The sequence below is a fragment of the Bos taurus genome, chromosome X (genome assembly GCF_002263795.3).
Source record: "Bos taurus isolate L1 Dominette 01449 registration number 42190680 breed Hereford chromosome X, ARS-UCD2.0, whole genome shotgun sequence".
In the NCBI taxonomy this organism is placed as follows: Eukaryota; Metazoa; Chordata; class Mammalia; order Artiodactyla; family Bovidae; genus Bos; species Bos taurus.
The window spans coordinates 133302503-133879218 of NC_037357.1; the positions used below are offsets into that span (position 1 = coordinate 133302503).

General features: G+C 48.0%; 2 protein-coding genes, 2 long non-coding RNA genes and 1 other non-coding gene across 11 annotated transcripts; 4 read left to right on the top strand and 1 right to left on the bottom strand.

Moving 5' to 3' along the window:
- Window positions 1-982: 982 nt before the first annotated feature.
- GPR143 (G protein-coupled receptor 143) lies at window positions 983-30681 on the top strand. Its single transcript, XM_002700459.6, has 9 exons — window positions 983-1371; window positions 9379-9488; window positions 10246-10340; window positions 13141-13233; window positions 16813-16922; window positions 19294-19402; window positions 21096-21213; window positions 22469-22712; window positions 30234-30681. The coding sequence occupies exons 1-9, from the start codon at window positions 1104-1106 to the stop codon at window positions 30326-30328; spliced, it is 1242 nt and encodes a 413-aa protein (XP_002700505.1). The 5' UTR covers window positions 983-1103; the 3' UTR covers window positions 30329-30681.
- Window positions 30682-36376: 5695 nt separating this feature from the next.
- TBL1X (transducin beta like 1 X-linked) lies at window positions 36377-283053 on the bottom strand. 7 transcript variants are annotated; one of them, XM_059883397.1, is made up of 19 exons: window positions 283001-283053; window positions 246161-246227; window positions 187700-187773; window positions 149487-149643; window positions 107885-107973; window positions 96630-96740; window positions 66807-66952; window positions 61481-61745; window positions 57743-57875; window positions 56956-57097; window positions 55394-55457; window positions 55162-55259; window positions 52717-52777; window positions 47090-47211; window positions 44357-44431; window positions 43719-43846; window positions 40778-40943; window positions 39045-39146; window positions 36377-38092 (listed from the first exon to the last, which is right to left on the bottom strand). In XM_059883397.1, exons 6-19 carry the CDS (start codon window positions 96685-96687, stop codon window positions 38066-38068), a joined length of 1587 nt encoding a protein of 528 aa, XP_059739380.1. In that variant the 5' UTR covers window positions 96688-96740; window positions 107885-107973; window positions 149487-149643; window positions 187700-187773; window positions 246161-246227; window positions 283001-283053; the 3' UTR covers window positions 36377-38065. The 7 variants fall into 7 exon arrangements, with proteins under 7 accessions (XP_059739380.1, XP_059739382.1, XP_059739379.1 ...); XM_059883399.1 differs by lacking the exon at window positions 246161-246227 and having other exon boundaries at window positions 107885-107969; XM_059883396.1 differs by lacking the exon at window positions 246161-246227.
- LOC132344369 (uncharacterized) lies at window positions 107969-110856 on the top strand. Its single transcript, XR_009493619.1, has 2 exons — window positions 107969-110056; window positions 110673-110856. It is a non-coding gene; the product is annotated as an uncharacterized lncRNA (long non-coding RNA).
- A 136869-nt stretch (window positions 283054-419922) lies between the features above and the next one.
- On the top strand, window positions 419923-474227 carry LOC132344370 (uncharacterized). Its single transcript, XR_009493620.1, has 3 exons — window positions 419923-420468; window positions 422125-422217; window positions 473317-474227. It is a non-coding gene; the product is annotated as an uncharacterized lncRNA (long non-coding RNA).
- On the top strand, window positions 461717-461788 carry TRNAC-GCA (transfer RNA cysteine (anticodon GCA)). Its single transcript has one exon. It is a non-coding gene; the product is annotated as a tRNA-Cys (tRNA).
- Window positions 474228-576716: the final 102489 nt, after the last annotated feature.

Here is a 576716-nt window from a genome sequence, read left to right on the forward strand (position 1 = left end):
TTAGATTTTCAACTTGAAGACTTTTTTTTTTTTTCAAGTCCACTCAATATATTACCAATAGTACTAATATCATTTTGAAACTATTATGCGTATAGAATTAAGCATGACTTTCAATGTTTAATGCAGTTCCTCTAAAAATTAAAGGAGTTTGGCCTCCCTGGTGGCTAACTTGGTAAAGAATCCACGTGCAATGAAGGAGACCTGGGTTCAATCCCTGCGTCCGGAAGATCCCCTGGAGGAGGGCATGGCAACCCACCCCAGTATTTTTGCCTGGAGACTCCCATGGACGGAGGAGCCTGGCGGGCTACAGTCCACGGGGTCGCAAAGACTCGAACAGGAATGAGCGACTAATACACTTTAAGAAAATCTGAATAAACTTGAACTTTTTTTTTTTTCCTAAAGAGAGTTACTCTTGAAAGGTAACATACAATGTCAAAAATCTAACCTTACATGGTTGAGATGAGTAAAAATTGAGCGGACCTGAAGGTATAAAACGTGTGTGTGTATGTGTGTGTGTGTGTCCAGTTTGGCAAAAGAGTTTCCCCTTTCTTCAAAGTTTTGTTGATTCCAAGCCAAAGTCCTAGCTCTGTGGGGTGATTTCCCTGGCGGAGGGGGGCCACAGAAAAGCAGTATTTTCATGCTAATCACGGCAGGGTCACTGTTTATGAACTGGCAACGGATCAAAATGAAGGATGTCAGAGACTCAGACTGCTCAGACCTGGCAAGAGCGCGTGGTTTCTGGGGGAGATGGGTTAAGATGAGACAGCACTGTCGAGGGCTCCGGGTTCTGGAGAATTAAGCAGCCCCGCCCCCTCCCCCTCCCGGGAAGGCATGCCGACCGGCAGGAGAGCGGACTTCCCGACCCTGAGCTCTCTGCCCCCACCCCTCCTCCTCGTTACCAAGCATCACCCTCGTGAGGCCTCGTGGCGTTCCGCGCTGCCCTCGCCGAGCCTGGCGCCTTTTCTGCCAGCGCGGGGCGGGGATCAGGCGGGGGCAGCGGGGAGGCCCAGGGCACATGACGCCCCCTCCCCGCGGCCCCCGCGCCCAGCACATGACTCAGGCCGGCAGGCAGACCCGAGCCACGCGCGTCCCCAGCACGACCCATGGCCTCTCCGCGACTAGGCACCTTCTGCTGCCCCACGCGGGACGCCGCCACGCAGCTCGCGCTGGGCTTCCAGCCGCGGGCTTTCCACGCGCTGTGTCTGGGTAGCGGCGCGCTCCGCCTGGCGCTCGGCCTCCTGCAGCTGCGGCCCGGGCGCCGGCCCGCGGGCCCCGGGATCGCCTCAGCCTCGCCGGCGACCTCGGCCCGCGTCCCCGCCTCCGTGCGCATCGTGCGCGCCGCAACCGCTTGCGACCTGCTTGGCTGCCTGGGTGAGCGCGCGAGCCGCGCGGGCGAGGGTGGGTGGGGAACCCGTCGGTGTTCGAGTGAGGGCGCCCGGTCCGCGGGTGGGGACCCCTTCTTGGGAGGTGAGGGCGCACGGCCGGGGACCCCTCCGTGCGTGGTTCAGGGCCCGTGCGTACTGCACTGATGGAGACCCCTCCGCGCGCAGTTGAGTGCGCGCGGCCCGCGAGTAGGGCTCCCTCTGCGGGTGAAGACGTTGGGCCCCTAAGTAAGGGCGCGTCTATGCGTTTTTTCAGGGCGTGCCTAGGTGCGCGGTTGAGAACCCGCGGCCCACGGGTGGTCCTCCGTGGGAGTTTGACGGGGTGAGGCCCGCCAGTGGGGACCCCTTCATGGGAGTTGTGGGCGCACGGCCCGTCGTAGGTGGGGACCACTGAGTGCGCGGTTGAGGGCGCGCAGCTCAAAGGTGGGGACCCCTCCGTGCGCAGCTGAGCGCGAGCGGCCCGCGAGTAGGGCTCCCTCAGTTTGTGGGTGAGGACGCCCGGCCCCCAAGCAGAGACCCGTCTGTGCGTTTTTTCAGGGCTCGCCTACGTGCGCGGTTGAGAGCCCCGCGGCCCCACGGGTGGGCCTCCGAGCGAGGTTGACGAGGTGTGGCCCGCCACTGGGGACTCCTTCGTGGGAGTTGGGGGCGCACGACCCGTCGTAGGTGGGGACCACTGCCTGCGCGGTTGAGGACGCGCGGCTCTACGGTGGAGACCCCTCCGTGTGAAGGTGAGGACGCCTGGCCTGCGAGTAGGGACCGTCTGTGCGTTTCCTAGGGCACACGCACCGCGGGTGCGGACCCCTCCGTGAGCAGTTGAGGGCCCGCGGCCCGCGAGTGGGGATCTTTCCGTGTGTGCTTGAAGACGCGCTGCCCGCGAGTGGGGACCCCTTCGTGCGCGGTTGAGGGTGCACGGCACTGTGTGTGCAGTTGAAGGCACACGGCCCGGGGTGGGAACCCCTCCATGCCCATTTGAAGGCCCATGGCCCACGAGTGGGGACCTCTCTGTGCCCAATTTAGAGCGCGCGGCCCGCGAGTGGGGACGCCCTTCGTGGGAATTGAGGGCGCACAGCCTTGCGGTGACAACCACTCCGTGCGCGGTTGAGGGCACATGGCCTGCCGGTGGGGTCCCCTCCATGTGCAGGTGAGGACGCCCAGCCCACAAGGAGGGACCCATCTGTGCGTTTTTCAGGGAACGAGTACCGCGAGTCGGGACCTCTCCGTTCCCAGTTGAGGGTGCGTTTCCGGTGAGTGGGGACCTCTCTGTACGCGGTTAAGGGCGCACACCCCGCGGGTGCAGACCCCTCTGTGCGCGGTTGAGGGCGCACAGCCCATTGGTGGGGACCACTGTGTGTGCAGTTGAGGGCCCGTGGATGCGGGTGGGGACCATTGTGTGGGCAGTTGAGTGTGCACGGCCCGCGGGTGGGGTCCCCTCCGTGTGTGGGTGAGGACACCAGGTCCACGAGTAGGGACCCATCTGTGCATTTTCCAGGGGTCGATTACCATGGGTCGGGACCCCTCCGTGCCCAGTTGAAGGCCAATAGCCAGAGAGAGTGGAGTCCCCTGCGTGTGCGGTTGAGGGCGCACGGCCTGCAGGTGGGGACCACTGCCTGCGCGGTTGAAGGCGCCAGTCCGCGGATGGAAACCTCTCTGTGCCCAGCTGAGGGCGAATGGCCTGCTAGTGGGGACCTCTCTGTGCCCAGTTGAGAACGTGTGGCCCGCGAGTGGGGATGCCCTTCATAGGAGTTGAGGGCACACAGCCTTGTGGTGAGGACTACCACTCTGTGCGTGGTTGAGGGCACACGGCCCACGGGTGGGGAGCCCTTGGTGCTCAGTTGAGGGCACGTGTACTGCGGTGGGGACCCCTCCATGCCCAGTTGAGGGCCCAGGAGTGGGGACCCCTTTGTGTGCAGTTGAGGGCGCACGGCCTGCGGGTGGGGTCCCTTCCATGTGCGGGTGAGGACGCCCAGCCCATGAGGCCCCTTCCGTGTGTGCTGAGGGCACGCTGCACGCTAGTGGGGACCGCTCCCTGCGCAGTTGAGGGTGCATGGACCGCGGGTGGGAACCACTGTGTGAGCAGTTGAAAACACACGACCCAGGGGTCTGCGAGTGGGGACCTCTCTGTGCCCAGTTGAGAGCTCGTGGCCCATGAGTGGGTCCTTCATGGGAGTTGAGAGCGCATAGCCTTGTGGTGAGGACCACTCCGTGCGCAGTTGAGGGTGCACAGCCCACAGGTGGGGAACTCTTGGTGTGCAGTCGAGGGCGCGCCTACAGCCTTGAGGACCCATCCATGTGCGGTTGATGGTGCGTGGCCCGTGAGTGGGAACCCTCTCTGTGTGCTTGAGGGCGCACTGTCTGCGAGTGGGAACCACTGCGTGGGCGGTTGAAGGCGCACGGCCCGTGGGTGGGAAGCCCTCCGTGTGCAGGTGAGGATGTCGGGCCGCGAGTTGGGACCCGTCTGTGCGTTTTCCAGGGCGCACGTAGTGCGTGTCGGGACCCCTCCATGCCCAGTTGAGGCCCGCGGCCCTCGAGTGGGGATACCTCCATGTGTGTTTGAGGGTGCACTGCCCGCGAGTGGGGACGCCTCTGTCCGCGGTTAAGGGCGCACAGCCCAGGGGTGGGGACCACTGCGTGCGCGGTTGAGGACACCTGCCCTGCGAGCAGGGAGCTGTCTGTGCGTTTTTCAGGGCATGCGCACCTCGGGTCAGGGCTCCTCTGTGTGCTGTTGAGGGTGTGCAGCCAGCGAATGGGGACCTCTCCTTATGCGGTTGAGGGCACACGGCCCGCGATGCGAACCCCTCCATGCCCAGTGGAGGCCGCGGGGCCCGAGAGTGGGGACCCCCTTCCTGGGAGCTGAGGGAACACGGCCCTCGATTGGGGAAGCCTTCGTGTGCAGGGAAGGACACCCGTCCCGGGAGTCGTGTGCATGGTTCAGGGTGTACGTACCACGGATGGGGACCACTCCTTGCATGGTTGAGCGCACCTGGTCTCCGGGACTGGGGGACCCTCCATATGCGGGTGAGGACGCCAGGCCCGCGACCCGTTTGTGAGTGGTTGAGGGTGCCCGGCAGGCGGGTGAGGTCCCCTCCGTGCAAGGATGAGGGCACCCCGCCCACAGGTGGGGACCCGTCTGTGCGTGGTTGAAGGCATGCGGCCCGCAAGTGGAAAGCCCTCGGTATGAGTGGGGGTGCCCAGCAGTCGGGTGGTGCATGTTTTAGGGCCTGTGGCCCATGAGTGGGGACCCCTACGTGTGCAAATGAGGATGCCTGCCCCAGGGAGCGGGTACCGCTTGTGCGTGGTTGAGAGCGCCTGGCCTGCGGGTGGGAGGACTGATCCAGAGAGGGCTACCCAGGGACACTACGAGGACGAGTGGATTCTGCAATACAGTATGGGTAAAAGTTGCTTCCGGAGACTTCTTTTTTTCTTTTCTTTTCTTTCTTTCTTTTTTTTTTTTTAACACTTTGATGTATTTGTTACTGCTCTTACTAGGGAAACTTTAGGCAGTGCTGTGAAGGAAAACACAGAAAATACCACGGTTCCATGATCGTTCCACCAATGAGAGACTAATAGTTAATATTATCAAGCCTGTGCTCACATACATGCAGTTGTTTCCAAACCGATTTAGCAGAATCAGGAAGAAAACTCCATATATACGATAAAATTTTTATTTCCTTTTTTATCTATGTATCTAAATTTGGGTTTTCTATCACAAATGTGCAAACTTGTAGTCTCTAGGCTAAATCCAGCCTGCTTTTCTATGTACAGCCCATGAGTTAAGAATGTTTTTACATGTTAAAGTGTGTTTTAAAAATCTACCAGGGGGCTTCCCTGGTGGCTCAGACGGTAAAGCATCTGCCTGCAAGGTGGGAGACCCGGGTTCAATCCCTGGATCGGGAAGATCCCCTGGAGAAGGAAATGGCAACCCACTCCAGTACTCTTGCCTAGAAAATTCCATGGATAGAGGAGCCCTGTGGGCTACAGTCTATGGGGTCCCAAAGAGTCAGACACGACTAAGCAACTTCACTTTCTCCCTTTCTAAGAGGAGAGTGAAAAAGCTAGCTTAACACTCGAAGCCTAGAAATCTACAGAACAGGGACTTCCCTGGTCGTCCAGTGACTCAAACACTGTGCTCCCAATGCAGGAGACCTGGGTTCGATCCCTAGTCAGGGAACAGGATCTCACATTGCGGCAACAGAGACCTGGCCCAGCCAAGTAAATAAATACTTTTAAGAACATCTACAGAACAATGGTATTTCAGACATGTAAGCATTCTGTGAAATGTGAATGTCAGCGTCCGTAAGTGGACTCTTATGGGGATACAGCCGTGCCCTGCACTTGTGCACTGTTGGGGCAACATCTTCCACCCACCCCATTTCCCCATCAGGGCCGAAATGAGTGTTGCATAGAGAAACATAGAGAAAGTGTGGGCCACAGACCCTAAAATATTTTCTCTCTGATCCACTACAGAAACTTTGCTGACCCCTGCTTTCAACCCTAGCACGGCACGTTTTACAAACTCTAAGCTCGATACTGCTGACCTTTTAAACTTTTTTATTTTGGACTTTATTATATATATGCAAATGTAGAGACTGTATAAGAAGCCGCCTGTTCTCATCACCTAGCCTCCTCTATACTTCATCCCTGTACCCCACTCCCCACTGAATTAATTTGAAGCAGATCCCAGAATTTATATCATTACATCCAGACAAATCTCAGTATGTAACTGTAGAAGAATTCAACATATATATAATTATATACATAATTATAATATATAACATGTCCATTGTAACATACTGTATACTACATGTGTGTGTATGTTAGTCACTCGCTCATGTCTGACTCTTTGCAGCCCCATGGACTGTAGCCCGCCAGGCTCCTCTATCCGTGGGATTCTCCAGGCAGTAATACTGGAGTGGGTTGCCATTTCCTCCTCCAGGGGATGTTCCCAACCCAGGGATCAAACCTGGGTCTCCCACACTGCAGGTGGATTCTTTACTATCTGAGCCACCAGGGAAGCCATATACTATATGTTACAATATTATAATATATTACAATATATAATATATTTAATATGTTATATTAGTGAAGTGAAATCGCTCAGTCATGTCCAACTCTTTGCGACCCCATGGACTGTAGCCTACCAGGCTCCTCCGTCCATGGAATTTTCCAGACAAGTGTACTGGAGTGGGTTTCCATTTCCTTCTCCAGGGGGTCTTCCCGACCCAGGGATCGAACCCGGGTCTCCTGCATCACAGGCAGACACTTTACCCTCTGAGCCATCAGGGAAGCCCAATATGTTATATTAAGTGTATATTTAATATAGTCTCATATTATAATATGTAATTATATATATATATATATCACACTGATATCATTGCCACCTAAAAAATAAGGAAAACCGATTCCTTCATGTCACCGCTACATGTTCAGGCATGTCATACATGCCAGTTTTCCGTTCGTTAGTTCAAATCAGGATCCAAAGAGCGTCCGTGTTCTGTGAGTGCTGACGGGTGCTGGCCATGTTGGAATCGTCTGCTCTTGAAGGAGAGGCTCTGATGGTATTTGAATGGCTTCCACCTCCGTGTCCTGAGGGTGTCGCAGCAGCTTCTAGCCCACCTTGACCAGATACCTGGTGGATGTGTTCCAGGGGTTGGCTCCCCTGTTCCTCTTGCTGTTTTGTGCTTGGAGACACTCAAGAATCTTGACTCCAGACACATGCTATGGAACTTGCAGTCACTTTTTCAGACTGGAGTAAGACAGGAAGGAATACCTCCCTTTCTGTTAGTGACAAAGCGAGTGTGGTGCAGGATAATTAAATTTTAAAAAATTGGTTTTCTCCCTGATTCTGCTGAAGCATTTGGGGGAAGCATCTTAATAGTTTCAGTAACTTGAATATCTGGAGATAGAGTTGCAGCCAAACATCTTTTGGGGGGTGGGTCAGGAAATAAGATTGGTACATCCTTTCACCTTTTGAAGGAAGGTACATGGCACTGTGGGCAAATGAGCAGAAGCAGGAGTCAGGGCAAGGCAGGGGGTGTCTGGACCTCCTCGCTGAAAAATAACAAGCACAGATGCCAAGGTGTCCCTGGTGGTGCAGTGGTAAAGGACCCGCCTGCCAATGCAGGGGACATGGGTTCGATTCCCGGTCCAGGAGGGTCCCGCGTACTCCAGAGTCTGTGAGCCACAACTGCTGAGCCTATGCTGCAGAGACTGGGGTCCATAACATCTGAAGCCCACGACCCACCTAGAGCCTGCGCTCCGCAACAAGAGATGCCACGGCGATGAGAAGTCCACATACCACAATGAAGAGTAGCCCCCACTCTGAAACTAGAGAAAGCCTGCAAAGACCAAGTGCAGCCAAAATAAAGACAGAAAGAAATACAGATGCCTATTGCATGGAATGTGATTCTGCTCCCCCACTACCCCACCCCCCCCGGAGGATTTTTTAAAATCTTTTTTTTTTTTCCTGGACAAATTGCACAGCTTGTGGGATCCCAGTTCCCTGACCAGGGATTGAACCTGGGCCATGGAAGTGAAACCACAGAATCCTAACCACTAGACCACCAGGGAAGTCCCGCCCCAGTTTTGCTGACACTTCACTGACATACAGCACTGGGAAACGTTTACATATCCAGCACAATGACTCACATTTACCATAAAATGTTTCCTAAACACCCATCACCTCATATACATGCAAATATATATACATATGGTGTTTACTGAGCTCAAAGCAGATCTCCATAGTGAAAACAACAAAGCACTATTTGGAAGAAAACGTCATTTCTGTTATTTGCACTTAAGAATAAGAAGCGACATCTTTAGGATTTTAGTGTCCATAATGCCCTTTGGTGGTGTAGGACACAGTGTATATCTGGTTGCCTATTTTGAAGTATATGTTTTGTATGCCAACTACACACATTATGCTAGTATACAAGTCTGTACTGTTCATTTCCCCTTGAGCATTTTGTGTTATACACTGTACACTCAAACAGATGCTATCCCAAACCTCACAACCCTATTATATACGTTGAGTGTGGATACTGATTATAGGCGAATTAGATATCTGGATCTAAGAGCAAGGAACACTCCCAAATAATAAATGTCAAAAGTAGATTACAAGAGCTAACTTGTGAAAATCTTCAATTTTTAATTTTATTAAAAAGAACAGAAGAACTCTCTTTCACAACTTCAGAATAAGCTTTTTCGGGACTTCCCTGGTGGTCCAGTGGTTGAGAATCCACCTTGCAGTGCAGGGCACACGAGTTCCATCCCTGGTCAGGGAAGATCCCACATGGCGTGGAGCGACTAAGCCTATGCACCACAAGTTCGGAGCCCACGAGCCATGACTACTGAGCCCAGGTGCCGAAACTACTGGAGCCCAGGTGCCCTGGAGCTGGTTCTCCGCAGCAAGGGAAGCCACAGAGATGAGCAGCCCAAGAGTAGAGGCCCCTGCTCGCGGCACCTAGACAAAGTCCTGTTAGCAGCAACAAAGACCAATCAATAAAATAAATCAATACATCCTTTTTTAAAAAAATTAAAAAAGAAAGAATGTGCTTTTTTTCAGTCGTTCTTTTTTTTTTTTTTAACATGAGGACTAGTTAAGCCGGACACTAAAAATACAGCCAAGAAACACACACTGTTATTCACACAGTTGCTTCTTAGAGGCAAATAAACGACCAACCAAAATAAGGAACATGACTCTAGCTGATGTTAGTGGAAGTGGAAATCAAAGCGCCGGGGATTGCTCTGCAACCATAATCCTTATCTTCTGAGTCTTTTTTTTTTTCTCCTCTGTCTCTCCTGTACCCACCAACATGTGTATCTTTCATCTCTGCCTCCCTCACATCTTTCTCTCTCCCTTCCTATCTTCTATCCATCCATCCTTTCATCTGTCCATGTGTCCATTTGTCCATCCATCATTTTTACAGTCAGCAGACCCCCTTTAGGTCTGAGTCAGGAGCGGACACAAAGAAAGCGTTATCACCTGGTTGCCCCTTAGGTATCGCGGTCCGATCTGCGGTGTGGTTAGGGTTTCCGAGTTTCGTGGACGACATCTCTGCCGTGAACAACACAGATGTGTGGCCTGCCGTCTTCTGCGTGGGGAGTGCAGTAAGTGTGGCTTCCCTGGTCACCCTCCCCACCCCTTCACTCCCCTCTGTTACACTGAGTCCTCAAAGTATGGTCCTGACCCTCCCACCAACCCAGTGAGGTTTTTAGAAAAGCTCAGAGACCCCCACCCTTAGCCCACTGACCAGGGACCCTGTGGGAGGAAGGCCTGTCTGTGATTTAACAAACCCTCCAGGGGTCTCTGGAGCTTCCCAGGTGGCTCACAGGTGAAGAACCCGCCTGCTAATGCAGGAGGTGCTGGTTTGATCCCTGGGTAGGGAAGATCTCCTGGAGGAAATGGCAACCCACTCCAGTATTTTTTGCCTGGAGGATTCCATGGACAGAGGACCCTGGGGGGCTACAGTCCACAGGGTCGCAAAGAATCGAACACCATTGAAGGCACTTAGCATTGCAGTACATCCCTGCCTTGCTCCCCCTGGGAAGGTCCTTCCTGCGCATCCTCTTTCGTCCTCAGCAGAAGCGCATCTGGTTCAAAGTGCCTGGCCAGGCCTTTCATCTCTGAGCCCGTCATCTCTCTGCCTACACATGTGAGCATCAGGAGGGGCTTGCTGGACCAGTCTGGCTGAGCAGACCGGGAACCAAGGCACCCGCCTGCCCCCAGGCCACGTCCCAGCCTAGGCTTCCAAGGGTGGCCACGTGTCTGCCGAGGGCTTTCAGGGACACGAGATGACATCAGGGGTGGGGCGGGGCCACCTCCAGCCTGCACCTAGGGGCTGGGATGCCATTCTTCTGATTATAGCTCTGGATCCAGCTGCTGTACAGTGCCTGCTTCTGGTGGTGGTTCTGCTACGCAGTGGATGCCTACCTGGTGATCCAGAGGTCGGCTGGACAGAGGTATTCAGTGCGAGCGGCCGGGTTCTTCTGCTCTAGCTCATTGCCGGAGGGGAAGGTTGGAGAGGCCACGAGCACTTATTTCTGTAGGGTAGACACGGAAAGTGAAAGAGGAGAGCGAAAAAGTTGGCTTAAAGCTCAACATTCAGAAAACTGAGATCATGGCATCCGGTCCCATCACTTCATGGCAAATAGATGGGAAAACAGTGGTAGACTTTTTTTGGGGGGGGCTCCAAAATCACTGCAGATGGTGACTGCAGCCATGAAATTAAAAGATGCTTACTTCTTGGGAGAAAAGTTATGACCAACCTAGAGAGCATATTAAAAAGCAGAGACGTTACTTTGCCAACAAAGGTCTGTCTAGTGAAGGCTGTAGTTTTCCCAGTAGTCATGTATGGATGTGAGAGTTGGACTATAAAGAAAGCTGAGTGCCAAGGAATTGATGCTTTTGAACTGTGGTGTTGGAGAAGACTCCTGAGAGTCCCTTGGACATCAGGGAGATCCAACCAGTCCATCCTAAAGGAGATCAGTCCTGAATATTCATTGGAAGAACTGATGTTGAAGCTGAAACTCCAGTCCTTTGGGCACCTGATGCAAAGAGCTGACTCATTGGAAAAGACCCTGATACTGGGAAAGATTGAAGGCAGGAGGAGAAGGGGACGATAGAGGATGAGATGGTTGGACGGCATCACCGACTCAATGGACATGAGTTTGAGCAAGCGGGAGTTGGTGATGGACAGGGAGGCCTGGCATGCTGCAGTCCATGGGATCTCAGAGTTGGACACGACTGAGTGACTGAACTGAACTGAGACACAGTCCATCAGAACCTCCCAGTGGGCACTCCACCAAGAAATGTCTAATGCCAGCTCGTTTTTATGTAAAAGGCAGAAGGCACAATCAAAACAGCAAGGTATTCTTGCTGGGCACCTGAAACATTGTAAGTCAACTATATATATATATGTTATATTATATATATATATATATATTAAGAAAAAATAGCAAAATATTCTCCAGGTGCCCCCCCAACCAAAATTGAGGATTTTAAAACCATGGAAATAAGTAATTCAGTAAATTTCGTATTTGGAACTGGACAGATGCTAAAAAAGGATTGGCATGATTATAAAAATTCTGATGGTATCTAAAGGTATAGGAAGAAGTTCTAAGAAGTGTGTATGGATGTGTTATGCTAAGTACAGAGCCCAAGATTTCTGGTGCTGGAGAGGGGGCTGTCTAGGAGGAATTACACAGTGGTTAGTGCCTTGGCCCCAGTGGGTTCAAGTTCCTGACCCTCACTCACTCACCTCAGTCACTGAGTGACTGTTGGCAAGTTTCTGAACCTCTCTGGATCACCTGCAAGGCTTACTGACTCTGCTCCTTTGGGGGGACAGGGTGGCGTGTGTGGGTGTACAGAGATGAAGGATGGGGATGGTTAAGGATGTAAGGATGGAGGTGGTAAGAGTGTAAACTCTGCAAGGAATGGTCAAGGGTGGCAGTGGAGAGAGATAGGAAGTCTCTCAGCTCTCCTGGAATGTCAGATGGCCACCCACTTCTCAGAGACCTTCTTTGTGGTTTGGACTGAGCATTAAGACCCTTGCATGTTGGGTACCCAGATGACTTCAGGAAGGACAGAGGCTGGGAACCTCTTGCTACTGGGGGAGCTAGGTCCCTAGGAGGAATTATGCCAGCTCATTTTTATAAAAGGAAGAAGGCACAATCAAAACAGCAAGGTATTCTTGCTGAGCACCTGAAATGTCCATCCCTTCTGTCAATCTTGAGAGCCTTCAGTTCAGTTCAGTCGCTCAGTTGTGTCCGACTCTTTGTGACCCCTGCAGCACGCCAGGCCTCCGTGTCCATCACCAACTCCCGGAGTTGACTCAAACTCATGTCCATTGAGTCAGTGATGCCATCCAGCCATCTCATCCTCTGTTGTCCCCTTCTCCTCCTGCCTTCAATCTTTCCCAGCATCAGGGTCTTTTCCAATGAGTCAGCTCTTCGCATCAGGTGGCCAAAGGATTGGAGTTTCAGCTTCAGCTTCAGTCCTTCCAAAGGATATTCAAGACTGATTTCTTTTAGGATGGACTGGTTGGTTCTCCTGGCAGTCCAAGGGACTCTCAAGAGTCTTCTCCAATGCCACAGTTCCAAAGCATCAATTCTTCAGTGCTCAGCTTTCTTTATGGTCCGACTTGCACATCCATACATAACTACTGGAAACACCATAGCTTTGCCTAGATGGACCTTGAAAGCCTTAGGTTAAGGGAAACAAACCAGACACAGAAGGCCACATTTTTTACACTTCCACTTGGATGAAATGTCCAGAATAGGCGAATCCATAGAGAGAGATGGTAGCTGAGTGGTTGCCAGGGGCTGGGGGTGCAGGCGTGATGGGGGGAGACCCCCGAATGGGTGTGGGTGTCCTTTTATGGGGATGAACATGTTTTCAAACGGGCCTGAGGTGGGGCTTGCATGGCACTGTGGATATCCTAAATGCCGCTGAGTTGTTCACTTTAGAATGGTGACTTTGATGTTACATGACTTTCACTACTCAGCACTAAGGGGTGACAATACATACACAAGTGGGCACAGCTGTGTGCCAATAAAACTTTATTTACAAAAGCAGGCAGAGGGCCGGATCTGTACGGAGGGCTGTGTTTAAACAAATAAACAAACAAAACAACCTCAGAGGCACAATCAGGGGGCTACTTGCTGAGATTCTGCTCTGCATGTGTTTTACCGCTGCTCGCAGAGTGTGGGGCCGGGCAGGCGCTGGACCTGAGGTTCTGGACCTGTATTCTCTCTCCCCCAGCACCATCCTGCTGTACCACCTCATGACCTGGGGCCTGGCTGCCCTGCTGAGCGTGGAGGGTGCCCTCATGCTGTACTATCCTTCCATGGCCAGGTAAGCCGGGGCTCCCCCAATGCCTGACCCCCGTGGGGCGTCCTCCTGCAGACATGCCTGGGTGCTGACCCCATGTGGGTGGGCGGGCCTTCGTCCAGGATCCGTGCAGCTGCGAGCACGTGCCTGGCTCCTTGAGCCAGCCAGGGTCCCCTGCTCCTGCCCATCACGTGTGTTGGGTTGGTGCTGTGCCCAGTGTGGATACAGAGCTTGCAGGGCACCATGGGTGTCCTAAATGCTGCTGAGTTGTTCACTTTACAATGGTGACTTTGATGTTATGTGACTTTCCCTACTCAGCACTAATGGGTAAAGCAGCCATAGACAATACATACACAAGTGGGCATGGCTGTGTGCCAATAAAACTTTATTGACAAAAACAGGCGGAGGGTGGGATCTGTACTGAGGGCTGTGTTTAAACAAACAAACAAAAAAAACAACCTCAGAGGCACAATCGGAGCTGGGGGTGCATCTCTCCTCCCTACACACCTGTGATGGCTCTCTCCTACCTGCTGTTGATTTTTTTTTAATCCTTCAAACCAGCTTTCTCTGGGCACGCAGGTGAGTTGAACATCCCAGGGCTGAGTTCCAGATGTCTGGGAGACTCAAAGGGTTGCTTTTAGAATAGCTCATTTTCAGCCTCTGCTGTCTGCACTTTTTTTTCATGTCTCCATCCTGTGCTCTTCTGAACACACGCTGGGAGATGTGGCCTCTGAAACTGTCTCAGACATTTCTTTGAGTCTGAACCCCTGCCCTTTACCATTTGTAAAACCTCAAGGTCTCTCTAAGGAGATATATTCTACATTTTAATGGAAAACTGAAAATCAGACGTTGGACACCATCTCTTGGTGATTTTAAGGTGTTGTAGACCCAGGGAGGGGCTTCCTGGGTAGCTCAGCTGGTAAAGAGTCTGCGTGCAATGCAGGAGACTCCAGTTCAATTCCTGGGTTGGGAAGTTCCCCCAGAGAAGGGATAGGCTACCCACTCCAGTATTCTTGGACTTCCCTGGTGGTTCAGACAGTAAAGAATCCGCCTGCAGTGTGGGAGACCTGGGTTCAATTCCTGGGTTGGGAAGATCCCCTGGAGGAGGGCATGGCAACCCACTCCAGTATTCTTGCCTGGAGAATCCCATGGACAGAGGAGCCTGGCGGGCCACAGTCCATGGGGTTGCAAAGAGTTGGACACAAATGAGCAACTAAGCACAGCACAGCACAGACCCAAGGATCAGTACAGCATGGCCCATAGTACAGATCCGGCCCTTTGCCTGCTTTTGTAAATAAAGTTTTATTGGCACACAGCCATACCCATTTGTGTATGTATTGTCTATGGCTGCTTTATCCATTAGAGTTGAGTAGATTTGACAGAGGCCATGAGGGTTCTGAAGCCTAAAATATTTCCTATCTGTTCCTTTAGAGAAAAAGTTTGCTGACCTGTGGTGTAGACTGTTTCTCCCCATCTTTCTTAATTTCTTGCAGCTGCTCACTCAAATGTCTCCACAGTCCTATTGCTTTGTCAACTGTCACTACTTCCAGGCCTCTGTGTAGACCCCTCAAAATACTCTGCTCTCCCCAGGAGCCTTAAAAGGACGAAGACAGAGTAAGCAGCTGTTACAGAGGGATGCACTTAATCGGAAAGAGAATTTTTATCACTCACCTCCACCCATGGGATCCTGGGGCTGTTTTCATTTGAGCCCAGGTGCTCCCAGATTAACACAAGGCCTCCACCTGAAGCATTTTCATTCTCCATCATCTTATCCTCCAACATCTCCACCCTCAATCATCCCCACCCTCTATCATCTCCAATATGCATCACCTCCAACCTCCATCATCTCCATCCACCATCATCCCATCATGCCCATCTTCCATCATCTCATAGGCCATCATCTCACCCTCGAACATCTGCACCCAATATCATCCCCACCCTCCAATATCTCCACCCTCAATCATCCCCACCCTCCAACTTCTGCAACATCACATGCAACCATCATCATCTGCAACTTCCATCATCCTATCTTCTCTAACTTCCATCATCTCATCCTCTATCATCTCATCATCTCGTCTTCCATCATCTCTACTCTCCATCATCTCCACCTTCCATCATCTCATCTTTCATCATCTCCACCATCCATCATCCCACCCTCCATCATCTCCACCATCCATCATTTTCATCCTCCATCAGAACCGTCCTCCATAATCTCCAGCCACCATCATCTCATCTGCCTCATGTCCACCCTCCACCATCTCCACCCTCCATCAGTCTGCCCTCCACCATCCCATCATCTCCACCCTCCATCATCCCATCATGTCTACCTCCATCTCCTCCTCCTCCATCATCTCCTTCTCCATCATTGCCACATTCCATCATCTCCACCTTCCATCATCCCATCATGCCCACCCTGCATCATCTCATCCTCCAGTGTCTTCACCCTCCATCATCTCCACCCTCCATCATCCCATCATCTTCTCTGCACCTTCCATTGTCTCCACCCTTCATCATTTGCATCCTCAGAGCACTGTGCAGGCTCCCACCCTCACTCATCTGTCCCTCATCATTCGAATCTCATCTTTTGCTCCTCCTGTTTCCCTTTCTCCCCTCAAGCCCTTGTAGACCATGGTTTAGCTTTCACAGCTGAAGAAGAAAGCTTCATTTATAAAAGAACGCACCATCTTCACATGGTATTGCCATCCTTAGGGCAACAAAAGGTGGGCACTGCATTGTTCATGCCTGGTTTTGTGCATTCTTCCACTTTCATCTCTGGTGTGTGCACTCCATACTGATGACAGCACCAGCATCTTTATCATGCCCCCTTCCCGGGCCTCCAGGGCTACGCCCTCCTCTGGCTTTCCCCCTCATCTGGGGTTGGACCTGAGCAACTTCTCCTTTGGATGCCCTCTCCCCCTTTGCCACTTTCTCTACATTATGCATTTGTTCAGTGACACTCCCGGCCTTGGTAACATAGCTGTGTGTAGCATACCACCATGTCCCGTTGCTGACGGACGAGTCCCCCAGCCCATCAGTAGACATTCCTGTCTTTGTTTCTGAAAAGAACCACCGAAATGATTATGGGTCACCTTGGGAACAAGTGTCCTGAGAAATAGGAAGCTCGGGTGTTTTCAGTTGTTCGAGGGCAGAGCTTGGATCTTATTGGTGATGTCAGCCAGGCCTAGAACGTAGTAAAGTGCTGAGCACCTTACCAGTCTATTGAGTGCCTTTGTCTTGCTTGAACTGTGTGTGTTTTCTTTGAAGGGGTCCCACAGGGGGGTTGTGGTGGGGGTGGGCGTCCATCATCCCAGAGTCTTTCCTGTCTTTACTTTTTTCCAAGGGGGAACTTGAAAAGTGGCCCACTTTCTGAGACAAGACAGAACTGTGATTGATCTTCCTTCTCCTTCTGTGACTTACTTGCTTGTCCACAGACATGATGAGATGTGAGTCAGGTTTCCTTCCGGCAGCCAGAAGTGATCTGTGCATTTCCCTTTGCGCTCTGGGTCCTCTTATCTCGGCTTTCAGATAAGGCAGCGGGTTATTTCAGGTAAAGCCTTATTGTTGGAGAATGCCTCGGTTTTTCTCTCCCCCCCTCCCCACCAGGTGCGAGAGGGGCCTGGAGCATGCCATCCCCCACTACATCACCACGTACTTGCCGCTGCTACTGGTCCTGGTGGGCAACCCCATCCTATTTCGAAAGACAGTGACCGCAGGTAAAGGGCAGGGAAGCTTCCTGGGGATGAGGCCACGGGGATGAGCCCCAGGACTTGGGCCCCAGTCATTACCTAGGATCCCTGACCTCATCTGTCATCCTGCAGAGACGAGCAGAATGAAGTTGGGGAGAGTGAGTGGGTTTACATTAGTGACAGGGAGCAAGCCTACTCAGTCACGGCTAGATGGTCTTTGCCAGCATGCGTTAGCGCACAGCCCAGGGACCTGTGGACTTTTTCCCTTCTACCTGGACTCATCCTGGGTCTATCCGCGGCGTGCCCCCAAAGACCCAGTGTCCTTGAAAACTGGCGGAGGGGGAGATGGGAACAGGAGAGGAAAGGAAAGGTCAGCCGTGGGCGAGGGGTGGAGATGGACAGGGCTGTCCCCGGTGGCGGAGGGGCTGGCTCCCCCCGTGCTGTCTGGGCCCATGTCTTCTCCCAGCTGGGCAGGAAGCAGGAAGGGGCCCACAGGACATGAGTCAGAGGCACCAGAAAGATCTGGGCGAGAAGGTGAGTCAGCAGACCCACAGGAGGGGGCCTGCATTCCAGCCCCCTACCCCATCCTTGAGGAGACGAGCCCTGGGGCAATTCTCTAGCCCCCTCGTGCCCTGTGGGTCCCTCACGGGCAGAATTGGAATAAAGAAACACACCTCCACAGAAAGGTCACTGGAGGATCGACTGTGGATTGCAGAACTTTAAGCGACATGCTCTGCTACTTAGGGAGACAACATCACGAAGGCTCTTTGGGTCTCTCTCTCTTCGTATCTGCGTTGAAAAACAGTGTGTGTACACCTGTCAGTAACACAACATTGGAAATCGACTCTACTGCAATAAAAATTTAAAAACACGCAACCCCCATAGTGTATTAGAAAGAAAGAAAGTGAAGTCACTCAGTCGTGTCAGACTCTTTGTGACCCCATGGGTTGTAGCCTACCAGGCTTCTCCATCCATGGAATTTTCTAGGCAAGAGTACCGTAGTGGGTTGCTATTTCCTTTTCCAGGGGATCTTCCCAACCCAGGGATTGAACCCTGGTCTCCCGCATTTTAGGCAGACGCTTTTACCATCTGAGCCAAATACAGCTTTTTAAAAAACATTGCATTAAAAACAGTGATCCAATTACATCAAATAAAGGAAAACGAAGTGTAGGAAAAAACACTGGAAAGAAATATACTAAGATGCTAACAGTAGTTGTCTTTGGGGGGATGATAGGTTATTAATTTTTTTTCTAAACTTTTTTTTATATTTTTCAACTTGTCTAAAGGAGGATGCCAAATCTTTCAATATTTTAAAATAGCAAGTATGAGACTCCCCTGGAGGTCCAAGGGTTAGGACTACACGCTTTCACTGCAGGGGGGCCTGGGTTTAATCCCTAGTTGGGGAACTAAGATCCCACGTGCAGAGAGTCTTGGCCAAAGAAAGAAAGAAATCAAGGATAAATTATTACTGTTTACATTTTTTGGCCACATCTTTCAGCATGGGGCATTATAGTTTCCTGATCAGAGATTGAACCTTGCCCCCTGTGTTGGCATGGAATCTTATAACCACTGAACCACGAGAGAAGTCCCCTAGTGAATTATTTTTATAATAAAAATAACATTTATATTTATATTTAATATTTATAAAATAATTTTTATTATAAAGATAAAAAGTATAAACTGTTAAAAATACAGCTCCTGAACGAATAAAATCCAGATAAAATCAGGGGTGTAGTTAACAGCACTGCACCAGCGTTATTTTCTTCATGCTGACCAACGTGTGGCTGTGAGTGTGGTTGCGGAAGACGTTAACACTGGAGGCAGCTGGGTGCAGCTATATGGGGGCTCTACTATCTCTGTATATCTTATATAAATCTAAACAATTTCAAAAATGAAAGTGAAAGTGGCTCAGTCATGTCGTGAACCCATGGACTATAAAGTCCGAGGAATTCTCCAGGCCAGAATACTGGAGTGGGTAGCCTTTCCCTTCTCCAGGGGGATCTTCCCAAGCCCAGGGACCGAACCCATGTCTACCGCATTGCGGGCAAATTTACCAGCTGAGCCACCAGAGAAGCCCCAGAATCCTGGAGTGGGTAGCCTCTTCCTTCTCCAGGGGCTCTTCCTGACCCAGGAATCGAACTGGGGTCTCCTGCATTGCAGGCGGATTCTTTACCAGCTGAGCTATCAGGGAAGCCACAAAGACTTCAAAGGAAACCTTTAAGAGCTGTGTATTCCCCCCGAGTGTCTGAGAAGCACCCCCGCCCCTCCCCATGCAGTGGTGAGAGAGGCATGGCTGGTATCTTGCCTCCTGCTCTCCAGGGTGACTTGCGGGCTCCCATCCGGTTTGCTGGCCTTTGTCGATCGTGAACATCACACACCGTTCCCCTCTGCTCCACAGTGGCCTCCTTACTGAAGGGAAGACAAGGCATTTACACGGAGAACGAGAGACGCATGGGAGCCAGGATCAAGACCCGATTCTTCAAAATAATGCTGGTTTTCATTGTTTGGTAACGTGTTTCTGTTTCTTTAAACTCTCACTGGGACGTGAAGTGCAAACCTCTTGTAAGTTGCCTTCCCAAGTGTGACCTGAGTTCCAGAGGCAGAGTCTTGGGAGAGGAAACCTTTAGAGGCTTGTCCAGATGGCCCTGGAGGCAATGCTGTCCAGACAGGAAGGCCAGTCTGCACCCATGACCTTCTGGAAAGAAATTCACATCCGCTCAAATTATAGAGAATCGCTAAGAACAGAAAATCCTCACTTTAACGTGGTCACATCCCAACCACTTGCCTCTGGAGTACTGTCCCATCGCCGAGGGTTAACATTCAAATCAAATGCTTCATCGTGCCTTCTAAATCCATCTTTTATTTTTGCACCCATCTTTGTTTTATTTTTTAATTAATTAGTTTTTTGTTGTTGTTGCTGCAGTGTGAGGCATGTGGGATCTTACTTCCCCGGCCAGGGATTGAACCCTCATCCCTCTTGCACTGGAAGTACCGAGTCCTGACCACTGGATGGCCAGAGAAGTCCCTGCATTTGTCTTGACAGCAGGATTCCTGTATCTGATGAGACTCAGGGATGACACCCCGTGTCTGTGTGATGACTCACAGCTCAGGGCAACAAGGACAGAAACCATGACTCCCCAGGCAGTCCAGTGGTTAGGACTCTAAGCTCCCACTGCAGGGGGCAAGAGTTCTATCTCTGGTTCAGGAAACTAAGATCCCGAAAGCTGTGTGGCACGGCCAAAAAAACAACTAAAAAAAAAAAAAACAAAAAAACAAGAAGGGTAGAGAGCAATCTTCATCTCCTCAGTGGGCCTGCCCTGTCCCCCACAGGCAGTCTGCCCCAGCATTTCACGTGGGTTTGCTCTGTGCAAATAGAGCTGTGACAAGTACCAAATCAGAAAGCCCTTTGCTGCAGCGACAGAGTGCTTTGCCAGACAGGGCACACGTTGGTGGTTAATAATTTATCTGATGGGAAGAGGCTGGTTTGGACATTCTCCTGGGAGAGCCGTGAGTCACCTCCCTTTAAAAATACCCCGAGCCTGCCATTTCCAACTTCGCCGACCTGCCGACACTACCGTCAGAAATTTCCGACATAAAACATCAAGGTTCGTGTTGGTTTCCATCAAGACGTCAGCTTGCTCGTCAAAGGAGGAACGACTTCTGGGCTATTTGACGTGTGCCAGAACCTTCCACCCGATGTGGTGTTGATTGTGACCATCGGGAGGGTCTCTTGGTCTCTGCTTTTGGCTGAGGGGGATGCCGTCTCTGACGTCTAATTCTCGTCTAATTCTGCAGCTACTTGGTCACCCCTCCCGGACTTCTAGGTCTTGGGAGACATGTTCCCTGGGGCTTCTCAGGTGGCTCAGTAGATAAAAAAATCTGCCTGCAATGCCAGAGATGTGGGTTTGATCCCTAAGTTGGGAAGATCCCCTGGAGGAGGAAATGGCAACCCACTCCAGTATTCTTGCCTGGGAAATCCCATGGACAGAGGAGCCTGGAGAGCTACAGTCCATTGGGGTCACAAAGAGTTAGACATGATGGAGTGACTCAGCAGTCATGCATGCAGACATGTCCTCTGACCTCTGGCATTGAAAAAAAAGGATATTGGGAAGCAATTATCCTCCCATTAAAAATAAGCAAAAAAAAAAAAGAATGATATCACATGTTCTCTTTACCTGTGGCCCATTTTCTTTCTCACAGCTGGTTCTCAAATGTCATCAACGAAAGCCTTTTGTTCTATCTTGAAATGCAACCAGATATCAACAGCAGCTCTTTGAAACAGGTCAGAAACGCAGCCAAGACCACGTGGTTCATGATGGTAGGTCAATCTTGATTTTAAATGTACTTCCTAAAGGAGAAGAAAAAAACCCAGACAAGATAAAAACCACTGAGAAGTATGATCTATGTGTTATTTAAATATGTGGTGAGTTGAAGAGGTTGCGGGGGCCCCCTTATCTGGCTGTGGTCCATGAGTTAGCTTGTGCATTTACTCTTGGCATCAGTATTAAAGGGATCCGACTCTGGTAAGTCAGTTTGGTAAGTGTCTCAAACCTTTCAGGCTGACTAAACATATCTGGGAATTTATCTGCAAGAAATGTTTCAGACTGAAAAAGCCACAAAGTTGGAGGTATTCCTTGGAACACTATCCATAAATATAAAGCATTCTAGACAACCCACATTTTCTTTTTTTTATAAAAGGGAATGGTTAAGTAAATCACTGTGTTTGATCTTGATGGAATGGTATGCAGATGCTGAAAATGACAATGTAAAGTATGACAATTATGAAATCTCATAATAAGTGAAAAATGCAGGATGTAGAGATTATACTCATTTCAACTACCTAATCACACATGTAGGCAACAATATTGCCTAGAAACACACCACCATAATCAGGTGGAAAGCTCATGGATACATCGTCCTCAATGTTTCCAGGATATTGTGTCCCCACTGCAAAAACTCCATACAGGAGCTGTTAGTGGAGAAGTGCCTGGGTTTCCGTGGTGGCTCAGCGGTAAAGAATCCGCCTGCCAATGAAGGAGACCCCAGTTCAATCCCTGGGTCAGGAAGATCCCCTGGAGAAAGGCCTGGCAACCCACCACTTAGCAAGTAAACAAGTGGAGAGGCTCACCGTGTCCTCAATTAGATGCGTGTGCATTCAGTGTTGCCATCATTATTAAACACATATGACTCTGGTAAGTTAGTTTGGCAAGTGTCTCAAACTTTTTAGGCAGACTAAGAATATCTGGGAATTTCTCTGGAAGAAGTGTTGCAGACTGCAAAAGCCACAGAGTTGGAGGTATCCCTTGGAACACTGTCCATAAATATAAAGCATTCTAGAGAACCCACATTGCTGGGGTGATGCCCGGGACCTTCCTCTCCACCCCTCTTGTCTCCTATGTCTCCCACACATCTCTGAAGGCTCAGAACCTCCAAGCCAGTCTCTCTCTTGCCCCAAACTAGCCAACAGGGTGCACCCCAGTTGAGGCCAGCCCTGTGGACCGAAGTGACCCCTGTAAGCCGTGATGCCCATCAGTGCCCTGACTTATATGCCGTCTCTTTCCCCTCCCTTCCAGGGGATCCTGAATCCAGCCCAAGGTTTCCTGTTGTCCCTGGCCTTCTATGGCTGGACGGGCTGCCGCCTGACGCTTCCAGGTCCCAGCAAGGAGATCCAGTGGGACTCGATGACCACCTCGGCCACCGAGGGGGCGCCCCCCTCCCCCGGGGGCCCCCAAGAGCCCGGGGAAGGCCCCGCTCCCAAGAAGGAGCTTCCGGGCGGCACGCACACTTCCGATGAGGCCTTGAGCTTGCTTTCTGAAGGTAAGAGCCTCTGGGTAGAGGCAGGCCTAGGTTGGGGGCCCCACGCTCCCCAGGAACTCCTTTGTCAATGACCAGGAGGCTCCCTGCCCTGATTTCTGGAACCAGCTTCAGGGCATGAGTGGAAAGGGACCACCTTAATCTTGCAGCTCATCACTCACCTCTCCTTGTAATGTGAGCGTGGTGCCTTTCCTCTGCCTGCGTGCCACGTGGCTTCAGTCCTGTTGAACTCTCTGTGTCCCCAGGGACTGTCACCGCGGCTAGGCTCCTCTGTCCCTGGGGATTCTCCAGGCTAGAATACTGGAGCGGGTTGCCATGCCCTCCTCCAGGGGATCTTCCCCACCCAGGGACTGAGCACCGTAGCCTTGTGTTAATAATCACTAGCTCTGCCTTGGGCTGCATGACATTCTGAGTCTGAGATAAACGGTCACTTCTCATCCGGTGCTGACGTGTGCTGTAAGACAATGAACAGTAGGCGACCTGACCTCTGGAGATTTTTACGTGCAGTTTTGGTTTGTCCACTTCATCCGGGGGCATTTAAGATGAAATGCAGGTCACCCGTCGCTGGCTCTTCCACTCTGTCCTCTTCAAGACTCTCGCACCGTGGTCCTCAAATTGGTCCTCTTTTTAAACTCCTGTTCATCTAATTTGGACTTCCCCTGGTGGCTCAGATGGTAAAGAGTCTGCCTACAATGCTGGAGACCTGGGTTCGATCCCTGAGTCAGGAAGATTCCCCTGGAGAAGGAAACGGCAACCCATTCCAACCTTCTGCCTGGAGAATCTCATGGACGGAGGAGTCTGGTGGGCTACAGTCCGTGGGGTCGCAGAGTCGGACACCACTGAGAGACTTCACTTTCACTTTTCATCTAATCTGGGGTTATGTCCATTAAGCCAACTGATGTGGAGGGTGCAAGTATTAGTTTAAGGCCCAAATAATGTTTCTTTAAAGCTTGAAAGTGAAAGTGAAGTCAAGACTGCTTTCCTTTAGGATGGACTGGTTGGATCTCCTTGCAGTCCAAGGGACTCTCAAGGGTCTTCTCTAACACCACAGTTAAAGATGTGGGTGAAAATCAGCAAAGAGAATGACTCCAATATACAAGACCCCTATGTCTATACCACAGGCTGTATGGTGAGGCCAGAACCCTCAGGAACCGGGGGCCTTTTCGAATAAAGTGGTAATCTCGGAAATGAGATAAGGCTGCCTTAATCTCGGGCGTGTTTCCTTTCTCCTTTCCAGCCACTTTGCTTTCATAAGACAGAAAATACTGTTACATGTCAGAGAAAAACCCAGAGATACAAACTCGAAGTGGTAAGTACGGTTAGGCCTCTCCCCGTCTGCACTGTTAGGATGAAGCTTGACCTGTTTATCATATCCTTAAGCCTCTATCTGCTACTTTAGGATTGACTTCCAGGCTGACAGGCTTCCACCGAGCCTTCGTCATTAAGCATCTAACATGGTGTCTGGCACTTACTCGCCACTTAACAGAAAAGGCAACTGAATTTGAACAAATATTCCTTGAGCACCTGCAACCCAATCAACACTACTTTAGCTGAGGCGGGGGCTGGGGTGTGAGCGTCTCTGAGAAGCATAATGTGGGCAACTTAGAAATAAAGACTTATAAATAAATAAAGGCTGAATTTGCACGTAGTTTGGTGGTGGGAAGCTGGAGAGAGGCATGTGGGGAAGAGATCTATCCAGGGGTGTTTACAGATTCTGCATTTTTATCTTGGGGCCAGCAAAAGGCCAGTTAAGGTTTCTGAGCGGAGATAGAACACTTACATTTGCTCGTAGGACTAACCTAGTGACTGGAAAATTCCATGGATGGAGGAGCCTAGTGGGGCTACAGTCCATGGGTTCACAAAGAGTCAGACATAACTGAGCGACTTCACTTTCATGACTATTGCGGCGGCTCACAGTGAGAGGATCTGTGTATAATTCCTGATGACAACTTGAGTTCAAAATACGAGGAGCATCTTTGTAAAGAATCAGGATTTCCCCCAAGCCCTCACATCTTTCCAATTATCCCTTGCTTTTCCAGTCTTCCTCCTTCTCCATGCAATCCCGTGTTTCCCACAAAGCTCTATTTCCCTGTAATTCCCTACTTCTCTCTCCAACCCCATGTCTTTTCCAACTCTACACTTCTCCCACAATTTTCTTTCTTCCCCATAATCCTTGCCCTGCCCACAACTCTCCATTTTCCCACAGCTTTCTGTTTCATTCCAGAATTCCTCTTTTGAATAATTTTACTTTCCCACAGCTCTTTGCTGTCTGTGGTCAGTCTCATATCACCATTTTATCTCCTAGGGTTCTGTTCCCGACCACGTTTCAGTTCTTCTGCCATTTTATTCTTCTATGATTTTCTGTTCTCAATTTTGCTTTTTTCTTTTCCACAACTGCCTATTCATCCCCAAATTATTCATTCTTATGCAAAAATCTCCCAGGGCTCCCCTAACCCTCTTTTTCATGACGACCAGTCTCTCCCACAACACGCTTTCCCCGTAACGAAACAACGTAAGACTGTATGATCCTTGCCCACTGCCGCCCGCCATTCCGTCATGTTCTCTGCCTGCCTGCTGTGGGTGGAGTTTAGTCAAACAATCAGTTTAATCACAGAGGTGAGAAATGCTAAAACAAAGGAAAACAGTCAAAGGAGACCAAATAATAATAATGTACTCATTAAGTGTAGTGAGATTTCCACTGTAGCTCAAACAGCAAAGAATCTGCCTGTGAGGCAGGAAACCCGGGTTTGATCCCTGGGTCGGGAAGATCCCCTGGAGAACAGAATGGCAACCCACTCCAGTATTATTGCCTGGAGAATTCCATGGACAGAGGAGCCTGGTGGGCTACAGTCCATGGGGTCACAAAGAGACATGACTGAGTGACGAACACACAGACACCAGGACCTTTAGTTCTTTCTGAAGGGGCTATAGATAATATTCTGAGCCACCTCCTGTGAGCTGTCTTATAGATACCAGAACACACCAGGTGGAAATTAACGACATGATGACCCAACTGTACCCAGGACTTGCTGCTGCTGCTGCTGCTGCTGTCGCTTCAGTCGTGTCCGACTCTGTGCGACCCCATAGACGGCAGCCCACCATGCTCCCCTGTCCCTGGGATTCTCCAGGCAAGAACACTGGAGTGGGTTGCCATTTCCTCCCACAATGCATGAAAGTGAAAAGTGAAAGTGAAGTCGCTCAGTCGTGTCTGACTCTTAGCACCATGAAGTCAGTGAAGAGGATTATCAGAGGTGACTGTACTGCTTCTGCGTGTAACGCGCCTCCCCCACCCCACCGCAACTTTGTCTCTAAAAGCTCTCACTCTCTGCCTGTCGGGGGGGTTGGCCTTTGGACAGACGTCTGCCACCCTCCTTGTAGTTGCTGGCATCTGAAACAAAGCAAATTTTTCCTTTCCACCAACCTGGCCCGCTTATTGGCTTTTGAGCGGCAAGCAGCCAGACCCTTTCATGCATACCTTTTGGTCACTGTAATCTTCTGTTCTGACAGTCCTGTATCTCTCCCTCAAGTTCCTGTCCTTTCCCACAGCACCCTTTCTCACGATTCTGTCTCTCCCATCTCTCTGTATCCTCTGACACAATTCTGTGGCTCCAAAAGTTCCTTTTTCTCTCCGGGATGCCGCGCTTTCTCACGGGTCTCTTTTCCCTTCATCATCCCTCGTCTCCCTCTTGCAGTTTTCTCTTCTGCAATTCTGTTACTCTCACAATACCTTGTCTTTCCCTCCACTCCCTGTTTCCTCTTTCTTTTGCCCCCACACATGGTTCTATTTTGCACAATCTTCCCTTGATCTTCAGAGTTCCCTGTTCTCTCCCACGCTTCCCCATTACCTTCCACGTTTCTATCCTGTCTCATGCATCTTGTTGTCTCAGATTCTTTCCTGCCACCCATGTGCGGTCCACATAACTCCTGGTATGGGTTCCCAATGCCCAGGGAGTATGGGAGTGAACAGACCCCAGGGCCTCCAATCTGTCAGGCTGGCTAAACCTTGAAGGCGGTTCCACAGCTTGAAGGGGATGCAGGGCTAGGTGTCACACATTCTCTATAGCTTATGCTCCATACTTCCTGGCTGGGGTTGCCAATTTAGGGCTTTGAAATGTCAAGGAATCCAAGGACAATGGCCCAGGGCCCAAGAGACGACATGCCTCCCCGAATGGCAGGTCTACACGGAGCTAGGAAGCTCCCAAGAGCCTGCTTGGACTTGCAAGGCTCACTGCCGGGAGTTGCTAGGAAGGAGGCCTGGCCCTTGGGCACTGTGAGGTCACCAGCAGCTGCACTTCCTGCAAGGACACTCAGGTATTCACACGCCACGGATGCAGAATGAGTGCACACCTACCACAGCCTTGTTGGATTTGCTAAGACCAGACGAGAAACCCGTGGAAAGGCAGACATGCTGGAAAGCACTCGGTGCAGACAGCAGGCCAGCTCAGCCCAGGCGGGGCTAGGCTTGGGGGTTCAGGGGTCATCTGCAATGGTGCTGGCATCTGAGACTCACAGAATGGTTGTGGCAAGAAGCGGTCTCCTTTGTGGAGCCCGAGGGGACAGCGAAGGATGCAAGAACTTAGGAGAAACAAAAAACCACAGGATGTGGAGCATGCCCCAGAGTGTCAGGTCACGAGGGTGGGTGCTGAGCTGAGACCTCGATCACGAGCCACTGTGTGACCCTCCAGGCCATGGTCTTTCTGCAAGAACTACAGAGACTGCACACAAGTTCCCACGAGCTCAGGATGTGAGGGTAAACAGTGTGGGGTGACCCTGTGAGAAATCAAAGCCTTTGTGAAGCGCCTCCAGCAGGAATGCGGTTTTGGAACGGGAAGTCATCTTCCCAGCTGGTGCCTGGTCTCCAGTTGAGCTGTTTCAAATCCTAAAAGATGACGCTGTGAAAGTGCTGCACTCAATATGCCAGCAAATTTGGAAAACTCAGCAGTGGCCAAAGGACTGGAAAAGGTCAGTTTTCATTCCAATCCCAAAGAATGCTCAAACTGCAGCTCAATTGCACTCATCTCACATGCTAGTAAAGTGATGCTTAAAATTCTCCAAGCCAGGCTTCAGGAATACGTGAACTGTGAACTTCCACATGTTCAATCTGGTTTTAGAAAAGGCAGAGGAACCAAAGATCAAATTGCCAACATCTGTTGGATCATCAAAAAAGCAAGAGAGTTCCAGAAAAAATCTACTTTTGCTTTATTGACTATGCCAAAGCCTTTAAGCGTGTGAATCATAACAAACTGTGGAAAATTTTTAAACAGATGGGAATACCAGACCACCTGACTTGCCTCCTGAGAAATCTGTATGCAGGTAAGGAAGCAACATTTAGAACTGGACATGGAACAACAGACTGGTTCCAAATAGGAAAAGGAGTACATCAAGGCTGTATATTGTCGCCCTGCTTATTTAACTTATATGCAGAGTACATCATGAGAAACGCTGGGCTGGATGAAGCACAAGCTAGAATCAAGATTGCCAGGAGAAATATCAATAACCTCAGATACACAGATGACACCACCCTTATGGCAGAAAGTGAAAATTAACTAAAGAGCCTGTTAATGAAAGTGAAAGAGGATAGTGAAAAAGTTTGCTTAACTCTCAACATTCAGAAAACTAAGATCATGGCATCTGGTCCCATCACTTCATGGCAAATAGATGGGGAAACAATGGAAACTGAGAAACTTTATTTATTTATTTTTTTGGCTCCAAAATAACTGCAGATTGGGACTGCAGTCCATGGGGTCGCAGAGTCGGACACAACTGAGCAACTGAACTGAACTGACTGCCTGGCCTCCAGGAGGAGCGCGTTCTCTGCTCCAGCCAAACAGCTGCTCCCACCATCTTGACAGGCAACCTCGACTCTCCTGAGATGGGGCTGCAGGGTCCATGCCCGTTGACATGAGCCTTTCCCCCCTTCTCCCGTCTTCTAAATTCCTCTGCTCTCTGTGGGCTCGTCACTCTTGGTGTGACCTACCCCGACCTGGAGCCACCCGGACGTATCTTCATCCTGCCCTGGGAGGACCCTCCCAGCGCCTCTCCCCATGCAGCCCACCGTGGGGTTTCATGTGGTGGTCGTGGGGATGCTACAAGCGCTCTTGTTGGCCTGGTGATTAAGAATTTGCTTTATGATGCAAGGAACACCAGTCTGACCCCTGGTCCGAGAAGATCCCACATGCCATGGGGCAATAAAGCCCGTGTGCCACCAACTACTCAGCCTATGAGCCACAAATACTGAAACCCATGCTCTGCAACAACAGAAGCCACTACAATGACAAACCCACTTACGGCAACTAGAGAAAGCCCACGTATAGCAACAACAGGCCCAGCACAGCTACAAAGAAATAATTTAAAATAATGCACTTAAAGCACAAGCGACTCAAAAAAAAAAAAAAAAAAATGTTGGACGTCATCGAAATTAAAAAAATAAAGGAAAAAGGAAGTGCTGTGAACGATGGCATATCCGTAGAGGGCAGGAGACTAGTTTTAGCGAGGGGTCCAGGACACCTCCTTGAGAATGAAGTGACATTTGAGTTGAGACCTGAGTGCAGTGTGGGAGTGAGCCACGAGAACATCAGGAGAGCTTCATAGGCAGAAAAGGGGATGTGCAAAGGCCATGTGGCAGGATTGAGCTTGGGTATAAAGAAACCTGTGCCTGAAGTTTGTGAGCGAGCAGAGGGTCATGACGGGAACAGGCTGCAGCCGTCCATAGCGTGTATAGGTTGAGAGAATTTGAGATTTGGAGGTTTTCAGCAACGGGAGTCACCTGCCTCATGCACAGTTGAAAAGGCCACCCTTCCCTATGTCTTCCATGGCTCACACACACACACACACACACACACACACACCCTAGAACCTGGCACAACAGCAGGCAAGCCTGGGTATTTCTGCCCTGAGAGAATAATCTTCACATCTGTTCCCACAGGTTCCAGAGGCAGGTGTGTCATTGGGATGGATTAAACGGGCCTCTAAGGGTACAGTTTTGGCGAGTGATGCCTGGCTTTGATTCCACTGATTGCTCCCCACACCCTTCCCCCTCCTCCAGCCACATGGCATCATCTGTGAAAAGGCCACTCTTAGTTTTACCAAGAGAAGGCCTCCGGGTACTTCCTAGAATTGTGCAAGTGGTGGCCAGGTGACCATGGAGCCCCCTGCCCGAGTGACCCCCCCACCCCCCAGGACCACAGAGCACTGAGATATCGGGACCCCTGATTTAGCGCAAGTCCCAGGGCCCTGAAGCTGCATGGTGTCAACAGGCCCGGTTTCCATTTGCTCTGCAGCGTCCACAGGGTTTGGCTGAGAGTGTCTCAGGGTAAGGGCAGTGGGGTGGATACAGTCATGACATCAGTCAAGTTGCCCGAGATGATCCGGTAGGGTTTGCTCTGTCCTTTGGGCTGCTTTAATCCCGCGTAGGTGGACGTATTATGTATTTTTCTTTTTTCGCTTTTTAATACGGCCGTGCAAGTTGTGAAAGGCATTCCCGGACATTGACACTGACCCGTGACAGTCTTTCCTCCTCCCCAGGTTCCGGCGGCAGCACCATTGAAATCCACATCGCAAGCGGGTCCCGCGGCGGAAAGGCCCCCGACTCTCTTCCGAAAGTCCAAGGAACCCCGTAGAGAGGACGAGACAGAGGGCTCTGGACCCTGTGTGTATTTTCAGACGCGACGGTTCTCATCCCTTATGACGGTACCCTTGCCCTTCAGTCAGCACACTGCGGGGTGTAGCGTCCCCCCCAACTGAATCTTCCTGCCATCACAGTTAACAGAGTGTTCCCTGGCAGCCTCTGTGTGATGCAGAGGCCCACCGTGAGCCTGTGCTTGGAAAGGAAAGGCAGATTCCCTTGGAGCCCAGCAGCTTGTCCGGAGTCTCCGTGGACGTTCGTTTCTCTGATCTGGCTGTAATGTCAACGCCAGATCCAGGTCCTTGGAAGAGTTAATAAATAACAATAATTAAAAAAAAGAAGTAGTTGTGTCCGAGCTCCCAGCCTGACTTGGGGTCTGTCTGAATAACACCTCTAAGCGAATGCTCTTGTGTAAGATAAGTGATGATGCAGGGACCGGGGACGCACCTGGGAGCAAGTTCCTCACCCACCACTAGGGGGCAGAGGAGGGCAGGCTTGGACCACCAGGTTAGCCTTCGCTCGGTCCTCAGCTGTGTTGAGCGGTAGCGATTCAGTCTACGGGAAGCTTCCATTCAGTTCCGTTCAGTGGCTCAGCCGGGTCGGATTCTTTGCAACCCCATGGACTGCAGCAGGCCAGGCCTCCCTGTCCATCACCAGCTCCCGGAGCTTGCTCAAAGGCATGTCCATCCAGCCGGTGATGCCATCCAACCATCTCATCCTCTCGTCCCCTTCTCCACCTGCCCTCAATCTTTGCCAGCATCAGGGTCTTTTCCAAGGAGTCAGTTCTTCGCATCCCGTGGCCAAAGTATTGGAGCTTCAGTATCAGTCCTTCCAGTGCACACCCAGGACTGATCTGCTTTATGATGGACTGGTTGGATCTTCTTGCAGTCCAGGGGACTCTCAAGAGTCTTCTCCAACACCACAGTTCAAAAGCATCAGTTCTTCAGCACTCAGCCTTCTTTATGGTCCAACTCTCACATCCACACATGACTATGGGAAAAACCATAGCTTTGATTATACAGGCTTAGGACCTGACTCTGCTTAGATTATTGCCTGTATTTCCCTCTTTCCATAATTTTACATATATAATAATATAAAGCTGTCCTTTGGTACCCATGAGAGGTTTGTTCTGGGACCCCCACGGATACCAAAATCCACGGACGCCCTCCACATCTGCATGGATGACTGTTTACAGACTTTATGTATTATAAACATATATGTGTATATACATATTTGGAGACAAAAATATTGTACACACTACACACAGGAGACACAAGCCACCTAGGTAAGTCTATGGCACAAGCACACAACGTTTCCTCAATTCTGCTGTGTGATGCTCATTCACATCAAGATTAGGACTCTTGTCTCACTCTGGAAAAGCTGTCCAAGCTGCTTCTGGATTTGTGCTTTTGGAGTCCTAGGGCCACAGACAGGATTCAGGGCATCCCACAACCGTGGCCGTGGTACCCCAGGGCCGCACGCTCCTAAAGCTGCACTTATTACCTCACAGCCACCTTGACCCAAAGTGTCCAACAGCAGTAAAAAGGACTTTTGAGCCTTTCTGGGTTCTTAACCTCTGTATCGATATCCTGTCTGCCCCAGTCATCAGAGAAGCCCCGAGACCTCTCCTCTGAGGGCTCCCCCTGCCGAGCAAGACACAGCCCCAACCCCATTCTAGAGCAAAGATGCTAGCCGCTGGCTTCCCCAGGCTCCCTTGCAGCTAGAGTGTGTCTGGTGTGGCGGATGAGACTTGTGCCCCAAGTCAACGTTGGAAGCTGATGCGCAAGGAAATAGGCTGTGCAGAAGCAATTCTGGGGAGGGGTTGGCAGCTGCATGTCTGCTTTGGAAGGCAGCCTGGGTGAGCCCTGAGAGGTCAGCCCAGTGTCTGGCATCGAGCTGTGGGCAGCACCCCAGTGCTGTGTTACCTGCATAGGCCTGATTCTGGGCCTGGCTCTAGCCAGTTCTATTCGCACTGTCCCCCACACCTGGGATACCCCAGAGCTGCTCAATATACTCCTCAGCCATTCTTTCTGGCTTACGTTAGCCAGAGTCCAGTGGCTCAGCTGGTAAAGAATCTGCCTGCAATGCAGAAGACCTGGGTTCGATCCCTGGGTCGGGAAGATCCTCTGGAGAAGGAAATGGCAACCCACTCCAGTATTCTTGCCTGGAGAACTCCAGGGACAGAGGAGCCTGGCGGGCTACACACAGTCCATGGGGTAGCAGAGTCAGACACGACTTAAGCAACTAAGTTTCACTTGCAGTTCAGTTCAGTTGCTCAGTCATGTCTCTTTGCAACCCTATGGACTGCAGCACACCAGGCCTCCCTGTCCATCACCAACTCCCAGGGTCCACCCAAACCCATGTACATGAGTCGGTGATGCCATCCAACCATCTCTTCCTCTGTCATCCCCTTCTCCTCCTGCCCTCAATCTTTCCCATCACCAGGGTCTTTTCCAATGAGTCAGCTCTTTGCATGAGGTGGCCAAAGTATTGGAGTTTCAGCTTCAACATCAGTCCTTTCAATGAATACCCAGGACTGATCTCCTTCAGGATGGACTGGTTGGATCTCCTTGCAGTCCAAGGGACTCTCAAGAGTCTTCTCCAACACCACAGTTCAAAAGCATCAATTCTTCGGTGCTCAGCTTTCTTTATAGTCCAACTCTCACATCCATACATGACCACTGGAAAAGCCTTGGAAATATATAGCCTTGCAAAGTGTTTAAATGAGCCTACTCATTGCCTTATTGGAAAGATTCCCCACCTCCTCATTCACAATCATGGTTTTGGTGGAGTTTCTCTCAGCAACTGGGCTCAAGCATAAATGTTTCCCTTTATAGGAGCTCCCATGCTCCAGAGTATTATTAACTTCAAGGCTCAGGGGAAGGTAACACTTTTAACAGTTCCTGCCTGCCCCAATCCCTGTGGAGTGTCCCTCCCCTCAACTTCCCATGCCGCTCTGCGGGTGGACCTGTATGTTAACTTTGCTTACCTTGCACATGGATGAAGACACTTTGCAGAAACAGGGAGCCAGGCTGCGGAAAAAACAACAAAAATTCCACCCAATTCTGAGTCTTTCGTAAAGGTCTGTATCTGCTGCCCACGCCTTCCCATGCGTGTGAACTAGTGATTTGCAGGCTCCCAACACTGACAGTGACCAACACCGCGCCCACAGGTGCACAGAACCCTCGCCGTGAGTATGAACACCTCAAAGACCTTTTAGGAACATCACCCAGATGTGGGCTCCTAAAAAAAGAAACCAAACAAGTTCTCTGCTCCGTGAGTGGAAACTCAGATTCCCAAATCAAACTGGGGAAGGGGGAGGGGGTTCTCAATGGACAAATATTTTTAGAATCACTGCAGCAGAAGGTTCCATAGAGATGAAAGTTAGGTAAAAGCTCAGGCAATCTGGTCTCAACCCAGTTTCCGTCACAGCACAGAGACCTCCTTGGAGGTGTGCCTGAGCTACCAGCGTGTTGCTTCAGCTACGGAAGCCCGAGTTCCAACACACTCGTTTAACAGTGGTTAAGTCCCGCCATGCGACGTGCACCCCAGTGGGTTCGGGACATGGCTCACCCCAGACCCTTCAGCAGCAGGGCTCGGGAGTGCTCAGAGATTCACCCCAGATTCGCTGCGTGAAAGCACCCTCAGTCAGCTAGGCAAGGCTTACAAAAAAAAAAAAAAAGAAACAAAACCAGGCAGGTCTGCACCCCGGGCAACACTGGGGCAGAAGCAACAGCCCAGGTCTGGCGTGATTCCCATGCAGGGTCAGCTTGTGGCCGGAGGACATGGGGCTCTTTGGGGTGACTCGCATGGCCAAATGCAGCTCGTCTGGCCACCTCTGTGTCAGCTCCACACTGCCTATCACCCGGGGGACATCGCTTCAAAGGGAACCGGTCACCGTCTGCATGTGTCTGCCTGAACCGTGTGCTGCGCCCGGTCACCAGCATCCCTACAACTTCAGGTTCTTCTATTATTCATCCTGCACCTCAAAACTGCCAGCGACCCAAGCCTGCCTGCAGGAGAACATCCGTCTGCTTTTTGACTTTTCTAAAACTGCCAGCCTGAAACAAAGTAATGAGAATGAAACTAGTTACACACACAAAAAAAGCACACTCGCCTTTTACATCATAACGCATCTGCAACCGCTGGTCTCTTCATCTGGTTTACAACGAACTGGTTGTAAAAGCAGCCCTGGCCCCCGCCCATTTCTCCCAGGGGAAAAAAACAGACAAGAGCTTGGGGACTTGAGGCAGCGGAGTTAGCGTGGGCCCCCCAGACGAACAAGAAAGTACACACAGAAAGTTCTCTATCAAAATAGAGCAATTTATTTAAGATAACCTAATATGGTCTGTTGATTCTCTCTTGGAACAAATGAGCCATCTCTCTCACACACACACATGGTGATTCACACACACACACACACACACACACACACACACACGGTGATTCTCTTTCCGGGAGCGTGTGAGGGTGGGGGTTGCAGTGGGGCATTGGTGGAGAGAACGGAACGGGGTGAGGGGTGCCGTGTGGATGGAACAGAAGCTGGAAGATGCGGACAGGACATCTGGCTGTACGTCTGACACAGACAATAAAAACCGCAGAAGCCAGACATTCACAAACCTCAGGGAGCGGCGGGAGGAAAACACTCTGCATTGGATGGGAAACACGATCAGAAAAAAAAAAAAAAGGCTGAAAGGTTAAAACAAAACAAAACAAAAAGTAGACCCTTACTCCCGACAAAGTGCACTTCACTCGGCTCCGAGATCTCTCTTCAGAAAGACAAAGTGAACATCGCGGTTCTGTAGCCGTGGAGTGGGCTCGGACGCGCTTCCCCGGGCGTGCGTGTGTGTGTGTGCGTGCGCGCGCGCGAGCGAGCAGAACGAGCTCCCCGGCAAGGTGGACAATTCCGGGGATGGATCTGTGCGTTACTCTCTGCTTTCAGCACCAAGGTCCCATCTGCACACTGAGGACTACGAAGCGTTCTACACGAAGTCTAGAAGCCGCTCGCACTGACGAAGCGATGCGCCCACTGAGCGCTGGCAGAGGGTGCAGCGGGTGTGACTCAGGGCAGGCATGATTTCAGAGGCGCCGGCTGCCTCCTCCTCGTGGTCCCCATCCCGGGGCCTCTTCCTGATGGTTCATGGGCAGTTCTGCCTTCCTCAGCAGCTTCAGTTCATCACCACGCCCGGTATCCAGTCCGTGTCCTTGGCTTTACAGCCCCTGGCTCCAACCCGGCAACTTCCAGCCTGGTACAGGTTTACCAGGAGGCCCCCGTCAATACTTGGGAGACCCTGCGTACCAACCTCCCCGTGACGATCCTCTCGTGGGCCTTTTATATCAAATCCCACCTTCACCACCCTCCAGCAGCATTTGGCTCATCAAATGCAAACCTTGTCTGGACCCCGGGCAGCTGATGCTGTGTGGACAGTGACACGTTTTCATTCGGGGAGGGGTCCAGATGGTGTTCAACTAGACCTCTGCAAACTGCATCTCAAAGTTAATCATTTTGGGGGGGGTGAGGGGGGTCAGTGATTATCCGTGGACGCCTGAGGGCGTCTGCTATCTTCAAAGGTGGGAGTGGAGACGCCAATCAAACACTGACCTTCTGAAAGTTTGAGTGTTTAGATACAGCAGAGCCTGAGAACACGCCTGACCTGTGAAGAGTGCCTGTTGGTCTTCTGCAGTCAAGGGGGTTTGAAAAACTCTCAGATCCATGGAGATAGATAGTGAGCTGAGAGAGAGGAATGCACTCTGGCTTTGGGGGTGCTCCCAGGACAATCCAACTTCTGCACAAAGGCCTAGCCATGCCTTACCGTTGGCTTCGGGGTCCATGGACAGATACCACCACCCTCCAAAACCATCCAGGCTGGTTGCTGGAACACAAAAGGGCTGCCAACCTACCCACCGCCAGCCCCATCCCGGGGGGAAGACGGATAAGCCCAGAGGCCCTGCTGCTAATTTACAAGCTGGGTCAGCATGGGGTCAGGACAGCAGTAGAAGTACAAAGGTTACCTGATCCAAGGGAAAGGAAAACTCCCCTAGGGACACACAAAGCCATGTTTTAATTTTTTTTTTTTTTTAAAAACAGTAAAAAGATTCATTGTTTAAAAAAAAAGGGCAATTTCTCCTGACCTGCTGCCAGAGGAAGCAAACTGTGAAGATGGCCTGTGAACTGAGACACCCTACCTCTGTTAATTCACCCTCAGGACTGAAAACCTCTCTCCAATCACTTCTGTCGCTGTGAGACCCAGTGAGGTCCCGGAGGCCCCTCCAGTTGGTCAGCCCTGGAGGGACTTGGCCGAGCTGCTCCTGGTTTGGAGGGGGTCCCCCCCACCCACGCCCACGAGTCTCAAACAAGGCGGCATTGGTGTCGTGGAGCGGGATGGTTCCGACGGCCCCCCTTCAGCGATGCTGGATCTGGGAACGCTTCTTGGGTTCGAGGGCACCCCCTTGTCCGCTGTTCTGGTCCAATGCACTGGGAAGAAAGAAACGTCCAGGTCTTCTTGGAGCAGAAAAGGGGCTGGGGTCTTCCTCTCCGGCCGCACAGACCAGCCCCAAAGCCGACCCCAGAGCTGCCCACCCGGAGTCCCCTCACTGCTTTCCACCAAGTTCAAAGTGAAGGGACCCCTCTACCTGTCTCTTCCTAAAGGCTTCTTTTTTTGTTGTTAAATAGGAATCACACAAAGCTCTCGTGTCTGAATGGCCATTTTACGATTTTAAAATTGTTTTAACATAAAAAATATCTTTTTTCTCTTCTCCAAAAATACTCCGGGCTCTTTCTCTTATAAGTCACTTTTTTTTTTTCTTCTTCCCCCTCCTTGTAAAAAGTCCCCCTTGCCCTGCCTTCTTACATAAAGCACTTATTATGCGCCGAAAGTGCCCTTGAGACTGGAAGATGGGAGGCAACTATGAGGGGGGGAGGGGGAGGGGGGAGGGGGGAGGGGAAGATGCAGGCCAGAAAGCACCGCATCTGAGAGGGGCTGTCTCTCTGGTGGGTGAAACAACAGCAAATAAGCAAGACACCCAGTAACAGTCTCCACCTGGGACCCAAGGCCCGCCCCGCCTCCACCACCCTTCCACCCCAACCAAGACGACAGGATTCCAGCCCATAGAAAAACCACGGGGACAAAGGTTCTAGAAAATAGAAACTGTTGGGATTACAAAGGTACCCATTTCATCCATACAAACTGGTCTTTCGAACATCCTTGTGAGAGTTTAACTGTAGTGTCCAAATGTTTAGGGGAAAAAAAAAAACAAAAAAAAACAACCCATTGACGGGAGGAGTTTTTCCTCCCCTTTTGGTTTATCACAGCATTTTTTTTTCTCTTTTCATTTTGGCACAGCCTTTCCTGTTTTTTCGTTCGTCTCAACCATCGGAGCCTGTTCTGGGTGGCAATTGATCCATGCACTGAGTCAAGCTGGTGGCTTCTCGCTCCCCTGGGGCTGGACGTTTCAGGTGGAAACCATTCCTTTTCCCCGCCTTTGACAGCACTTGCGTGTGTGTTTTCTGTTTTAAACTTCTCGGTGGAGGTTATGAAAAAAAAGAAAAAAAGAAAAAATAGAGACTCCAGTGGCCAGGGATGACTTGGTCTCAAAGGACACTACCTAAGGTCAGGTTTGCGCTGTTTCGGAGCTGACGGAATTGTGTCTGAATAGTGCTACAACCCCACACATCCACTGCTGGCCCGTCGGAATTCTCTTCTCATGTCTATAATATCTTTTCTGTGTGTGTTTACTTTCGCAGATCTAACACGCACACCTGAAAGGAGAGAGAAAAGCGCCTGTTATCTTGAGAGGCAACATCAGATGCCCTTAAGAGCACAGGATGGCACATGGCCTGTGGACCAAATCCGGCCCGCCGTCCACTTGTTTATAAATAAAGTTTTATTCACACAGTCCAGAGGGTTCAATCAGACCAGCTCTAGCGGACAGGTGAGTGTCTAAACATCATTAGCACCCAACCCTAGGCCACAGCCGTCAATGGGTGTCACAGACCAGACCCCTACATGGTGGAGCAGATGGCAACTGAAGCCTGAGCACACAGCTCGCGTAAGGGTCGGGGGGCAGGCTGACAGCCAGCCAGCCAACGCCCTGCCCTACATCTCAGGGCAATTCCAAGTGCAGAAAGCTAGACACCTCAGGGGACCAGCAGAGGGTTACTGGGACCCGGGAGACCTGTTGAATGGAAGGTTGGGCCTTCATCACCAGAGGGTCTGGGTGGGGGCACAAAGGTTGAAGCCAAGGGTGGACCAAGTTAACTGCTCAGCCTCATCACCTGTCATGTGGTGGTCACTTCTCCGCTGTTGGGGGGAGGTCCTGAGCACCCTAAGACTTCCAGCAGCAGCCCCGGTTTCCACACCAGGTGCCAGCAACCCCCCACCCACCCCCCCAAAAGCACTAACAACCCAAATGCCTCCAGACACCTCCAATGTCTCCAAGGGTGCAACCGATGCAGCTGAGAACCACGAATTCCGCCAGGAAAAAAAACACACATCATTCAGGAAGCAAGAAGAGACATTCACTCCCAGAGCACTGCCCAGCCCAGATGCTTCCTTCACCAACACACGTCTCTGAGGCCTGTCACAGCCCTGGGAGTACTCCTACGTGGGTCTCAGGGGTCTGGACCGTTGTTGACCCCACCCTCCCCGAACCCTCCCTGCTCCCCGCACCGCCCCCTCTCCTGCCTGGGGAAGCCCCAGGGTGCTGCTTACGGAGCCGTCTGACGCACTGGCGCCCACTTTGTCGCCCCGGGCATTCCAGCACACCTCGAAGATGCCCCCGGTGCCTCGGTAGCTGTGCACGAGACTTCCGCTCTGCAAAGCAAGGGCGCCGTCACTCGAGAGGCGGAACGCTGGCGAGGCCACCTGCCCACCGACCCCACCTGGGGATGTCAGCCCAGAAGCTTGCAAAGCCACAGAAGCTAATAGAACTTTCAGTTAAAGGAGCTCTGGCCTGGCGGGAACATGTGACTCAGATCTGTAGCCGCAGTGTGGGGGGCCTGCCTAAAGGACCCTTGGCTGCCCACCAAGAGAGACAGCCTCTATGGTTTCCGCCAGGCTCACGCCTCCCGGGGGAAGGAGAAAGTCAGCAAGATTGGATACGTGCTTATATTTCAACCAGGCTTCCGTCTCACTGAGTGTTCAAGGGAGCCTCAGAATAACTCAAAGAGTTTTATGGTTTAGTGGGGGAGAAAAAGGATGCAAAATGTGGGAAGCTGCTGTATATATATACAGCACAGGGACCTCAGCTCGGTGCTCTGCCATTACCTGGAGGCTTGAAGACGGGTGGGGAGAGGGAGATTCAAGAGGGAGGGGACATATGTATACATATGGCTGATTGCCTTGCTGCATAGCAGAAATCAGCTGTAAAAAAAAGCAATTATCCTCCGATTTAAAAACAAACAAAAAAAAGGGTGAGTAAAATGATTTGCTGAGCTGCTGATGGCAGGCAGAACCCAGCTATTGATGGCAATTTTTTTGAAAGTCAAGCATCCTCCTGTGATGCGAGTTCGATCCCTAGGTCAGGAAGGCGCCCCTGGAGAAGGGAATGGCTACCCTAACTCCACCATTCTTGCCTGGAGAATCCCGTGCACAGAGGAGCCTGGCGGGCTACATAATATAAGTCCATGAGGTTGCAAGAGTCGGACAGGCCTGAGCGACCGAGCACACACATGGGCGGCTGTCAGCCTGGCTTCACATTAGGGCCACTGTCGTGTCTCATTTGCCAAGAAGGCACGATTGCGTGAGACGGCCGCAGAGGAGGAGCCCGAGGTCTCAGTGGACCACCCTCGGCCCCAGGCTGGCTAACGTGGCATCCGTTACTACCTCCCTTGAGAAAGCATGTTCATCAGTGTCTGCCAGGCCTCAGGGCACACCAACGGGGTGCCCGCTTCATCCATCCTGGGACCACACGCAATGCCTGCTGCTGTCAATGGAAGGCAGTGGGTGCAAGGTTTCCTGCCAAGGGCTCGGAAAAAAAATAACCCGAGTCCCTGGCAGGGGCGACCCAGCATCCACAAAGAGCCTGGGGCAGATGGTGCTGGGTGGGCTTCCGACCGTCCGGGGAACTGGGGATGTGTCTATGTCCGTGTCCGAGGCAAGGCATTCCTGAGTGCAAACTCAGGTTCTGGGGTCACCAAGAAAGTGAAATCAAACTGTCAGTCGCCTAGTTGTATCCGACTCTTGGCGACCCCACGGACTGTAGCCCGCCAGGCTCCTCTGTCCCTGGGATTCTCCAGGCTAGAACACTGGAGTGGGCTGCCATTCCCTTCTCCAGGAGAATCTTCCCAACCCAGGGATCAAACCCGGGTCTCCCACAATGCAGGTGGATTCTTTACCATCTGAGCCACCAGGGAAGCCCACGGGTCAGTGAGAACTTGACTGTATTGGGTGTGGGGCTGGGGGGGTTGGTGGGGACCCGGGCGGTGGGCATGCAGGGAGTTTACCTGAGTGTTCCAGATGTGCACACACTTGTCGAAGGAGCCGCTGGCCAAGTACTTCCCGTCGGGGCTGAAGGCCACGCTGTACACGGGTTCCTGGTGCTTGGTCAGCGTGTGGAGGCACACGCCCCGCTCCACGTCCCAGAGGCGGACGGTAGAATCGAACGAGGCGCTGGAAAGACAGAGATGGTCACCGCGGACGCCTGTGGGTTCAAAAAAGGCCACCACAGCTGTCGGCAGGTTCCCGCCGGTCTCCTGAGGACGTGACTCTCACAGTGGGAGTGACTTCCCTTACATCTCAAAGACCGTAAGTGGGTATTTCTTCCTCTTCTAGAATGTGACTCAACACGCACTGAACACAAAGCCACGGTCCAGGGAGGGGACATGTATGCCTGTGGCCAATTCATACTCAGGTACGCCAAAAGCCATCACAACATCATAAAGTTTTTCTCTTCCAATTAAGATAAATAAATTTTTTAAAAAGTCATGCAATAAATCTCTTTCTCTTTTTGGGTGCCATTATCAAGGGAACAAATTGACAGCCACACTCATTTATTTCTGCATTTCTGTGAGACACAAATGCTACGTATTTGCTAAATTTTCTAAAACGGTCCCACCACTGACAACACATGTATCGCTGCCAAGTGAAAAACAAAGCCAAAAATAAAAAGCCGAGAGCCGTATTCGGGGAAATGGTTAAGTGAGCGAACACAAATTTTAATCCCACAGGAATTAAAATATAATCGCATCCAAATATACAATCACACTCCCAGGAGCTGCAAATTTTAGTTATGTCTAAATCTGAAAGAAGAGCGTTTGAGTGCATGCGTGCCAAGCTGTCCCATTCATGCCTGACTCTTTGTGACCCCATGGACTGCATCCCCGCCAGGCTCCTCTGTCCATGGGATTCTCCAGGCAAGAATACTGCAGTGGGTTGCCGTGCTCTCCTCCAGGGAATCTTCCCGACCCAGGGATCAAACCCACGTCTCTTACATCTTCAGCATTGGCAGGCGGCTTCTTTACCACTAGGGCCACCTGGGAAGCCCACCCACCACAGAGCTGTTTCCCCAGGCATTTCTTTCCTCTTCTGGGACTTACATCCATCCCTTTATGCTTGGCGCCTAGAAGGCTCACTTACGGCCGTCATGGGTACCATGTGATTCAAAAGCACCTCACAAGTCATCAAACAAAACAAAACAAAAAAGATAACGTTCTGTTCCAGACCTTTAAGTGCATTTCAGGCCAGTGGCTTGCAATAGGAGCATAACAGCTCTCATGTTTTTCTGGATCAGCTTTTAGCTGATACAGGAATTCCTTTCTGTGTTTTCTGAGAGACGGCCTTGGGTCAGGCACTTTCAGTAACAGATTCTTCATCCCACTGCTATGTGACAAAGACAAGGGGAGGGGGTCTCCCCCTCATTTACTGCAGGGCTGGGCCACCAGCCATTCTCCCCACTAACCCATTCTCTCCAATTCTGCAGGAAAAAACCCACTGCCGCTTCCTCCCAAGTCCTGTCTTTCCCAGGCGAGACCACACAACCATGCTTTGTGGGATCATGGTCTCCAGAACCCTCGGTGTGTCCCATGTTCACTCCTGGAATCTCTTTAGCTTGTGTGCCTCAAGGTTCTTATTAAAATATCCTACTGGGAGTGCAACACTGTATCCTGAGTGAGGTCTGAGCAGGACTGGGAACACAGAAGTCTGCAGAACGCCGCCTCAGTGAGGAGCTTTTGTGGACTTCTAACCGCTCTGCTCCCTTCTGGTGTGTCACTGACTGGCTAGTCCTCTGCATCCGATGCTGGTGTCTTAGGGGGTTTACTGCACACACCAGGGGTCCCCATCCTCCGGGACCTGATGCCTGATGATCCGAGGTGAAGCAGACGCGATCATAACAGAAATAAACGGCACAATAAATGTAGTGCACTCGAATCATCCTGTAAACCTTGGAAAGTGATTTTCCATAAAACTGGTCCCTGGTGCCAAAAAAGCCGGGGACAGCCAGGACGAAAGGTTAGGCTGGATCTGGTATTGGCCGGGGAACCTTTATCACCATCAACACTCTCACCACCTGCAGCTCCGAGTTGGGCCAAGTAAACCAAGCCCGAAGCGAAGTGAAATGAACTGAAAGTCACTCAGTCGTGTCCAAGTCTTTGCGACCCCTTGGACTATACAGTCCATGGAATTCCCCAGGCCAGAATACTGGAGTGGGTAGCCTTTCCCTTTTCCAGGGGATCTTCCCAACCCAGGGGTCGAAACCAGGTCTCCCACATTGCAGGCGGATTCTTTACCACCTGAGCCACCAGGGAAGCCCAAGAATACTGGAGTGGATAGCCTCTCCCTTCTCCAGAGGATCTTCCTGACCCAGGGATCGAACCAGGTCTCCTGCATTGCAGGTACATTCTTTACCAACTGAGCTTCCAGGGAAGCCCAACCAAGCCTGGGGTTCAAGCTAAACTGCTTCCTTTCTTCAGTTGTAGTAAAAACCTTCACCAAAGCAAAGTGCTGGGAGGGTGGATGTAAGCAATTCCTCCCTCCAGCCTCAAGGTTAAAAGCATCCTTATCTCAACTTAGCTATCATGTGATAACCTCTATCTCCTGGCCCTTTCACTTTGAGTTAAGTTTCTAAGTAACTCTGAATGTGAATCACTCACTCGTGTCCAACTCTTTGCGACCCCACAGACTGTAGCCCGCCAGGCTCATCTGTCCATGGGATTCTCCAGGTAGCTTTGTCCCATCTCCAGGGGAACTTCCCAACCTGAGTCTCCTGCATTACAGGCAGACTCTTTAGCATCTGAGGGCATGAACACGTTTGCAAGACACACTGACAGCATCTCCTGGTCTCTTGGGGACACGAATGACTTTTACTGGGCGCATGGCTGGCGCAGCCTCAGCCACCAAGGCTGCTTTCGGGAACCGAGACTGGGGTGCGGGCTGTCTGTCCTTTACCTCGCCAGCATGATGCTGGAGTTGGGGTTGCTGGTGGCCGGCCCGGTGGGACTCCACTTGATGGTGTATATCTCTTTGCTGTGCGCCTGAAGGTCGTGGACACACGTGTCCTGCTTCATACTCCAGATCTACAGGACGCAACGGGAACACGGTGAGCAAAGGCCGATTCTTCCACTGCGGGGAGCTTCGGCACCGTTCCTGCCTGGAGCACTGCAGAGGTTTCTCTGTCCCTGGGAAGCTGACGTCCAGCGGGGTGGGCGGCTGACAAGGGGCAGGTGCTTCACAGGCAGAGGCGTCCGCTGACCACCAGGGGGCGCCCGTGAGAAAGGCCAGAGAGTTCCATAGCACCCTGGTCTGATCTCGGAAGCTAGGCAGGGTCGGGTCGGGTCAGGTCTAGTTAGTAATTGGCTGGGAGAAAGGCCTCGGGAACGGAAGGAGGCTCCACGGGACCTCGACTGATAAACAGGGCTTCACTGCCGGGGCAAGCGCCACGTCGTTTGCAAAGAGAAAAAAACGACAGAGGCAGCAAGAGTGCTCACAGCACAACGGCCAGCTGCAGGAGGAGCGCTGGGACCGAAGACACAGCACGAGGCCCCAGGGGTCACCAAGGGTCACACGGCCCAGCCTTGCAGCCTTACCTTCAATGTCATGTCATCAGAGCAGGAGGCTAGCAACATGCCAGACGGATCCCATTTGATAGCGTTGACCTCATTCTGCAAGAGAGCAAAAGGTTTAAAAAAAAAAAAAAAGAAAGAAATGAAGGCCTGGGTGTAGTAAACACAAGAGTCCAGCAGAGGGCAGGAGCGCTCTGTCTTCTCTGCAAAAAGCCTGGGAGTAGTAAACACAAGCGTCCAGCAGGGGGCAGGAGCGCTCTGTCCTCGCTGAAAAAAGCCTGGGAGTAGTAGGCACAAGCTTCCAGCAGGGGGCAGGAGCGCTCTATCCTCACTGCAAAAAGCCAGGAACCTGTAAAACAAGTTGAATGCAGAATTTCAAAGAATAGCAAGGAGAGAGAAGAAAACCTTCCTCAGCAATCAGTGCAAAGAAATAGAGGAAAACAATAGAAAGGGAAAGACTAGAGATCTCTTCAAGAAAATTAGAGATACCAAGGGAACATTTCATGCAAAGATGGGTATGATAAAGGGCAGAAATGGTATGGTCCTAACAGGAGCAGAAGATATTAAGAAGAGGTAGTAAGAATACACAGAAGAACTATATAAGAAAGATCTTCATCACCCAGATAATCATGATGGTGTGATCACCAACCTAGAGCCAGACATTCTGGAATGCTTTAGGAAGCATCACTATGAACAAAGCTAGTGGAGGCGATGGAATTCCAGTTGAGCTATTTCAGAATCTAAAAGATGATGCTGTGAAAGTGCTGCACTCAATATGCCAGCAAATCTGGAAATCTCAGCAGTGGCCACACGACTGGAAAAGGTCAGTTTTCATTCCAATCCTAAAGAAAGGTAGTGCCAAAGAATGCTCAAACTACTGCACATCTGCACTCATCTCACACGCTAATAAAGTAATGCTCAAAACTCTCCAAGCCAGGCTTCAACAGTACGTGAACCGTGAACTTCCAGATGTTCAAGCTGGATTTAGAAAAGGCAGAGGAACCAGAGATCAAATGGCCAACATCTGTTGGATCATCAAAAAATCAAGAGAGTTCCAGAAAAATATCTACTTCTTACTTTATTGACTATGCCAAAGCTTTTGACTGTGTGGACCACAACAAACTCTGGAAAATTCTTAGAGATGGGAATACCAGACCACCTGAACTACCTCTGGAGAAATCTGTATGCAGGTCAGGAAGCAACAGTTAGAACTGGACATGGAATAACAGATTTGTAATAAACAGGGAAAGAGTACGTCAAGGCTGATATTGTCACCCTGCTTATTTAACTTATATGCAGAGAACATCATGAGGAACTCCGGGCTGGAAGAAGCACAAGCTGGAATCAAGATGGGCAGGAGAAATATCAGTAACCTCAGATATGCAGATGACACCATCCTTATGGCACAAAGTGAAGAAGAACTAAAGAGCCTTTTGATGAAAATGAAAGTGGAGAGTGAAAAAGTTGGCTTCAACATTCAGAAAACTAAGATCATGGCATTCGGTCCCATCACTTCATGGCAAATAGATGGGGAGGGAAACAGTGGCAGACTATTTTTTGGGGCTCCAAAATCACTGCAGATGGTGACTGCAGCCATGAAATTAAAAGACGCTTACTCCTTGGAAGGAAAGTTATGACCAACCTAGACAGCATATTAAAAAGTGCAGACATTACTTTGCCAACAAAGGTCTGTCTAGTCAAAGCTATGGTTCTTCCAGTAGTCATGTATGGATGTGAGAGCTGGACTATAAAGAAAGCTGAGCACCAAAGAACTGATGCTTTTGAACTGTGGTGTTGGAGAAGACTCTTGAGAGTTCCTTGGACTGCAAGAAGATCCAACCAGTACACCCTAAGGGAGATCAGTCCTGAATATTCATTGGAACGACTGATGCTGAAGCTGAAACTCCAAAACTTTGGCCACCTGATGCAAAGAACTGACTCACTGGAGAAGACCCTGATGCTGGGAAAGATTGAAGGCGGGAAAAGGGGACGACAGAGGATGAGATGGTTAGATGGCATCACTGGGTCAATGGACATGAGTTTGAGCAGCTCCAGGAGTTGGTGATGGGCAGGGAGGCCTGGCGTGCTGCAGTCCATGGGGTTGCAAAGAGTTGGACACAACTGACCAACGGAACTGAACTGAACTGAACTAACACAAGCTTCCAGCAGGGGGAAGGAGCCCTCTGTCGTCTCTGCAAGAAGCCTGCTTGCATTCACCCTGGATAACCAAGCAGCACCCCAGGTTTCAGGCATGTTTCTCTTTCTCCTTCCTCCTTGATCCAAAGTGCACAGTCATACGCCCTACACAGCCAGCCACCCTCAGCTATATTTCTCCAAGGGGGGAAAAAAAAATCACATCTAAGAAGGAAGCCAAATGAATTTATCTGGAAACCAATGTAAAACCAGTTTGTTATTTCAAAGCTGACTTTAAAAAAGTAATTTTCGTACTTTTTTTTCCCCTTTATGTCTTCAGACATTTTTATAATACCTACTTTAGTGTCTTTCCTGCAAAATCCAACACCTGGCTCATGCCAGATAATTAAAAAAGAAAAACAAAACAAAACAAAAACACCAGTGCCAACCCAGGTGGATGACTGACCACCGGAGGCAGCTTCAACAGTCCCAAGGAGGCTAGAGGAGAATGAGTTGGCAGTCACAGTAAGTAGGCTTTTAATCCTAGGCAGAGACCAGCCGGTTTCCCAGCTCCCCACACACCTTTCGTGAACCCGAGGCCCCACACTCAGGACTCACACTCACCGTGTGTCCCTGGAATGTTTTGACGGGGCGGTCACAGCCGAGTCTGCAGACGTGAATACACATGTCCGTGCTGCAGGAGGCGAAGGTAGTGTTGTTCTGCCAGTCCACGTCGAGAGCAGGGGCTGCGGAGAAGCAAAGGGCGGAGGGGTGGGGGAGAGCGGACAACACGGGCATTGAGCAGGTGTGCACAGAGCTCAGCTGACTCAGAGGCGGCAGCAGCAGAGCTGAGAAACCTGACAATGTGATTAAAGCAAGACTCGCGGTGCCCACACAGCCTCGGTGCATCACGGACCCTGAGGTCTGCGGTTTACATTTGCAAGGATGACCAGACGCCTCCAGAAAGAGAGCCGACCCCCACCAAAGCGTCACCCAAAGTGATGCTTTCGGTGCCCTGAGCACACAGCAACTCGCTCCCCTGGTGCAGGTGAGATGGTAGGGGAGAAGCACCTTGCTGCTCCCGGGAACGTCACCGGGCTGGGTGATAGATTTTCTTTCGGTGGGGAAGGGAGAGAGCGGAGGAAAAAGACTTCACAGCCTATGTTCAACATGTGTGTGTGTCTCTCGCTCAGTTATACCTGACTCTTTGCGACCCCGTGGACCACAGCCTGCCAGGCTTCTCTGTCCATGGGATTCTCCAGGCACAAATCCTGGAGTGGGTTGCTATTCCCTTCTCCAGGGAATCTTCCCTGATCCAGGGATGGAACCCAGGTCTTCCGCACTGCAGGCAGATTCTTTACCATCTGAGTCACCAGCGAAGCCCCATGTTCAAGGTATCAGGGTTGAAAGAAATGCCCCATGACCCGTTACTGCATTCTACAACTTGAAGATGCTGAGTTGACGAGAACATCTGAGGGGAGACATGTGGCCTTAGGATGGACACCGTCTCTACGTCCTGGGCCTTTCTCAGAGGCCGCTGGCTTGAAGACCTCCGTGAGGGTTTGGGGGACATGACGGCTTGCTTCCCTTCTGCCATCGTCCCCAGGAGATGACTCAGCACCCTCATTCTCTCCGGACACGTCCCTGTTTCTACAGAAAAGGAGGGTTAAGTCCTGCAAGCCTCTGCACAGAACTTTGCCAACTGATCAATACCTAACCTTGTCTCACGTGTTTCTTACACGTAAGTCAGCCCTGAAGTGGGACGAGAATCCAGCTCACCCAGGACATGATAAATCCGACAACCCCCTTCTAACCTTAGCTTCAACATATATTTATTAATTTTTTAACATGTATATTTTGGCCAGCTGATGCAAAGAGCCGACTCATTGGAAAAGACCCTGATGTTGGGAAAGATTGAAGGCAGGAGGAGAAGGGGACGACAGAGGATGACATGGCTGGATGGCATCACCGACTCAATGCACATGAGTTTGAGCAAACTGTGGGAGTCGGTGATGGACAGGGAGGCCTGGCGTGCTGCAGTCCATGGGGTCACAAAGAGTCAGACACGACTGAGCCACTGAGCAATTTCTGGCTGTGCTGGGTCTTGGCTGCTATGCGGGTGACTGTCTAGCTGAGGTGTGCGGGCTTCTCACTGAGCCAGCTTCTCTTATCGGGGAGCACAAAGTCAGGAGTCGTAGGGCACGTGTTTACTTGCTCCGTGGCACACGCTATCTTCCTGGGTCGGGGATCGAACCTGAGTCCCCTGCCTTGCAAAGGTAGAGTGTTAACCACTGGACCACCAGGGAAGCCCCTGTTCTTAACCTTCAAAGCAGAGGTGCACCCCGTCCACCCTCCTGCCTTCCAGAAGTGCAGGACAGATCCCATCAGCTTCTAAATCTTAGCACCACCCCTCACAGAGCCTGCAGGGGGAGGGTTTCACGGAGAGGCAACACTGGCTTTCTCAAGAACCCAAAAAGGGGGTTCAGCACACGTCCACGGCTCCTGCTGAATTTGCCACAGGCGCCCAGTGGAATGAAGGAGCCGGATCCACTTGGTCAGCAGGACGATCCTGGGAGTGTGGAAGCAGAGCCCGCAGCTGCTCTTGTTTATAACACCGCATGCATGAGCCAAGTCACAGATTTCCCGGGCCGGCCTCTGCCTTCAGGCAAGCAATTAATACGCCTGGAAGGGTGACAGTCTGGCACGCGGTTCCGGGGATGGTTAGCGGCACCTGGCCTTAAAAGCGAATGTGTGCTGAGCCCCGGCCATCTAAACAGAGGACGCTGTGTACTCAGCTGACCGGGGTCGTCGGTCTGTGTGCACTGTGTGGCTGGGACCCCGCCCTCCCCCGACCAGTCACGAGGGCTCAGCGGTTCTAGGGGGTGTGGGTGACCTGCTCACACTTGGCCAATGACGTTTGAGCATCAGCACCGCGCTAGGCACAGTCGTGCTTCACGTTGCTTTTTTCCTTTTAACTTTTACTTGAGAAAAGGGTATAGAATTGATGCTTTGGAACTGCGGTGCGAGAGTCCTCTGGACAGCCAGGAGGTCCAACCAGTCCATCCTAAAGGAGATCAACCCGGAATATTTACTGGAAGCAAGGATGCTGAAGCTGCAATATTTCTGGTCACCTGATGGGAAGGACTGACTCATTGGAAAAGACTCTGATGCTGGGAAAGATTGAAGGCAGGGGGAGAAGGGGACGACAGATGGTTGGATGGCATCACCGACTCGATGGACATGGGTTTGAGCAAACTCCAGGAGATGGTGAAGGACAGGGAAGCCTGGTGTCCTGCAGTCCATGAGGCGGCAAAGAGTTGAACGCAAGTGAGCAACTGAACAGTAACGACAAACAGAATCCCAGGAAGGTGCAGAGATGTTACAGGAAGGCTCTACCTTGTATCCGTCACCCACTGGTTGCACGTCGCAGCCCTGCAGCACTGGCTGGACTTGGAAGGTGAGTGGGTCCAGACCCAGCTGTGTATGCAGTGTCACAGGGTTTGATCTCAAGGGCCGATCCATGTAACCAGCACGGTGGTCAAGAGCCGCAAGCGTGTTCCACATCACCAGGACCTCCCTTGGGCCATGTTAGTTGGCCCACCATGCTCTCCCTGGACTGAGATGTAAATGCTATCTCACCCAGGATGTGTTCCTTGGAGTCTGACTTTATTTTTTTTTCAAACTGCAGAAGCCCTCTGAGATCTATCCAAGCCTTTGGGTATTACCCACCTCATGAGTCACTCAGTTGTATCTGACTCTTTGCGACCCCATGGACTGTAATAGCCCGCCAGGCTCCCCGTCCATGGGATTCTCCAGGCAGAACACTGGAGTGGGTTGCCATTTCCTTCTCCAGGGGAATCTTCCCGACCCAGAGATCAAACCTGGGTCTCTTAAATTGCGCGCAGATTCTTTACCATCTGAGCCACTAGTTAGGTCCTGTCTGAGCCACGATTTGACCCTCATGGCTCGGGCAGTATTATCAACAGTCTATCAATAAAAATGAGTGGGTTGCCATGCCCTCCTCCAGGGGATCTTCCCGACCCAGGGATTGAACCTGGGTCTCATGTATCAGAAACGGATTATTTTCTGTCTGAGCCACGAGGGAACGTCCTGCACTTGTTTTTAACCTGTTCTTTCTCAGTGCTGAGCGGTGGAACCCTGTTAAGCTCTGAGGCCTAAGGTTTCTTGCTGACCGAGGGCACCCCCACCAAGCCTTCATGGGGAACAGCTCTGGAGAGGCAAGTCAACTGCTGATTATCAACGCATCACACACTGAGGGATGGTTGTCCCTACAGCTTAAAGAAAAGCACGCTCCCTTGTCTTCCATCTTGGACAGTGTCTACCACACCACTTCACGGTATAGATAAAGAGCAAATAGCACCCAGAGCCAACCCAGCAATGGGATACGGGGCGACCCGTGGGCAGCAACACCCCAGGTGAGAAGCTCCCTGACGGCAGAAGAGACACGTGGTCCGTGGGATAGAAAGCCTGGGACCTTGGGAATGCTCTGGGGAAAATTTACATCCTGCTGAAAGACTCAATACAAGAGTCCTCAGGGTGAAAACTGGTACAGGAAACTTATGGGCATATTCCCCTCTGAAAAAATCAGAAGCCAGAGCTGTCTGTGTTACAGACATCCCCCCATCACGTGAGCACACTGGTGCTCAGCACGAAGAATCAGAACTCTGGCAGGGTTCTGCCCCGTCGCTGAGTCCCTTCCCTACAACAGAGCTTGAGATGCTCTTAGCCTCTGTAATGAGGCTGCGATCCCCGAAGGGGGCTCACGCCAAACCCGACAGAAATCCAGCAGGCTCACCTGCCACGGTCTGCTCTGTCCATGGCACAGACGGCCGGCTCGGAGGAGGTGACACGCATGGATCAAATCATGGAGACCGGGTTGTCAGGGGCTGGGAGAGGGCACTAGAGAGCACTTTCTTAACAAGTAAGGGGTATCCTTCTGGAGTGACAGGAATGTTCTGGAGCTAGACAGCGGTGAATGCTCTGCACATTCTGCCCACTGGAAACACACACATGGACACAGACACACAAACCTACACACAGAGGCACGCACAGAGACACACGGACCACCCCCCCCACAAGAGACACAGACCCCACAAACAGAGACACACACCTACAAACACACACGCACCCACACAGACACGCCCCTTCAGAGAGATACCCACACCCACAGACCCCCCAAAGATACATCCCTTCCCACACACAGAAACACATCCACACACAAACCCCTTCCACAAAGAGAGACACACACCCACACCCACACACACACACACAGACCCCTTCCACAGAGAAAGACACACCCACACACAGACACACACCCACACACAGACCGCTTCCACAAAGAGACACACACCCAAACACAGACACACACCCACACACAGACCCCTTCCACAAAGAGACACACACCCACACAGAGACGCCTCCTTCACACACAAAGACTCCCCTACAGAGAGACACATACACAGACCCCCCCTGCAACACATACACATTGCCACACAGAAAGACATACACAGAAACACACAAACAGACCCACATACACACACTCACAGGTTGGGCGCCCAAGCTCCCTGCTCTTGGAGCCCTGCCCACTTCCTGGTGGGGAAACACAATTCTACAAAAGGCTCAGCGACTCCCACCTTCATCACTGCTGTTAAGAGTAAAACAGTATGAAACACCCCCAGCCAGCACCCCCAGAGACGTGTGCAGCATGGAGTCCCCGAGCAGAGCCACGGAAGACATGGGCTGCCTGCCTCTCCAGCAGGGCGAGGTATGCACGGGGCCCCTCCCGGGGCCTGCTGGTCGAACCAGGAGGGAACGAAGGACTGCGTGCCTTTGTCACAGTCATGTTGAGGGCCCTGCGGGGAACCTCTCCTCCCAGGCTGCTTCTGCAGGACCACACCCCTCCCCTCCTGCTTGGAGCCCTTCCCAGGCAGCGAGGTGGGTCGCGCTAGCTTGGGGAGTCCTGGGGGCCAGCCCTGTGGTTCTGAGCATCACCAGGAACCTGGATCTGCCCAGTAGGAGAGAACCTCGGATGGCGACCAACACATCACCTCAGGGCCACTCAATGCATCACCCAACGTCCACCTTGCATGCTCAGCACTGCTCATGAGGCATGCCTTCTTCCGAGCATTCACCGTTACGTTAAGAGACCGTTCTCAGGACTCCGAATTCTTATTTTTGAATTAAAAACAAGGAAAGTTAAAAAAAAAAAAAAGTATTAAAAAAGTACTCACCGGAATGAAATGGAAACTGTTGTTTGGCTTCTCCTGTGTGAGCATCCCAGATTATTGTTGTCTGTGCTCCGCAAAAAAAAAAAAAGAAAAAGAAAAAGAAAAAAATTTAGTTACTGGTTCCTCCCGGAAAGTTATCTCCAGAAAAATTTGTCACACATGAGAACACAGCGAGCCCTTCTTTTTTTCTAAACTAGCACTGCTCAACTTAAAATTTTCTAGTAACCACAGTAAAAATTAAAAAAAAAAAAAACAAAAAACCAAAACAGTAAAACTTATTTTCACAATATACAGTTTATTTCACTCCAGCACAGTGAAAATGTCACTTCAACGTCAATCAATATATTCGCAGCATGTGGCCTGTGTCTTTTATGCCCACTCTTTGGAATCCAGGGTGTGTCTTACACACTTAAATCACCCAGACATCACACTTATGAACTCAGCCACGCCTGTCTGATTATCATACTCCTCCGGACGACAGCAGCCGTAACTGATAGGCAGGAAGCTACCAATTTTGGTGGGAGTCCCATCTTTATCCTCAAACTTGAATATCTATCATTAAAAAAAAAACTTTTCTTTTTAAATGAAGAGATTTTTGGTTGCACAGGACGTGAGATCCCAGCCATGCATCGAACATGTGTCCCTCTGCACTGGAAAGTGTAGAGTCTTAACCACTGGACCCAGCAGGGAAGTCCCAAACTTGAAAAATTATTAAAAAACAAACAAACAAACAAAGCATATCTAAAACTCCAGTTTGGACCAATTTTCCAACTGAAACACTGCAGAAATGGTTATTTCTGAAAATCCCCCTGACCGTCACTCTGTGAAGTGGGGACACTACACAGGCTAGAGGAACTGGGTTCCACTGGGGTCTGGCCCTGATGTATTGCTGTACATATTAAGAAGAAGAAAAAAAAAAAAAGATCTCCACCCCAGAAGACAGAGGAAGTCACGAATGCTTCTGAACACATTATAGTGTTGGGGAGACACTTGGGGAAGAAGCCGGAGGCAGTTCAATGCAAAACATTTGGAATTAATTCTCAACTGGAATTTTCAGCTAAATTGGAAACTTGACGCCTCCCTGTCATTGACATTTTAACAAAGATCTTCCTTTAGGAAAAACTGGCTCTACTTTGTATCAACAGCGCTAATGTTCCTGGCGAGATACTGACAGCACTGAGTGTGTTTGAAAAACTTCAGGCCAGCTCCAGCGCTAAGTCGCTTCAGTCGTGTCTGACTCTCTGTGACCCCAGGGACTGTAAGTCCATCAGGCTCCTCTGTCCGTGGGATTCTCCAGGCAAGAACACTGGAGTGGGTTGCCATGCCTTCCTCCAGGGGATTCTCCCCATCCAGGGATGGAACCTGCGTCTCTTATTTATAAGTCTCGAGCATTGGCAGGCGGGTTCTTTACCACCAGCTCCACCTGGGAAGCTCTGGACCAATTAACATTTTTATCCCCCGCTCCACCGTGTGGTTTATAGCATTTTAGTTCCCTGACCGGGTACTGAACCTGGGCCCCGAGCAGGGAAAGCGCCAAGTCCTAACCACTGGACTGCCAGGGAAGTCCCAGAGATTTTTTTTTTGATGGAGATTGGTCCTGAGTGTTCATTGGAAGGACTGATGTTGAGGCTGAGACTCCAATCCTTTGGCCCCCCGATGCGAAGAGCTGACTCATTTGAAAAGACCCTGATGCTGGGAAAGATTGAAGGCAGGAGGAGAAGGGGACGACCAAGGATGAGGTGGTTGGATGGCATCACCAACTCGATGGACATGAGTCTGAATAAACTCCGGGAGTTGGTGATGGACAGGGAGGCCTGGCGTGCTGTAGTCCATGAGGTCGCAAAGAGTCGGACACTACTGAGCAACTGAACTGAACTCTTTTTTCTTAACTGAGCCAGTCACAAGTCTGGCATGGCAGAGAATATATAAACACTTTCACAATTCTGACACAACTTCACATACCACATCAGTTGTTGTAACAACTTACTATCAGTTCAGTTCAGTCACTCAGTCGTGCCTGACTCATTTGCTATCCCAAGGACCTCACAACTTACTATGTGTTACCTTAAACACACACTGGACAAAAGTAAACATGACTTATCCAAAAGCTTTTATGGATCAGAAATACAGGTTAGCCACTCTGGGTTAAGCACGCACCGAGGGCCAAAGCCAGTATCCCTAACTTAAATTTCATCCCTGAGAAGATATCATTTTCAAGAACACTGTTATTATTCCTGCCACAGTTGATTCATCATGGTAGACAGTCTTTCACTCAGAGGTTCTAGAATTCCAGAAGATCAAAACCACAGAAGCTCACAAAACCTCCAAACAAGGCCCCTTTGATTTCTTAAGGGGGAGGTAGAATTTCCAGAATTCAAAGAAACCGTGATGTTTCCCGAGAGATTAAACATAGCTGAAAAAAGCAAGGTATCTCACGCAAACACTCACTTTGTCTACTCCAGCACTCAAAATGTAATTGCCCTTCTTGTTCCACTTCAAGGCGAAGATGGGGCCTTTATGTTGGCCTAAGGTGCTGGCCAGGTTACCTGGTAGGTTAAAAACAAAGAGAGAAATCAGGGTGACTTCTGAGACATGCTCGGTCTGTACCCCAGATGATGGCAACTGAAAGTACCCCCTCTTCCAACCCTGACGCGAGGGAGGCGGGGCCAGGAGGACTTACCATCCTCTGTCCATATTCTTGCAAAACCATCATAGGAACCCGTAGCCAGCAGTGTCCCGTCACTCTGTGGGCCAGAAACACACACCAACACAAACTATTTATTACAGCCTGCAGGCAGGGCCTCCATTCCCCGAGCAGGGGTCGGTCAAACTCACGGCCCCTGCAACAGAGCTGCAGACTCCTGACCCCTGGGCCACCAGGGGAAGTCCCAGGCTTCCTTCCCCCAAAATCATCACAAGGCCAGGGGGCGAGGGAAACACACCGCACCCCGTCACCAATGACGACACCAATAAAAGACACCGTACGAAAAGTTACTGAGTGACTTTGGGAGACCTTGACGAGCTTTGAAATAGCTGCAGATACTCTGACAAGAGAAGAGTTTGTGATGAAATGACAGGACATCCAGGAACGTGATAAACCGTTGGTGGGAATGCAAACTAGCACAGCCACTACGGAGAACAGTGTGGAGATTCCTTAAAAAACTGGAACTAGAACTGCCATACGACCCAGCAATCCCACCGCTGGGCATACACACCGAGGAAACCAGAACTGAAAGAGACATGTGTACCCCAATGTTCATCGCAGCACTGTTTATAATAAATAGCCAGGACATGGAAGCAACCTAGATGTCCATCAGCAGATGAATGGATAAGAAAGAGTGGAACATATACACACTGGAATATTACTCAGCCATTAAAAAGAATGCATTTGAATCGGTTCTAATGAGGTGGATGAAACTGGGGCCTATTATACAGAGTGAAGCAAGTCAGAAAGAAAAACACCAATACAGTATACTAATGCATATATGTGGAATTTAGAAAGATGGTAATGATAACCATGTATGCGAGATAGCAAAAGAGACACAGATGTACAGAATAGTCTTCTGGACTCTGTGGGAGAAGGCGAGGGTGGGATGATCTGAGAGAATAGCATTGAAACATGTATATTATCATATGTGAAACAGATCGCCAGTCCAGGTTCAATGCATGAGGCAGGGTGCTCGGGGCTGGTGCACTGGGATGACCCAGAGGGATGGGATGGGGAGGGAGGTGGGTTCAGGATGGGGAACATGTGTATACCTGTGGCAGATTCATGTCAAGTATGGCAAAAACCACTATAATATTGTAAAGTAATTAGTCCCCAATTAAAATAAATTAATAAAATAATATCAAAAACAGAAAAAAATAAAAAATAAACTGTACAGTCCAAAAAGAAAAAAAGAACGTGATAAAGAGAAAGTGAAAAGATGCTGGAGAGCTGTGTGTGTGTCCGGGCACAGATGCTGAGGGTCGGGTGGGAAGTTCGCATCTCCCTGGGCACACCTCAGGGTACCCCCACATAACAGGCTTCCTGATAAAGCCGCCAGACTCTTCCTGCCGCCGACGTGCAGCTTACTGAACACCATCAGGCTGGCGGTCGGCCCGGACCCCCGGGTGGGCTGACCCACAATCCCGTCCCCTTCCTGGGGTCCGCCCCAGCTCCGCCCAACACCACAAGCTGTCACCGAGGTCGTGGGGACTGCACAGGTGTCCCCGACGGCGTCCGGGAGGGAGGCAGCTTACGTTCCAGTCCAGCGAGGTGACGTCTTTGTTACTGGGGACGTCGTGGCCCCCCTCCCGGATACAGTGCCTCAGCACCAGCTGCGTGGAGCCCCCGTTGCTGTTTTCATTCAGGTTCCATATCCTGGCAGTCGAGTCTCCGGACCTGCGCAAGGAACACAGCTGGCCCTCAAGCTTCCGGGCCCAGAGCAAGCAACACCCACTGTTGCTTGTCGCCTGGCTGGGTCTCTATCTTTTTAATGTCGCTCCAAAAAAAAAATCACCGTGGTTTTCTCTCTCCACTCTTAGGTGCCCTCATCATTTTAAATGTCTGTGCATAGCTTTCCACACAGCTGAGAAAACGGCTGAATACGGACTTTTGCACAGGCTTAGACACCCCAAGGGTTCCCCCCCGCTCAAAGCCCTGCTCTGTACGCTCTGAGAAGATTTCACACATGACGTAGAAAGGGAGTGTCTATCCCAGGAGGAAGGACTCGGACACCTGGACCCCGGGCACCCCCCAATCTGATCCTGGAGGACTCGGACCCCTGGAACGTGGGCACCCTCCATGTGACCCTGGAGGACTCGGACACTTGGACCCTGGGCATCCCCCAACCTGACCTTGGAGGACTTGGACACCCACACCCCAGGCACCCCCCAACCTGACCCTGGAGGACTCGGATACCTGGACCCTGGGCAACCCCCAACCTGACCGTGGATGACTTGGACACTTGGACCCCAGGAAGCCCCCAACCTGATCCTGGAGGACTCGGATATCTGGACCCCGGGCACCCCCGGCCTGACCCCTTACCCCGAAGCCAAGAGGTCACTGACAGGGTTCCAGGCACAAATGAACACCTCGGACTCGTGGCCCCGAAGGACGGTGGCTTTGCTGGGCGGGATCTCCACGTCTCCATCTATTTCCATTGGTTTCGAGTGATTATCTGTCGCGGGGAACAGGACAGGACACGTGTCTCACTGACATGGAAGAAACCCATCCATCCTCAGAGCATTTAAGCTTGACAGATAACTTCCTCCGCTGCACTGCCAGGTCACTTGTGACAATTGGAACCAGGTGATGGCTTCTGTGAAGTCTTCACAGTCTCCAAATTTGATAGGGGAATTAAAAACTGGTGTTTATTCTTTGTAACTAGGGCCAGGCTCATAGGTAATAACAATGGGAATGAGACTGGGCACAAACAGACAGCTGTCTCTTGAGCAGAATTTGAAGCTTTCTTCTCTGTCTTAGTGAACTCCGGGAGTTGGTGATGGACAGGGAGGCCTGGCGTGCTGCGATTCACGGGGTCGCAAAGAGTCGGACACGACTGAGTGACTGATCTGATCTGATCTCTGTCTTTTATGTCTACAGTAAAAAGACGCATATTTTGTTACATTTTCCTAAGAAGTCAATGAGGAGAGGGGGACGCAGAGGATGAGACGGTTGGATGGCATCACTGACTCAATGGACATGAGCCTGAGCCAACTCCGGGAGATGGTGATGGACAGGGAAGACCAGCGTGCTACAGCCCATGGGGTCTCAAAGAGTCAGACACCACCGAATGAACAAGAGCAACACAAGTGAAATTAGGAGTTTCTGAATCCCAAAGGCCGTCTCACTCTTTGTTATATGCCTAGAACTTAAGTTGTGCTGTTGCTGTTTAAGTCGTTGTGTCACGTCCGTGTCTTTGTGACCTGGCTTCTCTGTGCACAGGGATTCTCCAGGCAAAAATACTGAAGTGGGTTGCTGTTTCCTCCTCCAGGGGATCTTCCCGACCCAGGGATCGAACCCGCATCTCTTAGTATCTCCTGCATTGGCAGATGAGATCTTTACTGGTGAACAACTTAGCAACTGAACAACAAGTCAGTTGCAAATACTGCTGCTAGAATGCAAGTTACAATTCAAATGACAGTGAGAATAATTAGGATATAAAGTTTCCTCAGCAAAAGTTCCTTCTGTTGACGGGACAAGTGATTTTATAAGACATCTTCCTGAGGCGTCACCTGCTTACCTACGAAGCTCCCACACGGACACGCAATCCTTCTTCCAGAAGGCTCACCACTCACAACCCCTTGGCCTGCTAACAACCTCATGGTGTTGGGACTCCAATGCTATTTTCTTACTGGAGCTAAGTGTGTTCCAGGCTTTTGAAGCCATGCAGACACAGCCCAGATGACCCAATGGGGACTCCAGGTTGTGAAAGGATGGTGGCAACAAGTCATGGTAGATGCCGCACAGAAGAGACTCATCCTGGATCATGCTTTAGCGTTAAGTCGCTCAGTCATGCTGACTCCTTGCGACCCCATGGACTGTAGCCCGCCAGGCTCCTCTGTCCATGGGATTTCCCTAGGCAGGAATACTGGAGTGGGCTGCCATTTCCTCCTCCAGGGGATCTTCCTGACCCAGGGATGGAACCTGGGTCTCCTGCCCTGTGGGCAGATTCTTTACCATGTGAGCCCCCAGCAAAGTCCTGAAAAGTGGATCCACTTTTTCCCCTTCTATGTGGCACAAGAAAGAAGGTTCTTGAAGGTCAAAATGAAGTCTAACTTCAGACGCTGTAAGTCTCGCTGAAGCCGCCTTTTAATAAGAGCAGGTGGGACAGAGTAGAAGTTGGAAAACAGTGGACATTGCATGCATGTGTATGTGTGTGTTGCGGGGGGAGGCTGGTGGCCAGCCCTCAGGTGGAAAGTAACCCCATTGCAGAGGCCCCCTCAAACGAAGGAGGAGCTGGGAGCTTCCAGCGCAGCTTGAGGTATGCACCTGTCTCCACGTGGCTACGCTCCCTTGGCGTTTTAGATTGAAAGACATGGAGTTTAAAAAGTTTGCAAGATTTCTGTAACAGCAGTAGGTACATAGATTTCTCAAGCCTCACCAATTACGCTTCCTTTCTGGGGTGGAAGGTGAAGAAAACGGGGACGTTCACCTTCTGGGCTGTAGCTGAAGCAAACGAGGATGTTCACCTTCTTCCTGTTTTACTTTTAGCACCTTGACGGAGAGACCCCATGTGACTGGGCACACCCACGAATGACGTGCGGGCACAAGCCACGTTATCTTTTCTTCTCCTTTCCTGGGACCCTGTCCTTGCGAACCTTGTGAACAATGATTATGGGGCCTGCTGATGGGAGGTCATTTGATTCGACACTGCACAGACAGTCTTGAAGCCATCCTGCATGGCAGCCTGGCCCTTCTCTCTGCCCAGTGGTAGAGCCATGTCCCAACTCCAGTGGGGAGAGGCCTCGGCCCGGAGATGACAATCTTCCCCCTCGGGTGTGCACAGCACTTCAGAGGGAAGGGGCATTCAAAATAGGGAAGAAGACACACTCACTGGCAGAGACTTACATGCATGTACACACACACTCTGAACGTAGAACTTCCTTGAAGCTGTCTCTGAATTTGTAAGCAGGAGGTTCTCTGGCCTTCCCTGGCGGCTCGGATGGTAAAGAATCCACCTACCAATGCAGGAGACGCAGGTCCGTCCGATCCCTGGGTTGGGAAGATCCCCTGGAGAAGGAAGTGGCTACCCACACTCCAGTGCTCTTGCCTGAGGCATTCAATGGACAGAGGAGCCTGGCAGGCTACAGTTCATGAGGTTGCAAAGAGCTCTCTGCCTCATTTCGCACACACTTTTGGGCATTAGTTAACAAGAACCCTGCTGCAACCAACCACATAAGTCGGCATTCGCTATGAGGGCCTGGTAACCTCTCAGTGACCATGGGCTCTGAGTGTCATGTCAGAATCTGTCTGCAGGGCAGGACAGTGCAGGGCGCCTCCAGAGATGAGACCCTTCTGAGCCGGGCGGTGTTCACACGGCAACACGACTACCTTTACACCCAGTGAGCTGTCAAAGCAGCAGAACTCCTACAGCAGAGGATGTGCAGGTATTAGAGAGTCACGTCATCGGTACCACGTATACAATTAGACAGCCAGCGGGAATGTGCTGGGGCTTCCCACGTGGCGCTCATGGTAAAGAACCCGCCTGCCCACGCAAGAGACGGGGGCTCGATCCCTGGCTTGGGAAGAGCCCCTGGGCGGAGGAAACGGCGACCCGCTCCACTACTGTTGCCTGGAGAAGCCCGTGGACAGAGGAGCCTGGCAGGCGACAGCCCACAGGAGTCGCAAAAGAGGCGGAAGTGACGGAAGCGACTTTGTGCACACACACGCATGGGAATATGCTGTTGTGATGCAGGGAGCTCTGTAAACAACCTAGGGAGGAGATGGGCTGGGACGGAGCTTCAAGAGGGAGGGGACATATTTATCACGTGTATACCTATGGCTGCTTCGTGTTGATGGACGGCAGGGGACCTATGTGTACCTATGCAGACGCTGGTGTTCATGGATGGTGGAAACCAACACGATACTGCACGTTAATTATTCTCCAATTAAACAAACCAACCACATCTAAGGACTTCGATGGGAAAATTGGAGCAAGAAGGCCTCCTGGGTGCAGAGTAAGCAAACGCTAGCCAAGGCCTGCAGGGCACCGTCCAGCGGACCCAGCCAGAGTCAGAGGACACTAGAGGAGCCCGCTGGACCCAGGCATCCCACACTCACTGATGGCGTGTGCTCCGTTCTCCTCCCCGTTGACTGTGGCCTCGCCGTTCTTTGGTGGGTTCTGCTGGGAAGCGGCCGCGGGCGCTGCCGTCGTGGCCGCTGCTGCTGCGGCTGCCGCCGCCGCTGCAGCTGCCGCGGCCGCAGCCGCCTGCTGCTGGGCCAGCTTCTCCCGGAAGGCCTGCTGCCGCGTCTGCACCACGTCCGGCATCACCGCGTCGATCAGGGACAGGGACTCGATGGGGCGGCCGTCGAACACCGTGCCGTCCTGTGGACAGAGCCCCGGGGAGGGGGGTGGGTCAGCTCCGGCTGGGCGTCTCCTGGGTTGGAAACGCAGGTGCCTGGGGCCCCGGGGAGGCGTGGGGGGCTGGGACCGGGAAGGGGTGGCCCATAGACACCCAGCACTCGGTCAATAACAACCTGAACCCAGACGTGAGGGGGTCACCCCAAGCCTCCTATTTCCCATCACAACCGGAGGGCTGCAGTGGTCTCAATGGAAGGGGGCGATCGTGCTCCTCAGGGCAGGGGGGCATCTGGGAAAATCTGGAGGCGTGTCTGGTGGTCATGACTGCGGGGGGGTGCAGCTGGCATGTAGTGGGGAGGGACCAGAGATGCCACCCAACATCCTGAAGTGCACAGGATGCCCCCTCCGCTCTGAGAAGTCTCTGGCTCAAGCTGGAAAGTCCTGCGCCCCCCCACCCCCAACAATCAGGCTCTGACTCATAGCGTATCCTTCCATCTGATATTATCAAACGCATGTTCTGCCATGTGAAGTGACTTCTGGGGACTCAGGATGCAGACAAATGCAGCCACGAAACTGCTAACAACGGCACCGCTGAGTTACCACGCCTATTTCCTCAGCTTCCTCTCAGTTTCCTAGTTTCCATCGGGGATGAGGAAAAAAAAAAAAAAATCTCCTACCCTTTTAGAAAACACAGGAGGGAGTAAGAGAGTCCTTTCCTGAGAAGGTGCTCTGATTATTAGAGTCACAAGAAACTCCAGGCCTCTCGCTGTGCCTGCTAGATGTTCAGACAGGTTTTAGACCGTTTTTCCCTCATAAATCAGGAAGAACTGAAGGACGTACGTATCACCTACAAAGTGCTCGAATGAAACAGCACCCCAGCCGACTACCGGATACTACACGATATTTGAAAATTAGGGAACAACAGAAAACAATGTAGAACGTGGCAAAAAGAAGCCACCCTCATCCCCTGATTATGCCCATGGAGTGGCCAGTGTTGACCGGCTGGCCAGACGGCTTCTACATCACCTTCCTTCTTTGCATATTCATGCCCCAGACGGATGACGATTTTGCAAAAGGTAGCAACTGCGCAGAGTAATAAAACGCTTCCTTGCCTAAACTCTAAACGCACACCATCTCACTCCTAACAACCGGAAAGCTAAGTGATCAATGAGACGACCTTGCAGTCTCCTCTAGGCGATGTTGGACTTTGAATTGACAAGGGAGAGAAGGTATGGAAATGAAAGACGTGGAAACTGGGTGTGTGTGTGTGAAAGTCACTCAGTCATGTCTGAGTTTTGCAACCCCTTCTCCAGGCCAGAATGCTGGAGTGGGTAGCTGTTGCCCTCTCGAGGGGATCTGCCCAAGCCCACGATCAAACCCAGGTCCCCTGCATTGCAGGTGGATGCTTTACTATCTGAGCCACCAGGGAAGCCCAAGAATACTGGAGTGGGTCACCTATCCCTTCTCCAGGGGATCTTCCTGACCCAGGAATCAAACCTGGGTCTCCTGCATTGCAGGCGGATTCTTTACCAGCTGAAAATTCTTTGCCTTTACAAGGGAAGCCCATATGTGTGTGTGTGTGTGCCCATGTATATGTGTGTGTGTGTGTGGATGTGGATATGTGTCTGTATGTGTGCCTGTGTGGGTATGTGTCCGTATACATATCTGTTACACGTGTGTGCGTTTGTGTGTATCTGTGTGTGCGCAGGGAAATCCAATCACGGCGTCGCATAATCTGAGAGCTGGGGTCCTGTACTCCTATCCCCACATGTGTTTTGTGGGAAAAAAAAAAAGACTTAGATGGGGTCACGTTGCCAGCAGAAGATCCCGGGCACCCTGATGTACGAAAAGGAAAGAGGAGATTGCCTGCTGTTGGGCAGGAACGCCTACAGTATCCGCAGACAGCCAGGTGTTCTCTGAGATGCGGGGTTTTGGAAAACGACAGAGGAACGCATGTGAGAGAATGTGAGATACACTACTTGTGTGATTGTAAAAGCTTAAGGGAAAGTGGAGGTAAATGCTACGAAGAAAAGACAGGCCTGCAAGGATGAGAAAGGGGAAGAGCAGGCGGAGGAAAGCGTGGAAGGGTGCAGGGAGATGGGCTCGAGGGTGGTGTGATCGTGGGAGCAGACTTCTGGTAGTGAAGGGGAGGGGGCGCATGGCCACTGAACGGGGTCAGCTGTGCTGGATGCGTTGGAACAGAAAACGGGGACTTGGGGCACAGCGGTGTGCTGGATGGAGGTGGGGTGTGGGTAAATGGAGGCAGGACGAAAGAGAAAGGGTGGTAAGTGCAGTTACAATCAGAGGGAGTCAGACTGAGACTCCGGGAAGACCCGGACGTCACAGGAGGCCCCGGGATCCTTAGAGGACAGTCCCCAGACAGAAGCAAAGCAGGTGGGAAGGGGAGCTGTCTTGACCCCTCACCTTTTATCTTTAAAAGGCTTCAGTTCAGTTCAGTTGCTCAGTTGTGTCTAGCTCTTTGCGACCCCCTAGAATACAGCACGCCAGGCTTCCCTGTCCATCACCAACTCCCGGAGTTCACTCAAACTCATGTCCATTGAGTCAGTGATGCCATCTAGCCATCTCATCCTCTGTCGTCCCCTTCTCCTCCTGCCTTCCGTCTTTCCCAGCATCAGTGTCTTTATAAATGAGTAAGCTCTTCACATCAGGTGGCGAAAGTACTGGAGATCCAACTTCAGCATCAGTCATTCCAATAAACACCCAGGACTGATATCCTTTAGGATGGACTGGTTGGATTTCCTTGCAGTCCAAGAGACTCTCAAGAATCTTCTCCAACACCACAGCTCAAAAGCATCAATTCTTTGGCGCTCAACTTTCCTTATGGTCGAACTGTCACATCCATACATGACTACTGGAAAATCCATAGCTTTGACTAGATGAACCTTTGTTGACAAACCTTTGTCTCTGCTTTTTAATACGCTTTCTGGGTTGGTCATAGCTTTTCTTCCAAGGAGCAACAAGCACCTTTTAATTTCATGACTGCAGTCACCATCTGCAGTGATTTTGGAGCCCCCCCAAAATAAAGTTTCTCACTGTTTCCATTGTTTCCCCATCTATTTGCCATGAGGTGATGGGACCAGATGTCATGATCTTAGTTTTCGGAATGCTGACTTTTAAAAAATGTTACAATAACCCATTTATAAACTGCTATAAAATTGGCCCTGATATGCACATGCCCTGATCTATAAAGAGGGAGGGTATTTAAGCAAATCAGGAGCAACTTAAATGTACACGTCTGGTCCCAACCTCCCGGAAGCAGCTGTGCAGTGAGAGCTCTAACAAAGCCATCGCTTGAAATAACCCTCTTGAACTCAACAGTACTCATCTCTCCGCTTCGATCTTCTGGGAGTGCCCTCGCTCAGGTTCACATAAAACACAGACTCTAGTGAAGTGACTCACAGGGTCCCTCTTCCACCGAACTGCTGAGAGACATCCAGGAGGAAGGGTCATTTCCGTGCCCGAGGCTGGCCCATGCCCATCGTGAGGCATGGCTGAGCCTTGAACGAGGCGGGTCTGACCTCCCAGGGTCCACTACACGCAGATGGACGTGTTTCAGCACGTTTCCCACTGTTTGCCCTCCATGGCGGGCGGAATCCGCAGGTACAGAATGGCTGACTGTGGGACCTGAGCACCCCCTGTGGATTCCGAGAGACGACCGTATAAATCAGCATCCTTTTCAATGCATCATGATGACCGCTTTACGGTGAACGGTGTCAGATTCTTGATCTCCAAAGAAGATTTAGCTTCGGGACCAGGGACCACGCTTGATCACTCAAGAGCTTTTGTGTAGCAGAAGTTTTATTAAAGTATAAAATCGGACAGAGAAAGCTTCTGACACAGATATCAGAAGGGGGACGAAGAGTGTGCCCCTCACTAGCATTGAGTTCAGTTGCTCCATTGTGTCAGACTCTTTGCAACCCCATGGACTGCAGCACACCAGGTCTCCCTGTCCATCAGCAACTCCAGGAGTTTACTCAAACTCGTGTCCATTGAGTCGGTGATACCATGCAACCATCTCATCCTCTGTCGTCCTCTTCTCCTCCTGTCCTCAATCTTTCCCAGCATCAGAGTCTTTTCCAATGAGTCAGCTCTTTGCATCAGGTGGCCACAATATTGGAGTTTTAGATTCAACATCAGTCCGTCCAATGAACACCCAGGACTGATCTCCTTTAGGATGGACTGGTTGGATCTCCTTGTAGTCCAAGGGACTCTCAAGAGTCTTCTCCAACTCCACAGTTCAAAACTATCCATTCTTCAGCACTCAGCTTTCTTTATAAGTCCAACTCTCACATCCATACATGACCACTGGGAAAACCATAGCCTTAACTAGATGGAGTGTTACCAGTGTAAGCAAGGGAGCTATATCCTTTCTCATTAATTATTACAATAAATCAAAAGAATGTCTCAAGTTTGTGAAAACTTTACCAGACCAACTCACATAATTTACATTGTAAGATAACAGCATTAGCCAGAAGGTTTTCAGGAAGGAGAAACTGTCCTCAAGCAGGAGATACACTGTTGTTATATAATCCTTAGGACAGAGTTTAAAGTGAGCTGTTTATGTACTCATCAGTTCAGGCTTAAACAAACAAACAAACAAACAAAAAACCATTTTATGTGACTAAGACTTAAGGAATGTCAAGGGGGAAAAAAAAAAAAAAAAGATGTTTGTCCTTTCCTCTTCCTTGAGAATTTCAGGCCCCTATCTTCACCTTGAGAACCCCAGACCCCTTTCTCCTTCTCCTCCTCCTTGGGGACTCCGGACTTCTTATCAACCTGCCTAGGCATTGCCTCTCTCAGTAATACCACTGTGACCAACCAGTCCACAACCATCTATGGGCCTTGGGAGCTGGCTCCTTGGGTATCACAGCACTGGGATCCCCTACTGGAGAAAAGGATTTGGCACAAAGGGAGAGGGGACCGTAATGCACTGGGAGAGGCCGTGGCAAACTCCCTTGCTAAGGTCTTCTCAGAGTGCCCAGGCTCCCCAGGGTGGGGGCGTGCTTCAGGGCCCACATCCTAACCCCCCGCCTCCCCAACCCCTGGGAGGAGGGCCCACATTACCTCGTTGATGCTGATTTCGGCCTCCACATACTGCAGGCCCTTCTGCAGGATGGAGATGAGGGCGGCGGGCGGCACTAGGGTCCCATTGATGTTGGACTGGCTGATATGGCTCTCGATACCGAATGTGAACGCCGAGTGGGAAAAGCCTGCAGAAGCACACGGGAGGTGGGGAGGGAGGGTGGGGTTCCATGAGCAGGCACCCCCGGGGGGTCAGACGCACCTAACGAGTACAGGGCAGGGGGGTGCGGTCATGCTCACAGGACGCCCAGCCTCTGGTGTGGGCGGTGTCCCAGAGGCAGACGGCAGACCAAGGTGTGACTGCATGGAACAGCTGGTAAAAAAGCAGAGGCTTAAAAAAAAAAAAAAAAGAAAGTGCCTTTCCAGTGCCATTATTATTATTTAAACAAAGAAACAACTTATTAAAAAAAAATTTTTTTTGGCTACCAAGTGCCACAAATGGGATCTTAGTTCCCGGACCAGGGATCGAACCCATGGCCCCACCGCACCCCTGCACTAGGAGCTGAGGAGTCTTAACCACTGGACTGCCAGGGAAGTTTCCCCCTCCCCCCATCCCCAACCCTTTCCAGCGTTATAAAAGCAAAACAGAGGTCACAGTCTGCCCCATTGTAGACGTTACAGAAGTCGGATCCCAGGCTCTGTGTGCCTGGGTTCTGCATGGCTCCTTCCAGAAGCTCACGCTGATGTCTGCTGGCAGGAGCCCCCTCCCAGCATTCGGGGCAAATGAAGCTCACCACCAACAATGGGAAGAAACACGAGGTGGTTCTGTACCCATCGCGGGGTAACCTTGAGTCGCTTTACAGAACTGGGCATGTCCCTACCCGACCCTTGGCTAAGGGCTGAAGGGTCCCCCCACACCCTGCAAAGCCCCTGCAGCACCCTCGTCAAATGCCTCTGCACGAACCCACTGACAACACTGGGCAGGTGAAAGGTGGTCACAGATAAGGCGTGCGCGGAGCTGCCTGGATGAAAATATGCAGGGAGAAAGACTGGGCCGCTGACTACACGGAACAAATGAGGCGTGTGTCAAAGGAGACTGCTGTAACAAACGAGGCCGTGTCAATGAAGGAGGCTGCAGGGCCAGGAAGGAGGTTTTTGGGGGCCTTCGGGTTGGGGAGGGAATGGTCTGAGGCATAAGTTTCCCTTCTGCTCTGTCACCTGTTGGGGGGTCCCGGGCACCCCACCTCCATCACTTATGAACATCTTGCCATCAAGACTGGCTCATCCTATGTGCTGGGGTGGGTAGAGGGGTTGGGGAGGGGGAGTCTCATGGGGGAACCTGCACACTGCCTCCCCACCTCACTTTCCTAGGACACCCCCTTCATCAGCCGGATGATGGGCTGCCCGCCCCCAGGTCCCCCAGCCTCCATCCGGGTCAACAAATACAGCCAGCCTCTGCAATATACGGAACAGCCAGCAAGATGGCAATGTTACTCCACGCAAGGAGAGCCCTTTCTCTTCCTCCACCCCTCCTCCTCATGGCCTGATTATTAAGAATATATGCAATAGGCACTTGATTCATATTTATTTCCAGAGTAATACTGCAGAGCCTGCTATTAACTTCCCGTGTTATTTCTTTACAAGCCGGAACCACCTACATGAGACTGTGCAGGACAGCACCTTGGAGACCCTCTCTCCAACACAGGGTCCCTGTGCTCCTGTTGCTGGAAGGGCATGAGCAGAGGAAGGCCCTTTGCAAATCGGCCTTCTGTTTTTCCTTCTTACTTGTTCTCTCTCTGGCCCTCCTTTGCCCTAACCACTGCTGCCACAACAGAAACATCCAGCCCTGTCTTCACCAAAGACCTTATTCTCTGCATCTCCGCCACCACACACAGAGCCTTAACCTCCAAGCTCTCTCATCCAGTTTCCGGCAAGGGAGCATGAGAAAAACCCCAGGTCAGCAGACAGAGAAGGACAGAGTGGGTATCATCGGCTGAGAGACACCCCAACCCCATGGACTCCCTACGTTCTCTGGTCCACCGTGCCTTCTGTCTTGTAGAATTCTTCCCGGGTGACCGTCTGACCCACTGACTTTTTCCATCTCCTTATCTGTGTCTCCACCAGCAGATCGGACAGGACGCTGGACTGAGAGTCATCTGCTTCCCTCCTGGTATCGTCACAAGGTCCAGAGCAGGACCACGCCCGCTGGGGTAATAACAAGACACCACCCGCCAGCCCCGACAGTGCCCACAGCTGACCAGGTCTTGCTTCTAATTGAATAACGGTTCCTAATTCATGTAAGCCTTCCCACCACCACCTTCCCTCTCTGCTGACTCAGACGGTGAAAGAATCTGCCTGCAATGTGGGAGGACCTGGGTTCGATCCCTGGGTTGGGAACATTCCCTGGAGAAGGGAATGGCAACCCACTCCAGTATTCTTGCCTGGAGAACCTCCACGGACATAGGAGCCATGGGGGTCGCAAAGAGTCGGACATGACTAAACGACTAGACTAAACGACTAAGCACGCACAGGACCGCGTGCAGTCTCTCCCTTGTACCCTTCTCTTCTTTTTAGGAATCAGGTCCCGAGATCACCCTTGGGGTCTGACACAGGCCACGCACTCGCTCCAAGCTTGTGGCTGGACACCCGTCTCTCAGCCCACCACAAAATTCCACCTGGAACCTTCTGCAGAGCATTCCCCCAGGGCATAGCGTGGGCTATGGCCAGGGCCCCCGACAAATAACATCTCAGCAACTGACGGAGCAGCGGTCGGAGAGAGGTCACACTTCCGGTGTATGTCTTTGTCCGTTCCAGCTGCTGTAAGAAAATCCCACAGCCTGCGTGGTGTGAGCCACAGACATTTATTTCCCACAGTTCTGGAGGCTAAACTCCAAAATCAAGGCACTGGCACGTTCGGTGTCTGCTGAGAACCACTTTATGGACCAGACACATGACTACGTTTTCCCTGTAACCTCAGGAGCAAGAAAGCTCTGTGGGGCCTCTTACAAGGGCACTAATTGCATTCACGAAGGCCCATCCTCAGGACCTGATCAACACCTAAAGACTGAACTTCCAAATATTAACTGGGGATAGTTGTTCAGTTGCTCATTTGTGTCTGACTCTTCGAACCCAAGGACCGCTGCACACCAGGCTCCTCTGTCCTTCACCATCTCCCAGAGTTTGCTTAAACTCACGTCCACTGAGTTAGTGATGCCATCCACCATCTCATCCACTGTTGCCTGCTTCTCCTCCTGCCCTCAATCTTTCCCAGCAACAAGGTCTTTTCCAATGAGTCAGTTCTTCACATCAAGTGGCCAAAATATTGGAGTTTCAGCATCAGTCCTTCCAGCGAATACTCAGGGTTGATTTTCTTCAGGATGGACTGGATGGATCCCCTTGCCATCCAAGGGACTCTCAAGAGTCGTCTCCAACACCACAGTTCAAAAGCATCAGTTCTTCGGTGCTCAGCCTTCTTTATGGTCCAACTCTCATATCCATACACGACTACGGGAAAAACCATGGCTTTGACTCTATGGACCCGGGTTACGTTTAAACATATGTATTGGGGGGAGGCTTGCAAAAATCAGTCTGCAGTCACCTTGGAAATCTGCCATCTCTGGGAAGGATGCTACCCTTGGGGTGGCCCAGCCTCCACCACCATCAGCGCCCACCCCTCCCAATCGGACTCCAGGGCTGCTGAGCACATTCACTTGCAGTTTGCCGGTCCTATAGCTTCTGTGCCTTAAGCGTGTTCAGCTTTCAGCACACCCCTTCTTCCACCCAACAAGACGTGGAAACAAAGAACGGACTATCAGCGGGTAGAGACGGAAACGCTTGGGACTGGCTCAGTGGCAGGCGTGCAAGTTGGTGAATAGGGGCAGAATAGAGAGCTTGGTGGCACCTGGATGGCCGATCCAGGTGACAGCTCAGTGTGAGTGCCGTTGCTGTGCACTGGGGCAGCCGCTGAAGCTCGGAGACCTGCCCACTACTTAGTAAGAGGCATCCCCGATGAAGCACTCCTCAGGAAGGTTTCTCAACCGTCACATTTGAACCAAACTGTTCTTTGTTGTGAGGAGTGCTATGTCCTAGGCGTTACAAGATTTAGCAGCATCTATGATCTCTACACACTAGATGCTTGTTTTTTGTTTGGGTTTTTTTTTTTTTTTTTGGCTGCCCTGCATGATCTTAGTTCCCAAACCAGGGACCGAATCCATGGCCTTGGCAGTGGAGGTGTGGAGTTCTAACCACGGCACCAACAGGGACGTCTCATTACACACCAGGTGTTAGCAGCAAGCCTTCCGTAGTCGTGACAACCGAAAACGTCTAACTAACCCCAGCACGGCAGAGAACCAAAGGCCCACAGGAAGCACACCCCCCTTAGTGACACACTCCTCAGGTCTACATCACGGACACATGTGCTTCATTTATAAACACCACGGGTGGATTGCTGTCACTGAAAAGCAAGCCACAGAATTCAGGTAACACATAGTCATGGGGGGCGGGGGGAGCGGGTGGACAACCAGGTGAAGGAAGAGTATTTTTGAAGAGAAAAAAGGGTATAATCATGACAAGATGGGAAAGGTTTGCATGTGCTTAGTCACTCAGTCCGGAGAAGGCAATGGCACCCCACTCCAGTACTCTTGCCTGGAAAATCCCGTGGACGGAGGAGCCTGGTATAGTGCAGTCCATGGGGTCGCTAAGAGTCGGACACGACTGAGCGACTTCACTTTCCTGCATTGGAGAAGGAAATGGCAACCCACTCCAGTGTTCTTGCGTGGAGAATCCCAGGGACGGGGGAGCCTGGTGGGCTGCCGTCTATGGGGTCGCACAGAGTCGGACACAACTAAAGTGACTTAGCAGCAGCAGTCACTCAGTCGTGTCCGACTTTTTGTGACCTCCATGGACTGTAGCCCACCAGTCCACGGGAATCCCTCTGTCCATGGGATTCTCCAGGAAAGTATAGTGGAGTGGGTTGCCATGCCCTCCTTTGGGGGATCTTCCCAGCCCAGGGAGCAAACCCATGTCTCCTGCATTACAGGCGGATTCTTTACTGTCTAATCCACCAAGGGGAAGATTTATACTACATTTTTTATAAGGCACAACAAGACCATCAAGAGTTAAGTATGCACCCCATCTGTTCACTGCAGCATCATTCACAATAGTCAAGACATGCAAACAACCTAGATACCCATCAACAGGTGAACAGATAAAGACGACATGGTACATACAGAAAATGGAATATTACTGAGCCAAGAAAAAGAATGAAACAATGCCATTTGCAGCAATGTGGATGTAACTAGACATTATCATACTAAGTGAAGTGAGTCAGAGAAAGACAAAAATCAAATGATAGCACTTATATATGGAGTCTCTTAAAAAAAAAAAAGCACTAATGTACTTATTTACAAAACAGAAACAGACACCCATATTTAGAAAACAAACTTGTGGTTACTAAAGGGGAAGGGAGGGAAGGGATAATTAGCAGTCTGGGATTAACAGAGACACAGCACCATACACAGAACAGATAACCAACAAGGACCTATGGCATGGCACAGACAACTATACTTAATACCGTGCAATAACCTATAAAGTAACAGAAGTTTAAAAAGAATATAAAGAAAAATTAAATAAAAAAATTAAAAGAATATCAATATATACATGTATGGGGCTTCCCTGGTGGCTCAGTTGGTAGAGAAGCTGCCCGCAATGCGGGAGGACCTGGGTTTGATCCCTGGGTTCGGAAGATCCCCTGGAGAAGGGACAGGTCGCCCAGTCCAGTATACTGGCCTGGAGAATCCCATAGTCCATGGAGTCGAAAAGAGTTGGACACAACTGAGCGACTTTCCCTTGTACTTGCTAAACAGCTGGAACTAACACACACTGCAGATCTACTATACTTCAATAGAAACAATACATTGAAAAAAAAATAAGATTTTGAAGAGCACTGTTCTTCCCATTTGGGGTGACAGGTGCTAGGAAAGCAGCGTGTGCATGGATGTCCTCACCTACCGCTGCTGCTGCTGCTGCTGCTGCTGCTAAGTCACTTCAGTCGTGTCTGACTCTGTGCGACCCCATAGACGGCAGCCCACCAGGCTCCCCCGTCCCTGGGATTCTCCAGGCAAGAACACTGGACTGGGTTGCCATTTCCTTCTCCAATGCATGAAAGTGAAAGTGAAAGTGAAGTCGCTCAGTCGTAGCCAACTCTTAGCGACCCCATGGACTGCAGCCTACCAGGCTCCTCCATCCACAGGATTTTGCAGGCAAGAGTACTGGACTGGGGTGCCATTGCCTTCTCTGCCTCACCCACTAGGCAACCCAAATAGATTGAAAACCAAGCACATGCTTTGTTTGCTGCTAAACCACTAAGCCAGACCTCTTTGACAAACAACCTCCCAAAGCATTCGAGCTGTGCAGTGAACCTTCCTGCCCAACTAATGTCGGCCTGATTCATCAGCAGAACCTGCTAAAGAATCACTCACTGGCCCTTGGAAACACTGCCTATTCAGTGGAGAAAGGCAGACACGTAATATTCGGGCAGCTGTGAGGCCGGTGGTCCACCTTCAGCTGAAACAAAGGCACCCGGGCTGGGAAGATCCCCTGGAGAGGGGAAAGGCTACCCACTCCAGTATTGGGGCCTGGAGAATCCCGTCGACTCTATAGTCCATGGGGTCACAAAGAGTTGCACATGACCGAGCGTGTCCAACTCTTAACATTAAAGGCAGCATCAAAGGCACTTGTGTGAGGCACTAAATGCAGTCTTTATTAAGGACTTCATAGACTTAATATTGGGAATACTGACAGCTATCAAAACCAGTGGGCACGATATGAAACTTATCCAGACCACAGATATGCAGCCCAGGGCCCATGCTGCCTGTGTTTATAAATCAAGTTTTATTGGCGTAGTCACTGCCCATGGGTTGATATGCTACCTGTGGCTGCTTTCACAGTGCAACGGCAGAGCAGAGTCGCTGCAAGAGACACAGTATGGGCCGAGAGTGAAAGTACAAGTGTGCGTTGCTCAGTAGTGTCTGACTCTTTGCGACTCCAAGGACTGTAGGCCGGCAGGCTCCTCTATCCATGGGGATTCTCCAGGCAGGAATACTGGAGTGGGGTTGCCACGCCCTCCTCCAGATGGGCCACAAAGTCAAAAATATCTAGGATATGCTCCTTTATAGGAAATGTGCGCCAACCTGACTATTCCGTGTCTATTGTATATGCACACTGATGTGTCCCTGTGTTCAGTAGCTTAGCTGTGTCCACCTCTTTTCGACCCCACAGACTGTAGCCCGCCAGGCTCCTCTGTCCATGGGATTCTCCATGCAAGAATACTGCAGTGGGTCCCATTTCCTTCCCCAAGGTATCATCCTGACCCAAGGATCGACCCGCATCTCTGGCATCTCCTACACTGGCAGGAGGATTCTTTACCAACTGTGCCACGTTGGAAGCCCATATATACACATATGTACAAATATATGCATGTATATCTACGTGTACCCACAGACATATGTGCAAATGTATATATATATTTATATACATATGGACCCGCAGACACAGACCACACGAAAGCAAGTGTCGCGGTCTACCCTGTATCCATTCTTCCCTTTCTTACTGCTATGGACTAAATGCCTGTCTCTCAACATTCATACACTGAAAATGCACTCCTTAAGGTGGTGGTGTCTACTTTTGAACTGTGGTGCTGGAAAAGAGTCTTGAGAGTCTCTTGGACTGCAAGGAGATCCAACCAGTCCATCCTCAAGGAAATCAGTCCTGGGTGTTCATTGGAAGGACTGATGTTGAAGCTGAAGCTCCAATCCTTTGGCCACCTGATGCGAAGAGCTGACTCACTTGAAAAGACCCTGATGCTGGGAAAGATTGTGGGCAGGAGGAGAAGGGGATGACAGAGGATGAGATGGTTGGATGGCATCACTGACTCAATGGACATGGGTTTGGGTAAACTCTGGGAGCTGGTGATGGACAGGGAGGCCTGGAGTGCTGTGGTTCGTGGGGTTGCAAAGAGTCGGACACGACTGAGTGACTGAACTGAAAAAGTGGTGGTGTCAGGGAGGTGATTAGGACACGAGGGTGGGGTCCTCACGAATAGGGTTCGTGTCCAAACATCGACACAGATGAACACTCAGTTCACGACTGTTATCTGCAGGACGACATACGACTTTCTTCCCACAACACCTTCCTGGCCTGTAAGCAGCCCGCAGTGACCCCGCCAGCACCTGGGAATTCCTACCCTCCGTAATGGTGAGAAAAACTGTTGGTGTTTACGAGCCACTCAGCCTGCAGCCTTTTGTCACAGCAGCCGAAAAGGCCCCAAGACGCGCCTCCTGCTCTGTGTGATTGACAAGGTGACGGTACCCGTATCTGCTGTTCACCGAGCACTTCCCTAAGTGTCAGCTGGCAATGTTAGAGTTTTCTAGGTGCTAGACGGGACCCAAGACCCGTATGTATGTGTACCCAGAGACAGGTTACCCATGGTAACCTGGCTGATCTGACACGAGGAACCGAGGACTCTCTCTCCTTCTCAAAAGCAGTGAAGAGTCTGCAGACCTGAGCGTGGCCTTGGAAGCCTCTCATTTCCTGCGCTAAGAAGCTTGGCCATGTCTCACTATACCTTGCCAGGCTGCCTTTGCCAGAAGCATATGTACCACTTTCCCACAGGACACCTCTGCTTAAGACTCTGCTCCCTTGGTCTACAACGGTGGTTCGTGGTTGTGAAGTGTGGGCACTTCTGTCGGCCAGAGGAAGACATGGGCAATATATGGAAATACTTTTGCTTGTCACCAGAGGCTGTGCCGCTGTGCGGTCGCTGAGTCTTTGAACAGCATTCCACGCGTCTGCTACAGTTTTTTTTTTTTACGAAGCGGGGCAACACAGGATGAGGTGGCTGGATGGCATCATCGACTCAAATGGACTCTGAGCAAACTCCGGGAGATGGTGATGGACAGGGAGGCCTGGCGTGCTGCGGTCTGTGGGGTCACAGAGATTTGGACACGACTGAGCGACTGAACAATGACAACTTTCTATTCGAGGAGAGAACACACTTCACCAGCTTGGGCCTGCCCTCGTTGGCTTCCTTCTCTGACCAACAAACAGGTGGAATTAGGTGATTGCCAAGGTCCCTTTCAATTCTAAAATTCTATACAGAGGAAGGAACGGCCTCATTGTCCCAGTTGAACCCACAAGATCTTGATTTACGGAGGTGAGTGAGTGACGACACACAGAGATTAAGGCCACCAAGAACCCGTGACTTGCAGTTCCTGTGGGAAGGGGCCATGCCACGCTGCCAGGGATACAAGAAAGCTTATCGCATCAGGGGCCACATCACCGAGAAACAGACAGGACCTAGACTACAGCTTTATGGAAACGAGGGTGAGCAAGCAGCTCAGTGGGAATGTTGCCCACTGGACAGACGACAGAGTTAAGACTGTGTGCTTGGGAGGTCTGTATCATGATTTTCACGAGAGCCACCTCTGAGAAAGAGAGAGCGAGCCTACCAGCTCTGGCCATCAGTCCAACCCTACAATAATGAAGGCCAAGCAGCCACTGGTTGGCACACTCATCCATTCCAACTGGCTATGCGGATGGAAGCCCAGTTCAAAAATCACTGCAGATGGTGACTGCAGCCATGAAATGAAAAGACGCTTGCTCCTTGGAAGAAAAGCCATGACAAAACTAGACAGCGTATGAAAAACCAGAGATGGTACTTTGCCAACAGAGGTCTCAATAGTCAAAAGCTGTGATTTTTCCAACAGTCGTGTATGGATGTGAGAGCTGGACAATAAAAAAAGGCTGAGCACCAAACAACTGATGCTTTCGAACTGTGTCGCTGGAGAAGATTCTTGAGAGTCCCTTGGACTGAAAGGAGATCCAACCAGTCCATCCTAGAGGAGATCAGTTCTGAATATCCACTGGAAGGACTGATGCTGAAGCTGAAGCGCCAATCCTTTGGCCACCTGATGCAAAGAGCAAACTCACTGGAAATGACCCTGATGCTGGGGAAGATTGAAGGCGGGAGGAGAAGGGGAAGATAGAGGATGAGATGGTTGGATGGCATCACCGACTCAAAGGACATGAGTTTGAGCAAGCTCCGGGAGTTGGTGAAGGACAGGGAAGCCTGGCGTGCTGCGGTCCATGGGGTCGCCGAGAGTCGGTCACGACTGAACGACTGAACAACAATCGGGAATGGCACCTAACAATGGGATCATCTCTGGAAACAAAAGCGTGGGCTGCTACGGTACATGCGGTGTTTCCTTGCTTCTGGAGCATCCCTGGGCGCAGAGCAGTCAGCACTCTCTGTCCATTCCCCTCCGTCCATTCTCCCTGGATCAGTTTTCTGCCACAGAACCGCAGCGGCCTGCAACACGGCCCGCGTCCCTCTTGGTGTGGGGGACCAGCAGACTCGGGTGTGGGGGCGTTGGCGAGAGTAGAGGTAACAAATAAAAAGGAAGAGAGGCTGAGAGCAGTGAAGCGGGTGCTGTTGCTGTTCGGTCACTAAGCTGTGTCTGACTCCCTGTGACCCGGTGGACTGTTACCCACCAGGCTCCTCTGTCCATGGGATCTCCCAGACAGGGATACCGGAGTGGGTTGCCATTTCTTTCTCCAGGGGATCTTCCCAACCCAGGGATCGAATCCAAGACTCCTATGCTGGCAGGTGGATTCTTTACCACTGAGCCCAGTTAAGTGCTGAATCACTGAAGTTGCTCAGTCGTGCCCCAGCTCTTTGCGACCCCATGGACTGCAGCCTACCAGGCTCCTCCATCCATGGAATTTTCCAGGCAAGAGTACTGGAGTGGGTTGCCATTTCCTTCTCCAGGGAATCTTTCCAACCCAGGGATCGAACCCAGGTCTCCCACATTACAGGCAGACGCTTCACCGTCTGAGCCACCAGGGAAACCCAGTTAAGTGGCAGCTGGGTCCAGGAAATCAAAGAGAAGAAAACACACACACACACATGCTGTAAACAGGCAAGGCGGGAGAAGAAGATACCATCCCCTCATCTTTGGGGGCTAATTTATCATCAGTTCACTTCTTCTTTTTGGACGTGCTGCATTTGTCTCGCCAGAGGATTACCTTTTCTGCCCGGGAAGCCACACAAAACCGTTAACCCCAGTTTCATTCATGGTCAACAGCACAAATATTCACTGAGTTGTTTTTGACTCTGCAATCTGCAATCACTGCACACGTGTGCATCGACTTTATTGAATCTAAACCAACTCCCCCGCCCCAAGACCCAGCCCCCACTTTCTGTCCTAATTCTCTCCTATCTTGCTGGGGAATAACTTGAGCACAGGCAGGCTGCTCTCAGGGCTGCAGACCTACTCCCACTGACCTGCCGTAACATGGAATTTGGTATAAAATGGAACTGCTTGGAAGGCGCCCAAAAGACATAGCAGGAGGACCTCGTTAAAAATAGGGTTTTGCTTCTAACATCTGGCCTGGACCCCAGGGGTGGTGGCTGAGTGCGGGCCTGCCAAGATGTTTAATATCCCCCAAACCTGGGAGGGCTCCAGGAGGAGAAGACATTAGTCAGGTTATAAATGCAGGGTGCTATTTCCTCCCGGGGCCGACCAACTGTGAGGGGAGGCAGCTCGCCCACGAGGGGCGTCGGGGCACGCTCCCCCAGACCCCAGCCCTGGCTTCCAGCCGCCACACAGAGAAGCAAGGTTTGGGGCCAGCCCCTTTTGGCCCCATCACCCCAAGAGCCCTTGAACCCTCATAAAGTTTGGACTCGCTATTTTGTTAATTGGGGAATTCACCATGACCGCCAACACGGAGATTTACGATGGATGACACCGTAAAAATTACAATAATAGAAATATACACACATACACACACACACATGACTTAGGGGGAGGAGAAACAGAGAAAGCAGTTTGGAAGAGAGAGGGAACAGTCTTATCACTAGATGCTTGATGCAAGTGCTGTTCTTACCCGGGGGTAATTTCCTCCAGTCCCTCTTACCTCTGTAAATTGATTTTTCACACGCTTAATTCTTGTGGTCCTAGAATTTTACACCCCTGTTCTTTCTTAACCTAACAGAGTATCAGCACTTCTCCCAGTGACTCATTAGTCCCGGCCACCATTCTGCCTGAGATGGTAAAGAGTTTGCCCCCAAGGCAGGAGACGCGGGTTGGATCCCTGGGTCGGGAAGATCCTAGAGGTGGACACGGCAACACTCTCCAGTAATCCTGCCTGGAGACTCCTATGGAAAAGGAAGCCTGGGGGGCTTATAGTCCATGGGGTCGCAAAGAGTCACTCCAAAGGGCCCACTGAAGCGACTTAGCATTCACACCATTCCGGTGGAGTCTCAGTTTTCACAGAGAGTCACCCCTCATGTGCATGGCCTTCAGATTTCATTTTCAAAAACTAGCCAACGGGCTTCCCGTCGGACACCCCGGCCTTCACCTGCTGCCCGTGACCCAGAGTCCCTGTACTTCCTTCCCCTTCCTCCCATCCTGCATCCTTGGTACTTCTTGCCAAGATGCGTCTTCACCCCTCAACAGTGTAACCGGCTTTTGCTGAGCCTTGTGACATTAACGCAGGCCCTTGATGATGTTGCTTGAAATGCTCTGCTTCCTTTTTCCCCTGAAGAGTTCTAGTTCAAATGCCTCCTTCTGTCTGCACCCCTCCCCTGCTCCCCTGTGAACACCGCCAACCTCACATTTAGCAGCCCTTGTATCAAGACGCCTGTTTATTCCCTAGGTGGGGAGAAAAAGACTTCCTCCTCTAGTGTGTCTCCTTCCAACCCTAGCACTAGAGCAGTGCCACCACTCAACAGGGCCAGCGAGAGACATTTGGTAGAGCTGAAAATCCTGACAACTGCTTAATCGGGGCACATCAGATTCCTGGAGAGTGCCTGTACCTCTGATGGTACCTGAAACAATTTTACAAAGCACAGGGCGTACATATTTTATTTTATTATGATTTTTTAAGATATTTTAAAATCTAACAATTATTGTTTTAATTGTGCATTATGCAAACACAATAGTAGATGTATTTGAAAATTTAGTGAAAAGTTAACTGCTTCAATTTTAAGGAAAAATGTTAGTAATCATTAACAAAATACTTTTAGGTGTATGCAGATATGGCAAAATGATGTCTCTGGTACAAGAGAAACAAGGATGGGAAATACATGTATAGACAAGGGAGGACTACGGACATGTTCAAAGGACAAGGAAGTAATAAATACTCAGGATACAAACAGTGTGTCCAAGTTCCGTGGACAGGAAGAAACACATGTATTGTATGGGCAGTCTCAGACAAGAGTCTGCAAGCCGTATCCTCTGGGCCAAATCTGGCCCCTGGCTTGTTATTATAAATAAAGTTTTATTGAAACACAGCTACTCTCAATGGTCCATGTACTTTTGATGGCTGCTTTTGGACCACAAACACAGAAATGACGGTTGCGATAGAGACAAAAACAATACCTTTTAAAGTAAGATTCTGCAAACTGATCCAGGGGAGAGACCTAAATTATGGGACTACAGGTCCTCAGGAAAGCGGTTTTTGATCCATCGGCTTGTATAACCCTAAGATGCAAACCTAATGAGAATATTGGAAAAGGAACATCACTGCCTAGCTTCCCTCAGTAAAACAGACATGAACATACCAGACCAGAGAATTAACAAAACGGAATTCAGTGAAGAGGACAAAATGTCCAGGCCACATGGGATTTATTTCAGGAATGCAGACTTAATGCTGAGAAAGAAATCCACCATCCCAGCACGTTAAGAGTGAAGAAAAATCATTTAAGTGGAAGATTCTGGAGCCAGAGGGTGTGCTCTGAATTCTAGCTCTGTGACTTCCTGGCAGCATGACCTGGGCAAGCCGCTATCTTCTCAACACTTTGGGTCACTCACCTGTCAACGATGGAGGCAGCTGTATCTACTTCTTGAAAATAAAATGAAAGCGTTAGTTGCTCAGTCGTGTCCAACTCTTTGCAACCCCATGGGCTGTAGCCTGCCAGGCTCCTCTGTCTGTGAGATTCTCCAGGCAAGAATACTGGAGTGGGTTGCCATGCCCTCCCCTCCAGGGGATCTTCCCGACCCAGGGATCGAACCTGGGTCTCCTACACTGCAGGCAGACTCTTTTTTATCATCTGAGCCACCAGGGAAGCGCCATCTCCATCTTAGGGGGAAACAGTTTGACTCATCAAGAACTGAGAATCATGCCCAGCACACAGCTCATGCTCAATAAATGGGAGCTACAGTCATTCAGACAAAGCAGCGGAACAGATGGAAACCCTGATAAGATATAGGGAGTGCCTGGCAGACAGAGACGCGAGGATGAGAGGACTCGGCATGGGGGCGGTCGGAAAGATACCGTGGACGAGAAATAGATGACAGCGATTCTGACATTTCCACGTGAAACCTGGATGAGGTTACGGGGGTCAGAGGAAGTTCTTCTTTGCAGGGGAGGAACTGTGGTCAGGAAATGGCAGTGCTCTCAGTGTGGGATCATGCTGAAGGATGCTTGGGAAATACACAACTAACAGCAGTACTGAAGGCAACGGAGAGGCTGGAGGTGGCCCCCCCCAGACTGGGGGATCTGAGGAGACGCTGGGGAGAGACCACCCACTCCCACCCCCAGACAGGGGATGAGATGCGAGTTAAGGATGGAAACCTACACTTGCAGAAAGAGCACCCCACTGCCCGCAGACCTGGATGCGGGAGGGAAAGGAAAAAGGATGTCACCTTTGGGATAGTGGCATTTTAGACGTGGACGGAGGAGACGTCACTAGGGCTACAGACAGACACTCGGGAGAAAAAAAGGACAGTGTTGTGTCTGACAGTCCAGATGACCGGCTCGCCGAGTCTGGAAGGAAGAAAGGGAGCTCTGATTGGCAGAATGAAGTACATCAAAGCTGGACATTTTGAAGGTCACATTAGAATTTCAGAGCAGGCAGATCTTAAATGTGATGGTGTATGATCTTTGGAAACAGGCACCGTGCTGAGCACGGTTAATTCATCTCAGCTAAAAAAGGAAACGGGAACCATCTGAGGCTTTTTCATATCGTCCCCACCCTTTAAAGGAGGAACCAATGGCCTAGGAAGTCGTAAGGACTTCTTCAACAGCACCTGACCTTCCTCTGATGGCCATACGCATGGAAATAATTTGGCTATATTGAGTAAGACACACGCTGAAACAAGTGTAACCTACACGCAGGCTTCCTGGGTGGCTCAAGTGGTAAAGAACCCACCTGCCAAGGCAGGAGACCCAGGAGACGCAGGTTCAATCCCTGAGTTGGGAAGATTCCCTGCAGAAGGAAGTGGCAACCCACTCCAGTATTCTCGCTCACAAAATCCCAAGGACAGAGGAACCTGGGGGGAGCTATAGTCCACGGGATCGCGCAAGAATCAGACGTGGCTGGGCGACTAAACAACAACTTACAAACACTCGGCCGATTTGCAAGTGCTTTTCTAGCGCATTGCTTTCTCCCAATTCTCTGACAAGTCAACAAGCACAGGAATGGCTAAGCTTGAATCTGAGCTTTGAACACATAGACGACGGAGGGCAGCAAACTCAGAAAAGATGGCAGAACCGCAACCGCATGGGAAACCGGGATGGCTGAGAATCTCGGGGATGTGTCGGGAGCAACCGCACCACGGTTCCGTTTTGCTACGCTTCAGTGGGTTATCATCACACCCAAACAGCAGTTCAGGAAGACACTTTTGTTTTTGAATGAAGAGGAGCTCGTTGGCAACGGGCACCACTCGAAGAGGGTGTGGGATGAGATGACCCCAACCCAGTGCAGGGTCTTTCGAAAGCCCTAAGGGGCCTAAGGGGAGATGGCCCCCCGCAGACTGAGCTCTGTCCTGCAAAGGAAGCGTGGGCAAGCTTTGCTGCGGGAGGTGTGTGCAGCCCTGCCCCCACAAAGCTCTCCTGGGGGGGTGCTTTCTGTGTGAGAGGCGTGGGTATCACATTCTCCAGTTACTTACCCACCCTTACACTTTTTACAGTGAGTTTTCAAACATGAGGTAAAAACACACAAGTGCACACATGACCGTTACACCACCACACACCATGGTGTCCACCTGGAGGGGACTGGGGCTGGGCGGACAGCCTGGGTCTGCCCAGGTGCTCCTGCCCCTTCGACAAGAGCTGCAGGTCCACAAAGAAGCCTGGATGGCAAAGCTTGGGTGGCTAACAACTCAGCCCCTTTGCCATCGGACATGCTGCTGGGAGAACCAGGTGTCATCACACTGCTCAGCCAGGAGGGGACACCCCCAAGTCTGTGCCTGGTTCTCCTGGACTGGACCCCATGCACCTTTGCCCCTGGCTGACTGTAACCTGTCTCTTTTTAACTTGGGAGGGGGGTGGGGGTTGTTCCCAGGTGCTGCTAGGGGTAAAGAACCCTCCTGCCAATGCAGGAGACTTAAGGGATGCGGGTTAGATCCCTGGGTGGGGAGGATCCCCTGGAGGAACGCAAGGCAGCCCACTCCTGGAGAATTCTTGCCTGGAGAATTCCCCCAGTCCCTAGGGTTGCCAGAGATGCCGAGAGTCACTTGAAGTGACTTGGCACCTACCTACGGATTACATCTCAATGGAGAAAAACTGAAGCTATCAATTCAAACAAAGGGTTCTCTTGGATACTGTGTAAACAAGAAAGCTGAACAAACAGAATATACACCCAACTGTATACGATTAAGAGGAATGTAACAAAAATGGAGCATCGACTTTGATTAACGTGTTGGTCTTTTCGATTGACTTTCTTGAGACGTAAGTGCCACCTAACAAAGTGTAAGTTTGGGGTATGCACTGTGATGATCTGATACATGGATATACGCTGTGGAAGAACTACACAATACGCTCAGCTCACATATGCAGCACCTCACATGATTAACCTTTACTTACTTCACTGAGAACATTTCCAGGATCTTAGCAACCGTCAAGTACCCAATATACCACTATGAAGTAGGTTAAAATCCGTATCTTTTTGTTGTTATAATCCGTATCTTTTTGTTGTAATCCACTGCGAGTGTAACAGTTACTAAATTCTGTGAAAGTCGCTCAGTCCTATCCAACACTTGGCGACCCCATGGACTATACCATGTAATTCTCCAGGCAGGAATCCTGGAGTGGGTAGCCTATCCCTTATCCAGGGGATCTTACCAACCCAGGGATTGAACCCAGGTCTTCCGCATTGCACGCAGATTCTTTGTTTACCAGCTGAGCCACAACGGAAGCCCAAGAATACTGGAGTGGGTAGCCTATCCCTTCTCCAGTGGATCTTCCCCGCCCAGGAATCGAACCGGGGGCTCCTGCATTGCAGGCAGATTCTTTAGCAACTGAGCTACCAGGGAAGCCCAAATTCTGTGACTCCTTCTAGCAAATCATAGAGCCTAGGGGTAGTCTAGGAGACAGGGATACATCACCAAAGAACTGGAAACAAAGAAATGAGACATTTCTGTTTCACCTGACTCATTTCCTTGCTCCCTCCCTCCCTTTCCGTCCTCACAGCCTGCAGGATTGTAGATCCCCAACTGGGGATCGAACCCCAGTCCCAGCAGTGAAAACACCAAGTCCTAGCCACTGGACCACCAGGGATTTCCCTCACCTGCTTTTAAATTACTTTTATCCTGTGCTCGTGCGGACAAACCATTCAGGTATTCCTTACTTATTATCTGATGAGTATTTTCCTGTATGCTTTCTAAAGCAGAGGCTACCACTGCCTCACAGAAGTGCTTGCCTTTACCGTTTCATAAGGATCCTCTTTTTAAATGGGGACAACATTAGCAATGTAAAAATGCCACCGCAGTCAGAGAAGTATTTTTAGCAACTCAGCTGAACAATGAGCCCTGAACCTGGGTTTAAATTAAGCTAGCTGAACCATTAAAATGCCTTCCCGAATCCGGGGTGGGGGAAACGTGTCTAGCATAAGAAGGCAGTCCAAGCTCCCAGGAAACACAGTGGAGCCTACAGGGTGATCTGTCAGCCGCTAGAATTAGAGGGCAATGCTGCTGAATCATTTCTGGAGACGCAATTATTCACGAATGTTAAGAGTAACACCCTTTTCCTGGTTATCTAATCTCCTCACCGGGAGTCCAGAAAAAACCAAAACCCAAAGAAAAACAAAACCCAGATTGAAGACAGCTACTCCCAATTATTTTATTATCTGCTGGAGAACAGTATTGGCAGAAGTTCCCCCCTTCTTCAAGGGGAAAAATACTCTGGAAAAATTTTATAACAACAGGGACCGCTAGGACCACTGTTAAGAGTTTCATTTGCTTTCTGCAGAAAGAATCAAAATGCAGCCCAAGAAGACGAAACAGAAGGGAGAAATGAGAATCTCGTTACAACTCCACTTTGCAATAAAAACTAACTGAAGAAACACATCTCACAACTGAAGGATGTGTTATCAGTGGTTCTCAACTAGGGGTGGTTTTGCCCTCAGAGGAACATTTGGTAAAGGTCAGAGACACCTTTGGTTGTCACCAGGGAGGGCGAGGGGAGCAGGGCGTTCCTGTCATGCAGTGGGTGGAGTCCAGGGATGCGGTCTTAAGAACCTACAATACAGCGTAGCCACCCAGCCCATACATCAACAGTGCTGAGGTTCAGGAAGCCAGGCCTCTGAGAAAGGTCGAGCGTCTTCAGATAATGCATGCTGTTCTGACCATTCAGAGTCCCTCCAAGAGATTCAGTTCAGTTGCTCAGTCGTGTCCGACTCTTTGCGACCCCATGAACTGCAGAACACCAGGCCTCCCTGTCTATCACCAACTCTCGGAGTTCACTCAAACTCATGTCCATCGCGTCGGTGATGCCATCCAACCATCTCATCCTCTGTTGTCCCCTTCTCCTCCTGCCCTCAATCTTTTCCCGCATCAGGGTCTTTTCAAATGAGCCAGTTCTTCGAGTCAGGTGGCAAAAGGACTGAAGTTTCAGCTTCGGCATCAGTCCTTCCAATGAATATTCAGGACTGATTTCCTTTAGGATGGACTGGTTGGATCTCCTTGCAGTCCAAGGGACTCTCAAGAGTCCTCTCCAACACCACAGCTCAAAAGCATCAATGCAAGAGATTAAGACCCTCAAACTCTGCCCACCTAGGAGAAATCTACAAGTGAAGACCATGAAGGGGATACTGAAAACCTGGCAAGACACAGGACCAGGAACGCAGAAGAACACTGAAGAACACTATTAAAATATTGATTGATTTTCGGCTGTGATGGGTCTTCGGTGCTGTGGGCGGGCTTTGCTCTGGTTGTGGCCAGCAGTGGCTACTCTCGAGTTGCAGTGCCTGAGCTCCTCATTGCAGTGGCTTCTTTTGTTGCAAGAGCATGGGTTCGAGGGGCACGTGGGCTCAGGTCGTTTCAGCTCATGGGCTTAGTGGCTCTCCAGCACTGGCATCTTTCCACACCAGAGATCGAACCGGGGTCCCCTGAACTGGGGGGTGGATTCCTATCCATGATGCCACCAGGGCAAGTCCCTGAATATGGACTTTTATCCTTCTGCTAACGATACAGCCTGTCCAACGCCTATGGTGCCAATCAAATGCAGAACAGCTTCTCACGACAATGTTCCAGGAGGAACGGGCCAGGTGAGCCTGGCCTATGATGCACACTTGAGTCTGCTGAATTACCAACGAAGCAAAAATCTGGCTCTGGATACACAACCACCACTGTTCACCTTCAGATGACTCTATTATTTTTCTGTTGCCAAAAGCCCCAGAATGGCTGTGTGGCTATCCGCTTCTGAGCTAACATGGTAACACTCGAACCCATCATACAAAAGACACTCCATCAGAACCGAGGCCTGAGCCTTGGCTAACGACCTGCAAAATCTTAATTAAAATGTCTCGGCTGCATTTGTATTACTGACCACCTTCTCTGTCTCAGTCATAGGCAAAGCTCTGCAGACCATGGAAGCGTAAAGTCATGATTTCTCTGGTCTTTTTTATTTTAGTAATTTCAAGATGATCATAAGCTGTGAAAACAGTGGAGTCATTTCACCTGGCCACCTTCAACAGTGACATCTTCTCTCACCGTAGGACAGTGTCAAAAGCAGGGAATGACTTTCAGGTGATGGGTCACCTGACTGCAAACCTTCAGCTTCCCTCCTTTCAGATCGGTGTGTGAGCATCACCTAGGCACACAGGGTCTATGTGAAAGCTACTCCATCATGTCTGACTCTTTGTGACCCCGTGGACTGTAGCCCACCAGGCTCCTTTGTCCATGGGATTCTCCAGGCAAGAAGACTGCAGTGGGTTGCCTTTCTTTCTCCAGGGAATCTTCTCCACCCCAGGATCGAACCCAGGTCTCCTGCATTGGCAGGCAGTTTTTTTTTTTTGTTTAACCACTGAGCCACCTGCTGCTGCTGCTGCTGCGTTGCTTCAGTAGTGTCCGACTCTGTGCGACCCCACAGACAGCAGTCAACCAGGCTTCCTGTCCCTGGGATTCTCCAGGCAACAACACTGGAGTGGGTTGCCATTTCCTTCTCCAATGTATGAAAGTGAAAAGTGAAAGTGAAGTCACTCAGTCGTGTCCGACTCTAGCGACCCCATGAACTGCAGCCCACCAGGGTCCTCCGTCCACGGGATTTTCCAGGCAAAAGTACTGGAGTGGGGTGCCATTGCCTTCTCCGACTGAGCCACCTGGGAAGCACTTATTCAGTGAATTACACAATGTGAGATCTTCCAGGGCCAGGGATCAAACCTGTGCCACCTGTATCGGCAGGTGGATTTTTAATCCCTGGACTACCAATATGCATAATTTTTACACTGCTCAGGAACATTTCTGCAGAGTCATACCTCTGTGCGTTCAGAACAGAACCATCCTTTGGCTCTGTGCCTGGACTTGCCTGCGGAGAGAAAATGCCACCTAAATCTTACTCGGAATCTGATGTGAGGCGGGGCAAGAAAGGGCATATGTGTGTGCTACCTGGTCAGGAAATCTTTCTAAGCATTCTCCTAACAGAAGCTCCACGAAATGCATGAAAAAAATGCCATCTACCTTCCATTTAAAACCTCAAGAGTCTGGTTATGTAACATGAATTCACAAGGATAATACAGACCACAGAGCCATGTGCGTATTATGTAAATCAAAGGAAACATGCCTGATTCTGCCTGGCCAGTCACATGAGTGCAGATATGGGCTTGAAACCAGTCCATCCTAAAGGAAATCAACCCTGACTACTTACTGGAAGGACTGATACTGAAGCTGAAGCGCCAACACTTTGACCACTTGATGTGAAGAGCAGACTCACTGGAAAAGACCCTGATGCTGGGAAAGATGGAAGGCTGGAGGAGAAGGGGACGACAGAGGATGAGATGGTTGGATGGCATCACTGACTCAATGGACATGAGTTTGAGTAAGCTCCGGGAGTCAGCGATGGACAGGAAGGCCTGGTGTGCTGCAGTCCATGGGGTCCGCAAAGAGCTGGACACGACTGAGCGACTGAACCACAACAGAAAATAGCTCCTGTCCCATGTTGTAGGCGCTTCTGTTTGAAAACCACCAGCGCTCCTCGCAGAAGACAGCAGGTATGGCTGTGCTAAGGTAGGCAACAGATATGCATAATAGATTAGCCTCCTGACCATGAACCACGACAAAGCAGGAAGCATACTTCACTGTATAAGGAGTTTCCAATCTTATTCAAAGGTGTTTATTTAATTTTTTAGTCTTTACTCAATGTCTCGCCATGTTGCTTCTGTTCTACGTTCTGGGGTTTTTGGCCTCGAGGCACATGGCATCTTAGCTCCCCAGCCAGGGATCGCACCCACAACCCCCACATTGGAAGGTGAAGGCTTAACCACTGGAGCACCAGGGAAGGCCCTAGAAGGTCTTTTGTTGTTGTTGTTCAGTCGCTAAGTCGAACCCAAGACTCTTTTGAGACGCCCATGGACCGCAGCACGCCAGGCGCGAATGTTGTTAAATCCCCACAATAAGCAGAGAAATGCACCATCGTGTTGATTTCTGATATATGCGAAACGAATTTCTGCCATCTGCGCCGTAACCAAAGGCTGCTTTTATTGTCTCAAGTGTTTCAAATGACAGCCACTGGGGACACCCAGCCTGGTAACACCCGACAAAACATTCGGGAAACCCAATCTCTCACTCGTGTTTCTGGTTCGCTGTCAGAGCTACCACCACAGTCGTCAAATGGTTTCGATTAAAGGTTCTATCTGTTTTTCACGGTGTGCAGACGTTGGTCCCAATGCTAGAGGGAGGGGAAATATGCCCCCCAAGCCATGAACACCTTGGGTGAATCTGCATGAATACCCATGCAAATCAATGCACGTGCAGTCTTGGCTCCTGTCTTCCCAGGTGGGGCAATGGTAATGCGCCTGACTGCCCGTGCAGGAGACTCAGAGGACATGGGTTCGATCCCTGGGTGGCAAAGATCCCCTGGAGGAGGGCATGGCAAAACACTCCAGTATTCTTGCCTGGGAAGTCCCATGGACAGAGTAGCCCGGCGGGCTACAGTGCATGGGGGTGCAAAGAGTCAGACATGACTTAGGGACTAAGCATATCAAGTTCAGTTCAATCACTCAGTCACATCTGACTCTTTGCGACCCCATGGACTGCAGCACACCAGGCTTCCCTGTCCATCACCAACTCCCGGAGTTACTCAAACTCATGTCCATCAGGTTGGTGATGCCATCCAAACATCTCATCCTCTGTCGTCCCCTTCTCCTCCCACCTTCGATCTTTCCCAGCATCCGGGTCTTTCCCCATGAGTCAACTCTTCGCATCAGGTGGCCAAAGGATGGGAGTTTAAGCTTCAACATCAGTCCTTGCAGTGCATACTCAGGACTGATCTCCTTTAGGATGGACTGGTTGGATCTCCTTGCAGTCCAAGGGACTCTCAAGAGTCTTCTCCAACACCACAGTTCAAAAGCACCAATTCTTCGGCACTCAGCTTTCTTTATAAAGAAACTCCAGTTTCTTTATAAAGTTGGATGTCCAAGTCTCACATCCATCCGTGACTACTGGAAACACCATAGCTTTGACTAGATGGACCTTTGTTGGCAAAGTAATGTCTCTGCTTTTTAATACGCTGTCTAGGTTGGTCACAGCTTTTCTTCCAAGGAGCAAACGTCTTTTAATTTCATGGCTGCAGTATCTACCTGCTGTCTACCTAGCATTCCACCCAGCGCCTCCCACCCAGTTTTCTGCAGAAGGGTGCACTGGCTCAGGAGAAGCAGGCGGGCACGTGTGGACCCTGTCCCACTCAGCGGATCCATGGGAACCACGACCCCAGTAACAGGTTCACAGAGGCTAATTCCAAACCCTGAGAGGAAGCGTTAGCATTTCATCAGTATTGTGCAGATATATCTGCAGGAGACCAATGTCTTTTTACCTATTTTCCAATATTCCCTGTGCCCCAGGCACTGATTATCATTAGCTCTGTGGCAGGAATGAAATCTATAATATAAAACCACCAGCGGCTGTGAATTGCCTTGCTGTTGAGGGAGACCAAAGCAGACGCGGTAGATTCTGATAAACTGAACCCAGTTTTGTCACCTGGCCCAGCAGTGCGCCTCCCAGACAGCTGCCCAAGAAAAAGGAAAACCCCAGACCACAAAAGCCTATGTGCAAATGCCCCCAGGAGCCTTAGTCGTAGCTTGGAAACCACCCAAATGCTCTTCCACAGGACAAACGACTAACCGCCCTGCATCCATAAAACAGAATACTGGGCCACGCTTAGTCTCTTAAGTCATGTCCAACTCTTTGCGACCCCATGGACCATAGCCTGCCAGGCTCCTCTGTCCATAGGATGCTCCAGGCAAGAATACTGGAGTGGGTTGCCATGCCCTCCTCCAGGGGATCTTCCCAACCCAGGGATTGAACCTGCATCTCCTGCATTGGCAGGCGAGTTCTTTACCACTGTGGAAGCCCATAGGAAATAGAAGACCATGTAGCATATAAAGGAAGTACTACTGAAGTATGCACCAGCGTTAGCCAACCTCAGATGCACTGAGTCAGAAAAGCCAGACTCTCAAGGGTACACGCTGCAGAGATTCACTTCTCAGTCACAATCGCAGAGGCAACACTCCAGTGCCAGGAAGCAGACCGGTGGCACCAGCAGCTGCGATGGGGTGAGGAGGAGACTACAAAGGGGGAGTTTTTGGTGGAACCATTCCATATCTTGTTTGTGCAGGTGTTTGTATCACTCTGAACCTCTGTATTCTAAAAAGGGTCAATTTTCTGGCGTGAAAATGATACTCTATGTAAAAAAAAAAAAAAATGGTAGAGATGAAGGTGCAGAGGGATGGAGAAGCTGGACACTGACCATGAAGGGAACTGCCAGGCTGGGTGGAAGAGACGCTCTGCCTCAATCAGCTTCTTACAAATCGTCAGGATGACAAAAGCGACCACATGATTAACCCCCAAGAGGCAGAGGCCGATGGACTCCTAGCCCTCCAAAGCGGACTGCCGCAACTCATGCAAAACATAAAAATTAAAAGCACAACTAAGCCACTTTGCTGCTGGGGCTGCTCAAAATCTCCAGCTGAACTGAAAAAAAAAAAAAAAAAGCCTTGCACACTAACCGATCTTCTTTATCTGGATGCCAGGAGGAGCAACCATAAACAACAGCATCCAGACAGCACCTTCCACAGGCACGGCCCTTGCTTTAGACAACAGTGACGCCATGAAATCCCCTCTGCTTTAGAGGCTGTGGAATCCACGGCAGGGCGGAGGGAGGCCAGAGGGGAACCCTAGATGATGCGAATTCTGCCTCTTGAGGGCAGAAAAGGAAGCCCCTTTTCAAGATACTTTTCCTGAGTTTGCAGAGATGTGATGTGCATTTTGTCGTAACACTTTCAGGAAAGTGTTGCTTCTGCACTGCGCCTCCCAGCTATCTGGTGGGGTGGGGTGCATGAGGAATCAATGTTCTGATGGGCACCGTTTTCCCTGCAGCCCTGAACATCCTGACCGGCACATGTGCTGCCCGACTGCACCAGCCCAGCCCCTGCGGTGGCAGAGAACTTGTGCCTTGAGGTGGGCTGGAATATTCTGGGTCTACCCGCTGCCTGGTTGTACAGCCAACAGCAGACCCCCAGAGATCCAGAGGTCTGCCTCCCTGCAGGGTCCTCCCCACCTGCCATCTCCCAACCTCCTACACACACACCTTCTACACACATAGCCTGGGGGGTGACACGACTAAAGACCTAGGAACTTTCAAACCCCTAGTGGAGAAGCCACACTGGGAGGAGCTGAGTGAGTCACCTAGCGTGACAGAGAATTTATGGATGATGGGTTTGATGCTGGTAAAGGAGAGACAGCACAGATACTTGATCAGGAGAGTCCTTCCTTCTCCTTCCTGCCTTCTTTTCCTTCCCCTTCCTCCCCCTTCCTCCCCCTTCCTCCCTGTCCCTTCCTTCCTCTTCTTTTCTTCATTCCCTCTTCTTCCTTCCCCTTCTGCCCTCTTCCTTCCCTTCCCTTCCATTTCCTTCCCCTCCTTTCAGCTAGAAAGGAGACGTTATGAGGCCAAGAACATGCTCTGTCCACTTGATGGCTGCTCAGTAAATTCCCTGGTGGCTCAGTCAGTAAAGACTTTGCCTGCAGTGCAGGAGGCCTGGGTTTGATCCCTGGGTCAGGAAGATCCCCTGGAGAAGGGAAAGGCTACCCACTCCAGTATTCTTTCCTGGAGAATCCCCATGGCCAGAGGAGCCTGGTGGGCTACAGCCTATGTGGTTGCAAAACATCAGACACAGCTGAGCAACTAAACCACTACCTAACCAAAGCGTGAGGATTTGAGATAAATGTTAAACAATCCCACAATGAACATTTAACAACATTAGGCATTTCTTCTTTGGAGTATGCCCTCGTTGGGGTACCAGAGGCAGTTCCCGGACGCACACAGTCTTCAGAGGAACACACAGTCATCTCTTAACTTCTCACTCGATCTATGGGATTCTACTCAAGGCTCTGAAAAATTAGGACAGCCGCTCAGCAGATGCTACACACAATGGGCATTGATGGAATACACTGTGTCTCCCAAGGCTCCTTTCTCAGTCGCCTGGTTACAGAAAGTTTCTCAACAAATGTGAGACAAATGTAAACAAATCCTAAAAAAGGAAGTCTCGCTTTTCTGGGGGGAGGGATTAGACATTTCTGTGTTTATTCAAAGAGGCCAGCAACGCTCTTGCCCCGGGGGGCCCTGGGGACTGCCCACCGGGAGAAACCTTTCTCTAGGTTACACAAAAGTTTTCTTTCCCAAGTCTCTATTTACCTTCATGTTCACAGAGGGATGGCAATTTCACCTTAAGATTGTTTACACATTTGGACTGCACTTTTTCAGCCTATTTTTGTGCAAGTGTTTCTAAAGAGAAAGAATCCTGAATTCCAAGCTGGAAGTCTTCAGGGAGGCAGGGTTTGGCACGTGGAATTTTCATCTGCAGACATCTCTGGGAATCTATGAGATCAGTGCTGGGAGGACACTTGGACGCCAGGTGAGAGATTTCCTGGTTAATTTCCGAGGTTAAGTTATCAGAGCCGTGGGTTGATCTCCCTGATTGACGAGGGATGAGGTGGTACATATTTTGTTCCGCTCATCATTTTTTTCATAGGAAATATCTAGCAAGAGCTAATCCAAATGGTCAAATGTACATGTAGAAAGAAGGTGTACTCTTCATGAATAATGATAGCTAGGGTGGACAGCAGAAACAGAGACCTCAGGCTTGCGTGGGGAGAGGTTTATTTATAACATGTGGCATGCCCCACGTATTTTATCCTTTTTGTTCGAGGATCAGAATCGAGCCATTTGGGTCGCCTGCAAGACTGGCCCATCTCACCCTTCTGGGCTGATTCTGAAAGAGTCTGGACCCAGGGACTCACACTTGGATCAACCTCAATGATAGCATGTGCGGAAGTGGGATGTGAGAACTGGCTTCTTTCTCGAATAATCAATTTGCAGACTACAGAAAATGTGACACAAAGTGAATCAAGCTTCAATATGCACAGAACCGACTGTTATAGCTTGAACTGTGTCCGCCACAACGGCATAGGCTGGTAGTCCTAGCCCACAGCACGGCTCAGAATGTGACGGCGCTTGGAAGAGGGTCCCTGCAGATGTCATCTGTTAAGACGAGGTTGTGCTGGAATACCGTGAGCCCCGTAATCCACTATGACTGTGTCTTTACAAAAAGGAGAAGTCCGACAAATGTGGACAGAGAGTGACACGCACACAGGGAGAATGCCTCGTGAAGGGGAAGGCAGGTCTCGGGGGACAAAGCGCCTGTGAAGCAAGGAGTGCCAAAGACGGTCCAGCCGAAGCTGGCAGACAGGCCGGAGCAGACCCCCGTGAGGCAGACAGTCGCGGGAAGAGAGCAAGCCAGCTGGCACCCTGCTTTGGACTGCTGTCCTCCACGGCGCTGGGACAGTGCATTTTTGTTCAAGCCGCCCCACTGAGTTACCCCACACCAATTCTGTACACGGATCTGTAACCAGCCCACAAACGCTCGCTCTGTGGCCGGGACCAAGAACACCAAACACCCCAGCCCCATCCATCTATATATATATACACACACATACATACACACACACACACACATACATATACATACACACACTATATGTATACACCAGCCCGCAAATGCCCTCCCTATGGTGGGGACTGAGAACATCCAATCACCCCACTCCCCATGTATATACACCATATGTATACATTAGCCCACAAATGCCCTGCCTATGGTGGGGGCTGAGAACATCCAATCACCCCACTCCCCGTGTATACATACCATATGTATACACCAGCCCATAAATATCCTCTCTATGGTGAGGGCTAAGAACACCAATCACTCTACCCTCTCCCTATATATACATACATATATATACACACACACACACACACACATACATATATACCAGACCACAAAAGCCCTTCCTATGGTGGGGGCCAAGAATATAAAATCACCCCACCTTCATATATATACACCAGCCCATAAGTATCCTCCCTATGGTGGGCATCAAGAACACCAAACACCCCACCTCCATATACACACACACACACACACACACACACACACACAGACACACACATTTATATGTTTGCTTGTGTGTTTAGCTGCCCAGCTGTGTCCGAGATGCTTTGCGACCCCATGGACTGCAGTCCGCCTGGCACCTCTGTCCATGGAATTCCCCAGATAAGAATAGTGGAGTGGGTTGCCATGCCCTCCTCCAGGGGATCTTCCTGACCCAGGAATGGAACTGGGGTCTCCTCCACTGCAGGTGGATTCTTTACCAGCTGAGCTACCAGGGAAGTCCCCATATGTATACACCAGCCCACAGATGCCCTCCCTATGGTGGGGGCTGAGAACACTCAGATCACCCCACCCCTCATGTATATACACCACATGTATACAGCAGCCCATAAGCACCCTCCCTATGGTGGGAGCCAAGGACACCCTATCGCCCCACCCTATAATATATATACCATACGTACACACCAGCCCACAGATGCCCTCCCTATGGTGGGAGCTGAGAACATGAAATCACCCCACCCCCCACGTAGATACACCAGCCCATAAACACCCTCCCTATGGTGGGAGCCAAGGACACCCTATCGCCCCACCCTATAAGATATATACCATACATACACACCAGCCCACAGACGCCCTCCCTATGGTGGGGGCTGAGAACGTGAAATCACCCCACCCCCCACGTATATACACCAGCCCATAAACACCCTCCCTATGGTGGGAGCCAAGGACACACTATCGCCCCACCCTATAATATATATACCATACATACACACCAGCCCACAGATGCCCTCCCTATGGTGGGAGCTGAGAACATGAAATCACCCCACCCCCCACGTATATACACCAGCCCATAAACAGCCTCCCTATGGTGGGAGCCAAGGACACCCTATCGCCCCACCCTATAATATATATACCATACATACACACCAGCCCACAGATGCCCTCCCTATGGTGGGAGCTGAGAACATGAAATCACCCCACCCCCCACGTATATACACCAGCCCATAAACAGCCTCCCTATGGTGGGAGGTGAGAACATGAAATCACCCCACCCCCCAGGTATATACACCATATGTGTACCCCAGCCCATAAACACCCTCCCCTATGGTCGGGACCAAGAACACCAACCGCCCCACCCCCATGTAGATGCACCATACATACACACCAGACCACAAACGCCCTCCCGAGGATGGGGACCCAGAACACCAAATCCTCCCCGCCCCTCACCGCATCTATCACAACTGCTCTTGATCAAAATGGGCTTCCCCTGTGGCTCAGCTGGTAAAGAATCTGCGTGCAGTGCGGGAGACCTGGGTTGAATCCCTTGGTGGGCAAGATCCCCCTGGAGAAGGGAAAGGCCACCCACTCCAGTATTCTGGCCTGGAAAATCCCATGGAAAGAGGAGCCTGGTCAGCTATAGGTGTTCGGGTTACAAAGACTCAGACTGAGTGACTAACCCTTGATTTCACTTTATTAGAGGTACTTCCTTGGTGGCTTAAGACGGTAAAGAATCTGCTTGCAATTTAAAGAGACCTGGGTTCAATTCCTCAGCTCGGGAAGATCCCCTGGAGAAGCGAAAGACCACCCATTCCAGTATTCTGGCCTGGAGAATCCCATGGACCGCATAGTCCACGGGGTTGCAAAGAGTCGAACAGCACTGAGTGACTTCACTTTCCCTTCACTTGATCTTCATTCCAGGCTGGCTTCAGGTGAACAGAAATGTCAGCACAAACAAGAACACATTCCCTCATCCCGCCCCAAGAGCAGGACGGCCCAGCCCCTTCTCCGCCTCCCTTCAGTCCTCTGAATGAGGGTGTCCGGAGCTCTCTCTTCCCTATAGACCGGGTTTTCCATCCGTGGTTGCTGGCCCTGCAGGTGGCGTGTTGGAAGGTGTTTTTTTTGCCGCTCCGGGCAGGAAGCCGGCTTCTTACCTGACTCCTGGAGATATCGGTACACCAGGAAGTTCACCTCGTCACTGGTAATGCTCATCTTAGCCTCACCTCGCGGGGATGAGGTCTTTACGAAGCAGCAGCCACCACCCTCTGTCGGAAAAGGCAAGAGGAGAAAGCGGAGAGACGTTTCAGACACTGCCTGCGTGTTCCTCCTCAACCGCATTTCTTTCGGAAAATAACTGATACATGTAATACTCAGGAGGTAACTAATGCCCCATTCCTGCCATACGTTCTGGTAACATAAAGGTTTTATAATTATCTAAACATATATACACATACAGATGAAAAATTTCCCCTGTATTTCCTGGTGACATAAAGCTTTTATAATTACCTAAACATACAAACATACAAGTGAAAAGTATCCCCCAAAACACGAGCTGATGCGTTTTATAATGCTGGCATGGACTCATCTATAAACCACATTAACGGAGACAAAATCAGGGGCACCAAAAATGAGAACAAACACCGCGACTTGATTCAGTGAAGATCCTGCAGCGGTTGGTACCGAGCTTCAATGGAACCCCGAGACAGAAGGTGGCTGGTGGCACCGACTGGCCCTTCCCTGGACAGACGAGGAAGATTAGAGTCCTGTCGACACCCCCAGGTTGGGTGACCACGTGGCTCTGGTCACACCTGTGGGTCTGCAGCACAGATGACTCACAGCAACCTCCCACGCATCCAAGTTCCATGCTGAACCTGACGGTCACCGAACCGACAGGGTGCATGTGGCCCCGACATACACAGCGAGGAGCTGAGTCATCGACAAGGAGATATGACTTCTATTAGGAGGCGGGGAGTCAGCAAGCAGCCCCGTGGACAGAGTGCAACGACAGCATTCGGTTCTGCGGCAGACTGGCCAAGACCATGGCATCTTCAAGGATGAACCAAGTGCTTCTCGGGACCCAGGGGCAGGAAGACCAGCCTGTGTGCCCGGACTGTGGACTGAGATGGCCTGTGTCATCGGCCAAGCAGGATTCTTACAGAGCTCAGAATGCTTGCATGTGCTAAGTCGCTTCAGTCACGTCCGACCCTCTGCGACCCCCATGGACTATATGTAGCCCCAGCCAGGCTCCTCCGTCCCTGGGATTCTCCAGGCAAGGACACTGGAGTGGGTTGCCATGACCTCCTCCAGGGAAATGCTTGTGGTGACTGCAATGAAGTTAGGGGAACCCCAAGGCAATGGTTCAGACCTCCAAGGACTGATGGGTTGGAGGTAAGGCAATCATGTCCTGAGGGCACCAAGAACAGAGAACATGGCACTCGGAGCGTGGGGGGGCTTGAGGCTGCGCCAGGAGGCCTGATGCTGACTGCACCTTCATCCCTAAGGAGCTGTGGACCACAGGCCTCAGTTTTCTACCTATGCCAGCTGCGGATGCTAAGAACCGCTGCCCTCCCCCTCCCCCAGGAAGGTGGTGAGGATGACATGCTTCTACACACACTTCCAGACCAGGGCCCTGAGCACCACAGAGACACAGGAGGGCTCTTAATCCTACTCCGCCCCACTGCAAGCATCCTCAAAGCAGAGAGACCACCACCGCCCCCAGGAACACGCCTCCAAAAACAATAACAAAAATGGGTTCTTGATTAGTGACATGGTGTTTATTTTCTTGCCTGACCCAGTTTTGATTCATGCATGTGTGTGCTCAGTCGTGCCTGGCTCTTTGCAACCCCCATGGACTGTGGCCCGCCAGGCTCCTCTGTCCATGGGATTTCCCAGGCAAGAATACCGGAGCAGGTTGCCATTCCCTTCTCCAGAGTTCTCATCGGAGGCACCTCCCATTAGGTAGATCTGAGAATCTTTGTGGTTGTGACTGGGCAGAAAGGAAATGACCGTCTTCACTGTGTGGTAAAAACCACACATTCCCTCACTGTTCTGGTTTCAGAAGAAAAAATCAGTGTGAGCTGATGACACGTCTGGAGACTTCCTGCTTAACATGAGTGTTCCAACATAAATAACCACTGGGGGGCTGAAATCCATCAGGAAGCTGAAGGGAAGATTATTTACGGTATTTTTCCTTTTTTAATAACTTACTTTCCAGGTGGCAAAAAACTCTTAATAACCACAGTCATAAAACAGTTCAAAATTCAGTTGCAAGAGAAGTCGTGTCTATGATGTTATACTTAAAATGGAGAACCAACAGAACCTGCTGTCCAGCACAGGGAACTCTGCTCAATCCTCTGTAATAACCTTATGGTCACCAGGGGGAAGGATGGGGGAAGGGACAGTTAGGGAGTTTGGGATGGACATGGACACACTGCTGTATTTAACATGGAGAACCAGCAAGGACCTGCTGTCCAGCACTGGGAACTCTGCTCAATGCTCTGTAATAACCTTATGGTCACCAGGGGGAAGGATGGGGGAAGGGATAGTCAGGGAGTCTGGGATGGACATGGACACACTGCTGTGTTTAACATGGAGAACCAACAAGGACCTGCTGGACAGCACAGGGAACTCTGCTCAATGTCATGTGGCAGCCTGGATGGGAGGGGAGTTTGGGGGATAAGGGATACATTTAATGTACGGCTGAGTCCTTTTGCCTTCTACCAGCAACTACGGCAATGTTGTTAATCGGCTGCATCGCAATACCAAGTACAAAGTTAAAAAAAATAGTTTTTTTTTTTTTTTTTTTTAAAGGGAGTGGGAAATGGTGTCTAAGGGTTTGGCTGTATTGCGTGTACAGTATTTAACATGCTCTCATACTCCAGGAAGGGACAGGACCGCTCCCCAAACAACACAATCTGACCTGCTCTGTGATGATCTTAAAGGATGTAATGACCACAGAGCCACTTGAGCGTCAGCTCTGGGAGATGAAGACAGACAGGGCGAGTGAGTTTCCCTGCCCACGGGCGGGGAGCCTGGTTCAGAAACAGCGATGGAACAAGCACACAGTCACTCCAGGGTGGGGAGCGTGGTGTTCAGTGTGATATCATCCATGGCAGAAGTTTCTCTCTTAGTAAATCGGTGCCGTTAGGACACAGTCTTATAACATCCTCTCATGCGGCCCCTTCCGCCGTTCTCCAGTGATGGAAGAAAAAGTCGGTCTGAGGTCTTGTCTCTGCTATGAGTCTGCTGGCCTGGACACTGGAAGAATGCATCGCGTAAGGTGATCTTCTGGACAAGGCCCTGGGACTTGATTCCACGCTGAGTAAGGATGCAAAGCCAGAGCTGGAAAATCTGCTATAAATGACCTCATTGCAGCAAGGCACTTTCACAAATTCTCTGCCAACTGCAACATAGTAGGACTCACCTCCTGGCTTCCCTTCTCCATAATACTGGGGGTAGTTTAGCCGATCAGTCGTGTCCAACCCTATGTGACCCCATGGAATGTAGCCCACCAGGCTCCTCTGACCATGGGATTCTCCAGGCAAGAATACTGGAGTGGGCTGCCATTTCGTCCTCCAGGGGATCTTCCCGACTCAGAGAGTGAACCTGGGTCTCCTCTGCTGCAGGTGGATTCTTTACCGACTGAGCCACCAGGGAAGTCCATAACATTGCTCTCTTTTCAAATTGAAACTGTGTTTTCCAGTGGCCAGTTATGAGACTAGAAGCTTAATGTGTGTGTCAACATTTACATATAAATGCTCTTGTACACACTGCTGGAGACTAAGGTGGGGAGGAAGCAAGCCTGTTTCATCACATTACACACCTGCTCAGCTTGCATTAACTGAAACGAAGCCGCCACGTAACTGCTGGAAAACGACTGCAAACTTTCGTTGTTGTCCAAAGACAGTAATGAGTACTATTCAATAAATGATGGCTTTTATGGTTGGACTTCAGTTATTGCAGAATGTACATACAGAATAGATTGGACAGAAAACAAGAAAATGTCAACAGTGGTTTCACCTTCTTTTCTTCCCCCACAGACTTATCTTCATTTTACTAAAGAGTATTTGCATGCATATTATCCTACAGTGAGAAAAACAGTCCCCCCAAAGGTTAAGATTTTTCACTAATTGTATAGTTATATTTATTTACTTGGGAGCCCAATGGTCCAAAATTATAAACATAATCAAAGAACTATTCTTTCCTCACCAGAGTTCACATGCCCAGCAGTGGCATGCATGCGTGCTAGCTTGCTTCAGCGTGTCCGATTCTTTGCAACCCTATTACCTCAGCCCGCCAGGCTCCTCTGTCCATGGGATTCTCCAGGCAAGAATGCTAGAGCGGGCGGCCCTGTTCTCCTCCAGGGGATCTTCCCAACCCAGGGACTGAAACCACGTCTCTGACGTCTCCTGCACTGGCAGGCGGGTTCTTAACCACCAGTGCCACCATCTGAATAAGGGAATGCAGTAACCTAGTAAGACTGCAGTCCTCAAAAGGATTTTCATGACCGGCAATGACATCCATGATACAGTGCTACGTGAAAAAAAAAAAAGGAGGCTCCAAATGGAATGCGTGTGTGCCTAAGTTTTAGTTTGTACACACACACAAGGCCTCCCCCGGTGGCTCAGTGGGTAAGCAATCTGCTCCCCAACGAAGGAGACCCAGGTTCGATCCCTGAGTGGGAAAGATCCCGTGGAGAAAGAAATAGCAATCCATTCCAGTATTCTTGCCTAGAGAATTCCATGGACAGAGGAGCCTGGCAGGCTACAGTCCATGGGGTTGCAAATAGTCAGACACGACTTAGCAAGTAAACCACACAAACCACACACACACACACACGTACAAATAATAGATACCCTCTAAAATGTAAACAGTAAAATAAAATGCACCAGTCTCTCCAGGGCTGGGACGATGCTGGACTTAAATCCGTGTACGTGTGGCGTGCCTTTTCGGTATTCCCCTAATTTCCTCCTACAAACGTGAACTGCAGTCACATTCATTAGGATGTAATTAAAATCAGGCAGCGTCTTCAGAAATCAGTATGAGAACAACCCAGCTAAGGAGGAGAGAAATTGGCAGGGTTGAGACAGCAAGGAGAAGGGAGCCTCCTCGGGTTAGAAAAATAATGACACGCTTCACAGAAATCAAAAAACACCCCCAGGGTGAGGCCTTCAGAAAGGGGCCTTTCTGAGCCTATGTGCCGGCCCGGATTCGTTAGTGGCTGGTTGGTTAGCTTTGTTCCGACTCTCTGCACACAGGCACGAAGCATGGAGACGCGAGAGGACGGGACGTCCTGGCCCAGACGTGCGGCCAAGACCACGTGTCCCCCTCCCAAGCAGCCATGGGTCCCCGTCTCGAACCCTCTGAGCTGCACACCCTGCCCACCCCACACTTCTCTGCCCCATCGGGAGGCAGGTCCAGAGGGAAACCTTCCTAAAAAAGTTCACCCCGATGATAGCAAGCCACTGCTAAGTAAGGTCTGCGTGGCAGAGAGACAGACACACACGTAAGTCCGACAGCACCGTTATATTTTACAGCCTTCCGTCCACGAGGTGAAATGCAAGCTCAGGTGCCCAAGCTTTCGCAGCTAAGTGCCTCGGGAAATACAGACAACTTCAATGTAAAAATGCCCTTTCCCTTCTTTGCTGGAGGACGTGGGTCTGCCAGCTAAGGCTTCCGATTAGTCCGTAAATTAATTTACAGACTTTAATTATCTGAGACCGAGGGGCTGGAATGACAGTCTCTGCACTAGGCCCTCTGACAAATCACAGGAATATACACAGGCTGGTTACGAAAGCTCTCAGACAAAGTGATTTTCAGCCACATATGCAAGATTTATCTTGGCCTGGATGATTCCCTTTTCTGTGGTAGGTGGAGTCCTAAGTGAGGTCATCGACTCCTATAATGTGGTCTCCAGAGTTTTGAAAAAACAAACAAGCAAAAAACCCTGTGGCTTTGTCTGTAAATATAAAGGCAGGCGATGCTTTGCCCTCTGAGTCAGCCTGTGTCTCAAAAACCTTGGTGCTAAAATAGGGAGATATTGAGGGCAGGAGGAGAAGGGGGCGACAGAGGATGAGATGGCTGGATGGCATCACCGACTCAATGGACATGAGTCTGAGTAAACTCCGGGAGTCGGCGATAGACAGGGAGGCCTGGCGTGCTGCAGTCCATGGGGTCTGCAAAGAGTTGACACGACTGAGCAACCGAACAACAAAAACAAAAGTATACTGTGATGCTTCAGCTTTAAATGAGCATGGTGACCCATGCCTCTATTCTTGCCTGGGAAATCCCTCGGACAGAGGAGCCTGGTGGGCTACAGTCCATGCGGTCTCCAAGAGTTGGACATGAGTGAGCACGCATGCACACACAACAACCACACACCACATAAAAGAAAAATACTCAAAGCACCGTGAAGCCGAGTATCCCAAGAGTGCCCTTTGACACTGAAATCAGCAAGCAGAAGGCATTCAGTTTTGTCATCTGACGCTCGGCAGGTGAAATTCCCACAGCCAGAGGAGTGCGCAGATCAAAACACAGAAAGAAATTCTGATGCGAACAGGGAGGGGTCGTCCGTCTCGGTACTGCGGACACTCAGGACCACATGGATCTCTGTGACGGGTTCCCCGACGCCCTGGAGGATGACAAACAACATCCCTGGTCTCCACCCACTGGGTGTCAGGAGCAAACATCTTCCTCAAAGGTCTCCAGACGTGATCAAATGTCCCCTGGAGAAGGCTGGTTCCAGACGTCCAGAGCCACACTGCCCATGGAAGGCCCTGTAACTCCTCAAGTCCATGAGCAGCTGCAGGCTGTTGGCCAAGCAACCACAACTTAGTAATAAAGTGTCAGTCACTTGACCGTGCCTGACTCTTTACGACCCCACGGACTGTAGCCCGCCAGGTTCCTCTGTCCGTGTGGATTCTCCAGGCAAGGAGAATCATGTTCATGGAGTGCGGTTGCCATGCCCTCCTCCAGGGGAATCGTCCCAACCCCTGGATCGTACCCGTGTCTCCTGCCCTGCAGTCGGATTCTTTATCATCTGAGCCAGCAGGGAAACCACAATGTGGACGCTGTCTTAAGCTCGCCATGGACCTCGCAGAGCTGCATGTCAGAGGCCTTCTACTCGAAGGTCACGGTCAGAAGACGGAGAAATAAAATGGGTGTCTTTCTTGAGGTCAAGGCTGGCGCACCGCAGCCCACAGGCAGATTCACACGTCGCCCACCTTCCGTAAGGCTTAGGAGCTATCCACGGTGTCTCTGTTTCTAAATGGCTGCAAGGAAAATCAAAACAATCCTATTTTGCCACCCCTGAAATTGCGATGACATTGGAATTCCAGCGCCCATCGGCGAAGTATTACTGATGTCACTCAGCCACACTCGTTCATCTGTGTATGATCAGTAGCGGTTCTCACAGCGCAAAGGCAGAGGAAAGCAACGGAGACCCCGGGGCCCACAAAGCATCAGCTTTCAACATCTACTCTCTGGCCCTTGATGGAAAACGTCTGCCAACCTCACTCCCCTGAAGATTCTCCCCTCTCTACATTAGAACACGCCCGTCTTGTTGTTTTCCAGCCGAAATTCCTGTCTGGGAACCTGAAGGTGATGCCCTAAGAATGTGGATGCTCCTCGGGCATAACCCACTGGTGGCTCTGAAATGAAGAGTCAAGAAGACACCACAGCCATCATCTGCTGTGTGTCAGTCACTTTCCGAGGCGGGACCTGCTGAAACTAGGCTAAGTCAAAAGGGAACAGACCAAGGTCCATCTGGTCAAAGCCATGGTTTTTCCAGTAGTCCTGTATGAATGGGAGAGTCGGACCATCAAGAAGGCTGAGCACCGAAGAATCGATGCTTTAGAACTGGGGAGCTGGAGAAGACTCTTGAGAGGAGTCCCTTGGACTGCAAGGAGATCCAACCAGTCCATCCTAAGGGAGATCAGTCCTGGGTGTTCATTGGAAGGACTGATGGTGAAGCTGAAGCTCCAATCCTTTGGCCACATGATGTGAAGAGCTGACTCACTGGAAAAGACCCTGATGCTGGAAAGATTAAAGGCAGGAGGAGAAGGGGACGACAGAGGAAGAGATGGTTGGATGGCATCACCGACTCAATGAACGTGGGTTTGAGTAAACTCTGGGAGATGATGAAGAACAGGGAAGCCTGGCGTGCTGCAGTCCATGGGGTTGCAGAGAGTCACACACAACTTGGTGAATGAACAGCAACAGGAACAGACATGAGCCCTCACTTTCTGACACACAGCACCCAGCGCAGAGAGAAAGGGCTGTGATTTACAGATGACTCCCAAGCTCACAGTCACGGAGGCACCATGGGCACTGTGGCATGTGAGCAGCAATGCCTTTCCCCAGCATAATCCCAAATGAACATCCGCATGTCGAAATCGCACAGGGAATCATCAATGGCTACACAAATTTCCAGTCACCTGTGAAGCTAAACACCAATGCCCAACTCACAGCAGGAAGTCAACGTGTGCGCTCAATTCAACTCACTCAAAGCTCATGAATACTCAAAGCCCTGAATACTGAATGCAGACTCAATCAAGACATGGATGAGCAACAGACCTTCTCTCTCCCCTCTGACATTGAAACTATGACTCAACTGCATTTTAAAAATACTGACTGATGGTGCAGACACTTTGGAAAAGCTGGGATGATTCTTCCAAACGTTAAACAGAGTTACCATATGACTGAGCGATTCTCCTCTCAGGTATATACCCAAGAGAAAATGAAGGTACACATCCAGATAAAATTTATACACGAATGTTCACGGCAGCGCTCTTCTGAACAACTCAGTAAAAGTAAACACAACTCAAATGTCCATCAGCTGATGCATGGATAAACGGCCTACAGTGATCCATCCATACAAATGGAATATTCTTTGGCCATTAAAAGACTCATGCCACAACCTGAACACCTGATGTCACAGACTCAATTAACCTTTTCTAATTTTTCATTTTTTAAAAAAAACCAAACTACCCCTTCCAGATAATTAAGTAAAATATTGAAATTCTAATACAGCTGGCCCTTGAACAAAATGGAGTTTGGGGAGAAAATCCCCTTATACCTACAGGGGGCCCTCCATATCCATGGTTCCTCATCTGTGGATTCACTCACGGACTGTGCACAGCGGTTAGGTATTTATTGGGGGGGGGGGGGATTAACGTATAAGTGGGCCGGTGCAGTTCAAACCCATGGGCCAACGGTACATATTTACCTTGCTACATGTTTGGTCTTAAACAAAAATACCACATAAGGTTGTTCCTGTGGTTAAATTTGGGCCTATCATCTTACTTCTGATTGCTTCTTTTTAAAGCAGTACAGCAAAAAATCTTCCGCAAATTTCCATCTTTTATGTTTTTAAAATAACAAAATTTCTATCAGTGTTTTTTTTTTTCATTAAAACGAGGAAAGAACCAGAAAACACACAAAAATAAAGGATAAAATCAAACTCTAAAATTCCATCTTCCAAAATATTAACAGTGCTTCTTCTTGATAGAGGGTGGAGAGGGGAACCATCAGCTTTAGGTTGAGACGTGGGCTTCAACTCTGGTTTTTCATTTTTTGGGGCGTCACAAGGCTTTCGGGATCATAGTTTCCTGACCAGGGATGGAACCCACGCCTCCTGTAATGGAAAGTGCAGGGTCCTAACCACTGGAACCACAAGGAACTCCCTGGGTTTCCATTCTTGATGTTTGTGCATCTATGATTGTTTGGTTTCTTCGTCTGGGTATACCTTATCATCTCACTAGATCTATCGATAGTAAGCTACATGTTTTTCTAATAACTTTCAAGGTTAAGTAGGAAATCAATTTGCAGATAGACACAAATCATATTAAGAAACTAACAAAGCAAAGAATTAAGATACAGGAGCCAAATAAGATACAGCCTCATGCCCTCAATTATAATCAATTTTGCTGCTTAATTTTAATTCATAATGGTGATGCAAGGGATTGATTTTAGAAGCTGTCATCTGCTCCAGAAAAGTTTAAAATAGCTGGTTCCGTATTCAGCTTCATGTTCAGTACAGTACAGTCGTATCCAACTCTTTGCGACCCCATAGACTACAGCACGCCAGGCCTCCCTGTCCATCACCAACTCCCAGAGCTTGCTCAAACTCATGTGCATCGAGTCGGTGAGGCCATCCAACCATCTCATCCTCTGTTGTCCCCTTCTCCTCCTGCCTTCAATCTTTCCCAGCATCAGAGTCTTTCCCAATGAGTCAGTTCTTCAAATCAGGTGGCCAAAGTATTGGACTTTCAGCTTCAGCATCAGGCCTTCCAATGAGTATTCGGGACTGATTTTCTTTAGGATGGACTGGTTGCATCTCCTTGCAGTCCAAGGGACTCTCAAGAGTCTTCTCCACCACCACAGTTCCAAAGCATCCATTCTTTGGTGCTCAGCTTTCTTTATGGTTCAACTCTCACATCCATACATGACTACTAGAAACACCATAGCTTTGACTAGACGGACCTTTGTTGGCAAAGTAATGTCTGTACTTTTTAATATGCTGTCTAGGTTGGTCACAGCTTTTATCCCATGGAGCAAGCCTCTTTTAATTTCATGGCTGCAGTGACCATCTGCAGTGATTTTGGAGCCCAAGAAAATAAAGTCTCTCACTGTTTCCACTGTTTCCCCACCTATTTGCCATGAAGTGATGGGACCGGATGCTGTGACCTTCATTTTCTGAATGTTGAGTTTTAAGCCAACTTTTTCACTCTCCTCTTTCACTTTCATCAAGAGGCTCTTTAGTTCTTCACTTTCTGCCATAAGGGTGGTGTCATCTGTGTATCTAAGGTTATTAATATTTCTCCCAGCAATCTTGATTCCAGCTTCTGCTTCATCCAGCCTGGCATTTCGCATGATGTAATCTGCATATAAGTCAAATAAGCAGGGTGACAACATACAGCCTTGAGGTACTCGTTCCCAGTTTGGAACCAGTCCATTGTTCCATGTCCGGTTTTAAGTGTCCGCTTCTTGACCTGTATACAGATTTCTCAGGAGCCAGGTATGGTGGTCTGGAATTCCCATCTCTTTAAGAATTTCCCAAAATTCTTAGAAGGTAAAAAAGCCCAGTTCATCTTAAAGAATCAAGGAAGCAGCACATCATTATTTAATAATGCTTTGTCTATTACCTTCATGGAGAAGGAAATGGCAACCTACTCCAGTATTTGTGCCTGGAGAATCCCATGGACAGAGGAGCCTGGTGGGCTACAGTCCACTGGGTCGCAAAGAGTCAGACATGACTTGGCGATTAAACAACAATTACCTTGAACTTCAGCAAGAAGAAAGACCTCAGACATGTATCATTTTAAAACAGAAGGTGTTCAGTTTTGGCAAAATGCAGTTCTGTTTGAAACGAATTTCAGGCGGAGAACAAACATCAAAGGCAGGGGTGTACCTTTAGGGTGACTTCATGTGTAGACCTCGGAACCAGTGGGCTCCCCAGCACCCGATCATAGGAACTGCCAAGTGTCTGCTGGGACCTGCCTGGCGAGAAACAAGGAGATTGAAAAAAAGGAAAACCACAACAACAATCAAAATGAACCTGAAAATTCTTTGGGAATTGTTCACCTTTGATCTCTCCTGTTCTTCTTTTCCTTTGTCATCTCAAACACGTTTTACTGTTTCATACCCTCTATCTTCAACTTTTACCCAAACTGTGCAGTTTTATTTGCAAAGTAAAAAGGGAAGTAATTAAAATCAGCCATCAGCATTATGGTACATGCAGAGCTTTACAAGGAAAACGTCTCAAAGTAAATAACATTGGTTAGAGTGCAGACAAGCATTCTGCTATCATTCAATGATAATGAACGCCCTCTTGAAACATCTTTGTTTTAGGGAGTGTATCACATAAAATCAGTAAATTAAACCGTACACACCCTAAAGAGAAGAAAGATGCTTCACAGAAAGTTGATAGACAGCGCTTGGGCCAATGTTACCATCATCACGCCATGCAAGTTTGCAGCCATGCACTCAGTTATGTGCTCATGCAAACAGGGAAACGTTAGAATCGTTTCTCCCCCCCTTCTTTCGGCTTCCTAAAATAAAGCAAAAGGAAGCACTGACTACCAGGTCTCAAGTTTTCCGCTGTTATTCTCCTACATTTCCATTTCAGAGCAGTTCTGTATTTGCACAGATTTCTAAAGAAGCCAGGGGTATATCTCACAAGATAACCCTTCATATCACAAACTTGCTTTTCTCAGTCAACATAAATAGAAAGCAGTCAACCAGCATCTATTTAAGGATATGTACCTCCTTCCTTACAAAATGTCTTTGGTTGTGAGTGAGTCCAGGCTCCTACAGGATTTAAATTATCCACACATTCAAAAACTGAGGAAATTAAATGACTACCACTTTCTGTAAATTCTTGTTCAATAGTCTTAAGTGATATAAAAAGGTGCCAGGTTTAATGTAATTCAAATTCAGAAGCAGGGCTATGAATGAAGCTGTTTCTTATTAGTGAATTAATCAGAACCTCTTGAAACGTTTTTAAGGAAATTCAAGGAAATTATTCCCACTGAGCTATGTTTATAGTTACACTGTTCAAAGAAAGGAGATTAAAAAGATTCTATAAGCAGGTTCATAGGCTGTTAAGTTTCATTACACTATATTTTTAAAACATCATAAGGATCTGTAAGATGAAAGTAATAACCAGAACAACTGAAAAAAACTCTACCACTGAAGGAAAATAAGATTTAAACAAAACTCTGCAGTTGTTTGAATAGACATTTAACGGCATTAGACTGGAGCAGGGACAAGGGAATATGGACTTTTCTTATAAAATAAAAATGCATTTCATTATGAAATAAATTCTGTAGTAGAGATGAAATAGGACAATACTCCTGAGAGTAACCTGACGCAGAAAGCAATTGACTATTTTCAGGACTGTGTTGTAAACCCAAAATAGCCTTCTGATGAGACTGCTAAATACCGTAAAGTATCAAAATATGAGCAGATGTCACCACAATAAGCCCCAAATTGCTTGAAAATTAAAACATTAAAATCCACAATAATTCAATTAGGCAATTAATATATAAAGAGCTCTTACTACAAGCTGTTCAGGAAAAAAAAAAAGCTTCAGTATTTAGTATTTGGACCTATTCTTTGTCCAAAACAGATGGTAACTCACAAATTGAAGGTTATCTTTGATATAAGTTGTTAAATTCAATAAGAGTAATTAACATCATCTGTGTGTTAGAAACACACAAAACATGTGAAATATGACTTTGGTTAATGACATTCTGGTTATGCAACATGACAAATTAATTAGTTTACTGCTAAAAATAAGAAGTTAAAGTGAGAAATCTGACCTTCCAATACCTTGTCATTCGTGATTTTCCCATTACGAACAACCAGAGAGAACCACTACCCATAAGCCGTGCTGGCAAGAATTCATGGGACTGAAAAATATTTGTGGGACATGCAAATGATTTTAACAAATGCAATATATTCCTTAATTCTCAAAGGTAAACACACAACGAAAGTGACGTGAGTCCCTCAGTCACGTCCGATTCTTTGTGACCCCACAGACTGCAGCCTGCCAAGCTCCTCTGTCCATGGAATTCTCCAGGTAAGAAACCTGCAGTGGGTTGCCATTCCCTTCTCCAGGGGATCTTCCCAACCCAGGGACTGAACCCGGGTCTCCTGCATGGTAGACAGATTCTTTACCGACTGAGCCAAGTAACCCGTAATAAGAATATGGAAGCATCGTGGCACGTCCACAGTGTTAACACAGGTGCTTTCAACCAGGGGTGGTGTGTCCTCTGCCCCAGGGCACTCTAGGATATTAGGCAATGTCTGGAAACATTTTTCAGTGTCACAACTGGAGGAGGGACACGACTGGCATAGCATTAAGCATCTACAACTCGCAGAACAGTCTTCCTTCCACACAGTAGACAGATCAGGCCCCCAAATGCTACTAATACCCAGAAACTATATTTTAATGGGACAGACTTTAGTGTTACATAGGTTAGACTAGGGAAACAGAGTCTAAGATGGTAGTCAGAAGAAGGGACAACTACAAGGACCACACGCAGGGCAGACAAAGGAAAGGAAAAAGCCCATGAAAAGGAAAACCTGAGGCCTGGAACAAGAACCTCTGGAGGGGGAAGAGGCCTAACACACCCCTTTCCCTGACTGGCTTGACCATACACCCTAATTGCATTCCCTTCCCTGATTGGTTGCAGATACAAGCCCTATTTTGCAAAGGGAAATAGCCAATGGAGCCCGAGGAACCGCCAAGGGGAAGAGAAAAATGTATACAAAGGGAAACCTAAAAATGACACCAGACCACTCCAACGGGTGTGGGTCCACTCTCCTGTCTCAAGACTGTCCTGCGTGTGGCTTGCTTAATAAATCCTGCCTGCTTGAGCTGTGTCGGTCTGTCGTTTTAATTCTTTCCTACGAAGAGACAAGAATGGAGGGGGAAAAACCTACTTGCCAGTAGACTAAGTAGACACTTTTCTTCGTGACTTCTGCCTTATTCGTACGGTGCCATATTAGAAGTACACATGGGCCTTCGATTCAGAAAGGAACACCCACGGGACACTTTAGCATAGACTATCAAAATCTAAAACGGGTTACCGAGGTCAATCACGGATTCTGTATAGAGAAAATGGTTCACTAAGAGACACAAAAGCATCAGATATCCAACTGCAAAATAGTTCAAGGCATTCAGTGAATTAAGAGCATGGGAATAACAATGAATTCTGATAAGTGGGGGCTTCCGTTGTAGGGGGCACATTTCCTGGTAAGGGGACTAGGACCCCATATGCTTCGAAGCATAGCCAAAAAAAAAAAAAAAAGAATTCTGATAAAGAAAAAATATTTAAGAGCAATGAAGCAAAATAATAACTATTACAGAGAGAAAGTCTCTGGAAAAATAGGAATACCAGAACATTCAAGGTTCAGCAGATAATCCCATCACTTAATGAGGTACAAATGAAAGCAAGAAGAAACTGCATCGTTCATTTGAAAGAAGAATATCCATGTTTGCAAAAAAAGAGAAATGGCTTTAACAAAATTGAAATTTGAGTGGAAGGGCTTGAAAATCAGGTATAAAAGATTATAAGAGAGGAAATTTATAGGCTTATCCTTTTATGTAAATACAAGTTTAGCAAAATGTTGAAAATTTCTGATGCTTTGTAATGAATACTTGGAAGTCCATTATTCTCTTCATTTCTTAGTATGTTTGAAATCTGCCAGAGTAAAATGGTTTTTTTTTTTAATTTACATAAAAAGATCTGTGAACTTATTGATTTGCCCTTGTTACTTATGAGGCTGTAAGCTACTTTGAAAGCAAGAACAATGCCTTCTACCATCTCTTTATACTTCACTGTGGCTAACGGACTACCTTACATTCAGGGATAAACAGCTCATCAGGGTCTGTTGAAATGTTAAAAACTAAATGTCTTTTTTGGGGGGAGCTATGGAAAATGCCATGGATGGAGGAGCCTGATGGGCTGCAGTCCATGAGGTCGCTAAGAGTCGGACATGACTGAGCAACTTCACTTTCACTTTTCACTTTCATGCATTGGAGAAGAAAATGGCAACCCACTCCAGTGTTCTTGACTGGAGAATCCCAGGGACAGGGGAGCCTGGTGGGCTGCCATCTACGGGGTCGCACAGAGTCGGACACGACTGAAGAGACTTAGCTGCAGCAGCAGCAGATACAGTTAAGTGTCTTCTAGCTCTGAGATTCCATGGTATCAAGTTTCAATTTATCTGCTTATGCTTAACTCTTAACTCACCAAGATACCAAAATTACCTGGCCAGGTGATCAAGTCACATGTTAAGTCTTTCCCAAAGCACAAGTGAAGAGATTCCAAGTTTGGCTTGTTTTTTGCAATCACAAACCAGCAAATTAAAGAGAGAAGGAAGCAACCTTTACAACACTGTCAGGGGTCTAACACCCTGATTTCAAGCAGTCTATTTTGTCTGAGTTCCCTCCAATAGTCACTTAAACGTCCATAATTAATGAGAAAGTAGAAAAGAGCCTCCCAGAGGAAAGGGCCAGGGAACTGGAGCTTTGAGAAAAGACTAACATGTGACTTGATGACTGCTGCACTGGAAAACCAAGAGGAAAGCGGAAGTGAACTCACAAGATTTGTTGCACAAGTAAAGGAAACCGTAAACGAAACAAAAAGAAAACCTACAGGCTGGGTTGCAATTCAACAGGACTCCGTTTCCAAAACACACGAATAGCTCATACAACTCAGTAACAGAAAACCAAACAACTCCATCAAAAAAACTGGCAGAAGAGCAAAGTAGATACTCCTCCAAAGAAGACATACAGATAGCCAATGAGCACCTGAGAAGATGCTCGATGTTGCTCATCACTGGACAAATTCAAATCAAAACTACAATGATGCATCACCTCACACAGGTCCGCATGGCCATCATCAAGAAGTCTACAGATAATAGATGCTGGAGAGGGTGTGCAGAAAAGGGAACTCTCGTACGCTGTTGGCAGAAATGCATTTGGTATGGCCCCTATGAAGAATGGTAAGGAGGCCCCTTAAAAAAACTCAAAGTACAATTACCATAGGATTCAACAATCCCACTCCTGGTTATGCCGCTGCTGCTGCTAAGTCGTTTCAGGCGTGTCCAACTCTGTGCGACCCCACAGATGGCAGCCTGGGTATATATCTAGAGAAAACCCTAATTCTAAGAGATACATGCACCCACATATTCACAGAAGCACTTTGCACAATAGCTAGGATGTGGAAGCAGCCTACATGTTCACCGACAGATGAAATGCTAAAGGTGTGGGATGTTGTGTTTAGTCGATATATTGTATCCGACTCTTCTGTGACCCTATGGACTGTAGCCCACCAGGCTCCTTTGTCCATGGGATTCTCCAAGCAAGAATACTTGAGTGCGCTGCCATTTCCTCCTGCAAGGGATCTTTCTGACCCGGGGATCAAATCCATGTCACCAGCATTTGCAGGTGGTTTCTTTACCAATGAGCCACCTGGGAAGCCCCTAAGGTGTGGTGTGTGTGTATATATATATATGTGTGTGTGTGTGTGTCTCAGTTTTATCTAACTCTTTGTAACCCCGTACACTGGGGTAGCCTGCCAGGCTCCTCTGTCCATGGGATTCTCCAGGCAAGAATACGATAGTGGGTTGCCATGCCCTTCTCCAATATATCTATATCCATATCCATCTACACATATATATACACATATACATATATATAATGGAATATTACTCAGACATAAAAAAGGATGAAATAATACTATTTTCAATAACATGAATGGACCTAGAGGTTATTGTATCAAGTCAGACAAAGGCAAACTCATCACTTATACGTGGAACCTAAAATATGACACAAACGAGCTTAGTTACAAACCAGAAAGAGACTCATAGACATAGAAAACAGATTTATGGTTACCAAGGGAGATTGGGGAGGGGATAAGCTAGGACTTTGGGACTAGCAGACACATGCTACTATACATAAATCAGATAAAAAACAAGGTCTTTCCGTGAAGTACAGGGAACTACAGTTAATATCATATAATAAGCTATAATGAAAAAGAAACTAACCATAAAAACGGTTTATACATAGCTGCATCTACTGTGGATCTGTTCTAAGTGCCTTGAAGTTATGTAATCCTGCTAATAAATAATGACAGAATCCTTCCTACCAGAATGTCACGTTTCCAACGAGGATCCCAGGTACCCCCACGAGCAGTGTCAGACTAGGGGTTCACACACAGCAAGTCATGACTTTCTTGTCATGATGCCTTCCTGGCTCCAAGCTGCAGGCAGCAGAAATTTTGTGAATTGCTGTCCTTCTCTAGGGGCTTCCCTGGTGGATCAGCTGGTAAAAAATCCACCTGCGATGCGGGAGACCTGGGTTCCATTCCTGGGTTGGGAAGACCCCCTGGAGAAGGGAACGGCTACCCACTTCAGTATTCTGCCCTGGAGAATTGCACAGACTGTATAGTCCATGGGGTTGCAAAGAGTCGGACATAACTGATTGACTTTCACTTTCACTTTCCTTCTCTAGCTTGTCTGTGTACCTAGGTATTCACCTAGAAAATGACACTCCATGCTCAGGATATAACTTTCCCAAACTTTAACTTTTCTGACACATGCTGAGATGTTCCTGACGACTTCCTGACAGATTTTGAATACACCAGTTGCTAGACATTCTAATAAAGAGGTTCTCCTGCTGGAAGACTATAGATTCCCCAGAAGAAATATGAAACCAACGTGCATTTCTCTAGACTCTGGAAGGCTGCAAGCTAAAGATGGCAGCGCTTGACAAAAATTAATGCAAGTCTGCCAAGATGGTAATGACTTACAAAAATAAACTTGACTTTTAACATCATAATAGTGGCAAGAAGTAGGGCAGTTCTACACGCGCCTTTACCCACTGGGAATTAAAATCAGGCCATGATCCTCACGTCTCTTTTCACTCACCCAACTAGGAACACGGGTACCGTGAGGTGAGAGGTCATGGTGCATTAAGCGGTTCCTCATCTCCTACCATCACATTCCTCTTTGAACACCATTCATTTATGGGATGCTCTTTATTTAGATGGATTAGTTATTTTTTGTCACTATACTAAAAGGGTACCCAATTCTCTTTATACGTAAACTGGCAGACAAGAGTAAAGGGATCTGTTCTCTGTTAAGAGTTCTATTTATGACACACACACAAAGATTCTGGGTTGTTTTGTTCATGATAAACACTAATTACGTGCATGAATTTCAAGGGGAAGAAAAGGGAAGGAAGGAAGAGGAAGGAAGGATTGGGAAGGAAGGGGAAGGAATTGGAAGGAAGGAAGGGGGAGGAAGGGGAAGGAATTGGAAGGAAGGAAGGGGAAGGAAGGGGAAGGAAGGAAGGAAGGGGAAGGAAGGGGAAGGGAGGAAGAGGAAGGAAGGGGAAGGGAGGAAGAGGAAGGAAGGGGAAGGAAGAGGAAGGAAGGGGATGGAAGGGGGAGGAAGGAAGGGGAAGGAATTGGAAGGAAGGAAGGGGAAGGAAGGGGGAAAAAAGGGGAAGGAATTGGAAGGCGGGAAGGGGAAGGAAGGAAGGGGAAGGAAGGAAAGGAAAGGAAAGGGAAGGAAGAAGGGGAAGGGAGGAAGAGGAGAGGAAAGGGGAAGGAAGAGGAAAGGAAGGAGGGATGGAAGGGAGGAAGTGAGAGGGAAGGAGGGATGGAAGGGGGAGGGAAGGAAGGGGAAGGAAAGGGGGAAGGAAGGGAAAGGGAAGAGAAGGAAGGAAGGGGGAAGGAAGGGGAAGGAAAGGGATGGAAGGAAGGGGAAGGAAGGGGATGGAAAGGGAAGGAGAAGGAAGGAGAAGAAGGGGAAAGAGGAGGAAGAGGAAGGAAGGGGAAGGGAGGAGAGGAAAGGAAGGGAGGAAGAAGGAAGGAAGGGATGGATAGGGGGAGGAAGGGAAGAGAGGAAAGGGATGGAGAGGGGGAGCAAGGAAGGGAGGAAGGGAAAGGAAGGAAGGGGAAAGAAGAAGGGGGAGGAAGAGGGGAAGGAAGGAAGGGGGAGGAAGAGGAAGGAAGGAAGGGGGAGGAAGGGGAAGGAAGGGAAGGAAGGAAAGAGGAAGGAAAGGGGAAGAGGGGAAGGAAAGGGGAAGGATAGCAGGAAGAAGGATGAAGGGAAGAGGAAGGAACAGGAAGGAATTGGAAGGAAGGAAGGGGAAGGAAAGGGAATGAAGGAAGGGGAAGGAGGGGAAGGAAGGGAAGAAAGAAGAAGGGAAGGAAGGGAAGGAAGGGAAGGAGGGAAGAAGGGGTGGAAGGAGAGGAAGGAAGGGAAGGAAGGGGAAGGGGGAAGAGGAAGGAAGGGGAAGGAAGAGGAAGGAGGGGGAGGAAGGGGAAGGAAGGAAGGGAAAGGAAGAGGAAGGAAGGGGAAGGAAGGAAGAGGAAGGAAGGGGAAGGAAGGGGAAGGAAGGAAGAGGAAGGAAGGGGAAGGAAGGGGAAGGAAGGGGATGGAAGGGAGAGGAAGGAAGGGGAAGGAAGGGGAAGGGAGGAAGAGGAAGGAAGGGGAAGGAAGAGGAAGGAAGGGGATGGAAGGAAGGGGGAGGAAGGAAGAGGAAGGAAGGGGAAGGAAGGAAGAGGAAGGAAGGGGAAGGAAGGAAAGGGGGAGGAAGGGGAAGGAAGGAAGGGGGAGGAAGGGGAAGGAAGGAAGGGAAAGGGAAGGGGAAGGAAGGGGAAGGAAGGAAGAGGAAGGAAGGGGAAGGAAGGGAAGGAAGGGGAAGGAAGGGGATGGAAGGGGGAGGAAGGAAGGGCATGGAAGTGGGAGGAAGGAACAGGAAGGAATTGGAAGGAAGGAAGGGGAAGGAAAGGGAATGGAGGAAGGGGAAGGAAGGAAGGGGAAGGGAGAGGAAGGAAGGGGAAGGGAGGGGAAGGAAGGAAGAGGAAGGAAGGGGAAGGAAGGGGAAGGAAGGGGAAGGGAGGGGAAGGAAGGAAGAGGAAGGAAGGGGAAGGAAGGGAAGGAAGGGGATGGAAGGGGATGGAAGGGGAGGAAGGAAGGGCATGGAAGTGGGAGGAAGGAACAGGAAGGAATTGGAAGGAAGGAAGGGGAAGGAAAGGGAATGAAGGAAGGGGAAGGAAGGAAGGGGAAGGGAGAGGAAGGAAGGGGAAGGGAGGGGAAGGAAGGAAGAGGAAGGAAGGGGAAGGAAGAGGAAGGAAGGGGGAGGAAGGAAGGGCATGGAAGTGGGAGGAAGGAACAGGAAGGAATTGGAAGGAAGGAAGGGGAAGGAAAGGGAAGGAAGGGAGAGGAAGGAAGGGGAAGGAAGGGAGAGGAAGGAAGGGGAAGGGAGGAAAGGGAAGGAAGAGGAAGGAAGGGGAAGGAAGGGAGAGGAAGGAAGGGGAAGGAAGAGGAAGGAAGGGGAAGGGAGAGGAAGGAAGGGGAAGGAAGAGGAAGGAAGGGGAAGGAAGAGCAAGGAAGGGGATGGATGGGGGAGGAAGGAAGGGCATGGAGGCGGGAGGAAGGAACAGGAAGGAATTGGAAGGAAGGAAGGGGAAGGAAAGGGGATGAAGGAAGGGGAAGGAAGGGAACAAGGGGGAGGAAGGGCGAAGCTTGGTGTTTTGAATCCTCGATTAAAAGGCCCAGGCATTTCAACAAAGGCACCCTAGTACACACGAGTGCATCTCACACGCAGAGAGAGCAGGAGTAACGCTGCAGGGTCCTTCACAGGGAACACACTTGTATGTCTCTATTATTTCTCTAACTAGGCTACTCTGCTGACAATCCTCCCCTTTTCTGAAACCAAGTTTAAAAATCGGGAGATAGTCAGGATATGACGACCGAGGAGGGAAAAGTTCTAGACTGGTAAAGCAGGGGTGAGCACACTTTCTCTGCAGGAATCTTGGATCCTTGACACCCAAACTGAGCCTGCTACAACTGCTCACGTCTGCTTTGGCTCTAAAACAGCTGCAGACGGTACATAAATGGGTGTTGGATGTGCTTCAACACAATTAAAAAAAAAATAGATTGCAGGTGGGGTTGGCCTATAGGCAGGAGTCTGCCGATCCCTGCCTGAGGGCAGTATCAGTGAAAGTCATTCAGTCGTCTCTGACTCTTTGCGACCCCATGGACTACACAGTCCATGAGATTCTCCAGGCCAGAATACTGGAGTGGGTAGCCTTTCCCTTCTCCAGAGGATCTTCCCAAACCAGGGATCGAACCCAGGTCTCCCACATTGCAGGCGAATTCTTTACCAGCTGAGTCACAAGGGAAGCCCAAGAATACTGGAGTGGATAGCCTTTCCCTTCTCCAGCGGATCTTCCCGACCCAGGAATCGAACCAGGGTCTCCTGAATTGCAGGCAGATTCTTCACCCACTGAGCTGTCAGGGAAGCCCAAGGCAATATCATGCTCACTTTATTAAGGTGTGTACTCCAAACTTCTTGTGTGCATGTGCGCAGAGTCACTTCACTTGGGTCTGACTCTCTGCGACCCCATGGACTGTAGCCCGCCAGGCTCCTCCATCCATGGGATTCTCCAGGCAAGAACACTGCACTGGGTTGCCATGCCCTCCTCCAGGGGATCTTCCCGACCTGGGGATTGAACCCACGTCTCTTATGTCTCCTGCACTGGCAGATGGGTTCTTTATGTCCCCTGGGAAGATGACCCATATTACATTAAAACAGACAACCTTCTAATATCCTCAGGGTGACTTCAGACAATTAACATATGACAGAAGTGGTCTATTCGAGAAGTAAAACAAGTCTCTGCCTTGTTTCTGGGAATGACCACAGTGGAGGGGGTGCAGTTGGAGTGAGGGGTGTATTTCAGCCCAGGTTCTTGGTCTCTGGGACACACACACACACACCCATACACACACACACATGTACACCTGCCATGGGAGCTTTCATGACACTAGCTCAAATGCCATTCTAGGTTAAGATGATGCTCTCAGAACCCAAGTGCAAAGTCTCATGAAACTTTTCAGTTCTTTCACGGATCGCATAAGCGTGAAACTGAACAGAATAAATCTCATCAGTGTGGAGATGACATCTCTTTTTTTCCCCCTCCCTCGTTAAACACGATTTTTAACAGGTTTCGTTTTTAGACTAGTTTTAGATTTCCAGCCAAAGTGACAGGAAGGTACACAGATTTCCTGTATGCCATTTGCCCCTACACAGGCTCAATTTCCCTCCTTATCTAGGTCCCCCACCAGAGGGTCCATCTGTTACAACTGATGAACCCACACTGACATTATCACCTGAAGCCCATAGTTTATATCAGGCTGTGGCACCTTCTATGGGTTTTGACAAAAGACATAAACACACCTGAGCCCCCCAGGTGGCGCTCGTTGTAAAGAACCTTCGCACTTCAATGCAGGAGACGTAAGAGACACAGGTTCGATCCCTGGGCCAGGAAGATCCCCCGGAGAAGGGCATGGCAACCCACTGCAGTGTTCTTGCATGGAGAAGCCCATGGACAGGGAGCCTGTTGGGCTATAGTCCATGGGGTCGCAAGGAGTCGGGCAGGACTGAACGACTTTCACTCACTCACTCAAGAAAACCGAGGCTTAGCTGACTGACGGGGTTGCAAGAAGTCGGACATGACTGAAGGGACTTAGTACGCACACACGCATAAAGACACGTGTCCACCACTAAACCACCATCAAGAATACTTCCACTGTCCTAAAAGTTCTCCGTGCTCCAGGGGCTCATCTCAGCACTGAAGATGGTGCTGCAAAGAGTCAGACACAACTAAGTGATTGAACTGAACTAATATTCCACTGTCTAGACGCAACATTCAAATATTTATCCACTCACATATAAAAGGACATCATGGTTTCTCCCAAGTTTTGGCAATGATGAATCAAAGCTCTATAAACATACGCGTGCAGGTTTTTTCCTTTGAGTACATTTTTTTAAAAATGCCATTAAAATGATATAAGTAAGGACTTGCCTGGTGGTCCAGTGGCTAAGTCTCCACGCTCACACTGCAGGGGCCTGGGCTCGATCCCCGGTCAAGGAATTAGATCCAACATGTGCAACTAACGATTCTGGATGATGCAATGAAGCCTAAAGACCCACACAGTTTTGCACTAAGACCTGAGCAGCCAAATAAATCAACATACTTTTTAAAGAATTATCTAATTAACAGATGTTCAGGGGAAAGCTTTTAAGAGGTTCTCAGTTGTGGGCAACTGTGTCCCCGTAGGGTCATCAGTCAATGTCCGGAGATATTCCTCAGTGTCACAACTCCGGGGAGGGTCTCTGGCATGCAAGGGGTAGAGGTCGGACAAGACATTCCCACGTGAGAAAGGATTCTTGGGCCCCCAACGTAACTAGTGCTGAGGCTGAGAAAACTCTGCTGCTGCTGTTCAGCCACTCAGTCGTGTCAGACTCTTTGCGACCCTGTGGACTGTAGCCTGCCAGGCTCCTCTGTCCGTGGGATTCTCCAGGCAAGAATACTGGAGTGGGTTGCCACGCCTTCCTCCAGGGGATCTTACTGAGCTGGGGATCGAACCCATGTCTCTTACGTCTCCTGCATTGCCAGGCGGGAAGCGCCACTAGCGCCACCAGGGAAGCCCTGAGAAGCCCTGGTATGAGGATAAAATGCTAACTCTCCCTAGGTCCACTCCGTCTCACCTCGCAGAGACTGCCCCTATTTCCCAGCTCCCCCTACAGTCCTCCAAGTGCCCACCGTGTGGTACTCTTCCTTTTAACACAAACGTGATCTGCTAACTATCATCCCTGAATCTGAGTCATGAGAGGTGCGTGTCACTGGTTTTCATCACGAAAACCTTTCAACAGCAAGGCTGCTCAGTACCTGCCTACATAAAATAACTCGTCGCCCACCTGTTCTCGTAGAAAGTGTACATTTTATCAAGTCCCTCTAGGTCCATGATATGACTTAACCGTCACAACAATCCTTTTGTTATTCCCACTGCCTAGCTGTAAAAGGCCAAGTTCTAGAGAGTTTAAATGAACGGAACAGTCCAGACTGGTTTCACAGCTAGGAAATGGTCAAATTTGTTTGTTGTTGCTCAGTTGCTCAGTTGTGTCCGATTCTTTGCGACCCCATGGGCTGCAGCACTCCAGGCCTCTCTGTTCATCATCAACTCCCGGAGTTTACTCAAACTCATGTCCATTGAGTTAGTGATGCCTTCCAACCATCTCATCCTCTGTTGCCCCCTCCTCCTCTTGCCCTCAATCCTTCCCAGCATCAGGATGTTTTCAAATGAGTTGGCTCTTTGCATCAGGTGGCCAAATTACTGGAGCTTCAGCATCACTCCTTCCAATGAATACTCAGAGATGATTTCCTTTAGGATGGACTGGTTGGATCTCCTTGCAGTACAAGGGACTCTCAAGAGTCTTCTCCAACACCACAGTTCAAAAGCAGCCATTCTTTGGCGCTCAGCTTTATGGTCTAAATCTCACATCCATACATGACTACTGGAAAAATCATAGCTTTGACTAGATGGACCTTTGTTGGCAAAGTGATGTTTTTGCTTTTTAATGTTCTGTCTAGGTTGGTCATAGCTTTTCTTCCAATGAGCAAGCGTCTTTTCATTTCATGGCTGCAGTCATCATCTGCAGTGATTTTGGAGCCCAAGAAAATAAAGTCTGTCACTGTTTCCATTGTTTCTCCATCTATTTGCCATGCAGTGATAGGACCGGAAGCCATGACCTTAGTTTTTTGAATGTTGATTTTTAAGCCAGCTTTTCCACTGTCCTCTTTCACTTTCATCAAGGGGCTCTTTAGTTCCTCTTCACTTGCTGCCATAAGGGTGGTGTCATCTGCATATCTGAGGTTATTGATATTTCTCCCGGCAATCTTTGAGTCCAGCTTGTGCTTCGCCCAGCCCAGCGTTTCTCATGATGTACTCTGCATGTAAGTTAAATATGCAGGGTGACAATTCATAGCCTTGATGTGTTCCTCTCCCAATTTGGAACCAGTCCGTTGTTTCAAGTTCTGTTCAACTTGTCCAGTTCTTGACCTGCATACAGATTTCTCAGGAGGCAGGTAAGGTGGTCTGGTATTCCGATCACTTTAAGAATTTTCCATAGTTTGTTGTGATCCACACAGTCAAAGGCTTCAGTGTGGTCAATGAAACAAAAGTAGACGTTTTCCTGGAATTATCTTGCTTTTTCTATTATCCAACAGATATTGGCAATTTGATCTCACACTCCTGAGCTGATCTGAAATGTATTCAGTCATTTGCACTGTGTATATGTGTGTTAGTCGCTTAGTTGTTTCCGACTCTTTGCGACCCCGTGGACTGTAGCTCACCAGGCTCCTCTACCCATGGGATTCTCCAGGCAAGAATACTGGAGTGGGTAGCCATTCCCTTCTCCAGGGAATCTAGACGACTCAGGGATCGAACCGGGGTCTCCTGTACCGCAGGCAGATTCTTCACAGCCTGAGTCACCAGGGAAGCCCTCGTTTGCACTTTATCTACAAGCAACTACGCTCTATTCAGTTTTGGATTTTCTGTGATTTTTTTTTTTTTTTCCCTTCACCGGACCGCCTTCCAGGTTTCCGCAGTTAGCCTTGACATCTAGAAGATGAAAGCCAGAACGGGAGTGAGTCATCCTGGGGCTTTGCATTCCATTCACGTGCGCATCTCTCCCATGGCGTCAAACTCAGATCAACAGCGAATGTCTTATTTATAGCGATGGTTTATTTATAGATGAGCAGGATGACCAAAAGCACCCTTATGCCTCCAAGAAAGCAGCAGCGTGTGCAGCTGGACCAGGAAACCAAGTGCGGGAAAAGGCAGTTCCTTCCTGATTCATGGAATGCAGTTCTTTGGAGATAAAACACACCCTATTTGTCATTAAAATTCTTTGTTTCTGAGTGCGTCTGCCTTCAAGATGTTAACGCTTCTCTTGTTCCATCATTGGTACGGGAGACTTGTGAAATCACAAGCAACCATTATTATTAGTGTCATGACTGGGGACTTGTCTGGGAGTTTAGTGGTTAAGACATGGCACTTTCACAGCAAGGGGCATGAGTCTGAGCCCTAACTGGGGGACTAAGATACTAAATGCCTCGAGGTGAAGCCGAAATACACACAGACATATATATATATACACGTATGTACACGTGTATTCATACACATACATATATATACACATGTACGCACACATTGATGACTGTAAAATCATAGCTAAATATGTACATCAGGCCTCATTTCATGCAACTACAGCTATTGAATATGAATTTTCCAAACTAGAAAAGGAGAGCTGGGAATTCCGTGGTCTCTGTGCTTTCAATGTCAAGGGTCTGGGTTTGATTGCTGGTCACGTAATTAAGATCCCATAAGCCCTTGTGGTGCAGTGAAACAAAAAGAAAAGAAAAATGTCACCCACCATTTTTTTAAAGTCTTTTTTGATTTTGTTACAGTATGGCTTCTGCTTTATGTTTTGGGTTTTTAGGCCTGTGGGGTCTTAAGCTTCCCCGACCAGGGATCGAATGCACACCTCCTATACTGGAAGGCAAAGTCTCAATCACTGGATCTCCAGGGAAGTCCCGGCCCACCTTTTTTAGAATTCTGATTCCTCACTGCCCTTTCCTCCTACCTGACGGCTGCTAACCAAAACAGACTCACGTGTGAGCGCCAGTCAGTCAGTCCTCCAAAGCCAGGGACGAACAGGACATGTGGGTTGGTCTGTCTCGGCTAAGATGACTAAAACAGTTTGAGAGTTTGTTTCTGCCTAGCTTTCAAGACACAAGCTTGCCTTCAGGTGCAGGGGCTGCAGGAGGCAGTTTCTAGTACGGGCTCCAATATCACTGGGGGAGGCGACTGCAGTCATGAAATTAAAAGACACTTGTTCCTTGGGAGAAAAGCTACGACCAACCCAGACAGTGGCTTCAGAAGCAGAGACATCACTTTGTTGACAAAGGTCCGTCTAGTCAAAGCTATGGTTTTTCCAGTAGTCATGTATGGATGTGAGAGTTGGACCATAAAGAAGGCTGAGTGCCAAAGAATGGATGCTTTTGAACTGTGGTGTTGAAGAAGACTCTTGAGAGTCCCTTGTACTGCAAGGAGATCCAACCCGTCCATCCTAAAGGAAATCGGTCCTGAATATTCATAAGAAAAACTGATGCTGAAGCTCGGATACTCTGTCCACCTGATATGAAAAAACACCCTGATACTGGGAAAGACTGAAGGTGGGAGGAGAAGGGGACGACAGAGGATGAGATGGACCGATGGCATCACCGACTCAACGGACATGAGTTTGAATAAACTCCAGGAATTGGTGATGGACAGGAAGGCCTGTTGTGCTGCACTCCATGGGGTCGCAAACAGTTGGACATGACCTAGCGACTCAACGGACAACAGCAAGTATGTGATTATTTGGAGAAACAAACACTTGAGACAATTCGTTTGAAGCAAGACCAAGAAATCTATCAGTTAAGTAAAGCCTCCTCTTTTAAAGGAATCTGACATAAATTCTGCGAGGCAGAAACCACCTCTGTAAGCTGATGGTGTGAGGTACCAAAAAGATAACACACCTCATGGAAGGAGGAGGCACTGCAGGGCCTGGCATTACAAATGTCAAAAAAGACTTGTGGTTTCCTGTAGTTTCAGAGGGCGACTGACTCTTGAGACAGAAAAAGATGATACACAATTTAACGCCAGAAAAAAATAACGCACAATTTAATGGTGCTCAGAATTCCCAGATTCATCCCAGGGTGTGATGGTCCCCACTGGCTTTCCAGGGTGGGCTTGGGACGCGGAAATCACATAAAATAGAATGTCACCCCGCATGATCCGGGATCAAAGGTGCACGTGTAGGACAGAGCTACAGGACGTGTGCGTCAGGCTCACATCTGCATGGACGTGGTCCCCGCAGTGATTTCCTCATCGCCCTCTGCCATCTCACAGACTTGGGAGAGCCCATCGCTGGGCAGTCAGAACCTGGAAGTCATCCCAGGTGGTCTGCGTTATATATCCCATCTCCCTTCCACTGCACCACTGGCCTATCTTTAGACGCACTTTTCAGGTACTAAAACAATAAAATAAACACATTGGCACACACTGATTCTTCTAGCCCTGTATATTTGCCTTGAAGGCCAAACTCTTGCCTCTGTCTTGGGTGGCTAGTCTCAATCACGCCATTCTTTACACCCAATCTAAGCTGGCTTCCTTTTCTCCAGATTCCAGCACGCTGTTATTTGCCAGAAATTACACTCAGTGCTTGGAAAGGGTAGTGGTTCCCTTCCGACACAAGCTGGCAGGCTCTCGGAGAAGCAGTGTGGTCCTGGCGTGACCTCGGCTAAACTCCAGACTCCTTCGCTCGGGGCTGTGTGTCCCCTGGTGAGGAACTTAGCCTCTCTGGGCCAGTACAGGAGCACGGCGTGTTTAGCAGTTATGCTGCAGAAATTCACTGATTCAGACACATAAAGCCGGACGCGTAGGCCTGTACAGAACGACAGTTAACTGCAACATGCTAATGGCTGTGGAGTGGTTACTGGAATGATGCTGTGTTCCTTCTGTGCTGTTCATCATTTGTTTCAATTTTTAAAGCAAAAATGAAAACCAAGATGATTAAATATATTAATATATAAAAATTATATTATAAATAACAATGAATAAATAATAAATGATATAATACACAAATCTATACAAATACATAATACAAATATTAATATATAATTGTATGTATTTAACATATAGTTAAATATATTAATATATAATTAAATATAATAATATATTTAATCATCTTGGGTTTTATTATATATATACACACAGACACACACACATATATAAACCTAAAAGCCAATATAAATCTACATTTTCACCAGTGACTCCCACAAAGGAATAAATGTCAGAAGCTTCTTTAACAGGATTAAAACAGTCACGTAAGTGAAAGTATAAGAGAATGATGTTTTTGTTTCCACTGGAACATAATCACAGTTATCTCTGGTTTTTTCTTAAACGGAAACTAACTGCTTGGTTTTCAAACAACTGCACTTTTAAGTGGGCAAATGTGTCTGAGAAAGGAAAAGAACAGGGTCAGAAGAAGGAAAGAAACCAATCAGGTTAGACAGAGCGTAGATGCTCCAGTTCTTGACTCTAGCAGTATCTTCATGCTACACCATCAAATGATTTTATCCGCCTAGTACTCTTTTACTGATCCCCTTTTACCAGTCTAGTAAGCAACAGGCTTCGTGCAAACATGATTTCAAGTGTAGTGTTAGCGTGTTAGCCGCTCAGTCGTGTCCAACTCTTTGCGACACCATGGACTGGAGCCTGCCAGGCTCCTCTGTCCATGGCGTTCTCTAGGCAAGGATACTGGAGTGTGTGGCCATTCCCTTCTCCAGGGGATCTTCCAGACCCAGGGATGGAACTTGGGTCTCCTGTTTTGCAGGCCGATTCTCCACTGTCTGAGCCACCAGGGCAGCCTAATGATTGCAAACACAGTAAAATGCAAATGCTCTATGTCCTATAAAAATCAAGTATAAAGGAAAACTAGGATTTAAGTGAATATCCTAGTTTAAGCTTAATCTGATTTCCTTCGATCCTGTCCAAATTTCCCTGGGGTCCTAAGATCACCCTCATGAATTATGCAATGTGTTAAATCCCTAAGTAAGTATACTGGAGTGTGTAGTATAGCTTCCCAGGTGGCGCTAGCGGTAAAGAACCCACCTGCTGATGAAGGAGACATAAGAGGCGGAAGATCCCTTGGCGGAGGAAGCGACAACCCCCTCCAGTAGTCTTGCCTGGGAAATCCCATGGACGGAGGAGCCTGGTGGGCAACAGTCCGTGGGGTCGCAAAGAGTCGGACATGACTGAAGTGACTTAGCACGTCTGTACTACAGTTTGGAAGGTATATCAAGATGTTCTGGGGATGCGATTTCTGACAACACAGTAAACAGAACAAAGTGTGACCCCGAAATGGTACTGGGAAGATGCCATTGGTAACAGGGAACTGGTGCTATGTCAGATTACCTGGTTGTGCAAATAGAACTATTCACAAGTCACACACTGCCCTAAACACACAGAAAACGTCTCTGCCAAAAAAATGCTGAAACGCCCTGCAGTTTCAAGTATGACATTTACATGGTTTTATAGAAATACCACAGATTAAAAATAAAAGACAGTGTCTTTTGGTAGGAGAGAAACCTTGTTCCTCCAAAGAGTATATGAGAAAACTAAAGTGAACTTTGAGATATCTTTCTCAATTTGGTTCCTCCATTATACAGAGATTTACTTATTCAAATAAGTAGAGAAGAGACAGCCCCTTACAAAGAAAAGGATGCAGGGTCTGGAAGTGCGAGTAGAAAAGTTAATGTGTCTTAAACGGGTGACTCTCCAACTTGACTGGGGACTTTATACTGTGCTCTCCTGCTGGCAAAGGTCAGTACAGTCAAAGCTATGGCTCTTTAGTAGTTACGTACAGATGTGAGAGTCAGACCATAAAGAACACTGAGTGTCTGAGAATTGATGCTTTTGAACTGCGGTGTTGGAGAAGACTCCTGAGACTCACTTGGACTTAAAGGAGATCAAACCAGTCAATGCTAAACCCTGCATATTCATTGGAAGGACTGATGCAGAAGCTGAAACTCCAATCCTTTGGCCACCTGATGTGAAGAACTGACTCACTGGAAAAGACCCTGATGCTGGGAAAGATGGAAGGTGGGAGGAGGGGACGACAGAGGATGAGATGGTTGGATGGCGTCACCAACTCAATGGACATGAGTTTGAGCAAGCTCTGGGAGTTGGTGATGGACAGGGAGGCCTGGCGTGCTGCAGTCCATGGGGTCGCAAAGAGTCGGATATAACTGATCTGATCAACAACAAATCTCCTACTGAAGGAAGTCTCCTGGGGGCTCCCCCCCTCCCCATAAAGAATAAAAATCTCTATCTGGGACCTTAAGAACTGCAGTCCAGGAGACACAGATACAGGTAAAACCAAAGGAAGCGTTCGGGGAAAAGAAAGAACCAGGGGCTCGTAAAGACAGAATTCACAAGGGTGTTACAGTTGCCCAGTGAGAATTATGAGTGACTCGGATGCAAGTCACAGGTTATTTGTCCTCACAGAACCATGAGTTATTTTAGGGTTCCCAGGGGCTTTTTTTTGAGACTTAAATGTGAAACAGTGACAGCAAAAGGGTTCAGAACAGCGTGATTAATTAAGGAGACATTTGATGCACCCACTGACACCCCGGAAAAGCCCCTGTACACAGGCCAAGCACTCGACAAGTGTGAATACGCTCAGCTGACTTCTGGGGTCTTAACCTGTTCGATTCGATTAGCGCTTGGTAGATACGTTCTTAAAGGGCCAGAGACTAAATACTCTTCATTCCATGAGCCGCAGAGAGCTACAACCGTGCAATACAGGCATCAGCGGGTTTAGCTGTGTTCCAAGGAAACTTAATTACGTATAATGGAACTGAGAGAATTTTCACGCGTTATAACTTGTCATTCTTCTTGGCTTCATTTTTCAAAAAACACTTGCTTTATTTATTTTTAAATTATTTATTTGGCTGTGACTAGTTGCGGTATGCGAACTCTTAGCAGCATGTGGGATCTAGTCCCCTCAGCAGGACTGAACCGAGGGCCCCTGCATTGGGAGACTGGAGTCTTAGCCGCTGGACCACCAGGGAAGTCCCTGGTTTCTACATTTTTAAGTGGTCCCCCCCCCCGCAAAAAAAATCAAAAAATGGTGGTTCAGTGGTTAAGACTCCATGCTCCCAAGGCAGGGGTCCCAGGTTCAATCCCTGGTCAAGTAAACTAGATCCTACGTACCTCAAGTAATGATTCCCTCTGCTGAAACTGAGACCCAGAGCAGCTAAATGAATGAATGAATAAATAAGTAAGTTTAAGTTCAGTGCAGTCGCTCAGTTGTGTCTGACTCTTTGCGACCCCATGGGCTGCAGCACGCCAGGCCTCCCTGTCCATCACCCACTCCCAGAGTTTACCCAAACCCATGTCCATTGAGTCAGTGATGCCATCCAACCATCTCATCCTCTGTCATCTCCTTCTCCTCCCGCCCTCAATCTTTCCCAGCATCAGGGTCTTTTCCAATGAGTCAGTTCTTCGCATCAGGTGGCCAAGGTATTGGACTTTCAGCTTCACCGTCAGTCCTTTCAATGAACACTCAGTACTGATTTCCTTTAGGAAGGACTGGTTGGATCTCCTTGCTGTTCAAGAGACCCTCAAGAGTCTTCTCCAACACCATAGTTCAAAAGCATCCGTTCTTTGGTGCTCAGCTTTCTTTATAGTCCAGTTCTCACATCCATACATGACTACTGGAAAAACCACAGCCTTGACTAGATGGACCTTTGCTGGCAAAGTAATGTCTCTGCTTTTTAATATGCTATCTAGGTAAGTAAGTACTGGGTTGGCAAAAAAAAAAAGAAAATGTAGAAACCATCCTTAGCATATTTAATGTACAAAAGTAGACAAAGGGTTAAATTTGGCCTGCAGGCTAGCTCTGCTAAAGCTGTGTTAGATAAGATGAGGCATGGTTAGATTCCATTGCTATCACAGCTTGCAAAGATTACTGAAAAACCAACCTCGGAAAGCATTATGACAATTCGTCAAAACATTCAACACACAGTTGCCATATGATTCAGCAATTCCACTTTTAGGTATAAAATCGAAAGAACAGAAAGCAGGAACCTGAACAGATACTTGCACCCCAATGTTCTAAGTGACAACATTCACAATTGCCAAATAACAGAAACAACCCACATGTCCACTGATGGATGAATGGATTAAAAAAGTGTTGTTTATTCATACAGTGCAATGCTATTCAGCTTAAAAACAGAATGAAACTCTGAGACATCCTACAACATGGGCAAACCTCGAAGACGTCGTTTAGTCGCTAAGTTGTGTCCGACTCTGCGAGACGCCATGGACTGTATCGTAAAGGAAATCAGTCCAGAATACACATTGGAAGGACCGATGATGAAGCTGAAACTCCAATACTTTGGCCACCTGATGCGAAGAACTGACTTAATGGAAAAGACCCTGACGTTGGCAAAGACTGAAGGCAGGAGGAGAAGGGGACAACAGAGGATGAGATGGTTGGATGGCATCACAAACTCCCGGAGTTGGTGATGGACAGGGAGGCCTGGTGTGCGGCAGTCCATGGGGTCGCAGAGAGCTGGACACGGCTGAGCGACTGAACTGAAGTAATGCACTGCAGCCCACCAGGCTCCAATGTCCACGGAATTTTCCAGTCAAGAGTACTGGGAGTGGGGTGTCATTACCTTGTCCATCTGAAGACACTATGCTAATTGAAATACGTGAGACACAAAAGGAGAAATAATGTATGATCCCACTTATGGGAAGTATCTAGAGTAGTTAAAAATAGAGATAGAAAGTAGAATGGTCTTGCCAGGAGAGGGGCGAATGGAGAGCAGAGTTAAGTTTAAGAGTTTAAATCTGGAAAGGAGGAAAAGTTCTGCAGGTGGATGGTGAATGTACTTAATGGTACACAGCACAGGAATACTGTGTACTTACAAGTGGTTGAAAAGGGGAACTTTTATGTAATGTATATACTTTTCCATAACAAAAGAGATCTCAAAGGAAATGAACCTTCAGTGCAAATGTACTTCTTCCAAAGACCCAGCGGCTAGTTACAAACTTAGATCAAAATGTTTGTGACAGCTAAAATGTGCATTCGCCAGTCTACTCTGAAGAAAAGTCAAGAATATCTGCTTTTTCCATAAGCCAGAGCCAAATCCTTCACTGTGAAAAGAAGCTGTCCTCGGTTATCTTCCAAGTCACAGATGACATTTTAAGATACTTGCCACTGCAGCGGAGGCATTCCCTAGAAAACAGTCTCAAAATCTGGGTAATTTCTGGAATTTCTGAACGTTGGTCAAACCTAGAAATTCTTAAGCCAGCTTCTGTCCTTGGAGAATTTATCTTCATGGAAGCAGAACGACACATTTTGGCTAATTGAATTTGTATTCATCTTTGTGGTTAGGAAATGCGATTGATGTTATTGCTAAATCAAGGTTTGTCATAAAAGTCATTCAAAAAAACAAACATACGATGCTGTTACGTGATTCTCAGGACCATACTTGTGGTTGTTAGTAAGAACTCTAGAATCCAGGAAAAAAACAGCAGCTAATCAATCTAGGTGGGCCGTTCCATCCTACCTAAGATGAAACCTGAAAAGTGAGGGGGAAAATTGGGGGTGGGGGTGGCAGATCTAAGCATAATTCTGGGTGGAAGCTATTTCCCTTATTTAAAAGAAAAGAGTTAATAAGAATAAAATGAGATTAATGCATGTTCTGTCAAAAACTCTCCCGATGGCTGGTTCACTAAAGTCTGATCTCCTGCAAACTTGGGGCTTCCCAGGTGGCTCAGTGGTAAAGATCTGCCTGCCAATGCAGGAGACATGGGTTCGATCCCTGGGTTGGGAAGATCCCTGGAGAAGGGAAAGGCTACCCAGTCCAGTATTCTGACCTGGAGAATTGCATGGACTGTATGGTCCATGGGGTTGCAAGAGTCGGACATGACTCAGTGACTTTCACTTTTTTGCTGAATGAAAATACACAAGGGGTTATCAAATGACTTTGGAAAACTTTCAGGCACCTTAGGTTTCCAAAAGGAATTTTTGTTTTTTAAATTGGCCTCACCTCTTGGCTTGCAGGATCTTAGCTCCCCGAGCAGGTATGGAACTCAGGGCCCAGGGAGTGAGCACGTGTAGTCCCAACCACTGGACTGCCAGAGAATCCCCAAAGGCCTGTTTCTGTCATTTGGTTTTCTCCCAGTGCGTGCATGCTAAGGCGCTTCAGTTGTGTCCGACTCTGTGCGACCCCATGAACTGTAAGCCCACCAGGCTTCTCCGTCCCTGGGATTCTCCAGGCAAGAATACTGGACTTGGGTTGCCGTGCCTTCCTCCAGGGGATCTTCCTGACCCAGGGATCGAACCCACATCTCTTCCATCTCCTGCACTGCCAGGCAGGTTCTTTTACCACTAGCGCCACCTGGGAAGCCTGGCTTTCTCCCTCACTCGACTGCAAATCGACCACCTTTTACGACAGGACTATGCTGCGTCCAGCCGCCCTGTGAACACACGCAGCGTCCCTGCCCGCTTCAAATCCCAGATCCACATCTCAGGTCCCAGGCCTCGCCGCTGCACGCTCAGCCCAGGACTGGCCCCCATGACGCGTGCACGTAGCGGACCCTGAGGCATCTCGAACATGGCGTGTCCACGTGCGTCCAGCCTGCCAGCCCCAACCACCCACACCAACACACCCCCCCACTCCAGCCCACCTTGAGAGTTAAAAATGACCCCTGCCTCCCACCCAGGGGGACACAGGCCAGACCCGTAGTTCCTCCAACCAGGATATCCACACATCCGCTGGGGCTCCTGGCCCAAGACTGTCCGAGTCTGCGCTTTTCCTTCTCAGATCCGCTGGGCTGTGCTAGTGGGAAATAAGACTGCCTTCATCCTGGGACCCACTAGGACCACTCCAGTTCTGACCCGCAGCAGCAGCCAGCCACCAGTCACAGCGGTGGGAAAAGTCTGCAGGCTCTCAACTTGAAATGCAGCACCGTGACCATCGTATCCCGCAAGGAGCCGTCGGGTGGGCCCCGCACACAGCTCTCAACCTCATCTCCTGGTCGGTCTCGGGCCCCCACCATGCTGGCCTGGCCTCCTTTTTGTCCCTGGGGTTTCCAGAGCTCAGCGTCACAGGCTGCCGCTTTGGAGGTGCTGTTCCCTTTCTCTGGAACTATCTTTTCCCCGCTCTTCCCAGAAACATGCTTCAGACGACGGCTCAGCAGTTTCCCCTTCTAAAAGCTCCCATGTAGAAGCCCTTCTGGTCCGAGGCCTTCAGCTCCACGGCCCCACTCCTTCTTGACCACATGCGTCACCATCAAAGCATCCTGTGCCATCTGGGTACTGCCTGTCTCTCAGGTGGCAGGCAGGCTCCGGCAGGACATGGCCTCTGGACCACCGTATCGCTGAGCTCAGAGTTCTCCCTCCAGCCACAAAACTGAGTTTCGTGCCAGATGCGACAAACACAGGTGATCAACAGCCTACGACATACGAGCACGACCTTAAAAGTCACAATACAACACAAAAGGGACATCCCGGGCGTCCAGTGGTTAAGACTTCAACTTCCAAAGCAGGGGGTAATGGGTTCGATCTCTGGTCAGGGACTTAAGATCCCATATGCCTTTGCCGGGGAGGGGCAAAAAACAAGAACATGAAGCAGAACCAGGATGGGAACAAATTCAGTAAGGACTTTAAGAAATGGTCCACATATGAAAAATCAAAAAGAGAAATTAAGGACACAATCCCCTTTATCGTCGCAACAGAAAGAATAAGATCCCTTGGAATAAAGCTACCCAAAGAGAGAAAAGACTTGCATGCATAACACTATAAGACCCTGATAGAAGAAATCAAAGATGACGCAAACATGGAGAGATATTCCATGTTCTTGGATTGGAAGAATCAATACTGTGAAAGTAGCTATGCTCCCCCAAAGGAAGCTACCAGATCCAGTGCTATCCCTATCAGTAACCAATGGTATTTTCCACAGGAGGAGAACAAAAAATTTCACAATGTGTATGGAATTCAAAAGACCTCGAATAACCAAAGCAATCTTGAGAAAGAAAAAGGGAGCTAGAGAAATCAACCTTCCAAACTTCAGACTCTACAGTCTGAAAATAGATAGCTTCGGTCATCAAGATTGTATGGTACTGGCACAAAAACAAAACGACAGAATGCCCAGAGATAAACCAAAGCACCTATGGGCACCCTATCTTTGACAAAGGAGCCAAGAATACAGAAGGGAGAAAAGACAGCCTCTTCAAGAGTTGGTGCTGGGAAAACTGGACAGCTACATGGGAAAGAATGCAACCAGAACACTTCCTAACACCAAACACAAAAGTAAACTCAAAATGGATTAAAGACCTAAATGTAAGACCAGAAACTGTAAAACTCTTAGAGGAAAACATAGGCAGAACACTCGATGATATAAATCATAGCAAGATCCTCTATGACGCACCCTCTAGAGTAATGGAAATAAAAGCAAAAATAAACAAATGGGACCTGATCAAACTTAAAAGCTTTTGTACAGCAAAGTAAACAATCAACAAGGTGAAAAGTGAGCCCTCAGAAGGGGAGAAAATGATAGCAAATGAAACAACTGACAAAGGATTAATATTCAAAATATACAAGCAGCTCTTGCGGCTCAATACCAGAAAAACAAACAAACCAATCAAAAAGTGGGCAGAAGACCCACGTATCTCAAAAAAAGAAATACAGGTGGCTAATAAACGCATGAAAAGATGCACAACACGACTCATCATTAGAGAAATGCAAGTCAAAACTACAATGAGATACGACCGGACGCTGGTCACAATGGCCACCATCAAAAAACCTACAAACGATAAATGCTGGAGGCAGCGTGGGGAAAAGGGGACCCTCTCGCACTGCTGGTGGAAATGCAAACTGATACAGTCACTATGGACAACGGTGTGGAGAATCCTTAAAAACAGAGGAATAAAACTACCATCTGACCCAACAATCCCACCACTGGGCATATAACCTGAGAAAACTGGAATGAAAGAGACACACGTACCCCAGTGTCCACTGCAGCACTGTCCACAAAAGCCAGGACGTGGACGCAACCTAGATGCCCATCGGCAGATGAATGGATAAAGAAGCTGTGGTACATATACACAACGGAATATCACCCAGCTATGAAAAAGAACACATTCGAGTCAGTTCTAACGAGGTGGATGAACCTGGAGCCTATTATACAGAGTGAAGTGAGAAAGAGACAAACACTCCGTATTAACGCATGTATACGGAATCCAGAAAGATAGGGCTGATGAACCTATTTGCAGGGCAGCAACGGAAACGCAGATGCAGAGAACAGACTTGTCGGCACCGGGGAAGGGGAAGGAGCGAAAATCGGAGAGAGTAGCATTGAAACATATACAGTACTGCATGTAGAATTAAAAGCGGCAGTGGGAATTTGCTGTATGACGCAGGGAGGTCAAATCCACCTAGATAGGGTGTGAGGTGAGAGGTACGTTCGACAGGGAAGGCCTCACACATAACCTGTGGCTCACTCATGCTGGTGTCTTGCAAAAAACCAACACAATATTGCAAAGTGATTATCCTCCAATTAAAAATAATTTTTTAAAAAAGAGAGAGAGGGGGGAAAAAAAGGCCCATGTTAAAAAAAACAAAGAAAAACCAAATACGATTACTTAAGACCAAACTCCAGTGAAGATGGCACTTTCCTCCTTCATGACTCACGTGTGGCTTTCAGGTCGCGCTGGGCTTTTATACTAAGCGCTAACGACAAGCAGAAAGTGTGTGTGGAAGTTGCCTGGAATCATATCCTTCTAAATGCATAGTTGAACGAGCAGATGGCGTGACACCTCCACATCACCTACATACAAGGGTATATCCTCGGCATTACGTGAGACAGACAATCTGGCAAGTCCTGCGCGAACACGCACGCACACACATATGTAATTACCAGCGTCCGCTCTTCGCTGGCCGGAGAAGGCAATGGCACCCCACTCTTGCCTGGAAAATCCCATGGACGGAGGAGCCTGGAAGGCTGCAGTCCATGGGGTTGCCGAGGGTCGGACAGGACTGAGCAACTTCACTTTCATGCACTGGAGAAGGAAATGGCAACCCACTCCAGTGTTCTTGCTTGGAGAATCCCAGGGAAGGGGGGAGCCTGGCAGGCTGCCATCTATGGGGTCACACAGAGTCGGACACGACTGAAGCGACTTAGCAGCAGCAGCAGCAGCTCTTCGCTGGCAGGGCTAACAGATAAAAAGATGAATGGCAAAAGGATCTCGTAAAGGATTCAGCCACTCCCAGGGGCTGAAGCTGCTGCCACCAGCCAGGTACAGATTTCCACGAGCACAGCTCAGGAAAGGGACGCCAGCCAGTCCAGGCTGTTGACAGGTCCTTACCCGTGCTCTGTATCTCCTCTACAGAAGAACCTTAAAGCGGGATGCCCGACGCACAGGGATGGGTGAACACAGCTGGCAAGGTAGTGTTCACAACCATCCGCGCGTCTTTCCTCCCGGTACCTCTGGATATGCCCGCTCCCAAAGCCGGTCCGGCTTTGCTCAGCTGCACCTGCTGCTGTAATGACACGCGTTCCTGAGATATTTCCCTTGAGAAAATATGAGTGCATACAGCAGCCGCTGACCGGATTTTTGCTAAAGCAGAGTTGATGCTCTGCAGACAGGGTAAATGGCAATCATTTTAACAGAGGCCGTGGAATCACATGTGGGAAAGACAACCACGAAGGGCTTCCCTGAGGGCTCAGCTGGTAAAGAATCTGCCTGCAAGGCAGGAGACCCCGGTTCAGTCCCTGGGTTGGGAAGATCCCCTGGAGAAGGGAAAAGCTACGCACTCAAGTATTCCTGGGCTTCCCTGGTGGCTCAGCTGGTAAAGAATCTGCCCACAATGGGAGACCTCGGTTCGATCCCCAGGTTGGGAAAATCCCCTGGAGAAGGGCAAGGCTACCCACTCCGGTATTCTGGCCTGGAGAATTCCATGGACTGTATAGTCCATGGGGTTGCAAAGAGTTGGACACGACTGAGCGGCTTTCACTTTCAGGATAACCAAGACTGAAACGCAAGAAGACCTTACGGTCCTTGCCCCTCACGTCCCCCACCTCCTTTTTTGTCTGTGGAAAAACGTTAGCCAAAGAATAAGTTTAATCAGAGGAGTGAGAAAATGCAGAAACATAGGAAAACAGTCAAAGGAGACTAACTATAAACTATTAACAATTTAGCCACTAAGAATTGATGGCTTCGAATTGTGGTACAGGAGAAGGGTTTTGACAGTCCCTTGAACAGACAGCAAAATAAAAGCAGTCAATCCTAAGAGAAATCAACCCTGAATATTCCTTGGAACGAATCGAGCTCCAATATTTTGGCCACCTGATGACAGGAGCCGACTCATTTGAAAAGACCCTGATGGTGGCAAAGATTGAAGGCGGCAGGAGAAGGGGACGACAGAGGATGAGATGGTTGGATGGCATCACCAACTTGACGGACATGAGTTTGAGTGAGCTCCGGGAGTTGGTGATGGACAGGGAGGCCTGGCGTGCTGCAGTCCGTGGGGTCACAAAGAGTCAGACGTGACTTAGCGACTGAACTGAACTGAGCTGAATGTGCACAAATCAAAGAACTCATTAGTGCTTCCAAATGCCAGGAGTTTATGACAGCTAACAGTGATTACACACACTTTCTGGAGACCTGAGAAAGCCCAGAGCTAAATGGCTATAACTTTATAATATGAAATTAATGCAGCAAAATCACCACAATATCCCAGAGACCGCTAGTATTCTGAAGCCCCTTCATGAGATAGTAGTATCTGAATGCTGACTCTATAACACAGATAAATTAAGAATATACACAACTAGCTTCTTGGGCTCCCCTGGTGGCTCAGATGGTTAAAGAATCTGCCTGCAGTGTGGGAGACCTGGGTTTGATCCCTAGGTCTGTAAGATCCCAGAGAAAAGGGAATGGCAACCCACTCCAGTATTCTTGCCTGGAGAATTCCATGGACAGAGGAGCCTGGTGGGGTACAGTCCATGGGGTCAGCAAAGAGTCAGACACAATGGAGCAACTAACCCTTTCACTTTTTCACAACTGGTTTTTTAACATTAGAAAGGATACGCAATGGAATTGGAACTAAATTCATATTGAAATGAGTACATTCTGCACTTTGTTGAATGCATTAGCTCATATAAAATCATTTATGACAGTTTTTTTAAAAGCAGCTATCTGTGAAGTGAGATATATAACCATGAAATACGATAAATTTTTTAAAAAAGGATACATCCTGCTGATCCTTTTAATCTAATCCCTCACCGTATCTCCACTTCTGCCTTCACTGGCGTAAATTTATCTCCCCAGGAGGTGTTAAATCAAAGCCTTCTGGGCCTCAAAAGGAATGGTTCGTTGGTTGCATGCTTGGGCTCCAGGGTCCGCTTGTGGGCATCGCCATGAAAGAACCTACTTCATCATGTTAATCTACGCCTGTGTTGCCACTGCTGCAAATCATTTCATCAGCACTATCTTCGCAGATTCCATATATGTGTGTTGCGTGTGCTTAGTCACTCAGTCACTTTGCGACCCCATGGATTAGACAGTCCGTGGAATGCTCCAGGTCAGAATACTGGAGTGGATAGCCTTTCCCTCCTCCAGGGGATCTTCCCAACCCAGGGATCGAACCCAGGTCTCCCGCATTGCAGGCAGATTCTTTACCAGCTAAGCCACTAGGGAAGCCCCAAGAATCCTGGAGTGGGTAGCCTATCCCTTCTCCAGGAGGTCTTCCAGTTCCAGGAACTGAACCGGGGTCTCCCACATTGCAGGCAGATTCTTTACTAGCTGGGCCACCAGGGAAGCCCCAAGAATCCTGGAGTGGGTAGCCTATCCCTTCCTCAGGTCTTCCAGACCCAGGAATTGAACTGGGGTCTCCCACATTGCAGGCAGATTTTTTACCAGCTGAGCTACCAGGGAAGCCCAAGAATCCTGGAGGGGATAGCCTATCCCTTCTCCAGGAGGTCTTCCAGACCTAGGAATTGAACCGGGGTCTCCCGCATTGCAGGTGGATTCTTTACTAAGTGAACCACCCGGGAAGCCATTAATATACAATATTTGTTTTCCTCCTTCTGACTTACTTCACCCTGCATTTTGACTTGTCACCTTGAAAGTGTATGATTTATTATAAGATTATGTCTGTTCAAATATACTTATAAAAGGTTTTTCATTTTAAATTATCAGTTGTGTTTGACATAGGGATTTGAATTTATCCTCATGATTTAAGTCCCTATGATGTAACTAATCCAACTCTAATTCACTCAGTATATATAGAATGACTTTGCAACTACTATTCAAATTAAAGTACTAGCCAATCTAACATAGCCTCCTTGTAAAATATATTTACGATAAAAAAAAGCTGCAAGGGATTAACCTTAAAACATTTTTAAAAAAGAACTTACCTTAGTACCCCTCTGATGGTTTCTTTCATTTCCGAAGCCCCCCCAAAGTGCAAGAGCTAAGATCCTCCCATCTGTCTGCACTGACCTACCTACTGTGGTAGTTCTCACTGGGGGCGATGTTGCCAAGCACTCAGGGTGGGGGGACATCCGACAACATGTAGAGACATGTTTGGTTGCTTCAACTGTTAGGAGAGAGTTCCTGTACACTACTGCATAGAAACCCAGGATGCTGTTCCACACCCCGCAATGCAGAGAACAGTTCCTACCATCAAAAACTGGTGTCACTGTTCAGTTGCCCAGTCGTGTCCAAGAGCCGGACCGTAAACAAGGCAGAGTGCCAAAGAACTGATGCCTTCGAACTGTGGTGCTGGAGAAGACTCCTGAGAGTCTGCCCCCAAAACCCAGCTCAGTTCAGTTGCTCAGCCGTGTCCGACTCTGCAACTCCATGGACCACAGCACGCCAGGATTCCTTGTCCATCAACAACTCCCAGAGTCTACTCAAACTCATGTCCACTGAGTCGGTAATGCCATCCAACCATCTCATCCTCTGTCGTCCCCTTCTTCTCCTGCCTTCAATCTTTCCCAGCATCAGTGTCTTCCAGTGAGTCAGTTCTTCACATGAGGTGGCCAGAGGATTGGAGTTTCAGCTTCAGCATCAGTCCTTTCAACAACACCCAGGACTGATCTCCTTTAGGATGGACTGTGTTGGATCTCCTTGCAGTCCAAGGGACTCTCAACAGTCTTCTCCAACTCCAAATGTCAAAAGCACTAAGGTTCGGAAACCCATTTTATCCCCTTATGTATGCGGGGAATTTATCTCTTCTTCCTGGAGCCAGTTTTCACAGTCTATGTAAGTTGTACCTTTTTTTCCCCACCCTGTTGTTCCTAAATTGTCCATGAGACACTTTCATTTTTGTAAGAACTCAGTCTTGCTTCTGTCTTTCCAGCATTCAGACTCTTCACGTAATGGACAGCTGCTGGGAATAAGTCGTCATGAACTGACAATCCAGACACCTTTGACACCTCTTATTATTTTTTTTTTATATTTACTTTTAGTCTTGCTTATTTGCTTGCACCAAGTCTCAGGGCACATGGGGTCTTTTGTTGCAGCTCACGAGACCTTGTGCAGTGGCACCTGAATTCAGTGGTGGCATGTGGTACCTATGAACCCGGGTTTCCCTGCATTGGGTGCAGTGACTCTCAGCCACTGGACCACCAGGGAGATCAACATACCTCTCTTTGGAAGCTACTATCTCACAAAGATAACTCTCCTCCAGTCCCCACAGGTTAATTCTCAACGGGAAACTTCTACCTTCTTCCCAAACTTAACAGACTTAACAACACTGGAGATAACACCACTCAACTTGACGAATTCTAAGTCAGATAATCCCACCATCAACACACCATCTTTCACTCCAAACATTTAGAGCATCAGCTTCATCGAGATGGGGAAAACAAAAACAAAACAGCAGGCCAAAAGTGAAGGATGCTCTGAAGCTTCTAGAAGGCAGCAAAGCTAACCTTCTGCTCCAGGGAGAAGACATTCTGTATGTGGTCCTGTTTTGACCAGAGAACCCAGGCCTATGATCAGGGCAAGGCTTTGTGGAAAGGACGGAGGGGGCAGGCGAGAAACGGAAGACCACGGTGATCATTCGGACATCAACAGGCTAAGAATTCACAAGGCATCTATTTCAAATGCCGCAGACCAGCCGTCATGAACGCTGTTTGATCAGTGTCTACCACGAAAAGCTGTACCTCCCAGACATCACAAATCCAGCCTATTCAGTCCCAGGTCGGTCAAATAATAATAATAACAAAAAACACGGTGTCTTGTAGGTGTCTGTGCTGTCTCCACCCCCACATCGCATTATTCCTACAGGATTTTAAAGGCTCAATGAGTCAAAATGGGGTCACACAGATGAAGTCCACATTTAAGCACTCATGATAAATGGGTCTGCTCCTCCGTCCACACCAGGGAGGTAAAAGTCCGCCCTAAATGCAAGGAAGTCCATCATCACACATGGGGGCCTCACACAGCTAGGTCTCTCTGCATTTATCTCTTCTTAATTTCTACAGGGCACAAGCCTCCATTCAACAATACGATTTTCACGGAACGGAAAATTCACGGTGTCAGGTCAAGAGGAGCGTTGAGAACCGATACGCTGGATAAAAATAATTATAATGATCTACCAAGCGCCCTGGAAAGCAAAACAGCATGACAGGCCCAGTAATACATAAACGTGTTCCATCTGCATACATTGTAATAACACGGCCACTGGAAGAAAATCCAGTGTGAACTTTCCTTACTGCCTCAGCGTCTGTGATTTAAACAAAATCAGGGGCTTCTTATTAATCAGTTCAATTCTCCTCTGAACCACCATCCACTCCATTCAGCCTGCACAACCAAAAATTTCTCATTAGCTTAAAAGAGACCGTGCTCAGGGAAAATCATTGTGTGTGCTAATTTCTACCAAAAAAAAAAAAAAAAACCAGGAGAAATCAATTTTTCCTTACAAAGTTTCTAACTGGCAAAGGTCCACTCAAGAGTGCTGTGGTTTTCTGCTCCCCCCACCAAGTACTATTATATTAATATAAAGGGACATAATAGTTTACATATTTGTTGAAAACACAGAAAGAAGTTAAATGAACTTTCCTTTTCTATTTACATGGCTGAAAAATTATGAACAAATAATCCAAACACACCATATTCACATTTAAAAATATTCAATGAATACTCAACATTTCTACTCTATTTCTTTTCACTGGGTGGGGATATGTGTATGATTGTTAGAATCTGCTCTCTAGTAAGCACCCCACTCCAGTACTCTTGCCTGGAAAATCCCATGGACGGAGGAGCCTGCTAGGCTGTAGTCCATGAGGTCGCATAGAGTCGGACACGACTGAGCGACTTCACTTTCACTTTTCACGCACTGGAGAAGGAAATGGCAACCCACTGCAGTGTTCTTGCCTGGAGAATCCCAGGGACGGCGGAGCCTGGTGGGCTGCCCTCTCTGGGGTCGCACAGAGTCAGACACGACTGAAGTGACTCAGCAGCAGCAGCAGCAGCAGGAGTATTCTTGCCTGAGAAATCACAGACAGAGGAGCCTGGTGGGCTACAATCCATGGGGTCACAAAAAAGAGTCAGACACGACTAAATAACAACACCCAATGTGTCATACCCAACACATACTTTTATCCACCAGGATGTACGCGTTCTGTCTAATTTGTTCACTGTTAGATTCTCTGCATCTAGAAGAATTCCTGAGACAGGTGGCAAGTGCTCTAGAAACATTTATTTACTGGTTAGGTGAACGCGTTCAGTCTGAGAGATGGTGTGAACGCAAATGACCCAGGAGCATACAAGTTCATCAAGAACTTCATGTGCAAATATTCTGCAAAGTGCTACGTGGTGTGGAAGGACCGTAGAGACAGACGCCTAAGCCCCTTCCTGTACAAGAAGCCTGTGCTACAAACCACACAGGCTTTGCATAAAAAGATAACTCCCAACAAACAGCACATTAGACTAAGTCTGACCGAGGTAGGAGGAAGACAACAAAGGCATGCTCTTTCATCTTTATTACTTCATGCAACCACTATAAACTCCCCGGAGATCATATTCCCACTTGGTGCACAAAGAAAGAGGTTCCTGGTCACCTGGCTGAAACTCAGAGTAAGTGGTGGGCAAGAAAGGAAACACAGATGAGCAGAAGATGGAACCCAGAAGCTCTCTGCAGGAGCCGTTGCTGTACCATATACCCCCATCCTCGTCCCACAGTCTAGAATTCTGCGTTGAACACGTGATTGTTTTAGCAACACCGTGTTCCCACTAGAGTGAGGACAAGGTCGAAGGTAGAATCTGCTAGACTACCATTATCAGACTACCATTATCCAATTCCATCCCTCACCCTTTGAGAACAGGAGACCTGGATTCTGTGTGGGCACATGGTCACACCCCTCTCAAAAGGACAAGTTTTCCCCGTAACCCAGTTCTAGCCAATGGCTACAAGCAAAAGTCAAATATGAAATCTCTAGTCTCTGCTCTTAAAGGCAATGAAATCCCCCTCCTCACTCCTACTCAGGGATGTGATTGTGAGGGCAGGAGCTGGGGCAGCCATTCCAGACACAGAGGAGGACAGAACTTTGGGGCTCCTACTGTGAGGCAGTGCTTTATGGAACGAGAGGTCCATCACCCCACTTGCAAAGCTACAGAAAGTTACATCTCAGCTGACTTAAGTGACTCACCCCATCACTGCCAAATTACCTTGCAGAAAGGTCAGAAGCTGCTTCCTGGCCTCTTATAACAACAGAGACATTCATCAACAGGGAAGAGGAAGTGAAGAAATTACAAACTACAGCTACTAATGATTTCCTGGTCAGAAACCTAAGACTTCACAGTGTGTTTTGGAACCAGTGTTCATTCATGGGCACCCTAGGGTGTTTTACCATATAAACAAAGCCTGAAGAAAATCCCTTTCATCAGAGGAGGCATCAGTTAGAGGCAGCCCTGAGTTTATGACTTTCTGGCTCTGAACCTGTATGAGTTTCAAAGCGTGTGCACATGGGGACCCCTGAACTTATAGGGTGCCAGGCTCCTCTGTCCGTGGGATTCTCCAAGAATGCAGGAATACTGGAGCAGGTTGCCAGATCCTTTTCCAAGGATCTTCCCGAGCCAGGGATCGAACTGGCAACTCCTGCAATGGCAGGTGGGTTCTTTATCACTAGCATCACCTGGGAAGCCCAATTCAACCTCTGAGACCTTTTTTTAAGTGCACAGCGGGAAGAACCAACCACCTTTATCTCACGGGGGATGCCAAGGGGTCAGAAAAACAGCGTAGACCGAGGACCTCGTTCCCTTCCACGTCAGCACCGCCTTTTGTGGCCAGGAACCCATACATCCGGCAGAGGTAAGGGGAGGTGGCCACGCATGAACACGGCTCACAGCGAGGCAAACAAATCCTCATGCTGACTCACCTGGGTATACAGAACACTTTAGGAAGGCCGACAGTGAAAGCAGGGCCCGTGTTCAGACTCGGATGTCACAACCAACCCACCGCCTGTGATCTCAAGCACTGCTTCTTTCCTTTGTGGTGTGAGAGCTCTGATGGGAGATGTGGATGGGCCAACGGAAATGCGACGTGGATGGGCCAACGGAAATGCGACGTGGATGGGCCAACGGAAATGCGATGTGGATGGGCCAACGGAAATGCAAGGTGAGCTTACATCTAATTAAAGAATGTTTAAACGCAAACTAATTTTCACAACATATTTAAACTTAACCCAGCATATCCCAAATAGCATCATTTCAACTGTAGTTCACACTGGTTTTTAAAAAAATTATTGAGATCTTCGACATTCCTTTTACCTACAAAATCTCTAAAATTCCCAAAGTCTATGTATTTTCCACTTGCGCCACATCTTAATTAGGAAACGGAATTTTCAAAGGAAATAGACCACGGCTATCAGAGTTCAGAAGATGTATTCCGTACACTGAAAACACAGGTACACACACCCATGTGATTCGCAACATACAACTTATGGAGCAGCTGAACCAAGGATCGAAATTTAAATCAATAAGGAAATAAAATCTCTAAATCTGATCCTCCGTAACCCTAGCTATATTTGAGGGTGCTCCTTGGGTCTACAAGGCTTGTGGCCCCTAAACTGCTAAGAAGCCTGCAGGAGTGAAAGTTTGATGATTGTAGTCTGCAGGATGGAAGGACCTGGGGACATTCCAGGCCACACGATTCCTCTGTAATCGGTCCACATGCAAATTCTTAAATTATGCACCCACAGCATTTTTTTTTCCCCTCGACAAATTTCAAATAGATTAAAAAGAAAACCGGACAGGCCACCCAACTTTTAAATTTTCTGAAAATAGTGTAACTTCCTGCTAGAAAATTATTTTTCATAATGCACATTTTCATATTTTTACATAGACACTGGAATTTGGGGGCTCAGACTGGACTGACCAAGGCAACGAGCCCAAAGTAAGAAGTGCTGTAGGTTTAAATTCCACGCTGGATTTTGCAGACTTAGTACAGAAATGGAAAGAACATAAGATATGTCTTGGATGATTTTTTAAATATGAGTAACTTGTCAACATGACACTATTTTGGGTAGTGAGTTGATTACATTAATACATATGTTGCAAATAATGGGCTTCCCTGGTGGCTCAAACGGTTAGATTTGCCTGCAGTGCAAGAGACCTGGGTTTGATCCCTGGTCCGGAAAGATCCCCTGGAAAAGGGAATGGCAACCCACTCCAGTATTCTTGCCTGGACAATCTCATGGACAGAGAAGTCTGGCAGGCTACAGTCCACAGTGTCCCAAAGAGTTGGGACATGACTGAGAGACTGTTTTTTTTCATTGTTGCAAATAATATTAATCGAGCATATATTTTGGAGAAGGAAATAGCAACCCACTCCAGTATTCTTGCCTGGAGAATTCTTTGGATGGAGGAGCCTGGTGGGCTGCTGTCCATGGGGTTGCACAGAGTCAGACATGACTGAATCGACTTAGCACGCGTGCATGCATTGGACAAGGAAATGGCAACCCACTCCAGTATTCTTGCCTGGAGAATCCCAGGGACAGAGAAGCCTGGTGGACTGCCGTCTATGGGGTTGCACAGAGTCACACAAGACTGAAGTGACATAGCAGCAGCAGCATATATTTAGATATATATTGAAAAAATAATTTATGATTTCTTTTTACTTCTCTACTGTGGCTACTAGAAAACCTTAAATTAAATTTATGGTTTGCAATCTACTTCTATTTGGCAAGTGCAAAAACCCAGACAGTTTCCATGGTGCCTGCAGGCTCTAAAATGTGTTGCTAATAGTCAGCTAGATGAAACCATAGCATTTTTCCAAGGCTTCTTTTGTGTCCACTGCAAAATTTTAATTAGATGCCCATCGCATCATTTTTTTATTCCGTGACCAATTCAAGACAGATTAATAATCACAAATTGTTCTAAATGCAGACCACCTTTCTCTAGTAAAAAAAAAAAAAAAACAATTTTCAGTTTGAGGATTTTTTAATATAGGGACTTATCACAAGTTCTGTCAAGACGCCTGAAAGAGTTGTGGGTCTCAAAAAAGCCACGGTCATTGGCAGGTTGCTCGCTTTGTGGGCAAACACCGACCTCTCACCTGGGTGTGTACTGTTACACCTTCCAGTTTCAGAGCCACCTGGCCCAGCAGACAGCAAGGTGCGCTGTGAAGTCCAGGGCTCACTGCAGAGCACTGGGTGTGGACCGAGACTGGCTGAGCCTGTCTCATCTATAACCTGGGGGGTGACGTCACCAGAGCTGCACCCCTCTTCCTAGCAGGTTGCCATGGGAGACCCAGGGTGATGATGCTACAATGGACTCTGTACCACAGTCAACAGTACAGCTCAAATTTCAGTGCGACCGTGTTTAAGATGGGCTTCCCTGATGGCTCAGTGGGTAAAGAATCCGCCTGCAAACGCAGGAGACACAGGAGATTCGGGTTCAATTCCCTGGATCGGGACCAGGAAATGGCAGCCCACTCCAGTATTCTTGCCTGGAGAATCCCATGGGCAGAGGAGCCTGGCGGGCTACAATCCAAAGGGTTGCAAAGAGTCGGACACGACTGAGCTTGCACACATTCTGTTTAAGATAGGGTGCTGCTGAACAGATATTTTAGCCAGGACTAAGGACAGTTTTTCTTGCCGTTATTGTTATATTAAACCTCCTGTTAGACAAGGCTTCCTGCCCCTTACACTGTCGGCTATCACTTTTAAAGTTTAATTAAGCCTCGCCTACTCAAAGCGCTGGAGAACCCACAGCTAGAGATGCTTAGGCTCCCAGCACAGGGAGCTGTGTGCATCTCATCAATGATGACAAACTGAACATTCGAAGGCCTCCTTTTGCAAGAGGCCCTTTATTGTCACTTTGAGGTCTACTTTGAACTAACAATAAAAAAAAAATACACCATTCAGAGATGGATTGGTTGAGTTGCCTAGCCACTGAGTTGTTTTCTAGCCACTGAGTCTCCTGAGTCGTGTTCCACTCTTTTGCAACCTCAAAAGACTGTAGCCCACCAGACTCCTCTGTCCACGGGATTCTCCAGGCAAGAACACTAGAGGGGGTTTCCATTTCTTTCTCCAGGGGTATCTTCCTGACCCAGAGATCGAAGCCGAGTCTCCTGCATTGGCAGCCGAATCTTCTGCATTGGCAGGCCAATCCTTTACTGCTGAGCCACCAGGCAAGCCCAGGTTGGTGTTAAGGAGAAGGAGTTTATTTTGCAACAATGGTACGACAGTATAGGAGAGCTTTCTACTTTTACTACTTGGGCAGAGGGAATATGGCTTCCGTTTGCCCACAGTTGGAACCGGTACCCTGCACCTATCTGTGTTAACCACACGCCCTGGGAAACGGAGTTCAAACTGAGCATCTCTCACCTTGAGCCACCGTGGGGAAAGGAACCTGGGAGTGAGTCCTCTCCCCATTCCTCATTTCTGTGTGTAATCGCAGAGTGTAGAAACAAGGAAACTCCTAGTGTGTAGCAGTAACATACTGAGAGGAAACAGGACCCTGAGACCTGAGAAGATGCATGTTACTATAGAAATAAGGTCATTTTTCCACGTATTACCTCATCGATTGAAATCTGGCAGGAAATGATTCATGGCTAGACTCTCACCTATTGAACATAATCTAGAGCAAAAACATTCACACATCATTGAGAAGCGAAAGCCGTTAAGCTACAAGGCGACAAGAACCGTATCCCAAAATCATTACATTTGTTTTTAATAATCAATGAATTTTTTTTTGTTTTTTGCGGGCACATCAAGAGGCATGCAGGATTTTATAGTACCCTGACCAGGGATCAAACCAGCAACCCCTGCCGTGGAAGTGCCGAATCTTAACCACCTGACCGTCAGGGGAGTCCTTCTACTGATCATTGCTGTATCATCTTTTTCCTCGCCTTTCATTCATTTCCTTTCCAGGTTTGGAAATGGAAAAAAAAAAAAAAAAAGAAATACTTAAACACTCTAAAAGGAGGAACTGAAATAGATCTTTGCAAAGCTTTCCAAATGTGTGATGTTACACAACAGCGCAAGGAGAGAGAAGCAACAGCAAACGCAGAGACGCCTCACTGATGACTTCAGAGCAACACAGAAAACAACCAATCCCCTCCTTGTCCCTAGCATGCCACGAAACGGCACCGTGCTTCAAAGACACGGCAGAGACATTCGATCCATTCATTTGCACAGCAAAATATATGTCACCCGTACACACTCAGTCACACCTAGACACACACCCTTGGGAAACAAACTTGGGCTAATGACAAGTAGAAGCAAAGTGCAAGCCGGCCTATTGATAATTATAAATATTTTAAGATCTTTTGCAGGCTAACCTAAGAATCTGCGCTTTTCCTACAGATGTCATTCTGTAAAAACATCGTCTTCTGATAAACACACTGGGAATCGTGAGATGAGCTGAACTCACGTAGAGCAGTGATATTCAAAGGCATCAATTCTCATCCATGAGCAGTCACAGCGCACATCCCCCCCTCCCCCCACAACGGCTTTAAGGAAAGGGGTCAAAGAGTTAATGAGCAAAGAAGGTATTTTGGTATAATCTCAGTAATAAGTTCATATGCTGACCCGCCTTCCTGCTTTCTGGACTCAACTCCTGTTTAAGACGCAGCCCCAATATACAGACTCACAGTCTGGCTCCAGTCGGGAGACTCAACTTCCCGGCAAACGCCAGAAACGGCCCGTGTAGCTGAAACTCTGACAGTGCAGTCTTTATTAAAACAGCTGGCATTCACGTGGAACCCAGAGAGCGTAACCCCAAACAGAACCCGAGCCATTGCTTGCAAAGCAACTTACGTCCAAGTCACAGAAAAAAAAAAAAAAAAAAATGCAAAAGACTGGCGAACAGGATGAAATAGTCCACCTCATTTTTTTTTTAAATCAAAGACATGCAAAAACAAAACAAAAAAAGTGCCCACGTTCCCGTCTCAGTTGACCACAATGTCCTGAGCTGTCTGAGAGACGGGGCCCCACCCCCACCCCAGCCCACCCCACCCTGGGCTCCCTGGCAACAGGGAACAACCAGCACAAACTTTCAAGGAAAGCAATTTGGTAATCGGTCTCAAGAGCCCTACAGCTCCATTCCCAGCCATCTCTCCTAAGGCAAAAAAAAAAAATTGGAAGCAATCTGAAGCTCCGGCAACAAACGTTAAATCAATTACGGCACACAAACTCGACGGGATGGATGCCTGAAAAATGTTTTCAATGAACGTCGGCAATGATCACAAGGCTCACTCCGTAAGGTTAAGTTGGGAGAGCCGGGTCACAAAGCTGAACCTTCCTGACGTTTCATGCACAGGAATACAGGCAGCTGGGAGGAGATGTACCAACAGTCTGATGGGGGAACTGGCGTGGGTGGGCTCAGAGGTGTTTATTTTGTTTCCAGATTCCATTCTTTGCTTTTTTTCCCAAATTGCTCATTCTATGCAGCACATTGCTTTTAGAAATCAGAAAAGAGGGACTGAAAATCCTGGCCAGCAAAGAGTAATGACTAAATTCCTCATCTGCCAAGGATGAAGAAGATGAATTAAGACAGCGATGTACCTGTTCACCTCTTTCCCAAGAACGTCAACGATGGTTTTCCTCAAGAGGCGCGGTGTGCCAGCTCGGGGCGGGGGCGGGGCGGAGATTCCTTCTCCTCGGGGGTTCACAGTGATCAGCCTCCTCTGAGTCACCTTGTGAAGGTTTATGATGCCAGAGTCTATAAACACAACATTAAATATTTATGGTTGATATTTGCTGCTTCTAAAAATAACGTGGAGGAGAAGGTCTCTTAACAAGGCCTCCTGTTGACCTTCTCGATGAAATCACCAAGGCTGCTGATTCTGTAAACACGATGACAGCCACCCACAGGCCCTGGAAATCCGTAGGCCAATGCCGCCTTCTTAATCCAGTGGACCCCCCCAGCCCCGGGGGGCCCTTTCCACCTGAGCCAGGTACCCTTGGCCTTCATACCCCAGTGTTGATGGGGCCCCAAACCTGCTTATGCGATGGGGCATCTTACTCCATCAATGAAATGTAACGAAATATTACATAAGCTTATCAGTTAGGAAGACAGTCTTTTTTTCCCCCTACCAAAACTACTTTCGATGCTTTGTTACAGACTAACAGACACGTCATCAGACAAAAATGTACCATGAGGGGCTTCCGGAAGGTCCGGTGGTTAAGACTCGAGTGAGTGTCCACCGCAGGGGATGTGGGTTTGACCTCCTGTCGGGGAAACTCAGATCACACATGCTGTGTGCATGGTACAGAGTGCAGCCCAAAATTAAAAAAAAAAAAAAAAAGTTATCATGAAAACGCTGGCGGGGTGGACAAGAGTGAAGAGATCTCAGAGAAGGCAGTGAACATGCAGATGGATTCCGTGCGGAGGTGGTTTCCTTCGGGAACCACTGCGCTTCACGGGACTCAACCCTGGAAACGGCAGAGGGTGCATCATGGGTACAGTTTATTACGGACAGACGACCCCAAACTGGAATTACTGGACCCGTATTCCAAGACAAGGCTGAATTACCTTCCATCAAGCAATGAGTGAAGAAACCTGCGTTTAAATTTGCTGCTGTTTAGATGCTGTCGTATCCCACCCTTTCGCAACCCTGTGGACTATAAAGCCCGCCAGGCTCCCTCTGTTCACGGGATTTTGCAGGCAAGATCACAGCAGCGGGGGGCTGCCCTGGCGATCCAGTGGTTCAGACTCCGTGCTTCCCACTCAGGGGGCACGGGTTCGATCCTTGGCGGGGGAAATAAGATCCCACGAGCCTCATGGTGCAGTCCCCAAAAGTTAAAAAAAAGAAATACTACTACTGGAGTGGGTTGCCATTTCCTTCTCCAGGGGATCTTCCCGACCCCGGGATCGAACCAGCATCTCTTGCCTTCGCAGGCTGTTTCTTTATCGCTGAGCCACTAGGGAAGCCTAGCATTCAAACAGCTTAAGCTTAAGTCTCCAGGAGGTGACGCTTACCTTGCTCCCCCTATAGCAGTAAGCATGGGCTTTGAAAGAAGTGTGGGCTTTGAAAGAAGTGTGGACACACAAGAGAGGGGAAAGTGGTAACTCGACACTGAAGGGACTCTGCAAACGCAAACCCTGAGCAGAGGGCAAGCTCTGCAAGCTCATCAGCATTAGGTCACGTTGAGAGTCCCGGCCCTGGAGGCAACGTGATCACAGGGCCCGTCTCTGCGGTCTATGTCCCCCAAACTCATAAGCCCAGCCTCATCACGGGGCACACACGTGCCAAGCCCAAAGTGAGAGACGTTCTACGAAAGTCGCGGCCGGTATCCCTCAAAACAGAGCCACCACCACCAAACAAAGTCCGAGACGCTGCCCTGGCCCAAAGGAAAGATGGAGACAGGACAACTGAGTTCAGTGTGATGGGGACGGGAATTCTGAGACAAAAAAGGACATGGATCGAGAAAAGGTTAAACGTGAAAAATAATCAGATATACAGTGGACAAAATTTTTTTAAATCATGTATACGTGTTTCATTTCTTTTTTTCTAATTGATTTATTTTAATTGGAGGCTAATTACTTTACAATGCTGTAGTGGTTTTTGCCATACTTGACATGAATCCACCACGGGTGTACATGTGTCCCCCATCCTGAACCCCCCTCCCACCTCCCTCCCCATCCCATCCCTCTGGGTCATCCCAGTGCACCAGCCCCGAGCACCCTGCCTCATGCATCGAACCTGGACTGGCGATCTGATTGACGTATGATAATATACATGTTTCAATGCTATTCTCTCAGATCATCCCACCTTCGCCTTCTCCCACAGAGTGCAAAAGACTGTTCTGTACATCTGTGTCTCTTTTGCTGTCTCACATATAGGGTCATTGTTACCATCTTTCTAAATTCCATATATATGTGTTAGTACACTGTATTAGTGGTTTTCTTTCTGGCTTACTTCACTCTGTATAATAGGCTCCGGTTTCACCCACCTCATTAGAAGTGATTCAAATGCATTCTTTTTAATGGCTGCTTTCTGATGAAATGCCCAGAGAGGGGCCTCATTCTTCCTGCAAACACGGCTCAACCATCATGGTTAAGAAATCTGTGCAGGAGTGTCTGTACGTGCCACCTACATCAAGGTCCATGTCTCTGGGTAGCAAATCCACACACACACACAGGTTCCCAATCCCACCCCCATCTGGGTCAACAGCTGTTACTGTGCCCAAACCATCAGTAATTCCCTCACGGTTATGAGCGAGCCTCACTCCAAATCTTTGGACGCATCAGCAGTCCTCAGTCTTGGCAACCCTGGAGGAAACATACGTGTGCACACACACACACACACACGATCCTATCAAGTTGCATTTCTGTCCTTCAAAATGCCATTTTCTTTCATGTCTCTTTGACTTTCCGCTTTTCCTCCCTTAGGAATTTTGGCTATCTGCCTTAGCTGAACTTGAAAAGGCAGGGAAGATGAGTGTCCATGGGAAAAAAACTAAAGTTGGGGTTGGGGGGAAGGATACTGGCAAATCCCTGGACAGCGGCGTGATGGCCACTAGCTGTGAAGGTTGCAGTATCTCCAACCTTGTGCCAAACAGACCAGGGGCATTTAGGGCAAGTAAAGGGCTCCCCGTGCAGCCTTTCCACATGCCAAGGCTTCTTCTGTACATGAAGGCTGCTGACGCAGCCGCTCTGGGGGTCAGACCCTTTGGGGTCCACCTTGGGCCAGGTCCACTTCCCTAGCCCGGAAACCCACTCCTCTCTCTGCACAGCAGTTGCCTTTCTAGAAAACGAGAACGATAAGAGAATCCTGACTCTGAGGATCCTCCGAAATGTTCATCAAGTCAACCTGCGGGTGGAGAATTCACAAAATTCAGTTCCCTACCCACCGGGGTTCATTTCTTCTGTCTCTGCTCAGTCCTATCTGACTCTCTGTGACCCACCCCGTGGACCATGTAGCCCCCACTGGGCTCCTCTGTCCCTGGGATTCTCCAGGCAAGGATACTGCAGTAGGTTGCCATGCCCTCCTCCAAGGGGAATCTTCCTGACCCAAGGATGGAACCTAGATCTTCTGCACTGACAGACAGGTTCTTTACAGTCTCAGCCACCAGGGAAGCCCTTTCTTCTATCTTCTGCTGCTGCTGCTAAGTCACTTCAGTCGTGTCCGACTCTGTGCGACCCCGTAGACGGCAGCCCACCAGGCTCCACCGTCCCTGGGATTCTCCAGGCAAGAACACTGGAGTGGGTTGCCATTTCCTTCTCCAATGCATGGAAGTGAAACAAAAGTCGCTCAGTCGTGTCCGACTCTTCGCGACCTCATGGACTACAGCCTACCAGGCTCCTCCGTCCATGCGATTTTCCAGGCAAGAGTACTGGAGTGGGTTGCCGTGGCCTTCTCCTGACGTGCCTTTAAATTACCGTGAAGAGGTCATTTGAGCTTACACTTGACCTCTGCACTTTTACAGCCTCACCGGCACATGGAGGTTATCTGCGGAATGAATGAATGATGTTAGCGCTGACACTGAAATGCAATAAAGATGTTATCATCCTTGAAACTGTTAGAAAGAGCTCAGGGGCGGGGAAAAAAATTCTCATTCATTTTTTTTTCCCCCATTAACTTTGCCTAGAAGACAAAAAAAAAAAAAGGCAATTCATTATTTAGAAAAGGCAAGGGCAACCTTTCCTAAATGCCTTGGGGCAGAAGGTGAACGTGCAGGGGCAGCAATAATTCAGGCAGTCACTGAAGATTTATTTACCCGAGTTTAAGGAGGAAATGGGAGGAGAGCTGACTGGCCACGTCCACCGGTGGGGGCTCAATGGATGTTTCCATTTCCTGGGAGGGAAACTGACTTTCTGTCCAAGAATATCATGGAGAGCACAAAACAGGTGCATAATTTTTTATTTAGCTAGGTAGTAAAGCGATGGGCTTCTGAGATGCTGCTCGTGGGAAAGAATCTGCCCGCCAGTGCAGGAGATGCAAGAGACTCGGGTTCGATCCCTGGATTGGGAAGATTCCCCTGGAGAAGGAAAACAGCAACCCGCTCCAGTATTCTTGCCCTGGAGAATCTCATGGACAGAGGAGACTGGTGGGCTACACAGTCCATGGGGTCAAGAAGAGTTAGACACGACTGAGCACGCACACACACACACACACTCCATGGGGTCAAGAAAAGTCAAACATGACTGAGCATGCACACACACACACACACTCCATGGGGTCAAGAAAAGTCAGACACGACTGAGCACGCACGCACACACACACACACACACACACACACACACACACACAGAGTAAAGTGACAGTCATTACATGCAGATTCTATTGTATCCAAAAGTCAGGGCACAGACACAGCTACAGAAATTTCCCCCCACTTTCTGACAGTTGACTAAGTACTCAAGTGAGTAATTCTCTGACCAAGATGGCAACTTACGGGTGCAGAAAATAAAAGGCTGTAGTACGCAGCCTCTTCACATGCATTTTTATTTGTTATTTGTTATCTCATTTATGTGGCCCCAGCATGTAGCATGTGGACTCTCAGCTCCCCGACCAGGGCTTGAACCTGTGCAGCTTAAGGATGGAGTCCTAACCACTAGATGCCAGATAAGGCCCCAGGCAGCCTCTGAGATGAAATCCAAGGAGCCCCACCCCACTGGTATCTGCACCCAGGAACCACCCCAACCCACACTGACCAGGATTGGTCTATGCGACCCACAGAACACGGCAGAAGGAACAGCACGTCCCCTCTAGGTCGGACTGTGAAAGCATGCGGCTTCCAGCACTTTCTTTTTAATGTTTTTAAGTTATTCTATTGTTAACTTATTTATTGGCTGTGCCATGAGGCATATGAGACCTTTAGTTCCCCCATCCAGGGCTGGAAGATCTCCTTGCACTGGGAGATTAGAGTCTTAATCACTGCTCCATCAGGGAAGTCCCCAGCACCGTCCTTCTCTCTCCTTTCTCCTGTACTCTGTTTCCCCTCCTCTGCTATCTCTCTTTCTCTCTCTCTCTCTCTCTCTCTCTCGATCACACACTCTGGGGAAGCCAGGTCACGGGCAGCCCTGCAGAGACGGGAGGGGACTGAAGCCTCCCGCCAACTGCCACGTTCATGAACGGGCTTGGGGTTGAGCCCCCAGCCCGGCACTAGGCTCAAGAGACTGTGGTCTTCGGGCCAACACGATGACTGCAACTCACGGGAGACCTCGAGCGGGAACACTCTGGCTCATCCGTGCTTGGATTCCTGAGTCTCAGAACCCACGGGAGGTGATCTGTGTCTGCAGTGTTCAGCTGGGAGTGCTGGGGTGATCCCTCACACCCCAGTGGATAAACAACACAGGGGCTGGAACTGGGAACACACTGGTGGACGTCAGAGAACACTGGCATAGAGACTAATCCCATTCATTCGCTCCCCACAACTCGCCAACCCCTCCAAGCCAATTAGTATCTAATTCCATTTGTTTGCCTTCAACCAAGCATGCAAACACACAAACAGCTGCAAACGTAAGACCCAGAAAACTACATGCATCTACCCTGACCCCATCACATAGCTCTCTTTCAGTAAAACCGGGTCTACCAGGTAAACCACGCACGCTTAGAAACCACACTGACATTTCCACCCCTAAATCCCCAGCAATCACTTGCTCCCCTCAGCTAGGCACTTCCATGTCCGAATGGTACAAAACCGGCATTTTTCCATTGTTGTTGTTTGTTGTTCACTCGCTCAGTCGTGTCCGGCTCTTTCGAAACCTCATGGACTGTAGCCCGCCAGGCTCCTCTGTCCATGGGATTCTCCAGGCAAGAATACTGGAGTGGGTTGCCATTCCCTTCTCCAGAGGATCTTCCCAACCCAGAGATGGAACTCGTGTCTCTTGCATTGGCGTGTGGGTTCTTTAGCCATGACCCACCATTTTCCATTAGATTAGAAGAAAAGTTCTTTCCAATCAAGTGTAAAGGTCTTGATTCAGAATGAGATGAATCCTAAACGTGTCTGCCTTATTTTAGCAAATTCTTCACATAAGGTCTCGAGACGCTGTGCTGTATGTTACATCATTGTTAAAGAGTTCAGTCCCGTGGCTCAGTCGTGTCTGACTCTTTGCGACCCCATGGACTGCAGCACACCAGGCTTCCCTGTCCATCACCAACTCCTGGAGTTTACCCAAACTCATGTCCATTCAGCCAGTGATGCCATCCAACCATCTCATCCTCTGTCGTCCCCTTCACCTCCCACCCTCAATCTTTCCCAGCATCAGGGTCTATTCCAATGAGTCAGTTCTTTACATCAGGTGGCCAAAGTACTGGCATTTCAGCTTCAACATCAGTCCTTCCAACGAACACTCAGGACAGAACTCCTTTAAGATGCACTGGTTGCATCTCTCTGCAGTCCAACGGACTCTCAAGATTCTTCTCCAACACCACAGTTCAAAAGCATCCATTCTTCGGTGCTCAGCTTTCTTGTAGTCCAACTCTCACATCTATACATGACTGCTGGTTAAACCGTAGCCTTGACGAGACAGACCTCTGTTGGTACAGCAACGGCTCTGCTTTTTAATATGCTGTCTAGGTCGTTAAAGTGTAGATTGACCTGAAAGAAAAGAGTCCCCACTTATGGCTTTCAACTATTCTGGATTATCTTTCTCACATGCAGAATCCCCGTTTCTGTTTAGCAGACTTTCTCACAGCAGCACTCAGAAACAGTGCATGTGCACATATTCTAACTGGGGCCCTAATTTTGGAGCTGGATCAGGCTCAGGGGTTGTAATTATGATGGGAAATCGTATTCCCCGTGGTCCAAACTGCTCCTGGAAGCTGATCGTCCAAGGCCCCAAGGTCCATCCCCGAGGACTGAACACGGTGATGGGGCACCCAGGTGATCTGCTGTTTACCACGTGAAGCCACCGTCGCCAAGAGAGGCGAACCCAAGGTCAAGGTTTCACCTACTGCACTCTGAGACGTTCAAGTTCGGAGCGTTTCTGACATGTCTGTTTAACACGTTTCCCTGAAAAGCGCCAGGAAGCCTTGAAATATGTGCCAGACCCACTCCAACAGTCTTGGGCTCCCCTGTTGGCTCAGCTGGGAAAAAATCCGCCTGCAGTGCTGAAGATCTGGGTTCAACCCCTGGGTTGGGAAGGTCCCCTGGAGACGGAAACAGCTACCCAGTCCAGTATTCTGGCCTGGAGAATTCCTGGACACTGTATAGCCTCCATGGGGCCGCAAAGGGTCGGACACAACTGAGTCCCTTTCACTTTGGCACCAACGAGTCTTCCACGGTGCAATTTCTTTCACAAGAAACTGGACAAGAAACTCCATGGAAGGGCCTGGGGATTCCAGGCATCAAAACCACTCACAGGCACAACTGGTTCTACCCTCGATCACTTCTGCTGGGAAATGGAAGGGGGTTGCACTACAGATCGTGGATTCTAGAGCCTCCCCTGGCGGCTGGGGGCTTCACACGGTCAACATCACATGGTTGCATGACGGAATATTCCAGGGATCAGGTTAAGTGGGCCCACAGTCTCCACTTTGAACACTTCACCCCCTGAACCCCATCCTCATAAGCAGCAGCCCTCCGGGCCGGTCTCAAGGCAAAGCCCACTACTTCCTGCTCACCTGCGATCGAGAACAGGCTCCACAAACCAGCAAAGCCACCTACACCTCGCTCACGAAAAAACCCCCTCCTGACGGACAGGCCACGAGAGCTCCCAGGCCTCCCAGAAATGTCAGGAAAGACACAGTCCCCTGGGGCTTGTGTATGATGGTCACCCAGGCCCCGCAACAGCAGGCCTGGTGGGTGGCAGGTGGCCACACCTGCAGCTCTGTTCTGCCGGCTAGTTCATTTGATTAAAGACAAACAATTTATACCAGTTTGGACTTCTCCACCCGCCCTGTAAATGGCCAAGGGTAAAGGGAGATCGCCACTACTGCGGGTTGAACTGGGCCCCCCTCTAAAATAGATATCTTGTGGTCCCAATACCTTGGACACCTTAGAGTGCGACCTCATTTGGAAATAGGTTGGTCGCGGATAGAATTGATCAAGATGAAACGCCAACTGAAAACACAATGAGATACGCACCTGACACCCATCAGATTGTTGAGCGTGGGCTCAGCCAGACAGACAACAAATAACAAGTGTGTCCAAGGATGGAAAGAAAAGGGAACCTGTACAATGCAGTGACGGTAAGAAGGCCGACTGGTGTAGCTACTGCGGAAAAGAGAACGGGGCTTCCCCAGAACATTACAAACAGAACGGCCGCTCGACCCAGCTGACACCACTTCTGGGCATTTTCCTGAAGAAGACGAAAGCACGAAGTTGAAGAGATATACATGTCCCTATGTTCACTGCAGAATTATTTAGAATAGCCACGATCTGGAAGCAACCTCAGCGTCCATCGAGAGATGAACGGATAAAGAAGACGTCACACACACACACACACACACACACACACACACACAGAGGAAAATGGCTCAGCCATAAAAACAGAAGGAAACCTTGCCATCTGTGACCACGGGGATGGACCCACAGGCTATTCAGTTCAGTCACTCAGTCGTGTCCGACTCTCTGTGACCCCATGGACTGCAGCACGCCAGGCTTCCCTGGCCATCACCAACTCCTGGAATTTACCCAAACTCATGTCCATTGAGTCAGTGTAGGGTATTACATGAAACTCAACAAATCAAAGAGAAATACTGCATGATTGCACTTAGACATAGAATCTAAAAATCGAAACAAATGAAGAAACACAACAAAACGGAAACAGACTCATAGAAAGAGGTAGTAGGCAGGGGGCAGGAGGTGAAGGTGAGTGAAATATATAAGGGAGCCTAAGAGGGAGAAGGCAATGGCACCCCACTCCAGTACTCTTGCCTGGAAAATCCCATGGACGCAGGAGCCTGGTGGGCTGCAGTCTGTGGGGTCGCTAAGAGTCAGACACGACTTCAGTGAGCGACTTCACTTTCACTTTTCACTTTCATACATTGGAGAAGGAAAGGGCAACCCACTCCAGTGTTCTTGCCTGGAGAATCCCAGGGACAGGGAAGCCTGGTGGGCTGCCGTCTATGGGGTCGCACAGAGTCGGACACGACTGAAGCGACTTAGCAGCAGCAGCAAGAGGGAGAAACTTCCAGCCACAAAATGAGTCAAGGGGATAAAACAGAGAGCCTGGGGAATACAGTCAATAATAGTGTCATATGTTTGTTTGTATGGTGACAGATGGTAACTAGACTTGTTGTGGGGATCATTCTGTAATGTATACAAAGATGGAGTCATTAGTCATGCACCCGGAATCAACATAGTGTTGAGGGTCAATTTGCGATTTCCTGGTGGCTCAGGTGGTAAAAGAATCAACCTGGGTTCGATCCCTGGGTTGGGAAGATCCCCTGGAGAAGGACAGGTAACCCACTCCAGTGTTCTTGCCTGGAGAATCCCATGGACAGAGGAGCCTGGTGGGCTACAGTCCATGAAGTCGCAGGGTCAAACGCGACTGAACGACTAATATTTTCACTCTTTTCAGGGCTCACTGTAGGTCAATCATATGTCAACAAAAAAGAAAAAAAAATACATCCAATCACACATACAGAATTCATCAAATGAGGTCACACTGGAGCAGGGCGGGCTCTTAACCCACTAGGATGGTGTCCACGTAGGAAAATGACCGTGTTAACATAGACAGACAAGGCGAAGACTAGGATGACGTATCTGTAAGTCTAGGGACATCCAGGGTTGCTGGAAACCACGGAAGCTAGCAGATGGGCAAGAAAGGAGCCCACCCAGAGCCTTCAGCAGAGGGCCAGCCTGCTGACATCTCAATCTGAGACTTCTGGCCTCCAGGAATGGGAGAGAATGGACTCCTGGTGTTTTAAGTCATGTGGCTTGTGGAATTTTGTTAGGGCTGCCCTAGGAACCGGCTATGACCACTAAGAAGCATAGCTTTTAACCTGCTTTATAATCAAGACAAGTGTTTATTAAAATGCTGTTTCTGAATATAATGTAACAACACTTTTCATAAGAGAAGACATTCATTTCATTAAAAGAGAAAAAAATAAAATCAAATAAAAGGAATTTCCTCACAGACTGTCAGGGAATCTGCACGTAAGGAAAAGGTCCCTCTGGCCGGCTTTGGTGCTAGTTTGGAACTTCATACCTTCACCCAGGTGGCCACCCAACATTCAACCTCAATCACCCAGGCCTCCACCGTGTCCCCTCCACATCCTGGGAGGAAGCTGGGGTTCAGGTGGCGATAGAGTGGGACGAGGTACAAGATTCCACATTACCGCGTTGACATTTTCAGGGCTGAAAAATGCTGCCCACAAATGCACAGATCAAAAGCATAGTTTGTTTACATGACTGGTATCTACATGCGTGTCCACAAGTGCATTTAAAAATATTTCATAATTTCTACTGTGTCTAACATCAAGATAATTATTCTAAAAACCAAGGTGGCGTGTGGGTTTGAGACCAATAGGAGAGGCCCCCGAACTCTAGTTCAGCCAGGCCTCCAGGGTCCATACATTAAATCTCAGCATGGATGAGACACCATCACCATAATGAGAATCTCTCTATTCTTCCCGGTAATGAGCCCTTTTGAAGAATTAATTAAAAATTCCGACATGGCTTCTCCGAAAGCAGAAAGGCGGGCTTCTTGAGGGGGGCAGAAGAAACTAGCTCATATCGGTGGGCATGCTTAGTCACCCACCTTTACCACTCATGTTTTAGGATGTCTGCAAAGTCAAGGGATCTTCATGTACTCCAGGAGTTCTCCAGTGTTATCAGGCAACGCATCACGCTTCTCGTTTAACAGGACTGACAAGAATGCCGACTTCATGCGGATTAAGTTCCACATGTGATTAAGGGCTAAGTCTGCTTAGTCAGCCATAAAAAAGAACAAAATAATGCCATTTACAACACTATGGACCCAAAGAAGGTCGTACTGAGTGAAGTGTCTCGGACAAAGAAAGACAAATACCATATGATATCATTTATATGCAGAAGCTTAAAAAAAAAAAAAACTGGTACAAATGAATGTATTTACAAAATAAAAGAGAGTCACAGATGTACAAAACAAACTTATAGTTACCAGGAGCTGGGGTGGGGAGAAAAACTGGGAGACTGAAATTAACATACACACTGCTGCTGCTGCTGCTGCTAAGTCCAACTCTGTGCGACCCCATAGACGGCAGCCCACCAGGCTCCCCCGTCCCTGGGATTCTCCAGGCAAGAACACTGGAGTGGGTTGCCACTTCCTTCTCTAATGCATGAAAGGGAAAAGTGAAAGTGAAGTCGCACAGCCGTGTCCGACTCTTCGCAACCCCCTGGACTGCAGCCCACCAGGCTCCTGCGTCCATGGGATTTTCCAGGCAAGAGTACTGGAGTGGGGTGCCATCGCCTTCTCCACCCCTAGATGTTAAATAGGTAACTAACAAGGACCTACTGTATAGCACAGAGAACTCTGCCCAATACTCTGCAATGGCTTACATGGGAAAAGAATCTGAAAAACAGTGGATGTATGTGTATGTATAACTGACTCACTTTGCTTTACACCTGAAACTAACACAACATTGCAAATCAATTATAATCCAATTAAAAAAAATCTACCTTTTGAACTTGTGGGTGCTGTTATTCCATGAGCACTCAACCAAGACCAATTATTAGAAAGAACCAAGGACACCAGCTTGAGGCTTTCCTGATATTTGTACAAGCGAAAAGACACAGTCTATCACCATTTAGTAAACAGCGTCTATCTTATAAGAGGGGGCTTCCCTGATGGCTCAGTAAAGAATCTGCCTGCGATGCAGGAGACCCTGCTTCAATTCCTGGGTTGGGAAGATCTCCTGGAGAAGGGAAAGGCTACTGACTCCAGCAATCTGGCCTGGAGAATTCCATGGACTATACAGACCATGGGGTTGCAAAGAAACATGCCTTTAGAAAAGGCAGAGAAACCAGAGATCAAATTGCCAACATCCGTTGGGATTACTGAAAAAGCAAGAGAGTTCCAGGAAAACATCTATTTCTGCTTTATTGACTATGCCAAGGCCTTTGACTGCGTGGATCACAATAAACTGTGAAAAATTCTGAAAGAGATGGGAATACCAGACCACCTGACCTGCCTCTTAAGAAACCTGTATGCAGGTCAGGAAGCAACAGTTAGAACTGGACATGGAGCAACTGACTGGTTCGAAATAGGAAAAGGAGTATGTCAAGGCTGTGTATTGTCACCCTGCTTATTTAACTTATATGCAGAGTACATCATGAGAAACGCTGGGCTGGAAGATGCACAAGCTGGAATCGAGATTGCCGGGACAAATATCAATAACCTCAGATATGCAGATGACACCACCCTTGTGGCAGAAAGTGAAGAAGAACTAAAGAGCCTCTTGATGAAAATTGGTGGCAGGAAAGCTGAAATCCAACACTCCCAGTCCCAGTCTTCAAGGGAAGGAGAGGAACTTGAAGACAATTGTGTCCTTAATGATCACTGACTGCTTGCGCTCCCCTAACTGAGCTTCCACAGCGCCATGAGATGTTACAGACGGTTCTGCAAGATGGCACACGGCACAGAATACCACCGTTGGTCATTAACTATCTCTTCGCAAAAAAAAAAAAAAAAGGTTAATGCCCTAGAACACAGACTTATTACTTCATTCTCCATCCAACCAACTTCGGAGTGCTCCCCTAAGCGCCTGTAGCTCAGTCCACACACCCTGACTGGTCTTTCTTCCCTCTACCAAGAAAGTAGACTCGTCGCTCTGCTCCCTTGTGACTGAGGGGTCTGGCCATGTCCCAGTCCAATCTGATGATAAAAAAAGAAGTTTTATTTATCGCTGTACCTCCCGTATCCAGCATAATGCTCGATCCACACAAAACCACTCAGCAAGGGTTGGCTGCCCTGAATTAAATTCAGATATAATATTATGAAAACACTATATGATGAAGCATGGCTTTGTGCAGATTGCAGGAGATCACAGGCAAGCTTTTATGACTCAAGCTCCTGCCAACAAGCATTTCCAACAGGGGTCAGCGATGCTTAGCAATATTACCTAAGTGGAGGGGTCAGGAGTCTTCTCTCTTATGAAGGAATGTTGCTCTCTAGGGTTTTCTCCAAGCTGTGAGGACCTGCTGGGTTTCCATCACAGGCAGTTAAGAGCAAATAAAGACATAGGGAGCTTTATCGATCCAGTCGAGACACACAGCAGTGCCAAAGAGTGATTTCCCATCAAGGATGCAGGTTGACTACATCCCTATGATAGCGGACAACCACAGACCGGACAGGTGTTCTCACTGGGTCTCCCAGTCTCTCCCAGGCTTCTGTGGGGTTCACAAATGACTGACATTCCGAAGGCAGAGCACCTTCCCATTTTATAAAGATCTCCCCAAACGGGAAGTGTCAGGAATACTCTAGAGAAGCCCAGTGTTCATGATCTTTTTCAAAAAAAATAGAGATAGTATTTAAAGCCATTTATTAATCCATTCATTTATTGACCAAATATTTGGCATGCACCTATAGGGCTTCCGAGGCTTCCCAGTGGGAAAGATTCAGCCTGCCAGTGCAGGAGATGTGGGTTCGATCCCTGGGTCGGGAAGATCCCCTGGAGGAGGAAATGGCAACGCACTCCAGTTTCTTGCCTGGAGAATCCCATGGACAGAGGAGCCTGGCAGGCTATAGTCCATGGGGTCTCAAAGAGTCGTACATGACTGAGCAACTGCACACACACACACACACACACACACACACACACACACACGGACACAGCAGGCATCTACTATATGCTAGACACTTAAAAAAAATGCTTAAAGTCTTTATTGATTTTGTTAACAATATTGCTTCTGTTGTATATTTTGGTCCTTCGGCCATGAGTCATGTAGGATCCCAGCTCCACGGCCATGAGGCATGTAGGACCCCAGCTCCACGACCAGGAAAAGAAGCTGTAACCCCTGCATTGGAAGGCAAAGTCTTAACCACTGGACCACCGAGGAAGTTCTTCTGCTAGATACTTTTAGGTTCAGGGTATTTAAGTAAAACAGCTAAAAAAAATTTTTTTAAATGCCAACTTTGTTCAAACTTTGTTTGCTACATTCTATTTTTTTTTTTTAACTTTTTACTTTGTATTGGGGAATAGCCAGTTAGCAATGCTGTGACAGTTTCAGGAGGACAGCCAAGGGACTCAGCTACACTATCCATGTGTCCACCCTCCCCCAAACCCTTCTCCCACCCACACACCACATTCATGATCTTTCATTAAAGGAACCACGGTGCCTGTAGCTACTTGAAAACTTGCAAAGTGGCAGGGGCCTGTCCTGTATTGTGCTTCAAGGTGCTGCAAAAAAAAAAAAAAAATTCACAAAAACCTGGGCTCTACCATCTAATTCCTCATCCTCACGAAGACCGAGTCGGCTCCCAACAACCGGAGCCTGGCTGGAGAAACACATGTACATTTCTCATCACCGCTACGGCTTTCCTGTGAACCCAGGAGAGCTTTGACTCTTTTCTGTCTCCACCAGGGAGCCCCAGCTGGGGGTGGGTCTCACGTCCAAGTGCAGGGAAGAGTTTCTCAGGGGCAGCCTGCCTGGCAGAACAACCCACAGATCTCTTGGAAGCTCACGGCCAGCCCTGGCCCAACAGAACCCTGGGTACTTGTCAGCGTCTCTGCTTCTCTCCCACCTCTTAACGTCTGTGAGTGCTCGGATACCACCCATCGCAGGACACAGACGTTTATTATGCCTCCCATCCAGAATCCGCTCGTATCCCGCGCCAACTTATTTACGCAAGATGCTGAACTTGGCCATTCACTATGGATCGGTGTTACTGCCACATTCAGATAACACGATAAAGATCAAGATAACAGCAACAAGGACACCCTCCTTCTCCTTGGGTTCTAATATGTGATCTAGTTGACTCTGAGATCAAGGTGTGTGTGTGTGTGTGTGTGTGTGAAGTCACTTCAGTTGTGTCGGATTCTTTGCAACCCCATGGACTGTAGCCCGCCAGGCTCCTCTGCCCATGGGATTCTCCAGGCAAGAATACTGGAGTGGGCTGCCATTCCCTGCTCCAGGGGATCTTCCCGACCCAGGGATCAAACCCAAGTCTCAAGTCACGTTCATCATTACTAGTGCCCCCTGAAGGAGAACACTGACTGAAGACAGGACCAGGGTGGGCTCAGAATTCCTTGCTCAGGTTTTTGCTTCAACAAAACATCTGAGCGTGCAGCAGCCGGGGCTGGACCAGGCCAAGGGCCGTCCCACGGTGCAGCTTCCAAAGGACACACACTCTGGACTCAAGGGCTGCTTGACCTAAACATTTCCCATAAATTTTGGGCATATCATGCATTTCTTTCTTTAAAAAAAAAAAACAGCATTCTATCAGTGTCTATCACGCCCAGTGACTTTCGGCATTTAGAATACATTCTGACCAGTGGGTGGCTGAGTATGCGTGTGGGTTAGAAAACCGTGACAGAGTGGGCATTCACTGTTGTTCCCAATTAATATCTCTGGGAGGAAAAATGCCCCCAGAATTTCATGAAATAAATGAAAAGGCGAAGAATTCTATAGGATCCACTGTCGGGGCAGTTGAGTCCTCTGGCGTGACAACAAAGCTCGCATTCTAAAGTAAAGCAGCAGATATGCTCCAAGTCTTCCTCGCTGTTCAGTCGCTCAGTCATGTCTGACTCTTTGTGACCCCACGGACTGCAGCACACCAGGCGTCCCTGTCCTTCATGATCTCCTGAAGTTTGCTCAAACTCACGTCCATAAAGTCTGTGACACCATCCAACCATCCCATCCTCTGTTGTTCTCCTTCTGCCTTCAGTCTTTCCCAGCATCAGGATCTTTTCCAATAAGTCAGTTCTTCGCATCAGGTAGCCAAAGTATTGGAGTTTCAGCTTCAGCATCAGTCCTTCCAATCAATATTCAGGGTTGATCTCCTTTAGGATGGACTGGTTGGATCTCCTTGCAGTCTAAGGGACTCTTAAGAGTCTTCTCCAGCACCACAATTCAAAAGCGTCAATTCTTTGGCTCAGCTTCAAGCCTGGAGGCCTTTAAACACCCCTCTCCGTTTCTATCAGCGTTGAATCTATATTTCTAATTTGCTTTACTCTGGGTCCTTGTATCCACTGAGGACTTAAGTCTCTCCCTTAATGATTAGTCTCATTTATGACTTTTGCTTCATGAATGAGCATCAGTGTCAATTATATAAAGCCTCCACCTGATTATGCATAACGAGAGGCTCCAGGTGTGATGGGTGTTAAGGTAAGCTGTGATGTGGGAGTCCGGGGTCCCCCACCAGCTTACTCCCTGGGGTTCCCCAAGAAGGCTGGGGACACTGCAAGCCCCTCCACCAGGACACGGCTCTCCCCGCTCGGGCTGGACACCACCTCCTGTGCCTCTGTGCTGTTGATGTTTAGCCGCTCAGTCAAGTCCAGCTCTCTGTGACCCCAATGGACTGTAGCCCATCAGGCTTCTCTGTCCCTGGGATTCTCCAGGCCAGAATACTGGAGTGGGTTGCCATGCCCTCTTCCAGGGCATCTTCCTGACCCAGGGGATCAAACCCAGGTCTCCTGGAGTATCGGCTTGTGGATTCTCTGCCACTGAGCCACCTGGGAAACCCAACTGCCCTGCACCCTTTCACTGAGTCAGTCAAGGGAACTGTCTGCCTTTACGTGACAAAAAAGACAGCTACAGGACGATCCTGGGCACATTAAGGACTCCCGTGTATACCCTGGCGACAAACCTCGTCCACACTCGGATTCACGGCTGAAAGCCCTGTGATGACTTCCCGTCCTCTCGCACGTATCCAGCAAAGACCCCGCTACACACTCACCAGCCTCCATGAACAAATTGAAAGTGAAAAGCAAAAGCGTTAGCTACTCAGTCCTGTCTGGCTCTTTGCAACCCCATGGACAGCAGCCCATCAGTCTGTGGAAATCTCCAGGCAAGAGTACTACAGTGAGTTACCATTCCCTCCTCCAGGGGATTGTCCCGACCCAAGGGATCGAGCCCAGGGTCTCCTGCATTGGCAGGCAGATTCTTTACCGTCTAAGCCACCAGGGAAGAAGCCTGGTTGAATGAATTTAAAGCGAAATCTAAAACAAGATGAAACTCATGCATCCCAGAGAGAGCGACGACAGATGCTGACATGTGCATTTCCAGAGACTACAATGGAAGCGCGGGGCAGGGGTGGGGGGGGTGGGGGGGGTGGGGGTGTCGGTGGGCGGCACTCTGGACAGTGGGGAGTGGGGAGTGAGGACCGACAAGATACTGAGCCAGATCCAGGGGGAAACTTAACTCCCCCAGAACAGAAGAGGCCACGCTGAGAGGGAAGGGTGTTTAATGCATGGCTTCAGAACCTCAGAGATGTGAGCGTGGGGTAGGTCCCAACAAGGGCGGCGATGCCCACCCAGGAGGCGGGACCCTGTCCGCGGACGTTGTGGGCTGTCCCGGGTAGACACAGATGCTGGGGGATGATGCTGACTCCTCGTGGCAGGGGGCGCTGGCCTGCCCACCAGCCTCCACCCACGAGAAAAACCCGGAGCACTCTTACCCAAGTTGTTAACAACCACCAGTATCTCCAGACCCTGCCTGATGGCCCCGTCGGAAGCAAAGCTGCCCTGGTGCTATTCTATGGTGAACGGCCGACTTTGCTGACCCGTGCTTACGACAGACACTCAAGAGTTTAGAGGGCTGGCTGGCGCGAGAAATAATAATAAGCACTTCTCATCTTCCCTAGGAGCCATAAGCAGCTTGACGAGCGCCACATCTAAGCATCCTGGCTCAGCATCTTCAAAGTACTTGCGAAACACTTCACATCCACTCTTCACTAATGAAGCCACGCGTCCGCCTCCGATGTCCTCCCAGTCGTGAGTGCGGCCGTCTGCTCCCTCCCTGAACAGTCTCCCCGTGATTTTATTTACAAAATCAACTGTGCGGAGTGCAGGTGAACGTGAGCGGTCTCCAAGAGCAGACTGCAAAAATAAACAGAGAACCCACGGCTGACTGGCTTCCCGTGTACTTGATGTTCAGCCCTCCTTAAGTCTGGGAGAACGGACTGTATGTAAATGATGACATTGAAACAGAATTGCCTAAACCTTCAGGAAGTTCTGTTCCCAACACAGTTTGCTGATTTCATGGCAAACTGCTCCATGTGTAGCGGACTGGAGGGATACTGTTACCAGATGTTAGCTGAGAGAATCTGGCACTGTGTTCAACTCAGGCTGGTGACCAAACCCACCCGGGGTGCGGACATATGAAACAGAAAACTGCACCTCAATTTACAAGCTCTGCTTGGTTCCCCTGCTAGCGTTCAATTCTTCCAATGTCCCAGGGATTCAAACCACGGTTCCGGATTCCTTTTCACGTTTGCCGACCTCTCCCTAAAAGCCAGCAAGACGTGGGCAAGGAGGGCGTCTGAAAGGCGGCGGCACCCAGGAGCCATGCAGCCAGCAATTCAATAGAGGGAATTATTTATTATATGAACCCTCTACATCGAAACCCTGAAGCCAGGTTAACGTTTGGGCAAAAAGGTATTTACGTTTCAAACACGGAATATTGAGCACCCTCTTATCAACAAAGCTGTTAAGCCACTTCGCTGCCAGCAAAGGGAAATAAAACGTGATACGCCCATCTAGTCTTATTATTGGCAACAAAACCTTCAGTACTCGCATGTTGTTGGACTATTATCCAGCTGACCGTGGCCTTGGGTGCTCAATCGTGTCCAACTCTTTGCAACCCCAGGGACTCGAGCCCTCCAGACTCCTCTGTCCATGGGATTCTCCACGCAAGAGTACTGGAGTGGGTTGCCATTTCCTTCTCCAGGGGATCTTCCTGACCCAGAGCGAGCCCCCTGAGCGAGTCTGAGTGTCAGACGGGGGTCTGAGAACCACCGTGTATATTACAGGGCGGAGTGGCCAGACCACGCACAGGCTCAGGACATGGGTTTGCCCCCTCACTTGGGCATTCTGAAGTCCCCTCCCCATTCACCAGGATGCCAAAGCTCCACTCCCTGCAAAGTCTAATTTCTATAACCTCACTAGAAGAAAAGCACAGCTGTGCAAACACACAGGTGAGAAAGGAAAACATCACGGAGGCGAGAGGCTTTTGCAAAGGCAGGGCAGGAACCTGGCCAGGTCTGTTCCAGACTGTTTGAATGTGTCTACATCTTAACATCATGGAACTTATACTTGGTTCAACCGAAACTCTGCTCTGGAGTGGGGCTTCCCAGGTGGCTCCGTGGTCAAGAAGCTGCCTGCCTGTGCAGGAAATCAGAAGGGTCATGGGTTCGATCCCTGGGCTGGCACGATCCCCTGGAGGAGGAAATGGCAACCCACTCCAGCGTTCTTGCCTGGAGAATCCCCTGGACAGAGAGGAGCCTGGCGGGCTACAGTCCATGGGGTTGCAGAGAGTCGGACACGACTGAAGTGACTGAGTACACACGCACGCACTGCTCTGGAGACCTCTGAAAGTGTGACATCTCCACTCGGTTAGCTGACACCAAGGTGACAATGAAATGCAAGTTCTGAAATTTCAAGATGCTCTTAAAGCAGTCTGCCTCGGACAGAGGAAATGCAAGCTGTGCCGTAGGCAGAGTTGGGGAAGCCCGCACGAATACAGGTATATGCTAATAAATTGAGGACAAGAAAACAAAATAAACCCACCGAGGTATGACATGGTGATTCTAGTCCGTGGCTCTTAAAAAAAAAAAAAAAAAAGTTTTGTTTGAACATGACTTTAATCTCCAAGGACAATACAAGGATCCCTCAAGGCTAAAAATGTATTTCCTGTGGCTTCTTGAGAAGTTAAGCTCCAAAATAATTCTCCCCTCTCTAGGCAAGGCTCCGCAAAAATCCAGATTCAGTCGCTCCGTCGTGTCTGACTCCGCAACCCCATGGACTGTAGCCCACCAGGCTCCTCTGTCCATGGGATGCTCCAGGCAAGAATACTGGAGTGGGTTGCCATTTCCTACTCCGGGGGATCTTCCCAACCTAGGAATCGAACAAACCCGCGTCTCCTGGGGCTCCTGCATTGGCAGTCAGGTTCTTTACTGCTGAACCACCCGGGAAGTCCACCACTAAAGATGGCTAAGGACAAATTCCTAGAAGAAACGCCAGAAGAGAGTAAAGCAGAAAGCGGGCGTAGGGGGTGGGGGCAGGGAGAGCTGCATTAATATGGAATGCTGTCATTGAGTAATTTTCCCCACGACCTAGGAATCCCTGACAACTAACACTTACTACTCTCTGCCTAAAAATGCACCCAGTCACAACTGTGTTCCTCTTAGAATGAAGTGAAGTCAAGTGAAAGTCGCTTAGTCGTGTCCGACTCTTTGTGACCCCATGGACTTGTACAGTCCACAGGATTCTCCAGGCCAGAAAACTGGAGTGGGTAGCCTTTTCCTTCTCCAGGGGAATCTTCCCAACCCAGGGATCGAACCGAGGTCTCCCCCACCCATTGCAGGAGGATTCTTTACCAGCTGAGCTACCAGAGAAGCCCCCTTTTAGAACACAGATACATAAAAGCGGGGAGGTTATTACAGTAACATATGCACGGATATAAAAAATTCTTGGAGGTGCTTTCTCAGGAATCTCAAACAAGTTCACCCTGCTCTATAAATGCTGCTCCTTCCCAAGAAAATCTTCCCTGGTGGCTCAGACGGTAAAGTATCTGTCTACAATTCAGGAGACCCAGGTTTGATCCCTGGGTTGGGAAGAGTCCCCTGGAGAAGGGGGGGCAACCCCCCCCCCAGTATTCTGGCCTGGAGAATCCCATGGACGGAGGAGCCTGGCCGGCTACAGTCCATGGGGTCGCAGAGAGTCGGACACAACTCGGTGACTTCACTTTTCCTAAGCAATTCCTGTTGGCAGTTCTCTGGGGTCTCAGGTGGGCGGGTTAGTCCGTGGCGGAGAGCTCGGGCAGTATCAGGTGGGGGTGTTAAGTCAGGGAGAGAGGGGAGGCGATGGTGGGGGTGGGGCGGGGAGGTGAGGGCTGGCTTAGGGTCGATGGTGGGCTTAGGAAAGGGTGGGGGGTGCTGGGTTGGGGAGGGGTGGGGCCGAGCTGGGTGTGGGCTGGGGAGTCAATACTGGCAGGTATTCCAGCCAAAGGGCCCTGGGGAGGGTGAGGGGAGAAGGTCAGGGAGTCCTCTAGCTGGGGGAAGAGCAAAGCTACCCCATCAGATCAACCCCACCCCTCCACCGGTCCGCATACCTCCCCACGCTAGATTTGGGCAGTGCATGCAATTGGCGGACACTGGGGGCTGGAGGAGGCCCCCAGATTCTGAATGACCCTCCCCGGGGTTCTCCAACCTGGATGACACTGCAAACAGGTGAGCGTTGTCATCCGTCAGCACTCCAGCACCCCAGACCCTGGACAGGCAGGCAGGTTCTGAATGAGCAGACGTGGGGTTTGATGGGGGGGCCTCCACACACTGGGCGGTAGGGTGGGCAGGGAGCCAGGCTAAGCTGTCCACCCCCAGGAGACACCCACAGGCTCCCCAGAGCAGGCTGGGTTTCCGGTAGCTAAGCAGGACCCAGGGAGGCACACAGACAGGAAGAACATTTTGTTCTCGGGAGGGTGGTGGCCGAGCCTTCACTGGCCATCACGTCTCCTGTTCAGTCACTGTTATCAGGCGTGAAAATCGGCCAGAGTTCTCTACCATACGGAACACAGGAGAACCGCAGTGCGATTCTTCACCACCTTCACATCCTAAGTTTCCAGTGGTACGTAAACACCAGGATCTGTGAAAGCTCCAGATGCTCAGAAGCACCCCCCAAAGATGCCCCTCCACCCTCACCCCAGACTCACTCATTGATTTTCCCCTTCAAGTAGAGAGTACTTATGTAGATTGCATTGCAATGATTCAAGAACCATAATAAACAAAAAACAAACCCTATTTAGAAATCAGTTACAAACGGTGGTGATGAATCCCACTGAAAGCGAATTTTTTTTCCCCATGGCTGTTTTCATGCAGAAGAGAAAACAGCAAACATGGGTTGTAAAAGGTCCGAGATGGGATACACAGAAACAGATTATTCAACCTCTCTTATCTGCAATGAAAAAGTCTTAACAACTTCTTGAGAAGGCAAGATAAAGACAGAGGGAAGAGGACAGAGCTGAGCCAAGGACATGGTGAAACTGCAAACTACCCCCCTCACCACGCGACTGAACAACGGTGAGGGTGAAAGTCGCTCAGTCGTGTCCTGCTCTTTGTGACCACATGGACTGTACGGTCCATGGAAATCTCCAGGTCAGAATACTGCAGTGGGTAGCCTTTTTCTCTTCTCCAGGGGGCATCTTCCCAACCCAGGGCTCAAACCCAGGTTGCCTGCATTGCAGGTGGATTCTTTAGCAGCTGAGCCACCGGGGAAGCAACAAAAGAGAAAAAAGAACTTTAATCTGCTGGGACATGGGAGAGCAGTGACCTGGGATACGAAACGTGGCATCTGAGAGCAGACAGACAGACAGAGGCTGTGCAACCCCGGCATCTCTTCTGCTGCAAAATGCTGACAAAACGCATCGCACTGCCCCAGTGGCTGCTGAAGGGCCCGACACTGCGCTAAGTCCTTTCCGTGGACAGCTGTCGTTTAATGCACACACGAAGGCAAAGGTATCATTCTTCTGCAGGGCACCAACAGTGAGGCTGAAACCTCAGAGCTTTTGCTGAAGGGCACAGGGAGTAAATAGGAGCCCTCCATAGCTGGGACGGCAGAACCCAAGAAATGATGGCTCCATCTCTGGGATCCGTACTGGGTCTTCCCTGCCAGGTGCTTCCTGTGCTCAACCACCCTTTTCCATGATTCTTTTCCCCCATAAGCCCCCCAAACCTCATCATGACTTGGGTTGGGGGGTTCACCCCCCCAACTCTCCGAGTTTATGTTAACAAGCTAAGAGTATACACGTCAGATGCCAGCAGACATATAGTGTCTAAACTATAGTTGCAACGTCTGTCCCACAACCCATAACCGATGCTGTGCTGCGTGATCAGCTGCTCATTCGTGTCTGACTCTTTGCAACCCCCCATGGATCGTATCCCGCCAAGGCTCCTCTGTCCATGGGGATTCTCCAGGCAAGAATACTGCAGTGGGTTGCCATGCCCTCCTCCTAACCGATGCTATCCACTTCAATATCCGATCTTACTCACTACCCTCTTTCAAACAGCAGTAGCAGCAAAGCCATGGGAATCCCATCCATCAGAACAGCCACCACACAGGAGTGATTAAAGGTCAGCCGTCATCCACCTGAATTTCTTGGAAATAAACCTTCGATTCATAAACCGCATCTGCCTGTAATGCTTAATTCACATACTTAGTATCACAAGAACAAAGGACTTAGGTGCACTGGATAAAAATTAAGAATTCTCGGGACTTCCCTGGGGTGGGGGGGGGGGGGGGAGGGGCGGGGTCCTGTGGCTGGGGCTCTGTGGTCCCAGTGGACAGGCAGGGAGGCAGGTGGGTTTCGATCCTGGCTTGCGGAGATGGATCCTACATGCTACAGTTAAGAGGTCTTGGTGCCGTAACTGAAGATTCTGGGTGTTGCACCTGAGATGTGGTGCAGCCAAATAAAGAAACATTTATACTGTATTTATATTATGTTAATATATCAATTATATTTATATTATATTATGTATTATTAATATGTATTAATATATTATTAGTATATATTATAATACATATTAATATATAATACACAATTATAATGAACATAAAATATATTGTACATTGTATATTTGTACACATATTTATATTATATTAATTATATTTATAATATATATTAATTAAATTTAGTATAGATTACACTACTATAGTATGTATTAATGCATATTAATAGTATATATATTATAATATTAATATATAATACAACCTAAATATAATAATATACATTTACATTATGTTTATAAATAAATGCATTCATAAATATAAATATATAGTGCTTGGTATTAGACCGACCACTTGATAACAAGCGAATTCCTTAAGATTGTTTCCCTCCCCTTCACACCTATCCCAGATATGAATTCAAGTCTGAGCAGACAAACTCCAGGAAGGACGTGGTGATGGACAGGGAGGGAGGCCTGGCCAGCTGCAGTCCATGGGGTCACAAAGAGTCGGACACAACTTAGCAGCTAAACAACCAAAAAAATACATTTAACATCTACTATATATTTGTAAGTAAATATACACTCGATATTTATTTATTTGGATTCTTGCCTGGAGAATCCCATGGACAGAGGAAATTGGACAGCTATAGTCCAGGAGGTTGCAAAGAGCCAGACACTACTGAGCAGCTAAGGATGCGCACTCACACACACACACACACACACACATAAGGAATTCTTGTTCCCAGGCGCTAGGCTCGTAGCACCTGAACAGAACTAGGTAAAGGAATCAACATGTCAGACACATGACCCTTGCGAAGACTACCAGCTTGGGAATCAGGTTGCCATGGGAACATCAGCAAAGCCTGTTGTGAATTCAGTCGCTCAGTCGTGTCTGACTCTTTGCGACCCCACTGACTGCAGCACACCAGGCCTCCCTGTCCATCCAACTCTCACGGCTTGTTCAAACTCCTGTCCATCGAGTCGGTGATGCCATCCAACCATCTCATCGTGTATTAACACTGCTACCGAGGAATTCCCTGGCAGTGCAGTCAAAAAAAGAACAAGAAAAAAAAAAAGCTGGAACCAGCATGGCTCCCTTTACTTTCATGAACCCATGAAAAAGGGTTCTCCTGGTCATCTCCACCTTCCCCTGTTCCCTTGTTTGACTTTTTGCCACTCCCAGTGGCTGAAGAGAGCTCACACCCAGCGTGCAAAGTGGCTGTGTGCTCCATCTCTTGCTGGCTTCCAGGGAAAGAAGAATCACTGAGCTGACGTGCAGAGACGGGGCAGGGGTTTAAACCAGCTCGCAGCTCCATGATGCTTGCTTCTGGTTTCTCTTCATGTCACTATGTGCCTCTGTCTCCCATGGGGCTCAGGAAAACAAAGAACTTTCCCCCCTGGGCGTGGCTGTATGGGGATCTGGAATCCCCAACTGCAACTCCATGCAAGTAAAGGAAAGCAACAACCAGCTCAATCATCTCCCATTCATTTCCTCCCTCAGTCCCTGCAAGAGCAAACAGGGTGTCCGTTCGACTCCTTTCTCAGCTCACACGTGAAATCTGGCGAGTCAATCTAATTATTCTGGCTCCACTTTCCAATTTGATCAGTAAGCATTGACACAAGACAGGTCAAGGCTGTTCCCTACAAGAGGCTAAAAATAAAGGTGTGCCTTCTTTGCCACCCCAAAGGCAGGCGTCCTAAAGCCCCATGACAGCAAAAATTTCAGACGGGAGCTTGCAACGATGCCTGGGAGGGCTTTCCAAGGCCCTGATGGTGGACACACAGTTGCAAGTTTCAAATCTGTTACAGCTTTCTTGCATCCCGTTGGTGTGGAGACGGATTCTGTTGTAACAGTACGCTTCAATTCTCTGCTGAAGAGGAATTTATCTGACACCTCCCTCCTCCCATCTCTCTGTGGCTTTATTTTCCACAGTTGGCACACAGACTAATTCACACATTCGCAAATATTTAAGGGAAAATTAAATTTAAAAAACCAATAAACTACTTGGAACCACAACATAATGCCTGCCTGTCTTTGCTTTGAGGAATTTTTACATTAAATAAAGATGCAAAATCCCCTCCCCTGGGGTTTTCAGTTTGCCAGAGAGCTTACTTCTGTGAATGATTTCAATCTAACTCCTAGGATAACTGTCTTTGGTACAATCTATGGTTTTTTGCAAACAGGATAAAAATGACTTTCATGGAAAAGAAAGCATCATGGTTTCATTTCTTTTCTTTTTCTTTCTGTTATTTATTATCCATGCTATCTGTCTGGCAAGCTGTCCCAAGCTTCCTTGGGACGCCAGAGGCTGCAACAATTTGCAATATCCTTAAAAGAAACGGCCGATTCAGTTTCCCGCCACCCCCCAACCAAGGCCGCCTTGCTTGCCAGCTTGGTCTCAGTGCCAAACACGCCCGCGCATCCTGCCGCGGGGGGGACCACGGAGGACACAGGATGTCGCTTGTGACATCGCCAACAGAGTCCTTTTCAGCCCCGCATTTCCAGGGCTCCCTTCTGTTCCATCCTCCAGCTGGGCGTGACATACCGCTGGGCTTCGACGCTCACAGGTGTGGCGCGTTCCTACTGACACCCCATCGTTGTCAGCTCCAGGGCCACCTCCCACTGAAGCAGTTTACTTTGGAGGCCAGGGTGCAGGGAAGCCAAAGGGGCGGGTTACCACCTCCGCTTGGGGTATGTGGGTGTTGGGCGGGTGGGGAAGGTTTACTGTTCTCAGCAAAGAGTCTTAAGCATCTCATCACAGCCTTAGCGAGCAGTGGACCTTCCTCTGCAGTTTTACCCAGAGGATCTGGAGCCCCGATACTGCCAATACCCTGGGGCTTCTTCCCAGGCGGTTCGGCGGTAAAGAAACAGCCTGCCAATGCAGAAGACGTGGGTTCGATCCCTGGGTCGGGAAGATTCCCCTGGAGGAGGGCACGGCAACCCACTCCAGGATTCTTGCCTGGAGAATCCCCTGGACAGAGGAGCTTGGCGTGCTGCAGTCCATGGGGTCCGCAAAGAGTCAGACACGACTGAGCGACTGAACTGAACCAGGAAATAGTACTATTTGGCTATAAAAAGGAAGGAAGCCATGGACACAGCCTACGACATACGTGAGTCTTGAAAACACTGTGAAAAGTGAGAGAAACCAAGTCACGAAAGGCCATATAACATAGGATTTACGGGGAATGCCCAATACAGGCAAAGCCACAGAGATACACAACAGGTCTTCAGCTGCGGGGGTGGGGCCGCGGGGGTGGCGCTGAGGAGAGCAAGAAAAATGTAGGGAGTGACGGCTCTGGGGGAGGAGGTTTCTTTGGGGGGGTACTGAAAATACTCTAAAATTAAATTGTGGCGATGACCGTACAGCTATGCGCGTACCCTGTTCTTGCTGCTCAGTCGTGTCCAACTCTTTTGTGACCCCCTGGACTGTAGCCCTGCCAGGCTCCTCCGTCTGTGGGATTCTCCAGGCAAGAATCCTGGAGTGGGTTGCCATTTCCTCCTCCAGGGGAATCTTCCCGACCCAGGGATCGAACCTCCGTCTCCTGTATGGGCAGATGGGTTCTTTACCACTGAGCCACCTGGGAAGTCCCTTCTGCACCCTACGTGGCTACAAAGAGTCAGGGGTGCAGATGCTCCTCAACCTCCAGCAACTGAACACACCTGAGAATTTGCTGCAGCCCCTGGGACCTGGAATTTCCCCCAGGGGTTATGGAGCAAGCCTGACCCCCACGCCCCAGGCTCCTACATGAAGGAGCCGTCTCATCCTTTCAAAGGGAGTCCAAATGCAGCAGCGTCAGAGAGTCAGGACCAAAGCCGAGGAAGCACGTCGCAGGAAATGGATCCCCAGCAGGATGATGCATTTTGTGGCAAATCAGGTCACGCCAGCCCTGGCTAGCCACAGTCCAGAATTTCTTGATTCGTATTCAAGAACTCTCCGTCGCCGCAGATTTCACAGGTTTGGAGAGCCGTAAATCCATCTGCTCCCGGCTTATCTTGAGTTTCACACGAAATTAATATTCTACCTACATCCCACGCTAGGCAAAGACAAACAGCTCCAGAACGCAAAGTGACAGTATTCTATGTAAGTAAACACTGTGAAAAGACTCGGTTGAAAACGTATCTGCAGCTTAACTTCTGTGTTTTAGAGGAATGTATATTTTGGCTTAAAACTCAACATTCAAAAAACAAAGATCATGGCGTCCAGTCCCACCGCTTCATGGCAAATAGATGGGGAACCAATGGAAACAGTGGCTGACTTTATTTTCCTGGGCTCCAAAATCGCTGCAGATGGTGACTGCAGCCATGAAACTGAAAAGACGCTTGCTCCTTGAAAGAAAAGCTAGGACCATCCTAGACAGCGTATTGAAAAGCAGAGATATTACCTTGCTGACAAAGGTCCCTCTAGTCAAAACTATGGTTTTTCCAGCAGTCATGTATGGATGTGAGAGTTGGACCATAAAGCTGAGCACCGAAGAATTGATGCTTTTGAACTGTGGTGTTGGAGAAGACTCTTGAGAGTCCCTTGGACTGCAAGGAGATCCAACCAGTCAATCTTAAAGGAAATCAGTCCTGAATATTCATCGGAAGGACTGATGATGAAGCTGAAACTCCAATACTTGGCCACCTGATGTGAAGAACTGACTCAATGGAAAAGACCCTGATGCTGGGAAAGACTGAAGGCGGGAGGAGAAGGGGACGAGAGAGGATGAGATGGTTGGATGGCATCACCAACTTGATGGACTCGAGTTTGAGCAAGCTCCGGGAGTTGGTGATGGACAGGGAGGCCTGGTGTTCTGCGGTCCCTGGGGTCACAAAGAGCCGGACACCACTGAGCGACTGAACTGAACTGAGATTTTATAAACCAAACACTATGTGGCCACACAGAAAAATGTCTTTAAAGTGGATGGAAAAAATTTTTAAGGTCAGGAAATACCCAGCCCTTTATCACTTTGAAATGCAATGCCTCCAATTAGAACATCTGTAAACCAAAGAACAAAGTACCCAATAACATAATTAATTTAACAAAGAAACTGTAGCCTAAAATATGAATCACACTTAAAATTAATCAGCAACACTAAAATAAAGACAAAATGCGAACCCAGTAATGTCATTAATTTAAGACAGAAAGAATGTTAAACCGTGAATCATGCTTCAAATTAATCAGTCACATAAATCAGAAAATCCCGCAGCAGTGAGGATCTGCCTTACCGACGAAGCTTTGCTTCAGGTTTACAAAATAAAAAGCCGACCGCAGCGCCTTATTTAGTTTGAAAAATAAATAAATAAATAAATAAAAGATAGCTGTGTGTTTTAAAAGACCCAAAGATGCTACCAGAGCACTTCGTTGAGTAAGGTAACTTGCCAGACAGAATACACATTATTTAACAGATTTTCAACTATTCCAATGCACTTCTGTCAAGACCCCAAGTCTGCACCCTACAATTTCCACCCCAAACCAAAACTCAGACCAAATATCTGTGTGGCACCCCTGGCAAACCAGTATCCTGCCCCAATCCTAGCATGCAGCACTCAAATGCCCTCCTTACCTGTGACAGACGAACAGATAACCTCCACATCCATTCTGGGTTCCTCCTCGGCAACCAAGTGTCAAAAGAAATTCATTTCAACTGCTCTGTATGAAGTTCTAAGCTCATCCGAGCTGAAAGACATTGCTGTGTACCCCTGTCAGCAAACAGCAACTGCTTGAGGATTTTAGTATTGCAATAACCGTGTCAGGACAAAATCAGATCCCAATATAGAGCACTGATTTTTATTTTTTTGTAGATGATGCTTGAGTTATAGACCCGTTTCGGAATCATCAAGAACCCTTTCACATAAACACTTCATCATGTTGATTGCAAAGTGTCTCAAAAGTGTATACACACAGCACCAGAGTTGACAGTTTCTCAGAGAAGGCAAAGGAGGTGGTAACAGGAAGGCAGAGTCAGGGGGCAGTAGGGGACATCCACCCATCCCTCTCTGGGGCTGTGGTCAACTCCTAAAGAGGTGGTTCCCCTGGTGGCTCAGTGGTGAAGAATCCGCCTGCCAATGCAGGAGACATGGGTTTGATCCCTGGCCCTGGGAAGATCCCACATGCCATGGACCAACTAAGACTGTGCACCCCAACTTCTGGAGCCCATGCCCCTGAGAGCCAGTGCTCCAAAACTACTGAAGACCCAGCACTCTAGAGACTGAGCTCTGCAACAACAGAAGCCACTGCAGTGACAAGCCCGTGCACCGCAGCTTTACAGAGAGGAGGCCCCGATCTCTGCAGCTGGAAAGCAAGGCCGAACAGCAACGGTACTGGACTGAGTCGGCCTTCCCTTCTCCACGGGCATCTTCCCAACCTGGGGATCGAACCCAGGTCCCCCACACTGCAGGCAGATTCCTTTTTTGTTTTTTGGTATTACCACATTTTTGTATTTTTTTTTTTTTCTTTAATTGGAGGCTACTTAACTTTACAATACTGTAGTGGTCTTTGCCGTACATTGACATGAATCAGCCAGGGGTGTACATGCGTTCCCCATCCTGACCCTCCCCCCATCCCCTTCCCCATCCCATCCCTCAGGATCATCCCACTGCACCAGCCCTCAGGATCATCCCACTGCACCAGCCCTGAGCACCCTGCCTCATGCAACGAATATGGACTGGCTATCTGTTTCACATATGATAATATACATGTTTCCATTCTGTTCTCTCAGATCATCCCACCCTCGCCTTCTCCCATAGACTCCAACAGTCTGTTCTTTACATCTGTTTCTCTTTTGCTATCTCGCATATAGGGTCATCCTTACTGTCTTTCTAATTTCCATATGTATGTGTTAGTATACTGTATTGGTGTTTTTCTTTCTGACTTACTTCGCTCTGTATAATAGGCTCCAGTTTCATCCACCTCCTTAGAACTGATTCAAATGTATGCTTTTTAACGGCTGAGTAATATTCCCTTGTGTATATGTACCACAGCTTTCTTATCCATTCGTCTGCCGATGGACATCTAGGTTGCTTCCATGTCCTGGCAATTGTAAACAGTGTGCAAGAGGATTCTTGCTGAGGATCCAGCTGAGCCACCAGGGAAGCCCAATGGAAGACCCAGCAGAGTTAAACAATAAATGAATAAGTAAAATTACGTATTTTTTTAAATATAGCTCAGGAGAAAGCCATCTCACTGGAAAGCAGCACGGGAGATGTCGGCCGGCACAGGGCCCAGTTCTGAACACGCCTGCTACGCACCCAAATGTTTCTTCTTTGGGTCATTCCTGTGGAGGCCGACTGGAACGAGGCAGGTGGGATGAACAAATAGAAACTCATCTCAGAAGACAGTTCCTAAATCAGCAGAAGAGTGCATTAAGGCACTTGAGGAAGAATATAAAAGAAGATTCTGGAGTTTTTCCATGTGAGTATCATACCATGGACCCCACACGCCTCCTGGAATTGCTTTCTAGGTCAAAAGAGTGGCCACAGGCCAGATATAAAAGGACCCCCCCCCCTTCTTTATTTCTTTTTTCAAAATTGATGTATTATTGCATGGGCTGTGTTGGGCCTTCCTTGCAGCATGCGATATAGTTCCCCGATTGGGGATCGTACCCCTCCCTGCCTTGGGAGCGTGGAGTGTTAGCCACAGGACCGGCAGGGAAGTCATGGGACCCAGCTTTAAAAGATATCTTCACAGATCACTCAACTATCCATCCGTGGGGTAACCAAACCACCATACACACACACACATGATGGAACATTATCTAGCCACAAGAGGGAAAACACAAGCTACCCCATCATTAAACCGCAAAGACATTTCAACTTAAACAGGCTCAAAAGGACGAATCTCATGTGATCCCATTTACGTGCGGTGCTTAGAAGTCTCAACTGCAGAGATGTTAATATAAAGCGGAACCGTGGGTGCCAGGCGCTGGGGGAGGGGAATAGAGAGTTGTTGAAATGCGTATGTAATGTTAGCCTGGGAAGATGGAAAAAGTTCTATACGTGGATGGTGGTGATGGCTGTATAACAAGGTGAATGTGCTTAATGACCGTGAAAGTGAAAGTCGTTCAGTCGTGTCTGACTCTTTGTGACTCCGTTGGATCCTCTGTCCGTGGGGATTCTCCAGGCAAGAATACTGGAGTGGCTTGCCATTCCCTTCTCCAGGGGATGTTCCCAACCCAGGGATCAAACCCGGATGTCCCTCATTGCAGGCGAATTCTTTACCATCTGAGCCACAGGGAAGCCCAGTGATAGTGAACTATGCATCTGAAAATGGTTAAGACAGGAAATAAAGCTGTAACCCAATGGGGAAAAATGGTTAGCATGCTACATCATACGTTATGCATATTTTATCACTGTAAAACATAATGCTTTGTAAATCTGACTTAAATAGGCATTAAGTGAAGGCATGACCTTTCAGACAGAGCTTTCTGGACTGTAACTTCATCTTAGGACTCCATTAAAAATTTGCTAATTGTGCACAGGGGTGTCTCATAAAAGTACAAATGTGGAGGATTTCGCAATTTTTTTCCCCCCTGGTGGCCTCATGGCACACATTGTGGAATCTATTTCCCAAGCAGGGGTCAAACCTGCATCCCTGGAAGGGAAAAGACCAAGTCCTAACCACCTGGACCACCGGGGAACTCCCCACAAGTATTCAAAGTAATAAGATTTAGAATTACTACTGACCATTAAGAAAATTACGCAACCTTTTTAACAGACTATAAATCACAAAGAATCCAACTGAGGCTTATGAAGTTATCCATATGATCACATTGTCAAAAATGTAGTTCTTCCTGTGACGAACAACAATATTTAGGAACAGAAACCCAAGTATATTCATTTGTAAGAGTATAGTCATGTTGAGTATTGGAGTCCTCATGAGAGTGTGTGTGCATGCGTGCTCAGTCGAGTCCAACTCTGTGACCCCATGGACCATATCCCACCAGGCTCCTCTCTGTCCAGGGGATTCTCCAGGCAGGAATACTGGAGTGTGTTGCCATGTCCTTCTCTAGGGGATCTTCCTGACTTAGGGATCAATCCCACGTCTCCTGCTTGGCAGGCAGATTCTTTATCACTGAGCCACCTGGGAAGCCCCAGAGTCATCATAGGAAGACTCAAAGGGTATTACTCCTTACCACAGAGCTTCAGAGCCAATGCCAATAGTCGCTAACCTACTGTGAAACATGATGAAGGGCAATATTCAATATATGCCAAGTTTGGGGGCAAATCCTAAACCAGCCAAGCTCATACTACCGACATTTGAAAGTGAAAGTGAAAGCCATTCAGTCACGTCCGACTCTTTGCGACCCCATGGATTGTACAGTCCATGCGATTCTCCAGGCCAGAATACTGGAGTGGGTAGCTTTTCCCTTCTCCAAGGGATCTTCGCAACCTAGAGACCGAATGCAGGTCTCCAGCACTGCAGGCAGATTCTTTAGCAGCTGAGCCACCAGGGAACCCCAAGAATACTGGAATGGGTAGCCTCTCCCTTCTCCAGGGGAACTTCCTGATCCAGGAATCGAACCGGGGTCTCCTGCATTGCAGGTGGATTCTTTACCAACTGAGCCATCAGGGAAGCCCATTTGGGGTCAGATAATTCTTTGGTATGTGAGAAGGTAGGAGAGGCTGTCCTGTCCATGGTGGGGTGTTTGGCAGCATTCTCAGATGCCAGGATCACTCCTTCCCATCAAATCAATCATATGTGACAACCAAACATGTCTCTAGACTTTGCCAAGTGTCCTGAGGGCGGGTTAAAAGACTGCCCCCAGGGGAGAACCCCTGTCCTCAAGAAAGAGATCTTCAGGAACCGCCCATGTTTACGAAGAAAACCAAAAGGTAATACTAAGAAAAATAACACTCTCTGATTTGGTTTAAGCGTCAGAAGTAGTAACAGATGTCAGAAATGAAAAGAAACCTGCCATCACCTTCAGGCCATTTTACAACCAGAAGCTACAGCCAATTTCAAGAGCTTATTCTTGAATTTTAATTAATCGGAACTCAGTGTCCATTTATACCTTCCCAGGTGGTGCTAAGCAGTAAGGAACCAGCCTGCCAATGCAGGAGACATAAGAAACATGGGTTCGATCCCTGGGTTGGGAAGATCCCCTGGAGAAGGGAAGGAATGGCAATAGACCCACTCCAGTATACTTGCCTGGAGAATCCCCATGGACAGAGGAGCCTGGTGGGCTACAGTCCATGGGGTCACACAGAGCTGGACACGACTAAAGCGACTTAGCACAGCACAATGTCCATTTGCATCAAGTTCCGTGAAGAAGAGACTCACTAGACTCCCGATCCATCAGTTGAGGGCATGCCCCTGTCAACAGCATGAGTTTTTGTGGGTTTGAGAGGAAAGAAGTGGTTTCTCAAGAGAAGTGGGTTTTTTCCTGAAAACCTGGAGGGAGGGCATGTCAGTGGGGCTCTACGTCTGTGTTCTGGGGATTCAACAAGGCAAAGGTTGTTTGGACGAAAAGAACACTGAATAAACCTCAAGCGAAGACTGGAAGCAAGGGCTGAATCACGCTGACAAACAGCATCTCATCACGCACTTTCATCAGCGGGAGACCTCAGAAAATGAAACTGCACTACACCATTATCCATGTGGAATTCACGTCTTCCAATCAGCTAGTTATGGTTGCCAGGGCAGCTGGATGCTTTATGGCTTCTGATAAGACAAATAAGCAACACCCAACGTCTAGCCCATGGCACCCCAAGCCTGCCAAACAATACCCATGTTCCAACCCGTGCCACTGCCTGTACCATACCTTAGTATGAAAAAGCCCTGCAACCGGGTTGGTCTGTAACACGGCGGACCGTCCAGATGAGATTCACAGAACACGCTGAGTTGCCCCTGCTCGTGTCTGGTTCTAACCATCAACAATTCTACCGGGAATGTCTCCAAAATGCAGTCCTCTGAGCCCTTTTAGGATTTTATGAACAGAAAAGAGTTGGTGAGAAAAGGCTACCCATCCCCTTATAGTAGGCCACACCTCACCCCAATGGACCAGTTTCAAAACTGGGAAAGGATTACATCAAGGCTGTTTATTGTCATCCTGCTTATTTAACTTATATGCAGAGTACAGCCAAAGTTGTGACCAACCTAAACAGCATATTAAAAAGCAGAGACATTACTTTGCCAACAAAGGTCCGTCGAGTCAAGGCTATGGTTTTTCCAGTAGTCATACATGGATGTGAAAATTGAACTACAAAGCAAGTTGAGTGCTGAAGAACTAATGCTTTCGAACTGTGGTGTTGGAGAAGGTTCTTGAGAGTCCCTTGGACCGCACTGCAAGGAGTTCATCCTAAAGGAAATCAGTTCATCCTAAAGGAAATCAGTGCTGAATATCCATTGGAAAGACTGATGCTGAAGCTGAAGCTCCAACACTGGCCACCTGATGCGAAGAACTGACTCCTTAGAAAAGACCCTGATGCTGGAAAAGATTGAAGCAAGAGGAGAAGGGATCGACAGAAGACGAGATGGTTGGATGGCATCACCAACTTGATGGACATGAGTTTGAGCAAGCTCTGGGAGATGGTGAAAGATAGGGAAGCCTGGAGTCCATGGGGTCTCAAAGAGTTGGACATGACCAAGCAACTGAACAACATCATCATCACGCGAAATGCTGCGCTGGATGAAGCACAAGCTGGAATAAAGATTGCAGGGAGAAATATCCACAAGCTGGAATCAAGATTGCCGGGAGAAATATCAACAACCTCAGACATGCAGATGATACCACCCTAATGGCAGAAAGATCATTTTTGAAAGGACAAAATTACAGAGCCGGAGAAGTCAGTGGCTGCCAGGAGCCACAGAGGCTGACCATGCAGTGGGGGCACGCGGGGGTTTTCCTGTGCCAATGGAACGGTTTCTGTGTTGGATTACGGTGGGGGTTACTTAAAGCTCCATGTATGATTATAGCTCACACACTGTCCACATGCACGCAGGCACACACCCCAAAACTGCTAAAATGAAGACCAGGGCTGCATCAGCGCAAAACTGCAGCTGTCAGTTTCCTACTTTTGATAACACAGTATCTTCACGAAAGACCAGGGAAGGCGGGGGGACGACCTAGACCTCAATTTGCTATTTTTTTTTTGCTTCCCGGATGGCGCTAGTACAGGAGACTGTGGTTTCAGTCCCTGGGTTGGGAAGATCCCCTGGAGGAGGCCGTGGGCAATTCCCTCCAGTGAGAATCCCATGGACAGAGGAGCCTGGCAGGCTATACATTTCATGGCATCCCATGTGTTCAGTGGGACACAACTGAAGCACCAGACCACGCACACACATGTTTTTGCCACGTCTTGTGAGCCTAATATTATTTCAAAATAGAAATCGTCAAAAGTAACAGTGTCTCACTCATGAACAGATACACCAAACGTGGGCTATTCACCCAATGGAATGGGGTCTGGTAATCAAAACGAATGCAACAGCACCATTGAACCTTGAAAACGTTCCACCGAGTGAAAAACCAACCGTCCACGAAGCGCACACACTCTGCGTGATTGCATTTACACGAAACATCCAGAATGAACAAATCCAGAGATGCTGACCATCGACAGGCGGTGGCTGGGGACTGGGGGAGGCCTGAACAAGGAGTGAGCTCTCATGGGTCCATGGGGTTCTTTGGGGAGCGAGGAAATGGTTTAGAATCAGTTGTGGCGATGGGTGCGGAACTCTGTGAATATTCTAAAAACCACGGAAGCGTACACTCTGAATGGGCGAATTGTCGGCTATGTGAATAACAACGTGATCAAGTTGTTAATACCATATGGCCGTGGCTGGCAGACGAGTTGTTATGTAAGTATCTTGCCATGCTTTACTGTTCTTTCTTCACCCCAGGGGGCTGGGGGTGGTTGGTTCAAAAGGTCACCTATGATATCGTTTCAAATTACACGAAGCCCATCTGTTACTGATGGGTATGTGACCCCAGGCATGTCTAGGTAAAGGGAGATAGCAGCTCTGATGCTAAGAGAATCAGAATCAGACTCCTTTGGGCGCTGTGCAGGCAGGGTTAACGTCAGGGCCCTTGCCTTTTCCTTAGGGAAGCCTGGCGTGCTACAGCCCACGGGATTACTAAGGGTCGGATACGACTGAGCGACTAAACAATAACCCCCATCACTCCCCTGCATTGCACCAGGCTGGCTTATCAACTTTTCCCTTTAAAGAGGAAAAAAAAAATCTCATTGCTCATTTCTCGCCTTTGCCCATAGAGCCCCCCATCTAGAATGCATATCTTCACTATGCACTGAGATCCCAAACGCCACCAAAGCCCGTCCAAGTCTCCCCTTCAAGACGAAGGTCCAGGCTTCCTCAGCGGCTGCAAGGCAGGTTAGTAGATCCTTCCTGGGAATTCCCACAGCAGGAGACGTCTGCACCGTCCATGGGACACCCATCCATGCCACGGCTTTCTAAGACCTGTAACGCCTTCCCCAAAAACACGAGACATAACTCACTTAATCTCCACACACTCCACAATGCTCCAGAAGTAAGAGATTCAGAGAACAGTCACCCCAGAAACAGAAGACTTTCATAAAAGGGGGGTCTTGAAAAGGAAATTCTTGATCTGGGTGAGACCCGGGCCTTGCTGCAAGCTGGGTGAAATACAGCAGCCAAGATGATGGCTCCAGACTCCAGAGGTCCCCGTTCTAGGAACCCTGCCTGGGTTCTCCATGCTCTCACGACAGTCCACGTGGGGCTCGGACGGAAGGAAAACGCCTCCCCAGGTGCCCCCAGCACAGGCCACATGGCCTCACGATGCTGTCCAACAAGGTGTTTATGGAAAGTTCTGTCTGGACCACAAACTAGGCAGTGGATGTCTGTCGTTTCCAAACACATACAAGACAAGCATCAAAAAAAAAAAAAAAACACACACACACACACACACGCACACGCACACGCACACACCTCTGTTTCTCATAAATCAGCCATCCGAGGGAAAATAAGTACCTGCAATGTTCTCGGGAATGAGAGACCATGAAAGAAATGATGCGTCTTGCAAAAGCACACAATAACCATCTCCATCTCTCCTTCCTAAAATTTCTGACTTTCCAAACGCTCCGAGAAACAGGAGTTTATCACGAAGTGCCAACACAGACAGATACACAGCATGTTTTGGTTACCAAATCAACTACTACAAAACATCTTGAGAAATTACTGTTTCTGGTACATACAGCCAATAAGTAATAGTAAATTTTTTAAAAAACATGGACCAGTTGACAGGATACTTCATTATAGAATAAGAAAGAAATCCATTTTACAATTTTACTTACTCAGAGACAAATGCAGGCAAATCTCGTCTTCCTTCTGGGATTTATTTTTAGGCCTGTTTTCTATCTTCGGTTACCTGTCAACAAAAACACATCCAACATCAGGCAAAAAAAGAAGTCAACGAAACCCACTCCCAGTATTCTTGCTTGGGAAACCCCATGGACAGAGGAGCCTGGTGGGTTACAACCCCTGGGGTCTCAAAAGAGTTGGACACGACTTAGTGACTAAATAACAACAAATTGCACTTTATCACACCTAGTATTTTTTAACATCTTTTTTTTTAATGCAGTAAATATTACAATACAATCTGGAAAATAGATCCTGGTGAATTCAATAAAAATTGCCAGATCTCCCTTGTGGCCGTTCAAAAACAAAAAAAGTCAACAAAAACATCTCAACTACATTCTCGACTATTCAAAGACTTACGCAGCTTTCTGAAGCAGGGGGGTCTTAGGAAGCGGAAACATTAACAGTGTCAGATGGTGGACAACCATCGTTGGTGAAATTTAGTGTTTCGTCTCTGTGCATACAGTGAGCCTGTTCACAGGCAATCTGTTCAAAACTCTCAATCTCAAACTAGTTATGATCACCTCACTAGATATTCCAATCACCCCAAAACACGAGACACATCTCACTTATCTCTGCACAGTCCACAGTGCTCCAGAAGTAAGAGATTCAAAGAGCGGTCATCTAGCCAGCTAGAGCATCTAGCCAGCTCTCACTGTTCTCTAAGCACCCTAAAACACACTAAACGAAAAACACAGGTTATTTTTCGCTCGATTCGATGCAACCTGGCACATTCTCACTGAGAACTCCGCGTCCAGACGTGTGGAAAGAGCAGACGCCGCTCGGCGATGCTGCTGTTGGCATCAGGGAACACGATGTCTGCGGTCGTGGGACACTTAAGTATCCCGACGGTGAGAAGGGGGGGATCTCAGCGAGAACGGAACATTGGCAACTAACTAGTAAGAAAACGCCCAAGACCATGTAAGAGAACTGGTAGTGGGGGAGAAGTGACCATTGGACACGGAGCTGAGCTCACACCGTGGGCCGAGACGGGGCACCGTGAGGAGGGAGCCCTCGAACGTGCAGGAAGGCAGCCCACGAGCGCAAACGTCCAGTGGCGATAGCAACCTGGGTGACGGGGACACGGGAGGAGGGGCCGGGTGACCGTGCTGCAGAAGCGAGCAACAGTGGATCCTGGGCAAGGAGGGCTCTGCAGCCTCAGAAAGGAGCCTGACTCCTCCTCCTCCGTCTCTCTTCACCCGGCACCAGGCTGAAGGACAGAAGAAAATCTGACCATCCGCCCACTTAAAATAAAACCCTTCAGGGCTCCCATCATTCTCAGGACAAAAGGCTTAGAGAAGCTCTCGCCCTGCAGAGGAACACGGGGGAGCTCGCAAAGGGCCGGAGGGGAACACGGAGGTGGAGAGAAGACGCACGGAGTCCGCGATATCCTGGAGATGAGACGTGGGGCATGCACAGGTCAGCGCGTGTGTGCTGGGGTCGGGGGCAGAAGCAGTAAGGATGCCGTCCAGGTTCAGAGCTCGAGCAAAAGGTGGGATGTTTGGGAAGTCAAGAGTAGAGGAGAGAGCAAAAGCTTTTGAAGGTGTGAACTTTTCCTGAAACCCCCGTTGGCTCTCCCACTCTCTGAGCGGATTCTTAACTAGGTGATGGCACACGTCTGAGCGGGTGGCAGAGGTCACAGTCCCAGAGTTAGGTCTGTGTAACCAATGGACTTCCCTGGTGGCTCAGACGGTAAAGCATCTGCCTACAAGGCGGGAGACCCGGGTTCAATCCCTGGGTCGGGAAGATCTCGGGAGAAGGAAATGGCAACCCACTCCAGTATGCCAGGAAAACCCCATGGATAGAGGAGCCTGGTGGGCTACGGTCCCCGGGATCGCAAAGAGTCATACGTGAGTGATTCACTTCACTTCACTTCACTTCAACTGTGACCCCTGGAGCTGTGGGCCTGGCTGGGACGCACCTGGGGTGGGATTTCTCCACCTCAGCAGTACTGGCATTGGGACCAGATCACCCTACGTGGTGGGCTTCTCGTGGTCACTCGTGGTAAAGCCACCTGCCAATGCACTGGACGTTAAGAGATGCAGGTTCGATCCCTGGGTCGGGAACATGCCCTGGGGGAGGGCATGGCAACCCATTCCAGTATTCTTGCCTGGAGAAATCCCATGGACAGAGGAGCCCAGTGGGCTACATACAGTCCATGGGGTCGCAAAGAGTTGGACACAACCGAAGCAACTCAGCAGGTACGCAAGCATTCTCTGGGGTGGGGATGGGGGGCTGTGCTCCACGTGAGAGGACTCAACACTATTTCAGGCCCTCTCCAGTTGACGCCATAGGAATCCTGCCATCCATCCAGGGTGTGACAACCAAACTGACCCTCGTTGCCCAGTATCCCCTGGACAGCATGGTCACCCCGCTGAGATTATCTGAAGATTATCACACTAAGGCTTCCCAAGTGGCGCCACTGGTAAATAATCTGCCTGCAGGAGACGCCAAGAGACCTAGGTTTCGTCCCTGGGTCGGGAAGATCCCCTTGGAGGAGGGCACGGCCACCCACGCCAGTATTTCTGCCTGGAGAATCCCATGGACAGAGGAGCCTGGTGGGCTACAGTCCATGGGGTCGCAGAGAGTCAGACACGACTGAAGTTAAGTGATATCATATGACATCCCTTTTACGTGGAGTCTAAAAAAAAAAAATGTAACACCCTGGCAGTCTAGTGGTTAGTGGTTAGGACTCTGACCTCTCACTGCCCAGGGCCCCAGATTAATCCCTGGTCAGGGGGGAAACTAAGATCTCACAAGCTGTGCAGCACAGAAAATTAATAAAGAACAATTTTTTAAAAAGGACAAATAAATGATACAAATGAACTTCTTTACAGAACAGAAACAGACTCACAGATACAGAAAACAAACGGATGCTTACTAAAGGGGGAAGAAGGGTTGGGATAAATGAGGAATTCGGAATTAAGATATACACACTACTATGAATATATATAACGGAGAAGATAGTGGCACCCCACTCCAGTACTCTTGCCTGGAAAATCCCATGGATGGAGGAGCCTGGTGGGCTGCAGTCCATGGGGTCGCTAAGAGTCAGACACGACTGAGCGACTTCACTTTCACTTTTCACTTTCCTGCATTGGAGAAGGAAATGGCAACCCACTCCAGTGTCCTTGCCTGGAGAATCCCAGGGACGGGGGAGCCTGGTGGGCTGCCATCTCTGGGGTCGCACAGAGTCGGACACGACTGAAGCGACTTAGCAGTAGCAGCATGAATTTGTGAACTAAATTGCACAGCACGGGGAATTACAGTATCTTTCTCATAACCTATCATGAGAAAGAATCTGACAAAGAATAGATTCAACGGTATTTCTACAAATGTAAAGGCCACCACCGAACCCAGAGGAGGAGGATCTGGCCAGTGAGACAGAGAAACAAGAGCGTAGCAATGCGGGATGAAAACCACAGACAGTTCGGTGTTCCTGGCTTCTAGTGACAGCCGACACTCAGATTACCGGGGGAAGACTTAGCAAGTAACTGCCGCTGAGGCAGAGGACTGGAGGTGGGGGCCCGTGGCTGATAGGACGACAAGGACAAACACACACCGTCTTCTCTGCATCTGCTCCCTGCACGGAAGAAACCAAGGAAGACTTCACGGAGGCGGCAGCATCCCTTGCCGCAAGGAGTCAGGTGAAGAGGAAGGTAAAGCGGCCAAGCAGCCGCCACGTGAGTGGTACTAGAGGTCAACGGGTGGGCGCAAGCAGAGGGCATGGAAGTCTCCCAAAATGTCAGAGGGCGGGTGCTCGGAAAAGAGAATGCCGACAGCAGAGTACAGGAGGGCTGGTTGGCGGGGGAGAAAGGGGGCCCCACAGACCACAGGAAAGAGACCCCCTCTCCCCCACCGCCCAATCAGCATAGACCAACCTCAGTCTTGGGGCCACCCAGCATAAGAACAGCTGCTAGTGGTGGAGCATGCTGGCTCCAGGGCCACCCCACGACCAGAGCCGGCAGAGCAGGGCACCAGTTCAGTTCAGCTGCTCAGTCGTGTCCGACTCTTTGTGACCCCATGGACTGCAACACGCCAGGCTTCCCTGTCCATCACCAAGTCCCTGAGCTTGCTCACACTCCTGTCCACTGAGCTGGTGAGGCCATCCAACCATCTCATCCTCTGTTGTCCGTTCTCCTCCCGCCTTCCATTTTCCCAGCATCAGGGGCTTTTCCAATGAGTCAGTTCTTCGCATTGGGTGGCCGAAGTATTGGAGCTTCAGCAGAGGACCAGAGCCAAGCTGTTTTCTGACTTGCTCTCAAACCATCCCAAATCCCCCTACCTCTCGAAGGAACACATCTGAACCACCAGGAATTGGGATTAAAGGGCACCTCATGAACCTCCAGTCTTGCTCTTTTTTTTTACCCCCCCCCTTCAACCACGTGTTGTCTAAGCTTACAAGAAAGGGCCCACCCTCTTGGCAGACAGTGCTCAGAACCCTTTAACTCTTTATCAGTTTCAGTTCAGTCGCTCAATCGTGTCCGACTCTTTGCGACCCCATGGACTGCAGCACGCCAGTCCTCCCTGTCCATCACCAACTCCCGGAGTCCACCCAAACTCATGTCCATTGAGTCGGTGATGCCATCCAATCATCTCATCCTCTGTCGTTCCCGTCTCCTCCTGCCCTCAACCCTTTCCTACATCAGAGTCTTTTCCAATGAGCCAGCTCTTCGCATCAGGTGGCCAAAATATTGGAGTTTCAGGTTCAACATCAGTCCTTCCAATGAACACCCAGGACTGACCTCCTTTCGGATGGACTGGCTGGATCTCCTTGCAGTCCAAGGGATAACTCTATCAAAAGGCTGACAAAAGGTGCCCCATGCACCATCCACCGCTCCATTCTGTCTTCCTTCCACCAAACTACTATGCACATATATTCAGTTAAAAAAAAAAATGAAAAAGTTTAAAAAGAAAAAAAGAGAGAGAGAGAAACAGACTTACAAGCCTCACTTTGCTCCTAATTAATTATAAGAAACTCTCTCCGGACCAGAGACTCCTCAGCTGTGAAATGAGGGTATTAAATTATTTATGAGGTTTCACCCACATCAAAAAGGAAAATCGGAGGAACCATTTTCCTGTTGACTTCCTTGGTAAATTCTAAGGGAAAACACCTTGCAGGGAACTGAACCAAGAATTTGCAAAGGGATTGCTTTGGGAGGACTTGGTGGAGAGAGCGGGGTGGGTGGCAGACGGGTGTGAAGAGGAATTCATCTGTGTTCCAAAGCCACCTGAGCACAGAAATACATCCAAAGCAATTTTTTTCCCCTCTTCTGAAGTTGCCATAATGATTAACATGTTCACCCTGGAGAAACTCTAGTTGTACCATCATGAAAAAAAAAATGCGAAAAATGTAAAATATGTTTTCCGAAACCACGGAGCATGACACAGGAGCTGCAGTTTCCTCCCGACTCCTCTTCTTCCTTTTTTTTTTTTTTAAAGAGAGCCCGAATTAACCTGGCCGAGCCCCAGCAGCTCAGATACATTCCGGCGGGAGGGGGTCTCAACGCCAGAGAATTCTAACTGCTTCATTTGGTACGTACTTGCAGAGTTCAGGTTCTGTATGATGAAGCTGTTGTTTCCTGCACTTTCAATACCGCCCAGTGCTTTTTATATATTCAGATGATTCAGTCCATATTAGATTTTTTTAAATTTACTTTTAATTGGAGGATAATTGGTTTACGACACTGTGTTAGTTTCTGCTGTACAACAACAAGATTCAACCCTAGTATACATATGTCCCTTCCCTCTTGAACCTCCTTCTCATCCCCCTACCCCACCCCAACCCATCACAGAACAGACAGCTGGGCTTCCTGCGCTATACAGGCAGCTTCCCAGGAGGCTAGTTATTTTACCCGTGAAAGTGAAAAGGGAAAGTCGCTCAGACGTGTCTGACTCTTTGCGACCCCATGGACTTGTAGAGTCCAGTGGACTTCTCCAGGCCAGAATACTGGAGTGGGTAGCCTTTCCCTTCTCCAGGGGATCTTCCTGATCCAGGAATCGAACAGGACTCTCCCACGTTGCAGGCAGGTTCCTTACCAGCTGAGCTACCCGGGTGACACATGGTGGTATTGTGTATCTATCGGTGCCACTGTCTCAGGTCACCCCACCTTCTCCTTCACCCGCTGTGTCCACAAGTCTGTCTCTATTCCTGCCTTGGAAATAGGTTCATCGGTACTACTTTCCTAGATTCTACCAGGCTCCTCCATCCATGGGATTTTCCAGGCAAGAGTACTGGAGTGGGTTGCCATCTCCTTCCCCAGGGGATCTTCCCGAGCCAGGGATCAAACCTGGGTCTCCCGCATTGCAGGCAGACGCTTTCTTTACCATCTGAGCCACCAGGGAAGCCATACACACGCCTTAATACACGACATTCGGTTTTCTCTTTCTGACTGACTTTCCTCTGAATAACACGCTCTAGGTTCAGCCACCTCACTAGAAACATCAGCTTAGTTCAGTCGCTCGGTCGTATCTGACTCTTGGTGACCCCGTGGACCACAGCACACCAGGCTTCCCTATCTATCACCAAGTCCCGGGGCTCGCTCAAACTCACGTCCATCGAGTCACAAGAACCTACCAGATGGTTAATCCTTTAAATCTGTGCTTTCTCCAATGGGGCTAATTGTGTCCCCTGCCCTCCCCTCCCCCAGCCACCGTCACTGGACACGTCCATGTCTGGAAACATTTTCAGTCCTCAGGACTCCGGGAAGGATGTTACTGGCATCGAGTGAGGCCAGAGAGGCTGCTAAAGCTCCTACAGCACGTAGAACATCTCCCTTCATAAACAGCTAGTAATATCTGTCTCAAACGTCAATATCGCCACGGCTGAGAAATCCTCATTTGAACCATACTAAAAATTAAAAAAAAAAATTATTTATTTAGTGGTGCCAGGTCTTAGTCGTGGCATGCAGGCATGTGGGATCTAGTTCCTGAAGGCAGATTTAACCCGGGGCTCCCTGGACTGGGAAGGAGCAGTCTTAGCCACTGGGCCACTGAGGAAGTCCCCATACTAACATTGCTATAATTCTGCAGAAGGTATACACTGTGTATCATGTTTATTCTTTTCAAAGTAACAGAATACGCACACTGCAGGTGAAGCAAGACTTCTCATCTCAGCTGCAACCTTTTCAGCAGCATCTTTCCCCAATTCTGCTCTCCAAAGCAACCACACTTGAATCACAGAATTGTTTCTACAGTTGGCAATATTCCCTGGCATGGACTCACATGATTCTAAATAAACTGCTGTACAAGATACCCTATCAACTTTAGAGATCACTTACTTGGTCTTCTCACATATGGATAAAGATTTTGTTTTTGTAAATTCCGCTTACCCCTTGGAAGAAAAGTTACGACCAACCTAGACAGCGTATTAAAAAGCAGAGACACTACTTTGCCAACAAAGGTCCGTCCAGCCAAGACTATGGTTTTTCCAGCAGTCATGCATGGCTGTGAGAGTTGGACTATACAGAAAGCTGAGCACAGAAGAATTGATGCCTTTGAACTGTGGTGTTGGAGAAGACTCTTGAGAGTCCCTTGGACTGCACGGAGATCCAACCAGTCCATCCTAAAGGAAATCAGTCCTGAATATTCATTGGAAGGACTGATGTTGAAGCTGAAACTCCAATCCTTTGGCCACCTGATGTGAAGAGCTGACTCATTGGAAAAGATCCTGATGCTGGGAAAAGATTGAAGGCGGGAGGAGAAGGGGACGACAGAGGATGAGACGGTTGGATGGCATCACCGACTCAATGGACATGAGTTTGAGTAAACTCCTGGAGTGGGTGATGGACAGGGAGGCCTGGTGTGCTGCAGTCCATGGGGTCACAAAGAGTTGGACATGACTAAGCAACTGAACTGAACTGAACTGAACTTCCCACCACCCATCCTGGCTTACCCTTCCACATTTTTCCAACAGTGTAACATGTTTTGGTTACACATAAACTCTACACTGGCTATTTTGACAATGGAACAGGCACTTTCAGGCAAGCAAGCGGTAGGGTTATGATGCCTTTCTTCGGTCTAACTCTTTAATTTTCCTGGGATGATTTGGCTGCCTCTGTTTTTCTTTGATAATTCCCCCAACAACCCTCCACCGTCTTTCAATTTTTCACTCAGACAACCTGGCAGTTCTAAGTTCACCGCAACCATTGCTCTCCTGACCCCCCAAATATATACACACACCAGACCTTCCTCCTGAAATTTCTGGACTCTGCTCCAGTCTATACTTGTCAGAGTGAGACCTGCTGAGACCAGATGCCACAAGATCACACCACCAGCATCGTAACAATTCTTTCCGCCTCTTTCTGTTTCAGGGACGCCAAGTCTCCCCCCTTTCTTGGTTTACTGTCTCCTTTCAATCGAACATATTCTCCAGCAGCTTCCTGAGAGAAGTGAAGTATGGAACCTTAAAGCCTACTGATAATCTTGAGTATGGACAAATCTCTTTATGCTACTCTGAATTAACAACCCGTGAGGGAATGAACGCAAAAGTCTGAGTGAAAATAAATTTTCATAGAATTCTAAGCTCAGTCTGTTTTCCGAGTTAAGAAATATGATGTCATTCTGATTCCAGGCCCTTCCTATGACTCTTTTCCATCCAAAAAAAAAAAAGTGCTTAGACTCTGCCTTTATCCTTGATTTTCCACAATGAAATGCTGATGAGATTTCAAGTAGTAATTTTTGATACGCTTAATTTCTATTCTCTCTTCTATTTGGTTTGAAATTTCTGTCTTCTTCAGATTGGAGATTCCCCTCCTTCCCTCTGCCCCGCTTCCCTCTGTTTCCCTGGAATACTTATCAGGCAAAATCTGAATAACGATCTCTCATGTGTCTGACAAAACTTCCTGCACCGTATCTCTGTTGCCCAGTATGGTATTCATTTACATCCTATCTGAAAAGTGAAGGGCTTCCCCGCTAGTTCAGCTGGTAAAGAATGCACCTGCAATGCAGAAGACCCTGGTTCGATTCCTGGGTTGGGAGGTTCTCCTGGAGAAGGGATAGGCTACCCACTCCAGTATTCTTCGGCTTCCCTGGTGGCTCAGCTGGTAAAGAATCCGTCTGCAATGCGGGAGGACCTGGGTTCGATCCCTGGGTTGGGAAGACCCCCTGCAGAAGGGAATCCCACTCCAATGTTCTGGCCTGGAGAATTCCATGGACTGTATAGTCCATCGGGTCACAAAGAGCCAGACACGGCTGAGTGACTTTCACTGGGAGGTAAGGGCTTCCCAGGTGGCGTTCGTAGAAAAGGACCTGCCCGTCAGTGCAGGAGACGAAAGAGACCTAGGTTCAGTGCCTGGTTCGGGAAGATCCTCTGACGTAGGAAATGCCAACCCACTCCCGTATTCTTGCTTGGAAAATTCCATGGGCAGAGGAGCCTGGCGGGCTACAGTCCACGGGCTCGCAAAGAGTCAGACACAGCAGAGCATGCAGACAAGTACGGGGATTCATTTAGCCACGTGTGACTACTGAGCAGTTGAGAAGTGGACAGTACAACTGAGGCGTTGACTTTAAATGGAATTTGCTTTTCACTAATTTAAGTTTAAAGAGTCACACATGGCCGGGGGCTACCATGTGTGACGGCACAAACCTAAAGATGACGACCAAGAGGAAAAGAAGGCAACCAAGGAAGGTCAGTGCCTTTAGCATCGACCGTAAGATGAAAATAAACACAGAAGAAAAAAGTGCGAGCAATTTCTAAATCCCCTCGGTTACGATTTCCAGCATGAGGTCCCAGGATGCAATTCCGTAGGGGTCTCCTTCCTCAGAAGAGTTGGAGGACCTTTCAGCATGACGTCAGACAAGCAGAAGCAACCGTCTGCTCCTAAGATGATGTTTTATTATACCTGATGTATAAATAGGGCAGCCAAGGGTCCTCTCTCTCCTGAGGGGGAGACAGGAAATGAAGTCGCTCAGTCGTGTCCAACTCTTTGCGACCCCATGGACTGTAGCCCTGCCAGGCTCCTCTGTCCATGGGATTCTCCAGGCAAGAAGACTGCAGTGGGTAGCCTTTCCTTTCTCCAGGAGATCTTCCCAGACCAGGGATCGAACCCAGGTTTCCCACATTGCAGGCAGATTCTTTACCATCTGAGCCACGAGGAAAGCCCAGGTCGCCTCCGTATTTCTCAGAAAAGAGAAATCTGTATCGTACTCACAGCATCACAGCATAAAGTAGAAGCGAAACGTTAAAAATAATAAAACACAAGGGAGAGATAACAGGTAAGCTGCAGATGGCAACTTCTTCAAACGCCACCCTGATGGCTGTCATGGAGCCCTGATCTCAGCACACTTGGCAAGAGAACACGGTTCTCTACACGTGTTCTAGCAAAAAAACACTGCTGCTTCGAGATGGGTGCTCCAGGGGACAGAAACTAGAGCAGCTGGCAAAGGCCTTCTCTATGCATTCGTTCATTCACTCATTCAACAATCGTCACAAACTGGCATCCATCTATGATCAGAAAACAGAGGAAAATCAAACCGGACAGCCCGCCACGAAGCTGCCCAGCGTCTTGTTTGATCAGAACCACTGGGAACCTTTTTATGAAAGTTCAGAACAGAACACAGCCGGCACACGCCACAGCTGTGCATTTACAACAAAGAGTAGGATCGCCATGCAAAAAAAGTCACTCCTCTTATTTCAACTCTGAAGAAACCCAACCATACTAGCATTCCAGCGAAGTGAAGTCCAAGTCACTCAGTCGTGTCCGACTCTTTGCGACCCCATGGACTGTACCCGCCAAGCTCCTCTGTCCATGGGATTCTCCAGGGAAGAATACTGGGGTGGGTTGTCATTTCCTTCTCCAGGGGAATCTTCCAGACCCAGGGATTGAACCCAAGTCTCCTGCATTGCAGGCAGACTCTTTACTGACTGAGCTACAAGGGAAGTAGCTAGCACTGGCACTTCAGGTATAGGGAAATAAGAATTCAGGAAACATGGCTCATTTTAAATTTAAGGATCAACAGGGAAACATATTTTCTTCATCTACTCTTCTGGTAAGTCATTTAATATGCACTCCGTCCTGCAAAGTGACATTTTATTATGCTTGTAGATTTTTTTACAAGCTCAGTGTTAAAAGTATGAGTTATTCAAATACGGACACTAACCAAGACATTTATATAAACATGATTTCTTCCTCAGTGCATTATGACACTAATAACAAGTATTTCATGCTTGTAGAACTGGCAAAATCAATGCCTGCGAGCCTCTACTGACGTGTATGAGCACATATATATTGATATAGAGACACATGCATCATTTACCTAACTGAAAGGACTGATGCTAAAGCCGAAGCTCCAATACTTTGGCCACTTGATGCGAAGAGCTGAGTCATTGGAAAAGACCCTGATGCTGGGTAAGATTGAAGGCAGGAGGAGAAGAGGATGAGATGGTTGGATAGCATGACTGATTCGATGGACATGAGGTTAAGCAAAGTCCAGGAGAGAGTGAAGGACAGGGAAGCCTGGCGTGCTGCAGTCCATGGGGTCGCAAAGAATTGGACATGACTTGGAGACTGAACGAGCAGCACCACGACAGCAGGCTGAACCATACACACGTCACCCGTGACAAATGAAAAGTGCTTTCCCAACTCACACCACGATAGGCCACATAAATTTCACACGGAGAGACTACGACGGGACTTGTCACCTGAAAACATGGTACGAGACAGGTAACAGAACATGACCCAACTGGTCTTCTAATTCTGTAACCATCCAGAGCTACTATCAACAGGAAAAAAAAATAAAAAAAAACAGGCCCATGACAAACTTTAATAAGCTATCTACCAGTGACACAGAATATGTTGGCAGGCAATTTTATTTTGTGGCATGAAATTTTATTTAACAAGAGAAAGCGAATCACAGCACTTAAAGAGGATATATTAAAGCATCAGGATAACACGACCTTTTTCGTGTTCAGCAAACTGTCCATCAACAGCCACTACGATCTCTACACAGAGACCACACCAAACGGTAAAAATAACCTTCAGGTGAGACATCGGTTTCTGGTTTACAGATGACACTGTGAGTGCTCCACAGGGTACAGAACAATCCTAGTTAATCTTCTCCTCATCTCCCAAAGCACCCTCTCCACATTTTGCAATGAGCCATTAAGTGAACTTTCTTTTTTATTTCTGATGTGGACCATTTTTAAGCCTTGACTGAATTTGTTACCACATTGCTTCTTGCTTCAGGTTTCATGTCTAAGCAGTCTTCTTAAATGTAATTGTCAAGCACAAGACATGTTACCTACTGGCTGAAATCATTATACAGGTTTCTGAGCAGCATATGGCATCGGCATTGACGTTTCTGTCATCTGCAAACACTTCCTACTCCCTCCCCGCCTCACCTGGAAAGCTCAACAGTATGGTCCTCAATTTCGTTTAACGACACACCTCTAAGATCATCCCTTTGGGAAGACGATTCAATTCGACTCTGTGCTTACATAAACACCTCAGAATCCAGGACACCAATGGCAACGATCAGCTCATTCAAGAACAGAATCTGAAAACGCAGGCAAGCACTCACACCTTCCGATTCACAGATCTAAGTTCTTCTGCAAATGTCGCCTCAGTATTTAGGACATCAGAAAGTTATCCCAAGTAATGGATGGAGAAAGTAGCATATATATATATCTGTGCTACTGTGTGTAGAATGGATCGCTTATGAGGAGCTGCTGTATAACACAGGGGAGTCCACCAAGGACTCTGTGATGACCTGGAGACTTAGGATGGGAGAGTGGAAGCAGGTTTCAGAGGGAAGGGATATATGTATCAGTTCAGTCGCTCAGTCGTATCCGACTTTTTGCCACCCCATGAATCGCAGCACGCCGGGCCTCCCTGTCCACCACCAACTCCCGGAGTCCACCCAAATCCATGTCTATTGAGTCGGTGATGCCATCCAGCCATTTCATCCTCTGTCGTCCCCTTTTCCTCCTGCCCCCAATCCCTCCCAGCATCACAGTCTTTTCAAATGAGTCAACTCTTCGCATGAGGTGGCCAAAGTATCGGAGTTTCAGCTTCAGCATCAGTCCTTCCAATGAACACCCAGGACTGATCTCCTTTAGGATGGACTGGTTGGATCTCCGTGCAGCAAGAGTCTTCTCCAACACCACAGTTCAAAAGCATCAATTTTTTGGCACTCAACTTTCTTCATGGTCCAACTCTCACATCACTACTGGAAAAACCATAGCTTGACCATGCAGACCTTTGTCGGCAAAGTGACGTCTCTGCCTTTTAATATGCTACATAGGCTGGAGACATTCCAGGTTGCCACAACTGGGGCTGAAACCGAGGGTTTCTCACCACCAGCAAGCACTGACAGTTCACGGAACACACACACACCTGCCATCTGTCCACACCTGGCTCACGCACACAGCCCAGACTCTGTCTGGCCCGGCCACAACCCAAGCCCACCTCCTTCCCCAGAAGCTCCCCTTGCTGGTTTCGCATCCCCCCGCCTCACACCCTTGAGAGAACCCATGAGTCCCACCCAGGAGCGTCTTCAAGCCTCCTGCCACGTCTCACCCTGTCTGCAAGCTCCCCGCTGAAGCCACACTTTTGCCACCAGAGGCAGTTCCTCCAGGCACACTCCTGAGGTCTCATAATGAAAGTGAGAAGACGAGACAGCCGGCATGAGACGTGGACATCCCCCGTTATTCTATCCGGGATGCATTTGACCTGGTGACCAGGAGTGTGCATGCTCGGGCCAGAAGCTCTGGGACAATCCACCCCTTGCCGGTCGTACGCACCCCTGGGCCAGGATTCCTCACGCCTCCAGCCCCTCATCTCTACGGAAAGGGTTGTTGCTACTGAGTCTCAGTTGTGCCTGACCCTTTGGTGACCCCACGGACTGCAGCCCGCCAGGCTCCTCCATCCATGCGATTTTCCAGGCAAGAACACTGGAGCGGGTCGCCATCTTCCTGACTCGGGGATTGAACCCACATCTCCAGCACCGGCAGGCATTGATTCTTTCTTTACCAGTGAGCCCACCACGGGAGCCCTGTCCAAAGCGGGACAGATGACTAAGTGACAGAAATCTAACTGACCTTGGGGAAACGAACTGGGAGAACTCAGTGCGTGCATGACCATGCCTAGGGACCACGTGGCATGTTGTGTCCGACTCTGTGCAAGCTCACGGACTGCAGCCCGCCAGTCTTCTCTGTCCGTGCGAGTCTCCAGGCAAGGATACCGGAGTGGCTTGCCACGCTTTCCTCCAGGGGATCTTCCCAACCCAGGGACGGAATCCGCGTCTCTTATGTTGTTTACTAAGAGTGCCCACCCAGGAAGCCCGGAACGCCACACAAGTCATTGGATAAAATCAGTTTCATCAATTCATTCTGGAATCAGCTCACAGCCTGCTCACCAAGGATACTTCTGACCCCAGACAAGACATCTCTGAACCTCATAGTTCCCTCTCCCTGTAAAAATGGGACAAAGCCCGTTACGCGGCGGTGGGGAAAAACAGAGACCCAGGAAGTAAAAATACACAGAACAGCTCCTGGCCCAGCAAACTTATTAAATCAGAGGCTCTTATCGACAGGGAGACACTGAGGCTCTGAAGTAATCCAGAAAATCATTCCAAATCTTTCCTCCTCCTAAGTGGAGAAACAGCTATGCTTCCTGCACCAACTCCTTTACACTTGCTTACGGCGAGATCAGTGTGAACTCTTCTACTTCCATAACCTCAGTTTCATTTCCTGCTTTTCAACTCAAGGGATGATGCATATTCAAGGCTCTGAAGCCCAGTATTCAGTGGAGTTTAGAGGCTACTGCCCAGCCACACTGATGGAGACAGAAAAAGAATTTCCGCTTCATTCAATGTACCTTTAAGCCCAAGAATTCATTTCTTAATGGGTTTCTTCCCACCTCTCTGCCCCGGCCCAGTAAATTTAAACGATTCAGGACCTTTGTTAATTGTTATAAATCTTCCTTTCATAGACTGCTTTTAAAGAACTTTAATTTTCAGGCTTACAAGGCCCTAGAAAGTTTAACCAGGGTCTGCTCACCAGCTGCTTTTGACACTGCCCTCATCATACTAAATTCAGACACACACTTTGCCCTGACGGACTTCATCAGGAAACTTCCAGATTAAAATAAGATGCTGCCAGCGCATCAGAATTCAAAAGCCATGGTAAGCCAAGAGAACTTCCAAGAAGCCACCGTGCTCTCTCAGTCATGAAAATACCTAAGAATTTCCCACCTGGGAAAAGAGAAGGAGAAAAAGATTTGAGGTAGGTCCCAAACACACACACACACAAGTAGCAAAAGTAAAATAATTCACTGAGTGTGTGCTTAGTCAAGTCTGACTCTTTGTGACCCCACGGACTGTAGCCCACCAGGCTCCTCTGTCCATGGGGATTCTCCAGTCAAGAATACTGGAGTGAGGTGTCATTTCCTCCTACCGGGGATCTTCCCAACCCAGGGATCAAAGCCTGCATGGCAGGCAGATTTCTTTACCCACTGAGCCGCCAGGGAGGCCCTAAGTGGGGAAAAATCAGGGCCAGCAGAAGATAGTGTGACGAAAAATAAGATAAAGTTAAAAGGTCAGCAGAGTAGCTTAAGTTGGCCATCAGACACAACTTTACATCAACTGGAAGATTCTCAGTTTCCTAGATGTCTCTTCGAAGAAACAAATATGATTAGATAGATGCTTCATTCACAGTATACAAAAGATGAAAAAGATACAAGGATCCAAAACACAGAGGCTTCTAGAGTTTGACACACATGCAAAATTTCTCCCCTGGGTCCTAGAGGGGAGACTACAGACGCCTCGAACCTCCTAAGTGCGGTCCAGCAGATGACCGGGCCACTTCTTAAAATAACCCTCGGTGTCAGATAACCGTCCGGCGCCAAAGCACAGCTAAGTGAATCAAGTTAATATGGCAGCAGCCTGCACACCGCCCCATGGCCTCGTTTACTCCAGGGGTACATCTCACAAGTGCTCAAAGTCCCAACTGGGCTGCAGGTCTCTTGTGAGGCGGGGGGAGTTCACAGAAACACATCACTGTTTATCGTAAACACATTTCGGAGCCAATAAATACACCGCTTCGCCAGTATTGCTTCTAACTGTTGCCTAGTAACCCACGGTATGAGCGAGATCACACTGGGACTTCCACTGCTGCGAACAATTCCTTGTGATCGTAAGCGATGCCCCAATAACACGGACAGAATGATCTTTCTTAAGTGTCAAAAACCTTGCAAAACCACCTACCCTAGAAAAGAAAGCTACATTTTTATTATCTACTGTTCAAGGGAAAAAGTCCTAAAGGCAAGACTACCTCATGGCCATAAATTTCAGGAAGGCTTTGTAATTATTTCTGTTTGTATTCATCACAATACATGGGTCTGCCGGTATTTGCAGAATAGCAGCACACACGACATGGGAACCACACCGGCGGGGTGTGTGTATGTGAACAAATTTCCTGGTTTCCTGAGAAACAATTACATAACACTTGGCACTGAAAGTTTTCCAGGGACTTCTCTGGTGGTCGGGTGGTTAAGAATCTGCCTTGCAGGCCAGGGGACACAGGTTGGGAACCGGGATTCCCACACGCTGTGGCTTACTAAGCCCGAGGGCTACAACCAGCGATCCCGCGTATCGCAACTAAAGAGTCTCTGCGCTACAATGAAAGATGGCATATGATGTGACAAAGATCACAAGTGATGCGACTAAGACTCAATGCAGCTAAATAAATAAATGAATGATTAAAAAAAAAAAAAAAAAAGACCTTCCACAAATTTGAGTTGAGAATTTCAGGAAAAACATCCAGAGCTATTTACGACCTTTATTTCAGGAGAGCAAAAAATCCCTCTTGTCTTTTTGCTTGAAACGATCCGAGTTGATCCGTACTGCCTCAAGGTAATGATTACAAGGGCTGGTTACCAGCTGAGCCGCCAGGGCAGACCAAGAAGACTGGACTGAGTAGCCTATCCCTTCTCCATGGGATCTTCCCGACCCAGTAATCGATCCAGCGTCTCCCACATTGCAGGCAGATTCTTTACTAGCTGAGCTATCAGGGAAGACCTTTTCTCTCTCAGAACAGTCCCAATTTGGAGAGACAAATTATATGGCCACTGAGATACGAGAGACAAGTCAACAACCAAGATGGACTAGGTTCTAGGACAACAAAGTAAGGATGTCAGGGTCCCAGACGTGGGTTTCTGCATAAAGAAGAGTTTGTCGTTCAGTCATTGAGTCGTGTCCAACTCCATGGACTGCATCGTCCCAACTCTTTGCCACCCCGTGGACTGAAGCACACCAGGCTTCCCTGTCCTTCCCCATCTCCTGGAGTTTGCTCAAACTCATGTCCACTGAGTCGGTGATGCCATCCAACCATCTCATCCTCTATCTCCCTCTTCTCTGCCTGCCTTCAATCTTTCCCAGCATCAGGGTCTTTTCCAAAGGCTTACAATTCAATCTTCCTTTTTTTCCCCCCTCCATGTGTCTTTGGCAGGTCATCAGGTCATCAAAGTGGAAACCTAAAGACAAAGAGTTGTTGTTGTTTAGTTGCTCAGTCATGCCCGACTCTTTGCGACCCCATGGACTGCAGCATGCCAGGCCTCCCTGTCCATAACCAACTCCCGGAGCTTGCTCAAACTCATGGCCATCCAACCATGTCATCCTCTGTTGTCCCCTTCTCCTCCCGCCTTCAATCTTTCCCAGCATCAAGGTCTTTTCCAATTAGTCGACTCTCATAAATGAAAGGGGAGTTAAGAGTCCAGGGGCATCTTCTTGCAGGGGCTTCGGAATGCACAGAGAAGAGCAGAGACTCATAAGGAGCGGTGCTCAATCTGGGAATTTAGGGTCTCGGGAAAAACTGCACAAAACCAGCCCGGAGTCCTGAGACTCACAGTCTGTGCCCGAGCCCTGAGTCTCTGCAGGCCCTTGAGGGCCAGGAGTGCCCAGACTGCCTTCCTCTGTTCAGAAGCCTTCACCAATTCTCCCATCCACTCAGACCACGCTCATCACACTGCAGAAACTCAAAAAGACAGACCCAGAAGATTCGCTCAGTTTACTGCTTCAAGGAACGCACAGTCTTTCATCAAGTACGTGATGAACATCCCCTAAATCCCTACTCGACAAGCGACACTCTGGGCCTTGTAAACGGAGATTAAGACGTTCTTAGAAGATGAGGAATGCTGGGGAGGATGTGGAGAGACTTAAACGCTCACGTGTCCTGGATAGGGACACAAAACCACACAGCCACTCTGGAGAACACTCTGGCGGTTTCTTAGGAAGTTACACACACACACACAGTCTCGCAGTTCCACCCTGAGGAGTAAACCCAACAGAAACAAAAATGCTTGTCTACACTGAAGCCTGCACATTATGTTCAAGTGGCTTATGTGAAAGTGAAAGTCACTCAGTGGAATCCTACTCTGTGCGACCCCACGGACTGTAGCCCACCAGGCTCCTCTGTCCATGGGATTTCCCAGGCAAAATACTGGAGTGGGTTGCCATGCCCTTCCCCAAAGGATCTTCCCAAACCCAGGATCAAACCCAGGTCTCCTGCATCGCCAGGCAGATTCTTTTATCATCTGAGCTACTAGGGAAATCCCATAGCAGCTTGTTCGTAACAGCCAAATAGTGGGAAAAGCCCACATGTCCAGCAACTGAGGAACGGGTAAGCGCAATGTGCTATAGTCACTCACAACACAATCAGTTCAGTTCAGTCGCTCAGTCGTGTCCGACTCTTTGCAACCCCATGAATCGCAGCACGCCAGGCCTCCCTGTCCATCACCAACTCCCAGAGTTCACTCAGACTCACGTCCATCGAGTCAGTGATGCCATCCAGCCATCTCATCCTCTGTCGTCCCCTTCTCCTCCTGCCCCCAATCCCTCCCAGCATCAGAGTCTTTTCCAAGGAGTCAACTCTGGGCATGAGGTGGCCAAAGTATTGGAGTTTCAGCCTTAGTGTCAGTCCTTCCAATGAACACCCAGGGCTGATCTCCTTTAGAATGGACTGCTTGGATCTCCTTGCAGTCCAAGGGATTCTCAAGAGTCTTCTCCAACACCAACCACAGTTCAAAAGCATCAATTCTTTGGCACTCAGCTTTCTTCACAGTCCAACTCTCACATCCATACATGACCACTAGAAAAACCATAGCCTTGACTAGATGGACCTTTGTCGGCAAAGTAATGTCTCTGCTTTTCAATATGCTATCTAGGTTGATTATAACTTTCCTTCCAAGGAGTACGCATCTTTTAATTTTATGGCTGGAGTCACCATCTGCAGTGATTTTGGAGCCCAAAAGAATAAACTCTGATGCTGTTTCCACTGTTTCCCCATCTATTTCCCATGAGTGATGGGACCAGATGCCATGATCTTCGTTTTCTGAATGTTGAGCTTTAAACCAACTTTTTCACTCTCCTCTTTCATCAAGAGGCTTTTTAGTTCCTCTTCACCTTCTGCCATAAAGGTGGTGTCATCTGCGTTATCTGAGGTTATTGATACTTCTCCCAGCAATCTTGATTACAGCTTGTGCTTCTTCCAGCCCGGCGTTTCTCATGACGTACTCTGCATAAAAGTTAAATAAGCAGGGTGACAATATACAGCCTTGACGTCCTCCTTTTCCTATTTGGAACCAGTCTGTTGTTCCATGTCCAGATCTAACTGTTGGTTCCTGACCTGCATGTAGGTTTCTCAACAGAATAGCAGTCAGCAATTTAAAAAAAGGAGTGAAATACTGATTCATGCTGCAACACGGATGAGCTCTGTAAACATTATACCGGAAGGCCACACCCGAAAGACACATATTGTACGATTCCACCTGTTTGAAATGCCAAGAACAGGCAAATTCAGAGAGACACATAACAGAGGAGTGGTTCCCAGAGGCTTCATGGCGGGAGGCGTAGTAGTACCAACTGGCACAGGGATTCGTTTTAGGTGGTAAGTGTTCTAAAAACGGTATATGGGGACCTCCCTGGCGGTCCAGTGGTGAAGATGCCGCACTTTCAATGCAGGGGGCACAGGTTCAAGCCCTGGCCTTGGAAGTAAGATCCCACACGCTGCGAGCGGCAGCCAAAAAATAAAAGTAAATTTAAAAACAAAAACGGGAGTATTTTAAAAACTATACTGTGGCACTGAGTGCACAACTGTGTGTGTGTGACGGGTGTACATCCTCAGTCGTGTCCGACTCTTTACGACCCCACGGACTGCAGCCCACCAGGCTCCTCTGTCCATGGGATTCTCCAGGCAAGAACACTGGAGTGGGCTGCCATGCCCTCCTCCAGGAGATCTTCCCGACCCAGGAACTGAACCCAGGTCTTCCGCATTGCAGGCAGATTCTTTACTGACTGAGCCACCAGGGGCTCCTACTCCACACAGCTCTGTAAATTTGCTAAAAATCACTGAATTGAACACTGACAATAGATGAATTCTGATAGGTCAAGTATGTCTCAGAAACTTGCTTTTTTTGCTTTTTTAAAAAACACCTCTCTGACTCTTAAATATCTGTGTGTATGTGCACGCATGTTCAACAAACCATGGTTACATGGTCATCACAAAAGGAAAAATCCAGAGACAAGTTCCACCTTTTTTAAAAAAAAATGAAACTCATTTGCTCTGGTACAAAGGAGTTAAATAAGTGTGCTGCCTCTAATGTGAAATGCATAATTGCACAATTTTAGTTGGGAAGAGGCCTATAGATAGGCTTTCTGATTCATATTATACCTGAACAATAAACACTCCTGAGTCAAATCATATTTACACATAACATGACTTTCAGCCCGTCTGAGATGAAAACTGAACGGGGGAACCGTTTGTAGGCGTAGTCACAACAGAATCCAGAAGCGGAAACTCACGAGAAAATCTGCTTATGAGAACGCCAGAATCCCAACACCTGAAGCCCCAGTTTAAGTGAATTTCAAATTCGATATAAGTGGATTAAGAAATTCAATTTTCTCTTGTGACACATGACAAAAGCTTCAGGAATGACAGGGAAATACATCTTTTAAAACTGCCCACCAGCTAATCGACCTGTTGCAGGGGCTTTTCACACACGTCATCAAGTTCGGCACTGCTGAAAAGATGTATGGAGCTCACGCACTTTAGTGTTAGCTCACTTCTGTGGAAGGGCCCTTCTATTTTGGACTGCATCCTCATTCAGTTAAGATCAGTTCAGTCGCTCAGTTGTGTCCAACTCTTTGCGACCCCAGGGACTGCAGCATGCCAGGCGTCCCTGTCCATCACCAACTCCCAGAGTTTACTCAAACTCATGTCCATTGAGTTGGCAATGCGATCCAACCATCTCATCTTCTGTCATCCCCTTCTCCTCCTGCCTTCAATCTTTCCCAGCATCAGGGTCTTTTCCAAGGAGTCAACTCTTCGTATCAGGTGGCCAAGGTATTGGAGTTTCAGCGTCAGCATCAGTCCTTCCAATGAACATCCAGGATTAATTTCCTTTAAGATGGACTGGTTGGATCTCCTTGCAGTCCAAGGGACTCTCAAGAGTCTTCTCCAACACCACAGTTCAAAAGCATCAATTCCTCGGTGCTCAGCTTTCTTGATAGTCCAACTCTCACATCCATACATGACCACTGGAAAAACCGTAGCTTTGACTAGATGGACCTTTGTTGGCAAAGTAATGTCTCTGCTTTTCAATATGCGGTCTAGGTTGGTTTTAACTTTCCTTCCAAGGAGTAAGCGTCCTCATTACAGAAGTGGATTCCGTAGGACTGTCATTTCGCCAGGTCATGCCAAAGAACGCTGTCAAACCTGGCCCATCTTAGCAGCACTTGTCATGCACCGGGCAGAGTAAGGATTAGCAAGAAGGGACACAATCGAACACAGCCAGGCTGTACTGCTCGCTGCAAAGTCCTGGAGCGTGACCTCACACCCGTTGGTAGCTGAACGCCGTCATCCCAGCATGTAAAACTCCTGACAGTAGCACCTAGACACGTGTGCACCCATCTTAAGTCTCCCACAGCGGCTTAACACACACTCAGCTCTCTTAAGCAACACGGACTGCTCTGTTTCGTCTGGGGGTGAGGGTCTACAGGGGTCACAGGGCTGTGCTCCATCTACAGGCTCCAGGGGAAGAATACGGGGTCCCGATTTCACACAGCTCCTGGAAGCCACCCGTCTTCTTTGGCCCACGGGCCCCCCTTCACTCCCAACCTCTGCCTCTCGGGACACATGTCATCTCAGAGTCCGACCCCTCCACTCCCTCAGCAATCCCAGAAAGGCCATGGCGTCTGCCTTCCTCTGAGGCTAAGGGGTCAGCCCAGTCCTCACCCCCACAACGCCTGCACTGTCTTTTCCCCCTAAAACACCCAAACCGGAAGCATGTGACCTCAAAGGTCAAGAGAAATGCAACCACGACGTTCCCAGACCCAAACAGGAAGCCCAGTCAAGGCCGTCCTGGGCAAGCTGAGCCCAGCTCTGGAGGCGGCCCTACCCGCTCAGGGCCCAAGGAGCCCCATGGGTCCTTTTCATGTCAACGGCCAACACCCACACTTTCATCCCAGCCCTGCCCCCTGCAATGGGGGGGGGGCTGGCACCTTGCCCATCTCTCCAAACAGTTAAAAGTTTGCCAGCTGAGCTAAAGGCTTCTTCCCAGCCACTGAGCAGCAGCCACAGCATGTGCTATGAAATGCTAGCACCCTGAATCCACATTCTTTTTCTTTCCTTAAAAAAAAAAAAAAAATTATTTATTTATTTGGTTGCCCTGGGTCTGTGTTGCAGCTCTAGAAGGCTCTAGTTCCCTGACCAGGAATCAAACCTGGGCCCTCTGCTTTAAGATCACACAGTCTTGGCCACTGGAGCAGCAGGGAAGTCCCAAATCCATACTTCTTTTCTTTTTTTAATTCCCCTTTTTTCTTTTTTTTTAAACACCCAAACCATGTTGTATTGGGGTACAGCCAAGAACAACAGCACAGAGAACTCTGCTCAGTGGTATGTGGCAGTGTGCACGGGAGAGGAGTTTGGGAGAGAACGGACATACACGCATATATGTGACTGAGTCCCTCTGCTGTTCACCCAAAGCCACACTCTTAACCTCCATGGTCAAAGTTAAGCGTGGGAAAATATCCCACATTCTCTCCACATACATGTTGGAACACAAGCATTTCGAAAGACTATTTCATGCACCAGGAGCGTTCTTTCTCCGTATTTGTAGGAGGTTGTATGTTTCCATTTGACGCCCTCTGGCTAACCATCTCCGCTTCTGTAGCAGGAAGGTGTACAGGAGACCATACAACATAACCCACTGACGCGTGCAAAAGAAAACTATGTTGAAACCTGCCACAGTAAAAAGTAAATCTTGCACCAACTACACTTTCAAAACATGAGAGCTACTTTGGACTCCTGAGCAGAAGACGACACGAGGTCCTGTGACCAGTCTTCATATCACTGCCACACACATCATCAACCAGATGCGGGCAGCAGGCACAGGAAGTTACAGTCGCCTGGGGAAGATGCTGGGCATTAAAACCAGGTATCGGGGTCCAGTCCCACGACACACGTCCTGTGTATGGTGACAGGGTCCTTTGCGTGTGCCCATGTGGATGCGTGAGTGCACACACCTGAGTAAGTGCACATATGTGTCCATGCATACATAAAACTTTAAAAAGTCATGCTTAAAAAGCCATGAAGTGAGGCTCTTAAACACTCTGCATGCCAGTTTCTCAAGATGAGCACTATTAACATTCGAGGTGCTTTCCAGGTGGCGTTCGTGGTCAAGAATTCACCTGCCAATGTGGGAGACATAAGAGACTCAGGGAAGCTGTCCTGGAGGACAAAATGGCAACCCACTCCAGGATTCCTGCCTGGAGAATCCCATGCACAGAGGAGCCTGGAGGGCTACAGTCCATGGGCTCACACAGTGTTGGACATGACTGACTGGACTCAGCGTGCACACACGTTCCTGAGAGAAACCTCTCTGGACGGTAACCCCCTTTGCTGCCTGCAAACCCCCAAAACTACAAACTCAAGAGGGCCCAACAGACTCACAAGCCATCATCTGCTTCTCTCAGCTGACTCAACAGAGCTGCTCTGCTCAGAAACGTCCTGAGAATATTCCAGATCTGCTTTCGCTGTTTGTATCTCAAGAAGTGTGTCTACGGTCCACAGTCCAGGGGAAAGTGATCTTTCCCCTCTGGACTCCACAGCTGAAGAGTAAAGACCTTAGCGATACCTGAAGCCCCTGCTGTCACCCAGCAGACATTTTTGGGGACATGGCCTCAAATGCTCACGGCTTCCCAGGCAGCTCAGTGGTAAAGAATACACCTGCCAACACAGGAGACGTGTGTTCAGCCCCTGAGTCGGGAAGATCCCCTGGAGGAGGGCATGGCAACCCACTCCAGTGTTCTTGCCTGGAGAATCCCACGGACAGAGGAGCCTGGTGGGCTACAGTCCATGGAGTTGCGGAGTCGGACATGACTGAATGACTGAGCACACGCGCATGTGTGCAGGCACACACACACACACACACACACACAGAGTCTCGGTACTGAGAGCTCTTGCGGGCACTGAGGCTTTGTCAAGCAGCACCCCTGGCCTGCACCCACCAGAAATCAAGAACATTGCTCCTAACCCCCAGCTGGGACGAAGTCTTCAGACATGGCCAGATGAGCCCTGGGGAACACAAGTTGCCACCGGCTAAGAACCATGGCTCTCAGCTACAGAACGGTCCCCAGGATGGGTGTGGCCTGTACTTAGAGCATTCGCGGTCCTCGAACCCAAAGCAATCTACTTTCCCAGATTGTTATGGATTACCATCAGAATTATCTTCCTTTTGTTCTTCAGTCTCTCAGTACTGTCTGACTCTGTGCAACCCCATGGACTACAGCACACCAGGCCTCCCTGTCCATCACCAACTCCCGGAGTTTACTCAAACTCATGTCCACTGAGTCAGTGATGCCATCCAACCATCTCATCCTCTGTCGTCCCCTTCTCCTCCTGCCTTCAACCTTTCCCAGCATCAAGGTTTTTTCCAATGAGTCAGCCTTTTGCATCAGGTAGCCAAAGTATTGCAGCTTTAGCATCAGTCCTTCCAATAAATATTCCAGGGTTGATTTCCTTTAGGAATATTTTCCTTTGGGAGGGTCTTAAAAATGCCAATAAATTCTGCCTAACACTGTGTTGAGTGACATTCAGTTAAAATGACGAGGATGTAAGTTCTTACAAAGGAAAGCTTTAGAAGTCATTTTGTCATGCAAAAATAAAAAAGACTATTTTACCGAGATGACTTTGAAGAGTCTAACACAAATCAAAATCGCCTTCTTTCACTAGTTTCACACCAAAGCCTGCAATCAGGGAGAGAACTCGGGAGACGGTCATATTAACCCAGATTCCGTCTTTCCCTCACCTGACCGAGGTTTTTGTAGGTTACACAAATATTACCTTGGAACGACTCTTTTATCTTCCTCCAAGTGGCGGAGAGAGAATGAAATGGATTGCTGGGGAACAGAGTCTACATAAAAGCCAGTCCTTTCTCCTTTATCCGGAACACCCATACGAATTTGCATGCTTCTGTCTACTTCCCCCGCCCCCCTGCCCCAGTCCCTCACTTATGGCATGGAGTCTTGGGCACGGTCAGAAACGAGCATTTCTGAGATCTCAGGCCCCACCATTCCTCTTGAAATCTACCAGGATTGGAAGAGAAAGGGTTCTCGGCAATTTCTAAGACAGACCTCTCCAGCTTCGAAAGGAGGTGGGGAACGGGCCTTGTCTCCTCACCACCCTGCCCCGAATCCTCAGAGCGCCGTTCCATCTGTTCCAACCACCCCTTCCAGGCTTCCACTCCACGTTGGAAGCTGGAAAAAGTGCTGATTTCAGGACCCAAGCAGAGAGGGGTCAAACTCATCACCTTCTCCAAAGTTCCAGAGGGAAAGAACGGCTGCACAAAAGTAGGTCCAGACCCTGAGGTGTGCAAGTCACGATGGACCACCCCCCTACACACACACACACACACACTCCATGCTCAGAAACCACTGGTAGCCGAAAGGATCACAAAGAGTAGGAAACAACAGAATTCCTGTCCGCGAGCCATCTGTCTGGTGCAGAAGGAAGTGGACCAGTCCTCTGACTTCTAGTCATAAAGCATAAGAACGTGAGCGGCTTTTATAAAAGACGGGTCTGCACAGTGCCCAACACCTGATTCTGTACATCTGGGGCCAGTGCATCTTTCTCGAAAGGGCCAGACAGGATTGGTGAGCCAACGGGTGAAACAGAGAATGGGACAGAGAGATTATATATAACAAGAGAGAAAACAGACTTCTCCCAAACTGTCACTGACAAAATTCAAAATGTCACGGACAAGGAATAACGGATCACTTCAAAATTGGGAAAGGAGTACGTGAAGGCTATATTATTGTCCTGCTTATTTAACTTATATACAGAGTACATCATGAGAAAAGCCGGGCTGGATGGAACACAAGCTGGAATCAAGACTGCAGGGAGAAATATCAATGATCCCAGATATGCAGATGACACCATTCTCATTGCAGAAAAAGAAGAGGAACTAAAGACCCTCTTGATGAAGGTAAAACAGGAAACGTGAAAAAGCTGGCTTCAAACTCAACATTCAGAAAAAATTACAATCATGGCATCCGGTCCCATCACTTCATAGCAAATAGATGGGGAAACAGTGGAAACAGTGATAGATGTTATTTTCTTGGGCTCCAAACACTGCAGATGGTGACTGTAGCCATGAAATTAAACGACGCTTGCTCCTTGGAAGAAAAGCTATGACAAACCTAGACAGTGTATTAAAAAGCAGAGACAGCTCTTTGCTGACAAAGGTCCATATAGTCAAAGTTATGGATTTTTCCACTAGTCATGTATGGATGTGGGAGTTGGACTGTAAAGAAGGCTATTGATGCTTTCGAATTGCGGGGCTGGAGAAAATTCTTGAGAACCCCTTGGAAAGCAGAGATCAAACCAGTCAATCCTAAAGCAAATCAAACCTGGATATTCACTGAAAGGACTGATGCTAAAGCTGAAACTCCAGAAGACAAGATGGTTGGACAGCATCAGCGACTCGACGGACATAAGTTTCAGCAAGCTCTGGGTATTGGTGATGGACAGGGAAGCCTGGCATGCTGCAGTCCATGAGGTCGCAAAGACCCAGACATGACTGAGCGACTGAACTGAAAATACCATGAAGGAAGAGGAGAAATAAAGATGGAACCTATCAAAGCCAGAAGCTACTAGCCCAGAGACAGTTCTTTCACAGAATTTTTCCCACGTACAAAATCATTTGTCAAATGTTTACCATTTATCACAACAAATTATTAGAGACTTTTCCAAACTTCAGAAGGCAAAAAAAGTTACGTGCCACTGGCTGGCTCGACCAGGGGCCATGGTCTAGCCTAGAGATGGCACACGACTCTGGTTCAGCCAATGAAATGCACTGCAGTATTCTTGCCTGGAGAATCCCATGGGCAGAGGAGCCTGGCGGGCTACAGTCCATGGGGTTGGCAAAGAGTCAGACGTGCATAAAGGCACTCACCCACGTGCATAAACACACGGCCACTGAATCCTGAGGGGCCGACTCAAGAACAGAGACATATCTGGACTTCCTTTTGCTCTTGGTTACACTGGCGTGATGATATTCAGGCCACGGAGTTCGTGCCGGGGTGAAAACTGTCGATTCTGCAGAGTCCTTGATTCCTGCTGCTCCTGAGAGCGGTTTCATTGACCTTCTTCAGTTCCTATGAGTCTGGCTTACCTTAGGCAGGAACTGATTCGGTTGTTTAGAACTAGGAACCCTGCCGGACACTCACTTGATCTACAAAGGGATGTGTCTCACTGGTACACCAACACGTGCAACACACGTGTGCGTGTGTGAGTCGCTTTGGTCACGTCTGACTCTCTGCCGACCCCATGGACTGTAGCCCGCCAGGCTCCTCTGTCCATGGGATTGTCCAGGCAAGAACACTGCAGTGGGTTGCCATTTCCTCCTCCGGGGGATCTTCCCGACCCAGGGATCGAACCCCCGACTCCTGTGTCTCCTGAATTCAGGTGGATTCTTTTACCCGCGGGAAACCGGGGTTTGATCCCTGTATGGGGAAGATCCCCTGGAGAAGGGAAAGACTACCCACTCCAGGATTCTGGCCTGGAGAATCCCACGGACTGTATAGTCCGTGGGGGTCGCAAAGAGTCGGACACGACTGAGGGACTTTCACTTTTCACTTTCTCTACCCGTTGAGCCATCAGGGAAGCCCATATGTATGCATATGTGTGAATATTTTATTGACAGGTTTGTTTTTGTTCAAAACCAAGCTGTATATAAAGTACATACAACATACATGCTTATAACCGCTTGCAAAACATCAGGAAAGATACTCAAGAAAACTATGGACGGTGCTAACTCTGGGAAGTGAGATTATGACGGAGAGATTGCTTTTGTGTCTAACACACACACCCTCAGGACTCTGAAATTTTAAGTTTTTAAGTTAACTAAACAGCATTACTATAACCAATACATTCAAAACTAAAAGCAGGGTCTTTTGGCTTCCCCGGGTGGCTCAGTGGTAAAGAATCTGCCTGCAATGCAAGAGACCCAGGTTCGATCCCTGGGTTGAGAAGATCTCCTGGAGGAGGAAATGGCAACCCACTCCAGTATTCCTGCCTGGGAAATCCCATGGACAGAGGAGCCTCGTGGGCTACAGTCCATGGGGTCACAAAAGAGTCGGACGTGACTGAGCGCACACGCACGCTCTTCCCAAACAGCATTACTATGACCCATACATACGAAGCAAAAAAGAGGGCCAAACCCAGAGAATAAACTCTCACCCACGGGAATTGCTAAACCTCCCTTGCAGTCTTTCTCCCCACTTCTTTCTAAGGCAGCTCCCTCTGACAATATCCACCCTGAGGCTCATCCCCATCTCTGGGCCAAATTAAATCTGGCCATGCAATGTTCCAAGAAGCAAGAGAGAAACCTCTTTTCTCTGAGACAGACAGAACTGAATTGCCAAATCTAGCCTTAGGAGCTCAGGCCCACTCTACCGAGATTCCCACATTAGGTGCTGCATGTTTAATAAATTTAAAAAATTCAAGAATGACTTGAGTTGCATCATAATGGCCTTACAATCATCCGAGTCTACAGAGCAGAATTAGCACAGCTAATTATAGCTCAATTTCACCAAACACGTCCTTCCTTTTTTTTTTTTTTTGGTTTGGCTTGGTTCTTATCTTGCTTGATTCCCCAGGTCCTTCTTTATCCTGGCGAGTGACATTCTCTCTCCATTTGCTATTATGCCTACTCCTTATACAGAAGGGACATTCTGCCTTTACATCCACAGGAGAAGCAAAGTTAAAAAATAGGAGAAAAACAATGCTGCATTCATACTTGATTAGATTGATAGAAAAAGCATTTTTTAACATCCTTTAGAAAAACAATCAGAGAGGGATACGCAAACGATATGTTAGACCCAACTAAAAGTAACAGTCCCTGGGACTTGTCTCTGAAACTGGAGGGTTTTCTAAACAACACGGCAAGCATTCGTGAGTGCAGAAGCAGCCTCTCTCTCTCGGTTTCATCCTTAATAAAAATTATGGGGAAAAGAAATGCTGCCCAACCCACTGAATTTCGATGTGTCTGTAATTAACTGTCCTTTCTCAACTGTACCATAAAACTTTTTTTTGCCTTTTTTTTTTTTCCTTGTAAATCCACAACATACAGGGAATTACTTCGGGCCTCACTTCCCTCAAAGGATTTAAGTTAACCCTCAAGGAGGAAAAAAACATACAGCCAGAAGATTTCATCTTCAATAAAGGAGTCACACTGCCAGAAACGGGGCCTTTCCGGTTCACAGATTCGCTCTGATTCCACGGGTCCGATGACCTGGTCTCTCCCGTAAACAGAACAAGTTTCAACAGCCCTTAATTAGGGCACTGGGAAGTCCGGGCTGCCCGCCTGGCTCTGACCACGTTCTCTGAAACGTGTTGATCAGGCTTCAGCAGGTCTGGGTCCCATGACTCAGGAGCTACCCAAGAGTCTTTGTTTGGAACTTGTGCTCCGGGCCTCATTCTTTGTTCTGATAACCCATCGAGTACACTCGACCCTCTCGAACCCAAACCCTGAGTTTTCAGTTCAGTTCAGTTCAGTCGCTCCATCGTGTCCGACTCTTTGTGACCCCACGGACCGCAGCACGCCAGGCCTCCCTGTCCATCACCAACCCCCTGCCTGGCCCTTAAGTGAGCACTGGGCACGTTTGAGCTCCTGACACTGGGATCACGATGATGCTGATAAGAGACCGCGCGATCTCAGTCCACAGGGTCCACGGCTTCGATTCTTGCTTCCTCCTGGGCTACCAGGACCAGCCGTCCGACACGCACAAACCCTGTTCCGCTGCCAGTGATGGAGGTCTTCTAGGATTCTGCCCAGAACCAAATCTATCCCGCCCTGGGCACCCTTCGGGAGCCCATCGGGTCAGGCTAGCTCTACCTCTCCGCCTACAGCCTGCGAGGATCACCTGCGATCGCTGCTACATGCCCTTTCGGTTGATTTGACATCAAGGGTTGGGAGGAGACAATTCCACCACGTGGCCTTCACCTGCTTGGCTGGGCACACGCGGCGTGCCAGGCTCTGTTCGAGGGGTGGGACTGCACGATCAATGTGCTAGAGCCCGGGCCGTAACACAGAGGGCAGTGTCGTGGGAAAAGAGAGAGGGATATACCTACAGATCATCAAAAGACAACACAGGAGTGCCATAACAGACTGCCCGCGGCGAATTACAAAACAAAGGACAGAAAGTGCCATCTGGGTGGCATAGAGAGAGAGAGAGACGCCCCGTGTAGAAGGTGACATCAGAGTCCAGTTCTCCAGAATAACCTAAATCAGTCACGAGAAACAAACAGGGTGTAGGGACCACAGGAAGATGACCCTTGTGTCTAACAGAAACTGACCTTTCCCAAGCGTCCACGCACCCAGATGGGCGCCTGTGGCACCTCACTGAACTCACACAACCACCTTAGGAAATAAACACTGCCAACTCCCTTCTCCTGATTTAAAAGCCAAGGCAGGAAGGGGCGACCCTGACCGGGCACCACAGCTATGCAGCGGAGGAGCTTCGATCCACCCGGGCCCAAGTCACCTTCCAGGCAAGAGCATGCCGTTTCTAGGACACCCACGACCTCCGTGGGACCTCAGTGCTGTGATGAAGGTCACAAGAACGGCTCTGTGCATTGGAGCGAGTTCACATGTGTCCAGACATTCCTTTTCACCGCCCCCGCTAACCCCCAACCCAGCATCTATCCTTTTCCTCTTTTCGGCCACTCTAGTAAAATCTTCGGAAGGGTAAGGAAAAAGTGAAAGTCGGTCAGTCATGTACGACTCTTTGCGACCCTATGGACTATACAGTCCGTGGAATTCTCCAGACCAGAATCCCGGAGTTGGGGAGGTTTTCCCTTCTCCAGGGGATCTTCCCAACCCAGGGATTGAACCCAGGTCTCCTGCATTACAGGCAGATTCTTTACCAGCTGAGCCACGAGGTAAGCCCAAGAAGACTGGAGTGGGTAGCCTATCCCTCCCCTCCAGGGGATCTTCCCGACCCAGGAATTGAACCGGGGTCTCCTGCATTGCAGGCAGATTCTTTACCGGCCGAGCTCTCATGGACATCAACGTTCTAATTCCTTCTTAGCAGCGTCTCCCCTACTTTTAACCCTAAGCTGACCCCTCCGCAGCCCTCCTATTTGAGCACCACGTGCCCTGCAGTTTCTGCACTACACACGCTCCATGTACCCGCCTCCCTCCACCCTGCTGCAGATGGTCTGGCTGGTACAGCCCCAGGTCTGCTTCTCCCAGACGCACACACACCGCAGCACTCAAGCATTCAACCTTCCCCCGGCCACCTGTTCCTCCCAAATGGTCATCCACAGACAACTGAACACGCTCCAGGGTCTGGACGCTTGACACCCCTTCCCAAACAACAAACAATAAAAAAGGGCAAATGCCACTGAAGAAACTGCTACAGCACAAGAGACAGAAACCTCCCATCCACGCTTTTCAATGGGGACCCTTCTCCAGGGGTCCAAGTGGTTAGGAATGTTCTGCCAATGCACGGGACACGGGTTCAATCCCAGGTCTGGCAAGATTCCACACACCTCAGGGTAAGTAAGCCCGTGCACCCTAACTATTGAGCCTGAGCTCTAGGGTCTGTGTTCCAAGAACAAGAGAAGCTACCGCCCACCACCATGAAGAGCAGTCATTCTGAATGATTTCATCATCAATGAAGAGTCCCCGCCATCGCCATTAGATAAAAAGCCACAAACACCCATGAAGACCCAGCACTGGCCAAATAGAAATTTTAAAAATTATTTTCAAAATCCATCTCTTTACGGCAAGCAAAGTCCCATAAACCAGACAGAAATGATCAAAACTAGAACAGCAGAGTGACTGCCACAAAAGTCATGGACCACATGGGACGGTCACATGCCAGGCTCCTCTGCCCATGGAATTTTCCAGGCAAGGATACTGGAGTGGGTCACCATTCCCTTCTCCAGGGGGATCTTCTCGACCCAGGGATCGAATCCAGGTCTCCCGCATTGCAGGACGATTCTTTACCACCTGAGCCAGCAGGGAAGCCCTAAATTTTAAAAGAATTGTTTTAATAAATCTTTTCAAAACCCATCTTTTACTGCAAGAAAAGTCCCATAAACCAGATGGAAACCATCAAAACAGGAAGAGCAGCAAGACTGTCTCACCTTTGAAGGAATAAGGAAAAAAAAAAAAAACAGAACACAAGCCAAACAAAGTAAGCCTAATCTCCGGTGTTCATAAATCGTTAACGTTTCAACAATGAACTGAATCCTCAGACACACGGCACAGACACCCATGTTGTTAACACTTGGGCTCCCGAGTCAGAGTCTCAACCCCTCCATGACCCTCAACGCTCATGACCTGATCACAGATGCACTCCCAGCATCTCAAACACTTCTAGCTTGGGGCTGCTCGTGATCACAAAGATGCACACCCCTTCCAAAGCCTTCAATCTTCCAGGTTCCACCATGCCACCCACCGCTCCCGTGAGCAGCCCCCCACACACCCCGGTGCCTCTGTAAGCTAAAGCATAAACTCACTTAACGCTCATAGCAGCATCATTCATAGCAGCCAAAAGGCAGAGACGAGCCACGCATCTATCGATGGATGAGTAGGTAGAAAAAATGTGACATATACCCACGATGGAATGCAGGTACTGTTGTTCAGTCGCTCAGTCATGTCCGACTCTGCGACCCCATGGACTGCAGCACGCCAGGCCTCCTTGTCCATCACCAACTCCCGGAGCTTGCTCAAACTCATGTCCATTGAGTCAGTGATGCCATCCAACCATCTCATCCTGTTACCCACTTCTCCTCCTGCCTTCAGTCTTTCCCAGCATCAGGCTCTTTTTTCCAGCAAGTCGGGTCTTCCCATCAGGTGGCCAAAGTACTGGAGCTTCGGCATCAGTCCTTCCAATGAATATTCAGGACTGATTTCCTTTATCGATGGACTGGTTGGATCTCCTTGCAGTCCAAGGGGCTCTCAAGAGTCTTCTCCAGCACCACAGTTGGAAAGTGTTCGAAAGGCAATGGAATGTGATTTCAGCCTCAAGAGGAAGGAAGTCTGACACCTGCTCCAACATGAAATGAGCCTCAAGGGAATGTTAGCTCATCACTAAAGGATACATCCTGTCTGATTCCACTCATCACGGAACAGTCAAATCCAGAGAGACAGAAAGTAGAACAGGCATGATCAGGCTCTGGGAGACAGGGAGGCTGGGGAGCTAGTGCTTCATGGGGACACAGTTTCCGTGTGGGCAGTTGCAAAGCTTCTGGAAACAAACGATGGTAACGGCTGGGAACTCAACTGAAAGCCACAGAACTCGACACCTTACAATGCTTCCAATAGTGGTATTTGCCGTCTTTGTTACCCAGAAAAAGGCATAAACAAAATTTACAATTCAGGCCTTCTGTCTGGCAAGGCCCATCTCAGGAGTTCACTGGCCTGGCCGGAACGGCTTGGCTGGGCACAGATGACCGAAGGCTTCCACCCCCTGCACAAAGTTCTTGGCTGACTCTGGTTAGTGGCTACTTGACTGAGGAACTGCCCTGATCTGAAGAACCGCTGCGACTGAAAAGGGATGCTCCCCGTATTTAACTGGCCCACTGTGCCATCCGGGACCCATTCATTCGTTCATTCAGCAAGCGTTACGCAGCACCCGTTCACCTGATGCCAGGTACTTGCTCCAAACGCTCATAAACAAAAATCATCAAGACGTCCGGGACCGCTGAACATCTCCCAGAATGACCAAGGAGCACGCGGTTTTACGGAGAAGTCACCGAGTGACAAAACCCGTGACGTTTCACCCACATACACAGACGCCACTTGCCTCAGGACTCTGCTCTTCACAGCACAGGTTGCAGAAAGCTCCATGCTGCTACGAGGCCAGCTCCCTTCACCCCGCGCCCCCGGTGCGACGCACAGAGTCTCCGCTGCCATCTTCTACACCCCAAAGCTCACCTTCTACAGGGAGTCTTCCTGCTCACTTTGAGACAAAGAAAGAATCAGCGTTCCCTGATGGCTCTGACGGTAAACAATCTGCCTCCTGCAATGCAGGAGACCCGGGTTCGATCCCTGGGTCAGGAAGACCCCTGGAGAAGGGAATAGCAACCCACTCCGGTATTCTTACCTGGAGAATCCCATGGACAGAGGAGCCTGGAGGGCTACAGTCCATGGAACTACAGGGAGTCAGACACGACTGAGCAACTAACACTTTCCCAGAGTGGCTCCCTGCAAAATAGCTTCTTGATTCCACCCTCCGCTGCCTGTCCTGGGCCAGTCTCCAGGCTCATTTCTCTAATTCCAAAGGACCCCTGCCCTTAGCTAACTACACAGGAGCTCAACCTCCTCTTATTATAGGAAAAAACAGGTTGTCCTGTCCTTTCCAACCCAGCTGCTGCTGCTGCTGCTGCTAAGTCGCTTCAGTCGTGTCTGACTCTTGGCGACCCCATGGACTGCACCCTACCAGGCTCCTCCACCCATGGGATTCTCCAGGCAAGAGTACTGGAGTGGGGTGCCATTGCCTTCTCTTCCAACCCAGCAGGGCTTGGCAACTACTTGAGTGAAGGCCCCGAGCATGCATAACAAGTATCGCAGGCTGTAGGGGTCACACACGGACTGTGTTACGTGTGGCTGTTAGGTCCTCTTCCACGGCTGTTCAACATATAAAAACACGCTTAGCTTAGGGAACGATGGGGGTACATGGACTCAGCCCACGAAAACACAGGCACCAACTCGATGTACACGTTACTCTCAAATCATTTTTTTCTCATGTACAGTTACCTTTTTTTAACTTCTTATTTTATATGGCAGTGTAGCCAATTAACAAAGATGTGATGGTTTCAGGTGGACAGCGAAGGGACTCATCCATGGATTCATGGATATACATGTATCCATCCTCCCCCAAACTCCCCTCCCATCCAGGCTGCCACATGACATTGAGCAGAGTTCCCTGTGCTGTTCAGCAGGTCCTTGCTGGTTCTCCATGTTAAATACAGCAGAGTGTCCATGTCCATCCCAGACTCCCTAACTATCCCTTCCCCCATCCTTCCCCCTGGGAACCGTAAGTTCATTCTCTAAATCTGAGAGTCTCTTTCTGTTCTGTAAATAAGTTCATTTGTATCATTTCTTTCTAGATTCCTCATATAAAAGACGTCATGTGGGATTTCTCCTTCTCTGAATGACTTACTTCACTGAGTATGACAGTCCCTAGGTCGGTTCATGTTGCTGCAAATGGCACTACTTCACCCTTTTTTATGGCTGAGTGATACTCCACTGTACATATTTTAGGTACAGCTTTCGGTGTGCCCGTTTCTCTATGGAAAAAAACAACAACAACAACATTTGGTGCTCTCCCCTCTTTCTACACAGCACGTTCCATTCTCCAAGCATGGGTCTTCAAGACCCCATGAAAGTCACCCCCTCAAAGTCCAAGCTCCTCGCTTCCCTTTAAACACCTCCGAGCACCACCCAGATGGCCCCACTTTGTCCTGCCTGCTCCATCCTGCCTTGGACCTGCGTCCACCCTGACCGGGTGGTCCTCACTGAAATGTCTCACACGTGCGGAGCCCTGAGCAAGCACCACCACACTCACAGACATCACGGTCTCCAGTTCCAGCAACGTTCCAGCACTATCACCAAACACATGTCCCTCATCTGCTGGGTGATCTTCCCAAGACAGCAAGAAGGAGCTGTTCCCGATTCCCTTGTCTTTTTTAAAAAAAGAACTCTCAGCTTACATAGTACTGTCCATCAACACTACCTCAATATAAAAAAAAATTTTAATAAAACGCAACCCCTCCTTCCAAAAAAATAAAGAATGAAAACTCTCGTTTCTATGAGGCTATCTGAAGTTGAACTCGAGAGCTGTTCTCACCCTGATCATCACGAAGCACCAGCACGGCAAGGCTGCACAACTCATCGCCTGACCTGTGAATCGGGGAACCGGTTCTGCTGCATAATTAACAGGTTCCATTCATCTGTCTACTGGGTGTGTCCCTCATGAGAGGGCATACTCGACAGGCCATCATCAAAGACGTCTCCTGCCTATTTGATCCCTGCCACGACTGAACGCTTGTGTTTCCCCCAAAACCCGTGCGTGGAAACATGCCCCGCAAGGTGATGCTTCAACTTGGGAGGTGGGCCTGTGGGAGGTGATAGGACTTGAGGACGGAGTCCTCAAGAAGGGCGGGAGTGCCCTCATGAGTGAGATCCCACTGAGCTCCGTCGGCCCTTCCAGCAGTGACGACACAGCAAGGAAACGACCGTGTTATGAACCAGCAAGCAGGCGCTCACCAGCCAACAAATGCTCCTACAACACGTGCCACTTCCGGCCTCCGGGACCATGAAAAAGATGTTTCCGTTGTCTTATAAGGCAGCCGGTGTATGGTATTTCGCCGCTCAGTGTCCAGCTGTTTTGCAACCCCATGGACTGCAGCCCAACAGGCTGCACAGTCAAAGAAGGTTGCTGTGTGTTAGTCACTCAGTCGCGTCCGACTCTTTGTGACCCCAGGGACTGACTGTAGCCCACCAGGCTCCTCTGTCCATGGAGTTCTCCAGGCAAAAAAATACTGGAGTGGGTTGCCACTTCCTTCTCCACGAAAAAGTTGGAACTAGCAGGAAAGAACCCACCTGGCAACGCAGGTAGACGTAAGAGACACGACTGAGACAACTCAGCACACATGTCGTTTCCAGCAGGCATGGGTGGATGTGAGAGCTGGACCATAAAGAAGGCTGAGCGCCGAAGAACTGATGCTTTCAGAGTGCGGTGTTGGAGAAGACTCTTGAGAGTCCCTTGGACTGCAAGGAGGTAACACCAGTCCATTCTAAAGGAGATCAGTCCTGAATATTCACTGGAAGGACTGATGCTGAAGCTGAAGCTCCCATACTTTGGCCACCTGATGCGAAGATCCGACTCACTGGAAAAGACCCTGATGCTGGGAAAGACTGAAGGAGGGAGGAGAAGGGGGCGACAGAGGATGAGATGGTCTGGATGGCGTCACCTACTCGATGGACATGAGTGTGAGCAAACTTTGAGAGATCGTGGAGGACAGGATCGTGAGGGACAGGGAAGCCTGGCGTACTGCACTCCATGGGGTGGCAGAGAGTCAGACACACCTTAACAACTCAACAACAACAAAGGAAAAGACAGGCAAAGGAAACCAAAATTCCAAGAATGGGAGTGGGAGGAACTGGGACACTGAAATTGACACCTGTGTGCCACTGATTCCATGTATAAAACAGACAGCTAATGAGAACCTTGGACACAGCACAGAGAACTTTCCTGAGTGCTCTGCGGGGACCCAACAACAGCAATAAGCTTATGGTATTAAGACTCCATCACAGCAGGACAAAGGGACTAAGGCAAAGCACCCTGAACAGATCCAAAGGTCTCAGGTTTCCGGGTAGTCAGTCCTCAAGGTCAGGAGCAGCATCAACTAACAAGGGTCAAGGACTTCCCGGGTGGCGGTCCAGCGATTAGGATTCCATGCTTGCTATGCAAGGGCTGCGGAGGGTCAACCCCTGGTCGGGGAACTAAGACACCCCTCACCCCACAATACCACATGGTGCAGTCAAAATTAAAATATTTTCTTAAATTGAAAACAAAATATAAAATTAACAAAGATCTAGGGTTAATGGTCCTCAACACAGCTGAATCCTCTCACAACACAGTGCCCAATGCAGGCTAGTCAAGGTCATCCTTCCAGTCACTCCCCAGGGACTTACTAAGCACCTACTGTATGCCTTCCCTCATAGCTCAGTCGGTAAAGCCATCTGCCTGCAGTGCAGGAGACCCTGGGTCGGGAAGGTCCCATGGAGAAGGAAATGGCAACCCACTCCAGTATTCCTGCCTGGAGAATCCCTCGGACGAGGAGCCTGGTGGGCTGCAGTCCACGGGGTCCCAAGAGTTGGACACAACTTAGTGACTAAACCACCACCAACCACCGCCACAACACACTGCTGGAAAGTGAGGTACAATCGAAAGCAAAATTACCCCCGACAGCAACGTCTTCCACAGCCCGGAACAGGGACAGCAGGGCATTTCCGGCCCCAGCACACACAGATCAGGCAAGATGGTACGTGTCTCAACCGGTAGAAGGTCCAAGATCCCTGAGACTCCCCCCACCCCCCGCCAGGCCCCCACACTGACCTCTGCTCAGAGGCAGCGATTTGAACCCCTATACTGAAACGAGTTCCCAAGGATCGCCTCAAAGGCCTTTGGTAACTCTGGAAGGCATCATCAGACTGACCTTTGAGCAATTAATTACGTCAAGACTGAAAAGGAAAGAGCGGCAGAGGAGAGGCTCAAAACAACTCCAGGAAGAATCAACCTAAGAGAAAGACATCTGCGAACAGGTTTTTTTTGCACTTGAGTTTTCTGTTCCAAGGGAGATGGCTCTCATCCTTCAAGCAGAAGAGAAATTAAAGTCATTGCCTCCGTGAGATAGCCAGAAAGGGTCTTTATGGTGAATTTCAACGAGCAGCCTGTGACTTCCATGTCGTTTCAGTATGCAGCTATGCTTGCTTCTTGGCGAGGTTAAATGAAACACGATGGTGGGCAAGCTGCCCTTTGCTTGTATGGCAACGTGAACCACGCTGCTGGGTCAACGTGTATGCTCAGGTTCCTTGCAAATTATTTCATAATTGTTACCTGTATGTGCCGAACAGGGCTTACTTAACTTGTCGCGGTTATTGGCAACAGGACACCAACACCACGGGATCAAGAGCACTCGGTTCCCATGCTTGGCCAGACAAGGGCTGACCGATACACTTAGAACGTGACAAGCGTTACGTAATGGCTATACAATAACCTCTGTAATACCTCACGCAGATGGTACTCTTCAAACAGAGAGGACGCTCCTGGACCCATCACGGGATCAGTTCAGTTCGGTGCAATTGCTCAGTCGTGTCCAACTCTTTGCCATCCCCGTGGACTGCAGCATGCCAGGCCTCCCTGTCCATCCCCAAGTCCCAGAGCTTGCTCAAACTCATGTTGCTCGAGTCAGTGATGCCATCCAACCATCTCACGGGATAAGAAGACCTATTACTGAGCACTTCAGGTCGTCAAGAGTCCCTTAACAATCATGCCACAATTGGGTATCTCACTGGTATACACGAGTCCTGACGTATGTACTGGCTAATCCAGGCCAATCAATTTCAAGTCATTCTAGTGTTAAAGAGTGACTTCCCCGGTGGCTCAGACGGTAAAGCGTCTGCCTACAATGTGCGAGACCCAGGTTCGATCTCTGGGTCGGGAAGATCCCCTGGAGCAGGAAATGGCAACCCGTGTGAAAAATGAATCATTCAAAAACTCTTGGGGAATAAACCATAGGACCTTGAAGATTCATGCCTCCAGATCCCAATGTTACCCGTCTTTCTCACGAACATGCTATCGCTGGCCTGTTAAATTTACATCACTTTAAAACCTCCCATGCCCATAACTACAATAAAATAGACTGAAGCAGCAGCAGCAGCAGCAGCTCCCTCTAAATACTCTTTTCACAGTAGTAATGTATAGGTGCACCTAAATATAGAGTTTATACAGAGACTTATTCATATAGATGAACTTATTTATATAGACCGGGCTTCCCAGATGGCTCAGTGGTAAAGAATCCGGCCTGCCAATGCAGAAAACCCGAGTCTGATCCCTGGGTCGGGAAGATTCCCTGGAGGAGGAAACAGCAACCCTCTCCAGTATTCTTGCTTGGGAAATCCCATGGACAGAGGGACCCAGCGGGTTATAGTCCACAGGGTCACAATGAGCCCACAATTTAGCAACTGACTACACATGCACATTTATATAGATTGGGGAAAACTGAAGGCAAGAGGAGAAGGGGACGACAGAGGATGAGATGGTTAGATGGCATCAGCAACTCAATGCATATGAGTTTGAGCCAACTCTGGGAGATGGTGAAGGACAGGGAAGCCTGGCGTGGTGTACTCCACGGGATCGCAAAGAATCACACGACTGAGCGACTGAGCAACAACAACAACTTATTTATATCCAAACAGGAAGAATGTAAAGCATGTTTTCATTAGTACTAAGCATCAGGCATTAACGATAGTCTACTGATTGCTAAGAGACTTCCCTGGTTGCTCATGGCACCGCCAATGCTAGAGACGCAGGTTCGATGGGGTGGGGAAGATTCCCTGGAGAAGGGCATGGCAACCCATGCCAGCACTCTTGCCTGGGGAATCCCATGGACCGGGGAGCCTCGTGGGCTGCCGTCCACGGGGTTGCAAAAGAGTTGCACATGACAAAGAGGCTGAACAACAACTGATTTCTAAACAAGTAACACATGAGGCGCTGTCAGCTGAACTCAACCGTAGCCCCCCAAGTATGACAGCCAGGGGCAGAGACGCTGTCTGAATTCCTGGCTACCCGATCCTTGTGGGCTGCTAATTCAAAACCCCCCGCCCCACCGACCTTCATGTTCTCAAAACACCGCATAAACACCAAACCGTCACCACGTCCTTACTCTGGGTCTAACTGTGTGCAAGGAGTCCATTTCTGCCTTGGAAATTGTCCTGACCTGAGGGTCACCGAACGAGCATCTGGAATGTCCAGGGAGGAATTCAGAGCCCGTGGATGCTCTTCTCTGGGGGGCAGAACCTGAAAACTGCATTTTCTCAACACCTGAAAAGGGGAAGCACGTCTTCTCATTGAAGATTTTCACTCAGAAGGAAAGCAAAGTGTTTCCACAATTGTTTTCCTAATCTAGCTCCCAAACATCAGAACACTTTTCTGAAGAGCAGAACTGCTTTAGTCAACAAAATTTCGTGTAAACACCAGTCGGGGCAAGACCGGTCAAAGAACCTGCCTGCCAGTGCAGGAGAGGCAGGTTCGATCCCTGGGCTGGGGAGATTCCCTTTGGCGAAGGAAAGAGCAACCCACTCCAATATCCGTGCCTGCAAAATCCCTTGGTCAGAGGAGTCTGGCAGCTACAGCCCATGGGGTCACAGAGAGTCAGATAGGACCGAGCTAGTAACACACACAGACTACAGGGGTTTTTTGTTTGGTTGGTTGGTTGAATTGTCATTTCACTAGTTCTTTAAGAGAAATCCTTTCTTCACTTATTTTTAGCCTTGTTTCTCCAATTAAAAGAGAATTGTAATAGGTCAACAAAGGTCCGGCTAGTCAAGGCTACGGCTTTTCCTGTGGTCATGTATGGATGTGAAAGTTGGACTGTGAAGAAGGCTGAGTGCCGAAGAACTGATGCCTTTGAACTGTGGTGTTGGAGAAGACTCTAGAGAGTCCCTTGGACTGCAAGGAGATCCAACCAGTCCATTCTGAAGGAGATCAGCCCTGGGATTTCTTTGGAGGGAATGATGCTAAAGCTGAAACTCCAGCACTTTGGCCACCTCGTGAGTTGACTCATTGGAAAAGACTGATGCTGGGAGGGATTGGGGGCAGGAGGAGAAGGGGACAACAGAGGATGAGATGGCTGGATGGCCTCACTGACTCAATGGACGTGAATCTGGGTGAACTCCGGGAGTTGGTGATGGACAGGGAGGCCTGGTGTGCTGCGATTCATGGGGTTGCAAAGAGTTGGACACGACTGAGCAACTGAACTGAACTGACTGTAATAGGTCATAAACATTTTTCTCAGGACAGCCTTTGCTAGGTCATTGGTTTTAGTTTTACATATTTCCTCTTTATTGTTTTAAAGCAATAAAAATTTCCCTTTTGATTTGTCTCCTTAAGCCAAAGATTGTCTAGGTACATGTTTCTTAATTCTTAGGTAAAATGTTTTCTTCACCTTTTACTAATTTACTTTTCAAGTTATTATACAATAATCAGAAAATCTGCCTGGTTATATGTCAATTATATCTTCATTTAAAAACTGGAAAAGACGTTTTGTCTACAAAACTGCTACTTAAGAAACGCTGCGTAGGGACAGAGGCTCAAGAGGGAGGGGATATATACAGAGTTATGACTGAGTCACACTGTTTTATGGAAGAAACCAACACAACATTGTAAAGCAATTATCCTCCCAATTAAAGAAAAACTTTAAGGGGAAAAAAAAAAACCAGAGGGCAGTGGGAGAAGAATGCATGAATATGAAATAAGGAATAGAGAAGTATCCCGAAGAACACAGAAAGGAACAGGTACTCACCCAGCCAACACACCTGGGTCAAGTCTTGACCCTGGTGGGACTGAATGGTGTCTTCCCCCAAAACTCAGATGATGACACCCCGACCTCCCAGGACCTGAGAACGTGGCTGGAGGTGAAGACGGGTGTTTAAAAAAAAAAAGGAGGTGATTCAGTTAAACGACATCATCAGGGTGGGCACGGCTCCCGTACGAGTGGTGTCCTTGTTAAGAGTGAAAACCGATCAGGACGCAGACGTGCACACACGCATGGAATAAACACCACGTGAGCACACAGGGAGGACACAGGATCCACACGCCAAGGGGAAGAGCCTGGGGGGAAGCCAGCCCCAAGGACACCTGGATCTCGACTCCAGCCTGCAGGACAGTGAGGAATCAATCTCTTCCAGAAGCCCAGTGTGCAGCCCTTAGTTACGGCAGTCAGAGCCGACTAACACCCGCTCTACCAGGCTCTGTGCCGCTCCAACGCGGGGACAAAAAAAGCAGTAGGGAAGGAAATTCAGGACCCGTCTGGGCCCAGGCTGCCTGTCCCCTATAAGTAAGAACAACGGATGTGTTTGGGTGGAAGACTGCTCCTCTCTCTAAGCCTCTCTTTTCTCACCTGTATAATGGGATCGTAACAGGAAGGTCGTTATTAGGATCCCCCGAGAGAAGGAATACGCAGTAGTCACCAAACTTTTGAGACCTCCCAAGTGCTCAATACACACTTTGGTTGTTCAGTCACTCATTTCTGTCCAAATCTCTGTGACCCTGGGGACTGCAGCACGCCAGGCCTCCCTGTCCATCACCAAGTCCCAGAGTTTGCTCAAACTCATGGCCACGAAGTCGGTGATGCCATCCAACCATCTCATCCTCTGTTATCCCCTTCTCCTCCCGCCTTCAGTCTTTCCCACCATCAGGGTCTTTTCCAATGACTCGGTTCTTCTCATCAGGTGGCGAAAGTATCAGAGTTTTAGCTTCAGTGTCAGTCCTTCCAATGAATATTCAGGACTCATTTCCTTTAGGATGGACTGGTTGGATCTCCTTGCTGTCCAAGTGACTCTCAAGAGTCTTCTCAAGCACCACAGTTCAGAAGCATCAGTTCTTTGGGGCTCAGCCTTCTTTATAATCCAACTCTCACATCCATGCATGACTGCTGGTAAAAACCATGGCCTTGACCATACAGATCTTTGCTGGCAAAGTAAGGTCTCTGCTTCTTAATAAGCTGTCTAGGTTGGTCATAGCTTTTCTTCCAAGGAGCAAGCGTCTTTTAATTTCATTTTCAACACACACTATCATTCTTAAAACTGGGCTGCATCTGGGCCAGTTCAACCTGCCTTTGCTGTTAGGTATTCAGTCGTGTCCAACTCTCTGTGACCTCATGGACTGTAGCCCGCCAGGGTCCTCTGTCCATGGGATTCTCCAGGAAAGAGTACTGCAGTGGGTTGCCATGTCCTTCTCCAGGGGATCTTCCCAACCCAGGGATGGAACCCACGCATCTCCTGCATCGGTAGGCAGATTCTTTACCACTGAGCCACTGGGAGGCCCTTTGAGAAGGGGAGCTATTTCTATAATTGAATACGTCTAAAAATATGACGAGAAGGTACGAGTGAAGATGAAAGACGAAAATGTGCCATTCCAAAATAGACACATTTGGGAACACTTCCAGAGACGTTCTCCTCCGGTTACATGTTAAGATTTCATGAGCTGAAGTCAAGCCAGAAACACGCATATTTGTGACGGAAAGACAAACTATTTTTCCTTAAAACTGAGAAGCCGGTAGGATTTTCTCACTCTATATTTAAAGAAAAGCGTAAATACTTTTGAAAGGATAGGGGAAGGAAAAACATATAGCACTTTAAAAAAAAAAAAAGAGTACCGTTCTACTGCTTTAAAGCCGTGGATAATGTTAAGAACATAAAAAATGTGTGATGTGGTCTGTTCATTAAAGTGTAGGATTTAGTATAAATTGAATTTTAAACTATAATTTACCCAGACGATAATTTTGAATGTAGTAACTGAATTTGCTTTAATTGCCTTTAAATCCTGCTGGCAAAATCTAAGGAAACTCTTAATTTCTGCCAATTTATTAGAAGCAGGCAAGCTGGAACACACAATAAAAATCATTAGGTAATAAAACAAATCTTGCTTGACTTGGTGAACCCACAGTGTCAAGCAGACCCAGAAGCTATTTATGTAACAAAAGAAACGGAGGAGGGGGGGAGGAAAGACCACCTCATTCCATTAAGAAAAACATCTGGCTTATAAACACACGTTCATTGCAAAGACAACTATAAACAGGATCCTTCTGGTGCTGGTTTTCTCAGAATCACCCTTTTAAGGCTTTTTAAGTCTTCTAAGAGGGGAGCAATTCATAAATGGTTTCCCCACATTGATGAGCTTTTCCTATTCTGTCCTGGGTCGTGTTTTTAATCCTCTGTGTTGCTAGATGTTAACCTCTCCACCCACGCTTGGAACAGGAAAAGCTTCTGGAATCGAGGTTTCCTACAGGTTACCACCCAGAGTCTCGCAAGCCCTTCATGCTACCGTCTGGTTCGGCTGAGGATACGCAGTGTGTATCCCGCCCCAAGGGCGGGGTGTCTGAGCCCTGGACCCAGTGTGGCTCTGACTGTCTTGGGCAGAGAGTCAAACACAACAGCAGACTCCAGTACCCGCTCCTACAGGAATCTGGAAGTATCACACCTTCGGGGGGACCTTCCTTCAACCAGTTAGAAATTCAGCCTCGCAAATGGCTGGACCTCCCTGCTGTCCAAGGGACTCTCAAGAGTCTTCTCCAACACCACAGTTCAAAAGCATCAATTCTTCAGCACTCAGCTTTCTTCACAATCCAACTCTCACATCCATACATGACTAGTGGAAAAAACCACAGCTTTGACTACATGGACCTTTGTTGGCAAAGTAATGTCTCTGCCTTTTAATATGCTGTCTAGGATGATGGACAGGGAGGTCTGGTGTGCTGCGATTCATGGGGTCACAAAGAGTTGGACACGACTGAGCGACTGAACTGAACTGAGGTTGGTCAAAGCTTTTCTTCCAAGGAGCAAGAGTCTTTTAATTTCATGGCTGCAGTCACCATCTTCAGTGATTTTGGAGCCCAGAAAAATAAAGTCAGCAACTGTTTCCCCATCTATTTGCCATGAAGTGATGGGACCGAATGCCATCATCTTAGTTTTCTGAACGTTGAGCTTTAAGCCAACTTTTTCACTCCCTTCTTTCACCTTCATCAAGAGGCTCTTTAGTTCTTCTTTGCTTTCTGCCATAAGAGTAGTGTCATCTGCATATCTGAGGTTACTGATATTTCTCCTGGCAATCTTGATTCCAGCTTGTGCTTCATCCAGCCCAGCATTTCTCATGATGTACTCTGCATGTAAGTTAAATAAGCACAGTAACAATATACAACCTTGAAGTCCTCCTTTTCCTATTTGGAACCAGTCTGCTGTTCCATGTCCAGTTCTAACTGTTGCTTCCCGACCTGCATACAGATTTCTCAAGAAGCAGATCAGGTGGTCTGGTATTTCCATCTCTTGAAGAATGTTCCACAGTTTGTGGAGGTCCACACAGTCAAAGGCTTTGGGGTAGTCAATAAAGCAGAAATACATGTTTTTCCGGAACTCTATTGCTTTTTTGATGATCCAACAGATGTTGGCAAGTACTGTTTAAGTCTGGCTTGGAGAATTTTGAGCATTACTTTACTAGCATGTGAGATGAGTACAAATGTGTGGTAGTTTGAGCATTCTTTGGCATTGCCTTTCTTTGGGATTGGAATGAAAACTGACCTTTTCCAGTCCTGTGGCCACTGCTAATATTTCCAGATCTGCTGGCATATTGAGTGCAGCACTTTCACAGCATCACCTTTTAGGATTTAAAATGGAATTCCATCACCTGCACTAGCTTTATTCATAGTGATGCTTCCTAAGGTGCACTTGACTTCACATTCCCGGATGTCTGGCTCTAGGTAAGTGATCACACCATCGTGATTATCTGGGTCGTGAAGATCTTCTTTGTACAGTTCTTCTGTGTATTCTTGCCACCTCTTCTTAGTATCTTCTGCTTCTGTTAGGTCCATATCATTTCTGTCCTTTCTTGAGCCCATCTTTGCATGAAATGTTCCCTTGATATCTTTTAATTTTCTTGAAGAGATCTCTAGTCTCTCCCATTCTACTGTTTTCCTCTATGTCTTTGCATTGGTCACTGAGGAAGGCTTTCTTATTCCTCCTTGTTATTCTTTGGAACTCTGCATTCAAATGGGTATATCTTTCGTTTTCTCCTTTACTTTTAGCTTCTCTTCTTTTCTCAGCTGTTTGTAAGGCCCTCTCAGAAAACCATTTTGCCTTTTTTGCATCTCTTTTTCTTCGGGATGGTCTTGAAGAGGTATACATCTTCGTCACAAAATAAGTGGGTCACGGGCATGAACAACATACAGCACGGGGATTACAGTCAGTAACAAGGTCACATCTTTGTACAGAGACAGCCGGTAACTACAGACTTACCCCAAGGATCGTTTTCCAACGTACAGAAATATTGAATCACTATGTTCTGCGCCTGGGAAACACCTGGCACTACAGGTCAATTACAACTTCAAAAGCAATCAGACAGATGATCAAAGTCACGAGAAAAGAGATCAGATTTCTGGTTACCAGAGACGAGTGCTGGGTGGGCAGAGGGAAGTGAATGAAGGCGGTCAAAAAGTGCGAACTCCCAGTTTTTATCCATAAGTGCTAGGAATGCGACCTACACCATGCTGACTGTAATTAATACCGCTTATATGTTACACACGAAAGTTGAGAGCAAATCAGAGTTCTCATCACAAGGAAAAATATTTTTCTTCTTTTTTTTTTGTGGGGGGGGTATCTACTGCATGTTTAGCAGCTCAGTCTCACTCTTTGCAAGCCCCTGGACTGTAGCCCACCAGGCTCCTCTGTCCACAGAATTCTCCAGGCAAGAATACTGGAGTGGGTTGCCATGCCCTTCTCCAGGGGATCTTCCCAAACCAGGGATCGAAGCCAGCTCTCCCACATTGCAGACGGATTCTTTACCCAGAGAACCATCAGGGAAACCTTTGTATGGATTATAGATGATGGCGCTTCACTGAACTTCTTGTGGTCATGATTAAATGATGTATAGAAATCAAACCGTTAAACTACACGCCTTAAACTTATACAGTGCCGTATGTCAATTACCTCTCACAAGAACAACAAAAAGACCGCCTTTACCTTCTGCGTCCCAGAAAGCTGTACACGTCGCTCACAGTAGTGGTGGCCCATGTCTCCTAACAGATGATAAATATTCTCAACATCATGGTCTGGACAGTCTCTGTTGCTGCTACGCGGCTCTGCCCCCAGGGAAGACAGTCTCAGGATAAACAATGGATGTGGCCAAGTGTCCCAATAAAAATTGGTTTTCAAAATGGGCCACTGGCAGTGCCTTCCCCTGACACAGAGCCTTTCCAGATCTAGCTCCCGGCACTTCCTTCATGACTGAATTTCAACAAGTCATACGTGGGCTTCCCAGCTGGTGCCCATGGTAAAGAACCTGCCTGCCGATGTGGGAGACGCAGAAGATGCAGGTTTTGATCTCTGGGTCCAGGAGGGCATGACAGTCCACGCCAGTATCCTTGCCTGGAGAATCCCATGGACAGAGGAGCCTGGCAGGCTATAGTCCACAGGGGTGCAAAGCGTCGGACACGACTGAAGCGACTTAGCACACACGTGCACACACACAGCAGAAACAAAAAGCAAAACCGTCCAAGAACTTCTGGATTCGGTATTTTTCGATGACGGCTTCCAGGGAAAGGTCAACAACATACATTATTGGTATAACAGAGGCAATCATTGCTGCCAAGAATCCCCCAACTGCCTTGAGGTCAGGAGTGGCCCGGACCTCAAGGCATGCCCTCAGTGAATAACGGTCGGTGGGCAGGCAACAGCTGCAAAGGCCTCTTGTCAGGAGTGGGTGGTGCTGGCACCCAGGGTCACCTGAGGCCACGTGGCTTCATCATGCCCAGCTACCCCTTCCTCTGAAACTGGCCTCCTCCTCTTCTTCTCCCACCCACAGCTGCCGATCCCGAAGAGGGTCCCACCCCCAGCCGGAACTTCTCATACCCAACCCCCCACCCAGAGTCGGCTTCCCAGGAGACCCAATCTGCAGAAGTGGGGTCACCTTCTCAAGGGGTCGCAAAATTCCCGGGTGAGCAAATGAGGAGAGCCTGGTCAATACAGGTTATCGTTCTTGGAAGAAAAGCTATGACAAACCTGAACAATGCATTAAAAAGTAGAGACGTCCCTTTGCCGACAAAGGACCATAGAGTCAAAGCTATGGTTTTTCCAGTGGTCATGGACAGATGTGAAAAATGGACCATAAAGAAGGCAGAGCACCAAAGAATTGATGCTTTTGAACTGTGGTGTTGGAGAAGACTCGAGAGTCCCTTGGACTGCAAGGAGATCCAACCAGTCCATCCTAAAGGAAATCAGTCCTGAATATTCATTGGAAGGACTGATGCTGAAGCTGAAGCTCCGATACTTTGGCCACCTGATGCAAAGAAATGACTCACTGGAAAAGACTCTGATGCTGGGAAAGACTGAAGGCGGGAGGAGAAGGAGACGACAGAGCATGAGATGGTTGGATGGCATCACCGACTCGATGCACATGAGTTTGAGTAAACCCAGAGACATAGTGAAGGACAAGGAAGTCTAGCCTGCTGTAGTCCATGGGGTTGCAAAGAGTTGGACATGACTGAGTGACTGAAAAGCATTCTTGATGATCCCTCCTATCTTCTATTTCACAGACATTTTCCCCAATTCAGGACTCCAACACCATGCAACATGTACTTTCATAGGCAAGTGAGTTCCAGGGCCTCTCAAGACCTCCTTGACCTTCAAATGGGAAAGACTGTGTTCCTAAGCCTTCCTTCCATTAGGACGATTCGTAGGCAACTGTGCTGAGCTAAAGTGACTCTAAGTAACCAAAGAAAATCTACCTCCAGTAACGCACTTACTGGTATACAGTATGGTGGAGTATTATTCAGCCATAAAGAAGGAAAGAGTTTCAGACACTACACTACTACTACACTACACTACACTACTAACGGGTGAACCTTGAGGACGTGATGTTCGCTGAAAAAAAAAAGGCCGTCACCAATGGACAAACACAGTGACGTTCTGGGGTGGTCCAAATCACATACGCAGACAGCAGGACAGAGGTTTTGGGGGGCTGGTTGGAGGGGAGGGGGCAGCTGCTGCTTACTGGGCAGAGAGCTTACTCCTGGGAGGGGAAAGTGACTGGCTGCCCATCGTCTGTCTATACAACCAGTGGCCACATTTGCCACACAACATCCAGATACCATACCGTCTAAAAATCCCCAAATATCCACCATCCAGCCTCTTACAGAAAATTTTGCTGATGACAAAAATGAAACAAAATACTTCCACCCAAAACTGCTTTTAGTGTAGGATTAGTGACTAAATATAGGCTAAATGGATTATGGTGACTTACTTAAGTCACACTGCAGTTAATAAAGCAGCGATGAGATGTGAACTGGGCTTCCCAGGTGGAGCTCGTGGTAAAGAATGAAACTGCCAATGCACGAGACATCAATCCCTGGGTTGGGAAGATCCCCTGGAGAAGAGAATGGCAACCCACTGCAGTATTCTTGCCTGGAGAACCCCATGCACAGAGGAGCTTGGTGGGTCCATAGCATCACACAGTCGGACATGTGTGAAGCAACTTAGCCACGCACACACAAGATGTGAACAGTTGTTTTTCTCAAAGGGCCTCGTACAACTAACGTGTCTCTGGTCCTTCTTTCCTCTCTGACATTAAAAATAGGCCACGGTATCTGAGAAAGAAGCACACACAACGTCTTCAGAGGTGATGGCTGGTCTGTTTCTCAGCTACACTCATTCTTCAAAAGCCCAACCTCTGGAACTCACATACGACACCCAGCAATTCCACTCCTGGTCTATCTCCAAAAAACTCAAAAACTGTAATTCGAAAAGATACACGCACCCCAGTGTTCAGAGCAACACTACTCACAATACCCAAGACTTGGGAACAAGCTGAATGTCCATCGACAGATGAATGGATAAAGGAGATGTGATGTATGCCCAGTGGAATATTACGTAGCCATAAAAAAGCATGGGATCTTGCCATTTGCAGTAAGTTGGAGGTCAATGGAATTTGACTAAGTACAGCCACAATCAGTTCATCACATGGGTCTGGGGCCACCCAGACAGAAGGGAACACAGACCATGGGGACTTCCACGGCCGAAACAGGCACGACCTGGCCCTCCACAGACAGAGGTCAACCACCCCTGAAGACAGGATCCCGGGGCCACGCAGGGCCCCAGTGCTGCCTGTGAGGGACCCAGGAGGCCGCCTTGCCCTCCCCAAGCTTCACATCCGAGCCCAGAATAGACTGGACCGGACAGTCATCCATGTTTCTCTTCTCTGACCGATTCTGAAACCTACCAGTCACAGAGCACCCAGACACGGAATGGGGGAAGACACAGGTGTCATCTCTAATAGCACATGGTCTCTTCTGCCGTATCTGTTTGCTTACTTTGAACTCACCTCTAACCTCTTACCCCAAAACGCGCGGCCAGAGAAGTTCAGGAAAAGTTCCCTGAGCCAGACTTCTGCACAGAGCTGGCTGGGCTATACAAGAGACTGTGTCTTCCCTCTCTCTCTGAGTGTCTCTCTCTCACACACACACACACACACTCACACACACGCATACACCCCTTCATTTTGAACGCTGCCCGCAGCTGCACTCATTACTCTTATTTCTTCCACAGGAAACAGGACTAGAAGGGAAAATAAGGCAGGAACTTGTCGCCTTGTGCACTCACATAGCCCCGTGCTTAAGTCTTCAACCCTCTCGGGCAGAAAATAGAGGGGAAAAAAAAAAGCCAAGACAGCCTGCACTTCAAACAGGATTGGGACTTGTTTCCACTCAAAATCTCTCTGGGGAAAAAAAAAATAATAATGTTCCCCGTGCAAACAAATTAAGGAAAAATACAGAAAGTGCATGCACACCAAAAAAATTTGATTTCCAAGACTGGCACGGCGGCCCGGTTGGTAATGCTTCATCTGTCATATACACCACGAAGACCAACACACTTACAGTACAGACAAGATGGGTTGTGTCCTCCTGTTGACAACCAGCTCCTAGAACAGAACCAAAGGCAAAACACCACTCGGGAGACTACGTAATTCTTCCACGAAACTCCAGATAATTTCTTTTTTAAAAAGCAAGCTCTTTAAATGCAAATAGTGCCCCCTTGCACCCCCTCAACAAATAAGGAAAAATACAGAGCGCATGAACACCAAAACATTTGCTTTCCAAAACAGCGGATGTACATAACCACTGACACGGCGACCCGGTTGGTACCGTTTTCCGTGCCGTATATGCTATAAAGATCAACACATTTACGTTGCAGACGAGATGGGTTACTTCCTCCTGTTCACAACCAGCTCTTAGAACAGAAGCAAAGGCAAAACACCACTCAGGAGACTATATAATTTTTCCACGAAAATCCAGATAGTTTTCCACAAAAATCCAGATAGTTTATTTTTTTAAAAGCAAACTCTATAGATGCAAATAGAACGCTTTCTTATATAGCAATGATTAACCCCCTTCCACGAGTCTAGAGACTCCAGGGAAAGCCCAGGAACAGACGCTCCAGCTCAGAGGGTCCCCACAACGTCCTCTCTTACAAGTTAGAGTGATGCTTGCACTGTTCTCATCAGGAAACGTGTGCAAACACCAAGGAACGCACGACCCAGAAAAAGAAAAGAACGTTACGTTCCGTCCAGTAAAATATGGGTTGGATCTTAAACACTCAAAGCCAGGAAAGCTAAGGCTCTGCCCTCAAGTCTCAAAGAGATTTAAAAGGAATACACCATAAGACAGGAATATAAACGCATTAAGAAGGATCGTGTCGTCATGGGTTTCCATGCGAAGAAAACAAGAGAGGAGAAAGGCAGCAGAAATCATGATGCTGTCCTCAGTCGTCTCTGACTCTTTGCGACCTCACGGACTGAAGCCCGCCAGGCTGCTCTGTCCATGGGATTCTCCAGACGACAACACTGGAGCGGGTTGCCATGCCCTCCTCCAAGGGATCTTCCCAGCCCAGGGATCGGAACTTGAGTCTCCTGCTTGGCAGGGGGCTTCTTTAACCAACTGAGCCTACCTAAGACATCTAACGAACTTCCAAAGTCTTGTCTCTAACCGACCCCCTCCCTTCCCCATGTCCTGGGCCACCTGCCCCGGGCCAAGGAACCACTGCTGTGAAATATTCTAGCAGGCAGCATCGCTCAATGCACCTCCCTTCCTGACTTCCTCCAGTCTCTCTCCACTGAGAAGCCAGAGCGGACATCAGCCTGGCATTCCCCTCCAAGCTACTGCTCAATATTCCCAGGACAGAACTAACTTCTAAGTCAGTCTCCAGACGCCCGGCAAAGGGGCCAGTCCCTCCCCTCTCTCCCTGGCCGCCTCCACTCCGGGCAACCTCAGGGCCTTTGCACAAGCTGCTCCTTGTCCAGGCATGTGTTCTCACTCCAGTCCTTCTTCCGGTCCTGCCTTAACATGCTCCCTTTCAGCGTGACTAAGGAGGAGAGAGACTTTCTTCACGGCCGCCTGCGTTTCCCCGTGACTCTCATCACTGTTGAGATCCAGTCAATCTCAGGAGGGATGCTTGCTCATCCCTCCCCTGTCGGGTCACCGCCAGGCATCCCAAGCACCCAAGGGAACCATACAGCACAGACCAAACTATTTGTGGGATGAATGAACTCACAAGTTGGGGAGAGGGAAGCTTGCCCCACAGCTGAGCAAGCATTTTCCGTAGCTGGAATACCAGCTGGAGCTACCAGGGCAGAGGTACCAGTCCCTGCAGTGAACAGAGGAGGCAGGTCCCTCGTGCGTCCTGGGAAACCCGGTCTGCAGACCACACTGGAATGGACCCGCAGGCCACAGGTCAAGGGCGTCCGTGAACTTGGATGGGGGCTGGGGAGAAGCAAGAACTTTATTTTCCTTCACCTTTTGCATAACTCTATTGGTAACTGTATTAGAAACGTGGGCAATGGGCCCTTGTGAAAACTGCACAGCCTGAGATTCTAACCGGTAGGACCCTGTAGGCGTTTTCGGATCAGCTTTCAGATGTCTCAGATACTTTAAAAAATACCGCTGACACCCACGGCTACTTTGAAATGATGGAGGTGGTTACAGCCATTGCTAGGTCGTGCTCTGAATATTCACTGGAAGGACTGATGTTGAAGCTGAAACTCCAATACTTTGGCCACCTGATGCGAACAAATGAATCGTTGGAAAAGACCCTGATGCTGGGAAAGATTGAAGGTGGGAGAAGGGGATGACAGGGGATGAGATGGTTGGATGGCATCACCGACTCAATGAACCTGAGTTTGAGTAAACTCCGGGAGTTGGTGATGGACAGGGAGGCCTGGTGTGCTGCGGTCCACGGGGTCGTAAAGAGTTGGACATGACGAAGCGACTCAACTGATCGTGTTCAGAACCGAAAGTGGATCTCAAAGAGATGTTTGTACACTCAGATGGAGAGCAGTCCCAGCAGCAGAAAAGAAGTACATAAAGCCACGATCCCCCACTTTTTTGGCACCAGGGACTGGTTTCACGGAAGACAGTTTTTCCAGAGACTGGGAAGGGGGTGGGGTAGGGTTGTGGGGTGTGGTTTGGGGAAGATTCACATGCATGACATTTATTACTCACTTTATTTCTAATCTAATGCCACCGCTGATCAGACAGAGGTACCGGTCTGAGGCCCAGAGACTGGGGAACACCCCTCTTCCAGCAGAAGGGACCACAATGCCCATCCACGGATGAGTGGATAAATACAATGAGGTCTCCCCATACAATGACATAGGATTCAGCACTTAAAAAAAAAAAAAAAAAAAAGGCAGCAAATTCTGATACCTGCTACAACAGGGGTGAACCTTGAGGACATGATATCAAGTAAAAGAAACTGGCACAGAATAAACGCTGTGTGATTCCAGCATTTGTAAGCATCCACGATATACTCAGATGTATAAAGACAAAGTATTGGGGGCCAGGGGCTGACGGTGGGGGGACGGGGATGGGGACAGACTCTCAGTCTGGGAAGATGAACACGTGGTATGGATGGATAGTGACGTGTGTGTGTGTGTGTGTGTGTGCGTGCGCGCTCAGTCGTGTCTGACTCTTTGCGACCCCATGGACTGTAGCCCACCAGTCTCCTCTGTCCATGGGGATTCTCCAGGCAAGAATACTGGAGCAGGTTGCCATTGCCTTCTCCAGGGGATCTTCCCAACCCGAGGGATCAAACCTGGATCTCCTGCACCACAGGTGGATTCTTTAGCATCCGAGCCACCAGGGAAGTGAAAGGGTCAAATAAGCAAGCTGTTCAGAGCCGTGGGCACTGGACTCTGAAGTCAGGATAACCAAGCGGGGACATGCTGCAATGCCCCCCCTCCCCAATGCTGCTGCTGCCTGCATGGGAGTTTCTGGGGAGCCCCTCGGGTGGGGAACAAATCCGAGTCCCAGGACAAGCAGGCCTGGTAGAAGCAGAGAGCGCTGGAGCAGCCGGGGTGAGGCGAGGGGGGTCCCCCCACAATCTGGCATTCACAGCCACTCAGACGGTGCTTCTGCCAAGCGGGGGGCGGGGGGAGGGGGGCAGACGGCAGACAGCACGTGGTGCAGGGCTGCTTTGCGGAGAGGGGAAGGCAGGGAACTGGGGAAGTGTTCTCTGCAGAAGGGCGATGAGTGCAGAAAGACACAAATAGAGCAAGGAGCTCCCGGATAAGCAACGGGTTCTGCTAATTTTTTCCTTTTTTATGACGCCCAGCTTGCACTTGCAGCGCTAGACTAAAAGGCCTTGAGAAGGCTGCAGAAGACGCAGCTGCAAGATTTTTTTTCTCTCCCGACAAAACCAACGGGTTTTTAACAAGATTCCCCAAACCATGTGACTGCTTGATGGGATGCACACAACTGAGCCCACGCTTTCAATGGGCTCCGACCCCTTGGCGCGCAGATGGAAAGTTCGAGATGATCTTTTCCCTTCTCAAGGCTGCAATGTCCACAGAGAGGGTGGAGGGCTTGACAAGAGTTGATATTTAAAGATGGGGGCTGCTGAGCAGGGGCAGGAAACGGAGATGTGAGTGTTGTGGCATTCTCCCGCCCTCCCCGAACCCAAGGAGAGCATGTTCAGCTCCTCCTCCCTGCTGTCATCAGAGACGGCCAGCAATGATCCATTAACAACGAATAAGCAAAGGCCCCTGGGTACTGAACAGTTCCCCAGGCTGAGCAGAGAAACCGGGTAATTCCAAGCTTCCTATAGTTTCAGTTCAGTTCAAGCACTCAGTCGTGTCCGACTCGTTGCGACCCCATGGACCACAGCACTCCAGGCCTCCCTGTCCATTACCAATTCCTGGAGTCCACCCAAACCCATGTCCATCGAGTTGGTGATGCCATCCAACCATCTCATCCTCTGTCATCCCCTTCTCCTCTTAAATTATAAGAAAATAAGAAAAAAATTAAAAGACGCTTCCTCCTTGGACGGAAAGCTATCACAAACCTAGACAGCATTTTCAAATGCAGAGACATCATTTTGCCATCAAACATCCATACAATCAAAGCTATGGTTTTCTCAGTACTTATGTACAGATGTGAGAGAGTTGGATGATTAAGAAGGCTGAGTGCCAAAGAATGGATGCTTTTGAACTGTGGTGTTGCAGAACATTCTTGAAACTCCCTTGGACTGCAAGGAGATCCAACCAGTCCATCCTAAAGGAGATCAGTCCTGGGTATTCATTGAAAGGACTGATGCTGAAGCTGAAACTCCAATCCTCAGGCCACCTGATGCAAAGAACTGACTCACTGGAAAAGACCCTGATGTTGAGAAAGATTGAAGACAAGAAGAGAAGGGGGCGACAGAGGATGAGATGGCTGGATGGCACCACCGACTCGACGGACAGGAGTTTGCGCAAACTCCGGGAGTTGGTGAAGGACAGGGAGGCCTGGCATGCTGCCATTCCTTGGGGTCGCAGAGAGTAGGACAAGACTGAGCAAGTGAACGACAAAAGCAATGAGTAAGAAGAAACAGAAGCTGGGACTTCCCTGGGGGCGCCATGGGTGAGAATCTGCCTGCCAATTTGGGGAAGGTGGGATCCCTGATCCTCAGAGTCTGGAGCAACTAAGCCGGAGTGCCCTAATTACTAAGCCTGTACTTTGCAGGGCCTGGGAGCCGCAAGTACTGAACCCGAGTGCCGACACTGTGGATGCCTACGCAGAGCCCGAGGTCTGCAAGAGAAGAAACCCGAGCAAAGAACAGTGCCCCCCCCCAGTCACTACATCTAGAGAAAGCCTGCACGTAGGCTTCCGTCCCTCTCAAAGAGAGCCTGCACATAGTAACAGAGATCCGGCACAGCCAAAGAGAAAAAATAAATACAAAGAAACAAACAGAAGCGAGAAGAGAGGAAAATATAGCTAGCCCAGCTTTGGTTCGCAAGGGCCATGAGCACGCAGACGTTCTCCCCTCCCAATCCTCTGTGTTCACCCCACCCAGGCCATTTTCCCCTCAGCTACTTTCAGCTTCCCCAAGCCCTGGCCCCTGGAGGCTCTGCTGATAGGACATTACAGAAGCCCTCATCCTGCTGGCTCATGAGACGCCCCGTAAATCCACACCCGCAAGTGGCCAGCGGCTCCCACACTGGACAGCAAGGATACAGATACGCATCACCATGGCGGAAAAAGCCCTGCTGGAGAATATTTGCTCAATGAGACCATCTTCGATGAATCCTTTTCAGTCTGCCCTGGTTTATGCGTCAAGCCTTTTTTTTTTCCTCTTTAATTATTTACTTGATGCACTGGGTCTTTACCAACTGAGCCACCAGAGAAGCCCATACACAGACCAGCAACAGTGGGTGGCTTTAAAAAAAAATTATTTACGTGGATGCAGCAGGTCTTTACCAACTGAGGCACCAGGAAAGCACACACACACACACGCACGCACACACACACACGCACGCGCACACACACACACACACACGCACACACACACAGATCGGTGGCTCAGGTGGTCAAGAATCCGCCTGCAATGCAGGAGACCCAGGTTCCATCCCTGGGTTGGTGAAAGATCCCCTGGAGAAGGGAATGGCCACTCTCTCCAGTATTCTGGCCTGGAGAATCCCATGGACAGAGGAGCCTGGTAGGCTTACAGTCCATGGGGACTCACACAGAGTCAAACACGACTTAGCGACTAAACCACCACCTGGGTCTTAGTTGCAGCATATGGGACCTGACTGTACAATTCAGGTCCCCTGCACTGGGAGGGTGGAATCTTTCACCACAGGACCACCAGGCAAGTCCCAATCCATTGATTTTTTAAAACCCAAGCAGTGAGCTCAGCCTGTTAAACAGAAAGTCTTATCTAGAGTAGATAAGACTACTTATCTACTTATCTACTTATCTACTCTAGATAAGACTTTCTGATTCCAAGTACGGCCGGTGATTGCAGAGAAGGGCAGGCAGGAAGGAGAGACATCGCCAAGCTCTCTACACCAAGCTTACAGCCTCTCTTCTGAAGCAGTCTGAAAGCCTAATTCGTCTCCTGCATTAGCTTGCCCCAAAACGTCTGGCTTCCCTTGGGTCAGGACGCTTGGCTCTCTCACAAAACCAAGACCTTCACATTTGGTCATCCTTCGGTAAAGTTTTTAAAGAGAAATCATTTTCGAATCCGTCGCTCTCAAAGTCTACACCCTCACCACCTTCCCATGTGTCTCACAAGAAATGTACCCACCTCTCCTTTTCCAAGGGAAAGAAATACAGCCCACATCCTGTATGTCAACTTCTGAACCTCTCACCTCCTGTTAAAAAAAAAAAAAAAGTACTAATTGCTCAGTTGTGTCCGACTCTTGCAACCCTGTGGACTGTAGCCCGCCAGGCTCCTCTGTCCACGGGATTCTCCAGGCAAGGACACTGGAGTGGGTTGCCATGCCCTTCTTCAGGGGAATCTTCACAACCAAGGGATCGAATCCACATCTCCTGCGTTGCACGTGGATTCCTTCTGGTCCTAGCAGCCAGGGAAGCCTCACCTCCTGTTAGCGTCCATCCAATCACCCGGTCTTCCCCCACACTAAAACCGCTCTCCGCACATTAGCTTCCTTCCCAAAGGCTTTGGTGTGTGCTTTGTCGAGCTCAGTCGTGTCCCGCTCTTTGCAACCCCATGGACTGTAGCCTGCTAGGCTACTCTCTGCCCATGGGGATTCTCCAGGCAATACTGGAGTGGGTTGCCGTTCCCTTCTGCAGGGAAATCTTTCCCCTACCCAGGGATTGAACCCAGGTCTCCAGCGTTGCAGGCAGACTCTTGACCTACTGAGCCACCAGGGAAGCCCAAAGGCTGTTGCACTTCTCTGCTGACCTTCAGGGCTGGACCTCCCAGAAGATGCACGCACCCAGCCACCTCCAGCCTCTCGCCCGTCACCCCGTTTCCAGTGACTGCTCCCCAATGCCGAAAACCACCCATGGCTTCTCACAGGGGGTTCCCAACCTCTAGGTGCTGAACCACCTCTGCAGGCCTGAGAGCCCCTGCTTCTCCGGCTGCTCCTTCCCACCTCTCTCGGCTCCCTGCGCTCCTGTGGACATGCTCCTTCACGGCTCTCCTCCCCAGACCTGCCCCACTGCATCGCTGCCTGCTCCCCCATCCCAGAGCTCCAGGGCACTTCACCCACTCTCTGCTGAGGCAATCGCCACATGAAGTTTCAGGGCACCCGCAACAGCCTCTGCTACAGATGCAATGCAACCCCTCCACCACCTCACTGTCCAACTTAAGCACAGGGCCTCAGAGTCACACACTTGTTCATCTAGAACAGGAGACCCTTCTTAAAGGCTCTTCTGCTGCTGCTGCTAAGTCACTTCAGTCTGTGTGACCCCAGAGACGGCAGCCCACGAGGCCCCCCGTCCCTGGGATTCTCCAGACAAGAACACTAGAGTGGGTTGCCATTTCCTTCTCCAATGCATGAAAGTGAAAAGTGAAAGTGAAGTCGCTGAGTCTTGTCCGACTCTTAGAGACCTCATGGACTGCAGCCCACCAGGCTCCTCCGTCCATGGGATTTTCCAGGCAAGAGTGCTGGAGTGGGGTGCCATTGCCTTCTCCAAAGGCTCTTCTACTTCACATTTAAAACAGCTGAGCATCCCAGTCCGACCTGCTCCTGAGAGCACCGTGATCCATCCCGTTCTGCACTCCTGCACACGTGTTCCAGCTCCTGGCACAGGAAGGGAAGGTGTGAACAGAGCATATTTAAAGGGACAAGAAATGGTAGGCAGGGGTGGGTCCAGGAAAAATAGAATAGCTGGCTCCACCAACCATCTCCCAAAGAACACCAAGGCCCCTGGGAGCCTCAGTTCCTACCCTGATACCTCCCAGGCCAAGGAGACCAAAGAGCCAGGTGCCCAGCTCTCCCTGAAGTTATTTGTAGATCTTGTCCGAGGAGCAGAGGAGAAAGCAGAGAAGTTTCCAGACTACGATTCTTCTAGCAGCTTTCAAAGTAGGTTAATAGTGAAAAAGATCTGGGCTGTGTGTGTGTGTGTCTGTGTCTGTCAATTGTTCAGGAGTGTCTGACTCTGTGACCCTGCATACGATAGCCTGCCAGGCTCCTCTGTCCATGGGATTCTCCAGGGAAGAATACTGGAGTGGATCTTCCCGACCCAGGGATCGAACTGGCTTCTCCCGCAGTGCAGGCCGATTCTTTATCATCTGAGCCACCAGCGATACCCCCTGGCTCCGTCACTGTTGCTGTTAAAGCCTCAACTTGACCCCTTCTGCAACGTCCCTCTCCATGCCACTCCCAACCAGAAGAACTGGATGCCTCCAGCACATGGCAATGAGGGCTTGAGAAATCTAGAAAGAAAACAGAAGAAATGGGAAGGAAAAAACAGAAGCCACCCAGGATACCGCAGCTAATGGGACACCCTGGCTTCGTACCATGCCCATCAACACAAGACAGGTTTAAAGAAGAAACCGGAAAGTAAAGTGGGCTCCAAATTACAGGTGTGATATCGTCCAAGGCTGCACTGGCTTCTCACTGAGAAAAGTTCTTCTAGCGCGTTTGCATGCTAAGTTGGTTCAGTCAAGTCCAATTCTTTGCGACCCCATGGACTGTAGTCCGCCAGGCTCCTCTGTCCGTGGGATTTTCCAGGCAAGAATATTGGAGTGGGTTGCCATTTCCTCCTCCAGGGGATCTTCCTGACCCAGGGCTAGAACCCGGGTCTCTCAAATCTCCTGGCTTGTGCAGGTGGGTTCTTTACCACTAGCTCCACCTGGAAAACTCCAGCCTTCAGGAAAAACAACCCAGAAAAACAACAGTGGGTAACGGACTTCCCTGGTGGTACAGTGGTTAAGAATTCCACCTTCCAATCCAAAAGGTAGAGGATCCACCCCGATCGGGGAGCTAAAATCCCACATTGCCTGGAGGCCAAAAAAACCAAAACAGAAAACAGAAGCAATATTGTATCGAAGTCAATGAAGACTTTAAAAAATTCGTCCATATCAAAAAAAAAAAAAAATGGGTAGAAAGGCAAGAAATGGGTCACCGCCATTAGTAGCTTAAGCCAAGCCTTCCACGGAAGGTGCTAGAATGTAGTCAGCACCCAGGAAGAAGACTGCATGCCAAATCCTAGCTGTTCCACCTCCCAGCAGTGGGCCCTGCCTTTCAATTGCGTTCTGAGTACCAATGGTACTGGGCTGTCCCCCAAGACCTACAGCGAGCAGAACATCTTCCTCCGAAGAGAGGAGCTTCAGTTCAGTTCAGTCGCTCAGTTGTGTCTGACTCTCTGCGACCCCGTGGACTGCAGCACACCAGGCCTCCCCGTCCATCACCAACTCCCGGAGTTTGCTCAAACTCATGTCCATCGCGTCGGTGACGCCACCCAACCATCTCATCCTCTGGAGATGGAAGCTTAGCAGTGGTCTTTATCCACCAGCAACTCTGAGACGGGGATGAAGAGAAAGTAGGAGATTCTCTTTCTCTCCCAAAGAGAGACGAACAAAGGTCTCTTTAGGGGGAGTTTCTATTTGTTTGGCGGTGCCTGGTCTTAGCTGTTAAGCATGCAGGGTCTTTAGCCGCAGCATGCGTAATCTAGCTCCCTGGGCAGGAATCGAACCTGGGCCCGCCCTGCACTGGGAGGGCAGTCTTAGCCACTGGACACCAGAGAAGTTCTGACAAAGGTCTCTTCTTGATGACCCAACTTCCTCTCTTCTCCCACTGAGAGGGTAATGGGCTGGAAAGCCACGGGTCACCAAATGGAGGAAACAGGCTGCAAAGTGTCAGACAATTTTTTCTCTCTCCTAATCCACAGGAGGAAACACAGCACAGGTGTCAGACTTTTATTTTCCCCTTGCTCTACACAAAATTTAAAGGTTTCTTTTAAAACTCTGCATTGCCATGACACCCAGTTCCACCTGAACCTCACTTTTCTCAAACCTTGAGCTCACCAATGCGTTTTTCTTAAGAAAATGTTTTCCTGAAGCTACGTTAATGAAGTCTGTATTTACCCTAGACTCTGTCTTCAAGTCATTGGCCTAAGACTCAGAACCCATAATGGCTCAACAAACCAATGTTTTACTCATGGAAATGCCCCCTAAAGCAATGTTAATGAAACCATGCATTTGCTCGGAAACCTGCCTTTCTTCAATCGTTTTATGGCCCTGGATGACTCGCCTGGTGCCAATGTTATCTCAGAATGCATGTTGTGGGTGAGGGGCCTGGTGCCAGTCTCTGAATTTTGAGACATTTCCTTCCTCTAATTTAGCAGCTTGCTAACTTCTTGCTAAAAACCAGCAGGGTGTGGGAGGGGGGCACTCTTTCTGCCCACTTCTGGTGTGTATGTCAGAAGCTTTCTCCATCTCTTTTATACTTTACTAAAACTTTATTACACACAAGCTCTGAGCCATGAAGCCTCGTCACAGGCCCCAGAACAAATTCCTGTCCTTCGGAGGCCCAAGAATCGCGGCATCATTCACGGCTCCTAGCGACAACCTTTCACCACCAAGCTCAGGGGCACCCTGTACCCCTCTTTTTATGCACCGGCCCTGATCTGCTCTGATGAAGCCAGCACCCCATCCACTGCAACCCTGCCATATACAAGGCTGACACAGCTGAATGTGGGCTTCCCTGGTGGCTCACAAAGCGAGGAATCTGCCTGCAATATGAGAAACCTGGGTTCCATCCCTGGGCCGGGAAGATCCCCTGGAGGAGGGCATGGCAACCCACTGCAGTATTCTTGCCTGGAAAATTCCACGGCCAGAGGAGCCTGGAGAGGCTACAGTCCACGAGATCACAAAGAGTCGGACAGGAGTGAGCCACTTTACACACACATGTGCACATACACCCAGTTTAATGCACTCTACCTTTCCTGGGACCATCACGTCTTAACTGGGACACAGTTTCATGTCAAACACGTGACTCTCTAATTGTGGAATACCAGGTTCCCAAGTTTCTCACCTGGTAAAGAATCTGCCTGCAATGCGTGAGACGTGGGTTCGACCCCTGGGTCGGGAAGATCCCCTGGAAGAGGTCATGGTAACCCACTCCAGCATTCTTGCCTGGAGAATCCCCATGGACAGAGGAGCCTGGCAGGCTACAAGTCCACTGGGTGGCAAAGAGTCGGACAGGCAGGGATCCCACCGTTTCAGATCCCCTTTCAGGCCGGTTCTGAAAGGGCCAGAGAGTCAACACAGGAGGATTCCAGGGGCCCGAGGGAAACTCTCCCTTTGGAGGGAGAAGGCAACCAACCCCAGACGCTATCTGAACGAGCAGGGATGGCTGGGTTCCAGCAAAACTGGGAATTTCATATCATTTTCATGTGTCACAGAATAGGAGGCTTTTTCCAGCCGTTTAAAAATACAAAACCATTCTGAGCTCGCAGGCTGTACCAAAACAGGTGGCAGGCCAAGTCTGGCCTCTGCCTTCAAGGAAGCCTGTCTCACGCTGCGGCTCAAGAGACGGTTTTTGGAACCGGACACCGTCCAATTTTTCCAGGGCTCCCACGCACCCAGCCCAGGCCTCCAGCTTCCCGGCCCGTGACCCCACCCCGAGTCCCGAGGTCCCTGTGGAATCCTGAGAGCAATCAGTGCCATGAACTCGGGGTGAATAAACCTCGGGCGGCTGAGAACCAGAACGCTGCCCTGCAGAGAGCATGGACCCTGAAGTCCCCATTCTGTCTTGGCGACGTGGCACATCACTACCCCCAGTTTGGTTGCCCCGCTTGCCAAACAAGGAAGAGCCTTTCCACGGATGTGGATGCCTCGTGCAGGCTCAGGGAGGACAGACATTCCCGCCTGCGGATAGCGGGCACCCAAAAAAACCACATGTCCATCACCGATGACGTTTATCCTTCCCTCCCCACCTCGGCCACACCACTAACTCCAGCCCCAAAGTCCAGGTTCAGGTGCCAAGCTGGGGACGTGACCCTGGCCACTGAGAACGCACTGGGTACCCGGGAATGAGGCTGGAGTCCACACAGCAGAGGTCAGAGGCCGGACAGGCTGCTCGGGTTGCAACACGCAGGAAGTCACACCAAGAAGTCCTCTGCCTGCAGATGAAACACGCAAAGGAGCGCTGGTTCCACTGGGGCAAAAGGTGGGGTGGTCCCTCCTCCCCGCAGCCTTGAGCCACTTCCTCACTCAGCAATTACAATCCCCAGCCTGCCTCTTCTGCCGTTCCACACTGCTGTGTTGAGTGCACAGCTGCTTACAAGGAAGACATGTGACTTAAATGCTGCAACAAAATAGCAAAGGGTAACTCTTCAGGGACCTCCCTGGCTCCCCAGCAGTGGACACTGCAATCTCCATGCAGGGGGCCTGGGTTTGATCCCTGCTCAGGAAACAAGATCCCGCAAGCTCTACCAACCCCCCAAGGAGAGCTCCAACCAACACCCCAATCAGAGAAAAAAAAAAAAAACCAGACAGCTGTTTAGACAATGGTAGTACTCTTGCCTGGAAAATCCCATGGACGGAGGAGCCTGGTAGGCTGCATGCAGTCCATGGGGTCGCTAGGAGTCAGACACGACTGAGCAACTTCACTTTCACTTTTCACTTTCATGCACTGAAGGAAATGGCAAGCCACTCCAGTGTTCTTGCCTGGAGAATCCCAGGGACGGGGGAGCCTGGTGGGCTGCCGTCTATGGGGTCGCACAGAGTCGGACACGACTGAAGCAACTTAGCAGCAGCAGCAGACAACATTTCTTAGGAGACTAAGTGCTAATGGTTTTTTAAACCTGACGGGGAATTTTTTTTTTTCTTTTTTTTTTTTTTTTGATGGGTTTGAAACTGTGCGCGTCTCACTAGTTGTTTGGCCTGAGGTTCCAGTGGTGGAGTTCTCGGGCAGTTGACTGGAGCTGGGTCTTGGTGTTGAGATGGAGACCTCACTCTGATTACTATTCCTTGGGGCCTGGGGAGTCTGTTATTTCAGCATTTCAGACTCAGGGGCTCAGGACCGATCCCTGGCCCATGAACCATGATCCCACAAGCAGTGGGATTTCAGAGGGAATACAAATAAAAAAAAGATTAAAAAAAAAGAGAGATGAAAAACAAATAAAAATAACCAGAACAAAGAGTAAAAAATAACAACCCCTGGTAGTCCCTGGGGCTGTCTTGTCTGCCCTCTACCCAAGTTCAGTTCAGTTCAGTTCAGTCGCTCAGTCGTATCTGACTCTTTGCGACCCCATGAATCCCAAGGCCCCCCACCAATGCCTGCTAAGTTCCTGGGGAGACACAAACTCCATGTCTTCCCTCACTCCCATCTCGGCTCCATCGCCCCCGATGGTTAATTTCAGTCATTCCCTGATTAGCTTAAGCACGGGGCCAACTGTACAAAGCTTGTGGCAAAAATTGCTGAGTGTTAGGAAAATGAAATGACCACCTGGATGTGCTTTTTTTTTTTAAAACAGAGCTCTGCTTATGAATGGAGAAATAGTTCACATGACTTCGAAGGATAAACTTGTAATTACTTCCAAGCGAGATTCACCGGAGAGCAAACCATAGAACTGGGGGTCACACACACAAGCACACATGTGTGTCAAGCACTTCCCCTCCACGGCAGGGAAAGGAACCACCCTGAATCTTAATCGGAAGGACTGATGCTGAAGCTGGAACTCCAATCCTCCGGCCACCTGATTCGAAAAACCGACTCACTGGAAAAGACCCTGATGCTGGAAAAGATGGAAGGCGGGAGGAGAAGGGGGCGACAGAGGATGAGATGGTTGGATGGCATCACCAACTCGATAGACGTGAGTTTGAGTAAGCTCCGGGAGTTGGTGAAGGACAGAGAAGCCTGGCATGCTGCGGTCCATGGGGTCACAAAGAGTTGGACATGACTACACGGAACTGAGCTGATATCAATTTCACGAAAGGTGATGAGGGTGACTTGAGGTACCCCTGTTTTCAGAATTTTTCCTACCCCTCAACATTCAGAAGGACGCTTTCCAAGTCTGCCCCTTTGACGTCTCCATCTTCATCTCTGTGTTGGAAGTGTGGGAAGCTTTGTCTTCCCTCCCAGATGTGTATCTTGTTGTAAATGAAAGCAGCATGCCACGCTCCCTCCCCTCCCTAATCTCACGCTTTCTCTTGCTTGGCTGTCTGTTTGCTGGAAGACAGGAGTCAAAGGGGGCTGAGAAAAGGGAAAATGTACACACAGAGAAGATACCGCCCCACTTCCTCAGATAGCAGCCACTGTCTGCCCACTCACTGTGGACGCCCAGTTCCTAACTGGGGCTGGAGCGGAGATAACAGACCGGGACGTGTTTTCCGGAGCCGCAATCTCCGAATCTGCTCTCCCCAAACGCGAAGTCACACCCTGTCCTCACAGGTGGGGGGGCGGGGGGGCGCCTCTGACCACCACACGTGATCACGGGACAGATGTTCAGGGCACAAAGTATGAAAGCGGTCCCGAATCTGTTTTAAAACAGCTCCTGTTGTTGAGTTGCTAAGTCGTGTCTGACTCTGGTCCCCGTGACTCTCCAGCGTCACAAAGGAGACCTAAGTACTTTCTGCCAAATGCATGACGAACGATCCCCCTACATAATGTGGCTGTCGTTCAGCCGCTCAGCCACGTCCACCTCTTTGCGACCCCATGGACTGCAGCATGCCAGGCTTCCCTGTCCATCACCCAACTCCCAGGGCTTGCTCAGACTCACATCCATGAGTCAGTGATGTCCTCTGACCGTCTCATCCTCTGCCACTCCCTTCTCCCTTTGCCTTCAATCTTTCCCAGCATCAGGGTCTTTTCCAAAATAGCGTTACTGAGATAGAAAGCACATACCAAGACAATTCACTCAGTGGAAGGTATGCAAGTGAAGAGCTTTCAGTAAATTCAGACTCGTGCAACAGCCAGCAGCTCAATCAAGAGAGCATTTCCAGGAACCCCAGTAGCAGTCCTCAACCCCATCCCTCGGCACTCACGAGCTGCGACACCCAGCTCCCCAGTCCCAGGCAACAGTCATCTCATCATCTCCTTTCTGCCCACCAGGCCCTTTCTGGTTCAGCCCGCAAGCCTCTGTACGAATCTGACAGCCTCCCCTGTGTCAGTGACCTTCCCGACCAATTTCCCAGTTTTATGATCACGTCTCAGGGGCTCAAGCCACAGCAGCAGCTCCTGCAAGTGCACCGGACACTCACACGCACTGGGGGCGGGGGGGCTTCTCGATGCCAGAGCGACAGCTACTGTCCTGAGCGAGCCCCTGAGTGGCTCGTCTGGGCTGCTCCCCCGGGGCGTTGGGCGCACACGGGGTGGCTCTCGAGATAAGAGATGCTGTCCCACTCCTGCAACCCCACAGAGAGCCACGCATCTCACGGCTGTCTTGTGACTATCACTGACCAAGCCAAGAGGAGTGGGGGGTGGAGGGGGAGAAAACCATTCTACCACATTCCATGGGGTGGGAGAGGCATGTCCATTTTATGTATCAGTTTATTAATAGCATCTCCACTGTCCCAGCCAGACGCGTGGTACACCATCACCCAAAAGGAAGAGAGGGAAGAAATTCCAAAGAGGGATCCTGATGGCGTGGAATAATAGCAAACCATCACCAAACGGGAACAGAAGAGGCTGTTCCATCCATTTACTGAACAAGGGCCGTGGCAACTCATTAAGGACATGAAGCCAGACTCTGTGATTTCGGGTTTCAATAGACAAGTTGGGGGCGGCGCGGGCGGTTTCTCTTCCACACTGTGTTCACCCATGCCCCTGCCAGACCTGGGAACTAGCTTGTATTATCTGAGCATTGAAAACCAAAGGAGCACACCCCTGATGGGAGCTCAGGCACTGCACACATCTGGATTTTTAACCACTCAAAGCGACCCGTGCCTTCCGGGGTGGGCTGCCACCTGTCCCATCCACTTTGGCTGCCAAGGAAAGTCAAGGGAATCTTTTAACGGGTGCCTGTTTAAAAGCCCTAACTCATTCCATCCCCTTTTGTTCCATTTATCCTCCACCCAAGGATTGTGAGACGAGGTATTACGAATGTTTATCTTTAAAAACGTGTAACTCACCAATGAGTGCAAGCAGAAACCGGTGCACTCCCAGCAGGGACCGTGGACAAAGTGACTACGTTACGCCATGCCGATTTCCTGCTTTGGCTGTTGGTCTGAAGTTATGTAACAAGGGCACCATTGGAGGAGGCAGTACACAGGACCTCTCGGCACTATTTCTGGAACTTGCTGTGGTTTATAACCAACCAAAGTAAATCATCTTAAATGAAAATTCTCTAAATAATTTCTTTTTTAATCTAGTAGCCTCTCTTACTGATGCTCTGAGGAACTAAAAACTGGGGGCTAACCAAAGGGTACAAACAAGCCCTCAGAAGGTCTTTCAAGTCAATACAAACTCACTGCCACAGACACAGGCAGTGAACCAGGAGGAAAAAAAAAAGATCTCTTCCTGTAACTAGGAAGAAAAAAAAGTTCTCCTATTGCATGAAAATGTAATATCCTGCAAGTACTTATCAACAATCTGAAAATGAAATTAAGAAGACATCATTCACAAAAGCATCAAAAAGAATACAGCCAAAACTCCCGAACAGAAAGCGCAAAAAAGTGTCATCTTTACAGCTCCACCTGCACTGAGACTGGCTTTCCACAGTCCTGAGTCGTGCTCACGGTCAGGGTCTGCAGGAGTTAACGGAGGCCTTCCATCAGCATCGAAAGCTTCGCCGGTGAGGCCAGGACCGCATCCAGTTGTTTGAGTGCATGATATTAAAAATGAGCGATCAACAAGCGGCAGAGACCCAGCCAATTAATCACCCATCTAGTCTCGCAATCAAGTATGTATTAACCAAAAAGGCAGCCCGGCATTCACAGCCAGGCTCCGCTGTTCTCGCGTTGCAACATAAACAATTCAGAGAGCGCTAACCTCAGAGAGGGACCCGAGTCCTGAAAATGTGGAAACCTAAATCGTTGACAGTCTTTCTAGCACTCTGTGACTGAGATGTCCCACGGATCCCTCGACGCCAACAAGTCAACACACAGGTCTCAACGACGGCTTTGTGCAGTCCTTGTACACGACTGACTGAAGGACTCTGTACCTAGGAATGCACGGTAAGGGCAAATTCCTTGTAAAGAATGAGTCTCAGCACAGAGATGGCCAACGGGCATGAGAAAAGATGCTCAACGCGGCTGATCGCTATCATCAGAGAAATGCCGCGTCCAAACCACAACGAGGGACCACCTCATACCGGTCAGAATGCCCATCATCAGAAACTCTACAAATAATACAAGCCGAAAAGGGTACGGAGAAAAGGGAACTCTGGCACACCGTCAGTGGGAATGTAAATTGGCACAGCCGCCACAAAGGCTCTTCATAAAAAAACAAAACACTAAAAACAAGAGTTGCCACATGGACCCTGCGATCCCACTCCTGGGTATAGACCCAGAGAAAACTAAGATTTAGAAAAGATACATGCATCCCTATGTTCACAGCAGCACGAGCCACGATACCCAAGACAGGGAGACAACATAAAAGTCCACGGAGGGAGGAATGGATAAGGAAGACAGGGTACATATTATACACAGTGGAATATTACTCAGCTGTGAAAAAGGATGGAGTGATGCCGTCTGCAGCTACATGGATGGACGCAGAGACGATCACACTAAGTCAGAAAGAGACAGGCGAACCTCACGTGATATCACTTAGACGTGATATCACTTAGAGGCGGACTCTAAAATATGACACAAAGCAACTTCATCTACGAAACAGACTCAAGACCGCAGAAAACAGGCCTGCGGTTGCCAAGATGGGAGGGTGCTCCAAACAGGCCTTCAATTATACCACGTCCGGCTGGCTAGATAAGAAAGGCTCTCAGATCTCACTCTAAGACAAGCCCTCCAGGATGCAAACTGCTGGAAGGTGGGTCCTTTTCCCGGTTCCTGTTCAAGGCAGTTGGGTCATTAATAACTTCCAGGTAACAGAACTAGCATAGAGCATTCCCTAAAAGGTAACAAGAGAACATCCCAAAGACCGAGTGCTGGCCACCAGGTTTCACCACACGTAACTTTTACCTCTGCAAGTGCCAAAGCAGCTGCTGCTGCTGCTGCTAAGTCGCTTCAGTTGTGTCCGACTCTGTGCGACCCCATAGAGAGCAGCCTACCAGGCTCTTCCGTCTATGGGATTTTCCAGGCAAGAGTACTGGAGTGGGGTGCCCTTGCCTTCTCCTGTGACAAAGCTAGACTCCCCCCATAATTCCAGTAACTCAAACTACAGGCTGTAAAGAGTTCCCCTTCTAAAAAAAATAATTATTTGGCTGTATTGGGTCTTAGTGTGGCTCTCGGGACCTTCGTTTTGGTCTGAAACGAAGCCTTTCAGGGGCTGAAGCCAAGTCCCTTGCATTGCAAGGCACATGCTTAACCACAGGACCGCCCGGGCAGGTCAGTGTGAACAGTCTTGAAGATGTAGCAACTGTACTGTGAGCTGGGACCTTCAGAGAGCATGGAGCGCAAGGGCCCGGCAGACAGAAGAAAAAGGATGATTCGTTTATTTCCCTGGGGCCAGTGAGTGGTCACATGCGTGGTTACTGAGAGTATTAGGCCTAAAACTCAGTAAGCAGCTCCCATTTAAGGGTCCTTCCAGGTGAACATCAGTCGTGATATTGTCCAGTCGCTCAGCCATTGTCTGACTCCTTGAGTCCCCATGGACCGCAGCAAGCCAGGCCTCCTTGTCCATCACCAGCTCCTGGAGTTTACTCAAACTCAGGTCCGTCGAGTCGATGATGCCATTCACCCATCTCATGCTCTGTTGTCCCCTTCTTCTCTTGCCTTCAATCTTTCCCAGCATCAGGGTCTCTTCCAATGAGTCAGCTCTTCTGATCAGATGGCCAAATTACTGGAGTTTCAGCTTCAGCATCAGCCCTTCCAAAGAAACATGCAGGGTTGATTTCCTTCAGGACTGTGGTTTGATCTCCTTGCAGGACTCTCAAAAGTCTTGGTATCGCAAAAATGAAAAAAAAATAATTATAATCTCCAGTTACATGGCTCTCCTTTGATTTCATCCAGCAAATCTTGGATAAGGTCAGAAACTTGCCTTGGCTCAAATAACCCCAGTTTCCCAACGGGAGAATCCACCTTATTTCTGAAAGTATTTGCTTCCTATGTGCCTGCTTCTGCATGTGGACAGGAAGGGAATAATTTACCCTGTGAGAAGTCAAAGCTTCCAGGAAGATCAGGGTGCAACCCTCCTCTGACAAATGACCCAGTCACCAAAGGAACACAGGGACTGCTCATCTGATGATGCCAGCTCTGTAGAACACCGAGAGGCAAGCGGAGGAACATCACCTCCATTGACCATCAAGAGTTCCTAGAGAGTGTTCTGGAGATCTGAACGGAGACACTGTCCCATGGCTCCGACAAGACGGCTGGAAGGAAATGACCCCTGGGATCTCCCTCATCACTCTGAGTCACAGGTCACACACCCAGCCCGCTGGCAAAGGTTTGCCGGCTGTCCTCGAAAGCACATCTCCTCACATGTTCCCTGCACTCCAGGCGGTTTCATCAGACTGTCCCTCTCTCCCCTTTACGCACTCTCTCACACACACGCACACACAGCCACATCCATCCCCAGTCTCAACAACTTTCTCTTCTCCGTGGGTCAGATGGCAAAGAACCTGCCTGCCACTGTGGGAGACCCGGGTTCGATCCCCTGGGCCGGGAAGATGCCCTGGAGAAGGGAAGTGGCAACCCCACTCCAGTATTCTGGCCTGGAGAATCCCACGGACGGACAGAGGAGCCTGGTGGGGCTACAGTACCTGGGATAGCAGAGTTGGAAAGGACTGCGGGGCTAACACTTCCACTGCACGCTCGAGAGACGATCACACGAACTGTCTTCTGCTCTTGGGACAGGACTCGGGGGCTCAGATCGCCTTGATGCAGGCGTGGCAAACAGAAAGGGAAGGTCTGTTCCCTCCTAAGGGCAATGTGTTCAGGACGAGTAACATCCCGGGTGCCTCTTCCAGGGAAGTCAGGTCGGACAGGGTGGTTGGTTTCCTAAGAAGCAGAGACTCCTCAAAGTCACAGAGAACAGAGCAGAGGAGGCGGGGAGAGGGGACGTGGGTCACACAGGCATCAAAGGTGCACACTTCCAGCCGTAAAGTCAGTCCTGGGGCTGCCCTGGTGGGCCAGTGGCTGCGACTCTGCACTTCCCATGCTGGGGGCCCCGAGTTCAACTGCTGGGGCAGGGGGACTAAGACCCCCTAAGGCCGTCAAGAAGCGCGGAATACCAAATGCTAATACAAAGACCAAGCACAGCCAAGTGAATAATAAATCCTGGGGATTCGACGCAATACATGATTCCAGTTAATAACGCTGGAGTCTGTGTCTGAACACTGCTAAGAGAACAAATCTTAAAAGTTCTCATCGTGAGAAAAAAACAAATACATGACTCTGTGAACACTGGAGTCTGTATGTAAACACTACTAAGAGAATAAATCTTAAAAGTTCTCACTATGAGAAAAAAAGTAAATAAGTGTGGTGATGGTTTACTGAACCCACTGCAATCTTTGCATGTTTACATACATCAAACCGTTATGTCGCACACCTTAATCTCATACAATGTGCGTTTAGTCACTGAGTCGTGTCCGACTCTTTCGTTGACTGTAGTCCGCCAGGCTCCTCTGTCCACGGGGACTCTCCAGACAAGACTGAAGTGGGTTGCCATTTCCTTCTCCAGGGGATCTTCCCAAGCCAGGGATCGAACCCAGGTCTCCCACATTGCAGGTAGATTCTTTACCAGCTGAGCCACCAGGGAAGCCCAGATACAAGATTACATATCAAATTACACCTCACTTTTACAAAATGAAAATTAAAAAAGGACAGCTGGGGACACCCCCGGTGGTCCGGTGGTTAAGAATCTGCCTGACAATGCAGGGGACGCGGGTCTGGCTCCCTGGTCTGCCAAGAGCCCCCGTGAGATGAGTCACAACTACAGAGCCTGTGCTACAGTTAAAGAAATCTGGTGTGGAGCAATGAACAGCCCATGTGGTACACAATGAACACCCAGCACAGTCAAAAAATTAAAAAAAAAAAAGAAAAGAGAGAAGGACAGCTGAAGGCTGGAACTGTTTCTGTGGGTTCTGACCCTCTCCCCATTGCCCAAGTCAGGAAATGTCATGCCTCACACGGGGAATCAGGAAGAACACACAGTCTTCCTCTTAAAACGACCATCCCAAAGACACATTCAACAAGAACCAGTGCAATGAAACATCACTCGACCGAGAAAAAAAAAAAACAAAGTTTTCCACAACAAAGTTCTTTTTCTAAAACTTGCTGGTAGCCCCAAACAGTGATGCCTGACTCAGGATCACCGTGATGATTGCAAATTCCAGGTGACTCAGCACCTTCAGAGGCAAATGCTTCCCCAGCTGGCTTCTTAGAAGAACTCTTCCATCAGCCCGGTGTGCAAGGCACGTGCGATCCAGGGAGACATCGACTCACTCTCTGTCCTCTGCTTGTCCTGCCAGCAAGCCACATAACCCGATTTCATTTCATTTTTTTTTCACACCTCCAACGCTTCAATCACCAAAATAAAACACCACCTGCGTAGGAGAAGCAATGAGGCTGTCAGCCTCTCCCTTCCTCAAATGGGGTCCAAGGCTCCTTTTTGCCACTTAGCACCTGAACATCAACAGGCAAACCCCTCAGCCCCCAAAGACTCGAACCGGAATCGACAGCAAGATATAAAAGGCTGGTCTGGTACATGAGCCTTAACCACAAGACACAATGCGCATTTCAACGGACACGGCTAGCAACTGACATTACCAACCATATGCTCGACGTGCTGCACACCAGAAAGCAATCCCAAAAGGCATGATCTTTGCTGTCAAGGACTTGCAATCTCACTGCCAAAGAAAAAGAGAACACACGCGTAAGAGAAAACAGTTGGCAAAAGGCCACTTGGAGGGGAAAAAAAAAATTAAGTTCAAAATGGAAATCTAATAAAAAACAGATTTTTCAACACCAAATAAATGGTCCATGTATTAGATAGACTGGGCAGCAGAAAAAGAAAGAAATGTAATAAAACTGAAAGGATGAATGCAGTACGAAAGCAGTAAGAATAATAAGTCCCAGAAATCACAGAGACCCAGTCAAGATCTTCAGGTTTCCACTTGCCTGCATACAGCCTTGTCTGAGACTATTAAACGACCCCCTTTGCCTGGGGAGGGCTTTATGTCTTTATGTGGAAAGGACTGCCAACAGCCGTTCCCAGTGCTGACTATACTGCAAGGCACGGTGCTGCAACTGCAAAGTGCACGAGAGTCACCTGGAAATTGCGTTTGTGCAGGGCGGAGGAGTCTGGTGGGCTGCCGTCTATGGGGTCACACAGAGTCGGACACGACTGAAGCGACTTAGCAGCAGCAGGGTTCTTCAGGCTGGGCACGTGTAGACCCCAGGCCAGGTAACTCCTTGTGGGGGGTTAACTCGTGCATTCTTAGGGGCTGAGCACTATCCGTGGCGTCTGCCCATGAGATCCCCTGAAGTCTCCAAACCTTGCTGAATGTCCCTAATGGAAGTGGGTGGTGGAGACATGATTGCTCACCTCTACCCCATCACCCCACCGCCAACCACCCCATCCCCAGTTAAGACTCAACCTTCAGAGAACTAAGATCATGGCATTCGGTCCCATCACTTCATGGCAAATAGTTGGGGAAACAGTGGAAACAACTGAGAGACTTTATTTTTGGGGGGCTCCAAAAATCACTGCAGATGGTGACTGCAGCCATGAAATTAAAAGACGCTTACTCCTTGGAAGAAAATCTATGACCAACCTAGACAGCATACTAAAAAGCAGAGACATTACTTTGCCAACAAAGGTCCGTCTACTCAAAGCTACAGTTTTTCCAGTAGTCATGTATGGATGTGAGAGTTGGACTATAAAGAAAGGTGAGCGCCAAAGAATGGATGCTTTTGAAATGTGGTGTTGGAGAAGACTCTTGAGAATCCCTTGTACTGCAAGGAGATCCAATTAGTCCATCCTAAAGGAAACCAGTCCTGAATATTCACTGGAAGAACTGATGTTGAAGCTGAAACTCCAATACTTTGGCCACCTAATGCGAAGAACTGACTAACTAGAAAAGACCCTGATGCTGGGAAAGATTGAAGGCGGGAGGAGAAGGGAGTGACAGAGGATGAGATGGTTGGATGGCATCACTGACTCAATGGACATGAGTCTGAGTAAACTCCGGGAGTAGGTGATGGACAGGGAGGCCTGGCCTGTTGCAGTCCATGGGGTTGCAAAGAGTCAGACACGACTAAGCGACTGAACTGAACGGAAAGACTGTCAATGGAGTAAGAATAACAGTCTCTCTGAGAGTCCCATGCCGTAATAAGTGGGCCCTGTGACAACACGACTGTGTGTGGCAAAAAGGACTTTGGAGAAGCACTGAAGTTAAAGATCTTGGGCGGCGGGGGCACGTGAGCCCCGCACTAAGTGAGCGCTCTCTCCAGGCTGCAGTTGGGAGACATGTGACCACGGAGGAGTGATCAGAGAGGTGGTGCGCTGTGGGCTTTGAATACAAGGAAGGGGCCCTGAGCCAAGGAACACAGGGGGCCTCTAGAAGCTGGAGAAGGCAAGGAGTGCATTCTTCCCGAAAGCCTCTGGAAAAGCACGTGGCCCTCCTCGACACACTTGAGACTCATCTCGAACTTGTGACCTCTGGAAGCATAAGATGATAAAGTTGAGTTGTTCAAGCCAGGAAGTCTAGGGTCATTTGTCCCAAGAGTGCCAGGAGACTAGCACAGTCAACTACAAGATCAACTGAGAAAATACACGACCTTCAGCTCCTGGTAGCTCAGTTGGTATAGAATCTGCCTGCGATGCGGGAGACCCTGGTTCGATTTCCTGGGTCGGGAAGATCCCCTGAAGAAGGGATAGGCTACCCACTCCAGTATTCTTGGGCTTCCCTGGTGGCTGAGCTGGTAAAGAATCCGCCTGCAATGTGGGAGACATGAGTTCGATTAAGGCTACCCACTCCAGTATTCTGACCTGGAGAATTCCATGGACTGTATAGTCCACAGGGTTGCAGAGAGTCAGACTCGACTGAGCGACTTTCACTTCACTTTAGTTCCTAAGAGTAAGCCCTTTGTTAGAGATAGACACTCTAGAAAGTTACGCCCATGGATAGTCTGAGAAAAAAATCAGCCTCCAGATTCTCCCACCTGACCCCAGAGTGGAAATTCTGGCCCCTCACAGAAAGTTTACAAATTCTTTAAAGCAACAACTCTGCCGCTCTCTTTCAGTCTAAGCCGGCACTGTGGCTTCGGGGAGCCCTCAGAAACCACCTACCTGGTTGGAACCCGTGACCCCAGAGCAGGTTCACACCAGCCTCGTGGTAAATGCAGGCTTCCAATGTCTTGGCAGGGATGCTGTAAAACTCCACCCAAAAACGCAGCACAGAAGAAGGGTATATGAATGCATGTGTGTGCGCAATCTAGAAGGATGCTACCGATGATCCTATCTGCAGGGCAAAAACGGAGGGGCAAAAACAGAGGACAGACTTGGGGGACACAGCAGGGGAAAGAGAGGGCGGGGCGAATTGAGACAGACACACTGACACAAATGCACGACCATGTGTAAACAGCTAACGGGAAGCTACTATGCAGCACAAGCAGCTCAGCTCAGCGCTGTGGGAAGACCTAGAGGCCTGGAATGTGGGACAGGGAAGGAGGCTCCAGTTCAGTCCAGTCGCTCAGTCGTGTCCGACTCTTTGCGACCCCATGAATTGCAGCACGCCAGGCCTCCCTGTCCATCACCATCTCCCACAGTTCACTCAAAGTCACGTCCAACAAGTCAGTGATGCCATCCAGCCATCTCATCCTCTGTCGTCCCCTTCTCCTCCTGCCCCCGATCCCTCCCAGCATCAGTCTTTTCCAATGAGTCAACTCTTCGCATGAAGTGGCCAAAGTACCGGAGTTTCAGCTTCAGCATCATTCCTTCCAAAGAACACCCAGGGCTGATCTCCTTCAGAATGGACTGGCTGGATCTCCTTGCAGTCCAAGGGACTCTCAAGAGTCTTCTCCAACACCACAGTTCAAAAGCATCAATTCTTCGGCGCTCAGCTTTCTTCCAAGTCCAACTCTCACATCCATACATGACCGCTGGAAAAACCATAGCCTTGACTAGACGGACCTTTGTTGGCAAAGTAATGTCTCTGTTTTTCAATATGCTATCTAGGTTGGTCATAACTTTCCTTCCAAGAAGCAAGTGTCTTTTAATTTCATGGCTGCAATCAGCATCTGCAGTGATTTTGGAGCCCCAAAAAATATAGTCTGACACTGTTTCCACTGTTTCCCCATCTGCTGCTGCTAAGTCACTTCAGTCGTGTCCGACTCTATGTGACCCCATAGACAGCAGCCCACCAGGCTCCCCCGTCCCCAGGATTCTCCAGGCAAGAACACTGGAGTGGGTTGTTTCCCCATCTATTTCCCATGAACTGATGGGACCAGATGCCATGATCTTAGTTTTCTGAATGTTGAGCTTTAAGCCAACTTTTTCACTCTACTCTTTCCTTTTCATCAAGAGGCTTTTTAGTTCCTCTTCACTTTCTGCCATAAGGGTGGTGCCATCTGCATATCTGAGGTTATTGATATTCCTCCTGGCAATCTTGATTCCAGCTTGTGCTTCTTCCAGCTTGGCCTTTCTCATGACGTACTCTGCATATAAATTAAATAAGCAGGGTGACAGTATACAGCCTTGACGTACTCCTTTTCCTATTTGGAACCAGTCTGTTGTTCCATGTCCAGTTCTAACTGTTGCTTCCTGACCTGCCTCTTGAGAAACCTATATGCAGGTCAGGAAGCAACAGTTAGAACTGGACATGGAACAACAGAGGTCCCAGAGAGCGGGGATATATGTAAACTTGTGTCTGATTCACGTTGATGTACCACACAGTATTGTAGAATAATCGTCCTCCCATTAAAAAAAAAAATTACACACACACACACACATAAAATCTCTCCGAAACCACTGAAACTGAAAAAAGACGGTCAGCAGGTGCAGCTTGAATTGAACACAACTGTTTTCCTCCACACATCTTTAGGGGAAGAGATGGAATAAACAAAGAGAGAAAGCAGGTTATGGTTTCCGCCAGAGTGGAAGCTGACCTGGAAAGGGTTTTGTAAACATTCCTCACTGCTGAAGCAGTCTGCATCTCAGCATTATCTGAGAGGGGCCGGAGGAGCCGTTGATCCAGTCCTATATGCTGTGTCCACCCGAATTCCCCACACCACCCTCAAGCCCTACTCCATCACCCGGAGACACCACGAAAGGCTCACCAAGAAGCCGGGACAAGAAGCTGATACATGACGCAAAGTGAAAAGGGCTAGGTAGCAAAGGCTGCGTACTGCATGATCCCACTGATAGGAAGTTTCCAGAACAGGCCGATGCACAGAGACAGAGACCACACCTTGTGGCTGCCAGGGACTGGGTGGAGAGGGGGACACGGAGAGATGCTTCACGCACGTGGGGTTTTCTCTGGAATGACAAAAATGCTCTTGAACTCAAACAGCGGTGATGGCTGCACAACTTCATAAAAATACCAGGAAAGCAGCGAGTTATACACTTTGAATGAGACACGTGCATGGTAGGTGAGTTCTATCTCAATGCTGCTGGTGCTGCTGCTGCTAAGTCGCTTCAGTCGTGTCCGACTCTGTGCGACCCCATGGACGGCAGCCCACCAGGCTTCCCCGTCCCTGGGATTCTCCAGGCAAGAACACCGGAGTGGGTTGCCATTTCCTTCTCCAATGCATGAAAGGGAAAAGTGAAAGTGAAGTCACTCAGTCGTGTCTATGTCAATAGAGCTGTCATATTTAAAAAGAAATAATAAAAATTAAAAAAGAGAAGAAGGAAGAAGAAACAACCCAGAGGATATTAGCCAATGATTACGAGACACTGCAAACTTAAAAAAAAAAAAATTAACCATCCTAAGGAGGTGAGTTTACTTAACAAGCCTGGAATCCTGCATACGGACTGAATCCACCGTCAAGGTTCTGAAACGCACGAGCAGAGGTCAGTAACTGTGACCCGAGGTGGCGTATGGAAAGGACTAGGGCGCCAAGTGGGAAAACCTGGGGTTCGTGATCAAGTGTAGGGAGATGAATGTGCAAAAAGACAACAGTTCTCAGTCCAACGAATCACTGGAAAAGACCCCGATCGATGGGAAAGACAGAAGGCAAGAGGAGAAAGAGGTGACAGAGGACGAGATGGTTGGACAGCATCACCGACTCGATGGACCTGAGTTTGAGTGAACTCAGCCTGGCGTGCTGCAGTCCACGGGGTCGCAAAGAGGTGGACACGACTGAGTGACTGAACAGCAAAGTTTTGAGTCCCCTCAACAACCCTGCTGCAGAAAACCAACGTGGTCTTAAATGGGATTTAGAGCTCTGTGTTAACTGAATCACCGCAAGCAGCCATGGACAGTCACCCAAAGGCAAAGCAAACACGGACGGCAAGCGCGAACAAAGCCCGCAGAGGCAATGACAAGCCCAACCTGAACCTACAATGTGCCCATCTCAGTTCTAGGAACGACCCAACAAGCCAACTGCCCAAAGCCAGCAGTGTGTACAGAGAGAAATTTCACTCTGACGAACATCTGGGCCATCAGAGACCCATACAGAAAACACACATTTGCGGTCCAAATATAGAACATTCCATGGAAAAGCAAACACCACAGGAAATTCAAGGAGGTTGAACATTTACTTATAGACAGCAAACAATGAATCAAATGCAAAACTTCCCTTAAAGCAAACGCCACCCAGCCAAATGGGACCCGAGCTGACCTCTTCCTCTTGGGCCAGGAACTGACGAAATTAAACTTCACGAGGGACAGCTGCTTCTGTGGACCATTTCAGGTTTAAATATGAACTGGGAAGTCGTGAAAACAGACAGTCTCTGGTTTTATTCAACTAACTTCTCTGAAAACACATACAGGATGATCAAAAAGAAAAAAACACAAGGCAATGAGAACCTATTAACGATTGGGTGGATACGAGCTGTACAGAGAGAAAAAAGAAACACTTCCATGAGCTAATCTTATTCTATTCTATATTTAGTTTGAATATACTAATGTAATTAACCGGGGTTATATAATGTTGCTAAATTCAGATTTCCAATCGTAAAGCTTCACATACAATTATTTGAACTGCAATGGATTTTTGTTTCTGCGGGAAAATGAAAATAGTTCATTTTCATAACCCACGCGTCCCTAGAAGTAACGGCCTTCCTTGATAGAAATTTCGTGGATGGTAATTCACAACACTACAGATGTGTTTACATCTTCCCTCAAAAGTTAGCATTATCTAGATATTCCACATACTGCTGGCTCTTACCATTTGTCGCTTCTATTTCTCTATATTCCTGCTTCCCACACCTGTGACTGTAATGCCCCGGGAGTATACATAGATAGATCCTGGGCTTCCCTGGTGGCGCAGTATTATAAACACTCTGTCTGCCAATGCAGGAAACTCAGGTTCAATTCCTGGGTGGGGAAGATCCCCTGGAGGAGGGCATGGCAACCCACTCCAGTATTCTTGCCTGGAAAATTGCATGGACAGAGGAGCCTGGCGGGCTGTGGTCCATGGGATCGCAAAGAATCGGACACGGCTTAGGGACAAGCACATATGCACAGATCTCTGCACTTCATGGGTACCTGCGGCTCACATTTAGGAAATAAAAACAACTTTTGTACCCGTTTCTTCGAGGAATCTAAGGTTATGGTTATTCTCCGATACATCTCTGAATATTATTTAGCATAACTGGGCTCACAAATAACCAAACAAATAATTATTAGAGAGTTATCAACAACAACAACAGAAAAAAGAATCCTTTCCAAAGCTGAAGCGATTTATCGGTGCTGAGCTGACCTGTCTACAACAAGACGTTGGGTCGCCGGGACTTCCCTGACTGTCCAGTGGTTGAGAATCCACCTTCCAATGCAGGGGACAAGGGGTTCAATCCCTGGTCAGGGAAGTAAGCTCCCACACCCTGTGGAGCAACAAAACACGTGTGCCACAGCTAGAGTGCCTGGGGATCACAACGAACACCCCTCCTGCTGAAACTAAGACCCCTCCTGCTGAAACTAAGACCCCTCCTGGGGGAGGGTCAGGATGCGGGCAAGGCTTAAGGCATCCAGTTAAAAGCAAAATACTTTGCGTCAATCTCTCTCACCTCTTAGATGATCAGGGACGGGGCAGACAAGAGTACATTCCCAAAGACTTTCATCGAATCACATTTGTTACAGGAGCTTCAAGCACTGATCTCTGGAGAGCAGAGACAAAGGGGCATAATACAGATATCAAAAATTCTACTTCCCGGGATTTCCCCGGAGGTCTACTGGCTGAGATTCCAAGCTTTCAGTGCCAAGGGCCTGCATTCTATTCCTGATTAGGGGGGTTAAGATCCTGCAAGATACAAGGTTCAATTAAAAAAAAAAAAAAAAGGACAAAAAAATCTACTTCCTGTTTCTTCTCTGTCTTTAGTCGGTGTCTTCTGAATATTACCATAAAAGAAACTATCTTCTGTTTTCTTTATTAGCAGATTAAATGGATCAGTTTTGTTGCTGTGCAGTTGTTCAGTCGTGTCCAACTCTTTGCAACCCCATGGACCGCAGCACGACAGGCCTCCCTGTCCATCACCAACTTCTGGAGTTTACTCAAACTGATGTCCATCGAGTCGGTGATGCCATCCAGCCATCTCATCCTCTGTCATGCCCTTCTCCTCTCGCCTTCAATCTTTCCCAGCACCAGGGTCTTTCCCAATGAGTCAGCTCTTTGGTAGCCAAAGTACTGGAGCTTCAGCTTCAGTCCTTCCATTGAACATCCACTGAATATTCCATTGATTTCCTTTAGTATGGACCGGTTTGATGGGTTTACCCAAGGACAAATGAATGTCTTGAGTGGATCCTGACGAGCCCGAATCGTATAGAACAAGAGCGTCGTCAGCTGCAGGCGTCTTGCGTGCACAGGGCTGGTTCTCTGATTTCCTGGACTCACAAAAGGTACACAGCAAACTCAGGAGCCACAACAAGAGACACAAGACTCAAACACCACAACTCACACACAAAACCTGAAACTGGCACCTCAGTCACTTCAAGCTAAACAAACACAACGGCTGCTGTGGAAACCCGGGAACTACCTCCGGTCGGCATTCCGGGCCTGCAAACCGAAGCTTCGGCCGTTCTCTGCAAACGACCTGAAGCTCAGGCAAAGATCTGAAGTGTGGAGGTGAGTCCCAGGTCTCACCTCGGCAGCCCACAGTGTGGTCTGGGTTGTGAATATAACTTCTGTTATTTATTCACTCTCTGCAATGCTACCAACAAGCATCAACCAAAATGACACCTTTCTCTATTACATAGCCTCTCAAGTGATATGCAAAAAAAAAAATATATATATATATATATATAAACAACCATGATGGATGAAATATGTCTTTGGGGGGAAAAAAAGAAAAAAACGCAATATAAACAGCCAGACCGAAGGCACACAAAGGCTTGTATAACAAGCCTGTTCCAGCGCTATCTCACATCTTGTGCAGTTGGAATCACGTCTTCCACCAAAAAAAAAAAAAAAAGCCTGGTTCTTGGGAGCCCCGAGGGCATCTGTCAATGAGAGCAGCTGATTTACAGACAGAATTAAGTGATTATGAAAACACCGGGGCGTTAAGAAATGCTTTAAAAAGCACAGCACAGTTGCAACGTTTCCCCATGCAACTGCAACGCTTGTGTGTACACACTCACGTACACACACAGACTACATCTGTGCCCCCCTTTATTCAGGGACTTCAGTTTCTTTCCTTCATCACCTCTAAGGACCTCACCAGTGATCTCTAAGACACTTTTTCACCATACACCTCTCAGTGAAAACCACTGAAGCATTAACCCCAACTCCTGTTAAGTATTAACTAGAGATAAGACTCAACCCCCCCCCCCCCACAACTTAAGCTTCTTCCTGCACTCCAGTAAATCTCACAGAGCACCAGAGATGAAATCCACTTCTCAGCAGTCCACTTCGGGAATTAAAAGCGGAAACAAGGAATCTGTGTCCCCCTCGGCCCCAGCTAAATGTAGAGACTCTGGGTTTCAAGGAAACCTAGTCAGAGGCCCATGAAATTTAACAGGCGAGTTCCATTTCCATAAACTCCTCCACTTGTTCTCAGCCGGTCTACAACCATCTCTTGTCACGCCCTGGACACGCGACATCATTAATTCTCATTGTCACCAACTTCTGGGCCGGGTGCCCCTCCACCGCTCTCTCTCCTGGCAAAGCTTTTTGAAGAATTACACTTCAGATCCCTGGAAACTGTTGAAATTGGCACAGAATCATCGTGCGTCTTAGGAACACAAACCTAATGTAATTACTTTTTCCATGATCGCATTAGGAGCTAAACCAAAGCATGTCTCCCAAGACTGACCTGCAACCATCAGAAACGAGCAACTGTGGTTCTGACGTTGCTAACTGTGAACACCTGAGTCTTTAACCAACACTGAGTTGGCAGTTAAGTTTCAAGGGATTAAAATGCCCGGTAAGATTCTGTTGGGAAAAACCACCTCGGCAAGTACCCAACTTGAACCTGTCTCCTAAGTGAATCAATTCTCTGCTCAGTTGCTTTTCTGAAATTCAACATAAAACTCGGCAACCACCTGGCTAACTTTATAGATGCTGAGAATTACGTTTGCATAATCGGCACTACAGACATGAAGCAGACTCTGCTTTCTCGGTTCTCATCTTCAAACGCATGTTAAGATAACAAGGGTACCTGGAAAGGCATAGTTGACCTGGCTAAGTCCAATACTTTGGCCACCTGATGCGAAGGGCTGACTCATTGGAAAAGACCCTGATGCTGGGAAAGACTGAGGGCAGGAGAAGGGGATGACAGAAGATGAGATGGTTGGATGGCCATCACTGACATGATGGACATGAGTTTGAGCAAGCTCCGGGAGTTGGTGATGGACATGGAACCCTGGCGTGCTGCAGCCCATGGGGTTGCAAAGAGTCGAACACAACTGAGTCACTGAACTGAAGAATCACTCACAATACACCAGAAACAAAAATCTCTACTCAGTGACGCAGGATTTTCTCCAGTTCTCCGTCATAACTTACCAGGTCTTTCCCATATCAAAGTATTTGCTATTCCTGATTTAAGAAACAATATGGCATCACACAAACTTCTTTTGCCCACATTTCCATCTCCCAGAAAGTTTAAACTAACAGAAATGATTGCAAAGTGGATAACGGATGTTCACAGACACCTTAGAGCTGGATGACAAGGGGCAAGTCTGTAACAGTTACGAGTCCAGCTCTCCAAGACAAGAACGGCCGTCTCTGTACATGGATTGCTCCAACATGGATGAGGCTGACTCTCCGGGTCACAGAAGTCTTCAACGTCTTGGAGAAAAACAGGGAGGCTGATCGCATTGGTGGAGGAGGTGCGGGGCGGGGGGGGGAAATGGGTGGGGGATGGGATGGATGGGGCAGGTTGGTGGCAACTGTTCCAGAAAGCAAAGTGCTAGGGGATGGCTCGGAGAAGACAATGGCACCCCACTCCAGTACTCTTGCCTGGAAAATCCCATGGGCGGAGGAGCCTGATAGGCTGCAGTCCATGGGGTCGCGAAGAGTCGGATACAACGGATTCACTTTCACTTTTCACTTTCATGCATTGGAGAAGGAAATGGCAACCCACTCCAGTGTTCTTGCCTGGAGAATTCCAGCAACGGGGAGCCTGGTGGGCTGCCGTCTATGGGGTCGCACAGAGTCAGACACGACTGAAGCGACTTAGCAGCAGCAGCAGCAGGGGATGGCTATTCGGGGTCATCTTTGGGCTCAAGAGAAGTAAATAAAGAGATCTCTCATGCTTCCTTTTTAGCATTCCAGCTACACACACCACGACAGGAATAAATGACAGGAATTCCAGGCAAGAGACACTCTTCACAAGAATAAACACTGTGAATTTTGCCCTGAGCATCATTTCTGCGTCTTTCACAGGGTCTTGCGAGATCAGAAGACAACACCACACCTAAGAATTATTTGGAGGCAACTCACAGCCCAAAGTGTCCTCTGAAATGCTACAGGGCTTTTTTTTTTCTAAGTAGGCAACTGACTTAGCAATGTTGAGGACTGCCTATTTCAATCATGGGAAATATGACAAAGCATGACACACAGTTCTCCCAAACTGCTAGTTGATTTAAACCACCGTTAACTCAACGTTCAAAACACAAAGATCATGGCATCCAGTCCCATCACTTCATGGCAAATAGATGGGGAAATAATGGAAACAGTGACAGACTTTGTTTTCGCGGGCTCCAAAATCACTGCAGATGGTGACTGCAGCCATGAAATTAAAAGACACTTGCTCCTATGACCAACCTAGACAGCATGTTAAAAAGCAGAGACGTCACTTTGCCAACAAAGGTCCATCTAGTCAAAGCTATGATTTTTCCAGCAGTCACGTATGGATGTGAGGGTTGAACCATAAAGAAAGCTGAGTGCCAAAGAATTGATGCTTTTGAACTGTGGTGTTGGAGAAGACTCTTGAGAGTCCCTTGGACTGCAAGGAGATCCAACCAGTCCATCCTAAAGGCAATCAGTCCTGAATATTCATTGGAAGGACTGAGGTTTAAGCTCCAATACTCCGGCCACCTGATGGGAAGAACTGACTCATTGGAAAAGACCCTGATGCTGGAAAAGATTGAGGGCGGGAGAAGGGGACGACAGAGGGTGAGATGGTTGGATGGCATCACCGACTCAACAGACATGGGTTTGGGTGCACTCCGGAAGTAGGTGATGGACAGGGAGGCCTGGCGTGCTGCAGTCCGTGGGGTCGCAAAGAGTCGGACACGACTGAGCAACTCAACTGAACTGAAACCGTAACCTATAGTGTTTAAAAAAAAAAAAAAGACAAGAGCTTCCCTGGTGGACCAATGGTTAAGAATCTGCCTTGCGATGGAAGGGAAAAGGGTTCGATCTCTGGCCAGGGAAGATCCCTCAGGCCACAGTGCAACTGAGCCCGAGGGCTACAAGCGCTGAGCCCCTGAGCTGCAACTGCCGACACCCAAGCGCCACAGAGCCCGTACTCTGCCACAAGAGACGCCACCGCAACGAGAAACTTAAGCACTGCCGTGAAGATTAGACCCTGCTCGCCGGAACAAGAGAAAGCCCGCATGAAGCAACAAAGACCCATCACAGCCAAGAAACTGCAATCAATTAAAAAAAAAAAAAAAGCTATCGTCAATAGTGAAGCAGGCTTCCTTTTCCATATTAGAATCCGCACACACGAGACGTTCGAAAGGCTTCACGGCTAGCTCCTTAACGCCTTCAACGCTACAGGTGAGGACACACACAGGGTCAGTGACTTCAACACAAGCCCAAGGCTGGACTCACCTGGCCAAAACATCAGGCAAAGGCTTGTCCTAAGAGAACATGCCATGTCTCACTTGATCACAGACAGTGAAATGACAACCCAAGGTAGAATGTAGGTCAGCAACCACAGAGAAACACAGCTGTAGGAATTTTATTGCTACGACAAGCAAATGCCAGCACAAGTGGGTATTTTTAGCCTGCCTTATGGCCCTGGTATTAACCCACTGGGAAAAACCACTGCCTCGAAAAGGCAAGTCCAGTTTTTGAAACTCAAGACATGAGCTACGAATATACAGGACATATTCAATGTCTCTCCACGGGACTGCTGGGAAAGTCTGAACGTGGCTCCCCAAAAAATGTCCCACCTCAACTGACCTCGCAGCAAGGACTGCCCGGCATAGGAAGAGACTAAATCTCAGGCAACTAGACCACAAGACACCTAACATTTTATCACTGTGATCTCTTCAGTATTAAGAATTAAGTATTAAGAAGCTCTAAGTGTGGTTTTCCCTTGCTTTTGATCATATGCATGGTGCAGAATGATTCTCAGGAAAACACACTGGCCCAAGTGTTCAGTTAACTAGCTCAGTCACATCCATCTGACTCTGCGACCCCATGGACTGCAGCACGCCAGGCCTCCCTGTCCCATCACCAACTCCTGGAGCTTGCTCAAACTCGTGTCCATCAAGTCGGTGAGGCCATCCAACCATCTCATCCTCTGTCATCCCCTTCTCCTCCCGCCTTCAATCTTTCCCAGCATCAGGGTCTTTTCCAAGGAGTCAGCTCTTCACATGAGGTAGCCAAGGTATCGGAGTTTCAGCTTCAGCTTCAGTCCTTCTGATGAATATTCAGGACTGATCTCCTTTAGGATGGACTGGTTGGATCTCCTTGCAGTCCAAGGGACTCTCAAGAGTCTTCTCCAAGACCACAGTTCAAAAGCATCAATTCTTAGGCACTCAGCTCTCTTTATGGTCCAACTCTCACATCCATACATGATTACTGGGAAAACCACAGCTTTGACTAGATGAACGTTTGTCAACAAAGTAATGTCTCTGCTTTTTAATACTCTGTCTAGGTTGGTCAGAACTTTTCTTCCAAGGAACAAGCATCTTCTAATATCATGGCGCAGTCACCATCTGCAATGATTTTGGAACCCAAAAAAATAAAGTCTGCCACTGTTTCTACTGTTTCCCAATCTATTTGCCATGAAGTAATGCCATAATTCTAGTTTTCTGAAGGTTGAGTTTTAAACCAGCTTTTTCAATATCCTCTTTCACTTTCATCAAGAGGGTCTTCACTTCCTCTTTGCTTTCTGCCATAAAGGTGGTGTCACGTGAGGCTATTGATATTTCTTCAGCAATCTTTATTTCACTTTGTGTTTTATCCAGCCCGGAATTTAGCATGATGTACTCCTTGGAAGGAAAGTTATGACCAACCTAGACAGTATATTCAAGAGCAGAGACATTACTTTGCCCACAAAGGTCCATCTAGTCAAGGCTATGGTTTTTCCTGTGGTCATGTATGGATGTGAGAGTTGGACTGTGAAGAAGGCTGAGCGCCGAAGAATTGATGCTTTTGAACTGTGGTGCTGGAGAAGACTCTTGAGAGTCCCTTGGACTGCAAGGAGATCCAACCAGTCCATCCTAAAGGAGATCAGTCCTGAGTGTTCATTGGAAGGACTGATGTTGAAGCTGAAACTCCAATACTTTTGACCACCTTGTGCGAAGAACTGACTCATGTGAAAAGACCCTGATGTTGGGAAAGAATGATTGAAGGCGGGAGGAAAAAGGGACGAAGATGAGATGGCTGGATGGCATCACCAACTCGATGGACACGAGTCTGAGTAATCTCCAGGAGTTGATGACGGACAGGGAGGCCTAGCGTGCTGCAGTCCATGGGGTCGCAGAGAGTCGGACACAACTGAGCAACTTCCCTTTCCCTTTTCACCCTGATTCTGGTGGTGCTGGTTACAGACATTTCAGCAGGCAGAAATTCAAACTCCATCATATAGTAAATCTGGGAAACACACAGAGTATATATGTGTCTATATATAGCATGTATCTGTGTGTGTGTGTGCACGAGCATATGCCAGCCCTGAAATTTAGCTCAAGAGGAGAGAAAAAGATAAGGAAAGCAAGCAGGCAACTGCTGGAGACCACCGGAACCAAGAAAGACACAGTATTCTTGTTATTATTGGATGCATCCCCAGGCACTCCCAACTTCAGAGAATAAGACATAAGCACACCGGGCTCCAAGCACGATGATAACCCTGTCTGTTAACACAACAAGCCTGAGAAATAAATTTTATTTTCTCTCTGTGTCTCTCTCTCTCGCCATGAGAAAACTAAGGCCAGGGGAGGTCACTGATATGCCCAAAGGCGACGTCAGTGCATGGTGAGCTGGCCTCAAACCAGATTTTCTTCAGAGCCCTGCCCCAAGACCCCCAGGACCACCAGGACCTCACAAGGCCCCCAACCTGGGTGTGCCTGGCGCTCCCCTGGGGCTCCCAGAGGAAGGCGCTTCAGGCTGGCTCCGGGGGACCCCAGTGCACACAGGGACCAGACTCTGGGTGCCACGGCTGACCCCCACCCACCCACTGCAGGTCCACAGCCCTGCGGCTTCCCAGCCCTTGTCCACTAATCCACCAGTCACAGGAGGGGACCCAGCCTGAATCCCGCAAGTAGGGGACCCCATGCCCCTGCCCTCCGGAGCACCCCCAGCGGTGGAGGTCAGCCTCCCCCGCCCAGTCCAGGTTAACCCACACGGCCCCGGGCCCTGTGAGGGTCTGAAATCAGCAGACAGGTGCTAGGTTCCCCCCCACCCCAATAAATGCCCAAAGTCCCCAGAAGCTGACTGAGAGCAAAACCTGGGCAAATCTGCAGTGACATCAGCAAAACCCACAGGAAGGAGCCCAGCGCAGGGGTGCAAAGCCTCGAGGGCTCTGAAAAGTTGAAGACAGAGCCGGGGCTGAACTGGGGGTAAACACATTCTAGCCCCCCGAGCCCCTCCAGCTTCTGTGGTCCCCAAAGGCCATCCAGCTGGCCACCTCCTCCTGTTCACTTGTCTTCCCTTCCTTCTAAAGCATCCTAAAACGGCCTGCGAGGACCACAGCACCCAATGCCTACCTGGTCCCACCAGCCCACTGGCCCCCGGACCAAAACAGGACTCAAGACTCACGGCGCTGGGTCCTTCTTTGGGGGCGGCTCTGTACCACGGAGCACCGTGAGAGGGGACTCAACATCCGTGGGCCCACCAGGAGACCACCGTCCCCTCACCCCCCGACACATGACCACCGCAGATGTCTCCAGACGCTGCCAAACACCGTAGGGGACGAAAGTGCCTGAACTGAGGACTGCGAGTGGATGATGAGCTTCCCGCGTTCAAACGCTGAGGACACTGTTTCCATGTGCAACTATCTCGTCTACCTTCACCTGCTAAAACTTTTCTCTTCAACCTGCGAGCCAAAGCTTCACGGCTCCCTTCCGCCCACCAAGAGCTAACCAGACCCATGGAAGTGGTACCCAACTTCCTGCGGAAGATAGAAATAGTCTTCCCTCTGCTTCTCTTTGTCTTCAACCTGTGAGCCAATGCTTCATGGCTCCTTTCCACCCACCAAGAGCAAACCAGACCCATGGAAGTGGTACCCAACTTTCGATGTTAAGACAGAAATAATCTCCCCTCTGTTTCCAAGTGTATGTTTGTTCCAAGTAAATTGTTTTCAATGGCTTCCACTTCACACCTGCATCCTTCCGTCTGGCAGAAGATTCCCAAGAAATATTTGATGGCGATGATCTCACACAAGAGGGCTTGCAGGAGGCCATCCCCTCTGTGAGCTTACAACCACCCTGGATCAAGTTTCTGGGGAGCACATTCGTGACCGCCTGCATTTCCCGCCACCCTTCCCCCGAGGTTTTAAACTTGCTTTCTCCCCTTCCCTTTAAAAAAACAAGTGGACTCCGTCCGTCTGTCCCTTCACACATCCAGCTTTTCTTTTGGTTTTGACTGGTGATATGGCCAGGCCTATCCGTTTGGTCCAGCCCCATGGGAAGGATGGATGGGGGGAGAGGGCCACAGAGGGCCAGCCCCGAGGGGACAACTGGTGTCCAGTTACTTCCTTCACGCTAAAAATAGTTATGGGAAAAAAAAAAAAAGGTTTATCATCTTTTCCACTTAAGCATGTTTACAGAACGACTTGAGTCTTGCCTCCCGATTGAACTATATTTTTTAAGTGTCTCGGGTGCTGAGAGAGGAACAGCTTATTACTGCAGGTCATGTACTTTTCTAAAGGAGAAACAGGAGGCAACACCTGGGGGGCCTCATTTCACAGGGCAGTGCGATCGGGCTGGTCCCTGGCGCCGGTCAGACCTGGCGATGCTCCTGGACAAGAGCTGGGCGAGGGGGCATCCCCAGAGTTGGCATGAGGAGCCCTCCTTCCCAATAGGTCACTGAGGGAGGCTATGAATTCCTGATGCTCAGGACCTAGGGGAGATGCCTTCTCTGGGTCTGGCTTCCCCCGGCTGGAACCCATTTTGCCACTCTGCAAGCAAAATAATTGTGACTATCCCTAAGTCACCAAAGATTTGAGGTGTCTCAAAGGCTGACAGCTCTTGAGATGAAAGCAAGACTAAAGACAAATGGCACAAAGGGGCCATCTGGGAAGTCACCTCTCTCCCAGAAGCAGAACTGGGTTTCCCGCCCCCCTCCTGATTTACACATGAAATTTCTAATCCGTGGCTATTAAAAGAAAAAAAAAAAAAACGCAAAAGATTATGCAAAGAACACATCATAAGGAATTTACCATCCTGTGCAGAGACCGGTGTACAGGAAACGGGCACCATTCAGCCACTTGCTAAAAACACACTGACCGTTGTGAAGTCTCATCTGTAGGGAGGATTCCTTGTCAGCCTGCTTGATACAGAAGAGTTTGCCCTCAGGACATTAAAACTTAGAACATAAACTTGGCTTGGGGTGGGGGAGAAGTGGGGGGCGTATCAGATATGTTCTCTCAATCAGCTACATGGGGCCACACTGTTAGCAATACCTTGAGACCCCAAGGGATGTTGGCCACAACAGACTCGGGCCGGCAACGTGGGGACTGGCTTTTTTCCAGAAGGGGAAACTGACGCACACCCTTTTTCCGAAGTTGAATCCTCACGAAAACTCCAGCTTGGAGTCCCGGTTTTCTAATTCAGAAATGATCCACACCACCTCAACCTTAAAACCACAGCTGTCGATCTCACTGAAATCACTTTCCCAGGTGACTTGCTAGCTGAAATCTTTTTTAAGGTCTACGTTGGCCACCTGATGCGAAGAACTGACTCATTGGAAAAGACCCTGATGCTGGGGAAGATTGAGGCCAGGAGGAGAAGGGGACTACAGAAGTTGAGATGGTTGGATGGCATCACCGACTCGATGGACATGGGTCTGGGTGAACTGCGGGAGTTGGTGATGGACAGAGAGGCCTGGCGTGCTGCGGTTTATGGGGTCGCAAAGAGTCGGACAAGACTGAGCAACTGAACTGACTAACCAGTAACTGTCTAAAACTCTTACAGCCTCTCCCCTCCTTCCACAAGGAGCAGGCTAACTCTTTACTGGTTTCTTTACAGATCCTTACTTGTAGTAAATATAGAGTGCGTGTGTGATAAATCACTTCAGTCATGTCCAACTCTTTGCAACCCCGTGGACTGTAGCCCACCAGGCTCCTCTGACCATGCGATTCTCCAGGCAAGAATACTGGAGTGGGTTGCCATTTCCTCCCCCAGGGGATGTTCCCAACTCAGGGATCCAACTCCAGTCTCCTGCATTCCAAGCGGATTCTTCACCACTGAGCCACCAAGGAAGCCCAACTACAGAGCACCGCTCCCAAACTGGACCTTCTTCAAGTTCTATACTGATGACCCCCAAACACATCTATTGAGGATCTGAATTATGGACAAAGCCCTGAAACAACACAACTGGGCATTTTAGTAAAACCACCACTAATAAATGAATTTTAATCAACTGGAATCTAAATATGCCCAGGTGGGCAGTGGGTACCACCCCAGATAATTAAGCTATGGATAAAACAAGGCCTCTGTGATTGACCTTTCATGATTTCTGTTGAGAAATCTAGGGTTTTATATATAGAAAGAGAGAGTTCAATCTAAGATTCTGTGTGGGGGAGAAAAAGTGTGTGTCTCTGTAATTGAACAAGTTTGTCTCCAAATGGGAACATTCACCCCATGTCAACACAGGAAGACAAAATAACACCAAGCTTCAGAGCTGGGTTTCCAGAATCAATCTTCCCTCCACCATAGATGAGCAAAGTCAGTGTCTTCACAGGGCGTTAAGCGCCTGTAAAATCCTCAGCGCGTGGCATGTGAGTAACCAAAGGACGATGAATTTATCCGCGCCGGAGCAACAGTGAAAATTTACAGGCAAACTCGACGTTTTCAAAAAAACTTACACATAACGGTTCCTCCTCTCTGCTCCTGCACCATCCAATGAGTGCCGTGATCTTGGTTCCCGTTTTTATTTTTGCACATATAGCAAACGAGGCTCGGAAAGCTGGCAGGACTTCAAGGTCAATGGCGGAGCAGGACGTCAGGGTGGGCTGTTTCACTAGTTCAGGCCAGACGGGGACAAAGGTTGCTTTTCCAGCAAAAGCAGTTTTACGTGTCCCCTCAGAGCTGGACTCAGGGGCTCTATACCCGTCTTTGGCCACCTAGCACTGAAACCTACAAACCTCCCACCCAGGTACATTCAGGAAGTCATCACCAGTGAGAACACTGAGGCTCCTCTGGTTCAAAGGGGGTTGACTGCACGCACTTTAACTAAAACACCCCAACTTGCAGGAGGGGCAAGACTCAGGCTCCAGGGGTGAAATTTCAATGACGGGGGGGGGGGGGGGGGGGGGGGGGGCGGGTGGTGCTGATAATACCTGGAGTGACTAAGCCCTGGAAAAAAAGCAGAGCCAACCTCCTTGCTTTGCACAGCACCAAATAAAAAACACCTTAGAGTCTTCACGGGCTGTTCCACAGGTGTGTGTTCACTTAAGGAACTTCACACGCAATGATCCTTCAGGGGCCATTTTAAGACGTGGGTCAAGGGATGGGACTTCCAGCTTTCATTTCCGGATTCGTTATCCAGCTGGGTGGTTTTCCAAGCAATCTGCAGTACATCTGAGATATCTGAACATCCCTTTCACGTGAAAAGCGTCTTCAAGTATCAATGGTTTCCATAATCACCATCTCCCCCACCCCCACCCAATCGCGTCTTTTCTAGGAATGACTAAACTTCCCAGAAGTCCTTCCACCATCTGCTACCCCCGAGGCCACCGATCAGGCTGGACTTAACCCGAGCCTCCCCCGCCATCACCACCCCCTCGCTCCCCAACCCAGACTGGAGTCCCGCCCCTCGCCTTCCAGGTTAACCCAGGGGCTCAGGCGGCGCGTCTGGACAGAAAAACATTCAAGAAGTCAGTTCAAGCCGTATGTGATAAAGCCAAGCAAGAACCCAAACCGCGGCAAAAGGAATAGAGGAGACAGATTTCTATTTCCTCGGCGGTTCCACGCTACAACATCGGCGACAGGAGGGGGAAAAAATCAACAACAACAACACCACACCTCGGACTTTTTAACTTCGTGGAATTTGCAGTGGACTCGGAGGAAGGCCAGGCTGTGCCCTAAAACCATCCCGGTCGCGGGTCTTGCCGCGCACGGGCAACGCACGTGAAGTCGCAGCGCCCGGGGGTCGGGGGGGGAGCCCTTTAGCGAACCCCAAGTGTCACAGTCCCCGGCGACCTCCGGTGGCCCCCGACCAAGCGATGGCGCGCCCCACTCCATTCCGAGCACTGGCCACCCCCACCGCCGTGGGCGAGGTCCCCTCGGGAGGGTGGCGGGGTAGGGGGTGGGGAGAAGGAAGCACCGCCTGGCACGCGGATCTCGGGGCACCCCTCCCCCTAGACCAGGCGCAACAGGTCTACAGCCACCCCCCCCCCCAGGGCGCGCTCTGTAGATCGCCCAGGGACGCCCACCCCCACCCACCCAAGTGGTCCCCACCCTGTTTTCCTCGCTACGGGCCGGGCTGGGAGGGTGGGGGCGCAAGTTGGGGGGAGCTCCCCACTTCCTGACAGTTTCCGCGCCGCAGAAACTGAACCGCCGCGGGCCCGCGCCGCCTCGCCCGCCACTCTGCGCCCTGCGCGCGCCGCCGCGGCGCGCCCCCCGGGGTCCCGGCCCGCGCCCCCCCCCGGGGGGTGGGGCGATGAATGGTACTCCCCTCCCCCATGGGGGGGGGGTCCCCGCGGCCGCGCAGGTTCGCCCAGCCAGCCCCGGGCCCGGAAGACAAAAGCGGCACCGGGAGGGACCAACGGAGCGCTCCCTACCCCCACCCCCCTCGCCAAAACTTACCGATCACCTCCCCCTCCCCAAAACAAAGAAGCCTCCCCTTACCCCCAGCTCCAGTCTCCGCCCGCCCCTCCAACCCCCGACGCGCCGGCACCACTTTGGGGGAGCGGCCCCATCGGGGTATTGTTCAGCCTGCAGGGAGCGCGCGCAACACCCCAGCCCGATCCCCGGGGGACACTTGGGGAAGCTGGGCCCCCTCCCTCCACCGCACCCCCACCCCCCTACCAGAGACGGGGGTCCCCGAGCGGGCGGCCGGCCGGCCTGACCCCCTCAGAGAGCGGGAATGAGCCGGGCCCGGGCCTCACCCCTACCCTGAGCCAGAGAAGTTTCCGCAGCGCGCCCGGCCCGGGCCGAGCCCCGCGCGCACACTTACCTCGCCCTGAGCCGCGCAACTTGTGTCCGGCGCCGCCGCTCCAAGCCTGCGCCCCGCCGGCCGCCGCCGCCGCCGCCGCCGAGCCCGGGCCGCGCCGCGGCAGCCGAGGGCCCGGCGCCCGAAGCCGCCGCGCGCCGCCCCCCCGGGCCGCCCCCGCCCCGCGCCCGCGTCCCCCGCCGCCGCCGAGTCCCCGAGACGCGCGGGCGCTGGAAAGTTTCGGGTGCCGAATGGCGGCGAGGGCGCTGCGGCGGCGGCGGCGGCGGCGGGGTGGGGGCGCGGGCGGCTCCTCGCTCCCGAGCGCGGAGGACGGGGCGGGCGGGGAGGGGGGGAAAACGGCGGCGGCGGGAGAGGGCGGGACGCGGGAGGGACCGGCGCGGCCAGTGACCTCCGCTGGGGAGCGGCCGCCGGAACGCCGACCCCGGCCGGGAGGACGGCCCTGGGCGCCGCCCCCAGCCTGCGCCCGCCCCCGCCGCCGCCGCCGCCGCAGCCGCCGGGGGAGGGGAGCCCGGGGCCCCAGCGCGCTCCCCGACCCGGGACCCCCCCATCGCCCTCCCCCCATCACCCTCCACAGCCCCCAGCCTGCGCCCTCCCCCACCGCCCGGGGCCCTTGCGCGCTCCCCCACCCGGGGCCTCCCCATCGCCCACCCCCACGGCCCCCAGCCTGCGCCCGACCCCGCCGCAGGGAAAGGGGACCCCGGGGCCCCTGCACCCTCCCCCACCCCCAAAGAGGCCTCGTCCCAGGCCAGCCCCTCCCCCAGGACCCCCAGCCCGCCCCCTCCCCCAGGACCCCCAGCCCGCCCCCTCCCCCACCGCCGGGGGAGGGGAGCCCGGGTCCTCTGCAACCTCCCCCCACCCGCGTACCCCCTCCCCACCCCCCAGACCCTCCCCCACGCCCAAAGGGGCCGCGTCCAGGCCAGCACCCCTCCCCCACGGCCTCCAGTGTGCCCCCTCCCCCACACACCCCGGCCTGCCCTTCCCCCACGGTGCAGGCGGTAAGAGCCCGGGCCCCTCCCCCATGGCCTCTAGGGGGGCGGTAGACCTGCTTCCCAGTCCAGCCCCTCCCCCGCGGAGGGGGGCCCTCCGACCCTACCCTGTCCCTCACCCCCCCTCCCCCAGCTCCCCCCTCCCTGCCACGCCTGGGGTGGGTGAGGGGAACCCGGGCCTCTTCCCTCCTCTCTGCGAACCTTGTCCCAACCCCGAGGCCTCCATCGGGGGTGGGGGTGGGGGGCGCATCAGAAAATTCGGACCTACCCCCCACCCAGTCCCAAACCCATTATCCAGGAGGGGAAAGGAACCGGGTCGCCACCCCCGTGGTCTCGGGGAGGGGGGGAGAGGGGGGCAGGGAGACAGGGCCACTGCTGTGTTACCCTCCCCCAGCTCAAAGATGAACCCCCCCTCCCCTAACCTGCCTGAGGGTGCCAGCCCCCTCCAAGTCGCCGGCCGAGAGGCCATCCCCCCCCACCCGCGCGCGGTCTCTTCCCCTTCCCCCCAAAAGTGGGGGCTCCAGTGAAGCCTCCACCTTTGCAAAAATCCCTAGCAGGGAAGGCGCCTGGGGAAAAAGAAACTCAAGACGTACTGGGGTGGACGCCAGGACCTAGGGTGGGGGGGGCTCCAGGCCGGGGTTTCGGGGGGAGCGTGGTGGTGGAACCGGGACCCTGGGGCCTTCTCGCACGTCCCCACCCCCACCTCCAGCCGCAGGCTGCAGAACCTAGGACGTTTGCAAAGCTGTTTGCTGACTCGGCCCAGACCTGGTGAACCCAAGGCCCCAGGTTGCTTTCGCCCCCTCCGGGTTGGTGACAACTGCCCACCACCCGTGACCTGAATTCGCGGAAACAAACACGCGCGCGCTGCACACGCACCCCAGCACCTTGGATGTCTGCTTTGGCGAATATTTTCAAGGAAGCCGGCCCCTCCCTTTAGTGCCTAACGAGGGTTTTTGGGTTTGGGGGTTTTTTTTTTTTTGCCCTAAAGAGCCCAGGACACTCAGCATTTTGCACTGTAACCTCGCTTGCTCCTTTCTGGGACACTGGGCCGTTTGTTGTTCCTGACCGTGTGGGGAGGGGAGGCGAGGTGACTTTTTTTTTTAAGGGGCTGATCCTCCATTCCAAAAGGCGGCCTCAAAATGACGTTGCCGAATATTGCTGTAAAACGTCAATGATTTAAAACGACGGTGACTGCACCATTATTCGAGCACAGCAAAAAAAAAAAAAAAAAAAAGACACTTACACGGTCTCCATAATTGTGAATCAGCAGAATAGATTTTGCCCTTCTTTTCTACCGGTTACCATTCAAGCCTCTCCCCACCCCCCACACACACACAGACACACACACACACACACACAAAAGGACGTGGCGGGGCCTTGCCTCCAGCCTGCCCGGCCTGGCTCCCGGGCTCCTAGGGCTTGTGAGGACTGAGGCTGAGGTCTTTTCATGCAATCGGAAAAAAAAAAAAAAAAAGGCTATGCAACAGAAAACCCGGGCAGGCAAGCGCGCCTGATGCAACTCTGCCCCGGTTACACGTGCTTCCCCTCCCCCCACCGCCCGCTGGTGGGAGCGCTGCGTTTTTTTCCGCCTGTAGGGTCACATTGCGGTTGATTGATTTCTCCTTTCGCCTTGCTCAGTCATTCAGATTTGGAAAGTAAATAACAAGTTGACATCATTACCGCGCTCGGCTCTACGGGGACGTCGGCCCTCGGCTACCGCACACTCTCGAGTAGCCGCGCAGCCAAACCTGGCCCTCTCTGGCTTGCCATCGCTTAGCTGCTCGTCGGGAGCTGCTTGGAAATTCCGAACCGAACGGGACGAGGAGAAAGGCTTCTTTTGTATGTTTTGATGGCTTGGCAGATGCCAGTCATTTTTAAAGTATGGAAAAGTGGTGGAAATCCTCGCTCCCTCCTACGCCCCAGCGTGGCCGGTTTTTGCAGCTGGTCTGGCTCAGCTGGTAAAGAATCCGCCTGCAATGAGGGAGACCTGGGTTCGATCCCTGGGTTGGGAAGGTCCCCTGGAGAAAGGGAAAGGCTACCGACTCCAGTTTTCTGGCCTAGAGAAATCCATGGACTACAGTCCATGGGGTCGCAAAGAGTCGGACAGGACTGAGCGACTTTCACATCCTTGTAACAATGCAAGGGAACTTGGGATCCATCTTTCCTATTTGATCGGCTCCCAACAATCCCAGGGGTCTTCTTACAAGACTGGAGTACCTTAGTCAAAGAGTCCTAGGAACACCCAGGGACTTTGTAAGACCTCAGATAGGAAAGGCGACCCCTACATTTTCCATAATAACACTGAAATCCCACTTTCTGAATGCTAGATGGGTGGTAGGTAGGTGGGAAATTAGACTATTATATTTAATCTGGCTTTCAGATTTTTCAAATGGTGGAAGAAAAACACATTAAAGTCGAGCAGGAAAGGAGCTAGCGCATCTGACAAGGGTATAAAGGCTACTATGGAGACTTCAGCAGCAATGATTTCCACAGTTATCCACTGCACAATATCTGTACTCCAAACAATTATTTTTGGTTGTTGATGGAAAGAGCTGGAATACAAGAATCTGCTTGCAACAAATGCTATAAATATTCCCCCTAAACAGCAGCCAAATTTGTAATCAAAGGGCAGCCGGAACCCACACAAATACAGTCACCTAATTTTTGACAAAAGACCAAAGGTATTTCAGTGGAGAAAGAATATCCTTTTCAACAAATGGTGCTGAAACAAGGGACATCCGTTTACAAAACAAACAAAACCATTGATCTAGCCCAAACCTTAGGCTTTTCACAGAAACTAACTTAAAATGGATCTTTGGCCTAAACGCAAAAGGCAAAAAAACACAAAACTCCTAGAAGAAAACATAGAAAAATCTAGATGGCTTTGGGCTTAGCGATGAGTTTTCAGATAAAATATCAATAACATGATCCCTGTTTAAAAAAAAAAATTGATGAGTTGGACTTATTAAAATTTAAAACTTAACGTTCTACAAAGGAGACTGTTAAGAGAATGAAAATACAAGCTACAGACTGGGAGATCATATTTGCAAAAAATCCATATCTGATAAAGGACTGAAACCAAAATAGGCCAAAAAAAATTCTCAAAACCGGACACTAAGACAAAAATCCAAAATAAAAATGGGCGAAAGGTCTGGAAACAAAATCTCCCCAAAGAGATAGACAGACGTCAAGCAAGCACATGAAAAGTTGTGGAATATTATATATCACAGGGAAATATCACATTGAGACAAAGTACAGAGAACTCTCCGGCAGGCCAGTGGTTAGGGCCTGGGTACTTTGACTTCAGAGGCCCCCGGTTCTGTTCCAGGTCTGGGGACCAAGAGAATGTAAGCAGGGCAAAAAAAAGAAAAATAAAAATATCAAATGCTAACAGGATGCAGACAAACAGGAACTCTGAATGCCTGTGCTGATGGGAATGTGCAACTTAAGACCGCTTTGGAAGGCAGTCGGTCAGTTAAAGCTCCTCTGTCCGTGGGATTCTCCCAGCAAGAATACTGGAGTGGGTTGCCATTTCCTTCTCCAGGGGATCTTCCCAACCCAGGGATTGAACCCGGGTCTCCTGCATTGCAGGCAGACGCTTTATCCTCTGAGCCACCAGGAAAGCCCTCTTATAAAGCAGAAACATACAACTACGTTCCTGGGTTTTTAACCCAGCTAAGTTGAAAACTTGTGTCTGCAGAAAAACCCGCACAGTGATGTCTAGCAGCTTTACTCAGCCAACGCTGAAGGCAGCAACAATGTTAGTTGGTAGGTGGACAGATAAGCAAGCTGGGACACATCCATATGGTAGAATATTATTCTGCAATGAAAAGAAATGAGATATCCAACCACGGAAAGACATGGAGGAACTTTAAATGTATGTCAGCGAGTGAAAGAAGCCAATCTGAAAAGGCTACATCCTGTATGAGTCCGACTCTATGACATTCTCAGTTCAGCTCAGTTCAGTCACTCAGTCGTGTGCGACTCTTTGTGACACCATGGACTGCAGCACGCCAGGCCTCCCTGTCCATCAGCAACTCCTGGAGCTTGCTCAAACTCACATCTATTGAGTCGCTGATGCCATCCAGCTATCTCATCCTCTGTCATCCTCTTCTCCTCCTGCCCTCAATCTTTCCCAGCATCAGGGTCTTTTCCAATGAGTCAGTTCTTCACATCGGGTGGCCAAAGGATTGGAGTTTCAGCTTCAACATCAGTCCTTGCAATGAATATTCAGGAATGATTTCCTTTAGGATGGACTGGTTGCATCTCCTTACAGTCCAAGGGACTCTCAAGAGTCTTCTCCAGTTCAAAAGCATCCCTTCTTCAGCGCTCAGCTTTCTTCATGGTTCAAAAGCATCCCTTCTTCAGCGCTCAGCTTTCTTCATGGTCCAACTCTCACATCCATACACAAGGACTAGGAAAACCACAGCCTTGACTAGACGGACCTTTGTTGGCAAAGTAACGTCTCTGCTTTTAATATGCTGCTTAGGTTGGTCATAACTTTTCTTCCCAGAAGTAAGCATCTATGACGTTCTAGAAAACGCCAAACTGGAAAGGTCAGTGGTTGCCTGGGGGCTCTGAGGATGAGAAAGAAGGGCTGAACATGGGCCTCCCAAAGGGCTTTTCAGGGCAGTGAACCCGTTTTGTATGAAACTGGAGTGGTGGGTGCATGACATTCTGCATTTGTCCAAACAGGTAGACCTGGCCAGCACCGAAAGTGACCTCGAATATCAACTGTGGATTTTATCGATATTGATTCGATAAAGAGTGGTAATAAATGTACCACTCTCACACAAAAGATGTTCACACTGGAAATGCCGTGTAGGAGGTGGGAAAATGGAACTCTCTGTACTGTATGCTAAATTGTTCTGTACATCTAAAACCGTTCTTTAAAAACAGTCTATTAATATTTTTTTTTTTTTCAAAAAAAGAGAGACAGTAGGAAGAGGCATTAAGCTTCTCTCAAGAATTACTGCCTAGTTTTCATCGAATCCAGTATCTAATTTCACCGAGGCCCGTATGATTTTCTACAGCTCCTCAGACATAGGCCAATACAGTGAAAGTGAAGTCGCCCAGTCGTGTCCGACTCCTAGCGACCCCATGGACTGTAGCCCGACAGGCTCCTCCGTCCATGGAATTTTCCAGGCAAGAGTCCTGGAGTGGCTTTGCCATTTCCTTCTGCAGGGGATCTTCCTGACCCAGGGATCAAACCCGGGTCTCCCACATTTCAGGCAGATTCTTTACCATCTGAACCACCAGGGAAGCCCACATAGGCCAATATTTGCTTGCAAATCTCAGAAAGGACCGAGATTCCAGGATTGCTGTGCTCCATGCCTCGGTGATGGTCGCAGTGGATGTCTCACTTTTGAGGAAGCATCTGCCTACCACAAGCTTCCCTTATGAAACGAATAATGGGTGAGTGCTTGCCAACCTCACTTACAAACCTCTGGCCAATGTTTGCTTTAGGGTTGCTGTTCTTTACTCACTAAATTGCATCTGACTCTTGCGATCCCGTGGACCGTGTAGCCCGCCAGGCTCTTCTGTCCAGGGGGATTCTCCAGGCAAGAATACTGCAGTGGGTTGCCATGCCCTCCTCCAGGGGCTCTTTCCAACCCAGGGATCGAACCCAGGTCTCCCACATTGCAGGCGGATTCTTTACAGCTGAACCACCAGGGAAGCCCATTTGCTTTGGGCGCTTGCTTTTAATTTTCCTTAGGGAGACCGGAATGGAAACTATAAAACGGGCTGGTTATACAAGTGCAAACATCCCTGGAGAAGTAAACAGGGGTGAGGACAGAGAGAGAGGTCCATCATCCTACCTGAAGGCGAGATGAGGTAGGTGGTACGCTTTCTTCTCCTCTAGAGCTGGGGAGACATCAAATCTCTCTCTTTTATTTTTTAGAAAAGTGAAAGTCGCTCAGTCGTGTGCGACTCTTTGCGACCCCATGGACTGTGTAGTAGTCCATGGAATTCTCCAGGCCAGAACACTGGAGTGGGTAGCCATTCCCTTCTCCAGGGGATCTTCCCAACCCCGGGATCGAACCCAGGTCTTCCGCGTTCCAGGCAGATTCTTTCCCAGCTGGGCCAACAGCATATTTTTATTTATTTATTTTTGCCTGCATCGGGTCATGGTTGCAACACACAGGATTTTCACTGTCGTGTTTAACAGTAGATAAAGACAACCCAACAGTAAAGTGGGCTTCATTGCTCTGAGGTATGCGGGATCTTAGTTCCTGACCAGGAATCTACCCCACGTGCCCTTACACCGGAAGCCAGATTCTTAACCACTGGACCACCAGGAACGTCCCTCATCTCTCCTTCAAGGTGGGGTGAATTGTGTGTCCCCTCTCAAACCCCTGTGTTCAAGTCCTAAGCCCTAATACCTTTCGCTCAGTTCGGTTACTCAGTGGTGTCCGACTCTTAGCAACCCCATGGACGGCAGCACACAGAAAGCAACTGCTTTTGGAAAGCCGGCTTATAAAGTAATAAATAAATCAGAGGCAGTCATTACGGTGACCATTCCTTATCCAATCTGACTGGTGTCCTTCTAAGAATAGACTATTGGGACACAAACACGCACCAAGGGATGACCGTGTAAGGACACAGCAAGAAGGGAGATCTTTGAAGAACGCCACCCAGCCAACATCCTGACCCGGACTTCCAGCCTCCAAGATGGTGAGAAAATACATTTGTTTTTAAACTTTCCCCGCACTGCGGGTGGGATCTTAGTTCCCTCGTCAGGGATAGAACCAGTTTACACTCACCCCCTGCATTGGTAGTGCAGAGTCTTAAGGACTGGACCACCCGGGAAGCCCCCGTAAATTTCTCTTCCTTAAACCACTCAATCTGCGGTGCTTTGTTATGGCGGCGCCCGCAGAGTAATTCATGTGAGTCATGGCTGTTTCCTTCTGTTTCAAATGTCACCTTCAGTTCGCATCCTTCGAATACTGAAAACACCTTGCACTTGGCATCAGGGAGCTGGTACAACAATATCCAATACGATCCTCCCCGTAATATTGGAGGGCAGGGATTTTTTATCTCTAGGGTTCGGAGGGAAAGACTGGACCCACAAGTCACTCAGCTGGTAAAGAATCCGCCTGCAACGTAAGAGACCCCAGTTCGATTCCTGGGTCGGAAAGATCCCCCGGAGAAGGGATGGCTACCCACTCCAGTATTCTGGCCTGGAGAATTCCGTAGACAGAGGAGCCTGGCAGGTTACAGTCCGTGGAGTCGCAACACTTTCAAGAAGTTAAAGGATTGAGGAAAAGGCTCTGTAACCATTTCCATGCCCCAGACCTTCTCTGGCAATTTAGTGATTATATTGATTCCAAATGCATACATACATAATACACATAAGATGACAAAGAAACTCAAGTCTGTTAAGATGCAGTTAAACTTTTTTTCAGGCCTTCCAATGTCATGATACATGCCCTTCTTTCTCAGTCCTTCCAATCATAAGCTCTAGAGGTGGGACTAATAACTTCCATCATTTCAAAGCAGTGGTGCAGGTAAACAAAATATGATTCAACTGCAACCTGCTCTGAAAATACATCAGACTTCTGTTGGTGACAGCTTGGTGGCAAATGAAAGGTACTATTAACTGTCATCTCCTCTATAGTCACACTTTTTGGAAATGCTACATTTGGGTTCGCTACAGGGGTTCTTCCCACCCAAGTTCATGGACTCCCTTTAATCTGTCTACCGAGGGAGAAAGTATGATGGTTGTCCATGGCCCTGTGGCCTTAGCAGGACTAATCCATGTCACCAGCATGGAATACCCTCCCATGGTTCATGGCCAGGACCCTAGATCGAGATGACTTTAAGGGGGAGCCAAAAACTTAACTCATTAACCTAATCCATATTTTTAAACGCTGAATTAACACCAAAAAGATGCCTCCATGATCAAAAAGGTATCAAAAGGTGTTATAAAACAGGTTCTGGGGAAACTGTAATGAAGAAAAAAGGCAAAATTCCTTGCCCTGATGGAGCTTCTGTGCTAGGACAGGAGCTGGCAGTGGTCGGCTCTGACACCTGTTTTTTTCCACAACCTACAAGCAAAGGATACCTTGTTTAAAGATTCGGGAAAACACTGGGCTTCCCTGGAGAATCCACCTGCAACTCAGGAGACGGGTTCAATCCCTGGTCCGGGAAGATCCCACCTGCTGCAGAGCAACTAAGCCCGTGCACCACAACTGCTGAGCCTGTGCTCCGGAGCCTGGGAGCCCACCTGCAGCAACTACTGAATCCCACTAGAGCCCAATGTCTGCAACAACAGAAGCCACAGGTGATGAGAAGCCGGCACACCACACCCAGAAACTAGCCCCCCACTCACAACTAGAGAAAAGCCCATGAAGCAATGAAGAGCCAGCACAGCCAAAAATAAATAATTTTTAAAAGATTGGGGGGAAAAAATCCAAAAACAGTGATATTTTGTGACATGGAAATTAGGTCACACTTGGATTTCAGTGTCCATCAATAAAGCTTTATTGCAACACACGTGTGTCCATTCCTTTTCAGCTCACAGCACTATAAAAGCAGAGGTCAGTGACCCAGTGAAGCGTGAATAATACTGACTACTTGGCCTAGAAACCCAAGTTTCTAGGCGATCGAAGGATTCAGTCCATCCTAAAGGAAATCATCCTAAAGGACCAGATTATCCTAAAGGAAATCAGTCCTGAATATTCACTGGAAGGACTGATGCTGAAGATGAAGCTCCAATTCTTTGGCCACCTGATGTGAGGCACTGACTTCATTGGAAAAGACCTGGATGTTGGAAAAGGTTGTAGGTGGGAGGCGAAGGGGAGGAGAGAAGATGAGATGTTTGAATGGCATCACCAACTCAATGGACATGAGTTTGAGTAAGCTCCAGGAGTTGGTGATGGACAGGGAGGCCTGGCGTGCTGCGGTCCATGGGGTCGAAAAGAGTCGGACACGACTGAGCAACTGAACTGAACTGAACTGAAGGACTCAAGGTTCTTCACGTAACTTGCCTACCTCTTCCCAGGAAATTCTTTTCTCTTTTTATAGTGTGTTTTCAAAAAGTTTTCAGAGGGACTTTCCTGGCGGTTCAGTGGTTGAGAATCCGCCTTCTTGGGTTCGATCCTCAGTGAGGAAACTAAGATCCCATGTGGCACAGGGAAAGTAAGCCTGTGACCCACAATGAGAGAAGTGACTGCAATGAAAAGCCTGCACATCGAATCTGGACTGAGGCCTCCGCACTCCACAACTAGTGAGCTCACCTGCTGCAACCAAGTCTCAACACAGCGAAAATAACTACAAAGAAAACACTTTTCATAAAACGTTATATGAAGGAACCCCGTCTTTTAATATTGAAGAAAAGGCAGAAGGAACACGATAGTGTTCTGTTTATGGGGATGGGTCCTAAAAAGGCACAGAAATACCTAGGGATAGCCACCCACTTAGAGAGGGTGGAGGCCATTCGGAGGACTCAGGGAAATTAAACCTCTCTTGACAGGAGCAGACTCAGGTGGGCAAAGGAAGAACCGAGGCTTCTCCTAGCTGCCAAAGTGTTCTGATGGTTTCCTAAACAGTTTTCAAAGACGACCTCATCTGTTGCCATAGCAACCTATGACGTTGCTGGGGAGATACAGTAGGGATCCTATATTCGTTTCACAGGGGAGGAAAGTTCAGTCTCACAGAGGTTAAGGGCTGTATCAGTTTCCTTTTTTTGCTGCAACGGATTACCGCACACCTAATGGCTTAAAATTTAAAAAATACAAATAAAACTTATTATCTGGACTTCCCTGGTGATCAGGGGTTAGGAATCCCCCTGCCAGTTCAGCGGGGAGCGTGGGTTTGATCCCTGATCTGGGAAGATTCCACGTGCCACAGGGGCAGCTAAGCCCATGGGCCACAACTACAGAGCCCAAGTTCCACAACCAGAGAAGCCCCCACAGTGAGAAGTCTGCACGTCGCATCTAGAGAGTAACTCCCCGCTCACCACAACTAGAGAGAAGCCCACGCAGCAATGAAGCCCCAGTGCGGCCACAAATATATTAATAATAATGATAAGCCAAACTTGTTATCTGACCATTCTGGAGGCCAGAGGTCCCCTGCGGGTCTCACTGGGCTAATTAACATTGAGTTGTTGGCAGGCTGGTTCTTTCAGAGATTCCAGGCGAGAATCCGGCTCCTTTTGCCTTTTCCAGTGTGATCCCAAAGGCCTGGACATGTGACCTCCCTTTGGTCGTGTCCTTCTCCCAGTGCACAACCCCCATCCTGCCCAATCCTGGTGATTCAATTAGCCCAAACTGTATAATCCACGATAAATTTTCCATCGCAAAGCTCTAAACTGAGCCGCGTCTGCAAAGTTCCCTTTTGCCAGAGAAGGTGGCCTCGACGTACAGGTTTCAGGGCATTCAAGTGTAGACCTATTTCCTTGTGTGTATCAGTCGCTCAGTCATGTGCGAGTCTCTGCAACCCCCATGGACTGTAGCCCCGCCAGGCTCCTCTGTCCATGGGATGCTCCAGGCAAGATTGCTGGAGTGGGTTGCCACGCCCTCCTCCAGGGGATCTTCCCGACCCAGGGATGGAACCCGGGTCTTCCGCGTTGCAGGCAGATTCTTTACCATCTGAACCACCAGGGAAGCCCCAATATTCATATTCTACTTTCCAAAGTGGGCCATCTACTGGAGTTCCAAATCCTACAGCCCTCCTAAGCACAAACCACGTTGCTGCTGGATCAGCGAACAATTTCCAAGCCCACCCACCCAGCAACATGCAGAAGGGCAACCAAGGAGCTGCCTGGGTTTGCTCAAAGTACATGGCTGTTACAGTTACAAAATAACAGGAGACAGTAATTGTCAAAAGGCTGTTCCTCCTCCCTCTCTACTTTGGTAACGGTATTTCATTATAAGACATTATGTGTTTTTTATTTTTCTTCCCCACTCCGTTTGTTTCCACTTCTGCATTTAGTGTTTAAAAGTCACCGTGGAGAAGGAGCCTGGGAGACAAGAAGATTTTATAAATAGTCGCTGCACAAAAATCATCTCCCACATAGTCAAGCTCAACACTACATTGACAAAGAACATTCAGCAGCTGCAAGAAAAAAAAAAAAGCATAGGTGAAAGTACGTGGAGGTGGAATATTTGCATTTCTTTTTCCCTCCGCTGCCTTTATCAGAAGGCCTTTCTGATGTTTTTATGAAATGAACAGCCACCTGATAAGATCAGCACACACAACCCAGCCGTTGCCTCCTACTTAAGTCACCTAAGAGAGTGAAAATGTAGGTTCACACAAAAGGCTGTACACTTGTAGGTTGGCTCATAGATGCCCAATCCTGGAAACAACCCAGATGTCCCTCAGCAGGGGAAAGGACAAACTCACTGCAGTGCACGCATGTCGTCGCTCTACGTGCGTGTGTGCTAAGGAGCTTCAGTCGTGTCTGGCTCTTTGAGACCCTCTGGACTGTAGCCCACCAGGCTCCTCTGTCCATGGGATTCTCCAGACAAGAATACTGGAGTGGGTTGCCATTCCCTTCTCCAGGGGATCTTCCTAACCCAGGGATCGAACCTGGGTCTACTTCCAATCTTGCACTGCAGACAGAGTCTTTATCACTGAGCCACCAGAGAAGCCCACTATAGCTCTTTTTTTAGGAAGTCTGCTTAATTGCTCACTCATGTCCAACTCTGCAGCCCCATGGACTATAGCCTGCCAGGCTCCTCTATCCATGGGACTCTCCAGGAAAGAATACTGCAACGGGTTGCCATGCCCTCCTCCAGGGGATCTTCCCAACCCAGGGATCAAACCCAGGTCTCCCGCATTACAGGCAGATTCTTTACCATCTGAGGCACCAGGAAAGCTTGTAAATTACATCTCAGTAAACAATGGAAACAGTGACAAATTTTCTTTTCTTGGGCTCCAGAATCACTGCAGATGGTGACTGCAGCCATGAAATTAAAAGACACTTGCTCCTTGGAAGAAAAGTTAGGACCAACCTAGACAGCATATTAAAAAGCAGAGACATTACTTTGCCAACAAAGGTCCATCTAGTCAAAGCTATGGTTTTTCCAGTAGTCATGTATGGATGTGAAAGTTGGACCATAAAGAAGGCTGAGCGCCAGAGAATTGATGCTTTTGAACTGTGGTGTTGGAGAAGGCTCTTGAGAGTCTGTTCGACTGCAAGGAGATCCAACCAGTCCATCCTAAAGGAACTCAGTCCTGAATATTCATTGAAAGGACTGATGCTGAAGCTGAAACTCCAATACTCTGGCCACCTGATGGGAAGAACTGACTCATTGGAAAAGACCCTGATGCTGGGAAAGATTGAAGGCAGGAGGAGAAGGGGACAACAGAGGATGAGATGGTTGGATGGCATCACCAACTTGATGAGTTTGAGCCAGCTCCAGGAGTTGGTGATGGACAGGGAGGCCTGGCGTGCTACAGTCCATGGGGTCACAAAGAGTCTGACACAACTGAGCAACTGAACTGAACTGAAACTTGACTTCAAAAAAACAGAAAACTCAGCAGATTCAGGAAAGCACCATAAAACTCAAAGGAATTGGAACACAGGGCTTCTCCCTAGTACGTGTGTGAGAAACTCTTCCCGTTTATTGCTATGGTCACTTGACTGAAGCCATTTACTGAGGTGAGATATATGTCATCTACAGTTCTTAAAATGTCCCTAAGGGAGGGAGGAAGGGAAAGAACGTTTTAATGGATTTTTTAGATAACCATCAGAATAGGTCACGTTTCTGGAAATGACTGCTTTGGGTGACTCTCCGCAGCCATGGAAACCCGTGGCCACACACTGCCGTCTGGTCACTCGAATGTGGAGCTGACCTCAGCAGTCAGCGGGTTTCCAAGGCACAGCCTGAACAGTGGCTAAAAGCAGAGGAATGATCTGAGATGATTTCTGGGGCAGGGAAACTAGAAATAAGATCCAAAAGGGGGGTAGTTTGCCTTTGCATAGATCCCCCTTGCATGACAAAAATAACTTTTTCAAATGACTAGATAATTCCAAAGAGGTTTGAAGTTTTAAATGTTACAGTTCTTCCCAGAATGGCAGAATTTGAAGATGGAAAGGTTTCACATAAGGAGCTAAGAATACCAAATGGTGGCTGCATCTCCCATAGCTTTCTGTATTCTTAAGGAAAGAGGACAAAGATTACAGCTACTAAGTAAATGATTGTAAATAAATGATCACAGCTGCTAAACACATGATTCCTAGTTTAAGTATGATTCTTGGTTAGGATATTCTGATGTCTGCGGAGGCTTCCCAGGTAGCTCAGCGGTAAAGAATCTACCTGCCAATTCAGGAGATGCAGGAGACCTAGGTTTGATCCCTGGGTCGGGAAGATTCCGCTGCAGAAGAAAATGGCAACCCACTGCAGTCTTCTTGCCTAGAAATCCCATGGACAGAGAAGCCCGGCGGGCGTCAGTCCACGGGGTTGCAAGGAGTCAAATGGGTCTGGCACACAGGCATGCCATGTCTGTTGAAACGTTATAAGCAAAGAAGTGTCAGGAAAAGCTTGAGCATCTCCCAAATCCCACAATCCCAGCCTAATCATGAGAAAAACGGGACACAAACTCAAACTGAAGGACATTCTATAAAATACCTGCCTAACATTGCTCAAAACTGACAAGGTCGTCAAAAACAAGGAAGGATGGAGACCCTGGCCCCGCCCTGAGGCACCCAAGCAGATGCCTGAACTCTGTTCTGGGGCAGAAAGAATCTCAGCGGAAGAACTGGGGAAATCCACAAACGGTCTGGAGTCCGATTCATCGTCATGGACCAAGGTCAATTTGTTCGCTGTGACAAAGCCCATCCGTACACAGGGGGGATCCAGGTGAGGGGCAGATGAGAGTCTCAGCCCTAACTGTATGTGCCTCTGTGACTATTCTAAAATGTCAGAAGCGTGCCTAAGCAACTCAGAATGGTCTGTTTCAGTGGAGACAACTATTTTGAAAATATAAAGCACTTGAGCTTGTACACACAGGCACAATCCCATTTTGAAGAAAGTGAAACAGGCCCCTGGAGAGGAGACAAGAAAATAAATTTTAGATAAAAGTATCAAGACATACGGACAAGAGAGGACTCACAGGCCTGTAGCTGTGGTGTGTTACCCCAGGGACTGTAGTCCGACAGGCTCCTCTGTCCCTGGGGATTCTCCAGGCAAGCCTATTGGAGCGGGTTGCCGAGTTCTCCTCCAGGGGATCTTCCCCACCCAGCGGTCGAACCCACTGTCTTCTGCATCGCAGGCAGATGCTTTACCGTCTGAGCTGCCGGAACGCCTAGTTCTTGTGTCTTTAAAGACAAATGAAAATTATTAAGAGGTGGGATGCTCTGTTTTGTTTTGTTTTGTTTTTTCATTTTCCCCTCACCTACTTGGTTCAAGCCTCCTCCCCACCCCCACCCCAGCCCGAACTGGTTCCTAAATGCTCTCAGCTTGTACCTCCCCCTCCCCCCTTCCACCTCCCCCTCCCCCTCTCCCCCCAAGCCCCACCCCCAGGTCCCATATGTTTCCTTGGCAACCAGGGACCCTCAGCCTACTTTAGGCTTTCTGCTGGGATGAGGGACTCCTCCCCCTCCTCCATCAATCTCTCTGTCTCTCTCTCTCATGAGCCAACATGTCAATGTTTATGTTTTTGTTGGGTTTTCCCCAACTAGGGTAAGAGCTCCATGGAGGAGCAGAAGGTTAGGACAGACAGATAAGAAGGGGAGGCAGGTGTCATGGGCTTTTGATGTGTTAACCTCACACATCTTCACACAGTTGGCGATGGTTCAATCAGACACTGTGTCTATTTCCTAGGCAGCAGCAGCTGTAACAAAGTACCCTATACCACAGGGGTTTAAAACCATACAAGTTTACTTTTTTTTTTTTCCCCCTGGAGGCCAGAAGTGCAAACTCGAGGTACTGGGAGGAACAGGTTGCCATGGAAGGCTCTAGAGGGGGACAAAGAAATGCTTCTTTTTCAGTCTGTTGCAGCTATTGGAATCCTTACTGTTCCCTTGGCTTGGAGCTGTATCATGTCCAATCCCTGCCTGCATCTTCATGTGGCTGTGTGTGTGTCTAAACCTCCCTCTCAGGGGCTTTCCTGGTGGTGAAGACTCCATAGTTCCAGTGCAGGGAGGGGTGGTGGGTTCGATCCCTGATTGGGGAACTAAGATCCCCCATGCCGTGTGGCACAGCCAAAAATATTAAAAATACATAAATAAATAAACCTCCTTCCCTTTTTCTTTGAAGAACACCAGTCACTGGATTTAGGACTACCCTAATTCAGTATGAACCTGAAAGTTGCCTAGTCGTGTCTGACTCTTTATGGCCCCATGGACTGTAGCCCGCCAGGCTCCTCTGTACATGGGATTCTCCAGGCAAGAGTATTGGAGTGAGTTGCCATTTCCTTCTCCAGGGGATCTTCTTGACCCAGGGATCAAACCCGAGTCTCCTGTGGCTCTTGCATTGCAGGTGGATTCTTTACTGCTGAGCCGCTGAGAGAAGCCCACAAAGACCCTACCTATTTCCAAATAAGATCACTTTCACGGATACCAGAAGTTGGGATTTCAACATACCTTTTTGGGTGAGACACTATTTAACTTAACACTCACACTAAATAATCATTGGAAGCAGCGATGCTGAAGATGAAGCTCCAGTACTTTGACCACCTGATGTGAAGAGCTAACTCACGGGAAAAGCCCCTGATGCTGGGGAAGGTCAAAGGCTGGAGGAAAAGGGGACGACAGAGGATGAGATGGTCGGATGGCATCACAGACTCGATGGACGTGAGTTTGAGCAAGCTCTGGGGGTGAGTGAAGGACAGGGAAGCCTGGTGTGCTGCAGTTCATGGGGTTGCCAAGAGTTGCACAGGACTTTGCGACTGAACCACCACACCAGCAAATTGTAAGTGTTGCGTGGAGGTATTCTGTAAACGTGATCAAAGTCCATAGTCAGTTGACTTTAGGGAGACGATCTCAGATAATCTGAGTGGGTCCCATGCAGTCAGGTAAAAGGCCTGCTGAGCCCGGCTGAGGTTTCCATGAAAAAGAGGAAATTTCTTTTGGGGACAACAGTTTGTCAGTTCCCAAGAATATTCTGACCTGACCTTCCCTTCCTACTGCTGCTGCTGCTAAGTCACTTCAGTCGTGTCCGACTCTGTGCGACCCCAGAGACGGCAGCCCACCAGGCTCCCCCGTTCCTGGGATTCTCCAGGCAAGAATACTGGAGTGGGTTGCCATTTCCTTCTCCAAAGCATGAAAGTGAAAACTGAAAGTGAAGTCTCTCAGTCGTGTCCGACTCTTAGCGACCCCATGGACTGCAGCCTACCAGGCTCCTCTGCCCATGGGATTTTCCAGGCAAGAGTACTGGAGTGGGGTGCCATTGCCTTCTCCTTCCTAACTGCATGCCCTACAAATTTCAGACGTGTGTAGCTTGCCCCCACAATGGCACAAACCAATCTTTACAACAACAAATGGCTTTCCCTGGTGGTTCAGGTGGTAAAGAATCTGCCTACAATGCAGGAGACTCAGGTTTGATCCCTGGGTTGGGAAGAGCCCCTGGAGAAGGGCATAGCAACCCACTCCAGTATTGTTGCCTGGAGAATTTCTTGGACAGAGAAGCCTGGTGGGCTACAGTCCCTAGGATCACAAAGAGTTGGACACGAGTGAGCAACTGACACTTTTTCACTTGACACTGGTTCTGTTTGAACCAAAAGTATTACATTGAGATTGAAGAATTGCCTTGAATTTATCAGTATATACACATAGAATCCCAAAGCAGAATATCTTATGTGCAATGGTAAATTGCCTGAAAATGCTTACGATATGCCTTGACTATAACCCAGAATATTGTGGTTGAAAACACTAAGTCATTTATAAAGAGAGCTAGAAATAAGTCATCTTCAGTTCTAAAAAAAAGTGAATGTGGTAGGGAAATGCATTTTTCAAATTCTGTAACTTATACTTCCGAGCCACTGGGTTCTGATGACATACGGCCTTGTGTCTTAAAAATCAAATGATCATCTTGGTTCTGATTCAACAGTATTTCAGGTTTTTCCTACAGTAGCCCCAGGATATGAATGACCATAGAGACTGGCTAGCAATAGTGGCCAGGAACCAGAGCTTTTCCAAAGAAGAAAGCCAATGAGCACCCAAGAGTTAAGAACAGAGGAGGAAGGCGAGGGATGGATGTCAGCCAGTCTGAACGCGTGGGAAGTCCAGACCAAGAGAAATCACTCGCTGTGTGATTGCATTTCTGTGCTGTATTAAATTGCTTCTCCCACTGCAGCCGTTGAGTCGCTCAGTCATGTCCGATTCTTTTGCGACCCCCATGGACTGTAGCCTGCCAGGCTCCTCTGTCCATGGGATTCTCCAGATAAGAATACTGGCGTGGGTTGCCATTTCCTCTTCTAGGGGATCTTCCAGACCCAGCGATCAAACCCGTGTCTCCTGCTTTGCAGGCAGATTCTTTACCATTGAGCCACCTGGAACTGGCCAAGTGAAGTGAAGCGAAAATCGCTCAGTCGTGTCCAAAACTGCGACCCCATGGACTATACAGTCCATGGAATTCTGCAGGCCAAAATACTGGATTGGGTAGCCTTTCCCTTCTCCAGGGATCTTCCCAATGCATGGATCGAACCCAGGTCTCCGGTATTGTAGGTAGATTCTTTACCATCTGAGCCACCAGGGAAGACCAAGAATACTGGAATGGGTAACCTATCCTTTCTCCAGTGGATCTTCCTGACCCAGGGACAGAACCTGGGTCTCCTGCCTTGCAGGTGGATTCTTTACCAACTGAGCCATGAGGGAAGCCCCAAAATTGGCTAGGGCCAAGTAATACAGCATGAAAGACTGGGTGACTCCAACAAGAGACACCTACTGTCTCCCAGTCCAAGATCAAGGTCTCAGCAGGGCTGGTTCCTCCCGAGACCCCTCTCCTGGGCGTGTAGACGGCTGTCTCCTCCCTTTGTCCTCAAGTGGTCATCCCTCTGTGCATGTCTGTGCCCTGATCTCCTTTTTTATACAAGGACACCAGGCCTATTGGAGTAGGGCCCATGCTAGGGACCCTGTTTGACCCCAGTCATCTCTTTAAAGACCTTATCTCCTTATTTGGCTACATTCTGAGATACTAGGAATTAAGACTTTTCAGCGTGTGAATTTAGAGGGATGCAATCCAGCCCCATAACATATGGAATGTCTAGAAAAGGCAATTCCCTAGATATAGAAACTAGATTAGTGGTTGCCAGGGGCTGGGGGATGGTGGGAATATAGAGTGACTCCTAAGGGATACACAGTGTCTTTTTCATTTTTTCTTTTTTAATTAGAGTACAATTGATTTACAATATTGTGCTACCTTTAGATATATAGCATAGTGATTTCTTTTTGGTGTGTGTATGTTTTTCTTAAGAGAATTTTGTTTTCAAATGAGGAAAATATTCTGGGACTAGAGAGTCATGGTACAACTCTGTGCGTGTATGGGAAAAGCCACTGAATCGCACACTTGGAAAGGATAAATGTAACAGCACATGAATGATATCTCAATAAAGCTATTATACAGAAACAAAAACCCAAGAGTGCAGAGGGGACGGGAGTTAAAAGTGGCACCACGCATAAAGGATTTGAGGAGGACAGAAGTTATCTTTTAACTATTACTTTTATTGTGTTATTGGAGGAAGACTCACCCTCCCAGCCCTCTGAGATCCATGAGAAGGAATTAGATGGCTTATGGCCACTTTCAGTATCCCCTAAAATATCTCTGCCCAGGTGGCTCAGTGGTGAAGAATCCAGCTGCCGATGCAGGAGACGTGAGTTCGATCCCTGGGTTGGGAAGATTCCCCTGGAGAAGGAAAGGGCTACCCACTCCAGAATTCTTGCCTGGAAAATCCCAGGAACAGAGGCGCCTGGTGGGCTACAGTCCATGGGGTCACAGAGTCAGGCATCACTGAGTAACTAACACAACAACATACATACATATAAACACATACGTGAATGTATACATACACTAGCGTGTGTATATCGATACATACACACAATCATACGTGTTTACATAGTATGCATCATACATATATATATCTAGCAGGATTATGGTAAAGAATCAACTTGCAATGCTGCAGAGCCAGGTTTCATCCCTGGGTTGGGAAGACCCCCTGGAGAAGGGAATGGCGACCCAGTCCAGGATTCTTGCCTGGAGAATCCCATGGACAGAGGGGCCCTGCGGGCTACAGTCTGCAGGGTTGAAACGAGCAACTAACACCTTTACTTTCAGCAGGACTAAGTACGGCCTCTGATCCGAGAGGCCTCCAACACTGCCCACTTAGCCTCCATGGAGCCAGATTCCCCCATGTGCAAAGGTGATATTTAGTTCAGGCCACATGGATTCCGAGGGCTTCATGTTGAACTGAGTTCTCAGGAGCTAGTTTCTACTTGCTGCTGCTGCTGCTAAGTCGCTTCAGTCGTGTCCAACTCTGTGCGACCCCAGAGACGGCAGCCCACCAGGCTCCCCCGTCCCTGGGATTCTCCAGGCAAGAACACTGGAGTGGGTTGCTATTTCCTTCTCAATGCACGAAAGTGAAAAGGGAAAGTGAAGTCGCTCAGTCGTGTCCCACTCTTCATGACCCCATGGACTGCAGCCCACCAGGCTCCTCCGTCCATGGGATTTTCCAGGCAAAAGAGTACTGGGGTGGGGTGCCATTGCCTTCTCCAGTTTCTAGTTAAGCACACTCAATAAAGAATTTTTCGGAAACCTTCATGAAGGTGCTTGTTCTGCGTGGTGTCCCTTAGCTTTCACCTTTCACTCCCGCCGCTGAGCTTGGCTGTACAAACTTGCACCTTCATTCGATCATATAAATTCAATTTTATTTTACCATTTTGAGAGACTGCGAGTCAATAAATACTGAAAGGAGAGAGAACACTAGGAAACACATGTTTTAGTACAGAGTATATTTTTAAAACATGATAAACGTCTGCCGCCGGAGTGTGTTTTTATTCAGAGAGGGGTTGGTTAAGTAGATTGAATGAGGGGCTGATCATTTATTGGACTGTTTCCTTAAAATCCCAGCACACCATCTTTAGTAACAGCTGTAATTGGTTAAAAACATTAATTTGGGGGTTTCCCCAATTTTCAGTCGTCCTTGTACACATAGCCATATTAAAAGAAAATCTGTTCAAATAGGGTCTTTGTTGTTGTTGTTCAGATTGACCTAGCATGAAAACACCAAATAAAATGTGTTAGACACGGAAAAAAAATTTTTTTTTTCAGCTTGTGGAAGGCCCAGGTTTAATATTTTATACTAGGCCATGCAGACTGGAGGCTGGATACCAGGCTTTGCCGCTGGATAGGGACCTAGCTAAAGGGGCAAGAGTTGCAATGCCGAGTGCCCAGATCTTCCCTTGGGGTGATCAGCAGTCACTGATCAGTAGGGAGGGGACTGTAACAGTAACAGTGATAAAAACACCTTGCTACTTTTATCCCTGGGCAGAAGCGAAAGGTGCATCAGCTATTACGCTTAAAATTAAAGTAGCTCAAAAATATACATGTGCTAATTTCCACCTATCCGCTCTAAATTATGTATTTGTGTCAGAGTCTGTGCAGGTGGATGAGATAAGGGCTTTTTCTCCTTTAGGAGATGTTTCTGCTACAACTTCAAAAAAAAAAAATCAGGCTAAAACAGTTTAGATTCTTTTAACTGTGAGTTCAGTTGGCTTGAAAAAAGGAGCTTTGCCAAAACCTTTGAGCAGATTCCAGAGGTTGCTTGAAAGTGATAGAAATAAAGTCACAGGAGTGAAGTTGGATACAAAGTATACAAAGTACATTGGAAACAACAGTTGGATAAATTAAGGTAGGAAAAACTTTGTAAGGATACATTTGTACTAAAATCACAGAAAACTGTAACTTGTATGAAAAGAAGAACCCAATTTCCCTTCCAGATTGCATTCAGTTCAGTTCAGTTCAGTTGCTCAGTCGTGTCCAACTCTTTGCGACCCCTTGAATTGCAGCACGCCAGGCCTCCCTGTCCATCACCAACTTCTGGAGTTCACTCAAACTCAGTCCATTGAGTCGGTGATGCCATCCAGCCATCTCATCCTCTGTCGTCCCCTTTTCCTCCTGCCCCCAATCCCTCCTAGCATCAGGGTCTTTTCCAATAAGTCAACTCTTCGCATGAGGTGGCCAAAGTACTGGAGTTTCAGCTTTAGCATCATTCATTCCCTCCAAAGAAATCCCAGGGCTGATCTCCTTCAGAATGGACTGGTTGGATCTCCTTGCAGTCCAAGGGACTCTCAAGAGTCTTCTCCAACACCACAGTTCAAAAGCATCAATTCTTCGGCACTCAGCTTTCTTCACAGTCCAACTCTCACATCCATACATGACCACAGGAAAAACCACAGCCTTGACTAGACGGACACTACTTACTTCTTATCGAGTGTGGGTACTTTTAGGAATTACTTAATACAAATGTAACTTCCTAAGCAGCAAACTGTTCCTAAGATAGCAACTCAGTGGTTCTTCTAGAAAAAAAAAATACACAAATTGAAGCACTGTTGTAATCAGGTGAATTTAATTCTGTTCAAACAAACCTTGAGTTGAAAATCCCATGGATGGAGCAGCCTGGTGGGCTGCAGTCCACAGGGTCGAGAAGAGTCGAACATGACTGAGCGACTTCGCTTTCCCTTTTCACTTTCATGCATTGGAGAAGGAAATGGCAACCCACTCCAGTGTTCTTGCCTGGAGAATCCCAGGGACGGGGGAGCCTGGTGGGCTGCCGTCTCTGGGGTCGCACAGAGTTGGACACGACTGAAGCGACTTAGCAGCAGCAGCAGCAGCAGCAAGGGAGGAAAATGAAACAGTAAGACGCAGCCTTACCTTCCAAAAGCTTCTAGTCTGGTAGGAGGCAAACTTAACTAAAAGTTGTGAGGAATACATGCTAGAAATGAGTGCTTGTGTGTGTGTGTGTGAAGGTTCATTATCTCATAAGAATTCATCTTTTCCTTAAATTCTGCTTTGCCTAGCAGGTGTTCTAAAACCTTGGAATTCTGTGTTCCTTTCTTTTTGAAACTGCCCTGAGTATAATTTCCTTCAAGGAAATGCAGAATTATTAAAGTGAAAAGCAAAAGCATGTCTCTTGTGACTTTATGACACTCGACCATTTCAGGTAATTGAGCGAACTCCTGAATCAAAATGTTGAGGCTGGCAATGTAGACATGGTAGATTTCAGCGCAAAATAGACAAGGTGGATTTCAGCTCAAAACAGACAAGGTGGATTTCAGCGCCGGCCTGAAAAATCCTCAAACCAGCACAGACCTGCTCTCTGCATGGAACCTTTCTCTCCACCTCTCCCAGACCTTATCCAGGTTTAATTTGCTGGCGGGTTTTCTGGGAGGTTCCATGGATGTTTGGTCTCCATCAGTAATTAGCCACGTAGTCACTCCCACCCCACACGCAGGGGCTTCCCTGGTGGCTCAGGTGGTTAAGAATCTGCCTGCAACGTGGGAGAGCTGATTTTGATCCCTGGGTTGGGGAAGATCCCCTGGAGGAGGGCGTGGCAACCCACTCTGGTATTCTTGCCCGGAGAATCCCATGGACAGAGGAGCCTGGTAGGCTACGGTCCATGGGGTTGCAAAGACTCGGACACGAGTGGGCTAACACCCATCACTGAAAATAAGGACAGTGAAGGAGAGGGTGGGCAGGGCTGTGGGGTTTCAGCTCTCAGGTCTCTATGGCTGGAGGAGCAGGACATCCTGTGATGGGGAGGGTCGGGGGGGGCCCACATGTCTCTGGACACGTTTATCCCTTGGCTGAACTCCTGAGACAAGAGTGGGAAGTAGGAACACTGTTTCCACCACCATGAGGAGCGGTCTGCCTGGGGCTCGTGCATTATTCAGCCTCTCCATAGAAACAGGCAGCGTCTTGGGGCGTGTAGGGCTGTACCCTCTTTAGTCTCCAAGAGCTCCCGGGAACTGAGCCTTCTATAAACAAATGTGACAGGTGTCACGCTTCTTGCCAAGGCTCGGCCGTAATGCCTGTGTGTGTCTCCTTACTGTCAAGCACAGCACTGCGGGATGGTATCCCGGCCTGAGGGGCTTAGGGGTGACCCCGTCCACTCCCAGTCATGGCCTGGCGCAAGCAGGCCCTTCTGCACCCCTTTCTGCATTTCTAATTTTTCTCCCAGTTACACCAACTCCTCCCTTGAAACCAGCTGCTGCTGCTTGTCCCCCACAGATTCCCAGGCAATTGATTCCAGCTGTCCCTTCCAGCTCCTTCCATCCTTCTCGCCTACCTGCCCAACCTGCCCTTCCATCCTGGCCCCCCACCCAGGACCTCATCACCCAGGTTGGACTCTTCCAGGCATCTGCGGCCCACCCGGCCCCCTCAAGCCTCCCCCTGCATTCACTGTAGCAAGTCTGTTCTCCATGACTCTGGTGTGACCTCCCTACTCTTCTCCACCTACGTCATCCTCTGACTGCTTTGCAGGTTGCACTCAGCTCTTTCTGCATCTCTTATTCTTCACGTTTCCAAGCCCCTGAGTGAACGCTACCCCTTCATCTATTCCTTCATATGTGTGTGTGTGCTTAGTCGCCAAGTCGTAGCCGACTCCTTGCGACCCCGTGGACCCTGTAGCCTGCCAGGCTCCTCTGTCCATGGTATTTTCTGTCCTCTCTGAATATCTGGTGCACTTAGCAGCTCTCTCAGTCGGGGGTAACTTGCTGTAGTCTGCTTTGGATCCCAACGGAATTTTTCCCTTTATTTTTATATATTTATTTATTTTTTCTCCAGCTGAGTTGGAACATCCTTGAGACCCTAGCATCATCTGCAGTGACCAAGGTGAACCTAGGCAGAAAAGCTATACCCTTTTTTTTTTTTTTTTTTGGTTGAACAGTTATTCTAAGAGTGTGATACACTTGGTGACGATACAAAGGAGAGAAGCACTCTGCTTGGGAATTGGCAAGACCGATATGGAAGAGTAGGGAGGAGGTCCCCACGGGGAGGAGACAAGAGAGGACGGAAGTCTCACACCCAGAGCAAAGTCTCCACACACGAGACTTGTTGAGAGAGCCATAAGGATGGGAAGAGGGGCATGATGGGAAATTCATTTGGTGTCACACAGGAAGCTGTCAGGGGCTTCCCAAGCAGTGCTAGTGGTAAAGAACCCACCTGCCAACGCAGGTGACGTAAGAGATGCAGGTGGGTTCAATCCCTGGGGCAGGAAAGTCCCCTGCAAGAGGGCATGGCAACCCACTCCAGTATTCTTGCCTGGAGAATCCCATGGACAGAGGAGCCCTGTGGGCTACAGTTCATAGAGTTGCAAAGACTCTGAAGTGATTGAGTACATAAACAGGAAGCTATAGGACTTATAGCCCTTTGGTGCAGGGAGATCTCGTAGAGGTCATCTGTGGTCATTGCCACCTAAGCTGCAGTAGCCCTGGAATCAGATGCTGACCATGGGGAGGTTGGAGGAAGCAATGTCAGACAGGAGTTAATTTCCCTTGGCTTCCCTTTCTTCTTGGCCAGTTTCGACATCTACCCTTTGCTTGTGTGCATGCATGCTAAATCACTTCAGTCGTGTCCAACTCTTAAGGACCCCGTGGACTGTAGCCCGCCAGGTTCCTCTGTCCATGAGATTCTCCAGGCAAGAAGACTGGAGGGGGTTGTCATTCCCTCCTCCAGGGGATCTTCCCCACCTAGAGATTGAACCTGTGTCTCTTATGTCTCCTTCATTGGCAGGCGGGTTCTTTACCTCTATTGCCACCTAGGAAGCCAAATATAAGTGTTAGTGAAAGTGTTAGCTCCGTCATGTGTTGACTCTTTGTGACCTGATGGACTCTAGCCCACCAGGCTCCTCTATCCACGGGATTCTCTAGGCAAGAATACTAGAGTGGGTTGCCATTCCCTTCTCCAGGGGATCTTCTCGACTCAGGGATCAAACCTGTGTCTCTTGAATTGCAGGCAGATTCTTTACCATCTGAGCCACCAGGGAAGGCCTTATGTCAATGTTTACATCATGCCATACACAATCAGGGCTTCCCTGATAGCTCAGTGGGTAAAGAATCCACTTGCAATGCAGGAGACCCCAGTTCAATCCCTGGGTCTGGAAGAGCCGCTGGAGAAGGGATGGGCTACCCACTCCAGTATTCTTGGGCTTCTCTTGTGGTTACAGGAGACCTGAGTTTGATCCATGAGTTGAGAAGATCCCCTGGAGAAGGGAAAGGCTACCCACTCCAGTATTCTGCCCTGCAGAATTCCATGGACTGTATAGTCCACGGGGTCGCAAAGAGTCAGATACAACTGAGTGACTTTCACTTTCATACACCATCTAGTGCCTGGCACACCACAGGCACTCAATAAACAAACTCGTAAAGTGTGTTTAAGATTATTTGTTTTAATATAAAATTATTTTCATTTGAAAATGAATGAAATGAATTACTGACACATGCTACCATGTGGAGGAATCTCTAAAACAGGCGGAGTGAAATAAGCCAGAGAGGAAAGGTCACCTATCCCATGATTTCACTTACACGGAATGTCCAAGACCAGTAAATCATTAGAGACAGGAAGCAGATTAATGGTTGCCTGGGGCTGAGCAAAGGCAGACGAGAATGAGGACTAAGTGAGAAGGTAGCACAATTCTGTGAATATATTACATGCCATGGAATCCCCTGCATTAAAAGGGCTACTTTTATGTTATAGGAATTTCATGTTGGCCAAAAAAAAAAAAAAAAGTGCCAGGAAATTTCCTAAAATGCAAAGATTTTTTTGAAAATAAAATTAATTTAAAATTAGAAAAGTAATTGGAAAAAGTAATCTAAGTTCTTTTCTGACTCAACTGCAGACACACAAAAGGCTCCTCCACTGGATATGTGTCTGCAGATTAATTCCATAGAAACACACTGGAATGCAGTGAGACCCTCTCACTGTGCTACGTGCTAAGTCGCTTCAGTCATGACTCTGTGCGACCCATGGACTGTAGCCCAGCCAGGCTCCTCTGTCCAACGGAATCTCCAGGCCAGAATACTGGACTGGGTTGCTGTGCCCTCCTCCAGGGGATCTTCCCAACCCAGGGGTCGAACCCACGTCGATAGAGTCTCCTGCATTGGCAGGTGGGTTCTTACTGCTAGCGCTACCTGGGAGGCTCTGTATTTGTGTGAAAGTCGCTCAGTCAGTGTTTGACTCTTTGGGACCCCAAGACCTATACAATCCATGGAATTCTCCAGGCCAGAATACTAGAGTGGGTAGCCTTTCCCTTCTCCAGGGGATCCTCCCAACCCAGGGATTGAACCCAGGTCTCCTGTATTGCAGGAAGGTTCTTTAACAGCTGAGCCACCAGGGAAGCCCAGGAATTCTGGAATGCGTAGCCTATGCCTTCTCCGCCAGATCTTCCCAACCCAGGAATTGAACCGGCGTCTCCTGCCTTGCAGGTGGATTCTTTACCAACTGAGCTGTCACGGGAGCCCTGCAAATACACAAATTCGCTGTGCGTGGTTCAGATGACACCCACCATCTGACCCCACAGCCACCCAGAGTGAAACCTGGATGCAAGTTGCTTGAGATTCTTGAGGCAAAGAACCATATTTTCCTTAATATAAATAGAAGTAGTAAATGATAACTGCTTAGCTCACAGAAAAAGGGTGAGCAATGCCAGGTTTCATTTATCTCACACTCAAAGCTGCACTGACCTACTGGTTTGCCCGTTCCCAGAAACACTACCCAGCCACGCTGACAAGGAGCGCCCGCTGAGCAAGACCAAGGCAGAGCGGCACATTTTGTATTTCTTCCTCTCCTTCCAAGGACGGAATTAGAAAACATTTCAAGAGGGAAATATGAGTAATCTGATATTACACTCTTAAAATGCTGCATCTTTGTGCCAGAAGCTGGTTGACAGAGAATAAAGTAACATACAAGAAAGATGGGCTCCCCAGGCGGCGTGAGTAGTAAAGGACCCACCTGCTAATGGACGGAGGAGCCTGGTGGGCTGCAGTCCACGGGGTCGCTAAGAGTTGGACACGACTGACCGACTTCACTTTGACTTTTCACTTTCATGCTCTGGAGAAGGAAATGGCAACCCACTCCAGTGTTGTTGCCTGGAGAATCCCAGGGACGGGGGATCCTGTTAGGCTGCCGTCTATGGGGTCGCACAGAGTCGGACACGACTGAAGCTACTTAGCAGTAGCAGCAGCAGCCAATACAGGAAATGTAAGAGACACGGGTTCGATCCGTGGATGGGGAAGATTCCCTGGAGAAGGGCATGGCAACCCACTCCAGTATTCTTGCCTGGAAAATCCCATGGACAGAGGAGCCTGGCGGGCTACAGTCCATGGGGTCACAGAGAGTTAGACACGACTGAAGTGACTTAGCACGCACGAACAACAAAGACAGGTATTGGAGGGGAGAGGGGAGAGGAGGAAGTGGGGTGGGGAGTGGAATGGAATATTCCAGACGTCTGTTGATGTTTAGTCACTGGTTTCACATTTTGTCAAAGTATCTGTTACATCAGCCTTGAGTTAGGTCGGATTTTTGTCTTTAACCTAGGGGTAATAACTTACATACCTTAAATGCAAAAAAAATCATGTGTCGTACAGCAGTGTACACCTGATGCTGGGGAAGATGGAAGGCGGGAAGAGAAGGGGACGACAGAGGATGAGATGGCTGGACGGCATCACCAACTCGATGGACATGAGTCTGAGCAAACTCCGGGAGTTGGTGATGGACAGGGAGGCCTGGTGTGCTGCAGTTCATGGGGCTGCAAAGAGTCAGACGTGACTGAGCAACTGAACAACGACGCCTGAGGAACCATCAGCTACATCAAGTTGGGGACCATGTCTACAAGGGATCATCATTCTGCTCTTAGTCAATAACTCCCATAGAAGTTCATTAAAGCTCTTATCCTGAGGGCTTCCCTGGTGGCTCAGCTGGCAGAATCAGCCTGCAATGTGGGAGACCTGGGATCAATCCCTGGGTCAGGAAGATCCCCTGGAGGAGGGCATGGCAACCCACTCCAGTATTCTTGCCTGGAGAATTGCCATAGACAGAGGAGCCTGGTGGGCTGCAGCCCATGGTGTCGCAAAGAGTAGGGCACGATTAAACAGCCAAGCACATCCTGAATGCTCTTCTGATTTCTCTCACTGGAGATGAATTTTTTTAAAAAACACTTACTTATTTGGCTGAGCCAGGTCTTAGTTGAGGCCCGCAAGATCTAGTTAGCAGACCAGGGATGGAAGCCAGGCCCCATGCATCAGGAGCTTGGGGTGTTAGACACTGGAGCACCAGGAGAACCTCACCAGAGATGATTTTTATCATTGGGGTGTTAATGCGTGTCAAGTCACTCTCGCCAAAATGCTTATTCTCAGCAGAGCTGGAAGGACAACAGGCGTACTGTCACATGGAGCCTTACTGAAGTCATCCGGCTGTCATCCGGATACATCTTTCTCATCAGATCCACTTGAGAATGTAGGATGGATGATCCTGAAATCAGCGGATACAAAAGAAACGTGCTGCCCAAAGACAGAAGGTGGAGGAGGTGGGCAGAGCCTGTAGATGTATCTTCCCCTCTGCCTCGTTTATTTCCCTTCCCTTTCCTCTGCTCAAACAAACTCCAGATCAATAGGAGGAAATAAGAAAAAAAAATCAAATTTATGTGCAGCCTCCGAGAGTGGCTTTTCCTCTCTCTTTGCAGAACGTGTTCTATTTATGTAAAAACATCAACTCTGAAAAGCGTAATGCATTCATTCCCACCAAATATAGTGCATTAGGGTTTATTAGCGTTTGGGAACTTCAAGTAATGGAAAAACTGAGCCGCATAAAAAGTGACACATGATAAGTAGCTCTGAATTTAGCACCATTTTATTAAGAAGCCAGCACAGCCCAGTTGACAAATGGGCCAGACATGCTGACCTGCCTCACCTCCCCTAAAAAGCTCAGATGAAAACAAAAAGTTCTCTAAGCGGATGAAAATAGCTACAAAAATAAACGGGATATCCTGCTACAGGTTCACTGGGTTCAAACAGGGCTTTGGAAGATATTAAATGTTTTAAACAGAAAGGCTGTTAAAAATAGAGAGCAAATGTAAATAACCAGGGTTTTTTGGGTTTTTTTTCCCCCAAGATATTTTGGAGCCAAGAGTTGCAGGTGGAGGGAAGATGATTGAGACTTAAAACTAATCTGTCCCTTGATTGCATTTCATCCCAGTCTTAATGGAGAGCTCTTAGAAAACATCTGCCTCACGTTGTTGGGGTGAAAAAGGTCTGTCTACGTATTTTTCACATATGCATGGTCAAAGTTGGGGTGACTTCAGGAAAACTCAGGAGCAAAGAGCAAAATGTCCCTCTTGCTGGCTTTCCATGACGATTTCTTCGATCAGTTTTCCCCCACACCCCAAAGGTGTGCGGGACAACTCTAGGCAGCCCCACTGGTGCTTGTGGCTTGGTGGTCTCCCATCCCCTGGAGCGTGGGCGGGAAAGGGGAATGCGGCAAAGGGGAGGGTGGTAATGCCCATGATCAAGTTGGAGCTAGATGCCCGAGAGGCCTCCTGGCTGGCTTGAGGAGGGAAGCTGCTATGTCAGGAGAGAAGAGGAAGCGGGAAGAAGCCAGGGTCCTATATTCCACAAGGACAAAAAGAAATTGCATCCTACAGTTGCAAGCAAATGAGTTCTTCCAACAACCCGAGGGAACTTCAGGAGCTGACTGTGCCTTGGTTGAACCTCCCGGTGAGAACTCAGCCCAGCTGTCCCCTGGACCGCAGGCCTGTGAGCCACCCCTCCCCCTCCCCCAGAGAAGCAGAGCAGAGGATCTGGCTAAGTTGTGCCTGGACTCCTGACCCCTGGAAATGGGACCTTAAATAAAATATGTGTCTCTGTGTGTGTCCCTGCACGCCCCCTCTCTCCCCACTGTTGCTGCCCTGCAAGGCCTGCAGGAAGATCTTACTTCCCTGACCAGGGATCAAACCCACGCCCTCAGCTGTGAAAGCATGGAGTTCTAACCACTGCAGCTCCAGGGAATTCCCCAAATATGTGCTGTCTAAAGCCACCGAACTTGCGGCAGTGTGTGATGGAGCAAAAGACGACTAACGCACGAGGACTTATGCTTTATTCTGTTTCCACAGGATGCACTGTGACTGGACATGGACCCATTCTGTGTTCATCACTAGGCACCCGCTGCCTCTTCGCCTTTCATTATCTTCCTTGTTCTAAAAATAATGTGTTGCACGCACCAAAGGGCAAATTTCACATGATTCTACTTAGAGGGGGCTTGCCCAGGATGGGCAAAATCATGGAAACAGAAAAAATAGTCATTGCCAGGGGCTGGTGGGGGGGACAAAGGATGGGGACGTTGTTTAAAGGAAACAGTTTCTGTTGGGGGTGATAAAAAAAAAAGTTCAGGATGTGGATGGTAGGCATGTGTGTGCGCCTGTGTGGTCAGTGGGCGTCCGGCTCCGTGTGACCCCATGGCCTTTGGCCAACCAGTCTCCTCTGTCCATGGGATTCTCTAGGCAAGAATGCTGGAGTGGGTTGCCATTTGCTTCTCCAGGGGGATCCTCCAGACTCAGGGGTGGAACCTGCCTCTCCTGTGTTGCAGGTGGATTCTTGACCACTGACTCATCACCGGGGAAGCCCCCAGGTAGTACTGTTAGATGCCTGACATGTATGCACCTTACATGCGTGTACTTAATGTCACTGAATTGAATGCTTAAAAAGGATTCAAGTGGTAGATTTTGTGAGCTATCCTTTAGCACCACAGAAACATCTAAACAAACCGCGACCAGGTTTTACAGCATTACTTCTCCATTGTATTAGGAGAGTCCTGAAAATGGAAATGCTTTAAGGCCCCAAAGGACTCTGTCATGAGTGTAGAACTGGGAGGACGCGGAAGCAAGGTGGCGGTGGGGGCAGGGGCAGTGCAGGGGGAGGGAATCACCTTTTCCTCAGTTGTCATGGCGCTAAGCCTCCACTCCACAAAAGGGCAGGGAGGAGAGGGCCAGGAGGCAGGACGGGGGAACTCCCAGGCTTTGTCTGGGGGCTTTGCTTAAGGAACTCTCCCTTTCCACCTTATAACAGTGCTGAGACACTCAACATCACAGAGCTGGCTGGTGGCGATGGCCTGAAAGGATGCAGAGATGCCTGAAAGGATGCAGAAATGACATGAAAGGATGCAGAGATGCCTGAAAGGATGCAGAGGCCAGATGTGGAGGGGGTGGGGCAGCTAGCAGCCTCTGGGAAGGGGTTTCGGGTAACAGGGGGATTGAAGGCAGCCCTGGAAGCTGATTCTAGGACCAGCAGGAGGCAGCACAGAGTTTGGAGTCAAAACGAAGGGCCAAGTGGCTTTCACAGGTCGCCAAAGGCACCAGGCACAGGGCTGACAAAGAAGACTCTTGGCCGTGGTCTACTCTGCTCCTTAGAGAGGCGAAGTTCATCCCCCGAACAGAAAGAAGAGCTGGTCAAATAGGCTCCGGGACAAACAGGGTGCATGATTAAGCCACACCATGGAAGGCAGGGACCTTCTGTTTGATGCCCTCGAACCTCCCCTGGTGGCACTTCAGTTTGCCTCCATCGAGGGGCTTTGGTGACAAATTATGTAGGTACAGTAAACAGTTAGCGGTAAAGAAGCCGTCTGCCGAGGCAGAAGATCAGGGAGACTCAGGTTCAGTCCCCAGGTCGGGAAGATGCCCTGGAGTGGGGCATGGCAACCCACTCCAGTGTTCTTGCCTGGAGAATCCCATGGACAGGGAAGCCTGGAGAGTTACAGTCCAGGGGGTCACAAAGAGTCAGACATGACTGAGCAACTGAGCACGCACGCACAAACTTTAAACGTTTCAGAGTCTAAGGTTCTGAAACTATTTAGTCTGGGGTTAGAAGCACCGATTTGAATGTCCCGTCGGTGCTGGCTGTGGGGTGTGGTGCACATGTCATTTCTGGGGCTCCGCTCCAGGCTCTTGCCTCTGAAATGTGGGCTCAAGGCTGTGTCTTCTCCTGACACTGATTTGAGAGGAGCATTTCTGCGTTTAGCACTATGATTAGCACACCGTCATTGCTCACCACACTGGAGGTATGATGATTCCCCTGAAATATGTCTGTCACACAATTAGAATGTGAGCAGACACAGTATTAACTATATGACTTGAAGGACTTCAGTGCAAAAATCCCAAATAAAACGACTACCAAAAAAAAAAAAATTGGGGGAATGAGACCTGGGAATTATTAAGAGACCGATTGCCTGAAAAAAAACACAAAACATTAGGCTATAAGAGTGATTCTCAAACGAAAAGTGCAGCAGAACCTCTGGGAAGACTTACCAAACCTAGATGGCTGGGCCCCCGGCCTGGGGTTTTCGATGCAGCAGGTCTGGGGGAAAGCCGAGAACCTGCATTTCAGACGAGTTCCGAGCAGAGTCTGAGGCTGGCCTGAGGAGAACACTTTGAGAACCTCTATGCTGCAGGAACGTGCCACTGGGATGTTATTACTAGCTCATTGGAAAAGACCTTATGCTGGGAAACACTGAGGGCAGGAGGAGAAGGGGGTGACAGAGGATGGGATGGTTGGACGGCATCATCGACTCCATGGATGTGAGTTTGAGCAAGCTCCGGGAGACAGTGAAGGACAGGGAAGCCTCCTGTGCTGCAGTCCATGCTAAGTTGGACACGACTCAGCAACTGAATAGCAACATGCGTGTAATCAGCATATGGAGCACTGCAAATGGAAACAGTGACAGACCTTTTTTCTTGGGTTCCAAAATCACTGTGGACAGTGACTGCAGCCGTGAAATTAAAGACGCTTGTTCCTTAGAAGGAAAGCTATGACAAACCTAGATGGCATATCAAAAAGCAGAGACATCAGTTTCTCAAGAAAGGTCCGGTCCGTATAGTCAAAGCGATGGTTTTTCCAGTGGTCATGTACGGATGTGAGGGTTGGACCATAAAGAAGGCTGAGTGCTGAAGAATTGATGCTTTTGAACTGTGGTGTTGGGGAAGACTCTTGAGAGCTCCTTGGACTGCAAGGAGATCCAACCAGTCCATCCTAAAGGAAATTAATCCTGGAAAATTATTGGAAGGACCAATATTAAAGCTCAAATACTTTGGCCACATGATATGACAACATGCCTGTGCCCGGCATGCGGGAGACCGCAAGTGCACGTTTGGTTAAGTGCTCAGGAAAACCTGAAACAGTGAAGATAGATTCCTGCCTGGAAAAGCGAGAGGCTAAGGGAAGCATGGAAGCCAACCCCACACTAGCAAAAAGAGAGTGCTTTAACAGGGACCTGCAGAGAGGCTCAGGGAGTCCTGGGCAAGGACCCTGCTGTCCGGGGACCTGCCGGAAGCCTGGGGTGGAGATCCAGGTACTTCGAGAGCATAGACAGGGTGCTGTCACTGTTAGAAGGAAACATGCCTCCATTTACCCCTGAAGGAGACTCTAGCGGGTCTTAGCAAGGAACCTCACTGGTCTCTCCACGACCACCCCTTTCCTCCCTGAGGTCCTGCGAACAAACAACGAAGGGCAAGCTACTTCATTTTCTCCTCGCCCCCACTCTGTCCCAGCCATTAAAAAAAAAGTGCCAGGGCTTCCCTGGTGACTCAGTAGTAGAGAATCCTCCCGATGCAGGATTCGAGGGTTCAGTCCCTGAACCGGGAAGATCCCGCAGGCCGCGGGGCCACTGAGCCCCGAGTGCCACAAGGACTGAGCCTGTTTGTACTCTAGAGGCGGCTTTACAGCAGGAGGGGCAACTCAACGGGAAGCCGGGAACAAGGGAGTAGCCCCCGGCTCGGCCTGGCTAGAGAAAGGCTGCGCAGCGACGGGGACCCCACATGCACAAAAATGATCACTTAATTTATAAATGATTAATTTATAAATATATTATAACTATATAACATAATTATTTATGCAAATATATATATTTATAAATATATAACATAGAAATATATTTATAAATATATATTTATATTATAACATCTTTGTTATATGTTATAACATTATAACATTTATAACATATAACATATGAATAACATATTCATTTATACAAATATATAAATATATAACATTCATTCATGCAAATGTATTAATATATAATATATTCATTTTTATAAAAATATTATAAATATATAAATATTTATTTATACAAATATATTTATAAATATATAATATATTTATTTTATACAAATAAATATAAATTTATTATATTATTTATTATGTTTATATACTATAATAAATTCTAATATATTTTATATAGTAAAATTTATTTGTATTTATATAAATATATTTATAAACATATACTTATATAAATACACAAATGTATTTATAATATATGAATATATTATACATATATTCATTTATAGAATATATTTAAAATATATAACATATTCATTTATATAAATACATAAATATACTATAAATATATAGCATATTTGTTTCTATACATATATAAAATACATAACATATTCATTTATATATATAAATATACAATAAATATATGATATATTCACATATAAATATATTTACAAAAATATAACATACTCATGTATATATATAAATATACAATAAATATATGATATATTCACTTATATAAATATATTTACAAAAATATAATATATTCATTTATATAAATATATAAACATACTTATAAATATATAATATTTTAATGAATATATAAATATATTTATAAGTATTAAAAATTTATTATATAAATAATACATAAAATAATGTATAATAATAAATAACATATAATAATCAATAATAGACAATATATAATAATAAATATAAAGTATATATTATATATATAATGCATTTAATTATTAAATATATTTTAATATATTATATTTTGAATAAATGATAAAATAAAAATAATATATTATAAATATATAAATACATATTATAGATATATATAATATATTTACTATATTATAAATTATAATAAATATAATTATTTATAAATAATGTACTTATAAATATATCAAAGGTTATATATTTATATATATAATATATATTATATTAATTATATATAATTATATATATATATTAATAAATAAATAAATAAATAAAAGGTTGATTAATTAAAAAAGCAAGAGAAGCAGTGCGACATGGTGCCTGACTGTGGCTATAGATAATCCCCAGTGGACTGGATCTCTACTGCTGTGTCACAGATCACCCCTAACGTAGAGACACACCGTGGTCCTCTCTTGTTTCCTGGTTCAGGCGTGTGCACACACCGTAAGTAGGTCCTCTGCTCCGGCTGCAGTCAAGGTGTGACTGACACTGCCTTTTTCACCTGAAGCTCAGGAGTCTTCTCTTCAGGCTCACTGGTGTCGTCTCCTTCATCCCTTCATGGGGGTAGAACTCAGGCCCTCAGGTCCTAGGGACCACTCCTGTCCACAGGCAGCTCACAAGTGGTTGTGTTTTGTACCCGAGATGAGCAGGGGAGTGTTTATTTTATAAAGCTCACCTGATGAAGCCAGGCCCACCCTGGCTAGCCTGCCTTTTGATTGACACCCGTGATTAAAGCAGGCACACCCAGGCTAGTCTGCCTTTCAATTTACGCCACTGATTAGGGCAGGCCCACCCAGGCTAGTCTGCCTTTTGATTGAGAACATGGATTAGGCCAGTACCAGCAGGCTAGTCTGCCTTTCAGTTGACACCACTGATTAAGCTAGGCCCACCCAGGCTAGTCCTCATTAATACTGATGCCACTGATTAGGCGAGGAGCACCCAGGCTAGTCTTCCTTTCAATTGACGCCACTGATTAGGCCAGGCCCACCCATGCTAGTCTGCCTTTTGATTGACAACACAGATTAGGCCAGTACCAGCAGGCTAGTCTCTTATTTGACTGAGACCACAGAACAGGCCAGGACCACACAGGCTAGTCTTCCATTTGATTGAGAGGACTCAGCTTAGGCAAGGCCCACTCATGTTAGTCTTCCTTTTGATTGACGCCACAGACTAGGCCAGGCGGACCCAGGGTAGTCTGCCTTTTGATTGAGACCAGGGAGTAGGCCTGTACCAATAAGCTAGTCTGCCATTTTATTGACACCCCTCATTAGACCAGGCCCACCCAGGCTATTCTTCCTTTCAAATGAGATCATGGAAAGCTAAGTCCATTCAGGCTAGTCTGCCATTTGATTGACACTGCTGATTAGCCCATGCTTATCCAGGCTGGTCTACCTTTCGATTGACACCACTGATTAGGCCAGGCCCACCCTGGCTACTCTGCCTTTTGATTGAAACCACTGCTTAGTGTAGGACCATGCAGGCTAGTCTGCTGTTTGATGGACACCCATGATTTGCCCATGCCCACTGAGGTGAGTCTGTATTTTGACTGACACCACTAAATAGACTAGGTCCACCCAGGCTAGTGTGACATTTGATTGACATCACTGATTAGACCAGGCCCACCTGTGTTCATCTTCCTTTCCGTTGACACCACAGATTAGGCCAGGCCCACCCAGGGTAGTCTGCCTTTTGATAAGACCATGGATTAGGCCAGCACCAGCAGGCTAGTCTGTTATTTGACTGAGACCATGGATAAGGCCAATACCAAAAGAATAGTCTGCCTTTCGATAGACACCACTGAGTAGGCCAGGCCCACCCAGGCTAGTCTTCCTTTCTATTGATGCCACTGATTAGGCCAGGCCCACTCAGCCTAGTCTGCCTTTTGATTGAAGACATGGATTAGGCCAGTACCAACAGTCTAGTTTGCCTTTTGATTGACACCACTGATTAGGCCAGGCCCACCAGGCTAGTGTGCATTTCAACTGACACAACTGATTAGACCAGACCAACCCAGGTTAGTATGCATTTCGTTTGACACCACTGATTATGCCAGGCCCACCCAGGCTAGTCGTCAATTCGATTGATGCAATTGATTAGGCCAGGTATACCCAGGGTAGTCTACCTTTTGACTGAGACCACGGATTAGGCCAGTGCCAGCAGGCTAGTCTGTTATTTGACTGAGACCACGGATTAGGCCAGTAACAAAAGGCTAGTCTTCCTTTTGATTGATGCCACTGATTAGGCCAGGCCCACCCAGGCTAGTCTTTATTTCCATTGACACCACTGATTAGGCCAGGCCCACCCAGGCTAGTCTGCCTTTTGATTGACACCATGGATTTGACAGTACCAGCAGACTAGTTTGTTATATGAGTGAGACCACAGATTAGGGCAGTACCAACTGGCTAGTCTATGTTTCAATTGACACCACTAATTAAGTAAGGCCCACCCAGGCTATTCTTCAATTTGATTGATGCCACTGATTAGGCTAGGCCCACCCAGGCTATTCTCCCATATGAATGACATCTCTGATTAGCCATGCCCACCCAGGCTTGTCAGCATTTAAATTGACACCACTGATTAGGCCGGGCCAACCCAGGCTAGTCTTCATTTCAATTGACGCCACTGATTAGGCCAGGCCCACCCAGCTAGTCTTCATTTCAATTGACGCCACTGATTAGGCCAGGCCCACCCAGGCTAGTCCTCATTTCCATTGATGCCACTGATTAGGCCAGGCCCACCGAGGCTAGTCTGCCTTTTGATTGAGACCATGGATTTGACAGTACCAGGAGACTAGTTTGTTATATGAGTGAGACCACAGATTAGGGCAGAACCAACTGGCTAGTCTATGTTTTGACAGGCGCCACTGATTAAGCCAGGCCCACCCAGGCTATTCTTCATTTCGATTGAGGCCACTGATTAGGCTAGGCCCACCCAGGCTATTCTCCCATATGAATGACATCTCTGATTAGCCATGCCCACCCAGGCTTGTCTGCATTTACATTGACACCACTGATTAGGCCAGGCTCACCCAGGCTAGTCTTCACTTCGATTGACGCCACTGAGTAGGCCAGGCCCACCCAGGCTGGTCTGCGTTTTGATTGAGAACACAGTTTAGGCCAGAACCAGCAGGACAGTCTGTTATTTGACTGAGACCATGGAAGAGGCCGGTACCAACAGGCTAGTCTGGCTTTTGATTGATGCCACTGATTAAGCCAGGCCCACGCAGGCTAGTCTACCTTTTGATTTAGACCACGGATGAGGCCAGTACCAGTAGGCTAGTCTGTTATATGACTGAGACCACGGAGTAGGAAGGTACCAACAGGATAGTCTGCCTTTCGATTGACGCCACTGATTAGGCCAGGGCCACCCAGGGTAGTCTGCATCTCATTGACACCACTGATTAGGCCAGGCCCAGTCAGGCTAGTCTTTATTTTGATTGATGCCACTAATTAGGCCAGTACTAACTGGCTAGTCTGTTATTTGACTGAGACCATGGATTAGGCCAGTACCAACAATCTAGTTTTCCTTTCGATGGACGCCACTGGTTAGGCCAGGCCCACCCAGGCTAGTCTGTTTTTGATCAAAACCACTGATTAGGCCAGGCCCACTCAGGCTAGTCTATCTTTTGATTAGGCAAGGCCCATCCAGGTTAGTCTTCCTTTTGATTGACATCACTGATTAGACCAGTACCAGCAGGCTAGTCAGTTATTTGACTGAGACCACGGAGTAGGGCCATACCAACAGGGTAGTCTGCCTTTCGATTGACTCCACTGATTTGGCCAAGCCCACCCAGGCTTGTCTGCATTTCGATTCACACCACTGATTAGGCCAGGCCCACACAGGCTAGCCTGCATTTCGATTCACACCACTGATTAGGCCAGCCCCATCAAGGCTAGTCTGCATTTCAATTCACACCCTGATTAGGCCAGCCCCATCAAGGCTAGTCTTCCTTTCAATCGATGCCACTGATTAAACCAGGTCCATTTAGCCTAGTCTCCCTTTTGATTGAGACCACAGATTAGGCCAGTAGCAGAAGGATAGTCTGTTATTTGACTCAGAAAACGAATTAGTCCAGTACCAACAGGCTAGTCTTCCTTTCGATTGACAACACTGATTAGGCCAGGCCCACCCAGGCCTGTCTGCCTTTGGATTGACACCACTGATTGGGCAGACCCACCCAGGCTGGTCTACATTTCGATTGACACCACTGAGTAGGTAAGGCCCACCCAAGCTATTCTTCATTTCCATTGATACCACTGATTAGGCCAGGCCCACCCAGGCTAGACTGCCTTTTCATTGAGACCACGGATTAGGTCAGTACCAACTGGATAGTTTGGCTTTCAACTCACACCAATGATTAAGCCATGCCCACCAAGACTAGTCTGCCTTTTGATTTAGACCACTGATTACGCCAGTACCAGGAGGCTAGTCTGTTATTTGACTGAGACCAAGGATTAGGCAGGTAGCAACAGGCTACTCTGACTTTCGACTGACACCACTGCTTAGGCTAGGCCCACCTAGGGTAGTTTTCCTTTCGATTGAGGCCACAGATTAGGCCAGTACCAACAGGCTGGTCTTCCTTTCGATTGACGCCACTGATTAGGCCAGGCCCACCTAGGCTCGTCAGTCTTTTAATTGACACCACTGATTAGGCCTGGCCCTCCCAGGCTAGTGTGCCTTTCTGTTTACACCACTGATTAGGCCAAGTCCACCCGGGCTAGTCTGCCTTTTGATTGAGACCACGGATGAGGCCAGTACCAACTGGCTAGTCTGCCTTTTGATTGACACCACTGATTAGGTTAGGCCACACAGGCTAGTCTTCCTTTTGATTGAGACCACGGAAGAGGCTAGGCCCACCCAGGCTAGTCTCCCATTTGATTCACATTAGCCATGCACACCCAGGCTTGTCTGCATTTAGATTGACCACACCAATTAGGCCAGGCCCACCCAGACTAGTCTGTCTTTTGATTGACACCACTGGTTAGGACAGGCCCACCCAGGCTAGGCTGCATTTTGATTGTGATCACGGATTATGCCAGTACCAGCAGGATAGTCTGTTATTTGACTGACACCATGGATTAGGTGAGTGCCAGCAGGCTAGTCTGCTATTTGACTGATAACACAGATTAGGCCAGTACCAACAGGCTAGTCTTCCTTTTGATTGACGCCACTGATTAGGCCAGGCCCACTCAGGCAGGTCCTCCTTTCAGTTGATGGAACTGATTAGGCCAGGGCCACCCCGGCTAGTCTGCATTTTGATTGACGCCACTGATTAGGCCAGGCCCACCCAGGCTAGTCTTCATTTCCATTGATGCCACTGATTGTTCCATGCCCACCCAGGTTAGTCTGCCTTTTGATAGAGACCACGGATTAGGCCAGTACCAACAGTCTAGTTTGCCTTTCGACTGATGCCACTGATTAGGCCAGGCCAACCCAGGTTAGTCTGCCTTCTGGTTGAGACCACAGATTAGGCCAGCACCAGCAGGCTAGTCTGTTATGTGACTGAGACTACGGAAAAGGCCAGTACCAACAGGCTAGTCTGCCTGTCAACTGACAACACTGATTAGCCTAGGCCACGCAGGCTAGTGTGCATTTCAATCAACACCACTGATTAGGCCAGGCCCACTCAGGCTAGTCTGTCTTTTGATTGACATCCCTGATTAGAACAGGCCCACCCAGGCTAGTCTTCCTTTTGATTGATGCCACTGATTAGGCCAGGCCCACCCAAGGTAGTCTGCATTTCGATTGACACAACTGATTAGACCAGACTCATCCAGGCTAGTATGCATTTTGTTTAACACCACTGATTAAGCCAGGCCCACCCAAGCTAGTCTGCCTTTAGATTGAGACCACGGATTAGTACAGTACCAGCTGGCAGTCTGTTATTTGACTGAGACCACAGGTTAGGCCAGTACCAACAGGCTAGTCTTCCTTTTGATTGACGCCACTGATTAGGCCAGGCCCACCCAGGCTTGTCAGTCTTTTGATTGACACCACTAATTAGGCCAGGTCCACCAGGGCTAGTCTGCCTTTGAATTGAGACCACAGATTAGGCCAGTATCAACTGGCTAGTCTGCCTTTCGATTGACACCACTGATAAGATCAGGCTTACCCAGGCTAGTCTTCCTTTTTATTGACAGCACTGATTAGACTATGCCCACCCAGGCCAGTCTGCCTTTTGATTTAGTACCTGCAGGCTACTCTGTTATTTGACTCAGACCACAGATTAACCCAGACCCAGCCAGGCTAGTCTGCATTTCAGTTGACACCGCTGATTAGGCCAGGCACACTCAGGTTAGTCTTCCCTTTGATTGACGTCACTTATTAGGCCAGGCCCAACAAGTCTAGTCTGTCTTTTGATTGACATCACGGATTAGGCCAGGTCCACACAGGCTAGTCTGCATTTTGATTCTCACTGCTGCTTAGGCCAGGCCCACTTTGACTGGTCTGCCTTTTGATTGACAGCACTGATTAGGCCAGGTCCACACAGGCTTGTCTTCCTTTCAATTGACCCCCTGACTATGCCAGTCCCACCCAGGCTAGTTTTCCTTTTGATTGATGCCACTGATAAGGCCAGGCCCACCCAGGCTATTCTGCCTTTTGATTGAGACCATGGACTAGGCCAGTACCAACAGGCTAGTCTGCCTTTCAATTGACACCACTGATTAGGCCAGACCCACCCAGGCTAGTCTTCCTTTTGATTTTTGCCACTGATTGGACTATGCCTACCAGGCTAGCCTGCCTTTTGATTGAGACCACAGATTAGGCCAGTACCAGCAGGCTGCTCTGTTATTTGACTGAGACCAGGATTAGGCCGGTACCAATAGGCTAGTCTGCCTTTTGATTGACACCACTGACTAGGCCAGGACCAACAGTCTAGTCTTCCTTTGATTGACAACACTGATTAGGCCAGGCCCACCCAGGCTAGTGTGCCTTTTGATTGAGACCACGGAGTAGGCCAGTACCAACAGGCTAGTCTGCCTTTCGATTGACACCACTGATTATGCCAGGCCCACTAAGGCTAGTCTTCCTTTTGATTGACACCACTGATTAGGTGAGGCCCACCCAGGCTGTTCTGCCTATTGATTGACACTCCTGATTAGGCCAGATGCATCCAGGCTAGTCCTCATTTCAATTGACACCACTGACTAGGCCAGATCCATCCAGCCTAGTGTAGGCCAGACCCACAAAGGCTAGTCTTCTTTTCAATTGATGCCACTGATTAGGCCAGGCCCAGTAAGGCTAGTCTGCCTTTTGATTGACACCACTGATTAGGCCAGGTCCACACAGGCTAGTCTGCATTTCCATTCACACCTCTGATTAGGCCAGGCCTACCAAGCCTAGTCTGCCTTTTGATTGACACCCCTGATTAGGCCAGGTCCACACAGGCTAGTCTGCATTTCAGTTCACACCACTGATTAAGCCAGCGCCACCCAGGCTAGTCTGCCTTTTTATTGACACCCCTTATTAGGCCAGATCCACACAGGCTAATGTGCATTTCGATTCACATCACTGATTAGGCCAGGCCCACCTAGGCTAGTTACATTTCAATTGATGCCACTGATTAGGCCAGACCCACCAGGCTAAGTGCATTTCAATTGATACCGCTGATGAGGCCAGACCCACTCAGGCTAGTTTACGCCAGACCCACACCAGCTAGTCTTCTTTTCGATTCACTCCACTGATTAGGCCAGGCCCACCCAGGCTAGTCTGCTTTTGATTGTGACCACAGATTAGGCCAGTACCAGCAGGCTATCTGTTATTTGACTCAGACCATGGATTAGGCCAGGCCCACTCGGGCTGATCCGCCTTTTGATTGAGACCACAGATTAGGCCAGTACCAGCAGGTGAGTCTGCCTTTCGATTAACACCACTGATTAGGCCAGACCAAATCAGGCTAGTCTTCTTTCCATTGATGCCACTGATTAAGCCAGGCCCACCCAGGCTAGTCTGCCTTTTGGTTGACACCACTGATTAGGCCATGCCCACCCAGGATAGTCTGCCTTTTGATTGAGACCACAGATTAGGCCAGTATCAGCAGGCTAGTCTGTTCTTTGACTCAGACCACGGATTCAGCCAGTACCAATAGGCTAGTGCACAGTTGCACTCATCTCACATGCTAGTAAAGTAATGCTCAGAATTCTCCAAGCCAGACTTCAGCAATACGTGAACCGTGAACTTCCAAATGTTCAAGCTGGTTTTAGGAAAGGCAGAGGAACCAGAGATCAAATTGCCAACATCTGCTGGATCATAGAAAAAGCAAAAGAGTTCCAGAAAAACATCTATTTCTGCTTTATTGACTATGCCAAGGCTTTGACTGTGTGGATCACAATAAACTATGGACAATTCTGAAAGAGATGGGAATACCAGACCACCTGATCTGCCTCTTGAGAAACCTATATGCAGGTCAGAAAGCAACAGTTAGAACTGGATGTGGAACAACAGACTGGTTCCAAATAGGAAAAGGAGTACATCAAGGCTGTATATTGTCACCCTGCTTATTTAACTTATATGCAGAGTGCAGCATGAGAAACGCTCTGCTGGAAGAACTCAAGCTGGAATCAAGATTGCCAGGAGAAATATCAGTAACCTCAGATATGCATATGACACCACCAAGAGGAGCTAAAGAGCCTCTTGAAAGTGAAAGTGGAGAGTGATAAAGTTGGCTTAAAGCTCAACATTCAGAAAACTAAGATCATGGCATCTGGTCCTACAGCTTCATGGGAAATAGATGGGTAAACAGTAGAAACAGTGTCAGACTTTTTTTTTTTTTTGGCTCCAAAATCACTGCAAATGTTGACTGTAGCCATGAAATTAAAAGACGCTTACTCCTTGGAAGAAAAGTTATGACCAACCTAGATAGCATATTGAAAAGCAGAGACATTACTTTGCCAAAAAAGGTCTGTCTAGTCAAGGCTATGGTTTTTCCAGTAGTCATGTATGGATGTGAGTTAGACTGTGAAGAAAGCTGAATGCTGAAGAATTGATGCTTTTGAACTGTGGTGTTGGAGAAGACACTTGAGGGTCCCTTGGACTGCAACGAGATCAAACCAATCCATTCCATGATCAAACCAGACCATCCTTCCCAGGCTAGTCTGCCTTTCTGTTGACACCACTTATTGGGCCAGGTCCATCCAGGCTAGTCTTCATTCCCTTTGTCACCACTGTTTAGGCCAGGCCCACCCAGGCTATTCTTCCTTTCGAATGAGAGTATGGAAAGCTAGGTCCATTCAGGCTAGGCTGCTATTTGATTGACATCACTGATTAGCCCATGCTCATCCAGGCTAGTCTACCTTTCGACTGACACCACCGATTAGGCCAGGCCCACCCTGGCTACTCTGCCTTTTGATTGAAACCACTGCTTAGGGTAGGACCATGCAGGCTAGTCTGCTGTTTGATGGACACCCATGATTAGCCCATGCCCACCGAGGTTAGGCAGTATTTCGACTGATACCACTGAATAGACTAGTCCACCCAGGCTAGTGTGCTGTTTGATTGACATCACTGATTAGGCCAGGCCCATCCAGGCTACTCTTCCTTTTGATTGAGATGATGGATTAGGCCAGTAGCAACAGGCTAGTCTGCCTTTCGATTGACGCCACTGATTAGGCCAGGCCCACTAAGGCTAGTCATCCTTTCGATTGACACCACTGATTAGGCCAGGCTCACCCAGGCTAGCTTGCATTTTGATTGAGACCACGGATTAGGCAAGTACCAGGACACTAGCCTGTTATTTGATTGAGACCAATGATTAGGCCAGTACCAACAGGCTAGTCTGCCTTCTATTGAGACCACTGATTAGGCCAGGCCCACTCAGGCTAGTCTTCCTTTCGATTGATGCCACTGATTAGACCACGGCTACCCAGGCTAGTCTGCCTTTTGATTGAGACTACGGATTAGGCCAGTACCAACAGCCTAGGCTGCCTTTCTATTGACATCACTGATTAGACCAGGCCCACCCAGGCTAGTCTTCCTTTCGAATGACACCACTGTTTAGGCCAGGCCCAACCAGACTTGTCTTCTTTTCAATTGACGCCACTGATTAAGCCCAGCTCACCCAGGGTAGTCTGCATTTAAATTGACACCACTGATTAGGCCCGGGCACACAGGCTAGACTTCATTTCCATTGATGCCACTGATTAGGCCAGGATCACCCAGGCTACTCTGCCTTTTGATGGAGACCACAGATTAGGCCAATACACACAGTCTAGGTTGCCTTTCGATTGACAGCACCGATTAGGCTAGGCCTACCCAGGGTAGTCTTCCTTTCCGTTGACACCATATATTAGGCCAGGCCAGGGTCCCCCAGGCTAGTCTTCCTTTCAGTTGATGCCACTGATTAGGCCAGGAGCACCCAGGTTAGTCTTCCTTTCAGTTGATGCCACTGATTAAGCCTGCCCACCAAGGCTAATCTTCCTTTTGACTGTCGCCACTGATTAGGCTAGGCCCACCCAGGTTAGTCTGCCTTTTGATTGAGACCGTGGATTAGGCCAATACCAGCAGGCTAGTCTGCCTTTATATTGATACCACTAATTAGGCCAGGCCCACCTAGGCTAGTCTTAATTTTGATTGACACCACTGATTAGGCCAGGCCAACCCATGCTAGTCTACTTTTCGATTGACAACACTGATTAGGCCAGGCCAGCCCAGGCTAGTCTTCATTTTGATTGATGTCACTGATTAGGCCAGGCCCACCCAGGCTAGTCAGCTTTTTGACTGAGACCACGGATTAGGCCAGTACCATCAGGCTAGTCTGCTATTTGTCTGAGACCACAGATTAGGCCAGTAACAGCAGGCAAGTCTTACTTTCGATTGACACCACTGATTAGGCTAGGCCCACCCAAGCTATTCCTTTCGATTGATGCCATGGATTATGCCAGCACTAGCAGCATAGTCTGTTATTTGGCTGAGACCACAGATGATGCCCGTGCCAACAGGCTAGCCTTCCTTTTGCTTGATGCCACTGATTAGGAGAGGCCCACCCAGGGTAGTTTGTCTTTTGATTGACAGCACTGATTAGGCCAGGCCCACCCAGACTAGTCTAACTTTTGATTTAGAACATGGATGAGGATGGTACCAGCAGACTAGTCTGTTATTTGACTGATTCTACGGTGTAGGACAGTATGAACAGGATAGTCTGCTTTCAATTGACACCACTGATTAGGCCAGGCCCACTCAGGCTAGTCTTCCTTTTGATTGACACTACTGATTAAGCTAGAACCTCCAAGTCTAGTCTGCATTTTGATTGACACCACTGACTAGGCCAGGTCCACCCAGGCTAGTCTGCATTTTGATTCACACCACTGATAAGGCCAGGCCCACCCAGGCTAGTCTTCCTTTTGATTGATGCCACTGATTGAGCCAGGCCCACCCAGTCTAGTCTGTCTTTTGATTGACACCACCGATTAGGCCAGGCTCACCCAGGCTAGTCTACCTTTTGATTTAGACCACGCATGAGCCGGTACCAGCAGGCTAGTCTGTTATTTGACTGAGACCATGAGTAAGACAGTACCAACTGGCTTGTCTGTCTTTCAGTTGACACCACTGAGTAGGACACGCCCACTCACGCTAGTCTTCCTTTCAATTGATGCCACTGATTAGGCCAGGCCCACCAAGTATAGTCTGTGTTTCAGTTGACAGCACTGTTTAGGCCAGGCCCACTCCAGCTAGTTTTCCTTTCAATTGACACCACTGATTAGGCCAGGTTCTCTAAGGCTAATCTGCTTTTTGATTGACATCACTGATTTGGCCAGGCCTACCCAGGCTAGTCTGCATTTCAATTCACACCACTGATTAGGACAGGCCCACCCAGGCAAGTCTTTCTTTCGATTGACAGAACTGATTAGGCCAGGCCCTCCCAGGCTAGTCTGCCTTTCAATTGATGCCACTGATGAGGCCAGGACCACCCTGTCTAGTCTGCTTTTTGATGGAGACCACGGATTAGGCCAGTACCAACTAGGTAGTCTGCCTTTCAATTGACACCACTGATTAGGCCAGGCCCACCCAGGCTAGTCTTGATTTTGATTGACACCACTGATTAGACCAGGCCCACCCAGGCTCGTCTGCCTGTTGATTGAGAACAGGGATTAGGCCAGGACAAGAAGGTTGGTCTGTTATTTGACTGAGACAATGGATTAGGCCAGTACCAATGGGCTAATTCACCTTTCAATTGACACCACTGATTAGGCCAGGCCCACCCAGGCTCATCTGCATTTTGATTCACACCACTGATAAGGACAGGCCCACTCAGGTTAATCTGCCATTTAATTGAAAACATGGATTAGTCCAGTACAAGCAGGGTAGTCTGTTATTTGACTGAGACAATGGGTTAGGCCAGTACCAATGGGCTAAATCTGCCTTTCGATTGACACCACTGATTAGGCCAGGCCCACCCAAGCTAGTCTTCCTTTCGATTGACACCACGAATTAGGCAATGCCCACCCAGCCTAATCTGCCTTTTGATTGAAACCATGGATTAGGCCAGGACAAGAAAGTTGGTCTGTTTTTTGACTGAGACCACGGATTAGGCCAGTACCAATTGGAGAGTTTGCCTTTCCATTGACACCAAAGATTAAGCCAGGCCCACCCAGGCTAGTCTGCCTTTTAATTTAGACCATGGATTACGCCTGTACCAGCAGGCTAGTCTGTTATTTGACTGAGACCATGGATTAGGCCAGTGACAAAAAACTAGTCTTCCTTTTGATTGACGCCACTGATTAGGCCAAGTGCACTCAGGCTCGTCTGTCTTTTGATTGACACCACTGATTAGGCCTAGCCTTCCCAGGCTAGTCTGTCTTTCTGTTGACACCACTCATTAGGCCAGGTCCATCCAGGCTTGTCTTCATTTGCATTGATGCCACTGATTAGGCCAGGCCCACCCAGGCTAGTCTTCATTTCCATTGATGCCACTGATTAGGCCAAGCCCACCCAGGCTAGTCTGCCTTTTTATTGAGTCCACGGATTTGACAGTACCAACAGACTAGTTTGTTATATGAGTGAGACCACGGATTAGGGCAGTACCAACTGGCTAGTCTATGTTTCGATTGAGGCCACTTATTAAGCCAGGCCCACCCAGGCTAATCTCATATATGAATGACATCTCTGATTAACCATGCCCACTCAGACTTGCCTGCCTTTTGATTGACACCACTGATTAGGTCAGGCCCACCCCGGCTAGTCTTCATGTCGATTGACACCACTGATTAGGCCAAGCCCACCCAGTTTAGTCTGCCTTATGAGTGAGACCACGGATAGGGCAGAACCAGCAGGATAGTTTGTTATTTGACTGAGACCACGGATGAGGCCAGTACCATTAGGCTAGTCTGTTATTTGAGACCATGGAGTAGGCAGGTACCAACAGGATAGTCTGCCTTTCGATGGATGCCACTGATTAGGCCAGGGCTACCCAGGGTAGTCTGCATCTCATTTGACACCACTGATTAGGCCAGGCCCAGTCAGGCTAGTCTTTATTTTGATTGACACCACTGAGTAGGCCAGTATCAACTAGCTAGTCTGTTATTTGACTGAGATCATGGATTAGACCAGCACCAACAGGCTAGTCTTCCTTTTGATGGACACCACTGGTTAGGCCAGGCCCACCCAGGCTAGTCTGTTTTTGATTGAAACCACTGATTAGGCCAGGCCCACACAGGCTAGTTTACCTTTTGATTAGGCAAGGCCCACCCAGGCTAGTCTTCCTTTTGATTGACACCACTGATTAGGCCAGTACCAATGGGCTAGTCTGTTATTTGACTGAGATACGGAGTAGGGCCATACCAACAGGGTAGTCTGCCTTTTGATTGACTCCACTGATTAGGCCAGCCCCATCAAGGCTAGTCTGCATTTCGATTCACACCCTGATTAGGCCAGCCCCATCAAGGCTAGTCTTCCTTTTGACTGATGCCACTGATTAAGCCAGGCCCATTTAGGCTAGTCTCCCTTTTGATTGAGACCACGGATTAGGCCAGTAGCAGAGGCTAGTGTGTTATTTGACTCAGAAACGGATTAGGCCAGTACCAACAGGCTAGTCTTCCTTTCGTTTGAACCACTGATTAGGCTAGGCCCACCCAGGGCTGGTCTTTCTTTCAATTGACGCCACTGATTAGGCCAGACCCACCCAGTCTAGTCTGCCTTTTTTTGAGACAACGGATAAGCCCAGTACCAGCAGGATAGTCTGTTATTTGACTCAGACCATGAAAGCAGCCAGTACCAACAGGCTAGTCTGCTTTTCGATTGACGCCACTGATGATGCCAGGCCCACCCAGGCTAGTCTTCCTTTTGATTTAGACCATGGATGAGGCCAGTACCAGCGGGCTAATCTGTTATTTGCCTGAAACCACGGAGTAGGACAGTACCAACAGGATAGCCTGCCTTTCGATTGACGCCACTGATTAGGCCAGGGCTACCCAGGCTAGTCTGAATTTCGTTTGACACCTGTGATTAGGCCAGACCCAGCCAGGCTAGTCTTTATTTCGACTGATGCAACTGATTAGGTGAGGACAACCAAGTCTAGTCTGCCTTTTGATTGACACCACTGATTAGGTCAGGTCCACCCAGGCAAGCCTGCATTTCGATTCACACCACTGATTAGCCTGGCCCACACAGGCTAGTCTGTCTTTTGTTTGATACCACTGATTAGGCCAGGCCCACCCAGGCTAGTCTGAATTTCGATTGACACCACTGATTAGGCCAGGCCCACCCAGGCTAGTCTGCATTTCGATTGCCACCACTGATTAGGCCAGACCCACCCAGGCTAGTCTGCTCTTTGATTGAGACCTTGGAAGACACCAGTACCACCTGGTTAGTCTGCCTTTCGATTGACAAAACTGATTAGGCCAGGCCCAGCCAGGCTAGTCTTTATTTCGATTGACGCCACTGATTAGGCCAGTACCAACCGGCTAGTCTGTTATTTGACTGAGACCATGGATTAGGCCAGAACCAACAGGCTGGTTTTCCTTTCGATTGACACCACTGATTAGGCCAGACCCACCCTGGCTCGTCAGTCTTTTGACTGACACCACTGATTAGGCCTGGCCCTCCCAGGCTAGTGTGCCTTTCTGTTTACACCACTGATTAGGCCAGGTCCACCTGGGCTAGTCTGCCTTTTGATTGAGACCACGGATGAGGCCAGTACCAACTGGCTAGTCTGCCTTTTGATTGACACCACTGTTTAGGTTAGGCCCACACAGGGTAGTCTTCCTTTCGATTGAGACCATGGAAGAGGCTAGGCCCACCCAGGCTAGTCTCCCATTTGATTCACATCTCTGATTAGCCATGCCCTCCCAGGCTTGTCTGCATTTAGATTGACACAACCGATTAGGCCAGGCCCACCCAGGTTAGTCTTTATTTCAATTGACGCCACTGATTAGGCCAGGCCCACCGAGGCTAGTCTGTCTTTTGATTGAGACCACGGAAGAGGCCAGTACCAACAAGTTAGTCTGCCTTTTGATTGACACCACTGATTATGTTAGGCCCACTCAAGCTAGTCTGCATTTCGATTGACACCACTTATTAGGCCAGGGCCACCCAGGCTAGTCTGCTTATTGATTGACACCACTGATTAAGCCAGACACACCCAGGGTGTCTTCATTTCAATTGACGCTACTGATTAGGCCAGGCCCACCCAGCCAGTCTGCCTTTTGATTGAGATTGTGGATTAGGCCATTACCAGCAGACTAGTCTGCTATTTGACTGAGACCAGGGATTAGGCCACAACCAACAGGCTAGTCTGCCTTTTGATTAACACCACTGATTAGGCCAGGCCCACTAAGGCTAGTCTCCCTTTCGATTGACACCGCTGATTAGGCCAGACTCACCAAGGCTAGTTTAGGCCAGACCCACACAGGCTAGTCTTCTTTTCTATTGATGCTACTGATTCAGCCAGGCCCACCCAGGCTAGTCTGCCTTTTGACTGAGAACACAGATTAGACCAGGCCCAATCAGTCTAGTTTTCCTTCAACTGATGCCACTGATAGAGCCAGTCCCACCCTGGGTAAGTCTGCCTTTTCATTGACACCACTGATTTGGCCAGGCCCACCTAGGGTAGTCTGCATTTTGATTCACACCACTGATTAGGCCAGGCCCACCCAAGCTAGTCTTCCTTTTGATTGATGCCAATGATTGAGCCAGGCCCAGCCAGTCTAGTCTGTCTTTTGATTGACACCACCGATTAGGCCAGGCTCACCCAGGCTGCTGCTGCTGCTGCTGCTAAGTCACTTCAGTCGTGTCTGAATCAGTGCAACCCCATAGATGGCAGCCCACCAGGCTTCCCCATCCCTGGGATTCTCCAGGCAAGAACACTGGAGTGGGTTGCCATTTCCTTCTCCAATGCATAAAAGTGAAAAGTGAAAGTGAAGTTGCTCAGTCATGTCAGACTCTTAGTGACCCCATGGACTGCAGCCCACCAGGCTCTTCTGTCCATGGGAGTTTCCAGGCAAAAGTACTGGAGTGGGGTGCCATTGCCTTCTCCACACCCAGACTAGTCTACCTTTTGATTTAGACCAGGATGAGCTGGTACCAGCAGGCTAGTCTGTTATTTGACTGAGACCACGAGTAGGACAGTACCAACTGGCTTTTCTGTCTTTCAATTGACACCACTGATTAGGCCAGGCCACTCATGCTAGTCTTCCTTTTAGTTGATGCCACTGATTAGGACAGACCCACCAAGTATAGTCTGCATTTCAGTTGGCACCACTGATTAGGCCAGGCCCACTCTGGCTAGTTTTCCTTTCGATTGACAGAACTGATTAGGCCAGGCTCTCCCAGGTTAATCTGCTTTTTGATTGACATCATGGATTAGGCCAGGTCCACACAGGCTAGTCTGCATTTCACTTCGCACCACTGATTAGGGCAGGCCCACCCTGACTGGTCTGACTTTTGATTGACAGCACTGATTAGGCCAGGTCCACACAGGCTTGTCTTCCTTTCAGTTGACGCCACTGACTAGGCCAGGCCCACCCAGGCTATTCTGCTTTTTGATTGAGACCACAGACTAGGCCAGTACCAACAGGCAAGTCTGCCTTTCGATTGACACTACTGATTAGGCCAGGCCCATGCAGGATAGTATTCCTTTCGATTTTCACCACTAATTAGACTATGCCCACCAGGTTAGTCTGCCTTTTGATTGAGACCATGGATTAGGCCAGTACCAGCAGGCTACTCTGTTATTTGACTCAGACCACAGATTAGGCCGGTACCAATAGGTTAGTCTGCCTTTCGACTGACACCACTGACTAGGCCAGGCCCAACCAGTCTAGTCTTCCTTCGATTGACAACATTGATTAGGCTAGGCCCACTCAGGCTACTGTGCCTTTTGACTGAGACCATGGACTAGGCGAGTAGCAACAGGCTAGTCTGCATTTCGATTGACACCACTGATTAGGCCAGATCCCACAAGTCTAGCCTGCCTTTTGATTGACAGCACTGATTAGGCCAGGTTCATACAAGCTGGTCTTGATTTCGATTCACACCACTGATTAGTCCAGGCCCACCATGCTAGTCTGCCTTTTGATTGACACCCCTTATTAGGCCAGGTTCACACAGGCTAGTCTGCATTTCAATTCACATCTCTGATTAGGCCAGGCCCACCAAGCCTAGTCTGCCTTTTGATTGAAACCACTGATTACGCCAGGGCCACACAGGCTAATGTGCATTTTGATTCACACCACTGATTAGGCAAGGCCCACTCTGGCTAGTCTGCCTATTGATTGACACCGCTGATAAGGCCAGATCCATCCAGGCTAGTATAGGCAAGACCCACGCAGGCTAGTCTTCTTTTCTATTTACGCCACTAATTAGGCCAGGCCTACCCAGGCTAGTCTGCTTTTGATTGTGACCATGTACTAGGCCAATATCAGCAGGCTAGTCTGCATTTCGATTGACACCACTGATTAGGCCAGGCCCACCCAGGCTAGTCTGCCTTTTGATTAACACCACTGATTAGGCCATGCGCACCCAGGATAGTCTGCCTTTTGATTGAGAGCACAGATTAGGCCAGTATCAGCAGGCTAGTCTGTTCTTTGACTCAGACCACGGATTCAACCAGTACCAATAGGCTAGTACACAATTGCACTCATTTCACATGCTAGTAAAGTAATGCTCAAAATTCTCCAAGCCAGGCTTCAGCAACACGTGAACCATGAACTTCCAAATGTTCAAGCTGGTTTTAGGAAAGGCAGAGGAACCAGAGATCAAATTGCCAACATCTGCTGGATCATAGAAAAAGCAAAAGAGTTCCAGAAAAACATCTATTTCTGCTTTATTGACTATGCCAAAGCATTTGACTGTGTGGATCACAATAAACTATGGACAATTCTGAAAGAGATGGGAATACCAGACCACCCGACCTGCCTCTTGAGAAACCTATATGCAGGTCAGAAGCAACAGTTAGAACTGGATGTGGAACAAGAGACGGTTCCAAATAAGAAAAAGAGTACGTCAAGGCTGTATATTGTCACCCTGCTTATTTAACTTCTATGCAGAATACACCATGAGAAACACTGGGCTGGAAGAAGCACAAGCTGGAATCAAGATTGCTGGGAGAAATATCAATAACCTCAGATATGCAGATGACACTACCAAGAGGAACTAAAAAGCCTCTTGATGAAAGTGAAAGTGGAGAGTGAAAAAGTTGGCTTAAAGCTCAATATTCAGAAAACTAAGATTATGACATCTGGTCCCATCACTTCATGGCAAATAGATGGGAAAACAGTGGAAACAGTGTCAGACTTTATTTTTCTGGGCTCCAAAATCACTGCAAATGGTGACTTCACCCATGAAATTAAAAGACACTTGCTCCTTGGAAGGAAAGTTATGAACAACCTAGATAGCATATTCAAAAGCAGAGACATTACTTTGCCAAAAAAGGTCTGTCTAGTCAAGGCTATGGTTTTTCCAGTGGTCACGTATGGATGTGAGAGTTGGACTCTGAAGAAAGCTGAATGCCGAAGAATTGATGCTTTTGAACTGTGGTGTGAAGACTCTTGAGAGTCCCTTGGACTGCAATGAGATTAAACCAGTCCATTCCATGATCAAACCAGACCATCTTTCCTAGGCTAGTCTGCCTTTCTGTTGACACCACTCATTGGGCTAGGTCCATCCAGGCTAGTCTGCATTTCCTTTGACGCCACTGATTAAGCCAGGCCCACCCAGGCTAGTCTTCATTTCCATTGACGCTACTGTTTAGGCCAGACCCACCCAGGCTAGTCTGCCTTTTGATTGAGACCACAGATTAGACAGTATCAGCAGACTAGTTTGTTATTTGAGTGAGACTACGGATTAGGGCAGTACCAACTGGCTAGGCTGCCTTTCGATTGACACCACTGATAAGCCAGGCCCACCCAGGGTATTCTTCATTTCGACTGATGCCACTGATTAGGCTAGGCCCACCAAGGCTAGTCTCCCATTTGAATCACATCTCTGATTAGCCATGCCCACCCAGGCTTGTCAGCATTTAGACTGACACCACTGATTAGGCCAGGCCCACAGAGGCTAGTCTGCCTTTAGATTGAGAACACAGATTAGGCCAGTACCAACTGGCTAGTCTTAATTTCGGTTGATGCCACTGATTAGGCTAGCCCTACCCAGTCTAGTCTGCCTTTTGAGTGAGACCACTGATTAGGCCAGGCCCACCCAGGCTCATCTGCATTTCCATTGACACCACTGATTAGGCAGGCCCACCTAGGCTAGGCTGCCTTTTGATTGAGACCATGGATGAGGCCAGTACCAGCAGGCTAGTCTGTTATTTGACTGAGACCACGGAATAGGACCGTACCAACTGGCTAGTCTTCATTTCGGTTGATGCCACTGATTAGGCCAGGCCCACCCAGGCTAGTCTGCCTTTTGATTGAGAACACGGATTAGACCAGTCACAACCAGTCTAGTTTTCCTTTTGATTGATGCCACTGATTAGGCCAGGCTTACCCAGGCTAGTCTTTCTTTTGATTGATGCCACTGATTAGATTATGCCCACCCAGGCCAGTCTGCCTTTTGATTTAGACCATGGATTAGGCCAGTACCTGCAGGCTACTCTGTTATTTGACTCAGACCACAGATTAACCCAGACCGAGACAGGTTTGTCTGTATTTCAGTTGACACCACTGATTAGGCCAGGCCCACTCAGATTAGTCTTTCTTTTGATTGATGCCACTTATTAGGCTAGGCCCAACAAGTCTAGTCTGCCTTTTGATTGACATCACTGATTAGGCCAGTACCAACAGGCTAGTCTGCCTTTCGATTGACACCACTGATAAGGCCAGGTCCACACAGCCTAGTGTAGGCTAGACCCACACAGGCTAGTCTTCTTTTCAATTGACGCCACTGACTAGGCCAGGCCTCCCAGGTTATTCTGCCTTTTGATTGAGACCAGGACTAGGCCAGTACCAGCAGGCTAGTCTGTTATTTGACTTAGATCACCGATTAGTCCACATCCAACAGGCTAGTCTGCCTTTTGATTAACACAGCTGATTAGACCAGGCCCACTATGGCTGGTCTCCCTTTTAATTGATGCCACTGATTAGGCCAGGTCCCACAAGTCTAGTCTGCCTTTTGATTGACACCCCTTGTTAGACCAGGTCCACACAGGCTAGTCTGCATTTTGATTCACATCTCTGATTAGGCCAGGGCAACCATGCCTAGTCTGCCTTTTGATTGACACCACTGATTAGGCCAGGTCCACACAGGCTAGTCTGCATTTCAATTCACACCACTGATTAGGCCAGCGCCACCCAGGCTAGTCTGCTTTTGATTGTGACCACGTACTAGGCCAATACCAACAGGCTAGTCTGCATTTCGATTGACGCCACTGATTAGGTCACACCCACCCAGGCTAGTCTTCCTTTTGATTGAGACCATGGATTAGGACAGTACCAGCAGGCTACTCTGTTATTTGCCTCAGACCATGGATTAGGCCAGGCCCACCCAGGTTAGTCTTCTTTTCGATTATGCCACTGATTAGGCCAGGCCCACCCAGGATAGTCTGCCTTTTGATTGAGACCACGGATTAGGCCAGTATCAGCAGGCTAATCTGTTCTTTGACTCAGACCACAGATTTGGCCAGTACCAATAGGCTAGTGCACAGTTGCACTCATCTCACATGCTAGTAAAGTAATGCTCAAAATTCTCCAAGCCAGGCTTCAGCAACATGTGAACCATGAACTTCCAAATGTTCAAGCTGGTTTTAGGAAAGGCAGAGGAACCAGGGATCAAATTGCCAACATCTGCTGGATCATGGAAAAAGCAAGAGAGTTCCAGAAAAACATCTATTTCTGCTCTATTGACTATGCCAAAGCCTTTGACCCTGTGGATCACAATAAACTGTGGACAATTCTGAAAGAGATGGGAATACCAGACCACCTGATCTGCCTCTTGAGAAACCTATATGCAGGTCAGGAAGCAACAGTTAGAACTGGACATGGAACAACAGACTGGTTCCAAATAGGAAAAGGAGTATGTCAAAGCTGTATATTGTCACCCTGCTTATTTAACTTCTATGCAGAGTACACCATGAGAAACGCTGGGCTGGAAGAAGCACAAGCTGGAATCAAGATTGTCGGGAGAAATATCAGTAACCTCAGATATGCAGATGACACCACCAAGAGGAATTAAAGAGCCTCTTGATGGAAGTGAAAGTGGAGAGTGAAAAAGTTGGCTTAAAGCTCAACATTCAGAAAACTATGATTATGGCATCTGGTCCCATTGCTTCATGGGAAATAGATGGGGAAACAGTGGAAACAGTGTCAGATTTTATTTTGGGGGGCTCCAAAATCACTGCAAATGATGACTGAAGCCATGAAATTAAAAGACGCTTACTCCTTGGAAGAAAAGTTATGACCAACTTGGATAGCATATTCAAAAGCAGAGACATTGCCAAAAAGGTCTGTCTAGTCAAGGCTATGGTTTCTCCAGTGCTCATGTATGGATGTGAGTGTTGGACTGTGAATAAAGCTGAATGCCGAAGAATTGATGCTTTTGAACTGTGGTGTTGGAGAAGACTCTTGAGTGTCCCTTGAGATCAAACCAGTCCATTCCATGATCAAACCAGACCATCGTTCCCAGGCTATTCTGCCTTTCTGCTGACACCACTCATTGGGCCAGGTCCATCCAGGCTAGTCTTCATTTCCATTGACACCACTGTTTAGGCCAGGCCCACTCAGCCTAGTCTCCATTTCCATTGATGCCACTGATTAGGCCAGGCCCACCCAGGCTAGTCTGCCTTTTGATTGAGACCACAGGTTAGACAGTACCAGAAGACTAGTTTGTTATTTGAGTGAGGCCAAGGATTAGGCCAGTACCAACTAGCTAGTCTTCATTTCAGTTGATGCCACTGATTAGGCCAGGCCCACCAAGTCTAGTCTGCCTTTTGAGTGAGACCACAGATTAGGCCAGTACCCGCAGGTAGTCTGTTATTTGACTGAGACCATGGATTAGGCCAGGACCAACTGGGTAGTCTGCCTTTCGATTGACACTATTCATGAGGCTAGGCCCACCCAGGCACGTCTTCATTTCGATTGATGCCACTGATTAGGCCAGGGCCTCCCAGGATAGTCTGCCTTTTGATTGAGACCACGGATTAGGCCAGTACCAGAAGACTAGTCTGTTATTTGACTGAGACCACGGATTAGGCTAGTACCAACAGGCTAGTCTGCCTTTCGATTGACACCACTGATTAGGCTAGGCCCACACAGGGTAGTCTTCCTTTTGACTGAGACCACGGAAGAGGCTAGGGCCACCCAGGCTAGTCTCCCATTTGATTCACATTTCTGATTAGCCATGCCCACCCAGGATTGTCTGCATTAGATTGATAGCGCTGATTAGGCCAGGCCCACCCAGGCTAGTTTGCCTTTTGATTGAGACCACAGATTAGGCCAGTACCAGAAGGCTAGTCTATTATTTGACTGAGACCATGGAAGAGGCCAGTACCAACAGGCTAGTCTGCCTTTCGATTGACAGCCCTGATTAAGCCAGGCCCACCCAGGCTAGTCTTCACTTCCATTGACAGCACTGAATAGGTGAAGCCCACCCAGGCTAGTCTGTTTTTTGATTGAAAACACGGATTAGGCCAGTACCAACCAGCCTAATCTTCATTTCAATCAGCCCCACTGATTAGGCCAGGACTACCCAGGCTGGTCTGCCTGTTGATTGAGAACAGGGATTAGGCCAGTACAAGTAGGCTGGTCTCTTATTTGACTGAGACCATGGATTAGGCTAGTACCAATTGGAGAGTTTGCCTTTTGATTGACACCAATGATTAAGCCAAGCTCACCAAGGCTAGTCTGCCTTTTAATTTAGACCATGGATTATGCCTGTACCAGTAGACTAGTCTGTTATTTGACTGAGACGATGCATTAGGCCAGTACGAACAGGCTAATTTGCCTTTCGATTGACACCGCTGATTAGGCAAGGCCCACCAAGGCTAGTCTGCCTTTTGATTGAAACCATGGAAGAGGCCAGTACTAACAGTTTCAGTTCAGTTCAGTTCAGCCGCTCAGTCGTGTCTGACTCTTTGCGACCCCATGAATCGCAGCATGCCAGGCCTCCCTGTCCATCACCAACACCCGGAGTTCACCCAGACTCACGTCCATCGAGTCAGTGATGCCATCCAGCCGTTGCATCCTCTGTCATCCCCTTCTCCTCCTGCCCCCAATCCCTCCCAGCATCAGAGTCTTTTCCAATGAGTCAACTCTTCACGTGAGGTGGCCAAAGTACTGGAGTTTCAGCTTTAGCATCATTCCTTCCAAAGAAATCCCACGGCTGATCTCCTTCAGAATGGACTGGTTGGATCTCCTTGCAGTCTAAGGAGTCTTCTTCAACACCCCAGTTCAAAAGCATCAATTCTTTGGCACTCAGCCTTCTTCACAGTCCAACTCTCACATCCATACATGACCACAGGAAAAACCGTAGCCTTGACTAGATGAACTAACAGGGTAGTTTGCCTTTTAATTGACGCCACTGATTAGGCCAGGCCCACCCAGGCTAAACTGCCTTTTGACTGAGACCACGGATTAGGCCAGTACCAGCAGGCTAGTCTGTTATTTCACTGAGACCACGGAAGAGGCCAGTACCAACAGGCTAGTCTGCCTTTCCATTGACACCACTGATTAGGCCAGGCTCACCCAGGCTCATCGGCATTTTGATTGACACAACTGATTAGGTCAGGCCCACCCAGGCTAGTCTGCCTTTTGATTGATACCACATATTAGGTCAGTACCAGGAGCCTAGTCTGTTATTTGACTGAGACCACGGATAAGGCCAGTACCAACAGGCTAGTCTTCCAGTCGATTGATGCCACTGAGTAGCCCAGGCCCATCAAGGCTAGTCTTCCCTTCGATTGATGCCACTGATTAGGCCAGGCCCACCCAGGCTAGTCTACCTATTGATTTAGACCACGGATTTGTCCAATACCAGCAGGCTAGTTTATTTGACTGAAACCAGGGATTAGGCCAGTACCAACAGGCTGGTCAGCCTTTAGATTCACACCACAGATTAGGTCAGGACTCTCCCAGGCTAGTCTGCATTTGGAATCACATCACTGATTAGACCAGGCCCATGCAGGCTAGTCTTCCTTTCAATTTAAGCCACTGATTAGGCCAGGCCCACCCAGGCTAGTTTGCCTTTTGATTGAGACCACGGATTAGGCCAGTACCAACAGGCTGGTCTGCCTTTCGATTGACACCACTGATTAGGCCTGGCCCACCCAGGCTAGTCTTCATTTCGATCTATGCCACTGATTAGCCCAGGCCCACCCAGTCTAATCTGACTTTTGACTGAGACCACAGATTAAGCCAGTACCAGCAGGCTAGTCTGTTATTTGACTGAGACCACAGAGTAGGACAGTACCAACATGTTTGTCTGTATTTTGATTGACACCACTGTTTCTAGCAGACCCACTCAGGCTAGTCATCTTTTCGATTGACATCACTGATTAGGCCAGGTCCACCCAGGCTCGTCTGCCTTTCGATTGAGACCATGGATTAGCCCAGTACAAGAAGGCTAGTCTGTTATTTGACTGAGACCACGGATTATGCCAGTAGTAAAAGGCACTCCAGTGTTCTTGCCTGGAGAATCTCAGGGACGGGGGAGCCTGGTGGGTTGCTGTCTATGGGGTCGCATAGAGTCAGACACGACTGAAGCGACTTAGCAGAGGCATCAGCAGTCTGCCTTTCAATTGACTCCACTGATTAGGCTAGGCCCACCCAAGCTTGTCTTCCATTCGATTGACGCCACTGATTAAGGTGGGCCCACCCAGGCTAGTCTGCCTTTTGATTGAGACCATGGATTTCGCCAGTACCAACACGCTAGTCTGCCTTTCGATTGACACCACTCATTAGTCCAGGCCCACCCAGGCCAGTCAGCCAGTTTACTCAAAACCCTGTTTAGCCCATGCCCACCCAGGGTAGTCGGCTTTCCATTGACACCACTGATTAGGCCAGGTCCACCCAGGCTAGTCTCCCTTTCCATTGACATCAGTGATTATGCTAGGCCCATCCAAGCTAGTCTGCCATTTGATTGACATCTCTGATTAGACCACACTCACACAGGCTATTCTTCCTTTCATGATCACACTGATTAGGCTAGACCCACCTAGGCTAGCCTGCATTTCTATTGACACCACTGATTAGGCCAGGCCCACCCAGGACAGTTTTCCTTTCGATTGACACCATGGATTTGACTAGGCCCAACCAGGCTAGTCTGCCGTTTGATTGACACTCCTAGTTAGAACAGGCCCACCCAGAGTAGTCTTCCTTTCGATTGACGCTACTGATTAGGTCAGGCCCAACCAAGCTAGTCTTCCATTTGATAGACACCACTGATTAGGCGAGGCCCACCCTGGCTACCCAAAATTACTGCAGATGGTAACTGCAGCCATGAAATTAAAAGACACTAACTCCTTGGAAGGAAAGTTATGACCAATCTATATAGCATATTCAAAAGCAGAGACATTACTTTGCCAACAAAGGTCCATCTAGTCAAGGCTGTGGTTTTTCCATTGATCATGTATGGATGTGAGAGTTGGACTGTGAAGAAAGCTGAGCACTGAAAAATTGATACTTTTGAACTGTGGTGTTGGAGAAGACTCTTGAGAGTCCCTTGGACTGCAAGGAGATCCAACGAGTCCATTCTAAAGGAGATCAGCCTTGGGTGTTCTTTGGAAGGAATGAGGCTAAAGCTGAAACTCCAGTACTTTGGCCACCTCATGTGAAGAGTTAACTCATTGGAAAAGACTGTGATGCTGGGAGGGATTGGGGGCAGGAGGAGAAGGGGATGACAGAGGATGAGATGGCTGGATGGCATCACCGACTCTATGGACATGAATTTAAGTGAACTCCAGGAGTTGGTGATGGACTGGGAGGCCTGGCATGCTGCGATTCATGGGGTCACAAAGAGTCGGACACGACTGAACGACTGAACTGAACTGAACTGAAATGAACCCTGGCTACTCTGACATTTAATTGACACCCCTGATTAGACCAGGCCCACCCAGGCTAGTCTTCCTTTCGATTGACCCCACTGATTAGGCCACGCCCACCCAGGCTAGTCTACGTTTTGACTGAGACCACGGATTAGGCCAGTACCAACAGGCTAGTAGGTCATTTAAGACAGACCACGGAAGAGGCCAGGACCACCCAGGCTACTCTGCCATTTGATTGAGAGGATTGCTTAGGTGAGGCCCACCCAGGCTAGTGTGCCTTTTGATTGATACCCCTGAATAGACCAGTCCCACCCAGGCTAGACTTGCTTTAGATTGCCACCCCTGATTGGGCCAGGCCCACACAGGATAGTCAGCCTGTTTATTGAGACCACGGATTAGGCCAGTACCAAGAGGCTAGTCTGTCATTTGACTGAGATAATGGAAGAGACCAGGACCGCCCAGGCTAGTCTGCCATATGATTGAGAGGAGTCCTTAGGCAAGGCCCACCAAGGTTAGTCTGCCTTTCCATTGACACACTGATTAGACAGGCCCATCCAAGCTACTCTTCCTTTCGATTGAGACCACGGAAGCGGCTAAGCCCACCCAGGCTAGTCTCCCATTTGATTGCCGTCCCTGATTCGCCCATGCCCACCCAGGTTTGTCTGCCTTTCAACTGACACTACTGACTAGGCCAGGCCCACTTAGGCTAGTCTTCATTTCAATTGACACCACTGATTAGGGCAGGCCCACCCAGGCTAGTCTGTCTCTTGATTGAGAACACGGATTAGGCCAGTATCAGCAGGCTAGTCTGCCTTTCGATGGACACCACTAATTAGGCCAGGCCCACCCAGGCTAGTCTGTCTTTTGACTGAGAACACGGATTAGGCCAGTATCAGCAGGCTAGTCTGCCTTTCGATGGACACCACTGATTAGACCAGGCCCACTCAGCCTAGTCTTCCTTTCGATTGACGCCATTGATTAGGCCAGGCCCACACAGGCTGGTCTGCATTTTGATTGAAACCATGGATTAGGCCAATACCAACAGGCTAGTTGCCATTTAACTGAGACTACGGAAAAGGCCAGGACCACCCAGGCTAGGCTTCCTTTCCATTAACACACTGATTAGGCTAGGCCCACCCAGGCTGGTCTGCTATTTCATTGACACGACTGATTAGGCCAGGCCCACCCAGGCTAGTCTGCCTTTTGATTGAGACCACATATTAGGCCAGTACCAGCAGGCTAGTCTGTTATTTGACTGAGACCATGGATTTGCACAGTACCAACAGTCTAGTCTGTCTTTCGATTGACACCCTTGATTAGGCCAGGCTGACCCATGCTAGTCTGCCTTTTGATTAGGATCACGGATTAATAGAGGTCCACCCAGGCTAGTCTGCCTTTGATTGAGAGCACTGCTTAGTCCAGGCCCACCCAGGCTAGTCTGCCTTTATATTGACACCACTGATTAGGCTAGGCCAACTCAAGCTAGTCTGTCATTGGACTGAGACCCCTGATTAGACCAGGCCCACCCAGGCTAGTCTTCCTTTCGATTGACACCGCAGAATAGGCTAGGCCCACCGAGGCTAATCTGCCATTTGATTGACATCCCTGATTGGCCCATGCCCACCGAGGCTAGTCTGCATTTCATTTGACATCACTGATTAGGCCAGGCCCACCCAGGCTAGTCTGCCTTTTGACTGAAACCGCAGATTAGGCCAGTACCAACAGGTTAGTCTGTCATTTAACTGAGACCATGAATTAGGCCAGGCCCACCCAAGTTAGTCTGCCATTTGACTGAGCCACAGATTAGGCCAGGCCCACCCAGGCGAGTCTGCATTTTGACTGACACCGCTGATTAGGCGAGGCCCACCCAGGCTAGTCTGCCTTTCGACTGAGACTACAGATTAGGCCAGTACCAATAGGCTCATCTGTCATTTGACTAAGACCATGGATTAGGCCAGGCCCACCCAGGCTAGTGTGCCATTTGATTGAGAGCACTGCTTAGGCCAGGTCTATGCCCGGTAGTCTGGCTTTTGATTGAGACCATGGATTAGGCCTGTACCACCCAGGTAGGTCTGTCTTTTGATTGAGACCACATATTAGGCCAATACCAACAGGCGAGTCTGTCATTTGATTGGGACCATGGATTAGGCCAGGCCCACCCAGGCTAGTTGGCCATTTGACTGATACGACGGATTAGGCCAGGCTCACCCAGGCTAGTCTGCCTTTTGGTTGGCACCATGGATTAGGCCAGGCCCACCCAGACTAGCCTGCCTTTCGATTGAGACCACGAAAGAGGCCAGGACCACCCAGGCTAGTCTGCCATTTTATTGAGAGGACTGCTTAGGTGAGGCCAACCCAGGCTAGTCCACTTCTCTGTGGCTTAGCTGGTAAAGAATCCGCCTGCAATGCAGGAGACCTGGGTTCAATGCCTGGGTTGGGAAGATCCCCTGGAGAAGGGAAAGACTACCCACTCCAGTATTCTGGCCTGGAGAATTCCATGGATTGTATAGTCCATGGGGTCACAAAGAGTCGAACACCACTGAGTGAATTTCACTTCACTTAGTGGTCCTCAAACTGTGGTCCCGGGATCAACAACATCAGCATCCATGTATCCTCAGTTGCTCAGTCATGTCCGACTCTTTGCGACCCTATGGACTGTATAGACCACCAGGCTCCTCTGTCCATGGGATTTCCCTAGCAAGAATACTGGAGTGAGTAGCTATTTCCTTCTTCAGGAGATCGTCCTTATCCAGGGATCGAACCCTCATCCTGCATCTCCTGTGTCGGCAGGCAGGTTCTATACTGCTGAGCTATGGGGAAGCCCCAGCAATATCAGCATCATTTGGTAGATTATGAGAAGTACAAATGACCCAACCTCATTCACACCTCCCGACTTGAGAATTCCAGGGGTGGGGCCAAGAAATCTGTGTTTAGGGCACTTCCTTAGTGCTCCAGTGGTTAAGACTCCACGCTGCCAGCAAGGCAGTGTGGGTTCAATCCCTGGTTGGGGAACTAAGATCCCACATGCTGTGCGGTGCAGCCAGAAGATTTTTTTAAAAAAAAAAGAGAAGAAATGTGTTTTAACAAATCTCTGGTGCATGCCGAAGTTGGGGAATCACTGCTTTGGATCAGCAAGTCTCAATCTGGGCTGCGTATTAAAAATACTAGACAAGCTCTTAAAAGTCCCATAACCCAGGCCACGCCACACAGCAATGGATTAAATTGACTTCACTAGGGGTAGGATCCAGGCCACACTCATTTTCAAAGCTACAATGTGCCACTAGCCCAGGATAATTTTTGGATTCTAAGCACAGCGCTTACTTTCCCCATCACCTCTTGGAGGGGACAATGCAGGTGTCATGACAAAGTGGCCTCATGAGTCCTTTTCTCCCCTGGGGCAGGGGACCTTTCTCCATCTCCTCTCAGGAACTGTTCACACCCATTTTCCCCCACCTTAGAATGCCCTCTGTCCACTCTGGTTGGGTCACCCACTAGCCTAGTCTTGCTTCCCTAGCAAAGCCTCTGCTACCTTGACTGCTGACCTAGGTCTTCCTGTTTAAGACGCTGTGCCCCTCCTGTGGAGAACTCTCTCTTCCTTTTTTTTTTTTATTTTATTTTAAAAATTAAAAAAAAAATAAAATTTTTTTTGTTGTACCATACAGCATGCAGGATATTAGTTTCCAAATCAGGAAATGAACACTTGCCCCCTGCAGTGGGAGTCTTATCCACCAGACCACCAAGAAAGAGCCCTCTGTGTGATTCTAATTTACAATATTAGAAAGTCTAATTCCTGAGCAAGATTTCATCTTACAGAACAAGTGAAGATTGAGGTCAGACTGCCACTGAGAAAAATGAGAAAATCCATTTCTGTTGTTGTTGTTGTTTCGATCCAGCATAAACTTTGTAGAGAATCCAACAAGGTGACAGGTACCTGAGCTTGGCAGGTAGAGGCCTTGATTATCCCTGCCTCTGTATTTCCTGTCTTCCTTACAATTCTTGGTGTGGGGAGAGGGGCACACCCACAGCTGGACACATTGACCAGTGCACATTCTTACGGCAGTGCCCCTTACTGCAATCTCCAGAGTGTTGTAAGGCTGGATTCCTGACATGAAGGAATGTACAGCGGGTTGAGAAAAGCCAGCTTCGTAAAGGACAAGCTTCCTGGGGTCACCCCAGTGCCCTTCAAGGCACCGGGGTCCTAGTCTTTCCCTTGGGCATTGCCCTTGGTGTACTGCAAACCCTCACAAGTCAAAGCAGGGGCGTCCTTGTATGCCCGAGTTTCTGCTGAAACGGGCCCACATGTCAGCACCATGCTGTCCTGGGCAGAGTCCTCTCCACAGTCCATTCTCCTCCTCGTTCAGCCTGCGTTGCTGCATTGGAGTCTCTGGTCCATAGCTCCTCGTGAAAATAAATTCTCTAGGTTCTTTCCACCGTGTTTGGGCGTTGTGGTTCCCGATGGGTCCTGTGCTTCTCACATCCATTCCCAGACCTTCCCTGTCATGCAGCGTGCAGTGGAGGCTGGTCCTTGCACACTCCACCCTGTGCTGCACCGTACAAGCTTTATCCGCTACAGCCATCGTCTACTTCTTGCTCACGAAGCACTCGGGCAGTGTTTCGACTCTGGCCTGACTCAGCTCTGCTGACCAGGCTTGGCTCAGCTCTGCTTGTCTTGCTACACTTGGAGCCAGGTCCTGTCTGGAGGCAATGCCGTGTCTTTTCTCAGCATTCTTTCAGACTCAGATCTTCTCTTGTCAAAAACTTTCCTGCCTCCCTCTTCTGCGTTTAAGCATCCTCGTCATTACATTGGGAGCACGCAGATAACCAGGCATTTCTAAGAGCCTTCAAGAGACCGCTTGTTTCACACACACCTACGGATGGGGGAATGATCGCACACCTGACCCAAGGAGCCTCTCGGAAGTCGTGCTAAGTATAGACGGGAACGTTAAGAGCCACCAGGATGAACAAAGAATCGCTGGTGGCAGTGCTGACATTCATCTCACTTGGCATCGAATCTCCCGCTCTTTGCATTTCCCCCGTTGGCTCGAGGTTGTTCCCTCCTATCCAGCAGTAAGAGGTCTCAGATCCAATCTTCTCCTTCTGCTTCCTGTCTCCCACTGCAAAATCCCAAGGAAACTTCAGAGAGTGGACTCGACTGAGCAACAAGCACTCTTCTGGAATTTGCCTCCCAAAGAGGAGAGGGTGGAGACTGAGAAGTTCTATCACATCCAACCCCAAGAGATGAGAGCTACAAGCAGGCAGGTTTCCAGGGCTGGCCTGAGGGAGCGATGAGCCCCCTCCCTCCTGGGACTCCACGCCGACCTGAGTGCCCTGCCTCGGTCCAATGGCCCCCGGGGGAGAGAGGTGGTACGAGAGAGGTGGTACGTAGAAGGCAGGAACAACCTCCACTCCTCATTTGGTGTTCTTTCTTTCCCAAGTTGTCCATTGCTGGTTCTGAATCCTCCCCGCATTGGTCGCCCGTGGCTGCTATCATTATCACAAGCTGAAAGAGCTTTAAAGCAGCATACGCTGAAGCTGTCACCGGGCTAGAGGTCAGTGGTCTGAAACAGGTTGTTGGCAGGGCTGAGTCCTTCTCCAGGCTCGGGGTTGCGGGGGTGGGTGGGACATTCTTGTTATTCTTTCTCTTCCAGGTTCTAGAAGGCGCCTGCTTTCCTGGCCCCTCTCTGCATCTTCAAAGCCAGCAGCGAACCAGCTTCACCATCCTGACTCGCACCTCTGCTTCCAGGCTCACATCTGCTTTTCTGCTCCTGACTTTCCTGCCTTCCTCTTACAAGGATCCTTGGGATTCTGGGGGCCCGCTCAGACCACCCAGGACAAGGTCTCCATCTCCAGATCTATAATTGATGACATCTAAAGAGGAGAGTGAAAAAGTTGGCTTAAAGCTCAACATTCAGGAAACTAAGATCATGGCATCCAGTCCCACCACTTGATGGCAAATAGATGGGGAAACAGTAGAAACAATGAGAGACTTTATTTTTCGGAGGGTCCAAAATCACTACAGATGGGGATTGCAGCCATGAAATTAAACGATGCTTACCCCTTGGAAGAAAAGCTATGACTGATCTAGATAGCATATTAAAAAGTAGAAACATTACTTTGCCAACAAAGGTCTGTCTAGTCAAAGTTTGGTTTTTCCAGTGGTCATGTATGGATGTGAGAGCTGGACTATAAAGAAAGCTGAGGGCTGAGGAATTGATGCTTTTAAAGTGTGGTGTTGGAGAAGACTCTTGAGAGTCCCTTGGACTGCAAGGAGATCCAACCAGTCCATCCTAAAGGAAATCAGTCCTGAATATCCATTGAAAGGGCTGATGTTGAAGCTGAAGGTCCAATAATTTGGCCACCTGTTGCAAAGAGCTGACTCACTGGAAAAGACCCTGATGCTGGGAAAGATTGAAAGCAGGAGGAGAAGGGGACGACAGAGGATGAGATGGTCGGATGGCATCACTGACTCAATGGACATGAGTTTGAATAGGCTCTGGGAGTTGGTGATGGACAGGGAAGCCTGGTGTGCTGCAGTCCATGGGATCGCAAACAACTGGACATGACTGAGCAACTGAGCTGAGCTGAGCTGAGCAGAGTCCCTCCTGCCATGTGAGGTCACAGAATCACAGGCCCTGAGGACCAGTTTTTTAATTCTTAAAAAAAAATTTTTTTAATATATTTTTTGGATTGCCTGGGACTCTGTTGCTACGCTTTGTCTTTCTCTGCTTGCGGCAAGTGGCTGCTACTCTCTGGTTGCAGTGCATGGGCTTTATATATTTATTTTTTCTATTACACACGTAAGTGATATGAAACAGTCTGACTTATTGCACTTGGCGTAATATCTTCCCAGTCCATCCATCTCGTTGCAAGTGGCAAAGTTTCATTCTTTTCCATGGCTGAGTAGTATTCCACTGAGTGTGTATGCTCGTGCGTGTACCACCACTGATCTACTTCTGAAAATCTATCAAACAGGAGGAACCTTCATTTCAACATGGGGGCCAAGGGAAGGCTGGGAGGGGCAGCTGTGTGGATCCTCCAGGGAAGACAGATGGACCCCACTCTAAGGGGCTTATGCTCTGCATTTTGTTGGGGGTCATCCAGCCAAAGGATGCTCCCCACCTTTGCCCAGACCTCATCGTGTGTTGTATGCCAAGGTGGGCCACGTCTCAGCCATCTGGGGGCGGGGGGAGCAATGAGCCACCACAAAGGACAGCTGTCATCCCCCGCTGGGAGGGGTTCATCTCATGAGCCTGGAGGTTACAGACGGGACTGTCTGTACGCACTCTGGAAGGATGGGTCAGGACAAAGCGGGAAATGACCGGGAGTCGGCTCACATGCAAAGTTGCTGTAAATTCGCAGGAACGTTCTGCATGTAAAATATTTTGAAAGCCTTAATGATTTTAAGAACGTAGGAGAGCCTGTTTCAGGCTAATAAACTGTCGTCTCAACGAAGCTCTTTGAGGGCTTGCTTTAATGAACAAGTGAGGATAATTCATAATTAGCGTGCACTTTTTTGGGGGAGCCTGGGGAGAATAATTCTAGTGAAATTAAGGGCTAATTACCAGGCTAGAACCCAGGAAAAGGGTCTGCAAGAGCCAATGCCACATTTTTTTGGATGCGTGCTAAAAATACCAGCCCCGCAATAAGGGAAAACCCAATTTCAAGTTATCTAATATTTATGACATGCATGAAAAATATTTTTATTCGTTTTGTTAAAGAGAGAAGCAGCAGGAAACGGTGCCAATTAATCTACCAGAGCTATATCTTAATAGACTTTGGAAGACGCTTGTCCTGAATTAGTTGATTATTCCTACAATTATTACTGAAAAATCATATTAAAAGTCAAAAGTCACACTCTTGTATTCTTTCATCTTCCCAACGATTAACTCAAAGGTAATTGCGTTGCCACCAGCAAGCGGACTCCTTACAGCTTACGCACAGATCTGCAATTTCCACTTCTTTTTCTCAGACTGGAATATATGTCCCTGACTGTTCACTGTCTCCCCAAACTGGAGGCTTTATCTCACGTGTGTCTGTTTCCAAATGTGGAATATTTATTTATCCTCTCAGTGTTATCTTTAGGGAATTTACAGCCCAGTTTTGCTTGTTGATTCAGAAAAGCTTTTTTTCTCTTTTAGGAAGCTCTCCACCTAGGGTTGGCTTGTTACATAAGAGCTCCAACATCTCAGAACTGTTGAAGTGCAAGACGCGTAGGATTTTGAAGAGATGCGATCATAATTATACATTCCCAGGTCCGGGCGGCTGCAACAGGCTCAGGGGAAACCACACCTGGGCAAACAGAGATATAACAAAAAAGACAAAAAAAAAAAAAAGACACTTGTACTACCTAAGGATGTGATAGCTAAACCAACACTCTTGAAAAAAATAATCAGCTATTATTGCTACAGAAGAATTGATGCTTTTGAACTGTGCTGTTGGAGAAGACTCTTGAGAGTCCCTTGGACTGCAAGGAGGTCCAACCAGTCCATCCTAAAGGAGATCAGTCCTGGGTGTTCATGGGAAGGACTGATGCTGAAGCTGAAACTCCAATACTTTGGTCACCTGATGGGAAGAGTTGACTCATTGGGAAAGACCGTGATGCTGGGAGGCATTGGGGGCAGGAGGAGAAGGGGACGACAGAGGATGAGATGGCTGGATGGCATCACTGACTCGATGGACATGAGTTGGGGTAAACTCTGGGAGTTGGTGATGGACAGGGAGGCCTGGCGTGCTGCGATTCACGGGGTCCCAAAGAGTTGGACACGACTGAGCAACTGAACTGAGCTGATGAAATAGCATGGGGCTTCCCTGGTGGCGCTAGTGGTAAAGAAGTCTCCTTCCAATGCAGGAGATGTAAGAGACATGGGTTCAATCCCTGGGTGGGAAAGATCCCCTGAAGGAGGGCATCAGTTCAGTTCAGTCGCTCAGTCGTGTCCGACTCTTTGCGACCCCGTGAATCACAGCACGCCAGGCCGCCCTGTCCATCACCAACTCCCGGAGTTCACCCAGACTCACATCCACCGAGTCAGTGATGCCATCCAGCCATCTCATCCTCTGTCGTCCCCTTCTCCTCCTGCCCCCAATCCCTCCCAGCATCAGAGTCTTTTCCAATGAGTCAACTCTTCACATGAGGTGGCCAAAGTATTGGTGTTTCAGCTTTAGCATCAGTCCTTCCAAAGAACACCCAGGGCTGATCTCCTTCAGAATGGACTGGTTGGATCTCCTTACTATCCAAGGGACTCTCAAGAGTCTTCTCCAACAGCACAATTCAAAAGCATCAATTCTTCGGCGCTCAGCTTTCTTCACAGTCCAACTCTCACATCCATACATGACCACAGGAAAAACCATAGCCTTGACTAGACGAACCTTTGTTGGCAAAGTAATGTCTCTGCTTTTGAATAGCTATCTAGGTTGGTCATAACTTTTCTTCCAAGGAGTATGCGCCTTTTAATTTCATGGCTGAATCACCATCTGCAGTGATTTTGAGACCCCCCAAAAATAGTCTGACACTGTTTCCACTGTTTCCGCATCTATTTCCCATGAAATGGTGGGACCAGATGCCATGATCTTCGTTTTCTGAATGTTGAGCTTTAAGCCAACTTTTTCACTCTCCACTTTCACTTTCATCAAGGGGCTTTTGAGTTCCTCTTCACTTTCTGCCATAAGGGTGGTGTCATCTGCATATCTGAGGTTATTGATATTTCTCCCAGCAATCTTGATTCCAGCCTGTGTTTCTTCCAGTCCAGCGTTTCTCATGATGAACTCTGCATATAAGTTAAATAAGCAGGGTGACAATATACATCTTTGATGTACTCCTTTTCCTATTTGGAACCAGTCTGTTCTAACTGTTCTTCTGTTCTAACTGTTGCTTCCTGACCTGGATACAGATTTCTCAAGAGGCAGATCATGTGGTCTGGTATTCCCATCTCTTTCATAATTTTCCACGGTGTATTGTAATCCACACAGTCAAAGGCTTTGGCATGGTCAATAAAGCAGAAATAGATGTTTTTCTGGAACTCTCTTGCTTTTTCCATGATCCAGCAGATGTTGGCAATTTGATCTCTGATTCCTCTGCCTTTTCTAAAACCAGCTTGAACATCTGGAAGTTCATGGTTCACGTATTGCTAAAGCCTGGCTTGGAGAATTTTGAGCACTACTTTACTAGCATGTGAGATGAGTGCAATTGTGCAGTAGTTTGAGCATTCTTTGGCATTGCCTTTGTTTGGGATTGGAATGAAAACTGATCTTTTCCAGTCCTGTGGCCACTGCTGAGTTTTCCAAATGTGCTGGCAAATTGAGTGCAGCACTTTCACAGCATCACGTTTCAGGATTTGAAATAGCTCAACTGGAATTCCATCACCTCCACTAGCTTTGTTCATAGTGATGCTTTCTAAGGCCCACTTGACTTCTCATTCCAGGATGTCTGGCTCTAGGTGAGTGATCACACCATCGTGATTATCTGGGTCGTGAAGATCTTTTTTGTACAGTTCTTCTGTGTATTCCTGCCACCTTTTATTACTATCTACTGCTTCTGTTAGCTCCATACCATTTCTGTCCTTTATCGAGCCCATCTTTGCATGAAATGTTCCCTTGGTATCTCTAGTTTTCTCGAAGAGATCCCTAGTCTTTCCCATTCTGTTGTTTTCCTCTATTTCTTTGCATTGATCACTGAGGAAGGCTTTCTTATCTCTTCTTGCTATTCTTTGGAACTCTGCATTCAGATGCTTATATGTTTCCTTTTCTCCTTTGCTTTTCACTTCTCTTCTTTTCACAGCTATTTGTAAGGCCACCTCAGACAGCCATTTTGCTTTTTTGCATTTCTTTTCCATGGGGTTGGTCTTGATCCCTGTCTCCTGTGCAATGTCACGAACCTCCATCCATAGTTCATCAGGCACTCTTATCTACCAGATCTAGTACCTTAAATCTATTTGGGCGGTGACCAAGAGGAGTTACCCCATGTCCGAGGTCAGGGGCAGCGGCCGAGAGTACCAGGCTGCGATGGAGGAGGGCATGGCAACCCACTAAAGTATTCTTGCCTGGAGAATCCCCATGGACAGATGAGCCTGGTGGGCTACAGTCCATGGGGTGGCAGAATCAGACTTAGCAGACACGCACACATGCATGAAACAGCATGTGCTATTACATATGTGTAAACCATCGCAGCTCCATGACATGAAAACCAGATTAATCCAGTCCCTGCAATGTTTGCTCCATTAAAGTGATTAGCCAGCCTTTCCTTCATGGAGTGAAGGTTCACTCAGGTCCAGTTCCTGTCAAAACCATCACGGGATGCAAGTGAGTAGAGTCCAAATTTTTTTCATCTTTTTACTTGTGAGCCTGCTGGTTCCTAGCAAGGCACATCCAAGGGATTTGAGAGGCACAAACATGCTGGAAACCCCAGCAGCAGAAAAGTTGAATAAGGCACAAAGGAGAGCAGAGACTAAACGTTCACAGTTGGCAACAGAGTGGGGCCTAATTTGGTTGGAATGTGCTTAAGCAGGAGTTTCTTGTTCTAAGCTCCTCCAGGCGGGGCTGGCGAACTATGGCCTCTGTCTCTAGCTGTGAGGGTGGGCGAGGGAAGCAGAATCAGGGTGAAATGGGGAAGGGTCAGGGCGGAAGCCCCAGGGAGTATTTAAAGGTCAGAACTTGCTCTGACTGCAGCCTGGGCTCTGGATTTAAACCCACTTTGCAAAAATTGAGTTCAAAGCCACGGGCTCCGATTTCACAGCATAGCACTTTGTGGTGAAACACCAAACACTTGCACTGCTCCACCTGACCGTGCAGGGACTCCCCGGGTGGTGGTGGGGAGACAGGTGACCACCAGGAGTGCCCAAGAGCGCGGAGTGTGGAGCCACTGCCTGGGGACCCAGCTGGGGCTCTCCACTGACCCTCTCTGGGTGGCACTGCTCTCATCTGTAGAATGGGGGCAGGGCTGTTAGGAGAACGAATGGGCTTCCCTGCAGGCTCAGACAGTGAAGAGTCCGCCTGCCAAGGCAGGAGACCTGGGTTCAATTCCTGGGTGGGGAAGATCCCCCGGGGAAGCGAATGGCCATGCACTTTGGTATTCTTGCATGGGAAACCCCAGAGACAGAGGAGCCTTGCTGGCTACTATAGTCCATGGGGTCGCAAAGAGTCGGACACGACTGAGCGACTGACACTTTCACTCACAACAGTGGCAAGCGCCGTGTACGTGATTTTTTTGCCACCTGAGACCCACCCTGCCTGAGAACCACACTGGGCAGGGGGTGGCCCTCTGCCAACCACACACCCAGTTTCCTTTTTGCCCACCCCTCAGTAAGGACCGACGAAGAAAGAAATGGCAACCCGCTCCGGTATTCTCGCCTACAGAAGTCCATGGACAGAGGAGAACCTTGGCAGGCTGCGGTCCATGGGGTTGTGAAGAGTCCGACACGACTGAGTGACTTTCCCAGTAAGGACCGAAGAGTCACTTGTTCCAGAAGCTTCTGGACCTTTCACAGAAAATGTTGCAAACCCGAAGAATGTTGCAGGATTTGAAGAATGTATTTTGAACGGGGGGGCCCTCTGGCACAGGCTTGGAGAAACCCCTATGGCAGGGATGTGACTTGCTGTGTGATGGCCACCCACCAGGAAGGCGGGCCAGCTCTCCAACCACAAAAGACCTTCTTCTTCACCTAAACACGCGAGTGTCAGGGCTCACGACACGTCAGGTCTGAACCCAGTGAGCTGAGCGTGTGATACACATGTCCGACCTCAAAGACCTCCCCAGGGTAAAGCCTCCCGTTGACCATTTTTATATAGATCACAGGTTAACACCATGACATTTTTTTTTGGAGCGGGGGGCGTGCATGGCATGTGGGATCTTAGTTCCCCAGGCAGGGATCAAACCTGCACTCGATGTATTTGAAGTGCAGAGTCTTAATCATTGGACTACCAGGGAAGTCACAGAAACCATTGCATATTTGATATACCAGATAAATAAAATATATAAAGTTAATTTCACCTCTTCCTTTTTACCTTTAAACATCAAACTTGGGGCACATATCAATAACCTCAGATACGCAGATTACACCTCCATTATGGCAGAAAGCAAAGAACTAAAGAGCCTCTTGATGAAAGTGAAAGAGGAGGGTGAAAAAGTTGGGTTAAAGCTCAACATTCAAACGACTAAGACCATGGCATCTGGTCCCATCACTTCATGGCAAACAGATGGGGAAACAATGGAAACAGTGAGAGACTTTGTTTTCTTGGGCTCCAAAATCACTGCAGATGGTCACTGCAGCCATGAAATTAAAAGACACTTGCTCCTTGGAAAAAAAGCTGTGACCAACCTAGACAGCATATTAAAAAGCAGAGACATTATTTTGCCAACAAAGGTCTGTCTAGTCAAAGCTATGGCTTTTCCAGGAGTCATGTATGGATATGTTGAACCATAAAGAAGGCTGAGCACCCAAGAACTGATGCTTTTGAACTGTGGTGTTGGAGAAGACTCTTGAGAGTCCCTTGGACTGCAAGAGATCCAACCAGTCCATCCTAAAGGAAATCAGTCCTGGGTGTTCATTGGAAGGACTGATGCTGAAGCTGAAACTCAAATCCTTTGGCCACCTGATGGGAAGAGCTGACTCATTTGAAAAGACCCTGATGCTGGGAAAGATTGAGGGCAGGAGGAGAAGGGGATGACAGAGGATGAGATGGTTGGATGGCATCACTGACTCAATGGACGTGATTTTGAGCAAGCTCTAGGAGGTATTGAAGGACAGGGAAGCCTGGCGTGCTGCAGTCCATGCGGTCACAAGGAATTGGATATGACTGAGTGACTGAACTGAACTGACTTGGGACACATGCTCTGTTTCTAGGCGCAAAAAAGTTCTGCAGAGGCATCTCTGATGAGGGTGAACAAGATTCTAAGAGCAGGCGGCTCCTCAGGGCAGGGGTGGGAGGGTGGAGTGGGCAGGCAGCCGGGATGAAAGCAGAGAATTTTCTTAGGATGTTTCCGACCCAGCCAGGTCTCTCTCAGGTAGACCCAAGGCGGGGACATGAGTAGTTGACACCTCCTGGGAGGATACAGTCCCACACCTCATGTGGATGCTCTCTGTGGGAACTCCTGGAGAAATGTGTCTCTGAAACACAGAGCAGGAATGAAACAGACAAGGAGACTGGGAGAGGAGAGCTGAACCAAGCGAGAGGCTGGCCTGCTGCAGGACGAGCTGTGTGCTGGGTTTCAGCACAAACCGGCATCTTCCGGAGCAGGTGGGTGCAGGGGGTGGTGCATGCATGGGGAAAACCTGGAAAGCTAGACTATTTATGGTTCTGAACACTTGGCGGTGGCGGGCGGCCGGGTGGGAGCATCTTCAGACAAGAGAAAGTCTCTGGGGAAAAAAAAAAATGGCCTGCAACCCTAGAAAGCTGAGCAACAGCATGAGACAGGTATTAGTTCCAGAAAATTCTCAGGGCTGAACTAGAAAGGAAACGCAATCACAGCTTGCCACTTGGATCAGTGGAGAACACAGGAAGCCCTAACAATATAAAGACTGTATCAAAAAAACCGTAGCTGGAGGGTATTGAGCTGGGGTGGTTAGACCAGCCCAGTCCCCCAGGTACCAGCATGGAAATGGATGAAATGACTGAAATGAACAAATCAGGAAAGAACAGCATGTCCCAGGTGGCGCCAGTAGGAAAGACCCCGCCTACCAAATCAGAGACACAAGACACGAGGGTTTGATCCCGAGGTTGGGAAGATGCCCTGGAGGAGGAAATAGCAATCTACTCCAGTGTTCTTGCCTGGAGAATCGCATGGACAGAGGCGTCTGGTGGGCTACAGTCCACGAGCATCACAAAGAGTCAGACATGACTGAAGGTTCTGAGCAAGCAAGCACGCATGCATAGAAATATGGAGAGAAATTCTAGAAGAAACAGGAATGGAAAGCTGTTACCTGGGGGTGAAGGACATGGGTGTGAGGAGACACAAGAGTAGGGCATTGACATTTAGTCCTTTTTATTGAATTACACGCCAGCTCTCGTTTGATGCTTTTGAACTGTGGTGTTGGGGAAGACTCTTGAGAGTCCCTTGGACTGCAAGGAGATCCAACCAGTCCATCCTAAAGGAAATCAGTCCTGAATATTCATTGAAGGACTGATGCTGAAGCTGAAACTCCAATCCTTTGGCCACCTGATGCGAAGAACTGACTCACCGGAAAAGACCTTGGTGCCGGGAAAGATTGAAGGCAGGAGGAGAATGGGACAACAGAGGCTGAGATGGTTGGATGGTATCACCGACGCGATGGACATGAGTTTGAGCAAACTCCAGGAGTTGGTGATGGACAGGAAGGCCTGGCGTGCTGCAGTCCATGAGGTAGCAAAGAGTCAGACATGACTGAGCGACTGAACTGAACTTAGTTTAATAGCGATTTTTTTTCAAGTACACAGAGATTCCTCACCAGCTGAGCTTCCTTGTAGGAAATGAAATGTCACCAGAATTTGAGGCTTTATGGTATGAATTTCTTCATAACAGAAAGAAGCAAGTTTCAAAAATATTCTCTCCTTGCACATGAGTTTCCCAAGCCAGTGGTTTTAAGGGCATCCTCTGTGAGTCCCACCCCACCACCCCACCTCCTCTGCTCAGTCCTGTCATCTTCTCAAAGGCTATTGGGGAGTCTGCCCCCTGGGGCCACGAAGCTAGCAAGTTCCCCGTCTCCCTCCTGGGAGCAGTTGCCAGCTCAGCTCCTCCTGTCTCTGCATCCTTCTCAAAATCTTCCTTCCCCCCATCATCGCCCAGTGATTCAGGACACCGGTACGAGTTTCAGGGACGGAGGAGACCAGGCAAATGCCTCCTCGGGCCGGCATTTGTTAAAAATAAAACGTCGGCATGCATATTTTAACAGGAATCAGTTTGGATCCCAAAATAGAGTGATGGGAAGGACACACAAAGGGGCCTCCTTTCTCTCCTGCTTTCAGCTCCAGAAAACGTGTTCAAGGCAGCTCTTGTTCTCTACCTAACGGCATCACCACCCCGCCCCCACTGCCAGCTATATCTTCAGAGAAAGTGTTTGCACATCTCAGATTGCACAACAGACAGTCAGAGAGGTGGGGGCAGTGTACACAGCATCCTTGCTCTCTGCATCCTTGAAAAGGAGTGAGATTTTGCTTGTTGGGCTGTGGAAACAGGGATCTCGCTGTGCGTCTGTGCGTTCAGCTGAGCGAGTGGAGAATACGGTGTGTGGCTCACGCCCTGCGTTGCCCAGACTGCCCCTTTGGCAGACCTGGGCGGGAGACGCTGGTCTTTTTCCTCCTCTTCCAGGGTTATGGGACACGCTCTCTCCTCCTGGCGAGTCATTGAAACTCGACTTCTTACTCACCGTTGTGTTTCTCCTGGAGCATAAAAATCACTGCTCAAGTTTCTACTGCGGGCAGTGGAAGCCAACAAGGCAAAGAAAATGGAGTGAAAAATTAACCTTGTGGGGAGTGCTCGCTTTTTCCTTTACTGCTCATGTACGGATGTGAGAGTTGCACCATAAAGAAGGCTGAGCGCCAAAGAATTTGATGCTTTTGAACTCTGGTGCTGGAGAAGGCTCTTGAGAGTCCCTTGGACTGCAAGGAGATCCAACCAGTCCATCCTAAAGGAGATCAGTCCTGAATATTCATTGGAAGGGCTGATGCTGAAGCTGAAGCTCCAGTACTCTGGCCACCTGATGCAAAGAGCTGACTCTTTTGAAAAGACCCTGATGCTGGGAAAGCTGGAGGGCAGGAGGAGAAGGGGACGATAGAGGATGAGATGGTTGGATGGCATCACCGACTCAATGGGCATGAGTTTGAGCAAGCTCTGGGAGTTGGTGATGGACAGGGAGGCCTGGCGTGCTGCAGTCCATGGGGTCTCAAAGAGTCAGACACGACTGAGTGACTGAACAACAACAACTCTTCATAAATGAGGAGCTGGTTTCAAAACAACCCAAGTCAATATGACATCATTAGACGGGGGCTGGGGCCCAGCCGTTTGGCCAGTCTTGACAGACGTCCCGTCACCAAGCCTCAGGTCTCAGGTTCAAGTCCAAGGTGGAGAGACTGGAAAGGAAACGCTGCTTGCCATACAAATGTGGGTTTTCTTGAGCAGCGCGAAATTCCAGCAGGTGCTGCCGACGCTCACACGGGATTGGGCTGTACACGATCCGTGTCTCTGAGGAGATCTTGTTCCACGTGAGCCTGCCGGATGAAAGCCCACGGTGTTTCCTAGACTTCTTGGGCCTCTGACAGACACTTCTTAGAAACTTTTTTTTTTTGCTTTCTCAAAGCACCAGCTCTTACGGAACCAAAGCTGAGTCCGCTCGCCTGCGGGCAGTGGAGGCAGCCTGCTGACCCGGGGCTGGTGGTGGAGGAACGTGTAGCGTTCACTGCAGAGCGCCGCGCAAGGAGGCCAGGGCAACGGGTGCTCAAAAATCCAAACTCCCTGATGGGTCTCACGAACGCGCTCTTCTTTGATTATTGATTGATTTTACTTTGTATTGGAGCATAGACGATGAACAGTGCTCTTAGTTTCAGGTGGACAGCAAAGGGACTCAGCCATGCATATCCATGTATCCATTCTCCCCCAAACTCCCCTCCCATCCAACCTGCCACATGACATTGAGCAGAGTTCCCTGTGCTGGCCAGCAGGTCCTTGCTGGTTATTCCCTTTAATTACAACAGGGTGTACACACCCATCCCAAACTTCCTAAGTATCCCTTCCCCCTCATCCTACCCACCCCGCCTCCCCCGGGCAACCATAAGTTTGTTCTCTAAGTCTGTGAGTCTCAGAAAAGCATCTTTAAAGGCCAGGTGAGGGAGGCAGGTTGTCGGGTGTGTGATCAGCTCATGCACAGTGCTCTGACTGGCTGATGGTGAGGTAACAGGTTGGGGTCACAGGAGCGATCTTATCAATCCTTACTCTGCGGTAGGCCTAGGGGCTATGGGCTCAAGGTCAGCAATTAGCTGGCTCTTTCGTCGGGTGGGGGTGGGGTTTAGCGTCTGTAGAACAGCTCAGGAGTGTGTGTCAGGCACTGTAGAAAGAAGCTAGATCGGAGGACACGGGAGGGTGTGTCTGTCCACAAAAGGCCCATCTGGTCTTGCTGGGCTACACAACCACTTGTTTGCAGAGAAATTCTATTTTCCTAGCTCCTCATCACATGTTGTTGTTGCTGTTTATTTTCTAAGGTGTGTCCGACTCTTTGCGACCCCATGGACTCTAACCCACCAGGGTCCTCTGTCCATGGGATTCTCCAGGCAAGAATACTGGAGTGGTTGCCATGCCCTCCTCCAGGGGATCTTCCCAACCCAAGAACTGAACCCACGTCACCTGCATTGCAAGCAGATTCTTGCCTGGGAAACCCCATGGACAGAGGAGCCCGGTGGGCTATATAGTCCACCAGGAAAAAGAGTGGGACACGACTTAGTGACTAAGCAACAATAACCAAACAGGTGTCAGTCTGAATGCTCTTCAGGTGCAGTGAAGAAAGTCACACAGTCGTGCCTGACTCTTTGTGACCCCATGGACTACACAGTCCATGGAATTCTCCAGTCCAGAATACTGGAGTGGGTAGCCTTTCCTTTCTGCAGGGGATCTTCCAGACCCTGGAATCGAACCGGAATCTCCTGCATTGCAGGCAGATTCCTTACCAGCTGAGCCACCAGGGAAGGAGAGACACTGTTTATTGATATACACAACCTGGATGAATTTCCAGGGAATTATGCAAAGTGTGCAAAGCCAGTCCTCAGCAGGCCCCTGGCTGCCTGTGGCTGGGGAAGGAAGGGTGGGGAATGTGACAGTAATTAGGTGACACAGGGGATTTCCCTTGTGGCTATGGAAGAGTGCTGTGTCTTAATAGTGGCAGAGCTCCGTAAGTGTAAAAGTGGTGCAGCTTCATACCGTTACACACAATGACACATCTATTTCATGAACGCACAGAAAAACGCGAGATGCAAGTAAGGACTGTTGGCGATTTCACTGGACTGTGCCTTTGTCACGGTCCTGGCTTCGGTCATGCGCTATGGTCTTATGTAAGATGCTGCTTTTCAGGAAAAATGGGTAATGGAAACAAGAGACTCTCTGTGTTATTCTTGCAACTTCTTGGGCGTCTATCATTAGTTCAAAATACACAGCTTCCTTGGGGGGGCTCAGACAGTAAAGAATCTGCCTGCAACGGAGGAGATCTGAGTTCACACCCTGGGTCGGGAAGATCCCCAGGAGAAGGGCATGGGCTACCGACTCCAGTATTCTTGCCTGAGGAATTCCCTGCACAGAAGAGCCTGGCGAGCAACGGTCCCCAGAGTGGCAAAGGGTTGAACAGGACTGAGCGACTCTCATTTTCACTTTCACACGTTATTTGGTGGAAAAATCCTGGCTCGCAGGAAACCCTCAGGGGGTTCTGTTAGGTTAGTTCATTCACACACCTGGTGACAAGTTGACCTGGATTGGAAGGCGTGTCCTTCCAAGCAAGTACACAGCTGGCGATATTAATAGACGCAAATGTCTAAAGTACATTTGTCTAAAAAAATATCCCATTCCCCACCCCCCGCCCAAGAATCCACTGCTGCAGAGTAAAACGCAAACCAGACACAAGATGAAGGCTCATTCAGTCAGTCTTGGTCGGCTAGCAGGTAGGGACATCCTCCTGAAGAGCGTGTCCAAGTTTGAGGTGTACCCCTTTCTCTTTTGAAGCACGTGGTCCACTGTGGGGCCCACGGTTGCCTGATCGCTCTCTGGCCTGTGGCAGCCTCTGTGGCTCCCTCCAGACCCCCTCCCCACCGCCCCACCCCCTGCACAGCTGGTTCAGATGCTGGTTCTATTGCATCTGAATTCTGAAGTGGCAGCATGGTATGCTTTTCCTGTCTCCAACTACGAGGACAGAGATGCATCCTGGGAACCCTCATTGAATAATTAATCTTCCCTTTTAAATAATGCACAAGTCCTGGTCTCATAATTGCTGGGGACCCAAGAATGAATCAGTTGCATGGCTTTTCTTTCTCCCTGTTTGCTTAGAGGAAGGGCTAGGCACCGCTGAGTGGAACGGAACCCTGAGAGGCCTCTAACTAGGCCATTATCTCAACGACATTTGAGCATGTAATGGTGAAAGGGTAGTCACCATCACATTCCTGCTGAGGGGAGTGGGGCAGAAAGCAGATATTTTGACTTTCAACCGAAGCCCATGGTTCCTTTCCTGGCAGCCCACTCATCCATCCTGAGGAGGATCAGGCCAACTATCAGTTCAGTTCAGTCACTCAATTGTGTCTGACTCTTTGCCACCCCATGGACTGCAGCACACCAGGCTTCCCTGTCCATCACCAACTCCCGGAGTTGATCCAAATGGGGTCACACAGAGTCGGACACGACTTAGCAGCAGCAGCAGTAGCAGCATCTCCATTGAGTTGGTGATGCCAGGACAACTATAGGTAAGTAAAATCAAAATATGCCCCCAAACCCTCGGTTTACCACAAGGGCTGGCAAACTACAGCCCACAGGTCAATCCGGCCCACCGTCCATTTTTGCAAATAAAGTTTTATTGGCACACACCCACTCCCATTCACAAACATGGAGTCTCTGGCTACTTTCGGCTTCAGCGGCAGAGTTGAGTGGTTGTGACAGAGACGGAAGGGAGAGCAAAGTCTACACAAATTTATTCTCTGGCCCCTTGCAGAAAAAGTTTGCTGACCTCTGGTTTAGAACCCCACTGAAGCCACCTGTCTCTCCTGAATTTAAGACAATTTTGCTAGGGCTGTCGGCCCTATGGAAACTCGGGGTTGAATAGGATTTCTTCTCACCTTATTAAGGGGAGGTGGGGAGGAGAAATAGAGACAAGAAGCGAGAACCCTGAAAATCCCTCACTGGGCTCTGGGCCTTGAATATTTGAGATGAGGACCTGGGCTCTTGGGTGGGAAGGTGCTGATGGAGGGTGGAAGACAGAGGGTGTGGGTAGGGGTGGGCTACACACACTCATAGATGGAAAGCATGAGTCATGGTGCCTGGCACGTAGTAAATAGCAGGGCTCTTTGATTGATTAGATCATTATAATGACTGTTTCCCCAAGATCGACTTTATCTTTCAGTGATGTTTATCACATAAACTACGATTTTCTCTGTCCTTGTCGTTTGAACCAGAAATTACGATCTCCCCCACTTGCGGAGCTGGGAAAGCTCCACCTCTGTCTGCATGGCCCTAGAGCATGCCGGAGGAGCAGGCTAGCTTTTTGAGCTGGTCAGTGCTTGTCTCTCCATAGGCACTTGGGCCCCTTCTCCATCGGCAGAAAGCCAGCCTGCTTTGGAGCAAACAGAGCTATGCATATAAAGAGGAAATATTTCCAGTGCAGAATCCGTACTATCCAGTGGGATCCCATAGTAAGCCCCCAAAGCGGGCGGCAGAGGATGAGACGGTTGGATGGGCTCACGGACTCAATGGACATGAGTTTGAGCAAACTCCGGGAGGTCGTGAAGGACAGGGAAGCCTGGTGTGCTGCAGTCCAAGGGGTCCCAAAGAGTCGGACACGACTGAGCGACTGAACAGCAACCACCGCAACAAAAGAAGCGAAGAGATGAGCAATAGGAAAAGAGAAAAGTCACGGTCGCACCGATCTTCTGAAGACAAACCCCAAGGTACCGCCTGCTCTCTGAGAAAAGTCGCGATAAGCCGTGCATTACATACACATTGGCTCCTGGCGACACTCATTTACAATGCTGTGCACCTTTCAGTTCTGTTTCCAGAACATTTCCATGACCCTCAAAGGCAGCCCTGAGGCCACTCAGCAGTGTCTCTTCCCTGCTTTCTGTCTCCATGGGTTTGCCAAATCTGGATCATTCAGGTAAGCAGAATCACACGGTATAGTTTTGTGGCTGGCTTCTTTGGCTTAGCACACTATTTTCAAGGTTTCGTCCACGCTGCAGCATGGATTAGTACTTCACTTCTTTTTTTTTTTAATTTATTTAAAAAAATATTTTGGCTGCAGCATGTGGCATGTGGGATATTAGTCCCCTGATGAAGGATCAAACCCAGGCCCTGTGCATTGGAAGCATGGAATCTTAGCCATTAGACTGCCAGCGAAGCCCCTTCACTTCTTTTTACCCTGGAATAATATTTCATTGGGCTTCCCTTGTAGCTCAGATGGTAAAGGATCTGCCTGCAATGCAGGAGACCAGGGTTCGATCCCTGGGTGGGAAAGATCCCCTGGAGCAGGGCATGGCAACCCACTCCAGTATTCTTACTTGGAGAATTCCATGGACAGAGGAGCCTGGTGGGCTACAGTCCAGAGGGTCACACAGAGTTGAACACGACTGAAGCGATTTGGCACACAAAATATTTCATTTTAATACAACACTCTATTTATCCATTCACCTGTGGGGACTTTTGGGTTGTTTCCAATTTGGGGCTATTGTACAAAGTGCATGTATTCATATTTTTCCAGTAGGTATGTATGCATGTGAGAGTTGGACTATAAAGAAAGCTGAGCACCGAAGAATTGATGCTTTTGAATTGTGGTGTTGGAGAAGACTCGTGAGAGTCCTCTGGACTGCAAGGAGATCCAACCAGTTCACCCTAAAGGAAATTAGTCCTGAATATTTATTGGAAGGACTGATCTTGAAGCTGAAATTCCAATACTTTGGCCACCTGATGCGAAGAGCTGACTCATTGGAAAAGACCCTGATGAGGGGAAAGATTGAGGGTAGGAGGAGAAGGGGATGACAGAGGATGAGAAAGTTGGATGGCATCACTGACTCAATGGACATGAGTTGGGAGTTGGTGATAAACAGAGAGGCCTGGCGTGCTGTGGTTCATAGGGGTGCAAAGAGTCGGACACGACTGAGAGGCTGAACTGCACGTATTTGAGCACCTATATTCAGTTCTTTGGGTACATACCCAGGAGGAGAATTGCTGGGTGACATGACAAATTTAAAAATATGTAATTTTTGGCCAAGCACCCCCCTCCGCACCCACCGGGGAACCGAACCCACATACCCTGCTTTGGAAACGCAGAGTGTTAACCACTGGGAAGTCTGGAGAATCTTATGTTTAAGTTATTGAATTGTAAATTTAAGGGACTGAGGCACCACGAATGAGCATGTTCCCCACTGTGGCTGTACCATTTTCCATGCCCACTCACGTTCCTTCATCAACCCAAAGAATGACTTCCCACTGCCTCCCTCTTCTGCTTCACACACGGTGTCCTCTGCTCACCGTGGGCCTTCCCACGACACTCTCTCACTTGTCCTCTGTGCTCAGGTCTCTGACAAGAGCCCTCCTGTCTGTTTACTTGTTTAACCAGTTCACTCTCCCAGACTTTCCCGACAAAACCCTCAAGTCCTAGACATACGCCTCTGATGGGCTTTGAGATCACAGCCCTCACTGCACTGTTGTGCAAGTGCAAGTCGCCCAGTCGTGTCCAACCCTTTGCGACCCCATGGACTAGACAGGCCCGGAATTCTCCAGGCCACAATACTGGAGTGGGTAGCCGTTCCCTTCTCCAGGGGATCTTCCCAACCCAAGAATCGAACCCAGGTCTCCTGCATTGCGGGCAGATTCTTAACCAGCTGAGCCACCAGGGAAGCCCAAGAATACTGGAGTAGGGTAGCCTTTCCCTTCTCCAAGGGGATCTTCCTGACCTAGGAATCGAACAGGGGTCCCTTGCTTTGCAGGCAGATTCTTAACCAACTGAGCTATCAGGGAAGTTCCTTTCTATTTTGGCGAGTTTCCCTCTAAATATTAATAGTATTCTCCATGCAGGCAGGGGGAACATCTGTCCTGCTCATGACCTTACATTCAGTTCTCAGCACAAAGTCAGGTATTTGAACACATTAAATTCCAAGCATCACCCATGACAAGCTCAAGACTGACAATGGTGATTAAGGGATGTGACACACGTTTAATCCTGGTTAGCATTGAGCTGGTTTCTAGCCTTCAGTCCCCTCCCCCGCATCCTTATTTCCACGTACCCATTATCTTCACGTGTCCCAGTGGCTCTCAGTCTTACAATGGGGTCCTTAGAAGCCATTTGTACTGAGGTAAGGAGCTCTGGTTCGAGACATAACCATTTAAAACTGCTGGTAAAGAATCGGCCTGCAATAGGGGATACCTGGTTTGATCCCTGGGCTGGGAAGATCCCCTGGAGAAGGGAACGGCTACCCACTCCAGTATTCTGGCCTGAAGATTTCCACGGACTGTCTAGTCCGTGGGGTCTCAAAGGGTCAGACATGACTGAGCGACTTTCAGTTTTCACTTTCACTTAAAACTGCAATGTTGCTAGATGGGTGATTGTTAAGAATCAGATTCCTGTTGCTTTTGATTTACTCTTTTTCCACAATGTTGAACAAGCTGCCTCTATGATGCCAGTTAGTTATCCAAAAACAGTTATTGTTTAGGGAAACAAGTGTTGTTCAACCTTTCCATGCAAAGGAAACTTTTAAAAAGAAGTCTTTTGGCCTGCAATGAAATACCGCGTCCTAGGGGCTTCTCCCGGAAAAGGCAATGGCACCCCACTCCAGTACTCTTGCCTGGAAAATCCCATGGATGGAGGAGCCTGGTGGGCTGCAGTCCATGGGGACGCAAAGAGTTGGAGATGACTGAGGAACTAATGTTTTCACTTTTTCTTTTGGGGAACTAAGATCTCACACGCTGCATAGCTGGAAAATAGAAAGAAAGAAATACCATATCGTAGAATGGTTCATGTCATTTTCCACACGGAAGAAGGGCAAGGATGAGGAGCCACCAGAATTCTCACACACTGATGGTGGGCATTGAAAATAACTCAGCTGCTTTGGAAAACTGATCAGAGGTTTGTAAGAAATTCAGCATCCATCCATTCTATGTCCAGCATTTTCACACACAGGTAGTTACATAAGAGAAATCAGACTGTGTCTACATCAGCCTTGTGCAAGAATGATTTATTTACAGTCACCAAAAATTGGAAACAATCCAGGCATCTTTCAATAGGAAAACAGCTAAATGAGCAATGACCTCGCTTTAGAATGCCTCCCAAGGGCCGCAATGGTAAAGAAGCTGCCTGCCACTGCAGGAGATGCCGGAGACAGGGGTTCAATCCCTGGGCCAGGAAGATCCCCTGGAGGAGGACCTGGCAACCCACTCCAGGATTCTTGCCTGGGGAAATCCCATGGACAGAGGAGCCTGGCAGGGTTGCAAAGAGTCCATGGGGTTGCAAAGAATCGGACACAACTGAGCACGCATACACACCCATAGAATGGGATACTACTCAGCCCTAAATAGGAAAGAGTGGTCTATATATGCAACACCATATAAGGATAAATTTCCGAAACATTTTGCTGAGGAAAAGAAGCCAGTCACGAAAGAGTGTGTACTAAATGATTTGGGACGTTCTATGAGAGACAGATCTAATTTTTAGTGACAGAATGCAGATCAGTGGTTGCTTCTGGGTAGAGAGAGGATTAACTAGGAGGAGTGACAGGAAATTACCTGATGATGGAAATTTTTATATTTTGATAGTGGCTTGAGTTACACAGGCGTGAGTATCACCAAAACTGATCAAACAGAACATTTAGACTTATGCATGTCAGTCTGTGAAAACTACACTTCAACCTTCAAAATGTAAAATAAAAGTCACCTTGCTGCTTGTAAATAAAAAAATGACACATGCAGGGGGGTGGGGAGCTTCCCTGGTGGTCCAGTGGTTAACAATCTGCCTTGTGATGCAAGGGACACCGGGTCGATTCCAGGTCCCAGGAGCCCACGTGCTGGAACAACTGGAGCTTGGGAGCCCTAGAGCCCATTCTCCGCAACAAGAGAAGCCCTTCCTATGAGAAGCCCACAGATCACAAAGAATATCCCCCATTCACCACAACTGGAGAAAGCCTCGCACAGCACAGAAGACCCACTCTAGCTTAAAAAAAAAAATCTTAAGAAAAGATGATGTGTGTAAATACCTGCTTTTTTTTTTTTTTTTAATGGTTAGGTCTATGGAACAATTTTGGGGCTTCCCTGAGCCAACAAATTTGGTGGCTCAGATGGTAAAGAAATCTGCCTGCACTGTGGGAGACCTGGGTTCGATCCCTGGGTCGGGCAGATCCCTTGGAGAAGGGCATGGCATTCCACTCTAGTATTTTTTTGCCTGGAGAATCCCATGGACAGAGAAGCCTGGTGGGCTACAGTCCATAGGGTCACAAAGAGTCAGATAGGACTGAGTGACCAACACTTTAATCACACAGGATCTGTGACCATATTTTAGGTGATGGTATTTGGTGGCATTCTTTGCTTTCTACTCTGCAGTCATTTAATTTAAAAAAAATGATGCTTAAAGATGAGATTGTTTTCCCCACCATTGAAAATATTGCTGTATTTGAATAATTTTTAGACCCTCACTCTTGAATGCTCATTAGAGTTTGAAAAAAAACATGCTTTGAGGTATTTGTATGTTAGCTTTTGCTGTTTTGATCAACGGCTGTGAAATTTAATGGCTTAAAAAAGACACTATTAATCTTGCTCACGGTTCTTGGGCCAGCAATCTGCACTGGGCTCAGGCAGGTGCTTCTTCTGGCCTTGCTGGGCTCAGCGGTGCGGAGCGGTTATCTTCCTGCTTGTAAAGACCAAGTTAGCCACGCATGCCATCAGCAGTTGTAATATCTGAAGAAGGGCTAAGGTTGTGGGGATCCAAAACAGGCGGGACCAACTGGCAGAAGCGAGTCCATTCCACTGTCTTCCACAGCCCCACACTTCCCATCTTGAAAAGGGCTCCCTTCTCAGTTTGCTTCTTCTGTGGGGGAGGGCTGGAGATCCTCCTGACAGTAAAAGCTAGCTGGTTTGTCCTCCCCGGCACTAAAGTAGCAGAAAGGCTGGCTTGATGTATTTTTGAAAATATGCAAGATTTTCAAAGAAGATGCAAGCCCAAAGCTAACAGGAATGCTGTTTAGTCACCAGGCTGTCTCCGACTCTTTGCAACCCCATGGACTGCAGCACGCAAGGCTTCCCCGTCCTTCGCCATCGCCCGGAGTTTGCCCAAGTTCATATCCATTGAGTCGGTGATGCCATCCAACCATCTCAACCTCTGTCATCCCCTTCTCCCGCCTTCAATCTTTCCCAGCGTCATGCTCTTTTCCAAACAGGGCTGCAGGAAGCTTAAGACAACGCTACAACAGAAAAAGAGCAATCCACTGTGCATTTTTTTTGGTGGATTCTGGTTTGATCATCACATAACCAAGGAACAGATAGATTAAAATGGTTGAGATGAACCATCATTGCGGATTTCAGGTTTTAAGGAGTCACAGTAAGAAGGAAACTGTGATGTTTCCTTGTTAAAAACAGAAATTATCTACTGAATGCTTAGAAGAAAAGGACAATTAGAAGCAGATGTAAGCATCTTTTAACATCTAGTTGGTTTCTTTTTATTATTTACCTATTATATGTAATACTGACTTTATCCTACAATTTACCTATTATATGTAATACTGACTTTCCTATCTATTAAGCAGAAGCAAATTATGCTAAAATAGAAATCTATCCAAGACCAGGAGAAATAGTAACAGAGTCATTTCAACCTTGCACATGTGTATTAAGTTTTAATGCCAACAGCTAAGAATCTTACTCCTTGGAAGAAAAGCTACGACCAACCTAGACAGCATATTAAAAAGCAGAGACATTACTTTGCCAACAAAGGTCTGTCTAGTCAAGGCTATGGTTTTTCCAGTGGTCATGTATGGATATGAGAATTGGACCATAAAGAAAGCTGAGTACCGAAGAATTGAGGATGTTGGAATTGTGGTGTTGGAGAAGACTCTTGAGAGTCCCTTGGACTCCAAGGAGATCCAACCAGTCCATCCTAAAGGAACTCAGTCCTGAATATTCATTGGAAGGACTGATGTTGAAACTGAAACTCCAATACTTTGGTCACCTGATGGGAAGAGCTGACTCTTTGGAAAAACCCTGATGCTGGGAAAGATTGAAGGCGGAAGGAGAAGGGGACGACGGAGGATGAGATGGTTGGATGGCATCACTGACTCAATGGACGTGGGTTTGAGCACGCTCTGGGAGATGGTGAAAGACAGCAAAGCCTGGACTGCTGCAGTCCGTGGGGTCACAAAGAGTCGGACACGACTGAGCGACTGAACAACAGTAATCTGACATTCAAATTTCACTTGTACTTACAGAAAGATATTTTCTCTTCGGGGGCAAGGCAACGTTTTTTTTCCAGTGACGATTAACAGGTAAAATGGTTCTTCCAAAAATAATATGTCCTAAAAAAGCTGTAATGGATACTCATGTAGCAGGGCATGAATATTCCTTCTCCACAGGGGCAATGATGCAGACATAGGAACAGAGAAGGAGAAATAAAGATAACCCACTGAGAATCAATATTTAATCTTTTCTGCTTGAGAAGTCTGATCCAGTTAGTCAGGTAATTGAGACTGTGATGTGGTGTCCTCTGAGTTCCCTATTTTCATCGCTCTTTTTTTCCACCAAGATATTATTTTCTGAAGGGTCGGATTTCTGAGTTGTAGAGCAATTGATTTAGCTTTCACATGTTGCACTTATGAATCAAAAAAAAAAAACGCACAAAATTTTAGTTATATCTTTTTTTGCCTTTTCACAGGGGATGACAGAGGATGAGATGGTTGGATGGCATCATGGACTTGATGGACATGAGTTTGAGCAAGCTCCTGGAGTTGGTGATGGACAGGGAAGCCTGGTGTCCTGCAGTCCACAGGGTCACAAAGAGTCAGACATGACTGAACGACTGAACTGAACTGAATTTTATCTACTTTGGGGCCTGAATTTCACCATCGAGGGTCCTTGGTGCTTGTCAGACCTGCACCTTCTCTTTAGACCATGGCCAACAACAGTCTGTGAACTCCCATGACCTCCAGCTACAAAGTCCAAGCTCTGTCTGGCCGCATTGTTGTTATTTAAAAATTTTAGTTGATCCAAGTCTTTGTCTATAGTTTTCCAGTAGTTACATACAGATGTGAGAATTGGACCATAAAGAAGGTCGAGAGCTGAAGAATTGATGCTTTCAAACTGTGGTGCTAGAGAAGACTCTTGAGAGTCTCTTTGACAGCAAGGAAATCAAACCAGTCAATCCTAAAGGAGGTCAACAATGACTATTCATTGGAAGGAAGGATGTTAAAGCTGAAGTTCCAATACTTTGGCCACCTGATGCAAACAGCCTACTCATTGTAAAAGACCCTGATGCTGGAAAAGATTGAAGGCAGGAGAAGGGCACGACAGAGGATGAGATGGTTGGATGTCATCACTGAAACAATGGACATGAGTTTGAGGAAGCTTCTGGAGATGGTGAAAGACAGGGAGGCCTGGCGTGCTGCAGTCCACGAGGTCTCAAAGACTGGAACAAAACTTAGCAACTGAAAAATAATGAAAAGTCCTCTTCATGCCTACAGTTGGGCTCCAAGTCGGATAACTTTCTAGATCTGGGTTTCTGCAAAGCAGACCCCAAGACAGGGTCTGAGTTCAGGCAACAGGCTGATGTGTGAGCAAATCTGGGAGGCAGCTTGGCAGACTGAGGAAATGAGAAAGGGAAGTGAAGGCAGACGATGAAGGGAGCCTCGCCCAGCCCATGAGTGTGAGCGCCATGGGCAGAGGAAGCCCCACCTCCCTGGGGCCCTGAGGGAGCTGGTATAGCTCTGTACCTCAGAAGCTCTCCTTGTACAGGAGGAGGGAGCTGGGGTATTTATACTCTGGCTCCCAGAGCTGTGTGCCAGGTGCCAGTGGCATCCGCTCCCTGCATCGTGACGAGTAAAAATGTCTCCAGACAGGGCCCGATGTCCCCAGTGGGTAAAATCACCCAGGCTGAGAACTCCACTGCAGAAGGAAGTGAGGATGGAGTTTGACACGCAGCTCAAAGGCACCATCCCTTGCCTGAAAAATGGGTTCCTTCCCTGCATCCAGGCAAACTCTCCTTTGAAATAATGATTTATTATTTTTTGGCTGAGCTGGGTCTTGGTGGCTGTGTGTGACAAAGTTGCCGGAAGTGGGGGCTGCCTCTAGCTGTGGGGCTCGGGCTTGTCATCGAGGCGGCTTCTCTTGTTTTGGAGCATCGGCTCCAGGGCGCGTAGGCTCAGTAGCTGTGGTGCACAGGCTCAGCTGGCCTGCGGCGTGTGGGATCTTCCTGGACCAGGGATCAAACCCGTGTCCGCTGCACTGGCAGGCGGATTCTTCAACACTGTGGAGATCCAGGGAAGTCCAACCCTTCCTTTCTTATTCAAGGTCCAGCCACGGTGCTATTATTTCCAGGTCTGACACCCCTCTAGTCTTGATAGGAGCCGTCGTGTGATGTTTCGCCGCTACTTCTGACCTTGTCAGCTCCACGTCTGGGGCACCCTCTTGGAGAGTCTGTGAACTACTTACTATTCCCTAATAAATTCATTTTCTGTTTAAACTAGCCAGAGTGAAGCCCTGTGGTTCACAACCAAGAACCCAGGCTGATACAATCGGCCTCATTAAGATTCACCCCCGATCCCCTTCTAAAACCTAGGTCTTTTGTTCTTCAGGTTCAGAAGTCAGGCAGATACTCCAGGAAGAGCTCACAAAGGCCAATTCCCATGCCTGAGACCCATGGGAACATGCCAATTTCCACATGAACGCTGAGGTTCAATGCTGTCTCTATTATTTTTCCCCCCCCTCCCCCTTTCAGGACTACTTGAGAAAGTTTGTAGGAATCAAAATTCCATCTGATCTCTACACATTTATGCTTTTTGTCCTCTGGATTCCAAGCACAGTTCACCCTAACCCTCCCCACTTCCCCTGTTATCCTTTCTCCCCACTGGAGTGATTCCTTTATTTTTAACTCTCCCGAGCTTCTTCTGTCTCCTTTTTCTTCTGACCCCATCTCTTTTCCACCTAATCTTGTTTTTTTTTTTTTTTTTGAACTTATTTATTTATTTGGCTGCTCCAGGTCTCAGCTGTGGCCTTCCCAATCTTCATTGCAGCATGCAGGCTCTTTTAGCTGTTACATGTGGGATCTAGTTCTCTGACCGGGGATCGAACTCAGACCCCCTGCATTGGGAGTGTGGCATCTTAGCAACGGGACCATCAGAGAAGTCCCTCTTCCGCACTGAAGTCTTATCCTCTTTTCCTCTTGCCGTATCTTTCTCTCTTCCCTCTCTAAGTCTCCCCTAAAGCCTCCCACCTGTGCTGTCCATCCTGAGAGTGAGGTCAGAGGCTCCCTGTGTTTCCAGGCTTTGCACCTTGTTCCCCCTGGGCTGTTCTGATGGTGTCTGTGGCATCAGTGATGACCACCTGCACGCCGAGGTGGAGATATCTGGCCCTGTACTTAGGTGGAGGGCCTGGCAGTCATATGAAAGGGACCTCTGTGTTCATAAAGAGCCCAGCTTGCCTCAGGGCTCCACCAGCTTCAAAGAAACTGTCCTGCGTTTTCAGCAGCTCTCCCCCACCTGCCAGCCTGTGGCAACCTGCCCCATCCCTTCATCCCTCTTCGGAACTGTTCCCCGTGACTCATTCCTCTGGTGGGAGGCAAAAGGGAGCCCTTGACTCCAGTAAAGGTTCAAAATAAACAAACAGAAATAACAAATCACAGATTCCCAGGCAGGTGGGAGGAGGTGAAGCGGAGGCGGCATTTTCCCACTATTGTGTGTGCATGCGTGCCCACTCGTGTCTGATTCTCTGTGACCCCATGGATTGTAGCCCTCCAGGCTCCTCTCTGTCCATGGGATTCTCCAGGCAGGAATACTGGAGTGGGTTGCCATTTCCTTCTCCAAGGGGTGTCTTCCCGATTCAGGGATTGAACTCACATCTCCTGTGACTCTTGCCTTGGCAGGTGGATTCTTTACCATCTGAACCACCAGTGAAGCCCCCCAAAATGAACCTGTTATTTACTGAGTCATGTCCGACTCTTTGCCACCCCATGGACTGGAGCTGCCAGGCTCCTCTGTGCTTGGGAATCACAAAGGGATTAATCAATTTGCATAAGACCAGAGAGTGGCAGGTTGGGACACGAACCCCAATGGTGTGGCCCAAGAGCCTACGTGACCCACCTGTGCCCCAGCCCTGTCGTGTGCCCACCACACCCTGCCACTGCACCCTGCTGTCTGCAGTCCTGTGCTGCCTGCGGGAGCAAGACTCAGGATAGTCTCTGATGATCCTCCCCTCCTGGGGTTCACACCCTTGCCTCACGTCTTCCCTTGTTGATATGGCTGCCCTCCATGGCCAACAGAATACTGAGAAAGCGATGGTGTGTGACTTTGGAGGGCTGGGTCACGACAAACATTCCAGGGTCCTCTTTGGAGTCTTGGGTCCCTCACTCTAGGGGAGACAGCTGCCATGTGAGGAAGCTCAAGCTGTCCTGTGCAGAGGGACTGTGAGGACATCACACAGAGAGGAACTGAGACCCTGTATGGAGGGGCCCCTCCAGCCTCCACTCTTTAGATACTGTGGTCTCCAGTCTCTAAGTCTTCCTGCAGAAGGCCAAACACTGTGAATTCAGGACAAGCTGTCCCTTCTGTGCCCTGTCTGGATTCCTGATCCAAAGGAACTCTGACATGTAATAAATGTTTATGACTGTTTTAATCACTGGATTAGGAAAGGACTTTTATGCAGCAATACACAATTAATGTACAGCCTTTCCCGAGGACGGGAGACATCACCCTGCCCTCAGTTTGTTGTTCTGTTCAGCTGCTCAGTCGTGTCTGACTCTTTGTGACCCCATGGACTGCAGCACACCAGGCTTCCCTGTCCTTCCCTATCTCCCAGAGTTTGCTCAAACTCATGTCCATTGAGTCAGTGATGCCTCCAACCATCTCGTCCTCTGTCGTCCCCTTCTCCTCCTGCCTTCAGTCTTTCCCAGCATCAGGGTCTTTTCCAAAGAATGGACTCTTCCCATCAGGCAGCGAAAGTGTTGGAGTTTCAGCTTCGGCATCCGTCCTTCCAATGAATCTTCAGGGTTGAGTTCCTCTAGGATGGACTGGTTTGTTCTCCTGCTGAAGTGTGAACTCGGATACCCTGACCTCTTGACCAAGTCTGACAGGACAGTGCTGCAGGAGCACAGATGAGGGCTTGGGAGCTGATGAAAGGACTCACATGCTGGGTGCTAGGTGGCTGGTGGATAATGTGAAATAGACAGGGAACCTTGAAAGGTTATCTATGGCTGAAGACACAGAAGGTTTCAAAGCCCCAGTTAGTCACAGAGTTGCAACACTTTGGAGAGTGTCTCCAGTGGAAGACGCGATGACTTCCTCCTAGAATACCTTCTTCTTCAGATTGTCTCCCAATCTACAAGATGAGTGGCCCACAGCTCCCTTCCTGCATACCATTTCCTCATCTGCGGGATGTACTTCCCACGCTCACAGATAGTTCTAATTCACTCGTTTGTGTTGCCGGCAAATAAGCTTTTCAGGTTCCCTATTCCATTTTAATCTTTCCTTCACTTCACTGAAGTAAATCTGTTCCCGAGTGGCTTCTGGACATATCCATAACTTAAAAGACAGTTCTTGTCATGGCAGTAAACTAAAGACAACATGGAAATGAGAAGACACTCGCTCTGCCCCAGGTCCCCTCCCCAACAGTCAAAATGAATAGAAAAACCGCACTGGCTTTTTATAATATCTTAGATAGTAAACCAATGCACGCCTGTGAGCTCAATCCTGTCCAACTCATTGAGGCCCCACGGATTGCAGCCTGCGCCAGGCTCCTCTGTCCATGGAATTCTCCAGGCAAGAGTACTGGAGTGGGTTGCCATGCCCTCCTCCAGGGGATCTTCCTGGGCCAGGGATCGAACCCATGTCTCTCCAGTCACCTGCATTGGCAGGCAGGTCATTTACCAGCTGAAACACCAGGGAAGCCGAGTAAACCAATGCCAGCCCAGAAATGTGGAAACCTGACCGCCTTGGCAAGGATTCTGGCAGCTGGGGAGGCAGACTGTTCTAAATATAACGGTTGAAAGAATTCAGTGCTCGAATCACTCTCTCCACTCACCTCTGTCTCCCAGAGATCATTCCAATACGTCGTGTCAGGAACAATTTGAGACAAGTGCTAGGTACATTCAGCAAGAAAGGTCCCCTCGGAAGCATCATTTGGAAGCTGGGATTGCTAAGTGGTCCAGGGACGTGCTGAAAGGTCATTTCCTTGATTCAAGTGATTGGCGTGGGGAGAGGTCAGTCATGGCCACATCAGCAGTGAGACGAGTCAGGGGCTTGACAGCTCCTGGAAGAAACATTTTAAAGCAAAATACCCTCCGGTCTGTGACTTGCTTGGCTTCGAAGACTCAGAAAAGGTGTCTTGTGCAGTCGTTGAGACAGGTCTGACTCTTTGTGGCCCCCTGGACTGCAGCATGCCAGGCTTCCCTGTCCTTCACCGTCTCCTGGAGTTTGCGCAAACTCAAGTCCATTGTGTAGGTGACGCCATCCAACCATCTCATGTCGTCCCTCTCTCCTCCTGCCTTCAATCTTTCCCAGCAACAGGGTCTTTTCCAATGAGTTGGCTCTTTGCATCAGGTGGCCAAAGTATTGGAGTTTCAGTTTCAGCATCAGTCCTTCCAGTGAATATTCAGGACTGATTTCCCTCAGGATTGACTGGTTGGATTTCCTTGCAGTTCAAGGGACTCTCGAGAGTCTTCTCCAACACCACAGCAAGGGTGTTCTAGAACATGCAGTGTCATTCTCTGCCTTGCATACCATCAGTGAGGACACGGAACCTCCACGTGTGTTCTTTTCACTGGAGAGGAAAAGCCATCCATAGCACCCATGACGTACACATGCTCCGCACACATCTGTTTAGAATGCTGTCTGTTTTAGATATACATCACCGTGATAAATGTTTGACACATTTGGATATAACAAAAGACACGGCAGAGAGCCCTAAATTAAATTCAGGGGGTCCCCCGGGTTTGCAGGTGAGAAAACAAAACTGAAAGCATTCAGACTTGAAATATTTGGAAAGAATTACATGGCCATATAGCTTCCCTCATAGCTTAGTCGGTAAAGAATCTGCCTGCAATGCAGGAGACCCAGGTTCGATTCCTGGGTCGGGAAGATCCCCTGGAGTAGGAAATGGCAATCCACTCCAGTATTCTTGCCTGGAGAATCCCAGGGACAGAGGAACCTGGCGGGCTGTAGTCCAGGGGATGGCAAAGAGTTGGACTCGAATGAATTGACAGCACACACGCACACTCTGGAAGGGGAATATTTTTTTAAAAAACAACTTTAAGCAAAATATTTATGTTTATATTAATTAAAGATATACCTACATTTTAATTCAAAATATTATATAGCCACAAGAGATACATGTATATGTATAGATGAGTCTCTTTGTTACCTACCACAAACTATAACAACATTTGTTTTATTTTTTACATCTTATTTTTATCTGTTAGTCACTCAGTCATGTCTGACTCTTTGCGACCCCACGGACTGTAGCCTGCCAGGCTCCCCTTCTGTGGGATTCTCCAGGCAAAAACACTGGAGTAGGTTGTCATGCCCTTCTCCAGGGTGAATGATTGCAACATTGTGATGATTTCTTGGAAATGGCACTTTCAATGAAGTCCTGAAGATTTTCTGCTCCTCATCACTCACTTCTTTTATGAAATCAGGTTTTGGAATGCTTAATCTTGATTGAAATATGTTCTGACTCCTCGAGAACACATGATATTGTAAATACTTTTCAAGGTTAGGGGCAGATGCTATCTTTTTAGGGAGGTGAGATTATGAAAATCAAAGACAGGTGCCCCTGTGCTATGAGCCCCTTGACCTCTAGAGAAAGTGATGTCGGAAATAGAGTCCTTGATGGTTTTTCTTCTGCTTCATGGTTATTAGCAACTCAGTTGTGTCTGACTCATAGAGGCCCCATGGACTGCAGCCCGCTGGGTTCCTCTGTCCTTGGGATTCTCCAGGCAAGAATACTGGAGTGGGTTGCCATGCCCTCCTCCAGGGGATCGTCCAGATCCAGGGATCGAACGTGGGTCTCCTGCATTGCAGGCAGATTCTTTATTGTCTGAGCCACCAGGGAAGAGTTTCCCCTGATTAATTCTTCATCTTGGCTTTGCGGCCCTAGAGCTGTTTTAGGAGTGGTTTCCCAGGCTTACACCCAACCACTTGGGTATGATGGTGGGCAGTCCACTTTGGTAGCTGCATGGTGTGAGCTGATAAGTACTGGGGCCTCAAAGGTAATGTTTCCAACAGGGAAAAAAAATAAATATATATATATATATAAAAGTGCTGCAGGTCATCGATCTCTTTTAAGTCATGCTTCTACCCTTGGTCTCTTTGGCAGTTCCCCAAATTATAAGACTTGCTGCTCAGTTCTGCTTAGTAACCTTGCTTTGAAACTCAGGAAGTACCCCGCATGCAGCCTTGTCAACAGGGAATCATTAACTTTGAGCAGACAAAATGTATATGCTTAATTGTTTTTAATGAAATAAATGCCCGGGGTGCCCCCTGCAATTTAATCAGCGCACACAGTTTCGCAAGGAGGCGAGTCACAGCTGCCATCTTCCATTATTCACTTTTGCACTTGCAAGTAGAAAAAGAGGCTTGCTTTTACGAGACACGGAATTTCACCTTTTTTATTTTAAGCCCCGCTCCACCCCAGCCTATTTCCCAAAGTAAAAGGAGGTGGATTAACAGAGGAGGAATGAAGACTCATAAGATCTTCTTTGTTAGCACCTATTTACTCCCCATTGGAGAACTGGTGTTTCAAGGAAAACTAAGATGCTGACAAAGCTTTTTAGAGTTCTATTAGAATGTTAGTCAGACTGTGGTACACTCCTGCTTTACAGGAAAAACTGGAAGCCAGGTCTTTACAGGGCTCAGAAATGATTACCCTGGCACCTTCTCTTTAGCTGTGAGAAGACAAGCAATGTCAGCTTAATTATCAATGAAATCACTGCAGATGGTGACTGCAGCCATGAAATTAAAAGACGCTTACTCCTTGGAAGAAAAGTTATGATTAACCTAGGCAGCATATTAAAAAGCAGAAATTACTTTGTCAACAAAGGTCTGTCTAGTCAAGGCTATGGTTTTTCCAGTAGTCATGTATGGATGTGAGAGTTAGACCGTAAAGAAAGCTGAGCGCCAAAGAATTGATGCTTTTGAACTGTGGTGTTGGACAAGACTCTTGAGAGTCCCTTGGACCCCAAGAAGATCCAACCAGTCCATCCTAAAGGAAATCAGTCCTGGGTGTTCATTGGAGGGACTGATGTTGAAGCTGGAACTCCAATCCTTTGGCCATCTGATGTGAAGAGCTGATTCATTTGAAAAGACCCTGATGCTGGGAAAGATTGAAGGTGGGAAGAGAAGGGGACGACAGAGGATGAGATGGTTGGATGGCATCTCCGACTCAATGGACATGAGTTTGAGTAAACTCCGGGAGTGATGGACAGGAAGGTCTGGTGTGCTGCAGTCCATGGGGTCGCAAAGAGTCGGACACGACTGAGCGACTGAACTGAACTGAACCCTACACGTCACTACCTAAGGCCAGGCTTCCTCTCTTTCCTGCCCTTCCTTCATCCCTGTCTCCTTCCCTTCTTTCCTTCCTCACTCCCTCCCCCTTCCTTTTCATGTACTTCACTTAAGAATCCAAAGAACCCTAGCCCTGCTTCAAGATTCTTGATTCTGGGACTTCTCTGGCGGTCCAGTGATTAAGAATCTGCCTGCCGAGGCAAGGGACCCAGGTTCCATCCCAGGTCAGGGAAAGATCCCAGTGGCGGCAGAGCAACTAAGCCCGTGAGCTTCAAATACCGAAGCCCGAGCACCTAAAAGCCTGTGCTTGGTGACAAAGAGGAACTGCTGCAGTGAGAAGCGCACATACCGCAGCTAGAGAGTAGCCTCCACTTGCTGCAAACAGAGAACACCTGTGTGCAGTCACGAAGACTGAGTGCAGGGAAAAAACAATGAAATAAAACCTCAGTTCAGTTCAGTTGCTCAGTCGTGTCCGACTCTTTGTGATCCCCATGGACTGCAGCATGCCAGGCCTCCCTGTCCATCACCAACTCCCGGACTCCACCCAAACTCACGTCCATCGAGTGGGTGACGCCATCCAACCGTCTCATCCTCTGTCGTCCCCTTCTCCTCTCGCCTTCAGTCTTTCCCAGCTGGCAACGATTGCTGGGAAATAAAGCCTAGATTTATTTTCTAACAAAAAAAGGAGTCTTGACTCTGGGATGGGAAGTTTCAGATGGTGCCCTTTGGTACCATGGGGATATCGGCTTCCCATCAAAATCACCCCTACTTTGGAAGTGTCTCAGACCTCCCAGACACCAAACTGGATTGCATCTCCCCCACCCAACTCTGCTCCTTTTTCATCTTGTTTACTAAAATGGATTCATCCTCCAACTCGCTGTCCCGCCTGACATCTTTAAATCACTTTTCAGCTCCATCTCAGCCAATATTCATACAGAAAAGAGCAGACATGATATTTTAAGCTCCCTGAAATTTCCACAATGTAAATGCTCTCATGAAACTGGCACCAAATGAAGAAGTGAGACACTACTGGTGCCCTATGAATAATGTTTTCCTCTTTTGAGCTGATTTTTTTTTTCCCCCAGATCTCATGAACTCTAAACTCTCCCTGTTTCCGCCTAGAACCCTCTTTCCCTTTGGGTTCACCTTCTCATTGGTCTCTCAGGCCCCATCTGTGTCCCTTCCTATCTTTTATCCTGCTCACTGGCAGCCTCAGGCTTTAGAACAACCTGAATGTCATCTGTTCTCGGTTCAGAAACCCGCTCTTGTTCCCCAGTACTAAGGGGTGAAAAGTCTACTTTCTCATCAAGAATGCAAGGTTCTCGGGGACCAGCCTGCAACCTGTATTTCCAGCTCCGCTCCCCACAGCTTTGCCTCATACAGCTCATGACTGAGCCGAGTGAAAGATCCACTGACCTCATGGCTCCAATCCCACGGACAGGGGAGCTACCGTCCTTAGCATCGCAGAGTCGGACACAAGTGAAGTGACTCAGCATGCTTGCGTGATAGAAACAGTAAGAGCCATGATAGCTGACTAGTCATAGATATTCAACACACACGGGGCCCCTGATGAAGGTATCACAGATTTTCACCCTCGCAGCAACCTTAGGAGAGACACGCTATCGTCAACCCTCTTTACTGGAAACTGAGTAACTTAGTCAGAGTCACAGAAGTTCATTTAAGCCTCAGAGGGTCTGACCTTGTGCTTGTAAGTGGGATGTATACCAGGGTTTTCCGGGTCTGTGATTTGGCCCACGCTGTTCCACTCTGCAGGGCCTGCATCAGCAACTTGTTTTTCAGTCCACAACTGGCTCAGTCTGTAAAGCTCGGCGAGTATACTTCCTCCTCCAATGAACTCTTCTGGTTTCCTTCAACTAGAAGTTGGCTCTGAACATACCAACCATTGTAGCTTCCCTGTGTGACACACATCCTTCATTTAACTCATTGATTTAACGAACGTGGTTGATCCTGATTATTTGTAGTAGTGATGGAAACTGCAAAGTCGCCAGGAACTCTGAATGAGTGGACACTGAGCCACTGCTCCTGGGAGACAGACAGAGTTGGGTTCCTGTGAGTCTCTGCTACAATATTTCATCAACGGATCAGTACCTATGCTTCTTTTATGCATGGGCCTTGTTCACACACACCGTATTTAATAAATGCTACTGATTTCATTCACACGGAGCTCGGGGCCGGCACCATAACTCATGCGTGGAGGAAGATCATCAACACACATATTTTCTCCAGAAGGCACTCCACAGCCTTCTCAGGCTTAGGAGACTGGACAGCACTTCTGCATTTGTGGGTCATTTTAAATGGAGATATCATCAGGAAAAAGCACCAACAGGCAAAAAAAAAAAACAAAAAAAAAAACCAGTGCACTAAACGGGCTGTGAGAAAACCTCAGCTGGCAATACGCTTGTCAAACAGCCAAACATTTTTCACCGTTGAGTATGTGTCTTTGAATGACTGTGAAAGCACCCGAACTATTGATTTCAATAAATAACTCTTACTGAGAATCCACGAGTAATGAGGACAGACTCTATTCATTTCAACCTTGGGTTACTGTTACTGAATGAGTGCCTCTCTTTCCTGAGACGTTATAATCTCCTCAAGAAGAAGAGCCATGTTTTATTCATCTCTAGGCTTCCCCCACAACAAGCCCAATGCCCTTCTCACTTTACGGGATCAATGAATAATTTATTAAATGAATTAGAAGGAAAAGGAGGAGATAGGTAGTGGCTCAGAGGTTCATGATGTCATTTCGTCACTGTATCTGGCTTTCCTTCAGATATTTTCGGGCAACCGGATGGCCCAGCTCCCCTGGTGGCTCAGATGATAAAGAGTTCTGCCTGCAGTGTGGAAGACCTGGGTTTGATTGCTGGGTGGGGAAGATCCCCTGGAGAAGGAAACGGCAAGCCACTCCAGGATTCTTGCCTGGAAAAATCCCATGGGCGGAGGAGCCTGGTAGTCTACAGCCCGTGGGATTCCCAAAGGTTCGCACATGACTGAGTGACTTTCCTTTCAGATGGCCTGTGCCATTAAGATACCTGCTATGTGTCATGTCATGGTGTACCTCCCTCGTCTAAAGCATTTCTTCTTATTTTAACACCAAAGGTATCGGGGAGTGAGAGGAAATGCGTATTTTTATCCTTGGAAATGTGCCATCAACATAAACAAATGCAATGAAATACTTTGGTGATGCTTCCCAGCCCCCCTGTGATGTTTCAGGAAATCATACCACCCACATGTGGACAGTGGCCCCATGACCCTATGAAGCGGTGCGGGTGGGGCAGTGGGGTGGGATGGGGTGCGATGGGGGGAGAAAGGAAACAGGCTCTGGACCACGGGTCAGTTTTAGTTCTGACAGCAGCAGAGTTTTCACCAGGCACAGTCCTGTGGATTCCCTTCTTCATCATCCCTGGTCAATGCCTCCAACTCGTGAAAAAGACATTGATTTTCTCCTCCTGCTTTTTTTTTATCCCCACATAATAAAGTTGGCTTGCCTCTCCTCCCCCACCACCCTTTGCATTTTGAATGGAATGAAAAAATAATGAAGTTGTTGTGTTTAACATCCGTAAACTTTAGCTATGTAGGCTTTATATATCAAATCAACATTTTTTTTTTCCATTGCCATGACTGCAAGGAGATCCAACCAGTCCCTCCTAAAGGAAATCAGCCCTGAGCATTCACTGGAAGGACTGATGCTGAAGTTGAAACTCTAATACTTTGGCCACCCTATGCAAAGAGCTGACTCATTTGAAAAGACCATTATGTTGGGAAAGATTGAGGGCAGGAGGAGAAGGGGACAACAGAGGATGAGATGGTTGGATGGCATCACGGACTCAATGGACATGAGTTTGAGTAAACTCCGGAAGTTGGTGATGGACAGGGAGGCCTGGGGTGCTGTGGTCCATGGGGTCGCAAAGAGTCGGACACGACTGAGCAACTGAACTGAACTGAACCAAACTGAACAGCTCTATCTCTACAATGATTATATGTGATTTTCCACTGCTACAGGAGACGGGTAATTATTTTACCAAGCAAGAAAAAAAGGCAGCTTTGGGAGCAATTTAAGAATCTGATGATGTTCAAGGTAATATTTTGAGGACAGATTTGTAGCCAGACTTCTCAAAGTTTAAAAACAACGTCCATTCAGGACATTCTATTAGGGGCTTGTGTCAAAGGAGAATCCAATGGAGATGTCTGATTTTCAACTCTTTTGCCCTATTCTTTCTGAATTTTCAAAAACTTCCACATAAGAGAATGTGATTAGGAAAACAGAAACATATAGTACTGCAGATTGTAAGAACCGGCCACAATCCTTCACTGGTTACCTGCATGCATGCCCATTTGCAATATGACTCTGCAATGACCCCCATCAATAGGTGACATCTATTTTCCCTTCCTTTTGAATCTGGCCTGGCCTTGTAACTTGCTTTGGTCAACAGAATGTGACAGCAGGGACAATGTGTGAGTTCCAGGCGTAGACATCAAGAGCCTTATACCCCTATTCCCTCTGTGAAGTCTGTGTAGTCTGTTGGTGGTGGTGGGGGAGGGGGGTAAGGGGTAGAGGTGGTGGCAGACCAGGTATGGCAGAGACAAGTCATCTCCTGAGCACTCAGTCTTCAGTGCCCCTGGAAGCCAACTACAGATTCATGAATGAGCTCAGGTAAGACTGACTCCAGCCTCTGAGTTCCCTCCAGCTTACAGAATCATGAGCAAAGTAAATGGTGGCTGTTTTCAGTCATTAAGTTTTTGGCAATGCTTGTTACGCAGAAAAAGGTGACTGATACAAACATCCGAACAGGGTCTAAAATTTTAATCTAGTGAGCAGACAGGAGTAGTCACCTGAAAATTATTTTCTAGCTACTCCAAAGCAGCAGTTTTTCGAGGAATTTTAAAAATTCTTAATTAAAAAAAATTTTGCCTTTAGCAATTGCAGTAGTCTTTTGGGGGGAGTAATCAGAATTGTTAACCTTTGCCCTGTGAATAGGAGTCTATGCATTTCTCCTTAGTAGGGAGCAACTGAACTGGGAATATTGAGGAGAAAGAGAAGTGGCCTCTGACAAGGACTTCGATTACTAGGAAATGCGACAAAAGAAGCAAGAAAATATCACAACCCCAAACAATGCTACTGTCTCCTAGGATTTACATTCTGTAAGCCAACAGAGAAGAAAGAGCGTGCAGAAATTCTAGTGGAGGACTTTCCTTCGATAAGAATTGAAAGTCTCCGCTAAGAACCTTTCTATAGTGATCAAGCCTCTCTATATCTATCTCTCTAAATAGGTAAGAGATATTTCTATACCTTATCTATTTACAAACATTAAGTGAAATACGTGTAGCAAAGCTAATCAGAATGGCTATTAGAGCAAAAACCTTTCATGCTGGAACACAGAAAACTCACCTGAGGTTGTTTCTATACCATGAATTACATTAAAATCATTCTGAACTGTTTGAACGGTGTGCCTCCACAGAGACACATTTTGTGCCCAATTACGCTGAACGTGATCAGTAACTGCTTTCTACAGAAGTGACAGGAGACTGATTGAAACAGGCAGACACAATCGATTTCGAGGAAGCCGGTTCACATCTACTGAATCTGCAGCGTTCGTTCTGTCTTTATTCCGCTCAGAAGACAGCAGTCTGGTCTTCGAGAACCCAGGCAGTCTTACATTGGCCCGTGAAAGCATTTACATCCAATCTGGGGGTGGGGGAGGGGGCTGGGTGCGCTGAGGTCTCATGATTTTCCTAGTGAGGACTGGAAAACGCGTTCTGCTTTAACTGACATGCACGGGAAATTAAAAACGTCTAAAGACAATACACGTGCTCATCAAAGCCCACTACTGTTTCTGTTTTCCTCAGGGTGTGAAGGGAGATGGCATTCCCATGTCTCCCTTGCAGTTGGACGATGCCAGCTGCCAGTCCTGGGGGATATGGGGGAAGGGGTGAGCTCCAAAGCTGTTGGGCTTCCCTGGTGGCTCAGAATCATTCTTTACCTGGTGGTAAAGAATCTGCCTGCCATGCGGGAGGCCCAGGGTTCTTTCCTTAGTTAGGGAAGATCCCCTGGAGAAGGAAATAGCAACCACCTCCAGCATTCCTGCCTGGGGAATCCCATGGACAGAGAGGAGCCTGGTGGGCTCTGGTCCATGGGGTTGCAAAGAGTCGGACACTACTGAGTGACTAATACTATGGCTGCTATACTCCAGGCTTTGGGAACTCCCATCTGACAGTCCTGCACCCCTCCTGTTAGGCTGTAAAATGCAGATGCTGGCAGACAGCCCAGCCCTGAGATGCAAGAGGTCGGCATCCGGAAACGATGACCCTGTATGTAAGATGGCAAAAGAGACACAGATGTAAAGAACAGACTTTTGGACTCTGTGGGAGAAGGCGAGGGTGGGATGATGTGAGAGAACACCATTGAAACATGTATACTACCATATGTGAAATAGATGACCAGAGCAAGTTCCATGCATGAAGCTGGGCACTCAAAGCCAGTGATCTGGGACAACCCAGAGGGATGAGATAGGGAAGGAGGTGGGACGGGGGTTTGGGATGGGGGGAGACACGTACACCTGCGGCTGATTCATGCCGCTGTATGGCAAAAACCACCACAATATTGTAAAGTAATTAGCCTCCTATCAAAATAAATGTAAGTGCAAGTTGCTCATTAGTGTCCGACTCTGCGACTCCAGGGAGTATACAGTCCATGGCATTCTCCAGACTAGAATACTAGAGTGGGCAGCCTTTCCTTTCTCCAAGGGGATCTTCCCAGCCCAGGGATCGAAACCAGGTCTCCTGCATTGCAGGGAGATTCTTTACCAGCTGAGCCACAGGGGAAGCCCAAGAATACGAGTGGATAGCCTATCCCTTCTCCAGGGGATCATCCTGACCCAGGAATTGAACTGGGGTCTCCTGCATTGCAGGCAGATTCTTTACCAACTGAGCTATCAGGGAAGCCCAATAATAATAATAAAAATAGAAACATCAGCGTCCTTACATGCCTTTGTGAAGCACAACCTCCCCTCCCCAACTCCAGAGACTCAGTAACTGGCTTGTCTGGTGATGCTCACTGGGCTGGATTACTGGTCTTCTTGCCCAGGTGGTTCTCTACTGGCGATGCACATTTCTGCGGGGTGCCTTCCCGCAGCCCCATCCACGTTCCAGTTGATTAACCGGTCCCTTAGAAATCTTCCTGCTGGGTGTTTCATCACCTAGCCTCCTCCTTGGCACGCATGGGTTAATGGGAGTGACTCAGGTCCTTTTACACTGGTCTTGCAATTTCTCCGCAGCCCTGGAAGTCGGCTCTTTTTGGCAGCTGTCCTTGGTTGACACTCCCCCTGCACCTTCAGATCCTTAGGAGAAGTGACTCTGCGTGCCGAGACACCCAGCCGGTGCAGGCCTGGGCGCAGTGGAGAGCCTGGGGCCAAACCAAGCCACACAAAACCCCATCTGCCTGACCTTCAATTGGTTGACTGTGTGTCTTTCTTATCCCAAGGATCTCCAAAGAGTCCTTTGCTCTCAGCAGCACACCCTCAAATCAAACAAAGGTTTCTGAGTAGAAAGAATAGCAGAGATGTTGCCGTTTTTGCTCACGTAGTCTGAGGTGAGGTGAGGTGTTACGCTCAGTCGTGTCCGACTCTTTGCAACCCCACAGACTGTAGGCCACCAGGCTCCTCTGTTCATGGGACTCTCCAGGCAAGAATACTGGAGTGGGTTGGCATTCCCTTCTCCAGGGGATCTGCCCAACCCAGGGATCGAACCCGGGTCTCTTGCATGGCAGGCCAATGTTTTACCACTGAACCACCAGGGAAGCTATGTAGCTTATCCAGTGAATATTCAGGGTTGATGCTGAAGCTCCAATACTTTGGCCACCTGATGCAAAGAGCTGACTCACTGAAAAAGACTGATGCTGGGAAAGATTGAGGGCAGGAAGAAAAGGGGACGACAGAGGATGCGATGGTTGGACGGCATCACCGACTCAATGGACTTGAGATTGAGCAAACTCCGGGTGATGGTGAAGGGCAGGGAAGCCTGGCGTGCTGCAGTCCACGGGGTCGCAGGGTCAGACACGACGTGGCGACTGAAGAACAACCTGTCGGGAATGTTCCTGCAGAATCCTCTGACCTTTCCTCTTTGCTGACTCCTAGTAACACTGGGGGAACAAGAAACCGGTGGGGATAAGAGAGACGAAAGCCCAGCCAGTCTGCAACTCTGGGAAAGAGTCAAGTTTGTTCCTGCAAGTCTTTGTTTGCTTGGTTCAAAGCTTTGTCCCACTAGACCCTCCAGGCCAGGAGATCTTCAGCTAGCGGGTGGGACGGAGGCGTAAGGGGATCCCCTCCAGGAAGTGTGTGGGTTACAAAGAGTCTGTGGGGACCCCAAAGTCTTGAGGGACTTCACATGCTGAAACGCTGGCTCCTGTGATGCATGCAGTAGGTTTCGTTTCCTGCAGTCTTCCCCGAAACACTTGCCAGCTTGCCGACCGTTATCACCACGCTGCATGATTTATGAAAGCTTCTCAGAAGCTAACTGAGTAATCTTTTTATTTGCTTCCTATTTTACCCTAAACTTTTTTTTTTCTTTCCTTTCGCATCTAGGACTCCTGGGGTATTTTTACAATGTTTCCGTAGTTTAAATGGAACAACTCATCTCCTGAGGCAAAAAAAAAAAAAAAAATGTTTTTTTCAGGGAAAGAAGACAAAGTTTTGCCAGATGGGATCCTTCCAGAAACAAATGGGCTGCTACAAGGAAGACCAACTCCTCCTCCCGAGTGTCGTGGAGGTAAGGGATAGATGTCTGGGAGAAGAGATATGACGGGAAGATCTTGTTGTAGATGCTCAGAGATGGAGGCTGATGTCCACTCTGGTCCAGTGCAAATTAATCAACCCTACCCCCACAAACCAGTCCATCCTAAAAGAGATCAGTCCAGAGTGTTCATTTGAAGGACTGATGTTGAAGCTGAAACTCCAATCCTTTGGCCACCTGATGGGAAGAGCTGACTCATTGGAAAAGACCCTGATGCTGGGAAAGATCGAAGGCAGGAGAAGAAGGGGACAACAGAGGATGAGATGGTTGGATGGCATCACCCACTCAATGGACATGAGTTTGAGTAAACTCTGGGAGTTGGTGATGGACAGGGAGGCCTGGTGTGCTTCAGTCTTAAGGGGTCGAAAAGAGTCCGACATGACTGAGCGACTGAATTGAACTGAACTGATCCCCCCAAGTACAGACAGCGCATCGTGTTTAAGAAAGACTCTATCAGGCTTCCTGGTGGTCCAGTGGTTCAGAATCCACCTGGTCATGCCAGGGGACATGAGTTCGATCCCTGCTTCAGAAAGATTCCAAGGACAACTATTGAGCCCATGTGCTGCAAGCAGAGAGTGGCCTGAGCAATGAAGACCCAGCGTAGTCAATAAGAAATACAAATAATTCCCCAATCTGGAGGATTTCTGTCTCAAGAATATAACAAAAACATCTTACAGGTGGGAGGATTTCTTCAAGTGAAGAAAAGGGTGAAGTCACTCAGTCGTGTCTGACGCTTTGCGACCCCACGGACTGCAGCCCGCTGGGCTCCTCTGTCCACGAGGATTCTCTAGGCAAGGATACTGGAGTGGGCCGCCATGCCCTTCTCCAGGGGAATCTTCCCGACCCAGGGATCGAACCCAGGTCTCCCCCATTGCAGGCAGACTCTTTACTGTCTTAGCCACCAGGGAAGCCCAAGTTAAGAAAGTCACCTGCTAAGAAGACAGGGGTGTGTTTTCCGAGCATCAGATGCCTGCCTTTCGAGTCTTCCCTCCGATCAGATGTTGGGATTGTCACCAGGCAGCACACAGAGTGGGTCTGTAGGTTTCACCACCTGGCTCGGGAGACGGAGGAGCTAGACACAGCAGTGTCAGGAGCTTCTGAACGTGTACCTTGAATCCAGCGTGGCTGGAGAGGCCACTCTAGGGCCAGGAGAACCTGGCACCCACGTCCTCAGAATTTTGCTGATTGAGTCGTTGCTTCTGTGGCATCTCGAGATGCATTTAGATGCCGTGTGTCGGTGGCCTGGCATTCCCGCCAAGGATGTCTAAGAACCAAGCACAGCAGCAAGAACATGAGAGGGCTCACCCTGCTTCTGGGGGAAGCTAGACTCTTGAGAGTCCCTTGGACTGCAAGGAGATCCAACCAGTCCATCCAAAGGAAATCAGTCCTGGGTGTTCATTGGAAGGACTGATGCTGAAGCTGAAACTCCAATCCTTTGGCCACCTGATGGGAAGAACTGACTCATTGGAAAAGACCTTGATGCTGGGAAAGATTGAAGGTGGGAGGAGAAGGGGATGACAAAGAATGAGACGGTTGGATGGCATCACCCACTCGATCGACGTGAGTTCGAGCAAGCTCCAGGAGTTGGTGATGGACAGGGAGGCCTAGCGTGTTGCAGTTCATGGGGTTGCAGAGAGTCGGACATGACTGAGCGACTGAACTGAACTGAACTGAGTGCGGTTCAGTGTGTCTTCAAGGGTGGGTGTGTCAGCCACCTAGAGCGTTTGTTACAAAGGCAGACAGATGCCCAGGATGTCAGCCTTGGAGCTGTGGCCCTCGGGGCTGGGCAGATTTCCGCACAAGGTCTCTCTGCCAAGGATCCCTGGCTGACAAGTGACAGATTCTGGTGACAATCCTTTAAGACCACGCTTTCCAACCTAACCTACACTGTGGAGGCCAATGTCGGATAAGTGACTTCAAGACCTTTTGAGCAAAGGACAACCTGAGTTTTGTGAAATGTACATATTCTGCCCACAACAGATCCTCACTTCTTTTTTTGGATGTTTTGCAAATTAGTCGAGAAATATATGGCAAACTAGAAAAATAAGGAAACTGATTAAAAAAAAAAATGTGCACTGCATGTTTCCCTATATAGACAGTAACTCTGTGAAAAAGGAATTTGGCGACTGAGAAAAGCCAAAGAGTTTGAAATGCTAATTCTGATAGAATTCATTATTTGGGCACCGGGTTATTGCATCACCTTGTGATTGGGAAAATGTCTTCGTTATTTCTTTCCTTAGCTAGGTAAAAGACTGACTGATGCTGGGCTTCCCTGGTGGCTCAGACAGTAAAGAATCTGCATGCAATGCAGGAGACCCAGGTTCGATCCCTGGGTCACAAAGATCCCCTGGGGGAGGGCACGGCAACCCACTGCAGTATTCTTGCCTGGAGAATCCCACGGACAGAGGAGCCTGGTGGGCTACAGCCCATCATGGGATCGTAAAGAGTCGGACACCACTGAGTGACTAACACTTTCACTTAGGGGTGAGCAGGCTCAGATTCACTGTCGTGTGACTCTTCAGTGGCACAAGATCCCCATGGTTGGATTTGGCCCTGGCTTGGGTTATAACATCCGGGACTGTCATGTTGAAAGCTGCAACAGTTGTATCTCTTGAGTGTGCATTTTCGAAGGTTGAGTCTGAGGATCACACTGCAAACAGCTGGGGCTGGGAGTCTCGCCAGAACCACCTCTCTGCAGGCCCCTTCTCTGCCCCTGGTCCAGGGCTGCTGCCCAGCTCTGCCTTGGGACACGGGGCACCGCTTGAGGTCAGCAGACACGTGTCCCACTTGGTAGCCTGGCACCTGTGATGGTCTGACTCTAACTGGCTATGCCCAAGGAAGTGTGACCTTGAAAAAGACCAAGGCAGGTCAAGAGAGACTGCAGAACTGAGCAAACGTCCTTTCTCTGGCTTTTGAACACAGGCCCCTGCGTTCCCATTCCACGCCAAGCCCCATGCCATCACGCAGCAGGTATCTGTGTAAGTCACATACGGACTTGTCTTTGCCCAGCCGTGTGCCGCATGCAGGCCCAGGAAAGGGAAAGAGGGTGACTCATTTCCCCGCAAACCATCCAGGAGGGAAGAATCTGCCAGTCAGGGTCTACTCTGAAATCCCTAACAGGGTTCTAGAAATGCTGCAAACTTCTCAAAACTCCAGTGATGCTCTGCTTCTTCTGACAGACTCCTCCTGGTTATTGGCTTTCCCTGCTACAGACCTGTCTAGACTCTTGGATCTGCAAGGAGATCCAACCAGTCCATCCTAAAGGAGATCAGTCCTGAATATTCACTGGACGGACTGATGCTGAAGCTCCAATCCTTTGGCCACCTGATGCCAAGAACTAACTTATTGGAGAAGACCCTGATGCTGGGCAAAGACTGAAGGCGGGAGGAGAAGGGGATGACAGAGGATGAGATGGTTGGATGGCATCGCCGACTTGGTGGACATGCATTTGAGCAAGCTCCAGGAGTTGGTGATGGACAGGGAGGCCTGGCGTGCTGTGGTACATGGGATTGCAAAGACTCGGACACGACTGAGGGACTGGACAACAACAAAAGCCCTGTGCAGAGATGAGATCAGATAGTTTGGAGGCTGAAGGCAATGAATCACGCAGAAGTGACAGATTGTTCCTGAACCCGCCCCCTCTCGATTCAGGTAGCTCTTCCAGTGTTGGAGGCTGTGTGAAGGCAAGCTTTCGAGAGGGAAGGGGGTCTCGAGATGCCCAGACAGAAGACCCAGCAGGGGCCTGGCTGGAAGGCAGAAGATGGAACTCAGGAGGTGCCCTGGGCGTGTCGGTGGCCCCTGTTGGACGCCCGCAAAGCACATGTATGAGGCCTAGTGGCGCAGTCACAGGTGGTGGGGCCCAACCTCCACTGACCTCACTGAACACGCTGCCTCCCACTGAATTCTGTGTCTATTTTGAGTCATTCTTCCAGCGGGTCTGCTCTGGCTTCTCCTCTTCATGGTCCTGGGAGAACGGGCCTGGGAGGATAACCAGGGAGGGGTCTTTCAGAAGAAACAGAGCATCAGAGGAATTTTTTCTTTTTAAGCCTGTAATGTTTCTAGAACCACGTTAGGGGTTTCAGAGGAGACCCTGGCCTGTGGATTCTTCCCTCCTGAAAGAAAAGCCTGCCCCAAATCCACCGTGCATGCAGCAGGATCCAGTCCCAAATGCCAACACCGCCAGAGTTGACATAAATGAAACAAACACTTATCAGGGAGTGCTCCTGAATTCCATCCCAAGTCCCCTAGCAATAATCCAGCATTATTTTTGCCCTGGGAGAAGGCTCCATGACTCAGCATTCAGAATATTAACTGACAGGAAAATGCCTCCCCAAAGAAAAACTCCGGAGTACTCCGAGTGCTTCCAAGGGGAACAAAGTGGAGAAACGCAGTGGTGCATTGGGAAGCAACAAACGTGAGAAAAGGGGTGGGTGGGATTGGAGCTCCCGCCTTGCCTGCCCATGGCAATGTCTAGGCATTAAAAAATTTTTTTTGACTGCCCTGCATGGCTTCCCTGATTTCTGTTCCCCAATGAAGGACTGAATCTGGCCCCCTGACTCTGATAGCTTGAAATCCAAACCACTAGGGCACCTGAGAACTTTCCTTTTAAAAACATCCCCCCTCCCCTTTGGATCTCTAAAGAAAGTGAAAGCCACTCAGTCATATCCGACTCTTTGCGCTCCCTTGGACTACACAGTCCAGGAAACTTTCCAGGCCAGCATACCAGAGTGGGTAGCCTTTCCCTTCTCCAGGGGATCTTCCCGACCCAGGGATCGAACCCAGATCTCCCGAATTTCAGGTGGATTCTTCACCCGCTGAGCCACCAAGGAGGCCCTCCAAGTAACTTTAAAAAAATTCCGATGGGTGGACCACATCCCAGACCTAAGGAACCCAAATCCCTGGAGGCGGCTTTCTGGCCGTAGTGTTTTTGAAGAGCAGGGAATGTGTGATTTCGGAGCAGGGGGTGAGTGGAGGCCCACGAGGTGCCACACGGATGGTTCCTGAGTTCTAAAGTGAGAAGACAGGAGATCTAGGGCAGGGCTGGTGAGGAGGAGCTTTGCAAAGGAGTAGAAGGTTGGGGTTTCCATAGTAGTTCAGACGGTAAAGCATCCGCCTGCAATGCAGGAGACCGGGGTTTGATCCTTGGGTTGGGAAGATCCCCTGGAGAAGGAAATGGCAATGCACTCCAGTATTCTTGCCTGGAGAATCCCATGGACAGAGGAGCCTGGCAGGCTACAGTCCATGGGGTTGCAAAGAGTCGGACACGACTGAGCGACTAACAGGCACACAGAAGGCCGGGGCAGGAAGGGGAGCCCCCTGTGGGAAGGCCAGAGGTGGATGTGAGCAGAGAAGCCATCTGGTAGGAGGCGGGACCAGGACGGGATGCTCACTCACGACCACCAAGGTGCACAGAGGTGGGGTCGTCAGGCCCGGGTCCCTCTTCTGGGTGAGACCGGGTATGGGCAGAGTGGGCCTCTGTTTCTAGAACACTGCGAACTGCAGCTAAAGGAAGCGACCTCAGGCCCACGTAACAAAGACCCACACTCCCCTGGGGACCAAGCCACTTGTGGAGGAAGCTGATTCAGCTGGGTAGGTTGAATGGGGTTCACCAGGGTACCATGCTCTTTTTACACAAGTGAGGATGAGCCAAAGCTAAAGTGTCAGTCACTCAAGTCAAGTCCGACTCGTTGAGACTCCCATGAACTGTAGACCTTGCCAGGCTCCTCTGTCTGTGGGATTTCTCCGGGCAAGAATAGTGGAGTGTGTTGCCATTTCCTCCTCCAGGGGGTCTTCCCCACCCAGGGATCAAATCCGTGTCTCTTATGTTTACTGCACTGGCTGGCAATTTCTTTACCAATAGTGTCACCAGGGAAGACCCAGGTCTGTGTTAGGGGTGCCTTTTCACCTACAGTGCCTGAGAAAATTGCATTATACTAGTGCGTTTAAAAAGGTAGTTGTATTGAGATACAATTTACATGCCATAGGGCTTCCCTGGTGGCTCAGGTGGTAAAGAATCCACCTGCAATGTGAGAGACCTGGGTTCAGTCCCTGGGTTGGGAAGATCCCCTGGAGAAGGGAAAGGCTACCCACTCCAGGATTCTGGCCTGGACAATCCCATGGACTGTATAGTCTATGGGGTTGCAAAGAGCTGGACCCGACTGACTGTCTTTTGCTTCATTTCACTTTACATACCATAAAATTCACCCACTGTAAAATGTAGAAATCATTGTTATTTCTCAGTCTGCTTTGACGTGTCTTTAATTTTAAATTTATTTATTTGTTTGTTTATTTTTGGCTGTTCTGGGGTCTTCGTTGCTATGTACAGGCTTTCTCTAGTCGTGGTGATTTCTCTGGTTGAGGTGATTTCTCTAGTTGGGTTACTCTCTAGTTGCGGTGCTCAGGATTTTCTTGGCAGTGACTTCTCTTGGAGCAGAGCACGGGCTCCAAGGCGCACAGGCTTCAGTAGCTGTGGTACATGGGCCTTGCTGTCCCTTGGCACATGAGAGCTTCCCGGACCAGGGATCAAACCTGTGTCCCCTGCTCTGGCGCTTGGATTCTTCACCACTGGGGCACCAGGGAAGCGCTTTCAGTGTATTTCTTTCTTTTTTTTTTTTTTTAAATATTTATTTTATGTATTTATTTGGCTGTGCTGAGTCTTCACTGCAGCACACAGACTCAATCTTCGCTGCAACGTGCCATCTCTCAGTTGCAAATTGGGGATCCAGTTCCCCAACGAGGAATGAAACCCAGTCCCCTGCGTTGAGAGCACGGAGGAACTTAGCCACTGGACCACCCGGGAAGTCCCAGTTTCAGCGTATTCTGACTTGTGCAACCATAACTCCACATCTAGTTTCAGACGATTTCATCACCCCCAACAGAGCTGACAACCACCTAGGGCTGTCCCCTCCTAGAGCTGACAACCACCATTTGGCTACCTCCTGTCTCTGTAGGTTAATCCATCCTGGACATTTCACAGAAATGGCCTCAAACGACAGTCAGCCTTTGGTGTCCCCGAACAACATGGTTGGATGACATCACCGACTCAGTGGACATGAGTTTGTTTTTGCCTTCTTGCCTGGAGAATCCCATGGACAGAGGGGCCTAGTGGGGTACAGTCCATGGGGTCACAAAGAGCTGGACTCGACTGAGCAACTCAGCACCCTGTGATGTTTGTCATTAACCAGGGAACACACACACACACAGGTGTCTTTTTGTTGTGGTGCCTCCCTCTCTTGCTGCATAATTTGGGGCATTCAAAGTCATTCAATTTACAGGGAAGCAGTCATTTGCACCATGCCCCTAAAATGTGCACCTGTCTATGAACGCCAACAGTGTGTATCTAACAGAACACAACAGAGGCAAAATTTTCACTCCTCACCATGAAGATTTCAGGGTTGCCAGATGTCCCAGGAAATACGGCAGGCAGTGCTTTGGGAAGTTCGCATCCTGGATCCTGCCAAGACTAGGGTATTCAGGTATTTCTGGTTCTCTCCACTCATCTGGGGTGTCCTTTCTACCCCCTTTCAGGCCAACCTCTTCTCTCATCTGAGGTCTCCAAGGACAGGAAGCTGCTCTTGGCTCGGAACGGTGGCCCAACTTTTTTTCTACCTTTAACACTGACTGGGCTGGCTGGTTAAGTTGCTGAGTTGTGTCTGACTCCTGAGACCCCGTGACTGTAGTCCCCCAGGCTCCTCTGTCCATGGGATTTCCCAGAGAAGAGTGCTGGAGTGGGTTTCCAAGACCTTCTTCAGGGGATCTTCCTTCTTTGTTAGGGGAGGCACACTGACTGAAACTGCCCATCTTCGCCAGGCAACATAGTAAGCATTTGAGCCAGCTTTTACAACACAGGAGGGCTTCCCTGGTGGCTCAGGTGGTAAAAGAATCTGCCTGCAATGCAAGAAACCTAGGTTTGGTCCCTGGGTTGGGAAGAGCCCCTGGAGAAGGGAACGGCTACCCACTCCAGTATTCTGGCCTGGAGCATTCCATGGACTAAATAGTCCTTGGGGTTGCAAAGAGTCAGACGTGACTGAGTGGCTTTCACTTTCACTTTATGACAGAAGGTCCCAGTAAGGAGCCCGGAGCTAATAAGCCACCACCAAGCAGAAGAGTTCGGGAAAGTTCAGAAGGAAACACCGCATGTCAGACCACCCCCCCCCCCGCCCCCCGATCGTTCTTGCTGGCGTCCACCCTGGATGAACAATGCGTACACCACCAGGAAGGACCCTGAGTTAGAGCGATTGCCCAGACACAAAACCCAGAAACTAATCCCATCACCATGAAACCCAAGACTGAGCCACGTGGCACAGCAGTCCTCCTGGGTTCACTTCCCTGGTTGCTCTCTGCCCGGGTGCCCCTTTAAAATCTCTTACTTTGTCAGCTCATGTGTCTCCTCAGACAATTCATTTCCGAGGGTTAGAACCCACTTTCACGGGCCCTGGAAGGGGTCCCCCTTTCTGCAACAGATCCAGGGATTGAACCCAGGTCTCCTGCACTGCAGGTTGATGCTTTACACTGGAGAGCTTCAAACAGGAGCCCCACAAACCCAAGGCAAGCAGTCTACACAGTTGTCCATGGCAGGGGGAAACTGTATCCTTTTTTTTTTTTTTGCACATAAAAAAGTTACTTGTATAACTACACTAGGGGGTAATTTAGGAGACTATATTTCTTTAGGGTTAAACAAAAAGAATGTTTTGCCCTGCGGGAATGGTTAGTACACTTCTGGCATTTGAAACTGGGGAAGGTGGAATGTTAAAAAGTATGCCTTTGAAAAATATTTAGTGACCTAGAAAAAATATTTTTAAGTCTAGGTAATAAAATCAGGATGCCAAGCTATTTAGACAGTGCGCGAGCCCCATTTTATTATTCATCTCCCCTTTACCCTCAACTCCCATGTTTGGATGGAATTTTTTTTTTTTTCCCTGCAGAGACAAACGACAGGCATGTCATGCATGCCAACATTAACGCCAGCTTCTTTCGGGAATCTATTTTCTCGTCCACTTATATTAGGAAGAGTAAAGATTATTTAACAGCTACTCTGTAAAGTCACAGCAGAGGGACACAGCCTTCAACGGGTGGCTTGAGAATGCACTGAACTGTGTGTGATAACTTTGGGAAATCTGGGGGTTTAAAGATTATTTAACAGCTACTCTGTAAAGTCACAGCAGAGGGACACAGCCTTCAACGGGTGGCTTGAGAATGCACTGAACTGTGTGTGATAACTTTGGGAAATCTGGGGGTTTAATGGCAGGGCTGGGTAGTAGGGAGCGGTTCTCAAACTATGGCCTGGAACCCCCACCCCTTTGACGTTCAGCAGAAATTCAGACACTCTCCTGTGTCCACCAACAGGACGGGCATCCCTAGACTGTGGGCCTCACTTTTCCTTCATTAGAGCCCCCATCTCTGCCTCCCAGGGCTCCCCCTTTACCTCTGGCCCCCCAATCCATCTATCTCCCCATCCTCCCGCCTGCCCAACCCCCCCACCCCCTGCGGTCCCTTTCCTGTTTACAGTCTGCAGCCCCCCAGCCCCTGCCCCGCCCCGAGAGAGCCTAGGATCCCCGAGAAGGAAACTGAGAGCCTGAGAGCCGGAGCAGTGTGTTGGGAGCCTAGGATTTAGAGAGAGCAGGGCCAGACGGAGATGGACAACCAGTCATCCTAAAGGAGATCAGTCCTGAGTGTTCATTGGAAGGACTGATGCTGAAACTCCAGTACTTTGGCCACCTGATGCGAAGAGCTGACTCATCGGAAAAGACCCTGATGCTGGGAAAGATTGAGGGCAGGAGGAGAAGGGGACAATAGAGGATGAGATGGTTGGATGGCATCATCGACTCAATGGACATGAGTTTTAAGTAAACTCCGGGAGTTGGTGATGGACATGGATGGAGGCCGGACACGACTGAGCGGCTGAACTGAACTGAGCTGGACTGACCCGGGCCGGCAGGCGTCGGGGCGGGGGCCGCGAGTGCGCCGCTCTTCGAAGGTCGGCGGTAATTCTTTCCCGGCGGCGCGGGGCGCTGACCTCCCGACAAAGAACCGGTCCGGCCGCCGCCCCTCCCCCGCACCCCGGAGGAGGCCGAGGAGGCCGCGTAACCGGTCCGGATTCCAAACTCGGCCTGCCCCCGCTCCGCCGCGAGGGGCCGGGGCCGCGGACCGGGGGAGGGGAGGGGAGGGGGAGGGGAAGGGGTCGGAGGTGGGAGGGGAGGAGGGGGTCGGGGTCGGAGGTGGGAGGGGAGGAGGGAGGAGGGGGAGGGGTCGGAGGTGGGAGGGGAGGAGGGGGAGGGGGTCGGAGATGGGAGGAGGGGGAGGGGGAAGGGATGGAAAGTGGGATGGGAGGAGGGAGGGGGAGGCGATCAGAGGCAGGAGGGGGAGGGGAGGGGAGGGGAGGGGGAGGGGAGGGGGAGGGATCGGAGATGGGAGGGGAGGAGGGGGTCGGGGTCGGAGGTGGGAGGGGAGGAGGGAGGAGGGGGAGGGGATCGGAGATGGGAGGAGGGGGAGGGGGAAGGGATGGAAGGTGGGATGGGAGGAGGGAGGGGGAGGCGATCAGAGGCGGGAGGGGGGGAGGGGAGGGCAGCGGGGAGAGGAGGGGAGAGAGGAGGGGGAGGGGAGGAGGAAGGAAGTTAAGGAGAGACGGTGTATGGAAGGCCAAGGACCGGGGCATAAGAAATCCAGTTGCAAGACTCATTAGGATGCAATTGACAATTAAAAAAAAAAAAACAACCCCAAAAAACAAAACCCAGACTGTATAAATTTACAGTTTCCTTTTCAGCTGAAGCAGACAATGTTAAAACACATTAGCTTTTCTGTTTCGGAATGCAAATTAAAACATAGCCGAGCTCTTGGAAGGCTTAATTAAGGGCTTAAGAAAATAAAGGATTTTTAAAACATGCATGTTTGAGGAAGGCAGATTTTAGTCTGGGAGAAATGTGGCTTTTTTTTTTTTTTTGAAACTTAAAAAGAAAATTGCTTAATAATAAAACGGCCCAAGCCTTCCTTGAACATAACAGGAAGTCTGCTTTGAAAAAAAAAAAAAAAAACCCGCTTTTTTTTTTTCAAGCAACCACTTGTCCACAGACTGAGAAGGGGTGGCTTTGTGGTGGAGGCTGGGCACCCAGAGACCCCGGAGCTGAACCGCCTCTGGGTCAGTACATAGGGACCCTCCAAGCTTGCTCAAACCTCAGTGGTAGCACTCCTGAGCCCTTCCCCCTCTGGTTCAGAAAGGACTTTCTTAAATAGCTGCCTTGATCAGCCTTCCCTTCTCTTCCCTACTCCTTTCCTTCAGCCACAAAGCAAAATGACAAAACCAACCAAACAGAAGAGCAGCCCCCCACCCACACCCAACCCAGCCCACCCCCAACTTTGCATCAGCTGTTGCTCACATTATGTGAATTTTCGTAAGCTATTTTCTGCGCTTTCCTTTCCCTTGAGAGATATTTAAGGCCTTTAAATGCCATTCTGTGCACACATAACTTAAAAAGGTTTGGCACAGGAGCAACACTCGAAGATGTATAGTTCACAATCTGTTACCATCACAGTGAAGCCAGATTCAGTTAAAAAAAAAAAAAAGCTTGGCTGGCTTCTCCAAGCCAGGTTATGCAACTGTCTTAAAATCCTTAATACAGTCTAGGGACTTTTGTGAGATGCAGGCACCGGAGCCAACAGGGAGAAGACAGGATTTGGTTGCCTTGTGTAATTTTTTTTGGGGGTGGGGTTCGGGGGGGAGGGGGCTTGCACATGTTTGGGTTTAGTAAGCTATACTATTTCAGCCGAAGGATTGAGAAATCTCTGGCATTGTAACTGCCTGGGCTTTGCAAATTGGGAACAAGAAGAAGAAGAAAAAGAAAAAAAAAGCCATCCTTAGGAACTTGACAGTTTCTGTAGGGTCTCTGCCTTCTGGCAGCAGAGTGGTGGTCTCAGCTTCTTCCCAGGTGGCGCTAGTGGTAAAGAATCTGCCCACCGGTGCAGGAGATGCAAGAGATGTGGATTCAATCCCTGGGTGGGGAAGATCCCCTGGAGAAGGGAATGGCAGCCCACTCCAGAATTCTTGCCTGGAGAATCCCATGGACAGAGGAGCCTGGGGGGGCTACAGTCCATGGGGTCGCCAAGAGTTGGATGCTACTGAAGCAACTTAGCAGGCACTCAGCTGTTGGGTTAGGGCCCGTCCCAGTGACCTCTGATGCTAGTGACCCTGATGCTGGGAAAGACTGAAGGCGGGAGAAGGGGATGACGGGATGAAATGGTGGATAGGCATCACCGACAGGATGGCCTTGAGTTTGCGTGAACTCTGGGAGTTGGTGATGGACAGGGAGGCCTGGCATGCTGCAGTCCATGGGGTCGCAAAGAGTCTGACCCATCTGAGCGATGGAACTAACTGATTGACTAGTGACCTCATTTTAACTTGAAGTGAACTCGCTCAGTCATGTCTGACTCTCTGCGACCCCACGAACTGTAGCCCACCAGGCTCCTCCATCCATGGGATTCTCCAGGCAAGAATACTGGAGTGGGTTGCCATTTCTTTCTCCAGGGGATCTTCCCGAGCCAGGGAACGCACCTGGGTCTCCAGCATTGCAGGCAGATTCTTTACCTTCTGAGCCACCAGGGAAGCTCCACTTTAACTTAACCACCTCTTTAACGACTCCCTTTTGACTCACTTTCTGGGCTACTGGGTGGGAGGATTTCAAGGTATGAATTTTGAGGGGGTGGACGCGTCACAGCTGAGGTCCTAACAGGACCAAGGGCGGGTGAGCTACAGGAAGACAGGCAGAAGGTGGAGAAGGACTCCTGTCTGTCCTCCCCCCGCCCACCCCGGCCTGGGGGTGCCCTGCACCTTCTGAGCACCTGGGCTGTGTGCCCTGGAGGGAGAGGTGGGTGGGCTAGGGGAGAGACCTGTCCATGGATGCTGGATGGTGCCGGGCAGTCCCTAACTCCCAGACCCGGGCCATGCACCCATGTGACTGCTGATTTGTGTATCCTTCCTGGGAGAGGACAGACTTTTTTTTTTAAGAGATTCCTTTTCTATTCCCTCTTCAACACAGCCTCCATGTCGTCAGAAAACACTGCTCGGGACGGATGACCCCCGAGTAATTTCTTTTTTTGGCACGAGATGTGTTTTATGAACGTTTGGGTCCCCAGCATTTGCTAGAGAGCTGGACTTCCGTGGTGGCTCAGATGGTGAAGCGTCTGCCTGCAATGCAGGAGACCCGGGTTTGATCCCTGGGTTGGTAAGATCCCCCTGGAGAAGGAAATGGCAACCCCACTCCAGTATTCTTGCCTGGAACATCCCATGGACGAAGGAGGCCTGGTGGGCTATGGTCCATGGGGTTGCAAAAATAGTCAGACACAACTGAGCGACTTCACTTTCTGGGCAGCCTCAGAGGGACCTTAAGGTTTATCAGTGGAATAATCATGTGGGTTTTCAAGATGCGATTTTAATCATTGTTGATTGTGTGTGACAGAAACCGCAGAGCCTGTTGTTGTGCAATGATCAGTGGTAATTATTGAAAAGAGACAGCGTTTTCTCATTATTGGTCGCTTTCGCTGGAAAGAAGTATCCCCGCTGTGAATGCTGTGATGTTGCCGGTTTCCTCAAGCGGTTCTCGGGAAGATGTCCTGAGGCTACAGTGTGTTGGAGCATCTGTTTCAGTTGCTGCTGCTGTTGTTCAGTGGTTGTCGTGTCCGACTCTGTGACCCCATGGACGGCAGCACGCCAGGCCTCCCTGTCCATCACCAGCTCCCGGAGCTTACTCAAACTCATGTCCATTGAGTCAGTGATGCCATCTAACCATCTCATCCTCTGTCGCCCCCTTCTCCTCCCGCCTTCAATCTTTCCCAGCATCAGGGTCTTCAACGGTGAGTCAGCTCTTCACATGATTGGTCAAATTATTGGAGCTTCAGACTCAGCCATCAGTCCTTCCAGTGAATATTCAGGGTTGATTTCCTTTAGGATTGACTGGTTTGATCTCCTTGCTGTGCAAGAGACTCTCAGGAGTCCTCTCCAGCACCACAGTTGGAAAGCATCCGTTTCAGAGGACCTTATTAACGGTTGATTCCAGCACAAGTTGATTCCAGCGCAGGGGTGGCTGGAAGGAATTGGTGATCTCGTGGTGGTGGTGGTCATTTCGTCGCTGGGTCGTGTCCAGCTCTTTGCGACCCCATGGACTGTAGCCCTGTCAGGCTCCTCTGTCCATGGGATTCTCCAGGCAAGAACACTAGAGTGGGTTGCCTTTTCCTCCTCCAGGAGAATCTTCCTGCCCAGGCACCATCGAACCAGGGTCTCCCGCATTGCAGGCAGATTCTCTACCAACTGAGCCTCCAGGGAAGCCCTTGTGGAGCTCGAGATGCTTTTGAATACTCGCATCAGCCTTGCAGTTCAGCCTTGACAGAGAAGCCAGAAGCAGAGAGGACTCAGTGAAACACATCCATCCTTCTGGGGGGACATTCTTGCTGGTGAAGCACAGTCATCCTTCTGGGGGGACATTCTCACTGGTGATTATCTTGGAATGGTCAGCTACTGGCTCGGTCACTGGTAGACAGCTTGTCTTCTGTTTTGGGGGGTGGGGGTGGCGGATCCATGTTGTCCTGGACAATTGGTGACCCCGCTTTGTGCAGTTTTCGGCAGCGTGCCGAGTTCTGTTGTCCCCCGAGGCTCTGGGGCTGCAGTTGCTGGTCACCGGGCAAGGCTGTGGGGTGGCTGGGACTATCCCGTGGCCTGGGCAGTCTTGCCAAGCAGAACACTTCTAATCAGCTCCAGCACATGAGCAGTCACCCGCTGTTGACAGGTGGCCAGCGATTACGTAACTGGGCTGAAGCCGAGCTGTGAGCCAAAGTTCCATTAGGTAATTAACGGCAGGCCAAAGGCTGGGGGGAAATGGCCTCACTCACTCACTCTTTCAGTCCCGCCAGGCTCCTCCGTCTGTGGAATCTCCCAGACAAGAATATGGGAGTGGGTTCCCATCTACTATTCAAGGAGATCTTCCCCACCCAGGGATCAAACCCACATCTCTTGTGCATTAGCGGGCATATTCTTTACCAGGACCACCACCAGGGATGCCCCTTCAGTCCCTTTGACTGTTGTTTGGTTGCTAAGCCATGTCCGACTCCTGAGTGACCGTAACCCACCATGGGATTTTCCAGGCAGGAATCCTGGACTGGGTTGCCGTTTCCTTCTTTGCTTCCTGCTAAATCCTTGGGTCTTTTCCGGTGTATTTTGTTTTTATTTTATTTCCCTTTGCTCTTTATTTGGAGAGGGCAGGAAAGGAAGTGAGGTCTTTAAAGTACAGGAGTAGGAAATGAGAGGAAAAGCCTGCGTGGTGGTAGCACCAGAGAGAGGTGGACCTATTTGCAGAGGACACAGGTGGGTTTTGTCTGCTCCTGTGTCCACTCCGCGCCTCGGGGTCAAAAGGAGTCAAGTTTTCTTTAAGGAACATCCTACAGTCACTCTCAAATCCTGTGCTATATGGAAACCAGGCCTGGCCAAACAACATTTCAAATTCCTCGGCTACAGCGACTGGTCAGGTAAGAGTCTGTGACTCTTGATCTAGAGACAGCCGGAGGTGGGCTTTTGCCCGCATTTCTAACCACGCCCCCCCCAAAAAAATGAGTTTGTTTATAAATCCATCTTTAGCAGTACTTGAGACTGAAGACGACATTGAGGCCCTGAAGAACATGGAGTCAAAGAGTGGAGAGAGAGATACATAGTGTTTCGGCACCTGGACTTTGTCAAGCCTATAGGCCACACGTGAACTATCCACTTCCCTTTTTTTAAGCACAATTTGATGTGTGTTGCTAAGGCTTGCCATTGTGAAAAAAAATATCCTGGTTTATTAGAATACTAACCTCTTTTTTTTTTTTTTGTAGAGAATTACAATGATACTGGGCTTCCCTGGTGGTTCATCTGGTAAAGAATCTGCCTGCAATGCAGGCGACCTGGGTTCAGTCCCTGGGTCGGGAAGATCCCCTGGAGAAGGGAAAGGCTACCCGCTCCAGTATTCCTGGGCTTCCCTGGTGGCTCAGCTGATAAAGAGTCAGCCTGCAATGCGAGAGACCTGTGTTCGATCCCTGGGTCGGGAAGATCCCCTGGAGAAGTGAAATGCTACCCAGTCCAGGATTCTGGCCTGGATAATCCCATGGACTGTATAGTCTATGGGGTCACAAAGAGTCGGACATGACTGAGCGACTTTCACTTTTCACTCTAAAATGATACTGAATGCTATTCAGAGTCACAGAGATTCCTTCTTCTTTTTTTTTTTTTTCTTTCACTAGGATGCATTATCTACGGACATAAAAATGCCTCCGAGATGTGTATATTTTACTGAATAACAGAAATAGGTACAATTAGGGAATTCCCTGGTGGTCTAGTGGTTAGGACTCTGCGGGTTTCACTGTTGAGGACACAGGTTCAATCCCTGGTCGGGGAAACTGAGATCCCACAAGCCGTGTGACCCACTCCACCTGCTAAAAACAAAAACAAAAATTCATGAAGGACAACACTGTTAGCACCACCACTCTTTCCCCACCAGATGTTACCAGTCTTTTGACTGGGGGGACCATCATCTCTGCAGTGTTACTGTGTCTGCAACCCTTATCCAGGATGCATTTTGCATTCATGTATCATACTGCCTGTACCTTGCAGATCCTGCGTGTATCTATCACTCAAGGGTCAGCTGGACGCTTCTCTCTGCCTAGCTATGTATATAGCTCATTCACTCAACTGCTTTCAGAGCCTTCTGCAGATGACCAGGGCCACAATGTATCCATTAGGGAGGTTTTCTTTCTTTTTTTTTTTTTTATTGGTACCTGATGTTTATAGTAGAGAATTTATTGAAGTCGATCAGTCCAACAGAGCTCCTATCGGAAACACACTGAAACAGGATGTACCGCTCTTGGCGGAAGCCATCTGTGGTCCTTGGTCCCCATCCAAGCTGGCGATGGCTGTTGTCAGACGAATTGCACAACTGGGTGAATTCAGGTTACCCCGGATCAGTCTTCCACCCCGAGCTGGGCCCTCCCGAGAGCAGGCAATGCTGTGAGCCCCTGTGTGGCTTTCCGGTCCGACCCCCAGCCCCCACTGCTGGCCCCCAGCCTCTGCTGAACTCACCGCCAAGCAGATGACAGTGTCAGCAGGTAGAAAGCCACTCATTTCTTACCTCGGCCATGCTGACGCTCACCTTCATCCACATATATATCATCCCCACCATCTCTGGGTCCAGTTGCCCTTCCTTCTCTGGTAACACCTCCCCACTGTGTCCTCTCTCCTACTGGGTAGCTCCATCCTTGGCTCCCTCTCCCCACCCCGAGGTTGATCATAACTGTGAAAGTATGTTGCCTTGATAACCTCACCTTCAGCATCCCAGTTCTCATCTGGATTATTGTTAAAAAGCAAGAAACGTCATTTTGCCAACAAAGGTCCATATAGTCAAAGCTAGGGTCTTCCCAGTCGTCGTGTATGGATGTGAAAGTTGGACCATAAAGAAGGCTGAGTGCCGAAAAATGGATGCTTTGGAAGTGGTGTTGGAGAAGACTCTTGACAGTCCCTTGGACTGCAAGGAGATCAAACTAGTTAATCCTAAAGGAAATCAGTGCTGAATGTTCATTGGAAGGACTGATGCTGAAGCTGAAACTCCAGTCCTTTGGCCCCCTGATGTGAAGAACTGACTCATTTGAAAAGACCCTAACACTGGGAAAGATCGAAGGCGAGAGGAAAAGGGGGTGACAGAGGATGAGATGGTTGGATGGCATCACCAACTTGATGCACATGAGTTTTAGCAAGCTCCAGGAGTTGGTGATGGACAGGGAAGCTTGTGTGCTGCAGTCTGTGGGATCACAGAGTCGGACATGACTGATCGACTGAACTGAACTGAAAGAGTTGCATGCAACTGAACAACTAATGCTTTCCTTTCACGTACCCTGCTACATGCCTCCTTGCTGAAAATCATTCAGTGGTACCCCGAGTCTGTTCTGGGTATGACCTACGCCCCTTGGCCTGGACCACCTTGCCCAGGCTCTGCAGTCTTTCCTGCTCTACTGATGACCTGTGTTCCTGCCCCTTTCTGAGTCCTTCCCCCCCACCCCTGCCCCCATGTCTTACTAAGTCTCTGTTCTGCAACGCCCTCCTTCCCTGTGAACTCCTTGACGTCTCTCCAGGTCCACAAAGTGCCACGTGCAGACCCACAACTAACAGAGCACACAGCTGAAAGCCATCCCCAAAGCCAGCCATCTGTACAGCTGATGGGAAACGTGTGAAATTTTATATGGAATGTTTAAAGTCAAAATACAGCTACACGTAAGCTACTTGTTAGTGACCAAACAACCGCAGTAGGGAAAAAAAAAAAAACTTCATTAAATAATTTGATTGCTTATGAAAATATCAACTGTAATTTCCAATTACACACAGAAACAATTGATGACTATCAACAGAGAAGGGGAAATTCGAGGGTGGCTGTGGAATTCGAAGATGTAACTGGTTATTATGGTAATATTGACATGAAATTCTGGTCCCCTTACTGCAGGGTGAAATAACTGGACCGTGATGTGAATGGTCTAGCCGATACTGGATTTTCATAGCATATTTAAATTACAGCCCCGTTCACATGTAGGACAAAATGGCCAGTTGGATCAAAAAAATGTCCTTAGTACGGGGAACAATTTCAGGTCATGGAGAAAAAGCACATTTGGCATCTGGTAGGTGCCAGGAATGTAGAAACAGGACCCGCTGTCAAAACTGTGTAATAGATGACATTTTATGGCCATTTGGTTTTATTCCATTTTTGTATCTCTATTTTGAATTTTTTTTTATCGTAGTAAAATGTACAGAACCCAAATTTTACCATTTTCACCGTCTCTTTAACAGTACAGTTCAGAGGCACTAAGTACTTTAGCAGTGATTTTATTTCACCTTCGTGAGGAATTCAAGAATGGATATAGCATAACTTAAAACTGCCTTGAAACTGCAGACACTTGGCAGTCTACTTTTTTTTTTTTAAACCTATGAGAGAAAGAAGTCTTTATGTCCAATAACACATTTGAGAATTGATGGACTATTTTCTTGATGTCCTCCTGGTAGAGAGAAGAAAAAAACCTAGTTTGTAGTTCTAAGGACAAGGTGCAGGCTTTTTTTTTTTTTTCAGGGCATTTTTGTGCTTCCTATTTTGGAGTGAACTTTCTGGCTGGTTTGGATAAAAGAATCTCAAGATAAAGTGGGCAAGATGTCAGGAAAATAAGACTGAATCGTGGTACCCGTCCAGACGGAGAGCCTGTGAGAACTTGATGAGTGTCTGTGGAATTCTGGACACCTTTCAAGTCCTCCTGGTGCCTTCACTTGTTACTGCAGCTAAGAAGTTGAAATAGCAAGTGGAGCCCTGAGCACCACAGATGGGGGTGGAGTTATTTCAGTCTTCTCCTGGATTCTGATGTTCATTTGGACCCAGTAACGTGCACACAATTAAAAAAAAAAAGAGTTTGTTCCAACAGAAAGATGGCCCTCGTTCTGCACAAAAACATCTTTTTTGAGTGATCATTAAATAATGGAGTGCTGAAGTGCTTTGACTCTTGAGCTCAGCAAGTAAATTAATTTGAAAAAAAAAATAGCACAAAGGTTCTCTGTTCCTTCTGTGAGAAAGTTTCTGTTGAACAATTTTTCATGATGAGCAAAAAGAAAAAAAGATTGCATTAATTGCGGGTGTCCCTAGATAATTTTCTCCTTCGTTTTTGGGCTTTACTCCTCTTCCTCGTTCGAAGTGTTGTAGACAGCTTTGATCATGCTGCCGTTGCCAAGTGATTCATCCTTCTGCTGAATCCCCCTACCACCGAACGGAAAGGTCCTCTTGCTCAGCGTCACACAGTTCAATGTTCATCCCGGGCTTTGAACTACCTCGCTATGAGAGAACAATTGGGAATTTTCTGACTAGAGGAAACAGAACACTGGGCTTGGTTTCTGCAGCTTGGATTTTTATATGAATTTCCAGACAGCTCTCAAGTTCTAAAAACGACTCGGGTCATCTCACGACGCGTTCCCTAATCGTGAACCTGTCAATGCTTCCAAGAAGGGCTGTCCTCCTTTGCCCGGAAGTCGCAAGGAGACCGTCAATGTGTCTTTCTCCCCGAACAGGAGTAAGAAAAGTTACTTGTAGTCCACTTTTATCATGGCTCTTCATTTGTGCGGACTCTTTCTTCTTTAAAAAAACAAAAACAAAAAAAACTTTCTTTATTTGAACCAGGTCTCAGTTGCAGCACCAGGTGGGATCTTTAATTACGGCAGAAGAAGTCTTAGCTGTAGCACATGGTATCTAGTTCCCTGACCAGGGATCGAACTCTGGTCCCCTGCATTAAGAGTATGGAGTGGTAGTCACTGGACCACTAGGGAAGTACTTGTTTCTAGCGCCTTGGTGGGAAAACACACACTTTTTTTTTTTTTTAAGGAAAACCTTCTTGAAAGGAAGATTGCTTCTGCGTTTCAACGTGACCACTTCCTGGTTGGTGATGTCACTTCCTGGTTGGTGATGTCACTTCCTGGTTGGTGATGTCACGGCCGACCCTTGCTGAAGGGCTGCAGCCTGACCTCTGGTGTGACCCCTGGGAGCTCTTGGGCCTCATGAATGTAGCTTTAACTGATTTCCCAGGCCAGTGAGCGTGTGCATACCAGCGATTTGCAGAATCAATGAAAAATAACGAGTTAAGGCAACCAAGCGGAGTGGAAAGCGTCCTACAGAGCACCCGCCTTTTCCTGCCTCCCACTTGCATTTTTAACAAACAGAATTCAGGGGTGGATAAAGTCCAGGACACCCAGTTATTTTTGCATTTTGGACGCACAGCGAATGATGTTTTAATATTACGTCTATCCCAAAGAGGGCTTCCCTGGTGCTCAGATGGTAGAGAACCCACCTGTAATGCAGGAGACCTGGGTTGGATCCCTGGGTTGGGAAGATCCCAGGGCCTGGCAATCCACTCCAGTATTCCTGCCTGGAAAATCGCAGCCGAAAACTCACTCTTTATCTGCATTCTGCCTCTCACTTATCACACCTTTTAGACCTACAGGCCCCAATGCGGTAGCCGCTGGGCACAAGTGACTAGCAAGCTACTCAACTGTGGCTCGTCTCAGTGGTTACGTGAGTTTGACTTCTAAGGCTTCATATGAAGAACCCCAGGTTTCTGACTTTAACGTAAAGGAAAAAAAAAAGTTTCCCATTAATAACTTTGTGCTGTGCTGTGCTTAGTGGCTCAGTCGTGTCTCTTCTCGACTCCATGGAATGTAGCCTGCCAGGCTCCTCCATCCATGGGATTCTCCAGGCAAGAATACCGGAGTGGTTTGCCATTTCCTTCTCCAGGGAATCTCCCCGACCCAGGGATTGAACCCAGGTCTCCCACATTGCAGGCAGATTCTTTACCATCTGAGCCACCAAAGTAACTTTAGTATTAGGTCATATGTTGAAATCATACTATTTCGTCATCTACTGAGCTAAAATGAATTGTTAGATTTGTTTCTTTTTAATTTTTAATAGGGCTACTAAATCATTTAGAATTACATATGTGGTTTGCGTTATATTTCTGTTAGATCACAAGGCTTTAAAGCAGGGATGGGCAGACATTTTTCTGTTAAGGGCTAGAGAGTGACTCTTGTGGGCTCATGATGGACAGGATCTCTGCTGAAAATTCTCAGCTTGGCCCTTGTAGCCTCTGAGAATAATATAATACAAATGGGTGTAGCCGAGTGCCAATAAAACTTTATTTGTAACAATAGGCAGGGCTACTTTGGCCCAAGGGTGTGGTCTGCTGACTTCTGCTTGAGACACCTAGGGGTTTTATTTGTATTTTTAGGTGGAATGTCTCCATGACTCTTCCCTGGAGAAGGAAATGGCAACCCACTCCAGTATTCTTGCCTGGAGCATCCCGTGGACAGAGGAGCCTGGCGGGCTGTGGTTCATGGGGGTCATGAAGAATCGGACACGACTGAGCAACCAAACCACCATCTCCATGACTCAGTCCTATGACTTGGACAGAGGGAGAAAATATTTGTAAGTGGACAATTTACCTTTCCCAAAGGTGGTTGGAGTACTAAATATGAAATGGCTGACAGTTTATTGATTTGTTTGTTTTTTTTTTTTTAAGTGAAGGGGAGGATAAACCACAGATATGGTGAATCTTGTGACAGGGGGCGGGGTGGGGGGAGATCTTGTGTCAATGCCTCCTGGATTCCCCCCCAGGGAAGTTCAGATGGCCTGTCCTTTATTCTGCAGAGGCAAGGAGGGCTTGTTGCTGCTGTTGCGGTCTAGTCACAAGTCGCATCTGACTCTCCGAGAACCCATGGACTGTATAGCCCGCCAGGCTCCTCCGTCCATGGGACTCTCCAGGCAAGAATCCTGCAGTGGGTTGTCATTCCCTTCTCCAGGGGATCTTCCCCACCCAGGGATCGAACCTGGGTCTCCTGCATTGGCAGGCAGATTCTTTACGAGCTGAGCCACCACGGAAGTCCCAAGGAGGACCTGGGATAAGAATTTTGTCCCAGATGCCGCAAGAGCGTCAGGGCATACGCTTTACCCACAGTCCACGTGAGACACTGCAAATCTATCTGACAGATGGTAAAGGCACGAAACACCAGAAATGGGGGCCGTCATGCTGATAAAACCAAAGGAATTTTTTTTTTTTTTAACAAAGGGCTGCACAAGTAGTAAATCCCATTTTCTCACCCAAATAAAATGTTTTATCTAGTGAGAGCCTGGCATGAGGTAACTTTCTAAGAACTGACTTCCACATGATTGGGAAATACCCTGAAATGTACAAGCTTTCGGGATCACATTAAAAAAAAAAAAAAAAAACACCACTGACAGGCGCAGATATACTATGGGGAGGTGAAGCGCAGTGAGAGCGGTCCGTTGCGATTGGTCCATAAACGAGGTTCTTTGTATATTTCTTTTACTGCCAAGGTGGAGGGGTGGGCGGTGCTGTGGAGGGGTGGGCGGTGCTTAGAAGTAGTTCTGGAATTAAATATTCATCCGCGAAAGGGTAAGCCCAAGACGTTTATAAATCAGTTTGATTTATCACCTGTGTCATGCTCTCCTTTTCAGCGCTGAGGGAACCTGGAATTAATTTCTGTTCCTTTTGGTTTTGTAGTATGTGAATGGGGCCAAGGTGTCAGTTCTTAACTTGAATTTCCATTTCCATGGTTATCTTCTCTTTGGGCACTGCCGGGGAAATGTGATTTCACTGCAATGGCAACGCTGGCTTAAGTAGCCCGGGGGTCGGGGCGGGGGTGGGGGGACTGCTGTGGGACTAAGTTAGGGGTGGCGATGGGCTGCACTTCTCAGCTTGTAAGAGTTGACAGCCTTGGGGGAATCCCAGCGAAGGGCTTGCACACGAGTGTCTATTTAGGGGCAGCTCTTGGTTATTTATGTACAGTCGGGAAGGTCCCCTGGAGGAGGAAATGGCAACCCACTCCAGTATTTTTGCCTAGAGAATCCCATGGACAGAGGAGCCTGGCGGGCTACCTACCGTCCGTGGCGTCGCAGAAAGTCGAACACGACCGAGCGACTAATACTTGGTTTTCATCACTTTGTCGAAAATCTCCTTGTTCTCCTGGAAGAGGGAAGTAAGTAAAATTCAGTGGATGCTACTGCGTCTTGGGAACTTAATTTAGGACGTTTACATATTTTATTTCACTATTGAAATTACACGCTGACTAGTAATAAAGTGCAAAATCTACAGGCACATAAAGCGCAAAATACTTGGCAATGTAAATGAATATAACTTTAAAAATATTCCATTTTACTCTCTCACTGACCCATGTATCATTGAAACTGCTTTCTGGACTTCCCCCGTGGCCCAGAAGTTAGGATTCCACCTGCCAATGCAGGGGACATAAGTTTTGATCCCTGGTGCCTGACGATCCCACATGCCTCAGAGCAACTAAGCCTGCGTGCCACGACTCCTGAAACCCATGAGCTCTAGAGCCCGTGTGTTGCAGCTACCAAGCCTGAAAGCCTAGAGCCCAGGCTCTGAAACAAGTGAAGCCTCCCCAGTGAGAAGCCCTTGTGTTGCAACAAAGAGCACAGCCAAAAAGAAACAAGCAAAATTAAAAAAAAAAAAAAAACAAAAACAAAACCCTGCTTTCCAAGTAATATAGATTGAGGCACAAATCATCCATCTGATGATTTCCAAATGATCCATCTAGTAAGTTCTAAAGTCTTCCTGGATAGCTCGGTTGGTAAAGAATCCACCTGCAATGCAGGAGACCCTGGTTTGATTCCTGGGTCGGGAAGATCCCCTTGGAGAAGGGATAGGCTACCCACTCCAGTATTCTTGGGCTTCTAAGTTCTGAATCATCGGTTGCCTTTTAGAAATTGTCGATGGGATCTTTTTTTGAGACAGCTGCTACTAACAAAACAATGCCAGGATTTGATAGATGGAATTGTGGTAAGCTACCCCAGAAATGCGTGTGTGCTGAGTCGCTTCAGTTGTGTCTGACTGTTTGCAACCCAAAGGACCATAGCCCACCAGGCTCCTTTGTCCATGGGTCTCTCCAGGCAAGAATACTAGAGTGGGTTGCCGTTTCCTTCTCCAGGGGAATCTTCTTGACTCAGGCCTCGAACCCAAGTCTCCTGCTACTCCTGCATTGGCAGGCAGGTTCTTCAGTGGCTCAGTTGGTAAAGAATCTGCCTGCCAATGCGAGAGACCCGGGACCAATCCCTGACTGAGCAACTCAGCGCACACAGCACTAGTATTCTTGCCGGAGAGTCCCATGGACAGAGGAGTCTGGCAGGCTACAGTCCGTGGGGTCCCAAAGAGTCAGACAGGACTGAGACTAACACTTTCTTTACTGCTGAGCCCCCTGGGAAGTCCCCCTGCAGGAATACTACATACTGAATGCAGGTATTTGGAGGTGGGGGCCTTTGACTGCTAATTACACCCTGAGGGTGGAGCCCTCATCAATGGGATTAGTGCCCCTGTAAGAGAGACTGTGCAGGGAAACCCATTCCAGTATTCCTGCCTGGAGAAACCCATGGAGAGAGGAGCCTGGTGGGCTACGGTCCATAGGTTTGCAAAGAGTCAGACAGGACTGAAGCAAGTTAGCAAGAGAGACCCTACAGAGATCCCTCTCCTCTCTTGTCAACGTGAGAGCACAGGGAGATGCTGCCTTCTATGAATCAGGGAAAAGGCCCTCACCAGACAGCAAATCTGGAGGCACCTTGATCTTGGATGTCTCAGCCTCCAGAACACTGAGAAATACTTGTCTGTTGCTTACAAGCTGCCCCGTGTATGGTATTTTGCTAGAGGAGCCCAGAGGGACTTAGCCCGAGGGGACTTCCCCTTAAGGGACCCTAATGGGTTCCAGGGACACCGTGTGTGTTTCAGCTGCCCTGGCTGTGTTGCCTGCACGTCAATACCAGGGGGCTCACCTGGACAGGTTGCATCAGCCTTGCCCACATGCCACCACCGAGGCAGCCTGTCCCCAGACCTGCCCCTTGCCCCTCCAATGCAGGGAGTCTCCATGGCAGTGGGAGGCCACCAAACCTGCTAGGCCACTGACCCCTCTGTCCACTCAGTAGCTGCCAGGGGCTTCCAGCGTCAGCACAGAATGTACTTCTGGAGCCTTTAAAAAGTCTGAGATCCACTTAAGAATCCTGCCCTGCATTTGGCTACAACTTCACTCAGTTCAGTTCACTCAGTCGTGTCCGACTCTTTGCGACCCCATGGACTGCAGCACGCCAGGCCTCCCTGTCCATCACCAACTCTTGGAGTCTACCTAAACCCATGTGCATTGAGTCGGTGATGCCATTCAACCCTCTCATCCTCTGTCGCCCCCTTCTCCCACCTTCAAGCTTTCCCAGCATCAGGGTCTTTTCTAATGAGTCAGTTCTTTGCATCAGGTGGACAAAGGATTGGAGTTTCAGTTTCAGCACCAGTCCTTCCGATGAATATTCAGGACTGATCTCCTTTAGGATGGACTGGTTGGATCTCTTTGCAGCCCAGGGACTCTCAAGAGTTTTCTCCAACACCACAGTTCCAAAGCACTGTTACAAAACATGACTTTGTAATCTCTTTTAATCTAGAACAGTCTGTCTGCCTTTGGTTTGACGTTGTTGAAGACTGCTGGCTTGTAGTTTACTGTAAGTGTCCCAGGGTCTGTGTCTGTTTGCTCATTTCTGCGTGCTCCACGCTGGCTGGACATTTTTTGGCAAGAATGCTGCAGAGGTGTTACTGTGTCCCTTTCACAGTTATAACGGGAGGATCCGATGCTCAAGATGACCTTGCATTGCTCTGGCTGACCTAGCTTAGTTGGTTAGGGCTATGCCCACTCAATACCCTTGACAAGTGGGCACTTCCTTTCCTGTGTAAGTGATGAGTTAATGGAGGGCATATGGGCCAGCTTTGGAGAGTCTGAATATTTGGTCACACCTACCCCCTAACTACTCCTGTTGGAAGTACTGCCTTGATGGTGACAGAATGGTGAATTACCTTTTTAATCTTCTCTTTTCTAAATTATTTTTTCATTCGCCCCTACCAGTTTTATTAAGATATGAGTGACACATTAACATTGTGTGTGAAGTCTTCTACAAATTCTGAGCTGAAAGTCTTCTAAGAGCTTGACTTCTGTACCCCAACTTTTGAGCATCATTACAGACTCATGGGTTTTTTTGTAATTGTTGTTGTTATTATTTTTTTCGGTTGTATGTATTATAATCAACTAGCATTATTGTTATTATTTTTTGCCTACCTTGAGGCTGGCAGGATCTTAGTTCCCTGACAAGGAATTGAACCCCCAGCCCTGAGCACTGAAAGTGTGGACTCCTAACCACTGGACTGCCAGGGGCTTTTTATTATTTTTCGGATGCTCAAACTGTCCCCGAATTGGCCAGTGGGAGTCCTCTTGGCGTGCGTGGGTGTGCATGTGCTAAGTCACTTCAGTGGTATCTGACTCTTTGTGACCCTATGGACTGTATAGCCCACCAGGCTCCTCTGTCCATGGGATTCTCCAGGGAAGAATACTGGAGTGGGTTGCTGGGTGCTCCTCCAGGAAATCTTTCCCAAACAAGGGATCGAACCCACGTCTCCTGGGTCTATTGCATTGTAGGTGGATTCTTCACTGCTGAGCCACCAGGGAAGCCCCCTTTTGGCACCCATCACTATTAAAAGGCAGATTTCCGCCCGCCCCAAAACCTGCTGCACGTGACGTGCTTGAAAGAACTACAATACAGACGTGAGGTTTTTGATATTACTCTGCTTTGCCTCATCTCATGCTTCAGCCAGAATACACAGCATTTAACTTGTTGAAGATGAATATCTTGGGGAATAATGGCACTGCATGGCATTACTGTGATGCAATTATACAAATATTACTCCAAAGCTCACCTGACCACAGAGAAATTCTGGGTTAATAAAACACTGTGGTTTACCTATTTAAGTCAAGGCTCAAGTTTGCTGAACATTTTATGACAGCAGAAATTCACTGAAAGTGAAGTGAAAGTCACTCATTCATGTCCAACTCTTTGCAACTCCGAGGACTATACAGTCCATGGAATTCTCCAGGCCAGAATACTGGTGTGGGTAGCCTTTCCCTTCTCCAGGGGAATCTTCCCAACCCCAGGGATCGAACCCAGTTCTCCCGCATTGCGGGTGGATTCTTTACCAGCTGAGCCACCAGGGAAGCCCAAGAATACTTGAGTGGGTAGCCTATCCCTTCTCCAGTGGATCTTCCCAACCCAGGGATCGAACCAGGGTCTCCTGGATTGCAGGCAGTTTCTGTAACAGCTGAGCCCCCAGGGAAGCTCAGAAACTCACTGAGCAACCCCCAGATGTTTACCTCAACATCTAAGACAAAGCCCCTGTTGCTACTGCTTTGGGAAGAAAGGTGTTTAAAAACTTTACTTATTTATGTATTTTTGGCCGTGCTGGGTCTTCACTGCCTCGAGAGCTTTTTGCTACTTGTGGCGTAAAGGCTTTTCATTGCGGTGGCTTCTCTGGCTGTGGGACACAGGCTCTAGGGCTCATGGGCTTCAGTACTTGCAGCACCTGGGGGCGGCAGCTGTGGCTCCCGGGCTCCAGAGCACAGGCTTCACAGTTGTGATGCACGGGCTTAGTTGCTCCTTGGCACGAGCATTCTTCCAGGACCAGGAATTGAACCTGTGTCTCCTGTACTGGCAGGTGGACTCTTTACCATGGAGCCACCAGGGAAGCCCAGAAAGGCTTTTTTTTGTTTGTTTGTTTTTTGAGAAGTCATAGCAACACACAAATTTCATTTCAATTTGATACAGATACTTCCTGTGGCATTTCTTCTGTGTGTGTGCATTACTCCACTGTAGGTGGTGTGTGTATAGGTCTGTACGTGTGTGCACTCCTTCAGTGAAGATAGTATGCATACTTGTGTGTATCCAGTTCAGTTCAGTTGCTCAGTCACATTCGACTCTTTGTGACCCCATGAATTGCAGCACGCCAGGTCCCCCTGTTCATCACCAACTCCCAGAGTCCACCCAAACCCATGTCCATTGAGTCGGTGATGCCATCCAACCATCTCATCCTCTGTCGTCCCCTTCCCCTCCCGCCTTCAATCTTTCCCAGCATCAGGGTCTTTTCCAAGCAGTCAGTTCTTCGCATCAGGTGGCCGAAGGATTGAAGCTTCTCACACTCGTCTTTGAGCTGGCGTAGAGTGAATCTGGGAAAAATTACTTGCAGCTGGTTCTCGCTGCCTTCTCTTCTATTTCTGAGCCTGGGGGTGGGAGTGGGTCACCGAGGGACACAAGAGCTGGGTAATGTATTACAGAAATGTGGCCTTCTTCGTGCTTGATGATGATGATAGCAGTGTCATTTAGTGCAGAGTGCGAGCTGTGCTAGAAATATTAAAGCTTCTGAGGCAGCCAAGACGTTCCCCTCACTTGCGTGTTAATCAGGCTCAGAAGAGCCGGAGGACCTCTCACTAAGTTGGTGAAATATCACGAAGAATAATTACAGTGTGTAAAAATAGCCGGAGAACAGAACAGCAGGTCAAAAGAGTTAACATGTGTTGTGCAATCCAGGAAGCCTGTGCAAACTTCCTTTTCTTTCCAAAGATCCTCCGTGGCGTCTTTCCCTGGGTTTCCGCCGTATCTGTGAGGGGAGCTTGCGAGATGGTGCAGTCAGTGACGACCCCAGGGACTCACAAAGCAGCATCTGTCTCGCTCTGGCAACGTGTCACTGCAAGTTGGCCCGAGGCCCCTGCTGCTGAAGCCACGTGGGGACCAAGGTGGGTGGAGATGAGGAGGGTGGAGGAAAATGACAACCTTGCCATCAAGTCTCCCCCTGACATGTTACGTTTCTCATCTTCGTGGGGGAGACATGTCACGTGGCCAGACCCAAGTTCAGCTGGGTGGGGTGTTTAATCCTTCCCCACGGCAAAGAGATGGGGAGACAATGGAAACAGTGACAGACTTTATTTTCCTGGGCTCCAAAATCACTGCAGATGGTGACTGCAGCCATGAAATGAAAAGACACTTGCTCCTTGGAAGAAAAACTATGACCAACCGAGACGGCATATTCAAAAGCAGAGACATGATTGCCGACAAAGGTCCGTCTAGTCAAAGCTGTGTTTTTTTGAGTAGTCATGTATGGATGTGAGAGTTGGACTATAAAGAAAGGTGAGCGCCAAAGAATTGGTGGTTTTAAACTGTGGTGTAGGAGGAGACTCTGGAGAGTCTCTTGGACTGCAAGGACATCCAACCAGTCCATCCTAAAGGAGATCAGTCCTGAATATTCATTGGAAGGACTGATGCTGAAGCTGAAACTCCAATCCTTTGCCCACCTGCTGCAAAGAGATGAGTCATTAGAAAAGACCCTGATGCTGGGAAAGATTGAAGGTGGGAGGAGATGGGGACAACAGAGGATGAGATGGTTGCATGCCATTACTGACTCAATGGACTTGAGTTTGAGCAAGCTCCGGGACACGGTGATGGACAGGGAAGCCTGGTGTGCTGCAGTCCATGGGGTCACAAAGACTCCAGACACGACTGAGTGACTGAGCAAGGTCCTGGAGTAGTGGTGAGCACGACTGCACATACCACACTAGTCATCAGGATCTAATACACTCAGCTGCTCAAAATACATGATTTCGTCATGCTAATGGCAGGCCTGTTCAGCCCAGGCTAGTAATCAATACCCCGTATTTAAGGCCTGCTAAGAGATCAAACATAAAATGCTCTAAATCACGACATCGCCCTTCCCTTTGCTCAGTTTCTCCCTTTGAGCGATCAAACAGCTTGGAATCCTTTGACTATATCTTAAAGTTTGGGCTTCCCTGGTGGCTCAGATGGTAAAGAATCTGCCTGCAATGCAGGAGACCCGAGTTCAATCCCTAGGTTGGGGAAGATCCCCTGGAAAAGGAAATGGCACCCCACTCTAGGATTCTCACCTGGGAAATCCCATGGACAGAAGAGCCTGGTGGGCTATAGTCCGTGGTGTCGCAAAGAGTCGGGCATGACTGAGTGACTAAGCATGACTTGCACGCATCTTAGTGTCTGAGTTGTAAATATATAACACTTAATTTCTTGTAAGTTTTAATTTTTTTTTAAATGAAGGGGAATACTCTGCAAATATAGAAGTAATAGATTTTCGTTGCTAAAAGTTTAGGACCTAAGCACTAAAAGGAATAAACTGTGTTACCCTTCCACCTTCCTGAGGTTGAGAATTGCAGTGTCAGGGGAGACACACACACACACACACACACACACACACACGCGCGCACACACACACACACACACATGCCACTGAATTAAAACAAACGAAACAGCCCATTTTAAAGGAATTTGTACTCCTCCGATTATGACAAAGATGGGACGCTTTTGCACTGGATATTGCAAATTGTATGTGTTTATTTTCCTATATTTCCCTGTTCTTCTCTGTGTAGGGCTGTGTAGAAGTGAACACAGGATGTTCACATCTGTGAAGGCAACAGAAACGTCATTCCAAATTGCAATGGAGACAGAGAGCATCCGGTCGGGTAAGTAAGTCAGGACAGAGGTGCGCAGCTGGTCTCTGCAGCAGCTGGAATCGAGGATTTGAAGCCACCGGTTGTCACAGACATGGCTCATCCATCACCTCTGCTTCCCTTCTTAGATAGCCGTCTGCTCTCGCACCCGAGCCGCTGGCCCTGCTCAGCAGTGGACACGGAGGCCAGCGTGTCCCACGCTTAGGTTGTTAGCTATGCTTCCAGGGAGGATTCCATCCAACCCAGGGGGCCTGACTTGGTGCTTAAGGGCATTTTCGGGAGCAACCAGTGGTGGGTGCCTTGAGCTGCGTGCGTGCTCAGTCATGTCTGACTGTTTGCGACCCCGTGGACTCTAGCCCGCCTGGCTCCACTGTCCGTGGGATTCTCCAGGCAAGAGCACTGGAGTGGGTTGCTATTCCTTCCTCCAGGGGATCTTCCCAACCCAGGGATCAAACTCGGGTCTTCTGCATGGCAGGCAGATTCTTTACTGTCTTAGCCAGCAGGGGTCAGGGCCTTGTGTTTACTCTTAATAGATGCTGCCAAGTGCCCTTCAGAATAGACCCCACCCCACCCCTCCTAATTGATCAGGGCTCAAGGACACTTCCTTCACGTATCTTCATTAAGTGGATATAACTGACTGTTTCACTAATTTTTTTTTCCCCCCAAACTGAAACCAGTATTTCATTATATTTTTAATTTCTCTATTCACTAGTTAGGTTGAATATCTCCTCTCTTTCCCAGCTCTGTTTCCTGCTCTGTATAGTGGCAATTTGTCTCTGCTCCTTTTTCAGTCTGTTCTGTTGAACTGTCAGCTGGCTTTCCCGCAGATTTGGGACAGCTGACTTTCCTGTAGATTTGGGATAGTTCTTTAGATACGGAGTACATTAATCCCTTTGGGTTTTTTTTTTTTTTTTTGGTATGTTTTCCCTTATTGTTCTTGTAATTTTAAAGATATTTTAAATTGTGGAAGGATTGATGGTTTTTCCAGTTGTCATGTATGGCTGTGAGAGCTGGACCATAAAGAAGGCTGAGCACCAAAGAATTGATGCTTTCAAATGGTGGTGCTGGAGAAGACTCTTGAGAGTCCCTTGGGCTGCAAGGAGGTCCAACCAGTCCATCCTAAAGGAAATCAACCCTGAATATTCATTGGAAGGACTGCTGCTGAAGCTGAAACTCCAATCCTTTGGCCACCTGATGTAAAGAGCTGACCCTGATGCTGGGAAAGATTGAGGGCAGGAGGAGAAGGGGACGACAGGGGAGGAGATGGTTGAATGGCATTACTGACTCAATGGACATGAGTTGGAGCAAACTGTGGGAGACAGTGAAGGACAGGGAAGCCTGGTGTGCTACAGTTCATGGGGTCACAAAGAGACATGACTGAGCAACTGAACCACAGCAACAAAATATGCTAACATCTATAGATCTCTCCTGTGTGGTTTCTTCTGTTGCTTTTACTCAGAGCAGCTCTTCGCATAGACTTGTATGCCTGCATTGTCAGTAACTAGCATTTTCATCTATCAAGCTAAGTTCTAACTCTGGAGGTCTCTGGTGTCAAGATCAGGGTTTGGCAAGCTTCCTCCGAAAAGGGCCCGATTGTAAATATTTTAAGTTTTGAGGGCCATAGGGCTCTGTGGCAACGATTTAAATCTGCTGTGTTGTAGATTTAACCAGGATGCAACCATAGACAATACCTAAATGAACGGGCATGTCTGGTTTCCAATTAAACATTATCATTATTTTACAGAAAGAGGCACCAGAGTGTAGTTGGGCAACCCTTGGACTAGACGGAGGCAATAGGAAAATCTCCTATTCAGATGGACTACTGAGGCACACTGGTGTCGCGTTTACTTGGCGAGAAACAGTGAACGCAGAGGGGAGCTGTCATTACAAAAGTTAAACAGACCATACTCGATTAACGGCTTGCTTCAGAACAGTGTTTTACAAAGTGGACTTGACAAATAACATGGTTACGTGACTGTGTGTGGGCTTCTCAGCTGGTGGTAATCGTAAAGAACCTGCCTGCTACTGCAGGAGATGTAAAGAGACGTGGGTTCGATCCCTGGGTCTGGAAGATCCCCTGGAGAAGGAAATGGCAACTCACTCCAGTATTCTTGCCTGGAGAATCCCATGGACAGAGGAGCCTGGCAAGCTACAGTCCACAGACTGGGTTGCAGAGAGTCAGACACGACCGAAGCAACTTAGCAGGCACACAAGTGACTGTGTGAGCCCTTTTTCCTTCTAGGCATTTGGGTCTGAGATTGTTCCATTTGTCAAAACACAAATCAATGACTGCAGTCCAAGGGGCCTGGTACATTTCTCAGGCTGGCTGGCTGAGAGTCTTTTTTTTTTGCCAAGAAAAAGAAACACGGATATGGTATATTCTGCTGACCTGGGAAAACTGGTAACTTCAGGTGAAGGGGGGATTAGGGGTCGTTTTAGGAAATGAACATCTCTGTGACAATTAATGGAAAGGCATTCACGGAATTCATGAAATGTCCCTGCAAATGCACCCTCTCTGAAAAACTCGGATTGGCTCACTGGGAGTGGTTACAAGTAGACTAGACAGCAGGCTGCACTTCTCCTGCCAGCATCATGTCAGACTCAGGTCCCTTGTAAAGGCTTCTTGGTTGGTCAAGGGAGCCCTGAAGAGTCAATGGTGGTGAGCTTTGGGAATCTCCAGGTGAAGTGTCACCTGGAATATTGCGAACACATTCAGCCACAGCTCCTGGTCCCTGTTGTCTATAGGAGGGGTGTATGTGTTCAGTCGTTCAGTCGTGTCCGGCTCTTTGCAACCCCATGGGCTGTAGCCCTCTAGGCTCCTCTGTCCATGGGATTCTCCAGGCAAGAATCCTGGAGTGGGTTGCCATTTCCGCCTGCAGCGGATCTTCCCGACCCAGGGATTGAACCCGAGTCTCCTACATTGGGAGGCAGACTCTTTACCTTCTGAGCCACCAGTGAAGCCCCACAGGAGGGTACCATGCAGTCTGCGGGATGAATGAATATATTCCCGGTCCCATGTCTGTCCTTTGTCTGAATCAAACTGTCCGGGGAGTGGTTGCTGGGAACCTGCAGACACAAGAACCCCTTGTGACCCTTCTGAGGTGTCCTTGCCATCTGAGAGGCCCTCAGACAGGGTCTCATGTCCCACACTGAGTCTAATCAACTGTAGGAGCTAGTCCTCAGACTTATCCATTTTATGTCCAGGGCAAAGATTGTTGGGGATATTTATGCCTCATTCTACAAAATGACTCAGTGGAAAAAGTGACCGTGTGTTTTCAACTTAACTCCATCTTCCTTGCTCGGTTGCTACAACCGTATCGAAATTCTGTGTCTAAAATGTTCTGGCGGTTACTAAGACCAGGACTGTGACTAAAATTACCTCTGATGGTCCATTTTCTCTTTATGTTACTCCTCATCTCTCTTGGTCATATTAACCTCGTTACTTTCAGAAAAAAAAAACACACAACAAAAGAAACACAAAACAAGCAACAATAAACAATTTTTTTAATTGGCTTTTTTTTTTTTTTTAAGAACGAAAATTCTGTGCCACTATCCGTGATAACACCAGGCTTAGGAGAGGGGAAAATGAATTAGGCGTGACAATTTTTTTTTTCTCTTACATGACTCTTTTGACCATATTTTCTTAGTAGTATTGGTTCAAAGGGAAATCATAGTGCTTGCATGTTGAACAGCACCTCGCGTAAATTAAATTGGCCTGGAGTTGTTAAAAGTATTTAGAGACTCTGTTATAACACAACACGCTTTCTTAAATATTTGTCTTTTCATCTGTCTTCCTAATTGGGCTCTCAGCTGCTGGAAGGCCGCTCACATCTTATTTGCCCCCCGCCTGGGATGCAATCTGTACCTTCACATAGTATCCTCTGAAGGCCTGATGCTGGTGGGGAGGAATGAACATCTTCATGGAAAATTCCAGCTCATCTGCACATCAGCTACCTTTGATTGAAAAGCACGTCTCTCCCACTCAGAGAGGAGCGCTGTTGTCTATTCTACATCTTAAAAAAAAAAAATTCAGAGGCTGAAGTTTGACTGTAGGACTTTCAGACAACCCTCATTTCCACAGTGCAGTAACACCCCCATGTCACTCTGCCTACCTCACACTTGGGTGTTTGAATGCCAGCTGATGAGAGTTCATTTTAAACTCTCCTGCTTTAAAAACATTTTTTTTTCTTTTTTCTTGAAAGAGTTCCCTTTCTGGATCCCAACAGTTTGATTTCTCTTTCAATTCCGGTGGGCTGACAGCCTCAGAGATGTTTTGCTTGCGCCATTACTTAGGGAAGGGGATGAAACGATCAGATCTTATTCACCAGTTTCTGTCTGATAAAGATGGCTTTGCCATAAAAGAAGCAAACGATAAAAAGCTAGAAGTACAAGACACTGGGTCTTAAAGTCATCCCGCTAAATAAAATGAGAAGAGCTCAGTTCTGGACTGCTGACTCGGGGCACAGCCAGCTGCACGACTTTGTCGAGGACAGAGGTAAGGAGCAGACGTCCTGGTGAATTTTTCAAGTGAGTGTGTAAGATAATCTTCAAAAGTCAAGTTTAAAATTCCCTGCTTAACTTTTTGTAACCCTTCTGGTTGTACAAATACCATTAGCAAGTCCTTCTTCCAACAATACAAATACCTCTCTTCTCCTGATAAAATCTCGTTTTAAGTAAGTTGAAGGGACTACAGGCTTTTTTTCCCCCCTGCCCAGAGTACTTTTTTTTTTTTTTTTTCCTGCTTTACCTTTTCCTTGTTTGCTTATCAAGGGGCAGGTTGCATGCGGTAAAATTCTTTCTTTCTTAAGTGTGCAGTCCAGAAATCTTCAAAGTATATACAGGCTGTGGGTCCAAACTGGCCTGCAGATTGTTTTGTAAATAAAGCTTTATTGGAACACGGCCACTCCTACTCATTACGTATTGTCAATGGCTGCTTTCGTGCAGCGATGGCAGACCTGAGTAGTTGCTACAGTCTCGGTCTGCAAAGGCAAATACATTTTCTCTCCTGAACTTTACATAAAATCTACAATCTTGGCTGAAAAAAAAAGTGACTCACTCAGTCTTGTCCAGTTCTTTGCAATCTCATGGACAATCTTGGCTACAGTTCTACAAATTTTGACCAATTAACAGTCATGTAACCACCACGATTAAGAGTTTAACATTTTTCATTGCTCTTAAAAATTAAGGAAATTAAACTATTTCAAGATAATGCTGTGAGAGTGCTGCACTCAATATGCTAGTAAATTTGGAAAACTCAGCAGTGGCCACAGGACTGGAAAAGGTAAGTTTTCATTCCAGTCCCAAAGAAAGGCAATGCCAAAGAATGCTCAAACTACCGCACAATCGCACTCATCTCACATGCTAGTAAAGCAATGCTCAAAATTCTCCAAGCCAGGCTTCAACAGTCCGTGAACTATGAACTTCCAGATGTTCAAGCTGAATTTAGAAAAGGCAGAGGAACCAGAGATCAAATTGCCAACATCCGTTGGATCATAGAAAAGCAAGAGAGTTCCAGAAAAACATCTCCTTCTGCTTTATTGACTATGCCACAGCCTTTGACTGTGTGGATCACAACAAACTGTGGAACATTCTTAAAGAGATGGGAATACCAGACCACCTGACCTGCCTCCTAAGAAATCTGTATGTATGCTTATCAAGAAGCAACAGTTAGAACTGGACATGGAACAACAGACTGGTTCCAAATTGGGAAAGGAGTATGTCAAGGCTGTATATTGTCACCCTGCTTATTTAATTTCTATGCAGAGTACATCATGAGAAACGCTGGGCTGGAAGAAGCACAAGCAGGAATCATGGTTGCCGGGAGAAATATCAATAACCTCAGATATGCAGATGACACCACCCTTATGGCAGAAAGGGAAGAAGAAAGTGAAAGAGGAGAGTGAAAAAACTGGCTTAAAACTCAACGTTTAAAAAACTAAGATCATGGCACCTGGTCCCATCACTTCGGCAAATAGATGGAGGAACAATGGAAACAGTGAGAGATTTTATTTTCCTGGGCTCCAAAATCATTGCATATGGTGATTGCAGCCATGAAATTAAAAGATGCTTGCTCCTTGGAAGGAAAGCATGACCAATCTAGACAGCATATTAAAAAGCAGAGACATTACTTTGCCAACAAAAGTCCATCTAGTCAAGGCTATGGTGTTTCCAGTAGTCATGTATGGATGTGAGAGTTGGACTATAAAGAAAGCTGAGTGCTGAAGAATTGATGCTTTTGAACTGTGGTGTTGGAGAAGACTCTTGAGAGTCCCTTGGACTGCAAGGAGATCCAACCAGTTCATCCTAAAGGAAATCAGTCCTGAATATTCATTGGAAGAACAGATGCTGAAGCTAAAAGTCCAATACTCTGGCATCCCGATGGGAAGAACTGACTCATTTGAAAAGACCCTGATGCTGGGAAAGATTGAAGGTGGGAGGAGAAGGGGATGACAGAGGATGAGATGGTTGGATGGCATCACTGATGTGATGGACGTGAGTTTGAGCAAGCTCCACGAGTTGATGATGGACAGGGAAGCCTGGGGTGCTGCAGTCTGTGGGGTCACAAAGAGTTGGACACGACTGAACTGACAATTTTCAGTAAGAAGTGATTTTAGAGAAGTAAAATTTTATTGTATATTTAAAACTGCCCTTTAGAGCTTAGACATTTTAAATCCATATGCACACACTATATCCTGGATATTTGTGGTTTGTCTTTCCAGCAGGGATTCCCCATTTCTCTCCCTGACAAAACCCTGATTTCCTGTTGAGGAATTTAGCGCTCCAGTGTTTTCTCGGCTGACGTGTGGGTGGGCTGGATCCTGGCCGAAGCTTCTTCTGCGCTTGCTGGTCTCAGTGATCCAGGGATGGTTGTATGACAGAGTCAATGTGATGCAAGGGCTCTGGGCAATGCTTCGCTATTGTGTGATGAAAGCAGCCATGGACAACGTGTGAATGAATAGGACTGGCCATGTTCCAATAAAGCTTTATTTACACAACAAGCAGTGGGCCAGGCTGGACCCTCAAGCTGCATACAGTTGGAAGATTTCTGAACTACACATTAACAAGGGGTGCTGCCTGAAAAGAGACTTCGATCTTGGACTTGAATGAGGAAGTATCTTGAATGCCTGGCACCCACGGGAGCCCAAGACGGAGGTCTGGTGTGGAAGTGAGACTCAGGCTGGTTGGGCAGAGCTGAGAACTGCACAGAAAAACCAGCTCCTGGTCCTGTTGAGTTCGTGAGCCCAGATTCCAGCCTTGCCTCTCTCTAGACTTAACTGCTGGGTTTCCGAAGTGATGCTAGTGGGAAAGAACCCCTAAGAGACACAGGTTCGATCCCTGGCTCAGGAAGATCCCCTGGTGAAGGGCATGGCAACCCACTTTAGTATTCTTGCCTGGAGAATCCCAAGGAGAGAGGAGCTTGGTGGGTTACAGTCCCGAGGGTCTCGACGAGTCAGACACGACTGATGTGGCTTAGCACACACAGCACAGACTTATTCCTGGACTGCTCCAGTAAGCTCCCTTGATTGTGGAAGTTTGTTGGAGAAGGCATCTCTGTTCCTTGTAACTAAATAAGTCTAACTGATGCCTACTGTGTGACACTCATGGAATGATAAAAACACTCGATATACACACTTATGCTATAGGTGAGAGTTTTATAACAGAACTTAGCTTTCTGAAAACAGAACTTGCCTCATAATTTCTAATCTGTTAACGGAACTCTCATTCATTCTTTCCTACTATTCTTGCCTACTATTTATTGGAGAAGTGCAGCAAGGGAGGAGACTGCATGGTGGCCAAAATGGACACTCTTTATTTAGAGGAAGTGCATGGTCCAATGGGTTTATAGCTCCAAACTGCAAAGGCACACTAGTTCATAAGCCCTGAGTGGGAAGGTCCATCTAGTCAAAGCTGTGGTTTTTCCAGTAGTCACGTATGGATGTGAGAGTTGGACTATAAAGAAAGCTGAATGCTGAAGAATTGATGCTTTTGAATGGTGGTGTTGGAGAAGACTCTTGAGAGTACCTTGGACTGCAAGGGACTCCAACTACTCCATCCTAAAGGAAATGAGTCCTGAATATTCATTGGAAGGACTGATGCTGAAGCTGAAATTCCAATCCTTTGGCCACCTGATGCGAAGAGCTGACTCATTGGAAAAGACCCTGATGCTGGGAAAGCTTGAGGGCAGGAGGAGAAGGGGACAACAGAGGATGAGATGGTTGGGTGGCATCACTGACTCAATGGACATGAGTTTGAGCAAGCTCCAGGAGATGGTGATGGACAGGGAAGCCTGGTGTGCTGCAGTCCATGGGGTCGCAAAGAGTCGGACACGACTGAGCGACTGAATGGAACTGAACTGAGTTCTATGGAGAAGAATGAAAGTGGGGAAGGCAAGATTTCACAGAGGTGGCAGAAGAGAAAAGGAAAGATGTCATAGAGGTGACAGAGAAGGTCTTGTTGAGAAGGCAACCCTGGAGTGGAGGTCTGACCTGTAGAGTCCCAGGGCCTTTTCACTGTAAATGTGGCAAGACACGCTGATGACCATGTCTCCAGCTTTGCCAGGCAGAGGCTACTGCACTCAGGCTTTCTCTAGTTTTGGCTAGTGGGGGCTACTTTTCACTGGGGCGTGCAGGCTTCTCATCGTGGTGGCTTCTTTGACTGCAGGCCACGGGCTCTGGAGCACACAGGCTTCAGTATTTGTAGCTCAAGGAGCCAGTTGCTTCACAGCATGTGGGATCATCCCTGACCAGGGCTTGAACCTGTGTCCCCCGCGTCGGCAGGCGGGTTCCCAACCACTAGACCACCAGGCAAGTCCACTACCTGACTACTTTTTTACAACTTAATAATGTTGCATTGAAAGGATATGACACCTTTTGTTCAGCTGATGGACATTTGGACATTTTAGCCACCAGGAACAGTCATTCGTGAGTTTTTGTATGGACTTGCTCATTCAGTTTTCTTGGGTAAATACAAGAAGTGGAACTGCTGAGCTGAAAAGAGGTCTGCAACTGAGTGAGACTGGGCCTTTGTTTAAAAGGAAGTACCTGGTCCAAATACATTTTCTCTTTATAGCAAGAACAGTGAAAAGGAAAGTGAAGTCACTCAGTCATGTCCAACTGTGACCCATGGACTGTAGCCCCCCAGGCTCCTCCATCCATGGGATTTTCCAGGCAAGAATACTGGAGTGGGGTGCCATTTCCTTCTCCAGGAGATCTTCCTGACCCAGGGATTAAGTCTGGGTGTCCTGCATTGTAGGCAGACGCTTTACCATCTGAGCCACCAGGAAAGTCATGGCTTCACATTATGTTGAGGGCTGCAGCTTGCATCATTTTGTAAAGGACAGAGACATAAATGATAAATAACAGTATATAAAATATTACAATCCAGCACCTCAAAAAATATTGTTTATGGAGTTTGGAGAACCAAGTATTGATGGCAGTTTTGTTTTGAAAAGAATGCTATGACTAATGTGGTTTTTCTTCCTCATGTTTATATTAAAAGAAAAGCAAAAAAAACTATTTTAATTAAGAAAAAAAGGTCCAGAGAGAGAGAGATGGAAGAAGGGAGTGTCTGTGTGACTAAGTTTTTGCTTTTAGTTCTCTCCTTAGAACAGAAATGATGAATATGTCTCTTTCTGGGAAATTCTTTCATCCAAGAGTAAAGAATTTTGTAGCTGCTACCCAGTGAAGCATCACAGGTCATCCTGACACAGAGACCTCCGCAGGGAGTGGGAGCTGGGCTGGTTCTTGTCTGTCTCGGACTTGACTTTCCTTACAGAGTCCTCATGGCTCTGAGGAGGTCTGAGAAGAGTCGTTTTGGGGAATACACACGCTCGACATCCTGCTCTGTTTTCCCTCTGGACGTGTGTAAAAATGTCAGACTGCACCCCATCCAACGGCACCCAGCTTCCCCACGGAGCTGTCCTCAGCATGCGGAGATTAATCATTGGCAACTGTTTATTTAGACGCAGAGGTCAAGTGCTAAGGAAATCCTCAATCCCCTGACGTTTTTTCTCGATTCTGCAAGCCACAGATTCTTTGCCCCTCTTTTCTGCAGAACTGATGAAACCAAACCAACAGAAGAACATGGTGAGAGACCAACCCTGGTCTGTGGCAGTTATTTGGCAAGAGGGAAAAGAAGTGAAGAACAGGCCTTGAAGGAAAGAGGTCTTCACGGATGCCACTGAAGTGGCAGACTCTGTCAGTGAAAATCCTCCCTACTCTGTTCTTAGGTCACAGTGCTGTGTGCAGTCACTAAGCTGTGTCTGACTCTTGACGACCCCATGGACTGCAGCACACCAGGCTTCTCTGGCCTCTGCTGTCTCCTGGAGTTTGTTCAAACTATGTCCATTGAGTCAGCGATGCCATCTAACCATCTCATCCTCTGTTGCCCCCTTCTTCCTCTTGCCTTCCATCTTTGCCAGCATCAAGGTCTTTTCCAAAGAGCTGGCTCTTTGGATTAAGTGGCCAGAGCAGTGGACCTTTAGCTTTAGCATGAGTCCTTCCAATGAATATTGAGGACTCATTTCCTTTAGGATGGACTGGCTGGATCTCCATGCTGTCCAAGAGACTCTCAAGAGTCTTCTCCAGCACCACAGTTCAAAAAGCATCCATTTTTTGGCCCTCACAGTGAGGTCTCGTAAATGACTGCTCTAATTTAGGAATCATCCACGAATTCATGTTTTTCTCATCCTCTGTCCTTGTAATTTATGAAAGAATAAACACGTGGATTAGTCAACTGTCATCTGGAAACGGGCAAGCAGGCGTTACCACGGATCTCCTAAATTGTGGATCTAGCGCTTTTCAACTGTTTTCATGCATATCACATGTGGTGGGGGGAAGGAGTCTTTTTATTTTCCCTCGATTATTTCTCATGCCTTTGCCCAGGACAGTTATGGGACTGCAGCAGAATGAAATCACCTCTCTTGTGTGGGGCTGTGGGGCTGTGGGACTGACTGCCACGAAGAGAATGTTACAGTACGGCCGCTGTGTAGCAACAGCTGCCTGGATGGAAAATTCCGGAGTCTTTTCTGTTGCAATGTTTTCCGTTTTTATACGTGCAAGGAAATGTGTGCTTAACTGAACTCAGCTGTTTGAAAAATTCACAGAAAATATGACATAATACCTGGTCTCTGCCATTTAAGCGATTTTAAGTAAGAGCAGGAGAGATGTGCTCAGTTCAAAGAGTTTATGAAATACATTCATTATTTTGTGACGCTTGTCCTCTCGTGAAAGTCGCTTAGTCATGTATGACTCTTTGCAACGCCATGGACTATACAGTCCATGGAATTCTCCAGGCCAGAATACTGGAGTGGGTAGCCTTTCCCTTCTCCAGGGCATCTTCCCAACCCAGGGATCAAACCCATGTCTCACGCATTGCAGGCAGATTCTTTACCAGCTGAGCCACCAGGGAAGCCCAAGAATATTGGAGTGGGTAGCCTATCCCCTTCTCCAGCGGATCTTCCCAACCCAAGAATCGAACCGGGGTCTCCTGCATTGCAGGCGGATTCTTTACCAGCTGAGCTATCAGGGAAGCCCCATCTTGCGACTAGTACTGTGCCAAAACTGAGTGAGATTTAAGCAGTAGAATGTTTACATTCTGATTGATACAATGAGACATGTGTATCTGAAAAAAATATATTGTTTTTTTTTTTTTTTAATGATGAGAAAATGCGAGATCACAGTAGGGTACATACTTTCATGGTTTATGAAAGTAACAAGTTTTGAGCCACACTTTGAGGATGGATAAGAGATTAAAAAAAAAACACTGGAGAATACATACAGAAAAGTATATATATGTATGTATCTTCAGGGTATATAACTTGCTGACTTTTTACAACTGATCTGATCGGCACAGATCTGATCAGCACACAGATCAAGAAAAGAATGTTTCTGGCACCCTGGGACTCCCCCCACCCCTGTCCCTTTCTGTGACTACCCATCTCCACTTCCTTGAACAGCACGAATGAACTGTGCTCACCTCTGTACTTACACTGAATGATGTGAAAGGCACCTGTTAGGAAAGTGATATTGTTTTGTGTCTGGAGGACTCACGATGTGAGACACAAATGCTGTTTGTTTGTTTTCATCACTGCGTAGTATTCTGTGGTATAATATAACCCCATTTTCCCACTTCACTGTCAATGGGATTTCTGCTATTTCCAGTTCTAGGGAACTTTGAAACAGTGTTGCTTAACTTATTAAAGCGCCTGTCTTTTTGGCGAAAATATGTACATGTTCTTGTTGGGTATGTATTTACCCAGAAGTAGGAAAGTAAATGTATGGATGTGAGAGTTGGACTGTGAAGAAAACTGAGCACTGAAGAATTGATGCTTTTGAACTGTGGTGTTGGACAAGACTCTTGAGAGTCCCTTGGACTGCAAGGAGATCCAACCAGTCTATTCTGAAGGAGATAGCCCTGGGTGTTCTTTGGAAGGAATGATGCTAAAGCTGAAACGCCAATACTTTGGCCACCTCATGCGAAGAGTTGACTCATTGGAAAAGACTCTGATGCTGGGAAGGATTGGGGGCAGGAGGAGAAGGGGACGACAGAGGATGAGATGGCTGGATGGCATCACTGACTGGATGGACGTGAGTCTGGGTGAACTCCGGGAGTTGGTGATAGACAGGGAGGCCTGGTGTGCTGCAATTCATGGGGTTGCAAAGAGTCAGACAGGACTGAGCGACTGAACTGAACTGAACTGAACTGAGGAAAGTAAAAGAAAGTGAAGTCGCTCAGTCATGTCTGACTTTTTGCGACCCTATGGAATGTAGCCTACCAGGCTCCTCTGTCCAGCACCCAGGAGTAGGAGTGGTCCATTTTAGTAGATATGAAAGTGAAAGAGTTAAGTCACTCAGTCATGTCTGACTCTTGGGACCCCATGATGGAGTGTAGGCCACCAGGCTCCTCTGTCCATGAGGATTCTCCAGGCAAGAATACTGGAGTGGGCTGCCATGCCCTCCTCCAGGGGATCTTCCCGACCCAGGGATTGAACCTGGACCTCCTGTATTGCAGGCAAATTCTTTACCAACTGAGCTAATCGGTAATCTTAATTTAATGTTATATTAAATTTAATATAATATTAAATAGAATACTATTAAAATTAATTGAATTAAAATTAATAATATTAAATAATTAAAGAATATTTAATGGTAAATCAGTGAATAAAACAAAAACTGAACTGAAACTTCAGTTTTGTCACCCTGGCCACTTAATGCTGGGGAGCAGCTGCTACATTAGCACAGAATGTCTGCTTCCCCGCTGAGAGTCCTAGTGGACAGTGGACGAGACGATAAAGTGCTGAAGGGAGGGGCGAGGACTGGATTAAACACACACGTGTGCTGTCTGTCGCATCCCGTCTTGGCGGTTACTATAAAAATGTTTGGTCTTTGATCAAAGCTGCAGCCCGGCTGTAGGAACATTATTTGTTCCTGGTTTTTAAGCATTTCAGTCATGTCTCAACGATGTTTCCTACATTTTGTTTCTTTCACACATTATTATTTTTGCTTTTTTTTTCTTTTTCCTGGCTGTGAAATAGAATCTGGGTGGTTAGGCCATTTCCCACAAAGTCAAAAAGCCATCGATCATGACTTAGTACTACATGTTGATTTATGGTTCGTGTGTGAACAAATAACTTGCCCAGAAAAACGCTGTCTGTAACCGAGGCCTCTTGGCCCCCTCTGCAGGGTAGGGTGAGGTCAGCGGCTGGCCTGGCCACTCCTGTCTGAGGGCTTGCTGCCCAAAACCTCCGGTCGGTCTGAGAACGGGAAGTGAAAGAACTCATGGAGGAACAAACAAGAAAAATCCTTTTTTTTTCTTCTCTTTTTTTCATTCATCCTTTAAAGAAAGATCTTTTTGATTAGGAAAATATTCTTAGATTTTTGCACGCCCTGGAGGTTTTTACATGTTGTTGAAAAGCAATAATATATTCTGCTCTTCAAGGCATTGTCTTTATCAGAATAAAACAAGCTTCTTCCAGTGAGCTCGAATCAATACCACCATAACTCCAACAGAATCCTCTCTTCCTTCTCAGAACTTACTCCCTTTTGGTTCAGCATAAAATGAAAACAAAATCCCAATGACATGCTAGTTGTATTGTGTGTGTTTGGTCGTTGATTCATCCAAGAATTTTTGAAGTGAAGTGAAAGTTGACTTTGCTCAGTTGTGTCTGACTCTTTGCAACCCCCATGGGCTGTACAGTCCATGGAATTCTCCAGGCCACCCTTTCCCTTCTCCAGGGGATCTTCCCAACCCAGGGATCAAACCCACGTCTCCGACATTGCAGGTGGATTCTTTACTGGCTGAGCCACCAGGGAAGCCCGAGAATGCTGGAGCGGGTAGCCAATCCCTTCTCCATGGGAACTTCCTGACCCAGGGATCGAACCGGGGTCTCCTGCATTGCAGGCACATTATTTCCTGAGTACTTATAACTGACCAAACACTGAATTTGGTGGCTTTATCTACATTTGGGAATGCAGTGGGCACTCAGACACGTCTATCCCCTATTCTCATGGCCCGTATAATACAGAAGGGGAAACCAGTATTTTAAGAATGTAAAAACTAAAGTGTGGCAGAAAAATGGGTCGTAGTTGGCAAAGACCAAACTGCCAGGGAAACAGAGGTCAGATGGGTGAAAACATTCTGATGTTGCATAAAAAGTGGTAGAAAAAGTAGTGCTGTGAAATAAAAGGGGCACAGGCTTTGGGGGTCAGGGGCACAGGCTTTGGGGGTCAAGGGCACAGGATTTGGGGGTCAGGGGCACAGGATTTGGGGGTCAAGGCATCCGAATTTCCTTCCTGGTGTATCAGTTACCTGATACTACTGTGGAACAAATAGCTCTCTAGGAGCTTAAAACAACAAATGTTCACCAACTCATCATTTCCAGGGGCAGGAATTTGGGGGCAACTAACCCTGGAGAAGGGAAAGGCTACCCACTCCAGGATTGTGGCCTGGAGGATCCCATGGACTATACAGTCCATGGGGTCACAAAGAGTTGGACACACGACTAAGCGCCTTTCACTTTCACTTCAGCTGTGGTTGGGACACAGGCTCGTTTATGAGACTGCAGTTGGGATGTCAGCACCAGCTGGAGGTATCCGGCGCCTTATTGAGGCTGGAGGATCAGCTCTGAGAACGGCTGCTTTGCATGGGTATTGGTAGGAGGCCTCTGTGCTCCGGCATCACTGAAAGCCTGAACCTCACCAAGTGGTCCTGCCTGGTGGACCACTCCAGCATCTTTATAACATGGAAGTCTACTTCCCCGGAGGGAGGTGTCCAAGACTGAAGCCTCACAGGACTGAGGCTTAAAAAGTCACAAAGCTTGGCTTCACCCTTAATCCACTGGTTAAGTCACACACTCAAGGGAAGGAGAACTGGACTCCAGTTCTGAAGGGAGCGGTATCACAGAATTTGTGGACATGTTTTAAATCCATGGGACCTACCCTGGCTCTATTTTTCTCTAGCTGTGAGACTGAGAGTTTTCTCGGGTGAGACATACGTTGAATGATACCCACCTCACAAGGCTGCTGGGAGGATTCAGTGAAATACCTTACGTGAAGAAACTTTGGCAAATTCCCATGAGTTATGCAAAGGTTGGTCATTTAGGAAAGAGCAGAGAGACATGGGGCTTATCCAGTGGCTCAAGTGGCAAAGAACCTGCCTGCCTTGCAGGAGACACAGGAGACGCAGGTTCAATCCCTGGGTCGGGAAGATGCCCTGGAGGAGGGCATGGCAACCCACCCAGTATTGTTGCCTGGAGAATCCCATGGCAGAGGAGCCTGGTGGTCTACAGTCCATCGGGTCGAAGAATCGGACATGACTGAAGCAACTGAGGATGCACACACAGAGACACACAGAGCCTCAAGCTTACAAATTCCCCTTTATTTAGTCGAGGTCATTTGCTGAACAATGAAGAGAATCCTTGATGACGCAGCAATGATCTGGGCTGTGGAATGTTTTCTTTGCTTTTTCAACCTCATTCTCTTTTATCAGAAGTCCAGTTTGATTCAGGTTGGAGCCCTTCAACCTTCCTTTGCTTGAACCCATTTTTAACTCTTTGCATCTCTGTACTGAGTAGATTCCCGGATGCAACTTTTCTACCCATAATTTCCTTTCTTGGCTGTTTTCAGCATAGAGAAGCTTCCGTCTTCTCCCTTCCCCGTCCCCATGATGCTTAGTTTGTTTTTCCCATCCACCTGCTATTTTTCTTCACTCCCAACATTTGCTTCCATTCATAGGTGCTGCTGATCTCTGCACACCAGGGGTTTACAAACTGAAAGTGTTACGGCAACACAGACATGCAGAGAAGGGATGGTAAAGAAACAGCTGTCGACAATAAAAGAGGAAGTTCTGCTAAAGAGGAGCAACAATTAATGCGTCAGCATTACGCAGAGTTAGTGCGTCCCTGAACCGTCATGAGGGTTATCTATGAGTACCTCATGTCCCCTGGTGTCTTCCTGATCGCTTTCAGTACTGACAACGAGTAGTGATGCTCTGAATCCCGGTTGGAATATGCAGCGTGAACACACTAGTTGTTATCCTTTACTATCCCCTTTCTGTGTGTCTGTCTGGCTCTGGTTTTTCTGGTCTGTAAGCTGCTAATGTGCAGAGGTCAGCAACATCATCTGATCGGGCTTCGGTGTGGGTTTTCCCTCCTGTGAGTGTTGGACTTCGCATCTGTTGACATCCCGAGTTCTGCCCATGTTCCCTGTGTTTTTAGCAAGAATACTTACATGCCTGTTTTTGGATAGCTGTCAGTTCAGTTCAGTTCAGTCGCTCAGTCGTGTCTGACTCTTTGCGACCCCATGAATCGCAGCACGCCAGGCCTCCCTGTCCATCACCAACTCCCAGAGTTCACTCAGACTCACATCCACCGAGTCAGTGATGCTATCCAGCCATCTCATCCTCTGTTGTCCCCTTCTCCTCCTGCCCCCAATCCCTCCCAGCATCAGGGTCTTTTCCAATGAGTCAACTCTTTGCATGAGGTGGCCAAAGTACTGGAGTTTCAGCTTTAGCATCATTCTTACCAAATAAATCCCAGAGCTGATCTCCTTTAGAGGGGACTGGTTGGATCTCCTTGCAGTCCAAGGGACTCTCAAGAGTCTTCTCCAACACCACAGTTCAAAAGCATCAATTCTTCGGCGCTCAGCTTTCTTCACAGTCCAACTCTCACATCCATACATGACCACTGGAAAAACCATAGCCTTGACTAGACGGACCTTTGTTGGCAAAGTAATGTCTCTGCTTTTCAATATGCTATCTAGGTTGGTCACAACTTTTCTTCCAAGGAGTAAGTGTCTGTTAATTTCATGGCCGCAGTCACCATCTGCAGTGATTTTGGAGCCCAGAAAAATAAAATATGACACTGTTTACACTGTTTCTCCATCTATTTCCCATGAAGTGATGGGAAGAAGATGCCATAATCTTCGTTTTCTGAATGTTGAACTTTAAGCCAACTTTTTCACTCTCCTCTTTCACTTTCATCAAGAGGCTTTTTAGTTCCTCTTCACTTTCTGCCATAAGGGTGGTGTCATCTGCATAGCTGAGATTATTGATATTTCTCCCGGCAATCTTGATTCCAGCTTGTGTTTCTTCCAGCCCAGCATTGCTCATGATGTACTCTGCATATAAGCTTAATATGTCTCTCCAAATACTGCCCATTTTTGACCTTTCTTCCACGAACCTCACTTCCCCCTTTTTTCCCCGAAGGGCAGTGTGAAAAAGGAGGAGAGAAGCACCTGAGGAATGACACACAGCTGCAACAGAAACCTCTCAATGCAACGTCCTTGCCTCATTCAGTCTTTATGGAGATCATACCCTGGTCTTTGCTAGTGGCTCAGCGATCAAGAATCTGCCTGCCAATGTAGGAGACGTGGGTTCGATCCCTGGGTTGGGAAGATCCCCTGGAGAAGCAAACAGCAACCCACTCCAGTATTCTTGCCTGGGAAATTTCCTGGACAGGGAGGCCTGGCGTGCTGCAGTCCGTGGGGTCACAAAGAGTTGGACAGGGCTGAGCGACTAAACCACAACAACAACCCTATTCTTAAGAATCGACTCTTCTCCGCCAAGTGCTATCTGTTTGAAGGAAATGAGGCATAGGTTTTATTTTTTTTCCCAGAACTCGTTGTTAGCATTTCTGAAATTATTGGACGTCCCCATGCCGGCCAGATTCCTTTAGGCTTCTGTAATGACAGCTGTGAAAATTCGGCTATGGGCGTACACAGTGCTATCAAGAATTAAATAAGACAGGCTCTCTGTTGACAGACTGTTCACCCACTCCAGTGGACTTAAGTATCTTGATGCTTCTTCTGTGCCATCTGCTAGAAATGAGAAAATCTGGACATCTAATATTATTAGCTTTGCCATCAACTAACAGGGATTTGAACAGGGGGAGTCCAGGGTCAGCATCACCACTGCAAAGCATGACTGCTTTGCCGGATGACAAAGGGAAAAAAACATTAAAGGTAATTAATTACCGTGGGTAGTTTAGTCCATTTGTTTAACCTTCAGATTCACTGTTTGGAAAATGAGGTAACTGCATCGATTCTCTTTAGAGACTCTGAAATGACTTTTTTTGGTTAAGATTTTAAATTAAATTTTCGGATACTGGATGGCTATCTCAGGAAAAAAAAAAACAACTAACCGAGAGATGTCAGTCAACAACTGCAGTGCTACACTGTAGCTAAGTTTTATCCAGGGATATTTGCTCAGAAAGTAACGTTTTTCAGGAATGTACATAAACCAAAGATGATATTTTTTTAAATTAACATTATCACCATTTTTCTTCTTCTTCTCCTAAGGTGCTTTACTGTGGAAAGCAGCTACAGAATTCGCCTGTGTTGCGCTTAGGTGTTTTGACCCCACTCAGGTACCTTCAGGGATGCAACATTTTAATAACTGGACAGTTCCTCTACAATCACTTCCCCCTTGTGGTAGTGTGGTGGTGTTTAGTTGCTAAGTCATGTCCGACTCTGTGACCCCCCGGACTGCAGCCCGCCAGGCTCCTCTGTCCATGCGGTTTCCCAGGCAAGAATACTGGAGTGGCTTGCCATTCCCTTCTTTAATCCCTGGAAGTGGTATCTTTCCCACCCAGGAACTGAAGCCCCGTCTCCTGCATTGGCAAGAGGATTCTTTATCACTGAGCCACCAGGGAAGCCCTAATCCCTTACGTTCATTCTAAGTCTTTACCCTGTTTGGTGAGTCTTTATAAATCTTCCCAGGAACAGATCGCTGAGTCCCTAGCACGAAGGAATTGAACCAACTGTTTATCCTTTAACATCTATGTAGATTTCCCACAGACAGATTGCCAATAGAAGGTAATCTCACTTTCCAGTGTCCAAATAGCTAGGTTTTCCCCAGTTGCATATTTGCTGTCAATTACCATAGACTAACGTGTTTTAGAAACTGATTCTCATTTTGAATTGCCCACAGTGCGTGTCTCATCTTAAAACTGATGGAGAATATGTAGGATGTTATACAGAACGTGGGAATATATAAGACTAGAACAATTAGCTCTGTATTGATGCTGCCTGAAATCTGACATCGACCCATACAGCCTAACCCTTTTCTCCAAGCATTTCCTAGTTGGTGTATAACACAGGGAGCTTGACTAGGTACTCTGTGACAACCTAGAGAGGCAGGATGAGGAGGGGAGGTTCAAGAGGGAGGGGACATGTGTACACTTGTAGCTGATTCATGCTGTTGTATGGCAGAAGCCAAAACGATATCGTAAAGCAGTTATCCTTCAGTTAAAAAGAAGTTTTTTTAAAAAATGTAAATCAGAAAAAAAAAGCTCTGCTTTTAGAATCTCTTCTGTACCGAATTAGACAAGTACTTGAGTTTTCAATTGCAGTCTTATAAACTGGGAAAAACCCCTTTGAATGTATTTTATATATATATATATATATATATTTATACATTAAGCATTTGTAGCAGTGGCATTGACACCTTTGCTCAGTTCAGTTCAGTTCAGTCGCTCAGTCGTGTCCGACTCTCTGTGACCCCATGGACCTCGGCACGCCAGGCCTCCCTGTCCATCACCAACTCCCAGACTTTACTCAAACTCATGTCCATTGAGTCGGTGATGCCATCCAACCATCTCATCCTCTTTCGTCCCCTTCTCTTCTGCCCTCAATCTTTCCCAGCATCAGGGTCTTTTCTAATGAGTCAGCTGTTCGAATGAGGTGGCCAAAGGATTGGAGTTTCAGCTTCAGCATCAGTCCTTCCGATGAACACCCAGGACATATCTCCTTTAGGATGGACTGGTTGGATCTCCTTGCAGTCCAAGGGACTCTCAAGAGTCTTCTCCAACACCACAGTTCAAAAACATCAAGTCTTCTGCACTCAGCTTTCTTTATGGTCCAACTCGCTCACATCCAAACATGACCACTGGAAAAACCATAGCCTTGACTAGACAGACCTTTGTTGGCAAAATAATGTCTCTGCTTTTCAATATGCTGTCTAGGTTGGTCATAACTTTCCTTCCAAGGAGCAAGCGTCTCTTAATTTCATGGCTGCAGTCCCCATCTGCAGTGATTTTGGAACCCCCTTTGTTAGGTTTTGTTACACTTTGGAATCAGTATAAGAGCATAAGGTATAAACCACCTGCACAGGACAGTCCCCAGTTTCCTGGGAATTATATGATGTCATGACCCACGGAGAGATGATACAATGGCTTGTCTTCAAGCCCCTGAGAACAGGTGCCCGTGGTGGCTGTATCTAGTGATTCAAGTGACCAATAGTAGACTATGGTTGCATGAGGCTGTGGTGTTATATTACACTTCACAGGTTCAAATCCTTGTCCTCTGTTGGACTGACTCCTCTTATGAGCTGGGCAGGATTTTTCAGTCTCCCCGAGCCTCAAGGTTCTTTCTGTGAAATGGGAATAACGCACACTCGTTACCACTGCTGTTGCTACTTAATTGCTTCAGTTGTGTCCAACTGTGCCCACCAGGGTCCTCTGTCCATGGGATTCTCCAGGCAAGAGTCCTGGGGTGGATTGCCATGTCCTCCTCCAGGGGATCTTCCCAACCTAGGGATCAAATCCGGGTTTCCTGCATTGCGTGCAAGATTCTTTACCTCTGAGCCACCAGGGAAACCCAGCTCACCCTGGTTGCCAGGGATTAAATGACTAGCAGCACTGTCATGCTTAGATCAGCTCTCTGCTCAGAGAAAGCACTTGCTAAACATCAAACAAAAAAAAAGAAAAAAAAGCCAATTTGTGCCACTTTTTTATCCCCTGATATAAAGGATAAAAATAAAAACTCAAACCACAAGACAGCAAGACAGTCACTGAACTGACTTATCCTCCCTTAATAATAGGCTATTTCCTTGTAAAATTAGGGAGTGGATTTTGGGATGCAAAGGAGGTATCTGTGGGTAGAAAAAAATGTCTGGATGAATAAAGTACTGTTAAAGTATTCTGCATGTGGGGTCATTACCCAGAGTACAGAAGGCATTTTTCTGTCACTGGGAATCCCCCTGCTACAGTGGGAGAATCGTCTTAATTTTTGTTTTAAGTTTTGTTGCGTGTAATAGGCTGTGTTCTCTTTAGAGGTCTGCTAATATTGGATGGGCTCATATAATTTCAAGAACTGAGTTACTCCATCTATCTATGAGCTTTCATATATTTGGTTCCATGAATCTAATTTGATACGTTTGGCTACAAGAGAGATTGGTAACCTGATAAGAATTTCCTGGCAAGATTGGAAATACGTCTCAAAATACAGCAAGTCTGGTTCAGAGGACTCACAATTTGTTTCTTAAAAATCCATCAGGCTTGGCATATCCAGTAGTTTTATTTGTAATGTAGCTTTAAAAATATTCAGGCCTTTACATACACAGAGTAAAGAAAAAACATGACTTTAATCCTTCTTCAGTGCAAATATTTGAGAGAGCATTTTAAATTTTACCTCAATATTTTCCCTCAACTCAATTAAGCTCTCTTTCATGGAAAAATTTAAATCACACTCTACATGGATTCAACTTGATTAATATTTTTTTGTCAATTAAATTACATATCAAATAATTTCAAAATTCACAGGATTGGTGGCAACCGTATCCAACCAGTTATGGGAAATTTCAGAGAGGAATACAGACCAACTCTGCTGCTTTTATCAGAATACAATTAGAAAAAGGAACTTTGTAAGAAAAGGTACAGTGTTTCTAAGAAGAAAAAAGCTAACTAATGTGCAAAGTATCTATGTTTCATTTTTGATACTATAAAGACCATCAGTAAAAAAAGTATTTTTTTATCTGGTTCACTGAATACTCTGCTGGAAGGGCTGACACTTTATAAACAGAAAAAAAAACTATCTGTTGGAGTTGAATCCTTTTCTGGGTAATCTGTGTTTGATATGTGTATATGTGTGTGTTCCTACTCCTAGGGCTGTGTAACAGAGCACCCCCAGAATGCAGTGGCTTAAAACAATAGTAATAATTTCTTATCTTCCAGGTGGCTCAGCTGGTAAAGAATCTGCCTGCAATACAGGAGGTTTGATCCCTGAGTTGAGAAGATCCCCTGGAGAAGGGGATGGCAACCTACTCCAGTATTCTTGCCTGGAGAATCCCATGGACATAGGAGCCTGGCGGGCTACAGTCCTTGGGGTCACAGAGAGTTGGATACCACTGAGCAGTTAACACTGTTTTCCTGTCTCTCATAATGTCTTACCTCCCCAGGTTTCTATGCATCAGGAATTTGAGAGTTTCGTATTGATAGCTAGGTGATTCTGGCTCTGTTTCTTTCAGGAGGCTGTGGTCAGTTTTTGACCAGGGCTGTAATGATCTGAAGGCTGGGGGTGTGGTTCCCAGCGAGCAACGTCACTTGATTGGCAACTTAGCCCCTCTGTTGCCTTGCTAGATGCTGCTTGAGGGTCCTCACCTAGGGTGGAAGTGGACTCCACAAGGGCATGAATTCAGCTGGTCAACATCCCTGGGGGCTGTCTTGGGTCTGGCTCCATGCAACACGTGTTTCCGTCACTTGCATTTATCGATGTTTGAGAGTGTGCTTGGTAAAAATACCAATTTTCCCACAAACGAATGGATGTGATCTACTTGGAGGAAAATAATTTTAAGGTTTAAAAAGAACAAACACAGCAAGTTTTGAGAACCACGAAAGTGATGTGCTTTTGCACCAAAGAGTGGTTTTAAAGGCACTTCCTTCTTAAAGGGCTTCCCTTGTGGCTCAGCTGGTAAAGACTGAGCCTACAATGCGGAAGACCTGGGTTCGATCCCTGGGTTGGGAAGATCCCCTGGTGAAGGGAAAGGCTACTCAGTCCAGTATTCTGGCCTGGAAAATTCCATGGACTGTATAGTCGTTGGGGTTGCAAAGAGTTGGACATGACTGAGTGACTTTCACTTTCCTTCTTAAAGGAATAACAGATTTAAAAGCTGTTCTGTATGCAATCACTCGTAAGCTTGGAATTAGGCTTTTCCCCTTTGCTTGGTTAGCAGTTATATATACTTGAGGACTTTAACACCTATTTGAGGAACTGGTCATTAGATACAGAAAACCCCCGTATGTGTGCTATGATTCGATAATGGCCTCACTGATATGGAAGAGAACCTGGGAAATTGGGGATCTGCAAGCTAAAAAAGTCTGACGTATGACTGATTCCATAAAACCTCTCCACCCCTGGAGGCTGTGGAAGGAGCATGCTGGCGTCTATAAATATGGTAGAAAAACCGCATGTGCTTCAGAGTATCTGGGATGCTTCTGATACAATCTCAGGAGAAGGAGCTTTGGGGGCTTTGGGGGTAGCTCCACGACATGAGGGTTTCTCTGGTAGCTCAGATGGTGAAGAATCTGCTTGCAATGCAGGAGACCCAGGTTCGAACCCTGGGTCAGGAAGATCCCTTGGAGGAGGGCAAGGCAACCGACTCCAGTATTCTTGCCTGGAGAATCCCATGGACAGAGGAGCCTGGTGGGTTACAGTCCATGGGGTTGCAAAGAGTTGAACATGACTGAAGTGACTTAGAATGCATACACACACCATGACCTGAAGCAAGGCATAATGCCTCATTAAAGGCAGCCTTGGAACAGAAACCCTATGTCCCCTGTGTAGAAGAACTCTAGCGCAGGCTGGAGAATGAGCTTACTGCAGAAAGAGATGAATACAGAGAACGCCATACCCAGCTTCTCGAGTCCCTAGTCTCTCTGACTGGGGTTTCGTATGACAGATTTCAACAATGGTGCAACCCTCCAGCTCATCCAAACTGAACCCAGCTGTACCTTTGTAGGTTTCCTGTTTCCTCGCTTGATTTTTCTTCTGTAGTGAAACTGGCTTTCCTGACCAACCAAATTTGAATGGAATGATGGGTTTGCCCTCTACCTTGAAGTATTTGTCAGGAAAAGCAATTTTACCAGGAAAACAAGAAACCCCCACCCCTGACCCCCCGATTTTACCTCTTTAAAAAGAAACCACAAAGAGATAGAAAGCTCTGACAAGCATGGGACAGTTCTTTGAAAAGATTGAATAGTAATTTGTCTTCAAGGTACCAAAAATGACATGTGCAAGTGAGATAATACATATTTTTAATTAGATTTTTTTTGGGGGATTGTGACTTCTTGTCCAGGCTCCATTTGCTAGAAGCTTATTTTTATCTGGGTTCTACCTTTTTCTAAAACGGTTGCAGAGAATTCTTTTCTCAAGACATCAAATTCTTGGCTCCAGTTATAACTAGACAGGCTGCAGTATTTTGTTCCTTTTTTTTTAAAGTATCTTTTTCCTGCTTGTTTCTCATCTTTTATTTCTCAAAATACATGTGCTTTTTATAGATATGGGAGCCATTTTCAGATCAGGCTCTCTGAAAATAGTCTGAATCAGAATATATTAGGGGAAAAACCATCATTTACCCACAGAGGCACATCATGTTTCATTTTATTAAAAGCAGTACCCAGAGGGTGCAGACAGGAAAAAAATGAGGTGATTTTCTTTTTCCCCCTCCGCTATTCTTTAAGCCGGAGTTTTGTTTATAGGAAATGTTTTTTTAACATTCTATGGCTACGTTAATTAAAAATAAATGCAAGCAGAACGAGTTTCCTTTCTGCTTTGCTTTGTTGTTTTGAGTTCTCCTCAAATATCCTCTGAGGGGTTAAAGTCCATGGGTCATATTTTTTTACAACGGTATCCTTTTCCAGTGTGGAATTAACCTTGGATCGGTTTCTCTTCTCCACTCCCATTGACTCTCTTCCGGCTCCTGCCCTTCATCCTTCAACTTAACGATTACAGCAGTGGCTCAGACTCGCGTCCAATTTACGTCTCCACACTGCATGAGACGATTATTTTTCATAGAACAGTACTGTGATCACATCCTATCTGCTCAAAAGCATGTAACATTTTCTGTGACTGTTAGGTGAAGTCCAGACACCTCCAGGTCAGCACTGATGATCCATCAAAAACTGTGACAAGTGCAAATACTCTAAAACCCACCAACCGCTCTCTTGGGCTCCAGTCTCAGAGGAAAGAAATTTACGTTCACGCAAAGATCCATGTATGAATGTTCACAGCTGCTTTATCGGTAATTGCCCCAAACTGGAAACAGCTCCCTGCGTCCTTCAACAGATGGATGGTTAAACCAACTGTGGAATGACTATACTGTGGAATATTACTAGGCAACGAAAAGGGACAGGCTGTGGATTCACACAACAGCTTGGATGTCTCTCCAGGGAAATATGCTGACCGAAGGCCTGTCAGGAGTTAACTGAAGGTTGTTCTGATGGCAGGATTATTCCTTGGCACTTCTGGTTTGCTACTCACAAGAGCAAGAGAGCAGTCATTGGCACAGAAAGGTCCCAGCCAAGAGTCGTGGGTGTCAGCAGCTGGAAGACAGCCTGGCAGACATGAAAATGTCTGTGCCAAGGGGATACAAGTAAGACTGAAGGTGAGAATGAGGAGCTCCATTAAAAATGGAATAAAAGAACAAGGAGATGGATAACAGGAGAGAAAGGAAGGAAAATCAGAGGACCACTCCGGTAGGTCCAATATCTAAATAATAGGAGCTCCAGACCAAACAAACAAACAAACCCATAAATAATTTTTTTTAAAGTGCAAGAAAGTAATTTCCGCTTCTGAGCTGGTACACGGTGGCAGCTCAGTTCTGAACTATCTCCTCCTCACAGAAAATGCACGAAGCTGTAAGAAAAACAATGGCGCACTGCCAAAGTCACGTTTTTAGTGAAGCCGGGAGTCAGAGCATCGGCAGACTTCAAACCACAAGCACGGCTCTCAAAGTCATAACCAGCGGGAAGCCCCCGCAGTCTTACATTATCCCAGTACAAACAGGGTTATAAAGTATCGGGGAAGATCCATCTGGGAGTCATCTATGTAGAGCTGGTGTCTGAAGGCACTGGAATAACCACTTTACCAAAGAGAGGAAGTTAAGTAAAGTGTAAGTTGCTCAGTCTGGTCCGACTCTTTGCGACCCCGTGGATCATAGAGTTCGTGGAATTCTCCAGGCGAGAATACTGGAGTGGGGAGCCTTTGCCTTCTCCAGGGGATCTTCCTGACACAGGGATCAAACCCAGGTCTCCCACATGGCAGGAGGATTCTCAACCAGCTGAGCCACAACCAAAGAGAGGAGAAGGGGCTTATTAGTCAATGGCATTTAAAGGTGCTCACAGATTCACGTAGGAAGTTCTGATATGGGATGGGATCTGTGGATCTGCATTTCCAACAAGCCCCTGCATGATGCCGACACTCTGAGTAACCAGATCCATGGAGCGGACTTTGAGTAACAAGGTTTAAGAGCAGCACTTTCAAGCCTTGGTTGCACGTTCCAAGCACCCAGGGAGCTGTAAAAAGTCCCGTTGCTCAGACTTCAGCTCAGAGCAGTCCATGGCATCTCGGAGGACCATCCTTGGTCAGCTGCAGCTGTAAAGGCAGAAACTGGTGCTTGACACCACCAGCTATTAGAGAAATGCAAATCAAAACCGCAGTGAGGTATCACCTCACCCTTGCCAAACAGCTATCATCCGAAAGTCTACAAATAATAAATGCTGGAGAGGATGTGGAGACCTGGGAACCCATGTACACCACTGGTGGGAACGTCAATCGGTCCGGTCACTGTGGAGAACAGTCTGCAGGTTCCTCAAAACACTATAGAGTTACCGTATGATTCAGCAATCCTACTTCTGACCATACACCCAGAAAAGATGAAAACTCCAAGTCGAAAAGACACATCTGCCCCAGGGTTCACAGCAGCGTTATTTACAGTAGCCAGCATGCAGGAGCAATGCAAGTGCTTATCAGCAGATGATTGCCTTATGAAGATATGATTTATACATATAGTTGGAATATTAGCTATTAAAAGAATGGGATACTGCCGTTTACAGCAATATGGATGAACTGAGAGAATCTTATGCTTAATGAAATGTCAGACTGAGAAAGACAAATAGTCCTGTATGCTCTTGCTTACATGTGGAATCTGAAAAATAACACAAATGAATGCATATGCAAAACAGGAACAGACAGACTCACGGATGTAGAAAACCAACTTGCAGTATCCAGTGGGGAGGAGGGAGGAGAGAGGAACAAATAAGGTGTGTGGGATTAACAGACCCAAGCTAGTATACGTACAATGAAAATGAGTGTCAGTGTCTGACTCTTGGCAACCCTACGGACCATACCCACCAGGCTCCTCCGTCCATGGGATTCTCCAGGCAAGAACAGTGGAGTGGGGTGCCATTTCCTCCTCCAGGGATCTTCCTAACCCAGGGATGGAACCTGGGTCTCTTGCATTGCAGGCAGATTCTGTAATGTGTGAGCCACCAGGGAGACCCCCAGATTTTATATACATACATACATAAATAAATATAAATATACACACACACACACACACATATATATATATATATACACACATAAAGGTTGGGACTCAAAAGTGTCCAGGGAGGGGTTTCCTCATTCCCAAGACAGAGGTGTTTGTTAGGTCCGTTATGCCAAACCCCTGAAACGCTGCAGAGCTCTGCATGATAAAGACTTATCCTGAGAAAATGCAAAGGTCCCAGCAGAGGGAAGGGACGCTTCTGGACTTGAGGAGACAGCTTGAAACACCGGCTTGGAAAAACTCTCCATTTTATTTCCTAGACACAATAGTCTATAGCCAGTTATCCGTGTACCTATCCATTCATCTGCTATTTGTCAATGTACACTCATAAAACTTTTTTTTTTTCCTGGTGAAGACTTACTTGAGGCAATGGCGAAATGTATACTGTCAACGGCCTTGTTTTTTTAAGTTTGACATTGTAGCACATATTTAAATTTATGTATTCACATCAACCCATGGAAAGCTCCATGAGCACCTCCAACTAGGCAGCTTGTTTCTCTGCCTTCATGCCAATATTGTTTTATTCATTCATTAATCTACACGACACACTCCTGAGTACACTCTCACAGAGGGTGCCAGCCGCGTGGCCAATAAATCATCCCAACTTTCCACTTTTTTATTCAGACGATTCTCTAATCCTCTGTTAACATTTTAAAAAATGCCCAGTGATATACAATGAAAAGAATTATTTTTTAAAAGCTGCCTAGGTAACTTGGCTATATGTTACATGAGGTTTTACAGACTTGTAGTGTAAAGATATAAATTTATATTACACAGAAGGAATATAAGAGAAGTAATGCTGATTAGGAGGTATCATACTAAACAGTGATAATGCACATTGAGAAAAAAAATGGAAGATAGAATTTTAACTCTTTGGACTTACATTGGAAAAGACCCTGATGCTGGGAAAGACTGAAGACAGCAGGAGAAGAAGACAACAGAGGATGAGATGGCTGGATGGCATCACCGACTCGATGGACATGAGTTTGAGCAAACTCTGGGAGACAGTGATGGACAGAGAAGCCTGGTGTGCTGCATTTCATGGGGTCACAAAGTCAGACACGACTGAATGACTAAGCAACACACAACCCAAATTATAAGTATGAGGTTCTATAATGGGAGATTCTGAGTGTCTGAATGTCTGAATAAATGTCGACAGGCCATTCATTTCCAGAATGGAACGTACACCACCATCATAGTTATTCAAGTTTAAGTCTTTACAGCTCACACTTTTGTGATCACTAACATAAAGAAGAAGAATCTGTAATGAGCTGTGTGTACGGGGTGTTCCTGATCACTGTCTGAAATCATCTTACTGACTTCCATCTCAGCCCTGCAGTACCTAAATTCTGTGAGGGCAAGACCTGAATGGCTCTTGTTCAGCAGTCAGAATCAGACCTGGCACTCAGCAGGGTCTGTTAGTTCTCCAGGGCTGCTGCACAAATATCGCAGATGGGGGGGCTTAGACAATGGAAATGTATGGTATTGCAGCTGAAAGTCTGAGATCGGGTGTTGGCAAGGGACAGGCTCTCTCTGAACACACCAGGGAAGGATCTGTGCGTTCCAGGCCTCTCTCCTAGCAGCTGGTACGTTCCCTGGCTTGTGACAGCCGGATTCCAGTCTCTATAAGGCGTTCTCCTGCATGTCTGTCTCTGGGGCCAAATTCCTCTTTTCGTAAGGATGTCGGTCCTGGGATTTCCCTGGTGGTCCAGTGGTTAAGAATCTGGCTGCCGGTGCAGGGGACACAGGTTCCACCCCCGGTCTGGGAATCTCCCAGAAGCCGAGGGGCAACTGGGCTCTCAGGCTGCAACTAGTGACACATGTGAGCCCTAGAGGCCATGGTCCACAACGAGAGAAGGGCCACAGTGAGACGTCCGAGCCCCGCAACTAGAGTGTAGCCCCGTTTCCTGCAGCTACACAAAGCCCGAGTGCATCTACCCGTCCAGCTGAAAATAAACAAATATGGATGCCGGTTATGCTGAATGAGTCCCTTCTGCTGCTCCCATGACAGTATGGCCTCATTTCAACTCAGCATGCTAGGCTCTCAGCCGTGTCCAACATTCTGCGACCCCCCACGTGACCTTATTTGGAAACAGGTCATTTTCAGAAGTACCATTCTGACTTAACTACTCCTGAAACAGACCTGTGTCCAAATGAGGTCACATTCTGAGCTCCTAGGGAGTTTAGGATTTCAAACCCATGAACTTTGTGTGTGTGAGGGGGGAACACCATTTGACCCAAAACACAGGCACGCAGTTCGTATAGACACAGTGGATGAATGAAAAATGAAACAAGGAAAAGAGCCTGTCTGGGCACTATTCCGCTTCCAGTGACCAGGTCATCACACGTGTCTGATTATATCTACTCCGTGAGCTAGAATTCTGCAAAGTATCTAGGTACAGAGTTTTATCTTGAGTCTTTATGAACACAGGTGTTTTGAGTGACGTCAGTTGTGACAGTATATGAATTGCACATCATTTCATAATAGCTGAAGTACAAATGTACAAAGACTTTTGGGGAGGAAGCCTATCCAGCTAAACCTACAGAGTGGCTTCTGATTGTGACCCGTTGGCCCAGAGGTAAACCTTTAAGTTTGGACCTTGGTCCAAAGGTCTGAAAACCCACACCTCAGCTCAAGGTCTTAAAACCCACTATTCTAATGTATTCAGTTCAGTTCAGTTCAGTCACTCAGTAGTGTCCGACTGTTTGCGACCCCATGGACCGCAGCACGCCAGGCTTTCCCTGTCCATCACCAACTCCCAGAGTTCACTCAAACTCATGTCCATTGAGTCGGTGATGCCCTCCAACCATCTCATCCTCTGTCGTCCCCTTCTCCTCCTGCCTTCAAGCTTTCCTAGCATCAGGGTCTTTTAGGTGGCCAAAGGATTGGAGTTTCAGCTTCAGCATCAGTCCTTCCAATGAATATTCAGGACTGACTTCCTTTAGGATAGACTGGTTGGATCTCCATAAGCCCAAGGGACTCTCAAGAGTCTTTTCCAACACCACAGTTCAAAAACATCAACTATTTTGCACTCAGCTTTGTTTATAGTCCAACTCTCACATCCACACATGACTACTGGAAAAACTATAGCTTTGACTAGAAGGACCTTTGTTGGCAAAGTAACGTCTCAGCTTTTTGATATGCTATCTAGGTTGGTCACAGCTTTTCTTCCAAGGAGCAAAGTCTTAATTTCATGGCTGCAGTCACCATCTGCAGTGATTTTGGAGTGGTTTTACTCTAACGTATAAGTTCAAGAAATGGCCCCATGCAATTGCCAGACTTTTCTTTCCTTTGGCATGTGGCATCACCCTGGGTATCTATTATCTTCTGAGTTGCTTCGTCTCTTCTTATTCATCCTATAGTCCTTAAGCTACCCTGACCAGTCACTTGCTTGTATCACAGAACATACAACTCACTGCAGGACTTCCTTGGCGGTCCAGGGGTTAACCCAACTGCCAATGCCAATTGCCAATGCCAATGCCAGGGGACGGTGGGGTGGATGCCTCAGTTGTAAACTAGACTTCCCCCATGCCACGGGGCAGCTAACCCCATGCACCACAACCACTGAAGCTGATGAGCCCAAGAGCCTGTGTTCCACAGCAAGAGAAGCCGCTGCAATGAGAAGCCAGCTCACTGCAACTAGAGAAGGCCCACCTGCAGCAACCAAGACCCCGCGCAGTCAAAAATAAATAAATCAATAAAGCACTTAAAAACAACAACAACAAGAAAAACTGCAGAATTCTTAGGACGATTTACATGGAATATTTCAAAGGTTACGACCTGAACAGAGAGGAACTTTGTATCGTGTTTGAAGAAAAGTCTGTATCAGGTTTAGAGAAAAGTCGCCCCTTGCCTGCCTCCTGTGCCGCTTATGCTCCTGATTGCTGCTGCATGCATCTGTGCAATGCTGTACCCTGTGGCCTGTGCAGAAAAATAACCAGCATGAGAAGAAGCCAGGCCTGATTTTTTTCTTTTTTCCCCAACTGTATTCCCAGTTCCTGAATAGCACGTGGCATATATTTGTTTTCTCACTGAGGTTCTCTTGCTGCTGGGAAGCTAAGTGGTAATGGCTTGGCCTTCCGCAGAATGACTGAAGCTGAGTAACGTGGGGCCCTTGTGGGAGGCATTTTATGTACTTCCCTACTTCAGGCTGCCGGCTGCAACCTGCTGAGATGTTCCTCCATCACCTAAAATATTTTTTCCTATATGGTGTTTTCTGTGTTTATAAACACTTTCCAGGCAACCACGTATCTACTGACAGTCAGCTTCACTGTCTCCGGAACATTTCCAATCAGGGTGCCTCCCACCATTGAAATAAAAGTGAAAGTCTGAAAGTGAAGTCGCTCAGTCGTGTCCGACTCTTTGCGACCCCATGGAGGGTAGCCTATCAGGCTCCGCGATCCATGGGATTTTCCAGGCAAGAATACTGGAGTGGGCTGCCATTTCCTTCTCCAGGGGATCTTCCCAACCCAGTGATCGAACCCGGGTCTCCTGTGTTGCAGACAGATGCTTTACCATCTGAGCCACTAGGGAAGCCCTCCCACCACTGAGCTGATGCTAAAAAATTGGTGGCCGGTGACCAGGCCAAGAAGAAGAAGCAACAGAATTCAAACCAAGCTTACAGCCGCTCAACTTAGTGTTCTTCCCAGGAAAACATACAAACGACTATTTTACTTAAGAGATGAAAAATGGAAAGAGAAATGCACAGCTTTTATAATTCATACAGCTAAAACTGTAAGCAACATGTTCCAGCCACCTCATTCTATGGGTGGGGAGACTGAGTCCCCAATACTTCCCCAAAGACTCACAATCCAGTCATGGACAAAGAGCATCTAGAACACAACCTCTAAGAGAAATGTAATGCTAGCCCCAGATGACAAGCCATATTTCTAATTTTAAACTTCAGAGCAATGCCATGAAAAAAGTAATAAGAAACAGATGAAATTAATTTTTAATAAAACATGCAACCAATCCTATACATCCAAAATATTATCACTTCAGCACGTAATTAATAAATATTATTAATGAATATTTTATATTCTTTTTTTTTTTTTACAGCAAGTCTTTGAAACACTTTTACAGGGCATCACAATTCGGGCTAGTCACATTTCAAGGGTTCAGCAGCTGCGTGTGGCCACGGGCTGCCCTCCTGGATAGCATAGATTCAGGACAGCCCTTAAGCCCTGTGTCATTTCCTTCCCAGCACCCGCACCCTGCCTCTCAGGCTTAGAACTTATAAAATATTAACTGTAAAGAGTTGGTGCTTATTTTGAATTATTGCAAATGGAAGACAGTTAGGGGTAGCAAGTACTGGGGAGGTATATTTCGTTCATGGGAAATGTTTTAACTTTTAACCCGTCTAAGATATGGAAACCTGGAGAAGGCAATGGCAACCCACTCCCATATTCTTGCCTGGAAAACCCCATGGACAGAGGAGCCTGGTGGGCTGTAGTCCACCCATGGGGCCTCAAAGAGTTGGACACGACTGAGCATGCACACAAGATGTGCAAGTGAGTAATAAAAACCGCATTATCAACTTCACGGTGGGAGATAATCTTTAAAATATTTGGGAGACGGTATTTACAATATTTGGGATATGAAGAGAAAGGTGACTATTACACTCTTGACCTAAGGCTTCCAGGGTTTGATTTTCATGCTTTGAGTTATTTTCAATTGTGGTAACACAGCATTAAGATTCACCCCTGTTTCCCAGGCTTCTCTACTCTTTCCTATCACAAGGAGCAGTGCATAGGTTCCATGTACAATAACTCACATTCTTCCATGTACAATAATTCAACATAAGCACCAGCTCTTTACAATGTCACAGTAGAGGAGCTGAACCCACACCCCCCAAACTCCTGCCTCACTTAAATCCTTTTGGACGACACTGGTCAGTCTTTCCTAAGCTATGCTCTGCAGAACAACAATTCTGTGAGCTATGGTTGATAGATTCTACAAAGAAAAAGAGTGTCTCTGTCTGTATAACTTTGGGCCGTACTGGGCTAATCGTGCTAATTATGCTGGGGGTTGATCGCCTGTGACAAAGCTGAAGTGACTCCATGTTGACACCAACACCCCAGGCTGTCTCCCTCGCCTCTGTCTTCAGCTCGTACCCTCAGTGTTCATGCTCACTGCCTCCTTTTGCAAGATAGTTCCCCAAATGTGTGTGTTGGAGGATTAAATTAAAAAGAGGAGGGAGGAAGGAAGGAAAAATGCTTCCAGCAGAAAGCCAGAAATCTCCTAGATTTCAGCAGAAAGCTAGAAATACTCCTGAAATACTGCTGAAATCTCCAGGAGTATGCCCCTTAGGTCTCATCACCTCCAACGATACACCAAGGCTAGCTGCAGCTTCCAGGGAAGCTGGGGAGGTGAATAATTTTTACAAAGCACTTTAGGGTGCGAAACTAAGTCAGCCTTGTCTACCTGAGAATGAAGGCGAAAACAGAACCTGGGAAGGTCAGAATCCGTCACACGGAGCCAAAGCTTTCTCACAGCCATTTACGGAAGATTTTGCTTTGTGCGGTGGCAAATGAGGGCAACATCAATGTCTTCTTGTCCAGCATAAAATTCTCATTTTGCACAGAGGAACTCAAAGAACTATTATTGTTCTGGAAAAAATCCACTTTGGGCAGAGTTGTAGTAATGCGTGATTTCTGGGGCAGCCCTGTGTATTGAAAAGGAGCCACACAGAGAAGATTTGAGGAAGACCTGGGGTTCGGCGAATCCTGACCTCACTCCTGAGGAAGAAAGGCTTGGAACCCCACTTGAGGCACCCCACCTTTGAAAGCATGCATGTAAGAGAGGAGCCCCCCAATAAGTAGCCTTCAAGAGCAAGGAGGCTTGCATCTGTGAGACCCACAAGCATTGGCTCTTAACAGGCTTGCCTCTCAGATTGGAGCCCCAAGGCTTGGTGAGAAACTCGTGTGTGTGTGTGTGTGTGTGTGTGTGTAGGGAGCTTATTTGCTTGTCATGGAACGTGCTTGGCATGAAACAGGCGATGTGTATGTGTGTGTGTGTGTGTGTGTGTGTGTAGGGAGCTTATTTGCTCATCATGGAACATGTCCTGAGATGCAGGCATCTGGTTTTGACAAACATCCCTGGAAACTGCTGTGGTTTTCTCAGCTCACTGCTGCTGCTGCTGCTGAGTCACTTCAGTCATGTCCGACTCTGTGCGACCCCATAGACGGCAGCCCACCAGGCTTCCCCGTCCCTGGGATTCTCCAGGCAAGAACACTGGAGTGGGTTGCCATTTCCTTCTCCAATGCATGAAAGTGAAAAGTGAAAGTGAAGTCGCTCAGTCTGGCAAATGCCATCACCTCCTTCTTTTTTGTTTTTTTCTTTTATTAAAAAAAAAAATCTCTAGATCCAGAACTTTCCACAATAGGTAGGAAAGTCAGATCCACCCAGGAATGGGCTCTGGATGTGTAGTGGTATCCCTTCACTTATAGCAGTATTTCAGGGAAAGGTGGCGGGCACCTCTGAGGTTACAGAACTCTGCTGTAGCCTCTGACCTGGGTCTTTGATTCATGATTAGCCGTCATTCACTTGACAGCCTGGAGACCTACCCTGATCTGCAGCCAACTCCTATCTCAGGGGGTGGGGTGGCTTCTCTCTCCCCAGCTTCTGCCTGGACTCTTGCCCCAAGCTGAGTGCACCGTTTGGAAGGACAACACTGCCATCTGTTTGACTCTGGGCGATTCTCTAGCTGCCTCGGCCATTCACAGGAGTGGATCGCCTGCGATCTTTGGGATTTTCATTATCTCAGAAGGACCCTGTATTTGCCATACACCTTTGGATGCTGAAATTTGCACTGGGGACCTTTCTGGTACAAGTCTCCAGGCCTAGATTTGGTCCTGACCCTTCTTTGCCCACCAAGGGTCCAGTGGGGTCTGTGGGGTTTGAAAATTCATTGTTTTCTGGGAAATAGTATGGTTTGGCCCGCATCCCAGATGACACCCAGTGAGTTGCCCTCCCGATAGTCGTGTCTTTGTACAGTTGACTCCTCATCAATGAGGGCTCATCAGGATGATAACTGCTGATAGAACATTAGGGACCTCTTCGACCGTGACTTCAGCAGACGGATCACAAAAAGCATTGCCACTTATTGCCTTGCTCTGTCTGGGGTCACCTGGCTTCTGGGGGAAGCCAGTTCTCATGTCACGAAGACAGTTAAGCAGCCCCATGGAAATGTATTTGTGATAATTAATAAGAACGGAGGCTTCCTGACAACTAGCGAGCACCAACTTGACAGCTCTGTGCACACCTCTTCTTGAAACTGCATCCTCCTTCAATCCCAGTCAAACCTTCAGATGGCTGGAGCCCTGGCTCAGGTCTTGACTGCAACCTCACAGGAGACCCTGAACCAGAAGCATACAGATAGGCTGCTCCCAAATGCCTGATCCTTTGAAATTAGGAGGTAATGGTCATGATGTTTTAGAGGGCCAAGTTTCAGTGCAACGTGTCCCACAGAAGCAAGAACTGTATATAATAGTCCAGCGCCCACCAGAACTTCCTTTGCAAAGTCCCCTGCCTGTTTGCTAGTCGATTATAATGTTTGGGCTACAAAAGTGCCCACATAGTATTTTCCATCCAGGACATGAATGAAAAGTGAAAGTGAAAGTTAAGGTCGCTCGGTCACGTCCGACTCTTTGCAACCCCATGGACTATACAGTCCGTGGAATTCTCCAGGCCGGAATACTGGAGTGGGTAGCCTTTTCCTTCTCCAGGGGATCCTCCCAACTCAGGGATGGAACCCAGGTCTCCTGCATTGCAGGTGGATTCTTTACCAGCTGAGCCACCAGGGAAGCCCAAGAATACTGGAGTGGGTAGCCTATCCCTTCTCCAGGGGATCTTCCTGACCCAGGAATTGAACCAGGGTCTCCTGCATTGCAGGTGGATTCTTTACCAACTGAGCTCTGAGGGAAGCCCTGGACATGAATAAGTATTTTTAAAGTACTTAATATGTTAAAAGTACTAAGGTACTTTTACTAGTAAGGTACTTAGTAAAGGTACTTTAGTAAAGGTGCTGAGTACCACTCAGTAATTCAGTACTTCTCAGTATTTATTAATTTGGAAACATCAGACATGATGTGAGAATGCAAAGACCAAAGGTGACATGGTATGTAAAATGTAATTGAGATCAGAAATGCAATTGAATTAAAATGAGCGTGTCGGCTCCAGGAGCCAGACGTTTCCCCGCTGAGTTTATCTGAGACCCTGGATGGATACGATAGGCTGCTGGAATTGGTATAAGGTCTCCTTCATCCTGCTCTTTACCTTTTGAGGGTGAGATTTCTTTCCTTCCCACTTGCAAAGGTACAATATGAGAGCCCTTCCCGGGAGCCAGGATGGAAGCACGTATGTTGTAGGTGAGAAATTGTGTGTTTCATTGTAGGTGAGGAATTGTATGTTTTGTCTGTAGAGTGAAGGATTCACAGGTAGGACACGCGGGAGAGGCAGATTGAGCAGGTTAGCATCCAACCTGGCCCCCTGGATCCTGGACAGGCCGTTAATTGTTCTGCATCTGTGTGCTCGTTTGTGATTGGGGAGATAGCAGAAGCTTCTTGTGAGGGTTTGATAAGATACTTTACTGGGCCTGCCTCCACTCTATTCTGTTTTTGTTGTGGTTATGACATACAGTTCAGTTCAGTTCTGTTCAGTTGCTCAGTCGTGTCCAACTCATCGCAACCCCATGAACCGCAGCACGCCAGGCCTCCCTGTCCATCTCCAACTGCAGGAGTCCACCCAAACCCATTGAGTCGGTGATGCCACCCAACCATCTCATCCTCTGTCGTCCCCTTCTCCTCCTGCCCTCAATCTCTCCCAGCGTCAGGGTCTTTTCCAATGAGTCAGCTCTGCGCATCAGGTGGCCAAAGTATTAGAGTTTCAGCTTCAACATCAGTCCCTCCAATGAATACCCAGGACTAATCTCCTTTAGGATGGACTTAGGCAGAGGAACCAGAGATCAAATAGCCAAAATCTGCTGGATCATGGAAAAAGCAAGAGAGTTCCAGAAAAAACATCTATTTCTGCTTTATTGACTTTTGTGTGGATCACAATAAACTGTGGAAAATTCTGAAAGAGATGGGAATATCAGATCACCTGACCTGCCTCTTGAGAAATCTGTATGCAGGTCAGGAAGCAACAGTTAGAACTGGACATGGAACAACAGACTGGCTCCAAATAGGAAAAGGATTACGTCAAGGCTGTATACTGTCACCCTGCTTATTTAACTTATATGCAGAGTACATCATGTTAAACTTCTGAAAGTAATTGCATTATTAAAGACAAACACCATTATAAGGGACAGCTCAAACAGCATGCGTTACAGTGCAGAACAGAACCTGAGCCTGATGCAACGCAGCTGATATTTAACCAAATCAAATCACAATGTGGTGACGGGCACATTCACTTAGTGTGATTAAAATAAATATATGGTCATGTATACACCAGGATTACCCTGAGTTTTTACCTGTACAGTTAGCACAAAGCATATTTTCAGCCTGATTATCAATTGCTACAAACATAATAAATTGTTCCTGTGGCAGACAAAGCTAACATGAAATATAATCTTCCCTGTCAGCCCTGGAATGAAAAACTGAGAAACTGTGTCATTTGGAAGGATTTTGCACAACACGTGAACAGTTTTTGAAAATGCAGTGCCTTCATACTGTGGCTTTGTTTTTCTTTCTAGTGACGACAGCATAACAATTTAATGTTAACTCCTCATGAACATCTCTGACGTTCAGCTTATTTACTTTGGAAGATGCAGGACAGAAACAGCGTTGAAATTAATCGGAAACTCTTGATAGAATGGGGGATGCCAGACATCCGAAGTCGCTGACGGTAACGCTCACGGTTGTCCCTTTGGGTGAAATTTACTCCAAAAAATAGAAACTCTGTCCATAGGAGACTTTGGAGCCTGAAAATCGGGTTTCGTTTGCAAGTCGATTCATCCTGGTTACTTAGGATTATCTGATAAAGATTAGGAACAGAGGCCCATCTGAAGCTCCTGCCTACCTGTATCCCGCTTCCTTCCCCCAGGGACTCTGCCTTCCTGCTCATCTGCTTCTGTTTGTACTCTGCAGATCCAAGCCACATTTTAATAAGGATGGTAAACATGTTTTGCCAAGCACCCAGCCAGCCGGAAGACCGCCGGCAGGTTTGCGGTGTCATTTTACTGAAAATACTGCAGGCGTTTTTTTTTTTTTTTTTAGGAATATATTTACATAAGAGGGAAGGCTTAAAGTGAGAGAGAAAGGCAGCTTTCTTCCAAAGGCTTTGATCCTGGCAGGCATCCGGGAAAACCTTTAATGATGAATTGTTCTTCTTTGCTCACGCCCAGGGGGAGCTGAGTCAGGTCTGCAAAGAGGAATACGGCGTATGCCACGCGCAGTCTGCCTCCTGTTCCTTTCCCCTCTCATCCATGGCTGAGCCCTATGTGGGCACCTGCCTACCTACCAGGAGGACATAGTTCCTCGTACAGGGAGCAGGTCCCTCTCTCCTACTCTCTGAGCTGATCCAATTTTATTCGACTGTTTTTCTGTGCTGTGCTTGCTTCATGATTTTCTCAGTTTGGCTCAAGGGACCTTATTATTATTATTTTTTTCCAGGAGCAAACCTGGGAATACAAGAAGTTTGGGTTTAGTGTGCTAAATTGAAGGCTTCCCTGGTGGCTCAAATTTAAGGACTTCCCTGGTGGCTTAGACGGTAAAGCGTCTGCCTGCAATGCAGGAGACCCAGGTTCGATCCTTGGGTGGGGAAGATTCCCCTGGAGAAGGAAATGGCAACCCACTCCAGTATTCTTGCCTGGAGAATCCAATGGACGGAAGAGCCTGGTGGGTTACAGTCCGCGGGGTCGCAAAGAGTCAGATGCGACTTCACTTGCACTTTCTTTCATGCTAAATTTACGACCAGCATGGTAGTGGAAGGTCAATACAGGAGATGTAGTGGCTACTGCGTCCTTCTGACTCAAGCTCCAGGTGTGAAAAGTTTCCTTGTGCCTCCTAGGAGCATCCCCAGGTGGCACTAGTGTTCAATACAGGAGACACAAGAGACTCGGGGTCGATGCTCTCGAGAAGGGCATGACATCCCACTCCAATATTCTTGCTTGGAGCATCCCATGGACAGAGGTGCCTGGCGGGCTGCAGCCTACGGGGTCGAAAAGAGTTGGACGTGGCTGAAGCGACTTAGTACGAGCTTGAGACCAGACCTTGGCTACTTGGGTGAGAGAACACACATCACCACCTTGAAGTGGTGATGGAAGCGCACTGCCAGCCCGGGGTTCAAAGTCTCTGTCTTGAGAATGTTGTTGCCTCAGTTCACAGTGGAAAAGAATGACCTCTGTCTTGAGAGAGGCCCTTCACACCAACGTGCGCTCGTGCAATTTGTTAGCTCTTGAAAAGAGAATCGATGAGTGTGTATGGGGATGTCTGTGTCTCTGTATGGCTGTGCATGGTTCAAAGATAAACTGAGGCATGTTAACAATTTCAAGAGTCTTAGTTGAGCAAACATTGATTTGAATCAGGCCGTGCCTAACCAGAAGTGGTTGGGAGTACTCCACCAACAGGCGTGAGGTAGACTTTGATAGAGAAAAGCAGAAGCAAAGTTAGGAAATTGTTGGTTGGTTGTCCCTTAAAGCCCAGTTGGCTATTTGGGGTTGGTTGTGCTTAGGTTTCAGTTTGGTGACCTTGAGGCCTTCACAGGCTTAGATTTTGGTTTTTGACTAGGCCTCCACTGAATTAGCAGAAATAGATGTTTTTCTGGAACTCTCTTGCTTTTTCGATGATCCACAGGATGTTGGCAATTTGATCTCTGGTTTCTATGCCTTTTCTAAAACCAGCTTGAACATCAGGAAGTTCACGGTTCACGTATTGCTGAAGCCTGGCTTGGAGAATTTTGAGCGTTACTGTACTAGTATGTGAGATGAGTGCAGTTGTGTGGTAGTTTGAGCATTCTTTGGCATTGCCTTTGTTTGGGATTGGAATGAAAACTGACCTTTTCCAGTCCTGTGGCCACTGCTGAGTTTTCCAAATTTGCTGGCATATTGAGTGTAGCACTTTCACAGCATCATCTTTCAGGATTTGAAATAGCTCCACTGGAATTCCGTCACCTCCACTAGCTTTGTTCGTACTGATGCTTTCTAAGGCACACTGGACTTCACATTCCAGGATATCTGGCTCTAGGTGAGTGATCACACCATCGTGATTATCTGGGTCATGAAGATCTTTTTTGTACAGTTCTTCTGTGTATTCTTGCCACCTCTTCTTAATATCTTCTGCTTCTGTTAGTTCCATACCATTTCTGTCCTTTATCGAGCCCATCTTTGCATGAAATGTTCCCTTGGTATCTCTAATTTTCTTGAAGAGCTCTCTAGTCTTTCCCATTCTGTTATTTTCTTCTATTTCTTTGCATTGATCGCTGAAGAAGGCTTTCTGATCTCTTCTTGCTATTCTTTGGAACTCTGCATTCAGATGCTTATATTTTTCCTTTTCTCCTTTGCGTTTCGCTTCTCTTCTTTTCACAGCTATTTGTAAGGCCTTCCCAGACAGAAGTGATGGGACCAGATGCCATGATCTTCATTTTCTGAATGTTGAGCTTTAAGCCAACTTTTTCACTCTCCACTTTCACTTTCATCAAGAGGCTTTTTAGTTCCTCTTCACTTTCTGCCATAAGGGTGGTGTCATCTGCAAAGCTGAGGTTATTGATATTTCTCCCGGCAATCTTGATTCCAGCTTGTGTTTCTTCCAGCCCAGCGTTTCTCATGATGTACTCTGCATATAAGTTAAATAAGCAGGGTGACAATATACAGCCTTGATGTAATCCTTTTCCTATTTAGAGCCAGTCTGTTGTTCCGTGTCCAATTCTAACTATTGCTTCCTGACCTACATACAGATTTCTCAAGAGGCAGATCAGGTGGTCTGGTATTCCCATCTCTTTCAGAATTTTGCAGTTTATTGTGATCCACACAGATGGGAACAGTGTCAGACTTTATTTTTTGGGCTCCAAAATCACTGCAGATGGTAACTGCAGCCATGAAATTAAAAGACACTTACTCCTTGGAAGGAAAGTTATGACCAACCTAGATAGCATATTGAAAAGCAGAGACATTACTTTGCCAACAAAGGTCCGTCTAGTCAAGGCTATGGTTTTTCCTGTGGTCATGTATGGATGTGAGAGTCAGACTGTGAAGAAGGCTGAGTGCTGAAGATGCTTTTGAACTGTGGTGTTGGAGAAGACTCTTGAGAGTCCCTTGGACTGCAAGGAGATCCAACCAGTCCATTCTGAAGGAGATCAGCCCTGGGATTTCTTTGGAAGGAATGATGCTAAAGCTGAAACTCCACTACTTTGGCCACATCATGCGAAGAGCTGACTCATTGGAAAAGACTGATGCTGGGAGGGATTGGGGGCAGGAGGAGAAGGGGACGACAGAGGATGAGATGGCTGGATGGCGTCACTGACTCGATGGACGTGAGTCTGGGTGAACTCCGGGAGTTTGTGATGGACAGGGAGGCCTGGCGTGCTGCGATTCATGGGGTCGCAAAGAGTCGGACACGACTGAGCTACTGAACTGAACTGAACTGACCTGAAGTCTTGTTTAGAGCCTCGTTGTTTCGTTAATTTAACAGTGTGCCCGTGGGTGCATCTGTCTGTGGGCACATGTGTGTGTGCATGCATGGGTGTATCCAGATTTGCGTGCCTTCACGTGTGTGCACGTGCAGGCACACAGATGTGTATATGTGTATCCACTGGTGCATCTGTGTCTGTGCATTTACACATGTTTATATTTGTCTATATTATGCATGTTTCTATTTGTTTATATATTGGGCTTCCCTCATAACTCAGTCAGTAAAGAATCTGCCTGCAGTGCGGGAGACCCAGGTTCGATCCCTGGGTTGGGAAGATCTCCTGGAGAAGGAAATGGCAACCCACTCCAGCGTTCTTACCTGGAGAATCCCATGGACAGGGGAGCCTGGTGGGCTACAGTCCATGGGGTCACAAGAGTCGGACATGACTTAGCAACTGAAGAGAGAGAGAAGAGAGAGAGAGAGATTTGATCATTGTGCAGAACCTGTCATAACCTCTCCTTTAAAGAAAGCTGAACGCCAAAGAATTGATGCCTTGAAACTGTGGTGCTAGAGAAGACTCTTGAGAGTCTCTTCGACTGCAAGGAGGTCCAACCAGTCCATCCTAAAGGAGATCAGTCCTGGGTGTTCATTGGAAGGACTGATGTTGAAGCTGAAACTCCAATCCTTTGGCCACCTGATGGGAAGAGCGGACTCATTTGAGAAGACCCCGATGCTGGGAAAGATTGAGGGCGGGAGGAGAAGGGGATGACAGAGGATGAGATGGTTGGATGGCATCATCAACTCGATGGACATGGGTCTGGGTAGACTCCGGGAGTTGGTGATGAACAGGGAGGCCTGGTGTGCTGCGGTTCATGGGGTTGCAGAGAGTCGGACACGACTGAGCGACTGAACTGAACTGAGCCTTTGTCTTCCCGCTACGGCTGCGTGCTTGATGTTTGTAATCAGAAATAATTTCGAGGCCCCCCGAATGCTAGATGGCAGCTTCATGGAGTTAATGGGTCAGGAGGGACAGGCTGATTATGGAAGAGAGAGGTGATTGAAACATGACTCCCAGCAAATCAGGGGCAGCAAGGGGAAGGAAGGTGTCCTGGGAGCAGGTTGCCTCCCCTGCTCGCTGGAGGTGGGAGGGTGCCCGTTGCCTGGAGACGGGGGTGAAGGGCTCAGGTAACCAAAGCTGCTGTGGGGCTCCTGTGAAGGGCCCCAGCTGGCAGGGGTGAGGTGTCTGCAGAGCTTGAGTGGCTCCATGCCATGCACTGGGCTTCAGCTTGCTGTGCAGACTGTAGGAGCTGCGTAGTTATGGGTACAGAGGACAAACCAGCTCTGCAGTGACCACCACGGGCTGTCTGCTCAACCACAGAAAGAATAACTGATCTTGGACATGCTCCTTTTCCACTGTGTCCCTCTCTATTTGTTTTCTTTTTCTATGCACTCTCCTTTCTCTTCACCCCTTTCCACCCCTCCCCTCTCTCCCTTCTTAAAAAAAAAATTAAATACTTAAAAAATCATTTTTATAGGCAACTCTCATGTTCAGATGAAAAATCTGGCACAGTATTTATCTTGAGACATCACTGTGTTTTTCCTGGAGATGTAACATTTACTCCTCAAACTTTCCTTATCTTTATTCCCATATTTTGCTTAATTTCCTACTAAGCCTTCTTTTCTTCTGAGATTAGTGTAATCTTTACTCAAAAACTAGGTAAGGATAATACAAGAAAAGATACATAATTTATGTATCATTTCACTTATAATTTGCAACCCCATGGACTGTAGCCTATCAGGCTCCTCCGTCCATGGGATTTTCCAGGCAAGAGTGCTGGAGTGGGTTGCCATTTCCTTCTCCAGAGGATCTTCCCGACCCAGGAATTGAACCTGGGTCTCCTGCATTGCAGGCAGACACTTTACCATCTGAGCCACCAGGGAAGCCCATAATATATAATACACTGTAATAATTGTATATAATACAAAAATATACTTTTTGTATACTTTTCATGTAGTTAATTTATGTAGCTAATACTTTATTTTCAAAATAAAGTATAGATATAAAAGTATGGATATAAAAAGTATATCTATACTTTGTATCTATACTTTTTGTGTAGATAAATAATATAAATAAATATAAACAAATAAATCTAACAAATATGAATTGTAATAATATTATTAATATATTATCAATAAATACAATAATAAATATAAATAATATAGATAATATAAATAAATTCTGCCTGATAATCCTATACATAAATATATATATAAAATGTTGAATTCATGTAGCTAATACTTTATTTTCAAAATAAAATATAAATATATGGATACAAAAAGTATAAGTATACTTTGTATCTCTATATATATATATTTATGTACAGGATTATCAGGCAGAATTTATTCCAGGAGTGCAATGATATTTAACATGGGAACACTTTATCAGTGATGCATCCTACATCATTACACTAAAGGGCAAAATCAAAGATTTTAAGTACATACAGAAAAAGAAAAATTGATACAGTTAAACACCTCATCATAATACCTTTTTGGGACTTCCAGTGGCTGAGACTCCGAGCTCCCAATGCAGGGGCCCAGGTTTGATCCCTGGCCAGGTAAGTAGAACCCACATACTACAGCTGAGAGTTCACAGGCTGCAGCGGAGACCTGGTGTTGCAAAATAAATAAATAAAATATATTTTTATTTTGTAAAAAAAAAAATTTGTAAAATATTTTTAAAAATAAAGGAAACCTTTTATTAAACTAGGGACTGGAAGAAATTTCCTCAACCAAATAAAGATTATGGCTACAAACCCTTCAACTTTCAACACGCTCCCTTTTAGGAGATCTAGGTACCTATTCTCTCTATCGTTTGTAAGTCGTCTTCTTAAATGTAAAATCTTGAAATACCCGCTACTGCCGGTCAGTATCATCCGGGCCGAGGAGGCTCTAAACTGCATATCTGGCTGGCACAGTTCAGTTCAGTTCAGTCGCTCAGTCGTGTCCGACTCTGCGACCCCATGAACCGCAGCATGCCAGAACTCCCTGCCCATCACCAACTCCTGGAGTCTACTCAAACCCATGTCAATCGAGTCAGTGATGCCATCCAACCAGCTCATCCCCTTCTCCCGCCCTCTATCTTTCCCAGCATCAGGGTATTTCCAATGAGTCAGCTCTTCGTATCAGGTAACCAAAGTATTAGAGTTTCACCTTCAACGTCAGTCCTTCCAATGAACACCCAGGGCTGATCTCCTTTAGGATGGACTGGCTGGATCTCCTTGCAGTCCAAGGGACTCTCAAGAGTCTTCTCCAACACCACAGCTCAAAAGTATCCACAGAAATACAAGCAGCTGACCAGGGTGCTTTAAAGAACGGTTGATTTATTAGCGCTGGCTGTGCTCTGTGAGTCATGTGACAGACAGTCAAGGTGAGGCTGAAAGCCACCTCGCTTCCTCGGGGCTTTGCAGGCGGTCTCGGTGCTGTGTTTGCCTTGCCACCCGTCACCCTTAGTCCTCAGTGAAAGCCTTGCTCAGTTTCTCTCCAGTCACTGGGAGATGGTGTGAGCTCTCCTGAAGACGGCACAGTACCAGGAGGCTGTGATTCTCAACCGGAGAAGCCGGCCTCCCATCTGAGTCCAACGTGTGCCGGAGCCAGACAGATGTGAAAGGAAAATTTGCAGCAACATAGCTCTAGTGAGACAGCACTGAAGGATGAGCTTGCAATTGGGATCTCAGCTCTTCCCCATGGCTTATTACATGCAACTCTAGGTGGTTTTGCAAGAGTGGGTGAGGGGGAGCTGGTTGGAAGGATGCCGTCTTGGGGGACTTCCCTGGTGGTCCAGTGGCTAAGACTCCACCCTCCAAATGCCTGGGGGCTGGGTTCCATCCTCAGTCAGGAAACTGAATCCAACATGCCAAGAGTTCACACGCTGAGACTAAAGATCCTCCATGCTGCAACGAAAATCATGGCATGGTTGGAACACAGGTTGCAAAGAATTTTCAGACACAAGAGTATTTCAGAAACGAGCGATGTATTAAGAGGAAGCAGCATAGCAAGTTCAGCTGGCCGACCTCCTGATGGATCAGGGAGAGGCAACCCCTTTGGTGGGGTAGAAGCCAGTTTTTGTAGCCTAGGACAAAGCAAATTGCTGCTGGAGGGTGACATTGGGTGATTGGTTAGGCTGCTATAGGGTGAGTAATAGGGTGAATGAAAGTGTCAGTCGTGTCTGACTCTGCAACCCCACCAGACTGTAGCCCGCCTGGCTCCTCTGTCCATGGGATTCTCCAGGCAAGAATACCGGAGTGGGTTGCCATGCCCTTCTCCAGGGGATCTTCCCAACCTGGGGATCAAACTCAGGTGTCCTGCTTTGCAGGCAGATTCTTTTAGCCACTGAGCTACCTGGGAGGGTGGGTATTTCTACTTACAATGAGGTCAGGGAGCCGCCTGGTTTAGATCAAGGAGGGGGTGAGGGGGCTCATAGCAAAAGTTGCTATGGGGCTCAGTCAGTTCCAAGATGACCTGGGTGCAGGGCTCTCTGCCTCCGTGGCCTTGGTACAAAACTCTAAATCTGTGACCTTGATGGCGGGCTCCATGGATTGAAGGTCCTGCTCGCTGCAACTGAGACCTGGTGCAGCCAGATCAATCAAAATTTAAAAAAAAAAAAGAAAGAAATATGGGGGACCTGTTTGGGACACTCTGGAAGCAGGTGGAGCCCCCCTTGGTGTTCCAACCGGTCCTCCTCCGGGGATTTGCTGATTATCGTTGGCGCTGAAGTTTGGGACTCTTGGCTCCACCGAGCTCTGCAGTCTTTGCAGATCCTGAGGTCGCGTTCTTTCCTCCCACAATATGATCCCTACCTAGCTGGGCCCAAGGGGGTTGAGCAGCAGGGAGAAGGCAGATACTCACAGCAGCGGGGAGGGCACGTGACAGACAACTCTGGTTGCTACCCACGTGGTCATCAGTGCTCCAGCTCTTTGCCATCAGGGTAAAGGCTGACAGCTGGGTTTGTAATTATTCCCGAGCAGCACATTTTCTCCTCAAAGGGTCACAGCTTGGGAGATTCCACGGGGAAGAAGCTGGTTTTTCAGTTTGACTACAAACTCCAGATTCTTCCTACCCACTCCTTACCTGGCAGGCTCCTCACCCCTAGGAGGCCAATGTAATGAAAATTGGATGCTGAAGCAGGAGGCAGGGCTCTGGGGTTGTCTCACTGGCTTTCATTTCAGCGATGGCCTCAGGCAGGTTACTGCAGGGCCCTGTGAGTTCACTTCAGAATGACCCAGTGCTTTCCTGGCACAACGTGACTTCTTGTATCAGGCTGTTCCACAGTCTGGTGGATTTCGTGATTAGAAAGTAATTTCATTCCCTAAAGTATGCTAAAGACCAGGCTATGTGGGCAGAACCTCCTTTCAGTGGCCGCCGCCTCCCAGCTGAGACTTAAGAAAACAAAAGAAACAATTTGGCGTGATAATATTAGCAAATACATCTTCCATAAGCTCTGTCTTCACGCCTTTTGAATTGCATTATCTCCTCTCCGTATTGTTGACTCACTTGCATAAAGGATTTTGCTGTACAGAGTGGGGGAAAATTATTTCACACTTGCTTTGATCGGAAATCTGTGGAGGTAGTTAAACCATTCAGTGTATTCAAATGTGGTTAGCTCTGCTAAGGGAAGGGAGAGACGATCAAATTATTAGCATAAATCAGGAGGCCTAAGTGCTGTCCTGAATATTTTCAGATGGATTTAGAAAGCCGTTTAAATGTAAGAAGGTCAAAGATGCTGGGAACCTAAAGCATGGGAGTTGTTCATTATTTTAGCAATATTCTCATGTGTCATCTGACATCTAGATTATGGAAAGCCAAAATTAAGTCACCATGACAACCATCTGTGCCATTAATTCATTATTATGAGTTAATTCGGATCAGGATCTTGGCTACATGATGAAATGTTTGGTCTTTGTTCTGCGTGAAGACCGTTCGGTGGTAATTTTCCAGGTTTTGGATTTGGGCAGCAGCTAATGTTGCCTTTATCCCCTCCTCCCATTAAAAGGCATAATCACTTGATTACAGAATTTGTAACGTCACATAATAGGTTTTGGCTTACAATTTTGGGGGGCGGGGGAGGGTTGGTGCCAGTGGTATGTCCCTGACCTAATAAAATAACTTGTTTTTCAAAACACCTTGAAACTTTGAGGATTTTATTCACTGAACTTGTTTTTCAAAACACCTTGAAACTTTTGAGGATTTTATTTACTGATTATATCAAATTGTTGCCCAGGGATGTATATGGGTGTCAGGGAAATTTGTGCAAGTGAAAGAGTAGTTGGTAAACCACAGGTAAATTATGCTGAAAGAGCAAAAAAAAAAAAAAAAATTGATTAAAAAATATGTGGTTTCATCGGGTGGCAGTCGCTTACAAATGACAGCAATAGTTGGCCAAGGTGTAGTCATGAAATTAGTTTGATGTGGGAAGCTAATTATATCCTGTATCTTGGGACATACTAGCTGGCCTGCAGGGAGCTATGGTGGGCCCCCAGGAGTAAGCCTGCAGGAGCCTTCTGGGCAGGTTGTATGTGGAAGCCAGTAAAAAATAAATAAATACATAAACATGATAAAAAAAACAACTCATGATTTAAAAAAACTCATGATAAATTATAAAGCTTTAATGCAGATGTAAAAAGTTCTTGATAGTTTCCATCCGTTGCATCATTACTCTGTCAAATTATGTTGAGCGTGTGTGTGCATGCTAAGTCTGACTTCAGCTGTGTCCAACTCTTTTCGACCCCATGGACCGTAGCCCTCCAGGCTCCTCTGTCCCTGGGATTCTCCAGGCAAGAACACTGGAGTGGGTTGCCATGCCCTCCTCCAGGAGATCTTCCCCACCCAGGGATCGAACACTGCCTCTCTTGGGTCTCCTGCACTGGCAGGCGGGTTCTTTACCACTTTACCACTTTACCGCCAACCTGGGGAATCCAGTGTTAAGTATACAGAAGAGTAGGTGAAGGACGAGGCTGAGTTTAGGAATTCAAGTATGGAGTTGGTGAAAACCTTGAAGCACGTGTTTTGTTTTCAGGCAGAGAAAAAGGATTCATAAACCAGAAAGTGTTGATGAAATCAGTCAATCTATATATGGAGGCGGATAGGTAGGAAATAGATTCATGACTTTTTATCCCAGTGTGGAGAGATCACCAGAAAAGATGGACTAGTGGGAATTATTTTTCGGCTTTGAGCTCAGACAGACTTGTTAAATGCTGGCTCTGACTTTGTTATGGCAGCCCGGGGAAGCTGGTGTGTAAAAGAGTGAAATGCTAAATTACCGGCCAAGGAAGTGGTTTTGAATCCCAGCTGCGGCAGCTGGAAAGCAGCGGTGTTTATACATGAGATGGAGAAAAGCGTCATGGAGGCAATCAAGCGCTTGGAAGAAATGGTGGAAACCTTCCAGATCATACAGAGGCCAGAGGAGTCCTTCTTCTGCTTTGTACTTTTGCGGTTGAGCGAAAACTTCCGAGTTCACGCAGAGAAAAACAAGGGGGCCTCCCTGCTGCAGTCCACGGGGTTGCTAAGAGTCAGACACGACCCAACTACTGAATAACAACAACAACCCCTGTTCCGAAATCACTGTAGCTGTTGCATTTACTGAGATCCCTGTGTCGTATGAACTGATGAACATGAACTGCAGAAGCAAAGGAAGTGGATGATTGCTAATCTGTAACTTGGTTTAGCCAGAAACACGGAAACGCCTGAACGCTGAACGTACTGCACCCAGAGAAGCGAAATGTGGCGTATTTGACAACAGAAATGAACCAGTCTGGCTTAGACCAAGGGTTGGTTAACTTGTACCAGGAAGGGCCAGATAGCTAACATTTTGAGCTCTTTGAGGCGCACAGTCGGTTGTAAGGATTCCACTTGGCTGGTGTAGTGTGGAAAGCAGCCAGAGAAACATCTAAGCAGATGAACACGACTGCGTTCCTGTAAAGCTTGGTGCATGGACACTCAGATTTGAATTACATTTGACTTTCTCGGGTCATGATGATGGCTCAGTGCTAAAGAACCCTGCTGCCAATGCAGGAGATATAAAAGACACAGGTTCGATCCCGGGATCGGAAAGATCCCCTGGAATAGGGCATGGCAACCCACTCCAGTATTCTTTCCGGGAGAATCCTATGGACAGAGCAGCTTGGCTGACTATAGTCCATAGGGTCACAAAGAGGCAGACGTGACTGAGCGCCTTCCACCCAACCTATCCTGCTCTGAGCCACCACCATCTTTCTTCTGCAGCCCTCTGAACATTACTTTTACAGATAGCAACTGTAGTTAGAAGTGATTTTTTTTTGTGTGTGGGAATTAAGGGATATAAAGAGGTCTGCAGATGAGTAAGAATTATGAGAGAGCAGAGGAGCTGAAGCAGAACCAAGTGAAGTGAAGGTCGCTCAGTCGTGTCCAACTCTCTGCAACCCCGTGGACTATACAGTCCATGGGATTCTCCGGGCCAGAATTCTGGAGTGGGTAGCCTTTCCCTTCTCCAGGGCAATCTTCCCAACCCAGGGATCGAACCCAGTTCTCTCGTGTTGCAGGTGGATTCTCTACCACTGAACCACTGGGAAAGCCCAGAGTCAAGCAATTTATCCTGGGGTCATTGGCAAGAGTACTGGAGTGGGTTGCCACACCCTCCTCCAGGGGAATTTCCCCAACCGAGGGATTGAACCCAGGTCTCCCGTGTTGCAGGCGGATTCTTTACCAAGCTGAGTCACCAGGGAAGCCGGAAGAAGGACCAGCTGGTCTGTTTATCAGTGACAGAAGACAGGAGGAGGAGAGAACCGTTTCTGAGTGAGGCAATCAAATCTGTCTTGGTCGGTAAGAATTTGGTGAGAAAATTCTCCCTGGGCTTCCAGGCTGTGTGGCATCGCTTGACGGAGTCTTGCCTCTTGCAGGGGTCTGGTGGGTGAGGACGATGGAGAGGTAGGCAGCATAGAAGGTTCTTAGTTGACTTGGATGGAGGGAGGGAGAGAAGCCAGCTTTGTGCAGATGCCTTTTGAAGGCCTGGAGAGGCATTTTGTTGAAAAGCAAAATAGCGTGACTTCACAGTGAGGGCCAGTCAACCTACCCCGGAGCGATAACGCGAATGCCTGGGGAGGGTTTCAAAGTTCAGGTTCTGATCCTGTAGTTCTGAGTGGGGCTGAGATCCTCCACTTGTTTTATTTTGTCTTCTTTCTTTTATTTTTAGGCTTCCCTGGTGGCTTCGATGGTAAAGAATCTAGCCTGCAATACGGGAGACTGGGTTTGATCCCTGGGTTTGGGAGATCCCCTGGATGAGGGCCTGGCAACCCACTCCAGTATTCTGGTCTTTTTTTTTCCTCTTCTTTCTTTTTTAAAAATTGAAGTGTTGTTGACTTACAATAGAGTGCTACTTTCAGATATAGTACACCGTGATTCAGTTATTTTCGCAGTCTATAATCCATTATAGGTTATTACAAGATATTCGAAATAATTCCTTGTGCTATACTGCACTTTTTTTTAAATTAAAAAGAGTAAAAAAAAATTTGAAGGATAGTGGATTTACAAATGTTGTAGAAGGGACACAGGGGCTTCTGTGGTGGTGCTAGTGGGAAAGAACCCACCTGACATCGCAGGAGATGTAAGAGACACGGTTTCGATCCCTAGATTGGGAAGATCCCCTGGAGTTGGGTCTGGCTACCGGCTTCAGTATTCTTGCCTGGAGAATCCCATGGACAGAGGAGCCTGTCCCCCTGGACAGGGATACAGTCCTAGGGAGTCGCAGAGCTTCAAAGACGACTGAAGTCGCAAAGCTTCAGAGATGACTTGGCACGCACACATAGAAGGGAATGAATCTTTTTCTTTCTATGTATCAAGTGTGGGATTTTAATTCCTGGAGCAGGGATTGAACCTGGGCCCGTGGGAGTGAAAACACAAAGCCCTAACTCCTGGACCCCCAGTGAATTCCCCTCTGTGTCTGTAATGTAAATCCTTGTTGTTTATCTACTTTAAGTGTTTGTGTGTGTGTGTAGTTTGTAACTGTTAATTCTGTGCCCGAACCTGCATTTCTAAGAAGCTCCTGCTGCTGCTGCTGCTAAGTCGCTTCAGTCGTGTCCGACTCTGTGCGACCCCATAGACGGCAGCCCACCAGGCTCCCCCGTCCCTGGGATTCTCCAGGCAAGAGCACTGGAGTGGGTAGCCATTTCCTTCTCCAATGCATGAAAGGGAAAAGTGAAAGTGAAGTTGCTCAGTCGTGTTTGACTCTTCGAGACCCCATGGACTGCAGCCCACCAGGCTCCTCTGTCCATGGGATTTTCCAGGCAAGAGTACTGGAGTGGGTTGCCATTGCCTTCTCCTAGGCTACGCTGATTCTGCTGGTCTCTACAGAAAGCCAGGGACTGAGCTTTAAATCATTAAAAAAAAATTTGAGGTGCAATTTGCATAAAATAAAGCTAACGATTTGAGGGTGAGCAATTCATTGGCCTTGAGTAATTCACAGCATTGTGCAACCTTGGAATTGTGCAGGGTTTAGTACATTCACACATTGTACATGTGTGCTAAGTCGCTCAGGCATGTCCTACTCTGTACGACCCCATAGACTGTAGCCCCGCCAGGCTCCTCTGACCATGGGATGCTCCAGGCAAGAATACTGGAGTGGGTTGCCATTCCCTTCTCCAGCGGATCTTCCCCACCCAGGGATCGAACCTGCGTCTCTTAGGTCTCCTTCATTGGCAGCAGATTTCTTTAACACTAGCGCCACCTGGGAAATCCGGGTACAAACCACTGCCTCTACGTAGATCCAAAGCATTTTCATCACCCCCAGATTAAACCCTGTATCCACTAGAGAGTCACTGCCTTTTCCCCTCCCTAAGCTTCTGGTTATCCCCAGTCTGCTTTCTGTCCCCGAGGATTTGCCCCTTCTGCATATTTCATCTAAACGGAACCATAAAATATTTGTCTTTTTAGGTCTGGTTCCTTTCACTTAGCACAATGTTTTCAGGGTCCATCTACATTGTGGCCTGTGGCAGTATTTTTTTTTTTTTTTCTTTTTATGGCTGGATAATATTCTATTGTATGTATAATGCACCATTTGTATATCCATTCAGCTTTAAATGGGCATTTGAGTCATTTGCACCTTTTGACAATTGTGGTTAGTGCTGCTCTAAATGTGTGTAAAAACGGTGCATTTTTCTTTGCTTAGAAGGTCACTGTTTCTGCAAGTTACAAGTTGGTTTGGGAGTAACTGATTAGAGGAGACTCATCCAAGGTTTGACACTCTACTATTCCAATTCAAAAAATAAGTCTTAAGAACAGATTTCCAGGTGTTCTAAATTGTTATATGTGGTGAACAATCTCCTTTGGAAAACAACAAACTTTCCAGTTGTTTATTCAGGAATCCTGGTGTTTCAGGCACAAAAGGGACGGTGAACACAGCTGTGTGTAATGTCACAGGAGATCAAGAAAGATTTCTTCTCAGAATTCTTTCAAAGATTCACCAGGCTTCAGAGACACCTACATTTGTGCCCCACAGTGGAGCTGACTGCCTGGCCATGAAAAGTACAGTTTGAAGAGTCTCTCTCTCCCCTCTGCCTTCCCAGGTGGCTCCGTGGTAAAGAATCCCTCTGCCAGTGCAGGAGATATAAGAGACACAGATTCCATCCCCGGATCGGGAGGATCTCCTGGAGGAGGACGTGGCAACCCACTCCAGTATTCTTGCCTGGAGAATCCCATGGACAGAGGAGCCTGGCAGGCTGCAGTCCAGGGGGTCGCATAGAGTTAGAATCACGTGGAAGTTCGGCCACAGTGAAATGCACCTGTCATCTTGGGACCCAGAGAGGCGTCGATGCTTTTCTGGAAGTTCGGTGCATGTGTCTGTCCTGCAGTCACGCTGTCTTTTTCAAGAAACAGGGCTAATTTGCTCTGAGATATCATCAGGCCTCATCAGCTAAAGTCTGAAAGGGAGACTGTGCTGGGTGGCGCTCACTCCAGACTGAAGCCTCTGATTAAGATTTATCCCTGATTTTCTGCAGAGCCTCGGTTCCCATCTGGCCTGGAATTGGCCCCATATGGCAGGGCTTGTCGGCAGGGCTGGTGGGAGTGTGTGCGCCCCTCTGCTGTGGTTGTGGGCAGTGTGGGGAGGGTGTACAGATACTGAAAGCCCGTCCAGGATGTTGTGATGAGGCGGGTCCTAAACGGCTCATCAGCAAATGGCACAGAGAGGAATCTTCAAGGGACTTCCCTGGTGGCCCAGTGATTAAGGCTCTGCGCTTCCAATGCTGGGGACAAGGAGTGGATTCAGTCTCTGGTCGGGGAACAGATCCCACGTGCCTTGTGGTCCAGCCAGAAAGGAAAATTAAAAAAAAAAAAAGAAAGAAAAAGGGGGTGGGTGGGATCTTGGAGATGGAATGTGGAGTGCAGTAGAGTCAGAACCAGGGAGCTTGAGACCAAGGGGTGACGGAGCCTGAGCTTGGACATGGAGCTCTTGCACCAGGACCGATTGATTCTTGTGCTTTCTCCTTGCAGCTTCATGGCCGGAAGGCCCTTGGATAGCAAGCCTGGAGTGTGGGAAATGCTGTCTCCTCACAGGATGGATGCCGTCAGGTGAGTAGAGACAGTCGACTGTGCACATGGAGATATTTGGACGCCGTACTTAGCATTTCATGGAAGCATTCCATGTCTCCCGTGTAGAGAGACCTGGGAAGTCGTTTCAGGCTGGATGGAGCAAGGCGTTAGAAACAGCTCCCAGTATTAACAAAAGAAAAAGAGAAAACAGGTAATAAAACTGCAGGGATGAGAGGTTCAACTCTAGAAAGTCCAACTGCGATTTCTAACAGGACCCCTGCTTCCGAATGTATCGTTTAACGGGGAAGTGAGGCCAGTGCTCAAACTCTAATAATCCAAACCATAAAACTGATCCAAAATAAACAAGCTGAGGGACTTCCCTGGTGGTCCAGTGGGTAAGACTCCGAGCTTCCACCGTAGGGGATGTGGGTTTGATCCTTGCTCGAAGAACTAAGATCCTGCATACTGTATGAAAACCAAGCAAACAAAGCAAAAACAAACACATTACATATAAAATAAATAAGCCCACCAAAAAACTATATGTGTTTGTAATACACTTTGTTCAGTTCAGTCGCTCAGTTGTGTCTGACTCTTTGTGACCTTATGAACCACAGCACGCCAGGCCTCCCTGTCCATCACCAACTCCCAGAGTTCACCCAAACTCATGTCCATTGAGATGCCATCCAATCATCTCATCCTCTGTCGTCCCCTTCTCCTCCTGCCCTCAATCTTTCCCAGCATCAGGGTCTTTTCCAATGAGTCAGCTCTTCACATCAGGTGGCCAAAGGATTGGAGTTTCAGCTTCACCATCAGTCCTTCCAGTGAACACCCAGGACTGATCTCCCTTAGGATGGACTGGTTGGATCTCCTTTGTACATAATACATTTATATCTGTACTAATGTAATATGTAATTTCACAGTTGGTTGTAAAAGATATTACGACTGATTTTGCAACACACTATATTACAGTCGAATGCTTATTGCTCCCCCCGCCATTCTTCCAAATGTTTTAATGAAAATATTATCCTTGCAGCTCATTTTTCTTGACTATATTTCAAGAAAAAGTATAAATTCACTCAGCCTGGTTTATAAATTACTAATTACACATCATAAATGAAAATAGTATTTCCAAGTCAGTTTGTCCTTGGAAAGCTTTGCTTTACTGGCAGGTTTCAGCCGGCACATTTCATGGTGTTTATCATGTTTTTTAAGTATGTCTGGACTAGCTCCGTCTGCCAGGCAGCAGAGAAATAGCCCTGCTGTCTCTGATTTAAACTTTAATTTGCCCGCAGTTGTTTAACCATACGAGGGGAAAATATTCTTTACCCATGTTGAAAATCCAGGGCTCCTGCTTTTTACTTTGATCTGACGTTGGAAACACTTCCGAGTGAGGCGAGATACAAAGAGTGAGAAAAGATACGCAGATGCGTGGCAAAGAAGACGCGTGAGACAGTCTCTGTCTCTAAGGAGCCTGTAATCAAGCAGAGGCATGTAAGAGAGAAATACACGAAAAAGATACCTAAGAATGACAAGCAGAGAATTAGGGTAGTCAGTTCTTAAGCACTGGAAAATAGTTTGGGGTAGGGCTTACGAAAGGTGCTTAGAAAAGGAGGTGCAATTTGAGTAATTTACTTATTTAGTTTTGAGTTGAAATATAATTGATTTGCATCACTGCAGATGGTGACTGCAGCCATGAAATTAAAAGACGCTTACTCCTTGGAAGGAAAGTTATGACCAACCTAGACAGCATACTAAAAAGCAGAGACGTTACTTTGCCAACAAAGGTCCGTCTAGTCAAGGCTATGGTTTTTCCAGTGGTCATGTATGGATGTGAGAGTTGGACTATAAAGAAAGCTAAGCACTGAAGAATTGATGCTTTTGAACTGTGGTGCTGGAGAAGACTCTTGAGAGTCCCTTGGACTGCAAGGAGATCCAATCAGTCCATCCTAAAGGAGATCAGTCCTGAATATTCATTGGAAGGACTGATGTTGAAGCTGAAACTCCAATCCTTTGGCCACCTGATGTGAAGAGCTGACTCATTGGAAAAGACCCTGATGCTGGGAAAGATTGAAGGCGGAAGGAGAAGGGGATGACAGAGGATGAGATGGTTGGATGGCATCACTGACTCCATGATTAAGAGTTTGAGTAAACTCTGGGAGTTGGTGATGGACAGGGAGGCTTGGCATGCTGCAGTCCTTGGGGTCACAAAGAGTCAGGCAGGACTGAGGGATTGAACTGAACTGATAGTTGATTGAGGTAATTTCTGCTGTACAGCAAAGAGACTCACCTCTCTCTCTCCACACACACACACACACACACACACACACACAACACACACTCACTCACATCATTTTTCTTTCAACATTTTATACTCTTTGACAATCTTTTAAAAGTACATTTATTTATTCTTGGCTTTGCTGGGTCTTTGTTACTGGGTGGGCTTCTCTCTAGTTGCAGTGAGCGGGGGGCTGCTGTCTGTCTGTGACGCACACTGCTTCTCACTGTGGTGGCTTCTCTTGTGGAGCAAACACGCTTGAGGAGTTGCAGCTCGTGGGTGCAGCAGTTTTGTGGCTGCCGGGCCCTAGAGCACATGCTCAAGAGTTGTGGTTCACGGCCTCGGTTGCTTTGTGGCAGGTGGGATCTTCCTGGACTGGGGATCGAACTCGTGTCTCCTGCATTGGCAGACAGGTTATTCACCACTGAGCCTCCAGGGAAGCGCACACATTTTTTTTTAATACTCGTTTACATTATGGTTTAACCCAGGACATTAAATATGGTTCCCTGTGCTATACAGTGGGACCTTATTATTTATTTGTTCCATATATGATGGTTGAGGGAGTGAGTGAAAGTCATGGACTTCTCCAGGCCAGAATACTGGAGTGGGTAGCCTTTCCCTTCCCCAGGGGATCTTCCCAACCCAGGGATCGAACCCAGGTCTCTCGCATTGCGGGCAGATCTGTTACCAGCTGAGCCACCAGGGAAGCCCAAGAATACTGGAGTGGGTAGCCTTTCCTTTCCCCAGGCGATCTTCCCAAGTCAGGGAGTGAACCCAGGTCTCCCGCATTGCAGGCGGATTCTTTACCAACTGAGCTATCAGGGAAGCCCTATGTAGGATGGTTGGTATTTGCTAATTCCAAGCTTGCACTCCGTGTCTCCCTCATCCAGGGGCTGCAGTTGGTAACACTGTGGATTTGAAAGATGAGGCAGAGTAAGTAGGTAGGACATTATAGACAGGCGAGACAGGAAGGCTGTGGAATCAGTATCTCCCACATCGAGCCTTTCAAAGATTGGATATTTAAAAATTCCAGGAACTTGCTAAAAGTTCTTAGCACTAAATCGTTACCACTAAAAAATGCTAGGTGTATCCTGTCTTTTCTGCTGTTCTTCTTCCATTTCCATTTCCCCCCGCCCCACCTCTAAACTACAATGAGTTAATTTTGAAGAAAGTCAGGCTTTATAAAATGCCAGAATACATTTGGGCCATCTTTTCCCTTTTAAACACAGCTTTAAAGTATACCAAGTTTTCATCACTAATTACTTCTCTAAAAAAGAGAGAGCTATTAAATGGAAAATAGGGAAAGAAAGTGAAGGGAAAAAGACCTAAGGAACCAGAGTGTGTGCTAATATTGTGTATTTTTGTTTTTTTGACCCCCGTGGACTGCATCTTGTGAAAGTGAAAATTGCTCAGTTGTGTCTGACTCTTTGCGACCTCATGGACTACACAGTCCATGGAATTCTCCAGGCCAGAATACTGGAGTGGGTAGCCTTTCCCTTCTCCAGCGGATCTTCCCAACCCAGGAATCGAACCAGGGTCTCCTGCATTGCAGGTGGATTCTTTACCAACTGAGCTACTGACTACATTTGTTGATTTTTAAAATTTATTTATTTATTTTTAATGGTAGGATAATTGCTTTACAGTGTTGTGTTGGTTTCTGCCAAACATCTACATGAATCAGCCGTAGGGATACCTGTGTCCCCTCCTTCTCAAACCTTCCTCCTGCCTCCCTCCCCATCCCATCCTTCCAGGTTGTCTCAGAGCCCCGGTTTGAGTTCCCTGAGTGAAGTCAAGTGAAGTTGCTCACTCTTTTCAACCCCATGGACTGTAGCCCCACCAGGCTCCCCTGTGCATGGGATTTCTCCAGGCCAGAATACTGGAGTGGGTGGCCATTCCCTTCTCCAGAGGATCTTCCCGACCCAGGGATCGAACCCAGGTCTCCCGCATCGCAGGCAGACGCTTTACCGTCTGTATGAGTTCCCTGAGTCACAAAGCAAATTCCTGTGGGCTCTCTACTTGACAGATGGTGACGTAAGTTTCCATGTTAGTCTCTCCACACATCCCACTCTCTCCGATCTAGCCAGCACTTCCTGCAGGGCAGGGTTATGGGTCTCCTCCTTGATAACACAGCTGCATGGTCATTTTGCTTTAGTCTTCAGTGGCTCCCAGTTCAGATGTCTCAGAACGGCGCCCTGGGATGTGGTAGGGATGCCTCCAAGGCCCCCTGCCCCTGAAGCAACCCCCCACCCCCAGCTCCTGATGGGACCTGGGGCTGGGGTGGTGCTGGTGAGCTTTGCTCTCTTCCGCCCCGGCTTAGCAGACAGTCCTTGGGCTCGCCTCCAGCCTGAACACACGCAGGGCATCCATCTCTGCCTCATTTCCTCAGTTACAGGTAATTAGCTCTGGGCTTCACACTAGCGCTGGAAATTGCATCCCCACATCTGCCTTGTTATGAAACCGCGTGGCTGCCTCTAGACAAAACATCTTCTAAATGGGATTTGCTCTCAAGTTATCTGGGTGTGTGGGGAGGAGGCAGCAAACCCAACTAGTGGGGGTGGGAGATCTATCTATCCTGCAGAAATGGCAACCAGCAAAGCCACGAATTCAGCACATCTTGATACAATAAGCAGGGTTAGGGAGTAAGTGTTTCTCTTTTGAACTCTCCTTTCAGAGGTGGGGTGAGCCGTGTAAATTTTCATAGCAGCGATTTGTATATTTTATGATTTCCCGTCCTGACCCTTCTCGCTTTCCAGCTCTCCAAGAGACAGGCTATTTGCCTTATGTTACTGGCTTATTTGGACTTGTGCAATTCAAATACGATTCTTAAAAAAAAAAAAATATCAGTTTCTCACACATTCAGGGTCTCATTCTGGCAAGGGCCTTTGGTGTATAGAACTCTACTAAGATTCCAAACACTAAGATCTGGAAAGGACTAGCTGTCTGCAGGCCATAAAGATTTTGTCTCTAATATTTCCAGATCTGAAATCCAGACTTTATACGAGGTTGATGAGTACATCGGTGCCAAGGTCTGATGTAGGTTCTGATCCCGGCAGAGGTGGAGTGTAAGGTGGGGAGGGGCGCATTCTAGCCTGATCCCGTCTGTCCTGATCTTCACTTTCCCTTCCAAGAGGGGCTTCCCCGTCCCTTCCCCAGTCCACACCTGTCTCCCAACCACCTCTCCACTTGGCAGATTAAAAAAAAAATGTATTGGTACATTGATAAATGATGGATTCGACCTTTATAGACATGCATATACTTATATGTGCTTTTTAAAAAGAACGTTTTATTTTATATTGGAGTATAGCTGATGAACAAGCTTCCTTGGCGGCGATAGTGGTAAAGAACCTGCCTGCCGACGCAGTTCGATCTTTGTGTAGGAAAGATCCCGTGGAGGAGGGCATGGCAGCTCATACTCTCAGTATTCTTGCCTAGAGACTCCCCACGGACACAGGAGCCTGTTGGGCTATGGTCCATAGGGTCACAAAGAGTCAGACACGGCTGTAGCAACTTAGCATGCACAAATGTATGGCTGATTAATGGTGTTGTGACGGTTTCGGGTGGACGGTGAAGGGACTCAGCCATATGTATACATGCATTCCTTCTTCCCCAAACCACCTCCCATCCAGGCTGCCACATGACACTGAGCAGAGTTCCCTGTTCTGGACAGCAGCTCCTTGTTGGATCTCCATGTTAAATACAGCAGTGTGTCCATGTCCATCCCAAACTCCCTAACTATCCCTTCCCCCATCCTTCCCCCTGGTGACCATAAGGTTATTACAGAGTATTGAGCAGAGGTCCCTGTGCTGTTCAGCAGATCCTTGTTGGTTATTCCTTTGAAATACAACAGTCTGTGCGTGTCCATCCCAAACTCCCTATGTCTCTCCCCCTCCTTCTTCCTGTACACTTTAGTTTTCAGAACAGTTTTAGGTTCACGGCAGCATTAAACAGAAGATACAGAGATTTCCCATATGGTCCTTGCTTTCCCCATAGCCTGCCCCTTTGTCAACATCTCCCATCAGAGAGGTACATTTGTTCCAGTTGATGAGCCTACACTGACACGTCATTATCGCCTAAAGTCCATACTACCTTAGGGTTCACTCTTGGCGTGATATTTTCTTTATGTTTGCACAAATGTATAATGGCAGGCATCCATCATGATTCTATCATACAGGCTGTTTTCACTGCCCTAAAACCCCTCTGTGCTCTGCCAGTTCCTTCCTCTCCACATGCAGCCGCTATTGCGCTTTCCCCTTTTGCAGAATGGCATATAGTTGGAATGATACCGTATGCCGTGTTCTTAGATTGGCTTCTTTCACGTAGCAATACGCATTTAAGGTTCCTCCACATCTTTGCATGATTTGATAACTCATTTGTTTTGGACTCTGGGTAATATTCCATTGCCTATATGTACCATGGCTTATGTGTCCATCCACCTATTCAAGAGGGCTTCCCAGGTGACTCAGTGGTAAAGAATCCACCTGCCAAGGCAGGTGCCCCAGGAAATGGGGGTTTGATCCTGGAGTTGGGAAGATCCACTGGAGGAGGGCATGACAACCCACTCCAGTATTCTTGCCTGGAGAATCCCATGGACAGAGGAGCCTGGCGGGGCTACAGTGCATGGGGTCACCAAGAGTCAGATGCGACTGAAGGAGCATGCACATGTGTACCTGTTAAAGGACATCTAGGTTGCTTCAAAATTTTGGCAGTTAAAGAATAAAGCTAGTCCAAGGGGTAAAGGGGGGAGGATGCGAAGAACCTGGAGACTGGAACTGACACATAGACACTGCTGATACTGTGAATAAAATAGGTAAGTGATGAGAAACCATTGTGTAGCTTAGGGAACTCCACTCAGTGCTCCGTGGTTACCTGAATGGGAAGGAAATCCAAAAAAAAAAAAAAAAGATGGGATATATGTACCAGTTCAGTTCAGTTCACTCGCTCAGTCGTGTCCGACTCTTTGCGACCCCATGAACCGCAGCACGCCAGGCCTCCCTGTCCATCACCAACTCCCGGAGAGTCGGTGATGCCATCTAACCATCTCATCTTCTGTTGTCCCCTTCTCCTCCCGCCCTCAATCTTTCCCAGCATCAGGGTCTTTTCCAATGAGTCAGCTTTTTGCATCAGGTGGCCAAAGGATTGGAGTTTCAGCTTCAGCATCAGTCCTTCCAATGAATATTCAGGATCGATTTCCTTTAGGATGGATATTTGTGTACATATAGCTTATTCACTTTGCCGTTCAGCACAAACTAACATAGCACTGTAAAACACCTATACGCCAATAAAAATTGTTTTTTACAAAGCTCCAAAACTTATGCTTAGTAATGGGATAGACTTTTCTATTCTTGAGGAAGACTTAAAGAAATCTGTCTTTCTCGATATTCTCAGTCACTGCTGTTTGCCAAGATCACCTGTCCTTTTTGGATGAGTCATTCAGAAATGATGATTTAATAGTCGCCACATCTGAAGTGACCATGATTCCTACTTTTATTGAGAAGGGAAATAAAGTGCATAAACTTATGAGAGTTTAATAAAAAGAATATAGCTTTTTATATATACTATAAGCATCTACATGCAAGGTTTTGTATAGACAGGACTTTTCCACTCATTTGACCAACACCAGAGAGCACAATTGCTGGATCTTTCCCTTTATATATTTTTGTATCTTACAGAAGACTGAGGATTCAGCTGTGGACCTATTTCAGGGTAAAGAAAGGACAGTCTAATGAGAAAACTTGTGAACTGACTAGCGGTGTTGGAGGTGCCAGGGATAACAGACGTTTCCGGTCCCTTTGACACCATTCCTGGGTACTGGTAAGACACTGTACGAGTGGATAAAACTTGCCCGTGGACAACAGGTGGCTTCAGAGGACGAGCTACTTCATGAGTTAAATGTGGTTGCATCACAAGCTTGCTGAAAAGGAGTATGTTTCTAGTCTCCACTCTGAAATCTTGGCCTGCCATTCTTGGGCTTCGTCCACTGCATTTTAGTACCACCGTGCCCCAGGCTGTGTGTTTATGGAATGGAAATTGCACACTCGTAGGTCTTATTCTCTGAGTACAACTGAGCGACTAAGCACAGGGTGCTTGGCCGTGCCTTGGACATAAAGTTAATTTTTCTTGCTTGTGGTTGGGTCAGAGGGGAGACTTCGTCTCGGTGGTGAGGCGTGATCCTCTATGGACAACCACTGAGCCCCCTTTCTGCTCATCTGAGTAGTATTGTCAGACTATTTTTTTTACTCTATTACTCTAAACTTTTTAAATGAAAACAGATGTATTTTTTTTTTAGTACTTGTGATCTTTTTTTTTTTTTTACAGCATGTTTACTTGAGCATAACCAGAACCATGCAGTAGGGTGATCACCCACAGTTTGCATAAAGATAACCTAACCACAGACCAGTTAGCACGTGAGGAAGAAGAAACAGCAGCAGGCCGCCTGCCGCCTGGGGCCGTGTGGATATTGAGGTACCCGGAAGGTCCCACACACGTGGCTGTGGGAGTCTCAGCCCCAGTGTGTCCCCAGGGTCTTCTCTTTGGGACCCTTTTCTCCTCCTAGCTGCTTTTCTCCTTCTCCATGCAGGGTCTAGCCTGTATGTTTCCTGTTGGCCAGGGTTCTTCTCAGAGAGGGACGTGGTGGAGGTGGGACTCAGATTGAAGATCTTCTCATTTTCCCCACGTCTTCTCACTTTGCCAACAAAGCTCTATAAAGTCAAAGCTATGGTTTTTCCACTCGTCACATACGGATGTGAGAGTTGGACCACAAAGAAGGCTGAAGAATGGATGCTTTCGAACTATGGTGCTGGAGAAGACTCTTGAGAATCCCTTGGACTGCGAGGAGATCCAACCAGTCCATCCTAAAGAAAATCAGTCCTGAACACTTGTTGGAAGGACTGATGTTGAAGCTGAAACTCCAATCCTTTGGCCACCTGATGCGAAGAGCTGACTCATTGGAAAAGACCCTGATGCTGGAAAAGATTGAGGGCAGGAGGAGAAGGGGATGACAGAGGGTGAGATGGTTGGATGGCATCACCAACTCGAAGGACATGAGTTTGAGCAAGCTCTGGGAATTGGTGATGGACAGGGAGACCTGGCATGCTGCAGTCCATGGGGTCACAAAGAGTCGGACACAACTTAGCCACTGAACAACAGCAATGTTTTTTCCGGAACTCTTGCAGAGTCCAAACTAGCTCTGTTCACTGCACAACAAGCCAATAAAATGTAGGACGAGGTGTTGAAGCAAAGAATAACGACTTTATCTGGAAAGTGAGAACTCTGAGGAGGTGGCAGACGAACGTGCTAGAACACCATCTTGCCGAGTCAGGATTCAGGCTTCTTTTATACTAAAAGGGGAGGGGTTTTGGCTGCTTGCCACTTCTTGGTGTCAAAATCTTTGATTCTTGCAGCTGTCCACAAAAGTTAGGTCACGATAGTTCCGTAAACCTTCAATAAGACAAATGTTGGACTTTCCTGGTGGTACAGTGGTGAAGAATCTGCCTGCCAATGAAGGGAACATGGGATGATCACTGGTCTGGGAAGTTTGCACGCACTGAGGATCAATTAAGCCTGAAAGTGAAAGTGTTAGCCGCTCAGTTGTGTCAGACTCTATGTGACCCTATGGACTGTAGCCTGCCAAGCTCTTCTATCCATGGGATTCTCCAGGCAAGAATATTGGAGCAGGGTGTCATTTCCTACTCCAGGGGATCTTTCCAACCCAGGGATTGAGCTCCCTTCTCTTGCATCTCCTGCATTGGCAGACAGGTTCTTTAGCAGCTGAGCCACCAGGGAAGCCAAGCTAAGACCTGTGCAAGGTTAAAAAAAAAACAACCAAAAACCTTGCCAGAGGAACTGCTGAACCTGGGCTCTAGAGCGTGAGGGTCACAACTGCTGAGCTCATGTACTGTGACTAGCGAAGTCCGTGGGCCCTGGAACCCATACTCCACAACAAGAGGAGCCACCTCAACAGGAAGCATGTGGCACCTAGGGTCGCCTCCGCTTGTTGCAACTAGAGGAAAGCTGGCTCACAGCAATGCAGACCCAACACAACCACAAATAAATAAGAAAAAAAAAAAAAAGATGGTCTACTTTGTCATTGGGCTTCCCTAGTGGCTCGCTAGTAAAGAAGCCACCTGCAGGAGACCCAGGTTCAATCCCTGGGTTGGGAAGATGTCCTGGAGGAGGCCATGGCAACCCACTCCAGTCTTCTTGCCTGGAGAATCCGTCCTATGGACAGAGGAGCCTGGTGGGCTACAGTCCATAGGATCACAAAGAGTCGGATACGACTGAACAGCTAAACAAGGACCGCTTTGTCATGATGGCAATTTCCTGCCGTGGTTTTAGCAGGTTTGGGTGTCTAACATCCCCTTTGCCACCACGGGGAAAGGCTGAGGTCAGGAGCCAGTCAACATTTTTCTGTAAAGGGCCGCAAGGAATATATCTGCCGCTTCTTGGTTCTACTGTGCGAGTGCAAAAGCCGGCACAGACCAGTTAATGGCTTTGGCTGTATTTCAATAAAACTTTATTGACAAGGATGGCCCTGGGTTTGTCCTGCACGCCATTGTCTCGCTTCCCCTGGTTTGAAGTGAAAGTGAAAGTCGCTCCGTCGTGTCTGACTCTTTGTGACCCCACAGACTATACAATTCTTGGAATTTTTTACGCCTGAATACTAGAGTGGGTAGCCTTTCCATTCTCCAAGGGATCTTCCCGACACAGGGATTGAACCCAAGTCTCCCGCATTGCAGGCGGATTCTTTACCAGCTGAGCCACCAGGGAAGCCCAAGAATACTGGAGTGGACAGTCTATCCCTTCTCCAGGAGATCTTCCCAACCCAGGGATCGAACCCAGGTCTCCCACGTTGCAGGCAGATTCTTTACCAGCTGAGCCACAAGGGAAGCCCTCCTCCAGTTCAGTCTGCATAGACATCTCCTAGGGAGCTTGTTAAAATGAAACTTACATTTCAGTAGACCAGAGGTGGGGGAGAGGTTCTGTGCTCCTAACAAGCTCCCAGGAGATGCTGGGGCCGCTGCCTCTTAAAACACGCGTCGAGGACCGAGGCATTCGATAACACCCGCTTTTTGTAAATAAAATTGGCAGTTGCAAGAAACCAGGAGAGGTCGGTGATGGTTCCAGCGAGCCATGCAGTTTCACAGAATTTCAATGACAGGGCCTGAAAGGCTGTATCTAAACTCAGAAGCAGACTGTGGGAATGGTGCTTTACTTAGAAGCGTCTTCTAACCAAACCAGACCCACAGATATGGGGTATGTCCTCTGAGCTTTCCTGGAACCCATTTACTTCTGAAACCGTCCCAGAAGAATTGCAGTCATTAAAAGGGAGCCTGGTTTTCTGTGGATCTCTCCTTGACCTCCCAACACCTGGGGACAAAGCAGATGTACTTATCAAATTGTGTTCAAGACAGGATCTTACCGGGAAACAGATGTCGGGTCAGAATTTTCCCACGTGTGGGAGGGCTGACAATCCTGCAGGTTGTTCAGAGTCGACCTCTTCATAACGGTGACTTTTCCAAATACTGGAGCTTGAAGACGAAGGACTAATGGCTTTCAGATTTGGGAAAGGTTAAAAAAAAAAAAAAAATGCTTGCCAGAGCAAGAAACAGACATCTGAAACTATCTTTGAGAGGATAAGCTCTCTCCGGGTTCTTCCTCTAAGCCCCGCGCTGTATGACTTGCGTTCTGACCCCTCCGCTCTTGATGGCTCGGTGTGGTTCATCTCACTGGAATCACTACCAGCCTTCCCCAGCCCGCTTCTCTCTACCTAATTCTTTCCATACGGAAACGGAAACCACCCCCCTCCCCACTGCCCCAACCTCTCTTTCTCTGGTGGATTGTTGGAATCAATTCCATGTGTATAATTTATCTGGCTTTTTTTTTTTTTTTTTTAACGACACGTGGTTGAGGGGGTCTGGGATTATTTTAAGTTTCAGGTTTTAAACATCACAGGCAACTTTGACCCTCTTGGAGGATTTGCTACTATGGGGCACTCTCTGGGGACATTCAGGTAGGGATCAGGTTTCTGCCTGTCATTTCAGAGACCCCTCTCAAGGAAAAAAAAAAAAAAGACTTTATGTTGGTGACTGTGCAAGGCAGATGTTTTGGCTGACCTTTCTTCTGCTGTGTTTTTATGACGTGAAAAGCACATGGTGTGAAAGATTCTGACTGTGGCTCCTTCTAGCTCTGGGTCCCCTTGGAGGAACTGTGGCCCCAGGGTTAGAACCAAAGAAGTGTCTCAACTGGGTCTCCCTCTCATTCTGATGTCTCTGTGTAGACGTTTTCACATTTTGTAGAACACGTGTAAAGGGCTCAACCCGACACATGTCAGGTTGGTGTTGGTGATTGCAATGCCATGACCTCAGCAACGCCTGGAAATGGACACGTTGCCTTCACCTTGTACTTCTGAGAGTGAAGAGGCACACAGTGGGTCAGCAGAATTCTCACCAAAGAGAGAGGAGTGCTGTGAGATGCCCCTTCCCCACTCCCTGAAAGAGCAGAGCTGGCTGTTTTGCTGTGACTTTCTGTGCGGAGTTCATTCCATACACTGGAGTCAAGGTCATTTTCTTCCGGGTGCCGCAGAAGGTCAGAGGATCTCTCGTGCTTTGGGTTTTGCCTCAGTATTGTGACTGTGGACACTGGCCCGAGTCAGGCTAGGGGCTTGTTGTTGTTCAGTCTCTCCTTTGTGTCTGACTCTTTGCGACCCCATGGACTGCTGCATGCCAGGCTTCCCTGTCCTTCACTGTCTCCCAGAGCTTGCTCAAACTCATGTCCATCAAGTCGGTGATGCCATCCAACCATGTCATCCTCTGTTGCCCCCTTCTCCTCCTGCCTTCAATCTTTCCCAGCATCAGGGTTTTTCCAGTGAGTTGGCTCTTCGCATTAGGTGGCCAAAGGATTGAAGTTTCAGCTTCAGCATCAGTCTTTCCAATGAATATTCAGGACTGGTCTCCTTTAGAATTGACTGCTTGGATCTTCTTGCAGTCCAAGGGACTCTCAAGAGTCTTCTCCAACACCATAGTTCAAAAGCATCAAGTCTTCGGCGCTCAGCCTTTTTTATGGTCAAACTCTCACATCTGTACATGACTACAGGTTAGGGGGAGTATTCATATAATAGCTTGTGTATGAAAATTTTATGCTCTTGAAATAATCCCTATTAGTTGTTAAATCTTGGCTCCACCACCAACATCTGAGTCTTGGTTTCAGATTTTAAAATATCTGCCTCGAGTGGTTCTTTTGAGAAAGAACATACAGATAGAAACATCTGGCATCTAGGTTCACTTAAACGGTAACCATTGGTTATAAGCCATTTGGAACTCATCATAGAAGCGACTCAGAAGATTTCTCCTGGTGAAGAGGAGAAAAGTTAGCGTGAGGGTATCTGCTTCCTTTCAACTTTTGCTGTTTATGGCGATGCCATTTCTTGAATGGATTGTTTCTGTGGTGGCCTGTGTGGACTAGAACCACACAGGCTAACTCATTGTCCTGGGTACGTGCAGGAAATGCATGCAGATGAGCAAATACATTTAATAATGACTTTTGACTCCTTCTGAGAAACCGGGGCGCTGTCCTAGGCGACTGTACACCTAGCTGTACGAGACGCAGGTGAAGGACCAGCTACTAGGAGATCCCAGGAGGAGCAGACTCCTTGGGTCTGGTGGGCAGGTGTTACTGTGTGCCTACATATATCCCACAATCGGAAGAGTGGATGACACAGAGAATCACACTGTCTGCTGGCATTCGGACTTCTCCCAGACGGCCCCAGAGGATGGGGCCGGCCGCATTCTGTCAATTCCGAAATGTACATTTTGGTAGGATTTCATATTCTGAAATGAGGATGCTTCCTACATTTGGCCACATGGCATAACTGTTGGTATCCTTTTCTTTTTGCTTAAAGGTTTGTGTTGTGCTTTAAACCCTGTAATGTTTGGTGAAATGCGGCAGATTTGGGCTCCTGAAGTTAGAACGCTGGATCTCTCAGTCGTGTCCGACTCTTTGCAACCCCCCTGCACCGTAGGCCACCAGGCTCCCCCGTCCATGGGACTCTCCCGGCAAGAATACTGGAGTGGGTTGCCATTTCCTCCTCCAGAGTTGGAATTAGAATGGAGAAAACTGAAACGTCCCTGGCGGTCCAGTGGGTTAAGACGTTGCCTTCCAGTGCAGGAGTGGCCGGTTCCGGTCTTGATCAGGGAGCTAAGATCACACTTGCCTTGCAGCTGAAAACAACAACAACAACACACAAAAAAAAACAAACCAAAGTATAAAACAGAAGAAGTATTGTAACAAATTCAATAAAGAATTTTAAAATGGTCCACAACGGAAAAAAATCCTAAAAAGATAATATAAAGGGTGCAATAAACTGCGTTACTTCTGTCTTCCGGAATTAGAAGGCCAGAGAGGGAAAAAGAGATGAAACATTTGTGCTTTAGCCAACTGTCATGTCTGCTCATAGGAGACAGGAAAGCTCAGGTTCCTTTCTCTAGAGCTGTGCTTGTGAAGAAGAGTTCCCGGGCAGTATCAGCATGTCAACATTCAGAAAACTAAGATCACGGTATCCGGTCCCATCACTTGATGACAAATAGATGGGGAAGCGGTGGAAATAGCGGCAGACTTAATTTGGGGGGGCTTCAAAATCACAGCAGATGGTGGCTGCAGCCACGAAATTAAAAGATGCTTACTCCTTGGAAGGAAAGTTATGACCAACCTAGATAGCATATTAAAAATGAGAGACATGACTTTGCCAACAAAGGGCCATCTAGTCAAGGCTATGGTTTCTCCAGTAGTCTTGTGCGGTTGTGAGAATTGTACTATAAAGAAAGCTGAGCGCTGAAGAATTGATACTTTTGAACTGTGGTGTTGGAGAAGACTCTTGAGAGTCCCTTGGGCTGCAAGGAGCTCCAAACAGTCCATCCTAAAAGAAATCAGTCCTGAATGTTCACTGGAAGGACTAATGTTGAGGCTGAAACGCCAATCCTTTGGCCACCTGATGTGAAGAACTGACTCATTGGAAAAGACCCTGATGCTGGGTAAGATTGAGGGCGGGAGGAGAAGGGGACGACAGAAATTGAGATGGTTGGATGGCATCACCGACTCGTCGGACTTGAGTTTGAGTAAACTCCGGGAGCTGGTGATGGACAGGGAGGCCTGGTGTGCTGCAGTTCATGGGGTTGCACAGAATGGGACACGACTGAGCAGCTGAACTGAACTGAATGGATCAGCATCTCCTGGGACCAAAGGGGTCAGAAACTCTGGGGGCAGCCCCCACAGGCTGCAGCTGATGCACGCTCATGTGAACAGTTTCCCGTGGCTGTTTTCCTGGAAGGGTGTCATCTTCCCTGTCTTCCAGGAGCATCTGGTGTGGGATCCCTGACATCTCTCTCTGACTTCCCCTTCTGCCAGATCGAAGCTGGTCTCTCCTTTGTATTTATCTGACCTTCCTATATCACAGGGCGGCACTCTGTCCTTCTGAATGCCACCTCTTTCGTGACTTGTGCTTCGGGCTCCTCCTTCCGTAAATGGTGTTCTTCTGCTGGTCTGATCTGGGTCACCTTCTTCTCTCACTCTGCCAGCTTTCTCTGGCCGGTCCTCTTGATGCCAGAGGTGTCAATCCAGTTCTCTGTCAACAGCTTCTGAATTTCTATCTACAGTCTTGGTCTGTAGTGCCCGCACCCCCCAACATATACCCATGAAAATTTACACATCCCTCACATGCGACACTAACACAGGACTCCCTGGGACTTCCCTGGTGGCCCAGTGGTTAAGAATCCGCCTGCCAACACAAGGGACACAGGTCTGACCCCTGGTCCTGGAAAATCCCACATGCCATGGAGCAACTGAGCCCTTGGTCGGCAATAACAGAAGCCAAGGATATACAGAACAAGCAGAGAGTGGGCCCCACTCACCGTAACTACAGAAAGCCCTTGTGCAGGAAGCGGGACCCAGCATAGACAAGAAGAAAGAAATGAATTGAACGATAAAATAAAAATGGTACTCCTCGTCTTCTTCCTCAAACCATTTTTTTTTCCTTCTGATTTCTTTTTCTTAGTAAGTGGTTCCAGCGTCAAACCAACTGCTTCAAGTGACATCTGGGGTGTTTTCTTGCTCTGTCTCAACCTCACGGCCATTACCCACCATCACATCGTTCTTACCTCTTAACAATCTTTCCAAGGCTTTCTCTCCTGTTCACGCCCACGGTCTGTGGCCCTAACTGGGTCTATTATCATCCTTTAAAAAAATTTTTTAATTAATTAATTTTTTTGCATTTTAATTAGAGGCTAATTATTTTACAATATTGTGGTGGGTTTTGCCATACATTGACATGAATCAGCCACGGGTGTACATGTGTTCCCCATCCTGAATCCCCCTCCCACGTCCCTGCCCATCCCATCCCTCCGTTTTTGAAATATCACATGCGTCTCCCTCCTTTTTTTCCCCCCAGCCTCTCTGGCTTACTCTGATCCCCTTTAATCTGTCCATGTTGGTCAGATTAGAGTAACATTTCTCTTGTGCAAAACTGGCGATGAAATTCCTTTTATTTATTTATTTTTTAAAAGCAGTCTTTACTGTCTCCTCATTTTCTCAGTGATATTTCCATGTCCAGGTCCCTTTCCGAGCTCTCTTCTTACCGGATTATCCCCCAAGCTGGCTACTGTCACTTACAGAGTCTCCTTTCGGAAACTCACAGCCCCCTCTGGCATTTTAAAAATGTTTTGGAAAGTCCTGCAGTCAAAGAAACTCATTTAGATTTGACCTGGCATTTCTCATGGTCTTGGGTGACCCCGCACCTCCCACACTTCGGCCTTTTAACACCCCATGGCGTTTCTGTTCTCGGTGCATCCCGGGAAAGGGCTGGACTTTCCGAGCAAGGCGAGTCACGAGCTGCCCCCGGCTTCCTCTTCAGCCTCATTTTCCACTACTCCCCCAAACACGTTTTTACTGACAGTGATTTTAAAGTTTCATTTCCTAAAAATGTCACGTTTACCTCACGCCCTTGGACTTTTAGCCTTTTTTTTTTTTTTACTTCTGAACGAAGTGCCGTCTAACCTTCTTGTCATTCAGGTGTCAGCTCAGCTGCCATCTCCTTCAGGAAGTCCTCCCTGATTTCTCTAGATATAGTTCAATTCAGTTCAGTCGCTCAGTCGACCCCATGGACTGCAGCACGCCAGGCCTTCCTGTCCATCACCAACTCCCAGAGCCTGATGCTCATGTCTATTGAGTTGGTGATGTCATCTAATCACCTCATCCTCTGTCGTCCCCATCTCCTCCTGCCTTCAGTCTTTCCCAGCATCAGGGTCTTTTCCAGAGTCAGCTTTTTTGCATCAGGTGGCCAAGGTATTGGAGTTTCAGCTTCAGCATTAGTCCTTCCAGTGAATATTCAGGACTGATTTCCTTCAGAATGGACTGGTTGCATCTCCTTGCAGTCCAAGGGATTCTCGAGAGTCTTCTCCAACACTTCAGTTGAAAAGCATCAATTCTTCAGTGCTCAGATTTCTTTATGGTCCAACTTTCAAATGCATACATGACCACTGGAAAAACCATAGCTTTGACTAGACGGACCTTTGTTGGCAAAGTAATGTCTCTGCTTTTTAATACGCTGTCTAGGTTTGCCATAGCTTTTCTTCCAAGGAGCAAGCGTCTTTTAATTTCATGGCTGCAGTCACCATCTGCAGTGATTTTGGAGCCCAAGAAAATAAAGTCTGTCACTGTTTCCATTGTTCCCCCATCTCTTTGCCGTGAAGTGATGGGACCGGATGCAGGTGCCTGCGTCTGCAGGCTTTGTATCTTGTTTACACATTCATCACCACCTTCTCCTTACAGACTGTAACCTTCTTGAGCACAGTGACTTCGCTCCAGCAGAGCATCTCCTTAGCACAGATGCTCGGTAAAGACTGGTCGGTGTGGGGGAATTCCCTGGCGGTCCAGTTGTTAGCTGTCTGCACTTCCACTGCAGGGGATCTGGTTTCCATCCCTGGTTGGGGAACTAAGGTCCAATGTGCTGCTTGATGTGGACAATAAATAATTAAAAATTTAAAAGAGACTAGTTGATGTGAAGTGAGAATTTGAGTGAGTGAGTAATGGTGATTTCTGTCTTTAATCAGGGGCTTCCCAGGTGGCGCTAGTGGTAAATAATCCGCCTGCCAGTGCAGGAGACGTGGGTTAAATCTCTGGGTTGGGAAGATCCCCTGGAGGAAGGTATGGCAACTCACTCCAGCGTTCTGGCCTGGAGAATCCCATGGACAGAGGAGCCTGGTGGGCTATAGAGCATAGGGTCGCAAAGCGTCGGACACAACTGAATCGACTTAGCACACATGCATGGGTCTATAATCATGTAAGGAGCTACTCCTTATAAAGCAGTAAGAAAGTGCTTTGCTCACTGCAAAGGAGGGCTATTTCAAATGCTCTGTGTTAACTCATGTAACCCTACTGCTGCTCTAGTGAGCAGGCGCTGGCCGTATTATCCCCGTTGTTCAGATGGGCTGAGCATGAGGCGTTGTTGGGTACGGCTGGCTTGTTCTTTGCAGCCGGAGGTGAAGGGAAGCTCTCATCTCTTTGGGCTTGTCATGGGAGAAGGAACAGATATCCTTAGATGGCACTTCTCTAGAGAAGCAGGATAAATACCTGGAATGAATTTTTTTTTTTTTTTTGAAAAGGAAGACTTTCTTGGTCTCCCCTAAGAAATTGAGTACTTTTGTTTTGCTAAGAAACTGGCTGCTAGATATTGCTTGCAGCTTGCTGGCAAATTTGATAGAATCATTGTTCTCCTTGGTTATAGCATCCTGAACTGTTAGTGCTGAGGGTATTCTTTTTTTTTTTAAACTAGTTTTATTTATTTATTTGGTTGCAGTGGGTCTTAGTTACAGCATGACAGATCCTTAGCTGCAGAGAGTGGGATCCAGTTTCCCGACCAGGTATTGAACCCAGGGTCCCCTGCGTTAGGATCCCAGAGTCCCAGCCACTGAACCGACAAGGAAGTCCCTGAGGGTCTTCTTTTAAATGAAATGGGTCATTTCAAGCAGTGGTTCTCAACTGGTGACAGTCATGTCCCCAAGGAGACTTCAGGTAATGTCTGGAGACATTTTTTCCCCATCATTTTATTTTATTTATTTATTTATTTTTAAAAAATTTTATTTTATTTTTTAACTTTACAATATTGTATTGGTTTTGCCATATATTGAAATGAATCCGCCACAGGTATACATGTGTTCCCCATCCTGAACCCTCCTCCCTCCTCCCTCCCCATACCATCCCTCTGGGTCATCCCAGTGCACCAGCCCCAAGCATCCAGTATCGTGCATCGAACCTGGACTGGCGACTCGTTTCATATATGATATTATACATATTTCAATGCCATTCTCCCAAATCATCCCACCCTCTCCCTCTCCCACAGAGTCCAAAAGACTGTTCTATACATCAGTGTCTCTTTTGCTGTCTCGTATACAGGGTTATTGTTACCAACTTTCTAAATTCCATATATATGCGTTAGTATACTGTTTTGGTGTTTTTCTTTCTGGCTTACTTCACTCTGTATAATAGGCTCCAGTTTCATCCACCTCATTAGAACTGATTCAAATGTATTCTTTTTAATGGCTGAGTAATACTCCATTGTGTATATGTACCACAGCTTTCTTATCCATTCGTCTGCTGATGGACATCTAGGTTGCTTCCATGTCCTGGCTATTATAAACAGTGCTGCGATGAACATTGGGGTTACACGTGTCTCTTTCAATTCTGGTTTCCTCAGTGTGTATGCCCAGCAGTGGGATTGCTGGATGATAAGGCAGTTCTATTTCCAGTTTTTGAAGGAATCTCCACACTGTTCTCCATAGTGGCTGTACTAGTTTGCATTCCCACCAACAGTGTAAGAGGGTTCCCTTTTCTCCACACCCTCTCCAGCATTTATTGCTTGTAGACTTTTGGATCGCAGCCATTCTGACTGGCGTGAAATGGTAGCTCATAGTGGTTTTCCCACCATTTTAAGAAATAAATTTATTTCATTGGAGGATAATTGCTTCACAATATGTTTTAAAATCATTTTTTAAAAATAAATTCATTTCATTGGTGAATAATTGCTTCACAATATGTTTTTATCATTTTTAAAAATAAATTTATTTCATTGGAGGATATTTGCTCCACAATACTTTCTTTAAAATCATTTTTAAAAATAAACTCATTTCATTGATGAATAATTGCTTCACAATATTTTTTTAATCATTTTTTAAAACAAATTTATTTCATTGGAGAATAATTGCTAAAATCATTTTTTAAAATAAGCTTATTTCATTGGCAAATAATTGCTTCACAATTTTTCTGTCATTTAAAAAAATTTATTTCATTGGAGGATAATTGCTTCACAATATTTTTTTTAATCATTTTTTCAAAAAAATTTATTTCACTGGGGAATAATTGCTTCATGATTTTTTAAATCATTTTTTAAAACAAACTTATTTCATTGGAAAATAAATGCTTCACTTTTTTTTTGGTCATTTTTTAAAATGAATTTATTTCATTGGAGGATAATTGCTTCACAATGTTTTTGTTTTAAATCATTATTTACAAATTATTTCACTGGGGAATAACTGCTTCACAATATTTTTTAATCATTTTTTAAAATAAACTTATTTCATTGGGGAATAACTGCTTCACATTTTTTTGCTTATTTTTAAAAATAAATTTATTTCATTGGAGGATAATTGCTTCACAATGTTTTTTTTTCATTTTTTAAAACAAATGTATTTCATTGGGGATATTAATTGCTTCACAATATTTTTTTAATCATTTTTTAAAACAAATTTATTTCATTGGAGGATAATTGCTTCAAAATGTTTTTTAATCATTTTTTACAAATTATTTCATTGGGGAATAATTGCTTCACAATATTTTTTTAATCATTTTTTAAAATAAACTTACTTCATTGGCAAAAAACTGCTTCACAATTTTTTGGTCATTTTTTAAAATAAATTTATTTCATTGGAGGTTAATTGCTTCACAATATTTTTTTAATCATTTTTTTAAAAAATTTATTTCACTGGGGAATAATTGCTTAACTTTTTTTTTGGTCATTTTTAAAAATAACCTTATTTCATTGGGATAATTGCTTCATTTTTTTTTGGTCATTTTTTAAAATAAATTTATTTCATTGGAGGATAATTGCTTCACAATGTTTTTTTTTTTCATTTTTTGAAACAAATTTATTTCATTGGGGAATAATTGCTTCACAATATTTTTAAATCATTTTTTAAAACAAATTTATTTCATTGGAAGATAACTGCTTCACATTTTTTATCATTTTTTAAAAAAATAAATTTATTTCATTGGAGGATAACTGCTTCACAATATTTTTTAAATCATTTTTTAAAATAAACTTATTTCATTGGGGAATAACTGCTTCACATTTTTTGGGTTATTTTTAAAAATAAATTTATTTCATTGGAGGATAATTGGGATAATTGGATGGTGCGGCTCCAGCACCTACAGTGCACAGGGTACACCCTGCCCCCGATCTCCTCCCGCTTCCCACCCGTCAGCAAAGGAAAGAGTGGTTTGAGCCTCAAATGTCCACAGCGATGAGTTGAGAAAAACCTCTTTCACGGTTTGATGTTGGAGCTTACAGGGAAAGAGAAATATCAAACAGAAACCCTGAAGCTCTGCACATAGCAGTGGGAAGTGACAACTGAAGGAGTGTGGTCAAAAGTGGGAAAAGCAGGCTCAGCTCCACCCCTCACCCCCATTTTCTTCCAAACCATATGACTTATGTATTAATTCTGGCATGGAAACTGGCTTTCATTAGATTTTGTGCTTTTGGTTCTCTTTCCGTCTAGACTTTGGGCCGATTGCTCATCTGACCTCAGTTGTACCACCTGTCGAGTCATGGTTCCAATCAGTACCATGTCTGTTGTAAACAAATGCGAAGGGGAAAAAAGGTAGAAAAAGGAATGTCCAAATGCTTTGCACACGTGTGTGCGTGCATGCTAAGTCGGTTCAGTCATGTCCGACTGTTTGTGACCCTATGGATGGTAGCCCGCCAGGCTCCTGTGTCCATGGGGTTCTCCAGGCAAGGATTCTGGAGTGGGCTGCCGTTTCCTCCTCCAGGGGATCTTTCCGACCCAGAGATCGAAAACTCATCTCTTACGTCTCCTGCATTGGCAGGCGGGTTCTGGGAAGCCCCTTTCAAGAGCTTTAGCTTTTGTTACAGATGACTACAGGTATATGAGGATAATTCCAACAGAGTCAACCCTGGGTGCATCTGCACATGATCTAGAAACTTCTTTATGCCTAGTGTTTTATGCACCCTGACCTAAGATATTAAGAGTTTAGGTCTTAAGAAAGAGCTTTGGTCCGTCTGGTGAAAACACCTATTCGTCGTGACCGGTCAGCAGAGCAGCAGAAGGAAGGTCAGGGTCTCAGTCTGGTGTGAGCCTGCAGGTGATGGAGCCATCATTTATGAATACGCACTTGTCATGTAAGATAGTATGGTTTCCTACGTTTGATCAGAGACTGTATTTTAGGCAATAGGCTGTATGTGGCCCTAGTTTTTTGGGTTTTGAATTTGAGATTTTTTTAAAAAAATTACTTGTCTCAACTTCAACTTTTAATATTTGAAATAAAATTTTGACCCAGCCTTCTTGGATGAATGGAAAAAAAAAAAAAAACCAGACTGTGGAGGAGTCCCTAGGTTTTAATGAGCACAGCACCATGGAAAGTCATCAAATGGGGGCTTCCCTGGTAGTCCAGTGGGTAAGAATCTGCATTGCAGCGTCAGAGACACTGATTCAATCCCTGGTCCAGGAAGATCCCATATGCCAAGGAGCAATGAAGCCCGTGCACCACAATGGGAGAGCCGTGCTCTACAAGAGAGCCACTGCAATGAGGACCCTGTGCACCGCAACCAGAGCTAGCCCTTACTTGCTGAAACTAGAGGAAACCCACATGTAGCAAAGGAGACCCACCAGAGTCAACAAATGAACACATCTTAAAAAAAAAAAAAGAAAGTCATCAAACTAAAGGAAAGTGACTACCCTAGCACTCCATTTGGTGTTGGGAAAGGAAAGCAAAGTAACTCCCAACCTTGAAAGGTGGGATTAGGGAAGGAGGGCAGTTAAGTTACCTGCAAGAGAGCTTTAGACTATTTATACTTGTTTCTGGAAATCCTCAAGCAACGCGGGCTGAAGAATTTTCTCTAAATGTCGTTCTTGAGGAAGAGTCCTAGAAATGCCATTCTTGGAGAAATGTCCCAGAATGACACTAGCAAGAAAGAGGATCGTTTTCAGTAAACAGGGAAAGGGAAGTCAGACGCACGCACAGTGTATTTCAGGTCTGATGGCTTCAAGATGGATAAGGCTTGGCCAAGAAATTAAATCTGTGACAAGTCCTTCAGGTATATGAGGAAGAGGGGGCCAGTCAGATTAGACATCTCCACAGGTGGGCGAACATCAAAGGAGGTGTTTGCAGCAGTCTGTTGCATGCAGGAAGAAAATGCTAGAACGTTTTGAAAGAATAAAGCAATAAAGGACAATACTGGGCAGTCTCTAGCATTGCTGACGTGCACATAGATCCGTCCAGGTGCTCACACCCAAGCTGCGTGATAGATGTGCATGTTGGAAGCGGGATGAGGGGCCTCCCTGGTGGTTTGGTGGTTAAGAATCCACCTTGCAAGGCAAGGGATGCGCGTTTGATTCCTGGCTGGAGAAGGAAGATCTCATATGCTGCGGGGCTAATAATCTGGCACACCACAACTCCTTGAGCCCGTGCTCCGGAGCCCGTGTTCTGGAGCTGAGAGAGTCCGTGTGCCGCAACAGAAGATCCACAGATGCAACAAAGACCCCAAGTGCCACAGTGAAGACTCCTGCATCCATGGGATGCTCCAGGCAAGAACACTGCAGTGGGTTGCCACGCCTTCCTCTAGGGGACCTTCCCGACCCAGGGATGGCTTTAAGATGGCTTCACCACATCTCCTGCAGTGTAGGTGGGTTCTTTCCTGTGGTGTGAGCCACCGGAGAAATCCCTAAGACCCGAAGCACCCAAATAAAGAAATATATATATTTTTTAAAAAGAAGCAAAATGAGAGAGAATTCAACGACACAGCACCCAGAGTACTGGCAGGTATCTCACCTTACTCGAGTGTGGGCAGGCAATCTAGGGATCACATCGCTGAGTACATGTAGCACTAACCCCGGGAACACATTTGACTTAAAAAAGATGTTTGAAAACAGACAGCCTGTTGATGTCAAGAGTAATTCTCCAAGCGCAGCAAACCACGAGAAAATGGCGCATTTGTATTTGATATTGTGATGTCAAAACATCATGCCTGTCGGATCTGGCCAAAAGTTAACACTCTTCCCCTTTCCCCTGGAAAAAATACATAAAAATTATCAAGAAGACGGTATGGTTTTATGTCCAAGTTTGATAACGATAGATGTTTCCCCATGTACATATTTGTGTTGTGAGATATTCCCAACTGACGTTACTACTGATAATAAATATATTTATTATAAATATATTTATTATCAGTAAATAGGTAAATCGTTTGTAAATAGGTAAATAAACACATTGCAAGTCCAAACTCCAGCCTGACCATTCAGGAGCCTTTTGGTCTATGACACGGTCCTTGCGTTTCTTTCTATTGACTGATCGTTTTTCCTTCTGATCTTTGTCAATGTGCCGTTTACATCCGAACACATCCATTTTATCGATTTAGTCTGAGATTTGACAAACGCTCACAACCCTGTAATCAGTACAGAGTTCTTCTTTCACCCTCGAAATGTTCTCTCTTGTCCCTCTGTGGTCAACGCCTCCCCCATCCCAGCTTCTGGCAGCCACCTATCTTATCTCTGTCCACAGTGTGGCCTCTTCCAAAATCTCATGTGAAATAAATCATGCAGAATGAGGCTTCGGGATCTGGCTTCTTTCCCTTGGCTTTACATCTCAGAGGGTTGTCCCACTGGTCGAGAGCATCAGTACTGTTTTTTTTCATTGCTGAGTTTGTCGCTTGTGTGGGTATACGTACTGGAGTTTGTTTATCCACCCATCAGGAGGGGGACATTGGGTTGTTTCCAGGCTTGAGTGACTGTGCATAAAGTCAGTGCGTACATGTGTACCCAAGTCTTGGTGTAGACACAGGATTTCATTTCCCTTGTAACCCAGGATTGTGACTGCAGCCTTGCGTGTGTTCTACTGTTTAAAAAGTCTGCCAAAGTGCTTTTCAAAGTTGCTGTGCTGTTTTATTTTCCTACCAGAAATGCATGAGAGGCCCAGTTGTTCTACATCCTTGAGAGTACTGGGTATGATCAGTTAAAAAATTATTCATTTAATAGTTCAGTTCAGTTCAGTCGCTCAGTTCTGTCCGACTCTTTGTGACCCCATGAACCGCAGCACGCCAGGCCTCCCTGTCCATCACCAACTTGTGGTATTTCATTATTATTTTAACTTGTAGTTTCTTACTGCCTAAAGACCCTGATGCTGGGGAAGACTGAGCGCAAGAGAAGGGGAGACAGAGGATGAGATGGTTGGATGGCATCACTGACTCGGTGGACATGAGTTTGAGCAAGCTCCAGGAGATAGTGAAGGACAGTTGGCGTGAGTGACTTGGTCAGTTCATGGTGTCGCAAAGCGTCAGACATGACTTAGTGATTGAACAACAACAGCAATGACTAAAGATGCTGAACATTTTTCTCTTGTGATTATATGCCATTCTTATCTGTTCTTGGGTGAAGTGCACTTGTACTTGTTGAGTGACTATATTTATACATGTAGAATGACATTTGTGTTGATAGGAATTTTTTAGTGTTAAGTGAAATAATCATGTGAATTATTTTTCTTTTTTTTTTTTTTAAAGCCCCATGCCTGGTAGATTAGCTGTTCCTCAGCTAGAACTGTGGTTATTTGTTTGTTTTAAAATAAATGAACGATGGGACTTCCTTGGTGGGCCAGTGGCTAAGGCTCCAAGCTCCCAATACAGTGGACACAGGTTTGATCCCTGGTCAGGGAAAAAGATCCCATATGCCACAACTAAAGTTTCTGCATGCCGCCTCTAAAAACTCCCCATTCTACAATGAAGGTAGGAGAGCCTGCTTGCCGCAGCCAAAGAAAGAGATAAATATTAACAAAATAAAATAAATGGGTGGTTATTGGACAAAGAGGGACTTAGGGGTTATGAGAACATGACAAATTAAAGGATGATTTTGTCTCGGTTTTTCATGAAGGTGGATCTGGAGCCCCAGGTCCAAAGATATGTGGGAAATGGGAAGGGGGGCAGTGATGAAACCTTAAATATGGAAATGGCTGGCTGGAGAACGTTCCAAAGAGGTAAGCAAATTTGCCACACAGAGAAATCAGCCCGTAGCTTGTGAAGGACAAGGAGTCACTGAGGATGTGCAGGTTAGAATCTGCACGTTGTTAGATCTGAATTTCAGAAATGCAAATTGGACAGGAAACGGGGGGGTCACTCCCTGCGTCAGGAAGATTCCCCTGGAGGAGGGCATGGCAACCCACTCCAGTATTCTTGCCTGGAAAAGCCCATGGACAGGAGAGCCTAGGGGGGGCTATGGTCCATGGGGTCGCAAAGAGTTGGACATGACTGAAGCAACTCAGCACGCACTTCCATTTAACCTGTTTTCCCCGAATGCTTTGAGAAGTGTCCATATAAGCAGCCTCGTGTCAAGTCAAGACAGCTGTCATCTCAAAACAGAGAATGGAGGAGTCCACTCTGTAGACTGCTACAAAAATGATCATCACGCCAGGCACAGTCACCTCTATGGGGCTGACGAAACCCCATGGACCCACGTATCTTGTGCGTGAACACAGCGCAAGACCTGAGAATCCCACCATTTGTCCTTGACACCTGATCTTGATCATCTTTGCTTGCTCGCCTATCATTCTGTTAGATGGGTGTTACTTGGTTAGTCGTGGCTGACTCTTTGCGACCTCATGGACTATAGCCCACCTGGCTCCTCTGTCCATGGGATTCCATAGGGAATAACATATGATCTCAATTGTTTTGTAGGCTCTTTATTTCTATTTCCTTTTTTTTTTTTGGCAACTCTAACTCTCATAATTCCCCATGGGGGCATAAATATAGTCTGATTACAAGCCAATACTGCTAAAAAAAAAATATGTGCACTAAAAACGGGAAGTTTCAACACATTTAACACATATTGTGGAATTACTCTTGATTCAACACATATTGATGGGCACCTATTGCGAGGAATTCCCAGGCACTGCACTTACATTTGGGATAATAAATGTATCAGTGTATGGAAACGTACACAGATGCCCAAGGGTCACAGGTCTGCATGCCAGTGGAGGGAGGGAGACAGTGCAAGATCATGACAGATGACAGAATGATATGCTGTGTCTAAGACTCTAAGTGTTCTGCAGAAGAGCTCTTTAAAATACTTCTATGTAGGTTGGGAGGAGTTGCTGTTCAGTCGCCAAGTCGTGTCCAACTCTTTGCGAGCTCATGGGCTGCAGCACGCCAGCCTCCTCTGTCCTCTGCTATTTCCCAGAGTTTGCCCAAACTCATGCCCACTGATGCAATGATTCCATCCAACCATCTCATCCTCTGTCGTCCCCTTCTCCTCCTGCCCTCAATCTCTCCCAGCATCAGGGTCTTTTCTGATGAGTCGGCTCTTTGCATCAGGTGGCCAAAGCATTGGAGCTTCAGCATCAGTCCTTCCAATGAATACTCAGGACTAATTTCCATTAGGTTTGACTAATGGAATCATGGATGGTTCCTTGCAGTCAAGGAATAATAATGGATCTCCTTGCAGTCCAAGGGACTCTCAAGAGTCTTCTCCAACACCACAGTTTGGAAGCATTGATTCTTTGGTGCTCAGCCTACTTTATGGTCCAACTCTCATGTTCATACATGACTACTGGAAATACCATAGGTTTGACTAGATGGATCTTTGTGAGCAAAGTGATGGAGTTGTTACCCTTGATAAACCTCTGGCGTGCTCTTCTGTGGCCAGGCCCATTGATACCACAGCTGGGTTTTGGTCCTTACGGGATGGAGCAGAGAGCTGTGAAGCTGTAGTGTTGAGAAAGCATCAGAGGCATGAAGCCAGGGATAGGCACGAAGATAGAGAGCTTGGGAACCGTCTGCTACAGGGTGTCAGAGACGGACAGCACCATTGTCCACAGAAGGAGCCTCCTGCCTTCTGCTGGGAAAGCTACTTATGTTCTCCTGATTTCAGGTTAATTTCACACCACAGTTTCTGGGGGGTCGGGGCAGGGCATGAGGAAGACAAAACAGATCTCTCAGACGTAAATACTATCCGTAATGAAGTCTGATTGCTGTGGCTGTAAGCATCGATCGATACCTTCCATGACAGAAGAACTGAAACGGCCCCAGACAAACCTCAGGCAGACGTCGGTCTTTTTGTGGTGGTGTTTTTAATTCCAGCTACAGATAAGAGTTTCTTGACATGTTGCTTTTGGATCTTTCACTGCTCAGTTTGAATATGCAGAATATTATTCTGCTTATCCTCTCTTTTTTGGTGAAAAAACATGCTGGCTGTTTTCTCGGGACAGCAGTACCTCTGTCCTGCTGCCATGTAACCTGTGCTCTGAATATTATTGAACAGAGAGGGCTCGCTTTGCAGACATTCATCACGACCTGGGTGGAAAAAGGACTCCTCCCCAACTGCATCACTGGCCAGGAGATACAGTTTTCACCCAACACATAAAACACACCAACAAATTTTTTTTTTTTTTCATTTACAAGCAGGATAGAATCTTGTAATGCCATAAGCCATCATCAGACACTTGTGCTTTCACAGTTTGAAATGCAACGCCATTATCTCTTGAAGCTAATGATTTTATTAGGATGAAGGTTTTCTGCCTGTAATGGATTTCTTTGCTCCTCTGTAGAGTTTGAGTGGAGTGTAATTGAGCCTTTAGGTAATTCAGTTCAGTTCAGTTGCTCAGTCGTCCCCGACTGTCTGCGACCCCATGGACTGCAGTACCGCCAGGCTTCCCTGTCCATCACCAACTCCCGGAGTTTACCCAAACTCACGTCCATCGAGTTGGTGATGTCTTCCAACCATATCATCCTCTGTCGTCCCCTTCTCCTCCCACCTTCAGTCTTTCCCAGCATCAGGGTCTTTTCTAATGAGTCAGTTCTTTGCACCACGTGGCCAAAGTACTGGAGCTTCAGCTTCAGCATTAGTCCTTCCAATGAACACCCAGGACTGATGTCCTTTAGGATGGGCTGGTTGGATCTCCTTGCAGTCCAAGGGACTCTCAAGAGCCTTCTCCAACACCACAGTTCAAAAGCGTCAATTTAGCCATGGCTGATAGGCTAGGTGCTTTGAGGATCAGATGCAGTTCTGCCCCCTCTCATTAATATTGTGTGCACTGGCCCACAGGCAGGCGTTTGCCAGCCTTTGGGGAAGGTGATGAGAAACGGTATAAAATGTCAGTTAGAAGCCAGAACTTCAGGATCAGATACACCTGGGTTTGTGTCTGCATTTTCCCCCCATAATTTCTTCTGTGATCTTGGGCAGGGAATTAAGCCTTTCTTCCTCTGTTTCTTTGTGTCTGGTCTTGGTTGTAGCATATGGACTTCTTGCTCTAGCTGCTGGCAGGTTGGGCTCAGTAGTTGGGACTCGTGAGCTTAGTTGTCCCACGGCATGTGGGATCTTCGTCCCCGGACCAGGGATTGAACCTGCGTCCCCTGCGTTGAAAGGCAGATACTTAACCAGCAGACCGCCAGGAAAGTCCTGACCTTTCTGCACTTCACTTTTGGGTTCACTCATCTTTTAAGACTGGAGAAGGCAATGGCCACCCACTCCACTATTCTTGCCTGCAAAATCCCATGGACAGAGGAGCCTGGTGGACTGCAGTCCATGGGGTCACAAAGAGTCGGACACAACTGAGCAACTTCACTTTCACTTTTCCCTTTCATGCACTGGAGAAGGAAATGGCAACCCACTCCAGTGTTCTTGCCTGGAGAATCCCAGGGATGGCGGAGCCTGGTAGGCTGCCATCTATGGGGTTGCACAGAGTCGGACACGACTGAAGTGACTTCGTAGTAGCCGCATCTTTTAAGACAGGAAGAACCTGATTCCACCAGGTTCTGTAAGGATTAATCATAGTATATGTAAAGCGTTCATCCTGGTTCCTGGCATATTATAAATGATCTCGTTGGTAGAAAATAATTATGTTCAATTACTTAGAGCTTTATATTTTAAATGGGCTTCCCCGGTGGCTCAGTGGTAAAGAATCTGGCTGAATGCAAGAACCACAGGAGATGCATGTTCGATCCTTGGGTTAGGAAGATCCCCTGGCGGAGGGCAGGGCAAGTCACTCCAGTACTCTTGCCTGGAGAATCCCATGGACAGAGGAGCCTGGTGGGCTACAGACCATAGGCTCACAAAGAGTCAGACATGACCGAAGTAACTTAGCACACGCATGCATGAACGCAAACAGTAATTAAAGTCCACAGCTGAGTCTGTGTCATGGGCATAAGATCTTTGCTTTCAGAAGCATCACAGGACAGAGCTTTGCGAAGTTTTGTCCTGTCGACTGGAATAATATATCTTGGTGTTATTCTCAGATGGAAATATTTTCTCCCAGATCCTATGTTCATCCTAATTTTTCCAGAAAAGACGTAGAAACTTCAGCCTTTGCCTCAGACCGTAGTTCTTTCGTTGGAATGTGTCTATTCCACTCGTGTTTAAGAAAAGCAGTTCATTTCAAAGACGTAGGTGACAAAACAGAGTGTAAAGCCTTCTGTCCAATACACCATGGACGTCTCAAAATCAAACACAGGAAAAAGACCTCAGGAGCAGCAGAGCAAAGAGTTAACTGTTTTCATTTATTTAACTATTTTAACTAATTTTTTATTTAATAATCAAATTAAATTAAATAATAAATATTTCAACAAATATTCATTTAACTATTAATATTCATAAATTTTATTTATTTGTATAAAATATACAAATATATATTATTTATATATAAATTCTTATATATAATATTTATATAAATTACATATATCATATATTAATATAATACATTATACATATTATATATCATATCATATTATATATTATATTATAAAATATAAATTTATATTATATAAAATTTATATAAAATTTATTTATAATAAATTTATAAACTTTATTAATATTTATTTAACTATAAATATTTATATTTATAAATTTTACTTATAGAAAATATACAAATATATTATATATAATATTCATATAAATTATATATATTATATAATATATTATATATAATGTATTATACATATTGTTATATATTATACAATTTATATTATATAAAATTTATATACATTTATTTATAATACATTTATAAAATTTTACTATTAACTATTAATTAATATTAACTGTTATTACCTATTAATAGTTTACTCATATTAACTATTATTAATAGCACCACACTACAGGTACTGATCCCTAATCATGGCCAGAAATTGCTTTCTCTCTCATACAGTATGTCTTTGAAACTTCCATTAGAACTGTCATTGTATCTGGTGGCAAACCATATGAAAGGGTTTCTTTATCATGATGTAGTAATCTGTGAAACGTCTCGTTTAATACTCTAAGGGCTCATGAAGAATTTTGCTTTAAAGGGACTTAAAAGGCTAAACAATTGACCACGTGTCAGATGAGGCCCCGGGTGGGCACCATTTTCCCTGAGAAGCCCTGTGCTCTGGGGCCTGGGTGGGAATGACAGCCTTACGAGTGCTAAAGTGCCTGAGTCATGTCCAACTCTTTGTGACCCCATGGACCGTATCCTGCCAGGCTCCTCTGTCCGTGGGATTTTCTAGGCAAGAATACTGGAGTGGGTTGCCATACCCTTCCCCAGGGGATCTTCCTGACCTAGGGATCAAACCCGCATCTCCTGTGTCTCCTGCATTGCAGGCAGATTCTTTACCAGCTGAGCCACCAGGGAAGCCCAAGAAGACTGGAGTGGGTAGCCTATCCCTTCTCCAGGGGATCTTTCCAATCCAGGAATCAAACCCAGGTCTCCCACATTGCAGGCGACTTCTTAACCAGCTGAGCCACAAGCTGAGCCTTGGGGGAAATTCCCAATGATGGCCATCTCTCCCCATCTCTACATTGCCCAGGGAGCTCACCTCTCCACCATAAGCTTCCTTGTCAGTTATCGCCTCTCTTTTAGGACAGTCCCAACCCAGGAGCTTTTCAGATGATAAATGTGACCTCCTGGAAGGTTTGCAGTGGCGGGCGTGGGGGTATCCTGGTGGTGGCATCTCTCAGCGCTCTTGCAGTTATCATGGGAGCATCCTCTCAGCAGCTCCCTGCTGGCCAGCGGATTGTGTTAAGGTCACGTTCCCCATTTGGCTAAGATCAAGTGTATTATGACGGGAGCTTTCCAGGTGGCACAGGGGTAAAAAACCCACCTGATAGTGCACGAGACACAAGAGACGCGGGTTCGATTCCCTGGGTCGGAAAGATCACCTGGAGGAGATGGCAACCCACTCCAGTATTCTTGCCCGGAGAATCCCATGGACAGAGGTGCCTGGAGGGTTATAGTCCATTGGGTTGCAAAGAGCGGGATACGGCTTAGCGACTAAACCGCAATCAGCAATGGGCAGTTAGTCTTCATGTTACAAAGACTGTGCACCCACACACACACACATCTCAAAAGAACACTGGAAGAACATATGTCTAATTTTTTTCCTATCAGTTCAGTTCAGTTCAGTCACTCAGTCGTGTCCGACTCTTTGCGACCCCATGAATCGTTGCACGCCAGGCCTCCCTGTCCATCACCATCTCCCAGGTTCACTCAAACTCACGTCCACTGAGTCGGTGATGCCATCCAGCCATCTCATCCTCTGTCGTCCCCTTCTCCTCCTGCCCCCAATCCCTCCCAGCATCACAGTCTTTTCCAATGAGTCAACTCTTCGCATGAGGTGGCCGAAATACTGGAGTTTCAGCTTCAGCATCATTCCTTCCAAAGAACACCCAGGGCTGATCTCCTTCAGAATGGACTGGTTGGATGTCCTTGCAGTCCAAGGGACTCTCAAGAGTCTTCTCAAACACCACAGTTCAAAAGCATCAATTCTTCGGCGCTCAGCTTTCTTCACAGTCCAACTCTCACATCCATACATGATCACAGGAAAAACCACAGCCTTGACTAGACGGACCTTTGTAGGCAAAGTAATGTCTCTGCTTTTCAATATGCTATCTAGGTTGACCATAACTTTCCTTCCAAGGAGTAAGCGTCTTTTAATTTCATGGCTGCAGTCACCATCTGCAGTGATTTTGGAGCCCCCCAAAATAAAGTCTGACACTGTTTCCACTGTTTCCCCATCTATTTCCCAGGGTATAACTTTAGTTAAAGCAGTCATCAGGAAGAAACTGTTTATGGCGTCAGATGCAGATGACTTATTTTTAGAACAAACACCTTGCATTTTCAATAGGAAAAAAATAAATGAGTCTGTGCATTGGAGGTGTGAGATAAAATTAACATGAGGCAGACAGGAACAATGCAGATTGTGTGGGTAGGAATTTATTTCCCTTTTGGCTTCCAAGAATCAGTGCTATCAGAGTAAAAATTGGCCCTCTTCAAGAGATAACGAGGTTTCGTGCCAGCTTTGTTTTGTTATTATTCTTCATGCTATTATTTTTGGCTTGCACACAAGCTGCCTTTCTGCAGCAAGGATTGGAAAATGGTTTCTCCACGTTTGACATAAATGTAAAGTCTGTCCATTCCTGAGCCTGCATGTTTTGCAAAAATATCATGCACCAGCATCTTCGTTCTAGTTTGGAACGGATTCAGGAAAAATGTCCTTGGCTCCAGAATGGCTTTAAACCCGGTCTGGACGCTCTGGAAGGCTGGACTGGGTTTCAGCACATTTCCCTGCGCTCCTTGCAGTAAGGTTGGAGACCCGGGGGCGACACTGAGACCTGAGCCTAGAAATAGACACAGCTCTGTTTCTCCATGCTACCTGGCCCCTGGCACATTTTGCACAGAGATGCACCGTCTGAAAGGAACATAAGACAGTCACACGTGAAAGGCCACAAAAACAGCGAGAAAGAAACGTCTATCTCACCGAGAACGCCTCGCTCACCTCGCCAAGGTTTACAGCCTGTGGGCGCCTGATTCAGGCTGCCCTGGGTTTCAGGAACCGGTGAACGCCAGAGATAAAAACAGGAGGCTGGCTTCCCGTGGGGTTTTGCAAGTTCCTCTGCAATCCTGAAGGCCTTTAGCCGAGTCTTCCAGTGGCGATAGGCGTGTGGACCCCAAGGGTCTGTGGCATCAGCTGGCCTATTTGACCCGGAGCCCCGGGGGTGCCGACTCCCTCTCTTAAACTGTCGTCTCCTTGTGTTTTGATGTGCGAGTAGCGGACTGTTCTCTGGGTTCCTCCAGCCTGCCTCGTTCTGTCCCGTGCTGGGGCATTTGCACGTGCAGAATTGTTGATTTGCAGCCCTTTCCCCCAGCAGGGGGCGCTAGCGGCAAAGAACGCGCCTGGCTACGCCGGAGACAAGAGACGTGGGTCCGATCCCTGAGTGCGGAAGATCCCCTGGAGGAGGGCACTGCATCCTACTCCGGTATTCTTGCCTGGACAATCCCCATGGACAGAGGAGCCTGGGGAGATATGGTCCATGGCGTCGCAAAGGGTCAGAAACGACTGACGTGATTGAGCACGTGCGTGCACGCACACACACACAGATAGGCACATAACTCTTCATTTCCCCAAGAGGCCTTTTCTGACCATTCATGCTCAGGTACCACCCCAAACCCCCGAAATCTTTCGCGGCTTACTATGCCAGAGTATATAAATGATGATATGATGAGTAAATAAATTCGTACATGAATGTGTTCCTAACATAGGAGATTTGATTTGGGTGATGTATCGTACATTCAGTTCAGTTCAGTCACTCAGTCGTGTCCGACTCTTTGCGACCCCATGAATCGCAGCACACCAGGCCTCCCTGTCCATCACCAACTCCTGGAGTTCACCCAGACTCACGTCCATTGAGTCAGTGATGCCATCCAGCCATCTCATCCTCTGTCATCCCCTTCTCCTCCTGCCCTCAATCCCTCCCAGCATCACAGTCTTTTCCAATGAGTCAACTCTTCGCATGAAGTGGCCAAAGTACTGGAGTTTCAGCTTTAGCACCATTCATTCCAGAGAAATCCCAGGGCTGCTCTCCTTCAGAATGGACTGGTTGGATCTCCTTGCAGTCCAAGGGACTCTCAAGAGTCTTCTCCCACACCACAGTTCAAGAGCATCAATTCTTCGGCGCTCAGCCTTCTTCACAGTCCAACTCTCACATCCATACATGACCACAGGAAAAACCACAGCCTTGACTAGACGGACCTTTGTTTGCAAAGTAATGTCTCTGCTTTTGAATATGCTATCTAGGTTGGTCATAACTTTCCTTCCAAGGAGTAAGCATCTTTTAATTTCATGGCTGCAATCACCATCTGCAGTGATTTTGGAGCCCTCCAAAATAAAGTCTGACACTGTTCCACTGTTTCCCCATCTACTTCCCATGAAGTGATGGGACCGGATGCCATGATCTTCGTTTTCTGAATGTTGAGCTTTAAGCCAACTTTTTCACTCTCCACTTTCACTTTCATTAAGAGGCTTTTTAGTTCCTCTTCACTTTCTGACATAAGGGTGGTGTCATCTGCATATCTGAGGTTATTGATATTTCTCCTGGCAATCTTGATTCCAGCTTGTGCTTCTTCCAGTCCAGCATTTCTCATTACCCGAGTTCAATCCCAGAGTCAGGAAGATCCCCCTGGAGAAGGGCACGGCAACCCACTCCAGTCTTCTTGGCTGGAGAATCCCGTGGACAGAGGAGCCTGGCAGGCTACAGTACAGGGGCACAAGAGTCAGGCAAGACTTAGTGACTAAACCTCCATCATCATCATATGTTAGTTGCGTATCAGTCTACTCAAGAATTTTATCTGACTCTTCTCACAATGATATACACGCATAAATCCTCAAGGCGATCTATCTGCCTTTCATGGATTCATCCGTCCATGCAGTCATCTACCTGTCCACCAATCTACTAGACTACTAGTCTAGTCTCTTACCTGTGTCTATCTGTGTATCTATCTGTCTGGGTATCCTCGTGAAGTAGGTTCTGAATAGCAAGCTCTAACCTGGGTAGGGTGACCCTGGTTTCCATGGATAGTATTAGCTAAGAGGTTAGAGTTGAGATGACCCCAGTTGCCCTGCAGTACGTGGGATCTTCCCAGACCAGGGACTGAACCCATGTCTGCTGTGTTTGCAGGATTCTTAACCAGCGGAGCACCACGGACGTCCCCCAGGCTCTTTCGTTTGTTCAGCATTACGTTTAATTCACGTTGGTATGACCTGATACAGGCACAGGAAGGATCTGAAAACTTCATCGTCTCCTGTTATCCTGCAGCAAGATTGATGTAGAAGAGCTTGCAGGTTGTCATAGCTTTGTGTTCCTGGCGTTGCAAGAGATTACACCTTGTGAAAAAGACATACTCTGTAAGAGATTTTTTCTAAAAAAACTGGATCAAATTCCAGTCTCAGGGTTTTTACATGGAAACCAACTTGAAAGAGAATTCCGCCAAACAACTGGAAAACAAGTCACAGCCAATTGGTTTAAAATAATACTTGTGCACTTAATCTGTTTCTATACATAACTTGGAGTGGAGTCTATGAAATTCTACTGAAATGTGTGTTCCATGAAGCAGCGATGTTGATCACTCTATCACCATATAATTGCCTAGAACAAGGGCTTTCCCGGTGGTTCAGACAGTAAAGAATCCTCCTGAAATGCGGGAGACCTGGTTCGATCCCTGGGTCGGGAAGATCCCCTTGGGAAGGGAAAGGCTACCCACCCCAGTATTCTCGCCTGGAGAATCTCCGTGGACAGAGGAGCCTGGCAGGTGGCCGTCCATGGGGTCGCAAATTGCTGGATATGACTGAGCGACTAAGCCCACCTAGAACATACTTGATGATGCAGTCATAGGTGGTTTTATATTTTTTATTCTCAGCCCTGCTGAACAGAAACAGGCCAAAGCCCAAGACTCTGCTTTGTAATTTTTTAATTAATTTAATTGGAGAACAATGACTTTACAATAGTGTGAGTTTTTTTTCCCTATACATCAACATGAATCAGCCACAGGTATACATATTTTTAAAAGTCTAGACAGGATTTTATTTAGAAAATTAAAATTAAAAAAATATTTTTATTTTGTATAGAAATGTAGCCAATTAGCAATGTTGTGATAGTTTCAAGTGAACAGCAAAGAGACTCAGCCATATATACACATGAATCCATTCTCCTCCAAACTCCCCTCCCATATATATATAAATATATAATATATGTTATATATAATAAGGGCTTCCCTGGTGGCTCAGCTGGTTAAGAAACCTCCTGCAATGCGGGAGACCTGGGTTCGATCTCTGGGTTGGGAAGATCCCTTGGAGAAGGGAAAGGCTACCCACTCCAGTATACTGGCCTGGAGAATTCCATGGACTGTATAGTAATTTTTAAAAATTAATTATTTACTACATATGTAATAAATATATTTATTTATGTTATATAACATAAACATTTACTGTATTCCTCTTTCTCTGTCTGAAGTACTTCACTCAGCATGACAATCTCTAGGTCCAAGACCCTGAGAAAGACAAAAAGCCAAGATTCTTATTTGTCTTTTAAACTCTTGTTTTTGGTAGCCGGAATCACCTGCTGAAGGAAATTCCGTAGCTCAGTGGTGATCATCTCCTACAGGCAATTTAAACTAATTAGGGGAGAAATGTCCTAATTTACAAAGGAAAAGACAGTTGTCTTGAGCGTAATTAATTTCTGCCGTGAAAAATGCATATATTAGGATGTTACCTTCAAGAATTAATTAGTTTGCCTTTGACTATGTCTTTTCCAGAGTGCTGCTTACTTCAGAATGTAATTAAAATACTTAACACATAACAAATCAAAAATCATCACCGTTGCTCTTTCAAAGCCAGCATGCAAGAAAGGAAATGCTGGTTTGTAAACGAACTGCACGTCTCATCTTAATTTCTCTGGACAAAGACATTGGGCCTATATTCTGAGATAATATCTGCTTTCATGCTAAATTCTCTAGTGAGTGTGAGATTGAACAGCCTTGTACCTTTGCTGCGGGTAGATAAAGAAACAGTAAGCGACTTTTCCTTCTCCTGTGGCTGATCTGTGTGTGCTGAGCATTTTTTGATGCATTTTGAGCATTTTTTGTACAAATGCTCATGTACTGAGCATTGGGTGATGTTTCTGTCTCTTTTGATGGCCCCACAATCATCTCCAAGAGCTTGTGTTTCCAAGACACTCAGTAGAATGTCCGGGACAGCCACCCTGTTAAATTGACAAAGTGGAGGTCGTGGATTCTGGTAAACTCTCTGATCCCATATGCTCTTCTAGAAACTTGCTGTCCCTTTTTTTTTTTTTTTTTAATTAATTATTTTGATTGCCCTGGATCTTCTTTGCTGGCTTTCTTTAGTTGAAGAGTGTGGGGCTACCCTTCGTTGCGGAGGCTTCTTGTGTTGCAGAGCACAGGTTCTAAGATGCGTGGGCTTTGATAGTTGTAGGCACACGGGCTCAGTTGGTTACGGCTCTAGGACGCAGGCTTGGTAGTTGTGGGGCCCAGGGTTAGTTGCTCCGAAGCGTGTGGATCTTCCCAGACCGGGGATCAGGCCCATGTCCCCTTCATCGGCAGGCGGATTCTTACCCACTGTGCTACCCGGGAAGTCCAACTCATTGTTCTTTATCAGAAAAAAAGTGAAAGTCGCTCAGTTGTGTCCGACTCTTTGCGACCCTATGGAATTCTCCAGGCCAGAATACTGGCGTGGGTAGCCATTTCCCTTCTCCAAAGGGATCTTCCCAACCCAGGGATCGAACCCAGGTCTCCCGCATTGCGGGCGGATGCTTTACCAGCTGAGCCACCAGGAAAGTCCTCTTTTATCAAGAGGTAGAATCGATTTCCTTTCTCCTTAAACCTGAGTGGGGCTCTGTGACCATCAGAAAAGATGGAATGTGGTAGAAGTATGTTTCCTAGGCGAGGTCATAAAATTCAGCATGTTTCCACCTCATTTCCCGAATATTCACACTCTCGGAATCACATCATGGTGTGAGGAATCCCAGGGCACTTGAAGAGGCCTTGTGTAGGCTGTGCAACCAATAGCTCCTGCTTCGATGTGAGCCGACAGTCAGCGTCAGCTTCCAAACATATGAGTGTATAACGCTGGGGCTTCCCTGGTGGCTCAGATGGTAAAGCATCTGCCCGCAATGCGAGAGACCCAGGTTCGATCCCTGGGTTGGGAAGATCCCCTGGAGAGGGGAATGGCAACCATTCCAGTACTCTTGCCTGGAGAATCCCATGGGTGGAGGAACCTGGTGGGCTACAGTCCACGGGGTTGCAGAGAGTGGACACAACTCAGTAACTTCACTTCCTTTTCTTTCTTCTAAAATCATCTCTTCAGATGATTCCAGCCGCAGTCTTTGAGCTGCCGCCGTGAAGACCACCAGGGGCAGAAGTGAGCTGCCTCCGCCAATCCCCTACCCCCAGCAGACTGTGAGCAAAATCTGAGATAATTTGCTATGCTACAATAGTAACTAGAACGCAAGATAAGACTTAATGAACAGTGTACTTTTTGAGGAAAATTCATTTGTAGCATCCATGTCTGTGGGGGGGGGAAAAACTTCTTTTGAAATAAGGATAAATTAGTGTACAGCAGAATAAGTTTCAATGGCTTCCCCCCGCCCCCCACATCACATGAGTGCATACGTACATGTGAGTTGCTCAGTCGTGTCCGAGTCTTTGCAACTCAGTGGATGTAGCCCACCAGACCTTTCTGTCCATGAGATTCTCCAGGCAAGAGTTCTGGAGCGAGTTTCCATTCCCTTCTCCAGGGCACCTTCCTGACCTAGGGACTGAACTCCTGTCTCCTGCATTGCAGGCAAATGTTCTACCATCTGAGCCACCAGGAAGGCCCCTCATCTGAGTTAACGCCAACCTTACGATCTGCCTCTGGCTATAATGTTGTGCCCTTTAACCTTCTTAGATTATTGATGGCTCTGCTCTAGACCCAATGAACACAGGGAAACCTTGACTTTTGCCTTCTTTCTCACAAGCGTTTTTCTTCAAAGGCATCAAGCATATTTGTGATTTCCCCCCGTGCCTTGCTTTCGAGGTATGCTGGGGCCAGGTCTTCAGAAGCTGCCAGCCTGCTCACTCACCCTTCTTCTGGGGACGATAAAACACCATCTGTGTGACTCGAATCCTCACGAATCCAAAGAACGAGGAGAGGAGCGTTGAATGGAAATGTTTTCAGTTCTAGCTCCCCTCCTTCCATCACTGGAGAACGGCACTATGGCAACTCTGTGGCTTCAAAAATAGAACACACGTCAACCCTTTACACCCCCACAGGCTTTAGAGACCCGTAAAACAGGGAAAATAACAACCTTCCTCCCACCTACCTCACAGCAGAATTATGAGCTCGTGCTTGTAAAGCACTTTGCCGTGTGAGGGGCAAGGCTGTGTAGAGCATCCTGCTGACAGCATCAGATAATTTGGAAATGCAGCCAGAGTTTCCCACCCAAATTGCTGCTTCAACCTTCGTGTCAGTTCGGAAAAGTTCCCCTGATGGAAAAGCACTCCTCTCCCTCAAGCAGGAGGAATGGCCTTCAGAACAGTGTGGAAGCAGTGGGCAGTGCAGGGCTCCTTCCTGACAGCTTCCATCCTCAGTGCTGGTGGAATCTCATTTGTACCATAATCAGTGGCTCTCCTCACTGACGGGAACATATGTTAACTCTGGGGATGGCCCTGTGCCTTTCACTTCAGTTCAGTTCAGTCGCTCAGTCGTGTCTGACTCTGTGACCCCGTGGACCGCAGTATGCCGGACCTCCCTGTCCATCGCCAACTCCCGGAGTTCACCCAAACTCAGGTCCATCGAGTCGGTGATGCCATCCAACCATCTTTTCCAATGAGAGTGGAACCCCTGTCTTTTGAATTGGCAGGCAGCTTCTTTACTACTGAGCCACCAGGGAAGCCCATTAGGCCTTTCCTAAAGTGCCACCCGATGTGAAGAACTGACTCACTGGAAAAGACCGTGATGCTGGGAAAGCTTGAAGGCGGGAGGAGAAGGGGACCAGAGAGGATGACAGGGTTGGATGGCATCACCAACTCAACGGACATGAGTTTGAGTAAGCTCCGGGAGTTGGTGATGGACAGGGAGGCCTGGCGTGCTGCAGTCCATGGGGTCGCAAAGAGTCAGACACGACTGAGCGACTGAACTGAACTAAATGTGCCACATAAAAGGAAGGATATAGAATAAGGCTTGTGTATCTGGCTTCTTTCACTTTGCATAATGCTTTTGAGGTTCCTCCACAGTGTTGCCTGTGTCAGCGATCCTTCCCTTTTAATCCCCGAAGACCTTTCAGTTTTATGAGTGGGTTACCCTTTGTCTATCTGCCTGTTGAATGATGTTCGGCCTGTTTCCAGTGGTTTGCGATTGTGAATAAAGTGACTGGAATGATTCCCGTTCGGGTCTTTGTGGGAACGTATGTTTTCACTTCCCTTGAGGAGATGCTGAGGAGGGGAGTGGTTGGGTCCTACGGCAAGCGAGTGGTTACCTTTGTGGGAACCATTGTGCAGTTCCACCAGTAACGTATGAGGGCCCCACCAGCTCTCTATTTTTATCAGTACTTGCTATCCCAGGTCTCTTTAACTTTAGCCGTACCAGCAGGTGTGTGGCAATTTTTAATTTGGCTTTCCCTGATGACTAATGATTTTGAGCATCTTTTTCATATGCCTACTGACTCTCTATGTCTTCTCTTTTGAGCTGTCCATTCCAGACTTTTGCCAATTAAAAAATCGAGTTATGTCATCATTATTGACTATGGTCGGTGTGCCTGTGCACTCAGTCACGTCCGGGACTCTTTGCAACCCCACGGACTGTAGCCCTCCAGGCTCCTCTGTCCATGGGATTTCGCAGGCAAGAGTACTGGAGTGGGTAGCCATTTCCTTCTTCAGGGGATTTTCCTGACCAAGTGATTGGACTTGGGTCTCCTGCCTTGGTAGGCCGATTCTTTACCGCTAAGCCACCAAGAAAGCCCATTGATTATGAGTTACCTGTATATTCTGGATATGAGTCCTCTGTCAGATGTGTTTTGCAAAAATTTTCCAGATTGTGGATTTCCTTTGGGATTCCTTTACTGTCTTTTGAAGGGGAAATGTTTTGAATCCTGATGATATTGATTTTTATAAAATTAGAAAAAAATGATTGTGTACCTCAGTCCTTGGTGATGGACGGGGAAGCCTGGCATGCTGCAGTCTATGGGGTCACAAAGAGTCGGATACAACTGAGCGACTGAACGGAACTGAACTTCCAGAACTCTAAGAGAAGGAACTGGTGTTGCTTTAGGTCACTCCGTTGGCGGTAATTTGTTACAGAAGCAAGAGAATATTCATACAGTATTATCTGGAATCTGTGTTGTTTCCGAGTATTTGACAATTGTTACTTTTCCCCATGGCCTCTATCTGCAGCTGCTGAAACAGGGCAAAGAAACAGTAAACTCTTAATGTCCAAGGATCAGCCATCACGGGCACTAACAAAGTCGAAAAGGTGAACGAAGAAATTGTAGGTCAAGTTATAACCACAGTTCCAAAATCCTCCACCAATGGGCTGCATAAGGTGTTTACAACGAATGTTGCTGCAGCATCTTGACCTTTAATGGAAAATTCCATCTCCTTCTGTGTCCACTAGAAAAAAAAAAAAAAAATCTCAACCTAGAACTTGAGTGTTGTGTTTTATTTGGCAGATAGTCTTAGGACTTCAAGCCTGGGAGACAGCATCTCAGATAACGCTAAGAAAAGTGTTCCAAAGAGGCATGTCAGACAGCCAGGATATAAAGTTTTTTTTTAAACAAAAGACCAGGTAGTCTAAACATAAAAAGATGACAGTTAATAAAAGAAACCAGATATCTTGAGTTAAGGAATTTAGCGCTTTTCCTGTGTATTGGAAGAAAGTAGGAGTCTGGGCTCACTGAAGTCATTCCTTGGATACGCACTCCAGCTACCTGGAGCCAGTATCCTCTGTTTTCTCACATCCGGAGCTTTCTCTGGGTGCACCGTCAGGGTGGTTTTAATGGCTGACTGCTAGATGGACTTGGCAGTTCCCTTGGTCTGCATCTCGAGTTCTTTCAGGGCTCACCGGCTGGAGGCTGTGACGTGATGGCTTGATGTCTGTAGCATCCTTCACTTACATGACAAAGTGCTACTGTGCTTCTCATCTCACTGGAAATGAACAGCGTGTCATAATAGGAAATCTGTAGGTTTCTTGTCGTTTTGCCAGTGGTGTTGCCATGTTCATTGAGGTAGTGAAACTCAATGAGGTATAAAAAATATATTTTAAATTTATTTAATTTTTATTTTACATTGGAGTGTAGTCGGTTGACAGTGCTGTGTTAGTTTTAGGGGTAACAGCAAAGTGAGTCACTTATAAATATACATACACCCATTCTTTTCCAGATTCTTTTCTCATATAATTTACTGCAGAATACGGAGTAGAGTTCCCTGTTCTGTACGGTAGTAGGTCCTTGGTGATTATCTGTTCTACAGATAGTAGTCTATATATGCTAATCTCAACCTCCCACATTATCCCTCTCCCCTACCCTTCCCCTTTGGTAACCGTAAATTTGCTTTCAAAGTCTGTGAATCTGTTTTATAAATAAGTTTATTTGTATCTTTTTTTTTTTTTTTGCATTTTACATTTAACTGAGAACATGATATTTGTATTTCCCTGTGTGGGTTACTTCACATAATATGATAATCTTCAGGTTGCCGCAAATGGCATTATTTCATTCTTTTTCATGGCTCAGTAATATTCCATTGTATATATGTACCACATCTTTTTATCCATTCCTCTATCAATGGACATTTAGGTTGCTGCGTGTCTTGGCTATTCTAAATAGTGCTACAATGAACACTGGGGTGCATACACCTTTTGAATTACGGTTTTATCCAGGTGTATATGCCCAGGAGTGGGATTGCAGAATCATACGGTACTTTTAGTTTTTGTCTTTTTATGAAACTTCCATACTCTTTTCCACAGTGGTTATACCAGTTTACATTCCCACCAGCAATGCAAGAGGCTCTCTTTTCTCCACACCCTCTCTAGCATTTCTTGTTTGTACTTTTTGATGATGGCCAGTCTGACTGGTGTGAGGTAATACCTTATTGTAGTTTTGATTTGCCTTTCTCTAATAATTAGTCATATTGAGCATGTTTTCGTGTGTATTTTGACCATCTGTATGTCTTCTTTGGAGAAATGTCTGTTTAGATTTTCTGCCCCTTTTCTGATTGAGTTGTTTGTTTTTGTGAGTTAGCTGCGCACGAGCTGTTTGAGTATCTCGGAGATTAATCCCTTGGTGCTTGCTCTGTTTGCAAATATTTTCTCCCATTCTGTGGGTTATCTTTTCATTTTGTTTACTGCTTCCTTTGCTGTGCAAAAGCTTTTAAGTTTAACCAGTTCTTATTTATTTTTGTTTTCATTTTCATTACTCTCGGAGGCTGTTCTAAAAAGATATTGCTGTAATTTATGTCAAAGAGTGTTCAGCCTATGTTTTCTTCTAAGAGTTTCATAGTGCCCAGCCTTAACTTTAGGTATTTAATCCATTTTGAATTTACTTGTGCGTATGGTGTTAGAGAATGCTCTCATTTCATTCTTTTACATATAGCTGTCCAGTTTTCCCAGTGGCAGTCATTGAAGGGACTGTCTTCTCTCCATTGTATATTATTGCCTCCTTTATTGTAGATAAATTCACCATAGTTATGTGGGTTTATTTTGGGGCATTCTATCCTGTTCCACTGATCCATGTTTCTATTTTTGGCCAGTACCGTACTCCAGTACTTTGGCCACCTCATGCGAAGAGTTGACTCATTGGAAAAGACTCTGATGCTGGGAGGGACTGGGGGCAAGAGGAGAAGGGGACGACAGAGGATGAGATGGCTGGATGGCATCACTGACTCAATGGACATGAGTCTCAGTGAACTCGGGGAGTTGGTGATGGACAGGGAGGCCTGGCGTGCTGCGATTCATGGGGTCACAAAGGCTTGGACATGACTGAGTGACTGATCTAATCTGATCTGATACTGTTTTGATCACTATAGCTTTGTAGTACAGTCTGAAATCAGGTAGCCTGATTCTTCCAGCTTCATTTTCCTTTCTGGGAATCCTGAAATATTTGTGAGTATTTTCTATTTGGGAAGAAAACAATTCAGTCACGCAACTGAAACTTGGTACATGGAATCTGGTACCAATTCCAGCGTGTGTTGGGGGGTGACCCACACAGATAGCAAGCAATTCTGGGATACCAGCTGGGTATCCAATTTGACTCAATTCGGACACTGTATGTGGAGATAGCATCAGATTGCACAGGTTATCCGTCCTACTTGACTGCAGTCCGTCCCCTGCCCTTTCAGATACTGAACTGCAAGTCCAGGTACTTCTGATCAACTGGCTGTACATTGAAGGTTCCCACGACCTCCTTGGTGGGTCCAATTCATTTGCTAGAGTGGCTCACAGAACTCAGAGAAACACGTCACTTACCAGGCTACCAGTTTGGTGTAAAAGGATGTGATTCAGGAAGGAGTCGAAGGAAAGAGATGGGCCAGGGTGTGGGCAAAGGAGGCAGAGTGTCCATGTCCTCCCCAGCCAGTGCCGCCATCCCCAGTCATGACGTGCACACCAAACCGGACATGCTCTGAACCCCATCTTCTTGGTTTTAATGGGACTTCATTACACAAGTGCGATTGATTAGATCATTACCATGGTGGTGGTTTAGTTACTACCTCATGTTCGACTCTTGCAGCCCTATGAACCACAGCCCACCAGGCTCCTCTGTCCATGGGATTTCTAAGGCAAGAATACTGGAGTGGGTTGCCATTTTCCTTCTCCGGGTGGGTGGGGGGTGGTGTCTTCCCAACCCAGAGGATTGAACCCACATCTCCTGTGTTTCCTGCATTGGCAGGCAGGGTCTTGACTACTGAGCCACCAGAGAAGTCAAATCATTGACCATAGGTGATTTTCTTTTTCATCTTTAAAAAAATTGAGATATAGTTGCTGACAAATTTGTGGTAGTTTCTGCTGTATAACAGAATGAATCTGCTATATGTTTACACATATCTCCTCCCTCTTGGGTCTACCTCTCAGCCCCTCCCTTGTCCCACCTCTCTGCGTCATCACAGAGCACTGAGCTGAGCCCCTTGTGCAAAACAGCAGCTTCCTACTCAGTTCACTTCAGTTCAATCGCTCAGTCGTGTCCGACTCTTTGCAACCCCATGGACCACAGCACCCCAGGCCTCCGTGTCCATCACCAACTCCAGGAGTCTATTCAAATTCATGTCCGTTGAGTCAGTGATGCCACCCAACCATCTCATCCTCTGTGGTCCCCTTCTCCTCCTGCCCTCAATCTTTCCCAGCATCAGGGTCTTTTCCAATGAGTCAGCTCTTTACATCAGGTGGCCAAAGGATTGGAGTTTCAGCTTCAACATCAGTCTTTCCTATGAACACTCAGGACTGATTTCCTTTAGGATGGACTGGTTGGATCTCCTTGACGTCCAAGGGACTCTCAAGAGTCTTCTCCAACACCACAGTTGAAAAGCATCAATTCTTTGGCGCTCAGCGTTTTTTATAGTTCAACTCTCACATCCATACATGACCACTGGAAAAACCATAGCCTTGACTAGACAGACCTTTGTTGGCAGAGTAATGTCTCTGCTTTTTTCAATGTGCTGAGCTTCGTACTAGCTCTCTGTTATACACATGCTCGTGTAAATACATATACACATATGAGAGTGTATATACGTCTACACACATGGTAATGTACATGTATGAGTAAGTAAGTGAAGTTGCTCAGTCGTGTCTGACTCTTTGTGACCCCGTGGACTGTAGCCTACCAGGCTCCTCTGTCCATGGGATTCTCCAGGCAAGAATGCTGGAGTGGGTTGCCATTTCCTATACACATGATAGTCTATACATGTATCTACATAGAGTAGTGTATATATGCATATACGTCAACCCCAATCTCCCTTCACTTCTACCCTCCCCACCACCCCGAGTCCAGAAGACCATCCTCTACAACTACATCTATACCTATTCCTGCCCTGCAAGTAGGTTCAGCAATGGAATATTACTCAGCCATAAGAAGGCGTGAAGTTGGGTCATTTGTAGAGACATGAATGGATCTAGTCATAAGGGATTTGATTCAGGTCATACCTGAATGGTCTCCACTTTCTTCAATTTCAGTCTGAATTTGGCAATAAGGAATTCATGATCTGAGCCACAGTGAGCCCCCAGTCTTGTTTTTGCTGATTGTATAGAGCTTCTCCATCTTTGGCTGCAAAGAATATAATCAGTCTGATTTCAGTGTTGACCATCTGGTGATCTTCATGTGTACCATCTTCTCTTGTGTTGTTGGAAGAGGGTGTTTGCTATGACCAGTGTGTTCTCTTGGCAGAACTCTATTAGCCTTTGCCCTGCTTCATTCTGTACATCAAGGCCAAATTTGCCTGTTACTCCAGGTGTTTCTTGACTTCCTACTTTTGCATTCCAGTCCCCTCCCAGTGGTCATGTATGGATGTGAGAGTTGGACTGTAAAGAAAGCTGAGTGCCAGAGAATTGATGCTTTTGAACTGTGTTGTTGGAGAAGACTCTTGAGAGTCCCTTGGACTGCAAGGAGATCCAACCCAGTCCATCCTAAAGGAGATCAGTCCTGAGTATTCATTGGAAGGACTAATGCTGAAGCTGAAACTCCAATCCTTTGGCCACCTGATGCAAAGAGCTGACTCAATGGAAAAGACCTTGATGCTGGGAAAGATTGAGGGCAGGAGGAGAGGGAGACAACAGAGGATGAGATGGTTGGATGGCATCACCGACTCAATAGACATGGGTTTGGGTGAACTCTGGGAGTTGGTGATGGACAGGGAGACCTGGCCTGCTGCGTGCGGTTTGTGGGGTCACAAAGAGTCAGACACAACTGAGCTACTGAACTGAACTAACTGAATGGACCTAGAGTGTGTCATATGTAGTGAAGTCAGTCAGAAAGAGACAAGCAAATATTGTAGTACAGCATATACGTCAAATCTAGAAAAATGACTCTCCTTGCTCCTGTGTTCCCTTACTTTTCTCAGCAGGAAAATGCTTTGGGCACTGTGTTCCCATCAGATGAATATCAGTCACGTTTCAGCAAGCGATAAATCCTTTCCAATGAATGTAATCATCCCTTGAGGCTTTTTTTTTCCCCCCACACCATTTCACTTTTTTTTTTTTTTTTTTGGATTTTGTACTTCACTATAGATAGAAGAATGAAATCTTCCACAATTTTTTTTCCTGATACCAAAGGTGCAGGTAAGCAAAGTCCTGTGCCCACAGCATCAGCGTCTGTTACTGAGCAGGGCTATTTCTAATGGGGAGAATCAAGCTGAGCAAAACTTTCATTTTGCAGAGAAGGATAGAATTCCCGAGGGCTTCCCTCCACTAGTCCGTTGGTGATGTGTGTACCTGAACTCTCAGAGAAATTCAATTAAATTCCCTGGATTCGGGGGGTTATAATACACCTCAAAGTGAGCCACATAAAACTGCCTGGAAATAAATAACATCAAGGATCATCATGAAACATTTACTGAGTCCCTGTGGGCTGCGCACAAAATCCTGCTGAGTTTATAATGTCTCATCTTCTCCAGGGCAGAATACCCACTTATTTCACCTCCTGGAAGACAGTATTATAGGTACCTTCATAACAGTCAGCACGGAATTCTTGGCATAGGAGGCCCAGTGCCTTGGGCCTGTGAAAATGGTTTATTTTCTTTTGAAATCAAGAGAAAAGGCACGATGTTAATCCAGCATGGATTAGATGCATCTTTACACAAAGGGTCGTAAAAACATGAAAATCTTTACATTTAAATTAAGGTAAACATGTGACTTCCCTGGTGGCTCAGACAGTAAAAGCGTCTGCCTGCAATGCAGGAGACCTGGGTTCAATCCCTGGGTTGGAAAGATTCCCTGGAGAAGGAAATGGCAACCCACTCCAGTATTCTTGCCTGGAAAACCCAATGGATGGAGGAGCCTGATGGGTTACAGTCCAAGGGGTGGCAAAGAGTCAGACACGACTGAGCGACTTCACTTTCTTTCTTTCTTTCTAAACATACAAACTTTTATAGAATTGCACATAAATTCCCTCAAATAATTTATGCACTAAATCCCCGACCTAAGAGCCTTCAAGTTGCAGACTTTTAAAGGTGCAAACGTGGGTTCCGTCCAGATGAGGCATGAGTGGCATTGTAGCTTGCCTTCCGACCCCTGTTGCTGACGCTTCAGCTCTACCATCTCCCACCTCCTGTGCCTCCTGTAGGCAGCAGTGCAGTTGTCTTGCCCTTTTCGGTCAATGCCAGCGCCTGGATGCCAGCTGTATAGTACTCCTGTAGTTTTCAAGGTCCTCTCCTGTAAGATTTAAGAAGCTTTCTTTATTTCTTGTGTTTGCTTTTCATGCACTGCCTTTGTGTGAGAGGTATCATAAACGTGTCACAGTGCCATACGGTGCAGCCGTCTGTGTCAGTCTAGTAGCTAGGCTGACTTTGTCGGGGTGCATGCCAAATCACTTGGGTCCCGTCCAACTCTTTGTAATCCTATGGACCTTAGCCCGACATGCTGCACTGTCCACAGGACTTAGGAACAACTTGGACTTGCAAATGCACTCTCAGAAGGGAACTCGTTTGTATGTGTGGGACTTATTGTATATTAGAATATAAATAAGCACGAATTTTAGATATAAATTTATATACATCATGAGAAACACTGGGCTGGAAGAAGCACAAGCTGGAATCAAGATTGCTGGGAGAAATATCAATAACCTCAGATATGGAGATGACACCACCCTTATGGCAGAAAGTGAAGAGGAACTAAAAAGCCTCTTGATGAAAGTGAAAGAGGAGAGTGAAGAAGTTGGCTTAAAGCTCAACATTCAGGAAACGAAGATCGTGGCATCTGGTCCCATCACTTCATGGGAAATAGATGGGGAAACAGTGGAAACAGTGTCAGACTTTATTTTTTTTTTGGTTCCAAAATCACTGCAGATGGTGACTGCAGCCATGAAATTAAAAGACACTTACTCCTTGGAAGGAAAGTTATGACCAACCTAGATAGCATATTGAAAAGCAGAGACATTACTTTGCAAACAAAGGTCCATCTAGTCAAGGCTATGGTTTTTCCTGTGGTCATGTATGGATGTGAGAGTTGGACTGTGAAGAAGGCTGAGTGCTGAAGAATTGATGCTTTTGAACTGTGGTGTTGAAGAAGACTCTGAGAGTCACTTGGACTGCAAGGAGATCCAACCAGTCCATTCTAAAGGAGATCAGCCCTGGGATTTCTTTGGAAGGAATGATGCTAAAGCTGAAACTCCAGTACTTTGGCCCCCTCATGCGAAGAGTTGACTCATTGGAAAAGACTCTGATGCTGGGAGGGATTGGGGGCGAGAGGAGAAGGGGACGACAGAGGATGAGATGGCTGGATGGCATCACTGACTCGATGGACTTGAGTCTGGGTGAACTCTGGGAGTTGGTGATGGACAGGGAGGCCTGGCATGCTGCAGTTCATGGGGTCACAAAGAGTCAGACACGACTGAGCGACTGAACTGAACTGAATAATTATATGCTGTATCACTTATGAAAGTGAAGTGAAAGGGAAGTCGCTCAGTCGTGTCTGACTCTTTGTGACCCCCTGGAATGCAGCCTACCTGGCTCCTCTGTCCATGGGATTTTCCAGGCCAGAGTATTGGAGTGGTTTGCCATGTCCTCCTCCGGGGGATCTGCCCAACCCAGGGATCAAACCTGCATTGTAGACAGATGCTTTACTGTCTGAGCCACCAGGGAAGTCTCACTTATATTAAAGCATAAATATTCCATATTAATAAATATATATGATATATACTGTATCTTTATTTACATACACATAATATATGTGATATATGATATATATAATGTAACACATATTATATATAATAATATATCATGCATTGTAATATATTAATTATGATTAATTATATTATTATATAGAATATAAATATAATATAATTGTTACATAATGTATGATATATTAATAAATTATATCATATCTTATATTAATGTATTAATTCATATAATAATATAGTATAATTATAATATATAGTCATACTATATTATTATATACATATTATACATACATATACATATTATACATATACATATTATACATATTATTATACACATCTATATTATACATATATTTATAATAATATACATATACATGTAATATATGTATATGTATGTGTAATATGTATGTGTAATATATGCATATACATATAATAATATATTATAATAATATACATATTATACAAAATACATACATATTATACACACTATTATACATACTATATATAAAATATATGCTATATTATATACTAATATGTAATTATATATATAATTATAATTATTAATAATATATAATATTTGTATTTACATGTAATGTTATATTTATTATACAATTAATTTTATGAGTAACCACCTAAAATAAAAGTTATATGAAGAATGATCTAAAATTATTAATTATTAATCATGCCCGTCTCTTTCCGACCCCATCGACCGAAGCCTGCCAGGCTCCTCTGTCCATGGGATTCTCCAGGCAAGTATACTGGAGTGTGTCACCATGCCCTCCTCTAGGGGATCTTCCCCACCCAGGGATCAAACCCGGGTCTATTATATCTCACTGCACTGGCAGGGCAGGTTCTTTACCATGGATGCCACCCGGGGAGCCCAGAAGAATACAGTTGACCTGAAAAGCACTGTCAAACAGATTCAACATAATCAGGACCAAATGCACCTTCTAGTGGGCGGTAATTTCCTCCAGAGGCGACTTCCTGGCAGGAAGCTGGGAGACCCTGCGTGTTCCAAGTCGGATTTCAGCATCATGGCTCCCTGCCTCCCAACACAGAAGCCATGGGCTAGGTTCACGGCCTGGCTCTTGGCACTGCTGTTTAAGACCGGGTTCCACGCTGCTCCCCTGGCGTTTCTCTCACTGAGAAATACCCACCAAGTTAGATCAGCCTGCCAGGATTGCCCGTCACAAGCCAGAGAAGACGGGGCATTCAGCAAGCTTTTCCTCCCACCGCAAGATGGGCTGTGAAGATGGCAAAAGGACAGGGTCCTGTCTTACTCTTCCAGGGAGCACCTTTCCCCTTCTCACTTTCGAGACCCCTTTGCTCCCCTTCATTCTCTTCCTACACAGCCGTCAGCAAAGCTAAAAGGGCCTGCTGCGTAACTCAAAGAGACGATGCACTCATGGCAGAGGCTAGTACGGATGCTCCAAAGAGTAATAAGCCCACCAGGACAGCCTTTTCTCTCAAGCCCCACGGATAGTGTCCACGTGGTACGGAACCCTAGGAGGTGGGGATAGGGGTGATCTCAGCTCCAGAATCCTAAAACCTCTACTTCCCTGCCTTTCTGGTGCGAGAATCCCCCCGGGGGGATTTGTTACAGGTGGCTCAGTGGTAAAGGATCTGTCTGTCAGAAGCAGGAGCCTCAGGAGAAGCAGGTTGTATCCCCAAATTGGGAAGATCGCCTCGGAGGAGGAAATGGCAACCCCACTCCAGTATTCTTGCCTGGAAGATCCCAAGGGCAGAGGATCCTGGCAGGCTACAGTTGATGGGGTTGCAAAGAGTTGGACATGACTGAGTACACACACACACACACACACACACCACCTGGATTCAGCAGGTCTGGGATAACACCCAGAAACCCACCAGCGTAACCAGCTCCCCGGGTGATCTTGTGACTGCTGGTCCTGCTTCCCTGGGCCACTGAGACACACTGTCCTAAACAAGTCTGGATCTTCGGCCAGCTTCTCCAGGCAACCTGGGCTTGCCTTCTTTATTTAATTTAAACTTGCTATTTTCTATTGCGGTATAGTCAATTAACAATGTTGTGATAATTTCAGGTGGACAGTGAAGGGACTTAGCCACACATAGACATGTATCCATTCTCTTCCAAACTCCCCTCCCATCCAGGCTGCCACATGACATCGAGCAGAGCTCCCTGTGCTGTCCAGCAGGTCCTTGTGGGTTCTCCATGTTAAATTCAGCCGTGTGTCCATGTCCATCCCAAACTCCCTAACTATCCCTTCTCCCATCCTTCTCCCCTGGGGACCATAAGATTATTACAGAGTATTGAGCAGAGTTCCCTGAGCTGTCCAGCAGGTCCTTGTTGGTTCTCCATGTTAAATATAGCAGTGTGTCCATGTCCATGGGATTGCCCTCTTCACGTGGATAGAAGGCAGTCCACTTCCAATTGTAAAAATGAAGAAAACTGATTTGTTAGGCAAAGAGAAGCAATAGCATGATGTTACAAACCTCTGCCTTCCAGGTCGATTTTGTGGCCAGACAAAACCACCTCGGGTGGTGCCATTCCAGGTAAGTTAGAGAAGGAGCAGGAATTGAAGCGGAGGAAGTATTCGAAATGTGTTATTTCCTGAATGCGGCATCGTTTCTCCCAGGACCATGCAAACTGCACCCCCCCCCGCCTTTTTTTTAAACAAAACACGGAAACTTGGCAGCCACCTCTCTGAGGTCTGCCCAGCACGTCCCACGCGGTCTTCGTCCAAATAATGAGAGAGACAGACGGCACTCTAGGAGCCGTGTCCCATAATGAAGCAGTTGTTCATGGCTCTCACGGGTTGCTTCGGGGACGTGTCTTCCAGTCTCGGAGACGTGATGAGAGGCAGAGGTAATTTCTTCCTTTTTTTGTTCTCTGAAGGCCTAGTGTAGGGTCAGCGGGAAGGTCTGCGTGCCAGAGCTGGGACTAGTTTTTCATTTCACTGCTGCTGCTGCTGCTAAGTTGCTTCAGTCGTGTCCAACTCTGTGCGACCCCATAGACGGCAGCTCACGAGCCTCCCCCATCCCTGGGATTCTCCAGGCAAGAACACTGGAGTGGGTTGCCATTTCCTTCTCCAATGTATGAAAGTGAAAAGTGAAAGTGAAGTCACTCAGTCGTGTCTGACCCTCAGTGACCCCATGGACTGCAGCCTTCCAGGCTCCTCCATCCATGGGATTCTCCAGGCAAGAGTACTGGAGTGGGGTGCCATTGCATTTCACTGCTGCTGCTTAAAAAAAAAAAAACAAAAAAAACTTCCCAGGCTTGGTAATGAAACCCCATAGTGTTTCAGAACTGAGTTGCAAGATCGTGCTGATAGGTGAGCGTCTGAAGGGATTCACAAAACGTATAAGGTGGCAGGGAGTGTGAAGGAAATGGAAAGGAAAAATAGAAGGATGCCATTGGGAAAGGTAGGTGGTACCTGTTGAGGAAAGTGCTCACTTAAGTGATGGAGATCATGGATGCTGGAGCACCGAGGCAGTGGTCCTACTTTAAGCTGGGTGGGCAGACAGAGTCCCCCTCAACCACCTTTGGCAGTCAGGAGGGGCAGCAAATGAACCAGCTAAGCAAGCAGAGCCAGAGTACAGACTAGAGCATCCTGACCCAATTGTCTTAACCCGCATGCACCTCGCTTCTCCTCTCCGTGGTGGAGTGATATCCTGAATGTTTCAGGAAATCTTTACACCAATCCTGTCAGCGGTATTTTTTGGGGGGGGAGGGGTGGGTGCTTCCCAGGAGGCTCCAGTGGTAAAGAATCCATCTGTCAGTGCAGGAGATGCGGGTTCGATCCCTGGGTCAGGAAGAGCCCCTGGGGTAGGAAATAGAAGTGAAGTGAAGTGAAAGTCACTCAGTCGTGTCCAACTGTTTGCTACCCCCATGGACTTGTCCATGGAATTCTCCAGGCTACAGTACTGGAGTGAGTAGCCTTTCCCTTCTCCAGGGAATCTTTCCAACCCACGGATCAGACCCAGGTCTCCCGCATTGCGGGCAGATTCTTTACTGTCTGAGCCACAAGGGAAGCCCAAGAACACTGGAGTGGGTAGCCTATCCCTTCTCCAGGGGATCTTCCCCACCCAGGAATCGAACCGGAGTCTCGCATATTGCAGGCCGATTCTTTAACAACTGAGCTATCAGGGAAGAGACAGAAACCTGTTCCAGGATTCTTGTCTGGGAAATCCCATGGACAGAGGAGTCTGGAGGGTGACAGTCCACGGGGTCACAAAGTCAGCCAGGACTGAACAGAAAAACAACTGACAACATGTATATGTTTGGAAACAACAGCTCTAGTTTATGGCACCTCCTTATCAAGAAGTGCATTTCAGATTCTCGTGGGTCTACCGCAGACACGCCTCCCTCCAGTGACCCGGCTCCCCCAGGTGTGGTCTGAGGGCAGCCTCGTTGTCAGGGCAGACCCTTTGGCCCTGCCCAAGTCTGCAGAGTCAGAGCCTGCATGATAGGAGTGCGCTGGGGAGGTTGGTGTGCCAGTTAAAATGCATCACAGTTGCAATGAGCTCTCAGCGTGGTACAACATCTACGTGTGAACTCGGTCTTTACGTTTAGGAAATGCTTGCTGGTCACGTGTCCGGAACGCAGTGGGTTATTGTGTCTCATCAAGAATAGTCCCCCACCTTCCATCTTTTATATTTTGTTGTTTGCTTTCCATGACATTGACCTTTTGGAAGGTCAGCCCAGTTTTCTTGTATTGGTGGCTCTTAAACAGGTGGAAGGCCTGAGTGAGGGATCAGATATGTCCCCAGCTTCCCCCTCCCTCTTCTTTCCCACCCCAGGGGACCCTTGTCAGTGTCTGGAGACAGTTTTGGTTGTCACACCTGAGGGTGCTGTTCACCTCTGTTTGGAATAGCTCAGTTGCTAAAGAATCTGCCTGCAATTCGGGAGACCCTGGTTTGATTCCTGGGTTGGGAAAATCCCCTGGAGAAGGGATAGGCTACCCACTCCAGTGTTCTTGAGTTTCCCTGGTGGCTCAGCTGGTAAAGAAGCCACCTGCAATGTGGGAGACCTGGGTTCGATCCCTGGGTTGGGAAAAAGCCCCTGGAGAAGGGAAAGGCTACCTACTCCAGTATTCTGGCTGGGAGAATCTGGCCTGTATAGTCCATGGGGTCGCAGAGAGTCAGACATGACTGAGAGACTTTCACTTTATCAATTTGGCAAAGTCCAAGGATTGTCAAGTCCTACAAGGCACAGACCCGCCCCCTCCCTACTCCAACAGCAATAATAGGATCGTTTGGCTTTTACAGATATTTGCAGTAAATGCCCCCCGTACAATCTTTTTTATTCTGTTTCTCTGTGCTGTCTCCAGTCAAAAAGTAGATGTTGGCTCCACCACTGTCACGCTGATCAGATTCATTCAATTGCTGGCTAACCTAAGCCGAATGCTCTGTCTGCATTTCCCCTCCTAACTTAGTACACCGCCTCCTGTACAATGTCATGAACCTCCATCCACAGTTCTTCAGACGTTCTGTCTACCAGATCTAATCCCTTGAATCTATTCATCACTTCCTCTGTATAATCATATGACCAATCAGGTTATATCTGAATGGCCTATTGGTTTTCCCTACTTTCTTCAATTTAAGTCTGAATTTTGCAATAAGGAGCAGTAGTCATGTATGGATGTGAGAGTTGGACCATAAAGATGGCTGAGGAATTGATGGTTTTGAACTGTGTTGTTGGAGAAGACTCTTGAGAGTCCCTTGGATGGAAAGGAGAGCCAACCAGCCCATTCTAAAGGAAATCAACTCTGAATATTCACTGGAAGGAGTGATGCTGAAGCTGAAGCTCCAATACTTTGGCCACCTGATGAGAACTGACTCATTGGAACAGACTCTGATGCTGGGAAAGATTGAAGGTGGGAGGAGAAGGGGACAACAGAGGATGAGATGGTTGGATGGCGTCACCGACTTGATGGACATGAGTTTGAGTAAGCTCTGGGAGTTGGTGATGGACAGGGAGGCCTGGCGTGCTGCAGTCCATGGGGTCTCAAACAGTGGGACACAATTTATTGACTGAACAACAAGAAACAACTTAAAACAGAGAGGTGCAGTGCCCTCCCCACTGCATTCTGGTAGGGCCCATGAGGTGCTCAGGAGTGGACCGCTAGTGGGTGGCTGGTGATGCTGACCTCTGTCGCTTGTTTAGGGCAGTGATGGCTGGCCAGGTGGTCTCTGCTGTCATTATCCTCTGCTTTCGATTTCCATACTCTGTTCTTTGGAATCAAGCCACTCCATCCAGGGTGACCATTAATTTTATAGGCTGTTTTCGGTTGCATACACAGCCCTGAGTGAGCACCTGTAAATTACAATTCTGGTTCAGTATGCTTGCAGCTCATAGCCACCACTTTAATGATGAAATAGAGTTTATAGAAGAAAAGAAGCACTTAAAAATACTAAAAGAAATCTTAAAAATGTACAAGCAGCTTATGCAGCTCAATAAAAAAAAAAAAAAGAAACCCAATTAGAAAGTGGGCGGAAGACCTAAACAGACGTTTCTCCAAAGAAGACATGCAGATGGCCAACAAACACATGAAAAGAAGCTCAACTTGGCTCATTATTAGAGAAATTTAAATAAAAACTACAGTGAGGTATCACCTGGCACCGGTCGGAAGGGCAGTCATCAAAAATCTAGAAACAATGAATGCTGGAGAGGGTGTAGAGAAAAGGGAACCCTCCTAACAGCGCTGCTAGGAATGTAAATTGAACAACCATTATGGAAAACAATAAGAAAAAGTGAAAATGAAAGTCGCCTAGTCGTGTCCAACTCTTGGCGACCCCCATGGATATACAGTCCAGGGAATTCTCCAGGCCAGAATACTGGAGTGGGTAGCCGTTCCCTTTTCCAGGGAATCTTCCCAACCCAGGGACTGAACCTAGATCTCCTGCATTGCAGGCGGATTCTTTACCAACTGAGCCACCAGGGAAGCCCAAGGAGACTGGAGTGGGTAGCCTATCCCTTCTCCAGGGGATCTTCCCGACCCAGGAATGGAAGTGGAGTCTCCTGCATTGCAGGTGCATTCTTTACCAACTGAGCGCTCAGGGAAGCCCATTTCCTTAAAAAAAAAAACTAAAAATACACTACTATATGACCCAGCAATCCCACTGCTGGGCACGTACCCTGAGAAAATGATAGAAGGGCACACGCACCTCACTGCTCATTGCAGCACTGTATGCAGTATTCAGGACACAGAAGCAGCCTAAATGTCCATTGGCAGAAGAAGGAGAAAAGAAGATGTGGTCCATATATACAGTGGACAGCAGTCACATGTATATATGATCCGTATATACAATATAGACCTACGGTACGTGGGCCACATATACGATGTGGACCGCCAGCGTGTGGTCCGCATACACAGTGTACAAGTCACAAAAGGAACTAAACTGGGTCATTTGTAGTGATGCAGATGAACCTGCTGCTGCTGCTGCTGCTAACTCGCTTCAGTCGTGTCTGACTCTGTGCGACCCCGTAGACGGCAGCCCACCAGGCTCTCCGTCCCTGGGATTCTCCAGGCAAGAACACTGGAGTGGGTTGCCATTTCCTTCTCCAATGCACGAAAGTGAAAAGTGAAAGTGAAGTCGCTCAGTAGTGTCTGACTCATAGCGACCCCATGGACTGCAGCCCACCAGGCCCCTCCGTCCATGGGATTTTCCAGGCAAGAGTACTGGAGTGGGGTGCCATCGTCTTATACTCTAATTTTAAAAAGTCAACAAAAGAGCATTTTCCTTAGTAGTTCAGATATTGTTGAGAGTTACTTTGAGCTGGAATTAAATCCTTACATGTATTCGGTAAGATGTGACTCGGTAGGGGAAAATGTAGATGAGTTTTTTTGTCTTTGTATAGAATGAAGGCGGCTGTCTGTAATATGTTGTCGAATCCATACTACAAGGCATTGTTCCCATTTTATAGGTAAGAAAACTGAGGCTTGCAGAAGTTAGGTAGTTTGTCTTACACAGATGCTGAGCAATAGAAGTGGGCTTTATAAATAGGTCACTCAGCTCCATGCCCTCGTTCTGTAAACTGTATCTTGCACTCTTCATGGAAGAAGGAAGGGTAAATAGCATAGGATGCTTTGAAATAACCCTTCATTCCCCTCAAACCCATTTACAATCGAGCTAATAATGGACATTCCAGGAAACCAACTTCCCTGTGACTGCTGCATTCCTGACCTTTCAGCCTTTCCACACGCTGGGTCCCGTGTGTTTGGAATGTACTTTCATTTCTTTGCAAAAACAGATTCTTGCTCACCATACTGTATACCCGTAACTTATATAATACTGTACACCATCTATACTTCAGTAATTTTTTTTTAAAGCAACGTAGATTCTTTGTCTCCTGAAAACATGGTGCTCAAGACTCCTCCTTCGTCTAATTTTAGATAAGCCCCACCTGACCTTATCTAAAGGTGGGGCTTCAGGACTAGGTGATCCCAAACCTATTCCAATCCACCCCACAGATGCCAGGGCTTGATCGGGTCTATGGGGCTGGGTGCCCATCTTACACACAAGCACATGCCCACACCTGCAGGTTTTGCATGAATGTGTTCACGCAACACACAGTTACTCTTAGGGGCTTATTTTGTGCAATGCAGTCTGGTAAGCTGTGTGGAAATTTGGAGTGGAATGAGGCCCAGGCTTCACCCTCAAGGAGGGAAACAGGCAAATAAACACGAGATCCCAGATGCTGAAACAGAGGCAAGAGAATGCAAAGGCAGGGCGCCTTGGGGCTGACTTCTTGAAAAAAAATAAAATAAAAGTGGAGTCTGAAGTCATCTAAGAAAGCTGAGAGCACTTTGCCAGCTTGGAGAGGGGCCAGAGGTCCAAATGTTGCTCGCAGTAAAGAACCCGCCTGACCACACAGGAGACGTAAGAGACACCGGTTCGAGCCCTGGGTCGGGAAGATCCCTTAGAGGAGGAAATGAGAACCCACTCCAGTGTTCTTGCCTGGAGCATCCTAGGAACAGAGGAGCCTGGAGGGCTACGGTCCGTAGGGTTGCAAAGAGTCGGAAACAACTGAAGCGACTCGGCAGGCATGCATTCACACAGAGGCAGTGCCTAGAAGTGACATGGTGGCCGGCTGAGCTGAAAGGGATGGTCGGGGGGTTGGAGAACAAATGATGATCAGAGGTCTTGGAGACAGAGGGTTTGTGTATGTTGGGAGAGGCTTCCAGAACAAGTATGGTGGACATGTAACTGGGACAGGTGAAAGAAGGCTGAGAATTCCACGTGGACAAATGCAATTTTATTCTGTAGGCAGTAGGGGGTCCATTGCTTACTCCTGAGAAGTATGGCTTCCATTTCAGAAGATCTCTTTGGGACTTCGTTGGTGGGCCAGGGGTTAAGACTTTGCCTTCCGGCGCAGGGGACGCAGGTTCGATCTCTGGTCTGGGAGCTAAGGATTCCCATGTCTTGCTGCCAAAGAGCCAAAACGTAAAACCCAACCAGTGTTGTAGTAAACTCGACAAAGAATTTAAAAGTGATCTGCAATTGAGAAAAACACGTTAAAAAATGAGATTCAATTAGAAGATCTTGGCAAGTGTTACGACGGACGCAGTGGATGGAAAGGAGGTCTCTGTGGTGCGTATTCTTATGTAATTTATTTGCACTTTTCCTCCGTTTACAATGAAGCTGCTGAAGGCCGGCCTTGCGATTCCTGTGTCTGCTGGTGGCACCTACCCCCTGCCATCCACAGGGCATTCATTACCCATTGCCCTGCAGAGAAAGCATGCTCTGTACCTGTTCTAAGTGTGACAGTTGTCCTAGACTAGAACCACAAAGCTTCCCCGCACCTGCGAGTGACTTAAAAGCATCCCAGGAGAGGGATGAGCCGATACAAGTGTTACAGATCAGGTTTTCCACGTAACTTCTCGGCTTCTATGCTGAGAACTATTACATGATGGGCTTCCCTGGTGGCTCAGGCAGTAAAGAATCCACCTGCCCTGCGGGAGACCTGGGTTCAATCCCTGGGCGGGGAACATCTCCTGGAGGAGGGCATGGCCACCCATTCCAGTATTCGTGGAGAATCCCATGGACAGAGGAGCCTGACGGGCTATAGTCCACAGGGTTGCAGAGTCAGATACGACTGAGCAGCTAAGCACACTACATTATGATGATGACCTCGCCCCCTTCCCAAAGTGTTTATCTCCCAGCAAGGGGTCTGGAGGAGGATGCCTTCATGTACACCCTGCGACTCTGCATCCCAAGTTCACCTGCTTTTGAAACTCCCAGTGATTGTATCCGTGAAAAGGCTTCATCTCAGCCTGACCTTCTAGCACCTACTTGAGTCAGAGTGAGCGAGAAGCCACCCCCCTCTACAGACCTGGCTCATTGCATCTCTGAGTCGCAGCAACCCATGATATTTAAGAGGTAGAAAGCTCACTCACTCAGAAACGGAGTGAGCGCATTTTTTTTCTGTGTGTAGGGGTTGCCACAGCAACGGGAGTCAGTGTCCTCCCCCTCACTTTCCTGCCTTGCCTAAAATCTGCTCCAGTACGCTGTACTGGGAAAAGACAGAGCTGAGAAAATGGTATCATTCACTTTGCCAAGAAGGTCATGATCTTTGATCAGTGTGAGCACAGCCCCGAAATGAGATGCAAAGAGCGTTCGTTGCTTTTAAGAAATATTACTGCAGAGAGGAATGAAAAAGTTCAGAATGGAGTTCTCATGCAGCCAAACCCAAAGCAACCCGCCCCTGCCCACCACCCACCTTGCTTGTGTGGGGAGAAATGAAAGTGAGTCCTGGCTGACCCTGGGAATGCATGTCCTGGAGGCCCTGGTACCCCTGCCAGAGGTGGTTGAGTGCCATGCTTGTGTCTCACTGCCTTCAGCCCTGGCACGGAAAAATAAGGGGTGAAGACAGATCATTTGTTGCTGATCTCTTTGTACCAGAGTCTCTGCTGCGTCTCATTGATCCCAGACTGTCTGCAGAGAAGGCCAAACAGGTCGTGCAGCAGGCTTGGCCAAGCACAAGGCCACACACCCAAGGCACAGTCACTGAGTCACCCTGTTACACTGGACGCACTGACGGATGGGAAATGTCAGAATTCTCGGGTGGAGAAGCCACGGAGAAACCTGAAGATCCGTCTCTCTCTATTCCGAGAGAGATGTGCTAAACACGGCTGCGGTGAACGCAGTTGAACTTGGGTCCCATCTTAACCTCACCGGTCCCCTGTGGCAGAGATGTCGTCTGTATGGTTGAGAATTTGTGGATTCCTGGAATCTCAGAACTGGAGAGGGGGCCTTAGTGTTTAATTTGCCCCAAACTCTTGGGCATAAGGAAAATACTCCTGAGAGAAGCTGAGCATTAGGGTCACGGAGGATGTTCCCTTGAAGGCCTCCTGATTCTGCCTAGTTTTGCCTGATACTATGCTTTGGAACTGTGGTGTTGGGGAAGACTACCGAGAGTCCCTTGGACTGCAAAGAGATCCAACCAGTCCATCCTAAAGGAGATCAGTCCTGAATATTCATTGCAGGGACTGATGCTGAAGCTGAAACTCCAACACTTTGGCCACCTGATGCTGGGAAAGATTGAAGGCAGGAGGAGAAGGGGGTGACGGAGGATGAGATTGGATGGCATCACCGACTCAGTGGACATGAACTTGAGCAAAGTCTGGGAGATGTTGAGGGACAAGAAACCTGTCATACTGCAGTCCATGGAGTCAAGAAGAGTCGGACACGACTTGGCGACAGAACAAAAACAACAACACGCTTCAGAAGGAAATTCTGCCCTGGATGTTTCTGGGTTTCAGTTCAGTTCAGTTGCTCAGTTGTGTCTGACTCTTTGCGACCCAATGGATTGCATCAGGCCAGGCTTCCCTGTCCATTACCAACTTCCAGAGTTTGCTCAAACTCATGTCCATCGAGTCCTTGATGCCATCCAACCACCTCATCCTCTGTTGTCCCCTTCTCCTCCTGCCTTCAATATTTCCCAGGATCAGGGTCTTTTCCAATCAGTCACGTCTTCTTACCAGCTGGCCAGAGTATTGGAGCTTCAGCTTCAGCATCCGTCCTTCCAATAAATGTTTCTGGGTTTAGCTGCTTTATTTTTGAGAAATTCTTGCTCTGAAAATTCTCCAGCTGGTGTCTCATACTCACCTGCTTTTGCATCCACGTTGGAAACAAGTGGCCCAAGGTATCGCGAGCCATCCTTTGGAACCTCCCGAGGAACTGTGGAAGAACCTCAAAGCAACAGTTAACCACCAGTGTAACCTCCCATCTCCAAGGAGTCACAGCACAGCTCAGGGTATTGCCCCTGGCACTGACGTTCATGCCTGGCTGCTGTTCTAGTCATCCTGAGTCATTTTCTGTTTTATTGGTTGAGACGTATGGGTGCACCTCCAGGGAAGCAAAGAAGGCAGGGTGGGATGGCAAAGAAGAGACAGCTCACCTTTCTGCTCTGCCCTTGACTCCGTGGCCCTGAGCGCATTTTGCACATCAGATTTAATTTTCATTGCTGCCTGCTGGAGCCCCGGACATGTACCTCCCCTGACCTCCTCACCTCTGCCCTTCCTCAGTGGATTTCTTTCCTCCTCTGTCATTCTGTCTTTTCACCCAGCCATCAGAAGGTGTGGAGGTGGGAGGCAGCATACACACCACCCTTCTTCATGAACCGCAGCCTGGTCCTAGAGAAGGAACTTGTGTAATTCTGTAAAGCCGTGAGCCATTGCCATGCAGGACCACCCAAGACAGATGGGTCGTAGTGAAGAGTTCTGACAAAATGTGGTCCCCTGGAGGAGGACATGGCCACCCACGCCAGTCTTCATGCCTGTGGTGGTGGTGGTTTAGTCACTCAGTCCTGTGCGACTCCTGGGACCCGGTGGATTGCAGCCCCGCCAGGCTCCTCTGTCCATGGGATTCTCCAGGCAAGGATACTGGAGTGGGTTGCCATGTCCTTCTCTAGTTCTTGCCTGTAGGACCCCATAAAGAGTACGGGAACAGGGAAGCCTGGTGTGCTGCAGTGCATGGGGTCGCAGAATGGGACGCAGCTTAGTGACCGAACAACAACACCAAAAATACATACTACCAGCCCCATCATCCTCACCAAGCCTCCTGTTTCCATTGTCTTCAGTGCCGCCTGGGCTTAGCAACCTACCCCACTATGCTTTAAAATTGCTTGTCATGCCTTAGACTCTTTTTCACTGCTGAGTTCATGTGGGAGTGGAGACTTGTGTCCTTTGCGGTTTTTGATTTAGAAATTAACATTCTTGGAGATCCACCGAACTGATACCAGTGTTTATCACCCCATGCCAAAAGAGGATAAGGACCCTGGAGAGAGGTGACCTTGCTTCCCGTGAAGAAGTGTTGTCTTGTTTGAGTTTTTCCATTGGTGCCGCAGAAAGAAGGAGGTAGTTTAGATGTGAAAATAGTCTTGATAACTGGCCGTATTTTGCAACCACTTCCTCTGAGCAAAGCTATAACTAGATAATTTAATATCAAGAAGGTTTCTATAGAAAATCAGTTCAGTTCAGTTGCTATGTCATGTCCGACTCTTTGCGACCCCATGGACTGCAGCACGCCAGGCCTCCCTGTCCGTGCAGGCCCAGGCCCCACAAGATGGCTGCTCTCTTGTTCTCTGCACGCCCCCTGCTGGAACAGGGCCTGCTTGACTTATGCCTACTCACGTGACTGACTTTCCTGCATACTTGCCCCTGCTCCAGGTGCTGAGTGCTTTTTTTTTCTATTATTATTATTTTTTTATAACTTTAAATTCTGTGTTGGAATATAATGGCGACTCACTCCAGTATTGCCTGGGGAATCCCACAGACAGAGGAGACTGGCTACAGTCCACGGGGTTGTAAAGAGTTGGACGTGACTGAGCCACCGTGAATTTTGAGGGGATGCAGACTGTAGCAGGAGGTCCATGCCCCTGCTTGCTCATGTGTACAACGAGAGAAGAAATGACAGTGGGACCTTCTCAGCTGTCTGTGGCACTCTTATATTCTGGAAGGCGGGAAGGGGTTCTGAGAATCCTTCAGGGGACTGTGTCGTGAGGGTCTTCCTCTAGCTCGGTAGTCCTCAAGAGTGTGTTCTGTGCCCAGCAGCGTAAACAGCACCTGGGGACGTGTTAGAAGGCAAGTTCTCAGGCCCCATCCCGGACCTACTGACTGAGAAACTCCCTCTGGAGTCTGTGTTGTGATGAGCCCTCCCGAGGCTTCTGTTCTTCTTGTGGTTTAGTTGCCAAGTCATGGACGACTCTTTGCGACCCCATGGACTGCAGCCTGCCAGGCCTCCCTGTCCATCACCATCTCCCAGAGTTTACTCAAACTCATGTCCATCAAGTCAGTGATGCCATCCAACCATCTCATCCTCTGCAGTCCCCTTCTCCTCCTGCCTTCAATCTTTCCCAGAATCAGGGTCTTTTCCAATAAGTCGGCTCTTCGCATCAGGTGGCCAAAGGATTGGAGTTTCAACTTCAGCATCAGTCCTTCCAATGGATACTCAGGACTGATTTCCTTTAGGATGGACTGGTTGGATCTCCTTGCAGTCCAAGGGACTCTCAAGATTCTTTCTTCTCCGACACCACAGTTCAAAAGCATCAATCCTTCAGTAATTAGTCTTCTTTACGGTCCAACTCTCACATCCATACCCGACTACTGAAAAGATGTAATACTTTTGACTCTACAGATCTTTGTCAGCAAAGTGATGTCTCTGCTCTTTAATACACTGTCATTGAATTCAGGGGTGACCCCCAAATCCAAGATGATGTCGAGATACTTAATAACATCTGCAAAGACTATTTTTTTTTTCCCAAATAGTCATACTCACAGGTTCTGGGTAGACATATCTTTTGGCTTCCACGATGCCTGTGAGGGAGAAGTATAGGGCTAAGGAGAAAGACACAGGATGGAGCAGAAGGCAGAGAGAGCCTGCAGAGAGTGATGCAGACCTGTCCCTTATGTAAAGAGAGAAAGAAGGGTTGTGGGGGAAGGGCTTCATCCTATGCTGCAGATCCAAAGTCTCCAAAAGTCATAGCCAGAATGTTGGGGTGCCTCTCAAAATTCCTGTGTCCACGCTAATCCACAGTGTGAGGGTAGGAGGAGGTGTGGTCTTTGGGGAGGTGATTAGTTTATGAGGGTGGAACCCTCATCAATCAGATTAGCGCCCTCCTAAAAGAGGCCCCAGAGAGCTCCTTTCTTCTTTCCACCTGACCTGGACACAGAGAGAACCAGGAAGGCCCTCATCAGAAACCAGCTCTGCAAATTACCTTGATCTCGGACTTCTCAGCCTGAGAACCGTGATAGAGAGAAATGTTTCCCGTGGAACCATGGTAAAGAATCCACCTGTAATGCAGGAGACACAGGAGACATGGGTTCAATCCTGGGGTTGGGATGATCCCCTAGAGAAGGAAATGGCAACCTACTCCAGTGTTCTTGCCTGGAGAATCCCAGGGACAGAGGAGCCTGGAGGGGATATGGTCCATGGGGTCATAAAGAATTAGACAGGACGGAACGACTGAGCAAGCATGCAAGCTCGCGGTCTAGGGTATTTTGTAGAATAGGTGTAATATTTGGATGGCAACGTGTCAACGGTGTTCCCTGCAGCAGGTCTGCTGGAGGGAGGGAGAGCAGACCTTAGGCATTGCTGCAGCAGAACCCCAGGATGATTATTTTGTTCAGTGAAAATCTGTATGTTAGAACCACTGCTTAAGATCTGTGTTTCAGGGCTTAGAGCTAAGAGACATTACTTTTGAGAAGCCTGAAGGAATACATCCCGCTCTTGAGGCTCCTGAGACGCACCCAGGCCTGGTTAACCCTCGGAAAAGTCCACCGTAGACACAGCCACTTCATTTTGTTAGCGTCTGACCAAATTATTTGACCCAGGATCCCTTTATCCTGTGTGTTAACACCCTGCCGAACGCATGCGTTTTGGGAATCTCAGCTGTGGACTGAAGGATGAACAGATTGAAACTTGGGTTAAGGAGCCTGTCAGGCCAGCAGCCCCAGGAGGAAGGTGGCTGCCTCTGCAGCATTTTGGGGACCCGCAGAAGGCCTCGCTGATGCAGACATGCCTGTAGGAAGAGGGTGCCTGTCCATTAGATTTTCCTTGCCTGGGTCCAAACCTTTCGTCTTTGCTGAAATGTGAGGACTCGCACATGGAGAGGAAATTCTGTTCTAATTTCACGAGCGTTCTCTGAGCAGCTTCCTATTTGCGAAAACCTCTTCTGAGCACTTAACAAATCCTGTTGCTTTAATACAGAAGGTGCATATGCGACACGTCCTGCACATACTTAACTGGCTGTTTAGAGCTTCACGCAAATGCATTTTTCAAATCCTTTCCTGTGGAGAGATGATATAGCAGTTGGGAAAGAAGGAAGCCTGAGGGATACGGAATCCTGAGGGCCCTGGGAGGTGGGTCCCAGGAAAGAGCGGAAGGACCGGAAAAGGTGGCAGAAAGATAAGCTCTGCTTACTTCTCCGATGTGCCCAAGGGCAGATCCGACACACACATTTCCATGCAAAGAAAGCTATTGTGTTCACAAATTGGCACAGGAGAGATGCCTTGTGATTCTAGATTACACAGGGTCTTCCGCCTCCCCCCAGATACACTGAGTGCGTGTGTGCTCAGCCGTGTCCGACTCTTCACGACCCCATGGACTGTAGCCGGCCAGTCTGTGGGATTCTCCAGGCAAGAATACTGGAGTGGGTTGCCACATCCTCCTCCAGGCCAAATATACTCAAGTATGACATAACGGGGTTGTGGAGGGTTTAGGTGGTGAGGTGTGTGAATTGCCCTATACTGAGGTTCTTTTTTACCTTTCAGAGTCAGCACTTTTTGTGGGATTCCTGAAGTATTTGCAAATAATTTGAATTTTTGCTCAAAAATCATATTTTAGGACATGTTACAAAAAAGGGGACCTTAGATACAACACACAAATATGTACCATGCACACACACACGCCATTAATGCAACTTGTGATGTAGTACATATACATATAGTGTATATTCATAATATGAATTGCACTAATGATACGCATTTGGGGAAGGAAATGGCAACCCTCTCCAGCATTCTTGCCTAGAGAATCCTCTGGACGGAGGAGCCTGGTGGGCTGCTGTTCATAGGGTCGCACAGAGTCGGACATGACTGAAGCAACTTTGCATGCATGCATGCAATGATACATATTATGCTGTTTTTCAATCGCTCAGTTGGACACGGACATGACTGAGAGACTGAACCACAACATAATATGCATCATATAAAGGATTCCTGGGAACACACACACACACGCACACCATTAGTGCAACTTGTGATATGTGTTAGTCGCTCAATTGTGTTTGACTCTTTGAGACCCCATGGACTGTAGCCCTTCAGGCTCCTCTGTCCATGGGATTCTTCAGGCAAGAACACTGGAGTGGGTTGCCATTTCCTTCTCCAGGGGATCTTCCTGATCCAGGGATCGAACCTGGGTCTCCTGAATTATAGGCAGATTCGTTCCTGTCCGAGCCACTGGGGTGGTAAATGTATATAATGTATATTCATAACACGTGTCATATAGATTCCTGGGGACACACACACAGAGTAACGCATGTCACCATGAGTGTGCCCCAGGCTACAAGAGGAAGCGCAGACAGAGAGTGCTGTGCTGTGCATTCCTGAAGCTCTTTGCACTTTACAGAGAAGAGGTTACTTGTGCAGTGCAGTCCAGCCGAAGCCTGGGGGGGACCCACAATCCTGTACCCTACACTTCTGGGGGGGCAGTGGGAGGAGGTGACTCTTATTATTGGGAGCAAACGGCTGAGACCACGAGCAGTTAGAAAGCATAACGGCTTCCACAGCCCTTCTGCAAAGGCTCCTGCTAAGTCACTCCAATACTTTGGCCACCTGATGTGAAGAACTGACTCGTTGGAAAAGACCCTGATGCTGGGAAAGATGGAAGGCAAGAGGAGAAGGGGACGACAGAGGATGAGATGGTTGGGGGGCATCACCAACTCCATGGACATGGGTTTGGGTAAACTCCGGGAGTTGGTGATAGACAGGGAAGCCTGGCGTGCTGAGGTCCATTGGGTCACAAAGGGTCGGACACGACTGAGCGACTGAACTGAAGTCACTAAAAGCAGAGAGGAAATGGGCTTCTCAAGCTCTGTGAGTTTCTTTCTCTTCTCTGCAGGCTTCCAAGAAGATTCTCATTCTCCTGAAGTTCATAGACTTCCGTTAGTAACTCTGGGGGTTTTATGTAGGTCAGTGTCCTTTCAGACTCATGCTGGCTTGTCACCCAAGCGATGCACGTTGGTTTGAATCTGTCAGGCACACACATCCATTCTTGCTGGTTTCCGTGGAAGTCAGCATTTCTAGCTTGTTCCAGAATAGCTTACCTGATAGAATCAGAGCCTATGACTCAGCAGCTTGTGGCAAATATTCCTTTCTGCCCCGCTGAAGGGAAATCTCAGTTTTGTTGATTATAGATATAAATCGGAATTGAATTTTATTAACTGAAGCACTAACGCCTTGCAGAAATTTCCAAAAATGTATCTTTTTCGTTGTTGTTCAGTGAAAATTAACCAAGAACTTAAAAGAAAAAGGTTTACTTATTCCCTCTGAGTTTCAGAGACAATAGAATCTTTGTATAGAAGCCAAAAAAAAAAAAAAAAACCCACAAAAACCCACCCAGGAAAATGGATTCATCTAGGATTTCAGAATTTAACTCTTTTGGGGTACAGTTCATACATCTTGTAGGGCTTCCCTGGAGGCTTAGATGGTAAAGAATCTGCCTGCAATGTGGGAGACCTGGGTTCGATCCCTGGGTTGGGAAGATCCCCTGGAGAAGGAAATGAGTACCCACTCCAGTGTTCTTGCCTGGAGAATTCCATGGACAGAGGAGCCTGGTAGGCTACAGTCCATGGGGTTGCAAAGAGTCGGACACGACTGAGAGACTTTCACTTCACTCACAGGTCTTATAGAAGAGAGTGTGATAATAAAGATCCTGCAATAGGCTTTTAAATACTGAGAACAAAACCCAGACTCCAACCAAGCATCAAGGACTTTTCTTTCCCGGCTCCAGTATGATGCTGCGGCTTTCTGGGACCACGTTTGTTGTATATAGGAAGCAAGGGGCTGGACTTTTGGGTTTTCATGGATGACAGCATGGATATATATCAAAACCCACTTAAAATTTTTTTTTCTAGTTTACACCCCTTGAGCAGTACTTGGAATAAAAATAGAAAAGGCTGAATGAGAGACCAGGTCATGAGGACTTTGTTCCTTGCAGTAAGAGAATACACAGGGGCTGCCCTTGTGGCTGAGTGGTAAAGAATCAGCCTGCCAATCCAAGACACAGGGTCCTCATATGGAAACAGAGTAGACCCCCACTCACCACAACTAGAGAATGCCCATACAGCCACAAAGACCCAGCACAGCCAAAAATAAAATAAATACATGCAATTGCTTTTTTTTTTAAAAGAGAATATAAGAATTGTTATAAAGACGAAACAATACAGAAACTGACAAAGGGTAAAATAAAGTCCTACCCAGAATCCCCACCAACTAGAACTATGCATCATCAACCTTCCCCATCACCGGCAAGTAGATATCAACTAGAAGCAGCCATCACACTGAACATCTTGGAGAGTCCATCTCCAGAAGGAAGGATGGAAGGTGGACATACGATGACAGCAAAATGCATCTGCATGTTGGTGTGTGGTATTTATCCAATTTTGCATAAGTATTATGATTGACTTCATAGCATTTCACAGGAAGAAATGAAACTGATTTGGAACTGAGAGAAAGGTTAAACTTCAAATAGATGATGTTTCTTTTTTTCCTTCGAGAGATACTAGCTCTTAAAGGACTGATTCAAGGTCAAGAAAGTAGATTATGAATAACATTAAGAAGTTGAGGACAGTATGTATCTTTGAATTACAGCTTTCGATTTTAGATGATACTGACTGACTTCCTGCTATGAAGTTTCAGGGCATTAGCAATTTCGTATTTCTTTCCATTTGCACTTCTGACTTTCTTCATTATTGTATATTATTTTCTTGCTGTGATAATTTGTATAATGGTCACATTGCACTTTGTAATGATACCTCTCACAATTGGTTAATATTAGTTCTGTTTAAGGGCTTCCCTCATAGCTCAGTTGGTAAAGAATCTGCCTGCAATGCAGGAGACCCTGGTTCAATTCCTGGGTCAGGAAGATCTGCTGGAGAAGGGATAGGCTACCCACTCTAGTATTCTTGGGCTTCCCTGGTGGCTCAGCTGGTAAAGAATTTGCCTGCAATGCAGGAGACCTGGATTTGATCCTTGGGTTGGGAAGATCCCCTGGAAAAGGGAAAGGCTACCCACTCCAGTGTTCTGGCCTGGAGAATTCCATGGACTGTATAGTCCATGGGGTCGCAAAGAGTCGGACACAACTGAGTGACTTTCACTTCACTTGGTTCTGTTTAAATGGATTCTCTGCCCATTGCCCTTTGTATGGCCAAAAAGTTCCCATTTATGAGGCTTCAGTTTTGTCTTCCCTGGGGCCTCAGATGGTAAAGAATTATCTTGCAATGCAGGAGACCCGGGTTTGATCCCTGGGTTGGGAAGATCCCCTGGAGAAAGGAATGGCAATCCACTCCAGTATTCTTGCCTGGAGAATCCCCATGAACAGAGGAGCCTGGTGGGCTGCAGTCCATGGGGTCACAAAGAATTGGACACAACTGAGCGACTAATGCTTCACTTCTCATTTGTCTGGATTTCATGCTCGAGCAGCTTTATCAAGAGGGCTCATGGGGTCTGTGTTCTCTGAGCTCTTTCATGCTAGAGAATATCTGTATGTTGCCTCTTTGCTTGAGTGACATCTTGACTGGGTTCCGTGTGGGTCTCAAGTTCTTTCTTCAAGATGCTAGTCATTGCTCCCTTACTGACTGCTTTCAGTGTTGCTGCAGAGAAGTATAATTTTTCCCCCTATTTTGTCAGTGGTTTGCTTTTGCCTCCTGAGTGTCTGAAGTATGTTTTCTTTATCCTTGAAGTCTTGATAATGTCAAGTTTTGAGGCACTCTTAATGAAAAATCCAGTGTTATTGCTACTGATCCCAGGGAGAGAGAAGGAGAGAGAGAGAGTGACAATCAGTGTGTATGAGTTGAGAACTCACCGTTTGTTCTTCCTTGTGAAACTCCCAGAATAACCACAACAGCTCCCATTTATGCCAAACTCAGTATCATTCTAGATATTTTAGGAATATGACCTCAGTTCTCCCATAAACCTTTGGAGCAGGAGCTATCATCCCATTTTGTTGATGAGAAAACTGAGCTTATGATAAGAAGTAACTTGCCAAGGGTTGCATAGCTACTAAGTAAAGTTCAGGTGAAAAGAGATAATTTCCTTTTTGCTTTATCTGTGTCCTGTTTTTGATATTGTGCTAGTTGCTCAGTTGTGTCTGACTCTTTGTGACCCCCATGGTCTGTAACTCGCCAGGCTCCTCTGTCTGTGGAATTCTCCAGGCAAGAATACTGGAGTGGGTTGCCATTCCGTTCTCCAGGGTGTCTTCCTGACCCAGGGATTGAACCCCAGGTCTTCTGCATTGGCAGGCAGATTCTTTACTGTCTAAGCCACCAGGAAAGCCCTTTGATATTTTACTACAGTTATATATGAGATGTCTCCATCAGGTAGCTGAAATGTACACAAGACTCTATGAACTGTTTTGCAACTTCCTGTGATTATATAATTGAGTCAAAATTAAAGGTTGAAAGGAAAAAGAGAACAGGACCTGACCTAGTTAGTCACTGATGCTGGTCTAGTAGGATAATGAGAGTCACAGCAGAAGTAGAGAGAGAGCAGAGTAGGTGTCTCTTGGGTCTGCTGTCATCTGAAGGCTTGACCAGGGCTGAGAAATCCATTTCCAGGATGGCCGACTCACAACTTGGAGCTGACGAGTTGGTTCTTTTATCTGTAGGCTGTCTTATGGATGCTTGAGTGTCCTCATGACATGGTGACAAGCTACACCCAGAAAAAAGGGATCTAAGAGGTCAAAGTGAAAGCTGACCTGGTCATGGAGCACTTCTATAGTATGGAAATGAAAATCAATAAAGGTCCATCTAGTCAAGGCTATGGTTTTTCCAGTGGTCATGTACGGATGTGAGAGTTGGACTATAAAGAAAGCTGAGCACTGAAGAATTGATGCTTTTGAATTGTCGTTTTGGAGAAGACTCTTAAGAGTCCCTCGGACTGCAAGGAGATCCAACCAGTCCATCTTAAAGGAAATCAGTCCTGAATATACATTGGAAGGACTAATGTTAAAGCTGAAACTCCAATACTTTGCCCACCTGATGTGAAGAGCTGACTCATTGGAAAAGACCCTGATGCTGGGAAAGATTGAAGGCAGAAGGAGAAGGGGACAACAGAGGATGAGATGGTTGGATGGCATCACCGACTCGATGGACATGAGTTTGAATAAACTCTGGGAGTTGGCGATGGACAGGGAGGCCTGGGTTGCTGCAGTCCATGGGGTCGCAAAGAGTTGGACACGATTGAACGACTGAACCGAACTGATTTTTTGTAAAAAAATAAAAAATAAAAATTGTTTATTTTTGGCTGCACTGGGTGTTTGATGCTGCACACAGGCTTTCTCTAGTTGTGGAGCACAGGCTTTACAGCGCTCAGGCTTCAGTAATTGTGGCCCATGGGCAGGGGTCTACTGGCATGTGGTATCCTTCGGGGACAGAGATCAAACCCATGTCCCCTGCCTTGGCAGGAGAATTTCTAAGCAGTGGGCCTCCTGGGAGGTCTAGTGTTAGTCACTCAGTCGTGTCCGACTCTTTACGAGTCCATGGACTATAGCCTGCCAGGCTCGTCTGTCCATGGAATTCTCCAGGGAAGAATCCTGGAGGGGGATGCCATTTCCTCCTCCATGGGCGGTCTAAGTAAGCCCTAATTTAATGTGGGAAATGGTTATACTGTGGTATGAATAAAGAAAAGAAAGTGAAGTCACTCAGTTGTGTCCAACTCTTTGTGACCCTGTGGACTGTAACCTACCAGGATCCTCTGTCTAAGGGAGTGTCCAGGCAAGAGTACTGGAGTGGGTTGCCATTTCCTTCTCCAGGGGATCTTCCTGACTCAGGGATGGAACCAGGGTCTCCTGCATTGCAGGCACATGCTTTACTGTCTTAGCCACGACGGAAACCAATATGAATTGAATACCAGGAGGCAAGACCATTGGGGGCCATCTTGGAGACTTCCATAATCCTGGAAACCGTTCATGGAAAAAGGTCCACAGGACTCTGACTCTTTGTCAATATGGCAAATGAAGAGGAGCATTTGCTGTTGTTCAGTCGGGTCCGACTCTTCACGACTGCACGGACTGCAACACACCAGGCTTACCTGTCCCTCACCATCTCTTGGAGCCTGCCCAAGTTCATTTCAGTTGAATCAGTGATGCCATCCAACCATCTCATCCCTAGTCTCCTTATGCCCTCAATCTTTCGCAGCATCAGGGTCTTTTCCTATGAGTCAGCTCTTCACATCAGGTGGCCAAAGTATCGGAGCTTCAGCTTCAGCATCAGTCCTTCCAAGGAGGAGTGAGTGTACCATGCAGAACTGTAGCTTTTGCAGCCTGGTGATCACAAGGATAGAGGTGCAGCACACTGGGAGGCAGCTGGTTTTGAGAAAGTGGGTTTTTTTAAAAATCATTTTTTAATGGCTGCACTGGCTCTTCATTGCTTTGCCAGCTTTCTCCAGTTGTGTTGAGCAGGGGCTACTCTGTACTTGTGGTGTGCAGGTTCCTCACTGCAGTGGCTTCTCTTGCAGAAATTGGGGCACACGGGCTTGGTTTCTCCATAGCATGTGGGATCTTTCCAGACCAGGGATGGAACCCCTACCTTGGCAGGTGAATTCTTAACCACTGGACCCCCAGGGAAGTCCGGGGTTGTTGTTTTCAACATATTGACTTTGAGATGACATGTGGGCCAGTCCTTCTAGACTGACCTCCGACTCATCCAGGGTGTTCAGCCCCATAGCTGCTACTTGATCCCTGGCACCTGTACCTAAGTTTTTCTGGGGTTATGCTATAGGAACAGGCTTGACTGCTTCTGTCCTCTGCTCTTCTGGGTCTTGGGCATTCAGTGAACATTCTCTGCCTTGCTAGTTGTTCACATCTGCTTTCTAGGTTCAACACCTTTTGTTGGCAACTCTTGTCTGCTGTCGTGTCCTCTATTTTTTTTTTTTTTGTAAAAAAAAAACTGTTTATTTATTTATTTGGCTGTGTCAGGTCTTAGTTTTGGCACTTGGGATCTGTGTTGCGTCACGTAGGATCTTCCCTGGTGGGACACAGACTCTCATTGTGGCATACAGGCTCCAGATTGTGGGTTCAGTAATTGTGGTGTGGTCGTTTAGTTGCTGTGAGGCTTGTGGGATCTTAGTCAACCAGCCAGGGATCCGACCCACATTCCCCTGAGTTGCAAGACAGATTCTTAACCACTGGACCACCAGGGAGGTGCCTCCTCTGTTTTTTAAATTCTTCTTTCTGTTGCTTTGTTCTCATTTTACTAAGCTCTGGGACGGATTAGAGATTAATGCATGGGTTACATTTGCAAGATTTAACCGGAAGTCAAGTCATTTTAAAAAGTGGACTGAGTTTATATGGTGCAGAAATTTGGTTTAATCAGTCAGATAAACGGTTGAAATGTCACGTTTTGGTTGTGAAATAGGAAAAACAATTTCAAACTCATTTTTCATTGTGTATGTGTTGTCTCCTTAGAGACACATTGAATATTTATTGGTCTTTTCACTCGTTTTGTGAAGCTCAGAGAGCAAACACCACAACTTGTATGAGAAATTGTACAATAAAAGCAGGTGTGTATCGTAAGACATTTTTTTCCTCTACAAATTTCTCTTGGGGGTATAAGATGAGGTATTAAATCAAACCAAAGAGGTATTATGTGTCTCATGAAATAAAGCTAAGCATACCAAGCAGAACTCTTATGTAATTATAGTGTCTTTTGGGAATTTTAGGGGTTTCCTGAATACTTTTAAGAGATTATGATCATTATTTTGTTCTGCATGTATAGCATTTTCTGAAACTCTTTGATAGCGACTGAAAACCATTAACAGGGCCAACCAGATAAGCCTTTCTGTGAAGAAAATTCACTATTCATTCCGGGCAAGTAGTGACCACACAAAGACCTAGCATCGTGATAACGTGTAGTTAGCTTTCCAAAGACTTCATGAACCCCCAGTTGGATCGCTCTTTCTAGCCTTTCCAAGTGTGGCCTGTGGGATAAGGCTGGCCACTTGTCCTCTGAAAGGCAGCCCCTCTGTGCGGATCGCCTCTGGGTTTAGCTCCAGAGATACCTGAGACATCTCTTCCGGGAATGCACGGCTAAAACGGAGGCCACGGGAAAGCGGGAGTGCTAATATTTCAGAGCTCTGGTGTCAGCTCATCTGCTCTCCAGAAAGCAGAGACCATTCAGGAGTCCTGCGGAGGCTCCCTCAGTGGTCTCTCTCACCTCACCCCTGCCCCTCCCCCACCGCACCCCTGCCCCGTCCCACCCCCACCTCTCCCCAAACCTGGAGGCCCTCTGTGGTTCTCCTGGGACTGCATTTCGGTCCTTGACCCACTGCAGTGAGGGGAATATATAACTTCTCATTATTTAAAGAAAAGACAAGCATAATGATCATTTTACTAGAGCTTGACTATTGAGTACTTATTGAGTAATTTATTGAAAGACATGGCCTCCATCATGTACTTCATCTCTTTACCTCTACTTTGTACTTTAATTTTTTTTAATATTTTTTTTCATTTTGAAATTTTTTTAGGATATAGTTGATTTACAGTGTTGTGTCTGTTTCAGGTGTAAAGCAAAGAGAATAGGTAATGCGTATACATACATCCGCTTTTTAAAATATGTTTTTCCCATATAGGCCATTACAGAGAATTAAGTAGAGTACCCTGTGCTGTCCAGTAGGTCCTTATTAGTTATGTATTATATGTATGGGCTTCCCAGGTGGCACTTGTGGTAAAGAACCCACCTGCCTATGCAAGAGACGGAAGAGATGTGGGTTTGATCCCTGGGTCAGGGAGATTCCCCTGGAGGAGGTCATAGCAACCCACTCCAGTATTCTTGCCTGGAGAATTCCATGGACAGAGGTGCCTGCCTTGCTACAGTCCATGGGGTTGAAGAGAGTCGGACACAACTGAAGTGCCTCAGCACGTACATTATATATACTGTAGTGTGTACATGTCAATCCCAATCTCCCAATTTATCCTTCCCCTCTTCTAACCACGGCCCTGATAATCATAAGTTTATTTCCTACATCTTTGCTTTTTAAAAACTGTGATAAAATACACATACTTTTATAGTTTTCCAGTATGCAAGTTTCTCAAAAAGTTGAAAATAGAACTACCATATGACCTAGAAGTTCTACTCCTGGGTTTTTATCGGAAAGAAACAAAAACTAATTTGAAAAGAAACGTGCTCCTCAGTATTCGTAACGCATAGAATTTAAGGAATCTCTCACTCAACTAAAAGAAAAAAAAATTTACATTTTTAGCCTTTTTTAACTTTAAAAAAATTTAATTTTTATTTTTACCAATTTTTAAGTGTTTTAATTCAGTGACATCAAGTGCAGTCACATTGGTGTGAAAATGTCCTCTCTTTCCACGTGCAGAATTTTTTCATGCTTTCAAGCAGAAACTCTACTTTTTTGGGACTCCAGAATCACTGCAGATGGTGACTGCAGCCATGAAATTAAAAGATGCTTGCTCCTTGGAAGAAAAGCTATGACCAGCCTAGATAGCTTATTAAAAAGCAGAGACATGACTTTGCCGACAAAGGTCCATCTAGTCAAAGCTATGGTTTTTCTAGTAGTCATGTGTGGATGTGAAAGTTGGACCATAAAGAAAGCTAAGCGCCGAAGAATTGAAGCTTTTGAACTGTTGTGTTGGCGGAGACTCTTGAGAGTCCCTTGGACAGCAAGGAAATCGAACAGGTCTATCCTAAAGGAAATCAGTCCTGAGTATTCATTGGAAGGACTGATGCTGAAGCTGAAGCTCCAATACTTTGGCCACTGATGCAAAGAGCTGACTCATTGGAAAAGACCTTGATGTTGGGAAAGACTGAAGGCAGGAGGAGAAGGGGACAACAGAGGATGAGATGGTTGGATGGCATCACTGACTTGATGGACTTGATGGAGTTTGAGTAAGCTCTGGGAGTTGGTGATGGACAGGAAAGCTTGGCGTGCTGCAGTCCATGGGGTCACAAAGAGTCGGACACGACTGAGCAACTGAACTGAACTGAACTGAAAAGAGAAAAGAAAGAGCAGAGAATACATCACCAAATTGGGTTTAGACCAACATCCAGACTTAATCAGCTCTGAGAAGTTCCGTGTCATATCAGAGAAACATATCTGGAGTCCCAGGCAGCTGGGAAAAGGGTCCCAGGCACTGCGTCCACTCTGTGGGTGAGACTTCAAAGATCGCAGTTCGGATTCTGCTTCTAATCCCTGGATGGTCACCAACTGGTATCACCAGCAATCCGTGAGCAAATTGCAGCTCTGATTTCATGTTAATAATGTTTGTTTCATGTTGTAAAACTTGGAATGTGACTAAGCCTGGGACTTGGTTGGCCAGGCCCTCCTCCAGAGGCTCAACAATCTCAAGATTTCTCCTTCCTCTTATCTCTGGTGCTGCAAGTCTTACCCTCACAGCAGGTAGTCACTCCCAGACACTCCCAGTCAGGGCAGTATCCAGGCAGGTTAGAAGCAAGGTCAGAAGCCTGCTCTGCTTTGTCTCTGAAGCCTAAACAGCACTATTTATTTAATTTCCCTGACATATGCCCGGAAGTGAAATTGCTGGATCAGGTGACAATACAATATTTAAATTTTTTGAGGAGCTACCATACTGTTTTTCATAGTGGCTGCATCATTACTTCACACTGCCACGAGTCTCATTATTGTGTTGATAGCTTTTATTCATTGTCTGTGTGCTGGGGACTCTGATAAGGTCTTCTGTGAATTTTCTAGTTTTTAAAATTCAGTCACAATGTACATATGAGAAGCTTTGCTTCTTTTAAGTGTATAGTTCAGTGACTTTTAATACATTCACAAGGTCTTGCAAAAATTGTGCTATCTAGTTCCAGAATATTTCCCATGAGATTTTATTGACTTTTCCATTCCTCTCTTCTCCCAACTTCTGGTAATCACTAATCTACTTTCTGTCTCTTGGGGAAGGGAATGGCAACCCACTCCAGTGTTCTTGCCTGGAAAACTCCATGGACAGAGGAGCCTGGCGGGCTACAGTCCATGGGGTCCCAAAGAGTCGAACACGACTGAGCGAGTAAGCACGCTTTATGTCTCTATCGGTTAGCCTGTTCTGGACATTCGATGAAAGGGAATCATATAATTAGTCGTCTTCTGTGACTGACTTTCCTTGGTTTGTTTTCAGGGTTCAGCTATGCGGTAGTAAGGATTAGTATTCTAATATTTTTTTTATAGCTGAATTATATTCCATTGTATGAAGGGACCTCATTTTGTTTATCTGCTCATCAGTTAACAGATATTTGGGTTGTTTCCGTGTTTTGGCTGTTAGGAATAATGCGTCTATGAATGTGTCTATATAAATTTTTGTGTTGATACATATTTTCCATTCTCTTGCATTTATATGGGGGTCATGTGGTAATTCTGTTTAACCTTGAGTAGAATGGCCAAACTGTTTGTACGCTCTGTGTTCCCACTCCCTGTGTATGGGGACTCCAGCTTTGGCACGTTCTTACCGACACTTGTTATCACCTGTACTTTAGTTTAGCCATCCCACTAGACATGAAGTGCTATCTCATTGTGGCTTTGGTTTCTATCTTCCTGATGGCTAATGATGTTGAGCATCTCTTCACATACTTGTTGAGCATTTGTATGTCTTCTTTGGAGGAATGGCGTGTTTGACTCCTTTGTGCAGTTCCAGTTGGGTAGTCTTCTTCTTACTGATGAGTGGTGTCTGCATTATTTGGCCCTCACGAGAGAAAGATGGCGCTACCACTGGCTCCTTCATGTAGATGAGACAATCTGGGACATGGAAGGTTGACTGGTGGGAGTGCTAGAGTTCCCCTGCAGGCTTGTGAGACCCTGCACCTCACCTCCTAACCCCTAGCTGCCGTGTTTCTGTCCTGAGCTTCACCCTGCGGTGTATCCACATGCCTGGTGTGAGTCACGGGAGTCCTAGCAGCAGGAGTTTCTCTGGTGAACAGAGAGCTTATAAGTCTTCAGGCCACCCTTCCACACAAGTCATCAGGGTCATTGCTGAACTTCCATTTTTAAAGTCATCAAATTGACCCAAAGTTTCCACTACCCATTGGCTTTGCTTATGTCAAGACAGCAGAGCTTAAATACAGCTACTGTGAGAACATCTTTTTTTTAAATAATGATTTAAATTTTTTTAATTTAATTAATTGGGCTGTGTTGTCTCTGAGTTACGGCACATGGTATCTTTGCTGCATCATGTGGGATCTTTCAGTGAGGCACACCGACTCTAGTTCAGGTGCGATGTCCAGAATGCTCGGGCTTGCGCTTCAGTAGTTTTTGCAGCACTCAAGGTCAGTAGATATGGTGCACGGTGTTAGTTGCTCTGTGGCATGTGGGACCTTGGGTCCCTGACCCAGAGGTCGACCCACGTGCCCTGCTTTGCCATTTACCACTGGACTGCCAAGGAAGCCCTGACTTGAGAGCTTCTTGATGATGGTATATCAGATACCCCGTTGATGTGTCTGAGAAGCCTCAGCTGCTGAAAAGGCTAAAGAATAGCTATCTCTGGTGTCTGATCAAATTTCTGGAGACATTCTAGTTCAGTAGGGCTAGGCTAGCTCCCACGTGGTGCTGTAGGTCGGCCTATAGACCCCACTTTGAAGAGCACAGAGCTGAGGCTCACTGAATTCATCCAATATCCTGCCTGGCTTCAAGTTTATCCACTCCTTTTATCCAGCCTCTGTCCTCCTTATTCACAATTTCCTCTTAACTGAGAATAGGCATTGAACTGTTCTCTGAGCAGAAATGGACTCACACATGTCCCTGCTGTTTGCCCTTGTATTCCCCTGGTCTGGGGCCGCCACGTGTGGGAGGCAGACTTCTAAGATGTTTTGCAGGGTTCTGCTCCATGGCGGGCACCCCTGTGTGATTCCCCTCCCCTTGGGTGCGAGTCGACCCTGTGACTAGAAGGCAGCATCACTGCTAGAACTTAGTTGCTGACCCACTGATGCTGAGTCAGCCTAGAGGAAGAGCTACGACCAACCTAGACAGCATATTTCAAAGCAGAGACATGACTTTGCCAATAAAGGTCCGTCTAGTCAAACCTATGGTTATTCTAGTAGTCATGTATGGATGTGAGAGTTGGACGGTAAAGAAGGCTGAGCACTGAAGAATTGATGCTTTTGAACTGTGGTGTTGGAGAAGACTCTTGAGAGTCCCTTGGACTGCAAGGAGATCCAACCAGTCCATCCTAAAGGAAATCAGTCCCGAATATTCATTGGAAGGATTGATGCTGAAGTTGAAACTCCAATCCTTTGGCCACCTGATGTGAAGAGCTGACTCATTGGAAAAGTCCCTGATGCTGGGAAAGATTGAGGGCAGAAAGAAAAGGGGGGTGACAGAAGATGAGATGGTTGGATGGCATCACCAACTCAATGGATGTGACTTTGAGTGAACTCTGGGAGATGGTGAAGGACACGGAAGCCTGGCATGCTGCAGTCCATGGGGTTGCCAAGAGTCGGACACGACTTAGCAACTGAATGACAACAACAATGATTTAAAAATGTTTTTGAGATTCAGTGATTTTTCTCCCTGGGAAATATCTGCAGTGTGATAACCGGTGGCCAAGAGACTTCAAAGGAAGACAAACGACTCCCAGAGGTGATTTTCTCCTTATGTTCGACTTGACGAGGACTTGCTTATCCTGCACACAGAAGGCTTACGGCAATTGAAACAGCGGGCTTGATAACAAAAGAGAAAGATTTCCATTTAAAACAGGGCTCACTGGAGACTGAAATTTCACCCATTCAGAGCTGAATAGAGTGGAGCGGTTCTTCAAAGCTTTTAAACATGGTGTTGGTTCCACTTAGAGGTCTATTTCATTAGCTCTTCTCAAAGCGGAAGAAGAAAATTGTTTACATTATCCAGATAATTAGCATCTAACTCTGGAGTGCATCGCTTTTGATTAAAATCTGCACTGTTTTTGTCCAGTCCATTGAAATTATTGGTGATTCTGCAGGAGCGAAGAGAAAACCGAAGGAAATTACTGCCCCCTCCCCCCTTGATTAGCTGTTTTATTTAAGATAAATGCACTGGCCCGCAAGCAGCAGTGTGTGGAAGTAGAAAATCTGGATTCCATTTATGCCCTGGTTCCTGGGGGACCTTCCAACCTGAGCTGGTCCAATACCTCCTGTGGTCTCAGTCTACTTTCTTGGGAAGTTGAGGGTTTCAGTTATTCAAATGCATCTTCTCTTTAACGTTCTGGGAAACTCCACGTAGACTACATGGAGACCAGTTAGGTCACCCACCCCGATAAAACATCATCTTGGTTATCATTTCTTTATTGCAGCACTGACCAAAGCATTCTGATAAAGGGCGATACTGAATATTTTCAGCTCTGTCTTGGCTATTCAACTCTGCTATGGTAGCACAGAAGCAATCAATGAATGGGAAACTTCCGATACAGCTTTATTACGGCATTCCCCCACCCTTTTTTTTAAACAAAAGTTGGCAATGGTAGGATTTAGCCCACAGGCTGCAGTTTAATGATCCCTGTTCCATGGGTTTCTTTCTGAGGTCTTAAGTTTGGACAAAATTAAAGAACAGTGACCTAGAGTGATAGTCTGTGGCTCTTTTAAATCAGATGCTACAAGGTTGAGCTGTATTTTGATGCTAGACCTCCTACTTAAATATGCGACTAGACCTCTCTGCAGGTCCAGTGGTTGAGAATCCACAGGGCAACGCAGGGAACACAGGTTCCATCTCCGGTCAGAGAACTAAGACCCCACATGTCCAGAGCAACTAAGTCCCACCGCGTGTCGCAACTGTTGAGCCTGCGAAACACAGCTGGAGAGTGTGTGTGCTGTGCTTAGTCGCTTCAGTCGTGTCTGACTCTGCAACCCCATGGACTGCAGCCCACCAGGCTCCTTTGTCCATGGGCTTCTCCAGGCAAGAATACTGCAGTGGGTTGCCATGCCTTCCTCCAGGGGATCTTTCCAACCCAGGGATGGAACCTAGGCCTCTTACGTCTCCCACATTAGCAGGTGGGTCCTTTACCACTAGCACCAACTGGGAGTCTGTGCACTGCAGGGAAAGATCCCGAATGACACAGCAAAGATCCAGCGTGTTGCCACTGGGACCAGAGGCAGCCAAAAGAAATCAATATTTAAAAAAAAAAAAAGTGTGAGCTTGGGCCATTGAGTCCTCTCACTTTGAGCGTCTTATTCTCCCCCAAACAAGGATAACTAAAGCACCTTTTCCTGGGCACTCCACCACTGGAAGTCCTCAGCCTCTCACTGCTCCGTCACTGCAGCTCCACAAGGCAGCCGGTCTCTCCAGCTTTGCTTTCAGTCTGCAAGTCAGAATTCCCTGGGGGGCTTGTGGCTGTTCCAGTGTCTAGATCCCACCCCTCACCATTACATCAGAATCCCTGAGAGAGGATGGGCCTTTTACTTGTACCCTAGCTGAGTATGAATGCCGTGGGAAGCCATGTATGAGAACCAGTGTCATCAGGTAACTATTCTTGTTACCTCTGTTGAGCAGAGATCCCAGAGGTAGGATTACCAAAGGATGCACATCAAGAAAAGCTATGACAAATGTACATGGGATATTAAAGAGCAGAGACATTACTTTGCCGACAAAGGTCCGTCCAGTGAAAGCTATGCTTTTTCCCAGTGGTCATGTATGGATGTGAGAGTTGGACTGTGAAGAAGGCTGAGCGCCGAAGAATTGTTGCTTTCAAACTGTGGTGCCAAAGACTCTTGAGAGTCCCTTGGACAGCAAGGAGATCCAACCAGTCCATCCTAAGGGAAATCAGTCCGGAATATTCATTAGAAGGACTGATGCTGAAGCTGAAAGTCCAATACTTTGGCCACCTGATGCGAAGAGCTCTCATTGGAAAAGACCCTGATGCTGGGGAAGATTGCAGGCAAGAGGAGAAGGGGACGACAGAGGCTGAGATGGATGGATGGCATCACTGACTCAATGGGCATGAGTTTGAGTAGACTCCGGGAGTTGGTGATGGACAGGGAGGCCTGGCGTGCTGCGGTCCATGGGGTCGCTAACAGTCGGACATGAGTGAGCTACTGAACTGAACTGAACTGAGCTACAGGGCACTCGGGAATCTTAGTTCCTTGACCAGGGATTGAACCCCCACCCCATCCCCTGCAGTGGAAGTGCAGAGTCCAAACCTCTGAACTGCCAGGGAAGTCCCTTCTGCTAGTGTTTTTATGTGGTGATCGTGAAAAGCTATTGACTCTCCAGCACCTAAGAGGAGAAAGCTGTGGACACGTGATGCCCACGTCCTGTGGTCTGAGCCCAGGGTCTTGTGTCATGGGCTCTGTCCCCGCACTTGAAGAGAAATTTCTTGCGGCCATGTGCACATAGGGGATGGAGACTGAGTGAAGGATCCGGAAAGCGCCTTTCCAAGATTAAGAACCCACTGCAAGAACTCCTTTTATCTTAGGCTAGAGGTTGGCAACGGAGAAGGCAATGGCAACCCACTCCAGTACTCTTGCCTGGAAAATCTCATGGACGGAGGAACCTGGTAGGCTGCAGTCCATGGGGTCTCTAAGAGTCAGATATGACTGAGCAACTTCACTTTCACTTTCATGCATTGGAGAAGGAAATGGCAACCCACTCCAGTGTTCTTGCCTGGAGAATCCCAGGGATGGGGGAGCCTGGTGGGCTGCCATCTGTGGGGTCACACAGAGTCAGACATGACTGAAAGGACTTAGCAGCAGCAGCAGCAGCAGCAGAGGTTGGCAAACGATCATGGATTTGTTATTTTTAAATGTTTTTTTTTTAATCAAAAGATAGAATTGCCTGATATGTGAACACTTGATAGACTTCACCACCTCCGAATACAGTTTTATGGAGCCCAGCCACACCCACCTGTCTGCATATTGTGCACACCTCACACACTGTGCATGGTGTGTTGGAGTTCCAGAGCCTCACACAGTGACCATCTGCCCCTCTGCAGAAGCAGCTTGCCAAGCCCTGCCTGAGGTCACGGGGTAAAAGTAAGTGGAACAAAAACATTCGCAACTTGTAACGTAAGTAAGAACAGCGCATTCTGCCAGTCTGTAAAATCAGTGGAACCAAAACATACCACTGTGAGCCTGGCTTTCGAAGGCTGATCAGTAACCGGTTATAAAAGGGTTGGCAGGAGGCTGGGAAATACGAGTCCATCTAAAATAAGATCCATTTCAACGTTTACATCTACTGATGCCAGTTCAAATATGGAGAAGAAAATGAACTAAACCGTCATGTTCCTCATTCTGACAAGAATTCAGGGTATGTGGGGCCGTCCGTGTTCTCTCATTGCATCCAAGCTGGCTTCTTCTGGAAAGTTCTCCTGGCGATGCTTAACGAATGGTCTGAACGTTTGAACGGAATGGGGAGTCTCCCTCTCACCCTGAAAACAAATTGACCTGCGTGCTGAGACATTTGAATATTGTCAAGAACTCTTTGTCTCCCATTTTCCTCTTATTGTTCTCCTTGATCAGTTGCTAAGTGGTGTCTGACTCTTTGGGACTTCATGGACTACAGCATGCCAGGCTTCCCTGTTCTTCACTGTCTCTCGGAGTTTGCTCAAACTCACATCCATCTCATGTCCATTGAGATGCCATCCAAGCATCTCATCCTCTGTCGTCCCCTTCTCCTCTTGCCCTCAATCTTTCCCAGCATCAGAATCTTTTCCAGTAAGTCTGTTCTTCCCATCAGGTGGCCAAAGTATTGGAGTTTCAGTTTCAGTGTCAGTCCTTCCAGTGAATATTCAGGGTTGATGTCCTTTAGGACGGACTGGTTGGATCTCCTTGCAATCCAGGGGACTCTCAAGAGTCTTCTCCAACACCACAGTTCAAAAGCAAAAATTCTTTGGCTCTCAGCCTTCTTTACAGTCAAACACTCACATCTGTCCATGAACCTACCAAATGAGATTTAGATGGATTTCAATAAGCAGGTTCAGTAAATAACTCTGAAACTCTGCAAAACTAAGTTTTCTGAGATACACGTTAATTTGTTTTGTACTGAGTAGAACACTCCATCATCATCTTAAAGTAATAGATCCAATTAAGTAGATCAAATTAACTTTGTCTGACTCAAATCAACTTTCTGAGTTTATAAGGCTGAAATTCATTGCTTAGAATCATTTTGAATATATGAAATGTATATCAATGTGCACAAGCATCCAAATAAATAAAATGAAATATAAAAAATACAAAATATAACCTCAATGGGAAAAGAACTTTAAAAAGAATAGGTGCATATAGATTTATAATTGAATCACTTCACTGGACGCCTGACACAGTAACACAACATTGTTAATTAACTATAGTCGAATATACAATAAAAATTTTAAAAACAGGAAGAAAAAGTAAAAATTAAAACATACAAAATATAAAAAAACAACTTACTATATGTATATTTGAAAAAGTAGTGGAAGTGCTAGTCATAAGTCGTGTCCGACTCTTTCGACCCCAGGGACTGTGGCCCTCCAGGCTCCTCTATCCATGGGATTCTCCAGGCAAGGATACTGCAGTGGGTGGCCATTCCCACCTCCAGGGGTTCTTCACGACTCAGGGATTGAACCCGGGTCTTCAGCATTGCAGGCGGATTCTTCACTGTCTCAGCCACCGGGGAAGCCCCATATGAATATCCGAACGTAATCTTATATGCAATTACATGTACATGTTACTGAGTTATATCCATATAACTGGATAAGTTATTTTTGATATATCTGTAATCAACTTCTTACACAGAAATAGTATGTACAGTGTATACGTGTATCAGAATATATCCCCATTAGGTACAGGGCCTGGAGGAGATACATAATGAGGATATGTTTATCTGAAATATCTCCCTCACTTGTTTTGGAAGGATTTTGTTTTTAAAAGCTGAGTGGGGAAACTGAAGTTTAATTTACTTCTGGAAAACAGTTGATGTAATTTGAATAAAAAATAAACAGATTTTCCCATTGCAATTACTGTGTAATTAATAATGTAAATTTTGGGAGACATGATTATTTGTCTTTTCTGGGAACCTAAATTTTTAGAGGGGTGCTCTGCTCTCTTTGGAGAATTAACAGAGATAACCTACTCATTTAAGGAGCTTCCCAGGTAACTCAGCTGGTTAAGGATCCACCTGTAATGCAGGAGATCTCGGTTCGATTCCTGGGTCGGGAAGATTCCGCTGGAGAAGGGGTAGACTACCCACTCCAGTATTCTTGGGCTTCCAGGGTGGCTCAGCTGGTGAAGAATCCGCCTGCAGTGCAGGAGACCTGGGTTCGATCCCTGGGTTGGGAAGATGCCCTGGAGAAGATTACAGCAACCCATTCCAGTATTCTGACCCATAGAATTCCATGGACTTTGCATGGGGTCGCAAAGAGTCAGACACAACTGAGCAACTTTCACTCACTTGCTCGCTCATCTGAGGTAAGATCAAGTTCAAGGCAAGTGAGTCCCACAGATAAAACCACCCTCCCCCACACTCCCAGGAGGTGACGGGTGGCAGGCGCCCCTTTGAGCTGAAGTCTCCTTTTGGATTCTCCTTGATGCCTTTGTACAAATATCAAAGGGCAGAAAGCCCTGGCGGACCCGCCCAGAATCAAAACTTCAAAGAGAGATTAAAGCACCCTAACTGGGTGAAACCTCTCCCTTTTCCCCTTAGTAAATACTATTTGTGCATAACACTTTGTCCAAAAATTAAAATGTTTCAGTGCGAGAAGACATAGGGATAATTGATTTTGTTCCCCTGACTTCACTGTAAATGAAAACCATCTGAATATCTGCCAGCTCCTTTCCAGTTATTATCTCTATGTTTGTTTCATTCTCTCCAACTTTCTGGGTGCTGACATCCCGGAGGCCTCCCGGGGAGCCGGGCAGAGACGATAGTGTTACAGTTGGGGACGTGATGTAGACATCAGGCCTTTTAAAGAGCCCTTCCCCCATCAGCCCCCTTCCCTTCTCACATAATTAGAGGAGAATAATGTAATCACCCAAGACATCTCAGCGTCTCAGCACACCGAGTTTAAGTTTTGTGATTCTCAGCCCTTCAATTAAAAGAAGTGATGCCCTTCCTTCGAACAACAAAGCCATCAGGGCCTGAGGTCATTGGACCCTCCTGGTCCCCAATGGGCATTGTTTCTTTTGTATGCAGAGTCCTGTCTGTGCTAAAGGCCTGGGATGCTCATTGGTGATGCAAAGAAGAGAGAAATAATCGATTTTACCAGCACCAGCCCCTGGCAGTGAGGTGGGAATTGCAGTCGCTGTTTACTTCCCTTTTAATTGCAGGTTTAGTTTCCTAGAGAGAATTAAGGGACCTAAATAGCCAGGCAATTAGGGTGGTCCTGGAGTGGGGGTGGAGCACGAGGAGGGGGAGGCTTTGGTGGGACCCAGAATATCACCAGGGGGTTGGGTGGAGTGGTGACCTTCCAGCTCACCTTCTCCTTTTCCAAGATTATGTGGATCAGAGAAGAAAAGGGGCTCAGGCAACAAATAGCTCAGCTGGGCCGTCTTCCCAGAGACCTAAGTTCTCATCCTGTAAGCCGCCTGAAGGCTTCTCAGTCTGAGTGCTGAAGAAATGATGCTTTCGAACTGTGGTGTTGGAGAAGACTCTTGAGAGTCCCTTGGACTGCAAGGAGATCCAACCAGTCCATCCTAAAGGACATCAGTCCTGAATATTCACTGGAAGGACTGATGCTGAAGTTCCAATATTTTGGAGAAGACTCTTGAGAGTCCACTGGACTGCACGGAGATCCAACCAATCCATCCTAAAGGAAATCAGTCCTGAATATTCATTGGAAGGTCTGATGCTGAAGCTGAAACTCCAGTCCTTTGGCCTGATGTGAACAGCTGACTCATTGGAAAAGACCCTGCTGCTGGGGAAGACTAAAGGCTGGAGGAGAAGGGGATGGCAGAGGATGAGATGGTTGGCTGGCATCTTTGACTCAACGGACACGAGTTTGAGCAAACTCCAGGAGACAGCTAAGGACAAGGACATGTGGCATGCTGCAGTCCATGGGGTTGCAAAGGGTCAGACACGACTGAGTGACTGAAGAACAAGCCTTCTTCATTTGATACATAGAGAGATGCTGAGAGTCCTAGCTCAGTGTAGCAAGACTTAAATGAACTCATAAATAAAAGCACTTAAAGATTGCGAGGCACTTAGTAATTGCTCAATAAATGCAGAAAGCATTGCCACTTTGCTTCATCTCAATTTTTTTTTTCTGAAGCAGTGACAGCATCGTTTAACATGTGAAGATTCTTTCCCTTTTCCCCTCTCTTTCAAAGGACCGTGAAAACGTGGAAATAGGCATCTTTAAAAATACAGGTAAAGTGATGTGTAGGTGTTAACTGGAGCAAGAAATCTTCAAAGGAGAGAATTACTTCAGATGGAGCTCAGTAGACAGGTGGAAGTCTCCTTCCACTGTTGCAGGAGTTTTCCAGCCTTCAGCCTGGTGACTCTCCAGCGCTGAACTTGGAGCTTAGTGTGTCTGAACTTCACAGACTCCCACCTGTCACCCTTTCTCTCTGTGGACTTTTCTCCCCACGGTTTAGAGGTTGCTCAGAACTCACAACATTTTCCCTTTCTTTTAACTTTTTATTTTGTACTGGGGTATAGCCGATTAACAAACAGTGTTGTGATGGTTTCAGGTGGACAGTGAAGGGACTCAGCCACGCATATACATGTAAGTCAATTCTCCCCCAAACTCCCCTCCCATCCAGGCTGCCACATGACATCGAGCAGAGTTCCCTGTGCTGTCCAGCAGGTCCTTGCTGGCTCTCCGTGTTAAATACAGCGGTGTATCCATGTCCATCCCAAACTCCCTAACTATCCCTTCCCCCTTCCTTCCCCCTGGTGACCATAAGGTTATTACAGAGCATTGAGGAAAGTTCCCTGAGCTGTCCAGCAGGTCCTTGTTGGTTCTCCATGTTAAATACAGCAGTGTGTCCATGTCCACCCCAGACTCCCTGACTATCCCTTCCCCCATCCTTCCCCCTTGGGAACCATAAGGTTATTACAGAGTACTGAGCAGAGTTCCCTGTGCTGGACAGCAGGTCCTTGTTTTTTCTCCATCTTAAGTATAGGCGTACTCACAACTCCTTCTTTTGCTTTACCTGCTTTTACTTCCATAACTTTGTTAACCTTTATCTCCCCACTCTCTGCGCCCTTAACTACTCTTCAGCAATTTGAGTCTCCTCTCCTGATTCCACTTCTTTCTAAGCCTAGGAACATCCTTGAGAGGAAATGTTGTGTCCGTCTTAAACAGCATTAAAAAAAAAATCTGGCATGGAATAAAAGACGGCACGGAATTGAAGATGCTATTATCATGAGTCCACCATGGCTTTCGCTTTGCTCTTCCTTTCACGAAATGATATATGGAACATTCACTGAACAGAAGAATTAGAAAGTTGCTAATCACTTACCCCATTCGCACTCACTTCTTTATTTTTCCTGCCTCCTGGCCCCAGCGGTAACTAGGAACCTGACGTCTGGATTTTCCATTCACTTGTTTTGATTTTCTTGCTCTTTTTATCCCATGCATGTATATACATTAATCATATGTGATTTTCTTCTGCTTGCTTTTTAAAATTTTTATATAAAGAATATCCTATAGGGACTAGTTTCTTTTCTTTTTTTTTTTTTTACTCAACCTTTATTTCAATGATGTAGTTCATTCAATTTGAGGTCTATTAAGTATCTCACCTGGGAGCTATGCTCTGATGACTTTATCCATTCAGCTGTGTTAGGGCATCTGGGTTGTGTTGAGCCTTTTGCTCTTACAAACAGTGCTTGCTGGGAGTGGACTGTCAGTCAGATCTCCTGGAGCACGTGTGCTAAGCTTCTCTTGGGTCTTAGGAGTTGGAGTAGTCTATGGAGGCTGGGCATCATTTCCCTGGAACGTAACCGGTCTCTCCACTCAACAGCAAGGTGTTTTTCTCTTTTGGTCCTTTAGAATGGAGGGGCAGACTCCTCTCCTCAGTCAGACAGGACTCACTACTACGGTTCGCAGCCGTCCAGCACCCCAGCACATCCACCGCCTTCTGTGTGACCGTTTTACAATGAGCAGGAAGGGCGAGGTGCCTTCTTTGCACCTCTGATGCTCTCAGCGACCTTGTCAAACAGGCACCATTATGCTCATTTTGCAGAGGAGTAAACTATAGCTGATGCACGGAGCATCATCCAGAATTGACCGGGGGTCAGTAGATCCCAGACTCCAGCCCCCGCTGCATGCGCGTCTAAAGCCCACACCGTGTTCAGGGCAACCGCTTCTCGCCTCTCGTTCATCATTAGTGACCAGAGCCACCGATGTTACGGAAAAGCAGACGTCACTTCCTGTAGAAAAGCCTTCTATGGGAGTCTCCTTCAAATCAGCCGAGAGGACACTTTATTTATTTATTTTCGAAAGGACACTTTAAATCCATCTTCTCTAGGATTTGGGGACATCACTTTTCCTATGCTTCTGAATGTCTGTGACGTCCGCTTCCCTGGAATCAGGAAATATATGAAGGGTGGAAACCGTTGGGATGGTTTTAAGCTTAAGTACATCAGTAGCTAGGGAACTGGTCAAGAAATGACTTGATTTCAGAGTGGGGAGCCTAGGTTTTCCCCTCAAGTGTCTGTCATTCTCAGGGCATTGAGGAGACCTGGAGCAGGAGACAGGAGAGGTGAATTAGGCATGGACGTCTTGGGCTTCCCAGGCAGTGCTAGTGGTCAAGAGCTGGTCTCCAGCCAGTGCAGGAGACAGAGATGCAGGTTCAATCCCTGGGTTTGGACAATCCCCTAGAGAAAGGCATGGCAACCCACTCCAGTATTCTTCCTTGGAGAATCCCACGGATAGAGGAGCCTGGTGGACTACAGTCCATGGGGTCACAAAGAGTTGGACTCAACTGAAGCCACTTATCATGCACATCTTAACCTGAATGGGTTGTCTTTTTTAGAAAGGAATCTGTGTGGACACCCGTGTGATTTCTAAGTCACCCCTTGAGCTGTGTGTGTGTGTGTATATATATATATATATATATATATATATATATATATATATACGCTGTTAAGTTGCTTTTGTTATGTCCAACTCTTTGCAGCCCTACAGACTGTAGCCTGACAGGCTCATCTGTCCATGGGCTTTTCCAGGCAAGAATACTAGAGTGGGTTGCAATGTCCTCCTCCAGGGGATCTTCCCAACCCAGGGATCGAACCCACATTTCCTGCAGCTCCTGCACGGCAGATTCTTTACTGCTGAGTTACTGAGGAAGATATATATTTATATAGCTATATATGCAGAGAAGGCAGTGGCAACCCACTCCAGTACTCTTGCCTGGAGAATCCCATGGACGGAGGCGCCTGGTGGGCTGCAGTCCATGGGGTTGTGGAGAGTGGAACACGACTGAGTGACTTCACTTTCACTTTTCACTTTCATGCACTGGAGAAGGAAATAGCAACCCACTCCAGTATTCTTGCCTGGAGAATCCCAGGGACGGTGGAGCCTGGTGGGCTGCCATCTTTGGGGTCACACAGACTCAGACACGACTGAAGAGATTTAGCAGGAGCAACTATACATGTGTATGTGTTCGTTGCTCTGTCATGTCTGACTCTTTGCAACCCCATGGACTGAAGCCCACCAGGCTCCTCAGTCCATGGAATTTTCCAGGCAAGAATACTGGAGTGGGTTGCCATTTCCTTCTCCAGGGGATCTTCCCGACCCAGGGATCAAACCTGGGTCTCCTGCATTGCAGGCATATGCTCCACTGTCTGAGCTACTAGGGAAGCCCAGCTATATAAATATACATATATATGTATCCTCCCCACTACCCCCAGCTATTTCCAGGCTGATATATCATCTCCTCATGCGTGTGAGGTGCTCCACAGCGTCGTCTAGTAACGTAGGATCACTATATCTGTCTCTCAGTACAGCCCCAGGAGAGACTCAGTTCTGCCTCACATCTGGCCTATGTGAACTGGAGTAGATAACTGACTGTGAAAAACAGTGCAAGTGTGTGTAAAAGACAAATGCTTGCTTTATTGATGTGTTAGCTGGTTGTAACCTGGTCCTGCCTTAATGTGTATTTTCAACTGTGTTTTCCATTAAAAGAGCAATTAGAAAGCATGAAAAACAGACAACAGTAAAAAGAGGTGAGGGGCAAAATCGTTTGTCATCTCTACCACCCAAAGACATTAACTGCTGACGTTCCAGTGAATCTCCTTCCACGCGTAAAAGAAGTCTAGACTCTAAGATTGGGACGACAAGAAATATATAATTTTGTATTCTTCATGGGCTTTCCTGCTGGCTCAGAGCTGGTAAAGAATCCGTCTGCAATGTGGGAGACCTGGGTTCGATCTCTGACTTTGGAAGTTCCCCTGGAGAAGGGAATGGCTACCCACTCCAGTATGCTTGGGGTTTCCTGGTGGCTCAGCTGGTGGCTCAGCTCCCCTGCAATGGGGGAGACCTGGGTTCCATCCCTGGGTTGGAAAGATCTCCTGGAGAAGGGAACGGCTACCTGACTCCAGTATTCTGGCCTGGAGAATCCCATGAACTGTATAGGGTCGTATGGGGTCGTAAAGAGTCGGACATGACTGAATGACTTTCATTCTTCAAGTTGAATATTATAATGTATTTCTCCAAATTTTTACATATTGCTCTCAAACATCATATTTAATGGCCACGTAATTTCCTTCTTTTTAAAAGATTTTTGCTTTATATGTATTTTTTTTTTTTTTTGATGTTGATCCTTTAAAACATTTTTTTTTATTTTTTGTGTTTGGCTGCCCTGGGTCTTGGTTGCTGTGTTCATGCTTTGTCTAGTTGCCGCAGGTGGGGACTGCTCTTCACCTTGATGCTCAGGCTTCTCATCGTGGTGGCTCCCCTTGCTGTGGAACATGGGTTCCTGGTGCAGAGGCGTAGGTGGTTGTGGGTCGCAGGCTCAGCAGTTATGGCATATGTGTTTAGTTGCCTTGCAACACGTGAGATCTTCCTGAACCAGGGATAGATCCCATGTCCCCTGCCTTGGGAGGAGGATTCTTAACCGCTGGGCCACCAGGGAAGTCTCAGGCAGCACAATTTCTTAAATAATTTCTTTTCCCTTCCCCCTTTCTATTTCCTTATTTTTTCCCATCTCTTCGAGGATTCAATAAACTATGGTCTATGAAGTGAAGTGAAGTGAAACTGGCTCAGTTGTGTCCGACTCTTTGCGACCCCACGGACTATACAGTCTATGGAATTCTCCAGGCCAGGATACTGGAGTGGGCAGCCTTTCCCTTCTCCAGGGGATCTTCTAAACCCAGGGCTCCTGCATTGCAGGCGGATTCTTTACCAGCTGAGCCACAAGGGAAGCCCATGGTCTATGAAGTTAATGCCTGTTAAATAGGATCTTGGCTAATGTGGTCTGTATTTCTATGACCTGGATTCATCATGCATGATACTAACAGTGATATATAGCTCATCTCTGTAATAAGCAGAGAGTTCATCAGTGACAGAAATGAGGTCGTAGGGGGTTTTGGAGTATAGCAGTTCTCACAAAGGAGAGTGTATCAGGGTTACCTGGAGGACTTGCCTAAACACAAGTGGGGGAACCTCAACCCTGATTCTGACCTGCTAGGTCTGGGCTGGGGCCTGAGAGTCTGTTGTTGATGCTCAGTTGCTCAGTTGTGTCCGACTATTTGCAACCCCATGGACTGCAGCACGCCAGGCCTGCCTGTCCATCACCATCTCCCCAGAGCTTGTTCAAACATACATCCATTGAGTCGGTGATGCCATCCAACCATCTCATCCTCTGTCGTCTCCTTCTCCTCCCGCCTTCAATCTTTCCCAGCATCAGGGTCTTTTCAAATGAGTCAGTTCTTCGCATCAGGTGGCCAGAGTATTGGAGTTTCAGCTTCAGCATCAGTCCTTCCAATCAATATTCAGGGTTGATTTCCCTTAAGATGGACTGGTTTGATCTCAGAGTATAAATTTCTAATAAACTCCTAGCTGATGTGGCCGCTGAGCTAAAGACCACACACTGAGTTGCTCTAAAACTAGGTCTTGGTAATAATTTTCACAGACTCAGCTAAGCCTGCTATTGGCAACTTAATATAGGCAAACGAGTTAGTAAGCCCCATGCTTGGGTCTTGTGTTGGTCTCATATATACTGGCCATTGATGGCATTGATCGTGGGACTTATCAAGCCATGCCTGTGCAGCTGAGTTAACATGAAAAATTGCAGTTAAGCTTTCAGGCTCCTTTTGTACTGATTTTCCTACTTAGTATAAATGGGGGATCAGTAATCCAAGTACAGTTTTTTCGCAACCATTTGTAAATTGATTCAGATTCAATGGTGACTTAGTTTTGCCATCAGCAGCTGGGATGCTTGACCATTTCTTTCTTTGATTGCTTTCTTGGATATCACACTAAAGCGTAAGGCAGAAAGCCTTTTGAGGTTTGTCCCTGTTTAGCAGCTGGGCCCACTTGCTTAACTGCAATGCACACGGTCTCTGCTCTGGGGATTATATGTGTGTGTGTGTTGCTCAGTCGTGTCTGACTCTGCGACCCCTATGGACTGTATGTAGCCCCACCAGGCTCCTCTGTCCATGGGATTCTCCAGGCAAAAATACTGGAGTGAGTTGCCATTTCCTTTTCCAGGGGATCTTCCCAACCCAGGGTTCGAACCCGCATCTCTTGTGTCTCTTGGATTGGCAGACAGGTTCTTTACCACCAGCACCAGCTGCTCTGGGGATGAAGGGCGAGAAGATTTGAAGCTGGGTCTTCCCACCCACGACCCCAACCGTAGTTGGGGTTCAGGGAACGAAAGCCAGAGTCCCATCACCGAATTCTGCACATCTGACTTGAACTGGGGGTAGGATGGCATTGTCTCCCAAAGCGGAAGGCGAGGCACTTCGTCGTCCACAGCCGTGTTCCCTTGTGCCCACAGCCGCCCTCCTGAAACATAACTTGCTGCTGGGGACTCACGCTGTGCAGAAACAAGCAAGCTCACAAATCCACAAATGCCGTATTTCAAAAGTTCTTCTGCCTTCTCTCCTCTGGAAGGGCGTGGGCTGTGTACTTGGGGGAGCGATGTGTTTTTCGAGACCCCCCCCAAGGAAATGAAAAGTCTGTGGGTAGTTTCCCCCTCTGCTTGCAGGGTCCCTTTTATGTTTTCAGGCAGAGAGCCTCATGGAACCAAACATAATTATTTTTATTAGTTTTTCATTTCATCTTCATCATACAAGGGTTTCTTTCAGTAAAACGGCTTCCAGTTTGATGGGGGCAAAATGGATCTTTGCGTTTCCCTCCTGAGTCGCAGGGGTGCAGATGGCAAAATAACCCCTTATAACAACGCTTCGGGTGGAAACGGTCCTTTCCTTTTTTTTTGAGATGAACTTGGTAGACTCCTCCAACCAGCTGAGGCTGATGGTGAAAATGTAAAGTGAAAATTCAGCGCTGCGTGTGTGTTTTCAACTAGCTGGGGAACACACATTATGTCCCTGAGGACCACTTGGCCAGTGTAACTTTGGAGAGAGGTCTGTGGGGGAGACCATAGGTTTCATTTCAAGAGGAGCCGAAGGAAGCCTGTCTCCTGCTTTTTTCGAGATGGCGAGGATTATCCCTACCCGAAAAAATAGGTTCCCTAGCAACAAGAGATAAGAGAACGTACTCATAAATTTCCCCTACCTACTCATTTAAAAAAAAAAAAAATGCTGTGAAGCAGATGGTTTGGATCAGGCAGGTATTCCAGGGTCTTAATTTACTCAGTGTCGGTACATGGAGCATAAATATTGAAGTGTTTGCACGCTGCCGTTTGCAAAACTGCAGCCTGACAACTCTTTCAAAGAGGAGAGGTTTCCAAAGACCCAGCTTCCCCCCATCAATAATCCAAACAGGATGCTGGCAGAGAGAAAGCCACGGGGGACCCAGATCCCTGGGCATGTGTGAAGGAAATAGGCAGGGCAGAGAATTCAGGATGCTCGGTATAGCACAGGATAAAAAAGAAAGCAAAGCTGTCAGAAGGATAACTGGGAAGAAACGGAGGTCTGGAGTTCAAAACTGGAAACGGTTGCACATTGGCAAGAAATCTTTACAAAATCTATTTATTTTATGTAGCCATGCAATGTAGCATCGGACAGTGCCGCTTCCAAATGAAGCTCTATCTTTGCATTTACCCGACTCCATTGCTTTTTTTAAAAAATTGCCTTACCTGGCTACATCTTGGTGGAGGTGGTTCCTGGGCTTTATGACTAAAGGTACCTCATGTGTGTATAGAAGTGCGTCAGGAGGCAGTTTTGCCCTGGGTCTCAGGTGGGAAAGAGCTAAGAGATGAGAATTTTCACTCACAGGTCAGAAATCGAAAAGCTCTTTGTCCCTTCCACTGTAAATTATTGAAAATGATTTCCGTCTTGTGTCTGTGCGCAATGAAAACTTCAGTCCCTTTAATGTTTCTCTGGTGCTCGTAACCTAGATTCTTACTCTGCTAAGACCAGGATGTGATCCACGGACAAGCTATTTTTTTAATTATATTTTTCTTATAATTTTTGTCAGGTACAGCTGATGTATAGTATTACATGTTTCAGGGGTACAGTATAGTGACTCACAATTTTTTATGTGTCTGTGATTCATAATTTTTAAAGGTTATACTCCATTTATGGTTATAAAATATTGGGTATATTCCCTATGCTATACACTATAAATTTTGAAAATGAAATTTGAAACATTCATAAATATAAGTATATATATATATACATATATATATATATATACAGTCCATGAAATTCTCTGGGCCAGAATACTGGAGTGGGTTGCCTTTCCTTTCTTCTCCAGTGGATCTTCCCAATCCAGGGATCAAACCCAGGTCTCCTGCATTGCAGGCGGATTCTTTACCAGCTGAGCCACCAGGGAAGCCCAAGAATACTGGAGTGGGTAGCCTATCCCTTCTCCAGCGGATCTTCCCAACCCAGGAATAGAAACAGTTTCTCCTGCATTGCAGGTGGATTCTTTACCAACTTAGCTATCAGGGAAGCACATACAGTTACATATAAACATCTCTGTCTCTGTCTTTCTCTTCTCTCACTGGTATATCCACCTGAGTCGTGTGTCTCTTTTTAAGACATGCAGATATATTTTCCCTTCATATACATTTAAGATAATATACTTATATCCCCTCTTTAGTTTATTGCAGGACAATGGCATGGGAAAGCAGCAGATAAGCCTGCCTCTGTAATGAAAAAGCTAAGATAGCTTGGCAGGCAGCATGGCTGTGTTTCAGCTCTCGTCAGCCCCAAATACGGTGTGCATTGTTCCTGGCTGAAGTTTCCATTATACTCGGTGAGTACGAGGAAGCTTCTGCTGAGATTGGCTGCGTCCCAGACGAGTTCCAGGTGGTTGTCAAGTGTGACTGATCCACACAGTTTAATTCCCTCTCTTTAAGGAGCAGCTGGAATGCTCGCTGATCCTTAGGTGGAAAGCGCGTCTGTCCTCCAGTTTCTCAGGGCTGTGAAACCTGTGACTGTTTGGCCCCCAGAGAATTCAGGCCTTCCAGCTCATCTCAGGGATATCCTGCCCTTCGGATCCCCTAACAGGACGCTGTCTGTCCTGGAGCTCTGATAAGAGTCCTCTTTGTTTAGTGGGCGTGATGATCAAAGTGGTGGAGAGCTGAGAAGGAAAATTCTCCAGATGGTGAGCTTTGCAGTCTGCATTCGGGACAGCTTTGGGGAAGACTCCAACTTCTATTTTATTTTAAGGGATCAACTTGTATCATTTCATGAATGACGCGAGACAAACTCTTCTAGGGCAACTCGTGGCAGCCGTAATATACAGGTTGAAGGCATCTCCTGCTGCTGCTGCTGCTAAGTCGTGTCAGTCGTGTCCGACTCTGTGCGACCCCATAGACGGCAGCCCACCAGGCTCCCCTGTCCCTGGGATTCTCCAGGCAAGATCACTGGAGTGGGTTGCCATTTCCTTCTCCAATGCATGAAAGTGGAAAGTGAAAGTGAAGTTGCTCAGTTGTATCCGACTCTTAGCAACCCCATGGACTGTAGCCTACCAGGCTCCCCCATCCCTAGATTGCCCTAAACTCTGTCCTGACTACTGGCTGATGGACGGGTTGCTTTTGGGGCTATGAACAAATCAGTGTACCAAAGATTGGTTTATATTTCCCTCTGGGATTTTGGGGACTCTGGTATAGTAGTCCTGATGTTAGATACGTGCTCCAGCTGGCCTTCCAATCTTGGGCTATGGCGTATACCTTCCTGGGAGAGGAT

Coding starts and splice junctions, on each gene's coding strand:
- GPR143 (XM_002700459.6), top strand. CDS start 1,104: ATGGCCTCTCCGCGACTAGGCACCTTCTGCTGCCCCACGCGGGACGCC. Junction 9,489..10,245: donor TCTTCTGCGTGGGGAGTGCA/GTAAGTGTGGCT, acceptor TTCTGATTATAG/CTCTGGATCCAGCTGCTGTA. Junction 22,713..30,233: donor CTTGAGCTTGCTTTCTGAAG/GTAAGAGCCTCT, acceptor CCTCCTCCCCAG/GTTCCGGCGGCAGCACCATT.
- TBL1X (XM_059883400.1), bottom strand. CDS start 96,687: ATGAGCATTACCAGTGACGAGGTGAACTTCCTGGTGTACCGATATCTC. Junction 55,458..56,955: donor TCACCTCGCTGGACTGGAAC/GTAAGCTGCCTC, acceptor TCTGGCCCACAG/AGTGACGGGACACTGCTGGC. Junction 38,093..39,044: donor CCAGTGCGTCAGACGGCTCC/GTAAGCAGCACC, acceptor CTCTCCTTTCAG/GTGTGCGTGTTAGATCTGCG.